This window comes from Artibeus jamaicensis, unplaced genomic scaffold (genome assembly GCF_021234435.1).
Source record: "Artibeus jamaicensis isolate MK-2021 breed Jamaican fruit bat unplaced genomic scaffold, CSHL_Jam_final contig_2259, whole genome shotgun sequence".
Classification (NCBI taxonomy): domain Eukaryota; kingdom Metazoa; phylum Chordata; class Mammalia; order Chiroptera; family Phyllostomidae; genus Artibeus; species Artibeus jamaicensis.
The window spans coordinates 5,164,802-5,653,200 of record NW_026521468.1 but is presented as its reverse complement, the minus strand read 5'-3'; the positions used below and the strand labels follow the sequence as shown (position 1 = coordinate 5,653,200).

Here is a 488,399-nt window from a genome sequence, read left to right as displayed (position 1 = left end):
TAAATAAATAATCGACCAACGAATGCATGAATAAGTGGAACAGCAAGTTGATATATTTCTCCCTACCCCCTTCCTCCCTCTCTAAAATCAATAATTAAAACATCTTTTTAAAAAATAAGTGGCCCTGGCTGGTGTGGCTCAGTGGATTGAGTGCTGGCCTACAAAGCAAAGGGTCACTAGTTCCATCTTCAGTCAGAGCATATACCTGGGTTGTGGGTCAGGTCCCCAGTAGGGGGCGCTCGAGAGGCAACTACACATTGATGCTTTTTTCCCTTTCTCCCTTGCCCTCTGTCTAAAAAATAAAATCCTTAAAAAATAATAAAAATCAATTAAAAATTTTAATCTAAATAGTATTGTATACATTGTTTTGCAAACTTTTATTTTTAGAGAGAGGGGAAAAGAGGGAGAGAAACATCAATGTGTGGTTGCCTCTCACATGCCCCCCACCAGGGACCAGGCCTGCAACCCAGGCATGTGCCCCAACTGGGAATTGAACCAGCAATGCTTTGGTTCACGGCCCCTGCTCAATCCACTGAGCTACAACAGCCAGGTTTTTTTCTCACTTTTTTTTTACATTTATTTATGCTATTTCATGTAGCTCCAGTTTGTGAATTTTAACTGCTGAATACTATTTCATTCTTTGACTATATACAGCACAGTTTATTTATTCATTCTACTAATGGGCTCTCAGGATGTGCCCAGTTTTCCATATTATTTACGGTGCTGTCACAGACATGCTATGCATGCCTCTTTGGCATGTATGTAAGCACCTCTCTAAAGAGAACCTAGAAGAATTTCTAGGCCACAGAGTATGTGCTTAACTTCACTAGTTAGATTGTAGTAGTTATTGCCAAATTGCTCTATAAAGCAATTGGACCAATTTACTCTCCAACAATGGCAGCCAGGCCACAGGGGAAAAGGTGAGGAGTGGAAGGCAGATGTGACAGCACTTGGCAAAGGCCCTGTGCCCAAGGGAGCAGAGTGCTAAGTAAGTGAAGATAAGATGGTGTCGTGGAAGCTGGTGTACCAGCCCACAGGGGCCAGATCACCTGGGGTACCGAGAGCAGCACCGCCCTGGAAGGATTTAAACAGACACTGCCTTAACCAGGTTGCTTATGCTGCGGTGTGGATGGATACTGTTATGGGAAAGACTCAGACCAAACACTGGAGGAAGTGGAACCTTTATTACGCATGCGGACCCAGAGGAGGTAGTCTCCAAATTCTGGGCCCTGGTGAGCGGGGAGCAATTGCTTATATAGGGCGAGGGGCGGTCTGTCACTTAGACCATTATTTCTGGTGCGAAAGCAAGCAGCTCACAGAAGCAAAAAGTAAAGTGTTATCTCTGGCGCACAGGGACAAGCAGCTTACAGAAGCAAGAAGCAAGGGGAAAAAGCCATAAACCAGTCATACCCTGGGTGCTGTACTATGTTTTAAAATAACTGCCAATTTCCTCTAACAATACTAGGAAATCGGAGGTCATCCAAAGCTAATACGAATACCACGGCAAGTGCTTTATATTTTTATTTATTTAACCCTCTAAAGACCCTGAGGTAAGTACTACTGTTACCTACTTTTTCCCCAAATAAGGAAAAGGTGCGAGAAAGGTCACACGCGGCCAGTGTATGCACCTCTCTCCCCTGCCCCTGCCCCACTGGGGGCTCAGGATGCCGCCTTGTGGCTGTAGGTCCAAAGCCGAACCACAGGTCCTCAAAGGGCCGACCTCCACGCGTCTGGGCAGATGCCTGGCCCAGTCTACCGCCCCCGGTCTGAGACTACTCTTGGTGGCCGGCCGCAGGCAGGAGACACGATCGCTCGCAGCTCCGCTCCGTGGTCCATCCGGCACTTGACAGACCAGTGCTCCCTGGACCCGCAGCCGCCTCCGGCCAGGAGGAAAGTCGGTCGGTCTCCAAGGAAGGAGGAATCGGGAGCCTAGGCCGGGTCGTGGCTCCTAGGTCTTAGGCTCGAGGGCAGGGATAGCGGGGCGGAGCCTCCTGGGTGCACTCCGGCGCTATCCCGGCCACCTTTGCTGGGTCCTAGGGGCGGGACGGCGAATCCGAGGAAAGATGGCGGCGCCCTGGTGTCGAGCTGTGCTGGGTGGAAGTCGGGGGTGGCGGGGCTTCAACACCTCGGGTGAGCTGTTTAAGGGTGCGGGACTCTCGCAGGTCTCCCTTTAGCCTACCTAACCCCTGAGACTCGAGCCAGCGCCCGCCCCGGCCTCCGCGGGTCCCGGCGGTTGCCCCGCCTGACGTCCCGCTCTCTGTCCGCAGCCGCGCTGAGCCGCAGGACCCCCCCACTGGGGCCGATGCCCAACGAGGACATCGATGTGAACAACCTGGAGCGGCTAGAGAAATACCGCAGCTTCGACCGCTACCGGCGCCGGGCTGAGCAGGAGGCGCGGGCCCCGCACTGGTGGCGGACCTACCGCGAGCACTTCGTGGAGGAATCAGGTGCGGGGCGACCAGAGCAAGGGCCCCACCGGCAACGTCGCCGAGCATTGGGGAACGGGCCAGGTCTACCAGAATTTTTCACACCTGTTGGTCCCCCTGCTTGGAAAATTCCTTCCCCACTATTGGAGTTCCACCTCAGATATTTCTACTCCTAAAATCCTTTCCTGGCTGGTCCCCGTCTCTTTGCTCCTAGAATAGTACGTGGCCCTGGCTACACCGCATCCTTACTTTCTCGTGGCGCCCCCCGCCTCCCCGCGATGGTGAGCTCCCTAAGGACAGGGGAATCCTGCCGGTCTTAACCTTCGTTGGATCCTGGCACCTGTATCACCTGTGTAGTGTGCAATACTTGGCTGAATGAAATTAAAAGCTCTGGGCAAGATGACTCGGAAACCCTGCCACTGAGCAACTGACAAATGCGTCCTTTAGGAAGGCATTTCCAGAGGCAGTGTTTGCAGTGGTTAAGGGCACTGACGTGGAGCGAAACCCAAGTCAGCCTCTTAGGAGTGATTTTCCTGAGATTTTATTTTTTCAACCATAAAATTAAAATAACTGCCTTTGTCACAAAATTGTGAGGATTAAAGGACACAGTCCGATGGAATTCCTGGATGATCCATCCTTAATGAGGGCTTAGTGTGTGTTAATTTCCATTATATTCCAACATAAATGGGAAAAGTGTTGGGTTAAACATCCTCTAGAGCCTTGCCACTCAGAAGTGTGTTCCGGGACCAGCAGCACAGGCATTACCTGGGAGCTTGTTAGAGATGTTGTTTCAGGGCCCACTCTGACCTGCTGAATCAGAATCAAATTTGTTAAGTTTCTCAGGTTTGTTTGTTAAAGTGCGAGCAGTGCTTCTTGAAGTCCTTGTAGCTTCAGCTTTTCTACTGAGCACCCAGGCGGGTGTCCGTGGCCAGCTGTGAACAGGCCTGCAGGTGATCAGTCCCAGCTGTAATTGGGAGGCCATCTGCTTACATTTCCCGTTTCCTAGACAGACAGCGTATCTTGGTTTAGGGATCAGACAGTGCAATCTCAAGCTTACCCGATTTGCTTAGCAACTGGACCCTGCTCAGGTCTATGAGGCAGGCTACACCGTATATTAGTTTTGTGAATTAAAGAGAATGCTTTGGCAGCCCAGGTTGGGCAAGTGAGAGGACCACGCAGGCACAGGTGGCTGTACCAAGGACTGAGTCCACTTCCTCTAACACATCTTCCCTCCCTAGATCCCAAAGACAAGGTTGACATTGGGCTGCCTCCACCCAAGGTCTGTCGGACCCAACAACTGTTGGAGCGAAAACAGGTCCTCCGGGAACTGCGGGCCAACGTGGAGGAGGAGCGGGCCGCCCGGCTGCGCACAGGTAAGCCCTCCCAGGGGAGAGGCCCCGGGTGTGTCCCCACCCCTACCTTGTGTCCAAACTGGCATCATTCCTTCCCAGGGCGTATCCCGCTGGAGGCTGTTCGGGCTGAATGGGAGAGGACCTGTGGCCCCTACCACAAGCAGCGTCTGGCAGAGTACTATGGCCTCTACCGAGACCTGTTCCACGGTGCCACTTTCGTGCCCCGTGTGCCCCTGCACGTGGCCTATACCGTGGGTGAGGATGAGTTGGTGCCTGTGTACCACGGCAATGAGGTCACGCCAACCGAGGTGAGTGCTGTGCCCTGTCCCTCCCTGTGTGGACAGACAGCCCAGTGGGGGGCCATAGACAGTCCTTTTCAAAAGCCTTTACAGAGGAGGTTTTTATGCTCCTTGAGGGCACGAGCTCAGCAGAGATGTGGTCTGAGTTGGAGTTTTGTTGTCCTATAGCTTCTCTTTTTGATTTCCTAATAAACAGCATCATGATAATTACCAAACAGAAGACCACAAAATGAAAGAAAAAGCAGCCACATCCTGGCCGGCCGCTTGCCATCTTCAGGGTGCCCCCCTCACCCCTGTCTGTTGACTCGTGGGCCTTCTTGTGGCTTAGCTCTCTTGAGAGGCAACTCTGCACGGTTCCTTGTAGAAGTTTCTCATTGCTGGTTTACCTCTGAAGGAGCTGTCAGAGATGTTTGGATCAGAGTGGGCTCTGCCTTCTTCAAGTCTCCCTCAGAGCCCTGCTCTCCAGAAAGCTCTCTTTATAATAGCCGTCTTCCCCTCCTGAGGGTGACAGCTCCCTCCTCCTTCCTCCATCAGGCTGCCCAGGCCCCAGAGGTGACCTATGAGGCGGACGAGGGCTCCACGTGGACACTGCTGCTCACCAACCTGGGTGGGTATCTAGGGCGCACTGGGCCTGTCTGCCTCCCTCACCTGCCGGGAGCCAGGGCCCTGGGGAGGGGGAGGGGGGAGGGGTGGCAGGGCCCTCAGTCAGTGGGTCTGTTTGTGTGCAGATGGACACCTGCTGGAGCCGGATGCCGAGTATATCCACTGGCTGGTGTGAGTACCTGGGGAAGGGCCGTGGGTCAGACATGCAGGGAGACCCTGGCATTGTGGGAAGGGCTGCCCCTGAATTTCCGTCTTAGATCCACTGTAGATTAGCCTCCCTCCCCTGGAGTCGGCCCCTCATCTCTGCTTCTGAGAGTGTCAGGGTCATATGGTCCAGTGGCTAAAGACAGGTCCAGAAGCAAAGCGGGCCATGGGCCTGGGCTGCTCCTACCAGCCTCTTGGTCTCCCTGAGCTCCTTTCCTCACCTGTGAGTCTAGGGTGATGCCTTCACATTCCTTAATCACCCCAAGGGGCTCTGTGACAATCAAACAGGAGAGGGACCATGAGAGGCCTATGCAGCTGTGGCCTGCCCGGGTCAGCCTGCCTTTTGTTTTCCTAGTGGCTTTTGGCTCTGAGCACCAGGCGGGTGACCCTAGCTTTGGGACTTCCGAGTAATCAAGTCCAGTGGCTGGGAGTCTGGTTCGTGTCACTTTTATTCAATGAAGTTATCCGCCGGTGCAGCGGGGCGCTTCTCCAGGCAGGCCCAGTGGCCATCCCGGTGCCAGGCTGGGTGGACACTCTGACACAGCCCCGAGCTTCAGGAAACAGAGAGAGAAACGGAGAAGCAGCTCCAAGGTGGCCTGGTCTCCACCTGAGTGGCCGTGACAGCCCCACCAGCTGCACAGGGCCCAGCAAACAGGCTGTTGGGCTTTGCTCTCATGCTGGCTGTCTGTGGGACCCTAGTCTTCCCTGCCTCTGAGCCCCAAGGGCTCACAGAGCCCTACCTCCTACTTGATGATCTGGTGGGGATCCTTCAGGGCCTGTGTGCCAGGGGGTTGCTTCAGCCTCTAGGGAGTAAGTGGTGGGGGTACTAATCTGCTATTAACGGCTTGCTTTTTCTCCTACAAGAACCAACATCCCGGGCAACAGGGTGGCTGAAGGACAGGAGACGTGCCCCTACCTCCCCCCGTTCCCCGCCCGGGGCTCTGGCTTCCACCGCTTTGCCTTCCTGCTCTTCAAGCAGGACAAGCCAATGGACTTCTCTGGGGACACCCGGCCTTCACCCTGGTAAATCTACACCCACCACGTGCCCCAGCACCACCTTCCCAGCCTCGGGCCAGCTTCCTAGCCATAGTCAGTTTTGCTCAGTTCTCTCTGTCAACTCAGGCCCTGAGACAGGCAGGGAGGAGTTGTGCTAGGCAGGCCCTAAGGGGCTTCTCAGGACTGGGGGCCAGGTTGGGGGCGGGGCTCCGGTGCCCAGTCCCCCTTATTCGGATTTCCCCATCTTCTCATAGTTACCAGCTTGCCCAGCGAACCTTCCACACATTTGATTTCTACAAGAAGCACCAGGAAGCCATGACCCCAGCTGGCCTGGCCTTCTTCCAGTGTCGCTGGGATGACTCGGTCACCCACATCTTCCACCAGCTTTTGGGTAAGGCCAGAGGGGCTAGTGGAGCAGGGTAGGTGACCTGACAGGCGGTTCTCCCCAGTCAGGGAGAAGTGGAGACGAGGCGAGGGGCTCCGGCCGGCAGCAGCCACACCCCCCACCCGCTCTTCCTGCAGACATGCGGGAGCCAGTGTTCGAGTTCGTCCGGCCGCCTCCTTACCACCCCAGGCAGAAGCACTTCCCCCACCGGCAGCCCTTGCGCTACCTGGACCGGTACAGAGACAGTCACGAACCCACCTACGGCATCTACTGAGTGGCCAGGCTGCCACCACCTTGGAGAGTGCTCCACGCCTCTCAAGCCACTCCGTCAGGCTCTGCAGGCAGGAACCATTCAGACCCAGCTCCAGAGCCACGCTGTGGGGTTGTAGGCCCTGCCTGCGGTAGCCCCCCTGTGGTCCCCCTAGCAGGCCCAGGGCCTGGGGGAGAAGTGGCAGCAGGGATGGCTATGTGAATAAAGACGGTTTCTGCTGTGCTGGTCTGGTCTGTGTTCCAGGAGCAGCCAATCCCATGAAGATGTATTGCTTCGTGGGTGGGAAGAGGGCAGCCCCCCACCCCAGCGGGTATCCCCTCCCCTCTGCCTCCGGAGGGCGTCAGAGGCCCTGTGATCCAGTGGCTGAAGACAGGTCCGGACGAAGAGCAGGCCATGGCCCCTGGGAACACATCTGCCAGCCCCGCCCATTAGCCCCTGGGCGAACAGTGCGATGCAGGCTCTTGGCCTGCTAACTAGTCACCTCAGACTTCAGGCACACACACCTCTGCTTGGGGCCCAGAGAGACTCTGCACCCTCCCTGGCTATGGTATTTCTGCCCTCTAAAGAAAAAGACTGCCCTGGCTGGTGTGGCTCAGCAGACAGGCCTGGCGTGTGAACCGAAGGGTCACGGGTTCAATTCCTAGTCGAACATGCCTGGGTTGTAGGCCAGGTCCCCAGTAGGGGGCGAGTGAGAGGCAACCACACATTGCTGTTTCCCTCTCTCCTTCCCTTCCCCTGTAAAAGTAAATTAAGTAAAATCTTTAAAAAAGAAAAGAAAGACTGCCTAGTAGCCAAGCAAGAGATCTGTACTCATTTTCCAGGAAGAAACGCGTTGCATTTATGACACAGGAGACGTGACACTGCCCTGCAGTGCGGGCGTCCCACAGCTCCCTCAGAACAGTCCCCTCCTCCAGCTGGTCCTGCCCAACACTCCCTGCTCCAGTGCAGATGGGTCAGCAGTCAGTGCCTCCTCTGTTCAGCTGCAGGGGACCCACCGCACTAAAATGAGGTTCCACCCTGGCTGGAGTGGCTCAGTGGGTTGAGCACCCACCTGTGAACTGAAGGGTTGCCAGTTCTGTTCCCAGACAGGGCACATGCCAGGTTGTCGGCCAGGTCCCCAGTAGGGGGCGCTCAAGAGGGAACCACAAAGGATGTTTCTCTTCCCCTTCTCTAAAAGTAAAATCTTTTTAAAAATAGAAAAGTGAAGTTCCATTACAGCCTAGAGAGGGGGTTCCGAGTGCAGTCGAAGAGCACCTTTCGGTTTCCATTGAAGGGGGTGTGAGAAAAACCATAGGACTGGTCTGTTGGTGACCAGAAATTTCCACCTCATTGTTCATGTGTAGCAGAGAGAAGGGAGACATCTGGTTTGGTAAATGCCTGAAGCTCAGCTCCAGGGAAAAGTGCAGCGGAGCCCGGTGGGTCAGGAGAGAGCATTTAATGAGCACATGCTGCGTGCCCCTGCTCTTAGCTCTTACTGCCAGGCGCTCCCAGTGCTCTCTCATCCGGACTCTAAAACGCGGTTGGCCGCGGTGGTGGTATTAGCTTTTCAGATGAAGGTTCCAGGTGATGGCCAGGGGGAGGCCGGTGGCCCGTTGGAATTCTTATCTAGTGGCTGGTACTGGATCCCCTGCTCAGGAGCTGCTGGGCAGAGAGAGGATCTAGGGAGTCGGGATGAAGGTCCCAGGGTGGGACGAGTGAGAACTGGACCCCAACTCCCTGCCTGGGGTGGCAGGAGTGGCTCTGAGCCTAGATGAGGGGAGTCTCGGGGCTGGATTGGGTGTACTGCAGCCCTCGGCCGCCAGAGTGGAGGCTGGTCCGCGTCCTCCAGGAAGGGTGTCACCTCTGCCCCCAAGACAGGTCCTCATTCTTCCCCACCGCGCCGCAGGGTTCGCGGCTCCTTTAAGAGGCCGGGCCGTCTCCGGGCGGGACTCGGGCCTGCCCTCTTGCCCGCCGGCCGCCGCCATGGCCAAGGAGCTACTGGAGGACAAGCTGACCTGCGCCATCTGCCTGGAGCTCTACGAGGACCCGGTGACGCTGCCCTGTGGCCACAACTTCTGCGGGGCCTGCATCCGGGACGGGTGGAGCCGCCGCGAGAAGGTGTGCCCCGAGTGCCGGGCACCCTTCCCCGACCACGCCGAGCTGCGCCGCAACGTGGCGCTCACCGACGTGCTCAAAGTGGTGCGCGCCGAGCCTGGCCCAGCCCCGGGCCCCGCTGCGACCCCTTGCGCGGACCCGCGCGCCGACGTCGACGTAGGCGCGCGCTGCCCCCAGCACGGACGGCTGCTCGAGCTCTTCTGCCGCACCGAGGGCCGCTGCGTGTGCAGCGCGTGCACCGTGAGCGAGTGTCGCCTCCACGAGAGGGTGCTGCTGGAAGTTGAGCGCCGGGAGCACGAGGTGACACGCCGCAGGGGCAGGGGCGGGGGGGGGCGGGTGCTGTGGCGGTGCATCCTGCTCTCTCCCTGTGTGTGGCGGCAGCTTCAGCAGGAGGCAGCTTTGCGGTGTTTTTATTCCAAGAAGGCGGTGATCAGAAAATACATACTTGGAATAGATTTCCGAGCTGGGGACAAGCCAGGGTTATGGGAGAGAGTAGCTGAGGTGGAGTGAGTCCCTCAGGGAGCCCAGAGCCCCAGCGCAGGAGGATAATTAATTCCTGTGGCCGCCTAGATCACAGGGAATGAAGCCTGGATGGTACTGTTGGCGGCATGAAGACCGAACGTTAAGCATGAGGGTTTGCAGCAGTCCAGTAAATGACAGCAACAAGGAGAGGGAGGAACAGGTGGTACAACCAGATGAGCCGAGGGACACTGGAGCCTGAGGGAGGGCAAGTGATGAGGGTCTGCATGGGTGTCCTGTGGGGCCCGCCCAGTGAACCGGAAGAGTCTGTCTTCCATTCCCCACTGGGGGCCTGGACGAAGGCGTAGCACTGGGCTTAGCAACCTCTGACGACTTCAGCCAAACTGTCGGCTTCTATCACCCGTTTCCTTATCTGGAAGTGAGATCACACCATCCTTACCTCAGAGTGTTGCTGAGAGCAGAGGAAGTAAGATAGGGTCTTAACCAAGTGTAGGGTACCAAATCTTGGGGAGGGTAGGCGGACAGAGTTTTTCCGACTCCCAGGAGATGACATTTTGATCTTCAAGGGCACCAGAGCAGGCACAACCGAATAGGAGTATTCTCTTACCCTCGTGCCCAAGGTCAGGCATCTGGAAGAGCCATCTTATGTATGCACTGCCCCGCCCACTCTGGACCACCATCTCCTCCCTTCAAGGCCCAGAGTGAGCAGAGTTACAACCCAGAGAGAGCTGGTGCTCTGCCCAGGTTGCTCACACTGTGAGATGGACTGGACATCAGGTCTTCAGCCCAAGTCTTCCCCTCTGCCCATGCACTGCCCTGTTCCAGGTGGGGAAGGGGCTTTGTCTAGACCTCACAGAGATGCTGACTCAAATCTCCTAGGGCCCAGACCAAGGCCGGTGCTCTGTGCACTGGACCACTGGTCAGCCTCACCTGGGGCAGCACGACAAGGGGATGCCCAGCATCTGCAGGTGTTTGTTGATTGACTGAGGAGGTACTTCACAGCCAGTCCTGGCCCCTTCATGTCACTTGTCCCCTGTCCCCTGGTGGGCACCACAGGCCCAGCTGAGAGCCATGCAGGAGGTCACCCGGCAGCAGGCCACCCAGGCTGAGAGCCAGCTACAGGAGCTGCAGCAGCAACGCAGCCACATCCAGGTACAGGTCTGTCCCACCCAACACCTCTTCGTGTTGTGTCCCTCAGGCGGCCACCAGCTGGTCCCTGTGACACTGGGCAGGTGGTATGAGCTACCTTGGAAGTGCTTCCTGAAATTGGGAAGCGAGGGGCTGCACAGGGGGAAGAGGTTTCAGGGGCCCCAGCTCCCCATATCCACCCCTCTCAGCCCGGTGGGGAGCTGTCGCCCCAGCCTGCCTTGGTATGGGGCAGGGCCCTGGCCACCCTAGGCTCCTCCTGTGCCCATCCAGAGCTCGGCCTGCACCCTGGCTTCCAGGGTCTCTGGCAAGTTCAGCTGCCTGATTCAGGCCCTGGAGATGCGTCGGGACTTAGCACTGAGGGACATCAAGGTGGCGGAGACACAGGCACTGGCACAGGCCCAGGAGGAGGAACAGCGACTACAGGGCCACCTGGAGGCCGTGACTCACGTTGACCGCAGGATCCAGGGCCTCCTGGAGCAGCTGGATGACCAAACCTTCCTCCAGGTACCAGGGCAAAGGGTGGTAGGTTGGGGGACCCAACATCTGCCCCTTGCATCCTGGCTGACTACAACTGTCCTCGGAACTCAGGAATCACAGCTCCTGGAGCCGCCAGGGCTTCTTGGGCCACTGACTCTTCCACAGTGGGACGCAGATAAACAGCTAGGTGGCCTGAAGGAGAGTCTGAGCCAGCTTTGTGGCCTCCTCTTGGACGAGGATGGTCCCCTCTTGGATGAGGGGACACCAGCTGAGGCTGCTGACTTGGCTCCCATGGGTAAGGCTGCCCCAGGATCTCTTCCTACCCCGCCAGGCCCAGTGGTCCTTCCCACTGCGGGTGGGAGTGGAGTCAGCCCACCATGAGCTCCCTTTCTCATTGCTCCCCTAACTCTACTTTGCCCTCTAGAGGCCCCAGGTGTCCCAGCATCGGTCCCAAGCCCAATTTGTCCGCTGAGGAGGAAACTCTGGCAGAGTAAGGGGACTAGGGGCATGTGTGTGCACGTGTGTGTGAGTTCGTTGTGCAGGGATGTGGGTGTGTCTGTCCACATGTGTACCACACACATGTGTGCACTTGTGAGTGCGTGTATGTGCACACGCTGTGACTGTCCCATCCGTGCCCTTCTCTGGGTCTGTCCTCGCCCCCCACACACCTGTGGCAGGTGGAGATTCCAGGCACACAGGTCTGGAATCAGTGGCGATTCTTCTGCTGTTCTCAAGTTAGGTTACCTTTCCAGACCTCCGCTCTCTCTTCTGAAATGAGGCTCACAGGAGGCTCTGCCCCCGGAGGTAGCCGCCCTCTCCCTTTGGGGTACAGGAGGGCGGACGTGCACAGGCGTGCTGCCCGCTCGCTCACCTTCAGTCCCTCTCTCCCTAACAGATTATCGCAATCTGACCTTCGACCCAGAGAGCGCCAACCGCCACCTCTACCTGTCCCGGCAGGCCCAGCAGGTAAAGCACTGTCGAAAGCCCCGGGGCCCAGCCGAGCGGGGCAGCTACGAGCTCTGGCAGGTTCAGTGCACCCAGAGCTTCCGGTCGGGGCGGCACTACTGGGAGGTGCACGCATCTCACCACTCGGTGACACTGGGCGTCGCCTACCCGGAGCTGGCACGGCACAAGCTGGGGCCCCACACGGACAACATCGGCCGCGGACCCAGCTCGTGGGGGCTCTGCGTCCAGGAGGATTGTGCCCAGGCCTGGCACAATGGGGAGTCCCAGCGCCTCCCAGGGGTGTCGGGGAAGCTCCTGGGCGTGGACTTGGACCTGGCCTCTGGCTGCCTCACCTTCTATAGCCTGGAGCCCAAGGTCCAGCGCCTGCACACCTTCCATGCCATCTTCACCAAGCCCCTCTGCCCCATTTTCTGGCTTCTAGAGGGTAGGACCCTGACCCTGTGCCATAGGCCTGAGGCCAGGCTCCCTCCAGGGCTCCAGGAAGAGGCCTCTGGGCTCAGCTGAGGAAGGCACCGGATGGAAATCTGGGCTGGGGCAGGTGCCACTGTGCCTGTGTGCCCGAGAGCTGCCCAGCCCTTGGCCTGAGGGCCTAAGGCCACAGCTATAATAGGACCAGCTGTTGGCCAGAAGACCGACTCGGGACCAGGCTGGGCCACTTGTGGGCGTGGGGAGGACCCCCCACAATACTGGAGTTCACTTTTCCAGCCTCTTTGAAGGGGACAGGGACTAGGAATGAGATAAAATGGGAGGCCCCTGTCCCAGGCAGTACCCAGTTCTCAGTGTCGCGGGGCCTCAGAGGCTAGGGCTGTGGCCAGCTAGCACACGTGTCTGCCCCAGGGCACCTCCCACCAGACAGGGCAGACCAGGGAGGGTCGGGTGTGGGGAGCTGAGCCACGGAGCACTCACTCCCCCAGAAAACTCAGAGAAAAGGCGTTTTTACCTCTTCCTTCCTGGTCTCTATTTCTTTTTTTTTTTCCTAACAGTTTGGTATATTTTGGCTTGCTATTATGTACATCCTCGTGATTGCCATTCCATAAACAGTTGTGTTTTCTGCATTTTTCACATGATAAAAATTGTTTCCAGAATGATTACTATATAAACAGTTGTACTAGTGAGTCTCAGGGTTTATTTACACATGACTGGACACTGAAATTGTTTTATTGGGGGCCATAAAAATATCGCCACAATGAATGTTTTTGAGCAGGGGGCTTTGTACAAGCTGAAGTGGAATTGCTCTGTAGAAAAACAGTGAGCCCTGGAAGATTTTATGTTTGAACCAAAGGCCAGAACGGCACATTCCTGAGTCAACTTGATCCCTCTGTCACCTCCCCTCTGCCCACCGTCCCCTCATCATGTCAGCCAGCCGTGGCGGCACCTGGGCCTGTCGTCCCGACCAGGGTTGGGGGGGGGACACACACTGACACGCACCCAGCACGCTGCGCTGGGCCCCTTTGCTGTTGAGAACACGCTCCGGGGAGAACCCTGCACGAGTCATGGCTTGTGTTGGTGGCTGTGGGCTGCTGGGTCAGAGGGCAGCTGTAATTTTGTTACTGAACACATCCCAGTTCTTGATCTGTAGGGTGATTACAAAGCAAATGCTTTGTAACTTCTTATATTGTATGTACTTGTACGCAAATATTTGTATTTGTTAAAACGGACCTCCCTCCCGTGTTGCAATCTGGCCTTGGTCGCTGCTACCGTCATGAGCCCCTTTGGCGTCCTTGCTCCTTGGTAGTGTGGCCCTCTGGTCAAGGACAAGGCCAGGCCTCTGACTGGTGCGGCCTGGGCAAGGGGCTCCCAGTCGGATCCCTAAGCTGGGGGGCTCCCCAAACTTGGGGGGGGTTCAAACACTGGGCAGCCTGACAGAGGGACAGGAAGCAACAGGACCTCACTGAGCAGGCAGGTTAAGGCCCAGTGGGGCTGGAAGCTGGACGGGGCTGGCCTCATGGCCACCCCTGCTGGCTGCCCAGAGCACTGACCACCGCCATCAATCCTGACACCAAAGCCTCAATACTCGTGCCCACCTGCTTGAACCCACGCTCTGCAGGGACAGGAAGGACGACTGGCTCCCTTTTTACTTCCGTGGTGAGAAGTGTTTGGGGACACTTGCTCCGTGGGTTTACTTTTTTGTCCCTTCCATGTGGATCTCAGGGGGCGTTCTGTACTGCGACTATTAAGTTTTGTGGCCTGAGACAAGATGGCACCGCCATTTCTGTAGAGTGGCCCTGGCGCAGCACTTCTCGACATGGGACAAAACATAGAACATTTACGGGTCTCTCGGAAAGCTTCAAATTAAACTCGCCTGGTCCACCTGATTCTGACGGAAAAACGCACTGCTAGGGAGGGACTGGAAGCATGGACTTGGGGTGTCACATCTGAACAGCCAATTTCCACCCCACGGCTCACAGCTTCTGGGCTTCTGTGAGGCAGAATCAGAATGGACACACAGAACAGGGGCGGGGGAGGGTGGGGACATTTTACAAAACACGGACTCTTACAGCATAGGACAGAGAGCAATAGTGTAATAACTCTACGGTACCAGGGGGCACTGAAAATATTGGGGGGGACACTCCATAAAGTGTACAATTCTCTAACCACCATGCTGTACACCTGAAATTCATATAAAACAAATTAAATTGTAACTGAAAAAAAAAAACCCTGCAAGTTAATAGATTAATAAAAGACGGGAGCTTAGTGGCCAGTGGAGTTGGAGGGCGTTGGGTTGGAGGTCGGAGAGGTGACGAGTAGGGCAGAGGCTGCTCCGAAGGAAACAGAAATTCAGGTACCTGGGATCCGGAAGTCGGGGGAGCCAGGGGAACCTCCTGAGATGCGGAGGGGAAAGGATGCCGTTGGAGAGGGCCCCACCCAGCGGAGCTGTCGGCCGCGGAGCTGTCGGCCTCGGCTGGGGGCTGAGCAGAGCCCCTCGCAGGTTCTCCTGGGGGACTTCCCAGAAGGAAAGAAGTAAACCAGGGAAGGGAAAGGCAGACCTGGGATCCAGGGCCACACAGTGGAATTCGACGTGAAAGGGAAGCGAACGAGAATCTAAATCTCCAGAAATCTGAGTCCCGCCCCCTCTTCCACACACAGGCTAGAGGCCCCTCGGACACGTGACACGGGGGTGACCTTGGAGAGAGACTCATCCCAGTGAACAAGAGCGGGGAGTAGGCAGGGCACAGGACTGTCCGATTTTTATCAGTATAAGCCTCATTGTTTACTTTTAAAACACTCTAAATATGATTTGGAATAAACGCAAGTCTGATTTTTTAAAAAGTACGCCAAAACATTTTGAAAAAGAATGTGGTTTGAATCTGGTTTCAGTTTCTTTCAAAGATGCAAGCAAAGTTAGGATGGCTTGTTAATTATTCTCATTGTTTGGGCTGTTTTTGCTTGTTCTTTTTGTTTCTGTTCAACCTTTTTCTTTTCTTTTCTTAAGCAATACTGCAGGCCTGGCTGGTGTAGCTCGGTAGATTGAGCACAGGCCTGTGAACCAAAGGGTCACCAGTTTGATTCCCAGTCAGGGCACATGCCTGGGTTTCGGGCCAGGTCCCCAGTAGGGGGCGCACGAGAGGCAACCACGCATTGCTGTTTCTCTCCCTTTTTCTCCTTTCCATCTCTCTCTCTCTAAAAATAAATAAATCTTTTAAAAAATAAAATAACCCTGGCTGGTGTAGCTCAGTGGATTGAGTGCGGGCCTGTGAATCAGACGGTCAAGGTTAGATTCCCAGTCAGGGCACATGCCTGGGTTGCAGGCCAGTTTCCAGCAGGGAACACATGAGAGGCAACCACACATTGATATTTCTCTCCCTCTTTCCTTCCCTTCCCCTGTAAAGATAAATGAATAAAATCTTAAAAAATAACAATAAAATAAAATAAGCAAAACTGCAGTCAGACAGACTCACATACAAGGTTTAAGATTATTTTCAGCCTGCATCTTCTGGGTTTAAATTCTTTCTCCTCCGCAGGACTAGTTATGTGACCTACGGCTCCCACATTTCACAACACAGTCCTCGCAAGGATAGAGGGGGAGAGAGAGATGTAGGCACGGACATGCTCCAGCAGAGCTCAGAAAGCACCAGTTATACTTTCCCCTTAAGAGCCAACTCATTTAAAAAAGAGTGACTATATTGGGCAAGCAACTTTATGCTACTGCAAATGAAAATATCAAAACGCCTCCACCCAGACAAACCCCATCTCCACGCCTTCCTGGGCGAGCAGATTTCCCTGAACCAGCCGTGGCCAGGAGAGAGGGCCAGCTGGGACTCACCCCTGAGCACCCCCAACCCAAGAGGCACCCTGTCCCCTCCAGAATCATGCACGTGGTCTCAGCAAGTCCAGGCAGCCTGGCTGCCAAGCCACGGTGCAGGGTGGTGCTGATGCTTGTGCCTCTGAACCATTCTGGTCTTGGCAAATGAGAGCGGGTCATGATCAAGGCCCCCCCCCCGCCCCCCCGCCGTTGGAAAGCAACGTATGGAACTCATTACCCGCCTTGCCACCAAACTGGGCACGCCCCGGCCCTCCCTCTGCTACTCCTTCCACCCTGAAGATCCTTTCCCATCCTAGTTTGTGTGGCCGGAGTCTGAGCAGTCAGTCCAAGAAAGCCCAGCTCAAATGTCACTTCTTCCCTGAGGGTCTTCAGGAAGCCCCCTTCCTTTCCCATGAACCAGCCCCCCAGGTAGGAGTGGATGGCGCCTCTCTCGTAGTAGTTCATAGATCCTGGTTTTCTGATGTCAAGAGGCGCTGCACAGCGTATTTCTAAATTAGACTCTTAACCTGTGGTCTTGCGGAGAAAGTCTATCTTCATTTTCATTGTCTTCTAGCCAAAATGGCATATCTCTCGGTTATGAACAGAGAGGAGACACCACAATGCTACCAGCAGTACTTGTGACTTGTCACTGAAATTAGAGACTTTCATAGCAGTGGTGACAGACACCTTGAAGTACCACTGATGTTCGTCACCGTTACAGTAACTGTGAGGCCTCGAGCAGATCTTGTTCTGTATGGTGTTAAAGAAACATATATATAACATTATCACAAATTTGTTTCTTTAATGTTTCTTACCTGTGTTTCAGGGTAACTGGTTTCCATGGAATCCCACGAATTTTACTTTGTACGTCAAAAAGCGTGACTTCGAAGAGGGCTCTGTAGGCTGCGCCAGGCTTTGAGAGGGTCCCGGGCACATGAGACAGGCTCACCCCTTTATTCCTTTCACTTTGGGGCCTCATCAGCAGAAGGTCTGCAGGCCTTGGGGTAGACAGACTTGCCTAAGTTCTGTTTTTTTTATTTTAGCATAGTTATCTATTTAAAGAAAAGTCACACCCTGACTGGTGTAGCTCAGTGGATTGAGCGCGGCCTGTGAACCAAAAGATCAGGATTCAGTTCCCCATCAGGGCACATGCCTGGGCTGCAGGCCAGTTCCCAGCAGGGGATGCACCAGAAGCAACCATACGCTGATGTTTCTCTCCTTCCTTTCCCTTCTAAAGATAAATAAATTTAAAAAATACTAAATGTAAACCGTGAAAGTGAGCGTGTTAGCTTTTAAAAAAAGAAAAAGTCACACAGACAACTCAGAGTTCCCATGCACCTCACTCCCAACTCCCCCTTTTGTGGACATCTGACATGACTCTGGTGCACCTGCCACAGTTCAAGAGCTTCGGTGGGTATATTCTCATTCATCTTATTCCGCAATTCATTCAAATTTCCTTACTTTCCCCCCAATGTCCTTTTTCTCTTTCGGAAGCCCACCCAGGGATACACGTCATATTTAGTCGTCACGTTTCCTTAGTCTTGTCTTAGCTATGACAGTTTCTCAGCCTTTCCTTGTTCTCAATGACCTTGGACCTTGACCATGTCCAGGAGTACTAGTCAGGTATATTGTAGACTTTCTCCCAGTTGGGATTTGTCTGATGTTTTCATCATGATTAGAAGGGAGGCATGGGGTTTTGGGCGGGGGGAGGAAGACCACCTCCTGTCAAGGGTGCTTACTATCAACAAGACTTATCCCTATTGATACTGAACTTGACCCCCTGGTTGAGGTAGTGATTGTCAGGCTTCTCCACTGTAAAGTCACTCTTCTGCTCCCCTCGGGAGAAAGTTACTCTGCACAAGGCCCCCACTCAACGGTGTGGGAAGTGAGCTGCCTACCAAAAGTATTTGGACTTCTGACTGGGAATTCTGTCTCTTCTCCCCCAGTTACCTATGTATCCAGTCACTTATATCAGCACGACACACATGGGCCTGTATTTTATACTTTGGGTTATAAACCCAGTGTTACTTCAGTTATTTTGTTGCCATTCCATTTTTGTAAACGTAACATTATTGAAGTATAACTTACATACAATAAAATGCACCACTTTAAGTGCATAGTAAGATGAATCGTAACTAATGCCTCCGCTAGGGGCGCCCCCACCCCTAGCTCCCGGCACATCCAGGTGCCCACCGGTGTCCATGGACCGGAACTGAATTCCTCAGACAACGGCTTGGAGGATGACATCAACTTCCCATTTCAGGTTTAGAAAAGTCCAAGTTCCCCACCAGAGTATGGAGAGTCGCTAAGGGGCAAAAACGTGCGCCCATCAGCAGTTATTTTTCTCTGCACTCAGCAGCTCAGGAACTTTGCTCATGGTGCAGAGCAGGGGGCTGGAGGACGAAGGTGCCCGCGTGACACCTAGCCGGGCCTGCCCATGCCTGGGGGAGGCTTGCAGCAGTAGCGGAGGGCTGCACTCCTTCCCAGCTTCCTTCCAGGATGTTCTCCCTCGCATCCTCTGCCCTCCGCTCTCTCTCACACACACCTTGCAGCAGTGCCCGCCTCCTAGATTCGCGGGCCCAGGAAGAGCCTTCGCCTAGGAGCCCCTAAAAATCAGGCTGGGCCCAGAGGCCGCCCAGTGCGGTCAGAACAGGGGCCTGCTGTTGAGAACCAGCGGGCGGGCCTGTGGCGCTAGGGGGCGGTCCGAGCTGAGGACAGGCGGGGACCGGACCCTTGGCCTTGGTCCCAGGGGGCGGTGCCCTGGCGGGATCGGCCTGGTCCCTCCCAGGCAGGAGCAGAACAGGCGGTGCCCGGCCGGCCGCGGCGCCATGGACGGTAGCGGGCCCTTCAACTGCCCCATCTGCCTGGAGCCGCTGCGGGAACCGGTGACCCTGCCTTGCGGCCACAACTTCTGCCTCGCCTGCCTGGGCGCGCTCTGGCCGCACCGCGGCGCTGGTGGAGCCGGCGCCTCCGGAGGCGCCGCCCGCTGCCCGCTGTGCCAGGAGCCCTTCCCCGACGGCCTGCAGCTCCGCAAGAACCACACGCTGTCCGAACTGCTGCAGCTCCGCCAGGGCTCGGGCCTCGGGCCCGGGCCCGGCCCGGCCTCGGCCCAGGCTCCATCCTCCGAGCCCGCGGCACCCAGCGCGCCGCCCAGCGCCCCAGAGCCGTCAGCTCCGAGCGCGCCCGAACCGTGGCCCGCGGACGAAGAGCCAGTGCGCTGCGACGCGTGCCCCGAGGGCGCCGCGCTGCCCGCGGCGTTCTCCTGCCTCTCCTGCCTCGCCTCCTTCTGCCCTGCACACCTGGGTCCGCATGAGCGCAGCCCCGCGTTACGCGGTCACCGCCTGGTGCCGCCGCTGCGCCGGCTGGAAGAGAGCCTGTGCCCACGCCACCTGCGGCCGCTCGAACGCTACTGCCGCGCGGAGCGCGTGTGCCTGTGCGAGGCCTGCGCCGCCCAGGAGCATCGAGGCCACGAGCTTGTGACGTTGGAGCAGGAGCGCGCGCTCCAGGAGGTGGGGCGCGGGCCATGCCGGCGGGGTGCGGAGGGCGGGTGACTGGTCGTGAGAGCCGGCAGAGGGTCATGGACACCGCCCCCCGTTCCGGTGTTGGTTAACTTTATCCTGTAACTTGAGGATCCTTGCTGACCCTTCCAGCTGAGACAATGTCATCCGCTTGCTGTGAGACATTTCGTTTGAGATGGGATGGAGGGGAAAAGAGGACCCAGTGAGAACTCGAAAAGCACGCGGAGGGCAGGAGGGGGGCGGGGGGCGGTGTCCCGTAGCCCAGGTGGAGCCCATGGGGGTCTGAGGCAGGTGAAATCCGGGTTAGGCCCGCGGATCCTGGGCGGCTGACCTCCGCAGCACGACAGACAAGGCGGCGGGGCTCTCAGGCTTTGCCCAGGGCTGAGGCAGCGGGCTGGATGGGTGTGGCAGGTGACCGGAGTGCAGCGCGGCACACACACCGCTCTGTCCAGCTGTTCCGCGGTCCGCAGTGGGGGCTTGTGCGCGTAGTCGGTCCTGCTACCTCCGCCCCCAGTTTCCTTTGGCCTCCAGCCCAGTCTTGGCGCCTCAGCCTTGGGATTTTCCGTCTCTCCTGCCTGGAGTCGTGACTCATAAGACCCGAGGGATTTGCCTGGAATCCCCATCTTTCAGCCCTGGATTGGGGGTACACAGTCTTTGGGGGCAGGGATCCCCAGGATAGCTTAGTGCCCTCCTGGGCACTAAGCCACGCCCCCACCCCCATTCTCTGCCTCTTCCCCACTGAAGGAAGTTCTCAAGTGAATGTGACAGGAGGACCGTAGATGACCTTGCACTTGCTCACTGGCCAGAGAGGGGAGGCAGACAACCCACAGGCACCTCTGGCATATTGTGAGATGTCATGACCGGTCCCCCCCACCCCCACCCCAGGCACATGGCACTCCCAGGCCACCCGCCCCTCTCCTGCCCTGGGTGGGGCCTGGGATCCCAGGGCAGGGCTGAGGCCTCCGCCAGACTGTTCAAGAAGGATATCAGCCCTGGCCGGATAGTTCACTCACTGTCGTCCCAATATGCCAAGGTTGAGGGTTCGATCCCAGTCAGGACACATGGAAAGCCTGTGTCAACCAATGAATGTATAAATAGGTGAAACAACAAACCGATGTCTCTCTCCCCCCTCCTCCTCTCTGTCTCTCAACTCAATTTTTAAAATTTTGCATTAAATTGAAGAAGGCTCTCATTCACAGGCAGAGCAGCCCACAGTGCTGAGTGCTGTGGAGGACCGCATGGACGAGCTGGGCGCCAGCATCGCACAGTCCCGGCGGGCAGTGGCCCTCATCAAGGTCAGGCCCGGCCCCAAACCTTCGCCCGTGCAGCAGGCAGCGCCACCTGCTCCACTCCAAGGAAGCCTGTGCGCAGGGCAGTGCCTGGTGCCACTGAGCACGAGGGTCTTCCCTGACTGGGCACACGCTCCAGCTGGTCCCTCTGTCCCCTCAAGAGGGAAGGACGGGGCCCAAACAGGGAAGGCCTCTGCCCTCACCACAGCTCCCACTGCGGTCCTTTACAGAGTGCAGCCCAGGCAGAGCGGGAGAGGGCGAACCGGCTGTTTGCGGAGGCTGCAGCCACCCTGCAGGGCTTCCAGACCCAGGTGCTGGGCTTCATCGAGGAGGGGGAGGCCACCATGCTGGGCCGCTCCCAGGGCGACCTGCGGCGGCAGGAGGAACAGCGCAGCAGGCTCAGCCAGGCCCGACACAACCTCGGTCAGGTCCACGAGGCGGACTCTGTTAGCTTCCTGCAGGTGCGGCAGGGGTGTGGGGGCGCAGGCAGCGGGGACCTCCCCTCAGGGCTGCACCAGCTCCGGGGGGCAGGCAGAGCTGTCTCGCCCCAGCCGGAAGCCTGCAGGGCCTTCATGGGCATTTGTCCGGCACAGGAGCTCCTGGCACTGAGGCTGGCCCTGGAGGAGGGTTGCGGCCCCGAGCCGGGTCCCCCAATGGAGCTCAGCTTCACGAAGTCATCCCAAGCTGTGAAGGCGGTGAGAGACATGCTGACGGCGGCCTGCACTGGCCAGTGGGAGGTGCTGCGGGGGCTGAGACGGGATGAGGACGGGCTGCAGAAGCTCAGCGAGGAAGGTGGGTGCCCACTCCAAGTGACTCATCCTTCCCCCGGGCCTGGCACCCACTCAGGAGTAGAGGATGGAAACTGTGTCTGTTACAGGGTGGGACCCAAACCCACCAGCAGCCAGAACCACCACTGCGTAATGACCAGTCAGCGCCCTGGCCACAGCCTCCAGGGCAGAGGGGGCTTCCTTCAGGCCACCTAGACCACCCTTTAGCTTCAGAGGGGCAGGACAGGGGGCAGGTGAAGCAGGGGACAGACCCTGAGGACCAGGTGTGAATGCGAACCCAGGGTGCCCTGTTGGGGCAGTGTGCCTGCCCCTGAGGCTTGGGATGCTGGGGGGAATTTGGGGTGAAGAGGGAATTGAGGTCACAGCTTTGGGAGGGGGCATAGCAGCCCAGTCCTGGATTGCTGGGGAGACCCCCTCCCCACTCTCTTCTCTCTGCAGCTGATGCCGAGTCCCAGGACCCAGACAGCACAGGGGCCCTGGAGAGCGAGGCACCCAGGGATTACTTCCTCAAGTGTGAGTAGACCCTGGGCTCTGCCCTCTGTTCCCTCTGGGCCCTTCCATGGCTGCGGGGCTGGGCCCTGGCTCGCAAGCCCTGGGGTCCCCTTCCTCGTTCATGGGGTGAGCTAGGTGTGCTCATGGGGTGCTCCCCAGCAGGGCCGAGTAGTGCTGGGTTTAGGGAGGTAGGCACCCAGGGGAGGGCACATGCACCTGAACCTGGCCCTGAGCCCTGCGCCTCTCTCCCGCCCGTGGGCGCAGTTGCCTACATCGTGGACCTGGACAGCGACACGGCAGACAGGTTCCTGCAGCTGTTTGGAACCAAAGGTGTGAAGAGGGTGCTGTGTCCCATCAACTACCCCGTGTCACCCACCCGCTTCACTCATTGTGAGCAGGTGCTGGGCGAGGGCGCCCTGGACCGGGGCACCTACTACTGGGAGGTGGAGATCATCGAGGGCTGGGTCAGCGTGGGGGTCATGGCTGAAGATTTCTCCCCACAAGAGCCCTACGACCGGGGCCGCCTTGGCCGCAATGCCCACTCCTGCTGCCTGCAGTGGAACGGACGCAGCTTCTCCGTCTGGTTCAGCGGGCTGGAGGCGCCCCTGCCTCACCCCTTCTCGCCCACGGTTGGCATCTGCCTGGAATACGCCAACCGGGCGCTGGCCTTCTACGCCGTGCGGGACGGCAAGGTGAGCCTTCTGCGGAGGCTGAAGGCCAGCCGGAGTGGCTCCCCCGCCTCCCCCATCGACCCCTTCCAGAGCCACGTGGACAGCTACTTTGCAGGGCTCTTCAGGACCAGGCTGAAGCCCGCCTTCTTCCTGGAGAGTGTGGATGCCCACCTGCAGATCGGGCCCCTCAAGAAGTCCTGCATCTCTGTGCTGAAGAGGAGGTGATGCAGGGGCCCCGGGCCGCCCTCAGCTGTCCCAGCTCCTGGCAAGCCCGCGTCCCCATGTCCCCAGCTTGCCCCACGAAAGGCACCAGTCTTGGAGTCCCACACATCCCCAGCAGCCCCACTTCTAGAGGCCTCCACCTTCCACACACTTGGCCTTCCACCTCTCAGGGAAGAGGCTGCCCAGACCCTTTCAAGGGCCTTTCGGGCCCTTCTCCCCTGCAGGCCTTGTTTCTGAGAGAGAGACAGCCACAGCTGGGACGGACGCAGGCTGCCCCAACCCTTCCTTTTCCAGGTTCCTAGGACAGTGCCTAGCACATAGTACATGCTCAATAAACATTTGTTGAATGAATAACTGCCTTCTCTATCCTTCTCTCCACCCACCAAGAATTCCCGGTGTTTCTCATCTTTCAAGAGCTGGTCTTGGAAGGCAAGAGAAGGGAACAGAGCCGCTGGTTCCAGGGGTCCCGTCGGAAGGGAGAGCCCTGGCCCAGGAAGAGGCGGCTGAAACGGGGTGCCTGCCCTTCGAGGCAGCTGACTCTTCGGTTCTAGACTGGGGCAGTGGGGGTCCAGCTGCCCCAGTGTTTGCTTTGGGTTGCCTGGTTCCCATGGGCTATTTCCATCCTTAAGGGCACAGCCGGTCCTGGACCCGACTCATGGTGTTTGTGCCCAGGATTAAAGGTGGGCATCACCCTCCACCCCAGGAGCAGGGCACAACTCCTGCGTGTGGGAAGAAAAGTCTGAGACCCACGGTTTCTTTCACACACACACTTTCTTGGCCCATGAAGGATGTAACAGCTGACCCGGTGTGGCTGGAACCCAGAACGTCTGCAGTAAAGGGACCTGTGTCCTCCCCTGGGATCTGCCTCACCTCCCTGCGCTCAGCTGTGCAGCTGGACACTTGCTTGGTCTCCAGGCTGGGGGACCTGCGCCTGGCACCCCAGCAGAGCCTCTGCTTCTCTCCCAGGAAGGCCCAGTGCCCCCTGCTGCCCCAAACCCCCATCGTGGCCTGGGATACCCCAATTCCGCTTTGGGGGGGGCCTGCTCCCTGAGGCTGCAGGTTGAGTGCGTTTCCAGGCCAGCTCCATCCTCCTTTGGTTCTTCATGGCCCAGGGGCACCCCAGAGGAAGCCCCAGCGGTGGGTACCCAGGCAGACAGAGGCCTTTCAGTGCCCAGCTAAGGTCAGGGGGGACAATGGGTGAGTTATGCAGTCAGACGGGCAAGGCCGCACAAGTCCTGCCCCGGCTGGCTTGGCTGCTAAAAATAGCACTTCTTACAGAGCCCTGCTTCAGCCCCTGCAGCCAGGATGTTGTTTTTCCAGGAGGGGCCTCCTTGCTCCTGGTGTTTTTTGTGTTCAAAGTTTGGTTGCCCTGGCAGCAGAGGGCCCCCAGCTCACCGAGCTGGAGCCCTTGGGGGAGGCTGTTCTCTGGCTGTCAAAACGCGCGGGGGCTTCCTAGAGTCCCCTCACCTGCTGTGAGCCTGCCACCTTTCACAGATCCCCCACCCTACTGTGTCCCATTTCCTCCTCTCCCCCACCTCCCACCCCACTTAGCACTACCCCCCCACTACTTCCCTTTCAGAGACCCCCCGGGCTGCTGACCCTGCAGGGCCCTGGTGCTCCACAGAATGGGCGCTGGATGGGCCAGGACTGGTGCCTCCTGGGCAGAACTCAAGTTGGACTCCCCAAGTCTCCCGCCACAGCATCCCTGCCACTCACAGAGTGACTTCCAGTGCCCAGCACCCATGGAGCCTCTGAGTCTCTGTCCCAAATCCCAGCACTGCAGCCTCACAGCTCCGGACAGTGCTGGCACCCCAGGGGCTGCACAGCTGCAAGGGACAGGCTGGGTGGCGGGCCCCGGGGGTCGGCGTCCTCAGCAGCCTGGAGGGAGTGTCATCCGCACCCCTGCCCCTCCTCCGTGACTGACTCTAGGACAATGCTAGAGCCGGGGGGGGGGGGGTAGGTGTGTGTGCTCTGTGTCTGTGCACACGTGTGCATACATCTGCACGTGTGTGTATGAATCCAGCCCGGTGCCCTGAGAAGACCTGTCATTCTAAGGCAGCACCGCGGCAGGGCAGCCTGGCCGGGTGGGAGGGGCGGCAGGGGCAGCAGCTGGCAGCTCACCACGCTGCAGACACTTTAGTCAGGGCGACACTTTAGTTAGGGCCGGTGTTACTCAATTGCTTGGAAAAATGAGAAACTGCTACAAAAAAAATACATTAGAAACCCCTATCTAGTCCAAACCTACCACTGCCATTTCCAGAGGAAGAAACGGTGGCACAGAGGTGGCAGGAGCTGCCCGGGCCTACCCAGGCCAGGGCACTTGCTCCTGCTTAGGTGTGTTCTGTGCTTAGAAACGTCTAAATACACACAACACGTACACACGCCCACGCACGCCCCCAGCCCAACACAGCCATCGCCTGTGTAAGAACTGCCCTCAGCCTGGCCCGGTTTCCACTGCCACCAGGGCCCTTGGCGGAGCTGCCCCGGGGTCTGCGTCCCCAAAGCCATCAGCAGCGCCTGCCAGTCACAGACAATGGTGGAGAGTGTGAAGGGTCTTCTGAGGCTTAGTCGCTATTAGCTGAATCTGGCTCCGGGAGCCAGGCAGGACGCCAGCCTCCACTTGAGCTTTGTTTCTGTGGGAAAATGAGCTCCGGAATTCCAAACAACAGACCCAGCAATGGACTTGAGCGTCCCTCCCTTGGACTGAGGGGTCCTGCCCCCCTCACTGTTCCCAGCCCCTTCCCACACTCCAGGAGGACACAGGCAGAGGCCCTCCCCCCCCCCGCCCCCCCCCCCCGCTTCTCCTCCCCTCCCCCCACCTCTTCCCAAGCAACACTCACAGAAGTGCCTCCCTTCACCTCCCCTCCTCCCGGGCACAGGGCGAGGCTGGACCCAGACTGTGGCCAAGCAGGAGGGCAGGCCAGGGAGACAGGGCTGGCTGGGAGGGGCTGAGGTCTGCAGAGGCTCCGCTGGGCTCGGCTGGCTCGGCTGGGTTTTTCCCGAGGGAGGGAAATAGCCCATTTAGCTGCAGGGTGTATGTCACGTTGAGCTCCACACCCAACACACATACTCTCCTTTGATGCCAACACTCACAGTCTGGAATGAGGGCATTCCCTTTCTGCTCAGTCACATCTTCTGGAAGATACATGAGAATGGCCAGAGGCCCTGGGGGGTCCCGGTTGGCTTCTCACAGCCTGGAAGCCTCAGCCTGTTTCCGCAGAGCCCTCAGACTCGGGGACAGACGGAGCTCACGCCAGGCTCAGAGGCGTGTGAAACGGAGCACAGGGGAGGCAGAAAACATGCTGCCCCCTGTACTTTTGTTATAGGAAAATGAAGCAACCAGACACCGAGGGATTCTTGAGTACGAGGTTTATTAACGTGCACGGGCCCAGAGGAGTCAGTTTCCAAATTCTGAGCCCTGAACAAAGGATTCTTGGGGTTTATATAGCCTATGGGGTCTTCCTGTCTATGTAGCAAAGCGGGATACAGACCGGAATGAGGTAATTAATTCTATCCACGGGGCAGAAGCAGAGGACAAAGGCTAAATGTGAAAATTAGTTCTATCAGTGGGGGTGCTAGCCCCAGTCCTTGTGACTATCCTGCTGTTTGCTTTTCCCAGACAGCCTTATCGCTCTCCCAGGGGGCCTGGGATTTTGGGTGAGCAAAGGTTTTCCAAAGCTTCCCACATCACTTTCTCTTCAGATGACATTCAAATTCTGACCCTTGCTCCGTAACATCTCCGATTTTGCTTTAATATAAAAAACCGCAGCAACAATGCTTTCCTGCCCCAGAATTGAAGAATGGTTTTGTGTGTGAGCTCTGGAATCAAAACCTGTTGCCTAAATATTCCACTTCCACCAGTTCCTGGCTGTGCACCTTTGGAAGATACTTAGCCTCAGTCTGCCCACTTGGGAGATCGGGATGAGTAGAACCACACTGCGTTATTCTGATAATTAAATGAGATAATGAAAGCCAAGTGTTTGACTTGGGTCCTGGCACCAAGTAAGGTCTCGGTAAGTGTTACTGCTGTTATTATTCCTCTGAATTACTGAGCAAGTCTCTTGGAAGACTTGCCGGTCCTCAGGGTGGGGTAGGGACGCCCGGATCTGTTCTTCAAGGGCTCAGAGGAGCCCAGCTGCGGTCCAGGCTGCCTGCTAAGGCTGGGAACTTTGACCCGGGCACTGAGCAGCATTTATCCAGCGCGGGACACGCGCCCAGGGAGCCTGGGTTGTGGGGTCGTTGTAGCTGTAGCAAGAGTTATAAAAGCCGAGGGCAGCCGCTCCACCCCTGGGGACACACCCCAAGGAAGCAGGGACTCGAAGAGACACGTGCATGCTCATGTTTTCAGCAGCTTGATTCACAGTCACCAAAGCAGGGAAACAGTCCAGTGTCCACTGAATGAAAGACGAATGGACAAATAAATGTGGCCTGTCCGTACGATGAAATGTGACTCAGCTTTAAAAAGGAATGGAGTTCTGAGACGTGCAACCTCACGAATGATCCTTGAAGGCGTTATGCTCTGTGAAATAAGCCAGGCGCTAAAGGACAAGTCTTGTTCAATTCCTCTGACATGAGGGTCTTAGAACAGGCAAACCGAGAGAAACAGAAAGCAGAAGGAAGGTCGCCAGGGGCTGGGGGAGGGGAACTGAGTGTTTCAACAGGACAGAGTTTCAGTCTGGGAAAATAAAGTTCTGGAGATGGCGATGGTGGTGGTCGCACAAGGGTGTGAATGTGTGTGCCCGATGCCTCCCAAACCGTGCCCCCCCCCAAAAAAATACCCAGTTTGGTATAGCGACTGCTTTGTGCTAAAGAGACTTGATCAGCCCCTTCACATATTTTAGTTTCTTTACCACAATTAGTACTCTTTATTCCACCTAATATGTAAGCACTGAGGCCAAACTGCTTTTGGGGTCTTTATTTTCCTGCGAAGGCTCCCATGTACCTGGAAAATAGAATAAAATTTGTGCTTTTCTCCTGTTGATCTGTTTTATGTCAACTTAATTCTCAGTTCCAGCTGGAGAGACTGAAAAAATAGAGGAGAAGTTCTGCCTTCTCGACACTACAAAATGAAACACAAATTCCCGGATGCCAGAGGAAGAGAGAAAGACAATGGCCCTGAGAAGGGGCCCTGAGAGGACTGGGGGAGGGGCACTTCCAGGAAAGCCCTCCCTGAAGGGACGGCTGAGGTCTGGAGGCCAAGGAGCTAGCAAGACAAAAAGGGTGGGCTTGGGCTGGAACTGGGCCTGAGCACTCCGGGGGGCCAGCCTGTAGGAGGAAGAACTGGAGGCATGAGGCGGACAGGCCGGTTCTGGAGGGACAGAGCTCGGTCAGGATTCTAGAGGAGCAACGGGAAGCCAAGGCAAGCCAAGCCACCGCAGGGTTTCACACCGGGAAACAATACAGTCAGACTTGAAAGTGTTAAATCAGTCTGTAATTCAGGTGAGCAGTGGGCTTAAGGAGACAAAAAAGAGGATGAGAGGCACCGAGGCTGCCCCACCTGGCATCTTTCCAGGGAGATGGGCACCCTCAACTCTGGGAAGGAGGACTCTGAAATAGAGGAGAGGGGCCCAGGCCCCCAGGAGCCTCTCCTGGCTCCCCCTTCCCTGAGCTCCGTCCAGGCGAGGCTCCTCAGGGCTGGACACCCCCAGGGCGAGGCCTGCCTGTCTCAGGCTTTTTGGGGTTTGGGAAGCACAGCAGTGGAGATGGACAGCTGGTTCCTGTAAACACTCCCGCAGCAGGAAACGCTCAGAGCAGGCCTTGCAGCTACACACCGGACTGGACAGAGCAGGGAGGTCTAGACCGAGAACCTGGGGGTGGGGCTCATCTCCATAGCAACCATAAACAGCCCCAGACAGGCCCTGGCTCTGCCTCCTGATGGAGAAGCAAGGAACTCATCTTACTGAAATACCCATGGCCAAGACCACCCGCTGCCTCAGTGACAGCTGCCACTCTGTTCTCACAGCTGCCACTCTGTTCTCAGCCAACAGCAGATGAATGGCAAGAAAGTCAGGAGTTACCAAGAGTTTTCTGTCTCATTGGCTTATCTGAAAGATGACCGCTGGCTGAGTGAAAAAAAAAAAAAAAGTGGTATGGCAAGGCATGAATTTGTTCCATAACCCTCAGGCATAAGAGATGTTTGTTTTGGTCTTTTGCCTAAATCAAAATTTATTATGAGTTACCCTTTGCCAAGAGGGTAAGAAATTCAACCTCAGGCACCTTTGCCGGTGGCGGCGGCGGGGTCTTTCCCCTCCATAGAGTGATAATCTTGGGTTTGCGTGGCTCCGTGAGACAGGAGAGCTTCTCCACGGGACGGAACTGTCCTGTCCACTGGGGCAGCTGCTGAGACTCCCGTTGTCCAAGCCCGGCTGGTCCTTGTTGCCGAGCCTCGTACTCCCCCGAGCCCAGCAAGGCTTTGGGGCTGCACCAGACGTGTCCTTCTGCTCCAAACCCGCTCTTGTAGCCGGCTAGGGCTGCCGTAACGAAGCACGACAAACTAGGCTGCCTAACGACAGATATTTACTGTCTGAGTCTGGAGGCCAGAAGTCCGAGATTAAGGTATTGGCGGGACTGGCTCTCCCCGCGGCTAGGAGGAAGTGTCTGTTCCGGGGCTTGCTGGCAATATCTGGCGATCCTGGCTGGTAGATCCCTGCTTTCATCTTTACATGGCATTCTTCCTGTGCAGCTCAGTCCAAATTTTCCTTTTTTGTATGGACACCAGTCCAATTGGATTAGGGCCTGCTCTGATGACTTCATCTTATCAGGTGAGTAACAGCCCGACTTCCATATAAGGCCGCATTTGGAGGTACTAGGGGTTAGGATAACAACATGCGAATCTGGGGAGGGGGACACAAGTCAACCCCTAACACCCACCCTCTAAATACAGCTTCCCAATGCGGGGGCTGGGACCCTCCCTGCCTGCAATTTTTCTCAATTGCCAGAGGCTCCCTGCCAGGCTCTGCGGACAGGGGGCGCCAGAGGGCGGCTGGGCTGCAGGAGACCGCGCTGCCCGCCTCTGGCTCAGGGTGGTTCCACCATCACCGCAGAAAGGCTTCTGCTTCCTCAGCCACAGTTCCTTAGTTGCAGCCAAAAGCAGTTTGTAATTTTAGCAGCCTTTGCACAACCAGCCGCCTGGAGCCCCTTCAGAAACACCAACACCAGAGGGCATAGGCCCCTCCTCCGAGGTCTGGGTTGTAGTTCCCAAGGGCTCTTCCTTAAAGCTTCTGTGTTTCAATACTTGCAACTTTGCCCTTCGGTTCCCCCAGCCCTAGGGCTGGTGGCTGCTGTGTACACCTCTGGACACCTTAGAATTTATTGTTTCACTTTGTCATTTACCTATCCATCTAACTTTAAAGTAACTTGCGCTGCTTTATACCTGTGTTAATTCTTTAGAGTAAATTACCTGGGGGGTGGGTAATTTCTGCCTCCTGAATGGACCCTTTCACACAGTCCAACACCACGGTTCTTGGTGTTCAGGCTTCAGTGCCGACACCCCACCTCCTGGGATTGCAAGTGGCGGGCAGGGAGTGCGGGGTGCTAGCACTGGAGAACCCTCCAAACTCTGCTCCTGGACAGCGCCCCTTCCCTCTCTAGGTCCAGCCACTTTGCCCCTCAACCCCCACCTGCTCCCCACCCGCCTTGGTCTCCCACAGCCCTAGCTATGCTCAATAGGCCTTGCCCCCAAACAACAGCCTGGGCTTTTGTATCTTCAAAGCATCTGGAAAGTGCTATGTTCCGCCAGCACTGAGAACAACTGTTAGAGAAGCCACAAGCCCTCCACGAGACAAGAAGTCTTGCCACCCCTCTTGATCGAGGTGGGAAACCGCCTCCAGTCCTTTGAGTCTCCTACCAGGGGAAGAGTAAAGCAGAGGTCCTGCCTCCCCGAGAGGCTGAGAATGACCTAAATCACAGACACACCCTTTAGCACACTGCTCTGGGCACCGTAAACGTGGCGCACCTCAGCTCCAGGAGCTGGGTGGGTGCAGGCCCCAGCCCAACGGGGAGCTGTTCTCCTCCTCCCCTTCTCCCTGCCCATCCCAGCCCATGGCCTTTGTTCTGGAGTGGGAAGTGGGGGCTTTCAAACTGAGGGCTGCAAAATCAGTTCCGTGCATAACAATTGTCAATTTTTAAAGTAACACGATATAGAATTGAGATTGTTAGAGCACAATATGGAATAAAACTTGTCCCAAACTTGGTCTGGGCAGGTCATTTTTTTTAATCTGATGTAATTCAGTCTCCTTCTGGGAAAAAAACAAAACAAAACAGAAAGCATTCATGATTAAATGCTTCGGCAATTTTTAGATAAAATTATCTAAGTTTAAATTTTAGATAATCTTATTTAAATTTAGATAAACTTTACTGGCGTGGAAAGTTATTCTGGGAAACGAGTCACCTGCCCAACAACCCACCCAGTTGCCTTCAGTGGGAGCCAGTCACCTCTGGGTGAAGAGAGCCTCTCTGGGAGTTTTTTCCTGTCAAACGGCCCTTCTAAGGGGAACCGCTGAGCTGGCCCACCAGGGGTTTTTTCCTGTGCATGCAAGATTGCAGCAACTTTTCCGTGAACTCATGCCTAATGAGACAGTGACGCGTCCTTCTGCAGCAAACGGAGAGAGTGGGTGTGTTTCAGGAGTGTTGTTTAGTAAAGCCTCATCGGCCGTCGGCAGGTGCAGCCTCCAGGGTTATCACAGGTGCTGCACCAGGGGGAGGAGGGAAGCAGTTCCCGTCAGGCTTGGGTTCTGCAGGATTCTGAGGATGGTCTTCGGAAAGCAAGGGCCTTTGGAAAGTTGGTTCTGGAGAGGCTGCTGTCTCTGAGCAGGGATTACAGGCCGCTGGAATTAACTAGGGATTGGGTGCTGTCGGGAGGCCAGGGGTTCAGCACTGGGCATGGGACTGATAGTTCAGAGTTGCAAAGCCTGTCTGGGCGTATGTCTGGTAAGAAGGCAGCAGTTGCCGAGAGGGGGGTTGTCATAACCCGTGACAGCTGCTGCATGACCTTGGGAGAAAGCGGGTCCCCGTAGCTCTGCTGTGGGCTTCACCTGCATCTCGCCTCCTAGCCTTATTGACTGCAGGCAGTCTTCATGTTTCAGTCCAAGGTGATTTTTAAAAAATTGTTATTTATTTATTGATTGATTGATCTGAGAGAGAGATTTGTTGTTCTTCTTCTTACCGATGCATTCATAGGTTGGTTCTTGTATGTGCCCTGAACTGGCATTGAACCCACCACCTTAGTGTATTGGCATGGTGCTCTAACCAACTGAGCTACCTGGCCAGGGCCTCGGCCTAAGCTTACTTTTACTGTTCAGTCCCAAACAGGTTTTTACTCTTTCAGTTGCACTTATATATACATTCATGTGTATTTGGATTTCCCAGTCACGGCACATGCCTGGGTTGTGGGTCAGGTCCTCAGTCGGGGGCGTGTGAGAGGCAACCGCACATTGATGTCTCTCTCCCTCTTTCTTTCTCCCTTCCCCTCTCAGAAGAAGAAGAAGGAGGAGGAAGAGGAGGAGGAGGAGAAGAAAATGATTATTTGTTCAGCACAAATTATATTTGTTCTACTCACTGGAGGAAATAGATGAAGCTTCTTGGGGGTCAAGAGGGCCCAGGGCCCTCTCACCTCGGATACTACCTGGCTGTCCCGGGGTGAGGGGAGCAGTGTATCTCCAGCATGGCCACACCCGTACTTAGCGCACTGCTCAGGATGCTTGGTCAGGAAGGAGAAAGGGACCATTTCTGGAAGCAGACAGAGCCTGGAAGGCAGGAGAGGACTGAGTTCTGAGCCTGAGCCCAGACAGGGACTTTAGCCACAGACTTGGTTCAGCCACCAACTGCCCTTGAGCCATTAAGTGTGGGTACTGGGAACAGCCCTAACCATGTTTTTACGAAATTTGCAAAAGTTGGCCATTTGAGCCATAATCAGTGTGCCTGCTATCTCTCTCCTCTCTGACTTCCTCTTTATCACATTTCTCTTCCTGTCAGGAGACCTCAGTGTGGCCACAGCACTGTGTATTCCTGATTGTGTGTTTTAGTTTGTGGACCCGAAGAAAGAAGATACCTACTAAAAAGGGCTCCTGGTGGCTGAGATTAAATTAAAAAACAAACAAAAAACAGAACCTAGCAGACATTTCTATACACAGGGGACCTCTGTGCAAACTGTGCTTCAGGAGGAAGCCTGCATTGTGTTTCTGCCATCTGAGTGAATGTGTCTGTGACCCTTATGAACGAGGTTATGGAATTCTTTTCCAACCAATAGGACTGAGGCTTTCTCCACCCAATTGGAACTGGCACAGCTCTATCCCTATCAGAGCAGCTCCATTCTGACCAATCAGGACAGTGCCTTATGGACCAATCAAACTGTGAGAATTTGGAGTCCTCATTTGCATGAGATGGGCCAATTAGGGAGCAGGGGCAAGGACTTTGCCTTCATAAGTCAGGTCCCCGGCTGAAACTGAAACACTAAATGTCTGTGGGGGTTGACCAGTGTAGCTGAAAGCAGATCTATGCAGAGCTGTCTGCCATCTGGCTGAAGAGGGGTTTGGCCCCAGGGTCACCTCACAGCCATTTGGTTTTCACAGCCATGCTGTTCACTATTGAGCTGTTTTGCACCGAATAACATTTTCTTCCCCAAATTGGGGGTTCCTGTTTGTGCCACCAACCAATGGTTCACAAGTTCTTCAGCAGAGCCTCCAAAATTGTAAAAGCTTCAGGGTCCACAAAGTCCGCTTTTATCCCCGCCACCAACCAAGTTCAGCAAAGGGATTGGTGGGACTGGAGTGTTGTCCCACCCTTCTTTCTTCCTGAAATTATTAAATTTAAAATGTGCGCAGTAGAGCATTTGAGATCTTGCTGCCCAGCATGTTGTCAATTTGGCTTAAATTCTTATAGAAATTCAAAAAAATGTGCACAATAAACAGTATACAAGAGTATATACAATTCACACCAAGTCACAGCCAACCCCAATTTTAAGACCCATGCCTCAGTGGGATAATGCCAGAGTGGATCTTTCCAGAAAGTTTAGATCTAGACCCTATTTTTAAAAAAGATTTTATTTATTTTTAGAGAGAGGAGAGGGAGAGAGAAAGAGAGGGAAAGAAACATCGTGTGAGAGAGAAACATCTATCAGTTGCTTCCTGCACCCCAGCCATGCGCCCCAATGGGGAATCAGACTGGAGACCTCTTGCCTAGTGGAATGACACCCAACCAACTGAGCCACACAAGCTGGGCTAGATTCTATTTTTCGTACATCATTCTGTGTTTAGCAAGCCTGGGCAGTCTTGCCATTTTAGTACATAGAAATTCACTTCATTGTTTTCTACGGCTGCATAGGTTCCATGTGTGAAAATTCATCTGACCATTTTGGGGCCAGATTTCATGAAGTCCATTACACACTACTTCACTGCACCTGTCCTGCCAGGTCCCACCTGGGTTTGCACGAGACTAACACGAGGTTATCTGTTGAATAATCTTTCTGGTGTTTGATCCTTCATCTAGGCTATATCATTCAAAAGATTAAGGTAAGTAGGTGGACAAGGAGGTTGGCCACTACGTGTCAGTAAATCAGCGGTTTATCTCAAATCAAACTGAGTCCTAAGATTAATGATGCACCAGCACCGCCATGTGGGGAGTGAGAGGCTCACATTCCCCCTTAGACATCCCCTGGGAGGTGGGGGAAGTTTACCTAACTACAGATGCGGGCGGGGCGGGGGGGTCACCCAGTGCTGGGTTACAAGCTAAAATAAGTCAGCCCTATTCTGTAAGATCCCCGTCCCACATCGGGCTAATTTTGTTCAGTCTTGTTTAAATCTTCCAGCCTGGCCACTGGGCAGCCAATTGGACTGAGAAGCCAGCACATTGTAGAGGAGCAGCGCCACCTTCTGGCAAGCTGTGGTGGAGGTGGCAGTGAGGTTGGGGCACACCCCAGGGAACAGTAAATTGGTAGGAGAACACTGAGACCCTCACTCGCCACCTACGAGGGTCTGGGTTTGACGTCATAAAGGGAATGGTAGTTTTTCCTGACTCTTCTCTGGCCTGCAAGCCAGCCCATCACCACCTGGAACAGACTGGGTCTTGTACTCCTGTGGGGGTGTCCAACCTTTTGGTATCTCTGTGCCACACTGGAAGAAGAGTTGTCTTGGGCCACACATTAAATTCATTCCTACACATAATCACACACACACACACACACACACACGCAATCTCATAAAGTAAATTTATGACTTTGTGTTGGGCTGCATCCACAGCCATCCTGGGCTGCATGTACCCGCAGGCAGCAGGTTGGACACCCCTGATTATAGCTCACCCCTATTCTACCCGAGTGCGGGGGTGGGGGGAGGCACGTATAATGTTGAGTGGGATATCATAGTAAGGTTTTTCCACACAGCAAGTTTAGGTTACAGTCCTCATTCTACACATTCAGGGCTTTTGTGATTAATTTCCCCTGTGATGTGTCCAACTGTTTATTCAGGTTGCTGTCAGGACTAGGTAGGTAGAGAGTGCACAGGAGCATTAGTAACGCCAGGTACAGAGTCGCTCCTGGGCTATGTCTGAAATACTACAAATTCCAGAATGCATCTTGATGAGCATAGCGAGAGGTGGTGGAAGCACTGCCTTCTGGGAATTGTAGTCTTCAACTTGTTTGTGAAGCCGGCAAAACAAGAAGGGAAGGGGAGAGGGAGTAAGATCCTACCACGTGACCCTCGGAGGTCAGGTGGTTTGGCTAGCCTCCGCTCAAGAGCTGTGATTGGCTGATTCTAATACTAACGACGCCACTAGGGGCGGGCCGCAGAGGAGCGCAAGCGTACTGCGTTACCAGGCTCGGGACCCCTTTCCGAGAGATTATGGCGCTCAACAAGAATCACTCGGAGGGCGGCGGAGTGATCGTCAACAACACCGAGAGGTGAAAACACTGCGAAAGAATCCTGGAGGAACGAGGGGAGGGCGGCAGGAGAGTGGCCATTGGGCGGTGGGCTGTGGGGAATAACTCGGTCAAGAGTGGAAACTGATGGGGTGCGGTGATGGCGGGGACGATGGGGGCGGGGCTGGAGGGAGGTGGGTGGGTCGCGGGCGGGGCGGTGGGGCCGAGATTCACCATCAGCTGTGGGAGGGGGTTGGGGCGGCTGAGCAGCTTAGGGCCTTATGGAAGTAAGTGGGGTCTAGGGGTAGTTCTTAAGCCCTTTCCCGGAATCGGTGACTCCAGTGATGGGAATGGCCTTAGACAAGAATAACTGCCGTTTATTGGACGTTTACTATGTTACTACCGACATGTTACTACGACAGGCACTGCTCCTAGTCTGCCTTTAATACGTAAATCCTGTGGGTTAGACGCTATTAGTATCTTCCCCTACATACACATTTTGTATGTAGGGACAGTAACAGATGGGATTCCAGGAAAGGAATCTTTACTTCAAAATCAGTAGCCTTCCAGCATATTCCAGAACCGCTCAGGTAAGAAATGGGCCAGAAGTGAGCTTAAATAGATAACACTTGTCAACTGACAGGTTTCCTGCCACCATGTCCGTCCTTGTAAAGGTCCGTTTTTGCCTCTTGTTGGCTTGTGTAACTCCCTGCAACAGAGGCTCCCAACTTCAAGGTTCTTTTCTACCAACCCCTCAGTTGATTGTGTTCCTCCTCCAACATCTGGGTTCCTTGGATGGCTTCCCCGTCCTTGCTCTCCGGGCGCTGAGAGTCAGACCAGGCAGCCCTGGCTGAGCGATGCCGAGCCTGGAGCTCTTCTTGAAGGCAGGAGTTCAGGATGAACCCGAGGTGCCAGGGGAGACTTGGTGGGCTCAGAGCTTTGTAGCCTGGACCTAGCCCAGTGCCTGCCACTCGGGAATACTTGGTGAGTCAGAGGAGAACGCCTGGAGTCCCCTGACCAGAAAATGCCAGCTTCCCTCCATCTTACCTGCTCAGAATTTGCCAGACTGTCCTGTTCCTGGTAATGGCCTCTTTTCTCTGAGCTGTACTTTTCTGGCGTCAGCCCCCTTCCCATTTACCCCTCCCTGGTGAGAAAGAGTCGTGATTTGGGGGGGGAGGAGAAGACAAAGGGCACCGCTGAACTGAGACCCACTTTGTTATCTTACAATCAGAGAAACCTCACGTTGCACCCAGTGTGTAGCTGCTGCATGCCTGCCAGTCCCTGGCCTGACACAGTTTTGATGCCATTTGGTAACATCTCCCGGGACTGTTTCTCCTAACTGTCTCAGTGAGCCTTTTCTGGGACAAGACTGTATTTGTCCTGTTGGGCCTCCTACTTGGCCTAGGGCTCAGTGTGGCTAAAGAATGGTGTGTCCTGTTTCAGAAAGTACCTCAGCCTCGTTTCCGAAGAAAACATGGATACAGTAGTGGAAGTTTAAATTAGCGTTTATGTCTCATGTAAAACAGTCAACTCTGCTCTTCAAAGCTGTAGGTTTTCCCAGAAAAATGTGTGTGCAGGGTCATCTCGAGGCCCTTGCTTAGGAATCCCAGTGCAGAAGGACCCTGAAGGCAGCCCTTGTGTAATGGGTAGTCGTGTCTCAGCATGTTTATGTGTTACTGAAAAACAAACCAACAAAAACAACGTGTATCATAAGGACTCAGAAGAAAATAGGAGAGTTAACACAGATAATCCAACTGGCTTGGAGAGGCCTGGGGCTCTTCTGTTGCGTTGGCCACTCAGGTTGCATAGTGGGGTTTGGGGAAACACTGTAGAACCCCACGTTTTTCGTCTGTCCCACAGCTGCAGTGATAGTTCCTGGCAGCAATGTTGGAACTGTTAAACGGTTGACATGCTGGGGACCTGAGCACCAGGAGAGTCTGGTCCCCGGGGTAACAGGTCATGGCTACAGACGGTCGCATTGGGGACGTCCCTCTTTTCTCCCTGCAGCATCCTCATGTCCTATGACCATGTGGAACTTACATTCAATGACATGAAGAATGTGCCAGAGGCCTTCAAAGGGACCAAGAAGGGCACCGTCTACCTTACCCCCTACCGGGTGAGTGGCACCACACGAGGGTGGTCTTGCAGGCTCATGGCTCCTGCGGGCTGATGTGAGTCCCAGGTAAGCCCCAGCCTGGTGAGTCTGGTGGCCTGTGACCCAGGTGTGTGTTCGTTCCTCACTCTGGGTATCCCTCTGCCGTGCACTTCTGGGTTCTAGAACCACCAGGCAATCTGCACAGCCGAACTGACCCCTGGGCAGTGAATCCCTGCAAGTCCCAGAGCTGCATCCCACACGGAGCAAAATCTGTGTGTGTGGATGCAGCTGCTGGGAAGACCTGGGCCTGGAGGGGAAGGCTGTTATTATTTTGATTTCTCTAAGAGTAGCCTACGAGGCCTTTTGCACACCCGGAGTGATGAATGTGGTGAGCGGGAACATGGCCACAGCCCCAGGACTGGGCAGAGAGCCCAGCAGAACCCCGCAGAGCGAGAAATGCCAGCCTGCACAATGGTTCTTGCCCGAGCTTACCCAGGCAGATGCTGAGAGACTTCCAGAGAAATGCAGATAAACATTCTTGGAAGAGAATCTGTAGCTATTCAGGAGTTAGGCTTGAATGGTTGGAAGAAGAACGTATCTTCAAATATTAGTCACCAGGGTTTAGTGGAGGAGGGAGAGGCTCAACACCCATTTCTTTCTCTTTTTTAAGGTTTTATTTATTTATTTTAGAGAGAGGGGAAGGGAAGGAGAAACAGTGGGAGAGAAACATCAATGTGTGATTGCCTCTCATGTGGCCCCCACTGGGGACGTGGCCCACAACCCAGGCGTGTGCCCTGACTGGGAATCAAACTGGTGACCCTTTGGCTTGCAGCCCACGCTCAATCCATTAAGCTGCACCAGCCAGGACTATTGACACCCATTTCTGATGGTGGCATCTTCAGTCACCAAAGTTGTGTGTTTGAAACAGAAGGTTCTCCAAGCACGGATGGGAGACTCTTGCTGTTTGGGCAGTGAGTCTGGAGGAAAGTTAGGACAGTCACTGTGTCCCAGCCCTGCCACCCCTGCCGCTCCTTCATTGTTCGTTCTGCCAAGCTCTGGCTGGACCGCTCCCTTCAGGAGTCCTCCCCACCCTGGCCCTCCCTCTCTGCCCTGGCTTTGCAAGCCCTTTCACATCCGCCACCTCCTCGCCACTGCTTAAGTGACAGAGCTGTCTGTTCTCGTGCTGTCTGTGAGTGGCATGGTTTTCTCTACACACATCTGGCCTCCCCATGTAAGGTCTCTTCTTTAAAAAGCTCCCTCCACCAGTGTCTGGAGCAAAGAGAGCTTTGTGGCTGCCGGGCCCTGGCTCAGGCTGCCCACCCAGCACTGGTGTGGGCTCATCACCCACTGGAAGTGGTGGCCGGGGGGCCGTGGTTTGGCCGCTGATGGTGCTTGTCTTCTCTCCTGGCAGGTCATCTTTCTGTCCAGGGGGAAGGATGCCATGCAGTCCTTCATGATGCCGTTCTACCTGATGAAGGACTGTGAGATCAAGCAGCCTGTGTTCGGCGCGAACTACATCAAGGGAACAGTGAAGGCAGAGGCAGGAGGTGGGTGACCGGGTGGGGGGCTGAGGTTATGCAGACAGGGCTTTGGGGTAGGTGCTGCCCTGGAGGGCTCCTGTTCGGTCCCTTATCGTTCTAGCCTCTCCTCTTCCTGGCTGTGAATTAGCTTCCAAAACTAACACCTGGGCTGCCAGCTGTGGAGCAGAGGTGGCCTTTGGTTGACAAGACCTGGGGGACGCTGGCATTGCAGATGGCAGCTCACATCACCTTTGCAGAGAGTGCAGTCAGCAAAGTGAAGTACAGCTAGCTGCTTGCTGTGCCCTGGGCGGTGGGTCCAGATTTGAGGTGTGGAAAGGAGCTGTGTCAGGTTCTTGGAAGGGCCTTTCCCTGGAGCCAGGAGAAGCCAGCTGCCCCTCTGTGATGCCCAAGAGGCCCTGCTTCATGACAGACTCTGCCCCTCACGCCCCATCAGCCCCAGGAGCTCACAGCTACAGGGACCAGGGGCCACACATCGGCCCCCTCAGGCTGAAATCCACTCTGAACTTGAGTGTTGGTGGTCGCTGACTATCCCTGCTCCTGGGACACCGTGTCATTGAGGGTGGGAGGGCCTCTCTCGCAGTGCTGAGTGGGAGGACCAGCTTGTTCCAGGAAGGAAAAGCCCCCACTCCGCAGCAGGCGAGCCGCCCCGCGCTGGCGTGGAGGCCGACCTTCGATTGAGGCTGCAGAGCCAGCCCTTCCCCACAGGCCTCCCGGGCAGCGTGGGACAGGGACCCAGGGAGGACAGATGGCCCTCTCTTCTGAGCAGTCCAGTCCCCTTTCCTGAGCTGTCACTGTCCTGCTCCTTCTCAGGTGGCTGGGAAGGCTCTGCTTCCTACAAGCTGACCTTTGCGGCAGGGGGCGCCATCGAGTTCGGACAGCGGATGCTACAGGTGGCATCTCAAGGTAAAAAGGCTCTGAAACTCCGGGGCTAAGGCCATCATGTGTGGCGTTTTGTTTGTTTGAGTTTGTTTCTTTTTAAGCTTTCGAGAGATAAGTCTCTGGGCCCTGGGCTGACCAGGGCTGGGAGCTGGGAAGGAAGCTGGGATTAGCATCTCTCTGTCCTGGGCCTGGCAGTCTGGGTTCCCACCCCCACCCCCCCCCCAGCAGGTAGAGGACATTTTGGTTTGCAGGCTGTCATTCAATCCACTGAGCCACATCAGCCAGGGCCTTTGTAGAGGACATTTTGACGAAGCTGTTTGGACTCAAGGACATTTTTTGTGGCCTCATAAAAACAAGATTCCCAACAATTAAGCCATCCTTAGGCAGCCATTTTAAATCACCAGGGAATATGTACAGCAGGCCCTCACCTCGTCCCCAGCCTCCCCCGGCCCCATGCTTTACCCCGTCTCCGAGCCGCCTCCCCCCCTCCACACCCGAGCCCTCCCTCCACCCCTGTTCCTGCTCTGACCTCTCACCCTCCAGACCCCTCACCTCCTTCCAACCAAGGCCAACTCAAGTGTGGGCCGGGAACAGGGTGGGTGGGGTGAGGCGGGTCTGCTCTGCACCCCTGGGACGCAGCCACTCCCTTGTAAGGGCGGAGCCGCCCTCTCCCCAGCCCCAGGCCTGAGACGCTCACTTCTCTCTCCCCTGTACTTATAGCCTCGAGAGGCGAAGCCCCCACTGGAGCCTATGGGTACTCCTACCTGCCCAGCGGGGCCTATGTCTTTCCCCCGCCCGTCGCCAATGGAATGTACCCCTGCCCTCCTGGCTACCCCTACCCACCGCCCCCACCTGGTGAGTGTGTCCTTTGCTGCCCACCCCTCACCCCACCCACTAACCAGCCCCACCCAGGCCAGGGCGGCATAGAGGGGAGACTTGTTCTGTGACCTGCTTCAAGGCTGACAGAGAAGCTGGAGAGGCTGGGCTGCTCACTGGGTCCCTGTCCCTCTCTTGCCGAGCAGAGTTCTATCCAGGACCTCCCATGATGGACGGGGCCATGGGGTATGTGCACCCCCCACCACCGCCCTACCCTGGGCCCATGGAGCCGCCGGTCAGTGGGCCTGAAGTCCCCGCCACCCCCGCAGGTGAGGCCCCAGGCTTCTAGTGGTCCTGGGAGACTAGCCCTCTCCTTGTGGCAGCACAGAGGGTTGCAGAGAATGGCCAGAGGCTGGCTACGAGCCCCAGCTGGTGAATGCCCGCTGGCCTAGGGACTGACGGTGTGGTGGGCTCAGGGCGAAGAGCTGAGGTGCCCGTGCTCCGCTCTTAGCTGCTCGTGTGCCCTGGCACCAGGAAGGGCTCCCTCTGCACCTCCGCCTTCGCTGCTGCCAGCAGGTGGTAACAGCGCCCCTGGCGTGTGGTTGTGGTGAGGACTAGAGGTGATGGGAGAGGACAAGGTAGCCCGTGGTGAGTGCTAAGGAGGTGGTAATGCCGTTTTATTGAGGGAACTGGGTCCTTGTACCAGCTGCCGTGGGTGGGGGGGGGCTGGGTCCCCGGGCCAGGAGCAGCCCCAGGGGTGGCTGGAAGAGAGGGGAGGCTTAGCGCCCACATGTTTGCTTTTGCAGCTGAGGCCAAGGCCGCAGAAGCAGCTGCCAGCGCTTACTACGACCCTGGCAATCCACACAACGTCTACATGCCCATGGTGAGCAGGGACGCAAGTGGGACGTGAGCAGGGATGTGGGCAGGGTGGCCACGGCTGGCTGGGATTTAGGGACCGGGGAGACCTTGGCTTCTTCTAACCTTCTAATGTGAACTTTGTTTTCTTCCTTCATAGAGCCAGCCTCCGCCACCTCCCTACTACCCCCCAGAAGATAAGAAGACCCAGTAGACCCCAAATCCCTTGCGTCCTGCCTCTCATTGCTCTCCGTTCCCTCGCCTTGGGGCTGAATCTGGGGGGAGGGTGATGAAGGGGAGCATGCTCTCTCCGGGTCTGATTATAAAACACTCACTAGGAACTGCGTTGACAGAAGGGAGGGGCCCCTTGACTCGGAGCCGCACCTCCAGCTTCCCACATTAGCTCAGAGCCCAGACAGACGCTCCCCACACTTCTCAGCATCTCTGGGGTCTCCTTGGGAGCGCAGGGTGTCCCCCGTGTTCCTGTCTTGTTCCAGTAGCTTCTACCCCCAGAGGGACTCTCTGGCCACCTCCTCCACCACAGTCCGGCCCACTTGCTTTGGTAGCCACTTTATGCTCAGCCTCCGGTTTTCCCGCGGCCCGTCAGCCCTGCGCTCGTGCCCTGCACTCTGGCCTGTGCCCAGCCACGGAGGCCCCTCCGCACTGCCAGCCTGCATTCCATTCCTAGGCAGCCTCCAGCCCCAGTCACTCCTGCCCGCCCTGTCCCTGGTCATTCTGTTACCCCGTTCCCGGGGCTGGGCGGCGTCAGGGCCAGGCCCTCTGCTTCCCTGCTGGCGTTTATGGAATTCGTTCCCTTTGCCCTCTCTCTGTTCCGTCTGGGAGGGGCTCTTGCAACGAGAGTGCCGTCCGCCCCAGCATGCCACTGGGAGGCTGCTGGGTGGGCTGGAACGAGGGCCCTGACCCCGGGGCCTGGCTGCCCCCTTCGCTCCGAGCTTCACGCCTTGTCGGTGCCGTGCCCTGGACTTGCCACGAAGTGAGGAGATGGTTATTTAAAGAGACTTCCCTATTTATTTGACCAAAAAAAAATCCAGTTAATATATTAATGTGAAATAAACCCTGTTTGCACCTTAATTTGTTTGCTGAAAATGTGAAGCAGTAAAAATGAGGTGACTGGACCGTGTCTGGCTCTGTGTGGGGACAAGGCAAGCCCTGGGAGGAAGGCTGGGTGCCTGTGCGGGTTGGCGGGGACAGTGCTCTGTCGGCTGTGTGAGAGAGTCCCTTGTTCTTGTGGCCTGTTTGGCCCCAGCAAGCTACGGCCTCTCGAGTGTCCAATCCCTGGCCTTACTCAGCAGCTCAGCCCACCCACTGAGTCCCCCACGGCCTGGTGCAGCCCCAAACTGCCCCAAACTGCCTGTATGGGAGGCCTTGGAGGCCGGGCCAGGTTTGCTGGTGGAGCGAGTTCCTGCCTCTGGCTGCCCTGGGCCCAGCGTGGCCACGAGCAGCATGTCCGGGCTTGTGGGCGGGCCAGGCCGGCCCCTGCAGAACGCAGGCTCCCACCACCCTCCTTGTGAACCTTGATGCCCGGGCGGGATTTGGGGGGGGGCGGGCCCAGGCCTGGCCACCACCCACACCCACACTCGGGCCTGGAGGAAGGTCTGGGCACCACATCAGCCGGGCTCTGAGCTCAGAGAAAGCTGAGCACTGAAGTGTCCATTTTCCTTTCTCTCCTGGGCCAAGGGGCCCCCCCAAGAGAGGCTGGGCACTGCCTGCCAGGCTCTCCTCTGGCCAGGTCCTCTCAGGACCTCTGGGGGTTGGCTGCACCCCTACAAGAGCATTTGAAGGGGGCACTCCCTGGCCGTCCTTGTGCGGGCAGGGGCCGAGGGCTGTCCCTGCCTGGGGCAGCTTGCCGTCACCTAGGTGGAATGTCACCGGAGGAGTGAGGCAGGCTGAGCAGCTGGCTGCCTGCCTGCCTGCCAGGGTGACACCTCTCTGGAGCCCCCACCCTACGCCCTGCCCACATCCACCCCAGGTCTGGGGCCTACTCAGAAAAGTCTGTGGGTGAGAAGCCCACCACTTGGGGCTGCTTCCTTCAGTCCCCACCGGGCCCAGTGGGATGGGGCAGAGCCAGTGCCAGCCTGCCCCGACGCCCCCTGCTGGGGGCACTGGACCCTCCCAGAGGCTCTGTGGGAGGGTGGGATGTGGCTGGACCCGCCCCCTGCATCCACCTCCAAGTCCACCTTGGTCATCTACCTTCGTTCTGCCTCCAGCCAAGGAGAGTCCCTCCCAGGATCCCCGCCCAGCTGGCTGGGGGTGGGGAAGTACAGGGGCCTGCAGGCCTCTGGGGTGGTGAAACCCCAACCTGGCCCTCTCCCCCACCCGCCCCCCTTCGCCCCTCCCCTGGACTCTTTGCATAATCCTGTGGCTACACTATCTTCACCCAGCGGCAGCGGCAGCGGGCACAGCAAAAGGGAAGGGCCGAGCTGGCCACCATGGCGACACTCCTCTCCCACTCGCAGCGGCGCCCTCCCCTCTTGCGCCAGGCCATCAAGATAAGGCGCCGCAGGGTCCGAGAGGAGCAAGAGCCTCTGCCCCCAGCAGCTCAGGAGGTAGGAGTGACCTCATGGAGGAGGAGAAGCGCTGGCCGGGGTGGGGCTCTGCCGTCTTAGCCTGCGGGCCCCACCTCTCTCAGGCTGGGGCTGAGGGTGTAGTCCCTCCCCCGCCTCCCCTGTCCCCTGGGCAGAGCCTTCTGGGTCAGCAGAACAGGGTCTGTGAGTTCTCTGGGCCACCCCTGGGCCTTAGATTCGGGCTCCAAGCCCCTTCTCCCTGGTGGAGCTGACCCCTGCCCCAGCACGCTGCTCCAGTGCCAAGGGCACCGGCTCCGTCAGGCAGGGGGTGTCCGGGCTGGGCCCAGACCCCTTGGGGACAAGTGGAGAAACCCCCAGGCCTGCTTGACATGACCCCCAGTCTCCCACCTCCGCTGCTGGGCCTCACTTCCGCCACTGGGGTGTGAGTGAGCGTGGCCGCCCGATAAGCACTGCTGTTTCCTCTGGGGAAGGAAAGGAGGTGGGGGCCCGGGTGTGGAGAGCTCACGCTGCTAGGGTAGCTGGGTGCCCATGGACCTCAGCCAGTACAGGCCCGGGGCCGCGGAAGGCGACCCAGGGGCCGAGGAAGGCGGCCCAGGGGCCGGAGCCCGGGCAGTCCCGCCGCAGGAACAGGTGTGCGTCACTGGGGGGCTGGCGGCTGTGGGCCTCGGCCCCAGGCCTGTGCTGCGAGGAGCCGTCCCCAAGGTCTGGGCTGGCCCCGGGCCGCCTGGACACTGTCTTTTCACCTTGCTCCTCAGATCACGCCTCCATCGCACGACTTCTCTCCCGAGGAGGTAAGAATCGGGGTGCTGGGGGCACACAGAGGTGCCGGCTGCCACACGGCTGCCAGTAGGAGCCCGCCCCACCCTGCCTGTGTGGGTGCTTTGTCCCTGCTCTGGGCGTGTGGTGCTGGTGCGAGGGGTGGGGGGCGGCTGGCGGGCCTTAGACCTCGTGGCCGGTGGATGCGGGTCCTGAGGTGACTGCGGTGTCTCAGCGGGTCCTGCTCTATGAGGAAGCTCTCTACACTGTCCTGCACCGCCTGGGTAAGCCCGAGCCCAGCCACGTGACAGAGGCCTCCGAGCTGCTGCGGTACCTGCAGGAGGTGAGCCAGGCCCCTACCCCACCCCTCCTGCAGCCCGGACCCCGGGGTCCTCCTTCCCAGCCTCCCACACTCCTGCCCCACCAGGCCTTCCACGCGGAGCCCGAGGAGCACCAGCGGATGCTGCAGCAGGTCCAGGAGCTCGAGGTAATGCCGGCCCAGAGCCGCCCTGGGGGATGACGGGGGCTAGGAAGCCCCCTCTGGGACTCAGGTGCCCGCTCCTCTCTCTCCAGAAGCCAACGTTTTGTCTGAAGGCCACGGTGAAACAAGCCAAGGGCATTCTGGGCAAGGATGTCAGCGGTGAGCAGACAGGGCAGGCTCCTTCCTGCCCCTCACCGCCTGTCCCAGAACTCTCGGTGGAAGCTCCGCCCTCCCAAACGGCCCTCAGGGCTGCCCCGCCCAGCGTGCTAATGGCTCCTTGCCCTTGGAGTCTGGGGGGGAAGGGGCACTGCCCTTGGGGTGGGAGGTGGATGATGAGGAGCCCTCCCAAGGAGCCCAGCCAACGCCCTGGAGGCTTTGTCCCCTTGCCCTCCCCAGGGTTCAGTGACCCCTACTGCCTGCTGGGCATCGAGCAGGGGGCAGGCGCGCTGGGGGACAGCCAGGGGCCGCGGCGGCCACAGAAGGCAGTGGTGCGGCACACCATCCCCGAGGACCAGACCCACCGGACCCAGGTCATCACCCAGACGCTGAACCCCGTCTGGGACGAGACCTTCATCCTGTACGTGGCCGGTCCCAGCCCCGCCCTGTCTGGGGCTGCTCCCCGGGGTAGGGTCCCCCAGTCAGGGGGATCGGCAGGACTTCCTGGCCTGGGTGGGGGTAGGAGGGAGGGGGCCCGGCTTGACCAGAGGCGGAGCCTGCTCCCAAGGGGCAAGGGGAGCAGCCAGGCCTGCGTGGTGGCACCGATGCCCCACGAGCTAGCGGGTGCAGAGGGTCAGCTGTTTGGGTTGACCTAGGGGTAGCTTGGAGCCTTCCCTTAAAGGAACAGAGAATGGGGGGTAAGGCTCCACAGTGAGCAAGCCTACTGGGGGTGGCAGCTTTGGGAGACAGGCCCTGGGCCGGGGCAGCCATGGCCTGGCTGACGGCCTGCCCTCCAAGGCCCTCACCCGTGCCTCCTGCTCCCTGCAGGGAGTTTGAGGACATAAGCAACTCGAGCTTTCAACTGGACATGTGGTGAGGAGCGCGCCCAGCTGTGCGGGTGGGGAAGGCGAGGGGGGGAGGGGAGGGCGTCAGAGCCTCCCACTGAAGGGGCCAGGGACTCCCAGGACGCCCTCTCGGCCTCCAGCTCAAACCTCTGCCCCACCAGGGACCTGGACACTGTGGAATCCGTCCGGCAGAAGCTCGGGGAGCTCACAGACCTGCATGGGCTGCGAAGGTGAGTGCCACAGGGCTCCGAGAGAAGCCGTGGGGGCTCCCTCTGCCCTCCCCCGACGCATGCACCAGCTGCTGGGCTGCGGGCTCCGTCCTGGCCCCGTGGCCGCCCGTGGCAGGGCAGCTGCCCCCTCGGGCCCTTCAGGTTCTTGGCCCTTCTTCCTCCTCACGTACCCTGGTTGGGACAGGATCTTCAAGGAGGCTCGGAAGGACAAAGGCCAGGATGACTTCCTGGGGAACGTGGTTCTGAGGCTACAGGTGAGTGGGGTGGGGGAAGAGGCCCAGGAGAGAGGCAGAAGGGGGTTTGTGAGGGGCCAGGGGAGGGGTTCCAGGCCTGACTACCATCACCTCCCTGTCCCCGCTCATGGGCATGGGCACTGCCAACTGCCTGGCAGGACCTGCGCTGCCAGGAGGACCAGTGGTACCCTCTGGAGCCGTGCACCGAGACCTACCCAGACCGCGGCCAGTGCCACCTCCAGTTCCAGTTCATTCACAAGCGGGTAGGTCTGGGACCAGGGCCAGGAGCCTCCCAGTGGCCCGGGGGGGGGGGGCTGGACGGGCCCCTCCAGGCATGGGCCGCTCCGCTCACAGCCGCCCTGAACCTCCCGCAGAGAGCCACTGCCGCCAGCCGCTCCCAGCCCAGCTACACGGTGCACCTCCACCTGCTGCAGCAGCTTGTCTCCCACGAGGTCACCCAGCACCAGGTACCGCCCCCCTGGGACTGGGCAGGGCCAAGGTCTGCCCGCCGGCCCTGACACCCCTCCACCTGTCCCCTCAGGCGGGCAGTACGTCCTGGGACGGGTCGCTGAGCGCCCAGGCCGCCACCATCCTGTTTCTCCACGCCACGCAGAAGGACCTGTCTGACTTCCACCAGTCCATGGCGTGAGTGCGCCCCCCTCCTTCCTGCCTGCCCCGGCCAGCTAGAAGTCCAACCTCGAGAGGTTTCTGTTTGGCCCAAACTGTGTACTTCCGGTTTTGAGTCCGTTGCCAACTTGTAGAAATCTGGACATTTCCCCTACAGCGTCCCACAAACCACGCAAGTGCTACTGGCACAGGGCTGTCATTTTGCTGCGCTGCAGTCGGTCAGAGCAGAGTAGCCTGTCCTCCCCAGGCCGTCACGGTGGCCGTCAGGCCTACGTTGCTCCCTGATGTCACCTGGGTCCCCAGGGCATTTGAGTTTGCCACCCCTGCCCCAGCCCTGGCCCCGATTCCCAACGCCGTTGCCTCCCGTCCAAGAAGCTGAGTGCCGAGCTTCTGGCGCCTGTGCATCCCCGCCGTCACGTCCCCGGGGCCACAGCATATTGCAGGGAGGCCGGCTGGGTTACCGGTGGGCTCCCTGACCCTGCAGTGCACCAGAGGAGTCAGAAGCGGGGCATGCCGGGGGCTGCCCTGGGCTGGGACTGACGCGGCATTTGGGGGGTGGGGAAGCCGCTCTAGTGGGCAGGTGAGGCTGCAGGTGAGGGTGCAGGTGAGGCTGGGGGCTGGAACAGGCACCCACGGCGAGGGCCTAGTTTGCCTGCCGGTCCCAAGCCTGTCCTGCGGGTGGCCGCCGTGCCCCCGCAGGCACGGGACTGAGGCCTGTCCCTGGTGGTTCTTGTCCCCCAACCCCCTGTGTCCTCCTCTGTGAGCCTGATCTCAGTGCTGTCCTCACCTCGGCAACACCCGCTGGCCTGCCCGTAGGGGAGTTCCGGCCACACTTGCCGAGTGTGCATGAAGGCTCAAACCTCCAAATCTGATTTTTCAAAAGAAGCAAGAAAGCCTGAATTTTCAAATCACAAATATCCTAATTGAGGAGACGGGCGATTAATTTAAATGTTTAAAAAGCACTATAGAAATAAAAAAAGTCCTTTGGGTTCCTTTCAGCCCCCTGGGGGTCAGTGGGGATGCCCAGGAAGCTTCAAGGCAGGGGGAGGCACCGCCCCTCCCTCCCCGAGGCTGGGTGGGCGGCGGGAATGGAGGTGCCTGACCTGGCCAGGCTGAGGGCTTCCGTCTGCCGCAGGCAGTGGCTGGCCTACAGCCGCCTCTACCAGAGCCTGGAGTTCCCCAGCAGCTGCCTCCTGCACCCCATCACCAGCATCGAATACCAGTGGATCCAGGGCCGGCTCAAGGCAGAACAGGTGGGCCAGGGCCAGCGGGAATGGAGGTGGGGCTGGGGGTGCTGGGCAGGCAGGGCCCTGGGAGCCGGAGCGGCTGTCGGGGCCCCATAAGCAGCTCCGGCCTCACGGCATCTTCCCGGGCCTGCAGCGGGAAGAGCTGGCCACCTCGTTCAGCTCCCTGCTGGCCTACGGCCTCTCCCTCATCCGGAGGTTCCGCAGTGTCTTCCCCCTCTCCGTCTCCGACTCCCCAGCCCGGCTGCAGTCGCTCCTCAGGTCAGTGGGGTCAGGCACAAGGGAACAGCTGGGGCACCTGCAGGGGTGAGTGGTGGGTACAGGGCAGCGGGCTCTCTGTCCCCACAGGGTCCTGGTGCAGATGTGCAAGATGAAGGCCTTTGGAGAGCTGTGCCCCGACAGTGCCCCGCTGCCTCGCCTGGTGGCTGAGGCGTTGCGGGTAGGGTGCCCGCCCGGGGGTGGGGAGGGCATGTTCTGGGCCCAGCAGCCCTCCCTGCTCACTGCCTCTCTGCCCACAGACTGGCACCGTCGAGTGGTTCCACCTGAAGCAGCAGCACCATCAGCCCATGGTGCAGGTGAGGGGCTTGGCCGGGTGGAGGGTGGGGTGTCTGCTTCTCCCGGCCCCGCTCAGCTTGCCTCTGTCCCGGCCAGGGCATGCTGGAGGCGGGCAAGGCCTTGCTGAGCCTGGTACAGGACATCATGGGCGACCTGCACCAGTGCCAGCGCACGTGGAACAAGATCTTCCACAAGTGAGCAGGTGGCTGGGTTGGGAGGGAGTGGGCGGGGGCTCAGACCAGGACCAGGGGGACCCCAGTGGTGCCACCCCGTGACACCCACTGCCTTTCCTCCAGTACTCTTAAGATCGACCTCTTCTCCATGGCTTTCCTGGAGCTGCAGTGGCTGGTGAGTCTCTGCCCGCATCTCCAGGCCTTCCCCTCCACCCTGGCTCTGGACCCGTGCCCGCCACACTGTCGGTCCTTTGGCAGGTGGCCAAGCGGGTGCAGGACCACACAGCAGTGGTGGTGAGCAGCCCGGTGTCCCCGGAGATGGGCGAGAGTCTGTTCCAGCTCTACATCAGCCTCAAGGAGCTCTGCCAGCTGGGGCCAGCCCCCTCGGAGAGGTGGGCAGTTGGCAGGCTGTGGGTGCAGAGGGGACAGAAGGGGCGAGGGGGGTTCGCAACCCGCACTGGCCCCGGCCTTTACCAGGTTGAGTCCTGGCTTTCCTCAGGGATGGAGTCCTGGCCCTGGACGGCTTCCACCGCTGGTTCCAACCGGCTATCCCCTCCTGGCTGCAGAAGACATACAGCGTGGCCCTGGCACGGGTGCAGCGAGCCGTGCAGATGGACCAGGTTGGGGAGGAAGCTGGGTGGGGCAGGGTATGGCCTGGGGCGTGGTCCCAGCTATAGGGTTTGGGGCTCTGCTAGGACTTCCAGATGTGCAGAAGCCGGTAGCTGGCGTTAAAGGATGCTTTTAGACCAGTTTTGTGCAAAACGCTGCCTCTTGTATCCTTGGCGTTAACTGCCGCTTCCCTTTGCAGACTGACCCTTGCCCTGTGGGGAGTCTAGGCAGACCCTGCTGGTTCCCCTGTGCTTGCAGATGGTAGAAGCTCTGAATGCTTCTGGAAGGAAGGAGGGAGGCAGGGGCCTGGACTGGGCAAGCCCTGAGCCTCCTTCCCAAGTGCCCTCCCATCTCCCAGCTGGTGCCCCTGGGCGAGCTGACCAAGCACAGCACGTCGGCTGTGGATCTGTCTACCTGCTTTGCCCAGATCAGCCACACTGCCAAGCAGCTGGACTGGCCTGACCCAGAGGAAGCCTTCATGATCACTGTCAAGTTCGTGGAGGTGCAGCATCTTCCGTGTCCTTCCCCACCTTCTAGGACAGCCTCATTGCCACCCGCCCTGTTTCTCCCAAGCTCTCACCCTAGCGGTCTCTAAAGGCCTACATCCTAAATCCCTCAAGTCACTGAGACACCGGGCCTTCCCCATTTGCCCCTCCTGGGTACTCCCCCAGTGACCATTCCCTCCCCACCCAGGACACCTGTCGGCTAGCCCTGGTGTACTGCAGCCTGATAAAGGCCCGGGCTCGTGAGCTTGCTGTCGGCCAGAAGGATCAAGGCCAAGCAGCCAATATGGTAAGGGCCTGAGCTGGGGGCTGAGGCTGGGGCTAGGGTGGGGTGGGGTAGAGACTGCCCCCCTGCCATGGTTTGGGAAGCTCTGCATCCCTCTGCCCATGCCTGCCCCCAGCTGTGCGTGGTCGTGAATGACATGGAGCAGCTGCGGCTGGTGATTGGCAAGCTACCTACCCAGCTGGCCTGGGAGGCCCTGGAGCAGCGGGTGGGGGCCGTGCTGGAGCAGGGGCAGCTGCAGAACACGCTGCACACCCAGCTGCAAGGCGCCCTGGCGGGGCTAGGCCACGAGATCCGCACCGGCGTCCACACGCTGGCCGAGCAGGTACCTCGTCTGGCCCACAGTGACCCTGCCCCACCACTCCCCAGCCTGAAGCCCCCCTCCCAGCAGGACTGGGGCTGATGATGCCCCACTGCTTCCTGAACCTAAAGCAGGCCCTGGCCTCCCCTCTACTGTTTTGTGTCCCCAGCTGGAGGTGGGCATCGCCAAGCACATCCAGAACCTGGTGGGCGTCAGGGAGTCCGTCCTGCCGGAGGATGTGAGTGGCCCTTCCTGCTCGCTGACCTTTGTCAACTTTATAGGCCTGGGATTGCAAAGGGGCTCAGGCTGAACAGGAGGCCAAAGGTCACGGGGTGTCAGAGATGAGTCCTCCAGACTTGGGCAAGGAATGTTCCCTCCTGGGCCTCGGCCTGCTCCTTGGACACTAAGGGAGCAGGGTTGGGACATTCCACAGACTCTCCAAGCATGGACGGTTCGTGAGGGGGCTGCGTTGGGGCAGGGTTTGGACTTTGCTCTCCAGACAGACCTGGGCGCACATCCTTCCCGGCTGCCTGCCAGCATAGCTGTCCTGTTCCTATACGCCAGCTGTCCTCAGTCTCCTCGTCTGTCATCAGGGACAGATGGTTTGGGAGGTTACTCACTAGTTCATCAACTGTTTAGGAACCCACTCTGTCCCAGGCAATGATTTAGGTATAAGGGATGTGCGTGTCGGTGAACGCCATGACAGAAGTCCTTGACTTCCTGCAGAAGTTCCAAACGCTGCCCACACAAGCTCCTGGCCCTGTTCCCTCCCCGGGCTGGGCAAGGGGCCCAGGGTGGGATGGGAATGGGCCAGAGCTGGAAGTGCTGCCCGCCCCTCTCCCCAGGCCATTCTGCCCCTGATGAAGTTCCTGGAGGTGGAGCTCTGCTACTTGAACACAAACCTGGTGCAAGAGAACTTCAACAGGTCTGCGGCAGCCGCCTGCCCCGCACGCCTGAGGCCTCGCCTCTCTTCTACCCGCCCCTCTTTCCCCGCCTCCCCATCCTTTCCCAGTGGAGGACGCCAGCAGCCTCTGCTCAAGCGCTCGCTCCAGGGACAGGGAGCTCCCTGCATGGCCATCCCTTTTCCATTAGCCCTGGGCCATCTCCAGGCCTCCCAGGCTACAGTTCTGCTCTCCTAACCTTACAGGCAACTGGTGCTCCTCTCCCATGATTCAGGGGAACTTCTAGTTAGGGTTTCCTTCTTTCTCTCTTTTAATTGATTTGAGAGAGAGGGAGGAAAGGAGAGAGACAGAAACATCAATTTGATTGATGTTCCACTTATTTATGCATTCATTGGCTGACTCGTTTTTTTGTGTTTTTTTTTGTTTTTTTTTTAAATATTTTATTTATTAATTTTTTCGAGAGAGGGGAAGGGAAGGAGAAAGAGTGGGAGAGAAATATCAATGTATGGTTGCCTCTTATGCGCTCCCTGCTGGGAACTGGCCTGCAACCCAGGCATGTGCCCTGACTGGGAATCGAACCGCGATACTCTGGTTTGCAGGCCCACACTCAATCCACTGAGCTACACCAGCCAGGGCGTTTTTTTTTTTGAGATTTTATTTATTTTAGACAGAGGAGAAGGGAGGGAGAAAGAAAGAGGAAAACATCAATGTGTAGCCTCACGCCCCGCCCCCCCCCCCCGCCGCACCCCCCCCCCCCCCCCGCACTGGGGACCTGGCCAGCAACCCAGGCATGTGCCCTGACTGGGAATCAAACCTGTGACCCTTTGGTTCACAAGCCAGTGCTCAATCCACTGAGCCACACCAGCCAGGGCCATTGGTTGACTCTTGTATGTGTCCTGACCGGGGACTGAACCTGCAGCCTTGGTGTGTCGAGGTGATGCTCTAACTGAGCCATCTGCCGGGGCTCCCTCGTTCCTAATTACACATCTTTTGTCCCTAACGGCCTGACCCCACATTGACGTGTCAAGTTGGGCCTACGCTTTGGTCGCTGTAGTTTCTCTCCCGAGAGGTAGCAGATGCTCATCCAGGCAATGTGCTGGAATCCTATTCATGTTGACCACTGCTGCCTTGGCTCATGACCCTGTCACTGGGGGCCCAGCCTCCCCCACACCTTGTCTGGTGGGGTTTGAGAATCCTGACAAAGCTCGTGCCCTAGGTTGGGAGCTGCGCTAGATGGGACTGGCCCTCTCCTTCCTCCCTGTCCTCCCTCCCTCAGGAGGCCAGCCCTTCCTCCACCGGCTGCCTGACTTCCCCAGGCCCCAGGCTCACCTGTGAAGTGAGTGGGGGTGGGGAAGAGCCTGGGTTCCAGGAGGCCAGCCCTTTCTCAAAAACATCTCTACTTCCTCCTCTTCCACCTTCCTGTCCTGTGTCTGGCGTCCCTTGGCACCTCGCCTCAGCCTGTTGACCCTGCTCTGGACCCACACCCTCACGGTGCTGGCGGAGGCGGCCGCCTCCCAGCGGAGCTGCCCGCCGGCCTCTCGAAGGCTGAAGATCGCACTGCAGGTAATGACACCGGGGAGAGCAGTACTAGCCCTGGTGGGAGGGCTCGTGGGGTCGGCACCAATGGCTGTCTGCTCATCCTCCAGAACCTGGAGATCTGCTTCTACGCAGAGGGCTGTGGCCTGCCACCTGAGGCCCTGCACACGGCCACCTTCAAGGTAGGGCCCTTTGCTCCGTCTGCGGTGGGGGACGCCTGTCTTCCTGCGCTCACCTGCATCCAGGACCAGCTACATAATTACAGGACCCAGCACCAATTGACACCTTGGGCATCTCTTTCAAAAATCCTTTCAAATCACCCTGGCTGGTGTGGCTCAGGAGTGGAATGCTGGTCTGTGAATCAAACAGTAACGGGTTTGATTCCCAGCCAAGGCACATGCCTGGGTTGCAGGCCAGGTCCCCAGTAGGGGGCGTTGGAGAGGCAACCACACACTGATGTTTCTCTCCCTCTCTTCCTCCCTTCTCCTCTTTCTAAATAAAATCTTTAAAAAAATTTTTTTCAAATGTTGAGGCAGCAGCAGAGCAATAACCCAAGTGTGAGGCTCTCGGCTCTCACATGGTAGGGGTGCTGTGCGTGGGGCACCAGAACTCTGGGCGCAGTGCCGGGCTGTGACTGAGCGTGACAGTTCCCGTGACGTCTTGCCTGGCCCCGTTCGCAGGCCCTGCAGAGGGACCTGGAGCTGCAGGGTGCCTCCACTCGGGAGCTCATCCAGAGGTACTTCTGCAGCCGCCTCCAGCAGCAGGTGAGGCGCCCCGCCCATGGCCCGCCCCGCCCCGCCCCGCCCCGCGAGCCCTGCCGCTGCTGACGCTACCCCTGGGCCCCACCCCCTAGGCTGAAACCACCACGGAGGAGCTCGGGGCGGTCACGCTCAAAGCCTCCTACCACGCCTCCGAGCAGAAGCTGCGTGTGGAGCTGCTCAGCGCTTCCAGCCTGCTGCCCCTGGACTCCAACGGTGAGTGCAGACCGCCCACGGGCCACTCTGCCCTGCTCGCGCGTCCCTGGTGGCTTGCCGGCCCAGGAAGAGCATCGGGTGCATTTCCTCCGGACTACCAGGAGGAGGCAGTGCTGCTGAGCGGGGCATAGCTGCAGGGACTGGGGCGCTGGTGGGGGCGCTGGAATATTTTGGCCATTGTTCCCTCCCTGGGCCACTTGCCAGGCTCCAGCGACCCCTTTGTCCAGCTGACCTTGGAGCCCAGGCACGAGTTTCCTGAGCTGGCTCCCCGAGAGACCCAAAAGCACAAGAAGGACCTTCACCCGCTGTTTGATGAGACCTTTGAATTGTGAGTGGGTCCCCACGCTCGCTGCGCTTCCCGGGCCGGGACCACCTCAGGCCTGCTCCTCCCTGCCCGGGCCAAAGGGGCTCCCCGGAGAGAACTGCACTGGGCTCCCAGGAAGGGTAACTGAGGACAAGGGGTTGCTGGCACAGGTCCCAAACCCGCTCCCTGGGAGCGGCCAGCCGGTCGGAAGAAGACTCCCACATGTTGCTTCCAGGCAAGAGTCCTGAACCCCAAGTCTTCTGTTCCCAGGACAAGTGGGCCTGGGGACACTGGGCCCCTGGTTTAAAGCACCAGCCCAGCGAGCAGGCGTCATACCTTGTGGGCCACACTTTGTAATCCTGCCCCAGACTCCCCTCTGGGCATGCTTCTCCGGGCCTGGCCCGCTCTCGGGGACCAGTGTGTGTGTGGGTGGCGGGCAGTGGCCGTGTGTGGCACTGGCGGCTGAACCCAACTGTCCCCCACCCAGCCTGGTGCCTGCTGAGCCGTGCCAGAAGGATGGGGCGTGCCTCCTGCTCACGGTGCTGGACCATGACACCCTGGGCTCTGATGACTTGGAAGGGGAGGCCTTCCTGCCGCTGCGCTCGGTGTGCGGCCTGAGTGGGGCACAGGAGCCCGGGGAGGCGCCTCAGACCCGCCTGCCCCTCACCTTCCCCACACCCAACGGTAGGCCTGAGCCCCCCGCTGGGGGCGCAGGGGAGTGGCAGTCTGTAAAGGCTCAGACGGCCCCCAGAGATGGGAGGGTGGGGTCAGAGGGACCCCTGCTGAGGGGTGGAAGCCAGTGGAGCCAGTGCAGAGGCTGCCAAGGTCACTGGGTCTCGTCAGGAAACCAGTGTCATTTCAGCTGGGCCAAGTATAGTGTGGCTTTCTCTGCTGGGGGCAGGTCGCCACCTTTACCCCAGGAGGGGCGCCGATTGTGGAACAGGAATAGGTCCCACATTTGTCTACTTACGGGCCAGTTCTGCGCACCTGACATGGATTAACTTTTTCAGTCCTTACAACTGCCCCATCGGGCAGATACTATTATTGCTTCTTTACACATGAGTAACTATGGCTGGCCTAAAGCTCTCATACTAAAAAGAAGAGCTGCCACCTGAGGCACCTCTCAGCTTCTTGCACTGCGGCTGGGTCGGAGCGCCTGGGTCAGGGCCCTCCTGCCGGGGGCCGCGAGGGGTCTCCAGGCTTGTCCGTCAGGCTGTCACGTCCCGTGAGCAAAGCTGATGTGGGTCCATCACTGGGTTCCAGGTTGGCTGCAGAAGGGCAGGGCTGTCCCTGCACTACCCAGGCACCGCCCCTCCCCCAGAACCTGACCCCAAATGCCTCTCTTTCTTAGGGGACCTGATCCTGCAACTGCTGGAGAGCAGGAAGGGCGATCGCGAGGCCCAGGTGTTTGTGAAGCTGAGGCGGCAGCGAGCCAAGCAGGCCTCCCAGCATGCCCCTCGGCTAGGGCGATAGCAGTGGAGGTTGGGGGTGGGGTTGGGCCCCTGGTAGGGACAGGTCTTCCTGGGAGGTCTGGGTTGTCCCCACCACAGCACAGCCTTCCAGCCTGGCCTGACACTCGTTAGGGCCCTGCCAAGTGTGGGACCCCCTCCCCTAACCCCAAGGCCTCCAGGGTGTGGGAACCATTTGCATATTTATGGTGATAGGGACACTATTTGCATATTTATACTCCCTCCTCCCTGCCTTCAGCCTTGGCCTCAGCATTCCCTGCCAAACCCCAGCACTAGGGGAGGGGAGGCCGCTGTCCGCATCTCCCGCCCCTGCTCCTCCCTGGGAAAAGCTGCTCCGTCAAAGCCCATCTTGCCGTCTGTCCCCTGGAGCCCCTACCCCAGCCACGGGGTGGGGCCAGGGCTGTGAGCACAGATCCCCTCCTGGGGGGAGTGGGGACTCTGACAAAGATGAGGCTACAGCTGCTCTGGGGGGGAACCATAAAGAGGGTAGCCCAGGCCCTCTCCTGAGGGGGGCTGCCAACACCCAGGCTAGGGACCCCAGAGGCGGGGCCATCTGGCTCTGCCAGGTCAGAGTTGGCAGGCAGTGGGCTGGCCCCAGGACAGAAGCAGAAAGGGCGGCTTGGCTAACCCCGTTGCCTGAGGACATCTCCTGGAGCCAGCACCTGCCACCTAAAAACTTTCTTGGCAAAAATAAAAGTCCCAAAGCACTGTCCTCTCAGTGAGTGCACTGTTGGCTGGTAGTGGGGCTCAGGTCAGGTACTGCAGCCTCCCCAGACCAAGAGACCCCGTGGGCTGCCCCACCCCAAGCCCACCCCTCTCCCGTGTTACAGAGCGGGAGGTGGTGTGGGGGTCACACACACACAAGCAGGAATTGGTGTCCCTGGTGCTTGGACCAAGGGCTTCGAACAAAACAGTACCCGGCACATCCATTTCTGTGGCTGCTGCCCTGCACGGGCCTGGGACTCCGGGGGCAGCACCGTGAGTGGGGGCCTGCCTGGGGGACAGAGACCTGTGTGCTGTCTGTCACAGCCCGAGACCCAGGTGCCATTCTACCCGCAGCGTAGTCACCCCCTGCTCAGCCTCTGAGCCCGCACGAGCGAGACGTGCAGGCGCTCTCAGGTATCTCCACGGCCCCTTGCAGCTCGAGACCTCGGGGATCCACACGAATCCACACGAGAGGGCAGCCCACGGCCGTGTTCCCTCACACCCACGTAACAGGCTGGCCGAGAGCAGGGGGAGGGGAGAGGTGGCTGAAAGCTGGGGACCGTCTGCCCTCAGGGGGGAGGGGGCAGGGGCAGGGGCAGGGGCCAGGCAGGCCAGCTCCTCTGGGGCCACCTTTCCCTTCCTGGGTTTGTGAGAAGGCACAGTGTGTTCGTTCCTCTGAGAACCACTAGGGGCCCTGCTGACTTCTGGAAAGCAGCAGGTGAGCCAGCAGCAGCTGTCCATTGGACCCACAGGAGGAAAGTGGTGGGCCAGGGGGTCTCTGTCCTGGGCTCATGGTCCCCACATCAGCTGTAGTGGGCCTGGCTCGGACAAGTACTGGATCCGGGGGAGCCCTGGGGCCTCTGCGGCCACCTGGCCACACGGCAGAGGTCAGGGCACAGCCGTGTCTTTGGTGGAGGGCGTGCCCAGCCCAGGTGGGGCCGGAACCTGGGCTGGGCCACCTACTGTTCGGAGGCCTGAACCCAGCCCCACCCACTTCCCCCAATGCAAACAAGCTACCGCTGCAAGTTCATGTTTTATTTCCAATAGTTTTGGAGCTTTGTTGATTTTTGCATTTTTGTAAAAAAGGAAAGTTTTCACTTAATTCGTTGAAAGCCCTTTCGTGCTGAGCCCAAGGGGGGGAAGGGCTGGGACCAGACCCTCTGAAGCCCTCTTGCTCCCACCCCAGACACCAGCGCTGGGAGTGGGGTGGCTTCTCCCCTACCCACTCTGCCCTCCCGTCCCGCCGCATCTCTCTGTACAGAACGAGTTTTAGAACGGAAGCTAAAACACACTACACATCGGACAGGCACACACACACGCACACAGGCGTCCGTGCCGCACAGGGCAGGACGTCAGCTGCACTCGGAGAGCACCAAGGAATGCATACGGGGCCCCTCAGGGAGGGGGCAGGGCCTGAGCCCCTGGTCCTCACGGTCTGCAGACCCTCCCTACCGATTGCCCTGCTAGCTGCCAGAGGGAGGGGTGGGGAGCACGGGGGCAGGGGGCTGTGCCAGAAGAGGAGGGACAGCTGGGGGTGATAGGGCAGTGCCGGCCTGGTAGGTGGCCCTGGGGCCAGGGAGGCTGCTCCCAAGACCCCAGGGAGAGGACTGAGGCTTAGCCCCTGCCTCGGGAACCTGAGGGGTGGAACTCCTGAGCCTTGACCCTCAAGGGGCTTCAAGGGCCCAGGGCAGGAGCTCAGGAGTGGGCTGCTCAGGCCAGTCCCAAACTGAATACACATCTGGTAAAGCTGGGAGCTAGGCTGGCCTGGAGCCCTGGCCCACCCCTCGGGCCTCACTGCCAGGAACTTGGTCTGCCTGGGGCCTGCAAGCCCTGGCTCTTGCCCTGGCCTGGGGAGGCGGGTGAACAGGGCCCGCCCTGAAGGCGAGTCCCCTCCCCTCGGCCCCGTCCAGCTTCCCATCCTTCCCTGCTCAGGCCTCAAGAAGTTAAAAATAGTTAGTTCCTACATAAAAAAGAGAAACAGATTCCCTGCCAAAGGGCTGGTGGGAGAAGAGGGGAAAGTGGGTCAGGTGGGGAGTGGGCAGAGGGAGGACTGCAAAACAGTTGCTTCTTTTAAAAAGTGCTTGGTAAGTCTGTTTTAAAGTGTGTGTCTATACCTGTGTAGAGATATACACACAGACACTGTTCACACTGGCCGCCCACGCACACCTGCACACGCACAGAATGTATACATATACATAATCATATACATATACATGTACATACATACATACATACATACATATATATACTTTAAAAAGTCCTAGGTGGGAAGAGCTGAGCCAGGCCGGGGCCGGGCCCGCGGGGTCACGACTGCAGCGCGTGGGCCCGGCCCGGATGGCAGACGGGACACTCGCTGACCTCGGCGCACAGCTCGCACAGCACGGCGTGTTGGCACGGCAGCACCGCTCGGTTCTGCTCCTGACACTTAAGGCATTTCACCGACTGCATGTGGAACACGGCCTGTGGGGAGCGGGATGCCCAGGTCACAGGCCTGGCCGGAGCGGCAGGCGGGCACTGAGGCACAGAGCCCCGAGGGCTGCTCAAGGCCGTGCTCTGCGGCCCCCAGCCTGAGGGCTTTTCCTCCCACTGATCTTGTAGTGACCCTCGGCCCCTGGAGAGGGCAGTGGTGTGCCCGAGGCTGCAGCCACAGGTGGGGCTATGATGCCAAAGGCCTGCTGAAGGAAAGACTTCTTTCCACTGTTCGAGGTTCCCTGGGGGACCAGCAGGGAACATAGGGACGCAGACAGAAGGGCCCTGGGGACCCAGCTAGTCTGCCGTGTCTCCTCCTTGTGCAGCGCTCAGAGCCCAGGAAACGCTAATTTGGCTCAGATCACACCCACCTTCCAAAGTGCCCCTTCCCACCTCCCCCAGGAGTGGCGTGCCCTCCCGAGCTCTGGGCCAGCTTTGGGGCAGGAGCTCGCAGGAGGGCAGCAGGCCCCACAGCAGTGTGGGCCCCTGAATCCTAGCCCTGGCTGTGGCCATGTATACTCCCACCCTGGGCTCCCCAACCCTCCTGGGCTGACCTTGTCCACCTGCTCCAGGCGGGCCCGCAGCTGCTTCTGGAGGGAGTAGAGGGTGGAGAGGGAGAGGGCCTCCAGGTCGGAGAAGGCGGGCAGGGCCTGCGGGTCGGGCCCCGAGTGCAGCCGCTGCAGCTCCTCCTGCAGCTTCTTCACCTGCACCTCCATCGCGTCCCGCTGCTCGCGGGCCAGCTCGCACTCAGCGCCGGCCGTACTGGCCCGCTCACCGGCCTCCTCTGCCTCCTTCTTCCAGGCATCACAAGCCTGTAGGCCAAACATGCAGAGCACGTCATGATGGTCCCCAGCCCCACCCAGAGCATATTTCTGGGGGCCTGCATGAGCCACTGTGGCTGTGGGGCTGCTGGGAGCAGTGGGTCAGCGGTCTGGGGAGGAGGCAGGGAGGGAGCCGCCACTGTCTGAAGAGAAGATAGGTTTCAGGACCTGTAAGAGACCCTCTGTGGGCAGGGAAGAGGGCTGAGCCTGGCCAGAGGGCCCACCCTTGAAGCCTGGACTTGAGCCCTGGAGAGTCAGGGCTTCTTGGGAGAGACCAGTGGTGTGGGGACCAGACCACATAAATGGCTCAGAGTTCTAGTTCTGGGACACCAGCCACCTGGGGTCTTGACAGGGGAAAGAACAAAACTGAGTCTCTGCTCTGTTCTCCAGGACCCCTGGCCTCCCCCACTCCCTGTGCCCTGGGCAAGAGGAGCATGAGCTGGGTGCCGCCAGGCCCTGGGAGGGCAGGAACGGGGCCCGGTACCTGCTTGGCCTGCTTCCAGGACTCCTCCCACTGCTTGATGGTACCGTTGGCTTCGTCCAGCTCTTGCTGAAGTCGGGCCAGCTCGGCAGCCCCTGGCCCTGACAGGAACGCAGGGGAAGTGCCCGGGGAGAAGCTTCCAGAGGCAAAGTGCTCCCAGATGCTGCTGTTCATCCCATTCAGACCTGCTCCAGGAAGGAGAGGAGCGTCAGTGCTCTCTCTGGAGGGCCCTGCCCGGCCCGCCCAGGGCTCCAAGGGCTGCTGCTCGAGGCATGACGGTGTCAGGCCGGAGCCCCGGGCAGGGATGTGCAGGTGCCGCAGCTGAGTCAGACCTACTGTGGTACCATCTGCTACCTGCCAGCTGCCACTTAAATTCTGAGTCTCAAGATCCTCATCTGCCAAACAGGGTGACCTGGGGGTTTGGGGAGACCTGTGGGGGAACCGCCTGTGAAGGCAGTGATTTGTGGAGACCTGAGGCTGGGTGGAGCGGAGACTTCTCGCACCCTGGGGTGAGGCCTGGGAGGAGATTCAGGAGAACGACGGGCTGGAGCCTCGGATGACGGCAGAGCTGGAGCAGCAAGGGCTCTAGGCCCTGCCCCCGTTTGGCGACAGTATGCGGAACCAGGACACAGCCAGGCCACCTGACCACCCCCCAGCCACCTCTTTCCAGTCTGCTTGCACATCACTCTCATGTGCCGCCCACCAGATGTCTGCAGACGTTGCTTGTGCCCCTGCTCTGTTGCCCGCAGGGCAGCCCCTACCTTCAGAGCAGGACCCACGCCCACCTGTCCTCATTCTGCCCACCCTATTCTTCTAGTGACGTCCTTCTGGCTTCCTTTCCCACTAATCCCGCCAGGATGTTCTGGAACCAGACGGATTTAAGACAGTGTCCCTAAGACACACTGGTGTACCCACAGTGCGACGGACAGCTCCTGGGTAGAGCTCATGTGGGGTGTGCGGTCTCTGAGCCTGTCTGACCTGTCCTGGGGTGGGAGCCCAGGGCCACCTCCCCGACACACCGTCCCAGCTCTGCCCAAGCACTTCCATACCCAGGTGGCCTTTAACCTCTTGGAGAGGAGCCACCCCCCAGAGATGGCCCTCCTGACCACATCTAGGTATGGTCCCCCGTTCTGAACCCCAGCCCCAGCCCTCTGACTCCACACAGCAGCTCCAAGTACGAGCTAACGTCTGTCCCTGCCACCCCCAGAGGCCATGGCGCCACGCCGGCAGGCACTGCTGAGCTCACACTGTGCCTACAGAACCGTGCAATAACCACACAGAGGAGGAGTGGATGTGTGGCCAGTAAGCCGCCGGCATATGGGACAAGTCAGGGAAACGGAAGACAAAGCACTTGAGCCCTGGCTGGTGTGGCTCAGTGGACTGAGCACCGGCCTGCGAACCAAAGGGTCACCGGTTCGACGCCCAGTCAGGGCACGCCCATGTTGCAGGCCAGGTCCCCAGTGTGGGACATGTGAGAGACAACCACATATTGATGTTTCTCTCCCTCTCTTTCTCCTTCCTTTCCTCTCTCTAAAAATAAATAAATAAACAAAATCTTTAAAACAAGACAAAGCATTTGAAGCCGTCAGTGCCAACACAGAAGGGCGCTCAGGGACATACAGCACAGCACGGGAGTGTAGTCGATGCTACTGCAGTGACCACGTGCCACGCGGGGCCAGGTGGGGATGGAACTGTCAGGGGACCACTGTAAAGTATACGGTCGTCTAACCACTACCGCTGTACACCTGAAACTCACACGAGTGTCCACTGTAAATGAAAAAAGACCAGACGAGCCTGAAAAGCACTGAGACATCACTGTGCTGCCCTGATCTCTGGAGGGAGACGGGGAAGGCCTCAACCTGGTGAGTCAGTGGCTCCGCGTGCCTGGGACACCTCACACCCCCCGAGAGGAATTTCCAAGCTCCTCAGAGAGCAGCAGGGTGGGGACGGAAGAGGAGCCACTGCTGTTTTCAAGAGGCAGCAGGCTGGGCGCTTGCTGTTTTGCTGTCACCTCCGTGCGCAGGCAAGCCAGTGCCCGCAGGCAGGGAGATGAGGACCCTGTGCGTGGCAGGTAGCGGGGCCTGCAGGCCTGCAGCCCACACTCTCACCACTCACTAGGCCTTGCCTGCCCCTCCCTGGTCCCTTGCCTGCAGGAAGGCCACCCCGCACCTGGGCTGTGCCATTCAGATCTTTCCCTTGGCCTCCTGGGAACCTGGCTGTAGCCAGCCCGCCTCCGGGAGCCCCGGCTCCTGGGTGGAACTGGCACCCTGGTGCCAAGAGCAGAAGTGGGCTCCAGTGGCTCTGAGCAGCCACTTCTCACTGTGCACTGGCCCTGTGCCTTGACCTTCACCTGAGCCTCACCGCCACTTCCAAGGTAGGTGCTGCCACCACACCTGTTTCGCAGCAGAAGAAAGGAAGGCTGAGTAGCTTGTCCAAGATCACACAGCTCAGGGAGTCGTGGGACAGTGACCTGATTAAGCCCCTGCCCTCACCACCTTTCTGCTCTGCTCTGGCTGTGGACAGAGGCCCAGGCACTCTCCAAAGCCCAGGTTCCCGCCCCAGGTCTCAGCGAGCTGCGCCCATGCTCACCCAAAGACCCATGGGATGCCGAGGTCCCCAAAAACGTGTTTTCTGACTGGCTCAGGTGGGCCTGGGGCTGCTGCAGGAAATGTGAGGAGAGGCTGACAGGAGGGGACGGGGACGCCGAGTGGAAGGAGGCAGAGCTGCCCAAGGAGCCAGGGATGTTCACGGGTGCAGAGCTCTGCAGCAAACTGCCACCTGCACGAGAGGCCAGGAGGGCGGGCCGAGTGAGGGCAGGAAGCCATTCGGGGCCGGCCAGGCGGACCCCTGGCGCCCTCCCACACCACCCTGCCCACCCACAACCCAGTACCGATTGTGATGCTGCCCGGGTGGGGAACTGTGCTGTTATCGAAAGTCTTCTCCAGGGCGGCCACCCCAAACTCATTCAGGTCCAGGTCGTCCAGGGCAGACTCTAGGGACAGAGCGACCAGGGTCTGAGCCTCCCAGCCTCTGGGGGCACAAACCCCGCAGTTCCAGGCCTTGCCTCACGGACCCGCCTGTCCCTCCCTACCTCCTTTCCTACCCCACCTCATCTTCTCGCTCAGGTCTCACTGGGCTGCTCCTCTCCCGAGCCCCTGCCTCTGCTGGCTGCTCCTCGTCACACCAACCCGACGCCCTGCCAAGTCCAGCTCGGACGGCTGTTCTCTGAGGCCTACTTTGGTATCCAAGGGGAACCGAGGCCCAGCTGGGGTTCCTGCCTCGGACAGAGGTCTTGCCTCTTGGCGCTACGGTGCATGTCTTGCCCTGGGCCCGCTGGGGGCAGGCCCGTCTCTGGGCCTTCAGCAACTAATGTGCAACAGAAGCGTGACAAATGTGCACTGCCCTTTGCTGAGCTAGGCCGCAGGTGGGAGCAGTGACCCCCTGAAGTCATGGACAAGGGTCTCCATGTCTGCACCCCCAGTCTCTGCACTAGGACCCAGCACAAAGTGGTTGCTGAAAGAGAAGAGCAGCGACTTCCGTGGCCAGGAAGGCGGAGGGCAGTCGTGCGGGCTGTTGGCTGCACGCGGAAGCCCGGCTGGGAGCAGGCATGGGAACTGAAGGATGCAAGTTGTGAGTGAGACCACATGTGCCTGGGGCAGGGGCACTTCTGACTTGCTGTGAGGGCAAGTCTCGGCCCGACACTTGGGTTTGCACCCCCCTCTGCTCAAAGGCCTGGGTGCCTACCCTGGCTCCCTCCAGTCAGATGTCTGACGTAGCCACATGCTGGTCCGAGTCTCACTCCAGAGACCTAGTGTCTCTGACACCGGACCCAGTCCTGCACTTGGCAATGGAAATGTCCTAATTACCTATGACTGACTCTACCGTGTCGCTGGTGGGGTAGAAGGGCAGAGCATTTGCATTCATGCCAGGGACGCTGCTGGTGCCCGCGGGGCTAGGGGGAGTAGCTGCCAGGCTGGAGGTGATGCTAGAAGAGATGCTTGAGGTCAGGGGGCTGCCCACGGGGAGGATGCCCAGCATGTCCTGCAATGAGAGAGCGAGGAGAGGCAATGGGATGCCCGCCCGGAAGGCCAGGGGATGGAGACGGGGGATGGGTGGGGAAGAAGGACACGGGGCACCCCAGCCCTTGTCTGGGTGCCCCCATGCCCACAGGGGGCCCCGCCCACTCAACACCTAGTTGAGAGGCTAAAGTGAGAGGGGTGCAGCTGAGGGTGCAGGGCCCACTCACCCCTACCATCCTGCACAGGGTGGGGAGCAGTGAGTCCAGTGCCTGGCGTAGTGCAGACGTTCAGTACGTAGTCTGTGATGGACTGATGGGTGAGTCTGGGGAAAGGGGCTCCAGGGCCTGACCTACCCTCTCTGGACTGGGGCCAGGGCCCCCTTGGTCCTGCCCTCAGCTTGTGGGGAAAGCACGCCCCCCCATCTCTGCAGCCTCCTGAGGTTCTGGGCCCGACCCATGCACAGCAGGTGCCAGAAGGGAGCCGAGAAATTGATACCTGTTTGGGCTGAAGCAGAGGCTGCTCTTGACTCCTGGGCTCTAGTGAGTGGGGTTTTAACTTGGCCTGAGAGCAGAGGTTGGAGAACAGGAGGTGAGTGTGATACCTGCAGAGCCCAGGGTCCCCCCAACCCACCTCAGCTCACTGAGACTGCAGGTACCAGGGGCCTGGCGCCTGCAGTCCCTTCACCCACATGCACCCCACTCTCCCTCTATGCCCCCACTGCTCCCACCACCCTAGAAACCACGGGGGCTGCTCCTCCCCACCGACTCCAAGCCTCAGATGAGCCCGTCGGGGACAGCCTCTGTCCTGCGCACAGCTCTGCCACATCAAGGCAGCACAGGGCAGGGAAGGGAAGGGACATGGGGTCAGGAGACCACTGTGGGCACCCCGGCTGCCCCGTGGGCCACTCTGGTGCCAGGTGGGGCACTCAGCCTCTCCAGCCTGCCTGTCTCTGTGTGTGTGGGACGGGAGGCCTTGCCTGCTGTGCTCAGTCTTGAGGAGACTGGGGACAGGGGCTTCCTAGCTCCCAGTCACGCCGCCCAGAGCAGGACAGCCCTCCATGGAGAAGGCTGACCCCGTCGGACTGCTCTTCTCATCACTTACCTGGCATTTGAAATTCTTCAGGAACTCGGTTCCCACCTGGTCTTCCCTCTCGAAGCCGGGAGCCTTCTTATAGCTGCCGGGGGCGAGGCCAGACTCCCCAGGGAAGACGATGCCCTCCAGGTTCGGGGGCTTCCTCAGGGAGCCCGGGGGGGAGCCGCAGAGGTTGGAGGGGCTGCCTAGGCTGCTGTTTCTGCAGAGGAGCTGCGGAGAAGGGGGGCAGTGGGCCTGTGGGCGACCCTCCTGCCCTCCTCGGGGGAGCTGCTTCAGCAGCAGAAAATGCCTTCCACTCCCCCTGCCAGTGGGCACAACTGCCACCTGGGAGACCTAGAACCTCGTGAGGGAACTGTGTGTGTATGTGGGGGGAGTGGCGACAGAAGGCTTTGTCCCTTCTCCCCACCCTACCCGGGCTAACGCAGGCTCTGGGGACACTAACCACCCCCTCTCCCCACTTAACAGAGAAAAGAACCCTGGTGCAGAAGGCAGAACCCCAAGGCTTCCCCCAAGCACAGGCTGAGGGGGTGGGGGGCATGAGAAGCAGGTGCTGGTTCCCGGGTGGCCTGGCGCCCACCCGCCCCCGGACGGGCACGTACTGCACTGAGGTCAGGGGCGTGCGGGCTGGAAGGGCTCACGGGCACCGAGTCTCCGGCGGCCGACGGCATGTATAGGCCGGGGCCCGGCTGAGTGGGGCTGGGCATGGCCGAGGAGGGCTGCAGGTCCTCGCTGAGGGGCGGCTCTGCAAGAGACGGCGGCAGAGTGTCCACAGGCTCCTGAGCCGGAAGTGCCTCTGGGTCCCTTTCAGAGGACCATGCATCCCCCTGTATGTAAAGGGAAGGCTCCTACCTTGTTTCTATCAATATCGTGTACTGAGCACTTACTAGGTGCCACGTGAGTGGTACCAATTGTGAATCTTCAGTGACTGGAAGACACAAGTAATCTCATGGTCTCCATTTTACAGACAAGGAACCTGAGGCTCAGAGAGACCCGGCAACAGAAGAACTGGGATTCAAACCCCGATCGGTACAACTCCAAAGCCGGAACCGTGAATCGGTTCTCTGTGCTGCCTCCACCGGGGGCCGCAGTGCCCAAGGCTGGGGACCACCTCTGTGCCGAGAACGTGCTTCCCTCTCCCAGGGCCCTCAGTCCACTTTTCACTCTAATGCCAGAGAGACGGTCAGGCCTGGGCAGAGGCGAAGGACAGCCAGGGCGGTGGCTCGGGCGGACACGGGCTATGACGGGGCCCCATCTGCGCCGGGCAGCGTGGTCTAGAGTGCCGCATGCAGGTGGGGCTGCACTGTCCAGCACGGCAGCCCCGAGCCACGTGGGGCTGCGGGCACTCAGGGTGTGTCTGCTCTGAACTGAGACACGCAGCTGCTGTTCCAACGCCAGCTTTCAGTGACATTTTGGATAAAGCAGTAAAATATCTTGATGGTTTTCTGTATGTTTTTTGAAATATCACTTTATAATGAAGTAAATAAAGACATGTTGTTCAAATTAATTTAGCCTATCTGTTTTGCTTATTTTCACATGGTAACTACAGTATCTAAAGCGACACAAGCAAGCTGCATCGTTCCGACTGCATAGCTCCACTCTCAACGCCATGAGCGCTCCGCCAGGCGTGTGGCCCGAGTGGCTGCTGGGACCTGCCTAGTGGGCTCTGGGGGATGCCCCCGCCCCCAAGCCTCAGCAGAGGGTGGGGGGAGGGCAGACAGGACACTGCCTCAGGTCAGTGGGAGCAGCTTACGTTCTACGTGGGCAAAGGCGCAGAAGGGTCCTCGGGGACAGCTGCCCGACTGCTGCATGTCGTTGCACTTGGTGGATTTATAGATCTGGAGGGACAGGGCAGAGCAGAGGCAGCTCAGGCTGGGGCCGAGAGGGCCAGGCAGGCGCGGGTGCCTGGGCGTGGGCAGGTCAGCTTACTAAGGAGCTCCTTTCTCCTCCCTACTCCACACCGCTTCTCCGGGTCTTTCCCTACCGACTTCCTGCTCAAACCCTGCAGCAGACACGATCGCCCTGTGTGAAGAGTGCCCTCCCTCCTGGGGTCAGAGGTCCAACCGGCCCTGACTCAGCCCTCAAAGAGAGCCTGTCTATGCTGCTTTACACCCAGGGCCTCGTTTTGGCCAGAGCTGCAACCTCTAAACCCAGCTCTGAGCACTCGGAAAACTAAGATCACAGGCAGCTTGGGTAGGGGTCTGGGTTGGGACCTACACTCAGGTAACTTTCTTCTTATTTAGAGAGGGGGGAAAAGGAGGGAGAAAAACATCAATGTGTGCTTGCCTATTGCACGACCCCCCGCACCTGGGTACCTGGCCCACAACCCAGGCATGTGCCCTGACTGGGAATTGAATGGGTGTCCCTTTGGTTTGCAGGCTGGAGCTCAGTCCACTGAGCCACACCAGCCAGCACTTGATCTAAGTTTCCACCCTGCTGTCCACAGTCCCTGTAAGGCAGCCTGTTCATGTGTCTACTGCAGCACGTCCTGGTCTCCATGCAACAAGGGGAAGAGACAGCATGTGCCTCTAGGCATCTGACACAAGATCTCGGGACACGGAATACGGCTCAGGGCACACCATAAGGGCAGGGGGCTGGGGATCTGTGGCAGGGAGGCTACTTGTACCCTAGGCTCTGGTCTGGAACAGGGCAAATATTCAGGGCTTTCTTATTTTTTCATCTGGGTGTCACTGGATTATAACCACCATGAGTAATGCAAAAGAGCAGCCAGGGCACTGGGCCCAGTCCAGGCCCTCTCTGTTGGAGGCCAGTGGGAGGTCTGGGCTGGGAACAGAGGGCTGCGTGGTGAGCATGGGCGCAAACGAGGGAAGCTGCCCAGTTAAGGAGCAGGGCTCCTTCAGGCACTGCTGGATGGGGAGCCCATGGCTCCGAGTCCTTCTGCCAGGATGGAGTCCAGGTGCGCTCTGCTTTGCAGCTGCCTACCCCACAAAGGCCCAGCCCGGCTCCCAGGCCCACCTCCGGGTGGAACTGCTGCTCCGTGCGGGTGTGGCAGTACTGACAGGCATCTCCATTCTCACACTTGCCGGGGTCTCCCCACTCATCCCCGTGTTTCACGTTTGGACACGGTGATGACCTGGTCCAATGAGAGGGTAGGGTCACATGGATGTCAGGGGGGAGATGACCTAGGGGGCGCCAATGAGACCAGACCCCAGCCCCACAGGGCCGGAAGCCTGGCTGTGCGGCACTGGCCCAGCTTTGCTTCCTCAGCCAGGTCCTCCCACTGAGCACTGTGCAGCCCAAGACGGCCGGGTGGTGGTCACCGCCACACTTTCTGCACATGGCGTGGCCCCAGCAGACCCCTCTGCATCGGAACTGAAGGGGCCTCAGAGAAGGCCGGGTCCCGCATCCTCAGGCCATGAGAGGAGGCTCTGGCAGGCCCCCCAGAGCTCTGCTACTCTGACTATCCCCCTGTACCTGGGCCTCCCTGCATCCCTGCAACATAATGGGAGCAGCCTCTGCTGGGACCCACCCCTCACCTCCCGTCTCCCCACAGCTGACCTGTATTTGTGTTTCCGGGGACTCCGTCGCCGGTCCTTGCTATTGTGGTAGTAGGGGCAGGCGTAGCCCTGGCGGCACAGCCGTGGGGGCTTCTTGCATGGCTCCGTCTTATAGTTCCCCAGCACGTAAGTGGTCTCTACACAGAGGCCAGAGGCAGGGGTGAGGTGGATGGCGTGGGGGCGGGAAGGAGGAGCCGCTGGGAAGGGTCTGGGAGCGGAGGCTTCCATGAGGTATAAGCGGGGGCCACCCTTCCATAGGTCAAAGTCAGGACCGAGATAGCCCAGGGCAGAAAGAGAGTGGATGCTGTCCTCCACCCCTGGGGATACTCTCAGCTCCCAGGGTAAGAAAAGTGCCCTTAGGAGGTTTGAGAACACACATACACATGCACCCTTTACATGCACAAGCATGTATGTGTGAAGCCGTGAGAAATCTGGGGTGCAACTGGGATGATGGGAATAGGGCAAGGTGTGTCTGGAGAAACCCCCCTAGTAAATCCCCCGACCCCTGGGACAGTGTTTGGCTGGATGTGAGGTGGAGACGTGAGCACCTCCCAGCAGGGGTGGCAGTGACCCACGTCCTTGGGGCAGCTCTGGGTGGGAGAGGGGTGGGGACAGACGCCTGGCAGGAGGAGCATGGCAACCTGCACGGCCACCTTCACCTTGCCACCTCGGCTCTTCACTGAGGATTTTTTCTATCATGGCGTGGCTTGCAGCCCCAGCAGATGGGCCCTCTGTGCTGCCTTCCACCGTGGGCTGGCCATTCTGCAAGGCCTCCATGGCCTGCAGCTCCCTGGGAGAAGACAGAGCACGTGGGGAAGGGGCATGAGGGGAGGAGCCAGGGCGCCGGTCCCCACCCAGCCCATAGTCCCGTGGGCCCAGCGTGGCGGCCAGCTTACCTGATGTCGTAGACGGGGGAGCGGAGGTCATGGGGCCCATGGGCGAAAGCACAGTGCAGGCCGTTTTTGGTGCAGTTGCCTTTCGAGTCAGTCTCGTGGATGCAGATTCCAGTTTTGTAGTAGCGCAGGTGGTACCTGCGTTCAGTGTCCCCTGTGGTCCTGTGCAGGAATGGGCACCTGCAACATGGAAGTGGGGCTGGTCACTTACCGGGCCCCTGCAGCCTGGGCTCCCAGCCCCGTCCTTCCCATGATCGGTCAGCGTGCCGATGTGGGTTGAGGAGGCAGGCAGCAACGAGCGCTGCAGCATCACGAAGCCACCCCCACTCCAGTCCATGCCGTAGCCTGAAGCGGAGCCAGCAGGGCCTGGCAATCCCACTTCAGCCTGCTCAGCACATCCTCCTAAAGGCTGTCCTGAAAAGCAGCTCTGGGAGGGGCAGGCGCTCCAGGGAGAAGACACACTGCCCAGACCAGGAGTCCCGGAGGAGCAGAGGCCTCATGCCCTGAGTGTGTCATTGGGCTGGGAGAGGGGCCAGCAAGCTGTGACCTCTGAGAGAGAGAGGTGTGCTGGTGCAGGGATGGGTCGGCAAGTCGTGCCCAGGGGAGCCACCTCTGTGAGGCTCAAAAACACGAATGGCAGGGTCAGTGAATTCCCCTCTCACTGAGGTTCCTCAGTTTGCCACCTCCGTGTCGTGCCATTTTTCAGTAGAGCATGATGGTAAAATCTTTAGGGTCAGCAACATGGGGACTGGAGAGGCTGTCTCTCTGCTGCTCCCTGCTTGGACTTGGGATGGGTAGTGGCAGTCTGCGGAGAGGGTTCTAGTGACCCTCAGGGGAACATGACAGAAGGCCCAGGGAGCCACTTTGGTTCGGAGATGTGGCCCTTAGGATTAGCAGAGGAAAGGCCTGTGCAGGGTTCCCCATGAGTGTGAAAGGAGAAGGGGCCACCTGGAGGCTGCAGGGTCTGAGCCCAGGGCTAGGCTGCAGCGCAGCCCCCAAGGCAGCCTCAGCTGGCCGCTCTGATTTTGCCAGGCCTACTCTGAGGGCACGTGACCCAGCAGACACGGGGCTCCCCCAGGGCAGGCTGGAGGACACTCACTCGTCGCCCTCTGGGCAGAGGCCCGTGGCCTCGTCGTACTTCGTGCAGTAGACGTCGGGGCTGTAGTTGAACGTGCCGTCCCGACGGCGGATGGACCGGCGGCGGCGCTGGTTCACGAAGTGCCAGTGGAAACAGGTATAGGGTCGATGCTGTGTGCATTTGTGTTGTACAAAGAGCGGGCACTGCTCTGTACGGAATTCCTTCAGGTACCTGCAGGGACAGCCCCACAGTTGGTGGGCCGGGAGCAGAGTGAAGTCCCTTGTTCCCCAGCAAGAAGTCGGCCATCAAAGTCCCCTGAGGGCCCTGTTCTGGGGTGCTAGTTTCATGACGACACTGGAAGAAGCCCAGAGCAAAGGCTGGACCGCAACATATGGATCTCTCCCCCTGCCCAAGTCCTAAGACAGCTGGAAGGGCAGGAACCATAGACTGTAGGGCTCTCAGCAATCAGCTGCCTGCCATGTGACCAGTGGAGGGTTTAGTCAGTGGCCTGTTCTCTGGGCCCTCCCTGAGGTCTCCTGCAAGGGCCGAAAGCAAGAGCTTGCAGAGCCCCCTTGACCTTCCCATGGGGACCTCTGCTGCCTGGGTCTGCCTGCTGATTTCAGAGGCCTCACCCATCCCAGGAGTGGTGCTGGGTCCCAGGCTGAGGGCTAGGGAGGCTGCTACTTTTGAGCTCAAAGCCCAGGTCACAGGTGTCCCTCTGGACTTCTGACTCACATAATTACTGTCCTACCCACCTCCCCCCAGAGACATTTCCTGGCACAACCCAGGTAAGTGTTTGGGAAGGAGTTAACATCAGAAGCATCTAAAGAAAATCTCCCTATCGACCTTGCCTGCCCCGCCGTCTCACAGATGAGCACCCACAGCAGCTGGGGCCATTACATCCTGGCTGACCTGGGGACCTGGGAGCTCTGACTGTCCGTATGGCCTCCTCCGGACCTTCGCCTCTCTTCTTTGCTCTGCATGTGACGGCCAAGACACCCCCAAAGCTCCTCTCCCAGGCCCCACCCCCTGGAGCGCCCCAGAGCCGCTTATCCCCTTATAAAACGTACCCCCCACCCATCTTCGTTCCCTGTGTCTGTGCAGAGGGTTTCTCAGGCTTGCCCCCACCCTGCAGGGAAACAGGTGAGCAGCGCAATTCTCTATGTGTTCCCTCACGCCTTAACCATGCAGGCAATAAACAGCTGGGGAGAGAGTATGTGATGTCAGCGAAGAGGAGGATGCTTCTAGAAGGTGCAGAAGAGAGTGTGGAAGGAGCAACAAACTGACCTGAAACAATGGTCTAGGCTTAGAGGACATGGGTCAAAGGCCAGAGGGTCCAGCCCACGTCTTTGGCTCATGCCAGGATACTCTGGGCCCACGGGAGGTGTGAGGACAGGTAGGCCCAGGGCTGAGACGGTGCAGACAGGTTATCTTTAATGGCAATAAAAGGCTGGAAGTGTGGAGAAGTGTCCGGGGGTTCAGAGTGGTGAGCAGGGCGCTCCCAGAGGAACACAGATGAGGTTGTCTAGGGCAGCAAAGCCTCCAAATGGAGCCCTGCGTTCACTCAGCACACCTTTGGCACCTACTAGGTCCAGGCACGGTGGAGGGCAATGACACGGACGAAGCTGGCCCTTGTCCTCAGAAAGCCCCGTTTCCATGGGAGACATGCCAGCAGCAGGTGGAACCAGCCAAGTGTGGGGGAAGTCATGAGGTAGGTTCGCTCTGGGCTCTTTAGGAACCCAGAGTCAGAACCCGTGTCCTCGGCACAGCTCGCGGTGGAGAGAGGAGAAGGGAGGCGCTAGTGAGTGAAGGGTAGGGGAAGGGTGTTTCAGGCGCAGGGCACAGTATGAGCTGAGAAACAGCAGGTCTGGGTCCTCGAGCTCCCAGCACCCTTGTGGGATGTGAGTGGGATAGGAGAGGAACTGGAAAGGGGAAGTGAGGGAGAGGTGCAGGCAGAGCCGAACTTCAGGGACACTGTGGCCAAAGTTCAGGTACATTCTGAGATGCCAGGCAGAAGCCTGCAAGGCTCCCTCAGGCCTTGGGCTCCCCTGTGCCCTCTGGCATTGGGACACAAGGCTTGGACTTGAGGTCTCTCTCCCCGTCTCCCATCTGCATGGACAGAATGTTGCACCTCATGCTGTACAAAGGTACCACACGCTGGCACTGAGTTAGGACACCCATCCCCTAAACTAGGCTGAGCCCTCCTGGGCAACACATACTCCCCGACTTTGGACCCACGAGGAGACTGACTCTGGAAGAAAGAGGTGGGAATGGGAGAGGAGGCTGAGCCCAGGGCCGGGAGCAAAGAACGAGTGGTGGCTAGGACTGTCCGATTACCCCGTGGCAATCAGTACACCAAACTCAGATAAACCAAGATCTGCTGGGACATACTAAGAAATTACTCATTGTTTATTTGAAACTCCAATCTAGTGCCTCAGAGAACAGCCAGGGAGATGACAGGGAAGAACTCAGGACATGGTCTTCCCGACCCTGGGCACAGCCTGTCCCGCTGGAGAAACTGGCGAGCCCACTCCCTGGGGCAGCCAAGTCTACAGTGCCCCATGCAGGATGCCAGGGCTCCACAAGGGTCCCACCTGGCAGGAGTGCCCCAGAGGACAGACACAGGGGCAACAGATGACATCATTTTAAGCCTCTTCATTTCCACTCCCACAGGTCGGGGACCTGGTTCCTTTTAATAAACTGGTCTTGCTTCCGGCCTCTCCTCTGCCCGTCTAGTTTACCCTGCACAGTGCTCACTACTCCTCCTGGAGTCCAAACTTAACCCTCCCTTTATTAAAAAAGCCTTTGGATCCCCCCAGTTGCCACTGAGAAGCAACTCCAGAGTCTGGAACTCCAGGCCCTGCTTGCCTGGCCCAGTGTACTTTTCCAGCCTCATTCCGCTGGATTTCTCTCTCTTCCCACTGCTAACAACTGGAGTCCTCGCAACCAGAGTAATTTCTCTCCCTGCTGTGCTCAACGTGCCCTTTCTCACCTGCAGAAATCTTTCAAGGCTGACTCCTGTGGTAATGAGTCTTCTGATGCCACCACCTCAAAGCCTTCCCCGGCCTCCTCCCCTCCTGCCCTGTCATCGGCTAAAAGTTACCGTATCTGTTAAGTTTTTGCAGCACTTTCTCTAGACATTCCTTACAGCCCTTATCCTGCACTGCATATTAATAATGTGTGTCGTTTCCCCTACTACTAGATTATAAAGTCCTTGGTGCCAGGCATGTAAGAAGCCAATACAGCCCTGGCTGGTGTGGCTCAGTGGATTGAGCACAGGCCTGCAAACCAAAGGGTCCCCCATTCGATCCCCAGTCAGGGCACATGCCTGGGTTGTGGACCAGGTCCCCAGTAGGGGGCGTGCAAGGGGCAACCACACACTGACATTTCCCTCTCTTCCTCCCTTCCTCTCTCTCTAAAATAAATAAAATCTTAAAAAAAAAAAAAAGGCCCCAGTACAGTGACAAAGTTGACTATTACAAGAAATAAAAACGTCTCAGAAAGGGCGAAGTCCACAAAACAATCCCAACAGTTTCCTGATGCTGCTGGCAGGGCTGACCCTGGTCCCGGGTGGAAGGCACTTCAGAGCAGTAAACCTGACACGTGGCCGAGAGGACACACCAACCTGCAGAAAGCCACTCGTGAGCAAGGGGGTTGGAATGACCGAATCTAGGTGGCCGAGAGAGCCCACTTTCAACCAACTACAATGAGAGGAAAGAAATTAAGAAACTGAACCTTACATCATTCATGAAACTTAACCACCCACCGCCTGGGAGCCCAAACGCTGGGTCAGAGTTTCCTATACTCCCCTCCAGCCTTGTGGTACCGGGCAATGCAGTTCTCATGAGGCAAGGAGAAAACCACTTAGAAACCACTCTTCTGTATTTTCATGGATTGAAATGAGCACAAATTTTCAGTGAAAACGCAGAACTGTCTCCATTAAGCTCCACTTCATCTTTCCATTTTAAAGGTTTGAAAGCACAGGATGGAACGAACAGGGTGAGGCTCACTGTTCAGTTCAGCCAGCTCTCGGGAAACAAGCCCTGGGGTCTAACCAAGAAGGGAAGTCTCACCCTTCCACGATCTGGGGGTTGGGGGGCACAGGGCCCCAGTCTCCCAAGCAGACACCCACAAGCCCGAGTATAAAAACCAATGAACACAGACCAGCTTCAAGTTGAGAGGCCTCAGTGACCTGCTGTGGCCAGGATGAGTTCAGAAACCACTCAGGCCCTGAGTAAGGAAGGTCAGAGAAAGCCACGCCCCGGACCAGTGGAAGGGCTTCCCGAAACTTGGCCCTACTGGCCGGGGCTCCACCCTCCCACTCACTCGGCTGGGGCTGACTTCCCATCAATCATCTCACACACCTCTTCAGGACATCAGATTAATTATCTTATGGTTTACTGACCAATGTAAAACATTATTATAAAAGTAACATGCCCCCTTGAAGGGCAAAATCACCCTTTTTGGTAAATTTTCTCCCACTATATATTTTTATACAGGTAGCATCATAATGTACCCTAGTGCTTGCTATATTGGTTTACAGAACGTCTCATACTTTTCTCTAAAAACTTTAAAAATAAAATATGGGCAACTAGTTCTTTTTAGAAAAATCAAATAATACTTTCAACATTTACTGGATTCTCTTTATCTTCTGAAATTCTAAACAACAGCCAAAGCCAGGCTACTTGAAACCTAATTAAATCACTCGCCCCCTAAATCAACATGACAACACAGAAGAAAGTAGTAATGAATTCAGAAAGTTGTATCCCTCTTAAAGAGGTGTTAAATCAAGCGCTCAACTGCTACAAGTTCAATTTCCAGCTACACTTTAAAGCCCATTCCCCAGATTCACCAGTTGGGGTATTTCACTTGCCCTCTCCTAGGGAAGTGTATGAGAACTTGAGTAAACCGCCTAAGTATCAGACATGCCTGACAGAAAAACCACGTGAGGACTGACGCAATGACCTGGATCCAGCCCCCACTACCTTTGCGACAGTGCTCGGCACGGCCTCACTGCCCGGCTCCCTCCCCAACAAAACAGGCTCTGGATTGGCTCGGCAAACTTCTGCTGTAAAGGACCAGATAGTAAATATTTTAGACTTAGAGGGTGTCAAGACACCAAATTGAGGGTATTATGCAGGTACTTATATAACAAGAGAGAGAGCAAATTTCCATATGTATTTTATTGATAAATTCAAAATATAATAGTAATTGGCCACAACTTTGTAATACAGGCCTACTAAGAAGAACGGAGTTGGGAGGGATAACATTTGCTAGGTCCCTTTCATCAAAATTACAAATGTTCATCTGTTATAATAGAATTTTATGTATTTCATCTTTGAAAATGTCTCTTCACATAAGTAGGTACTGCCAATAAATACTGTTATTCCTAAATAGAAAAATTTGTTTAAAAAAAATACTGTTATTCCACAAACATGATTTTAGTTGAGCATATTCATCTCTTAGAAGATATTTATAAGACTTTAATTGTCTTGATATTTGCATTCAAGTCACGTCCGGTTGAAGGCCTGGTGTAAACTGCTTAGGTGCACAGGTAAATGGACTCTGGAATAGAGAATTTCCTTTGTATTCGGATCAAGATGCAGCATTGCTGTGAGAACTGTCGTTTGTGTTCGGAAATCACGTCCACGATAAACCTGTGTACAAACGGAGGTCTCGCCTTTAACTTTTGACAGCGCAGTGTATCACGCAGCTTGACGACTCACAGATCGAACGTGAGTTGTCGAAATGAGTTTACTGCAATGTAGGGTTTGCACATAAATAATGACTTGCCTTGAAATTTTAGGGTGAATTCCCTAAGAAACATTATGAAGTCTGCAGGAAAAGCTAATTTCCAAAGCCATTCATTGTTCAATAATGGTAGTTGAAAATGATTCTTCGCACCCAAAAAGATTTTAATCTCAGCCCTGAACTGAAAAAAATCACAGGGAAACCTTCCCACTGCTCGGCCATTGCACTGCTGTGCAGCAGAGACGGCAGAACAATTCTGCTTCTAGTTCTGACCATTCACGGAACTGACGGCGGGCAAGTCTGCAAGAGGCAGTGCCATTTGGCACCGAGCCCAACAGCTCACAACACACAGCTCACAACACACGACAAGAGTCAGAGACACTCCGCAGAGAGCCTGCTGATGAACAATGCAATGAGTGACTGTGGCTTTCAACACCTCCCATCTGCCTAAGCTTCGTGACTGTCTGTTGTGGTAGCCAAGGGTTCGGACAGTGCTGATCTGCAAACTACTGTCTTCCACACTCACAGCAGCCCTACTGGCTGCTATGCCCACACCCACCCCTGAAGAGAAATGTGGCTGGAGCGCTCACACACTGTGGCTTATCAGACTCTTTGTTTTCAAGTTTGAGAATAAAATACTCCTAACTTACAAGGGCAGATAAGCAGATTAAGAATACTAAACTACTTATTTAAGTGTGATATATATATGTACATATAAAAATATACACATATCTTACAATTTATTGAAAATCTTTCCTCTTTTCTAAAGAGCTTTAGGTAAATTACTAGCGGTTCTATGCTGTTTTTATAAGACATACACATTCTGTTTTGATATCAAACATAATTCAGAAACCATACAATTTTGTAACGATAACCACATCAGTGGAAGTTGCCAAAAAGTGATTTAAAAAAAACAAGGCCAAATAAAGCTAAAATTGGTGCTTGGCAAGTATCTGGACAATTCTGATAAAGCGCTATGCAGCTATAGAGAGCTGGCATCCAAGTCTTCCGAAGTGGTCCTGGTTTAGAACATTCTCTCTGGCAGAAAAAGAAAGCAAATAAAATAAATGTCTAGTGAATTCTGAGTATGTCTGAAACTTTAAGGCAGGCTTTGAGATCCCCAAATTGACTTTTAGCCAAAAAGCCCCTATACTAAGGCCCAGTGAACCTCCTGAATACAACGGAAGGGCCCTGACTCAGAGACACACACACGACAGCCCCACGAGGGCTAGAGGCCCTGTGGTAAGCGAACACTTCAGGGTGGGCAGCTATCCACTGGCAACCACTTTCCCCCACTCATCACTGAGACAGTCCGACACCTGTGAGCTGGGCTAGCCCCGACAACTAACAAGAGCCACGAGGCTATGACGCTGTAGAACTGGCCCAGTGTCCCTAGTTCCTTCTTTCTACAATTGTCGCCCCCTTGCCCTAAGGACCCTGGAACTGGTGATAGGAGAGTTCGTGTAAGTGCCTCAGCCACTGACCTGGGAGGACGTGCGGGGAGCACTGAGAGCCCTGACTCCCGCTCCCTAAATCAGGGAGCACCTCTACTTGATGTAGCTTTTCCAAACACAGATGGTCTGAAAAACCTCCGATCCGATGAGCATTTCCGTGTTACGTGTAAATCAGTGTTGCTTTGTACACTGTTTTCTGTACAACCAAGTCTTTGGCCCTGGGAGGGTGGATCCATTCACAGCACAAATCCTTCATGTAAGATACAGGCAGTCTGATGGAGGCTGTACGAAGGATGACGACTGAAGTTCAAGTGGATGCAGAAGAGGGGAGTGTGCTCTGAGGACGACACCAACCCATGTGTGCCCTAGGAAATGAAGACCCTCTCTAGTGGGGAGACAGCCCAGGAAGGTGTTTTGATTAGGGCCACTGAGGGAAAGAGTAATGCAACCAGAAGCAGTGACTTGGGCCCAGTTCCCACTCATTAGCATAGTATCGTACACCGTGCTAAGAGCCGGGCACTGTTTCAAGCACTTTATACATGTGAACTCACGCAATCCTCACAATGACTGCACAGGCACTGCTGCTACCCTCTGGAGACTGAAACCCAGAGAGGAAGGTCACTTGCCCAAGGTCCCACAGCAAATAAAGGGCAGAACTGGGCTTCAAACGCACACAGCTGGCCTCGGAGTCAGCCTTCTTAAACGTCATGCTGACTGTCGACTTCGTTTCTCTTAACTGAGATAAAGGGAAAACAAGGGCAGCAGCAAATAAGCGTGCACGAGTCTGGATGCTGCGTGAAATGCATCAGGGAGTTTCTGACAGGCCATAATTACACCACCATAAAACAAGTCACTAAAAATAAAAACAGAAATGTTAATTTTAACATGCTCTACTGAATATTTAATATTCATTTTACATACTCATCATAAAGGACTCTCGGTTCGATTAAAAAACTGTTCGCTTTTTTAAATAAGAAAATACAGGCACGTTTCTAATTTATGCTAGGTTTGAAGAGGTTTGCTCTACACGGACTCTAAAGAGGCAGGCTAGCAAGTGCCTGGCACCTCCTGGCAGTAAAAGGGACACTGAAAAGATACAATACTGTTCTTACCAAAATTAATAGAAGCTCAGATACTATTTAGAACATTCAGATCATAAAAAAACCCACACCAAAGGTTCTTATAACCTCTTCTTTTCTAAGCCCAAGTGCCGCTCTTCAATGGGGGTAGTTTTGTGACTAGGCCAAAATTTCACAGGGAGGTAGGAACGTGGGCCTCCCCCCTCCTCATAAGTCACTCTGTTAGGACTTACTGTGGCCATATGGTGTTTCAGATACTAATTGGAAACAAATTAGTCAATTTAAGAATACAGAAAGGAAACTGTGACATAAAGAATAAGGAGCCCAGGCTGGTGTGGCTCAGTGGACTGAGCATAGACCTGTGAACCAAAAGGTTGCCAGTTCAATTCCCAGTCAGGGCACATGCCTGGGCTGTGGGCCCAGTTCCCACTTCAGGGTATGAGAGAGGGAACCAATCAATGTTTCTCTTCCTCTCTTCCCCTCCTTCTAAAAGTAAATAAATAAAATCTTAAAAAAAAGGAAAACGAAGAGACATTCAGCAAGCTCAGATATGACACGGTGACACTGACCCAGGCCTTAGCATCTTCTTTGTCTCCTAAATCAATTGAACACCAACAGAAAAAAAGGTCACCTCACAGAGAACGCTATGAGATTTTAAGTCGCTAGACTCCTTTCCATCTTCTCCTCCTCCTCAGCTCTCGATACTGCTGTCAAATGCTACACACTGGCAAAGAAAAAAGGGGTGAAAGTTGAGGGATTTTACAGAGAAATAATTAAAAAGCTGTGACTACTTGAACTAAAACATTATAGCCCAATACCATTTTAAATGCCCAGAACACATGGCCTGTCTTTAAAGAAATGCCAGCACGCACATCAGAACAGCCCGCACGACAGCTGAGGACTGTGACCTATCACACTTCAGCAGAGCGGCAACCTTCCACCTCCCGCCCACCCTAGGAAATAAGTGCGATTCATTCTACCAACGCATTGGGAAAAACATGCTTGTTCCTTATAGTGGCTGTTAATTCAGACAATTTCGAGCACAACTGCCGACCACCAGCAGTCTCAAACTTGCTGAGTGTTCACTCCTTATCTCAAAAGCACCTCAGCAGACTCAGAACGTGGGGGCATGTTCACTAGAACGGACCAGCGGGGCTCAGCCGTTGAGAGGGCTGGGGGACGGTGTTCCTTTTCACCTGGCGCGGGCTTGCCCACACACGGGAGGATGCTGCCGAGCCGGAGGGGCCCTGTGCTCTACAGCCATTCTAGCAAGTAGGAACTCATATGCATTGATTTCTTAAAGCCCCTTTCTTAAAAATATTAAGGTGTAATATACACAACATAAAAATGCACTGTTTTCAAGTGTACTGTTTTTTAATACATTTAACATGTTGCATAACTATCACCGATTCCAGAACACTTCCATCACTCTACAACTATGTCTTATACATATGACCATACGCACTGATTTTACCCGTAGTTTCTACACAGATAATCTCTGTCTTCCAAGCAGGCATTTAAGATGGTTGTTTGGGTAAATCCACAGAGTACCCGCATCGTAAGAAAATAAGAAAGCTATGTCGTCCAGAAGGATACTGAACCCAAACTCCTGGCACTTTTAGCAATTAGGCTAATGTATTTTTTTGCATTGGCTAAGAACAGCAGAGAAACTGACATTCAACAACATCTTCACATAACGCATTAGTGTGCCCTAAATTCATCCAAGATTTTAAAAGAAGGGAAGACAACCTACTAGGGTTAATAACTGTCCATAGTTCCAATTTCAAAATACAGAAGATGCATTATGTGGGAAAACCTCCTTTGGCATCAACAATAAATGAAAAACTTCATCATTAAGCAAATATTGCCCCATTTGGGAAAATAATCCTAAACCAGTTCACCATTTAAAGTAATATAGCTACAAATGCAACCTTAATCGCTCTGCTGCCCTGAAGTCTCTCCTGCTGAGAACAGTGACTCTTAGGCAAAGGTCTGGCAGAAAGGCCTGCGGACGCACGGCGAGCTCTGGCTGCAGTGGGGCTCTCACCAGAGTGAGCTCACAGCTTCTGCGACACACAGGAAGGAGCTCACCTTCAGGCAGCAGGGCATTGAGAGCGGGAGGAGGTAGGTCCGAGAGGGCATCTTGCTTTTGTGCACTGATCTGAGGTGCCCCTTCCAGAGGAGGAGCGCCTCTACAGAGCACGCCCAAGTGGGTTGCTCTGAGTTGCTCTCAGAGTTGTCCGCTGCCCTCACCATAAGTCAGTCTTTGTAGGATGACAGAAAGCACCAGTGAAAGCAGATGCATATGGGCTGTGGGGAAGCCTTCTTTAGTGTCTAACACGGCTGGATTAAAACAAAAAAACTTAACCATTAAGCAAATCTTCACTTTAATCATTAATTTAGATTATAACAAATATCAACTAGATGTTAAGCTTAACTCTACCCTTAAGATGAGCACTTAAAACTTATAAACGGGAATTCTGTAGGTTTGATTGAAGGCCATAATGAGCTCTTAATTTTGGTTCTGTAAGAAACTAGTTCCAGCCCTGGCCAGGTAGCTCAGTTGGTTGGAACATCATCCCAATACTCCAAGGTTGCGGGTTCCATCCTGGTCAGAGCACATACAAGAATCAACCAGTGAATGCACAAGTAAGTGGAACAACAAATGGATGTTTTCTCTCTCTCTCTCCCCCTTCCTCTCTAAAATCAATTAAGAAAGAAAAGAGAAAAGATGAGAAGAGAGGGAGGGAGGGAGGGAAGAGTTCTACTTGACAAATAAGTAAACAAGATCCAGAAATATTTATTGGTAGTTTAACTCATTCTTGCTGAGGTTGCTAGGCAACGCTTCCAGTAACTTCAGTTGTGCAACAAGCTGCCCTCTAGTAATGTATGTGCAATCTTACTGCATCTGCAATAATGTCTTTACTACATGTTCATGTCCTGGATTTCCCAAAACACAACCAGATGCAATCAAGTGAAGTTCATGATGCTTCTATAACATGCAAACTAACAAATCTGCCTCAAAATAGTTATCTAAGGACATACTGCTACATTATCCCTGTTTAAAAATCCCAGGAAAAAGTCCTTAATTAAAAAGGACACTTGGGGAAAGGAAATCTTTAAAGTACTTATCTATCCTCTGTCCGCCTATAAGAAATCACCCAGTGACCAAGAAACCTTCCTGGAACTAGAAATTCATTTTCCTTTAACACAAGGTATTAAGAACTTTGAGAATCAACTGCAGGTGAAGGAATCCAAACATGATTTAATGTCCCTGAGGTTTTTTATAAGGTCAAGATAATGATACAACTGTTACACAGTAATAAGCCCAAAGTTGGCTAAATCTGTATATTTCAGAATGTAATTGCTCTATGAGAATGTAAAATTTCTCATTCTGATAATCTACTTTTATAAAACTTATTTTATTCATTTATTTTATTTTAGAGAGAAGGGAAGGGGAGAAAGAGCGAGAAACCTAATTGTTCCACTCACCTGTGCATTCATTGCTCCAGTCTTGCATGTGCCCTGACAGGGCATTGAACTCACAACCTTGGTGTATCAGGACAACGCTCCAACCAACTGAGCTCCCTGGCCAGGGCTGAAACTCTTCTAATAAACAAGATGGTCTTGTTCTAAGTAAACCTGGGTAAAATGCAGTCCTTGTGAAATAAAAAGACAAATCACCTAGCCAGAGGTCCTGTGTTTCCTATATTGGATGAGCACTAATATACGCGTATTACCATTTTAGAGCGCTGGTCACATACTTAGAGCCGTTCAACAGAGGAAATTCTAATATACCTATTTTCTAAAAGGGTAGAATTCCTCAGGTCTAGCACAAGTGCCTGCTGAAAGGATTAAAGTTTCTCTTAAATGGAGATTATTTAGGAGATTTAGAAAAATACCAACAAAATAATTATCCTTCAAACTGTTATAAATAATCCCCTTAACCCAGAAAATGAGCTCAGACTCCAGGACTTCCACTGAGGGACAAGGACAAACAGAAGAAGGCACACAGAAGGGAAACGCTGCACCCGGGAAGGCAACGCTGGCTTCTGCTGGACTCCACTGTGTTCACTGAGACTGTCTGCCATTAAGATGAGGGACTCAACTTTCTGGAGATCACTGCAATGATGGTTGCATGTCACATAATGGCACAGAACACAGGTGCAAAAAATACACAAAATCAATGTAACAAATGTTTTAGAAGAATTGTAAAGGTAAAAAATTTTGATAGTAAAAAGAAAATACAAACATTCAAAGAGGACTTAGCTTTGTGGGGACACCACCACGGGGCCTTGTCTGTACTCAGTGAGGGTACCGGCCCAATAGCTAAAGCCACAGCCAGACTGGAACAAATCCTGGAAATTCATGCTGCAAGGGAGAATGAAAAATTGCCAAGCAGCTCGAAATTTTGTAACAAATACTGAAATAAAAATAAAAATATTCCTGTATCCAGCCCTGGCCGGAGAGCTCAGTTGGTTAGAGTATTGTCCTGATGTGCCGATGTTATGGGTTTGATCCCTGGGTCAGAGGACATACGTACAAGCAGCAACCAATAAAGGCATAAGCAAGCAGAACAACAAATTGATGTTTGTCTCTCTCCCCCAAAAAATCAATAAAGTTTTTTTAAAAATTAAAAATGATAAATCTAAAAATATTACTGTATCCTAACCTAAACCCCCAAAAGCAACAAATGGGTTCATCTTAAAAACAAACAAAAAAATCCAGGGCCAACAAAGTGTGCTGGGGCCATCTTCCGTGCCCTCACCCTCCCTGCTCCTCAAGCCTGGGGCATCAAGGAATGAAGTTTTCCCAATCATCACAACTTCCGAATATCCACAAATCTACCAAGGAAGACGGCTGATTTCTACCCCCGACTTTTGGAGATATTAACATAAACACACACACACAAATGAACAGACAAAAGAAAGAGATGGTAACACCTAAAATCTCCAACTACCCAATCAAACTCACTGTGGATTCACTAAGCCACCTCAAGAGCCAAGACTGATTACTCTGCATTTACCCCACACGGAATGGATAGTTCCGACAAATGAGAATCAGAACAAAGACTCAGATATTACCACTTATTTACACACAGATGTTGACTTGTTTCATCCGGCAATTCCATTACGATCAGAAAGCCTTTTTTGTTTACTTTTATTTTTTTTAATTTTTAAAAGATTTTATTTCTCTATCTTGAGAGGGGAAGGGAAGGAGAGGAGAGAAATATCAATGTGTGGTTGCCTCTCATACTTCCCCTGCTGGGAACTGGCCTGCTACCCAGGCATGTGCCCTGACTGGGAATCGAACCGTGATCTTTTGGTCCACAGGCCCTCACTCAATCCACTGAGCTACACCAGCCAGGTTTATTTACTTTTAGAGAGGGGAGAAGGGAGGGAGAAAGAAACATCCATCTGGTTGCCTCTCACATGCCCCCAGCTGGGGACCTGGCCTGCAACACAGGCACATGCCCTGACTGGGAATTGAACCTTCAACTTTTTGGTTTGTAGGCTGCTGCTCAATCCACTGAGCCACACCAGCCAGGGCAGATTAACCTAAGACGGCCTTAGTATACTCAACTAACAACACAACACAGAAAGAGACTGCTGAAACCAAGACCCACATGACTCAAAATATTACAGGCATTTACTGAAAAACGTGATTCGAGCAACCAGAGTTTATAAAGTTCCAATTACACCAAGTTTTCAGATTTCCCACTCAAGCCCACACTGTTGACTGACCGCAACACTCAACCAATCAGTATTCTCTAAGGCCAGACCACCTCACCAAAACAATGGCAGGATGGCAGAATGAAGTCCACTAAGAAAGGACCAGCGAAGCCACCGCCACGTGAGGAAAGTGAGTCCCCGCGAGTCTGACCGTAGTCAGGAAAGAGCTTCCGATGATGCCGACCCGGGGCAGAGCAGCTGGCAAAGGAACCAGCGCGCGTCCTGAAACCGAGCCCCCCCTCCCCCGAACGGCTTCCCAGTGGGTTTCACTTCTGCGCCCCCAGCTCCTCCTGTCTACTTGCACTTCTTCCTGCTCCAACAGGCGCTCCCTGCTCTGGATTCACCAGGTGGCCCTTACGGGCTACTCAAGCCCGAGGTGTGAGGATGCACATCGCTCAGGAGCCCATGGGGATGACAGGCAAAGAGCATCTGGGAACATGGAAACCAACGTTTTGCTTAACAGGAAGACCCGCCTCTTTCCATCTTCCTTTCTCCCAAAGCACCTATTGCTTAATGCACCTTCAAAGGCAGTGGAGAGGAGGAAGGCAGGGGCCTACACTGAGACACAAGCTGATTCCCAGGGAGAGGTTTTCCACGTTACTGGCCAGTGTCAGCATTGGGGGCTCTCCCTCCGGTGGCACATTTCGGCTGGGCCTGAGGACACCCTCCGACCCCGTCCTGCTCAGGGTCCCTGACTCCAGGTTAGGTCAACTGTGAACGTGGGAAACACACGGGCCTTGTGGACTCCACGCTAACCGACATTCATCGGTGGTCCCAGGGTTGGCCCCTAAGCAACCCATCCTGGTCGGGTCTTGGACTCCTCCTCGCCCCTCGAGTGCCTGCTACTGTCGTTTACAGTCTGAGGAACAGTTAGGCCTCGAAGGCCTGAGTTAAGGGGTGTGCGCTCCGCAGCCCGCGCTCCTGCCTTCCCCACTCGGCGGCGGGGACCGAGCTTCCCGCCCCAAGGCCCGACCAGAGCTTGGTGGCAGCTGGAGGTAGTCGGGACCGGCCCCAGCAGGTTGGAACCGGTCTGGGCCGGGCCGGAGGAGGAAAGGGGGGGAGGGAGAGGCCGCCTCGCGCTCTCCCTGCGCGCGTGACTCACGCTGGCCGCTGACGTCAGGCGTGCGCGCGCGGCGGGGGGGGCTCTACGTACGTGTAGTGCTGCGGTTTCTCAGGCTGTGCCTGCAGCACCTGAGCGGTAGCGGCCGGGGGCGCCGAGGAAGCTGCGGAGCCGCCGGGCCCGGGGCCCTTCGACATGTTCCTGTCTTCCTGCCTCTTCGCCGCTCCCCTTTTATTATTCAGTCTGCGCGGTCCGCGCCGAGGTCTCAGTGCGCCTGCGCCGCGCCAAGAGAACGTGAAGACCCCCCGCACGGCAACAAGGATTTCTGGGAGTTGTAGTCCCAGGTTCGGCCGGAATTTTACCTTCGGCAGAGGGTTGCTGCCAAAAGAACGGACCACAATAACCAGAGATCCTTGCAGACTGTGTCCCGGATGCTGAGGCTCCGCGACGGCTTTAGGGAATTGTAGTTCCGCTGCGTTTTTTCTTAGCGCAGTTCCAGTTTCGTAGGGGTACTTTTCCTTGAAACTGGATCCTCTGGAGTAGATGGGGCCCCGAGCTAGGGAGGCCCTGAAGACTTCTGTGAAACAGTTCCAGGTGTAATTTTACTGCCAAGAGTGTAATAATTACCTCGCCTCCAGACTTGGTATAGCTTGGGCTCAGTTCAGATGCCAGCCCCTAGCAGTGCTTAACAATCTTGTGCGGTCCGTTTGTGCTGCAGGCACCTGGAGTGCGCCACAACATCTTCAACCCTGCAGCGGGACTAGGGATCAGACACGAAGGAAAGTCTGCCCGCTGGAAATCATCTTGAGAAGGGTTTGCTGAAGAAGAGCTACGCGACGCAATACTCGGTTCCCGCATCTTTGCTGGGGACGCTTCATAGACATTTAGCAACCCTGAAACCTGGAACTCCACGATTTGGTTCCCTTGTTACCTCAACACTTGGCCTGACCAACTTGTTTCCAGTACATTAGGGGCCAAGGGCGAATTTAATCTCCATCTGGAGTAGTCTCAGGTACACGGGCAAGTTGCAGGGGTGTTGAGCAAGCAGCATATAAGGACAGGCCTGGGTTTGAGTAGGTGGTGCGATTTATGATCCTCTCTGAACGTCAGCCTTTCTGTTTGGGAAAATGTCTCCCTCTCCCACTTCCCACCAGAGGGGCTAAGTTTTTCACTTCGTGGCCTTTGTAAAATAAGCCAGTTCCCCCAGACCTAGGCATTTGATTCTGTGAGCTTTATAAAGTTCTTCAAAAACATTTTAACGCAGTTGTTAACTAATGGTCATTTTATTAAAGAAGCATTCTGAACAACCTTAAGAGTGTTGGGGTGAATGAAAAATCATTATTTAAGAATGACACATACTTATTTTTATTTGGTTCCCAGTAACCTTACATCAGAAGCCAAATTGTCAGCCTAGAAAGTTAAGAAACTGGTATTCTTTCCTTCTTTTTTAAAAATTGCTTTTTAGAGAGAGAGAAAGAGAAACATTGAGATGTTGTTCCACTTATTTATCCATTCATTTCTTGCTTATTGTATGTGTCCTGACCCAGGATGAAACTAGCAACCAGAAACCTTGGATGACGCGCTAACCAACTGAGCTCCCCTGCCAGGGTGAAACTGGTATTTCTTACACAGGCCAAACGTTTACCACTAGGGGCGTTGGAAGATGAAAAATTACAAAAGGACAAATAAATGTTGTAGTAGTCCTATTATTAAATCTCAGTAATTGGCTTATACATTTTCCCCAAAACATGCCAGGGTGATTTGAATGAAGAAATATAGTTTGTATGTAGTGCTAGATTTTAAGTAAGTGTACAGCATGAGCTTCAGAATAAGTTTGTACTAATAGAATTAGGAGAGATCATCCAATCTGCTTGATTTACAAGAAAACAAATTCAGAGAGGTTGAGTAACTTGCACAGAGTTACTCAGCAAGTCTGTGACAGGACAGGAACTGGAACAGTTGTCTGCAGCATATTTTGCATTGTTTTAATTGTATAAAAATTTTGCAGTTCTCCATTTCCTGTGTTGCTTTTCCTCCCCTGCACCTATTTAGGAAAAAGAAAAATGAGTCTGTATGACTGACAAGATGGACAAACTATTTTTACTAATTGTCCTTAAATCGATTAATATAAAGCCACACCTGGCTGCTCCTGGAGCAGTTTTAGTTCCTCTCTAATAATTAGCAAAACTGAAACAGAAAAAAACAGCACTGTCTCTCCTCTAAGAGGCACGGGACAAATGGGGTCCAAATCACCTATGAAAATGCTGGAATACAACGGTGTGTTTCTAGGAGCCCATTTCTTCCCCAGACCATCTGAGCAATAGAAAAAAAAAGATGGCAGCGTGTTTTTCTAGTTATATTTTAGAGAATTTGACAGTCTCCTGTGAGAACTAAGTGCCCTGTTTCTTTACATAGGTTCTGAGAACAGGGCAAGAGCCTCCCTCCATCCCTGGATGGTGTGGCTCAGTGGATTGAGTGCTGGTCTGTGAACCAAAAGGTGCTCCATTTGACTCCCAGTCAGGACACATGCCTGGGTTGCAGGCCAGGTCCCCAGTAGGGGGCGCACAGAGGTAACCATACATTGATGTTTCCCTCTCTCTTTCCTTTTCTCTCTCTAAAAATAAATTAAATTTTAAAAAAAGAGCCTCCCCCCATCTTGGTTTCTCCCCTCAGCATGTCATCAATAGAAAGCTAAATCTTTCTGCTACCCTAGACTCAGCAGATCACACAAAAGCCTAAATACGATAAATAATTATTTTGAATGTTAGAATTGAATGGGCTAAAATAACTAGAGTATTTCAGTGCCAGAGATTGGCCCAAAGGTGTTTTTGCCATAGCTCCTTTTCCAAATTGTACATTTGTTCTCACTATCGATACTGAGAGGGGACTTTTGGTGTCACAAGTACATTTTTAAGATATTTGTAATAATTCTCTGAGCTGAAATCTGTATGTAACCGGTTTGGATAAAATAAAAAGATCTTAGTAAACTATTCAGTGTACCCAAAGGAAAGATTATGGAGCAGAATGCCCAAGGCTCTATTTAGTTTCTGAGTTTTGTTTGTCTGGTCTCAACCTTAAGCCTGCTTTGGTATTTCACATACCTGCATCACTGGAGTGCTCAACATTGCAATCCCTTTAAGATATTTATTTAGGCAAGGATAGGAGTTAACATTTTACACATTTGCCACGTTTCTCCACAAGTAACACCTCGAGGGTACGCCATCCAACACAGGTGTCTTTTCTGTATTCGTTATGGATATGCAAATGCTGTTGTGGGGCCATTCCCATTTTCGCTGTGCTAATTTCATTCGGTTGAGTTACATAATTCAAAACCATGTTGCTTGGTTAGTTACATATTGAAATTGTGACAGCCGGCCTGAGACCGTACAAAACGGTACTTATAAAATCATTTACTGGTATTTGTTTCTTTGTAGCTATTATTCACCCTTCTCCACACTACCAAACAAAATAACTGATTTTTGGTTAAAGTATGTAAAAGATATATAAAATACTTTGGTAATATATGATTTATTGAATTCTAATTTTCATTTACACTACAAACTGAACTATCAAAGTGTTAAAATGAATTAAAACATTTACCTAGAATATTTTATGAGTTCTTGAATAAAACTTGGGGACAAAAAAAAACAAATTAAAACTACCTAAATGTTAATGAAAAGTAAATAATAATAGAGAACAAACACATTTTATTTTAACCTGGAAAATATTTACAAAAGTTTTGTTAAACTAACCTCTTTCTACATTGATTGCATCCCTCGATACAAATAAGGTTAGGTTTCTGCCTACCCGGTCTCTGCTCTCCTGATGAGGACCAATGCAATTGACTTACATTGACTTTCTATTGTAGAGCTTTGGAACCAAGGGAAGGATCCAAACATAGCTCCATTTTATCCAATGAGAAGAGCTGCTTAGTGCTAAACTCTGATTCGTCCATTTCTCTTTGCTTTTATCCAATCGTTAGTCCACTTTGGCAGCCAATCAGCGGCCTAGATGTCCACCAATCAGAGAACAGTGCCGAAGCACGGCCTTTGTGTCGGGGGATGTCAACGCGTCGGCGAAAGCTCTGACCAATAGAAAAAGTCGTCGGTGTATGCAAATGAGATCCTTATGACGCAGAGACGCAGCGTGTAGCGTGGATATAAAAGCGGAGGGATTGGGGGGGTTAGAGCAAAGCGGTTTGGGTGTTCGTTGGGGCTGCAGTTTTGCTTTGCTTGGTAGCTGCGGCTTTTCCTTGGGCAGCAGGAGCGGCGCGGCGAACGAAGAACGGCTTAAGACTTCGGCGTTGGGTAAGCGTGACTGGAGGCCGTGCCAGCCGTTGATGCCGCGGGTCGCGGCCGTTGGGGGGGATGAGTGCCGGCTGGTGCGGGCTGCTCTGGCCGCTGGCCGCTGGCATCGGGTGTGGGGTCGGGAGTTTTTTTCCGGGGCTTCGGTCCGGAATCGTGTCTCCTGTCTTTCACGGTGGTGATTAGGAGGTCCTGGCGCTGGATTGCGGGCTCCAGGGCCTCCGCCCGTCGAGGAGGGGAAGTGACTCCTCCCCGAGCTCCCCCTCCCGGGGGAGGCTGCTGTTACTCGTAGCCTGAGTCATTAGGGGAGGGGGGAGGAGGCGCGGCGGCCGCCTCGGCCATCTGCCGCCGCCGCGAGGTGGGGCGCGAAGAGGTGGGAGGGCAGGGGCGCTTCGCGGGGTCTGTTCCGTTCCTCTCACCCCCAACCTCAGGGGAACGGCGCGGCGGGGTGTCATGGATATCTTCTTTAGGTGAAAGAAAATGGCCAGAACCAAGCAGACTGCTCGCAAATCCACGGGTGGGAAAGCGCCCCGTAAACAGCTGGCTACTAAAGCTGCCAGGAAAAGCGCTCCCTCTACCGGCGGGGTGAAGAAACCTCACCGCTACAGGTAGGCAAGGCAGAGGGAAAACAATGACTCGGCGGCGCTGGGTGGCGCGGGAACTGTTCCTGGTAGGTAGGGCGCTGTCACTGTCAGTTAACTGGTGTCCGTTTACATTCTCGCTCAGGCCCGGAACCGTTGCGCTTCGAGAAATCCGTCGTTACCAGAAATCCACCGAACTTCTCATCCGGAAGCTGCCTTTTCAGCGGTTGGTAAGGGAGATCGCCCAGGATTTCAAAACAGACCTGAGGTTTCAGAGTGCTGCCATCGGTGCGCTGCAGGTAAGACGACAAAGGCCCACGGTAGGGGCGGAGGGCTTGAGGCTGGTTTCTCCTCTCCGGAGAGTTTAATAGTGTGGCTCTTGTCCTCAACAGGAGGCGAGCGAAGCGTACCTGGTGGGTTTGTTTGAAGACACTAATCTGTGTGCCATCCACGCTAAGAGAGTCACCATCATGCCCAAAGACATCCAGTTGGCTCGCCGGATACGGGGGGAGAGAGCTTAAGTGAAGGCAGTTTTTACGGTGTTTTGTAGTAAATTCTGTAAAATACTTTGGTTTAATTTGTGACTTTTTTTGTAAGAAATTGTTTATAATATGTTGCATTTGTACTTAAGTCATTCCATCTTTCACTCAGGATGAATGCGAAAAGTGACTGTTCACAGACCTCAGTGATGTGAGCGCCGTTGCTCAGGAGTGACAAGTTGCTAATATGCAGAAGGGATGGGTGGTGACTTCTTGCTTCTCATGATGCATGTCTCTGTATGTTAGTGACTTGTTGGGTAGCTATTAAGGTACTAGAACTGATTAATGTGTACAGGGTCCTTTTGCAATAAAACTGGTTATGACTTGATCCAAGTGTTTAACAATTGGGGCTGTTAAGTCTGACCATGCATCACTGTGATAGAATGCGGGCTTTTCCAAGGGTGAAGATACAAGTCTTAACCACAGTGTAACTTACAGTTTCCTTAAAAAAAAAAAAAATTAAACATGGCAGCTATAGAATACACTATGTGCATTTATAATAGCTATTTTATATATTGTAGTGTCAACATTTTTAAATTAAATGTTTTACATTCACATGTGGGGAGTCTTGTCATTAAGGTGTGTGTAACTTAAGGTCCAGTTGGTTTTCTCCTCTAACTAAACTGCACTTGTTTCATAGTAGTAAAATGCTTTGTAAATTAATACCTTGCATAAGTCCTCATTCTACCACATGTTAACTAACCCTCTAGCTGATAACGCAAACTATCGCGGGGATTTTATTTATAAGGGCTCTAGAATATAATACAAGTTATTCACACCAGCATCATCTATTACTAACATTCTGAACTAGTTCAGCTTTTTTGTGTTGTGGTTAGTTTCATAACTAGGTTGAGTTTTTCCTCTACCAAGAGGAAACAATACCCAAGTTCCTTCCTTGTGGAGTTTGTGTTATAACCCTTAGTGTGAACTTGCCACCATGGGGGTGGGGCACGCGACTCCAGCTTAATGATCTCTGCCGGTTCAGATGGCGTCCAGTTAGGTTGCATCTGGTGTGGTCCTGGGAAAATCACTTTACAGAGATGGTCTTCCAAGTGGTTTGAGAATTTATCCTTCTATTGAAGTTTTTAGGTCAATTATGTATGTTGACTAAATTTGCAAATAAACTTGTTTATCCAACTAAGTGTGAAAAACCTAAATTGAATACAGACATCTATTAATACATCCACTATCTAGGTTTTTGTATCTAAAAGTTTGAGTTTAGCTTGTTAGAAAAATAGTTAAATATAAAAGGCCCCATGCTGTATTTTGCAGTGTGAGTCAAGATAAAATACTAATACTGCATATTGTCAAGGAATAGAATAGGGGTGCAACATAGACCAAGAAAAGGGAATTTTTAAATGCTAGGGCTGAGGTTGGGGATCTGTTTTCATGAACCTTTCTATGAAGGAACTTAAGGATATCATACAGCAAGTGAAATAATCTCAGGGGTGCAAGGCTACTGGGTCCAAGCCACCACAGTAGGAAGAGGTTTCTTGACAAGCTTGGCCAGCAGTGGGGGGCAGAGCTTAATATCGGAGGTGCAGGAGAGCCTCCAGTCCAGGAGCACTCTGCATATTTGAAGCTGTAGCAAGACATTTACACCCTAATAGTTTTTTTTTTTTTTTTTTTTTTTACAAGGATTTCAAATGGAAGAGGGAGGTTGTGAAGAAAGCCTTAGAATAGGCCTGGGGGTCTTGGTAACTTAGCCTTACTCTGGGTCAAAGGTGGAGTCTCGTGATGAACTGGTTTTCTAGAAGGTTCGTCGTGACCAGCTCTGAAACCTTTACCAGCACTTTCCTTGCTGCGTTGGAAAGATCGAAGTCCTGGATGCTGGTGTGTGCCGTGACTGAACAAGAGCAGGAACTCGGCTGTGGTGACAAGTCCGCTGCCTTTGAGTTACCTGTGGTAACCCAGGGGATAGCAGTTGAACTTTCTCCCCAGCCTGCATCTGATCAGAAGGTTCTTGGGTTTTAATGGGCAGCTGGCACTTCCATACTTGGAGCATTCTTAACTAGAAGGCAAAGCTGATTTTTGGTTCTCAGAAGCTGGCCACAGGCTATCTCTGGGTACAGGCCATGGAACAGTCCGTAGGCAGGAGAGCAAGAGATAGAGTTGATGGAGGTGCCCTGTGCCCTTGGTGAATAGACAAAAATAAAGTTTTGAGGTTGAGGCTTGCCAATGGTCTTCATTTGAATGATAATATCGCTTGCTTTCACAAAACAGTTCCTGTGGGGAGCTGCCCTATAAGGCCTTGTCTTGTGACTCGGCTCGGGTGCACTGAGGACATTCAGTTAGGAGCCTGGCAAACACCTGTTCTTACAGCACGTCACTGCTGGTTCAGAACAGGGCCACTCTGCTCATTGAACTTGTGCATCAAGTAGCACCTCTCCACTGTCAGCTCCACCAGTCGAGCCAGACTGATGTGGGCCAGGTAAGCAGAGGGCCGGAAGCACCAGAGGTCCTGATGGCTGTGTGTGGCTCCCAGGAGATTCTGAGCTGCCCCCCAGGGCATCCATCTGGTCCCCATTCCTATTGCCTTGTCACCTCATCTGTCACTTCACTGAGCCAGCACTCCCAGCACCGGTCTGAGACCGCTGCTGAACAGCTGCACCTTGCCTGGGCCCCACAGCTTCTTCCCTGCCCTTGATGGTGGTCTCACCAGCCTTCCGTGAGCCTTCCTCAGGGATGTCACCAGCCTGGGCTACTCCATCCAGCTGCACTTGGCTCCTGGCCAGCAATTGCAGCCCAGTCGGCCTTCTGGCTGCCTTGCGGAGGGCAAGCTAGAGGAAGGTAGGCAGGAAGGACCAGGCCTCTCCCCAGGTTGCCAACCCAAGTCCTGTGGCACCAGAGGGAGAAAACTGAAAATGGGCCAGAGGGTTGGTTGGCCTTTTGCTTTCCTCATCCTTTTGTTGGCAGGTCTGGGAACAAGCCAGGCTGTGGGCCAAGGTGGTGCAGCTGGGATGCCTTCGGTGCGTAAATAAGCTGTGCCGTGAGGAGGGGCGCCTGCTCCCTGTGATGCTGACTGCCCTGCAGCCCAGCAGCAAAAGGGCTTCTACATCGTGTGCCACCCCCACCACGGCTGTCTTGATGTCCTCACCAGAGCACCGTGCCATGTCAGGTTGGGCACAACCAGGGGGAAGCAATTCTTAGCCTTGTGCCCCAAGCAAAGGACCCTCCACCCCACCTTACCCCCACCCACCCCACTCCCCTTCCCCGTGGAGGAAGCCAAGAGGCTCTGCAGTCATGCCCTCACCATGCAAGCAAGGCGAGGGGCTTCAGTGAGGCCATACATGACCTGGAAAGGGACACACGGGCAAAGTCAGATGCTAGGGCTGGGGTCCTCACTCCAGCAGCTGTCAGCTCTCACTCAGGAAGCTGCAATTCTGGGGATGCACACAGTGAGTTGGAGGGCAAACGAACACCTCATGGACCAGTGACAAGGAGGGGCCTCACGGGGGGGGGGGGGGGGGGGGGGCCGTGTGCTCCAGACTTAGGGCTGGAAGCCTTTTGCTTCAGAGTGTGTGAGGGACTTCGCGCATGCCCACGGAGGTGGTGCCTGGACCCCATTATCCAGCACTCCCTTCCCAGGCTCTGTTGGACTTGCTCAGGGCCTCCCCTGTAAGCCCGTCGCTTCCTAGCACTGAGCCTTGAGTGTCAGCAGGGGAAACACAATGGAGTTGGCTCCTAGGCCCAGCATCACCGGCCCTCAGGTCCCACTGCAACTGCCCCCAGCACTCTGCCTTCGGCCAGTCCCAGTCCTTCTGCCCACTGGGGTAGCTGGAGCCCTGTGCCAGCGGCACTCGGTGCCCAGTGTGAGACGCCAGAAGATGGCCACAGGCCTGGGCTGCCATTAGCATCTTCTGGGTCTGGGTTGCTCCTTGGCCATTGATAGGGTGGTCCTCAGCCTAGAGGGTGGGAACTTCAGGGACGTGGCTGGGGTCCCAAATAAAGACACAGCCTGCAGCTGTCCCCTCGTCACAGGAGAAGCTCCTGGTGCTCTGAGGCAAGGTTTGAATCTTGCCTGCCTTTGGAGTTGGGCCTGACACACGGCAGAGGCTCCACCCACATTTGCCCGTCACCCTGAGTGGCCCCAGCAGCCCCACAGCAGAGCTGGCTGGTCCTGCTCCTGGCACACGTGCAAAGAAGGAGCCCACTTCCCAAGAGTTTTGGTCACTGGCCTGGCTTCTCCATTGGGAGCGTCCCACACAGGAAACAGGGCTCCAGTGGTCTGGGAGAGCAACTGTCCCACCTGTCCCTTGCTTAGAGGCTGAGCTTTAGACTTTGACACTTTAACAAGCAGAGACTGCAGCAGGTCAGGGTGCTCAAGGGGACAGGGTGGTGGCTGAGAGAATGGGCTCAGGGTCAGACAAATGCAGGTTCAGGGCCCAGTTGTCCCATTTAGATGAGGTCCTTCACACACCTGTGCTTCTTTTCCTCATCTCTGAAATGGGAATAAACATAGTACCTACCCAATAGGCTGGTAAGGATTTAATGAAATAATCTGTGCAAATTCTGGTGATTATTTAAAGATTGTATTTATTTTTTTACAGAGGGGAAGGGAGGGAAAAGGAGAGGGACAGAAACATCAATGTGCGGTTGCCTCTTGCATGCCTCCTACTGGGGACTGGGCTTGCAACCCAGGCATGTGCCCTGACTGGGAATCAAACTGGTGACCCTTTAGTTCACAGCCAAATGCTCAATCCACTGAGTCACACCAGCCAAGGCAAGTTCTGGTGACTTGTAAAATATTTGACAATGCCCTGGCTGCTGTGGCTTAGTGGACTGAGCGCAGGCCTGCCCCCCCCCAGTGCAGGTCCCCTGTGGGAGGTACATGAGGAGCAACCATACACTGGTGTTTCTCTCCCTCTCTCCTTCCCTTTCCCTCGCTCCAAAAAATAAATAAAATATTTAAAAATAAAATAAAATATTTGACAACAAAAGTCAAGGTCACTGACAATCAGAACAGACTCAGGTAGTCAACAACCAGCACTGCCCTGCTGGCTGGGCACCAGCCCTGATACCAGATTAGGATTAATTCAGTACCTCAGAAGCTTTTATCATTAATGTTGCAGAAAGGCAGAGGGCGCCCAAATCAGGAGATTGGTTAATGCTCCGGGAATAGTAGCAAAAAGAACCTTCCAGGGTGGGCAAGGGTGGGCCATCCGCTGAGAGCAACCTTTCAGAGACCACATGGGTAAACGTCTGCTCGGGAGGTGTGGCCCCGAGTCCCATCAGGGAGCCAGGCCATGACCGCAAAGAAGAAGCGGGAGTTGCGTGGAGCAGGCAGAGCTCCGCAGCACGAAGACAGGCTGAGTCCCACAGGCCCACAGACAGATACAGCCCCTGGGAGAGAAGAGGCGCCTCTGAAATGCCTATCCTCATTGCGGGCCAGGTGTCACCACAGCCTGGACAAAGTGGCCTTGGTGGCCTCTAGGCCTGCCTAGGCCACCAGGCAGTCAGCCGGCCTGGGTGGACCCCCACCACTGGTGGGCACTACTGGGAATTCTACCGTGATGCCTCCATCCTATGTGACGGCTGCCTCTGGCGGTGCTGATACAAGCGAGCTTTCCCTCCTTGTTTTTTGACCAGTGAAGTAGATCTTGGGGTGCAGTGTCCCCATTAAGTGCCACCTCCCCCTGCCCCCAGCCCTGTGACAGGTGACCAGGAAATGGGAAGAAAGGTTAAAGGTTAAGGCAGACTTCTCAACAAACTTCATGTGACATGCTAGATGGGATTTAAAAACTGAGTGTAGCCCTGGCTGGTGTGGCTCAGGATTGAAAGCTGGCCTGTGGACTGAAAGGTTGGGGGTTCGATTCCCAGTCAAGGCACATGCCTGGGTTGTGGGCCAGGTCCCCAGTTGGGGGCTTGTGAGATGCAACTGATTAATGTATCTCTTGCACACTGATGTTTTACTCCCTCTCTTTCTCCTTCCCTTCCCCCCTCTCTAAAAATAAATAAATACAATTTTAAATAAAAAAATTGCCCTGGCTGGTGTAGCTCAGTGGATTGAGCGCGGGCCTGCGAACCACACGATCGCGGTTCGATTCCCAGTCAGGGCACATGCCTGGGTTGCAGGCTGGTTCCCTGCAGGCCAGTTCCCAGCAGGGGACGCACAAAAGGCAACCATACATTGATGTTTCTCTCCCTCTCTCCTCCCCCCCTTCCCCTCTAAAGATAAATAAATAAAAATCTTTAAAAAAAAATAAATAAATAAATAAATAAATAAATTAATTAATTAATAAACACTGAGTGTAGGGCCAGGCCTTTGAGCACTAGCTCCCCTTCCTGGGCATGGGCCACTTCCTGAAAATAAACCCTTTCTTTGCTGTAAAAACAAAACAAACCAATAAAACAAACCAACCCCCCCAAAAAAGCCCAAAACTGAGTGTAAACACATCTCCCCGATAAAAATCAATGTTCCAGAGTCCATCTTGAGCAAACGGAAGCATTTTCTTCTCGGATCAAATCAGTTTCTCCAAGAACCACGAAAACGATACAAAGGATGGTGATGGGTCTGATGAATGTGTTTCCAAGCAAAATGAAACAATGGAAATTAAAAAAAAAAAAAACCCACACAACTGCGTGCGTTTCGCAGCAGTCGGGATTCCTCCTCCCTCTTCAGACTCAGAAAGCTCTTTGCTCCTCCGTGCCAGCCAGCGTCTGTCTGTCCCGGCCGCCAGATTGTGTCTGCCTCCGGCCCGGAGCGTGGGCGCCTCAGGCTGTTATCTGCCTGGCCAGCTGCTCGCAGTAGAGTTCACTAATGTCTGTTGAATTAATGGGTGACTGATAATAATAGCAAACACTTATTCCGTGTTTACTAAGTGCTAGATAGTTTTTATAACAATCTGTTAGAGAGGAATCACTAGCCTCATTTTACAGATGAGAAACTGAGGCTCAGAGAGGTCCGCTTGTCTGCCTGAGGTCTCACACTACCCAGGGAAGAGATCTGGGCTCAGGACTGTTGGGCGTCAAAGCTGAGAGGGGGCCCCAGGTGGGTAGCTTGGTTGGTTAGAGAGTTGTCCTGATACACTAAGGTTGTGGGTTTGATCCCCATCAGGGCACATACAAGAAGCAATCAATCAATGTATAAATAAGTGGAACAACCAATTGATGTTTCTTTCCGATCAATAAAAATTAAAAAGAACCTCAAATAAAACAGAATGATGAGGCGGGTGAAGGATTCCAGGAGAAGGGTTTGCATCGCTCATCCCTGCCCCCTTGAAGGGAGGCGTGGCTTGTTAGCTGAAAATTCCATCTCCACCAGCCCCAGAATGCCGTGCAGTCTGCCCACTTACAACACACAGTTCAAGGGTCTTAGTATGTTCACAGACAGTGTGACCATCACCACCATGGTCAATCTTCGAGCATCTTCCTCACCACAAAGAGAACTCAGTACTCCTGGCTATCACCCTCCATCCGTCCACGCCATTTCCCTCACCCCTCAGCAGCCCCTGCTCAGCCCAACCTACCTGAGCAGCTGTCGCAGGTCCCTCCGGGAGGCGCTGGCCCCACGGCTGTGCGTGGCTACCCTCTTCCAGCCCTTCATAGCTAGGAGCTGTGACAGCGTGTCCACCCTAGAAAAGGAGCCCGGAGAAAACTACTACCCCGTCACCACCAAACTTGGCTCTATCGCTGTTTACATGGAGTGCCGGCCCACCCTCTTAGAGACCTATGACCAGGGGCTGGCGGCCTCTCTCAGCTACAGGACTGTAGGATTTCGGCGATCCCTTTGGGACGCCCAGGTCGGCTGGACGGCAGCGGGGTGGCTCTGGCTGTGGGTGTGTGGGTGCGGGCACAGCCAGGGAAGGGCAGCTCAGACCTCCCGATCCGGCCAAGACCACCCAGGGCCCCTTACTCACTAGACTAGGCGCCCAGCTCTCCTTCCCCGTGTCCGGCGCCCGTCCATGCCCCGCCCCCGCAAGAGAACAGGACCGGCTCCGCGGGGGCGCGGTGGGCGGGGCGGCGAGGGCTGGAACGCACGCCCCCCCCCCCCCCCGCTGCGGCCCCGCCCCGAGCATCCCGCGCCGACCTGGCCGCGCTGGCCGAGCTGGAGGGCGAGCGTCATGGCCGCTTGGAGAAAACCCCAGGTCAGGGAGCTGCTGGCTGAGGCCCGGAGGGCCTTCCGGGAGGAGTTCGGAGCCGAGGCGGAGCTGGCGGTGTCGGCGCCCGGCCGCGTCAACCTCATCGGGGAGCACACGGACTACAACCAGGGCTTGGTGCTGCCCATGGTGAGGGGCTGGGAGGGGACCCAAGCCTCTCTTCGGGACCCGAGCCTCTCTCTTCGGGCCCCGGCCGCCTGAGCTGCCCCGCCGGAAGGGCAGGCCCCAGGGGCGTGGGGAGGGGCCTGGTCCCCACGTGAACTCTTGGGCGGGCCGCGCCGAACTTTCTCTGCAGCCGAGTTTGGGGGTCGCGCACGTGGGGGAGCCGCTGGGCCGAGGCACGTCTTACGTAGGAAGGGAGGAAGCGGGAGCCTGCGAGGAAGTAGGCTGGGAGGGGGTGTGCCGGCGCCTCTTCGCTCCAGCCCGCCCTCTGTGGACTGCTGATCCCTGCCAGCAACCTGGGAGTCACCTCAAAATGGGGGCCCCCCGTGTTGCACAGGGAAGGAGGTGCTTCGGACTCTGGCCTCCACGAGGCTCTGCAGATCCTGTGGGAGCTAGCCCTAAGCCTCCCGGCCCAGCCCGTTCAGTGCAGAGGGGGGAAAAAGCCCTGCGCGGGGGAGGGGAGGGATGGCTAGTGATCTAGCCAAGGCCACACAGCTAGTGCTTGGTGGGGACTCGAATGGGACTTAGGCCTCCCAGCTCTCGGCCAGGGGTTCTTTCCACCCCACCACGCAGCTTGGGAATGAGGGGTACAGCACACCTGAGGCCACACTAAAATGCTAAGGCATCAGAGGCAGCTCCTCCGACTGTTGTTCTTTTGAGTGCTCTCTCCCCTGTGCCCCACATCCGGGAGCCCACGCGGGGCAGAGTCCAGGCCTGCGCTGCGCTGCTCCCGGCCCCTGAGAGCTCAGGGGGCAGGGCCTAAGCCCCCAAGGCCAGCTCAGCCCTCAGGCTCTTCCCTGAGACGCTTGCATGCCTTTCCTGTTGAGCCTAAAGGTCACCCTCCTGTCAGTCCTGGGCTCCGCGTGCCTGAGCCCTTCCTTCAGTGTTGGAGGGGCCTCATGTGCCCATCAGCTGGTACAAGCTTGGCACACACCTCTTCTCTCCTGTCAGGCCCTGGAGCTGGTGACTGTGATGGTGGGCAGCCCCCGGGCGGACGGCCTCGTCTCCCTCCTCACCGCCTCTGAGGATGCCGATGAGCCCAGGCGGCTGCAGTTTCCCTTGCCCACAGCCCAGCGGTCCCTGGAGCCCGGGACCCCTCGATGGGCCAACTATGTCAAGGGGGTGATTCAACACTACCCAGGTACAGGGCGGTTCAAGCTGGTCCCAAGAGCACCAGCTCTCAGCTGTAACTCTCCACTCACCTCGCCCACTGGACCCCCCAAGATGTCCCAGAGCTTGCCCTGGGTTGCCTGGTATATGACTAGAGGAGCCGGGATTCAAACCCTGACCTCTTAGGCCTCTAGAGCCCTAAACCAGGGGAACTTGGAGGACTGTGGCCCAAGGGCTGCAGGGTGGAAGGAGGGAGGGCTGTGGGCCCCTTGGCCCAGCAGGTTGGTGGCCTTTGCCACATGAGACACATCCCTGGAAGCGGTCACCCGGCAGTTGCCTCCCTTCATACCCAAATACGTGCCCTCCCTGTGCCCGTCCCCCCAGGCAGCCCAACTTACCATCGCCATCGTTCCCCCTGCAGCTGCCCCCCTCCCTGCCTTCAGTGCGGTGGTGGTCAGCTCAGTGCCCCTGGGGGGTGGGCTGTCCAGCTCGGCAGCCCTGGAAGTGGCCACGTACACGTTCCTGCAGCAGCTGTGCCCAGGTACCTCCTAGAACCCAGCTCCCAACCCGGCCTTCCTTCCCTGAGGTCTCCATGCGGTCAGAGCTGCTTCCTTTGCTGTGGCCTTCAAAGGGGGGTGGGGAATCTCCCTGGAGTATCTGTGGAACTGCTCGACCCACCCGCCCCTTGTGCCCACTCCTGGGCTCCAGCCTCCTCACCTCACCCTGTGCCACAGACGCCGGGGCAATAGTTGCCCGGGCCCAGGTGTGTCAGCGGGCCGAGCACAGCTTTGCAGGGGTGCCCTGCGGCATCATGGACCAACTCATCGCTCTGCTGGCGCAGAAGGACCACGCTCTGCTCATTGACTGCAGGTCAGCGCCTCCGCCTTCCCCCCTCACTTCCCAGTGGAGCTTGTGGGCAGAGCATGCCCACTGCAAGTGGCAAGCAAACACTTGGCCTTGTCATCTCCCCGCTGCAACTCTTTCCCAGGTCCCTGGAAACAAGCCTGGTGCCACTGTCGGACCCCAAGCTGGCTGTGCTCATCACCAACTCCAACGTCCGCCACTCCCTGGGCGCCAGCGAGTACCCGCTGCGGCGGCGCCAGTGTGAAGATGTGGCCCGGGCACTGGGCAAGGAGAGCCTGCGGGAGGTGCAGCCGGAGGAGCTGGAGGGTGAGCGCTTGGCCCGGTGTGCTCCGTCCTGGAGACAGCTGGCACCCTGCGGGGGCTGCCAGGGCCTGGGCTGCAGGGCTCCTGCCACGCTCCACCCACTCCCCCAAACACTGTTGTCAACCTAGGGCTCCAACCTCAGCAGGGCTGCTTGAAATCGTAACATTGTTTTTCCTAATGTAAGAAGTTGTAGACAAGGACAGAGAAGACAATAATAAGCTCTAAGGCCACTGCCCAGAGACAGCTGCCCGGGTGTGACAGCCCCCCTCTCTCCACACTTCCTCCAGGGCATCCACATCTGCGCTCTCGGAGTTGTGTGCCACAGTGTCGACCGCCCTCAGAAAGAACTTAACATTATTCTGTGCCATGAAAGGCTTATTTTTTATTTTCATATTTTTTTAAGATTTTTTGAATTTATTTTTTTAGAGAGAGGAGAAGGGAAGGAGAAATAGAGGGAGAGAAACGTCAATGTGTAGTTGCCCTTCACATGCCCCCAGCTTGGGACCCGGCCCGCAACCCAGACATGTGCCCATGGGAATTGAACCTCGACCCTTTGGTTTGCAGCCTGGTGCTCAATCCTCTGACCCCCGTCCCCACCTACCCCTCATCAGAACCCTGGTTGGTCTCTTTATTTAAGGGCTCTGGGCCAGGTTCCTGGCACCCACCTCTGCTAGGATCAGCCCTGTGCTCAAGGTGCTCACTTGTGTCCAGGAGCTCGGCCCTGTCACTCCCTGGCTCCCAAACCTCTATGGCACTGGCACTTGCCATTAAGTAGCAAGGTGCCCTGCCCTGGCTGGTGTGGCTCACTGGATTGAGTGCCGGCCTGCAAACCAAAAGGTCACCAGTTCGCTTCCCAGTCGGGGCACATCCCCACGTTGCAGGTTTAGTTCCTGCTCAGAGTGCATATGAGAGGCAACCAATTGATGTTTGTCTCTCTACCTTCTCCTCTCTCCAAAAATAAATAAATAAAATCTTTAAAAAAACCCAACTCACCAAGGTGCCCTGGCACTCAGGCTGCGGCTTGCCCACCCCCCTCAGCATTAGTCGGTGGGGCGGCCTGCAAGTGGCTGCTGTGCCCTGGACCTGGGCCCTCCCCTTCCCCGGGTCTGGAGCCTCGCCCTCAGGGGCTCCAAGGCTGTGCCCACGGAAATAGCACAGTTTCTTCTCCCTCCGGCTCCGTTGTAGCCTTTTGAGGGCAGCACAGAGTCTGGGACTCGACCTGCTGGCTGTGGAGCAACCCCTGTGCCAGGCACCCTGCTGGGAGCGCTGCACGTGCCGTTGCCCCTGGTTCTCAAGGTGCCCGAGTGGGGTGGGCATCCCACTATATGTTCAGGGGGAGGGGAGACGCTGACTACAGCTGTGTCAGAGCCTGGCCTCCCAGGGGGGCTCCCCCAGCGCCCTGGTCCCCCATGTCTGCTGACCCCTCTCCTTTCCCAGCTGGCAGTGAGCTGGTGAGCAAGGATTGCTTCCGGCGGGCACGGCATGTCGTGGGGGAGATTAGGCGCACGGCCCAAGCGGCGGCTGCCCTCCACCGGGGCGACTACAGAGCCTTCGGCCGCCTCATGGTGGAGAGCCACCAGTCCCTCAGGTGAGCTGAGCCCCTGCCGGCCCCAGCACCCCAGGCACAGGGCGTCCCCAGGGCTGGGGGGGGCCAGTGCCAAGCCCTCCCCTCCATCTGCTTGCTCTCTGCAGGGATGACTACGAGGTGAGCTGCCCAGAGCTGGACCAGCTGGTGGAGGCTGCGCTGTCTGCACCTGGGGTTTATGGCAGCCGCATGACAGGTGGCGGCTTTGGTGGCTGCACGGTGACTTTGCTGGAGGCCTCCGCGGCTTCCCAAGCCATGCAGCACATACAGGTGGGTGGGTGCCACAGCTGGTGGGGGGGGGAGTGGCGAAGCAGGTTCCCAAGGTCCCCCAGAGCTCAGACCCTGCCTGCCTCCCCCTGCAGGCACACTACAGCGGTACTGCCACCTTCTACCTCTCCCAGCCGGCTGACGGTGCCCAGGTGCTGCATCTGTGAGGAGCCGCCCTGAGATGGTCCTCAGCGGGCACCGCCAAGTGGCAAGCCAGGAAGCTCCATGTCCCTGGCACCTGCCCTCTGTGTCTGGGTGCTCAATAAATTTGTTCCTCGGACCACAGTGCCTGCCTGCTCCAGCGCCGGGTGTGTGCTTGGCCACCGGAGCAGGGCAGGGCCAGGACTGCTCCCCTGCCCTGCCGGCCCCAGAAGAACAGACAGGGTGGAGCCAAGCAGTAGCAAAATCTTGTATTAAGTGCGGAACAAAGCTGGGTCCTTGTCATGCTGGTCCCAGCTCTGTGGTTACAGACGTGCTTGGGTAGGGTGGAAGGTCCCCTTCATGCCTCCCAGAGGACGTCTGCCCCCCGAGGCACTGGCCCTGTGGTCAGCACGCAGGTGGACGGGGCCACCAGGGGTCCAAGGATGGTGTAGCTGAGGCGAGGGGAGCAGGCATTGGGGGCCCGGGTTCTGGACAGAGCTGGGCGGGGGGTGGGGAGCTCAGGTTTGGAAGAACTGCTGGTCCACCTGGCTGCTGAGGGTCCCGCTGGTGGTCAGCGTGCGGCTCACAAACTCCTGGGTCACGTGCTGGGTGAGGGAGCCACCTGCTTCCAGGCGCTGGGACCCCAGGGTTAGTCCGTCTGCAGGGGAGAGGTGTTAGAGGGCCCTTTCTGGGTCCTTGCCCTCTTCCTTGGTAGCGTCATGCTCCCCCAGGGGATCCAGGAACCCCCGCCCAGCTACTCACCCAGGAGGAAGGGCTCAGTGGTGTTGGTGTGGGTGGTGATGCTGCTGTACTCGCCTGCCAGCGGGTGGTAGAGCCCCGAGTGGCTGCCCAGCTGTGGGAAGGGACCTAGAGGGCAGAGGAGCCACTCAGGTGGTGGTAGAAGGTGTGGCCAGAGAAATGGGGGAGGGTAGCAAAGGGGCAGGTGCCCTACCTCCATCCTGGGACTCAATGGTGATGATACCCTCGCGCTCTGGCCCAAAGCCTTGGGTGGTCTTGGCCTGCACCTTGAACTTGTAGGGCACGTTCTCGCTGAGGCCTGGCACCGTCAGCCTGCTCTCGGGGCTGTCGCCGTCCACCAGGAATGTGGTGGCGGGCTCTGGGCGGGGAAGAGGCTTTCAGCCCCTGTGGCTCCGCCCTCACCCTTCCCCTGGCCACCCCTGACCCTGGGGCGGGCAGTACCTCCTCCGTGGGCCATCTCGCAGGTCACCAGGTAGCCCAGGATGTCCCCATCAGGCCTGCGAGGCCGCTCCCAGCTCAGCTGCAGGGAATCTGGGCTCAGGGCGGTGAACACCAGTGGGCCCGGGGCGCTGGGTGTGCTCAAGGTGAAGGCGGAGCCTGGGGGCGGCAGAGGGAGGGGGTCAGTGTGTGGGTGTGTGTGGGGGGAGCCGTGGGCGCGGGGTGGGAGGCAACTCACCTGGCAGGGGGCAGAGTGGGCTCTGAGGGTGCACCTGCGACTCGATGGTGATGACGCCCTCGCGCTCCGGGCCCCAGCCGCCCTGGCTGCGCGCCCTCACGCGGAACGCGTATGAGTGGTTGGGCAGCAGGTCCTCTACCACCACGGACGTCTGGCTGGGGCTGGGGATGCTGAGCTGGTGCAGCTCCCCTGTGGGGGGAGTGTGGGGGGGCGGCTTTAGTTCTGCTCCTGGCCTGACCCTTCCCCTGGCTTCCACCAAACACCTGGGCATCGTCCCCCCCAAGGTGGGCTGTGGTTTGGCGTCAGCCTAGTATGGTGCGGTTTCAGGCTGTGCACCATTCATGGCATGAGTGGGGCCTGATGCCCCGCCGACACTCTGGCTATGGATGGGCCCTGGTCCTGCCGCTGAGCACGTCTGCCCAGAGAAGTGCCACCTCCCAATTCCCGAAAAGGTCTCTCCTAGGCTAGCAGAGGCCCTGGGTCCTGAGGCCAGTGAAGCTGCCTGGAGTATAACCCAGAGAGTCTGGGGGCATGGATGAGGACTCCCAAGGGAGGGGGAGGTAGGGCCGTTTGTGTTCCAGGGGTTCCTGCTGCAGCCAGGCACCCCTGGGGGCTGAAGTGTGGGGTGTGTCCCTGCGCCCGGGCCTCACCGCCGTTTAGCAGCTGGTACTCCACGCTGTACCCCTGCAGCGCCTGCTCGCACTGCGGCTCCTGCCAGCTCACTTTCAGAGACGTGGGCCCCAGGGCCGAGAACACCAGGCGGGTGGGTGTGTTGGGCACCCCAGCAGCCAAGCGGGAGCCTGGAGACAGGAGGCCACAGTCAGCCTGGGCTGGGGGGGTCCCTGGGAGGAGTCCTGGTTCAACCCCTGACACCCCCCCACACACAGTTCAGCATCTACACTGACTGCTGGACGGGCGGCTCGCTCACCCTGCAGCACCTCCCACTGTCCACAGGGTGTGTATGTGGGCCCTGCCCGAGCCAAGGGAGGGCGAGCATCCTCTTGGCCAGGACCCCCCCCAGTCCCAGCCCAGCACCCCTGGGAAGGCAGAGGCTGTTAGGCATCAGCACAGATGTGGATGGAATGGAGGGGAAGGCGGTGTCATGGGCGGTGACTGGAATGAGCCGTGGATGACAGATGGAGCAGGGCAGCTGACAGGCAGGATGGCCGCCCTGTACTACCTGGGCCCCGAGAGGGCGCTGCTGGCTGCCCAGCCAGGATTATAGAGTCTGGAGAGTCCCTGGAGGGGGGCGCCCCCTTCCTCTGAGCCCGACTCCAGGACCCCAAAGTCCAGGACAGCGGAAGCCTGCTCCTCCCGTCTTCACAGATGGGAGGGGGGCCTAGGGTGGGACGAGACAGGCATGAGGGGCAGGAAGTGGGTGTGTATTGGAGGACCGGCGGGAGGACGGCAGGACTGCAGCCCTGCAGCCCGGCAGCCAGGAGCTGGAAGAGAGTGGGGGAGGGGCAGGGGAGGTGGGGGCGGGGCGGGCACTCACTGTTGGAGGACAGGGACGTGAGGGTGGAGTAGTCCCTGGGCAGCGTGCCGGAGTGTTCTGTGCGGGTCAGCGAGTGGTAGTCCCTCGTGAGGGTGGAGGACGTGCTGAGCACTCGGTGGGACAGGTGCGGGCTCAGGTGGGTGCCATAGGCGGCGTTGGCCGTGGTCATTCTGTGCAGGGAGTTGGCACTGCCGGGGAAGGCAAAGTCCATCCGCCCATTTACCAGGTGATCTGCGGGGGAGAGCAGGGTCACTAGGACAGGCCAGCACCAGGTCTTGGGACCCTGGGAATTCCGGGGTTACCTACCCTTTGGCATAAATACAACACAGCCTCCCTTGACCCACAGGGGCAGAGGCCCAGTGTCCCTGGAGGAGTGCGAGGGGACACAGACTCTGCAACCCACATCCTCTGCCACTAGGCACCGTCAGCCCTGCTCTGGGGAGAGCCCAAGCGCCTGTCCTAGGGGGTCCTTTGGCTCCAGGGGTCGGCACCCACGCCATGGCTCAGCCCCTGGTAGGGCAGGGGGCGTGGTTGGGCAGCCTGGCGCCAGCGAGCGCAGGCTGGGTCCCCGAGGCAGCAAACCCGTGAGCCTGGGTGGGTGCGGGGTCGGGGCGTGCCGGGCAGGGCCGGTCACCTCCGGGGGGCCCCGGCGTGGCGCTGCGAGCCGAGCCGCCGCCCTCCCCCACTGCGGCCCCCGCGCCCCCTTCGGCCCAGTCGTCCGGGGGCCCGCGGGGCGGCTCGGCGGCGTCGGAGGAGCGCCCGCTGCTGGCCGACAGGCGCGGGATGAGCTCCGGGGGCAGCCGCCACGTGACGCGCCGCAGGTCCAGCTCCTCCCCCAGCAGGGGCTCGAACTTCCAGCTGGCGCCTTGGGAACAACGAAGGGCGCATTGGCACCGCCGGTGGGCGCGGGAGGCTGAGGGGGGAGCGGCGACGCCGCGACGTGAGCGGTCCTCGGGCTCTTTGGGATCCAGGTGGGGTGGAAGGAGTGCACTGCAGAGACCCAGAGCTGGGCGACAGGCGGGACCGTAGGCCACGCGCGGAAGAGCTCTCCCCCGGTGGCAGCTGGTGAGGAAAAACCCCTGGACCAGCCCGAGACCACCCGGGTAGCTCTGGCTTTGTCATCGGCTGTGGGGGCTCCCTGCTCTGAGCCTGTTTCCTGTCTGTATGGGGGAGGGGACAGTGATCTACTCCTTGCTGGCCTCCCAGGGAAAGTTCCAGTAGCCACAGTGTTACAGGCAGTTTCAGCAGCAGCTGAGCTGGGCCACCTGAGTCACACCAGCGCTTCTTTACCGAAGCCCCTGAAACCTCTCAAGACCCCCAGGCTCAGGTCCCTCTAGCCCGAGCTCAGCGCCTCCCTGTTAGGCCAAGCACCAGGTCTGACGCATGGACCCGATTGAGAGGAGAGACAGGCCCGAGAGGATTTTCACCCTGGGTCTCCAGTGACTGGCACCTCATTTCACAGGTCAGAAAACTAAGGCACAGAGAGGGTAAGTGACTCATCTGAATTCCCACAGCGGATTCAGAAGCCAAAACTGAGGAGCCGGGAGTCCCAGCCGAGGGCTCTCTGTGGGTTCTCGGGGCAAGGCGCTGCTTTGGGGCGCCTGGGCCGTGCCCCTTCTCTTACTGAGCCCTGTCCTGAGCGTCCCGCCTCCACGCCACAGCTGGCGAGCCTTTGGGTGGCCAAGCTGCGCCTCCACGCAGCGCCTTGGGCACGAGCCTGCGAGTGTCTGCGCCCCACCCCTGGCACATGTGTGTCTCCCCGTCCTCACGCACAGGCGAGGCATGCCCATGGTTGTGCGTGTGCCGAACCGGCTTTGTCCCCTCTGTGCCTGCCATCCTATCAACTCTGCCATCGCTTGTCTGGGCCCGAGAAAGCATTTTCAGTTTTGACATGCCCAGTAGTCACTGGACCCCCTGTCCTCTGGACACCAGTGACAGCCCCACCCTCGATGCGGGACCCCCACTAACTCTCCGGGGTCCCAGCCTTCTCACCTGTGTCGTCAGAGACGCTGGGCCTCTGGCTGCCAGCCGGGGAGCGGAGCACATCGTCACTGTACATGAGGAAGCTTTCATAGTCTCCCCCACTCTGGGCGTCCACAATGGGGATGTCGGGGATGATGGGGACTGCGCGGGAAGGAGAGGGTGAGCCGGGGCCCCACCCTTGGCCTCCTGCCCCCCCCCCACCGCCGTCTACCCCAAGCCTCCCTTCCCGCCACTCACTGGACATGGGCCGCTTGGGCTGGGTGGCCAGGTTGATGATGGCCTCCCGCTCGGGCCCCCAGCCTGCCCCATTGCGTGCCTTCACGGTGTAGCGGTACGGCTGGGACTCCCTCAGGTTCTCGATGAGCAGCATCCGCTTCTTGGGGCTGTCCACCAGCACCTTCTTCATGGCCCCGATGGGTCCTGGGACAGGGAGAGCGCTTCAGAGGGGTCACCCGGCGCCCAGCCCGGCCCCGGCCCTGCCTCTGCCACAGCAGGACCTGAACATCACCCAGGGGGCTCGGGGAGCAAGGCGGGGAGCGAGCAGCTGCCGAACTCCTGTGGGGCACACGCCAAGCCCGGAGAACCTGGGCGTGGCCGGTTCAGAGAAGTGTCACCCACTCTCCAAAGGGCTGGTCACTGAGTGAAGTGGCCGAGTCGGGACTAGACTCGAGTTGGCCCACTGTCATCTGAAAATCTGATATTCAGGGTGTCCTCTGTTTTTATTTGCTAAATCTGCCGACTCCACTCTGGCCCTGAGAGAACGGTGTGAAAATGAGCCACTCAGTGGCCTCTGTGGGAAGGCACCACTGCCTGTGACCCCCCCCCCCCCCCCCCCCCCCCCGTTCATGTCCAGCCTCTGGCCGGCCCCTCCAGCCCTGGGAGCTTCTGGGCCTGACCTTGGAATGCGATCTGACCTCAACTTGACCTCACGCCCAGTGACAAGAAGACGGAGGGGCTTGCCCACTGAGCTGGGCACTGTGGCCTCCCTCCCGACATTTCCTGCCTCCCCTTCCATGGCTGCCACCCCTGGGGGCAGGAGGCAGGGCCCAGGCGCTTACGGTTGTCCTCGTTGACCAGGCCGTAGCAGACCTCGTAGGCCGTGATCTCGCCGTTGGTCTCGGCGGGCTCGGCCCAGCTCAGCTGGGTCACAGTGGAGGAGACCACATTGAAAGCCAGGCGTCCTGGCTCACTGGGTACTGGGGGGCAGGGCGGGGCCGGAAAAGAGGCGTCAGCGACAGAGAGAGGGCAGGGTTCTGGGGGTGGGGACAGGGCTGGGCACCCTCAGGGATGGGGGTGGCAGATGGCCACGGGGCCTCACCTTCCTGGTGGGTGCGGCAGGACACCAGGGAGCTGTAGGGGCCCTCGCCCTGGGCTCCGTAGGCACACACCTTCATGTCATAGTCGCAGTGTGGGTACAGGTTGGTGAGCTCCACCGAGGGCACCTTGCTGTCCAGCAGGTGGGCTTCGGCCTCTGAGTCACCCTGGATCCAGTATTTCACCTGCTCGCCGGGAAGGGGCTGGTCAGTGGGGGACAGCAAGTGCCAGGGCCGCGTGTTCCTCCATCGCTCTGCCCTGTTGTGCCCTCTGCCCTGATGATACAGCAAGGCTCTGGAGGGGCCATTAACTCAGAAAAGCTCCCTGGGCAAAGGTGGGCATTCCCTGCCCACTCAGGCTCCGCCGCTGGGGCCAGCTGTGCCCCCTGCTCTTCCTCAGGGTCCTCTGGCCTTGGGAAGCCACCTCTGCAGTGTGGTTACTAGGCCTCAATATCCACCTGCCTCCTTGCCGCCCCCCAGCCATCTTACCCTGTACCCTGCCGGTGTGCCAGAAGGGGGCAGCCAGTTGAAGTGGATCTTCCGGGACCCTGCAGCTTTGGCATTGGGGTTCTGTGGGGCACCCAGGTCACTGTGAGGGCCTGGGAGCCTTGACAGGGTCTGGCCCTTGAAGTTCTGCTCCAGGTCATCTGTAGTGGGGGAAGTCAGGGCAAGGGCAGCCAGCTCAGAGAACTCATCAGTGTGTGTGTGGGGGTGGGGGGTGGGGGGGTGGGCAGGAACCCACTGTTACCACCAGGGGGCGCAGGAGGCCCAGTGAAACAGCCCACTACAATCAACTGACAGCTGCCCAGCCCAGCCCCTCCCTGCCACTGCAGGGGTGTCTCAGGAGGAATGAGGAGGAGGGAGATCGTCTGCCTGCTTTTTCCCCTTGGCAGCCACGGTAATGTTCCACATGCAGACATTCGCTCTTTCTCTCCCCACTCCACCCACCCTCCTCCCAAGAATTTCCCTCTGCCCCCCTCTCCTGTTTTCTCACAAGCCGCCTTGGGGTGTGCGCACAGACTGGAGGCTAAGGACCCATCAGAACTAACCGTCTCACCCCTCCCCTGCTGGAAATAACTACATTTTCATCAAAACCGAGTCAGAAGTCCAAGAGCTCGGTTGGCCCGTGGTGGGATCCATGGCGCTCACACCCGGCCCCACCCTGTCTGGCTGAGAGTAGGGGTGCCAGATAAAATGCAGGATGCTTGAACAACTTGGAATTTCAAATAAACATCCCCAATATTGCACAAGCCGTACTTATACCGCAGATCTTATCTGAGTGGGCCTCTAACTGGGCGTCCTTATTTTTATTCGCTAGGACTGTCAGCCTTCGTTGAGAGGGCCCCAGCCTTGCCTCCCCTCCTGCTTAAGCTGACCCCAGGCTCTGCCCACCTCGGTCCCCGATGATGACAGTGGCTGTGTGGGGCTGGCCCAGGCGGGCCCCAAACTTGGGGTTGCTGAGCTGGATGTGGAAGCGGCGGACCTGGTGGCCCCTCAGGAGGGAGTCCATCTCTTGCAGGTCCAGGAGCTTCACCTGGACCTCCTTCCAGGCCTCCCCAGGCTGGAACAGCAGCTCGCCCTCCGTGGGGACGTAGTCCTGGGAGAGGGAAGGGGTCAGACCAGGCCGCACACTCCGCCCCAGCCTCATGGATGCTGGAGGCCATCTCTTACAGACTGTGCCACGTGGACACAAAATGGTTCAAGTCCCTGTGGCACCTCCTCTGTGTGCTTTACAAATAATACAAGTGCAATAGTGTGAGGTAGAGATATTATGGTCCCATTTTTACAGATGAGGAACTGAGGCACCCAGAGGTGCAGAAGCGTGCCCAAGTCCGCCAGGTAGCTGTGGCGGAACCAGGATTTGACCAAGGCCTAGTGAGAGGCAGGAATTTGTCGCAGATCTGGAGATCCACACAGAGGCAGGCTCTCGTCCTGGAGGAGCTAGGATTTTCAGGTCCTCCGCACTGTGGCTCTGAAATCTAGGTCCTGCTGGCCTCCAGGTCCTGCCTCCCAAGTGGGGTGGCTCCATCAGCTCCGACGTTCTACCTTCAATACCCCAGAACTTTCCTAAGTGTCCCACCGGCCCACAGCAAATCGATTGAAATGGGGAGCAATCCTCATGCGCTACCACTAGGCGGCGCTCTAAACCAACATTTTAATTCCAAGCGCAGCTTGTCAGGCCCACGAGGCACACCTGGCAAATTCAAGCGCTACAACCCCCAGAAACTGATGCAACAAGTGCAAAAAAAAAAAAAAAAAAGCAGGAGTCACCTGCAACACAACTGACGTGGGCTGATGTCAAAGTCACAAAAGACAAGGCTGGGGAGTCGCTCTAAATCAAAGGAGCCTAAAGACACATGGCAGCAAAGTGCATGCGGGTCTTTGATTGCTGGCCTGGGGAAAGAGCAGGCCCTGGGGGCTCTGAGTACAGACTGACTCCCGGGCACCAGGGTCCTGGGGGGTCATTGTGTCATCGTCTTGCAGAACGACCTTGTTCTTAGCAGGTGTCTGCAGAGCTGTTTTGGGTCTCCGTGAAGTCTACAGCTTTGGAGAATCCAACACACAGAACTGAACAGATGACTTTCTCTCCCAGTGTGTCCACAGTCATAGGGACGGAGACACAGAACTAGGGACACACCTGTGTCTGTACCACACACGTGAACCTAGGTCTCCATGGAGAGAGAGAGAACACAAACGTTAACAACTGGTGGGTCACTGCAAAAGGGTAAATAGGTGCTGATTTTATTAGTTTGTCCATTTTTTCAGTAGGTTTGAAGTTTTTTTTAATAAAAAGTTGGGAAGTAATAAAAAGGTTTTTAAAAAGTTGCTACATACCAAAGCATTTTTTATAAAAAGCCTAACAGGGTAGCCAGAATCTCTTGTATATCATGGCTCGTTCCATGACATTTCCATATATATAACTTCTTTGGAGCTTCTACTGGGGGCGTTGAGTCGGTAAGGAAGGCCATTCCCACCAGTAAAAAGACGGTTCATCTGCGGCCGGGCCGCTGGGCCCCTGAGTGCGTGCTCCCCGGCCTTTGCTGAGGGGGCCTGTGGGCCTAGGATGGCTGGATTTTACTGCTTTTGGGCTTAATTTTTTATTGGAATATTTTTAGATATTAAATGTTGGTAATGAACTCAGGAAAACAAACACATCTTGTCAGCCAAACCAAGCACGTCTATCACCTGGACCTGGCTGCCCCCCGACACTGCCAACACTGGGGCCCAGAGATTAAGGGGACGGGGGCCCTCGCATGTCACAGCCTGCCCTGAAAGGCACTCGGAAGGCCTCACCAGGCAGTGACAGCCCTGGGGGGCGGTCTGCCCAGGGACAGGAGGGCTGCAACCTCATCTCCAGAAGCCCGAAGCTCCTGGCCCGGGGCAGGCGGGGAGGCCATTTCTCTATGAAGGGTTTGTGGGGAAGGGGATGCCAACGATCTGGACGTGCCCCTGGCCTCCGTCTCTGGCAGAGCATCACCGGCACTTTCGGTGAGTCAGACGCCGCTGCTGCGAGGTGGCAGGAGCAGGCGGGCATGTCCATGGGAGGCCAGCCAGGGCCACCCCCCAGCACCCAGGGACCCAGGCAGCTGCCATGCCTTCCTCCCACCAGACCCCTGGGACGTGCCTGCAACGCCGCGTTGGGGCCTTACCCGTTTGGCCTGTGCCGTGTTGTCCAGTGTGCGGTAGGTGACCTGGGACTTGCCATTGTCCAGGATGCGCCGGACAATAGGGATGCGGGCCACTGGCTCCCCGCCACTGACCAAGTACTCAGACTGCTCAAAGGACACGATCCCGGTGGCTGCAAGGGACCCACGATGGTCAGAGGGCCCTCCCTCTGGCCCAGCCAAGCCCAGACCCCCCAAGTCTGCCTGCCACCCATGCCCCCACCACTCTCTGGGGAGGACAGAGAAAGGGATGGAAAATTTTTTCAGAAAAAGTTGAGGGGGCCAGGTCCCCCTCAAAAAAGTTTTCTCGGCCAAGGGTCAGGGCCGAGAAAGGAGACCAGGTGGGGGCACAACCAGAGGCGAAGCCCTGAGTCCGTGGAGCAGGTGGGGAAGGTGGCTTGGCTGTCGGTGGGGCAAAGCGTCACCTAGCTTGGGCAGAACAAAGCCCAGTCCCTCCCTGCTCTGGGGTCCTGGCGTCCTAGGCAGGCCCATTCAGTTCCCTCAGGCAAAGGCCATAAGGGGAAGGATGGGGGACGGGTGTGGTTGGCACAGGGAGGACCAGCACTCTGTGATTATGACCGCCTGCTGTGCACAGCTGCCCAGCGCAAACCCCATATGAGAGCCTGCAGCCCATTTTACAGATGGTGAGACTGAGGCTCAAAGAGGTTAAATGACCTGCTAGGCCACACAGCCAGGCCTCCCTTCCACTCAAAGACAAGGGCCCCCGGGCCCCCCTTTTTGACCCTGGCTCCCCGCTCCCCGACCAACCTTGCTCCTTGATGACGGTGATGTTTACCAGGCGGCGGCCGAGGGTGGCAGTGCCCACGGGCACATTGATGGCCTCCAGCATCAGCTGCTTCTGGTCGTCGTCCTCGGGCCGGATAAAGAGGGGCACCCGGACATCCACCAGCTCCACACCCTCCTGGAACTCCACCATGCCCCGGGCATCTGGGTGGGTGTTGGGGGTGGTCAGATGTGGGACAGGGACCACCCCAGGCGTGGTGGTGGCAGGGGGCTGCTGGGGGAGCCTGCCTACTCACCCTGGTCTGCAGTGAGGGTGTAGTAGCCAGGGGCCACCTTGAGCTCATGGAAGGCCCCCTGGGCCACGTGCTTCTCCGTCAGCTTCAGCAGGGACTGCTTGGCGGAGCGGGGGGCCATCAGCACCGTGTCCACAATGGTGTGGTCCTGCCTGGGGGCGGGGCAGGGAGGAAGGCGTCAGTCTGACACTTGTCCCTGCGCAGGCCTCCTGCCTGTCCTCTCCCCACCGAGGGACAAGATACGGGGCAGCAAAAAAGTTCAGGTTCTTCAGGACCCAACAGTCACGGGGGTGCATGCTGGCCCCCCGAGCCCCCCCCCCCCCGGCTCACCCTGCAGCCTCGGGCAAGCCGCAGGGCCTCTGGGCCTCAGCGACCTCATCTGTGAAATGAGGCTGCTCCCGCCCAGGAGGCCCAAGGCAGCAGAGATGTAGAGGCCAAAGCCTGGGTTCAAATCTGGTCCCTATCTCTAAATAGCCGGGTAACCTTGGGCAAGTGACGTGACCTCTCTTAGCCTTGGTTGGCACGGGCCACCCTGGTCCCTTTGGTTCTCTGTGGCCCGCCTGTGTGTGCGAGGCTGGCTCACAGCGAGGGCTTCCCATCAAGGTTTCCTGAAGGAAGGTCCTAACCCCTGACAGATACACATGGCCTTCCCTTCTCATGGGGTGGAAATGGGGCGGGGGGTGGGGCAGGGGGCAGGCGGCTGGGGCTGTCCCTCCATGTCCCCAACTCACTTCTTCCCGGCGTTGGGCTGCTGCCTGTGGGGGACAAAGCAGGGACCGTGAGCCACAGGGTCCCTGGGGCAGTTCCCCCACCCAAGCCCGGGCACCCAGGACCCACCGGAACTTAGTCTGCTGGAGCTTGTGTGAGCCCGCCATCTGTCTGTACACCTCGTTCAGCTGCCAGGCAAGGGGGCAGCCATGAGGCCGGGGCCCTGGGTGGGCCTCGGCCAGGGCCACCCAGGCCCAGGGGACTTCTCAGGCTGCCTAGGGGCCTTGTCCCCTTGAGGAAACATTCAAGGGGACCCCAGGGTGACCCCCACACCAGGAACACACCCAGGCTCCACGGCTGTTCCCCTGCGGCTCCCCACGCCCCAGCTCATGCCCACGCCCCGGGAGGCCTGCTGCCTTACGTTCTCCTCCACCTCCTGGCGCAGCTGGTCACACTCCCGAGTTTCGGGCTTCAGCAGGTTCTCAGTGCAAAGGCGGGCGAGGCGCAGGGACAGCCCATAGGGCACTAGGGCCGGACAGGGATGTGGGTGGTTAGCCTCTTGCACGGCGGGCACTGCAGAAGCCACCTCCAGAAGCCACTCTGGGATGGGGGCCCTGGTTGGCCGGGGGCCTGAGGCCTGTGGCTCCATCAGGAAGGGAGGAGGTGCAGGGCTGTGCCCACGCCCAACACCCGGAGGAAGCAGAACAGGGTGACCCCCACGCCCGGGGACAGCAGGGATGTGCCCCAGGCACCCAGCCCCGCCCTCACCCAGCTCCGTGGGGTTGGTGCTGGCGGTGTGGGTGGCAAAGCCGGGCCGCTGCACGTTGTTGGTGACTTTCCAGCGGACCCTGTCGATCCCCTTGAAGTTCCCGCTGCGCAGCATGGGCGTGTCCAGGTGGTCCGAGGCCATCAGGTTTTCCCGCAGCATGTAGTGGTCCTCCTTGAAGCCCACCATGTGACCTTCGGGACAGGGTTTTCAGCCTGAGGTCCCTCCCCAGGCCCTCATGGCCACGGCCCTTCGGTGGAACCCCAGCCTCCCTCCTCTGTTTGAGGCTTGTCCTCACGTCCCCTCCACCCCAGCCGGGCACTGTGTGGTTAGAGCCCCACCGCCCCTGCTGGTGCTGGGCCCGTACCTCGGTTGCAGCAGGGGAGAAGCGCCAGGCAGGCCTAGGGGACAAAGGGTGGGTGGGGATGAGGACTGGAATAGCCACCTAGCCCAGGTAAACCCCTGCAGCCACCACTGCCACCCACAGCAAGAACCCCGAGGGGCCGCAGGGCCTCCCCCAGACACCAGGACACCCTCACACTGGTGCAGGGACCTAGAGGTGGGACACACAGGGGCGTGCGGAGGGTGATGGGGGCGGAGGGCTCCCAAGGTCTGTGCCATGGGACCCTGGCCATGCGAGGTCCTCTGGGAAGGCTCTGGAGTCAAACCCATCTGGGAAGCACTGACCCACCCCCTACCCCGCTCAGGGTGTCCCCATCATGCAAGGAGAGCAAAGGCTCTGAGAGGTGCTACAGAGTCCTGAGCGATCACACGCGTTTGACCACAGAACTCCTCTCCCTAACGCACACTGGCACCCGGCCACACCGAAAGTCACTCCAGTGCTGTCTCCTCCGTGCCCACAGTTCCGTGTCCCCGACTGTGCTGTTCCCCAGGCTCAGCTGCCTCCTGTCTGCCCTCCCTAAGGACACTGTCAGCTCCTGGTGGGCAGGCCCTTCCTCCCCCGTTGGTCCCAGGCAGCCAGCTGCTCGGGGTTGGCAGAGGCGAGGGACTGGGGTGGGGAGGGCAGTAGAGCCAGGCAGAACATGTGAGTTCGTCCGGCCTCTGCCACCTACGAGGACCCTGGGGAAGCTGTCACCTTGCAGCAGGCACAGTACTTCCAGCAGAGCAGCAGCAGCAGTGCCAGGAGCAGCAGGAGGAAGATGAGCAGGGGGATGAGCCACCAGAAGGAGCTGGGAGGGCAGTCTGTGGGGAGGAAGGGGAGGAGGAGGGCGGTGCTCATCCCTGGCCCAGGTCGGACAGGCCACGCCCCCGAGCCACGCCCCCCGGCCGCCAGCTCACCCTTCTTCTTGTGCACCAGGACCGTGCTGTTGGGCCCGGGGCTGCCGTCGCCCTCCACGGTGTAGCTGTAGTTGCAGTCGTCGTCCTCGTCCCGGAAGGAGCAGAACTCCACCACCTCCTCCGCTGCAGCCACAGGGGGTCAGCAGGGGTCCCGCCCGGAGGCCCAGGCCCCTCCGAGGTGTCCCCTGCTCTGGGGCCCACCCCGTCCACCCCAGGGCACGAAGCCCGTCCTCTGGCCCAGCGATGGGGCCTTGCCCTGACCAGGAGCGTCCACATCAGCAAATCAGTGCCCCTGCACCCTCCACTCAGGCTTTGAGCCCCCTGTCCTGCTCTATACTCCTGCCTGGATAAGTGACACCCCGGGCCCCATGGAAGGTCCCCTTGCCTGGGCTGGCAGCACCCCCGTTTCCCCGGCCCCCCCCCACACCTTTCTTAAGCTCATCCACCATCTTGACCTTGAAGCGGCATTCCTCGCACGTGCGCCCCTTCTTCTCTCCCGTGCCCCAGGCCTGGCACTGCACGCAGGAGCGCAGGTCCTCACAGAGCCCCAGTCGCACCTGGTGGGAGAGGGGGCCGGTGGACCCTGTGCTGCGCAGGCCTCTGACCCCACACCCTTGCCCTCTCCTGCGGGGCCAGGTGCAGCCCCTCCTGCCCACGCCTCCCTGTGCCCCGTCCCCGCGCCCACACCCCAGTGATCCTGGCCTCACCGCCGAGTAGTTGATCTCGCAGATGCTGTCCGTGTAGAGGGACTGCTGGTTGCAGTGGCAGCGGCCACACTCGCAGTGGCCACGCCCATTACAGATGCCCTGTAGGAGGCGCCAGTGAGCCAGCCGCACCCCCACCCCTGCCCGAGAGGGTGGGTGGTCCTGACTGGGGCCCCTCTGCCACCCCACACTGCCCACCTCACGCCCAGGCCTACCCCGTTGCTGTCGATGCAGGTGGCATTGCTGAGGGGACAGTCACAGCTAGGGCCGGTCCAGCCCGGCTCACACACGCACTGGCCCATGGAGCAGCGTCCCCGGTCTGCAGAGAGGAGGGGAGGGGGAGCAGGGACCACTCACACCTGCAGTCCAGGCTTCCCGCCGCCTGGGAGGACAGGACCTGTGGGAGCCGCCCCTCGAGAGCGAGGAGGTCTCCAGCCGGGGGTGAAGCGTCCCTTCCTCGCTTTCCTGGAGTCACCTTTCCTTTGTCCTCTCCCCTCCACCCCACCTCCTACTTTCTACTGTGCAGCTAGAGTGACCGTCCCAAAACACAAATCCGATCGTGTGACTCCCCTGTTTAAGAACCACTAATGAGCCCTGGCTGGCGTAGCTCAGTGGATTGAGCGCAGGCCTGTGAACCTTAGAGTCACCGGCCAGTTTGATTCCTAGCCCAGGGCCCATGTCTGGGTTGCAGGCCAGGTTTCCAGTAGGGGGGCGTGTGAAAGGTAACCCACACATTGATATTTCTCTCCCTCTCTTAAAAAAAAAAAAGAAACACTGAGTCTTGGCCAATGCAACAAGGTAAGAAAAAGAAATGAAACTTAGAGTATTGGAAAGTAAGAAATAAAACTGTCATGACTTGCACGTATCAGGAACTTGTTGTAAAATATCAAGAAGAATGTACAAATAAATGATCAGATTTCATGAGTTTAGCAAGGTGTCTGGGTATAAGGTCAGCATACAGAGAGCTAGAAAATGAAACCAAAACCGGGGATGACTCTCTTTTGCCCAAAGGATAAAGTCCAACAGCCTTAGCCTGGAAGAAGGGTTGACTGACTGTGGCCTGCAAGCCAATCCGCCTCAGTGACTTTTTTCCCCACAGCTACACTCATCTGACGTGTTGTCCATAGCTGCCTTCTATTTTTTTCTCCACCCACTCCACTTCCTTTTTTAAAGATTGTATTTCTTTTTAGAGAGAAGGCAGAAAGAAAGGTGGAGAGACAGCAGTCTGGGAGAGATATGTCCGTCTGTTGCCTCTTGAACGCCTCCAACTGGGGGACCTGCCCACAGCCCGGGCATGTGCCCTGACTGGGAATCAAAACAGTGACCTTTCTGTTCACAGGCTGGCACTCAATCCACTGAGCCACACCAGCCAGGGCTTAGCTGCTTTCCGTTACAACGGCAGAGCTGAGTAGTTGTGACAGAGACCACATGGCTCAGAAAGCTGAAGAACATTTATCTTCTGGTCCTTTAAGGAAGAGTTCGGACTAGACCAGACATGGAGCCGCCTTGGCCTGGAAGCCAAACGCCTGCACGCTGGCCTTGCCTCCTCCCCCAGCACTGCCGGCCTGCCCTCCCGTCTCCCAGCTCTGCCTTTCCCCGGCGTCCAGGTCCCCCTCTCATTTCTCTGAGCACACTCCGGGTGGATAGAGCAAGAACAGACAAGAAGGTAGAAAAGCAGGGGCTCGACATTTGGCAAGTATACATCTGGGGCTTAGTAAGTATTTGATGAGTTGGATTTTCAACTCATCTTCCTTCATTCAACCAGTTAGTCCTTCCATGTGGCACCTGTCTGGGTTCTGTGACTCCACCCAGCTCCAAAGCTTTGGCCAGAGTATGCACCCATGGCCTTGGACACATTGCATTTGGCCCCGTGGGGCCATAGACGTGTAACTGCAGGCCACGCCTGCTAGCAACGTGGCGTCTTCCGAGAGATGGCCATGACACACACCAGCAACCACTGCAGTTGAGTTGGGAGCTACCCATCGTGATGAGGTGGGAGAGTGGAGAGGGGAGGTGGGCACAGACGGGAGGACCACAGGGAGGTCAGGGTCCTACACACCGGGGGGATGTTGCTCTGGCCTTGAGTGTCAAGTTCGTAGAGGGGGAGAGAGGTCCAGGCTGGGAGGTGCTCGGGGAGCCTGGAGGAGGGCTGGGCCAGAGCTTGGGGGTTCTGACTCCCAGCCTGGGTCGGGATGGAAGACCAATGGGCAAGCAGCGCCAGGGCTGGGCCGCCGGGCTGCTCAGCTCACCGTTGCAGAGGACCCCGGAGGTGCGTGGGCACTGGAAATTGTCGTACTCGCAGAAGTGACCCTCGTAGCGGCCGTCCCCGTAGCACACGCAGCGCCCGCACTGGCACTCGCCTCGGCCCGAACACGGCTTGTCCTCTCCCTCCCGCAGGCAGGGAACCGTGTCGCTCTGGGAGCCCGTGGAGCAGCTGCAGGTCTTGCCACTCCTGGGGGCGGAGCCAGTCAGTTCCCCACAGCCGGGGCCAAGGCTCCCACTGTCTACACGGGTGAGCCAGACGAGGCCCCGGGAGGGCCGCAGGGCACCCAGTCACACCGACCGACGGATAGCTGTGGCTGAGCTGACTCAAACCTCAGCCCTGGGGATTAACCCCCCACCCCAGGCCCCTTCCTCACGAGACTGTTCAGTGACTTGAAGCTTTCAAAGGCCCACTGCCCTTTATTTATGAGCTCATTTCTGATGAGGAGATGTGTGCACAGAGCTCAGAAGACTAAAGGCACAAAAGCTATGCAGAGAAAAGCCAGTCTCCTCCGGTGCCTGTCCCCCAACACCCAGCCCCCACGCCCTGCCGGCCCCCGGGGTCCTGGTTCTTGTGTGTCTCTCCGGATACATCCTCTCTCTCTTTGCCTTTCCGAGTGCTTCGGACTGGACGCACCTACCCACGGTGTGCCCTCTCCCAGCCAGGCACCTGTGGGGACCCGGCGTCGGGGCCCACTGGCATCCCGGGCCCCCCCACTCACCAGCCCTCGTAGCACACACAGTGTCCGCACATGAAGTCCCCGTGGCCGCTGCAGTAAGGGGACTGCGCCTCTTTTTGCTAGAATGAGAACAGGCAGGTGGGGTGTGAGGGACAGAGGCAGATGTGCCTGCTGCCCTGTCCCTCAGGGCACCCGCTGAGAGGGAGACGTGGCCCCAGGAGGCTCTGCTTCACGATTCGGGGCTGGGGTCGCTGGCTCAGCTCCTCCCTCCCGCCCTGGGCGCCCCGCCCCTCGTACCAGCTCACAGGAGCACATGTCGCAGATGATTTCCGCGTCCATCCTGAGGCCGTCGGAGAAGGAAGGCTTCAGATGGATGTTGCCCTTCTTGTCGTTCTCTGGCAGCTGGCACACATGCATCCCATTCATGTCCTCGATGGCCCGGAGCTGAACCTGGTAGGTGCCCTGCAGGGACCCTAACTGTCAGCCGAGGCAGGCCGGCCAGACGCGGTGGGGGGCCGGGCAGTTGTGCCTGAGATGCCCCCCTCCCTGCCGGCCCTTCCTCGAGGCCGAGAGCGTGCTCCTTCCGGGCACAGTCACAGAACACCAGCGATGACAGTGTGTGTCCCCCCCTGCCCCGGGCCCCCTGGGAGCCCACCACTTCTCCTCGTTGGATGTGGAAGGACCCAGACTTCGTCTTTGGGATCTTGCTGGTGACTTCAGTCCGAAAGCCGCGGGGGATGTCCAGGGCCCGGATGTCCAGATTGGAGCGAATGTTCTAAAGGAGGGCCAGTGATCAGTGGTCTGGGGGTGCCTGGGCTCGCCCACTGGGGCCTGGCTGTGCTCCACCCCCACCTGCATGGAGGACTGGGGTTGTGGGGGGCAAGGTGGCAGAGCCCTCGGTGGGCTCCCCAGGGCCCTTCCTCACCGGCCTATCCTATTTCTCAGGCCAGACCGGAGACACCCTATGCCCATTCGGCCTCCTCCCATCCCTGCCCCGGAAGGACTCGGGTTCAAGCCAGTGCTGCCTGCCGCTCACGTCGAAGGCCTTCCGCAGCAGCTCCACGATGTTGGACGAGTCCTCCTGCAGCACACCCAGCGAGGACACGGGGAAATACGTGTGCAGCTTCTGCAGGAGAGAGCGCCAGGCCCAGGGCTCAGCCGGGACGAGGTCCACCTCCCCGAATCCAGGCCACAGCTCATGGTTACCCCGCCTCACCAGACGGGGGCCTGCTGGTGTGTTCCAGAGTCTGCCCTCTTAGCCCCCACCTGTCTGGGACCTGGGTTGGGGGATGGGCCCATGCCTTCCCTGTCCCGCCAGGGCACATCCTGGAGGGGCTGACGGTTTCGGGGAGGGAGGGAGGAAGGGGTGAACACCCACCCCACCCCCCTCCTTGCCCACCCGCCCGCTGAGGCCCCAGGCCACCCCACACACCTCGTAGTAGCTGTAGGAGTAGTTGGTGACGGCGAAGATGGGGATGATGTTGTGCTTGCCCAGCAGGCGCACCAGGGTGGGCACGGAGGGGTAGTCCTGCGTCTTGTACTGGGTGTAGGTGCCCGTGGCGTCCAGGTGGCACTCTTCGTCGTTCCGCTTCAAGATGCCGGCCAGCACGTTGGCGCCGTCGGCCTCGTAGTGAAAGGCCGACTCGGTGGAGAAGACCAGCAGGTGGGTGCTGTCCGGGCGCCAGCCGATGTCCCTCTGGGGAGAGCAAGGGGGGTGCCCATCAAGCAGGCTGCCTGCTGGGGACATCTGCTGCAGAGTCTCCCGTGACAGAGGCCACGGGACGAATGGCGTGCCACCGTCAGGAATAATGTACGTGCCCAGCAGCACCAGAGTGATGACGTGGGAGACAGGAACCAGTGACGGGCACTGGGAGGTGGGCACAGGTCTGCAACCCAGTGGGCACCATGCACGACCTGAACCAGGTTCCCCCGGCTGACACCCAAGGTCTCAGCCGCCCTCAAGAATGTTTCAGCTGCGTGGGAAAATGTCCCCGTGCAACGTTAAATTATGAAAAAGGCCCGTTAACATGGGTACAGCAGGGGCTGGTGCAGCTCAGTGGACTGAGCGCCAGCCTGTGAACCAAAGGGTTGCCACTTCGATTCCCAGGCGGGGCACATGCCTGGGTTGCGGGCCAGGTCCCCAGTGTGGGGTGCACAAGAGACAACCACACACTGATGTTTCTCTCCTTCTCTTTCTCCCTTCCTTCCCTTCTGTCTAAAAATAAATACATAAAACTTTTAAAATGGGCACAGCAGTGCATGGCACCTTGTTAGATAATGTGAGGGACGACAATAACAATTGTGTGGCCAAAAAATGCATGGAGTGGGGGGGAAGCAAGCTTCCATGAGAAGCACACTGCTTCCAGCCCCGTAAAGTGAGGCAAAGGGACCCAAGTACACTGGTGGGGTATCAGCAGCTGCCTGTGTGCTGGTGGGAGGTCAGGGGAACTTTCTGCTTTTTCTTTTCCAAACCGTCTATTACACGGGTATGTTATTTTCAAAGTGAAACAAACATGTGCACATAGAATGAGGTGCCTTCAGCTCCCCACCCGCGTCGAAGGCTGGCATTAGCGAGGAGATTGGGTGGGAGGCCGGCCTCAGGTCCCGGAAGATGCGCGAGTTCTGAGACTCACGTCTGTGTGCCTTGCTGGCTAATGCAAAAGCAAGCTGTGCCCCCTGCTCAGGCTGAGGGTCCGTGGCTCCGGGCACGTCTAACCCCAGATGGGAACTGAGGGGGATGCTCCTGGCCCCCAGAAGCACAGCCCTCTCCCAGGCCGGCAGGACCCTCCCTGGCGCTCACAGTGCACACGGCCGTCTGCAGGATGGCGTCGAAACCACCTTCGGGGGCATCCAGGTTGCCCGAGATCCGCTCTCCCTGCAGTTTATTCCGAAACTCATCCACATCTTGGGTCAGTCTGATGACGTTCTTGAAGGAGAAGGGGGGGTCGCTGTTGGGCCAGGGCTCCTTCAGCCTGGGCAGAGGCCGGAGAGGCACAGAGTTAGGGAAAGAAGGCCCCACATTCTCCCGCGCCCACCTTCTCTGGGAAGCCACCCCCTTGGCTTCTTTCAGTGGGAGCCCCCGGGTGGTGGGGTCCCCCGGGTGGGAGCCCTCTGGGTGGAGAGGAGGCAGGGTGCTTGGCCTGGACTCCTGCCCACTCTGTCACTCACTTCTCCGGCCTCATGTCCGTCTGAGGGACGCTGACTTTGTCCACGAACTTGCCGAACCCAATGGTATAGTCCCTGGTGAGGCTCCTCAGGACCTCGGCTGGAGGTCGACAGGAAGAAGAGGGAGAGTGACTTCCGGGGACACTCTGCGTGCTCCCGATAGCCCTTGTCCCCATTTACAGATGAGGAAAATGGGACTCGAGGGACCAGAGCCCTGCATGGACCATGTTGGAGAAGGTGGCCTTCTCTGAAGTCCCAAACCCTGAGGACACTCTCCCGAGAATGTGGGGCACTCTGGGGACAGTTCTGATGTCCAGTCCTTCCTTGTGGGGTGGGTGCAGCTGTCCTGAGCCCTGGCCTGCTGGGCAGGTGTGTGGCCAGCTGGGTGAGGCCCCCTGCCTATCCCCTGCATCCCCGCCCTCCGCGCTGGCTCTGCTGTACCCAGGTGCTCGCCCATCTGTTTGAGGTTGTTCAGATCGTCGGACATGGAGTTGGAGAAGTCCATGAGGATGTACAGATCCACGGGGCTCTCCAGCGGCTCGAACACCTTCAGCTGAAAGTGCTGCTCCTCGCCCGGCCGCAGGCGGACCCGCAGCGCCTGGGGGGACACCTGACTGCGATGCAGGGTGGTGTCGATCTCGGTCTCCTGCAGCCAGGGGAGGGGGACAGCTGGCTGGAGGGTCACTCCGGTGGGGAGCCTCTCTGGCCAGCAGGGAACAGAGGAGACCCCTGTACAGAGCCAGCCTGGAGCGCGGAGGTCCCAGCTCCCTTGACCCCTGCCCCGGGCACCTCTGTGATCTCGAAGCTGCTCTCCATGACCACCACGCTCTCCAGCCGGCAGCCCGCGGCCAGCAGCTCAGCCTGGGTGTTGCAGCGCTGTTCAAGGAACCTCTGGCAGGAAGGAGATGGGGTCAGGGGGCGCCGTGCCTGTTCCCAGGCTGTCCCAACCCTGGCGTCGTTTCCCCTGAGTTTCCTGAGCCTTGCCTGTCCTCCCCGACCCGCCTGGCAGTGGGCTGGGCTGAGCGTGGGGCCCGGGCAGCAGCTCACCTCGTCTGTGCAGTAGGCGCAGTCCTTGCCCACACGGATGCACTCGGTGCAGGTCTTCACCTGGGCCTTCTTGCAGCGGTTGGCTGGATGGGCGGGGGCGGGGGGGGGGATGGACAGGCCGCTGAGCCGAGCCTCAGCCCCACCTACAGCTGCGCTTGGGAGGCGCGCGTCCCTCCCAGTGCAGGGGGAGGAAATGGAGACTAGCCAGGGAGCCGGGGGCTGCCCGGGCAGCACAGCTAGGAATGGGCAGCCCGGGGGCTCCAGCCTGGAACTTCCCACTCGACTCCAGGGGGAAGGGTGGCAGGGGCTGAAACAGAGGTGCTGGCCCATATGCTGGTGGGGACACCCTGGCCATCTCCCTCACCCACTCCCCCAGGACAAAGGGGACTGTGTCTGTCTTCTTATTGCTGTGTCCCCACTGCCTGGCCTAAGGCCTGGCACACAGTAGGTCATTGGTAAACAAATGAGGTAAAACTCCTGGGATTCCCTTCAGTTCTATTCAGTTAAATCACAGTGAGGGTCTGCTGTGTGCATCCAGTGTGACAGCGGGTGTCTCGCGGGCCCCAGGCAAAGGTGCACTGTCAGTGTTTAACGGTGGCTCAGGTGCCCTGGCCGATGTGGCTCAGTGGGCTGAGCTGGCCTGGCCCGAGAGCAGAAAGGTCCGGTTGGATTCCTGGTCAGGACACGAGCCTGGGGAGTGGGCCAGGTCCCCAGTAGGGGGCGCACGAGAGGCAGCCACGCATTGATGTTTCTCTCCCTCCTTTTCCCTCTCTCTAAAAGTAAATTTAAAAAACAACAATGGATCTGGGAGGCAGGGATGGTCTGACTCGCAGAGTTCCAGTCTCAGTCTCCGTGGCATGCATATTTCCCCTGGCATATTGCCCAGGCCTCCCTGGGGCACCGTTACACAGGCAGGTTTGGGCACTGGAGGCCGCTCGGGCTTAGTCACCCTGCCGTCCACCATACCAGTGTGGCTTCCCCACAGGCCCACTTTCCCATTTCATGGGTAGAGGCACCAGCCGAGTGCTGACTCTTGGAGAGCACGTGATGAGTCACCGGTCTCTCCTCTGAATTCCAGGCCTCAGCACATCCTGTGAGGGCCTCGTTCCTCTGAGTGGGCGGACCTCTCTCTTCCAGACCTAGTCTCCCCCACCCCTCCTGTTCTCAAGCTACACGGCTCGTGCTCACCACCCCTCAGCCCTCACGTATGCGGTGGTTGGTTTGTTGAATGGCTGAGGGAGTGTCTGGGCGAGAAACCCAGTGAGAGGCCTCTTGCCAGGGCAGTGCCCACCAAGAGGGGTGCAGTGGGGGGGGGGGGTGGACTTACCCTTGTCCCCGGAGAAGCTGGTGATCAGCAGGGCTGCCACCAGCAGCCTGGCCCATGGGCGGGCACGCAGCCCCACCATCCTCTTCCTCCTGCACAACAGCAGCAATTCGCACACAGGACCCTCCCTGGGCCTCCTTGGGCGCTCGGCGGGGTGGGTGCTGCTGTTCCCATTGCATAGGTGTGCGCCCAGAGGTGCTGAGAGCTGCAGTGCTGTTCCCTCCCACCCGGCCCGGGGTCCCTGCCCCATCCCTGCACTGGCTGGATGCCCTGCAGGCCTGCCCGCTGCCCAGGGAGGTCCCCACCCTCTTGCCTTGGAGGACTCTGGGCTCCACATTTGTCCAGCTCCGGGCGTCTGCGCTGGGGCCCTGAACTTTTCAGATCTCGAGGGGCGAGAGTCAGGGCTGGGGCCTCTCTAAAGGGCTTGGCTCTACCTTGCTGCCCCCTCTCTGTCCTGGCCCACTCACCCTCTGTTGCGGGGGACGCAGCCAAGGGGAGAGGGGCCCCTCCCACTGCCTGGAGCTTTCCTCCGCCAGGTTCTTCAGTGACTGCCTGGCTCACCAGTGGTGGGGTTCCCTGCCCTGCACCCACCTCTGCCTGCCCCACACTTGAGTTTTCAAGGCCCCCGAGTCATCCATCCTTTCAAAAGCTAGCCGGAACCAGCCTGCACCCCGACCTGTACCCCTGCCCCCACACACGTGCCCTGCGCCTGCCACCCGGGAGCCCCTCTCAGCTCAACAGCAGCCTGCAGGGCCAGCCCTGGCACCCGAGGTCTTTTCAGAGATGGGCAGTCTGCTGCCTGGGAGAGAGAAGGGGCTGGCCAGAGCCACCAGTCCAGTCCTGCAGCGCCACGGGCAGCAGTGGGCCCGGCCCCCGGTCCCCCGGTGACGTAAGACCGCACCATGCCCACTGCCTCCCACTCCCTGGACCCTTCCTCAGTCCTGGGCTCATGGGACAGGGGCAGGCTCTGGAGGGCGGAGGTCCCCACAGAGCTGGGAAGGCCGTGGAGGGGGCAGGGAGGTGGGGCTGCTTCCCCCCCCTCCCTGTGGCATGTGCAGCCCCCAGGAGGCCACTGACAGCCCCAACACCTTCACAGGCGGAGCCAGCTGGGGTGGGGGAGCCCTGGGCCGCCAAAGTGGGCTCCTTGGGGAAATGGGCGCATTTCCTGCACCGCGGCCCCTGCAGCCATGGGCACAGGCACCCCACCCACACACCACACAGCACGGGCTGCGGACTCAGGCCTCCCTGGGGCACCATTATACAGGCAGGTCTGGGCACTGAGGCCCCTTGGGCTCTTAGTCACCCTGCCGTGCCCATGGGCTGGGCACACAGCGGGCACGAGGCCAGCATTCCACGTACCCGGCGGCTTTCTAATCTGCCCAGGGACCCGGGGGGACGCTGCGTTATCCCCATTTCCCGGGTGAGGAGACAAGGCACAAGTTGCAGGCTCCCCGGCCTGCACCCAGCAGATGGGGAGCCTCGACCGGAACCCCCACTTAACCTCCGCGTTAGCTCAGAGGATCTAAGATGGCAGGTGGGAGGCCAGTGATGCACTCAGCAGTGTTTTCTTTGACTTGACTTGCGTTCACCAAATTTTAAAAATAAGGGTGGCTGCTCCCCAGGTACGTTCCACATACCAGCCAGGTCCCAGGAGTATGTGGCGGCCACCCTGAAAGGTGTTGCACTGCAGCACCCCCAGACCGTCCACTCCAGGCACATGCGGGTGCAGGGACACACCCCGAGACCCACAGGGGCAGAGGCTCAGAGCTCATGCCGCACCCACCCTCCCTCCCACCCACCGGGCCCACTTAGCAGCTTAGCGCCCCCGCACCTGCCCCCCACAGCTCCGTCCCCTCCCACTTTCCCATTTCCTGGCCTCGGTGCCGAAACCAGGGTCAGAGAGACACTGGGCACCCCTCCCTGCTGTCTCTCAGGAGACCTTTCCCCTCAGGCCCCAGGGTAGGGACCCTCAGCCTTCACTTTCAGCTCTGTTGAAGGCAGCAACAAATTGCCACTAATACCCAAGCCTCAGGCTCAGGGTGTGGCAATGCCCTAAGGGGAGAAGGAGGAACCCAGCTATTGCCTTGGGAAGCCACCTAGAGTCACAGCCAGAGGGCCACCCAGCGGCCCAGCAAGTGGGATAGGGGGCACTGTGAGAGGTTATGGTGGTGAGCACAGCCCCCTCGGGGCTGTTGGATGAGATCTGGAGAGCTTCCTGGAGGAAGGGTGTCCTGAGTCAACTTTGTGGGGAGGTCAGGCATTGAGTGGCCAAGAGTTCCGGGGCCCCTGTTGGTGTGGCTCGTGGGTTGGGCGTTGCCCCGCAAACTGAAAGGTTGGCGGTGGCTGGTCTGACTCCCAGACTCGCGCACGCCTGGGTTGTGGGTCAGGTTCCCAGTTGGAGGTGTGCGGGAGGCCACTAATCCATGTTTTTCTCCCTTTCTCTCTCCCTCCCTTCCCCCGCCTAAAGATAAGTAAAATCTTGAGGGGAAAAAAAAAAAAGAGAGAGAGAGGAAAGTCAGGGACTCTCCAGACCCCAGCAGGATGGTGTACCACACACAACAGACCCTGTCCAGGCCAGGAAGGATGGCCTTGGCCTCTACTATGGGTCTTTTCTTCTACGTTCTTTGCAAACCCGGAGGGGCCAGGCCCAGCCCAGCCCAGGAGGCCTGCTGGTTTCTGCCCACTTTCCTGCACACCCACCCAACACCGGGGCCTCTCTCTCATCGCCTTTCCCTAGTCAGAGGTCTGATGGCCAAGAGGCTTCTGCAGCTCCCCCACTCCTCTGCCCCGGCTGCCCCCCGAGCACACCCTGGCAGGCTTGGCACCTGCCCTGGGCAGCATGGGCAGAGGAGCCAGCAGCTGAAGGGGAAGAACTGAGAAACAAAAGTCAGCCGGCAGGCCAGCCTTCCAACCCACTCCCCTGCACAGCGGCCCAGGCGGACGTGGGCACTCCCTTCTCTCTCCCAGGTCCCGGAATGGGCCCTGAGCTCTGTCGGCCCCGGCGACCCCCGTCTGCCTTCCCGCGCTGCGCCCCTGCCCCGGCGCTTGCAGGTCGGAGGCCGCACCTACCTCCGCCCTCCCCGCGGTGGGCTCCGCTCGGCGGCTGGGCGGCAGGCGCGCGGAGAGCCGGACTGTCCCGAGGGCGGCGGCGGCGCGGAGGGGAGGGACCGCTTTATGGGGCGGCGGCAGGTAGGAAGGAGGCGCTGGTGAGTCAGGCCGGCCGCATTCCTGCACGCGGTGCGCACCTGTCGGGGCAGGAGCCGGGCCCGCCCCCCGGAAAAGGCTGCGGCTCCCGCGGCGCCCGGCCCAGCGACCCGACCGACGGCGGCGGGGCCAGGGGAGGAGCCGCCCCTCTCGCTCCAGTCCTGCCCCGGGCGCCGCGCCTCCCCACCCCTCCGGACTCCAGCCTCGGTTGCCCGGCTGCCCGGAGCTAGGGGTGGCCTCTTAGCCCCCGCCCCGGATCGCCGTCCGCGGTTCTCCAGTCCCGGGGCCCCGAGCCTCCGCACTGCCCGAGGGCAAAGACTTGGCGCACCACCTCCCTCCCGCCGGGGCCAGCGCGAGGGACGAGCCAAGAAAGGGCCATTCACGGGGTCCCCTCTGGCTCCCCACCCGCCCAACCCAGACGCGCGTCCAGAGCGCGATCAGGATGAGGGCCGAGTCCCTGACAAGCTCGCAACCCTCCTTACCTTGTGAATAGTAAGTGTCAGAGGCCAGCACCCACCCAGCAGGGAGTGGACACTCGAATTGTTGTGGTTGTTCCTGACACGCTCGCTCACAAATCTGACCCCTCCAGTCCTTCCCGGGCAATCTCTCAAGAGCTGCAGACAAACGTGGGTCCCAGCTGGAGCTGCTCAAGTTGCCCCTGGACCCCGACTTGATCTATTTCTCGGGCCCCACCTGCCAACAATGCCACTGAACGCCCTGTTGCTGGCGGGCCGCCTGCCCAAACTGGGCAGCTTCCAGCCACCACGGTGGTTTGAAACGATCTGTTTTGAAGGTTTCCTTCTCCATTGGACTGTGAACCCTGAGGACAGACATTCTAGTACATCTTTTTATCCCCAGTTCCCAGCACAGTGTTTGACACCTAGTAGGTGCTCAATAAAGAGTGTGGTCGGACCGAATGGGGTTGCTCGGTGGCCTCCCGGAGCCTCAGGGCCCTCCTCTGCAGTTGTCCGACATCCTGCCACCTCAGAGTGACCATGGGAGCGGCCAGGACAGGATGTGGAGGAGCTGCACAGAGGTCCACTGCAACTGTGCGAGCCATTGTCGCCACTCAGCTGCCTTGCCCCCTCGTCTTACTCTGCAGGGGCCCGGCGGCTGGCTCCTGGACTTGGGAGCACTGTGGAGGAACCCCAGCTTGGGCGAGGTACGCGGGCCTGGGAGTGCCAGACCCCAGGAAGCCGAGGAAGACAAGCCATGAGGTTGCTCAGCTTTCCAAGAGCCTGGAGTTTCATTGCCTGGAGTCTGCATTTGGCCTTGGGGGGGGGGGTGGGAGTGTCCGTGCTCCATCTGAGGTCAAGTGCAAAACTCCAGGTGTGTGTGTGATGTAGGAATGTGTTGTGCCGAGAAGAGTGTCCTTCGTTTATACTATATTCCCAAGTAGGTAACCAGCCCCCAAAGGGTTAAGAATTATTGTACTACGTATTCATTTTATACACAAATAAAACCTCACCGTCTCAGTCTGCAGCCTCAGGGCGAGGTGAGAGTGAGGCCGGCTTGTAGGGGGGCTTCCCTCTCTAGGCCCTGCCAGAGGGGCGAGGGGCCCCTAGAACAGGACGGAGTAGCCTGTGTGAGCTTTGGACGCCGCCTCCAGCTCCCAGCGCGCGTCACCTGGCTCTGGCGGGCCGACTGTGCGCCCCTCCACCCAATCACTCACACACGAGCATTCAGGGAGCTCTGGTGCCAGGGGCTGGGGAAGGCATTGCACCGCCTGCTCGTGGCAGGGAGCTGCAGAGTGGGTGGTATGTTCTTCAGGGGTGTGCCGGGTAACCCACTACTTCTTACTTCATTTCTGAAGATCCTCACCTGAGGTTGTATTTACGGATCCCGGAGAGAAAGGTGGGGAGAGAGAGAAACAGTGATGTGAGAAAACATCGATCAGTCGCCTCCCCTACACATCCCATCTGGGGAGCCCTGACCAGGGATCAAACCTGCAACTCAGACATGTGCCCTGACCGGGAATCGAACCCACGACCTTTTTTTGGTGTACAGGATGACGCTCCAACTGAGCCAAACCAGCCAGGGCAATAATGCACTATTCCTGCGCTTGATAATGTACATCATGTACTGGTAGGGTGGTGCGTGTTTCTGTAAATAAACAAGTTAAATGGTAGGGGATGTGTGATCGAAACAGCTTGGTGACCAGAGACCCAATGTCAACCATCCTGTCTAACTGAGGGTGACACCTCTCAGGGGGACAGTCTCTGCGCCCCTCTCCCCCCAGCGCCAGTGGGTTGCCAATAGACCTCCTTGGAAATTATGACCCCCCCCAACCTTTTACTTGCAATATTTTCGAACATGTAAGAAAGCTGAGAGTTGAAATACAGTTGAAGATCACCCGTATTTTTACCACCCGGACCCAAGCAAGAGCAAACATTTCACTGTGTCTACTTTATTCATGCGCTTGTCACGTGTCCGCCTTTTTACTTGAAGCCGAAGCTGGGACACGCATCTCTGCAGGCTGCAGGCGTGTGCCTGGCCCACACACTGCCAGGACATTGTCACCACACCTGTGACAACGAACAAGAGTGTCCTCTCACCTGGTCCAACCCACACAAACATTTCTTAGTTGTCCCCAAATTGCTATGTTTCCTTTCAAAGTGGAGTCCAATCCCCCTCACTGTGGCCTTTCTCTTTCTTACTCGAAAGCAACCTGTCGCCCTCCCCGCGCCCCCCCAACACACAAGCACACGCTGACCTTTTAAAGGCCAGGTGACCAGCAGAACGCAACGCTCCGCTCTCTGGGTTTGCCTGGCTGCTTCCTCACGGCGTCACTGGACTGGCTCTGTCGGCCAGTTTCTGCTGGAAACTGGGGGTCGGGCCTGAACATCTGATCAGGTTCGGGGCAGATGTTTCTGGAAGGGAGTTCATGGCCATGCTGTTTTAACAGGAGGCTGGGTAGCTGCCGAGCCAGCCGACAGTGATGGTTAAGGAAGTGACCGTCGTCTGTTGTCGGGCAGAAATACATTTCTCACTTTGTTGGTAAGTAATCTAGAGGGGGGTTGCTGCCTTGTCCCCTGCCCAGTTCCCCACCCTTTCAAAGGAAGGGTTTGAGCATCCGCTGTGGATGCCCGCCTGGAGTGGTTTTGATGGTGAAGAATGATCTTGTTTCTCTACCTTTAATAGAATGTATCCTTCTGATTTATTTTTTTAAAAAAAGTTTCCCTTCATCAACAGGGGATGAACTGTGTGCCTCCAAAAATATAGGGGAGCTTTTTTGTTATAATTTTTAAAAAGTTATTACTATAAAAGCAACCCGAGATTAAAAATATATAAAAATTGCCATCTTCATTTTACTTTTTAAATTTATTTATCTTTAGAGGGGAAGGGAAGGAGAGAGGGAGAAAAATATCAATGTGTGGTTGCCTTATGTGTATCCCTGCTGGGAACTGGCCTGTAACCCAGGTATGTGCCCTGACTGGGAATCGAACCACAATCTTGTGGTTCCCAGGCCTGCACTTAAGCCACTGAGCTACACCAGCCAGGGCTACCATCTTCATTTTAAAGCGCACAGTTCAACAGGGTTAAGCTCAACATTCCCATTTTTTGGCACCAGGTCTCTGAGACTTTCTCACATTGCACGCTTTATACTCAGTGGAACTTCATACCCCTGAAGCGGCTCCCGGTTAACTGTCCACTTCGTCATCTCCATGAATCTCACTCGGGCAGCGGAGCCGCCTCGCTCAAGTGGAGTCACAGGGCATCTGTCTTTTTGTGACTCCGGGTCAGCGTCCCCCCCCCTCGTTGTGTGTGCCCACCATCTGTCCCCTGCCCCTGCGCTGCTCCCGCTTGCTGCGTCTTGTGCATGTGAACAATGTGACTTCGAGACCCTGCTTTTCTGCCTGTCTCCACTCACTGCTGTCCCCACTGTCCCCAACGACCTCCACAGTGCCCTTGCGTTGCAGGGCAGGAAACCCCTGAGGACACACTCTTGGGACCGTGGGGGGCAGGAGCTCCTCTCCAGGGCAGCAAGGTCCCCCAAAGGAGGAGGGAGGGTCCTCTGGAGTCAAGTTGTGTGTGCCTGTGTGGGGACGAGTGCGACCTTTTATTTCGGGGGTGGCAGGGGCAGATTCACCGTGAGGTGCGATTTTAGGAACACCTTCCTAATCCTCCACATGCCCCGTGGAAGCGACTCGGTGCTTCACAGCCTGGCTTCCTCCCTGACACGCAGCCCTTCCGCCGGCGAGGAGAGGTGCCAAAGGGCAAGGAAGGCAAACGTGTCCTCTTCAGGCTGGTGGTGGCTGGGAAATCTGCTCTGGCCCCTCAAGGGGCCCAGAGGTCCTGGCACTGCCCAGGGCTGCTGTGGGGCAGAGATAACAGGCACAGGAAGGGTGCGGCGGCAGAGCCCTCCCCGGAGCCCGGCTCTCACGTAGGTAAACAATAGCTGCCCCCAGCCAGGGCAGGAGGTGATTCATCTCCCCGCTGCGTCGGCCCTGCCGGCCACGCTGGCTGGGCACCAAGGGGCCAGGACCGGGCAGCCTGGGCCGGCCGCCGACACTGGTGTGCAGGCCGGGATCCACCTCAGCCCTTCTTCTGGCGACTGGCTGTGTCCGAGCTGTAGGGGAGGCTCGACTGCCCCAAGGGAGCAGCGGCCTCAGCTCCTGTCGGTGAACCGGCTGGGTTCTGGGATCAGGACAGCTGGGACACGGGGTCTCACCCACTCTGGACAGCCACCTGCCCACGCCGAGTGGCACACCCTGGGCATGGCCACCCCTCGTCAACCCTGAGGAATAACTCCGACCGATAAGACAGGGCCCCGGGCTTGCGCAATCCCCTGGAAAGACTGCGCCTCCAGGAGGCCCAGGTGTAAGAACACGGCACTTTTAATAGGGCGACAGCCCACGCAGTGCAAGGACACTGTCCACAGCGTCCCCTCCTCTGCGGCAACGTCCTTCTCTTGGCTGGAAAGCCACACAGAGGCTCCTCTCGGGGCCGCATCTGGGCAGTGGGTCCCAGTCCTGAAACACGCAACACCGGACCGCCCTGTGCATCGGTCTCTGGGCTGCAGTCCTGGCGAGTCCTGGAACGGCCCCTCCCCTCGACGGGAGGAGGGAGGAGAATGTCCGAGCCACTCCAAGTGAGCCCCTCTGGTCATTGCTTGGCCTTCTTCACGATGGTGCCCACAGCGGAGATGACAGTGGTCTTGGAGCCACTGGCACTGGTGGTCACGGTGACGACAGCCGGCAAAGTGGCCGTGGTGGTGAGGATGGTGGGCTGGGCTATGGTTGTCACCGGGATGGCTGAGTCCCACTTACTTTTTCTCTTTTGGGCATCTGGGAAAATGGCAAGCGAGCAGTCAGGACCACACCATGCCAGGCAGTGACACCCCCTTTCAGAGGCCAGAGCTTAGGGAAGAGCAAGTGAAGGGGCCCTAGCCGTGGAAAGCTGAGGGGCAGCAGGTGAACCAGGGAGCCCGCCCAGCCTCCCCAGCAGGCTAGCAACCTTGGGCCTCAGGTCCCCATGGGGTCTGTCCTCCACACGAGGCAGGGAAGCCCTTGGCGCAACTGAAAACAGACAAGCCACCTCCTACCTGCGACTGCGGTGCTGGCCGTGGTGGTGGTAGTGGCCGTGGCATTGGTGGTGGTGCCTTTCTTGGTGCCTGTCACAAACTCAATCTGAGGGGGAAGAGGGCAGAGAGTAAGACCTGGGCAAAGCAGGTGGTCCCATCTTCTTGCCAGCCATCTGCCTGTGGGGGACACGAGATGGGCAGCACACAAAGGAGGCATTCAGAGTCAGCTCTGCTGGGGCGGTCCGGGGGAGGGAGGTGTCGGAGAGGTGCCCACAGGGCGCTTTCACTGCTCTGCAGAAAGCGCCGACACACACCCGTTGCCTCCCACCATCATCAAGCTTCTGCACGCGCCCAGGGACCCCTGCCCGCCAGCACAGGGCACAAACAGAGGCGAGAAGGGAAACGCAACCGAGGTGAAGAATGAGAAAACCTGGTCACTGCCAGCAGCAGCCACCAGGGCTGCCTGCTCGGCCTGCAGCCCCTCTGCCTGGGAGTTGGGGGGCCGTCCTAGAGGCCATGGCGCTGCTGCAGGAAGGGCCAGGTCAAGCCGGAGCTGGGCCACCTGCCCTGCGCTTCTCCCGCAGTTTCTGGTCAAAAAGTACCTAGAGCACATTTGGGCTCACAGCTACATTTCTGTGCCCGAAGGACCCACACTGCTTGGGAAGAGGCGGAGCTCAGGGTCCTGAAGTGAGGGGTCACCGGGCTATCAGACAAGGGACCTACAACAAAGCACTGAGGAAGCCCCTGAGGAAGGCACAGGACAGAGCGCCCTCAGAAGCAGACACTTGCCTACATTAGGCCTCCAGTGGCTGGGGGGAGGATGTGAGTGCCACAAAGTACGAGACCCCAGGAAACCACAAGGACGCAGCTGAGACGAGCTGGAAAGCCAGCAAGGCTTGTCTGTCCACAAGGCACACCAAGGGCTGCTCAGGGCACCCTTGCCAACGGGCCGGGCTGGGGGTGGGCGCATGAGCCGAGGTCTGCACACCCTCTGGGCTCAGCCAGCAGGGCCCCAGCACTCCCAACACCTGTCCTTTTCAAGTAATGAACATTTCCCATTGCTTACTTTGGTTCGCTCCTTTTTGGCCTTTTCCAATTTGTCCATTTCAATCTTCTGGGCTTTGGCTACAAAGACAAGAGAAGCTGTTTCAAAAGCAGCCCTGAACAGCTCCCACAGTTTAGGCTGATGGACACTAGTCCAGCACTGGCCGCATCCCCCGCATCTTGTTGATGCACTAAGGCAGCCTCCAGGCCAGCGGGGCCTCAGATGCAAAGGCCCGAGGTCTGGGGGCTGTGTGGCTCCCGCCCAGGGTGGGCCAAGGCCCTCGAGCCCCAGCTGACTGCTGCCGTGTGGGAATACAGAAGGCCCATTATGGGCTAGCTTGCCAGTGACCGTGAGAAGCCAGAATTAGGGATTTTTAGGTAGAATGTTGGCAACTAATTCAAATTAAAGCAAGACTTGTGTGGGCCAAACAAAACATGTCTATGGGCCAGATCTGGTCCGTGGGCTGCTGGCCTGAGACCTGTCCCCTGGGGGCTTGGATCCTTTGAAACCCCTCCCCGTCTTCCCCAGTGGCCCCCTGGGAAAATGCTGCACTGTGCTGACCTCCGGACGCGTCGCCCTGCCTGGGACAATGTCCACACCCGCTGGGCAGGCCTCTGTGCACCTCCAAACCCCTGCCCGAATGTGGCTTCCTCAGTTCCCACCCCCGGCCTGGGCAGGTGCCCTGCTCGCACCCCGCCACTGTGACAGCCACCGCAGGAACTCCTCCTTCAATCCTGTCTTCGCTGCTGTGTTACCAGCTCCTAAGTCAGGGGTGGACCCCGTCTCGTTCAGGACCGAACACAGCTCCTCGGACCTGGTCTAACACAGAGGAGACCCTGGCGCTGTGCTGCCTGGTGACTGACACTAGGGACAGACAAACAGATGCAAGGACAGGTGGGCGAACGGACAGACAGACAGACGGCTATCTACCTAATGCCTCATAATAGGAGTCCTCAGTCCAGCCATGCGGGTCAAACATGTCCTGAAGAGAAGAAAAGGTTAGAGACACAGTCACTGAGGGCCATCATGTGACAACAGAAAATCCCAGTCCCCACTCCCCAATTTTTCCAAGGGCCTTCTCGGCCAGGAGCCCCCACCTTTGAGGGCACAGGGGCGCAGCTGCGGTCCCTGGTCTGCAGCCAGCCGTCCTCAGGAAGACAAGGGCAGCGGTGTGCCCGTGCACAGGCCACTCGGCGGGAGCATGGGAGTCCACGCTCAGGCCCTCGCACCAGGCACCCAGCACAAGGCGTGTGGCCGCAGCCTTGTCCCTGCGCGCTCTCACACCAGCCGGCTCCCACAGCAGAGGCGGGACTATGCTTCTCGGCCAGCAAGGCCACCACGCGGCCCTTTCCGTGGCTCCAGGCTGAATGCAGTACAGCGAGCACAGGGCCCTGGGTACCCCCAGATCCAGGCATCAGCCTCCACGTGCGGGACGTACCTTTGGGTAGTTGGTGCCGAGCTCATCAATTGCACAGAACTGGATCAGCTTCTCATAGATGCTGAAAGGAAAAAGGCACCAAGCCCTGAGCCCCAGTTGACTTATTCTAAGCAAGCTCCCTGACAGGAGGGCATGTTCACTGGTCGGACATCTAGTCACTTTTGCCCTCTACTCTTGCAGGGATGGGCTGCTTGCCAGGGGCCAGGACAGGTATGGCGTTGCAGTGAGGGCTGCGTTTTTCTGGGTCTCACTTGGACAAGCGGCCTTCAGTGTGCAGCGGGGCTGGGCCACCACACTCGGGCCCACACGAAGGCTGGGCAGGTCCCTGCTGTCACCACACCAGACCCTCCCAGGTGTGCTACTTGCTCAGGCACCGGACAGAGCAAGACCCAGACGCAGCTCTGTCCCTCAAGTCTACTGCCGACCCACAGAGTCGGTGATTGTTTAGAGGTGAAAGAACCCACGACGGTGGTCTAATCCAACCCCCTCACTGCACAGATGAGGCAGCCGAGGCCTTGTGAGGTCACACATTTTAGGAGCAGAGCGGGGAGGGGAACCCAGCAGCACTTCCCCATGCCAGTCCTGGCCTCCTGGCTGCCACTCCACACACGGGTTCATGTCTAGCCCAGACCTGAAACGGTAAGCTCTGGCTGCGGGAGCAGTCTGGCTCGTGGCCCCTTCGGGCTCAGGTGGGATCTCAGCTGGGTCTCTCCTTGCCACCTCCCCGGGCGCATCTGGGTCCCCAGGCCAAGGTCAGTGACTCAGCCTTCCCTGCAGGCCATGGGCACCTCACCTGGGGTTCCGAAACTCCTTCTTCCTTTGGATAATGTAGTTCATATCCATCCCCTCCTTTATCTTCCGCTCATAGAGCTTCTGGATCTTGTCCTATGGAGAGCAGAAGGGCACTCAGGACACCCAATCCCAGTCTGTGGTCGTGCGTGCTGTGTGGGCCCTGAGCCTCACTCAGGAGACCCACAGAGCCACGTGAAGCCCTGCTCCAGCTTACTCTCTGCACCCAGCCTCTGACCAGTGCTGAGCGCAAGGTAAGCGAGACCAGCCTGTTTGCATTTTGCTTTCCCCGACTCCCTCTGGATGGCTGGAAGAGTGAGCAGTAAAAAGCTCAAAGCTGAGAAGCCATGGAGAAGACCACCGAGCGATCGCCACCCGGTTCACCAGTTTCAGGCCCTAGCAGGGACGGGCAGGGGCTGAGGGCTGGTTTTACACTTTAACACAGGGTAAGTCCTCAGCGGGAGACCCGGAGGTCGGTGTCCTTTTGGAGGAAGGCAGGAGCAGAGTTTGGGAGTCGGTCTCACACGTTCCCTAGAACGTCCTTTGTGGAGAGGCTCACGGTGGCCAGTCCCCACCACTCTATTAAGAGGCACCATCGGGGTCAAGAGCTCCGCAGTCACTTTTGAGAAGAGGCAGGCTGGGCTGCAAGTCCCACGGATGCCCTTTGGCAACATCAGGAGAGGTGTCGGCTCTCTGTTAGAAAGCCCATGTTTTTGTAGAGACTGGCCAGAGGAAGCGCCGAGTCATCAAGATGGGTCTGTGGCACATTCACCAGGGAAGAGAGAAGCCAACGGGGACAGCCCCCAATGTACAGCCAAGGTACCAGAGGGAGGCCTGGCAGAGGAGGATCGTGTATGGAGGCAGACCAGTCTCTCAGATGACTTCCCATGTCTCCTAGGCCATCAGACGGTTCCCCCATCGTGCTGTTCCGTGCTTTCTGCCGCTATGAGGACCGGGAAAGGAGTAGTGTTCTGAACCTGAAGGTGGAGCTGAGGGTTGTCCCTGGGGGCTGATGGCTAGACTGTCCTTACAGGCTGGGACTTGCAGCCTAGGATGGAGGTTACACCGGCCTGGGGGGTGGCAGGCTGAGGGTTGGTGACTCAGCCGAGGAGGAGACTTCCAGAAAAGGAAGAGAATCTTCACTGCACCCAAAGCCCCAGCCCACTGCATTCCATGGCCCCGGGCCCCTTAGTCACCAGGCCACCAGGGTGGTGCCATGGGCTGCGGTGTGGCCAGAGGCTCCAGCAGAATCTACGGGATCAAAGGTAGGGCAGGAAGACCGGACGCCTCCACTGGGCAGCTGTGGGGGTCTGCCCTCTTCTTCACCACAAGGGCCCACTCACAGGGCACCAGCACAGGGACAAGCAACAACCTCAGAGGCTAAAAAGGTGCAAAGGCCAGCTGTCCCCCGAGGGCCGCTCCCAAGGGAGCAGCTGCACCTAATGCTCCGCTTCCTCGGGATTTCTGACCTCAGGTCGGGACTGAATGGAACTGTAACACACAAGCGAGGGAGCTGGAATTTTGGGAATATGAGAATAGCAATTTTACACATAAAAATGCTTGTGTTTTGTATTCTAAAATTTATTTTACTTCCGGATGATCCCTAGCTTTCTTAGCAAAGCTCCTTCTGAGACATTCCCACTGGCTCGGCTGGGCTACACGTGAAAGGCATGTCCTCTCTCCTCCTGGACCCAGCACCTCCCGCGTGCAAGCGAGGGGCCCTGGTGGGAGCAGCACTGGGGATGCGGCGGAGTGGGCGGTGGTACAGAGCCGGCTCCTGACAGCACACTGTGGGGGCAACCAGGACCGCAGGCTCGTCCCCGCCTGCGCTGCTTCTGCCACAGAAGCCTCTTAACAGTCAGCCTGAATCGGACCCCTGGCCCAGGCCTCTCGCCTGCATGGCCCTCCGCAGTCGAGCTCAGTGCTTACTTGTAAGTGATTCGAACACCTGCCAGCGGGCTCAGGCGGGATCTTGATTTCATCGGGCAACATGTTCCGGACTCTCTCAGAAAAGGAGGCTGTTGAGAGAGCAGAGAAGGATTCTGTACGGAAGTGGGGGTTAGGGTGGGGGTTACATGGACAAGGGACAAAGAAAGCACCCAATGTTTTCAGGAAGGGATCAATGCTACGAGTGTCCCGAACAGCCTCTCTTAGTGGGCGGTGTCGTCTCAGTTGAGATTGCATGACCTCAATGTCGTGCATGTGCTACCAGGGAACGCTAAATTGAGGCAGAGGGTACAAGTGTAAAGAGAGCGGGCCACGGTGCCACGGCAGTAACTTTCTGGGAAGGAGCTGTCCGCGGGTGCTGGTGCACAGGAGGCGGGAGGGGGGCAGCCGCCATCTGCCGCATCTGCCAGGGTTCACGGTGGAAGTTCTGCCACGGCCACAGTCACGCTGCCAGCGGGAGGCCGTTGACCCAGGCTGGGAGGAGGGGTGCATGCGGGCTGCCAATGCGAGCCAGCTCCCCAACTCCAGCTCTCCACTGGTCATGCCCCTAACCACCCTCCCAGGGCTCTGGAAACTCAAGAGTCGCTTAGGGCCACCTTTCTCATCCCAAGATAGAACAGAAACAGGGCACAAAGCTCCCTAGGCTTGGGGACTCAAACCTTTCAAAGCTGCCTTGTGCATAAATGACATCTTAAAAACTACACGTTAGGATTAGCTCAGGATCTTAAAAAATAGTAAAATGAACCAATCAACCTCTTTCGGTCCACCTCCCTCTTGGGGACAAAAGGCCTGATTCTGATGTGGAGAACCACCACTTCCAAGGGACAATTCCCTCGGAGACCTGCCACCGCCCTCCAAGTGTCCCTCTCCCCGCCCACTCTCGCCCTGTGCCCTGGCCACCCCGGTGATCACAGAGTCATGCTCTGCATCACTACAACAATGCACTGCTTGTTGTGGGTTCTGTCCATGCTCTCGAAAACATTCTCTCATGAAAAGGGCCATACAATGAGCAAAGAGCAGGCGGAACGGGGTGGGGCAGCATGAAGGGGAAGAATGAACAAACTAGCACCAATAACCCGCAGCAAGTGCCTCTGGGTGCTGGCTGTCGGCCGGGCCCCGGCCCTGAGGGGCTGCGGGGAGGGCCTGGCACAGCCTGCGCCTCCTCCTTTCCCACGGCGGGGTGAGCGTTCAGCAGAGAAGGTGCTTCCTTCCACCCCCGCTGCTGCGGTGAAGAGCTCAGTGCTGAGCACGGTTAAGGGTACGGCTCCCCGGCTTCACCAGTCTCCGCTGTGCTGACCGAGCCCACATTCACTGCTGTGCTGAGGCTGGGCCCAGCGCAGGGCGGGGTGTCACAGCCTGGCCCACGTGCCGGCTCTTGCAGTGTGTCAGCAAACCCACCCAGGTGGGCCCTAGAACGGAGCGCTAGAGCTGCCACTTTGGGTGAGGACAAGGGGACCAGGACTGAGTGTCAGTGTGAGCCCGAGACACCATGTGGCCTGGGAGGACTTCCCACCAGGAAACTACATGCTTCTCTTTGCCTAGCACCTTCCTTCCGTCTCCTGACCCTGCAGCGAGGGGGACACCCGGATCTGGCTGGCGTTTTTAAATCCCGTTCTGACTTCCTCCTTCTCCCCGCCCAGGAGAAACGGGAGTTCGAAGTCCGAGACTCAGGCAGGCTGCAGAGGTGAGCCAAGTGCAATGAGCTGGGGTGGGCTGGTCTGCTGGTTTCAGGGGCACCAGCCACCGCAGCGAGCAGGGCCCGGCAGGCTTTGGGCACACAGCAGGGAGGGCCGCTCTTCCCTGGGGTGGAGAGTGTGTGTGAGCACGTGACACCAAGACAAAGAATGCCCTTTGGCATTTGCCAGGAAAGCCTTTTGGAAAAACAGGGTGTGACAGAGTTGCCATAGCAACCCAACCACACTGGGGCTGAAAGGGGACACAGTATGGGGGGGTCGGTAGGGGAGAGCTCCTGTTAGGACAAGAAGTAGCTGGCAAATGAAGGGACACACTCAGGAAGCTAGAAACAAGTTTACCCCAAGGATTTCAGAAGCAGCCTTTCAGTGATCCATCCCGAAGTCCCGGGGCGAGTCTGCAGGAGAAGCCATCAGACCCACACGCGTGGCTGTTTGAGCAGCCACAGGCCCCCAGCCACCTTCCCAGGACAGACCCTGAGAAACATGCCCAGGCCCCTGGGGAGCCATGTCTGGGGTCCTCTGGGGTCCACTGGGATGGTGTGGGAGGGCGGCCACACTCAGGATCTGAGAGGCCCGTGGTCTGCGTGACTCACCCCGTGCACACCTCAGTCAGGAAGCGGCGATGGCACCCACGGCCGCCATCTCTCTAGCAGGAGGCAGTGGCGTGTCTCTAGGTCACAAGAGACACAGAGAACCCAACTGGATCACTAGCCAGCGGCCACTGTGCCAGGCACGCCCGTGCGGCACCGGTGGGCACCTGGAGGGTACGGACAGAATGTGCCCGCGTGCGGAGGAACCTGCAGGTCGGCTCCTCTCCTTTCATCTGCCCCATTTAACCTGTGCTGTCTACACAGAGGAAGTGCTTCTCAGGCCAGGGATGGAGAGTCCCCCACGCAGAGGGGCTGACTGTCGCGGGTCTTAGAGCATGGGCCTCTTGTTCAGCCATTCCTTCCTCAGCGAGACACGGCAATGGCAACCAAAGCTACGAGGCTTGAGGACCTTCTGTGCCGTCTGCAGGTGAGTGGGTTAAAGCAGTGGGGGTGTAACCCCCCAGGGAAGTAACAGCTGGCAACAAACAGAAAGGAGCTGTGGGCGTGCTTCAGCACGGATGCATCTAAACCAGAAGGCAAAAACACTATGACTCTGTGTGCATCAACGGTCCCACCGGGGACAACTGTGGCCCTCAAGGGGACTTGTGACAATGTTGAGAAATATTTTTCATGGTCCATGTGGGGCGGGTAGAGGCAGTGCTATGCACACCTAGCCGGTCAAGACCAATGGTGCTGCTAAAACACCGCCCAGGGGCCCACGGCACAGAATGACCCAGCCCAGACATGCCGACGGTGCCGAGGCTGCGAAACCCCAGTGTGCAGGACATTCTGAAAAAGGCACGGCCACGGTGAGGAAGGACGCTGCTGGCCCGGGCTGAGGAAACCCTCTGCGAGGGGAGGGCCCAAGGCGGCCTGTGGAGTGACCAAGATGCTCCAGATCACGGCTGCGGTGGGGGGGGTTACCATGGCTACAGTCTCCGTCAGAACCCCTCAAGTGGCACGTTTTAAATTGGCCAATCTTACAACTTCAGTGTATGTTACACCCGAATACGGCCGTGTTCACAGAGTGGCGAGAAGAGAAAAGGGAAGTGGGTTGTGGAAACGCCGGGAGGAGTGGCCGAGGCCCACACACATTCCCCTGCCTGCTGAGCATGTGCAGTGCTGCGTGGCCTCACGTCCTGAGTGGGGCTGTCTGATTCTGCTCCGCCCCCAGGCTCTTGGTAGTAAACATCAAAGACGCGTTGGGCGGGGAGGGGACAGGAGTCCCAAGGCTCCAGTCCATCTCACCCTGTGGGTCACTCCCCTCCCCCGGGAGGCCATGGGCGTCCTTGCAGGGGGTGCTGCCTCCTTTTTGGACCCACAAAACCAAAGGACGCCCCCTACACTGCTGTTTTCTAAAAAGCAAACCCTGAGGCTGTAGGAACATTCTGGTTTTGACAGGAGTGGAAAGACTCCCATTTCCACTCATGAGAAAACCCAGGAGTAAAGGCAGAATCCCGCCGAGGGTCTGGGTTGCCCAGAGTGGGCGGGGTCCTGCCCACTTGATCCTCAGAAGACAAACATAAGGAGTACTTTCCAGTCCTCTCCGTGAGGAAAACCAGAGTGGGCCCCCTCTTCAGCCCCAGCAGCTGGGGAGCAGGGCCGGCCTGTGAAGATTACGCAGGCAGGGAGAGACTGTCACAGCCGCTGCCGAGAGGGAGGGTCAGCCCCTCGGCGAGGCCCGGCCCAGCGCTGGGGGAGTAGTCATGAAGTGCACGGCCACTTGGAAGGAGCTGAGGGACTTGTAAAGGGAGGAGGAGGCCGTTTCCCAGAACCGTAACTGCCCGCCCTCCAGTCACAATGTGCTGCGGGCCCAGGACTGGGTGGCATGTTCTCCTCGGGGACAGAACCAAGTGCCAGAAGAGGCCACATCTGCTTCTGGAGCACATGGATATGCCAGCAGAGCAGGGGGGAGGGGCAGCTGGACACGGGACAAGCTCAGGGCACAAGGAGAAGGAGCTCCCGGCTGAATGGGCCCTGAGTCCCTCCTGACGACACTGGCAACCGACCAGAAGAGCCCGATGAAACACACCACGACCGCCTTTCAAAGAAGAACCGTTCCCAGGGGTCACACCCAGATGCCACTGGAAACGCCAAAGGCCCTGAGAGAGGCAGGAGAGACCAGGATCACAGCCGAGTGGCTGCCCTGGGCGGTGGGGAGAAGCCCCCATGCCCACAGGCCCTGTCCAGCGAGGTTCAGAAATATGTCCACCTGGGTACTCACCAACTAACTCCTGCGGATCCCGCTTTTCTACTTCTGGGTTGTCCTGCAAGAGACAAGCAGAAACGCGAGGCGGTGAGCCCGGTGCCCGACCCAGAGCTACTTTCCGCAGAGACCACTCAGGACTCGAGGGAGGGGACAGACGAGGGCCAGGCACCTGAGAGAGAGCCGAGGCTCGGGGGCCTCCGGGAGGCCTGCGCGCCTGCCTCCTCCACGGCCTCCAGCGGGGCCAACACCCACCAAGGCCGAGGAGAGGGAGCGCCAGCCGCCGTCTGTCACCTGCACACCTGGGCCCGACCCATGCCGTCCCAGGGCCAGCCACCCCAGAGCACCGCGGCCCCGACCCGCAACTGAGGAAGCAAGAGATGGTGGCTACTTTCTACCACAAAACGCCAAAATGAAACACACACCTATCTACTCAAAAGAGGTTTTTCTTACTTTTAGTTTAAGCACAAAAGGGAGACTTTATCACAGGGGTAGCCCATGGGACCCTGGAGCAGACATGCAGCCAGACTTGATATAATTCTTTCTCACACACACACCCAAACCAGGGCCCAGCATGGCCCCGGCACGGAGGCACTCGCCCTGGCTCTCCTTGGCTCACCTCTCGGCGCTCTTCCCACTGGCTTTACAGTCTCTCTGCAGAAAAGCTCTCTGATGCTTACTGTGAACCGCTGCCCCCGTCATCCACTGCCACGCACCTGTTGGTCCCGCAGCGTGCGGGGCCCTCAGAGCAAAGGCTTCCCAGCAAACATCTTTCTGGACTAGCTCTGCATTTCACCGCTGAGCAGAGGCTTCACCTAAACGGGGTCCACCTGGAGGACACGTCCCGGCCTTGTCACCAGCGGGCGCGGGGGCAGGCAGGCCTTCCCTTGCTTCTGTTGTCCCAAATGTCCATCAAGAATGTTGCATCTCCAGAATGTTGTAACATTTCTGGGGACACTCGCCCCTCAAACATGGGTCAGGGGGCCTGGAGGGCCACCCCACGCTGACCATCAAAGTGGCAGAAGCGGAGCTCCCAGGGAGTCACAGGACCTCACTCCCTTTCGCTGTGGCCGGTGAGGGAGGAGGTCAGCCACTACAGCTCTGAACGAAGCCGGACACGGTAAGAGCTGTAGAGCTCTGCTGCCCCCGCACCCCCACGAGGAAATGTTACGCCAAGGTAACGCGTCAGGAAGGGAAGTGCAGGAAGATCCCCTAAGCCCCTCCCACAAGATGGCTCCATGATAAGACAGACACCTTAGCCCCCTTCCCCAAAAAGTCCCTCCCGATCACGGGACAGGCCCAAAGCCCTGCACTCTTCTGAACACTGTGGCTATTCATTCAGCCTGCGCCGGCACCGTGTCCAGGCCAGGCTGCTTAGCAACCAGGCTCCACTGCCACCTGCCCCCTGCCAATCAGGTGGGCAAAGAGGAGGCGGGCCTGGAGGACTGCCACACCGAATTCAGGTTGGTCATCAATCAGCTGCTCCATGGACAGTGCCAGTCTCCAGGGGCCCACGACAGTCCCTTTGTGGCAGGGAGCAGGGACTGTGGAGGAACAAAGATTAAAGAGCGTGACAGTAACAAAATGTGCGACCATAAAGGGCCCTTCAAGTTCCCTCCAGGGGATGACTTTCTGGGAGTTAATTGTGGGAAAATACAAGTACATCCACCTCCTCTCTTGGGCCCATTGCCTGGTCACAGGGAGTGCTGACCTGTTACTACTCAGAGGTCCTCTGGGGGCTCTTTCCCAAAGCCCGGAACAATGCCGGCCCCTCTCCTGGCCCCAGATGCAGAGCTGGGGAAGGAGGCAAGACATCCGCATTGGAACTACTGGAATTCTGTGTTTACTCCCGGGGCACAGGAAGTCAGTTACTCTAGGAGCGTCCTGGGTGCGGTAAAAGGCCCTGGGCCTCCCCGTGGCTGCCGGTAGCTTTCCTGTCCCTGGCAGTGGGGGGTGGAGGGGTGGAGGGTGGGAATCCCTGAATTTCACAAGATCCTTGCCTGGTTTCGCTGAGGTGGCTTAGTCTTTCTTTTTTTGGCTTGGCTACTCATTCCCCCAAATTAATCATTCTACATATACCCCCCACCTAAAAAAGATGAATTTGGTAGTTGGTCCTATTTGACAACTAGTCTCTGCTTTACACCCTCACAAGATGTGCATGTGTGGACACACGCACACAGACGGGTACTGTGTGCACAGAGAGCACCCGAGCCCAGCGGAGCCACGGACTCTTAACCCCAAACCCCATGTCCCCCAGAACAAGTGCCGCCCCAATTTCTCCGCAGTGGCATCCAGCTCCAGTCACTCCAGGCCAAGGGCCGACCCAAGGATGTGCACCCAGCTCCGAGCGTGAGGAGATCCTCCCCCTTAAGAGAACCCCGGGTGAGGAGCCGCTCCAACCTGCACCAAGGAACCCGAACCTGGAGGGACTCAGGGGTCTGTGGCTGTTCAGTTCCCCGTGTGTGTCACAGGCACCAGCGGGACTTCTGGGAATCGAGCCACAGGAGTCCGTGCCTCCTGGTGGCCACGCCTCGTTATTATATTTCAGAGTGTGGTTCTTCTGCCCTCTGACGTGAGCAAGCGGTGGTGAGCTCCTGGGCGTGTGTCTCTGTACCAGGGAGCCCCTCAAAAAGAACACCAACCAGCCCCGGTCTCCTGGACCCTCATGCAGCCTCACCCAACACCCTGCCCTGAGCATGAAAAGGAAAAGGGCTTGCCCTGGCCGGTGGCTTAGTCGGTTGGAGTGTGGTCTCCTGCACTGAAAGGCTGCGAGTCTGACCCCCCCAGTCAGGGTACACACTAGGCTGAGGGTCTGACCTCATTTGGGCAGAGGAGGCAGCAGATCGCTGTTTCTCTCTCCCACCAATGTCTCCCTCTCTCAGAAAAATCAATAAATATATCCTTGGGTGAGAAGTAAAAAAAAAAGAAAGGGAACAGGCTTGCTTACGCCCAGGAGCAAAGGGCCCGAGGCCCACCCTCCCGTGCTCTTCAAGTGGAGACGGCAGGACTTCGGCCAATGAGGAGGAAGCTCAGCAAGGACAGTTGAGGCGTCTGTCGAGACCGGTGAGGACAGGTATCCAACACCCAAAAGACACCTTTTAGAACCATTTACAGTCGACTGTCCTTCCAAGTAAGTTTCAGTCAATGAAACCAGCCTCGGGGGAAGAACAGGGCCTGTGGGTGGACAGGACCTGGGGCGGGGCGGGGCTGTCCATGCTCAGGACGAAAACACAGAGAGACACCTTCCTCCCAGTTGGTCCCAGTCATTTGCCGTGAACTCAGCACAAAAAGAACCAAACACTCAAGACAGCCATCTTGGAAGCCAGCCATGGGTCAGGACAAACATCTGATGAAATGTTTAAAATGACAGAGCTGAGGAGACGCAGGAAAGGTTCACACTCCCCAACTGCCAGCAGCTCGAGAAACCGGTCTGACAAAAGTTGCTGTGGGTGGACTCCGGCCCTTAAAGGGGCAGCAAGGCAGCGGCTGGGAGACACCTGGGAAGGGCAGCAAGGAACCACTCCTCCTGTTCTCCCTCCTCCCCGAGGCAGCGTTTCTTAGTGCACACGGGGACACTGTCTCAACTTGCCTGCACAGGGACGCCAGTCTGGACTGGGTGAGTCCACTCCCTGGCCTCCGGGTGGATATTCTCAGTTGGTCAAAGTATAAACTCAGCCTGGAGAGTCACTCACCACAGACATGTGTGCGTCAGCTGGAGGTGGGGACCCACAGCCCCGAGACCTGGACACAGAGCACACGCCCTTCAGACCCAGAAGGCGGAGGGAAGGTGAAAGCAAAGCATGAGCCCTAAGAGAGCAACTCACCTAGCAACTCTCTAGTTCAAGTCCAACTCAGACACAAGGAAAAACCAAACCAAATGCGCAGCTTCCTAAGAAGCAGAGAGAGACGATGGGGAAGGGAGGAGAGATCAGTGAGCATGTCAGAGGAACCAAACTCTGAGGCACGGCCTCCTCCTCTGGCTGTCTGCACTTCTCCAGCCACCTGCTCCCAGGGCAGGGTCCCCTAAGGTGAAAGCCCCACCAACCTGGGCGAGATGGGGCTTTATTGTGGATGCCCCCAGAGAGCGGTGATGTGAAGCGGCCAAATTTTGGTTCTTAATCGGCTGTGTCTGAGACCTGTAAGAATGCAGCAGCTACAGCAGGGGTCTCTGACTCAGGAATCACAGGGTGTGGAATGCAGGTTGCCTGGCAGAGAACAGGGAAGTCCAGCCACCAACAAAAAGATGAGTGCCCTGCTGGGTGTGGCTCAGTGGATGGGTGTCGTCCTTCAAACTAGAAGGTCTCTGGTTCAATTCCGGTCATGGTACACGCTTAGGTTGTGGGCCAAGTTCCCAGGTGGGGGCATATGAGAAGCAACTGATCAATATTCCTCTCACTCTTTTTCTCCTTCCCTTCCCCTCCCTCTAAAAATAAAGTCTTAAAAAAAAAGACGACTGGAGCAGAGGGAGGGTGCAGCAACATCACGCACACGTCCACGCACATACACTGCCCTTTCTGATGGCTAGGGGTTCAGCTCAGGGCTTCACAGCCTCCTCCAGCTACAGTGCTATGACCCAGACCCCAAACCTGTTCCAGTCCACAGCTCTTTTCCGGGCGTGCACTCAAGATCGAAAGGGAGGCTGCGGCAGGGGAACTAACAATGGGCAGGACTGGCAGTGGAGGCTGATGTGGGGCAGGTAGAAGGAAGAAGGGGCACCAACGCGGAGCTGAAACACCTTAAACCTAGCTTGCTACTCCTAAGCCTAAGGCAAAAAGACATATAATTATTATACAGTCAATTCGCTTATTTACTCCACAAGTAATTCATTCATTACTTATTATGAATAAGGCAATGGCCAAACACTAGCAGTACGATATAAACAAAACTCAGACTAGACATCTGGACGGTGTGGCTCAGTGGATTGAATGCTGGTCTGCGAACCAAAGGGTCCTTAGTTTGAGTCCCAGTCTGGGCACATGCCTGGGTTGCTGGCCAGGTCCCCAGTAGGGGGCACATGAGAGGCAACTACACATTGATGTTTCTCTCCCTCCCCTTTTCCCTCCCTTCTCCTCTAAAAAAATAAATAAATAGAACCTTTAAACAACAAAAAACCCTCAGCCTGGGGGAGTGACTGCAGGCACGCCACTAACCACTTCAAGGAAAGGCCCCCCCGGACCCCCCCGACCCACGACTCTGCTGCTTCAGGAGCGACCGGTCCTGGGGAGCCCTCTGGAAGACACCAAAGTCAGAACGAGGTTTTCTGAGATGCGTGTGTGACTCACTTCACATTGCCAAGAAAGCAGCAATTCTGGAACTTTTGTCAAAACACCTCCAGGATAAGATTAATGTGGTCTGACAGACACCTTGGGCACGGACTGAGAACTGCCATCACCCCAAGGCTCTGAGGAAGCCACCAACCCCCGTGCTGTGAGGGGACAGCCCCCACGGCGCAGGTGCCCGAAGTGGGCCGTTCCACCCACGAACTGGGAGAGCTCCGGAGAAAACCCGTCCCCAGCCTGTTTCCTCCCAGCGCATCCTGTTGGCCAGGACGGGCCCCTGCCATGGCGCGCTGCCCGCCCAGGATGGAAACACTCCATTTATCAGAAAAATGGCCGGAAGCTGGTGGGGCCACTTTGGATGCAACGGACTCGCCTTCCTTCACTCGCGGTGTCCGACGGGAAGGCTCAACTCTCCAAGCTGAGAAGGTCTCTACAAAAAGGGTTACACAGGCGTCTGCCGAGACGGACTCGGCCAGCTCTGGGCCTGGCCTCGCAGACCTGAGAAAAGGGCCGGAGGCGGGAGGCAACAGTATCTTTGAAAAACCTGGTACAACTGCACGGTGCTGACCCCAGGGAGCCCGGCAGACTCCCACGGACACGCGAGGCTCCGGCTGGCGTGTTTCCCAAAGGGAGGCGCTGTTACCCGGCTCTTCCAAAGAGGGACTCAGATTCAAATCTAGACCCCGGAAGATTCTGTGTGTCTTCAAAGCTGTGCAAGTTGTTATGAGAGGGCCATTCTGTTCCCACCTCCCCTTCCCAAGGGAGACGGTGTCAGGGTGGCTGTGCTGGGACAGGTCACCTACATCAGGACAAGTCAAGGTCCTCAGTGGTGGGGCCAGGGTGAGCCCTTTTCTTAAAGGTTTTCCAGAAAAACTGGCACTACGCTCGCAGCTGTACTTGGGGCGGTGTGGGGCTTGGAGCCGGGCAAGGGCAAAGGAGACAGTTTGTAAGGCTGAAGTTGGCAAAATGAAGTTTCTGAGCACACACACCACGGCCACCACATTATAAAAGCTTATCCTGCCTAAGAGGTCAGCCACCAAGCTGAGGTGTCGGACTGACATCGGGGCCAGCGAGACAGCGATGACAGAAAGCCAGGGGTGCGAAAAGCAAACTGGTCATCACCTACCCACTGACAGGAAGGGGGTTCATTACCTACGGGGCCGGGGGAATACCAGTGTCTCTCGGGGACAGCATAGAAAAATGTGTGCCCATCTCCAAAGTTAGGAACACAAACGAGCAAAATCCCGTCGGACCCAGACATCAAGAGTAGCAGCAGTTCGAGGTCCAGGGATTAAAACAGAACGGGACTTCTGGTCAAGATGGCTGAACCGCCAGTCCCCGGCTGCAAGTACACAACGGGCCCCCGCCTTCGAAGACGAGAATGATCTCCATGGAGATACACTGTCACCACGGAAGAGTCTCACCGAGAACTGAATTTGTATTACATTACCAGCCTATAGACTACTATGAACATGCCTTAAGTAAATTTTCTAGTTATTTTGTGGTTTACATAATATATTGAACTATACTGCATTCCATATTTTGTACTAAAAAGCACTATGCTGTCAAAGATAAGCATTTAAAAATATTTGAAAACAAAACAAAAATGAAAAACACAGAACAAGGAGGGTTCCCTAAGGACAGACTGCTTGCTTTCTGCATCATATAATTTCAAAAAGATAAATCCCAACGGGGAGGAGGGGCCGGCCACACCCCGGGGAACAATGTGCGGCATCTGGGCGGCCGGTGTGTTGGGGCTTGCAGGGCTGCTGCGTGGGCAGGCGGGCTGGGCACGCCGCGGCTTCGCAGCTACAGGGCCGTGTGGGAGCAGGGGGGGCTTCTGGGAGTTTGGGCTCCGCCTGGCTTGGAGCAAGTGTGGTCAAGGAGGCCCCGCTGGATGCGGGGGGCGGGGGGCACCAGGGGGATCAGAGGGAGAATAATGGTCACTGGTCCCCTTTGCACGTGATCACCACTTCCAGCCATTACCAGATTTCTACCAGTGGTGCCCAGCTTAGGATGCAGCCAGGCCTTCTTTGGGAGATGACGAGACCCAGGGCCTCCCTTGGATTTCTTTCAGTCTGAACAACAGAAGGACACTTCTGCAGCCAGCCCCACCCAGACAGACCTGCAGACCCACCTGGGGTGGGCGGGTCCTCCCCAGCATGGACGCCCCCCATGTCTCCCACCTCTGCACCCCTAGACCAGTTGAAGGTGACTCTCGAGAAGGCCACTTGGCCATTTGTTTTGGCAGGAAAAAGGAAATGCCAAACGTTAAGGAGGCCTGGACATTCTCAACAGTTCAAAGGCCGCATGGCAGCTTCCCATGAGAAGACGAGAGTGGATGTTTCCCAAACGGGCAAAAGTTAAGGCCGTTTCCTTCTCCGGTCCTACGTGAGTCAGAGGGCAGGCAATTTTTTTCCCTAACCAGCACTTAAATTCCATAACGCAGCCATTATTATTTTCACTTTGCAGATGAGTAATAAACCGAGGTAAAGTGCAACGAAGCAGCTTCTCGCCCCACACACAACCACACTGTCATTCAGACCCGGGTCTGCCTCGCTCCAATACCCGGTGGTACCGCTTTCCGACCCCTCACTTCCTCCCTCTGGACCGGGAGGCTGCAAGTGGTGACGGGTTCTATGAAGCCCTTGGTCCAGCCACTGGGGAAGCCAATGTCAAGACCAAGGAGGAAAAAGACACCTTTAGGAATGACTCCAGAGCCGGTCACAGCAAAGCAGGTGTCAACCCTCGACTTACAGGAAAGATGGCCAAAGTCATTACTTTTTTAACTACGCTGACTGGGGGCCGGGAGGGGGGCAGGGGACACAGCTGAACAGTCCATGATGCCTCAGTGAGTAATGTCTGAACTGACTTGCGCGACAGGGCTGGTCCTCAACATTTAATCTGCAAACGGTGGGTACGCCACCCCATCCTCAGCTTAGAGACTTCCTTGGGGCTTAGAGAAAAAATGCTACCCATTCCCGACCCTGCTCCTTACTGGGTGAACAATTGTGTGGCCCTCCAACGAGAATTCGAATTTTAAAGACTGAGTTATTTTTTCTGACCCAGGTACGGAGCACGGCACATTCCCACCTGCCGGACTCTCACTGGACAGACGCTGCCTGCACGATATTCCATTCAGTAACAACCACACAGCACACGCAGGGCTGGCCACCATTGTGTCCCCACTCGGCAATTCCTCCCAGTGGGCCGGGAACTCGAGGATGGAAGGAGCTGCTGTGGAAAAGTGTGTTGCTAAAGACTGCTCTCAGTGTGAGAACAAAAGCTGGTGGGTCACAGTCTTTAACATTCTCCCTCTGGAAGTGTTTAGAAAATCAAGGTAGCTTTTTCTTGGCAGTTTTATTGAGATATAAGTCACGTGTAACACAAGACTTAAGACTTAAGTGCTTAGTTTTCCTTTGGTCGCTGTTCATCCCTGTCCTGTGTTACAATCATGCGGACTGTAGCAACACCAAAGAGGTTTGTCACACAGATGGGAACGAAACTAGATAGGAACCATACATGCAGCCACGTAGGGGAACATAAAAGGATGGACAATGAAATGGCTGCGCTATTCGAACTGTACAATCAGGAGGTTTTTTTTCTTTTGCAAAATATTCAATTTTGCTATAATAACCATTTGACAAGAAAATGTACATAATATAAAAGTGAAGCAAACCCTGATAGTGTTAGGACGACCACCGGAAAAGCAGTGCCACAGAAGCCCTGGCACGGCGAGGACCTCCAAGCGGAAGTCCACGTGGAAGCCCCAGCACACGGTCTCTGCTGCCCCTTCCTGTGCAGTGACTGAGGAAACACTGTGAGGGAGGCACATGGGAGCCACTTCCAAAGGCCACACAGGGACGCACGGCTCCGGGCCACCCCACACAACTGCCCTCCAAGGTCGCCGCCCTCAGGGCGCCCAGAGTCCCAAGTGCTTGTTTAAAAAAGGCCTCCACACCAGCCTTTCCGCTTCCAGAGCCTGGAGCCCCGCAGGCAGACACCCTGCTCTGCTACGACCCTGCAGAAGCGGCCATGTGTCTGGAGCCTCTTCCCCGACGTGGTCAGTAAAGACCCCTCGGGATTTCAACCCAACCTGGTGCCACTGCTGGCAGACGGCCCAACAGCACCCGAAAGCACCTTCCTGGAAAATGAGCTCCTTGGGCAGTTTTCAGGTTCCAGAGAGTTTATTCTGATACTTTAAAAGATGAATAATAATGCGGGGAAAGGGGCTGGAGAGCACAGGAAGTGAGGGAACTACTGAGTCAGTTCTGCCCAATGCAAATCCTGACTAGGATGTCAATTAATAACACGTCTACAGTCACCTGACCTTCTGAAGGGAAAGTCAGGAGTGTATGTATGGCCACGGAAGGCAGAGACGCGTTCATGGTTCACTCGGCTGGCCAGGCCTCCAGGGCAGGGTGCGTGAGGACTTCACCAAGACCCACCTCCATGGAGCTCTAAAACTAAGTACCAGTACAGCCCCGAACTGCCCATCAAGGCACTGCAGCAAACTCACAGGGTGCAGTGACATTTAAACTTTCAGGGGAACGTTTCAACTGGCTGGTGCGGCTCAGTGGATTGAGCGCCGGCCTCTTAACCAAAGGGTTGCTGGTCTGATTTCCAGTTAGGTAGGGCACATGCCTGGGTTGCAGGCCAGGTCCCCAGCAGGGGGCGTGCAAGAGGCAACCACACATCGATGTTTCTCTTTCTCCTTCCCTTCCCCTCTCTAAAAAAATAAGTAAAATTTCAAAAAATAATTTAAAAAATTTCCAAGGGAAGCACAGCATTACTCAACATCTCTCAGACACTGCACGATGTATGCATTATTTTCTCCAGCGGCTAAGTTGCGAGGACAGTAATACTGATTGTTGAAGCCAAATAGTTGAACAGAACTGTTTGGGATTTCCTTTGGCCTAGGAGTCCTGTGGAAAATCCCCGAGGGTGCTGGGAACCTGGAAACACGGCCACTGCTGACCCTCAGGATGGGGGCGTATGGTCAGACTCACTCGGGCTGAAGAGGCTACGCAATGCTAACGACTGTCTTTTCGGGTGGTTTCTTACATCTGGTAAAAATGACGCGTGGCCCGTAGGGTCTCACACTTACCGGAGGTACCTGAGATCACACGGACAAAACCACATGCACACCCCCTTCCCATCCTGCTGTCCCTGTCAACTGGCAGAGCGAGAGCCACAGCCCTGGCCTCCCAGACAGCGAAGGGCAGTTTGGGGTGCAGGCCCCAGCGCTCACCCCAGGCCTTCCTGCCCCACACCCACAGGACCGGCTCCGATCTCCGAATGCCACATTTCTACAAGGCTTTTGGGCCTGAAGAATTTAAAAAATGTTTTAACTGGGGATCTACACGCCTTTTAAAAAACACCGAAACAGCCCTGGCTGGGCGGCTCACACCAGGAGGTGTGGGTCTGATCCCCAGTCAGGGTCAGGGCACATTCCCAGGTTGGAGGTTCAATCCCCGGTCAGGGAGTGTGGGGGAAGCAGCTGCCTGATGTTTCCCTCTCACATTGAAGTTTCTCTCTTTCCCTTCCACTCCCTCTAAAAAATCAATAAAAATGTATCCTCAGGTGAGTATTTAAAAAAATAAATAAATAAAATAAAAAATGCCAAAACATGTTTTCCTCACCCGAGGCCACTTCCTTGACCCAGAGACGTGGCTTTGTTTGGACAGATGCTTGCTCCCTGGGCCCGGAGGGTCGGCCGCAGCCTGGCCACCGCCCGCCGCGGGGAGGCCAGCCTCCCAGGTAGCTGGCGACAGGCCGCTCAGCTTTCTCAGCCCAGGCCATCAATGCCCGAGTTTGTTTCCAGAGGAAGGGTGTATCAGGGACAGTGAGTGAGTGGAAATACCTTCACCCACAGGAACCGTGCGAGTGGGAAAAATAAACAAGGGAGAACGTTCCAGGGCAACTGAGTTAACCGCGGACAAAGCAGACGGAGAGCAGGGAGGCTCAGGTGCCGGGGGCAAACAGATGGAGGAAACACTTAAGCCACCGGCACCCAGTCCCTGAAATGAGGGGCTGGACCGGGGGCTTCCTGGGCTCCGCCGACTCCTCCCAGACAACACTGCCACCTTCTGTTGAGCAAGCAGAACACTGAGTCGGGCTGCTCATCGCAGAGGTCAAGACCAGAAAATCGAAGTGAGGGGGACCTGAAGGTTGAGGTGCCGGAGCCTGCTGTTCCCTGGGGAGCCCTCCGCCACCCCCTCCAGCCTCCTTTTCTCTAGACCAGAGTGAACTCAGCACCCCTAGAGCCGCCCTAGGGTTCCTGACACTGCAGGCTCCCCAGAGGTGAGTCTGGGGTCACCATTTCCTACTCACACCCCAACATGGGACTTTGCTCTCCTATTAACCCCAAACATCAGAGTGATACAACAAGGGCAACTGCCCGTCTTCATGCTCCACACGCGTGGACTTTCTGAAGTCACCAGATAACAAAGTCAGAGAAAACTCAGCTTTGCTCGGCCATAATGCCCAAGTCCTTCCCCAGGAAACTCCTTGGGGGTTTGTGCAACCCCACCTACAGCTGTCTTTTAGGACGAGCTTAACAAATGGTTTCTTGAAACCTGTCTGAAAGGTCCAGGAACAAGAGCTCACCGCCCCACAAAGCAGCTCAACCCGCTTCTGGCCAGAGACGCAGAGACGCAGAGACAACAGAGTGCTCATCACGGTGCCCGCCCCCTCCCGACCCCGAGACAGCAGACACAGCTCCCGGCTCCTGCCCGGTCTTCTCCCTCCCTGCCCCTTAACCCTTCCTCCCGGGCTGTGCTCTCAGGTCCCTCGCCTTTCAGACTCAAGTGTGCTCCAGGCTAAGCTCGGACTCCACTGCTCCAAAAGCAGCCCCCCCGCCCATGCGTGGGGCCGGCCTGGGAAGGGAGCAGAGGGGCCCCGGTCGTTGTTCCTGACACTCTAAACACAGATCTGCCGGACAGTACTGCACTAAGCATTTGTTGGCATTTTACTCAGGTAAGCCTCCTGAAACAGGTGAGGCAGATTTTGTCATGAAGCCCATTTTCCAGATGGGAAACACGGAGGTGAAGGGGCATCCCCAAGGGCTGCCGGAGTTCAAACCGGGGTCTCTGACTTCAGGGCTCTAACTCCCCCCCCCACCGCAGACTGTCTCCTCTTCCTCTGGAGGCCCCGCTGCCCCCACCCAGGTCAAGGCCCCTGGAGCAGCAGCAACAGCTTAATGGGCCCACAGAGCCATGGAAGAGTTACTGCAGCTATTAAATCTTGCTGACCCGAGATTTTTGTTTCTGAACAGTGGTTCTCAAAGTTGATCTGTGGACCCCTGGGAGTCTGCAAGGTCAAGGCCATTTTGATAGCACTAAGACATTATTCGCCTGTTTCACTGTGCTGACATTTACGGGGAAATGGTGGGCTGACTTGCCGGCCCTCCAGAGTAAACCGAGGCAGCAGCACCAAGTCCTAGCAGGTGTCACACTCAGTTTTAAAAAAAAAAGGCCAATTTCACTCCCAAATGTTCCTGGTTCTTGAGTACCTTTGTATAGAGCTTTGTATGACGATGTGAGAGGTGTGTGTAAATTCGATCATCTTTAAGAAAGGCACGTGTGTGAGTACTTGAGCTCCAAGCTGAACTAGCCGCTCGCTTTCTTCATGGGGCACCGTTTTACTGGAAAGAATGGCCAACAGATGAACTATGGTTTTTCTGATTTGGGAGTCGGGCAGATATTTTCTCAAAAACAAAGCCTGTCACTTCAAGGAAAACTGAGGGTATTTATTGGCAATGCTAACGTTCAGGTTCTGCAGCAAAAACCAGAACCTGGGAAAGCGCGTACTCTGAGCCAGACGGCCTCCCACCCTTCTTGGCCTGTCCGACGAGATCAGTCATGTCACTAACAAGTACAATTGTACAATTGCGGGGGGGGGCTGTAAGAGATCCAAACGTGGCAACACTGAGGAGACCCGTGTCACTCAGGAAGCGACGTGTCCCAGACCACTAGTGCCCGACGAGGCAGAACAGTGCCCGGGGGAAAGAGCCGCTCCGGGTGCAGCACAGACCGTGGCTTTACCGCAGCAGAACACCCTGCCCATTGCTAAGGTTTCACGCTCCACACCGCAACTAACCAACCTTCGGAAAACGACCTCTTTTAAATTTTGATGAAGTATCAAAGAATATCCACAAGTACCTGGATAGCTAATAAAATGTTTGTGTCAAATGATCTGTGTGAGGATGGAGCCTCTTCAAATATCCGAACCACAGCGACACCGCACCTGACTGCAGGCGGCAGTTACGAGGGCCTAGCTTTGCACTAAGATAAACATTAGACATTAAGGAAACTTGTAAATTGGTAAAACGATGCCTTTCTTTGTACGTTTTTAGAATAATACTATTTTTCATTAAAAAGTTATGTTAATATATAGCCCTGGCTGGTGTGGCTCAGTGGATTGAGCGTGGGCTTGTGAGGTAAAGGGTCGCTGGTTCAATTCCCAGTCAGGGCACATGCCTGGGTTGCGGGCCAGGTCCCCAATGGGGGACACATGAGAGGCAGCCACATGTTGATGTTTCTCTCCCACTCTTTCTCCTTCCTGTCCCCTCTCTCTAAAAATAGATAAATATTTAAAAATAAATAAATAAATAAAAGTTTACGTTAATATATAATAGGTTGGTTATTTAAAAATAAGCATTGATTTTTTTCAGTTTTTTTTTAAAGAAATACTTGACTAATTGAGGCTTACCGATCTTATTTATTTATTTACTTATTTAAGAAGGGAAGGGAAGGAGAGAAGGAGAGAAACATCAATGTATGGATGCTTCTGGTGCATCCCCTGCTGGGAACCGGCCTGCAACCCAGGCATGTGCCCTGACAGGGAATTGAACTGCGATCTTTTGGTTCGCAGGCCCGCGCTCGATCCACTGAGCTACACCAGCCAGGGCTCAGTTTTAACTTCTAAGAAAATGTCAACAGATAAAACCAAAATGAAGAAACACTCTTTGAGATTACAATTTTAATTATGTAGAGAAACCCAAACCCAGTTCTGAGAACTGCTCTGGCAGAAGGAAAAGCTGAAAAAGCCGCAGTGGGAAGGAGCGCGCTCCATCTCGTGGAAAAGACGCCCGCAACCCCCACCGTCCACTAACAAAAGAGACGACTCCCTCTTGTCAGAAACTTCGAGTACTTAAGGCAGAAATATTCGAAACCAGAGGTATAGAATACAAACCACAGCGGGTAACTTAAATTTCCCAGCAACATTCCAGAACAGAGGGCGGCCGGGAGGGCAGGCTGGTGTCGGCTCAGGCTGGAGGGGAAGCCAGGCCCTGACCGAGGGGAGGGGCCCAGACGGCTCATGCTGGGGACTGTTTTCAGTCCTCAGAGACATCGCGGGGATTCACTGTCTTTATGTCGCTGGGGGGTCTCTCCAGCTGCTGGAGATCGGGGAGCATCCGCACTGAGCTCCCTCTGACCCCCTCCAGGCTCACCCTCCAAAATAAATATATCAAGTTACCTGGGGGGCTGGACTTTGTGTTCTGATTTCTGAGGGCTCCCCTGCAGGGACAGAAATTGTTCCCTAGAAACTTTTCATTCCAGACTTGAACTTCAAACAACTGAATGGCAGGGATGTAAAGTACAGCACAGGAAATGTAGTCAATACTGTAATAACTGTGTGGTGCCAGGTGGGTATTTTGTAGAGTACATGAGTGTCTAACCACTATGCTGTACACCTGAAACTAATACTGAGTAATAATGAGCATAAAATGTAACTAAAAAATAAAATTAAAGAAATACAGCCCTCGCCGGTGTGACTCAGTGGATCGAGTACCAGCCTGCAAACCAAAGGGTCACCGGTTCAATTCCCAGTCAGGGCACATGCCTGGGTGGCAGGCTAGATCCCCAGTTGGGGATGCGTGAGAGGCAACCACACACTGATGTTTCTCTCCCTCTCTTTCTCCCTTCCTTTCCCTCTGTCTAAAAATAAGTAAATAAAATATTTAAAAAAAAGAAATGGAGTAAATCACAACAGTCAAGGAGCAAGTATAAACAACACATGTTTCCAACCTTCTTATGAGACAGAGAAAGGGCAGGCTGAGCACAAAAGACACATTAACGAACTTCCCAGTTCTGCCCCCCAACCCCCGGGATGCTTCCTTTCTCATAAAGGCGTGTCACTAGCTGGGGATTTGCTGTTTGAATCACTGTATTCCAGAAGGGGTGACGCTCAGGTGCACACACCCTGCTCTTCAGCTGACCTCCCCAGGAGGCTCTAGCTTGGGCAACATCTGGCAACCACACACACACAAAAGCTCCAGGGCCCGAAACCATCCCTGCCTTTTACCACACAGTCCCGACACCGAGATGGCTCCTTAGGCTTATTGTATGCACAGGCTCCAAGGCCTGTACCCCAAATACTTAGACAGAAGCCAAATACCGATACTACTGCAAGGCCAGGCAGAGCTGTGACCTTCCTTCCAGGTCACAGGCCTACCTCCAGCTTGGACAATGGATCCTGGGTTCCTCAGGTTCCTCGCCAGGCACAGAAAGGAGCCTGCACTTGTTGTTCCTAGGATACAGTTCCCCCTCTTGTGCGCTGATGCTAAAACACCCTGGTAAAGTGCTTCCTTCTCGGCATCGTCCACAGCCTCTCATGGGTTCAGTTTAGGACTTATACGTAGTTCTATCCAATCACAGAATTAGTTCCAACATGAAAGAGCTCATGTGCATTTTCAAACACACTACCACTTTAGATACTGACTGGGTACAATTCTCCTAAATTCCACTGGGTCACCTTGAAGGCCTCCACTGGTTTTAAGGCAGTTTTTTAATCACAAAATTTGGGCCCCATTCCCCATGTGTAGCGGGATGCAATCAGTCTTCCTCTTTCAAAGGGGGGGTGGGGTGGGGGTGGGTCTGTCCCTACGGAACATTTCCCTGACAGGCGCACTTGCTCTAATGCCCAGCACAGAGTCAGAGTGCAACAATCCTCTGCAGCACAGCGTGGGCAGTCCTTAACCTGCATCACAGTAGGGTTGAGGAGGGTGAGGGGAGGCACTGATTACTCTCAGCTGCTACTGGGATGGAACCAGGAGAACTGGCTACACTGTTCTGAAGACCACTCTGCATGTCCACCCAGAGTGGAAGGGCTGGAGCCTGGAAAAGCAATGATTAGGCTCAGCAGCCCCAACAGCAGGGGGAGGCCCTGTTCCCTCACCCTCTCTGGACCTTCTGCGTTCCCGGACAACCGCAGAGAACCCAGAGTACAGAGGGCGGCCCTCAATGTCTCCTGACTCTGGAAACACTCCCACACGGGCTCCGCGTACAGGGGCAGCGACGCCACAAAGCCCGCCTGAGTGCACAGCACAGGCACAGTGCTGCACTCAGCCGGGCCTCTAGCCTCTCGAGCCTCGGGATCTTGCTCTGTCTTGCTTCCCCCTGGCTGCAGGGCCAGGCTGCCTCAGGACTTACTTATGCCAGAGTGGCCTCCAGGTTGCTTTATGAAACTGACTTCACCCCAGAACATTTACACGTGGGTGCACCCCGTGTCTGCGGGACAGACCTTGACCAGACATATAAACTAAGCCATAATGTTAAAATGCCCTGTTAGCATCCAGCCACCCACCACAGCCAACACCAAATACCTTTGGGTCATCAGCCTCAGGTTTTTCAGTCTCTGAATCGTCATCTTCCTACAAGACAAAGAATTTACAGGATTAAGCTTAAAGGAGTGGGCCTGAGGGTTCTCACATGCATAACTAGGGGTCGGAGCAAATTTACCCGGCCTGGGTCATTCCACCAAGAACCCCTCCCTTCCCCTATGGTCCAGAACTAGAGAAAGAAGGGGAAAAGGAGATGTTCTGGGGGGAAAAGAACATCATTTGGGGGAAAAAGAACAAGTCGGCACTCCAGCAGTACCACTGTCTACACTAATGAAAATGCCTGAGACGAACACATAGAGAAAAATGGAGAAAAGGCAACAAGGAATACGGCCAGGCCCCACAGGGTAGAACACGCATACCGTTTCCAGTGAAGTATCAATTACCTGACACCAGAAACACGAACTCTTTCTCCCTTGCTATTCGCAGATTCGAATATATCCAACTCAGACCTGTGCTGAGCGTGTTCACGGCCAGAACACAGTGACCCCCCACACAGCTGCAGCCTGGCACTTCCACCAAGCAAGGAAGGTCAGCGCCAATGACCAGGGCAAGGGGCACGGGGACGGCACAACTAACGAGCAATGCCCAGCCTCCCCGGGACCCCAGGTAAGGTGCCTCACCTCCACCCGAGTCCTCCCAGACCTGCCACCCACCGCTCCATCCAGCCTTGCTCCTTATCCAAATGGCCTGCCTGGCACAAGGCACCACATGGGCAAGGTGTTCTCCAAGGCACGCATGGGCCTCACAGGTGCTAGCCCACCTTTCCACTGAGTGCTAATGAAGGTCAAAGGTCAGCTCCCCTATCAGGATTCACTCATCTGATCCACTACCCAGAAAACCCCAATGCATGGGAACTTTTAACTTAAAACCCAGGAAAAAGTTAAGTTTCATTTGAAACTGTTATTTTTTCCAATCAAGCTACACTGTCAATTAAACAGCATTCCAGATGTTAACAGAAACACCTGCTGACAGACTTGAACAACCTATTCCGACAGGTTTGAGATTTCACTGTCCTGTAAGGTGTCAGTGAGCCAGAGGTTGTAAAGGCAATCTCCATAGCCTCCTTCAAACGATCAGGCCAAAGATTGTCCCATATCAGAGACACAGTTCAGCCAAATACAACCACATTTGAGAAGGTCTATATTGGAATTTAATGCGAGAATTTCATAAAAACACGAAATAAAGCTTAAATATGATGAAAATCTTAAGGAAAAGAAATACGGAATAACACTTCAAAATACACTATGCAGGTCTACTGAAGAAAATCATTTCGGATGTTAATCCAGAATGCATGCACTTAAAAAAAAAAAAGAGGGAGGGGAGGGGAAGCCAGGAAAGGAACATGACTTTCAAAGCCTTTCTAACCAATTCGTCAGTTCTGCTTTATCAGCGTTAATAGTGGGGGCTAAGGGCATGAAAATATCCTCCCAAAGAGCATAAACTGCACAGCACATTTTTGTTTACTTTGGAAAGCAGTCCAACGATAATATTTAAATATTAACGCATAACAAAGTTTTCAAACCAATACTGGAAGTACATTGACTATTTCAATGAAAGCGACTGCTAAATATCCAGGTTCAACTTTGCACGTCTTTGTACTAAGCACCAAGCGGAATCCTTGTTTTGTCCCCCCCCAGACTTGTAAACTCTGGCTCATGATACATCAGGTGATGTGTCTAAGGCCTTTCTGGTTGAGATGCAAGTTCTCTTTTGTTAGCCACCAGGCATTGAACTTCAGGCAAGATTGGTGGTCAAGAACCAAGGGCACTGGGATAACAAGTGTGAAGTAAAATGTCGAGAAAGAAGTTAAGGATTAAGTCATATATACAATAATAATTTTCCTTCCTAATCTTTTAAATACGCTAAAGATTTAAATGAGCCCCAACCAGTATGAAAAATAATAGTATTGATTGCAGACATAAATGATACACCAATTAGAATGAATACACTATTACAAACAGAATAAATATGACCTAAAAAGGAAAACCACCATAAAACCCTCGCTGATATCTGGGTTAAATAAAATAATTCACTATTTTCCCCAAAAACTTAATTCAAAGGTGAATACAAAATGCTCCAGGTGAAAACAGATTTGACTTACAAACGGAACTGCCACTCTCCGACCCAGTTTCCTTAACTGACACCAAAGAGTGTGTGTGGGGGGGGGTGGCATTAGGTAGGAAAAGGAATGCTGCCGGAACAGTTCAGGAAGTTTCTAACCAATGAAATGGTGCTCTGAGCAGCTGTGGATTCGGGTGCAGATCTACTTACCGACTGTTTGCTGTTCTCATCCTCTTCTTCTTCGTAACCATCTTCATCACCCTCGATACGAGAAAAATCATCCTCTCCGTAGGCTTCAGACACCAATCCACCTTTCTCCTCTGAAACAGAGGGAAACATAAAAATGAATAAATTGGCGGGGGGGGGGAGTGCAAGGAAACCTTTCGGTGATCTGAGTGGCTAGAACTATATCTTAGGATAATAAAGGAACCTGAATCTCATGTTAAATGACTGCAGGTCCCAGACTCTGCTGTTTGAGCACCTCTGTAGACAGTGCTGCGCACACCAGTGACCTCATCTCCTCATCTGAGGACTCTGTCATCCTCATTTCTGTGTGTCCTCCTCTAGGAACAGGACCTTGAACAGGGGGTACTCCACAGGATTCCCAACATACTGGCCGGAGAAACAACCTTTTTCTACGCTTAACACAAAACAAACCACCACCAAGAAAACTCTAAAAACAATATGAATTACTGGGAAACCACACAAAGACCACAAAAAACTGAGCAAAGACCACACAAAACTGAGAGCAGCTAACTTAAGTCCAAGCCCCTCACTTTCCGTTGAGGAAACTAAGACCCAGACATGTTAGTTAATTTACTACCTCTCCACGCTCGCGCATAAATCTGTTCTCACTTCCTAACATCGCGATCCTCATCCTGAGTTGGGCAACAAAATCACTGAGGAGTTTCAACAACTCACAAAATAATGGGATCACCGAGTAGCCTTGTAAAATTCACACATGCCCAGATCTATAGAATTAGACTCTCGAGTCTAGTAGAGACCAGATAGTTTTTTAAAGCTCCAAGATGCGTCTAGGGTACATTACTCGAAAGTTAAATGCAGTAAGACACAACCCGTATCGCCTTCCGCCTACGTTTTGCTCATCTCTCTCTCCCATCAAACATGCTCGGAGAGAACAGGTAGCCAGCCTGCTTCACTAGCCCCGGACCCTCTCCACCCTCTCTGCCCAGCAAGATGCCCGGCACAGAGATTTTCAGTAAATTTTGGCAGGATAATCGAATCAACGGAAAGAGACAATGCATTTTTACCACAAAGCGTCAGCCCGGGACCCCGACGGAGCTTCGGGGCCCGACACTTGGGGGCACAATGACTATCTCTTCCCCCTCCTGCTTTGCCAGGGGAGCAGCGTTAGGAGCAAACACCTGCTTCTCCCCTTCCGCCCCCCGACTCGGGCCTCACCAGCCGCGCTGCCCGCCGTTTCGACGCCAGCCTCGCCGTCAGACTCGGGCTCTGAATCTTCTGCGTACACTGCCAAAGAAGACAGGACATTCTTCTTCCCCGCCATCTTACTCCCACGGCCCCGGTGGGCCTCACTCCCTTGACTACAGAAAGACGACTTCCGCAGGAAAGGCGACTACTTCCGGGTCCCAGGAGAACCCTCGCGGGTTCCAGACCGGGACCCAATCAAGACGGCTGTTTCTGAGCCTGGCCCCGCCCCCTCGGGAAGCACTCTAATACGTCACTACTGCGCGACGGATTCAAGGTTGCTTTAGTTTTACCTGGTAGTGAAGGTCTAGCTGCTCATGTTCTCAGAGTTGGCGGTGGCAAGGGGACACCTCCTGTAGTTCCAGCAGACGTCGACCTCCTCCCCGCACATTGAGTCCTTCGCTCCTGGGCGGCCCAAGGCCGGCTTTGATATCTTGGCGTGGAGAGGGAGACTTCAGCTGAGAAAGGAAGAGAAGAGTGGATTGGGGGCTCCGAGGAGGAAAGCGGAAGATCTCTTCTCTGGGAGTGGGGAAGAAGGGATCGGTCGGGGTCCGGGGGGGAAGAATGGTCGTCATAGCCGTGCTTATAGGAGGAGCAGAAGACGGATCTTAGACGAGCAATTCCACCTTCCCCAAACATTCCGAAGACATTGTGTTCCTTCTCATGATCTGATTTCTGGCTCTGTGCTATATATACTGTGGCCTGGGAGAGTTCAGTTTTTCTTTTCACTGATGTAAAAGTGGAGATGTTAATTACCCAGGAATGTATTGCTTGAGGCCGTTCACCTGGAGGTGTATTACTTGAAGATAATATATTGCTTGACTGTAATACAGCAAATTTATACTCATAGAGAAAAAATAAGCGGTATTTGAATAAAAGCAGAACAGAGGGCTGTTGCCACAACCATATGATCATCACCTTTGCCTTAACCTCTGGCCACCGTCTGTCGCTAAGATGAGCAGCCACCATTCCTCTCGTTTTGACCCTGAGCATCGAGTCCGGAGCACGTTGAAGAAGGTCTTTGGGTTTGACTCTTTTAAGACGCCTTTACAGGAGAGTGCGACCATGGCTGTAGTGAAAGGTAACATTGCAGAGCTGCCCGCGTTTACGTTGCTGGCTATACGGAAGCACTGCCTAGAACACCCTCCTTCTGACCCTTCCTACCTCCCCACCTTTGGCCCTTAATTGGTTTTGGAAATCTTGTAGACTCCTCCCCCAAACTTGCAGTTTTATCGGTGGAGCCACCCAGCTGTTCTGTTTCTTACACTTCGTAGCCAGAGCTACAGATCGTCTTTGAAAACAGTTCAGAGTCCCACTAGTTTGTGTAGGGTTGGCAGAAAGCCTAATCCAGCCACTGATGTAGGTCATCTCTTTGTTAAAGATGGAGTGGCCTGGATCTCAAATAGGGAAGGAAGGGGTAATAATACCATAAACCTGAGATTTGTTGACAAATGGAAGTTGTCAAGAGAGGGGAAGCAGGGTAATATTAATTACACTGTAACATTGATAAACAAGAGACATCTAAGTGATGTTGCTTCCATGTCTACACAGATATGCCCACTCATCTGCAAAGTATTCAGCTTCATGACTGAATACTTGTAATTTAGTTCAATCTTTATATTTTAGATTGAACTAAATTACAATAATTTAGTTCAATCATCCATATCCCAGCCAACTCTGACTTATTAACCTTGCAGTTGTTAGGACCATTGTCAGGAGTGGTTTGTGTGCTTTTCCAAATGTTCCTGTACCCTTTTCATAGAAAGGATGGGATGGGAATTAAGATTATATTGAGAATGACTTCCCCCTACCGCACGCCTGCCTAACTGTGTGCCGTACACTCTGCTAGGGCATTTTCCTACATTCTCAGTCAATTTTCAACAGCCTGGAAGGAAAGAGATAAAAGGCAGGAAGCATTAGGTATTGTCTTGTACTTCTGCAGGTGACAAGGACGTCTTTGTGTGCATGCCCACAGGGGCAGGAAAATCCCTGTGCTATCAGCTCCCTGCTGTGTTGGCCAAGGGCATCACCATCGTCGTCTCTCCTCTCATTGCTTTGATTCAGGTGAGGCTCAGGAGAATGAAGAGGGTACCCCGAGGAGGTTAGGGAAAGGTCGTTTACACCTGGAAATTTCGCTTCTGCTTTCTCTGGTCTTTTGCCTCTTACTTTCCTTGATTTGCTTATCTCCCTTGCTATATTGGGTTTCCAAATTGCCCGTATGTGGACTTCTCCACCAGTGCATAGCACTCGGGTGGATTCTTACTTCCTTTGTTACTTTTTGCCCCGAGGACTGTGGAACTGTATCTGTATACACATGCCCACTCTTGACGGGATAGAAGATGCAGATGGATAGAGAACTAAATTAACAACGGGATCCCTGGTGCCCTCCTCTATTCTGGCAAGGGCACAGCTGTGACAGAAAAGATGAGAGACTTATTGGGATGCTGTTAGCATCTTCTCTGCATTTCTGACTATATTGAAGGCCTGCAGATGGGCTGCTAGGATCAGCAATGAGGAAGTGTAGCCATGTAGTTAAGAGCGATTGACCGTGAAGAAAGAGAGACAGGAAAGAACGGTAACAGTGCTTAGTGCTGGTGCTTTGCTTGCATTAATTTCACCTTTGAGATGTAAAATTTAATTCCTTCAACAGTCCTATTAGATAGTTACTATTTTTATAGTGGCGGGAGTGGGGAGTGAGGAAATTGACAGGTTAAGGTTAAGAGTGAGCCAAGAGCAAGAGGCAGTTACATGAGCCAGGATTACATCCAGGTCTGTGTGGCTCCAGAGCCGGTCCTCCTGGTATTTCTTGTATGCAAAGAGGAGACATATTGGAGAGTAGCAGGGATGTTTAATGGCTGGGAAATACGCCAGGGCTTTGCAACAACTTTCTGAGATCCTGTGGGCCAATGATACTCCCCTCTGTGCCTCTCCCCCTTCTGCCCTCAGGACCAGGTAGACCACTTGCTGGCCTTGAAGGTGCGAGTAAGTTCCCTGAACTCGAAGCTCTCAGCCCAGGAGAAGAAGGAGCTGCTCTTTGACCTGGAGCAAGAAAAGCCCCGTACCAAACTTCTGTACATTACACCCGAGATGGCGGCTTCAGCCTCCTTCCAGCCCACTCTCACCTCCCTGGTGTCCCGCCACCTGCTGTCCTACCTGGTGGTGGATGAAGCTCATTGTATTTCCCAGTGGGGCCATGACTTCCGTCCTGACTACTTGCGTCTGGGGGCCCTGCGCTCCCGCCTGACACATGCCCCGTGCGTGGCCCTGACCGCCACAGCCACCCCGCAGGTCCAGGAGGACGTGTTTGCCGCCCTGCACCTGAAGCAGCCGGTCGCTGTCTTCAAGACTCCCTGCTTCCGGGCCAATCTCTTTTACGATGTGCAGTTTAAGGAGCTGCTTTCTGACCCCTACGGGAACCTGCGGGACTTCTGCCTTAAGGCTCTCGGACAGAAGACTGATAAAGGGGTGAGGCCACCAAGGTGGAGAGGCCAAGATGCCTATGGAATGCTGTCCGCAGGATAGAGATGGCTGTTGGTTTCCTAAGGCCTTTGCTTTTTCCAGCGTCCTTAGTCAGGCTAGCCATAGCTGCTTAAAGCGCGGAGGGTTGTCCCTTTGGCTTTCTGGCATGGTTTCCCCTCCTGCGGTTTCCTTGTCCTGGAAACCTGCTGTGGGAGGCAAACAGCCAGCCTCTGACGGTGGCCTTCGCAGACCTATTCAAGGTTTGAGGGGAGAGGGCTTGGTTTCTGAGCTGCTTTGCTCCTGCTTGTTAGAAAGTGGCAGAGCCTTGCTGGGTGGCCTGCTTCGGAAGAAACTGAAGCTGATGAGAGACAGAGCTGCTTTTAAAGCAGACTGTCTTTTCCAATGATTTTTTTTTCCTCTGTTGTTCCTCTCTTCCCATTCAGTTGTTTTCCGGCTGTGGCATTGTCTACTGCAGGACCAGAGAGGCTTGTGAACAGCTGGCGATAGAGCTCAGTTCCAGGGGGTTGAATGCCAAGGCCTACCACGCAGGTGAGGGCCGCCCAGGCCATGTGGTCCTCTTCACTCTCAGGAGCTCTGAGCGAGAGGCCCTCTGGGTCCTGGAAAGTCAGGTGTTCTGACATCTTTTCTAGATACTGAGGGAGAGCTAAAGTGATTGGTTTAAACCCACAAAAAGGGCGTCCAGACATGAGTGAGGTCTCAAATGAGGCTTGTGACTCCTGAATTCTTTTTCTCGTCCTCTGCGCACCCAGCAACAGGGGATGAGCTTTTTTATAAGCCCATGTATCCATGTTATGCAAAGAGCACAGGCTTTGGAGGCCAGTGGACTTGGGTTTGAATCTCGGCTCTAATGTTCATTGAGTGCCGTGTACCATATACAGGCTAGGGTCTTTACATTTATTAGCGGTTAAGTGGCTGGCCCAAGGTCACGCAACTGGTAAGTAATGAATTCAGGAGTATGTACAGTGCCCAGCATAGTGTCAAACCCAAGACAGGCCCCGAGGGAAACCCTAGGGAAAGGTGAATTCCCATCTCCACCTTTCTCTCCTTTGTAGGGCTCAAGGGTTCTGAAAGAACACTGGTGCAGAACGAGTGGATGGAGGAGAAAGTCCCCATAATTGTTGCAACCATTAGTTTTGGGATGGGAGTGGACAAAGCCAATGTCAGGTGAGCTCTGGTTCTTGTCTAACCTTCCTGATCAGGGCCTGGCTTGGGGGTGGGCTGCCTAGCACTCTGCCAGGAGGACCAGGTCCATGTACTCCTTCTAGGGCCAGCGGGGAATGAGGCCCCAGGAGGGGTGCGTAGCACACAGCCCATGTGCTGACTTTCTGTGCAGCCTGCTCCTGGTGACTGCGCAGAACGGTTCTGCTGTCCCCAGGAGATGGGCAGCAGGCAGACCATCGGGCTCATTCATTAGCACAGCCCCGTTCGCTCACGTCTTAGCAGATGGACCCCATGAGTGTTGGAATGAGGTGTCTTAACCTGCTCCCTGCAGGGAGTCAAGGCAGAGAGCTTGTCCCCATTGTTCCTTCTTCTTGCTGACTGACAGGCGGAGGAGACTGGTGCATCCCAGCCTCCCAGGCCTACCCTGCAGCTGGTAGAAGAGTTTTACCTCCAGCCACTTCTGACCTTCTGGAGACATTTTGGGCTACACCCTGAAGCGCTTTGTTCTGATCGGCACCAACAGTCATGCCTTGTACGATTTATGGAGCACCTTTGTGTACATGGTCTTGCTAAGATTCAGTGACCCTGGGTTGGTCAGGGTAGGAATTAGTGTGTGTACTGCATTTGAGGGAACACAGACTTTGTTTATTTTTATTGAATGTATTGGGGGGACATCGGTTAATAGAAGCATATAGGTTTCAGGTGCACGTTCTATAATGCATCATCTGTGTGTTGTACTGACTGTTCACTGCCTCAAGTCACGTCTCCTTTTGAACACGGACTTTGTCACTGGAGTTTGGATGCTGGGTTTGCTGTGTCTTATTAGGGGCCAACTTTGAAGTCAGACACCCCCAGCTCAAATCCTAGCACTACTGTCCCCTTGCCATGTCATCTTGTACAATTTACCTAAGTCTCAAGTTCACTGTCTCTAAAATGGGGCTGCCTCAAATGATAGGACTGTAACAGTTAAATGAGACAAATACATACACTAGCTCACAGTATTTTTTTTTTTTTAAGGTTTTGCTTATTTACTTTTAGAGAAGGGAGAGAAAGAAAGGGAGAGAAACATAACTGTGTGGTTGCCTCTCTTGTGCCCCCTACTGGGGACCTGGCCCACAACCCAGGCACGTGCCCTGACTGGGAATTGAACTGGTGACCCTTTGGTTTGCAGGCCAGTCATAGTAGGTATTTAATAAATGTTATGCTTTTCCCACTTCAAAGAGATTATAAAAGATTTCTTCAATGTTGCATAGCTCATGAGCGGCCTAGTCTTGTTTAAGCCCAGTATTTTTTCCCCGTGGGACCTCTGACTGTGGGGATTTTTTCTTTCTCACATGTGTTGGACTTTCACCCTTTACTGCTGTGGCCTCTGAACTGGGCTGCTCCACAGCAGGGAGGCCTGCGGGTGGACTGCAGGTGTCCTGGCCATGCCACTCCCTGGGGCCTCTCCCTGCCCTCCCTGCCCGCCTGCCCACCTCTGGTCTCTGTGAAGAGCCCTGCTCCACCCACTCAGAAGCACTCCTCCCCTCAGATCTTCTGCTACATCTCATGCTGCTTGTCCCTTTGGGTCCTACAGGTTTGTCGCCCACTGGAATATTGCCAAATCTATGGCCGGGTACTACCAAGAGTCTGGCCGCGCGGGCAGGGATGGGAAGCCTTCCTGGTGCCGTCTCTATTACTCCAGGAACGACCGGGACCAAGTTAGCTTCCTGATCAGGAAAGAAGTAGCAAATCTGCAGGTGAGTCCGGGGCAGGAGTAGCCCTTTCTGTCCTAAGTCTCTGCTTGCCAATTTCACGCCGCTTATTTCCAAACTCAGGATGATTCTGTAAGCTAGAAAGGGGCTCCTGGGGCTAGACGTTACAGCAAGGGGGGGATTGTATGTTGGCGCATGGGCAGTGCAACAAGCGGGGTCAGGCTTTTTGCTGTGTATTTACTTTCTCTCAGTATGGTTTTGTGCGCATGTTGTTTTACATAGTCAAGGCCGATCCTGCCTTGTTTTCATTAATGTTACACAACCACTTCCCTATACTGTTACAAATTGTTTTTGTCTAGCCTTTTTAAAACAACTGGTTATATGTCTTTGTAGAGAGCCTAGAAACAGACCCACGTCTGTAAGGGAAATTGGTGTGTGAAGGGTGGCATCGTAAATCCACAGGAAAGGACGGACTGTTGAGTGATTGGTGCTGGAAAAAGATAAATTAGATTCCCACCTCCCATACTGGAACGTGAATCAAAGACCTCAAACACTGTACACGGGGAGGGGACACGTTATGGCCTTGAGGAAGGGCTGAGTATGTTGAGATTTTAAAGGCAGAAACCATGAAGGAAGATACTATCTATTTGACTAAATTCACTCTAAAAATTTCTATAAGAGACTGTATAAGCAATGTAAAAAATGAGCCATTGTTGGGGAAAATATTTGCAATATACGTAAGCAGCTGAATACATAGAGAATTCTATAGGTGAATAAGTAACAGACAGCAGCTACATAGCAAAACCTGTGAGCCTCGCGGGAAAGGAAACCAGAATGTCTAATGAATGAATGAAGAGGTGCGCACATCACTTAGGAATCAGAGAAATTCAGATTAGATGATGAGCCACTGTTTTATACCCATCAGACTGGCAGAAGTCTAAACGTCTTTATGGTCACTCTCGAGGCCGTGGGAAAGGGTAACTCGCAGCACGGTCAGGAGTATGAACCCGCCAGAGTGCCGTGAAGAGAGACAGGTGGTAACGTGTGCGTGGAGGGTGCTGGTGCCCTGTGGGTAATTCCACATGTGCGCAGACACGCTGTCACGTGTGCAGGGACATACGGGGAGGTTTGCTGCAGCACCGAACAGTGACGTCAGGCTCTTCCCCGGTGCGTGCTGCCGAAGTGCACAGTGGGCCAGTCACACAGTGGGGTGGTCTCGGGTGGTTGGAAATGACCCAGTAAGTCCCCCAACGCATAGTGTGTGGAGTTGCAGGGGGGCACATGCAGACATTTCCTTGTGAGAAAGATGAAATACAAGTACTTATTTCTGATTCCCACCAAAATGACAACATAAAGATTAAAAAATATATACGTATAAACTCCCAGGGATGGGGATAGCAGGAGAGAAGTCACCAGGAGGTGGGAATGTCAACAAATGCCCGCCTGGAAAACCCCCAAGTCTACTACAAATCTGTTAGAATTTATTAAAAACAAACTGGTGAGGTGGCTGAATGCAATAGACGTTTCCTTAAAAGCAGTAGCTTTTTGCTGCATTTTTATAAATATTGGTTCTAGGAATGGAAATGAAAAGTTTAATTTGCAAGAACAAAACTCATTAAATACCTACATATAAAGGTTACAGGCTATTAATAAGAGGTGTTTTTTTTTTTTAAAGCTTCCCGGTTGATTTTAATATACAACCAGGGATGAGAACCACCGATTTAGATGAAGAAAACTAAAATCCAGTAGAAAACAGGCAGGCTCTGAGCAGGTGCAGAAACTCATTTCTCCTCAAAGCTAATATACGCACTTTAGTGAAGTTCCAGGGGAGATGCAAAAGGCAACAAGTATTCCCACGCTGAGCGATCGCTGTCAGCATGCTAGTGTGCGGTGTGCCCCCCACGCACACGGAGGCCCGTCTGCTCCCATGCGCCCAAGCACACGCCTGGGGTCCCGTGTCCACTGTTAAACTGGGTCACATCCTGTACCGTGGTTCTCAGGTGCCAGTTCTGGGTCCTTTGCATGAGAATCACGTGAGCGGTTTTTTGAAAAAGTCAACCTTCAAGCTCCTGTTCCAGAAAGTCCGCTTCAGTGGTCGGGGGTAGGCCCTCAGCCACTCTTGTCAGTTACCCAGATGATTCTGATGCAGGCTCAGGTTTGGGGACACTGTTTTGTAAGTGGCTTTCCTACTGTCATTTGATATTTTTTTCTCTCATTACTTTTTGGGGCACAAGTGGCACAACTATGTTAAGACTTACTGGTCATTTCTTTTAAAAAAAAGCTAATTGAATGTACTGGGGTGACATGGGTTAATAAGATTATATAGGTGTCATGTGTACGGTTCCGGAACATACCATCTGCATCTTGTACTGGGTATTCACCACCCTGAGTCAAGTCTCCTTCCATCACCATTGATCCTGCTTTGCCCTCTTGTCCCTCCCCACCCCACCCCTCTGGTCATCACCGTATAAATGGTCGGTTTTTGTCTCCAGGAAAAGAGAGGAAACAAAGCGTCCGATAAAGCTGCCGTCGTGGCCTTTGATGCCTTGGTGAACTTCTGTGAAGAACTGGGGTGAGTGACTTATTTGCGTGTTTCCAGAGCAAAGCGTTAGTGAGATCTTTTCCTCCTCCAGCACCCGTGGGTTAACCAGCTAATGCAGGGCAACACTTGGGCCACCAGGGGGCCCCTGTGTGCCGAAGGTCGTGGTTTGGGGCGTTTCCTGTCAGGCAGCCTAGAGGTCGGTACCCTTCCACTCTTTTGTGGAAGGCCCCAGAAACCCTGGCTGTGTGAGGGCCGAACATTTTGGGGGCTCATCCATCTGCCCTAATTTACCCCCTTCTGGAGTGGGTGGCCCTGTGAGTGACTCAGTCCTGAGTCAGTGGACCAATTCTGAGCCTCTGGCATTGTGGTCATCACAGGCCACTGAGCTGGACAGTGGCTTCACTCTGACCCCGGATGAACAGGGGCTGGTGACCCAGCTTACCCCTTGCCCAGTGCGTAACATGCTTGGGGAGAAATCAGCTTTTCTCACACAACGCCAGTCCTCCCACTTGGAACTTCTCTGTTTTATCTGCGTCTGCCGGTGGTGGCGTCACGGAGGAGCCTGGTAGCTGCAGGCACAGGCAGGCTGTGGCAGGGTGGCTTCCGAGCACAGCCGCTGCCGTGCACCCGTGAGGGGTGTCCAGCAGGATTCTGGACTGGCTGGCAGCGCCGTGCGCTCGGGTAGCCCTTTGGTCTGAAAAGCTCTTTGATTCCTCCGCTGTCGTCGATCAGATCTCACTGTACAGCCCTGTGAGGCAGATGAAGCAGAAATGGCTGCTTCAGACTCAGAGATGAGCAGACCAGTGTCTAAGATGTGACAGTCACAAAGCTCGTGGCAGACGCGTGAACCCTGGACCCGCCAACTCTCAGTGTGCATTTTTACGTACATGTGCTGCCTTGGGTTTGCATGGTGAGATGAGATTCTGGAAGCATGAAGCTGGTTACCGGCGTCTGGCAGTTGTTTGGGGCTCGCTCTGGAAACCAGAGACTGCGCCCTGGGTTTGATGCCTGCCCCTCCTGTTCCCTGATGAGAAGGCGGCCCCCGGACTGAAGCTCTTTCCTTCTCCAAGCAGTGTGCTCTCATCTGGCCTCCGTAACCAGAGCAGGTTTGGGGCACACTGTTTTGTGCCGAGGAGTTTGGCTGCATTCAGGACCGCCCACAGCTGTTGTGACCGAAGCCCTGTCCAGGCACTAGTACAGGGAGGCGCCAAATTAGGCCTTGGGCTCCTGGACCGAAGCACTCGTGGTGGAAGGGCCAAGTGTCCTTGCTGTTTGTCAGTGTCCCCTCGGCTGGAAACAGCCCTGACCTGGTTCTTGTCTGGGACGTGTCTGAAGCTCGGTAGGGCTGTCCAGAGGGTTGGCCGCCCCATCCCAAGGGGCTAGGTCTTCCCAAGGGCCTCTACCCTAACTTCTCCTCTCACTGTTGGGGGCCCGGGTGCCAGCCGGGTCCCATTGCCCCGTGTGCAGCTTCATCTCTCATATGTCACAAGTGAGGGTCACAGACTCCAGGACTTCTGGGCCTGGGGATGGAGTAAGCCCAGCTGGCGTCACTGGATTTGACACTGCTCTACGAGTAAGGGGAATGTTTCTTTAACGCGTAAATGGCGTATAGCATGAAGAAAAAGCCCCTTCCCCTCCAGATCTGGGCCCCTTTCCTAGTCTAGGTTTATGGTCGAAGGTGAAGCAGCTGTTCACTAAGGAGAGCACCTGGTGTCGAGGGCCAGGCCAGTGCAGTGGCTTGGGCAGAAGTGGGCACATTCCCACAGAGGCAGCGTTGTAGGACCTGGGTGCACAGAGGTACCTCTGGGACCAGGAGCAAAGGCCCTGGGGTCAGAGGGGGGCAGTCCGGTGGGCCACCAGTGGGCTTCCCCTCATCCTGCCTACAGCTGCGTCCTCCGAGCTAAGGCCACGGGGAGCATTTGATGGTTCACGGCAGGGCGCTTTACCTTGTAGCATCAGAAGGACAGTGATTGGTGCGAAGCACTCTCTGGCCTACAGGCTGGACGACTTCTCTGAGAGGGAAGAATGGCCCTGGGTGCTGGCCTGGGTTGAGCGGGGCTCCCACCGTCTCCGCTGGGGGAGTGAGCAGCCCAGCACCCTCTGTTCACCCGTTTGTTTTGCTCATTTGTCCCTTCCTTCAACCAACAGATACCGGTTGGTACCGACCTTGCCGGGCCCACTGGTTGGCCGTTGAGCGACCAGTGGTGAGCACAGTGGGGCCCGTCCCCGGCTTCTGTGGTGCTAATGAGGAAGATGGGCTCTTGTCAGATCACCACATAAAAATGTGTAATTCCAGACTGTTGAAAGGGCTTTGAGGGAAAGGTGCATGGTGCCTGGGGAGTGTGTAGCAGGTGGCCCCCCTTCTTGGTCCCCCAAAAGTCAGGTCATGACTCTTTGAACCGGTTGGCGTTCTCAGGCGTAGGGAGCGCACCAAATACTATGGCGAATGACATGAGGAGCAGGACCACGATGATGAATAGGCTGATCACAGCCAGGCCCCCCTGGTCCCAGGGGTTCTCCCAGAACTGGTCCTTCCAGAGGTGCCTCCGATTCATCATCAGGATGTCCGTGTGAACCTGAGACGGGGACGAAGGCTCTGGGTTCAGGGGCCTCTCCAAGGCCCTGTCCCAGGCGCTGCTGGCCACCCACATCTGGCCCCAGCCCCGACTCCACCCCCTGCAGCAACCTCCGAGCCACCTCTGCAGACACTAGAGTGACGGCTGGTGTTCGGGCTCTTCCCGGAGGCCACCCCTGGGTGCTCCAGTCCTTTCCTAAGCGGCGCTGGGATGAGCGAGGACTTCCTCTCCCATCCCCGAGACCACCTCAGCTAGAGCTCTGCTCCAGGTCCCTCCCGTATTTCCTGTCTCAATGGCCAAACGCTTGGGAAGCACTTTGAGGGATCAGCGTAGTTGTGGAGGAGCGGACTGACTCGAGCTGAGACCCCCGAAAACTTCCCGTGAGGCAGCTGCAAACGTGGGGCTTGCGGAGCTTCTAGAGGAGCCACTGAGGTTGGCAGGCTGCACACCTGCAGCCAGTGGAGGGGGTGCAGGCTAAGGGCGGGGGGTCGTTACCTGACTCTGCCGTTCACTCTCCCGTGCGCTGAGGCAGGGCGGAGCAGGGTAATGTACGGGCCGCACTCTGGAGGCCCGGCTGAAGAGGTCAGCAGGTAACCAGAGCGGCACTGGGCCTCAGAGAAGCACCTGTTGGGAGAAAAGGGTGTTCCCGTTGCCCAGTGGCCCTGACCAGACCTCCTTGCTATCACCTGGGCAAAGGTGGGCCAGGGCCCATTGCCTAGCAACCCTGCCTAGCAACCCCTGGTTCCGTTCTGCCTTTCACACTTACCCCCTCACCTGCCTTCTGCCCTTCTGTGATGTCGTGTGGCGGGGGGCTTCTCGAGGTATCCTCACTAGGAGAAGTCAGACTTGGGGTGGATAGGGGAAGAGATGGGATCCAGGGCCTTCGCCCCAGGCTACCTATCTGCCAGGCCGAGTCCTGCCCCTCCCCTTAGTCTGGACCAGGTGTGGACTGATAGGATCCGCCCAGAGCTCAGGCTCCCCCGCCTGCGGTATGGGGTGCATGGCTGAGCGCAGGTGCCTCCCGGAACTCATTTCTGGGTGGAAGTGTTATCACCAGTGAGGCTCTGGGTCCTGCTTCATGTGGCTGGTTCCTACCCACTGCTGTGATAGGGCAGCCAGGAAGTGGGAATGGAGCCAGGGCCTTGGCACGCGAAACCTGGTGGCTGTCACTCACTCCTCTGTGGGACAGGGTTCAAGTGCTGGCTGTGGCCAGGAGCTGCTCTCGGCACTGCGGTACTGTGTGAACCAGCAGAGGCAGGCCCTGCCCTTCCAGACCTTACATCCCAGCGCACTGGCCCTCAGCCAGGCTGGTGGGACCATCTAGGAGCTGTTCTGAATGCCTATGCCCAGGCCCCGCCCATGCCACTGACCTTGGTCTCTGGGCATGTCCGAGACCCGCACGCCAGGCAATTCTAACGTGCGGCCGGGTGTGAAGAGACACTAACGGGCAAGTTCGGTGAAGCCCCTCTTAACGGTCATGGCTTTGTTGACCCTGGCCTGCCCAGCGCTTTGCATTCCTTTTTGTTGAACACCCTGACTAATGCCCTTGGCCTGCTAACCGCTCCCAGTGGGCGGGCTGGTCTCTGGTACACCCCTGTGCTTCCTCTCCATCATTACGCTGGGTGCTTATCAAGAGTCAGCTGTTTGTCCCCAAACCTGTTTGTGGCAGCTGTCATTGTCATTACATCATTGCACTTAAGAATTACAGAATGAATTGAAGCCACAACAATGGCCGAAACCCCAATTTTGCAGCCGGGGAGCAGACTCAGTCATTCTAGCCAGGAGCTGCGCTGCCCCTCGGGGCCAGTGGGCAGAGGTCCTTTCCAGAATTACCTCTTTGACCACCTTGGAATGACTTTGGGAACACTCAGATAACATTCCCGTCAAAATATTACTTTGATGTAGACAATAGTAAACATTTTGTAAAAATCCAGAAGGATCTCACACTCACATTCTTTGCAGATGCCTTTAAGCTTTTGCTCTGCATTGCGGAAAGCAAAATTAGGCAACCCAGGAACTCTAGTCAGCAAACCTGCACTCGGAAAACAGCCCCTGGGAGGAGGGGGGACCACCGTTGGGGCCTGTGGCAGAGCCTGGCCGGGACCAAGGGGACAGTCCTGGGAGGAGTGATGTGTACAGGGAGACCAGAGACCATGTAAGAATTAGAATCAGGGGCAGGTTCCATGGAAGGCGGCAGGTGCCAAGGAGAGTGAGATACGTCCGCAGGGATAAAATTAATTTGTCCTCAGGTTTTTCTGCTCTGGAACTGCTATTACCCACAAGCAAACTACATCAGTCCCTGAAGATTTTACAGTCAATTGCTTTCAGATGTCAGTGTTTTCGAAAGCAGATTTAGGAGAGAACCAGTTTGTGTGCTCTCTGCCAAGTTTTGCTCATGGGATTCTCGGGGACCTTAGTATAGGTGCCCTTACTGTAGTGTCTGATAAGGCATACCGTACAGACGGTGAAGTGTATAGATCTTAGTGCAAATGAAGCCCTTCTGAGGAACCCAGAGACCACAGAGGCCACTGCTGGCGGGGAGGGTGGGCATGAGCAGACCGGCGAGCTGAGTCAGGAGCCTGGCTCAGACGCTGCTGCAGTGACCACGATGGCTTGGAGCTGGGTGCCATGGCCACGGGAATGGAGAGATTTTGGGTCTGGAGTCAGCCAGACATTCTCTGGGCCCGAGACAACCTGAAGGCCACCCCTCCCGTGGCCACCACCCACCTCGCTGTGCCTGTCTGTTCTGTCCCACAGCGGAGGTGTGGCTGCTGCCTCTACGCTCTCATCTGCCCCAGAGAGGCCCCGTGCCGGGAGTATGGCAGCCTGCTGTCGTGTGTGGCACCAGAGCAGGTCTGGCCGGTTGAGCTGAGTGGGATCGAAGCCTATCCCGGACTTGGCCGGATCGGTGGTGGGGCTCAGGGCGCCCCAGTTTGCCGAGGAATGGGGAGGAGCCAGCCCTCTGAGGGCAGGGACTGCGTCTTATTTGGACTCAGCAGTTAGGTACTGCCTGGCGTGGAGGAGAAAAATGCAAACAAACCAGCCGGTCAGCCTGTCGGTACCCAGGGCTGTCCGGGTGGCCTCCACCTCTTGGCACCTGGACCAGGAAGCCAAAATCTTCTAGCAAAGAGGTTCAGGTTCGGCCACTTTCAGGGAGGGATGCCCTTGATGCTGCGGAAAAGCTGCTTCTGGAAAAGTCTCGGGGATGCTGCGCTGTTGGAGGGGCTCCGGAACCCAGAGCTTCCTGTCCCGCCGGCCCCTCCCAACTTCCCTACCTGTTTCTTCCGAGAGGGGGACCTAGTTGGGCCCCAGCCGCTCACAGGGAGGTCATTTTGAGACAGCTCTGGGTGCGGGTGTCTGGGCTGGTTGATGGAGGTAATGGAATCAGAACCTTATCTGCACTGCAGCTGGGAGGCCTCGGGCCTGGGTGTGGCAAGTGGAGGCTGTGCTGCCAGCCCGGCCCTGCCCAGAGGCTGGCCCTGCCACCTTTCAGCTGGTCTTGTCACCCGACAGGGGCCTGGCCCTGAGCGGGACTGACTAGTGCCAGCTGGTAGCGTGTCTGTTTTTGACTTTGTGCAGGAAAGATTTCACAACACAAGTCCAGGTGACTGAGTGTGTTTATTAAAACTGGGGACAGTGAGACAAAAAAGGGCTTAGAATAGAAGTGACAGGAGAGCCCAGGCTGGGCTGCCTCTGCTCACTGGGAAGTCAGAGAAAAGGGGGCCTCGGGGATGGGTTCAGGGGGTCAGCTGGGGACAAGCTGCAGGGCTGCCGCCACCCATTTTGCCCTGATTGCAAGCCTCTGGGCCCCTTAGAGGTTCAGGTGTTGCTGCCTGTGGGGGAGGAAGTGAGGGAACAAGATGGGGGAGGGAATGGCTCCGGCTGCTCCCCAGCTGGGTCCTTTGTCTCGAGGCTGTGTGTCTCTCTCAGGCAGGAATCTCAGGGGAGGTCTCCGGGGGGGGGGGGGGGGTTTCAGCAGATGTTCGTCAGTTCTCCAGGTGCGTCCTTTCAGGGCCATGGTCCCCACGGATTGGTCAGCGACGGGGGTCATTAGGCACTGCAGGCTGGCCCTGGCTTCACCCACCTGGTTTTGCTGCTTTTCTGGGCCCAGGGCTGAAATGCAGCTGAGGCCTAGATGCCATCTCTAGAGGAGGTGACCTGCATCTGGTTGAAAATTGTTCAGCCAGTTTTGTTCAGCCATCTGTCTCAGTTTCCCTGCTCACCTTGCCAAGTTTTCCCAGCTTTTACTATCCTGCCTCGGGTGGACTTAAGCTCCCTAGCGTTGCTGAGGCTCAATCGCCTCATCTTTAAAATGGGGACGATAATGTCACCTACGGCACGGACGCCGTTGTGACGGTTCGGTGCACCTGTCTGCGTCAGAACTAGGACACCACCGAGCACGTGTGAGCTCTCAGTGAGCTCTAGCTGCCCTCACACCATCACTGGCATCTCCACTGTTGTTCCTATTCCACATCCCGTTCTTTGGTGGTCCCGGGGGGCAAAGGGCGAGGGCAGACTTCCTGCGTTTCTTCTGTTCTGTGTGGAAGCACGTCCTCTCTGGGCCTTCAGCTGAAACCAAACTGACAAGCCCCTGGACACCGGGAAGTGAAACCAGCCAGAGAAACTGCTTCCGCTTGCCTGCCAGCTTGAGCGTGGTGGTGATGGGTGGTGGCAGGGGCTGGCATCCCCTCCTGACTCCCTGTTTTCTGAGTAGACGGGGTTCTGTCCCCAAGCAGCCAGAGCACAGCTGCCCAGGCCAAGACGACAGAGGTGTGTGAAAAATGCAGACCTTTTATGGCTCTGGGGTCCGGTGGGCAGGAGGGGAGGTACCACGGGAGCTGTCCCTCGCCTGCCGTCATCCTTGGGTGGCACCTCTACCTGGAAAGCTCCCCAGGAAGAGAGAGCAGGTTGGAGTGGGAGGCAGGGCGGTGCTGAATTTCAGCAGGACCCGCCGTTAAAACGGTCCATTCAGCTCTGGGCCAGCCGCCGTGCAGAGGAGCCGCTCACACATGCAGAGAGCACACACGTGCTCGACCTAGGTCATCTTAGCTTATCCCCACGGGCTCACCCCGGGAGGCAGTTACCAGGATTGGCCCCATTTCACAGGGAGAAAAATGTGACTCAGGGAGGGCGCGTCACTCACCTGGATTCCTGCAGCTGGTGACTTGGGGAGGGGGAGATTTGAATCCAGACAGTCTGGCACACAAGTGGGGAAAGGGCAGAGGTGTCGGGACTCAGGTTGAGGTCAGTTCTGGGGGCCTGACCTGTCTTCTTTTACTCCAGAAGTTGGGGAAAACTGGGCAGCCTGAGCCTGCTAGTGCAAGGTGAGCTTGCTAGTGCAAGCTGTGCCTGCCCAAGTTAATGGCAGTGGAAACTGTTAAGTGGCGCCTCTGAGCCAGCACCTGCCTGGGGCACACACAGCATCTGTCACTGAAGAGTGGGCGTCTGGGGGCTGGAGCTTGTTAGCAGCTAGTGCTTGACTGGCACTCCCCCCACCATGGCCCCGCACTCCCTCCCGGTGGCCTTCCCACCTGCGTGGTTTCCAGCTTTCACAGGCACAGGGAGAGCAGGGGTCTGCAAGGACAGCCACCGGTCACGCCCCCGGAGTTCTGGCATGTGACCTTGCTGATGCAGGGAGCACAGCCCGAGAGCCTGGTGCCACGGAAGTGCGTCCCTGAAAAGCTTTTACTGGGGAGAAACAGGCAGGAGCCGGCCAGGATACCTGCGTGGCCTGCGCTGTTGGGGAGTGCGGGGTCCCGCCGCCACCGCACAAAGTCCCTGTGGTCGGGCCGCTCCTCTTTGACATGGTTCAGCAGAACCCCAGGACCAGCTCCCCGCAGGTTGGCAACCCGGCTTCTATGTTTATTAAAAAGTGCAGGTAGGCCAGGTGCCCTGGCGCTTGCCTCCATCCTTGAAATGGTCGGCCCCTCCTTCGTACCGTGTTCACTGGCAGGGGGAGGGAGGCCTTATGACTGTAATGGCCCTTGTTTCCTTGACGAGCTTTCCCGTGTCATGGTCAGGTTCTTGGGCAGGGCCAGCACCATGACAGTAGTTCTTGGTCCTGAGGGGTCAGGACTGCAGGGCCAGGCCGACGCCTGGACTGTGGCTCTGGCAGACTCCTCTCCTGTCTCCTCGGTCAGCCTCCGCCCTTCACCGCGGGGTCATGGGCCGCACCTGGGTCTTCCTGCCTCTCTGCTCAGGGCAGCAGCAGTGGGCGCAGCAGCAGCTACAGGCTACCAGCAGCAGCAGCAGCACAGTGGCTGGAGGACGGGGGCGGAGACAGGAACCCCAAGGTGAGAAGAGAAAGGAGCCTGCCTCCTTCCGAAGCAGCCCCTCCTGAGGTTTGGGGCCTTGGCCTGAAGGCCTGGATCGCTGGTCAGAAACACCCTTGGGTCTGACAGGTGTCCACCAGCCCAGTGCCGGCCACCGGGGCCTGGACCTCCCCCCTGCGGTACCTCGTCCGCTTCCCAGAGCTCTGCTCCCTTCGTCCCCGGGCTGGAATGCTGGGCTGCCTCTGATGCCCAGCACCACCCAGCCCATCACTCAAGCAGCGTGCCCCAGGACTAGGGGGAATCCCTTGTTTCTCCTCCTCTTCCCGGGAGGCACCATGCCACCTCCACCAGCCCTCGGGCCAACACCCTGGTCTCATCTCCCGGGTGCCAAGAAGAGCCAAGGAGAACCTCAGGGTCCCACTGACCTGTGAAGAGGACGATGACAGAGAAGGCCACGATCTCCACGGGCTCCGCCTGTGGCAGCCTCTGCAGTTTGAGCAGCAGCCTCTCCCCCACCGCGCTCATCTCCTGCACGAAGTCCGTGGCTGTCATGCCGAGTGGGGTTCCCGCGGGGCCCCTGCCAGGCTGTGCCGAGCAGAGATGGGGCCTGAGTCCCTGCAGGCTGGGGCTCGGGCATCCGCCCTCTCGCTCCCCTGCAGCCCGCAGAACGGGTTTGTCGGGTCTCAGCCCTCGCAGTTCTGGCGGCTTTGGTGGGGGGACTGCTGGGCAGCCTGTGGGGCCCCTCTGCTCAGAGGTGGCCCCCTGCCCTCACCTGGCTGGCACTGGCCCCCACCTCTCCACCAGCCCACGTTTCTTTGCTCATAAGGAGTTCTCCTGTGAAGAGGAAGAGATGGCACTGTGTCCCTTCAGTTTTTCCCGAGGGGGTCCTCTTCAAAATGGGATCGGGTACCCCAGGGCTAGTCTGGCCAGTCCCTTCCTCCCCTGGTGGCTCAGACCCCCACTTCTGGGCTACCAGGAGGGTCTCCTCTGCTCTCACACCTGCCCCAGGTGTGTGGTAGCTCAGCCCACTAGCTCTTCCTGTCTGGGAGGCCCGGCCCTGGTCTTCGAGTCGAGCATGATGTGTGGCCACGCTCCCTCCCCCGCCTCATCTGCAGGCACAGGGAGCAGGGGCCTTTAGACAGAGACCAGGGACAGCGTGCGCCAGCCCGGCCCGACCCTGCTCCCCAAGGCAGCTCTAACCCCAGGGAGGCTGACAGGTGGCCAGGGGCAGACCTCAGGCTCTAGTCACTGCTGCCACGTCCCCTGCCTCGCCAGGCGGGTCTTCCCGACACGGCTGCGGTCTGTGAGGCCGGTCACTCCCGGGGGTGTCACAGCCTGGCCCCCTGTTCTCCCTGTGGTGTTCGGCCTTTGCTTGAGCCCCTCTGGCCACGGTGGGAACCCCACCTGCTACCACCCCACCCCACCTTCTAGGGCAGCTCTGATCAGCAGGGGGCGGGACCTCGTACTGACCCGTGATCCCTCCAGTGGCCCTTGGGACACTTCTGCGCCTCTTCTGCCTCAGTCCTCCAGGGCCTGGCAGGCAGCTGGTATATGCCACCTGCATCGCCTCCTCCACAAAAGAATTTTCCTAGTGGTTTTGTCACCTGCCTGCGCAGAGCGCTGTCTGTGTCACCCGTGATTTGAGCGCTGCCTCCCCTTCCTGCTTTGGTGACTGGACGAGTGAGTCCCTTCGTCTCCGAGTCTGTCCCTCCCTTGAATGAGAGTGAGATGCCTGTCTTTCGAGGCCGCCTGGCAGCGCGGAGCCTGGCACAGGGAGGTGCCCGGCCCACGTGACTCCTTCTGGGCGGGGCCTGGTCAGTGCAGGAGAGTCGGGGAGGCCTGTGGGGGTAGTTACACCTCTCTGAACACTGTCGGTGTCCCTCCTCAAACACCTTGGGGGGTTTCATCTGCGTCCTTCATTCCAGAATGTTCGTGGTGTGTGAGGAGAAGGACAGGGAGGCAAGCTGCTTTTGTGTGGTGACAGGTAGAAGACATGATGGCCCCGTGGAAGTCAGATCAGTGGTCGGCAGTGGGAGGCTTCTGGAGCTAGAGCCTCCCACCTTCCCTCACACCCCACTCCAGCGTCAGCATGTTTGCGCAGGAGGCCAGGATCCCAGTTTTCAAGTGTACTAAGGCATAGCCTCCTGGAACACCGCAGGTTGTTATGCCTGCCGCCTTTCTGTTACAAACGGGGAAACAGAGCCGAGAGAGGCAGGGACTTCTCTGGGGTCACCCAGCAGGACGGGTCGGGCCAGCCCCCCTGCTGCCCCGCACTGCCTCTCAGTGGAGGCCTGCCTTGGGAAGCCCGCTCTCTGACCAGCAAGACGGGTCAGCTCAGGACCGCGGACTGCGGGCACTGCCCATGCGGCGGGCTAGCCCAGTGACCTGGGACCCTTTTGGGGAAGCTGGCAGGCTCTGCGAGAGCATCCGTAGCTCACCCGCTGGAGCCTGGGACACTGCTTTTATCAGGCAGGTCACCCACCAGGCCAAGGCCACACCTGCTCTGTGAGAACCACCGAAGGGACAGATCTGGCCTGTCTGTCTCAGGCCCACCACATTCCTTCCCAAGCATAGGATCTCTTTCCTGTGGTCCCACCAAACAGAATCCCCCTGTTGACCAGTGGGGCGGGCCCCTCCCTTGTTCTGGGGCCTGTGGGCATCCCTGCCCCCGGGGTCCCCAGGTGGCCCACAGCCCGTCTGCTGGGCTCTGTCCTGGGGGAGAGCTCACAGGGCAGAGGCTGCTCCTCTCGCTCCGGTTTTGGCGGCGCTGGGTCTGGCTTCTCCAGCCCAGTTGGCCCAGTGCCTGCATTGCCTACTGTAAGGATCAGACACTCCTTAACAGGGGTGGGCGGAGGGCAGGGGGAGTTTTTCCCTCGAGGGCTGGCAGAGGGGCGTGACCTTCAGAGCCGGGAGGAGGAGGGTGGCCCGGGCTGGGCAGAGGCAGCACTGCTGTGCGGGAAAGGTGTGGTTTGTTGATCAGAAGTTGCAGCTTAGAGTCAGCCACCCTCCAGGGACTCGTGACACTTCTGGCGGCAGACTCCTGCCCAGGGGGCCCGCGCCCCACTCTGGGAAGACTGCTGGTCTGCGTAGTGGCAGCAGGGCGTGGCAGTGGATGGCGTCACGGCTGTTCACCCGGGGCCTCCGGAGGCCGGGGTGAGCCAGCCTCGCCCAGGCCAGGGCTGCCCCCTGGATCCTGTCTGCACCGGGAACAGGAGTGGAGCCACTGGGCAAGGCCCTTCTGCCCCAAAGACTGAAGAGGAGCCCCCTCAGCTTCTCAGTTGAGGTTTTGTCATTTCCAGCTTTGGCTTGAGCAGAAGGATCCTTAGCAGGTCCATAGGGGAGTTGGAGGGGCCTCTTTTTCCTACGAGGCAGAAGGCACATTCCAGCAGGTCTCAGGCGGTCTTCCCAGTGGGCTATTTAAAGCAAGGCCAAGGGGGTGCCTGGTGCCTGGTGCCCAATATAGCCAGCAGCAGTCAGGTGACCATGGGGCTTGTGCCCTAGCTGCTGCTCTGTCGGGAGCCCTGAGTGTTCCCAGCTGTGGCCCCGGGGAAAGTGGGCGCTCTGGGGCGGCTGCCTCTCCTCCCCGTACCCTCCCAGGTTGGAAGGAGAAGGGCAGGGAAGTCCAGTGGGACTGTGGGGCAGTCTCTGTTTTTCTGGTCTCTCTATCTCAGGTCCACCAAACTCCTTCCAAACGTACCTCCTGCCTGTGAACCAGGGAAACCAGAGTCCCTCCCAACCCTGTGCTCAGTATTTCATCCACTGGAAGCAGCCAGAGCAGGTGGTGGCTTTCCTGGTCCCGGGGTCTGGGGAGCAGCCCCCGCTGCCTGCCTGGAGCCTTCCCAGGGTGCTCCAGGCTGGAGTGGCAGCCAGCGGAGGGGGCAAGTGAGCGAGGCAGGGAGGAAGGCCGGCCGAGTGGGTGGACTAGGAGACATTCCTATGGGTGTCATCTCCTGAAACAGCACCTTGCGACAAAGCCGTCGGGCCACTCCTACTGAAGCTTCCGGTTTCCTCTGCAAAACTGATACTCCAGCTCTCCAGGGGCAGCAGGCAGGTGCTTTGGGGACTGGTAGGTACAGGTGTGGATGGCACAGGGCCCTCAGGGTTTCCTGCTCTGCCCGGTTATTTTGTGGTTATTTTGTCGAGTGGTTTTCAGCCACCCTTGCCCCCAGGGCGCTGCCTTGTTTGAGAAACAGCTAGAATGAATAACAACCTAATGAATAACAACTCTCTGTGGGAGACTTGTGGGGGCCAGAGGCCTGGCCAGTGAGGTGGAGAAACCACTGTGGGCTTCACTGAGCCTTCCGCACGACACCCCCCTTCGCCTTGGCTCCAGCTTGCTCTGGGAAGTGGACACTCGAGCCCTCAGCAGGTCCCCCTTCCCCAGCCCTGTGGCCTTTCAGGGCCGAGGACTCCCTTGTGCTGCTGGTGATTATTCCCGAAGCCCCAGAAACTGGGCATTACCCTTCTGTCCCAGCTCAGGGACTGCCATCCCCGCCTGCCTGCCTGGGGTGTCCCAGGGGTAGGAGCCAGCAGGTGTAGCCATGGGCTCACCACCTGCCCTGCTGCCTCAGACACAGCCCCACGCCTGTGCCTTCTCTCCACCCTGTGCTGCCCAGCCCCCGGCCCAGGCCGGATCCCACCGCCTCTGCTGATCCGGGAACACTCGGACTGACTCTCGGTTTCCACTCTTACCCACATGATGTTTTTTTTCTAAGTAGATGCCAGCTTGTTTGTTTTGGGGAAGACATCTGGGGGTGGGGAGGGAGACTTTAACCTTGATGTGAGAGGCAGGGAGGCAGGAGGAGTCAGCTGGCCTTGGCTCCCGGGGCCCTGCCCAGGAGGGCCCCTCTCCACGCTGCACGGAGAACCATTTGGGGGTCAGGCCAGCCTTACAGGGGAGCAGCAGAGGGCTGGCTAGCAGGGCGGAAGCTCCCCCAGCCTCAGTTCCCTGTCTTCCCTTCTCCCCATCCGACCCTGGGCTTAGAGTCTGGCCCTCTCATTTCCGGCGTGGCATTTGGAGAGGGTTGTGGGTATCTCAGTGAGAGCCTGGAGGAGCCCTGGGCCGAGAACGCCTGGCGGTGAGCTAGCCAAGGTGTTGCTGAATGGACCCCCCTCTCCCAGGACCCCCCTGAACTAGGTTCACCTTGCCCACTGCCAGGGATTTACAGCTCTCAATGTCAGAGACTGGTGAAAAGGAAAGGAACAATTTATTTGAAAGTTATACAGACTTAGAGTAATGACTTAATGCCTTTGTTAAAATCCCAAAGTCCCTTCAAACACCCACAGACACACAGCCTTCCTTCCCCGCTTTGCCCGGTCTGGGGTACTGTATCTCAGGAAAAGGAATAGAAGTCTGTGGCTCAGGCATTCCCCGGTTCTTCCCAGTGATAGGTGCTGGGCTCGGTTGGAAGCCCACCCCGGCGCCCCCGCCCCGGCGCCCCCGCCCCATGGTTCCAGACACCATCAGCTGTGTTGCTGTGACCTCCAGTTCTCAATCCAAACCCACGTGGCACCCTCTCAGGGCCCAACCAGCAAGAGTCCTCTCACCCCTTTCCTTCCCGCAGCATCTCTCCTGCATTCTTCTGAGCTTCTAAGAGAGAGCTCCCCGTCGCTGCTACATTTTGCTTTCCTGCTTCCTAAGCTGCACGGTCAAGGGAGCCCCAAACCACGGGGTTAGCCCCACAAATCACGTGGTTCCCACCTGTGTGGCTGCCACACCTGGGTTTAGATTCAGGCATGAATCTTCCTCTGCAGCCCCATTTCTGACTCCACCCACAGTCCGCTACACCTGCCAGCATTCCGTATTTTTCCAGCTTTTTTTGAGCTGCCACAGTACGTCCGGGCAAGCATGGCCCTGTGGCGTGGAGCCGGCCTTCTCCTCGCTCTCACGCAGGCTCTGTAACCAGGGCGAGTTGCCTCCCAGTTACATCAAGGGTCGAAGTCACCCCCATCTCCCTGGTTCAAAGCGTGGCCACAGCTACTTAACTTAGAAACCAGCTAAAAGTTACAGATATGATAACAGTTTTTGTGGTTATTTGCAAACTGTTGATATGCAAAATAACTCAGTGGCCCTGCTCCATGTGTCCCATCACCCAGTTCAGACTTGTGGGTCTGAAGACAACTATATATTTATTTTTTTGACATCTATATTTTTAGTATTTCCTGGACACTCTGAATTCTGGACCCTGTTACACATCCCTCTTTGTTGGGGGTCCTGGCAGCACCCTGTTTCAAAACCCCTCACAGTCGGTGGCAGCTGCTGCTCTTGTCTGGGACACAGGCAGAGCTGCCCTGGGGGTAAGAAATGGCTGGACAGACCTTGCTCTGAGCTTCCTGGGCTGGGGAAGCAGGGCCCCGGGAGCTCCGCCTTGACCTGGGGAAAGGGAGGCTCTGTAGGCAGGCGATGTATGTTTCTCCCCCAAGCCGGGCAGCCAAATCCCTTGGCTAAGCCCCCATTGAAAAGGCACAAAGTAACCTGCAGCGTAAGCAGGCACCCAGCCCTCCGCCTGCTCAGCAAACAGGGAGAAAACCACCCTCAAAGAGGCTATGGGTCTGGCCCTTGGCCCCGTGCTGGGTCACAGCAAAAGCAGGGAGAGCCCAGGTTTGGACAGGAGGCCATCTGGAAGACTGGAAGTGTGTCCCCCATAGTAAATTGTGGCCCTCCACCCTTGGGGCAGGGGACTCCTGCTGCTCTGTTCCCTTCGTCGTCCCCCCCACCCCACCCTGTCTGTGGTCACTCACCTGGGAACTCAGGTGTGGGTGCTGGGGGCGGACGCAGGTGCTGGGAGCCAGGCACTGCCTCTTTCTTCCGGCCTGCCGCCACCTCTCCTCTCCTCAGACGCTTCTTTGGTGACCCAGGGCTGCTCCCTGGATGCCTCTCCTCTGGGCCAGCAGCTCAATCAGCTGCTATCTGGGCTCCGGCTTTTTTGTTGGTGTCCAGGAGATCCGAGTGTCAAATTACACAGGGCGGCCACTGTGGGGGCTGGTGCCAGTGCCACTGCTGCCTGGGTGCAGGCCAGGAACCCTGCTGGGAGCTCGTCCTGCCCCAGGAGGTCTGCAGGAATGCACCCAGCTCCCTCTCGGCTGGTTCCTCCTCTTCCTCTCCCTCCTGGTGGGTGTGTGCTAGACCACGTGGGCTGGGCCTGGGCCGGGAGCTGATGAAAGGGGTGGTTGGCTTTCTGTTCCCTGGCAAAGATGACCCCAGGAAGGTTGCGGCTGAGGTGTGGAGTGGGGAGGGAGGGGGCCCCCACAGCACACCCAGCCCCTTGGCTCCTGCCCTGGCCTTAGGAGGGCCTTTTGGCTAGCACCCCCACCACCCCAACCTGCATATCAGGCAGCCTCCTGGCTAGTCCCTCCCTCTGGCCTCAGAGAAAAAAAGTAAACAGTGGGGGAAGGGGCCAGACCACCCAAGAAGCCAGGCCCCTGGGAGGTATCTTGGAGAAGTTGGGTGTCCCGAGTAATTGGGAGTGGCCCCTGCCTGGCCTGCTCGCCGGGCATGTTGCTCTAGCTCCCCGGGCCTGGAGGAGCTCTGCGGGTCTCCTGGGCCGTTGCTGCTGGGCATGGGCTCCGGAGCGCAGTGGCTGGCCGTGCCCTCTGACATTCGGCTGGGTGTGCCGCCACAACCACCGCAGCCGTGCAGCCTGTGCCTGGGGCAGGGCAGGAGCGGACCCCGGCCTGCATCTTCAAGCTGTCAATGGAGCCCTTTGAGTGTGAGCACAGAACCCCAGTGAGTCAGGGCCTGGAGAGGGTGGGGTAGGAAGCCAACCTTGTGGCCACACCACTTGGATGCCAGGGCCTCCCAGAGGCGGCACCAGAGGCCACTGTGCAGAGGGACAGACTGGTGACAGAAGGCGGTACACATTGGTTTTAGGAGCTGGCGCGACAGCACCCTCTGGTGGCTGCCTGGCCATCTTGGGCTGTTCACCTTGCATTCTCCACTCAGCTAACAGGCAGCCGGACCGGCTTCTGGGCGCTGGGTAACAATCGGCTCTTGTTCCTGGAGCCTGCTCCTCAGGCATCAGCTGCTTAGAGGGCTTCTTGCACCAGCTATTCTTGTCACTAGCGTGGCACCTGGACAGTTCTGCTCTCCACCATCACCACATTCCTGCGGCTGGACTGGCCATTTGTAAGGGATTTGATAGAGCTGTGGTCCCTCCCAGGGCTGCTGCCTCTACCCCAAGGACTGACTTTGCCCTCAGCCTGGGGAATCAGAGTAGAGACAGCTGGAAGCCGGCGCCCTGGGGGACTGCAACCCTGGAAGGCGCTGCAAGGTGGGCTCTGCTGAGGCTGCTGCTCCTCGCTGCCTCACAGGGACTGGTGTGCAGTGCAGCACACAAAGCCACTGGGTTCCTGTCCTGGGGCAGAACCCTGGCCTGGGACTGTGAACATGGGGCCAGGCAGAGGCTCACAGAGGACAGCAAGGAAGAGGTCACTAAGAGACAAGCAAAGCTGAGCCAGGGTGGGGCTACCTCCTGCCATTCCCTCACTGCAGAAAAGTGACAGGTAGCAACAGTGAGCCCTTGCTGGGCTCCAGGTGCTGGGCTCCAGGTGCTGGGGGAAGGGCTTCAGAGCGTTGTCTCCGCAGCCCTGACGCACTCTCTCTGCACCATTCACAGGTCTCGGGTGAGTGTGTGGGCTTAGTGTTGTGCTTCGCTCGGCGAGGTCCGATGCTTTCACCAGGGCTGCAGCCTCAACTGCAGAGCCAGCCGGTGCCCCTCCCAGGGCCCCCTCTGCCAGAGGACGGAGGGGAGGCAGGGTCCAGGCCCCCAGGAGCGATGATCCACAGAGAGAGAAGCAAGACAGAAGCAGGGCCACACTGTGGCTCCTCTGGGTTTCCACGTGCCGCATGGCCGTGGGAAAGCGCCCTTACCTCTCCTTCCTCATCTGTAAAATGACTGCCAGGCCCCTGTGAGAGGAGGAGTGTGGCCCCCAGCACGGTCCATATCTGGCTTCTCACCCCTGCCCTGCTGCCTGCTCCAGGTGTCGCCATGCTGCCATTGCCAAGTACTTCGGGGATGCGCTCCCTGCCTGCACCAAAGGCTGCGACCACTGCCAGAATCCCGCAGCTGTGCGAAAGCAGCTGGACACCTTGGAGCATGCGAGCAGCTGGAGCAAGACCTGCATCCGGCCCTCCCAGGAGAACGGCTTCGACCCCGAGCTGTACGAGGGAGGCCGCAGAGGCTACGGGGGCTTCAGCAGGTGAGGGGCAGTGAGTTCAGGGGCCCCGGGTCTCTGGGCGGGCAGGCACTGGCTCCTCGCTAGGAATAGTCTTGCATTCTCTCCCTGGTGCCAAGGCCAGACCAGACACGACACCATGCCACAGTCCGTCCCCTTGCACCACGGGCCGTGCCAGGGCTGGGACCTCAGTACTGCCCAAGTTGCCAGGACATCCGGGACATTGCTGCCCCTCCAGAGGTGTGGAGGGGAGGCAGAGCCCAGGCCAGGGCTGCTCACACCCAGCCTGTCCCCTAGGTATGATGAAGGTTCTGGAGGCAGCGGGGACGAGGGCAGAGATGAGGCCCACAAGCGGGAATGGAACCTCTTCTACCAGAAGCAGATGAGTCTGCGCAAGGTGAAGGGGGTGGGCTCTGCAGGGTCCCAGGTGGCCTCCACTCACACCCTCTCGAGCCCTTCCCTGGTGCGGAACTGGGTGCCCTGCCCTTCAGTGGGCAGGGTGCCTCACAAGCCCTTCCTGTCCTCTTCCAGGGTAAAGACCCCAAGAGAGAAGAATTTGTACCCCCAGGTCAGTACAGAAATGCCCCCAGGGGCTTGGCGGTGGTTTCCTGGGAATGGATGGAGGGTGCCTCCTTGGGGGGCTGGAGGCTCCAGAGTGCAGAAAGTTGCATGGAAGAACCTACGCCTTCTCCCCACAGATGAGGATTGTCCCCTAAAAGAGGCTTCTAGCAGGAAGATCCCCAGGCTCACTGTAAAGGTACGGAGGTGGCGGCTCCCCTACCCCACCCCCCCAGCTTCTGGGGGCTCATGTGACCACCTTCCTTCCTGGTGCAGGCCCGTGAGCACTGCCTGGGGCTCCTGGAGGAGGCTCTGAGCAGTAACTGCCAGGCCGCAGGTGCCTCTGACAGGTGAGTGCCTCAGACCAGGCTGCTGGGGAGGGCTCTCCAAGTCCTGTTCCTTGGGCAGCTGTGGGAACCCGGGCTTGTTTGGGAGCCCCCTCCATTGTAGCCCATCCTACGCCCTGCGGATGCAGGTCCCTATGGCCCACCAGGGGGCAGGCTTGGCCACAGCCGAGGGGCTGGAGGTTGCCCAAAACGTCCAGGTTGGAATCCCCATACCCGGGGCCATTCCTCCCAGGCCCTGAACCTTCTCCGGGGCCCCGAGGAGAATCCAGCAGGGAGAGGGCTCAGGCCGGCCTGACAGCTCACACCCACCCCCTCAGACCTGCCCTCCAGGCCACGGCTGTGGAGATGGAACACGAGATGTTCCGAAACGCCAAGGCAGTCAACCTGTACAAGGCCAGCGTGCTGAAGAAGGTGGGCCGGGCGGGGGCAGGCGGGGCATGCTCTTGGCTAGGGTGGGAGAGGCCGCCCCTCCGCACTCCCAGGCTGCCCACCCTCTGGCCCCAGGCAGCTGAGAATCCACCCCTAACCCAAGAGACCACTTACTCCGAGGGAGCCCGACTCCCCTCTGCCAGCTGGAGGTATTTCGAGTCCACCCGTGAGGACTGGGACTCATCCAGCGTCCAGCTGCCCAGAGCCATGGGCCCCGGAGCCCGCTGGTGGAAAGCCTGGGGTGGGGGCTGTCAGGAGCTGCTGGGTGCCGTAGCAGCCCGCTTGTCCCCACCCCAGGTGGCCGAGATCCACCGAGCCTCCAAGGACGGGCAGCTCTACCTCGAGGCAGGTGGCGCCCAGAGCCGCAGTGTCCAGGCCGAGCCCCCGGAGCCCTCTGAGCATGACATCTTGCCAGCCTCCCAGGTGTACTCGGTAAGCGGTGTCCCGGCGTCCGCCCCAAACATGGTCTGGGAAGGGCACCACATCCCCTGGCCCCCGGCCCCTGGCCAGGGCAGGTCCTCGAGCTTCTCTGCCCTGCCCACTGTGCCCCTCTGGCCCTGCAGCTCTTCTCCCACCAGCCTGACCCTGCAAGGGCGTTGTGCCTGTCCTTTCGCTGCCCCACTGCTGAGAGGCCCACCAACACAGCCCTCCTCGGTCTGGCCAGGAGTGTCCTCAAGGGGACCTGGTGGTCAGAACCCTCTCTCCCCTGCTCACAGCTCAAACCCAAGCGTGTGGGAGCTGGTTTCCCCAAAGGCTCCTTCCCATTCCAAACGGCCACAGAGATGATGGAGAAGATGCGGGCCGAGGCACAAGCCCCCTGGCCTGTGCAGGAGCCCCCGAGCCAGCCCCATGGCCTCCAGAATGAGGAAAGCAGTGAGGCCGTCCCTGGGCTCAGAGGAGAGGCCCCTGGAAGCAGCACTCGTTGTGGGGGGCCCTCCCCTGAGAAGAAGGTGAGAGGCCCCTCCAGGGGCAGTTCCCTTGCCCAGGTCCGCACCAGCAGGAAGCAGCAGCTCCTGGCCGCTGCGGCGCTGAGGGATTCTCAGAACATCGCCCGCTTCTTCTGCCAAAGGGCCGAGAGCCCCCCTCTACTCGCTTCAGCCCCAGGGGCAGAAGGCGCCGGCGCTTCCTGTGATGGGTTGCAGGGAGCCCTGGCTGTGGCCCCAGTGCAGTGCTCCGGGGAGGAGGATGGGGCGCCGGGATGCTTGGCTGCCCCTCCACAGACAGAGGGGTGCACCAAAAAGGGAACAAGGTAAGGGCACAGGTAGCCCTCTAATCCTCTAGAATCTCCCTCACTGCCTGGGCCTCTGTAGCTCGGGGCCCTTCCTTCAGGGGCTGCCTGGGCTGAGGGTGCAGCTGGCACCTGGAGTTCTGACACCTGCTCCCTCCTCGGCCAGTGCCTGCCCGCCCAGAGACCCAGGGACCCCTGGAGGCCAATCTACCCCTGCAGTGGAGACACAGAGGGGCAAGCGGCCTGGGCCCCTGCAGGTACCGACGGGCACCGGTGGGAGGAAGGAGACTTGCGGGCTGGGCCCCTGTCTGCTCTGCTCTGGGTTAGGGGCTTGGGGCAAGTCATCTTTCCATGGGAACAGGATGTCTGGGCTGGAGGGAGCCCACAGGTGCTGTGGCTCAGTCTTCCAGAGGAAGGGGGGACAGTGACAGGGAGCCCCAGGGTGACCCTCCACTGTGGCCTTGCGCAGGACAACAACCCAGAGAGCCAGGCCCAGAAGAGGCCCCGCCCTTCAGCCAATGGCTCCATCTTAGCTAAGGCCAAGGACAACACCTCGGCTGGTGACCAGAGCCCTGCAGAGCCCACAGCCCACGGCTCCTGCCAGCTCCCTCCTCCCGGCATCTCCCTGAAGGTGGCTGCAAGCGTTGTGGTCAAGTGCCTGACCCCTTTCTACAAAGAGGGCAAGTTTGCATCTAAGGTAGGTGGCGGGGAAGGTCTCTGCTCACCCTCCCCCGGGACACCTGGGTGCAGGGGCGGGAGGGCGGGCAGTGTGAGCCACAGGGGAAACAGGCTGCAGCGAGGCCAGCCGCCCCCACCCTGGGTCTGCCTTGCCCTTTGGTCATGGCTGCGGCTGCTCGGGCGGCAGAGCAGGGGCCTGGGCTGTCTGCTCCTCTTCGCCCTCCGCCTTCAGGAATTGTTCAAAGGCTTCGCCCGCCACCTCTCGCACTCGCTGGCTCAGCGGTCCTCTCTGGGAGGGAACGGTGAGTGCCTGCAGCACCGGGCGGGGGGCACGTGGGAGCTCTGCAAGGAGGAGACTGGCCCTCACGCCCCCCCATTCCGGATCTGCAGTGAAGGAAGAGGCCCAGCACCTCATCAAGCAATTTTTCCACGGCCGGGCCCGCTGCGAGAGTGAGGCTGACTGGAATAGTCCGTGTGACCCACAGACGTGACCAGCTGCGGCCCAGCAGGACCAGGTCCTCCCTGGACTCGCCCATAGGCCACCCTGGCTGGGCCTCACTCGGGAATGGACACAGTGGACAGGCTGCCGCCAGCAGCATCTCTTTCCTCAGGGTCCTCCCCCTTCCAGCCACTCCTTGCCGAGGAGATGGCCCAGACTCCTCCCAAATCAAGGTCAGCAGCTGGAGATCAGCCCCCCTTCTCGCTACTTGCAAGGCCTGAGGCCCTCTTTTTCCCAGCCTCTCCTGGCCCTCGTGGCTGTCTTCTGGGTCCCCAGGGTGCGGGTGGTGTTGCTGCTGCCTCGGAGAGCAGGAAGGAGAAAGGGCCCTTCTACCTGCTGTACTTAAGCTGTAAGCCAGGGCTGAGGTCCACCTGTGCGAGGCATTGGCGCCCCCTCGGGAGGAGCCCCGCTGGCCCCGGGTGCAGGCCCTGCTCCCGCTCAGGTCCGGGCCAGGAAGGCTGGGCTGGACCAAGACGTTTGCCAGAGAAATAAAGTCCTGTTTGCTGTGACACACTCATGCTCACACAGCCCTTTTCTCTCGGGAGTTTTATTTCCTCCGTAGCTGCTTCGCCCGGGTCTGTGCTCTTGCTGGTGTGGGTGTCTCCCCCAGCCTGGGCGACGTCATGCCCAAGCCAAGTTCCTACAGCCCCTGATGTGCCCCCAAGAAGGAGTCCTGCCACTCTTCTCTTCCAGTTGAGGTCACTGTAGCAGCCCCTAACTTATGGCCTCCATGTGGGCCAGCCAGGCTGTGCTGGACAGACGCTGTGCTGTGCAGAACAGCTGAGCCATGACGACCAAATCAAGAGACCCAACAGCACTCGAGGGAGTGCGTCCGGATGCGTTGTGGTCCGGGGAGGGGCCCCCTTCTCTCCACCCCTGGGCCCCTCCTCTTGGCGGAGGCTGGCCACTAAAGGGGCTTGGTGCCGCTGTCCCGCAGGTAGGAGATGGTGTGCTTCAGCTCCTGGGCCTGCGGGACACCAGTGAGTGAGGGCGGGGTTCCACGGCCAGCCCCCACCTCTGCCACGCTTCTGGCACCCTTGAGTGGTGGGTATCAGCCCAGGCTCTGGCAAGCCAGGCCTGGGTGAGGCGCTCGCCAGCTTCCTAGGGTGGTCAGGGGCCCTGGCCACTCACCTGCGGCAGCTCAAACCAGATGGTCTGGGGGCTGTCGGCGGAGCCGTAGTTGAGTTCCAGGCCAGGGAGCCCCTCTTCGTCCAGGGGGCTCAGCAGGTGGAGCTGACGCAGGTCCCTCAGGGCGATGGAGCAGCGCGGTGTCTGGGTACGGGGGAGATGCAGAGCTCGGCCCTCCCAGGGAAGGGCTTGGTGGAGCTGGGGGGCGGGGAGGAGTGGCGAGGGAGCCTGGCCTACCTGGGAGCTGAGATCCATGAGGGTGAGGCGCTGGCGGTTCAGCCCCAGGAGGCTGAGCCCAGGCAGGGTCTGCTGGCTCACACGCAGCACCACGTAGACGGTGCAGCCGAAGAGGGGCAGCTGGCTCACGCCCTCTGGGGAGGTGGGGGAGGGGCACATATGGTGGCAGTTCTGGCCAGTGGGGCTCAGTGACCTGCCCTAGTTGGCCCCTAGGTCAGGTGAGGGGGACGGAAGGTAGAGGAGCTTCCTCAGCCCCCTCAGCCCCCTCTGCCCTCATCCCTTCCCTGGGGAGCCTCCTAACGCCTTTCTCCTCCCCAGCAGCCCCTGCACCCCAGACCCACCGATGAAGCCGATCTTTGCTTCATGGGAGCTGCACCCCTGCAGCTGCCTCAGCTCCCGAGCCATCAGGCTCCCTATGGTGGCCGCATCCACCTGGCCTCTCAGCGGCTTCGGCAAGTAAGCCCACAGGTCTTGTCTAGGACACAGCCAGGGCAGTCAAGGCTGGGCATATGGCGGGTGGTGAGTGAGCAGACCGGTGGCTGCTGCCGGTGGGACTGAGGACCCGGCACACAGGTGGGTGTCCCTGCCCTCAAGCTCGGGGTGGGGAGGACAGGCGTCCACAGCCTCCCCGGTTCCGGGCCCACCTGGTTAGGGCCAAGAAGAGTAGGGGCCGAGTGGCCCTGACCTTGGACTGTGGGCTGAAGGACGGCCCCTGGGGTGGGAGCGGAGGAGTGACAGGAGGCAGGGGCAGCGCTCACACTCACTGTGACGGGGGTGCCGCATGGGCCCTGCTGAGGTGCTGCAGGGCAGCCAGCCTGGCAACTTGGGCGTCGGCCTGGGTGCTGACCAGCAGCTTCCCCTGCAGGTAGTCCCGCTGCACCTGCAGGCAGAGCAGTGACGGGCAGCTGTCACTAAAGTCCCCAGTTCCTGCCTCCGTCCCTTTTCCTTGCGGGGAGGGAAGCTTGGAGGTCTCCCACGCAGACAGCGATGAGCTGGTGCTCGAGCGCCAGCGGCACAGCGGGCCAGGGCTGGGTGGGGCTGACCTACCTGGCTGTAGTGGGTGCTGATGTAGGTGGGGTTTTCGAAGTGCAGGGGTGTCTCCCAGCTGAGCCGCCGGCTGTGTAGGCTGGCGTCCTGGCCCCCCACCGCGTTGTTGAGGTACTCGTGAGGCCACAGGGGCCGCACCAGCTTGCCTGCAAGGGGCGCCCGGTTTGCAGTCTGCCCTGCCATTCCGGGCCAGCCCTCTGCAGCCCTGCCAGCCCCAGCGTGGGAACGGCCCACCCACAGGCACAAGGATGACCCGGCCTGGCGCCCTTCTGCCACACCGAGGAGCTTACCTTCCCCTTTGATGAGGAAGAGGGCAAATTCCTGCACCTCCTTGGGGTCTGTGATGCCCATCTGCCCGCACATCTCCTCCAGCACCTCTGCCGCCACCTGGGCACGTGGGCAGGGCCATGACGGCGGGGACTAAGGGGCCCAGAACCGATGCCACGGCCTCCCTGCCTGTCCCTAGCCCCTCTTGGGGGGCCCCGTGCTCACAGTGAAAGTTGAAATGTTGGTCTTGTAACTCAGGCCTCCAGGCAGTTGAATTAGAAGCAGGCGGTCCATGTTCCCTTTCTGCCAAGGCAGGGGGCTGGGTCAGTCCACCCTGGACAGAGGCCCCAGCTCCCCACTCCCGCGGGAGACCCAGAACGCCCAGCCATCCACACCCCCGGTACCAGGATAGCCTGCATTTCGCCCGGGGACGGCAGCTGCTGGCGCCCGCCGTATTTGACTGTGTGCTGGAGGTGCTCCTGGCTGCTCCGGGCCAGCTCTGCAGAGAGGAGCCCGGCTGGTGGTGACAGGCTCCTCCAAACCTCTCCCTAAGCAGCCGAGCCCCAGCCTGGAAGCCCCTCCCATAAGCACCTTGAGTCTTGCCTAAGTCCTGCACAAATTTGGTCACGTAGGGCAGCAGCGTGGTTGATGGGGGGAAGAAGCCAGCGAGGAGGCTGAGGAGTCTCCAGCCTCGAGCACAGAGGTCCCTGCAGGGCAGAGGGCCTGGGCTCAGGCTGCCAGGCCATGGCTGTAGGCTGCCCACCACCCTGCCCAGCAGTCCCCCACCCCCCGACACTCACGGCTGGGGGTGTCCTGTGACCTGCTTGATGACCTGGCAGTAGATCTCATCCCTGAGGTTCTTCTCCTGGCACAGCTATGGGGACAGAAAGGGCAGCTGGCCGGGGAGGGGCTTCAGGGGCAGGCAGAGTGCGGTGGGGCGTGGGATGGTGTGAGGTCAGACGTTAGGGACAGAGCGCGCCTGTTAATGGCTGCGGGCTTGGGGGCTGTGTCAGGGTGACAGCTCGGTGGTCACCTCTGTCTCTATCCCAGCATGACAAATGTCTGCACAGCCAGTCACTCTAAATCGCTGTCTTCAGCCCTGACCGGTGGGGCGAGCACCAGCCCGTAAACTGAAAGGTCACTGGCATGAGTCCTGCTCGGGGCACATGCCCAGGCTGCAGGCAACCCATCCGTGTTTCTCCCGCCCTTCCCTTAGCTCTGAAAGTAAATAAAATCTTTTTAAAAAATCAATAAATCACTGTCTTCACCTGTTTCCTTGACCTCTAAGGGCCACCCTGCCCTGGGACCTCTGTCCCTACTGGCTCCTTGGCCACCTCATCTGCCATGCCTGTGTCCAGCCGAGACTCCTCCCTGGGACACCAGGCCCGTCCCTTGGAAGGCGGTCCAGACTGGCACCGCCTCGGGTTTCCTTAGCGAAGGGGACTGCTGTTCTGAGTGCCCCCCCCGTCCTCTGCTGCCAGGGCCAGCACTGCCTGTCATGGGGTGGGGGTCATTGCAATAACCTCTGTTGCCCTTGTGTCCCCAGGATAGCTAGGGGGTCCCCGGCAAACATAAGCCACATCTCTCAAAAATCCTCCAGTGGTTTTCTACCTTATCAAAAAAATTGAATGGCCCACAAGGCCTGCCAGGACCTGGACCCACTGTCCCCCCCCCGGGCCACATCCTCCTCTCCCCCTGCTCACTGGGCTGCAGCCACGCGGGCCTCGCTGGTGCTGAGTCTCACCCTCTCATCTGGACGGTCCACTCGTGCTGCCCCAGAGGCTTCCTCCAGCTGCCTGCTTCCCTGGCGTCCCGTCACCCAGCCTTCTGCACTGTGGTGGCCCCTCCCCTGCCTTCCCTGCAGCATTTCCCACTCATCGGCGCAGGCACCGTGGTTTGCTGACCATCTTCACCCACTGGATTGTAAGCTCTTGGGGACTGAGCCTGCCTGGCTCACTGCCGTGCCCCCAGCATATAGTAGGTGCTCAATAAGTACTTGTGGCTGATTCTGATGAATCATGACCAAGGGAAGGGGGGTTCCTATTAGGACAGGAATTCATCCTCGGGGTTCCCGGTGTCCCCCGCCAGCTTCCAGTGCACAACTCCTGCTTACCTTCAGTAGCACGTAGAGGAGCTCCATCTCGTCCTTGCCCCGGGGTTTGGGCTGGTCCCCCATAAACTGCATCAGAACTACAGGCAGGATGAGAAGCATGGGGAGCCGGGCTGGGGGCCTGGCCCTGGCTCATGCTGTCTCCGAACAGAGCTTTCCCCAGCCACCCGATGCCCGGCTCTCGGAATGTGTGCTGGCCACGCAGAGCGGCAGACCCAGCTTTTCCAGCCGGCAAGCAAGGCTCAGGAGCTTCTGTGAGCTTCTGCAGGTCCACACGGCACATGGGGCTGGACCCGGTGTTGCGTTCCAGCCCAGACCCCACACACCCTGTGGCCCCTTGGGTGGGAATAGAAGTGAGTGAAGGCCGTGGGGTTATAGGACCTACCTGTGAGCTACTCTGAGTTGGCAAACTTGAGAGAAGGCACCCAGATGCCTGTGGAGCCCGAGGCACCACAGACACGGGACCAGGGACAGCCACTCACCCTGGAAGCTTTCCACGGCATGCCTGCTCATGCCCTCGTCACTGAGGCTGATGAGTGATTCCTGGATGGGATCCTGGAGCCAGAGAGGCTGGGCTGTGGGTCTGGGGGCCATGGGGGCTAGAGGGCAGGTCTGCTGGCCCGACTTCCCCCACCTGTCTCCCTACCTTGGAGTACTGCACCAGGCTGGCCATGGCTTTCGCCTTAGCATCCCTGTCAGTCTGGTCCAGCCTAGTGGGGCAGAGAGGAGCACAGTCTTGCTTGTTCAGCCCTTCTGCCCCATCCCAGGCTGCAACCTGGTGGTCCTGAACAGGGAGGACCACTGGAGGAAACTAGAGACAGACTGGCATACGGATGGGCCCGGGGCACTCACAAGGCTGGGGGCTTCCGGAAGTATCTCAGGGCAAATTCCTCCATGCTGTAGTTGTGGGGTTCCATGGACATGGAGGCATACGGGCCTGAGGTGGCCTGCGAGCTGTCGCTGTGTGCCCGGCTCCGGGGGTGAGCAGGGCCCTGGGAGCACAGGAGACCTGGTACCACCCGAGTGCCCACCAGTCTGTCCAGAGACCTTGCCCCAGCCCCGCCCCAGCCCCGCCCTGGCACAGGCCTGGAGGGGCAGGCAAGACAGCTGCAGTGAGCACACCACCAGAAGTCAGGAGAGTCAGCAGCTTTTTATTGAGCATCTTCTAGGGTAGCATTGAACTAAGTAAGGGGCACAGGAGGGCAGGCAGCACAGCCCCTGTGCACAGGGAGCGTGCAGTCCTGCTGGGGAGACAAGGCCAGAAATTGGGGGAGGGCAGCAGGGCAGTCTTCACTGCTCTCCTGTCTTCCTCACCTCCCTCTGAGCCAGGCCCGGCTCTCCGCTGGGCAGCTGACCGTTGGGCTGGTCAGTCCTCCGCTCCAGCGAGGAGAGAGCCGGAGCAGGAGCCGGCTGCACGAGGTCAGCAGGAAAGAGTCCCGAGCGGCCCCCGATGGAGCCGAACTGCCAGCCTGGAAGGCAAGCGAGGACGGCCTCACCCACCAGGCCCTGCTGCCCCTCAGAGGCTCTCCTACCTGCTACCCCCCCTGCTGTGTCAGTGCCTTCCTTGCCCCTGTAGATACCTGGCTCCACATGAGCCACCGGCAACAGCTTGATGAGGTCCCCACGGTGGAAGCTGAGGAGGCTGCGGTCATCGGTGATGTAGCTCCGCAGAGCGATGACATAGCCGGAGTCCTGCAGGCAGGAGGGTGAGTGGGGCTGAGAGAGAGCGGTCAGCCTGCCTGTGACCCCTCTCCTGCTGCTCTACCTGCTCCCCCTCCATTGGCCTCATTCTCCCCCTAAATCCCACAGAATTCCAGGGACCCAGCTGAGCGCCTCGTCCCACCCCAGGCAGCTTGGCCGACAGCCCCAAGACCAGCCAACCTGGACAGGGCACCAGGAAGCACTGGGTGGAGGCTCCCACCCAGCCCCCGACACAGCCCATGCTTACCTTCCTGAGCTCCCTCAGGAAGAGCTCAACCATGGCCTTGATGGCACCTGCCCGGGCAGTGTGCAGCACCAGCTGCTCGCTCTTCAGCGTCAGCTCCAGGGTGGCGCCGCCGCGGCACTCCACACCCAGCACCTCAGCAAAGCTGTGCACAGGGTGGGGGCATGAGCTGGAGGCCATTCTGTCACCCCCCAGCTGCCCCGCCCCACAGCCCAGGCTCACCTGTAGGAGCAGAGAGTCTTTAGCTGCTGGGAGCAGGCGCTGGGGCCGAGGGTCACCTTGAGCAGCCTCAGCCCCCGGTGGGACACGCCCAGTAGCTGCACATTGCTGCCATTCTCACCCTGGAGGAGGTGGGGTCACAGGCTGCTGGGTCCCCCTCGTCATCCAAGATGCCTTTATCTTTCCACTGGGGCCCACCCCACCCCCAACCCTGATCCCTGCTGCAGAAGGGCCGGGCTGGGCCCTGTGTGGGGGTCCAGACCGGGGTGCTGCTATTCCCAGCCCTACCCCCACCTCACTGACCATGACTGGGAAAATGCGGGAGAAGTAATTGGCCCAGTTGTCCCGAGCGGCCACCACGATGCGCTTCTTGACATTGTCCTCAGCAGTGATGAGTGAGTCCAGGCCCACCTCCAGGTCTCCTGCAGGCAGGAGTGGCCCCAGATGGTCCTGAGGCTCCCTCGCAGGGGGGAGCCACAGAGTCTGCTCCCTCCCTCTGGCAGGCCCAGCCCCCAGCCCTCCAGCTGCCCAGTGGCAGGGTCCCAGGACACTACCCAGCAGGTCTTTCATTTTGCTCCGCTCATCCTGGGATATCCGGATGCAGGACTCGGAAAAGGTGTCCCTGAGGATCTGGGGTCAGAGCCAGGTGGTCACCACCAGGTCCCAGGGACCATCCCAGAAGCAGCCATGCACAGAGGATAAGCTAAAGTGCCCATGGGTGCGGGCAGAGCAGGGAGGGAAGTGGGGCTTCCAAGTCCAGTGCCTCCCCTGGCCACCAGAGCCTCCACCTGTCTCCCCCAACAGCCTGCTATTCCTTGGGCAGCAAAAAGAAGCTTCCCTGAAGAAGTAGAACTTTGGGGAGGCTCCTGGAGAAGTGGGGGGCTGGCACAGTCCTGGGTCACCCTGAGGTGGCAAAGGGACGAGCACCAGGAAGAGCCTCCTGTGTTGAGTGCTGGTACACTACTTTCAGTCTTCGTGTGCCAGTCGGGGCCCTTACTCACAGGGGTGTTGTGAGGGTTACACAGAGGGGGCAGGGCTCAAAACGCAGCAAGTACCCAGGTGTGTGCGGTCTGTCTGTACCTGTTGCAGGTGGGGGGAGCTCTCACCTGCTCACAGAGGAGCCTGAGGCTGTAGGGATGGCTGAAGCTCTCCCGGGGGTAGAATACCTGGAGGAGGGCAAGGGAGAGCGAGAGAGGACATGGTGCCCCTGCCAGCCCCTTCCCACCGCACCTCGGCCTCCCAGGCCAGAGGGAAAACCAGCCTGCGGAGGTGGGTCAGGGCGTGGCAGCTCCCTGCATTTGGGGAGCAGATAGATGTCGAGGTCCCCGGCTGGGTCCCCCAGAGACTGCCAGCCCCCAGCCCAAAGAGAGGCCAGGCTGAGGCCGCTCACACGCTCACCTCCTTGCGCAGGAACAGCTTCCAGGGCACGTTGGCGTAGGAGAAGCACACGCTGCCGGAGGGTGCAAGCAGCTGGGTGCTGGTGCCCTCATCCCCCCAGGGCTCCGTCAGGCCTGGCAGAGGGACTTTCAGATGAGGAGCGGTCAGAGGTGGAATGACCGGGCTCAAGAAGAGAAGATCCACAGCTCCCAGGGACCCTCTGAGGCCCATGTGCTCTGGGCCACGGCCTTGTCCCTGCCCACAGCCCACCTCCTGCCTCCATCTTTCCCTGCTGTCCCTGAGTCAGGGCCCCTCCCTGACCACGTCAGCAGGGCCAATAAATGTCTGACAGTGCTGTCAGCCCTGTACTGAGGACGGTCCCTCAGTGCCCTTCGGGGGTTCCCGAGCCCTGCCCTGGGTGGGAATGCAGAAGCTGGGGCTGCTTGGCTCCAAAATCCAGAAGCCAGAGCAGCTGACCTCAGCCATGAGTGCCAAGAGGCTATTGGGAATCCTGGCCCTACGGGGGGCCCACCGCCCAGGGTCCTGAGGTTCCTTACTGTGGGGCTTAGCTGAAGGGGTTCCCGAGTCCTCAGCTCGAGGCAGTAGGGGCACTGGTGGGAGTGGGTGTGCCCGGGCAGTGGGTGGGTTCTGGCCAAACAGCTCCCGAAGGGGCTCCTGCTTCTTCTTGATGGAGTCAGAGGCCCTGAACCCTGAGGGGGTCTTGGGTTTAGGGGCCACAGCTGGTGGGGGGCCCTTCTCTGCGCTGGGGGCCGGCATCTGTGGAGAATGCACAGAGAATGCACACAACACAAGCATGTCTAGGGAGAAGGCCAAGTTGACCCCCGAGAGCCTCGGACTCCTGAGCACAACAGCCCTGCCCTGGATGGGACAGAACTGGCCTCACCGAGGAGGGTAAGTGGGCACCAGTGATCCCCAGCTTAGCCAGAGCCTCATCCTTTGGGGTGTTTTTCTTCTGGAAAATTAGGGAAGGCTTCCTGAGAGAAAGAAAAAGTCAGGAGTCTACAGGGTGACCAACTCCCTGGGGAGCAGGCAGGGCCTGCCCCCCGCCCCCCGTGCCCACCTGGATGGCTGCACGGGCACAGGCATGGGGCCTGGGCGGCTTTGGTACATGCGGATGATGTTAGCAATCTCCCTGCTGGGCGTGGCTGGGCGGCCCGGTGCCGGCCTGGGGCCACCTCCAGGCTCCGCCTCCTGGGCTGGTTCTGCCTCAACCTTTAGTGCCACCTGGGCCCCATCTTGTGGCGGTGGCTTCTTCACAACTCGGGGTGGGAGCAGAGGAGAAGATGGCACTGCCCAGGAGGAGAGGAAACTCGTGAGACCCTGTGTATCACCCAAGAGCCAGGCCCTCTCCCGCCCCGTCTCCCCACCACCTGGACGGGGCTCCTCCTCTTCCTGCTCCTCCTCCTGCTCCTCCCCTTGGGGGATCTGCACCTTGGGCGGAGGCTTCACCATCTTCATCTTGCTCTGCTGCTGCCCTGTAAGTGCCCAGAGGACCCTGTCTGCCGCCCTCCACCTGGCCTGCCCCTTGCATGCTCCGGGACAGGCCACACGGTCCCAGGGGAGTAAGTGCACCCCGCTGCCCCTGGCCAGGCTGGGGCAGGGACCAAGCATCTGCATGTGATCGTCACCCCGAGTTTCCTCACCCATCTTCTGGAAATAGTCCCGTTTCTGCTGGAAGCTCTTGGGCCTGTCTCTAACCTGTGGGGCCTCCTCTGAGGTGAGCTGGCAGGAAGGGGAAATGAGGGGACAGCCCTGTCAGCCAAGTCACCATTCTCACAGTGGGCCCCCGGGATCTCTGGCACTGGGGCCCGATGGCACATTTTCTGCATCTTCCCACCTCCACCCCTGACCCTGCATCCTTCAGCCCTACAGGCCTGGGGCCTGTGCCCCATCCTGGCCTGCTCCCTGCCTGGCCTCCACTCCTCAAGTGCAGGTAGGCACCTACCAGCTCCGGCTTCGGCTCCGGCTCCGGCTCTGGCTCTGGCTCCAGCTCTGGCTCCGGCTCCGGCTCCGGCTCCGGCTCCGGCTCTGGCTCCTTCTGTGGGGCTGGGGGCTTCTTGGGCTTGGAGGCAATGGCCGGAGTTGCCCGGGCCTGGCGCTGGCGTTGCTGTGTCTGCTGCTCCAGGGACAGGGTCATGGCCTGGGCGGTCATCTGCTGGGCCTGAGCGGGAGGGGCGGGAGGCCAGGTCAGAGCTGGCCTGGCCCTGTCCCACAGATCTGTCCCCACTAGGCAGTCTGGGCACCCTGCCGACCCTCACCAGGATCAGCGCCTGCTGGTTGATGAAGTTCTGCTGCTGAGTCATTAGCTGCCTTATGTCCACGCTGGGAAGCAGGGGCTGTGGCTGTGGCAGGAGCTGTGGCTGTGGCGGCACCACCATGGCTGCGGGTGGTAGGTGCACGGGGCAGGTGAGCACCGTGGCCAAGCTCAAAGCCGTCTCTCAGCCCACCGTGCCCTCTGGGCCCTGGGCAGGACCCTCCCTCCCCAAGTCCCCACCTGGCCCAGCCTTACCTGGCATGGGAGGGACTGCGCCCACTGCCGGCATCATGGGCATGGGTGCCGGCATCATAGCTGGCTGGTACCCGGGCATCTGCATCATCCCTGGGTATGCTGATGGAACAGGGCCCTCCCGGGTTAGTCCCTGCCTGGACCCATGGACCACCTCCCTCCACCCCCAGGCAAATAATACAGGCCCAAGGTGCTGGCTGGAGCTCTGACCCCAGACCTGGGGGTGCCAGGCAACGCCCACCTGGGCCTCTGGGCCAGGGAGCCCCTGGGTGGGTGCTGGGGCTCACACTCACCCATAGGGTAGCTTCCCTGATGCATGGGCCCCATGGCGCCTCCTCCCTTCATGCGGCTGCTCAGAGCCCTGCCTTGCTCCAGATCCTGAAGGGGCAGAGGTCACAGGTCACACAGAGCTAGAGCGTAGTGAGAGGAGGGAGGGGCAGCAGAGGTCCCAGTGGGCAGGGCGCAGGTGGGATGGGAGTGCTGGATGCTCACTCTGAGGCCCAGGGAAAGGGCGGGCTTGAAGACGTCATCCAGGTCACTCTCCAGGCTCCCTGGGGCCCAGGACTCGCCTGTGGGACCGGAGGAGGGTCAGTGTCAGCAGCCTGGGGCACGGGGCTTCCCGCACCCCTATTTTCCAGTACCCCCACATTCCCAGCACTCTGCCAACCTCAGTGTGCCCACTCCCAGCCTTACCTGGGTAGCCCCTGCTGGGCAGTGTCGGGGCTGGACCTGGAGGAGGACCTGGGAACAGAGAGGGGGCCTGCACGCCAGGGGCGGGAGGAATGTCCTGAGCCCTGCAGGACAGAGCGGGCCCGGCTAAGTGAGAACCTTGCCGGGGCCAGGCTGAGGTGTGGTGTAGAAGCTGCTGTGGGGGTTGTCTCCACAGAGAGGGAGGAGGCTTGGGGGGGGGGGGGGGCGGGTCTGTGGTGGCTCCTGTAAACGCCAGGGCGTGGTGTGGGGGTCGGGAGAGGGACAGGAGCAGGCTGGGAATAGGGGTGCTGGGGCGGCACCTACGAGCTCTGGGGGGTGATAGGGTAGTCACGGGGACCAGCAGGGTCTCCCAGGTCCTCAGTCTGGCCGATCAGGTCCAACACAAAGTCACAGCCAGCCAAGTCCTGCCAGGATTCCCCGGAATGCAGTGACACAGACCAGCCGCGGGGGCTGCCCTCCAGACCTCTGGATGAGACAGGGGCGTGTGTTAGGGCTGCAGAAGGGGCAGGAAGCTGGGTGCGGAACCCCCTGCACTCAGCAGCTTCCCTTACGTGCGACTCACACGCCAGCTCTGGTTCACACATGTGTTTGTTTGCCTATCTCAATGGAACCCGGGCCACCCTTGCTTCCCATCTGGAATCTACTGTCTGGACCCTGCCCACTTAGCTCTGCCCCCTGCGGGGAGAAGGCTTTGGCCCTGGGCCTGAGGGAGCAGCCGCGGGTGGTGCTCAGTGGGAGAGTGGGCTGGGAGGATGGGGGGGATTTGGGGACGGGGGCAGACAATGGTTAGTGTTGGCCGCACCCTTCCCTTCCCAGACCCCACACACCTGCTCTGCAGGATCCACCCGGCAAACTGCTCCCCCGTGGTCCAGGACTCCACTTCTGCCGAGAAGCACTCCTCTGTGGGACGAGGGGTGCAGACCGAGAGTGAGAGATGGTGGGGTTAACCCTGTAGGGAAGGCGCTGCTGTCCCCAAGAGGGGTTCCGAAAGCAGGACAGGACAGAAGGGAGGGGGTCCAGGAAGGGTCAGGGGGCAAGACTGGCTCCACTATGGGCCTGGGGAGGCCTGGGCCAGAGGTGGGCATCACCATTGAAAGTGAAGACGTCCAGCACCATGCGGCCCCGCCGCCGTCCCGCCGTCCACTCGAGCTGGGTCGGGGGGTGGGTGCGTGTGGTCCCAGGGGCCAGCCGCGTCTGCTCGAGGGCCCCCAGCAGCTTGTGCTGGCACAGTGCTGCCATGCCACTGGGGGCCTGGTCAGACACAAACCTGGGGGACAGCACAGGGCTGCTGTGGGGGCGGGGCAGCCCTCTGACCCTGCCCCCCGGGGGCCTGCACCCACCAAGCCCCTTACTTGAGCAGGGGCTTCTGCAGGGTGGGCAGAGGGGGGAAGGCACTGAGGAGGATGGCCATGAGGGCCCAGCCGCGCTGGCTCTGCTGCTCGCTGGGGTTGTGCCAGAGCTGGGCCACCAGCTGGCTGAAGAGCTCGTCCCGCAGTGGCGGCCGGCGTTGCCCCTGCCTCACCAGGTACGTGCCCATGGCCTGCTCCTGCCAGGGCAGCAGGGACTCCTCCCCCAGGAGCCGCAGCATCTGCAAATGCAAAGGAAGCAGGCACAGGCAGGGCGTTTGGGCTCGGAGGTCCCAGCCAGCACCGGAGCCGGGCCCTCCCCGTCCGCTCCCTGATGGGCCACTTACCACCTTGTTGATATCCAGGGCATGCTGAGGGGTCTCGCCATCCAGCCGGGTCAGGGGCTTGGCCAGCAGCTGCCCAGGGGTGGGTAGAGATGGCTCCTGCAAGGAAGGAGAGTGACATGGGGCCTGAGCAGGGCGGGTCTGGGCTGACGTGCCGGGGACAGCCCTGGGGAGGCCACGAGAGCGTCACCCTGGGAGAGGGAGAAGGAAGGACTGGTGTGAAAACTACCCTTAAAATGCAGCTTCATTGCTCATTCTGATTAGAACATTGATGCCCATGCACGTGGCAAACTCAGAAAACGGCCCTGGCTGGTGTGACTCAGTGGATTGAGTGCAGGCTGTGAACCAAAGGGCTGCAGGTTCAATTCCCAGTCAGGGCACATGCCTGAGTGGTGGACCATTGGGGGCCACATGACAGCCACACACTGATGTTTCTCTCCCTCTCCTTCTTCCTCCCTTCCCCTCTCTCTAAAAATAAATAAATAAAACCTTTAAAAAAATCTCAGAAAACGTGGAAAAGGATAAAGAGTAAAAACCACCACTAACATTCCACTAATATAACCAGTTGATGTGCCACCCTCTCTCTTCCTTGTCCTGCTCTCTGCACAGCCATCACAAACCCTGCTGTTGTTTGGGATCACCCTCTGCAGGCCGGTCTGACTCCAGCACTGTGGCCCGGCCAGTGTCCCTGGTCATCACGCATGCTTTAGCAACGTGACTTCACCTGCCGGGCGCTGCCACGGGCGAAACCCAGGTGTGGCGTCACAGATCGGAGTAACACAAGAGAGTGAGTCATTTAGGTTCCAGGAATACTTTCCAAGCAATGTATCTGTGTCCACGCCCTGGCGCCCTCGTCCTGGTCCCCGGTGACAGGAGAGGGAGAAGGCCGGGGAGCTACGGGAACGAACAACCTCCGCCGGTGGCAGGGGCTCACATCTGGAGAGCTGGAGGAGTCAGCCAGGAAGAGCGGAAGCCTAGGGGCTCACCTGAAAGCCGGTGGAGATGAAGCTGGAGAAGGGGAACTGGTCGACGTCCGGCGGGAGGGTCAGGCTGGGCCGAGCGGGAGCTTCTGGGGGCTTGGCCTCGGTGATGCTCTGGGCCAGAGTGTGCTGGCAGCCTGGGACAGCACCCGAAGGCAGCCCAGAAATGCCCGGGTTATGTACCCGGCTCTGGTGCCACCTCCAGCCCTCACCATCAGCCCCCAGCCCGGTGCAGAGGGAGCTGGGCAGGGAGCTCAGGGCAGCCTGGAGCATCAGTGGGAGGGACCACAGGGACAGACCCTCTCTGCACAAGTAGAGGGACTTGGGGAGGGGTCACGGGAAGAGTGACATCATCCAGACTCACCTTCCGCTGTCCTCAGCATGACAGCCAGCTCGGCCGGGATCTCCAGGCGCCCCAGCTCCTGTCAGGGAGGAAGGATTGACCAGACACTAAGGGGGGCGGTGCAGGTGGCCAGTGCCCCTCCTCATCCCAGGTCTGTAAAGTTCCCCTCCAAAGGCCCTGGATACTCACCCTAACGGGGCCTCAGGAGCCCTCCGGGGAACACCAAGAGCACCCTGAGGGACAGGCCCCAGGCTGGCCCCCCAGGATCCCATGCTCCCCCTCAAGCTGTGCCAGATCCATCAGGCTCATAGCCCAGTGACACCCTCTCGCCTCCAGCCACCTACCATGCTTGGCACGTTCTCGGAGGACCCACTGCCGTGCCAGCTGCTCCAAAGCCCAAGCTGTCGGGGGTGCAGGAAGAGCTGATGCCCCTGAGAGGAGCGACCTCAAGCCTCAGAGAGGCTGCTTCCCAGCTCGGCAGTGCAGCAGCACCCCCGGCCCCCCGAGGCCCCGGCCCGGGGCAGAGGAACGAGCGCAGATCCAGAGGGACCCGCTGCCTGCGCCCAGCCTTCCGCAGCCCTCACCAGCCTTTTCGAGGGTGTCACTCCCTGTCTGTCAGGGCACTAGGAGGAAGGCAGGAGGGCAGGAATGGTCCCAGGGACAAAGTCCACCCAGGGAGGGGCCGAGGAAGGGGACTGTATGTGGGCGCTGACCTTTGAGCTGCTTTATGGCCCTCAGATTGGAGTCATCAGGGAAGAGAGGGGGTCAGGTCTGGAGGAATGGGAAGACACCTCCGGCAGGGAGGAAACAGTGTGGACCTGAGGGGTGGGCAGGGATGAAGGAAGGCAACTCCCTCCCAGAGGCCCCAGCCTACCCTGGCCAGGCAGACAGAACTGGGAAGAGCTCCAGCAGCAATGGGCTCAGGCCTTGACCTTGTGTGGGTGGGCTAGGAGGGTGGATGCTGTCAGGACCCGACTGGCTTGGCCAGCAAAGTGTTTGGCTTTTGCTCTGAGCTGCCAGAGTGGCAGGGGCCTCACCTGCAGTCTACGCCGCCGCCTCCAGAGCAGGGGCCGGGCTGCCAGCAGGACCGTGTTCAGCTGTCCCAGCGCCGCCCGCCGCCGGAGGTACCGCTTCCTGGAGGCCGAGAAGGGGATGAGCGGGGTCCAAACTTACACCCATGGGCGCCTGAGTCCTCCAAGCCAAGATGTGAATGTAAAAACTGACCCCAGGCCACTGAAGCCCAGGGAGCTTACTGGAAGCAACAGGAAGGGGGCAGGATCCTTTGAAAGAAGGGGTCATCTGAGAAACTGCCTAGCATAGGGGACTATGACCTTGGACTCTGGAGCTGACCACCTGGGCTCATTCCTGTCCTGTTTAGTCACCGTGGACCTGATAAGTTACTTTACCTCTCTGGGCTCATCATCTGTAAAAATGAGGATTTCGATAGACATGTGTTTATCGTTATTTTTAAATACCAAAAAAAATTTTAAAGATCTTTTTATTTATTTATTTGTAGACAACCCAAATGGGCCCTGAAGGCTGAATGGACAAACTAGAAGTGGTCTACCCATGCGTGGACCATTATTCAGCCATAAAGAGGAAATGAAGTTCTGAGACACGCGATGACGTGGATGGACCTTGAAAACGCTACGCCCAGGGCGATGAGCCCAGCATAAGAGGAAACCCGGTGTGAGCTGACTCACGCACGGTGTCTACGATAGGCCAACTCCTAGACAGAAAGCAGGTTGGAGGCAACCAGGGGCTGGAGGGCCCGGAGCGTGGGAGTTGCTGCTCCATAGTTACAGTTTCTGTCCGTGATGGAAACATGCCAGAAATAGGTCGTGGTGATGGGTGCCCCCTCTGTGGAGACGCCCTGGTGTCCCTGTCCTTGCCGGTCCTCAGAGCTCCAGCCTTCACCTTGTGGGTGACAGGCTCCCCACTGGCCTGGGGGGCACCTTCCCCGCCCTCATCCCTGTGCCATCGGCATGTGGCCCAGGAGAGACAGTCGGAGGTCAGTCCAGAGCTGGTGGCTGAGGCGCTCTGTCTCCTGGGAACTCCTCCACCTCTCCGTCCCCCCCTTCTTCTCCCAAGTGCGTTACCTTGGCCTTGCTCTCTCCTAAGCTCCAAGGGCCCTCCTTTTGCTCCTGTAACTTGTTTCCTGAGTCCATTTGTTCTACAGCTCACTTCTATCAACTACCTCTGTAACTGTCCTGGATGCTGATGGGTGACAGGAAGGGTGACTGGGTTCACTGGGTTGAGAAGGGGTGGACTGTGGGACCAGGAAGTCCCAAGGGCCTGGAGTGTTCAAGTCTGGACTAAAGCCAATTAACGATTTTTAAAAAACATATGTTCTATTTATTTTTAGAGAGAGAGGAAGTGAGGGAGAAAGGAAGGGAGAGAAACGTTGGTGTGTGACTGCCTCCCGAGCGCCCCCTGCTGGGGACTGGCCTGCCACCCAAGCATGTGCCCTGACTGGGAATTGAACCAGCAGGTTGGTGCTCAGTCCACTGAGCTACACCAGCCAGGGCCAACCTATGCATTTAAAAGGTCATTCTTGCCGCAGGGTGAAGAACAGACCAAGAAAGAACACCCAAGGAGTCAAGTCTGCAGGTTTGGGAGGCCTGGCTGGACCGTGAGCGTCCTGTGGTGGGGGTCTTCCAGCCGAGACCCCATGGATGTGGGTGGTGATGCGGAGGCCCCAGTGCTGACGGGATGGCACTGGGGTAGGCTGACTTGCCTTGAGACCTGTGTCTCCCCGCCCCTGCCCCACCACCTTGAGGAAGCTCAAGGCCTCACCCCACCCCTGCGGACCTGGCCTGGAGACCCCGCACACGAGCCTGAATCCGTGGCAGGAGGCGGAGGCGCTGGCGGGAGAGGTAGGCCCGGAGGCCGCTGTGCAGGGTGAGCAGCGCCTGGGAGCGACGCTGGGCACGGTGCTGCTCCAGCTGCCGCCAGCCAGGCTCCCGCAGCAGGACCTGGGGGCAGAGGCGTGGGCTGGAGGCAGGCCAGGTCTGGGCGCCAAGGGTCGGGCCCTCCCTGCCCTTCTCCCGAGGCCTCAGCCTCCTCCCTGTCAGCCAGATACCCTGCTCTCCCCAGTGCGGTCCAGCCGGGACACCTACCACCCAGACCACTCAATCTCCCCACCACCAAATTCTGGGCTTGTCCCAGAATAACCCTCTCCCTTCCCAACCATGCCTAGCATCTGCACACACACACACCTGGGTGACTCCAAGGTGACAGAGGGGCGACTCGGCCCCCAGCACCTGGCTCAGGATGGCACCACACCTCTCCCGGTCAGAGGACTCTCCCGGCCCCTGGGTCCCCAGGATCCGGAACCTGCCCGTGGGATGGAGGCGAGGTGGCCAGCAGCACGGCACGGACCACCCCCCTTCAGCTGTGCGACACCCCGAGGCCCGGAGCATCAGTTCAGTGTCAGAGACACTGAGTCGTTTGGCAACCATGGTATTCCTTTTTCGCTTTATTTTTTATCACCGATGTTATTATAGATGTCCCCATTCTCCTCATGCTTTACCCACGGCCACCCAGCCGGCCCCTCTCCCTCTGGCCGTCCCCACACTGTGGTCTGTGTGTCACGCGTGTATGTTCCTTGGCCAGTCCCTTCACCTTCCTTCATCCAGTCCCCCATCCCGCAATGATTTGTAAAGCACCTACAATGTGCTAGGCACACCGGAGAGTGTTGCTGAGTGGAGGGGGGGGGCAGATGAACTCCTGGGGGCACGGAGGGGTGGGCAGACAGCTGATAGTGAGAGGGGAGAGACAGATGGGGGAGAGAAGGAGAGAGAGAAGAATGAACAAAGGATGGAATGCCAGGCCCAGGGCCCTTGGGAAAGTGGGCCCACCTTCGCCCAGAAGGAACCCCAGGCCAAGTCCCACCCCTCAGGTGCCCTCGGCTGCCCCCATACTGGAGCCCCACCTGGCCAGGAAGGTGTGGAAGGGTACACGCACGGGGAAGTTGGTGCCGCGGGTGTGGATGGCCTCCAGGACACCTGCCTGGCGCAGCTGCTCCATTACATGTCCCGCATCGAAGAGGCCGGGAAGCTACAGCCGAGGGACAGAGCCCATCAGAGCTGGAGTCCAGGGGCTTACACTGAGGGTCACGCAGGGCAGGCCACGAGGAGAGGCTGAGTGGGCAGGGTAGGCAGGGCAGGAGGGCTCTGGGGCAGGTACTGGGGGAGCTCACCTTTCCAGGGTTGGGGCAGAGACACTGGATGAAGCAAACACGGCTCCTGATGGGTGGGTGGAGGGGGTCACCTGGGGACAAAGCGGGCTCCTATCCAACTCCCTGCCCTTGGGTGTGGGGGGGCATTGTTCTCACCTGCCCAGCCTGGCTATGAGGTCCCCCAGGGACTGCTGGAATTGAGAAGCCAGTGTGGGTTTGCCCTGCCCTCCTCTGACCTGGGGCTCTGCTTCCTGGAACAGGCTGCTCACCAGCTGTGGGGGAGCGAGGCCTGAGCCAGCTGGACTCCAGGGCTCATCCACACACAGCCCAGCCTGCCCACCTCCCGGGGGAGTCAAGGTGGACCAGCTCACAGCACCAGACCCTGGCAAGCACAGTCCAGGGCAAACCCTGAGTGAGTGTGTCCAGGCAGAATGGGGAGACAGAGTATGGAGGGGTGGGGGCCGGAGGGCGGCAGGGGGGCACCTGGAGCTGGCTCTGGGCAAGCATTTCCACCACAGCAGGGTCAAGGTGATCCCGGTTTCTATCTAAAAATTTGTGAACCTGCAAAAGACAATGTGGGAACGGGGTGGGGGGGGTGGAAAGGCAAGGAGAGAAGGCTGGGTGTGGAAGCCACTCGGTCCCTTTGTCATCCAGCCTCGCCCTTCTTAGTTAAAAGGCCACCTTTGTCTCCTTAGGTAATTGTTCTGGGAAAGCTGAAAACCCATCTGCCAGAGAATAAAATTGGACTCTTACCTCACACCCTGTATACAAATTAATTCAGTATGAAGAGATCAAAGACCTAAATGTAAGCCTTGAAACTATAAAACGCTAAAAAGAGAACGTAGGGGAACGTTCGTGACATTGGACTTCGCAACACCAGAAGCACAGGCAATGGAAAACCAGAGCAGCTAAATTAGATTTCATCAGCATGAAACACTTATGTGCATCACAGACCACCATTAAGAGAGCAAATAGACAGCCCACAGAATAGGAGAAAATATTACACACCAGATAAGGAATTGCTACCCAGATTATATAAAGAACTCCTAAAACTCAACAGGAAAAAAACCAACCCAACTCAAAAACGGGCACAGGGCTTGAACAGACACTTCTCCTAAGCTATAGAAATGGTCCAGAAGCACATGAAGAAATTCTCAACATCATTAGTCATTCCAGAACCGCAAATAAAAACCACAGTGAGACACCGCTTCACACCCACTGGGATGGGTATACCTGAAAACAAAAACAAAAACAGAAAAGTGCACGTATTGGCAAGGATATAGGGAAATTAGAACCCTCATACATACTGGTGAGAATGTAAAATGGTGCGGCTGCTGAGGAAAAAGATTTGGTGGCTCCGCAGAAATCTAAACATAGAGCTCTGGCTGGTGTGGCTCACTGGATTGAGTGCCTGCCTGTGAACCAAGGGGTCGCCAGTTCGATTCCTAGTCAGGGCACATGCCTGGGTTGAGGGCCAGGACTTCAGTAGGGGGCATATGAGAGGCAACCACACACTGATGTTTCTCTCTTCTCTTTCTCCTTCTCTCCCCCTCTCTCTCAAAATAAACAAAATCTTTAAAAATATATGTAAACATAGAATTACCACATGATCCAGCAATTCTAGGTATAGACCAAAAAAAAAAAAAATGAAAGCAGAGACCCAAACAGGTGCTTTATCTACCCATGTTCAAGGTGACACTATTCACAGCAGCCAAAAAGCTGAAACAACTCCTGTCCATCCACAGATGAATGGAATGGTCAACAAAATGTTGTCATACGGCTCTGGCTCCGTCGCCAACTCTGGACCCAGCCACAGGCGGGCGCAGGGCGGGCAGACAGCGTGCTCGGTCTCCTCATCTGGGTCCTCCCTCTCTCCGATACTTTCTCCCAAGAGACTCTTGACTGTTACATCAAGAATAGACTGACTTCCAGCCAAGATGGAAGCGTAGGCAGACATACTGTGCCTCCTTGCACAACCAAAAGAAGGATGACAACAATTTAAAAACAAAAAACAACCAGAACGGACAGAAAATCAAACTGTATGGAAGTCCAGCAACCAAGGAGTTAAAGAAGACATGTTCATCCAGACCAGTAGGAGGGAGGGAGTCAGGCAGCCTGGAGGACTGAATAGTCCCACATTCGCATGCAAATAAACCAGGTGAAACTGGGGAGCAGGACAGACTGCACAACCCAGGGCTCCAGTGCAGGGGAAATAAAGCCTCAAAACACCAACTGAAAACACCTGTGGGGGTTGAGGTGCTGGGACAAACTCCCAGCCTCACAGGAGAGTTTGTTGGAGAGACTCACAGGGTCCTAGAATGTACACAAACCCACCCACACAGGAATCAGCACCGGAAGGGCCCAGTTTGCTTGGGGGAAGTGGCAGAAGCAACTGAAACCTGGCAGAAACTGGAGCAAATACCACTGTTCCCTCTCAGACCCTGCCCCACATACAGCATCACAAAGCAGCAACTGGGTTGCCCTGCCCTGGTGAACACCCAAGGCTCCGCCCTTCACTACGTAACAGGCGCATCAATACAAAAAAATGGCCCAAACTAAAGAACAGATCAAAGCTCCAGAAAAAATACAAATAAGCAACGAAGAAATAGCCAACCTATCAGATGCACTGCACAGTTCAAAACACTGGTAATCAGGATGCTCACAGAACTGGTTGAATTTGGTCACATATTAGATGAAAAAATGAAGGCTACACTAAGTGAAATAAAGGAAAATGCACAGGAAACCAGTAGTGATGGGAATGAAACTGGGATTCAAATCAATAGTGTGGAGCAGAAGGAAGAAAGAAACATCCAACCAGAAAAGAATGAAGAAACAAGAATTCAAAGAAATGAGGAAAAGCTTAGGAAGCTCCAGGACATCTTTAAACGTTCCAACATCCGATCATGGGAGGAACCAGAAGGAGAGGAAGAGCAAGAAATTAAAGTTATTTGAAAACATAATGAAGGAGAACTTCCTCAATCTGGCAAAGAAGATAGACTTCCAGGAGTCCAGGAAGCTCAGAGAGTCCCAAAGAAGTTGGGCCAACACACCAAGGCACATCATAATTACATTAGCCAAGATTAAAATTAAGGAGAGAATCCTAGAAGCAGCAAGAGAAAAGGAGACAGTTACCTACAAAGGTGTTCCCATAAGATTTCTCAAAAGAGACCTTACAGGCAAGAAGGGGCTGGAAAGAAGTATTGGAAGTCATGAAAGGCAAGGACCTACATCCAGGATTATTCTATCCAGCAGAGCTATCATTTAGAATGGAAGGGCAGATAAAGTGCTTCTCAGATAAGGTCAAGTTAAAGGAGTTAATCATCACCAAGATCTTATTATATGAAATGTTAAAAGGAACTTAGCTAAGAAAAAGAAGATAAAAAAAGAACAGTAAAATGACAGCAAATTCACAATTATTAACAACCATACCTAAAACAAACTAAACAACTAGAACATACCTAAAACAAACTAAACAACTAGATCTGTGGGATCTCCAACTCCACAGAAATGGAGATCACATGGAGGGTTAGCAACAGGGGAGTGGGAGGAGGAGAGAGGGGGAAAGGGTACAGAGAGTAAGTAGCATAGATGGTAGGTGGAAAATAGACAGGGGGAGGGTAAGAATAGTATAGGAAATGTAGAAGCCAAAGAACTTATATGTACGACCCATGGACATGAACTAAAAGGGGGGAATGTGGGTGGGAGAGGGTGTGCAGGTGAAGAGGAGTGAAGGGGGGGAATGGGACAAGTGTAATAGCATAATCGATAAAATATATTTTTAAAATATACTGCGTAAGGGACTTCTGGCCAAGATGGAGGCGTAGGCAGACACACTGTGCCTCCTCGAACAACCAAAAGAAGGACAACAAATTTAAAAACAAAAAACAACCAGAACTGACAGAAAATTAAACTGTTTGGAAGTATGACAACCAAGGAGTTAAAGAAGAAACACTCACCCAGACCTGGTGGAGGGGCGGAGATGGGCGGCAAGAGTGGAATGGACCCTGCAAGGCCGTAGCTCAAGGACCAGCAAGGTGGCGGTTTGCGGACCAGCTGGTCTCACATTCGAGTGCAGATAAACCAGAGGAACAACTGGGGAGCAGGACAGACCACACAACCCAGGGCTGCAGCTGGGGGAAATAAAGCCTCAAAACACTGATTGGAAACACCTGTGGGGGTTGAGGCGCTGGGAGAGACTCCCAGCCTCACAGGAGAGTTCCTCCCACAGGGTCCTAGAGTGTACACAAGCCCACCCACCCGGGAATCAGCACCAGAAGGACCCAGCTTGCTCATGGGAAGTGGGGGAAGTGACAGAGCAAGTGCCATTGTTCCCTCTAGGACCCCTCCCCACCAGTGATGTGGTTGCCCCACCCTGGTGAACATTTAAGGCTCTGCCCCTCACCAAGTAACCGGTGTATCAAGAGAAAAAAAAATAGTTCAAACAAAAGAACAGATCAAAGCTCCAGAAAAAATACAACTAAGTGACGAAGAGATAGCCAACCTATCAGATGCACAGTTCAAAACACTGGTAATCAGGATGCTCACAGAATTAGTTGAATTTGGTTGTAAATTAGATGAAAAGATGAAGGCTGCGCTAAGTGAAATAAAGCAAAATGTACAGGGAACCAACAGTGACGGGAAGGAAACTGGGACTCAAATCAATGGAGTGGATCAGAATGAAGAAAGAAACATTCAACCAGAACAGAATGAAGAAACAAGAATTCAAGAAAATGAGGAGAGGCTGAGGAACCTCCAGGACATCTTCAAACGTTCCAACATCCAAATCATAGGGGAGCCAGAAGGAGAAGAGGAAGAGCAACAAATTGAAAACTTATTAGAACAAATAATGAAGGAGAACTTCCCCAATCTGGCAAAGGAAATGGACTTCCAGGAAGTCCAGGAAGCTCAGTTTAGAGACAACTAAATATTAGCAACAGAAAACACAACCAGAACACAGAAAATTGAACTTTTCGGAAGTCTGTTAACAACAAATTCTTCAGTCTGACCGGTAAGGGGCAAAACCAGCAGCTGGTGGAGTGGGGTTGCACAGGAAAACTCGGTCAGAAGGACTCAGGCGCACGGAATCCAGGCGCAGGGTGGGACCTAGTGAGCGACCGAGTGAGCGACCGCGGGGAAACAGCGAGGGAGCAGGGCTGCGGGTTGACTGTGGTGGTGCATCCGTGCATGGATGCACAAGCGAGGGAGTGGGCGATTGGACCGGGACCCAGCGGGTCCCCGCGGCTAGCGGCAGGGAGGGCGCAGCCATTTCCCCGCTCTGACCCCACCACCACATACAGTGTCATAACCCAGCAACTCTGAGTGGCCCGGCCCTAGTGAACCACATAAAATTCTGCTCCTCACCCAGCGACACAAAACAGCAGAGGGGGCCGCCATTTCCCCGCTCTGACCACGTCCCCACATACAGCGTCACAACCCAGCGACCTGGCAGTCCAAGGCTCCGCTCCGCACACTTAAAGGGCGAGAACAGACCAAAAATGGCTCAAGAAGATCTCAAAGCCCCGGAGCCTATAAATCTAAGCGATGAAGAAATAGCAAAACTCTCAGACGCACAGTTTAAAACACTGGTCATCAGGATCCTCACAGAACTGGTTGATTATAGCCACAGATTAGACAAATATATGAAGGCGAAACTAATTGAAATGAATGGAATTGCACAGGACACCAATAGCAATGAAAAGGAAACTGTGTCTCAAATCAATGGAGTGGACCAGAAGAAAGCAAATAATGGCCAAACAGAAGAGTGAAGAAGCAAGAATTCAAAAAAATGAGGAGAGTCTTAGGAACCTCCAGGACATCTTTAAACGCTCCAACATCCGAATTATAGGGGTACCAGAAGGGGGAAAGGCACAGCCACCAGTGGAAAACTTCTTTGAACAAATAATAAAGGAGAATTTCCCCAAGCTGGCAAAGGAAAATAGACTTCCAGGAAATCCAGGAAGCTCAGAGAGTCCCAAAGAAGTTGGACCCAAGAAGAAACACACCAAGGCACATCATAATTACATTAGCCAAGATTAAAATGAAGGAGAGAATCCTAGAAGCAGCAAGAGCTAAGGGGACAGTCACCTACAAAGGAGTTCCCATCAGACTATCAGCGGATTTCTCAAAAGAGACCTTACAGGCAAGAAGGGGCTGGAAAGAGGTATTCCAAGTCATGAAATCCAAAGACCTACAACCAAGATTGCTCTATCCAGCAAAACTTTCATTTAGAATGGAAGGACAGATAAAGTGCTTCTCAGATAAGTTCAAATTCAAGGAGTTCATCATCACAAAGCCCTTATTATATGAAATTTTAAAGGGACTTACCTAAGAAAAAGAGTTAAAAAAACATGAGCAGTGAAAGGACAGCAAACTCAGTTATTAACAACCATACCTAAAACAAAAGCAAACTAAAAGGACAGCTAGATCAGGAGTAGAAACATAGAAATGAAGATCTCAAGGAGGGTTAGCAACAAGGGAGTGGGAGGAGGAGAAGGGGGGAGAAGGTACAGAAAATAAGTAGCATAGTAGATAGAAAATAGATGGGGGGGGCAAGAATAGCATGGGAAATATAGAATCTAAAGAACTTGAGACACATGGTCATAAACTAAAGGGGGGTAATGGGGACGGGGAGGTAGGGTGGAGGGGAATGAAGGGGGGGAATAGAACTGTAATGGCATAATCAATAAAAAATAATTAAAAAAGAAAGAAGATAAAAAATATGAACAGTAAAAGGACAACAAACTCACAGTTTATAACAACCGAACCTAAAACAAAAACAAAAACAAACTGAGAGACAATAGAACAGAAACAAAATCACAGAAATGGTGACCACATGGAGGGTTATCAGTGGGGGAGTGGGTGGGGAGAGAGGAGGAAAAGGTACAGAGAACAAGTAGCATAAATGGTAAGTAGAAGATAGACAGGGGAGGTTAAGAATAGTATGGGAAATGTAGAAGCCAGACAAAGAATTTACCATGGACATGAACTAAAGAGGGGGGATGTGGGTGGGAGGGGGTGCGCAGGGCAGAGGGGAATAAAGGGAAAATGGGACAACTGTAAAAGCACAATCAATAAAATATATTTTTTAAAAATGTTGTCATCCATACAACGGAATATTATTCAGCCGCAAAAGGAAGGAAATTCCGACACGTACCACAGTACAGATGAGTCTTGGGAGCATGCTCAGCGTAATAAGCCAGACACAAAAGGATTGTGTTATCGTTCCATTGATATGAAATGCCTCAAATAGGCAAATTTATGGAGACGGACAGCAGATTCGGCATTACCAGGGGGCTGGGAAAGGGGGAGTGGGTGGTTAGTGTTTAATGGGCACAGAGCTTCCGTTCAGGGTGTTGAAAAAGTTCTGGAGATGGACAGCGGAGATGGTTACAGAACATTGTAATGTACTTGAAGCTACTGAATCAAACACTTAAAATGGTTAAAATGGTAAATTTCATGCTATGTATGTTTTACCACTTTTTTTAAGGCCACTTTCATCATGTACCCTGATCCTTATATGTGCTTGGGTCTATTCTGGGGACAGAATTCTGTTGTGGGTCTGTTTCTTACCAACACTACACTCTTTCAGTTACTAGGGTGTTAAAAGTGTATGTTACTATCTGGTCGAACAGATTCCTCCATGATCTTCTGCTTTTCCACATTTTATTGGCTATTCTCATGCACCCCTTTTCCAGATAAGACTTCAGGATAACTTCATCACAACTCACTCCTCCTGCTGCCATGGAAACCCCATTGGGGTGCTGCCTGGCATCACGCTACTTTCCTAGACCACACAGGAAAGAATGAGCAATGCCAGCCCTCCCCAGCACGAATGTGGTTCATCCCTCTGTTCTGAAGTCTTCTTTTGGGCCTTTAATACAGTTTCATAGTTTTTTAAATTTAGTTCTCCATGTGTCTCTTTTCTTTTGGTATGATTTTTTGGAGGTATAATTGACATGTACTCCTTTTGTTTCTTGTTTGGGTAGCTTTGGGGTAGTTTGTGTTTTTTTCTTCTACAACCAATGCAGGTCACCTCCTCCAGGAAGCCTTATATGACTTGTACCACCTCAAACCAGTCACAGGGTCCTGCCCTGTACACCAGGCCCTGTCCCCTCAGGGCTCGCCTCCTGGGTGGAGGGGCAGCCGCTGTGAACGTCAGAACGAAGGAAAAACCTCCAGTGGGCACCCGCCGGCCATTTCCGAGTTACTGCCTTTAATCCTCATAACACATGTAGGACAGAGTCCCTCTCCCATGTGCAGATGAGGAAGGACATGGAGGCCGCGAGGGGAGGGGGTGCCCGAGACCATCACAGCCAGGTCCCGTGCTCTGCTCCTCTTGGTCTGAGGGTCCCACGGCCTTAAACCCACCCCCACCCCACTCCTAACACTCGCCCAGAACGGGGTGGGCCAAGGGCCCAGCTAGGGAGAGATGGCCAAACCTTGGAAGGGGCCTCTCCTCGCTCACTCCTGTCACCGGTCAGGTGACACCATCTGAAAGGAAACACCAAGGTCACAGTGCTCTCACCAATTCACCCTGGAGTCTGTCCCTGATTTCACCCTGGTACCTGGTAGGTGACGGTCCCTGCGTAATGTCGCACGGTGAAGATAGGAAGGGGCAGCTGGGGCTTGGCGTAGCAGGGGTGGTCGCCATGGTGATAGTGGCACTTCTGGAGGAAGGTGTGGTCTGTCGCCTGCTGACAGAGAGGGCTGCTCTCAGGCCTGTGCTGCACCCTCTGTGCTCACGTACCAGACAGAGAACCGGAGGTGGGCTCCCCTTGTCTCCCTGACCTCCTCAGGAAGGAAGAGCCCCTCCACATTTGAGTCTTTACCAAGGACGCCCCTCTCTCTCTCTGCAGCTATTTGGAAAACCAAGTGCTGTTTGAGAAAAACAGCACCTCACACGCAGAAACCACCCCGCCAGCAAACACCTGATCGAATCATGCAAAAGTGGGCACGTTAAGACGGGCCCAGCAATCCCCCCCGGGGAGCGTGCCTCGCAAACACTACAGGTGTTAAGGCAGCAGCTGGTCTAAAAAAAAATACTTGTGAAAAGCGACCCAGAAGAGGTTATTCGATGCAGCTGAGGGAGCAATAACAGACGCACGGGAACACCTGCGGCGTGGGGCGGCCATTGCCGGGCCAACAGCGCCCTGCGCAGACTCGAAAAGAGCAGTTTGGAAGACTGGAGACCCAAGGAAACTGTGCTGCTGATTCCAAAGTGGCCCTGAGATGTCAGAGACGCCGGTGACCAGTTTTGTTAGACTGTACGGAATGTGAACCAGGAAAAGTAATCATTTACAAATGAACACGGGGGCTTATCTGGTAAGGGAGTTCAAATACGTAGGCTAAAAAAAAATGTTATGTACTAATATCACATAATATGTTGTTATAATAGACCAGTGATTTTCAACCGGTGTGCTGCGAGAATTTCAAACACGCAAAGCCTGACTATTTTAGGCAGAGGCACTGACCTTAGATGGTCAAATAAAAAATAACAACAGCCAACACAACAGCTGTCTGGTGCGAGTGAACCAAAATCATACCTCTTTTTTTATCAGATCAGCAAAAACTGCATTTCCCCCCCGTGCTGCAGAATTTTAGTCATTAGTGTATGTGTGCCCCGAGATGCAAAAAGGTTGAAAATTCCTGGCCCATCCATCCATTCATCCATCCATTCATTCAATATGTAGTGAACCCTTAACCATGTGCCAGGCACTGCTGATAGGGTAAAACCCTTCAGAAGAGGGCCCAGTCTGTCTCAGGAGAGTCCATGAATAAATACATTGTAATTGCTAAAGGCATAATGCAATGTAATCGCTCGTGGACACAGGTGTAAAATACAAGTACGGCAGTGGCTGGGGACCAACGGGGGGCTGTTAGGTAGGGCGAGCAGAAGGCAGGCCGTCAGTGAGGACTTGAGGAGGGAAGCTCCGTGATCCTGAGGTTCTCCCCCCACTGGCCCTCGCACGCCTCCCACGAGTCCTGCCCTGTCCCCACGACCCTTGGGCATACTGTCTCCCTTCTGCAGCGAGGACCTGAGCAACCTCAGAGAGGTCAAACATCTTGCTCCAGGTCACCCGGCATAGGGTTGAACCTAGTGTGGCTGCTGTCGTCCCAAGCTGTTCTGACAGTTTGTGGGCAGGGTTTCTGGGCCCTATCACCTCATTGCTCCCCCACTCCTTGTCCCCGCCACGCGGTGCTCACCTGGGACAGCCATGTCTGGGCATCCAGGATACTCAAGATGCTGTGGGGCTGGTCCACCAGCAGGTCCAGGCAGGGCTCCCTTGGAGACTGAGGGATGGGCACCCAGGGCAGCAACTCCCGCCGACACTCCTCCTGGGAACAGTGAGCATTGGGCTGCTTGCAGAGCCCGCCAGGTCCCCAGGGGACCTCATCTGAGCCAGAGCAGGGATGGCCCTCCCATTTTACAGATGGGAAAACTGAGGTTCAGAAGGATTGAGACAGCCCACAGCAAGCGAGCTTTGGAGTACAGCTCCCAGTGCGGTGCCCTCTCTTTTCCAGAGATGGCCCATTTGGGGGCATAGCTGGGTGTCCCCCTGCCACGTCCCTGCCCAGGCCCCCCTACCTCCTCCTGGGCCAGCAGCATCTGGCTGCAGAAGAGCTGCAGGCGCTCGCTCGCAAGGTTGTTACACAGTTGCTCCAGGCCGTTCACCCGCAGTGCCTGGGGACACGAGGGCGATGAGGTGGGCACCCACCCGTGGCGGGGGCACTGGGCAGGGGGGCTGGCACACAGGTTTGGTGCCCTTCACCCCCCTCCCACAGGGCTGCCTGCATTCTCCCCAGCACCAGGGAGGAGTGGTGCGCCAGGGCTGATGCTGCAGCCTACAGGGTCAAGTGCAAAGGCCCTGGTACAGCGCGCAAGCTGCTGCAGCCCTGTGCAGCCAGTCAGGCCCTCCTCTGGGATTCCACACCCTGCTTTCTGCCTCAGCACGACTGTGAGCCTTCAGGCCTCTGGTCCCAGACACCCTGTGGTCTGAAGGCTCCTGTGCCTAGGACTGAGCTCGCTGCTGTCAGAATCCCACATCCTCATAAGCAGGGCTCCCGGCTGCCACCTCCAAGAAGCCTTCCGACATCCCTCCTGTAGGGTTTACAGGCTCCTTCCTCTGTGCCTCCTGGCATTTTACTAATGAACCCAGCAGAGGTTCCGCTTCTTGTAGCTTTGTACAGTTTTGACACGCTCAAAAACACACAAGAGTGTGCATGCACACACTCACACACACATGTCATGGTCACCAAGGACACACTGGAGACCAGGAGAGAGCAGGGGGCTGTGAACAGGGCCCATCCAGGGACTCAGAGTGGGGCTACCTCTTGCTCTAGCCCCCTCCCTGCCGCTCTTAGGAGGTAGGACCTTCTGCAAAGGGGTGAGGAGCTTATGAAAAGCCAGGGTGACCCCAGGGCTCCGGGTGCATGGGGGGGTGAGGCTGTGGGCTGCCTGGGAGGCCCCTGAGAGATCCTGCAGGCCAAGCAGGACAGAAGCCTCTCAAGGCCCTGCCAGGACCGGACAGAGCAGGGCAGAGCAGCTGCCCCTAAGGGAGTGAGCAGCTGTCTCGTGGATGTCTCAGGGCCTGACAGGCAAACAGGTCTCGAGTGCCCCCCCAGGAGAGCTGGAGCTGCTGGGGTCCCCAGAAATAATCAGGATGAGGGGAGCACCCTGCCCTGGGCCCCACCCCAGGGGTGACCTCAAAGCCGTAGACGTCCACGACGGTGACACTGTCTGTGTTGCCTCCCTCTCTGGGTGGGGCCAGTCGCGTGTTGGTCCTCCCCAGAAGCCAGGAGAAGAGGCTGGAGTACAGGGCCTTGGCCAGGGCGTCCCTGTGGGCATGGCGTGTGAGCCGCATGCAGCAGAGTGCCCAGGCAAGGCTACAGCTCTCTCCTGTCCCTGGGGTCACCTGGCATCGATGGCGCTCTCCACAGGCAGGGATCTTGAGGCCGGGCCGTAGGGAGTCTCCTGGAGGCAGGGGACGAGAACATAGTACATCGGGCCAAGGCCCACATGGGCACTCAGCAAGCCATCGGGTGGCGTGGTTGGGCCCATGCCGCCCCAGAACCCTGGAGCTCACCATGACCCTCCTGGTGACAGCCCCCTCCAGGCGCTCAGGTGGCACCCGCAGCAGCTGGGCTGCCGTGTGGATCTCGGCCCAGCTGGACACAGCAGCCACCTCCTGGGACTCCCTCTGGACAGAGGAAGAAGGGAGCGCTCTGCTTGTGCAGTAGCCACCTCCCATGGGGGGGGATGTGGCGGGGGAGGTGGCACAGGTCTTGCTTTGCATGGCAGCTGCCCTCTGACCTGAAAGTGGCTTGGCCTGGGTGGGCCAGAGCCGGCTCTGGAGCCCGAGGGCCCTGCGTGTGAGTCCTGACCTGGCCTCTTCACTAGCTGGCCTGACCAGTCCCTTTCCTCTCTGAGCCTCCATGTCTTACTGCAAAGGGACACCCTTACGTGCTGGCACTGCCCTGAGAACCGAATGGGAAAACACGTGTGCGGCGGTCTACCCGGTGCCAGCTATTTAACGGCTGCCGGTTAGTGCCGGGGATGCTTCCCAGGGGTGGCAACTTAGGAAGGGACAGGCAGTGGCATAGATGCCGAAATTCCAGGTCCACTCCCTCCTCTGAACGATGAGTGTCTGCCTGCTCTGCAGGGCAGCTCTGCGGGCCGAGGGTGGCCCCAGGCTCTGCAGTTGCCCACGTATAGATGCGGGCAGTAGGTGTCCTCATTGCTGCCCTGATTATGCAGACGAGTCACGTGGGTCCAGCCCCTCAGCGGGAGCGCACCTCTGAGGAGGAGAAGCAGATGTTGCCTAGATGCAGGATGGTGGCCAGCACGGCCCAGACTGCCACCAGCTCCTCAGGGCACAAGCCCAGCGCCTGCAGAGCCTTCCCCAGCCCAGCGAAGTCCTGGGCGTCCTCTTTTCCCTGGAGCCTGCAGGCCCGGCCCTGCAGAGCACAGCAGCGGTGGAGGGCAGAACCTGACCCGCTCCCCTCCGGCTCCTCCTCACAGCCCTGCACTGAGAGCCCTCCCTGGGCAGGCCCTGCGGTGCGGACCTTGCCCCCACCTGGTTGAGGTAGTAGTAGCTCTCGGACTCCTGCAGGGACAGCTGCTCCCGCTCCGTGGGGTCCAGCCCCGCCAGCAGCTCGTAAAAGACATGGAAGCTCCGCTCAGCCTGAGCCTTGGGGATAAGGCCGGGCTTAGCAGGAACTGTGGCCAGGCCTGTGCCCCAGGGTAGTGAGGACAAGTTCTGGGGAAGGCTGGCCTGCGGACTTAGGGACCACAGCCCCCCACAGTGGCCCCTCCTTCTCAGCCACTGCGGGAGCTGGAAAGAGGTGAGCTGCAGGGTGGGTCTTACCTGAAACACCACCCTCGAGGTCTCGAGCAGATAATGTGACACAGAAACTCCCACGATGACTCCGCTGTGGGCACAGGACACTGGGTGGGGGTGCCCAGGGTGCATGCAACCCAGGGACCCTGCTCAGAATGGGACCCACTATGGGCCAGCCCCGTGGGCAGCAGCCTCAGCTTCCCAGGGCACTGATCGTGGGTGCTCCCTGAACCGACCCGGATGCCCATCACTCACTGCTGCAGGCAGAAGCGCAAGACCTGGCCGAAACGGCTGGCATTGGCATTGAGGACTGTCTTGGCGTGGCCAAAGCTGCCAAGCAAGGGCAGCACATCCTCCAGCTGGAGGGGGAGGGCATTCAAGTATCCTCAGAAGCAGCCCCGGGGCCTACTGACGAGGCATACCAGCTGAGGGCACTCTGTGCCCGGGGACTGTGCTGGCCCCTGGAGGGTCAGGGCAGCCCAGCCCCATTGCACCCCCACAGCAGGCGATGCCTCAGGCTGTCCAGGAGGAGAAGCCAGAGACCCGAAGACCACCCCCCTGACCCAAAGGAGAAAGATGGCACTGGGAAATGGCCAGCTGCCCCTCACCTGCCATCCTCTGTCCCTCGTCTGCTCCTGCTCCAGGCTGCTTAGGAACCGCATGAGCTGTCGGGCAGCCTCTGTCTTCCCTGAGCCGCTGCGCCCACTGCCAGAAGGAAGGAGGGAGGAGCTGGCAGGGTCTCCAGGGAGGGGCCCACAGGATAACCCCACTGAGCAGAGGAAGTGGGGACATGACCAACTGGAAGTGGTACTCGCCCTAGAGGAGACCCCGGGAAATGCAGAAAGATAGACCCAGGACATGGAGAACAAACAGAAATAAGTCCCCAAGATACTTCATTCAAGGGGGGCATGTGGTAACTTCAGCCAGGAGCACAGCCCCGCAGAAGTTCCAAGCTGCCCCCCAGTGGAGCTGGCCAGCAGTTTCAGGTGCAGACCCGCCCCCTTCCCCTCCTTCCCGGCCCTCGGGGGCAGAGGCCAGGCCGTCACCGCTCACCTGAGGAGAACGATCGTGCCCTGCCCAGTGCTCTGAGACAGACTATAGGCTGAGGCCATGACGGCAAAGACGTGTCTGGGGAAGGAGGACAGGGGCAGGTGAGAAGGCTGCCAGGGGCATCTGGGACCCTCCCAGGTAGAGGCTGAATGTGTCCACCATCCCTAGGACCTCAGCTGATGGGACATGCTAGGGCCTAGCCACCGAAGGGTGGACACAGGGGAGTCACTTACGGGGTGGTATTGGGGGCCTTGCTGGGGTGGTAGCTGGCCAGGACCTCAGGTGAAAAGAGAGGCAGGGGCCAGTGGGGGTTCAGAGCAAGCAGGAGGGGCCCCCCAAAGGTCTGGGGATGGAAGCAGAACGTGGAGGGATCAGGAGATGCGAATGCAATGGGGCCCCAATGTTCCCCTGCCCAGACTGTAGGCCCCGTCTCTGCAGGTCCCGGGAGAGGGTGCAGCCCCCAGCCCAGGAAGGACAAGCTCCAGGGTGCTGGAGGGCCCTCCGACCACAGGGGAAGGGGAGTCCCAGCCCGCCATCCCCTCCCTGGGTCCCTCCATACATAGATTCGGCCCAGGTGAAACCTCTTCTTGAGGCACAGCAGAAGGGAGCTGTCACACAGGGGCCTGTGGGGACAGCACGGTGGAGAGGCAGGGAGTTGGGGGGAGGGGAAGGTCCTAGGTTATTGCCGCCACTGGCTGCAGAGACGCTTTGGACAAGTCATGCTCCCTATTGGAGCTCTATCCATAATAAAATAGGGGTTGGGCTGTTAATAAGTTACCCACCCCAAGAGGCTTAAAGGCAGGGCCAGGCTGCTGACTCAGAGGGAAGCTTTGTGCCAAATAGAGAAGGAAGTTGCAGGCAGGGCCATCTGATTTTCATCCCTCCCCTGCCCCTTTTACTCAGACAACCTTTAGTGGGGCAAAACTCCCTCTACATTTGATAAAAACGGGAGTAGGGGGCTGTATGAAGAACCTCGTGCCCCAGTCATGGTGGATTTGGAACCTCCATCACTCACTGCAGCCAGGCCAGGTCCTCGGTGTCTTCCAGGATGGCACCTGGGCTCCTGCCCTCGGCACCCAGAAAGGACGGCAGCTCCAGGCCTGACCCAAGGCTCAGCTCCAACTCCCTCTCCAGCGCCTCTTCGACCTCATCTTCCGGCTCCCACCGCTCCCTCTGGGACGGGTACGGACCCGGGCGCCTCTCCAAAGCGAGTCGGGGCAGCAGCGCGTCTGTGCCAAGCCCAGGGTCCTCGCCGGTGTCGGAGCTCCGTGCCCAGTGCACCGGAGCCTCGGCTTCCAAGGTCTCTGGCTGTGCTTCGCTGCTGGAACTGCTCTCCTCCAGGGGGGGCTCGTCACGGGGAGTCCCCCCGTGGACTCTCCCGAGGAGAGAGCCGCGGCGGGGCCCGGCCACTTTTTCTCCACTCACCGTGGGCCCCTCACTGTCTCTTGAGGGCCCTGCGCAAGGCCGAAAGCGCCCGTCCCCTGCAGGAGCGTCTGCTGACACTTCCTCTGAGCTCCGGCTGCTCGATGCCCTCCCCGCCCTGTGGATCCTCGGGAACACGACCGCGAACTTGGGATCCGGAGTGGGGTCCTCGTCCTCAGAAAGCTGGTGGCAGGCTGGGCTCGCGGTTGCCTGCGGGGAGAGCGGGCTGCCGCCAGGAGGAGCCCTCGGCCGTACCCCCAGCCCCACTACGCCTGCTAGGCGCAGCCCTAGACGGCGCCGTAGCGCCGGCCCGCGACCCCGCCCCTCGCCCGCCCGCGACCCCGCCACCGGGCCCGCCCCCTGCCCCTCGCTCCCGCGCAGCTGGAGCCGACGCCACAGCCATTGCAGGATGCCCAGGGCCCGTGCCACGCGCAGGAGCCTCTCCTTGAGGCCGGCACGACGGGGACCCATGGCCTGAGGAGCAGGGTCTGGTGTCGGCCTCGCGCGGAGCCTGTGGAGTGTCAGGAGGGTGGCCAGCGGCGCTGGGTCCCCGGGCGCGGATCCCCCTGCACCCCCTGCTGCGTTCTCGATGGCCGCCCCCGCCGTCTGCACCTTCCCCACCACCTTTCCTACATGGCGGTGCGGAGCCCTGGCAGTCGAGGCCTCGGCTCCTCCGGGCTCTGCGCCCCGCTGCTCCGCCTCCGGCTGTGCCCTCTTGTTACTTGTGTCCCGGGTCGGCCTTGGGTCCAGAGAAGCCCGGGAGCTCCGTGGGACGCCCGCGGGGCTGCCCTCGAGGGGGCTGGAGGACGGGGCCTTCCTGCCCGTCTCAGAGGCCTTGGCCTCCGTGGCCTGGCTTGCCGATACTGGGGCTATCTGTGTGCCCCGTCCAGGCCTGGCCTCCTCCGGACTCGAGCCCATGTCTGTCCCGGAATCCTCAGTCTCTTTCTGGGGCCCAGTCCCCAATGACCCTTCCTGGCTCCGGGGCTCGTCGGTGCTCAGATGTTCGCCCTGCTCCGTGGCCGATTGTGGCCCGGTCTGGGTATCTCCTGAGCCTGTGTCTGTTTGCTCTGACTTGGGCTGCAGCTCCGGAGCCCCGCCGCTTTGACTGCTGCTTTCCTGGGTCTCTCTGGCTTCGCTGTCCGGGCAGGAGCTGTCCCCGTCCCCGCTGGACATGTGCCCATCGAGCCTCTGAGGCTCCCAGCGGCCCCGCGGAGCCGAGGGTGCCCTCCCTTTTCCTTTCCTCCTGCGGTGGCCGTGCTCCCCTGTTCTCCCTTCTCCTCGGGGGAGACTGTCCTCCAGGAGCCCCCCACGGCTGTCCCCAGACTTGCGGCTCTCCTTCAGCCCGCGTCCCCGCCTCCTCACGCTGCCTTGTCTTCCCTGGGCTGTTGGTGGAGATCCAGCGCCTGGCCTCGTGCAGCCGCTGTTACCCTCGGCGATGGGCTTCCTGCGGCCACCAGGGGTCCCCTGGCCTCCCTCAGAGCCAGGCTCCAAGACCCGTCTGGATACTCGGGCCTTACTGCGGCTGGGTGGGCGCTCCTCGCTGGGAGCGCCGTCTGCACTGGCAGACCCGGACTCCGGCTCCCCCGAAGCCAGCCTCTCGGGTCTCTCCGGTCGCCGGGGCGCTTTCCCCTTTCTCCCGCCCATGGCCGGCCCAGTGAAGAGGGGCTTCCCGGTGCCTTCGTCCTCTCCTCTTTCTGACGATGTGGCTGCCCGCCAGCTTCCTCGGCCCTCCGCAGCGAACCACCCCGGTTCTGGTTCGTCTCCGGTGGGATCTACAGGTTCAGCCCTACCTCGGCCCCTCCCTAGTCTCCTGCCTTAGGAAGGGGCATCAATAATGCAAGTGGCCTCGCGTCCTGACCCCTCGGATAACAATGAAGCAGAGGCCACCCAGGAAAGAGGAGACGCTGACAGCTGTGGACAAAAGCCGGGGCCAGGCGTTCCACCAGGGAGTCGCTGCCAGCCAGGCCAGACGGGCCCTGCGCCTGTGCCGAGGGCCCGAGTTCAGCTGTCTTCTCGCCCAGCAGGGGCTGAGGACTGTGGAAAGAACCCGAGTGGTCCTCCTGGTCCTTGGGGCTCCAGGGGGAACCCACCCTTCTTCCTGAGCCTCCCAGTTTTCTCCAGAAGGTGGGGACCAGGCTGACCTTGGCACACAGTGAGCACCACATGAGTTTTGTTGTTTTTTTAGATTGTGAAATATAAAGAAAACAGCATAAAACATAAATATACACCTTGAACTGGTCCACTCGACACCCCCTAGACCAGTTCTCTCTCCCTCCTTCTACTTTTCTCATTCATTCCCTCACCTGCTCGGTTTACGAGTAAACTCTTCCGTCCATGCCCAGCCCTCTGCTGACTCCACTGCCTCCCTCCCCCTTCCAGGAGCCTTCTCCTCCTTCCTGGCCTCACCCACCCCACCGTCCACAACTTTCCCCTCCTTTGGTTGGGTGTTCACCAGCAGCCAGGTGCTGTGCGCTTACAGACTCTCGGTTAACCCTTACAACCCTAGGTGGTCGGCCCTATTTTGCAGGTAAGTAAACTAAGGCACAGGAGTGAGGTCACCGACCCAAGGTCACAGCCCAATCTGATGTTGGATCTGCCTGACCTCTGACCCGAGGGCTCCCACCTCTGGATGCCGAAGATCCGAGCGCCCAGACCGTGTGTCCAGCTGCTAGCATGCATGTCTGAGGCCCTGGAATCGGCAGCGACCTCCCCCAACACTCACTCACCTTCTCCAGGGCAGCGATCCTTGTCAACCCAACCTCTCGTTGTCGCTGCTTCACCGCTATCGTCCCCTGTCCCTGGACCTAGAGGCCTGTCCCTGGACCGCTACTAGAAGCGGCCAGACACTCCTGTCCCTGTGCCGGCCCAGCTTTCATGAGCTCACTTTCCAGGGAATCCGAGCCCCCCCATTCCTGCACGCCTATCAGGAAAAACTGTTGCTCTCCCACTCCTGCTGTGAGGATGTTTTCTTAGAACTAACGTACACAAACCACCAACATGAGCTGGTAGGTATTTCAAAGCACAGGGCACTTAAGGCAAAGCTCGTCCTTAGTGAGTGCGGTTGTAAACCCATTTCAACAAGACGTGATGGTGATCGTTTCAGGAGTGTGTGTGTGCATTCATTTGTTGCCAACTTCTTCTCGTCCAGTCTCATTGGCTGGATCGCACCTGCAGCCGCGAAGCCTCCCTAACCATGGAAGTGCTGGCATCGCCTTTTCTCCTCATTTACCAGCGCTTGCATTCTTACCATTATTTTCAGTTCCTGGTTTCTTGGCAGGAAAACATGGCAGTTGTTCGCTTGTGTGAGCTGGTTTATAGCTAACCAGATTTTTTGAGAGAGCTGTAGGTTCCTACGACTGGCAGTCCAAACCACACAAATCTTTACCAGCCGGTGGAGGCTGCTGCCGGTGCCCTGGGCGTCTCCCACTCCCTCCTCGGCACCCACTTTTGGTGCGTGACCCGCTGACTTATAGAGTGAGGACCCCAGTGCCACCCCAAGGTACAAAAAACAGTAAGGCTCAGTTTCTTTTCTGTTCTTCCCGACCCTGACAGAGGTCACTGTCACTAACTCATTACCCTCCTGGCTCATGAACCTCAGAACAGACCCCGAGGGGAAGCTGCTATCACCCCATTTCCCAGACAGAACTGAGGCAGGGCAGGGAAGTGATCGCACCACTGGAACTTGCTGGGACCCAAACAGCAGTGGCCTTGAGGGGGTAAAGGTCATCCTGAAACTCCCTTGGGGCCCTTCGGAGGCTTCCCTTGCCTCAGCTGAAGTCCTGACTCCAACCGTAGGATCTGCGGCCCTCCCTCCCGTCTTGGCTTTAAAAAAGTCTGCTCAGCCTCCCCCTTCCCTTCTCCACTTCTTTTGGGGACAGCATTCTTCCTCCCTTTGGGGAACCTCTCTCCCCACTCCTCATGGTACTTGGAGCTCCCATCTCAGCGAGCCCCTCCCCCTTCAAAGGAGAAACAAAGGATGCTCCAGTGGCCCAAGTTTCCGAATCTGGACTCCTGAGCTGGACATGCTGGGCTGGAGGGCGGTGGGCAGGATGCTGTCACAACACATCCGTCCTCTGCTCTGTGAACTACTTGGTGTCCGTCCACCAGGCCCCTCCCCTGCTCTGGCCGGAGTGGGCACACGGGCCATACTCTCACGAGGCTGCAGGGCGCCCAGCTGGGCCCTGGCCGCTTGGCAGTCTCAGCAGCTCCCTTCCTGCCAGCCACCCTGGGCTCTTCGGCTGCTCTCACGGCAAGCAGACCGGTTCCTCGTATGCTGCTGTCCACGCTTGTCCGCTGCTCAGGGCAGTCTGCCTCGCCCACCTGCCCTTCTGCCCAGCCTCCCCCAGTCCCCTCCCCAGGCCCCTAGCGCCTCCTGCACTTGGTAAGGACTATGCACCCCACACGGGCAGGACTACATCATCCTGGCCACCTTGGAACCCCGCCCACCAGGCGTATAGTAGGTGCTCAACCAAGCCAGGTGAGCAAAGATATAGCCCAAGTGGAATCACACCCCCAGTGTAGAAAGACCTTCAATCTGTCTGATCCAGGTCCTAATCTGCGGGCAAGACCTGTGACCTCCAGGCACTGCCCCCCACTTCAGCAGCACCCCCCAAGTCTGAGATGCCGTGGGTGCCTCCCTCTCTGACAGCAGCCAGACACACCCAAGGTGGTCCGCTCCTGCCGTTTGTTCCCCGAGAGGAGGGCGGCAGTGCTCGCACGCAAGCAGACACCGCTCGCTCCGATTCTCCTGAGCACCGGCCTGGTCCAGGGCGCGGACCCCACGGCGAAGGCAAGGAACCCGCTAATGACTGTGTCCATTCACGTGGAAAATTTCTGCACAATTAAAAAATGAAGGCCCTTGGACCAGTGAAGAGGTAATAAGGTGTTTATTAAAAACTCTTTCACCCAGAGGCAGTTAAAATTTATAATTTAAAACCCAGCCCACTACAAAAAGCAGGGGGTGGGGGGGGTTGATAAAAACTGTGCAACATTAACAAAGTGACAGAGACGGACTAGGCCTGGGGAGGGGCAGCCCCTGGGCTCAGGGCCCCTCTTCTCCCGAGGCCGGAGCAGCAGCAGAGGAAGCCGAGGGAGCCCCCAGCCCCCAGCCCAGCCCGGCACACGGGCCTCTCCTGGCGGCCCCGGCAGCCGAGAAGGGCCCTCCGTAGTGTGTGTTCACCACGCAGCCTGGACGCGCGGTCTGCTCACTCCACTGCAGAAGAAGGGAGGGACAGCAGCTCAGGTGTGTCCTGGGCAGGATGAGGGCCTCAGCCACACCCTGAGCCCCGACAGGCTGCTTTCCGGGAGAACCGGGGCGTGTGTCAGGGCTGGGAGGGGCCCTTGGTTTCAGAAGCTTGGGGGAGGGGGAGGGGGTTCTTCCTCCCCTCCCTCCCTGGGAGCATGTCCTCCCAGCAGGCCCCCACCCCGCAGGAGCCCTCAGGGTCCCTACCTCCCCCATTGCTGAGGCTGTACCTCATGGCCACTTGCTGAGAACGCCAATCGCCGTAGCTCCTGCATGGGCACAGACAGGGCAGTCACCCTCCATGGGGACTCAGGGCGGTGTGGCCCGGGCCCTCATTCTCGGAGCTCCCCCCGCACCCTGGGGCCCACCCCTGCAAGCCTGGGCAGCAGGTAGCTCACCGTCGGTCTCCCTCCAGCGTGCTCTGGATCTCCTTCAGGACCCCTAGGGGGCAGAAGCCTGGTGAGGCCAGCGGCAGCTGCGCCCGACACAAGCCTCGCTCCTTTTACTGAAAGGGGGCTGGGTGGGCTGGCCCCACCCTGGCCTTCCAAACCTCCCCCAGGAGCACCCCTTCCGCCAGCCCCCACGCCCGCACCGACTCACTCTCGTCGTTAAGCAGAGCGTGCTCCATCACGGCGCCGGGCCTCCTCTCTGGAAGGCAGAGGCTGGGTCAGCAGCGCCATGCCCTCCTCTCAGCTCCCCCTCAGTGGGGCCAGGGCGCTGCTTCTACCCCCAGCTTGAGCACCACCCGCCGGCACCTGCTCACCTGGGGTCCCCTTTCCTCCTTCCATCCCCAAGTCTGGGCCTGGCTGGCTCAGGCTGCTCACAGTGCTGCTGCTCCCGCCCCCACCACTCCCCTGGCCCCAGAGGCCTATCTTACCCTCTCCGTCACTCTGGCTCCCTGAATTCCTGCTGGGGGGGAGGGGGGAGAGTGAGAGGCGAGGGCCAGTGGGCTCTCCGCTCTGTCTTAAAAGACCTGGTCCCATGGAGAATGAGGTCAACTGACCTGGCCTCCTTGAGCAGGGGCTCCCTGGGAGGTAAGCCAAGCCCAGTCCTGGGTGGCACCTCACAGCGGGGGAAGGGGCATACGAAGTGGGGCAAAGAGCCAGAGCCAGAGCCAGGAGGGTGGGTTGAGCTCCGAGGGGAGGGGAAATGTGGCCAGCTCTCAGTGGGTGCCTCAGGGAGGGTGTGGGTGCCTCAGGGAGGGTGTGGGTGAGGGAAGGGCTAGGGCAAAGGCCAGCTGCCCTTTTACCCACCTGGCTCGGCCCCAGGCCTTCTCGGGGCCTGAACCATTGCGGGGACGGTTGTGGTTCTTGGTTTCTGTTGAGTCCACCAGACACCGGGGCTCCACTAGCCATTTGGTAGACAGTGAGAAGCGCTCAAACTCCGAAGGTGAGATTAGGTAGAAACCTGGGTGGTGGGAAAACCTCGTAGGTGAGGCCCGCCTGGTCTCTTGGGGCCTGCAGCAGCCAACAGTGGGACTTCCACTGAGGGGAATGGGGGCCAGAGCCTCCCTTGGAGTTCCCAGCCTGAAGGGCCTGGCCTTGGCCACAACACCCCTGGTGGCCCTTCCCAGCAGCCCCTGCAGCTTGGCGGGAGCCCTATGCCCAGCCCTGCTTGAAGAGGCAGGAGCACCACCACCTGCGCACCTTGGCCGTGTTTAGTGAAGACGCAGGAGGCGATGCCGCTGACGTCCTCCCGGCGGATGCAGCTGTAACGCACCTGGGGCTTGAGCAGGGGCAGGGAGACAACCTGGATGTCGCCCAGGTTGGTGAGGACAGCCAAGTGATGCTCCCCGTAGTCCTCGGCGCGACAGCTGCCAAAGTGGGCCACGCTGACCCGCCGTACCCGAGAGCCCTCCAGGGCAGTCAGCTTCAGCTTCAGCTTGGCACTCACCTTGGGCAGCGTGAAGACCTGGGGGCACAGACAGCGGTCACACCCACGGCCAGACCCCAGTGTGCAAGCAAGGACTCAGCCCTTTGCCCTGTCTGCCAGCTGCCACCCGACTTCCCAGCAACACCTGTGAGGTCCCGGCACTCCCTTGGCGCTGGGACCTGGGGTTACTGCACTTGGACCACAGGGCTGCCGGGCCACTTACTCCCAGGTTTGTGCTTTCTGTCCCTCCCACAGATGGGTCCTGCTTCGGTGGTCCCACCGTGGAGCCGGGGGCCTGGGGGCTCCACATGTGGACCCCCTCCTTTCCTGCATCTCTGCAGCCCCTCACATGCCAACTGCATGTGCGCCTGCCAGCAAGTCCCAGTGTCGTTTGTGCCCATGGTGCAAGCCCCCCAGGTGTCCTGGGGACCCCCACCCCACCCCCACCCGTGTCACACCTTGAACTGCTCCTCAGATACGACCAGCAGCTGGTGGCCCCCCTGCATGTCCGGGCTCTTGGACAGGTCATGTGCGACTTCCAGGGGCTCGGGAAGGGGCACACTGCGCCCGTCCAGCACCAGGATGCCCACCACGGGCGCTCGGTGCATCAGCTGGATCTCCTTGGCTACAGGGAAGGAAGCAGACCATGGGGCTGGGGGCGGGCAAAGGGCGAGGCTGGAGATGCCGCCTTGCCCCCGGTGAAAGCAGACAAGAACTCTGCCCAGCCCCCGCCCAGCACTCACCCTGCTCCGCCCGCACAGGTTCATCAGTTCTCCGCTCGGCGGGGGGCACACGCAGGGCGAAGGCGTAGACGGTCCCCCCATTGGTGCCGGCCCACAGCGAGGGGCAGTGGCGGGAGCCTGCCAGGAGACACAGGTGTGTATCGATCCCTGGGTCTGGAGGCCAGGTGGAGCTGGGTGACCTAAGCTTATTATGTCCTGGCCTTGCCACTCACTACCTGTGTGACTCCAAGGTCAAGTCAGCAAACCCTGTGAGCCGCAGTTCCCTCCTCTGTGAAATGGAGCTATGCAGGCTCTGCCTGCCTCCAGAGTGCAGCTGGGGTGAAGGCTGGGAAGGCTCCCTGACACCCAAGGGCCCCAAACACTGATGGTCCTGAACCCACGTTAGCTTGACCCTTGCAATACAGGGGCGGAGAAACCACAGCCCACCCCCACCTGGCGAGAGGGTGGAAGGGGAGAAATAGCCAGGGAGCTTCTGTAGGCCCACAGCATCTCAGCAGGCACGCGGCGAGTCCCAACCCGCACAGCCCTTCCCCCAGTTTACAGGGGGAGAAGCTGAGACCCAGAAAGCTTAGTGCCATGTCCCAGGTCCACCTTCTAGAGGGGGTGGAGCCTGCACGTGGGCCAGGACGAACTGATTTGGAGGCCTGGGCAGGGGAGGGGTAGAAGCAGGTCCTGATCACCACCCCCCTCCCCCTCACAAGGGGAAACCCCTCTTAGTGTTCTACTAGCCTGCCCTCATGTCAGGAGGCACTCACCGGGCTCCTCCCACCCCAGGCTGGCCACTCACTGTCCCTCAGGTAGGTGTCAGCGAAGTAGAGGGTCCGCACGAAGCCTGTGAAGGAGTCCTCTGCCGTGCGGGCCTCAATCTTGCGCTGCACCGGCGCCAGCTCCATGTTCTGCAGGCCTATCCGCTCTGCCCGCGAGCTCCCTTCCTGCGTCTGCGGGGGTTGGGCTGGCCTGAGCGTGGGCTCTGGCCCCCCTCCCTGGGGGAAGCTGTAGCTCAACACCAATCCTTCAAGGGGAGACTGGTCACTGCCTACACCACTCCCTTCCTGGTAGCACTGACTAAGGATGTGACACCGAGGTGCTACAATTACTGCCTTTTGCAGCTGGGGAAGCTGAGGCACAGAGGTGCCGTGGGACCTAGCTTCCGACTCGTGCCTTAAGGGGCAGGGAGTAAACCCACGCACTGTGCCAGGGCCTCTGCTTGCCGCCGAGTAAGTGGGGAGGGAGGAGTAGTCTGGCCGCCCCTACCTCTCCCTGGGAGGCCTTACCTCTCCCGTGGGCCCCCCTGGCCGCCGCTTCCTGCTGGACACCCGGCTGCGACGCATCCGGCGGAATGACTGGCGCAGGGACTTCTTCAGGGACTTCACTCGGGACAGTGGGCCCTCTAAGGCTAGCTGGTCGTTGGGGTGCAGCGTGCACCTGTGGGGGAAACATCAGGCCATCAGCGTTGCCAGGGCCCGAGGGTCCTCACCGGACACCGGTCTGAAATCCAGGCCCCGGTCATCCCGGGTGGGCTGCTCACTTGACAAAGACCTGCCGCCGCTGCTGGTGGTCGAAGAGGCCAAAGCCGTGGCTGGTGCCGAAGGCCACGAGCCGCCACTCAGAGTGCAGAGCCAAGGACGTGACCACAGCCGGAGGCTGGCACTGTACCAACACGAAGGGCTGGAAGCCGGGCTCGAAGCGCACAGGGCCCGGGCGGGCACACAGGCGCTCGTGCCCCTTCCAGCGGTAGCCCTCCTGCTCCTGCAGCAGGTCGGCCTCCACCTGCTCCACAGTGTGCTCCGCCCCCTCGTCGTTCAGCTCCAGCACCAGCACCTGGATGGGACGGCAGACGGGCTGAGCCAACCCCAGCATCAAGGGCAGCAGGGCCTCAGGGACCCACCAATGGGTGCTTGGGGGCTGGTCCCCATCTCTGCCAACCCCTAATCCTGAGGAGGAAGCTCACAGGCCTGGACACTACACAGTCACTCCTCTCCCTCCTTCCCGCCCAGCCCGGCCTGCTACCTGCCCCGCCGTGCCGGCCACAGCCAGGTAACCACTGTATTTGCAGAGGAAAATCTTCTGGATGCCCAGCCGGGGATCATCACTGTAGGGATCGAAGGAGCCCACCTGACAAGAGAGGAGGCCCATGAGTGGCCATGAGCACGGGACCCAGCCTGTCCCCACCCTCCTGGTTGCCAGGCTCCTGGCCTCACCTTTCGGAGTGGGGGCCACTCGTCCTCGCCCTGGGCATTTAGGTTCTCACTGGGGTCCGTGTCGGTGAAGAACACGTGGACCGTGCTGAGTTTGTAGAGCAGCCGCAAGCAGACGCCCGAGGCGTCCCAGAACCGCACCGTGCCGTCCTCGTGCCTGTGGGCAGAGCCCGCCTGTGGCTGTGAGCAGGATGCCGGGTGGGGGGGCCAGGGCCTGGCATGCACCCCTCTGGGCTCTGCTCCCACCCTGTATGCCCTGCTGCACAGGAGGTGCGCTCCCTCGGTCACCTACCCTGTGAGCAGCAGGTCTCTCTGGGGAGGGGTGGGGGCCAGGCTGGTGCCACCATCAATCGGCCACTCCTAGCAAGTGAGATGGAGAGGTCGGTGGGAGAACTTGGCTCAGGGCCGGGGCTGGGGCCGGGGTGGGGGAGGGCCTACCATGGGTGAGAAGTGTGTGTTCTGACAGCTGCCTGCGGCAACGATCCTCTCCCACAGCTTCAGGGGGATGTTGGAGACGTGATGGGAGCAGGTGATGGCGGAACAGTGCAGGGAGGCCAGGTAGGGGGGCTGCACCTGCGGCCAACCGGCCGTCTGCAGGTCGACCACCACCAGCTCCTCCTCGGCCAGCACAACCAGGGCATAGGGGTCATCGAAGGCTGGGGGGACAGGCCAAGGGTCAGGGGCTGCGGGAGCCGGCAGGAAGCAGCTTGTCCTGGCCCAGCCCTGTGGAACCTGATGCTCTAGGGTTGGAGCCAGGAAATCTGCATTTTAAAAACAAGCTCCAAATCCAATGATGTATAAAAAGGAATATATGCCATGCCCAAGTGGGATTTACCCCAGTGTACAGGACTGCTTCGGCATTTGAAAACCAGTTGATATAATCCATCAACAGGCTACAAAATAATAGCCACGTGATTGTGTGCAAATATTTGATAAAGCCCATTTATGATACAAACTCCAAGGAAACTAGAAATACAGGGGAACTTCCTCAACTTGACGAAGCACGAAAAAGCTGCAGCTAACCTCCTAACGCATCGGGCCCCCTCTGCAGACTCTGACACCAGCCCTTTCCGGTGAGGCTGACCCAGGGCTTTGCCGTCCTGCCTTATTGGCCAGCTCCCCGGAGCTGGCTCAGAGCTGGCCATACCGCACCCTCTGCCCCAGCCCACATGGTCTTGCACAGGAGACCATGTCTACACCAGGACCCCCTTTTCTTAGCCAGGTGGCTGTTAAACCCAACAGTACTGATCTGCCTTCTTTGGACCGAACTCCATTTGAACCAGGGAAAGAGAGTGTGGAGCAGGCAGTGGGTGTGGCCAGCAAGTGCGAAACCTGAAGTCGGGGGAGGATGCGACGGACTGAGGCTGCTTGCCTCAGGGGACACCAAGAAGGGCAGCAGTGGGGACTCAGGGAGTGGCTGGTTTGGGTCCGTCTGCACAGGCCCCTCCTGCTTATTTATTTACAGACAGGCCGACATCCCCACACCTGCTGGTGGCTAGCCTTCCATGCCGCTCCCAAAGCGCACCTACCCGCTGCAGGGTCCACTTCGGAGAGAACAGTGAAGTCAATGACCCTCGAAGTGAAGTCGAAGGCTGTCTGCTGGCCATTGTGGACCACCGAGATGCAGTGGCGGTCCCCGTAGCTGGCCCGAGGCATGCCACCCTGGAAAATGGTGAAGGGCAACCTGCAGGCACAGAAGAGCAGGGGGCTGGGCTGGGGCTCCCGACAGGACCAGGGGGAATGGCAGCGTGGACTTCCCACAAAAGGTCCCAGCAGGGGGTGGGGCAGGACCCCCCCCCCCAGACTGTAACAGCCCAGGCGAGCTCGGGTGGAGCTGGGTGCACACAGGCTGTGGGTGCGGTGTCTTAGCTACTGCGCTTCAACCAGAGCTGCCCCCCCTTCCTGCTTATCCATCAGGTCCCCCTGCATGATTCTGTTAGAAGAAACTGGCCTGCTGAGAAAACAGTCTGACAGCTGCTGATCCGAATCATCTCTCCAGGGGGCAGGAAGGGAAGAACAGGGCGCTCTTTCAGGAATTGGCCGTGAGGGGTATGAGTGGCCCTCTCTCCTATCCCTGGAGTCTGAGACCTCAACCTGGGGCCCTAAGGCACAGTTCCACCCCAGCCCTCCCTGCAGAGGCCCAAGAGGCCTTCCAGCCCACCAGGAAGATGCTGGAAAGGGCAAAGGACAGAGCACGGGTACCTACCCTTGCTTGGTGGTCAGCCAGAAGATTTTGGTAATAGCTTTGCAAGGGAAGGGACCTAAAAGAAAAGGAACGAGCTGGAATGGGTCTTCCCGCCCTAGAGGCACGTGGGTCCTCGCGAGCAGATTCCTCACCCCACGCGCACTCGGTAGGCTTATGCTTGAGAGTCTTGCCCTGAGAAAGCCATGGTGGGTCTCACAAAACCCACTGTGTGGCTTTGGACAAAGCTGTCACCTCTCAGGGCCCAGGTTTTACTTCTGTGAGGTGGGCACCTACACCTGAATGCTGAAAAGACTGACTGGGGACCCAGAGGACGTTGTTTCGCACAGTGAACCACGGTCCTGGGCAACACAGCAGGACCAGGCCCTCCCGGGGGTGGGGGGAGCGGAACACTGACCGTAAGGCACACAGCTGCGCATAGGCTCCAGCTGCTGGGTGTCGGCGGACACAGCCCACTGGCAATAGCTGCCATCGGAATGGCAGCTGACGATCAGGCGGCCATCCCGCTGCCAGCAGACACTGTCCAGTTGCTTCAGGGAGGAGAGGAGAGACCGCAGGCTGGGATCAGGGCGACGGCCCCATCGCCTGCCCCCACACACCTTGGCACAGGGCTGTATGTGATGGGGGGGTCTGGGAAAGCCCCCTGGCATCGTCCACCGTCCCACCCACCCCCTACCTGGCTGCTGAGGAAATGGCAGAGCACGCGGCTGCCCCGCAGATCCCAGACGACGATGAGGCCTCGGCTATAGCCAATGAGGACCTGGTTGGGGTCTCGAGGGTGTTCCTGCAGAGCCTCCACCATCTCAAACACCCGCCGCTGGCGAGCCTCCTCCGGCAGCCTGGGCGAGGGGAGCACGGTGAGCCCAGGCTGGCGGGCCCCCAGGGGCCTCACACGGCACCCCACACGGCGGTGGGCTCTGCGTGTGCCAAGGGGAGAGAAGCCACCGCAGAGCAGGACAGTGACACTTATAAGCCCACCAGGATGTAAGTGCAGGAAAGGCAAGGAAGTGGTGACCAGAAAGGTGGATGCGGTGGGAGGCGGGGAGAGGGAGTCGATACCGGGAAGGGCAGGTGGGGGCCACTGGGAGGCTGGCAAGTTCTATTTCTTTGCCCGGGGTGGGCGTGGGGACAATCACTTTACAATCCATTAAACGGTCCTTTCGCATTTCGTGCATTTTTGAAAGGAGGTCCTGTTTCATAAAAACAAGTTTTTAAGACCCACAAGACAAAGCTCTATCCTCTCCTTCTTCTCTGGGCTGGGAATGCTGACGGGAAGTCTGGAGGCGTCACAGCCAACAGAAGACCATGAGGGGGCAGGCAGGGGACCAAGAGCCAGCACTGAGGGTGGTGAGCGGGGAATGAAAACAGCCTGGACCCTGAGGGAATTTCTATGTCCCAAAGCAAACCCCTGTATGTGTGTGTGTATATGTGTATATATATATGTATGTGTGTGTGTGTGTGTGTGTGTGTATAAAGGTTTTATTTACTTATTTTCAGAGAGAGGGGAAGGGAGGGAAAAAAAGAAGAGAAACATCCATTGGTTGCCTCTTGCCCCCAACCCAGGACCTAGCACAGAAGCCAGGCATGTGCCCCAAATGGGAATCAAACTGGCGACCTTTCAGTTTGCAGAATGACGCCCAATCCACTGAGCCACCCCAGCCAGGGCGAACCCCTGTGTTTACGCACATCCCCACGCACCAGTATCGTACACCACGCCTGCTAGCACCGGCCCCAGGACTGGGAGTGAGAGGTCAAAGGGGCCTTCGACCTTATCTGTAACGTTTTAAGGATTCTATCCTATGTTACTTCTATACTTTAAAAAATTTTTTTTCTTAAATTAAAGGTATGAGATGAAAGAATTACACGATCTTGGAAAGTACAAAGAAGCATCAGGAGGAACAGTATCAAAAGGAAACTGCCCTGGCTGGTGTGGCTCGGTAGATTGAGTGCCGGCCTGCAAACCAAAGGGTCACTGGTTTGATTCCCACATGCCTGGGTTGTGGGCCGGTCCCCAGTAGGGGATGCGCAAGAGGCAACCACACACTGATGTTTTTCTCCCTCCCTTCCCCTCAGAAATATGGGGGTGGGGGGGGGAGCCATGCAGCAGGATGGAGCCAGGAGCCCGCAGGAGCCCGCCCTCCCAGCTGCTCCTTTGCAAGAGTCTCAGCCCCTAGCTTCCCCCCTGCCCCTCGGACCCACCCAATCTGACACCCTCACTGCTGCAGACGCCACAAGGGGCAAAGCTTCCCAAACAATCTGCAGGAACCTACAGGGTCGGGGCTGCCAGGCTCTTGGCCACGGAGCCACGTGCAAATGGAAACCTAGCACAGACCCCAAAGCGTGAACACCAGCAGGAGCTGCCCCTGCTCACGCGGGGAGCTCTGTGCCTCTCCCGGCCCCCTGCACAGTCCCTGGGGTTTCAAAATACGTGCTACCAGGGCTAGAACACTGAGTTGGCGGCACTACGCAACCACTTTGGAGCCTAATCTTCCTCACCTCTAAATGAGATGTCGAGTTACCCACAAGACCCCTTTTAGTGCCACGATGCTAACATACTATGGGATGAGATTCTCGATTTGGGGGACAGGTGGGAAGCTGAGCCCCTCCTCCCACCCCCAGAGACTTCCCAGGAGGCAAACTATAAGCTCTTGAGACTTCACTGGGACCGAAGGGAGGGGCTGCGCTCAGCTCAGTGCGATGGGTTCCCAGCAGCAGCAGGGGCCGAGGCTCACCGCTGCAGCACGGCGTCCGAGCTGATGGCGCGGTCCTCCAGCGTGCGGAAGCCTGGCACCTGCACCACAAACACGTTGCCGCTCTCGGTGCCCAGGTAGAGCATCTTGCAGGAGGAATGTGGCAGGACCACGGTGATCTGTGTGGCACTGGGGGCAGCCCTGCAGACAGGAATGGCAACTTGTGGGCTGGCTGCCACCCAGGCAGGGGAGTCCCCGTGGATAGGCTCCCTGACCCCCGGCTGCCCTTGCTGGCCCCAGGGAAGGCTGTGCCCAGAAAGGGGATCGCCCTGGGGTTGGGTGCACAGGTCGGGCTGGCCAGGAGAGCAAGGGGACGGAGTCCTTACCCAGGAGGGCCCCGCAGTGTGAAACTCTCATCTTCCTGCAGCTCTGACACCCCGCCTTTGACCTTCAGGCTCCACAGGTGCAGGCTGTTGTCGTCCAGCAGGGTGATCAGCTGGCACTGGGGAGGGTGTGGGGGCAGTCATGTGCTGTCTGGTTCACCAGGGAGGGCCAGCATTCACCGTGGCCTTTGCCTACCAGGGCAGCCTCAGAAAGCCCCCAAACCAAAAGGCCCCCAGCTAGTCTTAGGACAGCCCGTGAGCCACAGCTGGGAAAGGGTGGTGGTCCCAGGTCCTCCCATCAGCACCAAAGCCAGGGCCACATGCCCCCTCTGGAAGACCTGAGAGGAAGGAGGGCACAGGGGGCCTCACCTGGCCAGGCAGGAAGCAGACCTGCACCACTGCGTTGTTCTCCCGGTGCAGGCCCATGAACTCCACCCCGGGGGCGCCGTAGCTAGGAGCGGCAGGTTCAGGAAAAGCACCTGAAGGCAGGACACCACCCCTCGCCCATCGGAGTGCCAGGGCCTCTGGGCCTTCGTGGCAAGGAGTGTCAACACCAGGTGGCTCCCCCTGTCCCCAGACAGCAGGACCTGGGCTTGGGTGTTGGGGAGACAGGGCATCCCTGGTTGGAGGGCCTTGGACAGTGCCGTGACCCGAGTGTGGAAACAGCCAACCAGGGAGAACCTCCCAGCCAGGCAGGTGGGGACAACTCTGTACAAGGGTGAGACCTTGGCAACTGTTAGGCTACTCGCTGCCACCCCCGCCCCCCAGCCCACAACCTGAGCTGCAACAGACCCATCAGCTACCACTTGGTGGCACCTGTGAGAAGACAAAGGGCGCTCCTGTGAGTCTACCCCCAACAGCTAAGGCCATGAGTCTTGGCAAGGGGATTGCTAACCAAGATATGGCCGTGGCCTGGCAATGATTAACCAGCTGGGGTTGGGCTGAGCCGGCACTGGGACCTGAACCCCTGCCCCCCTGTGTTTACACAACCTCCAGCTCAGCCCAGCCCAGCTGGTGGCAGCCACACCCCCCACCCCCCTCCTATGCTTCACAGAGGAACAGGGAGTTACAGCTTTGCTGGAGGTGCCAGAGGGTGGCTCCCCACCTCGCAGTTCCCCCAGTCCCACCCCAGCTCACCCTGGAGGCTCAGGTTAGATCAGGCAGAATTGCGCTAAGACGGGTAGTCCAGGCCAGCCCGGCCAAGCGGCAGTGCCCTGGCCTGGGACCTGGGGGCTCGCCTCTGAAACGGCTCAGAACCGATGCTTTAAATAAAAGACAACCCAACCGGACAATGTCCAGCCTCAGCCAGGGAAGGACTGTCCCCGCCAACCAGGGGCCCACTCTGCTCTCCAGTGCGTGTGTGTGGGGTGTGCACGGTGGGCGAGACTCTGGGACAGTGGCTCCCTGGCACTGCTCCCCTCCCCCAGGGCCACCCTGCCTCTGGTGTGGAAAGGGCCCTGGGGCCAGTCTACTGACTCTTGCTGGGAAAAAGGTTTAAAAGAACTTGGCCCACTGCCCACATCCCCTTACTGCGTTCAGGGCTGACTTCTCTGAGGGTATCTGGGACACCTGGGAACAAGAAGGGTCAGCCACACTTGCTTTTTTCTGGAGGGTGGGGTCCTTGCTGCATCTCACCGATGTCAAAGCCCCCGCCCCTTCTGGGGATTCCCTGGGTGGCAGCCTGGAGAACACAAAGGATACAGCTTGACGGCTCCGGAGCGCGTGCCGATGGCCAGGAGGCGCAGAGAGGGGCTGTAGCCGAGGGCGCTGGGCTGGTGTGGGAAGCCATGCTCCACCGTCTGCAATGAGAACCACGCTGGCCTGCAGACGTGCCCCTCTGCCCCTCTGCCCCTCTGCCCCTCTAGCTGCGGGGCTGGTGCCGGACAAAGAAGCCGAAGCACAGAGCCACCCCCAGCGGGAAGGAGGAACTGAGGCCCAGTTAGGCTCCGACCCAGACACCCACGTGTGAGGGCAACTCCAGACCCACCTGAGCCCCGCCCTCAGCCCATTTCTGACCCTGTCCTTGACCACTGTGCTGGCCACTCGCTCTCCAAGAACTCCGATTCAGTTCCTCCACCATGCCTGCTACGGGTAACTGACCCAGCTCTCCTGCGGGGTGCGGGCAGCTTTGGGAAGCTGGCACAGTGAAGGTGCCCCATCGCTCAGGAGGCCTGGTTGTACCGCAGCTTCAAAGGAAGCCTCGGTGGCCCTTCCAAGCTCAGGGCTGTTCGGGCTCCTCCAGCCCTGAATCCGCCCCCCCAGGGCCCTCCAGTCTCTGGGAGTCTCCATCTTCCCGGAGGGGAGGAGCTTCCCGAGTGCTGCTGCAGACACACGCTTCTTTCTGCTCGTTTCTTATGATAGCAGTGATACACATCACAGAACATCTGGAACACGTAAAGGAGTGTGAGAGAGATGACCTAAACCACCCACATTCCTGCGACCACAAGGAACCCTGGCTAACGGTTCAGTGGGTGTGAGTGCACGTGTGTGTCTATACTTAGAGCACAGAGACCTGACTGGGGTCATGCCACACGGACACACGCACGTCAGCTCTGTAGCCTGTTTCCCACCTACAACCAGTCAGGCTGTTAAAAGGACAGAGATGACGCTTCAGCGGCTGCCGGATACTCTCACAGGGAGGCGCCCTGCCTCACCGGCCTCTGTGGTTAAGCATCTTCTTGGTGCCCAGAGGTTCTGCCATCGCCACTCGAATCAATGGCCACTCTCGGACTCCTATCTTTGCCTGTGACTCGGGATATCCTCAGGCAGATGTCCCGGGGGAGCGATTACAGATTTGAAAGGTAGGGATACAAACACTTCGGATTTATGCTGACAAACCATCTTCGGGAGGGTTTCTGGTTGTTTCTTAATTGGCTAATCCTACCTCTCGGGGCCCATCCCAGGGGATACTGAGCCTGCAGAGCTAGATTGGTGCGCAGGCAAAGGACCACCTGCTTTGAAGACTTGATTTTTCTTCTCTCCTTGTCTCTGGAGGCCGCCCTGCAGGAACAGGCTGCCCCAGTGCGGCAGCTCCTGGGGCCTCATCTGGCTGCCCCATCAGGCCTCAGGGGCCCAGGAAGAGAATAGTCCCGGTGACAGCTGCCATGGTAACTCAGCAAACCCAACTGCTGCCTGCCTTTTTGTCCTGTCCAGTCTAGTGGGTCACAGGCGGAGGCCCCAGGTTGGGGTCAGGCCAGAGGAGAGCTCCAAGGCACCTCTTCTGGGGATGTCTGGGGACACCGAGGTGTGGGAGACCCTTCCGGCCTGGCTCCTTGCCAGGAACACAGTCTGCCCTGAAAATGGCTGTACCTGGAATGGACAGCCGGCAGGGCAGAAGTGACTCAGCAGGAGCTCCCGGCTCGCTCAGGTCCCTGTTCAGCTATGCAAAAAATGCAGAGTCTGGAAAAGCCTTGGGGAGATAGCGGAGTGTCTGGAATGTAAACATTCCCCAGGAAAAGGAGGGCAAGGCACATAATGGGGTGTGTGGGACAAGCTTCCCAGGGGCCCCCACTGGGCCTCGGCCTGCCCCAGGTTGCTGGGACCTCAGGAGGTCAGCAGCCCCAGCTCGGGAAAGGCTCCTGGGATGGTAGCGTTTTCCCAGAACCAGCAGTAGCTCTGCCTCCTGGATTGGGAGGATTCTGGGGGTGTCTGGTAGGAGCCCAGGGACCGGTGGGAGGCCCGTACCCCGAGCTGCCCAGTGTGACAGCCACAGGCTGGGGCTGAGTGCTTGCAGCGTGGCTCGTGCCACCGGGGACAGAATTTTAAATTTTATTCCATTTGTATTAACTTCAATTTAAGAAAGGATGTTCACTTCAGCTAGCAGAAAGCCTTCTAACTATGCTCTTGGGGTCCAAAGGAATCAGTAGGGGCTGGGGCCATGTGGGTCAAGCCTCAAATCTCCTTTTCCATTTGTAAATCTCCAAACTCTGAATACAGATCATGTATTTCCAAAGCAAATGTAATGCCCAAATCAAGATGTGCCGTAAGGGTAAAATACACCTGGGTTCCAAAGACTTCACACACACACACACACACACGCACGCACACACGTGTGCACTAAAAAAGTCTCATGAGTTTATATTGACTACATGTTGAAACAATATTTTGGATATATTGGGTTAAACAGAACTTATCCAAATTAATTTCTCTTGTTTAAAAACTTTTGGTAATGAGACTTCTAGAATATGTCAAATTACGTATGTGGCACGTACTGTTTTCCTATCGGGACAAGATGCTGCCCTTGATGGTTCTGCCCCAGGACAGGGGGCAGAAAAGTCAAACCAAAGAGAAAACGGCCTGAAGCTTATGGTCTGGTGCTCAGGCCACGCACCATTCTACTGACTCCTGGGCAGGAAGTTCTTCCAACATCTCACCCGAGTCACTCCTGCTGCGGGTCAGCCTCTCCTCCCCAACCCAGAGGGAGACAAGTGTGCAGTCCATCGTTCACTGACCCCCACTCATTCCTCATTTCCTTCAGGGTCCTGGGGTCGCTGTGCTACCCCTCCCCCCTTCTTTCCTGTAACTGGCTCAGGCAGACAGGACGGAGGCCCTGGCCGGCATGGCTCAACTGGCTGGGCATCGTCCCACAAAGCGAAAGGTCGCCAGTTTGATTCCTGATCAGGACACATGCCCACACTGCGGGTTCAGTGCCTGCTCAGGGCGTGTACAAGAGGCAACGGATCAATGTTTGTCACCCCTTCTTCCTCCCTCCCTTCCCCTCTCCAAAAATAACTCAATACAATTTAAAAAAGAAAAGGAAGACAGGGACCGAGTCTGGCTCACTAAGGTTTGAATCGCCCTCTGCCCCTTAGAAGGGGCCCGGCCTTGGGGGAGCCGCTGTGCCTCCCTGAGCCTCATTTCACATCTGATAAATGGGAGTGCACCCGTGTCCTTGGCTGAAACCCAACAAACCTTAGAAAGACCCCCGACAGTGGCAGGAAGGCCCAGCTCCCCCGCCAGAGCACACAGGCCTCGCCCCCTAAGGCCCGGCTTAATTCCAAGGTCCTCACCACTCCCCCCTGTACCTCTCAGAAGTCTCCAAATTGACAGCTCTGGAGGGACCAAGATGAAGGAACAAAGGGAGGGAATTTCACAATGACCCTACTTGGCCAGGGGCCAAGAGACTGGGTTCAAATGCGAGTAGTGTGGTGACAGGGGATTCCCCGGGTCCCAGGGAGGGGTGGTCCCAGGGAGAGGCCCTTCCCTACTGGAGCACCAGTTCCCCATGGGGAGCAACCTCCCCCCAGGCTGGGTTTAGGCACAGCTCCAGGTCCCCGAGGCAGGGAGGGTAGATGGTCTCCCGTAGGGAAGGCACCGCCAGGGCCTGGGGGTGGGCTCAACCTCAGGGGTGCCTGCTGTGTAACTTCCAAGCTACACAGCCACCCCAGATCATGCCTCCACCCAGGACGGAGGCTGGGGCAGGGATGGCAGGCAGGATTATGGGGGCCTCCCAGCCTGAGCCCCCACTTTCTCCAGCTCAGGCTCAAGCTGGGAGGGCGACCAATGCCTGGCAGCCACTGGGGCACCCTGGGCTCAGCCTCCAGCCTACCTGGCCCTGCCCCCACCTGCTACTGGCTCAGGTGACCTCTGCCAAAAGAGGAGAGAACAATGAACCCTTTTGACAAGAGGCTGGGAAAGGAGAGATTTGCAGAAGCCGCCAAACTGCAACAGGAGCCTGGTGTAGGAGAGAAAGCCCTGTCTGTCTCAACTGGCTCCAGGGCCCCATTTCGGGCCCCAGAAGGGAGACAGCAAAGGCTGTCTGTCAGGGAGCTTGGGGGTCCTTCGTGCCCTGAGCGAGGGGGGCCCACCCACGATGGAGGGCGGAGGAGTCCCCAGCCCTTGGGGGATGGGGAAGGAGGGCTTCCCAGAGTCATAGGGGGCACAGCAGGCTGGCTGGCTGGCTGGCACTGCCCCACACCAGGTGTGGTCAGCTCAGATTCCTGGCGGTGGCAGCAACCTGGCCTGCCCTGTGTGGCTGTCACCTGACACCAGAGGCCCAGCCACGAAAATGCTAAGACAAAACAACCTGGCTGTGGCCAGGGCAGCCAGGCAGGAGCACACAGTCCATTCGGGCAAGAAGGGCCGAGGCAGCCTCATCAACTGGCTGGTCACGTCGCCAGGGGAGGGAGGGGCCTGGGGGCGTTTTGAGGAAGAGGTTTTACTTGGACACAAGTCACTGCCTCTCTACTGAGGGGCCCGGCAGGTCCCTCAGTCCCCTCGTTTGGTCCTGCCAGCTGACTCCTCTGTCTTCCCAACAGCCTGCGGACCCACCACACGCCACGAATGGAACCAGGGGCCCTTGTTTCCAGCTGGTGCCCTCCACCACGCGCAGGCCCGAAGGCCTCAGCTTCCTCACCTGCAGAACAGGAGCACCGCCCACCTGTGAGTTGTCACAAGGACGAAGCCAACCCTGGTACGGCACCAACCGTGTGTCACACGCCTCCACAGCCTTCTACACCCCTGGCCCTGCAGTGTCAGGCCCAGACTCCCAGGTCCCAGCTGCCCTTGACCCAGCAGCCTGGGGGAAGCCTGGGGAGGAGCCAGCGTGGGTGGGACCATCTAGGTTCCCAAATCTTCCAGGATTTGGCCTCACCCTCCAATCCCAACCCAGATGACACAGAATCCCCACACCCCATCAGACTCTCCCCTTCCTCCTCTCCACTCCCAACAAGTGGAATTTCAGACCGCCAACCCCCTCCCTCCCATGAGGCTACGGTCTTATCATCTGAGACGCTCACAACCCCCAGCCCTCGACTATATTAATATATACAGTAGGTGCTCATTCTTGCCAATGAATGGAAGGAGGAAGGAATCCCAGGAGCCTTCCCTGCCCCTTCCTTACCAGGCCTAGGGGTGGGGGGCCAAGTGCAGGGACCACCACTTGTGAGGCATGAAGGGAGGACTCCACCCAAGCCGCACCCCAGCCTCACCCTGCTGAACAGTGGAACTTGGGGCGGGGGTTCGTCCCTCCTTGCTGATCCTGCTTATCCGGTTTCCCTGAAATTGGCCACCTTTTCAGGGTGTGAGATCCTGGCGTCACCAGGGGTAATGGAGGCGGCACACAGGGGTCACCCCGGACCCCTGGCTGGTGCGGGGGTTCTGAGAGCGGCACCCAGCAACCATGGGCTGCTTCTCTGGGAGGACAGTGGCAGGCCCCCGAGAATCCTGAGCTCCCCCACTCTCATCACCTGCATCCCGTTTCCCCAAGACCCAAAAGCCCTGCCCATGGCTTCCTTCTGCCAGTGGGAGGAGGTGCTCCTCAGGCAGCCCGGGCCCAGGGGCCTCGAAGCAGAGCCTGGAGAAGAGCAACGCCTCCCTCAGGTTGAGAAAGTCAGGGGAAGATGGCAGGGCCCGCGGGGACCCCAGCCACCGGGAGCACCTGGGGGCTCTCTTGCCCTGGGAGGCTGCCTTGGGAGCAGCAGCCCAAGTTCCTAGACCACTGTGTCTAGCACTTAAAATTATCTGCTTCCATGTGGGGGACGAGCACAGGGTCACCGGCTTTAAGTGGCGAAGCCAGATTTGGACCCCTGACCATCACCACCTCCTGGAGGGGTCCCCCTTGTGGGGCAGAAGGAAGCTTGGGCATGGAAACCAAGGGCCTAGATCAAAGCAGAGGAGAGAAGCTAATTACCTCCAAACGGTCGCAGATTGCTAGGTGGCCGAGGAGCTAATAAACCGAGCTGTGCTCCTCCTATTTCCAGCTCTGGCCTTCTCAGGCACCAGTCCCCTTGGGGAAGCCCTATGGGGCTTCTGGGACCCTCCCTGGGGTCTCAGGTGACAGGTCACTCTGGCTTTGGGGGCCCTGGAGCAGGTGTGGGGTTGAGGTACTCAAATGCCGCCCTGGCAGTTCCCCCAGGTGCCTTACCCCACTCGCCAGGCCTGGAGCCTGCAGAGAAAATCCTGTGTTCTGCAACAGGGAAAGTTGCGTTTGCCTCTGGGGGCGATTTTGAGGAGGACAGACACAGCCAAGGCCTGTGGCCACAACCCCACGGGGCCTGGCGCCACAGAACATTACACCCTGCAGGGGTCAACGTCCTTCCATCTTTCCTGTCCCTGAGCCTCCTCAGCAACCCTATGGGGAGGTAGACTGTTTTATCCCCATTTCGCAGGAGGGGAAACTGAGTCTGGAAGAGGCAGACTGACTTGCAGAGGTGACATAGCTGGTGAGAAACTTGGAACGAGGAGTCCTCCGGGGCATCCACTGCCCTTGCCTGGGAAAGCCCTCTAATCGGACCCTATTTCCAAAGTCAGATTCCCATGAGGCACTGCAGGCAGAGCCAATATGTACCTTCATCCAGGTACAGACAACCCTGGTGCCTCAGCCCCAGCCTGTGAGGTTGATAGCATGGTGCTCACCATAGACACCCGACTGTGTCTCCCCCGCTCCTGTCCCCTTACCTTGTTAAACTGGAAGAGGTCCCGCTTGAGCCTCTCCCGAGCAGGGTCATGTCCTGACCTCAGGAACCGCCTCATCCTGCTCGGTGCGCAAGCCCCTGGAGAGAAAGGAGAAGCTGTTGAGCACTGGGGTAAGGCAAACACACAGCCCAGCCCCAGACGCGGGCCTGGCACCCAGGCCGAGCCCAGGCCACCTTGGGCCTCTCTGCCCTAGCCCAGCATCTAGGGGGCCGCCCCTGGGCCAGATCAGCTCCGCCGTCCTCGGCTTCCCCGAGCTCCATCTGTGCGGCGTGCTTTCTTCAGGACCGTCCCTGCGCACCTGGAGGCCCAGGACTGGTTAATGTCCTAACGCTTGCTTGTGGCCACCTGTAGCCTTATAAAACCAGCGGAGAAGCTGGGGGAGGAAGCCATTACCCAGGCTTTGCAGGAACAAGGAGGCCTAGAGGCCCTGAGGTTAATTAGCTTAATTGTTAACCTGTTTTCTGAAAAACCATAAAACTCCAGCTAAACAGAAAGGGAAACGTCACAAGCCTCTCTCCCGAGCAGCTGGGAGGTGGGAATGCAAGGGCTGACCAGCTGGGCTCCCAGACCAGAGCCTGGTGGGGGCAGGGGCAAGGCCTGGCAATTCCAGGGAGTGGGTGCCCCAGGGCCCATCTGCCTTCTAACTGCAGGGAAGGCGCTTCAGCGACTCCACTCAGGATGTTCCCACCAGCCCCCACTGCCGAGAACCTGGGTTGGGGGGAACGAAGGGCACGCAGTCAGGGGTGCTGGTCCATCCCACCCCATGCGGCTGCTGGGACCTCTGCAGCCTCAGGCCTGGCTCCCCCCTTTCCATGGGCCCAAGTGAAGGCTAATCGGGGGAGAAACAGACTCCCCATAAGAAACCAGCTCCGAAACTGCCGGCCCACTGTGGAGCGCCTTCCTTGTCTGAGGGGAAACTATTTCTGGATCGTCCTGGCGGGAAGGGGGGAGGATCGACGGTGCTCTAGCTTCCGGCTTCCAGTAGCGCGGCCACCCACTGACCACAGAACGCCAAGATCTGTCCTTGGGAACACATGAGCTCACGCCCACCCCGAGACACTGTAAAGGGAAGGGAGTGGGCTGGCCCCTGCCCTGGAGGGGCTCACTCTGGGCTGGGGGCGTCCCAGAGGGGGCCGTGCGGTGTGCTGAGTGCTGGGCAGGGTCACAGGGACCACTGGCCCAGAGTGGGGGAAGGGCTGTCCTGTGAGGAAAGAAAGTATCTGAGCTGAACTGAAGGGTTGTCCTGAAGTTTGTGGCATCTTGGGAAGTGACCAAAAAAACCCCACCAACTTTGTATATGGAAGCACCCTGTGTGGTCAAAGATGGGGGAGGGGGTCCCTCTGAGGCATCGTGCGTGGTAGAACGGCGTGGTCTTCTGGCAGAGCAACTGAGGGCCGACTGCTGGCAGAGGCCACCTGGCTCGGCAGGGACACCCATCGGGGGCATTCCAAAAGCCACCCTGACTGGGAACAGACAGAGGACAGCCCTCAGAGCACCATTACCTTCTGGGGACACCAAAAAGGCCACCACTTACGTGAGGGGAAGGGGTGGATATGGGAAATTTGTGCCTTCACCTTTTGGGGGAGCCACGGCAGAGTGGGGAGCCCCACTTCCCCTCAGAACAGCAGGCAGCCGGGAAACTCCGAGGCGCCCACTTGACTGACCCGAAGCCCTGAAGCGGGTTCAGGGAACAGGCACGGGCAAGCCCCCAAGGCTCCTGGACCGACCTGGGAGTGAAACAGACTCCTGGGCCTGCAGTGCCGTCAGCCTCCTGGACAAGCGGCTGAGCTGGAGCCTTGCATTCCAGCCTCGGGGGAGGGCATGCAAGCTCATAAATGGGCCACTCCAGGTCCCGGGGGTGCTCACTCTCTCCCCAGGCCTAGGTCTGTGGGTCAGAAGTGAGAGGAAGCCAGGAGTGGGGCCCTAGAGGAGGAGGGGGGTCTGCAGACTCCAGGGAGAAGCTGACCTGGGCCCTGCCATGGAGCACCCATGCAGGTTATGGCGTAGGGACCACAGGGCACAGGGCCATGGGTGCCAAGGACCCACAGGCTCAAAGATGAGGTGGCCCAGTCTCAGGTGGAGGAGGTACAGGTAGGAATAGGAAGGAGGGACACGGGATGTGGAGACTCATGGTGGGGGGTGCTGGGGAGGTGGTCCCACACAGGAGGAACGGGTGGGCACTCCATCCACCCAAATGCCCCTTGGAGCACCTGCTGCCTGCCAGGCACTACACCAGACCCTTGTGCATTCTTTTTATTAGTTTTTTCAAACACCTTGCTCAAGGAATCTTGCTCACTGCCAAAAAAAGCAAACAATCTTAAGGAGAGAAGCCCTCCCTAAACCCCACTGCCCAGGCCAGGGCAGCGAGGTGGCGTGTTGGCATGTGTTGGTACGTGTCGCAGCGCCCCTTTCCTTGGTGCTCTGTGCACTGTGAACCAGGCGCACTGGAACCCGAACCCGGACCCGAACCCGGTGTTCCTTCATCTCCTACCAGCCTCCCTGGAGGGTGAGTGCAATACCCCCACCTGGCAGACAAGGGGAAGAAGGTCGCAGATGCCAGGCCACTCAGGTTTGACCCCAGGTCTGGCGAACTCCCAAGTCCCTGGGAGGCAGCGAAGGATGGTTGTGACAGGACAGGATGCCTAATGACACCCCTGCAGTTCAAGGGCACGGGCGCGTGTGCGCAGTCACACCCATGTGCCTTCAGCTCAGAGCCAACCAAGCAGTTTGGGGGCGGGGCTCTGGCTGCTGCTTGTGGGGGCCTTGCATGGACCTGCCGCTCAGTGAGCAGGTGGCCGGGACTGGGAGCGGGTGACGGAGCCAGGATGAGGGCGGGCCAGCTGCAGCGTCTGCTCCTCACCCCAGTGAGCCCACCCAGCACAAAAGTAACTGCCCAGGTCGAAGCACAAAGAAGTGTCACCTCTTCCTGAAGTGGGACAGGTCTGGGACTGGCTGGACCCCCTCACCTCCAGGCAGACCCTCAGCTCCACTCACCCCAGACAACAGGTTCTCTGCAGAGAAGATTCAGGAATCCGGTCCTGGAGATGCCTGGTGTACGGATCCTACCTACTCAGTCTGCTCCTGGGGAGGGTGGGGGGCGTAACAGCGAGAGCCCAGAGCATGGTACCAGCAGCCAGGACCACGGCTTAGCTCCTCCAAGCTGAGTGGCCCCCTAAGGTTGCTCCTGAAGGCCCAGCGACAGGTCTGCTGGGAGAAGCGGAGCAATGACAAATGCCGAACGCCTGGCACAGCGTTTGGCACAGAGCAGGCACTGTCCTAGGACTAGGGATCCAACAGTGACAGACAGACAAGGTCCCTTATGTCCCCAAGCTTACAGCCTTGCGGGGAGCGTGGGATGACTCACAGGCACAGAAATTAGTCAGCGGGTGGTTTCAGATTGAGATCAGGCCAGTGAAGAATAAAGGCAGATGCTAAGAGAGAGTGACCGGGGCTTTGTGGTCAGAAGGACTCAGTGGCCATTCTGCACCTGGGCCCACGCACTCGCCCTGCCTTCTGCCTGGGACGCCCCCCGCCCTTGTCTCTACTCCAATGTCCCTCCCCCGACATTCTCTTATACTCCCAGCTCTGTTCTTCTCCCCAGCACTGGGCCAGTGGCCTGCTTTACTGACTGTTCTTGTCTGTGACCCGTTCAACGCTCCGAGGACACATTTTCGTATTCCTACTCGGGGACTCCGGCCCCTCCCTCACTGCAGCACCCCGCATGCGCCAAGTGAACCAACGGAGGAGGCAGAACCTCCACCCAGACCTGAATAATAGGAAGTGGTCAGCCGATTCAGGGGCAGGGTGTGTCAGGCAGACGGAACAACGAGCATGTTCCTGGGGGATGCAGACAGGGAGGGGGGCTGAGGGCAGGCAACAAGGAGGGAGATGAGGTGGGTTGAGAAGAAGGCCCTAGTGGGCCACAGCAGAGCTTCAGTGAGACTCCACTGGGAGCCCACCGGCAGTCCTGGCCAGGGGCCTGAGGGGGTCTGCCCTCGCCTCTCCCACACCACGTCCCCTAGGTCTGGTCTGTGTCAGCCAGTCCATCTGCTGAGCCCCCACCCCAGCCCCCATCCACGGTGCTCTCCATGCTTCAGTCTGAAATACCTTCTTGTCCTTCAAGCAGCACATCAAAAATCACCTTCCAAACTGTCCTTGCCCTCTGAACCCATCCCGTCTACTCTCACCCAAGCCCACGGCCAAACCCTCTGCTCACACTGCTACGGACAGGGTCACCCGTTCAGCTCTGAGGATGTTCGCCTCGGTCTGGCTGGGCTGGTCGTTAAGCTATTGGGCAAAATCAGAACCACCTAAGTGGCCGACAACAGGGGGCAGGGGAAGGTGCTCAGCGCTGCAGAGGGCTGCCGGGTGCTGGAAGGGCAGAAGGCTGAAGACGCAGATGCCCGTGTGCACTGCATCCAGGAATCGGGGAGAATCTATTTAAAACATTCACAAACCTAAGCAGACAGCCCACTGGCACGGTCATGGGCTCGGTGCTGATTTTTCTTCTTTTGGTCTGTCTGCTTCGCAGGCAGGACAGAAAAGAGGACCAACAGGAAAAAGGGTGCAGCCCAGGCAGTTGGCAGGTATGAGGGTGGCCTCAGCTCACAGCAGGCACCCGGTCCTGCGGGCGGGGTCCCTCCTGCTCTCTCAGGGGCTGGCTTCCTCTCCAGCCACCTGCGTTAACCTGGATACGGACACCGAGTAGGCGCAGAGGCGGGGAGTGTACAGGCAGGGGGAACCATCTGTGTGACCTTGGGCTCCGGGTCCTGGGGTAGGAGGGCCTTACTAGTTCGCAGGCTCTGGCCAGTGGACTGCCGTGAACGCCTATGGAAGGGCCCAGGCGGGGTCTGGCAAACTGGCGGGCGATGTCCACTTCAGTGCTGCTTCCGCTGCGAGGGGTGTGGGAGAAGACACGAGTTTAGGAGCACCCCCAAGCAGAGCCTCTCGAGTTGATGCAAAGGGCCTAAAGCAAGGTCACTGGGCACGTAAGGAACTCCGAGGGTCCTGGCTTCCTGCACGGGGGAACCCCCCTGCCTAGAGCACTGCTCCTGAGAGTGGGGCTTCCCAAGAACCACCTCTTCCAACCCTAAACTTCTAAAGACTGCCTGCCCTTCTCGCCCTCTGTCCCTGACCAGACCAAACCCTGAGCTGCCTCGCCCGCTGGGCCCTGCTCCGTTCTTTTAGGGTGGGCGCTCAGGGTTCAGGGCCGGGCTGCATAAGGCTTGCTGACCCGTGGCTGAGTCTTACTCATTTTCCACACAGTCTGCTCCGTGGCCAGCTGACCCAGCAGTTTCCTTCCCTTTTCACTGCCCTAGTCATCCAACATTGCCACTGGCCAGGGGGACTCCATCTCCCCACGCCCCGACACCCACCATGGAAAAAAATAGGAGCTGTCCTTGGCAACAAGCCAGCAAATTCACACCCTGTCTCCCTTCCCCCATACCGGCCCAGACCCTGCAGCCATGATACGCAGGGGCCCTGCCTCATCCCTGCATCTCAGGAGCTCAGTAAAGAGACCAGCGGGGGCAAAGAAGGAATGACTGCATGGGTGGGCCTGTCTGGGCCCCAGGAAGAAAGAAGGGGCTTCCCAGGCCAGAGTGCTTGCCCCTCGCTGGACTGTTTGGGGTGCCTGGACTAACTGGTCCCATGAGACCAAGGCTTGGCCAAGCTGAGCCCATCTGTCTCGGAGGTGTGTGATGGGCCAGGTCCCCAGAAGGTCCCTCAATGTCTTGGGAAGTGCCACTGATCTGCTGGGAGTGGTGGCCCCCAGCAGCGGGACTCAGGACATCTCGGGCCTTCTTCCCCCTGGGTCTGAGACGTCCAGGATCCCCAGAGGCACACACAGGGGGAGTCCCAAGCGCTCCTCACCCCTCTGCTCCTGCTCCCCACAGCCTGCTGCTGCTGAGAAGCTGCCCTCCCTTCCCCGACATCCTGTGTGAGACCTGTGTGCGGCCTGGGCCTCCAGGCTGCACCACGCTCCTGCACCTCCCTCCGAGGGGAGGGGGGAGCCAGGCCCTACTGACGAGGGCAGCTGCTGCTCCCTCCGGCCTCTGTCCATGCCAACTCAGATGCCCACAGCTGCTTTTTGCAAGCACCCATGTTACCCTGGGAAACCCAATCTCCCAGAGGCACCAAGTAGGCCCCTGGACAGCAGCTTAGCAACCAAATCAAACCTCAGCTGAAAGGGCAACCCACGGAGGTGGGGCACAGACAGAGAGGGGCCAGGAACCGGAGAATTGCCACTGCTATTGTTAGGTACTACAAGAGACTGGGAGAAAACCACGGCCATTTGCTGCTTTAAGTATTTTACATCCATCATCTCATGTAATCCTTACGATTACTTATGAAATGACCAATTACGAGGGCTATCAAGCCCAAGCACTTAGCAAGACTCCAAGTCCCTGAACTCCGACAAGACTGCAAAACCCTCTGCCCAATGCAGGCCTCTCTCCCAGGACAAAGGGACTGGCCAGCAGTAGTCTGGGTGGGACCACCTGGGGTCAGCAGCCACAGCCTGACCTGGCCATCCCTGGCTGGGTCCGGGTCAGCTGCCACCTGCCCACCCCACTACCTATCCTAAGGAGCCATGAGCCAGTCTCATACGCCAGGAAAGGTCCTCCCACTGCACCTGAGACTCCTCCTCCAGGGTTTCCTCCCCAGCCTGGCTGTGAGGATGGGGTAGGAAATGGGAATGTGTGGGCCACCCCCAAGCCCGCCCCCCCCTCACCATTCTGGGGGCCTCAGTCTCCTGCCATCCAGCACCGGACTCTCTCCAGGGAAGTGATGGATTGGATATGGCAAAGCACAAGGAACGGCAAAGCCATCCTGGGAGAAGGTGGACAACTTGCCCGGGCTGGAGGTGGGCAGGCTGCCCGGTTCGTCCTATCAGGTCCCATCCCACGGCCTCCCGCCTATTGCAAAACTTGAACTGTTGTCCTAAGGAGCTTCTAGAAGATGTCGGCTCCAGGAGAAACAGACTGTCCCTGTTCTGTCCATGGCTATTTCACTGGTGCTTAGTGCCCTAGCTTATGAAAGACACTTGGATGTCATTTAAAGAACCCCCTCACCCCTGCAAGTCTGTGCTCAGATGGGACCTTGTCCAGGCCCACTCTGACCACCCCTTTTTTAAAAAATAATTTATTGATTGATCTTTAGGGAGAGAGGAGGGAGGGGGGAGAGAAAGAGAGAGACATCTGCTTGCTGTTCCACTTATTTATGTATTCATTGGTTCATTCTTGTACGTGCCCTGACTAGGGATCGAACCCACAACCTTGGTTGACTTTCTTGGTATCAGGATGACTTTCTAACCAACTCAGCTACCCGGCCAGGGCCCTGACCACCTATTGGCTTGCAACCTGCCCCCACTACAGGGGTCCTATCCCTTGCTTTAGTTGCTACTCAGTACCTCATATCGCCTTTCTTTTTCTTTTTTTTTTTAAATATATTTATTTATCTTTAGAGGGGAAGGAGAAAGGGAGAGAAACATCAATGTAAGGTTGCCTTTCATGCGTCCCCTGCTGGGAACTGGCCTGTAGAGAACCAGTCTGCAACCCAGGCATGTGCCCTGACTGGGAATTGAACCGTGATCCTCTGGTTCACAGGCCTGTGCTCAATCCACTGAGCTACACCAGCCCCACTCATATCGCCTTTCAATACACTATTTATTACTTGCACTATTTTCTGTTGCTCAAGGTCCCCACCCTTTAGCACTCGAATCCTGTGATGGCAGAGATCTTTGCTCGCTGTGAGGGTCATGCCCGTTGTCTGAGCCGTGCCTCGCACACAGACGGCCAGTGAGCACTTGTTTACTGAACGAAGAATAGCTAGGGCTGAACGGGGGCCAACTAGACAGAGGTCTTCTCTAGGTGGGAGCCACTAACCCCAAAGAATACTGTGTTGGGGCACCATAAGGTCCCTTAGGGAACTTCCCCACTTTAGTCTCAAGTCTCTGGCCAGGGCCATGTGGACACCACGCCGGGCACCCTGCTGGGGCACTTCTGTGGGCCCTGCCTCAGTCCGAGGCTCCAGGACAGCCAACTCCTTGGCAAGGAGAATCCAGCAGTATCATTATTCATAAGAGTCAAACAGTCTTGTGCCCAGAAGTCCCTTTCATCAAACAGGTGTTTCAAGAGAAGGCTCCGGTCACTGCTGAATTCCTGAAGGGTAGAGTCAGGTCCCTAGCAGCTTCCCCGTCCCCACGCCCAGAGAAGCCTCTCCTAACTCAAGAATCCACTGTGGCTCCTGGGAAGGAGAAGGAGTGGGGTGACTCTTCAAAGGGCCTGTTTCCTCTGAGTTATGGCAGAGAGGGAAGGTTACCTCAAAAGCAGCTGGGCAAAGCCAACCCAGGAGTAGGGGCCACTGGCCTCTCCACCCCAACCCAGGTGTCTCAGCATCTGTTTCTAACACACCTGGGTGAATCCAGAAGGCTAAATAACCCTTCAGAAAATCCCGTATTGCTCTTGGAAACTCATTCCCAGGATGCTTAAAGCCTCTAACAGGGTAGGCAGGGGTGTCACAGACTGACAGCAGAGGTCCCAAACTTTCCAGCTCCATGTACCGCTTTCTCCTAGGGAGAGGGTCCTGGGGCCAGGAGATCATTCTCTAAATAAGGTTGAAAGAAAGCACTATGGAGTTCCCGGAAAACCTTCTTAATGACAACAGAGCAGCACAGAATGTGGCCCCCACCCCCAACAGGGAGAAGAATACCTACGGGCAAGCACTTCCCTGAGCAGAAAGCAAAGCAGATTAAATTCTGAACACTCGCCCCAGGACAGGTCCCCAGCTGGGGTCTGGCCCTCAGGCCTCCCTCCTGGCTCCTCCAAAGAGCAGGGGAGTTGCCAAGGGCCGCCAGGATAGGAATGAGGTTAGGAGAGCCCACTGCTTTCCCCCCCTCCCCTGCCCTCATTTTAAAAGCTCTGACCTCCAGAGGCTCTGGACAATCATGACCCCTTGGCTGGTTTTTGGACAGAGAAGCCAGATTCCCTCACAGGCCACCAGGCAAACCCAGAAGGCCCAGGCATCTGGCCAAAGGCCCACGAGTGACCACGGTCTTTATGCTTCATGGGGACGCTAAGCTTACCCTTACCTGGCTCTGGCTGGGTGCCAGGCCGCTCAAATTTGTGGCATTTTTCACCCTTTCATCAACATCTGTATAACAAGGCTCAGCTGAGTTTTGGCAGTTAATTTTCCAAGCCAAGGTCATGCAGAAAGACATTGATTGGCCAGGCATGATTCAAAATCACCCCCGAGTCTAGAAAGGCACTAAAACACTTAATGAACTCTCTCTCTGAAAAAAGACTGTGAGGCAAGAGGGGTAAGTTTTTCACTCTTGGATCTTCTAAAATGTTTCATCTCTCCCATTATGGTCTCCTATTACCTTTTTTATTTTTTAAACCAACATGTGTCATCTGGAATTATGGGCTTTTTTTCCCCTTTTAATGCCACATATTAAGGAGTTACTAAGTACTACATTACTAAGTTATTAAAACAGTATTAATCTCCCACCAAAGGGGACACGCCATGGCCTCCATTGAGTACGGTAGGCATGCAGGATGACCCCAGGCCCTGGAAACACTGTCCAGGGGCCCCCAGAGACTGGCCTGGTCCAATTTCTAAGAAGAGGGCCTAGTCCTGGTCAGCACCCCGTAAGTGAGCACTGTGGGCAGATCACTTAAGAAAACCAAATCTGGATTCCCTGTTCATAAAATTAAGACCCTCTCCCAGAACCCCCGCCGCACCTCACAGTTCACTCTGACCCAGACTGTTTTCCTCAAAAGCCACTTCTGACCTTGCCTTCCCCAGAGCTGGGCCACAGCCCTCTGTGCTGCTGCTGCTGCTGCTGCTGCTGCTGCTGCTCTGTTCTTCCCACCTGGGTTTCCTGTCTCCCGGACTCGCTCATTCCCTCCCAGCTCTCCCCCCAACTCAGAATCCCTTCTGCAGCCTGGAGTTGTAAACTCCGAGAAGGGTCCCTAGAGCCCAGGTTAAGACGCCCTGCATCTGGCACAGGAATCCCCATGGGAAAGGGCATGAGTCTAAGCCCCGCCCGCCTCACCCAAAGCTCACCTGAGTCAGGTGAAAGCCACAGTGGGCCACACCACGCCTCTCCCGGTTACAGTCAGTTCTCCCCACAGCCAGAGCTCGGTGTATCTACCAACCGTCCAGCCGAAGCAAACCAAGACCAAACTCTGCACACTTCCTTGGGCATGGCAGAATTTTTCTCTCCTCCCCAAGTCCATCGTTCCCCGGCTCAACCCCACCCCCATCGTGGTGGAAAGCAGACTAGGTCTCCATACTGTCCTCAAAGCCACCAGACGCAGAAAGGCCCTGAGATCTAAGTCCCTCCCGCGGTTTCCTGCGTCCGAGGATTAGGAGGCACAAAGGGCTGGTAGGGAGAGAATCCATATGGCAGGGACGGGGGGGCTAAGCCGCCGACGTCGCTTGCGGAGAGAGGGTCATCAGAGACGCAGGCCGGGCCAGGCGCCTTGCACATGGGGACCGAGACCCAGGGACTAAGTCTCCGCGCGCAGAGACCCTCGCACTCAGCCAGTTGGGGCACCTGTTTCCCAGCTCTCCAAAGGCAACACTATTGTGCACACCCAAAATCCAAATTCTGTAATCGAGGGCGGCTCAAGCAGAGAAAAGTTTCCAGTGGCACTATCTACAGGTGTCTTTCCCCCAGACGAGCTGAGCGACTGGATCCTGGGCGAGGCGGGCGGACCTGGGCTCAGCCCTCCCCACCCAGCCCGGGAAGCCCGGGGTCCCGGCCCTCCCCAGCCTCTCCGTCCAGAGTGGCCGGCCCCCCATGGGGGCGGGCCCGGCTAGGTGGACCCCGGCCCGCGCCTCACCTGGAACCCCAGGCCGGCCCCCGCCCGAGGCCTCGGTGACTCTCAGCGACCGCAGCCGGATCGCTCACTCCGCCGCCGGCCCACAGGTTTCTGGGCTGCAGCCTCCTTCCTGCTCACCTCCGGCGCGGCGAGCAAGGGGCGGAGCTGCCTCTATTTACATAAAGGGCGAGCCGCCCCGGCTGGCGGAACGCTGAGAGCCGGGCTTCGCCCCGCCTCGCCCCCCGCCCCCCGGAGACCTGCGCCTGCGGGGTGAGGGCGGGCCGAGGGAGCCCTCTGGAGGCGGGGACCGCGCTCGGGCCAATCCGTGGCCCCGGGCAGGACGGGGGCGGGACCTCAGCCAGTGTGAATATGCACGAGGCGCTGCCGCCCCGCCCCTGGTCTCACCTGCTGGCACCTGGTCGCAGAACTGTATGCTGCGCCCAGTGTCCCGCCGCCTCCCTGCGGAAGAAATAGTTCCCGAAACCGCCCAGGGCCACCTCCCAGGCCCGACTTCCGAGAGGATCCATGCCTCCCGTAACCCGGCCCGGAGCCCCGAGGGAGGGGCATAGCCGGGCGGCTCTTCCTGAGAGCGTCCAGCCCAATCAGAGAGGGTGGCCGGCAGACACAGGGCCACGTTTCTGGATCCCGGAGCGAGATGGCGTGAGGACAGGGGCGTCGCCGCGAGGCGCCTCCCCTCGGGGTAGGCTCCAAGCCTGGACCCCCTCCTCCGAGCCCCTGCTTTGTCTGGCAGGCGCCCGAGATAACCAAAACAACACCCAAGTTTTCAGCAATGAAGGAGGGGGCTGGAGCGACGAGCGGCGGTAACGTTAAGGGGCGCGGAGACCAGGCCCGAAGCCCGGGACGTGTGTGGAGCGCTCCATCGCAGAACTCAGCGGGAGCAGGGTCGAACCACTCCGACATGGCGCCTCTCGGCCGGCCTTCTCCCCAGACCCTGCTGCGTTCAGGGAACGGCCGATGGAGCGCCGGGCTCCCTCCCTGAACTACCCTTCATGAAGCCAAGCTGACTAGAGTTCTGACTTCTCAAGCCCTCCGGCGCATCTCCTGAGAAAGGTGGGGGACTGCGTTCCCGCCCTCCCAAGGGCTTCTCTTAACTTCCACACCAGAGAAAGCAGGGGTCTTTGTGGGTGGGCAAAGTAGAGACGAGAGTCTGGGGGCCAGTTCCACGGACAGTGGGAGGGGGTTGAGGTCTGTGCCCCGACACCGGGGCTGGGGACTTGTCCAGTATATCCAGCCACAAAAGAAAAAGCAATCTATTTTTTAATAGCTATGGCTTTGGCTTTATCGCATGGGCAGGCACCCTCACGTTTAAAGGCACGGAGTCCTCTTCTGCCTCACCTCGCTGGGTCTCTAGAATCCAGTGTTGAGTTCCAAGGGGGTCACTGCAAGGCAGCAGTCTCAGTCCTGGGGCTTGGAAGTGCTGCAGCGGCCAGGTTGGGGAGGCTGGGCTAGGCTCTTCTGCAAGTATCAGACACCCAGGGCCAAGGCCCAGACCAGCCCATGCAGCTACTGGGTGTAGGAGGCAACTGAGATTGTCCCTGAGAGTAGACAGTCAAAGTCCCCCCAGGCAGGCCCAGGCCCTGCCAGAGCTGGTCAGTGTCCTAGATCCCTGGGAAGTGTGAAGTCCCTGAAGCTGTAGAAGGAGATGTCTCCATGATCCACCAGGGCAAAGATCAGAGGAACATCCCCGCTCTGGTAGGACAACCGCTTGAGGGTGCAGAGGTCTGGAACTGGCTCATCAAATCTGCAGGAATAAAGGTTCAACTGAGACCTGGCCGTAGCTTACCCGCAGGCTCTGGACACCAGCCCTCTATGGCTCCCAGGGAAGGGAGACTAAGACAGGAGTTGGGGGTACAGAAGTGTAGCCCCCTAGGCTCTTCTGTCTGCAGACTGCATGGCTCGGGTAAGTTCAAGAGACCCAGGGTCCTGGTTGGGTAAAGGGGCTCAGGAGAGTGAGGTTCTCATTGAGCTCAGGAGTAAGTGGCACAGGAAGGACTACCCCAAAATGCCAGGACTCAGGGCTGAGGACTGGTAAGCTTGGCTTCCCATAGCCCCAACTGGCTGTGTGTAGCCTCGCTTCTGTCCCATAATCTCTCTGGACCCTTCAGGGATTGGCAGACAGGTCAGGGGTGCGGGGAAGAGGTCCACTTGGTTTACAAAAGAACCAGAAGCAGCCTGGGGGCAGTGCTTGCTGGTCTCGTACCCACTGATGCACATCCGGGCATAGGGCTTGCCAGGGTTATTCTTTCGGAACAAGGCCACAGCGTCAGCCTGGTAAACATCAAAGCTGATTTCCACGCCCCCTGACATCTCCGGCAGCCTGAGAAACAAGCGAGAAACTTTAGGGACTCTCCTGCTTCACTCTGTCTTTTCACACCACCCTTTCCCTCCCCCAGTTCCAGGAAGGACCCTCTGCAGGGAAACTGAGGTCCTGCTGTGAGGCGCCCTTGAAGGTAAGGGGAGGCTCCGCTGCCATCTCCAAACCCTGGGAATAAAGCCACCTTTTGTCTCTCACTCCTCCCTCTCCCCTGGACATACATGAGTATTAGCCAGGGTGGGCGTCCCTGAAATGATCCCTGAGCTCATACCCAACTTGAGGAGTCAAATCCCAGCTGCCAGCTCCTGCTGGCCGCCAAGTACTGTGGGGACCGGCACTGCCTGGAAACTCACCCAGCAGCTCCATCAGCCAGGTGTGTCGTCTGCAGCACAGAGATGTGCTGAAGGACGGTGGCTGTGAGGACAGTAAAAGTAAGACGTGGGGGAGGGGAGTCAGTCCCTAACATCTCTCACCTGCCTTCTAGTGTAGGCTGCTCAGACCCAGCAGATTTTTAAAAGTACAGGTATGTCCCATGTTGTTTATCTGAAATGTAACCGACCGGGCTACCTGGTATAGTTACTTACAATCTACCATGTTCCTTTAAGGGTTGTAAGTAGCTCTGACTCCAGTGATACCATTCTTGTTCCATTACAGTGATTTTCAACCTCTTTCATCTCATGGCCCATAAGCTAATTATTAAAGTTCTGTGGCATACCACAAAATCTGTATGTTTTACTGATTTGACCAAAAAATAGGTACAATTTTGATTCATTCACACAGGACAGCTATTGTTGTGTTGGCTGTTGTCATTTTTTAATTTGACAGCCTGAGGGAAAAGAGGTCAGTGCCCCTGACTAAAGTCAGGCATTGCACATTTTAAACATTCTTGCAACACATCAGTTGAAAATCACTGCTCTGTCGGTTCCCTGTTCTTAACACTGCAGGGCACACCGCAAACCTTCCTCTTCTTTGGCCACCATGCCACCTTGTCCCCTCTAACAGAGGTGGGGGCGGAGCTGTCCACACACATCTTGTGTGTGACGCTAAGGATGTGGTTGCAGTTTTCATTTCTCTGGCATTGACTTGCCATCCCTCAGCCTTCCCCCATGGCTCCTTTTGCTGCTTCCCAGGAGAACAGACTGTCTTTAAGGGTCCTACTCCTCGGGACTGCTCTCTCCTCCCTCCTCTTTCTTAAGCCTCCATCAGATGTGGTCAATCCATGCCCCCCATTCAAAGTCTTGTGATTTCTTAGCTGCTAGTGACCTGTGGGGCTAAGGCAGGGTACCTGGCGAGTCTGCCTGGCCAGGGCTCAGCAGGGGGGTGACAGGCTGGTCCCACAGGTGTGGCGGGCGGCTCTGGGTCTGCTGCAGGTGCCGTCTGTGCAGCAGCTGCTTGTACTCCTGCCAGCTGGAGCAGCGCTGCACCTCGGGATCTGCGTTTACATCCTCCCGGAAGTGCTGGGCCTCTGCCTGTTGCTCCCGTTCCCGCCTGGAGAGCTTCTCCTTTCGCTGGTTCAGCTTCTGGCACCAGGACTCAGCGTCTGTCTCCCGCCCGGCGACATTGGCTGGGAGCAGCTCTGGGGCTGGGGCGAGCAGGAGGGTGTGGCGGCTATCTGAAGCCATGTTGGGGAAAGAGATCTGCTCAAAGTTCCAGCGTGGCTTAGAAGCCTCCTTGATCCCGTTCTCTACTTTACCACTTTCCTGGCTGCACCCCACCACCTCCTTGGCCAGGCCAGGGTAGGGCTCCAGGGACCCCAGAAGCTGAAAGGGGCCCGCTGGGCCCTTTACGAGGCTTGACTCTTGGGGTTTCTCCTCTGGGCGTCGGCTGTTTTGGTTGCTGGGAGAAGGGATGGAGGTTGCCAGGCTCTCGGGTGTCCCATCCACCCCCTGCAGGGGGTTCTCCAGGGCCTTGGGTTTCTTATTAATGGACCTGAGGAGTACAGGGAGGGAACGCAGTACGTCTGCTCCTGATTTCCGAGGTGCGTACGTCCCATGCCTGTCCTACTGCCTCCCTGAGCCCACACAGCAGCCACCCAAGCCCAGCGCTTCGACACCTCCATGCATTCTCCAAGGTCCCAAATGCCAGCACTCTCTCAACCGCTCTGTCCCCCAGAACTCCCTGCGAGGTGGCCCTGTGGGGAGCCTTACCAAGAGCTGGAGCTCCTCCTCTTCCTCTTGCCACTCCAATCCTCCAAGCTCTGGACACTGCTATCCAAGTTCAGCTGTCTCTCGTAAGGGGACAGGATGGCACTGTGGGATGGGAATGAAGCAAGCAACAGATCCACCTTCTCAGCCTGGTGCTCCCGGCGGAGTGTATGAGGGACTGGCCCAGCAAAGGCAGTTGGCCAGGGTCAGAGCCATGCTCAGGGGCCAAGGCCCAGGGCAGACCTGCCCTCAGGGTACACAGGGGTGGCCACCGGGCCTGCCCAGGCCTCTGGGTCTCACCAATGGCACCTCTGAACAGAGTCTCCCTGGAACCAGGGCTCCTGCAGAGCCAACGATGAATAATTAATTACTGACTAGGAAACTTGGGAAATACAGAAAATAAAAATAAAACCCATGGATACCACTATAACATTTTGTTTCTTTTCTTTTTTTTTTTTAGATTTTAAATTCATTTGCTTTTTTTAAAAAGGGGGGAGGGAGGGAAACATCAATGTGTGGTTACCTATTGCACTTCCCCTACTGGGGACCCAGCCTGTAACACAGGCATGTGTCCTGACTAGGAATCGAACCAGTGACCCTAGTGGCCTTTTTTTTTTTTTTTTTTTTTTTAATTTTTAAGAGGGGGCTCGCACTGTGCTAGGCACTATTCTAGAAACTGGGCACCCAGCCGTGTCATCTTGGGCAGGTCACTCGACCCCTTGGAATATCAGTTTCTCTGTTGGCAGAACTACAGAGTTGGACGACTCCAAGGCCTCTAAGATCCCTTCCAGCTGTCAAATCTGACAGCTGTGAATGGGTGTGCCCCCCGCTGAGGGGTGAGCTCCCCACTCTCAGCGGTGGGTGGGGAGAAGGACCCAGCAAGCCCCTTGGCTTTGGTCACTTCCAGGTAGGCAAGAGACTATTGTTCCTCCTAAGCTGGCAAAATGAAACTTCGCTAGGGTGAGGGAATCTAGGTTATCTTAGTCACCGCAGGCCAGTTTTCCAAAATGCCACCACGGACCTGGGTGAGACATCTCTCCTCAGAAGCACAGCCTTGTGTGTCTCACTGTTCTCAGCGTCAGAACAGGCCTCTGCAGCTGGCTGCCACCATTAGGTTCCTCTGCGGCCCTCGGCCAGGACCCTGTCCTCACCCGGCGACTCTTCCAAGGAGGAACCCTGTCCACCCACACAGCCTGCACCAGCTGGCGCTGCAGAGCCAAACCCTGTGTCTGCACCCACCGTGGCACCTCCCACCCCCACTGGGGTGGGCTTTCCTGTTGCGGTTTCCATCCGACCATTCTGAGTGCCAGCTACGGATCCCCAGGTGTCATCTTCTAGTCCCCACTAAAAGTTAAGTGGGAGGACAAAGGAAGGAGCCACCAGCTGAGCTGTGGGACAGGGGGGCTTAGTGTTGGGGGCTGTCACCATATGCGTACCCCCCCCAGCCTGCCAAGGCAGCTGCACCCCTGCATCCATTTTTTGTTTCCTAAAAACACCATGTTGACGGTCTGTCTCCATGCTTGTTTTTTCCAGCTGAAGTGACTCACTGCTTCATAGTCTTTTGCTGTCAATAGTGGGTTACAGACATGGGTCCTTAGCCCTATAGCCTTCTTCCCCGCCACAAGTTGTTTCTTATGGCTGTAAGGCTGCGCTGTCCAATATGGCAACCACTAGATGGGAACTATTTAGGTTAAATTTAAATCCGTTAAAATGAAATAAAACTGAAAATTCACTTGTATAAGCCACATACATTGGACAGTATAAACAAAATATTTTCATCACCACAGAAAGTTCTATTGGGCAGTGCTGTTCTGGGGGGTAAACTGATTCGCCTGCCCGTACCCTCTCTCTGTGTCGGACTCCTATGACATTTCCAAGTTCGCTGATTTTGCAAGGTGATGGTGTTTTGTGTAGGATCCCCACTAAGTGCAAGTTGTCTGGGGCAGTGGTTTCCCCCCCTGCTATTCCTTTTCAGGAGCACAGGGCCTGCACCCGGTAAGGAATCAGCTGATGTTGCTGGATGAGTGGGTGAACTTACGCACACATCTGCGACCACTCCCTTCGGACATATTCCCATTCCAGAAGTCAGAGCTCTGCTGCAGAGCCTTTGTGACAAACCAGGAACCTACAGAGGCTGTACCGGTTTCAACTCGAAGTGTGGGGGTCTCTGTGGCTCTCAGCAATGCTGGATCACTACGGTGACGACCTTCAGCGGCCCCAGAGAAAAGAACCTCTAACCTAGCAAAAGGAACCTTAAACTCTACTCAACTGCTAATTCCTCACTTGGCCCTTCATGCCTTCACTTGACAAATCTGCTTGCACACTTACTAAGTGCCAAGCCCTGTCCTGGCACTACATCTCCATGCTCACAGTGAGCTGCAGGCGCTCAGTCATTATCTGTGGGGTTGCACGGGCTGAAGGTGGGGCTCAACTTGATAACCAGGGTGAGCTGAAATGACCCAGACTGTCCCAACGTGCCTCCCCAAAGAGCATTTCCAGCAGAGGCCCCCAGCCCATGTCCACGGAGCTGCGGCTCCAGCCAAGGACTCTAGGGAAGCAGTGGCCACTTTCTGCTTTGGGGCCAGTCACCCAGGTCCCAGGGCCAGAACAAACAGGAGGGCAACAGGATGGGGATTTACCTTGGTTGGAATCGTCGAACCACATAGCCCAGTCTCTTCAGGTGGCTGAAGACCTCAAAAGAACAAGAAAAACCCTAAACGTTATACGTCCACTTATGAAAATACCAAAGCTTCTCCAGACAGAAGCCATTCCCCATCCCCCCTCCGCCACGCACCCCCAGATTCCAAATCCTGGGGCTGATTGGACCACACTCCTTTATAAGTACTTCCCCCAAACTAAGGTCTCAGTATGAATTCTTGTCTCTTGCTTACCTTACTTGGCACAAATAACATATAGCAACTTCTTGATTTAAATGCAAATCCCAAAAAACTGATAGCCAATGGGCCAGGCCAAAAACTACACCTTAAAATATTTTGATGCTAAAGCTGATAAAAGAGAAGCTCCTGACCACAAAGTGGACAAGAGGGTGGCAAAAGGTGGTACACACCTCACCACGCCCTCCACAGACAGGGGTGGGATGGGAACAGTCTGGTAAAGAGCCACATGTTCACCCTCCCGTCCCCACATCCAGATCAGAGAGATGTATGCAGGAGTGTCCCCCATCTTGCTCGATCCCTCAGCAGCCTTCAACACAGCTGGCCACTTCCTCCTGGAAGTTTCTTCTCTCAGTTTCTGGATGCCACCTCTCCTGGTTTTCCTCCTGTGTTGCTAGACACTCTCAGTCTCTGTTTCTGGTCTCTCCCCTGCCCCTGACCTCCTCTTGCTAGAGCATGCTAGGTCTCAGATGCAGCCCTCCACTCCAACCACACACCCACACAGCCCTCAGTTTTGAATACCATCCACGGGCTCGTGATGCCCATACTGATGTCTCCAGCCTAGTGCCTCTCCCCTAATTTGTCTTCTTCCTGGCCCTCAGTTCTGCAAAGTCACCCCTTCTTTTGCTTGCTGATTTATTATTATCCATTGCCACCACTAGGATGTAAGTTCCACGAGAGCTGAACACTTGCCTATCACATAGCCCCAGCAAGCGGCTCTGTGCCTGGCACCCATAGGTACTTGTAAGTACTAACTGACTCAGTGGATGCGTGACTTCTCTCCTGAGAAAGGGAGACAGATACCTGGTACTGCAGGAAAGTCACACTGTCCTCACTCAGCAGCAGCTGGTAGGCCTCCTGGATAGACAGAGGCAGGTCTTGGTAGAAGAGCTGGATGGAGCCCTGGAAGTGGGGCCAACAGTTCAACGTGTAAGTCTTCCCTGCGGTGGCACTGCCAATGGGGTAACCCTGTCTCTTAAGATCTGTGCCCTCCCTGTTCCACCCCGAGAGCATCACGGCAAGAATACTGTCAAGCAGGAAGGGGGGCAGCACTAACACTAATGTAGGCTGGAATCACTGTTTCCTGCCCTGCATTCTCGTCTTTTGCTCTAGAAGCTTAGGTTCAGTTGCGTATGCTTTTTCTACCAAAAAAAACAAAAAACACACAACACCCCACCTCTACCGGTTCCTTGGTCCCAGCCCGTTCCTCACCCTCCCGAGGTCCCACTCACACACTCTAGCAAATACAAGGCCTCCTCGGGGTGCAGCCGCTGCCGGCCCTGCTCTGAGAAGCCCATGGTCTGCCAGAATTTACCCTGTGTGGGATCCATAGCAAAGTTACAAAGGAGCCAGGAAGGGAGAGAAGACGGTTCCCCCATCCCAGGGACCCCGCCGCTCACCGCAGGAGACTTCAACTCCACAAACCCCTCTTCTGGTCTCCACTCGGCAGCCACCAAACTGCCCCTGTTGAAGAGTGGGTTGGGGCCCGTCTCAGTCGACCTGGAAGTCTAAAGGGTCAGTCGGCCAGCCTGGCCCGACTCCGCCCCCAGTCCGGCCCGCCCCCCCTTACAAGCGCTCCACGCGCTCCTCCTCTAACAGCTGCCAGAGTTCCACTCGGCACAGGCGCAGCCGCTCGGCCTGGGCCGCTGAGCCATCGGGGAGGAAATCCTTGGGCCCATGCGAGCGCTGGGGCAGCTTCTGAGACCGCGAGCGGGCGGCGAGGAGTTCCCGGGCACTAGGGAAGGGGGAGACACAGGGTCAAAGACACGAAGTCGGGGCCGCCTGGCCCATTCCTGGACCCTGTCCCATTCTCCGAGGCCACTTCACGGTCCCCGTGACTCCCCCAGGTCTGGCAGCGCCGCACCTGAGCACGCGCCCGGGGGGAACCTCCACGGTTGCGAGGTCTGCTACGGACTCCATCGGGCCACTGTCTGCGCCTGCGCGCGTACCGCCCTTGACCCGCCTACCGCCGGAACTCCGAGCGGCCCTAAAGCCGGCGGATCCAACCTCCGCTCCTCTAGTCTCGAGGTCAACCCGCTGGCTGGCTCTCCGCCTTCCTAACTGTCCTGGTTCCTAGCTTATAGACTTGTGTCTCAATTCCAGGGGCAGAACGTTTGCAGGTTTCTGGATTCTTAGGAGTTTCCCTCTACTGTCCCTAACCCTCTTCTGGGTTTCTCTCTAGTAAAACTTGAGGAACCTGGCTTCTGAAAGTGCAGTATGAATAGTCAAATGCCTGTGCTTCCACTCCACAGTCCTGGGCTGTTTTAGTCCCCGCCATCTGGCTGGACAAGTACACAAGAAGAGGGGGTTTAGAGAAGGGAGAGTGGTGGGTTCCCGAATTCCAGCTTCGCAAACTGAAGCCCACCGGGATATGTCAGGTTCCGTCTGGGGAGGTTCAGGTTTCTTTCAGGGTCTTCCTTTAGGTCCGTTCCGAGGGATATGGAAGCCAGGTTTCAAGGACTCGGGGGGGGGGGCCGGGGGGCAGGAGGCGCTGTCCGGCACACGGTGGTGCTGAAGCGCCAATCCCGGTCCGTCATTAGCACCTCCTCGAGGCTGGGGTCCACGCCGCCGCCACCGTGGACTGCTCCGATACCGTCCGGTAGGTGGCACCATTGCCCCGATCAGTCGGTGTTTCGGAGCTCGGGACCCAGTCGGAGGTGGCTGCCGGAGTCGTAAGAGGGGCGAAGAGTTAAAAAAGGGGTGCTTCCCAAATGGGGTACCCGGGTGTCGGTTTCCAGACTCCTTCGCACTAACGAAGGGTTTGTGACTCCTTCGCAAACCCTTCGGCCTAAACTCTACAGACCTAAGTACTCCCGGCTCCGCAAGTGGAACGCACGGGGGCACAAGCTCTCGCCCCTCAACACCCTGCACTTCACCTGCGCGCATGCGCATACCGGCCAGCATCTCCAGTCCCTCGGGAGTGATGGGGGCGGGGCCTGGCGCGGGTCTGGGCGGGGCTGCAGACACTGACTGACAGTCCGACTGCGCGGCCGGGACGGTTGCTCCGCTCCCGATCCGGCGGGAGGGAGGGGGGAGGGGCGGGATTTCCTGCGGGAGGCGCCGCGCCGGCCTTGGAAAAGGAGGAGGAGAAAGGAGGTAAGGGGGGCAGTGGGAGCCACGGCCCACAGTGCCAAGGACCGCGCAGGGCCAACCGGACCTCCGGCGGGGCGGCTGGGAAAGGTGAGATTGCGGGGCCTGAGCTGGGGGTCAGCGTCCTTGAGGGCGGGCACAAACTAACTTTTCCTGCGGGATCCGCGGGCGCCTCCGTCTCTTTGCTCCTTCCGTCCTCTTTTGCTCCCCCTTATTCCGAGCTCCCGCATCAGTCCCTCCAGCGCTTGGCCCAATTGGTTCCTCCCGCCGCTTTGTTCCCCTGGTCGGCCCCGGCTGGGTTAGGGTTGGGGGTTTGCGCGGCCCTGGGCGGGCATTCCGGGGGGCGGGGGAGCCAGCCCGACCCCAGGCACTGCCAGGGGCGCCCTCCCCCAATGTCGGCCGCGGGCCATGAGAGGGAGTGCCATCTGGACTGGGCTTGGGACGTTTAGGGAGTGAAGGGTCCCCAGCCAGAGCCCCAGGCCTGCCCGGGTCTCATGCCACAGGATTCGGGCAATAAATTCGTGATCACCGAGGTAGGCTTTTCAGCACTGAAGTTGGGGCTCTGGGCCTCAGCTTCGAGCTTGAGGGGCCAAGCAGCCCCGTTTTCCAGCGGTGCCCCAGCTCTTGTCTCTGTTCTCTGCCCAGCTGCTTGTGCATCCTGCACTCGAGGGGTGAGGACAGGTCAGCAACAGGTGCTGTAAAGCCTCCCTGTCCAGCAGGCAGACCTCTGCCAGAAATGAGGGCCATAAACTCCTCACTCCACTCTCTAAGTTCATAAAGAGCGGAGTCTGGGGGCAGCCACCTTCAACAGGGAGTGACCCCCTCCTGTCTGGCTGTGCCTAAACCTCCCAGGCCCCGCCTCCTGGCCCGCCAGTTGTCCGTGGGTGTCAGCCCCTTGGGCTGTGGAGAACAGGCTGCTTGCTGCCCAGCCTGCCCCAGGTGGCAGTGCTGCCAGGTGCCCTGGGGCCTCAGTGACTCAGCCTCCCCTCCCAGAATGCCACCCCTCCCCCCCTCCAAATATTCCTCTCATGCTTGGTGGATCCCTTCCTGCTCTGAGTGGCTCGGCTCCTCCCTTGACTTAGAAGCCCAGCCAGGGTGGTTTGGGGGCTTCTGTCCTGGAGGCTCTATCCTGCTGTGCTTCTGGGACCCATGCAGGTTCTGGCATAGCTCAGCAGAAGAACTGCCCTTTTCCAGACCCCCAAGACCTGCCCACTGCTGCTGCACGAGGGCCAAGGGAATGCCGACTGCTCTCTGGGTGGGCACTGGTGCTCCAGAGCCAGCCGGGAAGATTGGCGCGCCCAGCCCCAGCCCAGCCCAGGGCTGTCAGAAGCTGCAAGCTGATATCTGTCCAGATTTCCAAGCAGCCTCCACCCCCTCAGAGATCTGCTTTCCTGCTTGTGGTGGCAGCTCATGAAGCACCTTGTTGGAATACCTGTCAGCGCCTAACAAGAAACCTACAGCCTGAGACACCAGACACGTTCCCCCAGGACACCTGGCCCTCCCAAGGGCCAAGGCATGGACCCCTGACGCCTTTGCTTAGAACAGTTTTTGTGCCTCTGTCCTGGACTTCTGAGCCCAGAGCCCAGCCCAGGGACCAGGATGGGTCGTGAACAGGACCTGATTCTTGCCGTCAAAAACGGAGATGTGACTGGTGTGCAGAAACTGGTGGCTAAAGTCAAGGCTGCAAAGACAAGTGAGTACTTGATGGGGCGACTGTCGGCTGAGACCCTCCCCTGAGGTCTTGGGTCTCAGACAGAAGACTGGGGTTGCTGTGATCAGGGGACCTGGGGTGGGAGAACCGTCTTGTTCTGTACAATGAGTGCCTCTGTGTGGGAGGGCCACAGAGGAAGTCAGGTCCCCCTTGCTGTGTGTCTCGCGCAAATCACTTCAGCTGTCTGGGGCTCGGTTTCCTCACCAGGAGAGTAAAAGGGTTGAAGTGCGTTCATTCACATTTTTTGAGTGCCTGTTATGTGTCAGCCAGGCTGTGTTTGTTCTAAAGCACTGGGTCTCGGCAGTGAATGAAGCAAACCGGAATTCCTGCCCTCATGGGGTTTTCCTCTAGCAGGTGGTTTTCAGATTGTTCTCTGAGGCCATGGGGGTTCTGATAATGGGCTGGGAAAGACCAAACGGACAGCTCCACCCCCCACCTCCACGTCTTCGACCAGATCATCTCTGCATTTATGTCTTGGCTGAATGGGGACGTCTGTAAGATAGCTTTAAAAAGAGTTCTGCTGCCTGAGACAAAGTCCAACCCTATCTAATCACTTGCTAGAGCCCCTTCCCCTCCACTTATCTCCCTGTGTACCTTGGTGGGGTGGAGCCAAAGCTAATTTTCTGGGGTCTCTAGTGTTGACAGGGTTATTGGGGCTCTGTGCATGGGTGGCCACCCCTGAGCCCTATCTCCCGGGAGCCTCTTCTGGGAGACCCTAAGAGAGAAGACCTCTGGGCTGCAGGGCAAGCTCTCCAGGCCATCCCCCGAGGACACAGACTTGTACCCTTGAGTCCCTGGAGCAGCAAGGGCAGGAGGTGGCTGTCCTCACCACTCTGGGCCTGGGGGGAAAGGGTGCTGGGGTCTAGCCCCAAGACACACCAAGGCTACTTGAAAACATCTAATTATCCCCACCCACACCTGCTAGTGTGGGTGGCAGAAGGAAAGGTTTTAGGGGCCTTAGGAACCAGAGGCTCCCACCTGCTCACCAGGGCAGGAAGCCTAGGGTACAGGGAGATGGAGCTGTGGGGGTGTGTCTGTGCCCTGGGGAAGTGGATTCAGGGGAGCATGATGGGGGGAAGGTGCCAAAGAAGTCCCTGGAGGCGCAGGAGTGGGAGCCTCTCACCCTTCTGCCCTCACCTCTCTGTTGTTTTTGGCGACCTGCCCAGTGGAGCTGGGGTTGAGCTGCTATTGGCCTCACCGCCCCAGGGCCTCAGAGTGAGGTCCTAAGGAGGACAGTCGGGTGGGGTCTGGCAGCTGGTGGTGGCAACCTCACAGCTGGGCTCCCAGGCTCCAGGAGGGTTCCCTGTGCTCACAGGGAAATGTCTGCAGGCGAAGCAGCCCCTTCCCCAATCCCCCAAAGAGCCTTGCCGAGAGTGGGCACGGGCACAGAGTGACAGGATCTTGGGACCCCTCGAGAGGCCCTGGCACTGTGCCTCCTTTCCCAGTCGTCTGAGAAGCTGGGCAGGCCAGTAACAAAAAGGACATCACAAGGTGACATTTGCAGACCCTATAGTTGATGAACCATTGTGACCCCCTTAATTCCCTATCGCTACATCCACTTTGCAGATAAGGAAGCTGACACTCAGAGAGCCCAAGGTCACCCGGCCATTGTGTGGCAGCTCAGAGGCGAGCCCGTGCCCTCCTGCCTGCGCTCCCACACTTGGCTGCTCCTCGGAATTCCCTAGGATTGTTCAGAAAGGGCAGGCTCCCTGGGCTTCTCCCCCCAGAATTAAAATCAGCACAGAGAGCCTGGGACTCTACAGGTTAGACCGTTCTCCAGGGGTTTCGAAAGCAGTTCCCAAAAGGCAGGCTGGGAACTCCTGTTCCATGCCACAGAGAGGCCAAGGAAATTTCCAGAAGGGAGGTGTCAGGGCCCCCTCCCCTTTTTTTCTGGGGGCTGCTTTCTAGTGGGCCAAAGAGAGCTACTCCTTCAGTTCCCGCATTCAACCTCTGGGGTCTGGTGCTCCCTTGCCCACCCAGGTCCTCTTCACGGGCCAGGTGGCTGGGAGGAGAGGGGTGCAGCCCTAGCCTTGCCGCTGGCCCTCCTCCTTCCTTCCCCCACTCCCTTTTCTGAGCTGTCTCCTTCTCTGGCCAAAGGAAATGGGAGTGGGCTGGGGGTGGCCCACTGAGCTCACATCCTGAGCCTAAATCAGGAGGGACCCTTCCACCCTCAGGGCCAGGCCGGGAAAGGAGGTTGTGCTGCAGGGGAAATGCCTGGAGCCAGGCCAGGGCCGGGACCCTCCACCCTCCCACCAAGGTCCCAGTCCAGTCACCAAGCCTCTCCCCCACCGCCTTTCCGGCCATTGTTCTGGGAAGAACAGAGCCACCCAGCCTGGCCTGGCCCCTGTTCCTGTCTCCTGTCACATTGTCTTGCCACTCCCCGGAGAGGCTGCACCTCACCGCCACGCTGCTGCCCTGTCCCAGGCTGTCCAGGCTGACAGCAGGTGGAGGGACTTTCTGCGTCTCTTCCCTGCTGACCTCATCGTCTTCACTGAGGCTCAGACAGGGACCACGGCCAGTAAGAACTTGAACCAGGCACTTCCTACTTCCAGAGTCTCCTGTTCTTTCCAGTGCCCTCAACGCTTCTGTGTGACAAGGACTTTTCAAGGGGGTTAGAGGAAGGCGGGAGGCCTGTGTTTCTTCCCAGTGGCCCCCAGTCTCTTCACCTCTTAGTCACTCCTTGGTTCTATGTTTACATTTTCAGCAGTGGCATAATTCAGCTCAGCCCTAAAAGTAGCTGTCCCCACCCTCCCCATCCCACGCTCATCATTTCGGGGTTGGTCCCTCCCTGTTGGAACGAGGCCCTGTCTTGCTGGGGTATTCAGGGGCCCACCAGGGCCTGGGGGCAGGCCTGAACCAGCATGCTTGGCACCCCGCCTGCCCGGGTTGAGCCAGGCCTCCTCCTTCCCTGCAGGGGTGGGTTCCAGCAGGAGGCAGGGGCTGCCGGTGACAGGCATCCCCCGCCCCCGCAATGCTTGTGGAAGGCCACCACTTCCCATGCCCTGGCTCACACGTGGAACACACCTGTGTGAATCCGGTCCCTGGGCGGGAGCCTTTGGCTATTCTCGCCCCCACCCAGCAGAGAGTGTCCTGCCTGGGGCCTGTGGATGCAGAGCCAGAGGCCGGTGGGGGGACTGTGCCAGCTTTTGCTGGAGGACAGCATCTTGGCAATACGGAGCGTTAAGTGGTGACAGCTTCCACCTTTTGCATGCTGACAAAGTTACTTGAGCCTTGTGAGCAGGTTCTGACCGTCCTGTTGTACAGATGAAGACACTGAGTCTGAGCAATGAAGTGACTTGTCTAAGATCGCACAGCTAGTACGTGGTGGAGCTGGGGTGTAATGCGGGTCTGTCTGACTCCACCTTCTCGACTGTGCTCCATCCAGGGATGCTGCAGGGCTGGGCGCTGTGACCCTCGAGGCCAGCCCTGTCGTCTCCCTCTCCTCTCTCTCCCAGCCCCCTCGGCCCAGCAGGACAATGAGACTCGTTCCTTGGCCCGTTCAGGCAGGAATGCTAACCATGCGCTCGTGGGCCTATTGAGGGCATGGCATGCCGGTCCCCCCTCCCCACCCCCTGGGCTCTATAAACGCGCTGGGCCAGGGGCCCAGGGAAGGTAGGCCACTGCTGCAGCAGCTCCCTGCACTCAGCACCCTCGAGCCGATGGGCCAGGGTGGGGAGCCATCAGGACCCTACGGTATAGGGCCATGGGGCAGGTGCTCTCCTGCACACCAGGAGGTCAGCGGGATTTGGGAGGTGGGCGGGGCAGGAGCGTGGGGTCAGGGGGCTGCCAAGGGCGGATCACGCTGGGGTGTGCTGATGCCTGCTGCTCTGACCCCCAGAGCTCCTGGGCTCCACGAAGAGGCTCAATGTCAACTACCAGGATGCCGACGGGTAAGTGTGAGCCCCGTCCCTCCTGAGAGTTGTGGGGAGGGGGAGGCCTAGAGAGTCTTCCCCGCTCAGACTTGGCCGTTAGAGCGTGTCTGCTGAGAGCTCTGGGCCCTGTCTGTGTAGGACAGGAGGGAGGGGTCCTGCCCCTGAGGGAGGGGAGGGGCCCTGTTGCCTCTCTGAGGGGCCTCTTTGGGTCAGATTCCTGCTGGGCCCCCTTTTCTCCCTAGAGGATAGGAGCCCTCGGGCTCCTGCTCCCACGGCCCCCTCCCCTGGGCTGGCTGCGGGGGGAGGCCAGACAAACAGGCCTCTCAGCCCAGACACTGAGCCCTTTCATGCTGGATCCCGGCTGCTCTGCGCTCCCACGGCAGGGCTGGCGGCCGGGGGGTGGGGGGGCCCAGTGGGCAAGTAACCCAGCCCTGCCAGCCCCCGGGATGGGTCTGGTGTGGAAGACAAGGATTTGGGGGGTAGGGAGCTGCACACCGACACCCCCACCATGTATCCTCTCCACACCAGATTCTCTGCTCTTCACCATGCCGCCTTGGGGGGCAGCCTGGAGCTCATAGCCTTGCTGCTGGAGGCTCAGGCCACCGTGGACATCAAGGACAGCAATGGTGAGACGCCAGTGCACCCCCTACCCGGACCCTGTGGTTGGTAGTACAGGTAGATGTTAGCACAGCTTCTCTGGGCTTACAAGTGCTTCACCTCTTTAACCCTCTTAGCCTCTGGGTAGTGGATGGAACTAGTTTCCAGACGAGGAGGTTAAGGTTACATTGTGGTTGTGACGTCACCAGATCATCCACGGTGGGCAAGGTGGGATTCTGGCTTCAGTCTCATGTAGCCGGACCTCTCCCTGAGCCAACCCACGTGAAGCCAGCCTCGCTTCCACTGGGTCTGTCTCCCTTCCAGCTGGGGTGGCTCCTGACCCTGCTCGGTGCCCTCCCCAGACCCCACCCTGCCCCAGAACCTCCCTCAGAACCCCCTCCCCTTCTGCAGGCATGCGTCCACTGCACTACGCAGCCTGGCAGGGTCGGCTGGAGCCCGTGAGGCTGCTGCTGCGGGCCTCTGCGGCCGTCAACGTCGCCTCTCTGGATGGGCAGATCCCGCTGCACCTGGCTGCCCAGTATGGCCACTACGAAGTGGTACGTGAGCCCGCCTGCCCTCAGAGGTGTGGGGGTGGGGGCAGGGGCCCAGGCTGGCACGGAGGGGCTGGCCAGGCCGCACGCCTCACTCGCCTCCCTGCTCACCCCCAGTCAGAAATGCTCCTCCAGCATCAGTCCAATCCCTGCCTGGTCAACAAAGCCAAGAAGACGCCCCTGGACCTGGCCTGTGAGTTTGGGCGGCTCAAGGTGAGGCCTGCATCCCCTCGTGGGGGCTGGGTTCTGGGCTCTGGGCGTCTGTGGGGTCTCAAGAGAAGGCTTCACCCCGGTGCTGGTTGCTGCAGGTGGCCCAGCTACTGCTGAACAGCCATTTATGTGTGGCCCTGCTGGAGGGTGAGGCCAAGGACCCGTGTGACCCCAACTACACCACGCCCTTGCACTTGGCTGCCAAGAATGGTCACAGAGAGGTCATCAGGTACCCAACCGCTGCCCCCACCTTCGTTTCCTCATCCCCTTCCTGTGGGACAGGCAGCGTCCCCTCCGTGCCCTGCCCTGCTGCCCTCTTCACCCCTACTCTGGATCACTCTCCCTTGCCCACAGCAATTGGCTCTTCCTCTCCTGCCCCTTCTCCCCCCACACACCCTTGGGACTCCCCTCCTGTCCACAGGCAGCTCCTGAGAGCTGGAATTGAGATCAACCGGCAGACCAAGACGGGCACGGCGCTGCACGAGGCTGCGCTGTACGGCAAGACCGAGGTGGTGCGGCTGCTCCTAGAGGTGGGTGTGGGCGCCTGGCCGTCCCCGAGGTGCACACAGACCCCACTGGCGCTGGGCCCGAGACCCACTGCAAAGGGCTCTCCCCTGCCAACATGGTGTTTTGCATGTGCAGTGGCCGAGTGGCTGGAGAGCAGATGGACCTGGTTCAAGCCCCAGTTCTGCCTCTTACTAGCTGAGGGACCTTGAGCTAGTCCTTGACCCTATCTCTGAGCTTCTGTTTTTTCATCTGTACAATTTAAAAATAGTACCTGTCTCCTGGGTAGTCGTGAGGATTAAGGGAAATGACAAGCAAAGTGCTTAGTAGACACGCTCCCTCCGCACTATGTCCCCAGGGCGGGGTGGATGTGAACATTCGGAACACGTACAACCAGACTGCACTGGACATTGTGAATCAGTTCACCACCTCCCAGGCCAGCCGGGAAATCAAGCAGCTGCTGCGGGGTGAGTGTGTGTGGGAGGAGCCCCGCCGCAGAGGTCCCCCACTCCAGGGGCACCTGGAAGTAGGTCAGGAATGGACGTCACAGGAGCAGGGTGCCCTGGGCCCGGGGCTCATCAGGAAGATATGCTTGGGGATAAGCAGGCAGGGACCTGGGGGAGGGCCATGGAGGGGACATAAAGGGTAGGAAGACATCCTAAGGACCCTCAGGTGACACCTGTCTTCCACTTCTCTCAGAGGCCTCAGGGATCCTGAAGGTTCGCGCACTCAAGGATTTCTGGAACCTTCACGATCCCACTGCCCTCAATGTCCGGGCAGGGGACGTCATTACGGTGAGGACCCGGGGCAGGCGTTCCTTTGCGAACACACGTGATCACCGTCACTTATTTAGGTACCTACTGTGGGTGAGACTTTGTACCGAGACCTCTGTATGCACCATGTCATTGATTTCCCCCTGCTCCAGGTAAAGGGACTGTCACCTCTCCCTTTTTAGAGATGACAGAGTTGAGGCTTAGAGAGATTGATGTGACTTCCCAAGGCCACAGAGCCAGCACACAGTGGAGCTGGGATCTGAACCTGGGCCGACTCCAGGACTGCTGTGTGTATGTTCTGGAGGCACACAGAGGACTGGGCTGGATGCTGACAGCAGGGGCAGAACCGTGGGTGACTGGGCATCAGAGACCGGCTTCTTGGGGGTAGGCGAAGAGCTGGACCGCAGCTGCAAGGCTGGCCGCCTGCCCTTGCTTGGTACAGGAAGTAACCATTGCCTCCCCTCCCCCCCGTCTGCCGCAGGTGCTGGAGCAGCATCCCGATGGCCGCTGGAAGGGGCACATCCACGAGAGCCAGAGGGGCACAGACCGTGTGGGCTACTTTCCTCCTGGCATCGTCGAAGTGGTCAGCAAGCGAGTGGGCACCCTTACATCCCGCCTCCCCTCCGTGCCCACCGCGCTGCGTCCAAACTTCTCCCGGACTCCACAACCCCCTGCTGATGACCCCCTGCACCCCATCACCTATGGCCAGCTCCCACGAGTGGGCCTGAGCCCAGACAGCCCAGGTGCGTCCTCCTGGAGAGCAGCCCTGGGCGCCGGGGTGGACATCTGGCTTTGGCAGGCTGCCTGCCAGTCAGCTGTTGGCAAGGCCAACTGGGGTTCTGACCCCTTTGCTTCTGCCCGCTGCAGCAGGTGACAGGAATAGCGTGGGCAGCGAGGGCAGTGTGGGCAGCATCCGCAGTGCTGGCAGCGGGCAGAGTTCCGAGGGCACCAATGGCCATAGTACTGGACTCCTTATTGAGAATGCCCAGGTAGGAGTGAGGGGGTGTTGACACAGGGGAGGCCCACCTGCCTGCTGCCCCCTCTCCAAACACTGAGTCGGCTCCTTCCCTGTCTCCAGCCACTTATGTCTGCCGGAGAGGACCAGGTGCTACCAGGACTGCACCCCCCATCCCTGGCAGGTGGGCAGGGTAACTGGGACTCAGGTGGCCTAGCAGAGGTGCAGGTGGGGAGGCCAAGGGCTTGGCACCCCTTTGTCCTGCCACCTCTGATTCCATTCCTCTCCCTCCTTGAAGACAACCTGAGCCACCGCCCTGTGGCCAACTGTCGCTCTGGGGAGCAGCTCTTCACCCAGGACGTGAGGCCAGAGCAGCTGCTGGAGGGGAAGGTGCAACCTCCTCTGGGGAGTGGGCTGCGGGCCCAGGGTGGGGGCTGGTGGGCTTCAGGGTGGACTGAAGTCCCTGGTCAGGCCAGGCCCCCAGAGGCTTCTGGGGCAGATGGCTGGGCCCCAGCCTCGGCCCCTCCTCAGACTGGGCTCTGGTAACTTGGCCCGGTCCCACCCCACCCCAGGATGCGCAGGCCATCTATAACTGGCTGAGTGAGTTCCAGCTGGAGGGCTACACCGCCCACTTTCTGCAAGCTGGCTACGACGTGCCCACCATCAGCCGCATGACACCCGAGGTAGGTGCCCCCCGGGGGATGGCAGTAGGGGGTCCCGTGGGCAGAAGAGGGGCTGACGGCACTGTTCTGGGTGGCAGGACCTGACGGCCATCGGGGTGACCAAGCCTGGGCACAGGAAGAAGATTGCCTCGGAGATTGCCCAGCTCAGCATCGCCGAGTGGCTGCCCAGCTACATCCCGGTGAGTGGGCGGCCGGCTCCCGTTCCCGCCTCAGCTGGGGCTTTTTGGTGTCTTAATGGCCTGGGAGCCAGCTCTGACCGACAATGGTGCTCTTCCAGGCAGACCTGCTGGAGTGGCTGTGCGCGCTGGGGCTGCCGCAGTACCACAAGCAGCTGGTGAGCAGCGGCTATGACTCCATGGGGCTGGTGGCCGACCTCACCTGGGAGGAGCTGCAGGAGATCGGTGTTAATAAGCTTGGTGAGCGCCGAGTGCACTGGGGCCTCCAGGGGTCTCCAAAACACGTTCAGCATCCAGGCCCAGAACAGAGGGTGGGGTTTGAGAGAGACTAGGGTGACCAGCTAACCCTGCCCCTGTGTCCACCCCTCAGGACATCAGAAGAAGCTCATGCTGGGTGTGAAGCGTCTAGCTGAGCTCCGGCGGGGCCTGCTGCAGGGGGAGGCCCCAGGCGAGGGCAACCGCCCACTGGCCAGGGGCCCGGAGCTGATGGCCATTGAAGGGCTGGAGAATGGGGACGGACATGCTGTGGCTGGCCCACGCCTTCTCACCTTTCAGGGCAGCGAGCTGAGCCCAGAGCTACAGGCAGCCATGGCAGGGGGCGGCCCTGAGCCGCTCCCCCTGCCCCCTGCCCGTTCCCCCAGCCAGGAGAGCATTGGGGCACGCTCACGAGGGTCTGGTCACTCACAGGAACAGCCTACCCCCCAGCCCAGTGGTGGAGATGCCAGCACCCCACAGGAAAGGAACCTTCCAGAAGGCACAGAGCGGCCTCCTAAGCTTTGTTCTCCACTTCCTGGCCAAGGCCCTCCCCCTTATGTGTTTATGTACCCCCAGGGCTCACCCTCCAGCCCAGCCCCAGGGCCAACCCCAGGTGCACCCCGGGCCTTCTCATATTTGGCTGGCCCGCCTGCCACTCCTCCAGACCCGCCTCGGCCCAAGCGCCGGTCCCACAGCCTGAGCCGCCCTGGCCCAACTGAGGGGGAAATAGAGGGCGAGGCCGAAGGGCCAGTGGGCAGTGCCTTGGGCAGTTATGCCACCCTCACTCGGCGACCAGGACGCAGTGCCCTAGCCCGGGCCAGCCCCAGCCAGACCCCAGCTCGAGGGGCTCCCCGCAGCCAGTCCTTTGCCCTTCGGGCCAGACGCAAAGGCCCTCCACCACCTCCCCCAAAGCGCCTCAGCTCCGTCTCGGGCCCCACCCCAGACCCACCTCCACTGGATGGAGGCCCGGGGCCCAAAGAGGGGGCCACAGGGCCCCGAAGGCGAACACTGAGTGAACCAGCTGGGCCGTCGGAGCCCCCTGGCCCACCTACCCCAGCCGGCCCCGCATCAGACACAGAGGAAGAAGAGGACCCAGGACCTGAGGGGACAGCCCCGTCTCGGGGAAGCTCAGGGGAAGGGCTCCCGTTCGCGGAGGAGGGCAACCTGACTATCAAACAGCGGCCAAAGCCCGCTGGCCCTGCACCCCGGGAGACGCCCGTGCCCGCCGGCCTCGAGTTCAACCTCACCGAGTCAGACACTGTAAAGCGGAGGCCCAGATGCCGCGAGAGAGAGCCGCTGCAGACGGCACTTATGGCCTTCGGAGTGGCCAATGCCATGCCCAGCCCTTCTGTCCCTGTGCCCTCCCAGACCCCCAGTGAGTCTCCCGTGGCTTCTCCCAGCCCCCCTCAGCCTGACCCTAACAGCCTTTCAACGCAAGGAGCTCCAGCCCCTCTTTTTCCCAGCCCCCCAACCCAACCTCCCATGGCCCCCTGCCCTGGGCCAGCTCTGGAAAACTCGGCAGTCAATCGGCAGCACAGGGAGCCAGAGCCCCCAGCTCCCCCTGCTGCCCTCATCAAGATGCCTGGAGCAGGTACGAGGCAGGGCCTGCAGGGACCAGGCACTGTTTTCAGGGCTTGTGTCCTACCCAGTCAAGTCACAGGCCAACCTCTTTGTCTCTGCAGGAATGGCTCCCAAGCCTGTGTCCGTGGCCTGCACCCAGCTGGCATTTTCTGGTCCTAAGTTGGCTCCCCGACTTGGCCCCCGCCCTGTACCGCCTCCAAGGCCGGAGAGCACAGGGGCTGCAGGCTCGGGCCGGGCCCAGCAGAGACTGGAGCAGACCAGCTCGTCCCTGGCAGCTGCACTGCGGGCGGCGGAGAGGAGCATTGGTGCCGAGGAGCGAGAGGGGTGAGGGGTGCTGGGCGGGGAGGGGAAGAAGGTGGTGGCATAGGAACAGCCCCTCCTATGTCCTCTTTTGGGGGGTCCTGGGAGCGTTGGGGAAGCAGAGGAGTCACAGGTAGAGCCTCAGGCTTGGGGGTCCCCTGTTGGAACAGGAGGAACCTAAGTTTTGCGATCACCTAGATCTGCCCTGCAGGGAATCCAATGGCTGCCACTTAGAGGCACATGGTTTGGGCGAGTCACTTTCCCCTCAGAGCCCCAGTGCACTCACGTATGGGGCAGTTCCGGAGGCTGTGAGAACTAAGATCCTTGGGAAGCGCTTGGCACCCACCAGGTGTGCAGTAACAGCACCCTTGCCCTGGGCCAGCAGGGCGATCTGACCCAGTCCTCCCCTCTGCAGCCCCCCCAGCACCTCCACCAAGCACATTCTGGATGACATCAGCACCATGTTTGATGCCCTGGCGGACCAGCTAGATGCCATGCTGGACTGAGCCGGACCTTCCACAGCCTTCGGCAGCGCCCCTGGGTCCTTCAGCATCCACTGCCTTTGCCCCAATGCAAAAGGAGCTCCTGCCAGCCTATCAGGGCCCCTCCTGCTGCTCTAAGCCAGTGGCTGTCAGCACTGAGGTTCCAGGGAGGCTGTGGAGATTGCCCGCTCCTGCAGCGGGTCCAAGGGGACTCATCAGAACCTGACATCTCAGCGAAAACCCCTCCAGTGTGTAACCTGAGCAGGGAGCCCTACCCCTCGGACAAGGGCCCTGGTAAGAGCTCCCTCCCCAGGGAGAGAGGCGGGGCCGAGTTTCTAGGGTGCCGTCTCTGCCTCCCCGAAGTGTCTCAAGCGCCTGTGCCAAGGTCCCCTCGCCACCTGCTGTGCTGTTTTGGGGCTGAGGCTGGAGGTGGCCATGTGTCTGGCAGGGTCCCCACAGCTGCACATAGGACATGTAAATAAGCCACCGGGGCCTGCCCGGCGGTGGTGGCAGTGCCCAGGCCAGACGCTGGTCCCTCCCCTGCCTGCCCTCAGTGAGGCAGGGCTGGTGGGGGTGGGGACAGTGGGATTAACAGACCCCCAAAGTCCAAGCTTTTTCAACTGTAAATATTTTTTAAGCAGAGAGAAATGCATATATTTTAAATGGAATTTATTCTATCTATAACTGCCTGAGAAGATGCAGTGGGGGAGGGGCTTCGGACCACAGGAAGAGTGCCCGCCGCCCACCTCAGGGCCAGAGGCCTGGCTTGGTTGGCCAGACCCGGGTTCTGTCACCATTAACCTCTTGCCCCAACTAACACCAATGAAGTGTCATTCCACGTGACGCGCCTGTGTGTTTGGATGTGCGCCTCGGACCCTGAGCCAGACCCTTGGGCTCCCGTCGAGGTGGGAGGAGGAAGGCTTGGGCCCTCTCTCCTCCCCTCAGTGGCTGCCTCATGGACCAGCCACAGGTTTCTGTTAAGCAATTTATAAGTTTTAATACAAAGCAGACTACATTCACTCCTAAAAGGCTCATTTCCAGTAAAAAATATACACCAGTAAAAACATCCTCACAGGAGAATTTGGGGGCAGCTGAAAGGAGCCCTGGGCCGTATCCCCAAGACTGACTCTCGTGGCCAGCTTGAAGGCAGGCACAGGAAAGGGTTCCAGGGCAAGGCTCCCCTGCAGAGGGAGGGAGGGGAGGTCCTTGGCCACTTCCAGGCCCCAGGAAGACAGGCTAAGGGGCGCAGAGAGGATACAGCATCACCCCGGCTGGTGATGTTGAAGCCCTGGCCCTATGGTTCACAGCCTTGTCCAGAGACCCCAGAGCAGGGACCACTGGGTCAGGTGGCCCAGAAGAGGGGCCAAGAGCCCTCTGCTAAGCACAGGAGGCCGTACATTCGAGGTGCCCTGGGAGGCCCAGGGAAGAGCCAGGACTGGTGACAAGGCCACACTCGCTGGCTCCTCAGTGGCTCTGGGGGGCAGGCGACAGCTGGACTTCACACCGACCTGGGCCCCCAGTGCCACAGGGCACAAGAGCAAACCCTGAAACATTCATGATACCAACTCCCCAGACACAAATGGGTCTGGCATTAGCCCCAGGGACTGGAGCCACTGTGTCTACCATGGTCAGTGGCTCAGAAGGGAGAGTTCATGCCCAGCTTGGTTTCAAACTGCAGCTTCTGTCGCTTCTGGTAGCGGACCCGGACCCTGGTGGGGCAGGAGATGGAAGTCCAAATCAGCACAGATGCCCTTGTCAGGGGTTAGGACAGGACATGGGGCAGCAGAGAAGGGGCTCAAGAAAGCAAGGGAATGTGGTGTCCAGGCGGTGGCACCTTAGGAAACGTGCCAGGGCTCTGCTGGCGGCTCACCGGATCTCATGCAGCTTCACGATCTCATTGGTGACCACCACAAGGACAAGGGACAGGCAGCCCAGGAGCCACGTCAGCAGAGGAACATCCTGCAGGCCGAAGTGGACGTGGCTCTCCCTGTGTGTCCACAGCTGCAGGTCAACTGCCGTCTGGACCACCTGTCCCAGCAGCCTGCGGGGCGGGGGTGGCAGCCCTACGTCAGCCTGGCTCTTCTTGCTCCCTACCCTGCGTTGTTCAGTACCACTAGCTCAAGAAGGGCACCCTTCAGCCTCTGGCTCGAAGCTGCCTCCAATCACAGCCCTGCCAGAGCCTAGCCCCACCCCCTACCCACAGTCCAGCTCAGCCACACTCACACCACAGGCACCGTCAGGGACCACCAGAGGTTTGTCAGAGGGCTCTTTCTCCACAGTGGCTTGGTGCGATGCACATGGGTGATGGAAATGAAAACTGCAGAAAACAGGGTCCGAGGGGGTGGTCAGACTTGCCACGGGCTGAAGCCCGGGCCCCAGGGCAGCCCCACCAGCCACCACCGCCCCTTCCAGAAGCCCCTCACCAGTGTGCAGGACGATCAGGGCGGCAGCAAGCTTCTGAGCCGGCAGCAGGCCATTGGCAAAGTCATCAAACCAGGCGGGGGCCGTGTCGGCGTGGCTGCCAAAGCAAGGCGTGGGCTCAGCCCCGTCTGGGCCCCTGGGAAGTGGACTGGGGGTGAGGAGAGGGGGCCGTAGGCGGGACCCACCTCGGCAGCATGACGGAGGAGCAGTTGGTGAGGTTGCGGGCCCGGGAGCTGTCACAGAAGCTCTGCAGCGTGAAGCCAAAGCAGACAAGGCAGGAGCTGATGGTGAGGCTGAACTTGAGCAAGAAGCAGAGCAGGAAGTAGTGCTGGGTCTGCAGGAGGATGGAGGCCCGTTACTCCAGAGGCCCTCAGACCCAGTGGGCTCCTCGGTAAATGGGCAGGCCTGGGGGGATAGGGCTGCCCACCCAGCGAGGCTCTTCCTCAGCTCTGTACCCAACCTCCTTTGGACGAGGACACTGTGACAGGAGCCCCATCCTGATCGCTCCTTTTCCTGAGGACCAGCCCCTTCCACACTCACATTCCTTGGGCAAGGCCTGGGTTCACCGGCTCTACTTTGCTTACCTTCTTAGGAATGGACTGAAGGTTTTTCCCCGTTGCCATAGACATGATGGAGCTATGGGGGGGCTTCCCCAGCAGAGAGATGCTGAAAAGCAAAGACCGGGTAAAGGGCAGCTACTGTGACCTTCTATCTCTCAATTTCCATGTAGGAATCTTGGGATTTGGGAGAGAGGGCAGGGCTGGTGGGCAGGAGGGTTAAGACAAGGGGGCATTTCCCTGGGACTCCCTGAACCTGGGCTCCTGGGGGTGCTCAGTAACTTCCCAGCCCTGCCTGCCTGGGCACAGAGGGACAGCCAGTTTCTCACCTGAGCAGAGGGTAGCAAAAGCAGGACAGCCACAGGATGTCGGTGGTACTGAGCAGTGGTGGCAGCTGGACTAGGCAAGAGAGGAACTGGACCAGGAGGGCCCAGAAAGCACGATTAGTCTCTGACAAAGAGGACCCTGGGGGCCCCAAGGCTGCCTCCCCCTCTGCCCAGGCAGACGCTCACATCCCGGCCCAGAGGGCCTGGGGCTGATGGGCACACTGTTCTGCTCACGGGGCCGTCTCCAAAAGCCCGGGGTTTCAGAGAGGCTCAGGGGCTCCTGGGCTGCGCTGCACCCTCCTAGCCTCCCAGCTGGCCTCGGACTCTGAACTGGCCCTTAGGCAAAGAAGCAGGCAGGGAGGGGACAACATCTGCTGGCCGGCTCACCTGGATGACCACAAGGGACAGCTGGCACTGCAACAGGAAGAGGAAGCACTTGCGAATGCCATAGGTGGCATGCCGAGCCTAGGGACCAGGAGGGACAGATTGTGGCCTCTCTCAGACTCCAGAGCTGACGAACCTCAGCCAAGAACCTGGTGCCCTGACACCCCTGCAAACCTACCTGCCTGGGAGACCTTTGCCTGGAGGCGAGCTTGCCCTTGGCAGCCCAGGTGGGTCCTGTGTCATGACACCCCCAGCCCAAGCAGGCCCCGCCCCGCCAAGGCCCCCTCCCACCACCAGCCCAAGCCCCTACCTGCTCGATGAGGCGGATGATGCTGATGGTTTCCTCTTGGCGGAAGGTCAGGGAGCAAGGCAGGCTGTTGAGGTGGCCTGAGAGCTGCAGGGGAGAAAGGCCATCCGAGGCCTGGGCCATGCTGGTGCTGGTGGCGTATCCAAAGGTCTCCCAGGAGCAGCGGGATGGGTACAGGGGGTCCAGGGCAATGCTGGGCAGTGCAGGGGGACGTGTTCCCATCAGCTGCCCTTTCCGAAGACGCTGTCTCCCATAGGACTGGGCAAGCGCCTGATCCCTCTTCTCCCCACTGTGCCCAGGTCCCCTGGTCCCCTCAACCAGGGCAAGATCAGCCATAACGTATGCCGCAGCCCAAGGCAAGCCCAGGTCTGGGGTCCCCCTGACCTGATGTCGCTCTGGAGGAACAGGCAGCTGTTCCGCAGGTTGGCAGAGCTGCCCAGGCAGCAGGTCACCTCCCCATACTCCTGCATGATCTTGATCATCTCGCACATGGCTGGGGGGCAGAGTCGGGGCGCCGTGTCAGGTGGTCAAGGCCATGTGAGGCACTGGGCAGAGACCCACGGGACGGGAAGTGGGATCTCCTTTGTGACCAGCTTCTCAATGGCACAGCACTTTGGACTCCCTAGAACAGGCACCCCCAGGGCTGCAGCCCACCAGACCCCCCACCTCCTTCCAGCCCGGGTTCCTCTGCTCCCTGAACGGGAAACCAACACCCCCTCAGGAGCCCACAGGACACCCAAGTCTTGGTGGCCCAGTGCTCACTCTCGGGGGTGCAGTCGGTGAAAAGGGGCACCAGCAGGGGCACGTTGTCGATGTGCTGAAGGTGGGGCCGCACCTGGTGGATGCCCCGGGGCAGCTTGGCCTGCAGGAAGCAGAGACGCAGGTGGCCCCCGGGTCCGAGAGAAGGGTCCCTGCCCTCCCTTCTCTGCCCGGACCTGCCGCGTGCCCCCTCCAGGAGTGCGGGGTGCAGGCCCGCCACCCTACCCGGTTGCAGTCCTCCAGGAAGCTGGGGAGGTCGCTGTCAGTGGGCTGGAAGCTAATGAGGTCTGAGTGCCCCTCCTCCTCCAGCAGGAGCCCTTCTGCATCGTCACGGGACACTGTGGGGATGAAAACCTGTCCCTCACCTGGGGGCGAGCCTTCTAAGGGCCTCTCCTTGCCTGCATGTGGCAGGGACCTCCCTGCCTACCGGTGTCCGCCCCTCCCCCATCAGCCGCCATGACCAAGGGGAGGCTGAAGCCACTTTCCATGGGAATGTGCATGTCCAGAAGGCTCCAGGGGGCTCTTTCTAGTACAGCTGCAAGGGGGGCCACCCACCCCACCTCGTCCCCACCACAAACCTTTGCTCTCACCCTGATTCAGGTCATCGTGCAGGGAGCCAGCGTGGCTGGGGCTGGAGGGTGGGATCTCCGAGCCGGGCATGTCGCCATTGGGTGTGAGGGAGATGTGGCAGTTCCAGCCTGTCTCCAGGCCCATCTTTTCTGCAAACACCTGCAAAAGGCAAACAGCGGTGAACAGATGGGCCCCAAAGCCCGTGAGGACAGGGATCGGTGGCGGCAGTGGGGCAGGGATGGGGGGGTGCTCTCGCCACCTTGCTTTTGAGCTCATCCTCCAGAGAGAAGTAGACAAAACGAATGCAGGCATTGACCAGCCCGTCAATGAGGCGTACGATGTCCAGCCGGGCCTGGTACTGGGAGGACACCATGCCCATGAAGATCTGGCCACTCAGGGCCTGCATGCAGTCTTCCTTCTCCAGCACCTCCCCGATCCCTTCTTCAGGTGGACACGAGGCACAAGGACCAGCCAGGACACGGCCCCATCAGGACACCCAGGAACCAGCAAATTCGGGGAGGCAGCCCAGGGCCGCACACACAGATGACACACCCAGGTCAAGGAGCATGCAGGCCACAGTGGACCACGCACGCACAAACCAGGACACATAGCAGAGCCAACAGACAGAGGAAAAAAGACAATGAAAGGTACTCATCAGTCCAGGGACAATCCTACGGAGAAGCAACAGCCCAGCCCTGCCCCCCCACCCCCGGTGAGGGGGCTGGCCCTACCCTTGGGGACTACTTCAATTCACGATCTCCTGGGTCTTATACAAGACCCGGTGTTTGGCAGAGTGGGGGGTCGGGGTGGGGGTCATCCTGTTCCAGCAGGGTCTGTGACCTGGCCTCTTGTCTGACTTGAATAGGCTAATGCTCCATAATTGCGGCTGCTGTGTGACTTTCAGAGAAAGTGACCTTCCACATGTTATCCCACTGGAGGAGCATCCCGGGAAACCCGGGAGGAGGCGGGCAGGGGTGGAGCTAGTTTATGTATGAGAACATGAGGGGCTTGCCCATGTCACCAGACAGTGAGTGCCACCATGGCATTCCAGATCCAGGGCTGCGCCCACTGTGCCCTCTGCTGTGATTGCCCCATGGCCCTCGGGGAGCCCTCCCACTCCAGCGCCCCTCCCCCCCGGGGGCGGCTGTGCACAGTACCGTCGGAACTCCAGCTGTTGCGGCGGGTGCTCAGTTTGATGGGGACAGTGCTGGGCAGCTCGCACATGGTGAAGATGCTGCTCTGGCCAGGCGCCTGCACCAGCTCGATGCACTTGCCATTGAGCTGAGAGGACAGGGTGCAGCTCATGGGCTTATAGGCGAAGGCGGAGCAATAACCAGATAGGCAGGCTCGCTGGTAGAAATCCAGCACTTTCTTTCTGCCAGGGAGGAAGGGCGGACATGAGGCCAGGGGTCCTGCGACACCCCACACCTATGAGCCAGGAACTGATCACCTGGGCCAAAGGCTCCAGCTGCTGGCATGTGCTCACCCACCTGTCGGAACCTGAAAGAGGGTAGATGTCGGCTCCATCCCAGAAGTCTGTGCAGGCCTCCAGGACCACGTCCGCCGTGCCATGGGACAGCATCTGTTCTGTGCCTGAGGGCAGCGAATAAAAAGGCCAGGCCATGAGTGCCCGAGCCACTCCTGCCCCACTCTGCCCTCTCGGGCAACACACTGCCGACCTCAGGAATGGTGCTAAAGAGCCCCTGGGGTGCAGGAAACTGTCCGGCCACATGGTCGCATAGCCGGCCTGCGTAGAATGCCCCGGGCTTGTCATGTGGGCACTGAGCTGCCCACCCTCAGATGGTCCCATCCTCGGTGACCGCCACCATCCCAGCCCTGGTCCCCCAACCCAATCCTGCCATATTTGAGGTCTTCAGAAGTTGTCTAGTGTTCTTCTGCCCAGCATTCCTAAAAGGACGAGGAGCCCTGCCCCGAGCTCCCAGTAGGTTTGGCCTGATGTGGGCCAAGCTTGGGAGACTCACTAGTGGTGGTGTCCTTGATAAAGAGACTGATCATGTGGCTGAGCGGGGGGCGCCTCTTGGTGACACAGGACAGCCTCCCCAGGGAGCTCTCCTTCACCATCTCGGCGCTGGGAAGACGGTAGAGTGCCAGGTGGTTCTCCTGCTTGAAGAGCTCCTTGGCCCCGGGGGTGAAGCCTGCAGGAGGGGGCGGCACTCAGAGCCTGGGGGAGGGAGCCCACACCCAGCACCCCTCCCCAGCACGGAGCGAAAGCCACGCTGGCCTGGCTCCTGCACCTCTCCAAGCAGCAGCGACTTCCTAGGCTAGGGAGCGCCATAGAACAGCTGCGCCTGGCTGAAGGAGATGCCCAGAAGCTAAAAGGATTCATGGTGATCTCGATCAAAGCCATGCCTGGGACCGGTCTGTTTGGAGTTGGTGCCCCAGCCTCTTCTAAGTGCCCAGCCACCACCAGCCTGGCCAGGGCCCGCGTACCGATGAGGCGGGCGAGCTCGCAGAGGCCCCAGGGCACGTGGATGGGTAGCACGGCGCTGTGGCTCTCCTGCAGGGCGATGTTGCGCAGGTGGTCGGAGAACCGACACAGGCGCTCGGTGACGCTGGCGTTGCACAGGTTCAGCAGCACGTTGAGGCCCAGGGGCTTGAGGGAGGTGAGGTGGAGCTGCCAGTTGGAGTCGTCGAACTGGATGCACGGGGGGTTCTGCTGATCCTGCGACAGGCTCAGCATCTCCAGGTGATAGTCACACACGAAGTCCTCTGCCTCGTAGGACTCGCCCCCCAGCCCGGGCTGGCCCTGGGGGAGACGTGGAGGCGAAAGGGGGGCCTCAGACTGGGCGGGGTACAGGGTGCCCCTGAGAGAAGGCACCCTGATCCCGGCACAGCACGCTCATGCTTCTCCCTCCCCCCCTCCCAGGGACCCCTCCCTGTCCTTCTGAGGCTGACTGCTCCCAGATACTGTGCCAGCAATGCTGGCAATACCCACAAAAGGGGTGAATAGACCAAGGAGGATACAATGAAGGACCGTCTTCAGCACAGACGTTCCAGAAGGAAACACCGGCTTCTCTGCCTTTAGAAGGTTGTGACTGGGGGACGGGGCCTCCTCCCAACCCATGGCCATCAGTGAGACCCGCAGAGGGGCAAGGGCCCCACTGCACAGAGCAGCCAGGGGCGAGGCCGCAGGAGGTGTCCTGCCTGGCCAAGCCTAGAGACCTGAGAGCCTGGGCTTTGAACACCAGCCACCCAGCCTGGGCTGGGCCCCATGGGCCCCTGCAGCGGAGAAGGCCAGGACACCCTGTACCTGACGAGGGGGCCGCTTCTCTCCGCCCTCTCCTCTCACCTTGCCGGGCTCTTCGTCCCCGCCATCAGTGTCCCTGCTGAAGCTCACATTCGAGCCGGATGGGTGTTTGCTGCGGCCGAGTGCTCTGTGGTGGGAATAGGTTTCGGGGGGCTTGGGCCCGTCACCAGGCCAGTTGTCATGCGCCTGCTCATTGGAAAGGTGCAGGGTGGTGTTCAGGGTGCCAGCCAGGAGGGCATCTCGTTCGTGTGGCTGAGGAATACAAGGGGCAGAGGCCTTAGACCCGGGCCAACGGCCGCCAGGGACCAGGGGCCAGGGTGGTTATTCCCCCACTGCTTTGTGGAGGACTCCGCCTGAACCGCTCAGGAGCAGACCCCTAACGGCACCCAAGCCCTCCTCCTTCCTTCTCGTCTTGTCCCTCCGAGGCCGCCCGCCATACCTCCTCCTCTCCCTCAGGGTGGCAGAAGGAACGGGTGGACAGGTCATCCGTTAGGTCCTCGTGGCTGCTGTGCGGAGGCCCCATCTTCCCACTGAAGAACAGCACAGTCTCGGGGCTGGGGTTTGGCCATGACAGAATCCCCTGTTTGTCCACACAGCACAGGACCTGCAGGGAGAGACCGGGTTGGGAAAGGGGCTTGGCGTGCCCCCCTGCCAGGGGCCACTTGAGTGGCAGCCAGGCCCCCAGAACGGACAGGAAGTAGGCCTGCAGCAGCAGGGTCCTCCTGCAGGGCCGCGCTCACCGTGACGGAGCCCAGGCTGTGCAGCAGGCTGGAGCTGTGGCTCAGCGTCGGCGACGTCCCCTGGATCACCCGCAGAAAGTGGCCCCAAATGCAGCGCAGCATTTCCTGGTGGGAGAAAGTCCATGGGGCACTTGGGGCACAGCTGTACCTCCCAGGAGCCAGCCTCTGTGGCCACCAGAGGAAACAGTCCAGGAGGCACCGGGAAGTTGGAGTGGGGTGTGGGGCATGGGTGCGGGCAGGGCGGTGACACACGCCCAGTGAGATGGAGACTGGGGCTCCGAGAACCCGCCAGGGGCTGGGAGGTCGCAGAGTCGGGGAGAATGCGGCCCGGTGAGCACACCTGAGTGGAGACGGCCTCCGTATAGCTGCTGAGAGTGTCCTCCGAGAACTTGGCCAGCTGCATGGAGGAGAGGGAGTGAGCCTCATGGAGGGGACTGTCCTCCTCACACAGGCCTCTAAGTTGGCAGGTGGGGACCCCACACCAGCAAGGCTCCCAACGTCTGTGGCAAAGGACACCGGGCAGTCCCCGATTCTCCTGTCTGCGGAGAGCCAGGATGCATGCTCACCCACCCCCGAGGGCAGTGCCCAGGAGGACCGCCCAGGGCCTGCCGGTGCAGCGGGCCCACCACGGGAGGGCTGGGCTCCCACTGCTGTTCACTGCGGGCTCCTACCAGGGAGCTGGGGGAGCCCTTGCTCATCTGGGCCAGGACACGGGCTTCTCCGCAGGCGGTTGCCAGAACCCAGAGGACCGGAAAGATGAGGGGGAGGATGGGCAGGACGCCGTTCACCTGGGAGAGAGGGAACCACACTGACAGGGCTGCTGGCCCCCAAAGAGGAGGGCACGGCTTCCCCTGCCCCAGGGTCATTCCCTGAGTGGCAAGGGACAGGAAGGGAGCAAAGGAAGCAGGTGTTCTTAAGCTGAAGCCTGGGGGACCTCTGGGCTGCAGAAAAAGAGGGGCAGTCAGGGATGAGGGGACCCAGCCTCCAGGGAAAGAGGAAAGCGTGACAGAGAGGACGGGAGGCTCATTACCTGTAGTTGGAGGAGGGTGTACTGCCAGGAGGTGACGCCGGGGGCATTCAGCATGAAGCGCAGGCCATTGGTGAAGAGGAAGCTGGCCTGTTGGCAGCAGGAGAGGCACAGCCTGAACCCTTGTCCCCCAGAGCAGGACCCAGGCCCTGAGGCTCCCAGTCCTGCCCACTCACCCCTGACACTGGCTGGCTCAGTCCAGGACTCCCATCTCCACTCTCACGCTCCCCTGAGCTGGCCCTCAGGCTCCGCCACTGCCCTCTGCCCTCTGCCCTCTCCCCTCCCCCGAGCAGCATGCCTCACGCACCAGGACCACGGGCATGGCGTAGTGCAGCATCACCGACTGCACTGTGAACCGCTCGTTGTCCAGAGCAGTGACGGGGCGGGACAGGGCCATGTCCAGGCACCATCTGCAGAAAGAGGTGACCCTCAGCTCAGGGGAAAGCCCAGACACCCGTGCTCTCACTGAGGCCCGTGGTTCCCTCCTGTCCCCCAGTCCCAGCCATGGGACCCCTGGAGAGTGACCTGTGCTGCCCCCAGAGCTGCCTGAGAACTGGGACGGGGAGGGGAGGCACCACCGGGTTGGAGCGCTCAACAGACGCTAAAGGGAAGCACCCACAGAGAGGCCTGGCTGCAGGGCCGCCACAGGGGACGGCTCCTTCCTTGGCTCCTGCTCACAGAGGCACTGGGGAAGAGAAGTCGGGTCGGCAGGGGAAAGGCAGGGCAGCGCCCCTACCTGATGTTGTCAATCACGGGGGTCTCAAGGACGCGGAAGAGCCGGTGCTGCTGGGGGTTCTGGGGCCCCTTCTTTACTTCTCCCCGGGGAGACGGGGGTGGAGAGAAAGGGGGAAACAGGTCTCCGGGCTCCAGGACGATGTGCTCGTCATCCTGCCAGGGACGAAGGGCAGGAGAGTGAGGGCGATGAAAGGCTTCTGTTGGAGGCCGCTCTTCCTTGATGATTCCAGCTAAATGGAGACATATCATGGGGCTAGGGGCCATCAGTTAGCAAAGAGTCACTTGGGCTGGGGCCTGTGGGACCGGATCCTGGTAGTATGAGGATCAGAGAAGAAAGAACAGGACAAGGTGGAGAAAGATGTCCCAGCCCTGCTCCGCTGCCTTGCAGCCCGCGCCAAGAAGTCCACGAGTCGGCAGAAAGCTCTGGGACTCAGCCCGGGACCCCCACACTGTTGCCTGCGGGCTGTCCCGCAGCATTTCCAGGGAAGGAGAAAAGCCTCGAGCTACCTTGATCCCCCTCAGAGAGGCGAACGATTCCTGGCCGGGCCTCAGAGCTATGATGTCTCCTTCTACCAACAGGCTAACTGGCAGGTTGACCAGATGTCCATCTCTGTAGGCCCAGTGCAGAGACCAGGATGGTGCAAAGGGCATGTGGAGGTCGGGGTACATGGCATCTGGCCACTTGATCTCCTTGCCATCCCTGAGGGCATCTAGCGAGAATGGAGAGAGGGGGACCACCTCACCCAGGGCTCCGCACACCAGTCAGATCCAGCACACACCACAGAGCTTTACTTGCACATGAAGCCTTTTTCTGAAACCCTGCGTCAACCCACGCTGTCCTTTCCGACACTTCCCGGCTTTCAAGGTCGGCTCCCCCACAAAGCCTTTCCCAGACACCCAGCCCAGGCGCTTCCGCCTCCTCCGAACACCTGAAGCTCTTCTTCTCTGTACCCCCGACCCTTCCAAATGCATTTCACAGACATTGCTGAAGGCTTTGAGGACGTGCTGAGCTCCGTGGGGGTACAAATGGAAAAGGTGAGAACAGCACAGGCCCTGCCCTTGAGGAGCCACAGCCTAGGAGGGGAGATGCGACTTGTGGGCAGAGGACTCCACGGAGGCAAGCACACTCGAGAAGGGTGCTCGGGAAGATCCTGGAGCTGCAGGAGTGCAGAGGCGCTGGGGCAATCAGAGACGGCTTCGTGGAAGAGGGAGCCCTGGAGATGAGCCTTGAAGAATGGGCGAGATGTTTTGTCAGCTGAGACAGTGAGGGAAACGCGTGCTGGGGAGAAAGACAGCAGGACGGAGGCGACAGGGAAGCCTGCAGCAGGTTTGGGAGTGGGAGTAGTTTTAAGGTGAGGATGAGGAGCAAAAGAAGAGGCTGGAAAGGAAGGTCGAGCCTGTGCCAGAGGCTCTGAGAAGCCACGCAGAATGGTTGGGTGAGCAAGAGGGAGCCACTGATGGCCCCTGAGCTAAGACTAAGCCCCTGGAGAGCAGGGCCTGCCGTCCCGGTCACCGCTGCACTCCCAGCACCCAGCACACGGCTGCAGTGGTCAGTGAGGTCAGACTCTCCCTTAGCACTTCGGCCTCCACTGCCCCACGCCATCAGAGAGCGGTGTCGTGAGAGTAGGTGCTGCTTCCCTTACAAGACCTCGCACTCCTGGGAGCAGGACCGACCATCTCTCAAAAGAGCCTAATGCAGTCCTCACCCCGGTGCCGGGGCTTCAGGAGGGCTGGCTGAGTGGCTGGGCGAGCAGAAACCTGCCTGGCTGTGCAAGTCCCTCCTCCTTCAGAAACTGGGTGGCTCCACCTGGGGCTCCTGCCTCCCGGACCCCAGCCCCAATCCTGGCGGGTCTCTCAGACTTCTCTGGTCCACGTCCCACCTCCCCCAACCCAGTACCATCAGGCGAGGCAGACTTGGAGGGGAAACTCCCCACTGTCCTCCTGCAGAGAGAGGGTCTCCCCCGTTAGTCTCCAAACTGACAAGCAAGCCTATAAGCCACTGGGGCTGCTATTTGCCACCTGCCTGCCCAGGCCACCCCCGGGCACCCACAGCGGCCCCACGGCCCTCACTGTCCTGCTCGAAAGAGGGCAAATCAACCTGCTGATGCGCTGATGCCAGGAGCCCCCAGAATGCCGACCAGAGGCAATGCCTATGGGCTAGCGCTCAGGACGGAGGTTTTTCGGGTGCTGACCCAGTACAGGGCAGCTTTTTCCACACAGCATGGCTGACCCGTGGTCTCACCTTGGATTCGGTCAATGATCCCCCGGAGCCTCCGCTCCACCTCCCGCCGTTTCAGCCGGTCTTGCCGCCCGATGAGGAGGAGGTTGAGGAGCAACAAGAGCAGCAGTGCCGAGGCGTTCACCAGCTCCACCCCGTGGCTGGTGGGATGGGAGGGAGCTACCAGCACCAGCGCAGCCAGCCCAGGGCCCTAGACTCCTCACTCATACCCCACACAGACCCTCCTGAAAAGAGGGTCAAGTTCCCATTCTGCCAGCAGCCGGCTAAGGGACTGAGGATCGCCGCACAACCCAGGTGCTGGCTGTGGGGGCAGCAGCCCACCTCCCCGGGATGTCCCGGGTGGGATGAGGGCCAGCCCAGACCCGAGGAGGGAAAGGAGGGGCAGGAATGCCTACCTGCCAGCCGGCTGGCCCCCGTGACAGCCCAGCAGCAGCAGCACAGCCAGCAGCATGAGCGACGCGCCGGGCCAGTGGAAGCAGGAGCAGCGGTTACTATGGTGCAGGAAGCTGCTTCTCCACACCTCCTGGGGAGCACAGGGGCCGCGGAGTGAGGGGCCGCCTTCCCCCACGCCCACCCTGCCCACCCCACCCTGTGGCTGCCTCAGTCTTCTCCTTTTGGACTCAGCTGGGGTCCAGTCTGCTGGGCTCCTACAGCAAGAGTGGCCAGGACATCTGCGAAAGGAACCCCAGCTCCTTTCTGGTTTCCAGTGAGTTCTAGGGGTGTTGCGTGGCCAGGGCAGCAGGGTGAGTTGGGGCGCTGGGAACGGCCTGAGCTGCTCCGCACCCCAGCCAGGCTCCAGCCTACCTTCCAGGTGAGACACTTCCTCTGCTCCTTCAGGTGTCCCTCCAGCACCGCCTCCAGCTGCTCCTTCAGGATGCTGAGGGCCTTCCTGGTGGACAGGCCCAGGGCCAAGGGCAGCTCGTCCTGCAGGGAAGCAAGAAGTGCTCTGGCGTGTCCTCCGAAGCCCCAGGTTCCTGCCAGGACGGGGCTCTCCTCCCCAGGCCCTGTCTCCCTCCTCCTAAATCCTCGCCTCGTCCTCCACTAGCCCCTGACCCTTGGAGTGTAAGCAAGTTCAACTCTCCACCAAACCAAAAGATGTTCGAGTACGTAGTCTCTCCTACTCTTCAAAGCCAAGTTTAAAACAGAAACAAACTTTCCGTACCCAGTATCTTCTAACTCACGTTTCACTCATCTTTCAACCCGCAGCCACGAGCACCTCCCAGCGCCCCCAGGACTGTCGTCACCGCTGACCCCCGACCCTGCCTGCCTCGCTGCTGCCATCTTTACATGCCATTATATATGGGGGAGGGTGGCTAACATGCAGAGGCTAGCGTTTCATTGTTCCTAGAGAAAATGTTAGGGGGAACCCCCTCACTTCCCAGAAAGGGGGGACTGCACCGTGAGACACAAAACACGACCTGACAGAAAAGACAGCTGCTCCTAGGAAAGGACTGTGCCCCATGACGCCTACGCCCCCTCCCTCAGGATGGCGGGCAGGGTGCTGCCTCCGAGACACCAGGGACCCCTGCATGGTCCCACGTGACCCCCAGCCTGGCCTCCCCTCATTGAGCCCCCCGCCCCATTCCTGTTTCCTCCTTCTCCAACCCTGTCCTTTCCCCTCCTTTGACCCCACAGTCCACCCCACACATCTTCACGACAGGATGTATGCTGCCAGGGTGACCCGGGCCACAGTCACCGATAAGCTCACACCTCCTAGATTTCACTCCCAGCCCGACCATGCCCCAAATTCACAGCTGGCTCAGAGACACCTGACTCCATGGGTCCGAACCTGGGAATGGCCACCTTCTCCCACCCCCCGCCAGAGTCCGCACTCCTCACTCGGCACCCAGGCCAGGCAGGGATCCCCCAACGCCCGCCCACCCTCCTCTTCCCAACCCCCAGTCACTACCTTCAGTCTCCACCTTGTCCAAAGCAATTACAACACCCATCAGAGTGAGCGCATGCCTGGTCACTTGGCCCCTTCGCCTTTCAAACCAGGTCCAGAGTCCTGAGCACGCCCGGCCACCTGCCGGCTTCTCCAGCCTCCTTTCCTGCCACTCGGGACACGTGCCACACTCCCCTGACGTGTGAATACCGTTGTGTATTCTCCTTGCCAAGACCACACTCCCTGCCCCAGACAGCTCTTACCTCCCCTTCGAGACTCAGCTCAAACATCACCAGCTCTAGGAAATGTTCCCAAAACCCAGGGCTGCACTCGGGGGGACAGTTTTGTATTCCGGTAGCACCCTGGGCACCTTGGCTGGTTCACAGGCTGCCCCCTTCGGAACTGTCGTCATAGAGTCACCTGTCTGGCTCCCCCACTAGGCTGCCCTTTCCTTAAAAACAGGTAACTGAGGTCTCCCACCTCCACACTGCCCCCCACCAGCTGCTGGGGCGGCGCCCGGCACTTGGCAGCAGCCCGGCGAGCTCTCGCTGAGCAAGTGATGACGACAAATGCACATACACCTCATGGGTCCCAGCAATGCCTTATTGGGGGCTGGCCCCCCAGGTCTATAGCAGGAAGGCCCGGAGCCTCTAAAAGCAGGCCGCCCAGGCCCTGCCCCATACCTACTGAATCAAAACTTCTGTGGGTGGGGCCTGTCCCAGGTTGAATCCCATGCACGGGGTGGGGGGTCCTAGGAAAAAGAACACCCCGGGAAAGGCAGTACCTGTAGGCGGAGCAAATCGGTCGCAGCGCCACCTAAAGAGCACCATCGTGAGCTTCCACCAGGCAATGCTCCTGGACGAGAGGAGCCCTAGACCTGGGGCACCAGGAATGGGACTCGGGGTCGCCCACTGAGCCCTGACCGAAGTCACTGGGGTGGCGCCCTGGCTGCCGCAGCCCATGGCCCTGACACCTCTGCTCCTACCACCCCGTCGGCCTCCCTGGGGTTGCCCGGGCTCTGCCACTCACGCTCTGGGTGTCCTCCTGCTGCCTGCTCCCATCCTTGGCAGCCTCGCCCCTCACAGGACACACATCTCCAAGACTGAAAGAGGATGCTGAGCCGGGGGCTGTCTCTGGAAGCTGCAGACCTGTCCTGCCTGACCAAGTAGAGTCCCCACCCTGGCCTAGTGCCAGCTCCCATGGCCTGAGGGACGAGGACGGGCTCCTAAGCAGGCCTGGCCCAAAGGCTCCCGAGACCCCTTGCCTATAACTCATCTAATCCCCACTCTCCACAGAGGCTTTGGGGGATTATGGAGATAAGGGCTGCTTCTTCCCCAAGGAGATAATGGCTTCTTCCAGCTCAGGAAGAAACAGCCCTCCGGGCAGGGCCCCCTCGCATGGGTAAACACTGTCCTCCTGGTCCCCCACATCCCCTGGCAGGGGGAAGGGGTCCTGGGGCCTCCCCGAGAGGCCGCAGTCCAAACGAGCATCAGGTAAAGCTCAGGTCTGCACCTGCCTCGACTCCTGACATGGAAGGAAAGGAAGCCTCTGGGAGGGCTGTCAGGGGTACGAGAAGGAAGAGGGGACTGCAGGCCTTCCTGTGTCCTGGGAGCTGGTCCTGGGGATGCCCATTCCTGCCGGCCGGGCAGGGAGTCTGAAAGCACAGCTGCTGGGGATGGTCAGGGCGAGAGAGCGGGATGGCCGGGACCTGCGCTCCCCTTCCACCCTTTCTCCCTGGGGCTTAGCCTTCTGTGTTCCCTCCTCAGCCCAGGACATTACTGCCTAGCCAGGCCTCCAGAAAGGATAAAGGGAGAACACCTCCGGGAGGCAGGGAAGGTCAGGCCTGCAGAGGAAAAAGGCTTCGTGCCACAAAGACAGGGATCAGAGGGGAGAAAGGAGAGGCTGCAGGTCCCCAGGGAAGCTGCTCGGTCTGCCATGGGGACCAGGCTGGGGAAGGCAGACACAGGCTAAAAGGAGCTGCCCGCCAGCCAGGGCAGTGTCCCTCCTGTAGCCAGGCCTGCAGAACTTGGACACTCAGCGACTGCTCTCTGCTTGCTCTGGGGCAGTCCTGGGGCAAACATCTGTTGCCTATTCCAGGTGCCCCAAACCCAGGACCTCCTCCTCCCCTGCCCAGCCACGCACTTGCCTCCCCACCTCTACCCCCGGGCTCCAAGAAGCTGTAGGCCACTGCTCTCTGGGCACAGGAGGTACAGGGTGGCAGGGCGGCAGAGGCTCCCAGGGCAGGGCCAGCAGGGGCTGCATGTGTCTGCCCCCGCACGTTGAGTCTGGCCAGGAGCGCCAACTCCAGACTGATGATTAAAGACAGCACAGCAGAGGGAAAATAAGCCCTGTAATTACATGCCACCCCAAGAAAATGCCTGCCTGCACAGGCTGGCCAGGGGGCAAGGGCACAGCCTGCGGAGCCAGCCCACTCTCCTCACCCCAACCTCGCTTATCCAGCTGCCACGGCCACTCACCGACCCGAAAGGCAACAACACCTCACCCCTCTCTGGCAGGACAGCCCAGTCCCAGGAAGAGTCACCATTGCTCTCACCAGACATGGTTTCTCTCCCTGGTGGTGTGACGACAGCCACGGCTGGGGAGACCTTGGTGGAAGAACTTCACCCTTTCCGAGGGAAGTTCGGAGAGGGCTGATGGGCTCTGCCAACCCCTTCCAAAGCAGGAGTTAGGCTGGGTACCTCACGGTGCCTGGGCACCATCGGGGAGACTGAGCCAGGCTGGGTATGGCTTGTCTGAGAAAGAAGGACCCGAGTTGTACGTGTGCAATCTGAGGTCAGCTTTTCTTGCCTCCTTGGGCCAAGAAGGGTAAGGGAGATCTGCCTGCCCTTAAGTACCCAAAGGCACTTCCTGCTTCCCAGATGCTCAGAAACCATAACCCTCCACCTCCAGAGATGTAACTGGGGCGACCAGCAATGGCTAGAGGGGCCTCTACACCGGCGGGGAGGCGAGGCCCTGCTTCTCCACTCACTGAGGCTTTGCACACAGAACCGACCCAGTGCCACGGGTTTAACTGCCCATACATAACCAGCCCCGAGAGAGAGCCACCTGAGGCTCTGGGAAGCTCGGGTTCGGGAGAGACTCGCAGTGAACCCCGATGTGCACTAGGCTGCTTCTCTCTGTCCCATCATCCAAGGGAGACACTGGCAGAGCAGCGGGGCTTGGGGGAGCAGCAGGGTGGGGAGGGACCTCTGACAAACCAGGGTCTGCTGCTAAACAGGACCAGCTCTGCAAGGCCCAGAGCCGAGCATCTGGGTCAGTAACGAGCCAGCCCACCTGTGCGCTCCTACGCCACCCTTGTCAGGTTTCTCCAGGGGCCCAGAGCCAGAAGCCCCCCAGCCCCTGTCCTTTTGGGGCTCCTCCAAGGTTCTGTCGGCACAGCCACTTTTTTCTTCCTACTCCACCTGTGTGGGGAGCAAGCAGAATCAAGGTCCTCCAGGCTCAGGTAGACAGACAGGTTATGAGACCTTGACCCTTGGCCTTGACAGCAGTAGATAACCACTAGTTAGAACTGGCTGGCCCCTTTGCCAGGTCCCCACCATCACAGCCTTCCTGACCAAGGCAGGCAGGGAGGACCTCGAAGCTGGACGGGGCATAACGCCTGAATCCCCGAGACGGAGATCGGGCCACGAGAGCCATGATAAATCTCTCCTGAGTTTGGCCAGACACAGATCGACGCTGTCTGCAGCCAGGCCGACCAACGCCTTCAGCTTCCTCCCCTTCCTCACTCTCCAAGCACAGGCTGACCTTGGCACCTTCGCCCCGCTTCCTCTGCCTGCAGCCACCACGGCCTAAAAAGGAATCACCCCAGCTCCGCTTCCCCAGTGAGAAAAGCCCCCTTACCACCCCCGAGGAGGGTCGGCATCCAGACCCAGAGCTGCCTGTCGCTGATGCGTGGAGACCCAGGTCCTAGCACCCAGGCAGCAATGCTCCCCTGGGAATGTGGGCTCTACTCCCGCTCTGGGGGCCTGGCTGGCAGGTCCTGAGACACACTGGCATGCTCGCTTCCACTCCCAGCCTCCTTCTGTCACCATCCCGGCTACCTCGTAACTGGAGCTGTCTCCAGTGCGCATCCATCTTCAAGGCTTTTGGCAACCGCTTCCCCAAGGCCTCCCCCACCGAGCAGGGAACAAGCATTTTGACACACATGTGAACCCACACTGGCATACTCACTTTGCTGTGCTTGCCCTGCAGAGGCATCCATAGTTCTGCCTGCTTAAACAGCATGAGCCACAGGGAGTCAGCTACGGAACTTCCCACACCGCCCAGAGAGAGAGGGAAGGGGAGAGAGCTACAGAGTGTGTGAGCAAGGAGCGGGTGCCGCAGCGACCGCACGCAGCCCGGTGGAGCTCCAATCTGCTGATTAATTCAGCCTATTTCCAGGCCCGCTGCAGACTGAGGGAGGGAAGAGGAGGAGGCAGGCTGCACAGCAGCCCAGAGGGAGGGAGGGGGGAGGAGAGAGAGAGTTGCAAGGAGAAGTTTGTAGATGCTCTGCCAGATGTCCGGGAGGGTGGCCTGCTAGTCAGAGGAGGCCACTGCGGGTAAGCAGAGGGGGCGACTGCAGCCAAGGGTGGGTGTGGGGCTCAGGAGGAACAGTGCAGGACCTGGCTGCTGTCGTCAAGGCAACGGCAGGCATCAAGGAGCACCTGGGCTCCTTCCTTGGCCCAAGTCACTGGGCAAGGTTAGGGGCCCCACAGCAGACAGCCTGCCAGGTGAGGGCTCCCCCAGATCACCGAGACTCCCAGGGTGGGGCCAAGCCAACAACAGCTCTTTTTGCAGCCAGAGCTGCAGGAAGGAGGGGAGGGGGGACTTGCACGTTATTAATAGCAGCACATCCTGTGAGGAAGGGGGAAGAACTGGCGACGGAGAAATCCGAAGCAGTGACTTCCAGGGGGGCAGGGCAGGGCAGGGGCCGGGAAGCGAACAGGAAGAATCCAGTGCAGAGGGAAGAGCCAGCCCCAAAAGGAAGGGCGTCTGAGGATTCCAACATCTGGGAACCAACACCTGCCCACCAGGTGGTACTAGGACCCCAACAGCTGCTATTCAATGAGCCTGAGGAGCTGGGGCAGCAGCTGATGAACCCCCAGGTGCAGTCAGACACACCTGCCTACGTGCTCCTGGGACCAGAAGACGGCGGACACCCGGCCAGAAAGAGGAGGCCTATGACCTGGGGATCCTGCCTCAGCACCTCCATGAGCATCGGCAGAGCCTGGGCATTTCTCTGGGCCCTTGAGTGTGACATACAGGAAACTGTCAGCACTTCCCCTGGGTGAAGGAGGGCAAAGGTCCTGGGACTGTATGGGAAACTTCTCTGCCTACGTCCAGGCCACCCTTAGGATGGGGCCGCAAAACCCCGAGGGAGAGGACACAGCCTAACGGTCCAATAGCTACAGAGCGCGGGCTGGAGCCTGAGCGAGGCTCTCCCGGGCCCTTGTTTCCTAGACAACACGTCTCTGGGGCTGCAGGGAAGGGAAGACTTCTCACTGCCAGCTTTTCCGCTCCCCCTTCTCTAGCACAGCCCCCTCCCAAACCCAGGGCTGAGTGGGAAAGAAAAGGAGGGGCCCGGGCAGTCCAGAAGTTAAGGGCAGGAGGCCTCCCTGAGGCCCAGGCCCGTGGAAGGCAGGACGAGCCTCGGAGCAGCCACCGGTAGGATGGCTGCTGTCTGTGCAGTGGGGTTGCACCTAGCAAACCGCAAGGAGGAAGACTCCTGTGCCCCTGACCCCTGCTCCCAGGTCACGTTCCCCCTTTAGCTTTCTATCAAGGTGCTGCTCCCTGGGAACCACAGCGAAGCCAGCACCCACCCACCCCCGCCCCCGACCTGTGTGAAAGGCCCTGGAAGGACCACTGCTCAGGTCCAGGTCCGAGCCAGGGGCTCTGCAGGAGCCCCCCACCCCCAACGCTGCCCACTTCAGCAAGAGAAAGGGCCTCTCTGCCTCTAAGAAGCAGAACCCAGACCTCACTGCTGTAGCACATCCACCACGGGCTGGAGGACTGGAGGCAGGGGAGGGGAGGCTCTGAAGGGGACCCACTGAGGACAGGTAGGTCACAAAGAGAAGGGGTACAGGGTGCATAACATCAACCAGCAACAGCCTAACCGATCCTGGGCTACCACAGGGGACGACAGGCCCCTCGCCATCAGCAGCCACCATCTAGCTCTCCACCTCCCACCCCTCTCAGAGCCAGGACTGGTAGAGGCTGCAGGCTCTACCTTGAGAAGCCCAGTCATCCCACCCACCAGGTATGTCGCTCAGAAAGCCCATCAGGTGCTATGACTTAGCTGCTCGCACTACTAATTCCTCAACCAGGCTGGAAGCTCCTCCACGCCAGGGGCCACCTGCCCGGAGCCTAGAGTTCCGCCAACCCAAAGGAAGCGCTGCGTAGGTACGGCTGCTGCTGATGGCAACGATGACAGGGACGGTGCTTTCCAGCTCAGCACTCAGAGACCCAGAAAGAGAAAGACGAGAATAAAGGGAAATCCTCCAGGAAAAATGGCCCCTGAGAACTGGCCAGCCTGGGCTCTCAAGTGTTCCTCCTCAGGCCTGAGAGAGAAGCCGGCCCCTCGGCTCACGGAACTTTGCTTCCCCAAATTACTAGGAACTGAGGTTTCAGCAACAGGCTGGAAACAGAGGATAGTACTGTCCTCTGTTTTGGGGACAGTCAGCCTTATCCAGACAGACCACCACACTGCACAGCATCAGAGGCTGGGGCATGGGGGAGCAGGGGTAGGTAGGGGTGCTCCCTGGAACTGCGACCCTTGTTGCAGTTGGTAACTCTTGGTGTGCAGTTGCACCCGTGCTAAGGGAGAAGCGACCGTAGCTTTTCCTGTGTGCCAGCCACTGCTGGGATGGTCACCTGCAGAGCAGCCAGAAACCTCTGTGAACAGGAGGCTGAACAAACCTGCTGCAAGCTCAGGTGCACGAGCCTGTTCCACAGCTGGCCCGAGGCACATGAAGCCTGGGACTCGACAGGTAGGCACTCAGCCAGGTGCCACCAGAGGCCAGAGCTCCCCTCCACGCTTCCCAAGATCTCTGTGGCAGGAAGATCACTATCCATAAGTTCAAGTTAATAAATATTTATGAAGCCCTTGCTACAAGCCGGGGTCTATGCTAAGAGCCAGGGCACAGGCAGGTTATTCAACACAGTGTAGCAAGTGTGAGGGTAGCAGCTGAAGATGCAGAAAGGAGGGACCTCTGGAGAGGGGAAGGAGGATTTACCAGGAGAGGGGATGTCTACACTCAGTCTGGAAGAAAGAATAGTAGGGGTTTGCCCGGGAGAAGGGTGGGAGCATTTCAGGGTAACTGCCTAAATGTGAAGTGTGTGCCCAAGACGGGGAAGGCTGGGGAGGCTGCACCAAAGGCCAGGAGCAGGACTAGGGAGGGCTCTGTACTCTGGGCCAAAGGTTTCAGCAGGTGGCACAAAGCCACTGACAACCTCTAGGCTGGGGTGACAAAAGGTCAGCTCCACATTTTGGGTAGCCTTCTCCGACAGCCAAGTAAAGGAGTCAGAGACACAGAGGGGCCAGTTAGAAGGTGTGGCACAAGCCCAGGTGAGAGACCAAAGGACCTCCTCGAGGGCGGCCTTCGTCCAGGAGCGAGATACACAGATGACACATCTACCCCCGTGCAGAGCCGGTGCACCGGGAGGCTGGTGCACCTGAGGTCAGGCTGGGAGGCGGCCCCCTTCCTGCTGACTGTGCAGTCCCATCTGCAGTCTGACCGGGAGCTCTTCCCTAACCACAGACAGGGTGCCCGACAGCACTTGCAGAGGCTCAGCAGGCTGGGGCACAGCCTCAGCGAGGAGCGAACAGACGGAATTACACAGCCCCAGGCAAGAAGTGAAAGACTGGCTTGGGGCCAGCCCCAGTCAGAACAGGACGCGCTGCCTGGCAGTGGTGGTAACTGCCTGGCCTGCCTCTGCCCGGCACTCGATGCTCCCTGAGCCTCAGCTTTCCAGCTGAGCTCAGCCCCCGAGCCCCAGAGCCTTGCCCCTCTCTCATTTTTGGTTTGAGGACCCCAAATGAGGACCTCCCAGGCAAACGCGAGTAGGGAGAGTGCAACAGACACACAGGCAATCCCCACCAGGGAAGCAAATGTGCCTACCACACGCTTCTCCTTCAGGTCCATGGGCCCGGAGTCCTGCAGGCATGCCCAGGTGAGTGTGGTCACCCCCGAAAGGAAGGCTCCTCCCCAACATGGACAAACCCCAGTGACTCCGTCACAGCTGCAGCATCTGGGGGAAAATGAGAAAGAAATCACATCAGTCCAGGTTGCTGGGACAGGCGGCTACTGTGAAACACAACAGTGTCCTCTAAACAACAGAGCAGTGGATGGGGAAGTAGCACCCCGACCACAGAGACCCCGGCCGGCCCAGTCCAGGAGCACAGCTTCCCGGACAGTCTGCTGCGGGCCGGTGCCACGCTCCAAGCCCAGGAGGGTGAGGGCGTCAGAGGAGATGCCTGGGGGGTGGGGGTGAGCTTTCCATCTCCTAACCATCATCTTCAGAGGCGTGAGTGTTTCCTTTCGTGTGTGTGCTTTCACTTGCTGCTCCCAGCAGGCAGGAAAACCACGGCTTATCAGCTTTTTAGGAAGTGAAGGTGAGCTTTAAGGTGAACTGGACTGCAGATACAACTGGAATAGTCAGGAGGGTGGCGGGGAGGGCAGTGGAGATCACAGAAAGCAGAGACGTGCTTCTGCCGAGGCTGCCACCAGGAACACACACTGCTCATGCCACACATACCTGCCCGCAGGCAGACAGCCGGGCATCTCGGGCAGTCTGTCGGTGGGGCAGTGCTCACCACGCACCTGAGCACATGTCCACAAGGACACGCAAGCCAGTCCAACTACAACCTGGAAGGTGATGGTTAGCCCTACCTTCCCACCCCAAACCCCTCCCACATGACCCCTGACCCTCACCCACCCAACCTGACGACCAACACACTTTCAAGGTTTCAGACCAGGGCATGTTTGGGTAAAGACTGCCACTGAGTCATCTGGTTTGTTGCCAGGTGACTCCTCGTGCAGAAACCGCTAACCTGCTGACGAGGGCAGTTCTCTTTGGGGGCCTGGGGCAAAGCCGCGCTATGAGGAGCCGGCCAGAAGCCCGTGCCACGGAGCGGAACCACAAGAGCACTGTTTAGAAACAAAAAGAGCTGTGTCCTGGGGACCCCAGGCAGGAGGCCAAGGCTCTGCTGCCACCAGACCCTCTCTGAAATCTCATCCCACTCCTTGCAAGGTGGCTGATATCAGGACCAATGCCACAGGCCTGTGCGGCCAAGCCTGCCTCCCCTGCCTTTACAGGACATTCAACGCTGAGCAAGCCCCTCGGGGTCGGAGACGGACCATGAATTGCGGTGACATCTGCTCTTTGGCAGGCAACTGAAGCAGGATCCTGAGAGGCCGAACCCACTTCTCCCCAAGGCCACTCTGAGTCAGGCTGCCCGGGGCCCTGTTTACAAGTACAGCTCAAGGTCCCCATGACACTCTGTCCCAGCAGGGCTGGATGAGGTCGACGCCACACGGGGAAAGCGACCAGGAGCCAGAGGGGAACTGCACTTAACTCCTGCCAACGCTGAAACAGTGAAATAATTCTGCAGCCAGCTGGAACCACAGAGGTTCAGAGAGGGCAGCCAGGAGCAGGACATGCTTCTAAGAGTCTCTGTTTTCCCATCACTCCATACATGGGATTCTGGGAGAGAGCTGTCCTCAGCTGCTGATCTGAAACCAGCAGCTGTATCCTTAAAGGGCCAGTTCAATTCCTGGCCCACTGTGGAAAAGGAACACAGGCTTCACAGCCAAATCCTGGGTTCAAATCCTGACTCCACCATGTATCGGATGCCAACTGTCCTTTGCAAGTGACTTGTCTCTCTGAGTTTCAATGATCTTGCTCATAGAATGGGAATGATTATACCCATTTACAGAAGTGCAGCAACAGCAATGTCAAATATTGGCTGCAGAGGGTCTAGAACCATATTTGACACACAGTAGTTGTCACTACTGATGTCAGCAAATAGGAAATGTGATCAGTACTGCTGAGATAAAGAACGAGAAATAAGTAAAAGTGTCTTTATTTGCAGAAGACTAGATTGTACATGTAAAAGGAATATAAAAATATTTTTTAGGAATATAAAAATAAAATATTAGAACAAAAGAGTGGCCGAAGTTTTAGGATACAGGGTCAAAATACAAATACAAATTAAATGTCAACAGGCTATTGTGAAATATAGAAAAACTAAAAATTTAGCCCTGGCTGGTTATGGCTCAGTGGACTGAGCACTTGCCTGCAAACCAAAGGATCACTGGTTCTATTCCCAGTCAGGGCACATGCCTGGGTTGTGGGCCAGGTCCCCCCAGTGAAGAGCTCGAGAGGCAACCACACACTGATGTTTCTCTCCCTGTGTTTCTCTCTCCCTTCCCCTTCTCAAAAAAGCCCATGAAATACTTAGGAATAACTTTAACAAAAATACGTATAAGACCTGTTTACTGCTGAGAGAGAGTAAAGACCTAAGTAAATGGAGGGACACACCCTGTCCTGTTCAGGGACCGGAAGACTCAACATTAAGATGTCAGTTATCCCCCAAATTATTCCTAGATTTGATACAGTCTCAATCAAAGTCCCACCTGACAGTTTTATAGGAATTGACAAGCACACTCTACAATGCACATGGAAAGGTAAGGAATCTGGAACAGGCAGAACAGTTTTGAAAAAGAGAACTCGTTAGAGAGCTGACACTGCCTGCTTTCAAGACGAACCTGAAATGACAGAAATGAAGACGTGTGCTGGTGGCACGTAAGGAGAGACACGCAGCTCAACGGCACAGAGAAGAGGGTCCTGAAAGAGACCCGCGTGCATGAAAAGCAGTCCTGACCCTCACCTCATACCACACACACGGAAATGGCCCCGAAGTGGGTCACACCCCTAAACATAAAAATTAAAACTATAGAACTCCTAGAAGAAAATAATAGCAGGGCAGGGGGATCTTTGTAGCTTAGGAAAAGCAAATCTTTCTTAGACCACAAAAAAAACCCAAAACAAAACACAAGCCATAAAAGAAAACAACTTCATCTATTTAACAAGTGTAAGGAATGATCTTGTTTTTAAAGAATTAAGACGTGGCCCCTTCCCTCAAGGGATTTATAATATAGCTAGTTTCAGGTGACTGTGGAAAGAGATAACAAAACTTCAAGCTGGCACTGAAATACTACCTGAGTGCTGCACACAGGTGCTGTGGGGTTTTGAGGAGAAAGAGACCTGCGGGGGGCAGAGGAGCCAGGGATCGCTTCCTGAAAGAAGCCAGGCCTGAGCTGTGCCCTTAAGAAAGCTTAGGAGTGAGAAGAATGAGAGCAACCCGAACAAGAACTGAAAGTCCCAACACGGGCACCGAGGAAGAAATGCGGCAGTCTCTTTGAACGATGGTGAAGTGACTAGTCTGGTTAGAGCAGAAGGCCTGCGTAGGGAAGAGAGAGGCAATGAGGGACCTCGTAGGGGCAGAAAATCAGGGGCTGAAATGCAGAGGCCCCTGAAGGCCAAAACAAAGAGGCCCTGAGAAGTCACTGAAGGTTTATGAGGGTGGAGAACAAATCAGACGAGAGAGAGAAAGAAATTACAGGTAGAAGAGTTAGAAGAAAATTATGATACCGTATTCTTGGTTTGTCAAGACAAGTAGCTAAACAAAGGCAAAGAGAGAAGCCACGGAAACAACAGCTGGAGGCTTCCTGCTGCCAAGCTGAGAAACCAGCATCACAGCCCTGGCTGGCATAGCTCAGTGGATAGAGCGCTGCCCTGCAAACCAAAGGATCGAGGTTCAGTTCCTGGCCAGGGCACAAGCCTGGGTTGCAAGCCAGGTCCCAGGTAGGGGGTGCATAAGAGGCAACCACACATTGATGTTTCTCTCCCTCTCTTTCTCCCTTCCTCCTCCTCTCTCTAAAATAAATATATTTAAAAAAAATAACAGCATCACAAAGAACTAAATGGGTATCCAAGGTTCAAGGGTGAAGGAAGGGGTTGGCTGTCCTTGTTACCCCTCTAGGACAACCTTCATTACCTGAGCGCACGCTCTAGCTACACCCAACACACCAAAACCACGGTTTGGCCGACCTGTTTCTGCTGAAAAGCTGTGGCCAAGGAGTACTAATGGGTGGATTGATGTTCTTCTGCTGGAGGAAGGTTTTGAACAGCAAGCCTCAGGGTTCTCTGGTTGGTGACGTCCTAGTCCATAATTTTATCAATGAGCTGAGTGAGGAAACAGATGGTATGCTAATCAAATTCTTGGATGGCACAAACCTGAAAAGTAGACCGGAGTCAAAATCCAAGAAGATCTCAACGGGCGGATTGAGGGGCCAAATCTAAAAGATTCAAATGAACTGTAATAGTGTCAATACGAAGTCCTGCCCTTAGGTTCAAAAACCGTTGTAGAAAACGACTCTAAATTCCATTTCAATACAAGTGGCATGGCTGCCCAGAGCTCACTCATATTCAGGCTACACTAACAGACATGCCGTGTCCCGGGAAAGAGAGGGGTAAGTCTGAAACAAGATATAAGGAGACAGATTGGAGCTCAATAGGAGCTATATCTTTTACATAATTAGAACTGTATTTTTTTAAAAAATGCAAATAGGCTGCCCCGAGGCCACGGGCTCCCCATCAGGACAGAGATCCAAGCAGAGGCTGGGAAATGCCAAAGGTGAGGAACACATCAGGTTGCAAATAAGAAAGCGATGACTTTCTATGATCTCTTCTAACCCTGAGAGAGGATGAAACCAAGAAATCCAGGGGCTTCGACACATGAACAGACGCTCCACATCCACTTTAGAGAGGTGGCGTGCCCTTTTTAAACACGCCTTTGGGCCTCTCTCCAGTGTTTGTCCTGTCCAAGTGTTTCCCTATATTTTCCTGTCTACTAAGGGAGACTTCTACCATGAATCTTTTTTCCAAGAGGATCCTGAAATTAAGAAAACTGGGCTCATACATTTCCACTAAGATTTCTAGTTTCCCAAAGGTCCTGAAAGGGTCCCCTTGCCTTGGGAACCCCTCTCCTCAGTCCCTTTTGGCATTTGGAGCTGGCAAACCCCCAAGCAATCAGTGTGAGATGTGCCCAGCTTGACGCAGGCCACATGTGGGTCTAAATCTGGCCCTTCCCCTACTCACCATGCCACGTGATCAACTGTTTACTACTGTCCTGGCAGCCACAGGCAAAGCTTATTATTACACAAACCCCTGCTCACCAACCAAACCACACATTCTGGCTGGCAGGCCCATTCGGAAGGAAAACACCCCTGCCGCACCGTGGCCTAGCTCGGGCGCCCTTTAGTTCACCTGTGCTGTTGTCCACCAGTCCGGGCCTACCACGAAGCCAGGGCTCAAACGGTATTTTCTGAAGGAGCCTATCTTTTAGGTAAAGAAACACACTGTCATGGAAACAACACGGACACAATAACAGGGTACAAAAAATGACAGGCATCTACCATTGGAGAAGTGCCATCTGTGACCCAGGACCTTCTCATCTGGACACCAGGGACGGATTTAGAGGCTTTGTGTCTTCCCAACTCTCACTCACTGCCTTTGGAAGAGCTCACACTTGACTCGCCAGATGGGGTCCATTAAAGCCTTGGGTGTAGGTAACAGGTACATTAGCATTACCCCTCCCCCTGCAGAAACGGTTCCCTGAGCCCAGCACTAGGGGAAGAGCAGCTGGGAGGGGGGTCAGGAAACCCAAGGACTGTGACCTTCGTTTCCCATTTGTCCTGCAGGAGTTAAGCTTTTTCCGAAAGGCTGATTCTCAACACTAGGCGCTGGCACTCCCTAGCAACTTCTCAAAATAGAAATGTGAAGGGCTTTCTGTTTTCTCCCATCTCAAAGCCTGGCCTGGCTCTCCCAGTCTAATCTGCTGATGTCGGGTCAATACACAAGGAGCAGGGTCCGGGTAGGGGTTGGAGGGCGGTTAACTCTCAATTATTTGGCAAATTATCAAGGGGTTTGTTTGCGCTCCACCTCCCTGGTCAGTGTGCTGCTCCATGGTATCCAACTACAAGTGGTTTTCCTTCCGGCAGTTCTGACAAAAAGAACCAGTGAGCAATAAAGTCAAGTTAACATGGCAGCTAAAATAAGACTTGCAGAGTATTTGTGGAGTTCATCTGAACATGCTACCCCTACTTCCAGGCTTAACGACAGTCTATGCTCTGGTGTGTTTTGATCTTCGTGGTGATTTTCAAACTGTTTAATCCACATATTACTTTTATTTGCCTCTCTAGATAATGAACCTTATTTTTGCCTTTTAAAAAAATTTAAATCACCTCTTTGGAATACTACGATCAGCACTTCTTTTTGCCAAGATCACTATAAAGTCAAGCCGCAGTGGTATTTCTTCTTTCTTCAGTGGTTCTCACTCAAACTCTTCCTGCCTCTGCTCTGTTCTTACACAACACATGCCCCTTAGTAGCATCTCTAATGGCACCACAGTAGTTCCCAAAAATGGAGGAAGAGGCCACTCTGTCCTTACTCCGCCCCTCGCTGCCTTCCCTGAGAATCATGGTAATCATTTATGTCCCCAAATACAGAGAAAGATCACAGTAAACATTATGACAAGAAATCAGCCAGTGAACTGCCTGCTGGTGACTCAAAATTAATGGACACAAAAATGTATTAAGAACCTAGTAAGTGCTAGACCCTATGCTAGAGACCCTTTGTATACCATCCCATTTAAAGTTCCAACTCCCCTACAAGAGGCTCAGAGAAGTCAGGGAACTTGAGTTTCTCAGATCACACCAGGAAACAACGGGCTCCAGTGGATAAAAAACACACAAGGATCGCAACTCACAGGGCTCCAGCCCTGGCTCTCTGGGTCCCTGACCCTGCCTCTCCCAATAGTTAGCCTCCACATCTGTAAAACAAAGAAGTTAAAAATCCCCTCGCATAGCCCTGGCTGGTGTAGCTCAGTGGATTGAGCACGGGCCTGCGAACCAGACAATCGAGGTTCGATTCCCAGTCAGGGCACATGCCTGGGTTGCACGCTGGTTCCCTGCAGGCCAGTTCCCAGTAGGGGAAGCATGAAAGGCAACCATACATTGATGTTTCTCTCCCTCTCTCCTTCCTTTCCCCTCTAAAGATAAATAAATAAAATCTTTAAAAAATACTATTTAAAAAAAATCCCCTCTCCTCAGATTTAGAAGCTCACAGATAAGATGCATAATACATGAAATATGCACGTGTTTAAAAAAACAGAGACAAAACCTCCCTCTCCTCACTTCCATCTTCTAAGAGTACCAGACATAACCAACTGAATTATGCCACTAAAGCTGAATGCCCAGGATAAAGCATAAGAGAACTATCACCTCTTCCAATGTGCAAAATCGCATACCAGAAGCAAAAAAGACTCAATACGGAGCTCCCTCCTGTTTTCCCCCTCAAGAGCCACACAAAAACTCTGAGCAGAGGGTGGGTTGTAGCAGCACGTGACCGAATCAATGAGTGCACCAAAGTGCAGCCTATGGTTGCACCAATGAAAGGGGCACAGGGTTTCCCTCCAGTCTGGCACAGGGCACCAGACAGAGGCTCACACCAGCACATGAGAGACTGTAAGAACTGGAGCTTAGGGGTGTGCGGCAGAGGAATGAGAACACAGCATAGAAATCAGTTTATTGGATGCCAACTATTGTGTTCCTCTGGTTGCTTCCAATGAGTCTTTAAACGAGTTTGGTTACAATGGAGGGAAGGAAAGAAGGGAAAAAAAAAAAAAAGGACACAGAAGTCCGTGAGCTGGCTCTATCCATCGGGACACAGGAGTCTCGGTCAGCCCGAGGGTCAGGGCAGCAGCTGTGGGCGCGCGCAAGGGTGACAACCGTCTGTGTTGGGGTCGTGGTGGGGCCAGGGATGGGGACTCCCAGATGCCTATAAATACACTAGACGTCAGCGGCAGAAACCCTCTGGGCCAGGGCCCAGCCGCGACAAACCCCGGGCAGGTCTCTTTGTTGGTGAGAGAGTTAGATTTTTGACACGGGACCCCCACAATGGGCCTAGCCAGAGCCGAGGGCAAGTATGAGCACCTGGGGGTAAGAAATGCGCAGGAGCTGGAGGTCACAGCCAGTCCCTTGACACACCCTCCGAAGGGATCCCCAGAGGCCATTCCCGGGGTGCAGACCCCAGCCTCCCCTCCCCTCGGCCAAGAATCAGAGGACGCCTAAAGCGGAGCCCCACGCCCCCTTGCTCCCTTGCGCCCCTTGCTTCAGGCCATAGGGCTTCTCCTACTTACCCGAGCCCGAGGGCCTGTCTTCCTCGCCCGCGTCCAGTCCCTCCCCGCCCCCTCCTCACTTAGGGTTCCCTTCCTCCAGGGGCCACAGCCATGTCTGTTACTGGCAACCATAAAGGGACTTCCCTCCCTTCTTAGACAACGGAGACGCCATTTAACAAGCTAAAATTTTGGGCACCGATTGGTTCAAACTCGAGATGGGCGGAGATTACTGACTTATTATTGGCTGTGCGGCACGCTAGGCTGTAGCTGCAACCGCCCCTTTGGGAGCCTGGCGGAATCAAGTCCCAAGGGATCCCAGCCTGAGCGCCTGCAACTACCGTGCTCCTCGGGCGTAATAGCAAGGCGCTTTCTGGTGCAGAGGTCTTGACCAGTGGCGAGGGCAGGGCTTCCTCCTCTATTAGTTTCTTTACCCACTTGTCCTAAAAAGATGGATAGAGACATCCACCTCCACGCCCCCCCCCCCCCCCCCGTTTTAACTAAGCCCTTTGGAGATCGCATACTTTTAACCTCCGTCCTTGTTGCCTGGAACAAATGCCTAGAGACGCTTTGCTGGGAGTCCCTCGGGGACTACTAATACTGCGTCCGAACCAAAGCTGGCGAATGGAAGGTAATACTGTCGTTTTTTCCCTCCGCGCGGTTGAACTCTCAAGGGGAAAAAAAAAAGTTAAAAAATTTTTTCTAGAAAATTAGAGAAATCACCTGGGAGACCTCTCTTGGGAAAACAAAGCAAGACTGTGTCAGTATTTACTCCTGTTTTCCCTGAGATCCAAGTCTGGAGACTTGGTTTTTTTTTTAAGTCTGTTCATAAAATCAAAAGAGTCATAAGGCCCTGGGAAATAAGAACCCCTTCCTCCTGTTAAATGAATTTAATTATGTAGCTAAAAATCTCTCTTCTCAGCTGTACAAGAAGGTGCCATTTCAGTAACTAATCTTGTATGTTTGAGCTGTGTTAGCTGTTGCCTAAAAAACACTGGTAGAATCACGTCACTTTCCTGCATGCAAAAATCTTCTGTAGTTTGTTTCTGCAAATAGGCAAAGTCCATATCTCTCTGCCTGGCATTCAAAACCCTCATAAACCAACTGAGACCTGTCTTCAGGCTTAAATTCCCACAAGCTGAATTCTCCTGCAGCCATGCACATTCACCACCATCCCCTAAATCAGCTATTTTCAACCTTTCTCATCTCGTGGCAATGCAAAAACTAATTACTAAAATTCTGCAGCACGCTGATCTGACAATTAAAAAATAGATATAGTTTTGATTCATTCACCCCGTATGGCTATTGCTGTGTTGGCTGTTGTCATCATTTTTTTTAATTTGACAATCTAAGGGGAAAGAGGTCAGTGCCCCCGACTAAATAGCAAGGTATTGCATGTTTTAAAACATCTTGCAGCACACCTGTTGAAGTCACTGCCCTAAATGCACCTGGGACCCTACCACCTCTGCTCCTTTGCCGGAGAGGCTCTCTGTGCTTTGAAGTTTCCTTCGTATTATTAACAGATGGTGGTGGTCCTTGGCACCAATTCAATGCCAACAAGAATCCCCAGTTTGGAATGTGGCGAAGAAGGGAACTATTCAGGGCAAAACAGCTCAATTGTGACATAGCTTGGCTGCGAGGCAGCTCTGGGCCAGGCCACACGCCAGCTAGCCGGCTCTGCTCTGCTTCTCCCTAGTCTGCTTCGTGCTGTGCCACTGTGGTCCACTTTGCCGTAGTGGGCTCTGTTCTGGCCTGTGCTGCTCTGATCTGCTCTGCTCTGGAGAGACACCTTTGGTATTGCAGCTCAGACTGATCTTTAGTCCTCAGAGTAAAGGGGAAGTGCACTCCCAGAGCCAGAGGGGAACTGACTTATATGGACAGAAATCCCTGCCTGCTCCCCACAGCTCAGACCGGATGGGGAACGCCTCAGTCCTTCCTATTGGTTAAAATACGATTCCAGGAACTCCTTTGTAAGGGCTGGCTGAGATGGCAGAGAAGCTTTGCAGACCAGCAGGTTGGTGCAGAGGCAGGTAGTTCCGTGCGGGTGTCTCCCTGAGGTGCTATTTGCAATACCGGCCCCTGTATAGGCTCTAATCTTTAAAATTTGAGTCCAGTTAGCCACCAGGAGCCCTTCTTAGGAGGTGTCTTCTTTCTCAGGACCTACACTACCAATAAAGCCAAGATTCAATACTTGCCCATCCTATCTTGTAGGTCCACCTCGAATTCTACCTGCCCAAAAGCCCTCCCTGACTCTCCATCTTTGAAACTCTCTATGGCACTGTGCCTCTTGTTGCCTCCACTATGTCCTTTACAAAACTATGCTTTGTACACCATTGCTTTTATAAGACCTCAGGCTCCCTGAAGGCAGCTGGCCCGTCCTGGCAGTCCCCACCGCACCTTAGTCAGGGCCGAGTAGCCCGGGAATGCTTGCTGGATTGCACTAGTCAATGGCCTCTATCTTAATGTCTTTCCCCTTCATCCCAGAAGGTTTACGTGGCTACAGCTGGAAGGTTAACGAACGCAACATAATAATCCTGCCCTGCTCCACCCTGTACCCCCTCTACCCATGACCCCCACTCCGGCCACACTTGTTTCTCTCCTTCACTGGGTTTTATGAATGTTACTCAGCCAAACTGAACGGAGTGAGTGCCTGCCAGTTTTCGGGGGCTGTGCTGCAGTCCTTCATTACCTGACCGTCCCCTCGGAGTCTTCCCAGGCACACAACTTCGCTGAAGAAGTCAATCAAGTCACTGGAGCCAAAGCATGCCGATGCAACCACACTAACTTCACCTTGGCTAGCCCTTCGGTGGCTCTGAGGTCCCTATGGCCACATCTAGCTGGTTGTCTAGCAACCCCAGGGAGCTATACCAATCCTTCGTTTTTCTGCAGCCTCCCTTGTCTCGCCCTACCAAAATGGCCTTGATGAGAAGACGAGGACCTTCCAGTGGAGATTTCTCATCCACTTCATCTGCTCTCAGCATCTGCTCCAAGCAGGAGATGCTCCTCTCCCTTTCCCCATCTGTATCCTCAGTTCGTTGCCTGACCCCAGCCTAGTTCCCATTTCTAGGCTTAGCTCACATTGTTCACTGTGCCTGAAATGCCCTTCTCACCTCCTTTTGTCCTTTAAGTTCAGGGTGACTTGTCCCTGCTCTGTTTTCTCAAAAGTCCCTGTAGATAAGTGTATCATTTCACTTACCACATTGTTTTATATCTTTGGCAGGAAAATAATATCAATAATGCATTAGTATTCGCAGTCTCTCTCTCCCCCGCCTGCCCAGGAGGATGCTGCCTGCGCCTGTTAGGTGCCCAGATCACCCGCACACTGTCAGGATAGTGGGTGAAAAGTGGGATGGAGAAGGGCTGACTGAGCCCCGAGTGCTTTGGTTAGCTTCGGATAGGGTGGGGAGTTACCCGCACCTGAGGGCAGGGAGGTTTTAGAAGGGGGCAGGAGAAAGTGAAGAGAGAAGAGCTAAGAGGGTGTGGATTGAGAAAGAGCTGGAGGAAGTTTGGAGGAAGGGAAAGGAGAAGCTCTAAGGCAGAGTGAGAAATTCCTGTGGTGAACAGGTGAAAGCCCTCTCCCTTATTCCTCTGATACTAGAACAGTACCTGGGAGCCTCACAGGTAAAGGCAGAATCCTCCTTAGCAGATAGGAGGGAAAGGGAAATAAAAAGTAGGATTTTAAGAAGGTTTCTTGTAAATCGTTGATGTAATTCCCCCCTTGGCACTTTCCTCAAGAGGCTTCAAAAGGATTTAGAGTTTCATTGCAATTATTTTGGATGCCAACTAACTTCTCTTTGTGCCTAATTCTGTGCAGAGCTGGGACATACCATAGCGGGGCTTCATATAGTTAATAGCATCACTTATCTATGTGTCCTTTGTCTTCCTGTGGGCCCCTTGATGCCAAGGACTGTGTCCCATCCCCCTTTGTGTCACTACTGATTCACAAAGTACCTGGCACACAGCAGGCACCCACCAAATGTTGAATAAAAGAGCTGATACCCAATTTTCCCCTCTCTCTAGTATCCTCAATTGCTTCCTTTTCATTGGCTCTTTCCCCTAGCTGTATAAACACATTCATTGTTCTCATCTCTCTTAAAACAAAAGGAGGAGGAGGGTGCAGGCAAGAGGGAAAGAGAAGGCAAAGGGGAGGAGTCGGAAAGAGAAGGAGGAGCTAGGAGACGACCTTCAGCGTTAAATGGTCTGACCAACGTGACACTCTCTGCCATGCAGCTAAGGAATCAACGAGCAAGAGGCCCCTTCCCCTTCTGCGATGTTATGTCTCTGTTACTCTAGCCAGTGTGGTGACACCCAGGGACTTCACCTTAGCTGTCACCATAACAGAGACTCACTGCTTCACTCCTTTTGCGACCCCGTGGAATATCGGAGAGATATGACCGAAAAACTCGATGTCATGTGACTTTACAGAAGCTGTTTCAAAGCTGTCAAAGCAGCCTGGAATGAACCCCTTCAAAACTGACCGCTGACATTGCACGTGCTGTGTTGGCTTCCCTGCCAATCGGTCAGCACGTATTTACTGGGTGCCCGGGTGTGCCAGGCCTGGGCCTGGAGGCTAGGCCTTTGATGATGCACAAAATCGAGAGGATCCCTGCCTTCATGTCAGTATTGCAGCGGAAGAGACAAGACCTTAAACAGATAAATGATTACATGGCATCCTAATGACCGCATCTTGGGTGGCGCGGAAAGGCTTTCCTGAAGAAGTGATGTGGAAGCTGAAATCTGAAGGAAGACTGCAAGTGAGCCAAGCAAAGGGAACGAGGACAAACATTGCAGATGGTGGGGGCGGGGTATGAGCAAAGGCCCTGGGGAAGGAGGGCACGAGACTGAGGAACACAGGGGGACTCCTACTTAACTGGAGCAGGAACGGGGAAGGGCGGAGTTGTGAGAAGCAAGGCTGGAGAAGTCAGGGGCAGTTCATGCGGGGTCTTCTGCACCATGTTTAGAGTTTTGAGCTTCATTCTGAAAAACGACTGGCGGATTTTAAACTTAAGAGTGCCCTCGTCTGATTGGCACATATAAAAATCCTCAGTTTGGCTGCCGAGTGGAGAATGGATTGTGGAGAAGCAAGAACAGTCTGAGACCCCCCAGAGAGGAGGCTCTGAGCAAAAGAGCCCCTTGCTAAGGTGATAGCAGCCCGGGTGGCAAGACATTGATGTGTTTGACAGGTGCTGAGCAGGCAGACCAGGCCAAATGCAGTGACTGGTTGGACTGAAGTTCAGGGAGAAAGGGGGAGGAATAACTCCTAGGTTTCTACAGCCCGGATAGCATATGATGTCATTTATAAAAACAAAGTGCCTCTGTTCAGCCCCAGGTGCCTCGAAAAGGCCAGTTTGGCATTAAAAAAAGTATCATCCAGAAAACACACTTGCTTATTTATAAGGCTTCGCTTCATCTGGATTAGAGACGTGACAGGTGAGTCAGTAAACGTGAGTGGCTCGGCAGGGCTGCTTCACATTTTTGAACAAGGAGTGACACGCTAAGTCACGTCCAAGCAGAAACAAGCCTGTCCCCCTCCCACTCCAGCCTCCTCATCCTTGCAACATCCTTCCAGCCTCGTCATTTGTTTAAAGGTGGCAGGATGGGGTAGTGATTGCTTCAGGTCTGTGGGCTGAAGTTCTTTTGACGTGACTGAGATACTCACCACACTGAGAATTTGGGGCCCTTGCCAGAAATCAGCGTCAGGACCCGTGTTCTGCCAAGGGTGGGTGAGCAACGATCGTCGTTCAGACCGACCTCTGGCCGCTTCCAGGCTCTTCGAAAGGAGGGACCAGGTGGTCAAAGGAAGTGAGCAGTCAGTTCACACAAGAAGAAACCAAGTATTAGGCATTGATTTGCGGGGAGGGGCAATGATCTCACTAGTGAGCGAAGAATAATTCAATTAAAACGAACACAGAGGTGCCATGCCTACCTATTCAGTTAGGGCAAACAATAAAACGTCATGATGCTGAGGCTGTGGTTTGTATAAACTCATACGTTTATACATTATTTTTCTTAATTACGATGTACATTATTACAATGTCTTTGCTGGGCAATCTGATAGCAGGCAATAAAGACCCCGAATGATCGATTCTGTCTTGACCCTCTCCTGTTATGGCAATACAACTTCAGGAAGTAACTCCAAAGCGCTGCGTAGGTGGGGAGTAACTTGTACCTTAAACTCACCAACTTACACAACGTTATGTGCCACCCAGACCTTATTTTTAATAGGAGGGAGAGAAAGAATGAGCTAGGTTATTCTAAGGGTTATCCGTGAGGGTCATGGCGTGACTCAGAGCACAGTGTAGACATGGGGGGGTCCCGGATTATTGCCCAAGGGCAGACACCTCAAAAGGAGGAGTTTTCCTGAGGAAGAAGGCAGATGACCTGGAAACAGACATGAAAGCGAGGTGCTGCGCACTGCTGCTCCCCAAAGCCAAGAACCGGGGCTGCCTGCTCTGCTCCAGAGCTGCAGGGGAAGTGGGCCCTCCACGTGAAAGCCACTCCTTGGGAGGAGGGGCAGCAAGAGTGTCCCCGAAAGATGCTGAGCCTGTCAAGAGATCTTCCTCCCGAAGACACGAGGGCTTCAAGATAGTGCAGGAGGGAGGTTGGGAGGGAGACAGAGGTGAAGGAAATGGCCCAGAGGCTGTGACAAGGGTCAGTGGCCTGGCCTGGCCTTTGGAGTGGTGACTGAGCATCAGGGGTGGGAAGAAGGCCCAGTGCAACGAGCTGCAGGCCGAGTCTTCCTCAGCTGGAGAAGCCTCTCTTCTAAGTTGTGAGGGGTATCTGCAGAAGCTGCTCCTCTGATTGTTCACTCAAGAGGTCTTGGGGGGGCGGGGGGCACTCTGCGGTGAGTCCCGAGGACAAGGCGACTCTGACACTCGTGAGTCCTCCTGAAGAGCGAGCGTCGCCAGAGCAGAGCACACACACCACTTTCCCCACCATCACAGCATCTGGCTGCTGTCCCTCAGCAGAACTTCGGTCTCCGGGCAACCATGAGTGTCCGCCCGAAGGCCTCGTTCATGATGGCCCCAGCTGGAAAATGTCCACAGGAGAATGGACGGACATGATGTTGTACCCACCCAAGGGAACACCACGCAGCAGTAAAAATCAACAGACCGCAGTGTAAATGATCCCGCAGACGTGGTGCCGAGGGGAAGAAGCCGGACATGAGAGACTGCACCGTGTGATTCCATGCACATGAACTTCTAGGACAGTGATGGGGGTGGGGACTGACTTCAAAGGGGCATGAGGGAAATTGGGGGGGAGAGATGAAGGAAATGCTCTATATCTTATCTAAACATAGGTTTATACATTGATCAAAACTCATGAAACTATACCCTTAAAATTTGTGTGTTTTATTGTACTTAAATTACACCTCAATAAGATATTTTAATCTCCTCGCTCTGCGGGGAGTGATTTTGCCGCAGGGTTACTCAGCAACGTCTGGAGACATTTTCAGTTGTCACAACTAGGGGGCTGCTAGTGACCTCTAGTCAGGAGAGGCTAGAAATGCTGGAGACCTCCAGGTCCTCCTCATGCCCAGGAAGAGCCGCGCCGATCTTCCGGAGTGGAAGCCACACTCACTACTGCACAGCAGCAAGACCTGGGACTTTGCCTGCCGCGGTTGGGGGGTTGACGCAGCGCGAGGACCGGCTGCAGCCGAAGGCCCTGCTGAAGGAGGTCGGGGCCGTTTTCTGAGGAGCCGAGGACGTTATTAATTGCCTGAAGATGAATGAGAACACACCCTCCCCTGACACTTTTAAGCAGAGAAACGGGACAGTCAGGTTTGGGAGGAAGAAAGATGAATTTGTAGATGAACTAGAAAAAGGAGCCGGTGGAGACAGGAAGCCAGCGGACGTCTTCCAGGTACCAGCTGGCAAGACAGCCAGCCAGCCTTATTCCCAGCCCACCCCCACGAGCCGTCGCCAGCGCACGTGTCCCCAACACCAGCTCCACACTTCTCCGTCTGGCACTCTGGACTCGGCTTATCACGGCTTCTTAGCAGTGCGGGTGTGGGTGCCATGAGCACGGACGGGGCCCTGCTGGTTCTGAACCCCTCACAGGTGATCGGAGTGGCTGTTTACAGGCATCTACTCCTGTGTCCTGACAGCATCGCCAACAGCAATAGGGAGGACATGGTCTTTTGTTTAGGAAAATACTTGATCCATATTTTAAAGAAAGATGAGGCCCAAAATGCCTCCGTCTGCCAGCGTCAAACCAGTAAGAGAATAAGCCCAGATGCTGTGGGCTCATTCACCAAAAACTTGGAGTTGGCAAGAAAGAGAGGCAGGAGCAGAGAAGGGGCTGAGTAATGTGGAGGGAGGTTGGAGCCTGAACGGTGGAAGGGGCAAAGGCACTTCTAGGGAAAAAACTCCCTGACATGGATCCAAAGTTGCTCGTGTTTCTACAATGTAGTAAATCTGTGCACCTCCCCAACCCCACCCTGACCCTCAGTGGAAATATCTCCCTGTATAGGTGCCTGTGTGAGTGGCTGGTTTAGTAAAAGTTCAGGGTCAGGGGTGTGTTTCACGCCTCGGTTGGTGCCGTCCGATAAGGAACAACAACCACGCCCGTGGGATTGTGGGAGAATCCTGTTCAGCTGGGAACCAGAAGCGACCAAGAGAACACGGAAGGTCCTGCAGAGAATTCTTCCAAATGGGGCTTCACTTGATATTGTCTAAATGTAAAAGGACGCAGGAAGTCCCCTGCTGTATCCGAGCTGCGTGTGCACGCGGTCACCAGGGTCCTCTACCGCTGGGTGGGTCTGATCCGGTAGCTGCGCGCCTACGGGAGTGGAAAGCCGGCTTCCTCCCAGAGCAGCGGAACGTGCACTGGGCGGCAGAGGCAGACACGTGACTGCGACTGGACAGAGAGCTCTGGAGAAGCAGGAAACTGTCCCGCAGAGGAACGCTCTATGTCAGTGAATGTCCCGACGTGTAGGATAACAGACGCTCTTCCCAGCTGCTTTCAGCTCCTGGCTCTCCCTCTTGGAGATACCATATTTTTAGAACAATAAGACACACCTAGGTTTTAGAGTAGGAAAATAGGAAAAATTTTTTGAAACAAAAAAATGTGGTAAAATATTTAATAACCTGTAACCCTGCTCCACCCCCACCCCCACAGCAAGCCAGGTAAACTACATTCGGACTATAAGACGCACCATCTTTCCTCCCAAATTTGGGGAAAACTGTGTGCATCTTATAGTCCGAAAAATACGGTACTTTCTTCTGCTGGCTTCTGGGCCACCACTCTGTCCTGGTCCTCTCCCACCCCTCTGGTTCCTCCTGCTGCATCCCTTGGGCTAGCTCTGCCTCTGCCTCCAGTCAGTCCCTAGATATTGGCGGAGGGGAGGTCCTCCTCTCTTCTGGGTTATAGTCTCTATGTGGCCAAATGCAGGCCTGTGGTCCCTCAATACCATATTCATGCAAATGGCTCCCCCATTTCTATCAGCCTTAATCTCTCCTCTAAACCCCAGCTTCACGGACCCAACTGCTTACCTGACACCTTGACTCGGATGTCTAATAAGTATCTCCCATTTAAAACATCCAAAACCAAGCCTCTTCCCTGTACCAGTTTCCTTCTTCCAATGCCCCCCTTTGCAGCCCAAACCTGGATTCCTTCCCTTCCTCACTTCCCACATTCATTTATCAGCAAGTTCTCTCGGCTCCAACTCTGACTGACACCCCTAACCTGTCCACTTCTCATCTTAAGGAAAGAATCCCAGCTGAACAGGATTCTCCCACAATCCCACTGGTGTCCACTTCTCTCATTCCCAGCTCTGCCACCCGGTCCAGGCCACCATCAACACCGGCTGTGCGGCTGCAATAGCTCCTGACTGGGCTCCTGCTTCTTCTCCAGCTGCCCTGAGTTTGGTCTCTGCCCACCCACCAGAGGCGTCTGATTTCCACAGTATGAGTCAGACTGGGCCGCTGCCCGGCCTGAGCTCTTTGAATGGCTTCCCATGATACAGTAAAATCTCAGGTCCTTACTCTGGTATATTAGATTTCTATTGCTGCATAACAGATTGCCCCCAGTTTGGTGTTTATGAAGCAATGCACGCCTGGAATCTCGGGCGGTTTCTGTGGGTCAGGAATCTGAGAGCAGCTTGGCTGGATAACACCTGACTCTGGGATCTTTCGTGAGGTTGCCACCAAGGGGTTGACCAGTCATCTGAAGGCAATCCAGGGGAGAACAAGGAGGAAGCCCCAGTGACTTTTGTGTCCTATCCTTGGAAGTCACATGCCATCATTTCTATACTATCCTATTGGTTACACAAGACAGCTTTATTCCGTGTGGGAGGGGACCACACAGGAATTTAATGCTGAGAGGCAGGGATCACTGGGAAACACCTTGGTGGCTGGTTGTCACACGACCCTACATGAGCTGATTCCCACCCATGTTTTCAACCTTTTTTTCTACCGCTCACCCCTTACTGCTCATTACGTTCCAGCCACACTGGCCTTCTTTCATTTTCTCCAACACACTTGGTATGTTCCTGCCTCAGGACCTTTGCACTAGTGATTCCCACAGCCGGAGCGCCCCTCCCCGAGGGGTTTTCGCCATCAGAAGTCCCCTTCTCCAGGACGTCTCCCCTGAGCCCCAGGCTAGTGTGTCCTCAGGCACCATCATGCCAGCATTTTCTTTTTCGAGTACTGACCTCTATCTGCTACATTTTCTTGTTTATTTGTTCATCATCTGTCTCCTCTGCTAGGATATAAGCTGCATTTGAACAGGAAATAATGTCTATTTTGGTCACTGCTGCCTTCCCAGAACTTAGAACAGTTCCTGGAATGTATTCGGATGACTTTGACCGATGTGCGAATGGAGGGCTTTCCAAGGTCTGACGAGGTAGCCCACAAAAATATCCACCCAGCTCTGAATTCATGCTTTCTAAGCACCCTTCTAATGCAGCTTTGTGGGGTCCTCAAAGCCAGCTAGGGAACGTCCTGGGAGACATGTGGCTAATAATAACATCAGTAATAGTTCGTCCTCATGTGGGGTTTACTATAAACAGTCATGCCTCTGTGCTCAACTGCTTCAGTCCTTGTCAGACCCAGTGCTCGTGGCATTTTGACCAGAAAAAAAAAATGTTTCAGCCCTGGGCACTTGCTTGCCACTTGTCAGCGAGTTCCGGAATGCACTGACATTGAGCACGGAGGTACCGCTGTGCTAAGCACTGTGCTTTACATAAAAACTCATAATAACCCTATAAAGATAGGAATGTCACCATTCCCATTTCAGAAATGAGAACAAATGAAGCCAGAGGGTCCAAGTAACTGGACACCGGGGCACACAGCTTGAATGTGGGAGAATAGCATGCAAGCCAGGAAGTCTGGCTCCAGAAGCCAGGGGCTGTTTTTTTAATGGTCATTTTGAGATATAAGTCACACGCCATACAGTTCATCTATATTTTAAGTATATTTATTCATTGGCTTTTAGTATATCCAAGAGTCGTGCTACCATCCCCACCAGCAATGATAGTTCTACCTATCATTGGAATTTTAGAGCCCCAAAGAGAAGCCCTGCACTCCCTAGCGATCATGTCCACCTGTCCCCAACCTGCCCCCCTAGCCTCAGCCGACCCCTTGTCCACTTTCCATCTTTATGGGTTTGTCTGCTCTGGACATTTCCTATAAATGGAGTCAGACACTACGAGATCTTTTGTTTATTTCACTTAACACAGTATTTTCAAGGTTCATCCATATTGTAACGTATATTCTTTTAATTACTCAGTAACATTCTATGACATGGATAGACACACCATGTTTTGTTTATCCGTTCAGCAGTTGATGGGCATTTGGGTGTTGCCGCTTTTTAGCTATCGTGAATTATGTGTATCCGGTTTTGGGTGAGCTTGTGTTTTCCTTTCTCTCGGGTAGAGACGCAGGAGTGAAGCTGCCTGGCTGTGCAGGTACAGACACCAGGTTCTTAAATGTTCCACAGCCTCCTATAGGGAAAGACTACTATGCACCGAATGATTGGTTTGGTTTATATGTCATTCTTGAGATTCTCAGCACAGTTGGTAACTGCCGGAGGGCCTGGTCATGTGACCTGAACCCAGGGACCGGAGGAGTTGCCCCTGAGCAGAAATGATGGAAAATGCCCCCAGGGGAAAAACTGTTGCCAGATGCAAATACCTCAGGTCAGGTCCTTCCCCTACAAGGTTGGTGCTGGTCCCTTTTCTAAGGGAGATAAGGAGATTGTATCAGTTCACCTCCACCTTTTCGCCCATGGCCCTTTCTGATTAAGGGCAGGAATTTGTGGGATGACTCAGTAGTGTCTAGAAGTGCTGTCAGTACCTGGAAATGGACTACTCCTGTTCAAAAACATGGGTCATTTTAGGGATCCAGTGCCACAGAGGTCACATGAGTGCCTTCCCCAGACTTTTAGCTCGAAGACAGAAGCTGCTTCCACTCATGGTGAGGGGTCTTTCTCCCCAGGGAGCTTGTCACAGCTTCCAGGAAGTCATCTATGGAATCCACAAGATCGACCAGCCCCAACCCAGAAGGGGCAGGAAGGTTTGAATGGGGGTGTTGCTTCGGGACTTGTCAGAGGGCAGCACCTGGGACATTTCCTTTGGCAAAGGAACGAGGGTGCGACCCATGTCAGCTAATGAACACAGAGCCCTCCCCGGAAAAGCGCCCTGTGGGTACCGAGGAGAAGAGAGCCCCGCGGCTGAGCAGTTTGTCTTGCTGTCAAGGCCAACGTACACAGTGTGTTGCCGTGGTTTTGTTTTGATTTTATCATGGGCGCGGTTAGCTTGCTGTTCAGAATCCAGTGAACTTTAGTATACCTCGAATGTCTTCACTGGGCCGATCTGTTTGCCTTCCTCATCATAAACCTTTGTATTCTCTCGCCACCTTTCCTTCGGGACCTCGCAGACCTTTCCACCCATGACCTCCCTCCTGCCTAGGACCTTCCCGGGAAACGGCCGCAGGGCCAGCAGCATCGCATCCATACTCCAGAAGGCAAAAATGTGGGTTGACCAGGCTGCGTGGTTTTGCTCAGGATCGCACACTAAGTGGGCTGTGGGTTGGAGCTGAAAATAAGCCCTAAGCTTGTCATTCATCACACCATCCCCACAGCGGGAGCGCTAAGCCGCCTGTCCACCGCAGGCTGAGACCGGGGGCTGTCCTGCAGGGAGCGGCCGCTGGCTGCACACGCCCCAGGACCCCGGCCGCTGGGAACGTGCCCTTCCAGCTTCTAGACTAGAGGAGAAAATCCGGGCTTAACTGGAAGGTGCGGTATGTGGCTGTGTTTTCTTTATCATTCACCAGGTTCTTTTTTTTTTTTTTAAGGTTCAAGTTCTTTTTAAAAAAATTTTTTAAACATTTTATTTATTTATCTTTAGAGGGGAAGGGAAGGAGAGAGGGAGAAAAATATCAATGTGTGGTTGGTTGCCTCTCGTGTGTCTCCCTGCTGGGGACTAGCCTGCAACCCAGGCATCTGCCCTGACTGGGAACCAAACCACAATCCTTTGGTTCTCAAGCCCGTGCTCAATCCACTCAGCTACACCAGCCAGGGCCTTGGCCCGGTTCTTCCAGGCTCCTCCGGGCCTTGCCTGAGTTGCAGAAGGGCAACTTGGCCAAAGCTGACTGTAGGTCGCAGATTTAAAAACCGAAAAGGGGATGAAGACCCAATTTACCCCACGAGAAAAAAAGAAGAAAACTTTAAACAAGAGAAAATACACAACAGACTTTATTTTTCTCTTCAGCATTGTGGCTTGATATAGTTCATAATTTTCAACTTAAGGATGATGTGTCTTCTAGGAAGAAAAGTTGTCTTCCTGAAAGATACACATTTGAATTTCCTTAGTGAAATGCATTCTCGGTGGGGGCAGTATTTCTGGTTCTTGGAAGATGAACAGAATCGTAGTTGCTCTGACAGTCAGTGATTCCCCCCGAGCTGGAGTCTAACAAAGTCTTATCTTTTAGTATTTACTTTTCCTCATTGAGGGTAATTTTTAATTCAACTGACTACTTCTTTTTTGGAGGAACCAATGAAAAAATTGTAAATGTTTAAACCGCTGCTCTCTGAGAAGTTTCGCTTTCTCTTGCAAAGTCCCCCTCAGCCAGAGCACAATTTCAGCTCTTTTCTAGAATCTTAACGACTCATTGGAACTCAGACTCGCAGGGCCAGGTTACAGGAATTGCGGCAGTCGGTCCTGAGTAACCGAGAGGTTGGCCTCCCATTGGCACTTCCTGGGTGGAGATGGGTGAGCATCGGGAAGGGGCGGCGTCTCGTGGCTCAGGCTGACTCTGTGCCCTGTGCTTCCCGGCCACGTGGCCCACTTATGGTTGCTTATGCTTGCAAGCGGTTAATTTCATGAATGACATGCGTGCACACTTTGGAAAACAAGGTGGAAGAAATTGCTCATAAATTTTGTTCTAGTGCTAACACTGAATGTGAACGTGACCCTCATGGTTTAAAATCAAGTACATGTCCAAAAATGCTCGACCTTGGGCTGAATCTGCAGACCTAGCACCTTGCTTCCTGCTGCTTCTCAGAGCCTGCTGACCCCAGGCAGCCCCCCTCACTTGGTTGCTTGTTGGGGGCGTGGGGTACAGAGCGAGAGGTTGTTAGAAACCAGGACTGGAAGAGGACGAGGACCCTCGGTGGGGAAATTAGATTGTGTATGTGAAGATACTTAATCAGATGAGATAACGCATGTGAAGATGCTTTTGAACTGTAGCATATATGAAAACCCGTGAGAAATCTTCCTCCCCTAACGCACAGAACAAGCAACAGGAAGGAGGGCGATTTTAAATAAGGACAATTACCAGGTCCTTGCCTCGATTCTCACCCCCAGAAGTTGGAGTAACCGATGGCTGTTTATGAAACCCCTTTCTATCTTTGGGTGACAAGGACTCCGTGAGGGCGTCTAATAGATTGTCAGCTGTCATTCCACCTGGCCTTCTGCAGCCTTGTCTCAAATTGCTGGCCGCTTAGCTCTTTTTCACTGCAGCCCTCCCTTTCTTCCTGTGTCCATAGAAACCACCAGTAATGCAGGGGCTTGCCCCTTCATGGGGCCTCTGAGATTCTCGCAGCTTTGCTCTGAGCCTGAGAGCTTGCCCCTTAAGCCAGAAATAGGGCTGGTGAACTCATATTGGTGGTATATTCTAACTCATGCCAAAAATGTCCCCTTTTCCATTTGAATGCTGCTTAAGACACGTCCCACTGAGAGGCTCCCTGCTCAGGATTTGCTTGTGGGGGACCAGAGGCCTCACACTCTGATGGGCCAGCTAGGCGGCCATTCCGCAGAGCAATCATGGCCCCCCAGCATGAACAGGCAGAGGTACTGAAAACCCAGCCTTGCGATCAGGCGACAAATGTGCATCAACTGTGTTTCATCACTTTCGTGCCCTGTAAGGGTTGGGCTGACACAGGAATTTGTGAGAAAGTTCCTCATGTGTTTGAGGTCAGCGTTCTTGCAGCTACACAAGGCAGCAGGCTGTGGGGGTTACGAGAGGAACTAGTCAGATAAACCCGCATTTGAATTCCAGGTCTGATGCTTACCGGCTAGCGGGGGCCTCTCTGTAAGCCTGAGTTTCCTCAGCTGTAGGATCTGGAGAACAGAACCTTCTCATTGGCTGGTTACCTGAGATAGGGAACAGAAGGTGCTGAGCACAGTGCCTGGGACGCGGTAAGAGGTCAGGAAAAGGCGAGGGTGGGCACTGTGATTATCAGTGACACGGAGAGCTGAATAAGAAGGGGGGGGAACCTGGAATGGAAGAAAAGGAACTAAGATAAATTCCACCCAGAGTTCTATAAACCTTATACTTAAAAAATTATCAGATTTATTTTAAAATAGGTAATACATGTGCATAAATAATTTAAAAGAAACAGAGAGCCCTGGCTGGTGTGGCTCAGTAGATGAGCACTGGCCTTTGAACCAAAAGTTTGTGGGTTCAATTCCCAGTCAGGGCACATGCCTGGGCTGCGGGCCACGTCCCCGGTTGGGGGTGTGGGAGAGGCATCGGATCCTTGTATCTTTAGCACATCGATGTTTCCCTCCCTCTCTCCCTTCCTTCCCCTCTCTCTAAAAATAAAGAAAGAAAAAAGTCTTTAAAAGAAACAGAGAGGTATAAACTAAAATTAGGTTTCCTTCCCACTCTTGACCCCCTACCTCCTAGTTCCTTTTCCTGGAAGCAACTAATATATGAGTTTCCTGACCATCCTTCCAGAAACCATCAATATCGAATAAAAACACTTTCAAGGAAAGTTAGCTTTGAAGAACACCACAATGGGATGATTTGGAAAACATCGGGCAGAACAGTTTGATAATAAAGACAACTACCCATGTGGCCTTGGTGTGGACCCCAAGTTTAGGGAGAGTTTTAGCAGCACCTTCAGATCTCTGTGGCTTGAGCCAGGCTGGATGAAGTCTTTCTAGCTATAATAGGATACAAGGGCTCAGAAAAGCAATATGATTCAGAAGCAGGACTCACTGCTCCGGGAGTGGAGAGCCCCTGGTCTTTGGCTGAGGATGTCAGGGCGGGGCGAAGCCAACCGGTGAGGCCTGCACTCTGCACCGCGGACTCCTTCCCGACATTCCCCGTTTGCCAAGCCCACATTCCCGACATTCCCGGGGGGCTTAGGTCACGCTGCTTTGCCTTCAGCTGCCAGAGGGTCCAAAGGACAGGTTGGAGCAACAGTGCTCAGGGGCTCATTGAGATCAGCAAGGATCCTTGCCTGCATTCCCACCCCCCCTCCCCGACCTGCCCGCTGGAGTCCAGTTTCTGTTCTGCAAAATGCACAAATCTCATATTTATCCAGGATCAACTCGGTGAAGTTAAACCTGCTCCAGTCCTAAGGCGCACCTGTTTATTGGATAAAGGGGGTATTTGTTGCCATGCTGTTGACACGGTAACCGAGTGTATATATAGAGCTGAGAAAGCTCACTGGCCTCCAGTCTCCTGTCAGACAAAGGAGCACTTAATCACCCCAACTGAAAGAGATTCTGAGACGTTGGAAACACATCCCAGTACCTAACTCTGTGTCAGGAAGTTTCCGCTTGAGTCGAACCTGAATTCACTCAGCGGGAGTGTGTCTGGTGTCCTGTCACTAAGGGAAGCAGTGGTGGTGCTCATCCCCCATATGCTCAAGGACCCTCGTTAGCCTCTGTCTCTTTAAGACTAAATGAAAGCCCATCCAGCTCTTTCATCTTCCATTTGCATTCAATTTCTGATCCCTCAGTGGCTCCCGGGATTCAGGTCTGCGTGCTGTCTGGTCGTGGCTTCCGAACCCGGCCAGGCTGATAAAGGACCTGCCCTGTGCAGAACATGGGGGAGGAGCCCTGAGAGCATCCTTTTCTCTCTTGCTCATGTCCCTTGCATCCCAGGAGCCCTCAGAGATGCTTGCCTGATTGATTCATCTTCATTCTGCATGTGGATAGCCATGGCTCTGTGCAGCAAAAGGCAGTCCCACCTGATATTCCTAAATATCAGCACGAGTGAGTAATGATGCTCCCCCTGGTCTCCAGGCAGTTGTTATTTACATTGTTCTTGGCTTGTGGAGGTTTGCTTTTCCTAAAGCCTGCACGTTCACGGTGGCTTGGGAGAGGGTGGAAACTTGATTTCTTGAGCAGAGCCAACGACTCCGACTCTGGGATGATGTTGACTCCTAGCCCCAGAAAGGCTGCCAGCAAGACATTGAAGCAACTTGCCTTGTTTCTTTGGCGCTCAGAGCAGAAGAACGGAGATGGCATTAGTACACTTCCCCTGATTTTGTGACTGCATGATGCCTCCTAAAACATTCAGCTAGATCAAAGCAAGAGATGTAGGAAAAAAGGAATCAGAAAAGCAGAAAGCATTGGACTTGATTTATAAGCAATCCTATCCTATTCTTAAATGAGCCTAAAGAAAGCAGAAAATGTACATCGCTGACTACTTCTCACAGCGCCCTTCACTAGGAGGGCCGAGGACTCTAAAGCTTGGATGGATGAGAAGAACGAGGCCAAGTGTCCGCAGACGCAGTCAGTACGCAGTACCAGATAGTTCTTCTGAACTGCATTGCTGATAACAAGAAGAGTTAAAGGAGTAACGCACTTGGCATTATTCTAGTTGCCAGTTAAAATCCTTAGCTATACTGTCACATAAAACACAACCAGTAAATGGTGTCTGTCAACACCAAACTTACCGGGTTTTGTGATGCCACACTGCCTTACCTTCTCCTGCGGTCAGACTGCTCAGGGAGACGTGGTTCCTGGTGACAGTCTGGTTTAGGTTGTCTGGCCACCTTGGGAGGGGCCTTGGGGTGGCATTACATCCCTGTGACCAGTTGTGCTCCTCTCGGTCGTGACTGACAATTGTCTTTGCGTCCTAGTCCAGACGCTGCAATCACAGTAATAACAGTGAACTTGAGGAAGAGCTGAGGGCCAGGCTCTGATTTAAACACACTGTACACATTATTCTACTCAGCCTCCTAAGACAGAGTGTTCAGAAACTGAGGATCTTTGCCAGAAGGGAAGACACCGGAAACCTTGCAACCGAACTCTCTAAATCTGCAACAGTCTGAGAAGTGAGGAGAGAAAACTCCCTTAACACTCTGTCCTCAGGCCATAACACCAAAATGCTGGCACAGGCGGAAGGCATGCTCCAGGCAAGAAGGCAAGGAAAACGCAGATTTTGGAGTTTATTAAATAAATCGGAAAATATGACCTCTGTTCTGTAACCACAAAGAATTGAAACTGTGGTTCAAGATTCAGGGGTTAGGGAAGAGTGAGAGGGGAAAGCTGTTGTGTTTGTTCCTGGTTTCTGTTTTGGTTCCAGGGAAGTGGGGTTTCCATTGCATGGGACGCAACTGGATATTTCCTCCCCGCTCCATCGCTGGGAACTGGCAGCCGACGTTTCCTGGCACTCAGGAGCGGCAAGTCCAGGCAGCGGGGTCAGATTCATTTTTGGAGCCAAAAGCCAGCATTCCTTTCCATTTAGCTCTCCAACCTCTGGGGCAGCGCTTGCCTGTCTAGAGTGACCTCTACTGGCAACCACGGGGAACTGCCCAATTTTCCAGCCCGCATGGGAATCACCCTAGAAATGGACTTTGTCCCAACAGAAGCCTCTTGATCTTTCCCTTGCTCGCTGACCTGTGGTTGATGATGACAAGTAGGGTTGACACCATGAGCAAGTCAAAGTTATTCCATTTGCTAATTAAACCGTGGAGTATGTGAAACACGAAATCACTGAATGGGTTTGGATGAGCCTGACCTCTTGGCCTTGGCAGTGACCAGCCAAGTTGCAAGGAGGCACTTGGGTCCTTCCTGTGGGATGGCAGTCAGATGCTCCCCCTCTAGAGGGGCCTTAAGACTTTACACAGGAGATAGTGGGGACAATCTACAAACTGCTTTGAGATCGCTGGATGGTTGGGCATAGAGGTAACGCAAGAAACAAGCCCAGAGATATGGCCTGGTTAGTTTTCGAAAGGACAGAAATGGGCCCACATGGGACTGTTAAGGCAAAGAACAAGGAAACCGAGACGTGAATGTCTAAAAGGCCACGATAAAAAAAACATGGTCTCTCCCGCTCACCTGTCACTTCCAACCCATCAGCATGGTTGGAACAGGCCTCTGAAGTTGTAGTTCAATATGTATTTGCTTATAGGTTTGTTGTCCATCCTTGCCCACAGGATGGTAAGCTTCATGAGAGCAGGAACCTTGACCTTTGAGGTTAACAGTGCACCCCTACTGCCTGGCTCATAACGCACAATCAGTATGTGTTTGTTGAACGAACGAATGAAAGAAAACATGCTACTTCAGCAGTTACACAGTCCATTAAAATACTCATGCCTAGGCGCCAACCCCAGAGGTTCTCATTTATCTGAGATGAGGTATCAATATTTGTAAATAGTTGATATTTTTAAAACATTTTATTGTGGTGACATATACATATTTACCATCATGATCATTTAAAGTGTACAATTCAATTGGCATTAAGGTCATTCTCATTGTTTTGCCACTGTCACCATCGTCCATCTCCCAAACTTTTCATCATCCCCAGTTGAAACTCTGTCCCGGTTAAATGCTCCCACCTCTCTTTCTTGCCTGGCTGAGATTCTGTGGCCCATCGCTGCATCTAGCGCCTTTCACACGCCCTCAGCACCCTGGCTGATTCCTCCCTCGGTGGCGTTGTCCTGGCAAAACCCCAGCCCAGCTACCTGAGGCCCTTTGCCGGCTCTGCTTTTGCAAACGGACAGCTGAATTTGACTGGTTAAAAACATGCGACCAGGCTGAGCGGCTTCTTTCAAGTTTATAATCACAAAACTCAGCGGGACTCCAGCACCACCTCCAATGTTTCCTACATCCATGTGGTCCCCTCCAGTCCAAAAGTTCACTGTCACACCTTCTGGTAGAAACAAACCTCTGGCCTTCTTCCCCGCTCCCCACCTTGGGTGCCAATCCCAGTCATTTAACCGAGAGAACAGAAGCTGGTGATATAGAAAGACTGTATCTTCCCACCGACACTGCCACCTACTAACCCACATCTCTTCTCACATATGTTGCTGCTTGTCTGTGAAAAGGGCTGGACCGCAAGGATTTTGCTCCTCGGCCCCTTCCTCGCCTGTACCCTAGAGTTTCCTCCCTACTAGATGATTCCCTTCAGCACACACAGCATGCCCTAATAGGGCCTGTATTTAAAATCCCTTCCCCGGCCCTCACTTTTCACTTTGCTCCGCTTTATAGCAAAAGTCCTACAGAGAGGTGCCTGTGCCTGCTGCCTGCCCTTCCTTACGTCCCATTCTCTCTCTTTTCTGCAGATTCTTTTATCCCCTCCAGTTGGACTCTCACCCCGCTATACTATTCCTTCTGTTCCATTTTCCAAGTCTCCATCTCCCCAGGTTCAATGGCTGGTTCTGTCCTCATCTCATCCATCTTCTTTGGTGACATGGGGCACCGCGGACTATGCCCTCCTTATGGAAACAATTTCCCCATCCATCAAACGGCCTTAGGCATAATATCCGCCACGTATGGTTATTTGTGGGGACTAAACGAGGTGACGTGCTCTTAGACTTTTCCTGGCCCCACGTCAGTGCTCCATACCTGCCAGCTAGTCTTAAATACAGCATTTTCACCTTTCGTGGGAGAATGGGTTACTGTCATTTGTAAAAAAATAAAATAGAATAACTAATAATAAAAAGCAAAAGGACATCACAGGCACAAATGAATGTTCAAAAATGGGAAAATGGGAAATGTTAAGGGAGAAAAAAGGGAGAGTCTCATATGAAGAAATGTTATCTTTTTAAAATATAATAGGAACAATATTGGAGAAACTTCCTGGTGTTAAGATTGCTAATGCTTCTTTCCTGGAGGCTTTGGAACAGTGGGGAAATTTCCACCCATTGGGTCGGGCACTTGCATTTTAGCTCAGAGCCAAAGTGGAATGACTGCCTCTCCTTAATGCACAGAATGTGGTTCAGTGAAAGAGATTTGGATAATGCAACAGAAGGAAGAGAGAAGGGCCAGCCTCCTTTGAACTTGACTCTGGCATTGCTACACAGAGCTGTCAGGACCAGAGTCCATTTGCTAATCTGGGATTTTATTTTCATTCTTTATTTACACTGTGCTGCCGAGAAGTGCGACCCACCCAGACCCTGGCCACACCAGTGTCATTTACTGTCATTTCTCAGCAGCAGGAGACTTAAGATCTCAGGGGAGTACTCTGGGGACTGAGTCTCCACCTTCTCTCCTGGAATCTCTCTGGAATCTCTCCTGCCCACAGCAGTTCACGGTCTGATTCCAGTAACCTAGGACACACTGGGAAGATTCCAGAATCCATATGTCTCTAATATTCAACAGTCATTGTCACTCAAAGTCTGGTCCAAAGTTGACCAGCCTAAGAACTACCTGCAGCAGCTTATTTTCAATGCATGTTTCTGGGTCCTTCCCAGTCCTAATGAGTTGAATATCTCTGGAACACTGGAGCTTGTATTTTAAACAGGCCCCAAGTGATTCTCTTGTGCTTGAAAATGTAGAAAATGCTACATGAGAGAAGTATTGGCTCCTTTCTCCACTTTAAAAACTTGTTGTTTGGTCTAAAGGGAACTCCATTTGGTTCTACCTATTAGGATGCTATCTATTTTTCCAGATGACTCAGACACCACCTCTTCCATGAAGGCTTCCTGGGTCACCCATTCTCAGGTTATCTCTCTCTCCTGAAGCCCCCGACATGAGTGCCAGTACTCAGAACACTTGTTCTGCTGTAATCACATTGGAGTCAGGCTTCATCACCACTGTTGTCGATAAAGTTCTTAGGGACACTGACTTGTTGAAATTTTATCTTTCTACTTATTCGCCATCATCCCTAGTTCTAAACCTTGCACCCTGTGTTCCATAAAAATTAGTTGAATAAATGAATAATGTTTGATCAAGCTGATTTGGGGAATGAGCAAAGAGAGCAAAAGAGTCAGGGGACGAGAGTATAGAAAGGAGGTAGACAAGAAAACAATTACAACTGAAAAATGGAGGCTGATTGATATTTTGGAAGACAGGACACGCCAGTGTTAAGGTCTCTTAGTAATAGCCGAGGAAGGTGAGGGAGCCCCGTCTCTCTGTCAGACATGCTCCTTCTTTTCTGTTTTTCCTTCCTCTTTTCTTTTCTCCCCCCATTTCTCTTTCCAGCTTTTTCCACCTGTTCTTTGTCTCCCTTACCTTTCCACTGAGTTTTCTTGAATGCTCTTTCTATCCTCCTAACATGCCTTAGGCCAGCCTGTCATTTAGCTGCCATTTCTTGCCAGGCACTAGGTGAGGTGTGGGGGCCCACGAAAACAGGACAGGGTCTTTGTCCTTGAGGAACTTACAGTCTAAGGGGAGAAGGACATGTATGGCCTAGGTAAGGTCTTATGAAAACGGTGACATTGGAGTTGTTGAGGGTGCCATGAGAACACGCTGGGGGGACCTGAGCATCAGGGGAGGCTTCCTGGTGGAGGTGGCATCTGAATTGAGAGTTGGAAGACAGACACAAGCCAGGGAGAAGTCAAGTAGAGGAGGCATTCCAGCCTGGGAGAAGTTCATGCAAAAACGTGGAGGTAAGAGAATTGTAGTTATGCAGGAAACTGCAAGTTATTCAGAAGAGTGGAGACAAGAGTTCAAAGGGACGTGGGTAAACACTGAGGCAGAGTTGCCAGCAGGGGCCAGCCACAGAGGGCCATACGGGGCATGCTAAGGACTTGGAAGCTTATCTGTGCCTTTCTGTTTCTATTTGTATTTTAGAAAATCTACTCTGGCTGCAATGTAGATAATGACTTGGGGGAGGGGGGCAAGATGATCAGTGGGCAGCCCCTGGGAGGGATGGTGGTGTGGGCCTGATCAGGTGATGAAAATGGAGTGGGGAGGTAGAGGAAGGGAAGTCACGGGACTTGGAGTCCCATCGGTGAACTCCGCCTTAGAGGTCACCCTCAAAGCCTGACAGGTGTCTGAAGTGCTGGCTTGCAGCTGGAGCAAAGGAGATTCTAAGACAAAAACTTCCAAGATCAACTGAGTAGGTGGGAGAATTTCAAATGACCATGTTTATGTTGTCACTGGCTGTCTGGTTCTTCCCCACTAGGGAGAAGCTCAGAAATACGGGCTCTAGAGGCTGTGCCTGAGATGGTCCTGAGGCCGCCCCCAAGGGCGAGCGGGGGCGGGGGTCAGACAAGCTTGCGTTTTGTGGGCTTTCATGGTTCAGTAAATGCCATGGCAGTACCAAGTTCTCACCGGCAGGGGGCAGCACTACAACTCGCAGGAAGCAAAGTGAGAAACCCTTTCCCGTGACTAAAAACCGTAAACCCCAACGACCCCACCCAAAAAGAGACTTGTTGGTGATTAATTTGTGCATTCCGCAGTAGCAGTAACTGATGTGGCAGTTTGTTATTAGTAAGTTTTGCTAAAGTTACAACAGGTTTTCACACCAGGGTGACTTCTCCTTCACAACTTGGCCTCTTGCTCCAATTTCTTTTTGCTATTTTAACATCGACTACACACACGAAATCCTACTGCCTCTAGGGTGTTTTATTTTCTCTGCACAAAATGATCTTGGGCAGCTTTCTCTCGAGTTTCTGAATCTGTGTCTGTAGGAAAGAATTTTTTAATCGGAAAGAAAATGTAACAAATGTTGAAGATTTTTTTTTTCCAGCCACAGTTGCTTTATTTCAACACAACTAGTATTTTTACTTTTAAATGTTCCCCTTCCTAATCTGGTCCATATGCACATACATATGAACCAGACATGGTCAGAGTTTGTTTTATCGGTGCTGCATTTTAAAAGGAAGTGCGCGATTTTTTTTTTCTGTTCTCTTAGGCATCTAGTCTCTTCTGAGATCTCACCCACTTCCTTAGCTTCAAGTATCACATTACACAGAGAGGCAGCCCTGTCTTTATCTCTTGTCAACCCCTACTATCTATTTATTTGTTCTTCCATCCATCCACCCATCCAACCATTCATTCACTGTGCTGAGGGCTGGGAATACCTTTGTGAAAAGGTCCCGTTTGCAGCTTGTTGAGTGTGGGGGCATCAACAGTCCTGCAGTGAGATTGGAGGTCCTGTGGACATTTGGGGGAAATAACCCTAAAACTGACTTTTGGGGGGTGTAAGGAAAGGGACCAGGGCCAACTGAGCAGAGGAAACTGCATGTGCAGAGATAGGGACACTCGGGAGATGAAGGCCCCGTCAGGAAACCCAAGTGGTTTGGTATTGGTGGAGTAGGCCTTGGCTGGAGACGAGAGGGTGGGGCTGGCAGGCAGGGGCCAGATCCGTAAGGGTCTGGCAAAGGGCTGGAGACTTTATCTTGTTGGTGATAAATCTCTCTCCTGGAACACTGTTTTCCTCTCAGCCTAACCAGGGTCTCAGCATAAACCACCCTCTTCAGTCTTCCCTGATCGTGGACTAGGTCAGGTCTCCTGCTGCGTGACCCAAGGCTGCCAGGACTAGGAGTGTCACACTCTCAGAGGTTTGTCTTCCCCAGCTCTTCCCTCACTTCCTCCTCCTCTCTGCTAAGCAGTGAAGTCCTTCACTTTCATTTTTATTTTTTTTCTGGCCATCATTCTAGAACAAAGTATCATAGTGTGGGGGTGGGGTGGGGGGAGGAATATATGGGTTTTAGAACAAGAAAGGCATTTTTTTAAATGTTGAGTCTACTATATTTGGGTTCCCCTGGGGAAATTACTAACCTCTCTAAGCCTCAATTTCCGGCTGTAAAATGGGGAATTGATCAACCCTGTAGAAACACTCTGACTTTAGTACACATAGGGTGGTAAGTAAAAGGTCCTCTTATTATATTAACCTCATATCAGACATGTCCTGCTCAAAAACCCTTGGAAGTTGCACATCGCTTGGGACTGAAAGCTAAGCCACACATCTTGGCCTGTCTCTCATTACTCCTCCCCGAAATTCTAAATTCTGGCCAGTCTGAAATATTGACTGATTCCATCACGCTCTCCTCCCTGCAGTTGAAACACCAAGTCCCCTGGGGATGACCTGAGCACCAGGTAACCGGCTCCCTCCCCTGCAGTCCTCTATGTAGTTCAACCTCGCTGTTTTGCCTCGCAGTCCAGGCAACTCTCCTTTAGATGACAAACTGCTGAGAGCAGAGGCTCTGTGAGGTTCATCTATTCCCCTCCATAGCTCCTTGCATGTAGTTGACACTCAACAAATACTTTGTGAAAGGAAGTTCATTTTCCTTATTCCAATGGGCTTGTTTTTTTCTATAGAATCATATGTTTTGCTATTCTCGCTTCAACTTGAAGCTATTTTGTTGGCTTTCGGACAGCACATTAGCATTAGATGGGTCCTGCTCTCTCCTTTAATTGGAAAGAGATTTGGAACTGAAAAATAGGAGTTACCAGTACTTCTCCAAACCTCAACCTTTTGTCACTCCCCCGTACTCACTCCGCCTAGAACAGGAATCAAACTATTTATTTAGCTTTACCCAGAACACGACTCTCTCACACCTCCGTTCCTTCGTATCTGCTGCCGTTCCCTTTGTCTATACCGTCCTCACCCCCGATTCTCGGTCTGGCGAACTCCTCCTCATTCTCCAACACATCAACACATTACCGTCTCCGGGAAGGCTTTTCTAAGATGGGCAGAGTAGCGACGCCCGACCCCTCCTCCCATCCCTCTAGCTTCCTCAGCAATTTCCCCCAAGAAGTTCTAACAGCAATGCTTGTGGCATTATTTATTTAGTCTTCTTCCACTCCTCTAGACCGTGAATCCCCTAAGGGTCTGGATTTTTGCTCGTTTTTGTACCTTTTACAATATAGCTAGCACAGTGCTTAGTACATATTAGGCACTTAATTCAATTAATGAACAAATGAGTGTTAGTGTAACTCATCTAACACAGCAGAGTTTGTTTGGACCAGATGCTCAAATATTTCAAGATGTGGTCCGCTACTTGCGGTGCTTCGTGCTGGAGGGAGATTACTCCCCTCCTCATCCCCCTCCCTGATTCCCCAGTTGCCTTGGTTTGCCTTGGAAGGGTAAGGGAAGTGATTCGTGTGTGCGGGAACTTCCTGCTCCAGCGTTGCGCTAAACTTTAACCGCTCTGGTACCGACTGGGTTATGGCGACTCGGGGGCGGAGCCTTGCGGGTGCCACCTGCTGCGGGGCGGCCTGGCGCACGCGCATTGGTATCTAGAAGGTCTACCTGCTGGGGCCGGGCGGAGGAGCAGCGCTTGCGCTCTGGACCTTTTCCGCCGGGGGAAGTCTCGCGGGGGGGGGGGGGAGGCGGGGAAGTTCTCGCGGGACCCTGACGAGGAGCGGAAGCCAGGCGGCTGTGCTGCTTCAGCGACCGGGCGGCGGCGAAGAAGATTGTGGCGGTGACAGCAGCAGGAGTAGGTGCTGCCTTAGGGGAACAGCATCGGGGTCGGCGGCCACTCGCACCGCTGTGGAGGGGCCGACCGGGAGTGGAGTGGAGCAGCTGCGCCACGGTGAGTGGGGACGGCAGCGGCGGCGCTGCTGCTCCGGTTCTTCTTCCTCCTCCGTCCGTAGCGGGAGTCGGCCTTCAGTGACCCGGCCCAGCCTCCCGTGGGCCGCCGGTCCTGGGGGGCGGGCCGGCGGGGCTCGGGGCAGGAGCGGAGTCCCCGGGACTCCGGGCTCCACGTTTCTTCATTTGGTTCGCTTTCTTCGTGGGAACCGTTCTCTCCCGGCCCTTGACTCGGGACAGAGCCCTGGACCCCAGGACGAGAGGCCGGGGGGCTCCTGGTTCTTCAGGAGGGTTGGCGCAGAGGGAGCCCGGAAGGAGCCCGAGAGCGCGGGGCACTCTCTGTGAGTCAGTCTGACTTGGTCGGGAGGCGGGGGATTCGCCGTGGGCTGCAAATCGTGGTTTCTTCGACCTGCACGGCTACCACCACCTCACCATCTCCTGGTGTCTTGGGGCCGAATGTCGGGAGGGGGCCCAACAACCCTGTAAATACCGTGAGTTACAACAGTTGCTGCCAGAGCCAGTTGAGATGCCTTTACTTCTGTCTCCTCCCCGCCCCCGCCCCCCCCCCCCCCCCGCTTTCGAACTTCTCTGAAAAATATTTGTCAAGAAACATCAGCAGCATTGGTGGCTGGAATGTTCTGAGGATAGATTGTAGTGAGAGAGGAAGGAGAAGCACTGGTGTTGGTCGTCGGTAACGCTCTTCGTACGCGACTGTAAGCCGCGCGAGTTACAGCTCGGTGAGGGAGGTGTTCCAGGCTGGCTTCCGATGCTGCGAAATTGACAGTGCAAATACAGGACGGTCTGCAGAGCAGCTGAAGTGCGCTCGCGCTCGTGGTCCGCCGGCGCTTTTGGCTCTCAGGAGGGAGCTGAGAAGACGCGCGAGAGGAACGAGAGAAATTGGCATTCGTCCCCTCTGGCTTTCTCGTCCCCTTGTCACTCTGAGCTTCTCCAGTGGCTGCCTTCCCTTTCTATCTACTTCTCTCGGTTCCACTGCGGACACTACATGCTGGCTTGTGTAATGCAAGTCATTTGCCCCCCTCCCCCACTTTTTTTCCTAATCTACTTCCCCTTCTTTCTTATTGTCCCCTCTCTGGCATAATTTTTTGAGGTTTCTGCACCTTGTGCAGTTTGTTTTCTCCCTCCTTTAAAGATTCCATTATCTCTCCCGGGAAGGTACCCTCTTTGCTGCCTTATCCTTTACTTTTCCAGGGTCCACTGTGTTCCTTCGGGCAGCCAGAAGGGTTGCCTGAGGGCCCTGCGGGACTTTAGTTCCCCGCTGGCAACTGGGAGGCTCAGAGGGTTGAAGTCACTGTAAGTAATCAACACTGCCACCAGGCTGCAGGTGTAGCTGCTTGTCTCACTTGTGTTTTGCCTGTTTTCCTCATTTTAAGGTCATGCTTTTGTGCCTGCTTACGCTTTTCTTCCTATGTCTCTTTTATATTAGTGAGGAAGATGGGGCCAATCTGGGGCTGGTGCGGCTTCTTTCTGGCTTTTAATGGGGGTGGGTGGTTAAGGTAAAAAAAAAAAAAAAAAGAAAACCAACCATAGACTTGTGTTAAAATGGAATTAACATAAGATGAAACACTCAAGGGAATAGAGTTTATTTATATCTTTGACCAATTAAAGCTTGCCCATGGTGTAAGCTTTTGTACCAGGCTTTTAAAGTTTTTAATTTTGAAATTTATTTTAAAATAGTAGTTAACGTACAATGTCATATTAATTTCACATGTTCTTCATCCAGCTTTTAACAGTCAGGCATCTTTTCTTACATCTGTTAGAGTCAGCCTTCTTTGTTATTGTTGTTGGGGCTTTTTTGACAATAAGAGAAAAACTTTATTTGTTCTGCTGCCCCTTCCCTTTTTCAAAATTTTCTGAATTCCAAAATAAAAAAAGAACTTAATTCTTGTAATCAGCTGTCTTTGATACTAAAAGCAGGAATAAGCAGGCATTTAAAGGCTTGAGGCTGTTCGCTTCCTCGGCAAGGGTATTCAGATGTGAGGGATTAGGAGGTTTTAAATAGTACTGTTCGATGGGACTTAAGAGAGTTTTCTCAGTAGTTCCTGTTACCATGTTGCTTGTTGTGCAGCCGCAGCTGTGATTGTTACCTAGAGCAAAAGAGTAATAGATTTCAGAGAAATGCATTAATACAGAATAGAGATCCACCCTGCTCTCCTGAGAGAGGTTTAATAGTTACTTGCTTAATTTGTAACTTTCTGTCACTGCTGAGTCTCTGGTTTTCTTTGTCAAAGTGGGCTTTTTCCAGTTATGACAAGTGAATATGCATGCTTTTTATTTTATGCAAAGGTGTTCTAGTGCGTTATCTGGAATGTAAAGTTTAAGATCTGGTTAAGGCACCCTTACAGTACAGAAGTGATTCTTAAAGCGTAACAGGTGCAGGAATTACCTGTGATCTTATTTAAAATAGGTTCTGGGCATAAGGCCCGGAAGACACCCACAGTGAGTCAGTCTCTGAATGGGGTGATTTTGGAGCTCCTGGTCCAAGGACCAGAACTCTGGTTACAGATACAGCCATAAAACAATGAGACTGGAGGGTATCTTTAAATTACTCAACTTACAATTACACTTTTCTGTGTTTTCAGAGTAAATATTTAAAAGCCTAATAGAATAAGTGACTACAGATGTGATTAGTTTTTTATGTGTAAGTATTTGAGCTTTGTTAGGACTGTGATGTGGAGCAATTTAAGTTTAATACTTAACAGGACTGTTAATGTGCCTACCAGAGGGTCTCTATGTAGGTGGACGTTATACATTCACTGTGAAAGCAGGTGGACTAAAAATTCAGAAGGCACTGGTGTTGCTGCCTAACGCCTTATGCCAGAGACTCTGCTGACGCCTTTGCAAGTGCTGTCTCTTTCAGTAATCAAAACAGCCTTATGAGGTAGATGCTGTCATTAGTTCCATTTTCCAGCTGAGGTTACTAGGGGGGTTACTAGGGATTAAGATTTTATTCATTTAATTTTCAGAGAGAGGAGAAGTGAAGGAGAAAGAGAGGGAGAGAAGCATCAGTGCGTGGTTGCCTCTCGTGCGCCCCCTACTGGGGAATCTGGCTTCAATCAAGGCATGTGCCCTAGACTGGGAATCCAGCCTGCGACCCTTTGGTTGGCAGGCGGGTGCTCAATCCAGTGAGCCACCCCAGCCAGGGTGGAATTACGGAATACAATTTATTTCTTCAGTGTTACCCATACAGTTAATAAGTGATGAAGTGGCAGTCGAATCTGGATCTAACTCCAGAGCATCGGTAAGATTTTGATTTTTGTTTTTTACAAAAGTAATAAATGCTTATAGTAAAAACTGAAAATACAATTGAGATATACAGAGTAGAAAGTAAAATATTCTGTGATCTCACTCCCAGAGATAACCATTGTGAACTTTTCACATTTTTTCTTTAGTCACACTATAAGTTATTTTGCTCTGTAGAAATAGCATACACTGTCATTTTTCTTCACTATTTAAAAATTAATGGTATACCTTGGTACTTATGTAGATACTCCATAGGTATGCTCATGAATATTGATCAGGTATATATGCATTTTGTACGTGGTATTTGTGTCACATTTTCAGTAAGTTATCTGGGAAGTAGATAAATTGTCAATAGATACCATAAAATTACTCTCAAAAAAGATTGAATTAATTCCCTGCTAATGTGTGGGCTCTGTGATGATTTTATTATTGGGTTAGACAAAAAAAATTCATTTAGTCTTTTCTGTAAAATTAAAGACACATTTTTCATTTTTACCAATAACTGTTGATTTGGATATTTTGAGTATGTCGGCTGTCTCCCGCTGCTGGCTCCTAGTGGGCAGAGGGCAGGGCCCTGCTAAACATCTTCCAGTGCACAAGACAGCCCACAGCAAGGAATTTTTTGGCCAAAATGTCAGTAGTACCAAGAAACTTCACAAACCACTTTTGACACATTTAATCAGTCACAGCACCTTCACCATATACTACGCCAGTCTTTGTGTGTGTGTTTCAGTTGCATTTTTACCTTTTCTTGAAATACTAAAACATACACCAAAAATGTTGCATCTTTCATTGTTAATATTAAAATGGCTATACAAAAATCACCGATTTTGATGTCTTCTTTTAAATGCATGCCAATAATGACAGTTGTCACAGTACAACCTAACAGAATTGTTTGGGATGTAGTTAAAGACAGCTAGGCACTAATAGAGCCATCGTATGTAAAAAAAAAAAAACAACAGCAGACTTTCGGCCAACCCAGTATTATCATCCAGGACCAGCCACGTTGTCAGGTGTACATTAGCTGCCCAGAATGTTACATGAGTAAACATTGGATAGGATAAAGAGTCATAGTTATTTTACCCACCATATTGCAGAGACTGAATATTGTAAATACATTTAAAATTTGCCAGTTAGTGGATGAAAGAAATCTTGTCTTGATTTGCACGTTTTTAGTAGCAAAGTTGAATGTCTTGTATGTTTTAAATAGAGTCACATTTTACCTTATTGTCACTGAGTTAACATCAGGTTCTGTCCAAAGCACTTTGTGTATAGTATCTATATTACCTGATTTAATGCTCAGTGAATCTTATAAAGTAGGTGATATCACCCCCATTTTACAAATGAGAAAACCTGGGCTTGTTTAAAAGGCTTGCCCAAAATTGTAGTTGGTCAGCACTGGGGGAATGCCTGAACCCTGGATCATCAGCCTGCCTTCCGAGACAGGGCAGACTTAATGCTAAACTGTGCTGGCCCAGTAAGTGTCATGTCTTTTACTTCTGTGAATTTCAGGAAGGGAGTTAAATGGAAGAAAGAAAATAAAACCCTACTAATACCTTTAGGAGATTGCATTTTAGGAATAATACATACTGCTTGAAATAAACAATTCAAGCTGCACTTTTAAAATTCACTGCTTGGGATGGGCTGCGGAGGTGTGTCCTGGGAACAGCTGAGACATCCTCTCATTAGGCTTCAGTGTTGAGTGTGCTCCCAGCCCATTGTCTTGGGAAATGAACAGCAACATCTACTCTATTGAAATCATTATGCATTGCATTCCCTTTCAGAGTTCTTTGAGTGACTAGTGTTGCATATGTGATAGATTCTTTTCCTGTCTATAATGAAACACACCCTTTTGAATTCCTTTGGCCTGCACACTCTTTTCAGTGGATAGCCCAATAAGCTGACGTCTTCAAGTTTTCTCCATGAGATGCTCTTTGGCACAGGCATGAAAGTATTACTTATTCTTGGTTTTTATTACTTTCACACTATATTTTGAAAAGCAATAGTCACTTGAAACATGATTTTCAAGAACAAAAACAATGTTGAAAAGTGCCTTGGTTTTTGTGCTATGGCTGTTCAGTGGTTGCCTGAAATCCTGAATAACAGACACAAGCCCTGTTACTACATAGTACCTTGACAGTGTTCTCAGTTTGTCAGATTTCCTTTTTCAAAATGAAAGTCTTTGTTTGGTTGTTTGTTTAGATATGCTTAATTCTTCAGCTGCCCATCATTGATAGAGTCTCAACAATCAGACCTGGAGACCCATTAAAATACGTGGTCAGGTCTGTGGAAAATACTGAGACGCGTGTAGCAGAGACTCGGGTGCGTTTGTAAACAATTAAAAACAGGTGCGTACATTGGGAAGCAAGCAAAACAGGAAAAGCAGTTGTTAATGCTGGGAAAAATTGAAGGATTGTACTGGAAAGGAAGGAAGGTTGGTTGTAATACATTATTTAAATCACCAGTGAACAATATTTGATGTTGTAATGCTTCTAAACCAGAATATGTGGTACTACCGGGATGGGGCAAGGGGAAGTTGGCAGGGGTGGGAGTTAGGTCCTCACCTTTCAGGAGGTAGAGGATGGATGGAATAAATAACAGGAATGGCAACAGGAACATATGATTAAAGTATTGTAAGTGAATAAAAAGAGAAAGCTAAAAACAAGATTGAAGGTGATTGCATATGGGTGTTGGGATAGGGAACTGCTCTTTTCATAAACTTTCCAGTGCTCTGACTTTCAGAGTTGTACACTTGGATTAGTTTGAAGAAGTAAGCTATGGAAGGTAGAAGTAAGGGGTTTTTGAGGACACACAAAAATATAAGTACTCTGAGACTAATCTTTGTATTTTTTTATATTTCCTAGAACACTTTCTTTACTTTTCTCTTTCTGGGCCAGTGCCACATAGGATATCCTAGGTCTGGCCTGACAGAGTAAACATTGGTTTGGTTTATTAGTTTACCTGCAGTAAAATGTTTGGCTTTTAGAATTTGATTGAAGGAGTCTTTATTACCGGATGATTTACTTCTTGATAATACTCATTTCCTCTAAAGTTTTAAATATTTATTTATTTTTAGAGAGGGGAAGGGAGGGGAAAGCGAGGAATAGAAACATCAATGTGTGGTTGCCTCTTTATACGCTCCCCACTGGGGGGTCTAACTTGGCCTGCAACCCAGGCTTGTGCCCTGACTGGGAATTGAACCGGTGACCCTTAGGCTCACAATGGAGACCCGTGCTCCATTGAGCCACACCAACCAGGTCATTTTCCTCTAATCTTAATACTCTCGCTGGTTTATTGCTTAGTCCATTTGCAGTTATGCTTGATTAATGCTGCCCCACTTGTTAACTTTAGAACAAAAGGATAATAATCACTCGTGCCCTTCAAATGAGTTCTCTGCTAGATGGTAATTATCCAAGAAGATTGTCACTAAAAATAATCTGTCCCCATTCTGCCAGTGTTTGTGTTGTTTGCTGCTTTTTTTTAGCCTCTATAAAAACAGTGACTGGTGAAACAAGAATGGAGCTTTATTTTCCTTTCATTCCGCAAAGGTCTGGGTTATGTCTCGTATTCAGGGCTGGGGACTCTACCACGGCAGTGGTTGTCTGTAGTTCCCCATCACCTGGTCCACTGCGGGAGGTTTATTACAGACTCTTCACCTGCAGAGGGGATCCCCTGCAGAGGGGATCACTTCAGTTAGTAACCCTCTGTCTCTGAGCACAGCAGCTGTTCTCAACTGACTGTGAGAGACTTATGTCGGACTCTGCCACCATCTCTCCCTGCACTTTGTTTCCCCAGACACAGGGTCTGGCAGCTCAGATTCTGAAAAGGGGATTCCTCGTTAAGTGTATTAGGATTTTGGCTTTGTTCCTTAGGCTACTTACAAATAATGTAGAGGCTGCTTCTGGAATACTGAACCTTGGACATCTATTTCGAGGGCTCTTGGGGATCTGCAGGGGGGAGGCCTTCTGCAAGAACAGCAGATCTACCACCAAAAGGCTGAGCCAGACCTTCTTCTCTGGTGTCCTGTGCTCAAGTGGTAAATTGAATTAAAAAGAAGATCCTGTGTTCACTTTCTCCTACTTTCCTGGGAGCAGACCAGGGCTTGGTTTCTGGGAATTAGAAGCAGCTCAGGACCAAAGCATGCATTGCTTGCTTGCTTTTGACTGTGGGTAGGGAACCCAGGATATTCCGGAAAGCAGAAAGGTTGCCAGGGGGAAAGGCGAGAAATAGGCCCATTTAACTGAGAAAAGCAGGAGGACGTCCCCAGGGGGAGGCCTCCTTTCAGCGGACTGGAGCCTGGAGAAGAGAGTATGAGGGGTGAGGGAGGAAAGGCGGAGACCGAACGGACTCCAGCCGGTTCCTGCATACCTCGCACACCCAGCGGGAAGGAAGAGGAAGTGTGTTCTGGAATAGCTTGAGCAACTGCCACCATTGGCCGGCGGGCCTGTCAGTTGTCTGAGCCTGAGGCAGAAAAGAGGAAGGAGATGGGGCTCTTGCCTGGAAGGGAGGGAGGAGGGTTGAGCCAGCCGAGCCAGGGGGCGTGGGGGCTGGGACTACTGGCCGATTGGCAGGGCGGGGCTGCCTTCGATCCTGGCCACTTCTCTCAATCATCCCTCTTCTGATTCAAGGTGGCATTGTGTGTCCCGGAGTGCAGGAGCCGGTCCCAGAAGAGAGGCAAGGCTGAGCCCAGAGCGCTGGGTTGCTTCAGCAGGGAAGACTCCCTTCCCCCTGCTTCAGCCTGCTGAGCACTGAGCAGCGCTCAGAATGGAAGCCATCGCCAAATATGACTTCAAAGCCACTGCAGACGACGAGCTGAGCTTCAAAAGGGGGGACATCCTCAAGGTAAGCGTTGATGCCAAGCAAATGCTGGACGGACTCTCCTTGGACTCACCTACCCTTTGCCTGGATAACACACAAAGAAGCCACGTTCCTTTTCTTGTCGCCCACTTTTCACAGTCGTGTATGATCTGGACAGCGGAGGTGGACGCTGAGTAGAATATTAACGATGACTTAAGAGGATGGTGTGTGATGTATGGTCTTTAATTGCCTTTGTGTGAATGCCTTGAGTATTTCTTTTTGCTTGTTGATATGGGTACTGTTTCAAGTAAAGGCAAAGCAATGTGACTGTAGTAAGGATGTGTGTGTGTAAGAGTAGGTTGCTTTGCCTTAAAGAGTTTTTATTAAAAAATTAGAGGATGTTTTGAAAGACCTAAACTTGAAGGATTTATGTAAAAGCACTCAATTAGTCTTATTGTATATAGTCAAAAGTTATTTTTGCATTCTGGAACGTGATCCCAGTTGGTTAGAAATTAATTTTCCCTAGTTTAGAGAGGTAGTAGTTAGAAATACATGCTAAAACTCATTAAAGAAGTCAGCATATTTTTTTTTTTGAAAAAAACTAAAGGAGTTCTAAATAATACGGTTCTGTTTGCTGTTGTACCAGTCAGATTTTTATTTTCCTAGAAGAAACCTGAGGAGCAATCACCGCATATTAAACTCTAATTGCACAGAAGAGTCCTGCTGACAGTTCAGAAAACAATAAGCTGCTTTCCAGTTTGCAGCCCATTTTGAGCCCCACTATTTACATGAATACTCACTTTCCACCTGGCACATGTTAATTATGTTGTTTACCCAATTGACTGGAGCAGTTTGCCCTTTTGGAGATGTAATTTATTTTTTTTACAAGGGTGGGTGTTACTGGATAGTGTCAACTCTAAATGAGGAAAACTTGAACTTGAGTGTTTGCATTTTCACTGTGTCTCAAGTTTTAACATTTCTTTGAGCCACAGTCAAATGCTGGAATTTGCCACCATTTGTTGACTATCCCCGAGTGAAATTATTAGAATTTTACAAAGAGGAAGAAAGTGGAAATTTAGAAATAGGGTCCTTTTTATTATTTTTACTTTTTGAAGGTTTATTTATTTTTAGAGAGAAGGGAAACAGTGGGGGGGGGAGGGGAAACATCAGTGGGTTGCCTCTTGTATGTGCCCCAACCAGGCTGAACCCTCTGCCCCAGACTTGTGTCCTAACAGGGAATCCATGGGAGGCCTTTTGCTTTGCAAGATGATGCCCAGCTGAGCCACATCAGTCAGGTTGGTCTTTTTTAAAAGGACTAGGTTTGCTCTGGTTGGGTAGTTCAGTTGGTTGGAACATCATCTGGATATGCCATGGTTATAGCTTTGATCATCAGTCTGGGCACATACAGGAGTCAACCAATGACTGCATAAATAGGTGGAATGACAAAATTCGGTGTCTGTCTGTCTCTGTCTCTCACTACCCTACCTTCACTCTCTCTTAAAAAAAAAAAACTTTTTGCCCTGGCTGGTGTAGCTCAGTGGATTGAGCGCGGGCCTGCGAACCAGACAATCGCGGTTCGATTCCCAGTCAGGGCACATGCCTGGGTTGCAGGCCAGTTCCCTGCAGGCTGGTTCCTGGCAGGGGATGCATGAGAGGCAACCATACATTGATATTTCTCTCCCTCTCTCCTTCCCTTCCCCTCTAAAGATAAATAAATAAAATCTTTAAAAAAAACACTTAAAAAAAACTTTTTAAGTTATGTAGATCTGTGGGGAGTTACTGTTTTCCTGCCATTGCCAGAGGCATAGAGTTTTCTGATGTTACTGCATAGTAGTTTACTGTTCGGTGTGTAGATTTTACTTCATAGAAGGTGATATTGAAGAACCCTTTAAGGAAAAGGAAAATGTGGGTTCTATTCAAAGCTATTAATGTGATGCTCAGCTTTTTGAGGGTATTCTCAAAGTCAGCACTAAATGGCCAGAAAGCAAACAGAACCAGCTGTAGGTAATAGAGTGACTGGTCTTCTGGGTCTGTTCTACTAGAGAGCAAAGGTAACAGACTGCTAAATGACTCTGTCATTATGTACAGAGGAGGTAGTTTGATGTTTTCATAAGTGATTACTGTTTTCAGCAGATAATCCACCACTATGATACCATAAGATCGACTGCTCAAGTACTCGCATTTGTAGCCTGTACAAAAAACCCTTTGGAGCCAACTTTTTTTGTTTTCTGGCGGGGGGGGGGGTTGTTTGTTTAAGTACAAACCAATTTCTCTATTAAACTTACCCTGAAAACTAGAACGAAGCCTGGTGGTTCCTGTCTTTCTCTAAGTTTATCCTGTTGCATATTTAGCACTAAAGCAACAAGGTAAAACAAAAACGAGGGACTTGAGGACTATTTTAAGACAATTTTTAGACAAGAACTTTCCCTGTTTACTATCACTGAAGTTTTTCCTACACCATGAACATTTTATAAGTTCTCCAACCTAAATTGGTTACCTGTTCAACAAGTGTAAAAACTCTTCTTTCCCACCCTATAATTAGAGAAATTGATACTGTTTAACATTATTCCCCCAGAAATGTTCATGATGGGAAAGAAAATCCCATTTAATTTCAGATTTTCTTTGCAGAGAGAAACATAAGTATACTTGGTTCTTCCCAGTTTGGTAGATAACTGGCATATGAAGTCACAAGGCCGTTATTGCCTCTGAATAGTGGCCATTGGCTGTTTGTTAGTAATCTTGTGGCTTTACTCCAAAAAAAAAAAAAAGTGATGGTACAGTAGTTGCCCTTTGTCTCATAATTCTGTGAAGTGCTGAGTAAAGGGGAGGGCCGTGAGGGACATTGCCTTGTGTTAAGTGCTGTTAGAAAAAAGGAGGCAGTGCTTTTCTTCTATTGATTATTCAAGGAGTAACCAAAGAGTAATTGGCTTTATTTGAGTGGCTTTGACTTGATACATTTTTAAATTTTTTAATTTATTTATTTTTAGAGAAAGGAGAAGGGAGGGAGAAAGCGAGGGAGAGAAACAGCTATGTGTGAGATACACTGATAGGTTGCCTCTCACACTCCCAAATGGGGACCTGGCCTGCAACCCAGGCATGTGCCCTGACTGGGAATCAAACCGGTGACCTTTCACTTCACGGGCACTCAGTGCACTGAGCCACACCAACCAGGGCTGATGTGATAACTCTTTAGGGCCTTAGCTGTGAGCCAAAACATGTTTGGGACTGGCTGGAATAGCACTGACGGGTTCATACTTGATTAAAATGGGGATATAGTTGCCCTCTCTTGATAAAGGGGGCACATACATCTTGGTGTTAATACATTTTATTTGACCGTAATGAAATGGAAGGGGCTTTGCTCTCTGCCTCTGTGACTGGGGTTCTGGAGGATCACCTCCTCTCACTGTCTTGGAGTCCTGGTTGGTTAATTTTGGTTAGTGTGACTGCTGTCCTCCAGCAGACCACTTCTTTCCATCTGCCCTGAGAAAAAAAGAAAAGTGAAGACATTTTACTGGAAGCCTAAAATAGAGCCGAATGCTTCAATGTATCTGCCTTTGTTACTTTCCTTGTTATAAAAGCTTGTGTTTTTATTGGGGAGGGCACTGGGGCATAGAAATGGGAGCAGTCACTCTTATGTTGCAGGTTTCAGGCCTTGCACAGCTGCGCTGAGCCTAATTTTCCCACCATTGTAGGGCAGGCTTGAGATAGTTCCAGGAATTCTGCACCGACAGGGCCCCTGAATACTGGAGCGCAGAAGCGTCTAAGCTCACCTGAAGGTTGCACCTGTCGTTGAGGGGCGTAGTTGCACGCACTTCGGACAGTGCTATGAAGGGATTAAGGGTTGTTTGGCTCTCTCCAGCATGTGCTCATTCCATTCTAGAGTTGGCTTCTTGTTTTCCGTGAAGGCAGACCTTTGACTGTGGAGGAGAGCCAGCCGTGGACCGTCTAGGTATCTTCTACTCAGTCTGGCACCTGTTCCAGCTGCACAGGCTGCTCTAGAAGTAGGTCTCGGGTTCACACTCGGATTTTGGAGTCTTCTGTCTCAGTGCTGCTGACCCTGTTTCACCGGCACAGTCACTCTCATCTCCTGGAGCCAGCCTGCCCTGGGATAAGTTGCTTTGAGAGTTGGGGAAGAAGATACACTTTCTCCCTTCAGGTATTCTAAAATCAAAGAAGAGAAGTGAGATTAATATCTGAAATAGTACATGGTGTATGTAAATTAGAGTTTTTAGGGAAAACCCTAAATTAGGGAAAACTAGGATTTGATTGGCTGCAGTTTTCACAACAGCTGGATGTTGGTACATGAATCCATTTCAGGTGTCTAAATTACCAAACCTAAAAAGATTAAGAGGTTGGGTGGTTTCTATTTTCTTCATCGTTTTAAAGTGCTAATATCACTATGTATTTCTTTGCCCGTTGATAAGAATTCTTATCAGTCTTGGTGAATGAACCCAGAATATTGCATTTACTCTTCCGAGAAGGAGGGCTGTTTGAGTGCTCTTACAGCAGGCAGTTGGTTTGCCTTTCATCATATTCATTTACCCCCGTCATCTGGAGGGATTGTTTCCAAATAGGTACTAAGAATAACAAGTTTAAGTTCCTATACGACTCCTTTTGGAAAGCTGTCTTTGGAAGGCTGGCTGAAGACAAGTCGTTCCTGTTTGGAGAAAGAAATGAGTAAGGAAATGAAATGTTCCTTTAGGGGCTTTCAGGTGTCGCCTCTGCGAGCCATGGTAGTTGCAGGCATTATTGAACAGCTGCCGTTCGTGGAGCATTTACTGTCTGCCATGGAGGTATGCATTATTTCCAGTTTGGGGCACTGGAAGGCTGGCATTCTTAGTCCCAGCTTATGGCTGCAGAAACGCCCCTCTTAACTGTCAAGATAAGTAAACTGGAAATGTAAGTCCCCAGTCCTGCTTTTTGCTCACCTGCCTGGGCACAGGCATCAGCTTTTTGGTGAGTGACTTATTGGACATCTATCTAAAGTAAGTTGACTTCAGTGAGGAAAGAAATGAAAAACAAAACAAACAAAAATGAGGTCATTTTGCCTGTCAGCTTAGCAGAGATGATAAAGATTGACCCCACCCTTGGTTGGCTGGGGTGTGGAGGAATGGGTATTGTTGCCTCCTGCCAGTGGAGATTTGTTCCAGTAAAATCTTTCTGAACAGTGGCTTGGTAATGAGTACCAGAACGTAGAATGACCCAGCAATTCCACTTTTCAGAATTCCAAAAAATATTCTCAAGTTTAAAAAAAAATTGACATAAGGATGTTTATTTCAACAAATCTGTATGCCACCTAGAAAAGAAAAATTTTCAATTAAATTGAAAATACGATCATTTATAAGATGCATTTCAGAGTTGTTAAGATGTGTAAAAAGGGGACCTTCTAATCAATGGAATAACCGTGGGGAAAAAACCCTAAGTAGCCAATCAGTAGAGGGTTATATAAACAGGTAACAAGTGGTATTTTAAAATGGAATACTGTAGCCCTGGCTGGTATAGCTCAGTGGATTGAGCGCGGGCCTGCGAACCAGACAATCGAGGTTCAATTCCCAGTCAGGGCACATGCCTGGGTTGCAGGCTGATTCCCTGCAGGCCAGTTCCCAGCAGGGGACACACAAAAGGCGACCGACCATACATTAATGTTTCTCCCCCTCTCTCCTTCCCTTCCCCTCTAAAGATAAATAAATAAAGTCTTAAAAAAAATGGAATGCTGTAGTAAAGGTGTCAATGTTGGTTTATTCAGTAAGTCTATATCAACACAATAAAATCTACACTTGCACAGAGAAGTGTTAAATGGACCCTCTTTTAAAACGTAACTATGTAACTAATGTACTTAGTATGTCCTTGCACTAAGCCACGTCATTCACTTGCATTCCCTTTTAGTCCTCACAGTGACCCTATAATGACAGGTGTTGTGATCCTCGTGTTACTGATCAGGGACCTCAGGCTGAGGGTAAGTAAGTTGCCCAGGTTCACACGTTAGGATTCAGATCCAGGCCACTTTGGTCCAGATTCCATATTCTTAACTCTTACCTCCCAGGGCCTTTTCATACCCAGTTGAGATTAAACTAGAGAGAAAGCCCATTTAGAGAAAACTGCTGTCTATTTCTGTATGCTTATTAATTGTATAGACTTCTTTCTCAATGGTCTCCTAAAAGATAAGTTATCTCCAGGACTCTAGATTTCAGGCGATGTTTAATATTTTTGGTACTCCTCTGTATTGCATTAATTTATCAGTTTTATTAAAACAATCATTATATTCAAATAATAAGTGGTTAACATTTTGCATCTATTTTACCCTGATGGGTATTCCAGGAAGTTAAAGTGCTCCGGTCAGGGGCTGGTTGGTTCAATGGCTGAGGTTTAACCTGGTTATAAATCTTTAGGCTAAAGTTCATTGTGGCTATGCTCAGGGTCATAAAACTTAAGAGATGTTATAAAAAATTACTCAAGCCCTGGCTGGTATGACTCAGTTGGCTGGGTGTTGTCCCTCGAAGAGAGGGGTCACCAGTTTGATTCCCAGTTAAGGCACAGGCCTGGGTTGTGGATTGAGTCCCTGAGTGACTCAAAGTGACCTTTTTAGGAAAATCTTAGTCCTTTTCGCAGATACTTCCTCAATTTCTCCTTCTTATGGACGTGAAATGAGAGATATCTGTAGAATTTTGAAGAACACATGCTTCATTCCAGGCCCACCTCCTTTGAATCCCAGCTCTGCCACTGGCCGCCCTGGCATTGTGATAGTGGGCAGTTTGCCTTGCTTTGGTTCTCCCATCTGTGAAATGGGAAAACAGGCCCTGCCTTTCTAGAGTCACAGTTCCGATTGAAAGAACTAATATATCCTCGTGTGCTTAAAGCTGTGACTAGCATAAAGCAGAGAGTAACGCCAGCTGCCATTAGCTTTTTATTAATGTTGTTCAAGTGCACAACTTAAGTAAGAGGATGTCAGTCCAGCCCTTGGCTCAGGTAACTTTTAAGTCACATGACTCTGCCCGTAACACCAGCCAGGTACTTGTCCTGATACACCCTCAAACTCTGAACTGTTCAGACCTTGTCCGAAAGCTTTGCTGAAAGCACTGTATTGATGGGGGATCGTGTGTGAAAGGTAGTTTCGCCATTCTCAAGTCTTTGGTCTCAGAATCAAACCTGAAAACAGAGACTAGTACTTACTCAGTGTTTTATCGGAGGCCTCTCTTTTGTAGATTTATTTAGCTGAATGGAACTTTGGAATTATGCTGTTGGCTAAATGAAGAGATGTTAGAAGCAGCAGCCTTGGGAAAAACTCACTGTATTTTTTGTAAGGATACTGAGCCTTTTAGATAAGTGTCCTTAGTGAGGACCCGTGGGAGAACATTCTCTGGTCTCAATACCAAGAATAGGGGATTTTCCCCAAGACAGCTTTTTAAATTTTAAGGATGCTATAAATAATGCTTTAATGTGTTTTCTTCTTTACCTTGGGGAAAGCTTAGAGCCTACTTTGGTCCCACTTCTAGCAATAGTTCTTGTATTTTCTAATATATTTTATCAAAACAGATATTAATACTAGCAGTAAAACATTGAAAGTTTTTCCTCACCTTAACAATGGCCTCAGTTTTTAACTAATTTTAAAAAAGATTTTATCTATTTATTCTTAGAGAAAGAGAGGGAGAGAAATATCAATGTGTGGTTGCCTCTCATGTGCCCCCAACTGGGGACCTGGCCCGCAACCCAGGCATGTGTCTAGAGTGGGAATCGAACCAGGAACCCTTTGGTTTATAGGATAGCACTCAATCCACTAAGTCACACCAGCCAGGGGTAACTAATTTTTTATTTATCATTTTAATAGTGGAGTTTTAAGATGTAAGTTTAGCAAAATGGCAAAAGCTTCTTGTAGTATTTTGCTTTAAAAAAATATAAAAAGCATCACTTTACTATAAAGTGAGAGGAAATGCATTTAGGACAATTACAATTCTAGCCCTCCCAGAAAACAAGGAAAGAGTATTTTTATTTTTAGTTAGAATATTGATCACTAATTTCACGTCTTCCTTATGTCATTTCATAGATCTTTATGTTTATAGATAAATATGTATGGTTTGAAATGGATTACTAAGGTAGAAAGAATATTTACAGCTATTCACTAGCAGTATTTCCACTTTACCTTAACATTTGAAATTACTTCAATGTACATGAATAGAAAAAATAGGAAACTCAGAATCTAAATAAACTTTTTGCTCCAGTACTTTTGCTATGGCAGATCTTGTCTAGGCTTTATCATTATACCCACATTTTTATAATGATGTAAATATAGTAAACTTAAAATACAACATATGGCTCCAGGCTGGTGTGGCTCAGTGGATTGAGTGCTGGCCTGCAAACCAAAGAGTTACTGGTTTGATTCCTGGTCGGGGCACATGCCTGGGTTACCGGCCAGGTCCCTAGTTTGAGGTACATAAGAGACAACCACGTATTAATGTTTCTGTCCCCCTTCTTTCCCCCTCCTTTCCTTTTTCTGTAAAAATAAATAAAGCCCTGGCTGGTGTAGTTCAGTGGATTGAGTGCAGGCCTGCGAACCAGACAACCGCAGTTCCATTCCCAGTCAGGGCACATGCCTGGGTTACTGGCCAGTTCCTAGTGGGGGGTGCACGAGAGGCAACCATACAACGATATTTCTCTCCTTCTCTCCTTCCCTTCCCCTCTAAAGATAAATAAATAAAGTCTAAATAAATAAATAAATAACTTAAAAAATAATAATACAACTTATGTTACTGTTTTCCGTATTAGTTTTACTAATTCGTTACCTTTCCAATCAAAAAACACAGTGAACATGGTCTTGATCTTTCTGTGACTTTGTCGCACCGTCTTCAGGCCTGGAGAACCAGGCAGCTTCCATTGGGACAACTGGGCCTTTGCTTCTGGATCAGAGCTGTAGACCTACAATTCATGTTCAGTTATGACCTTCTTGAGGACATCTGGTTCATTGGTAGTGGTTTGAATTAAGTCATTAGCAACTGCAGCACGATGTTCCTTCTGCTCTGGTACTAGAAGCCATGGAACAAATTTTGCCACGACATGTTTCATGCCAAGATCCCGCATCAGAATCTCAGACACAGTTGTTTTTGGAATCCCCAGATCAGCTTCTGGTTCTCCCAGCGTCAGTTGCCAATCTTTGTGTTTGCAGCCTGTATATGTTCAACACTCTCAGGTGTTCTGCTTGTTGTAGGCCTTCCAGAACGTGGATCACTTTCAACAGATTCTAGACTATCTTTGAAGCATTTTTGCCACCCTTTTATTTGCTCTGCACTCGTTGCCTCATCCTCCAAAGCCTTCTGAGTCATCCGAATGGTTTCCACAGAGGGATGTTCAAGTCCAATGCAAAATTTCATGCAGATTGTTGCTCTATTTGCTCAGTCCTTTTGAATGTGACAACCACACAGTTCACATGCTCCCTCAGCAGCATCTACTGCCCCACTGACTAGTACAGTGACGTTGTCATTGTTCACACATGCGCATTCCAGTCCACTCTCCTTGGCTGCCAGGTTACATCCATGTGCGCAGACTGTTGTCTTACATTAACAATGGCTGGACTTATTTCAGATGGATCTCATATATTAGTTTTGTAATCGGAGAAGTGATAAAAACACAAACACTACCGTGGTTTTCCAGATGCTAGTTTATAAGTTAACAAACATTTTAGGGCCCATTTTGCTTTCATACAAAGAAAAAAAAACTATATAGTTTCATAGAGCAAATGTGTTTCCTGTGGAGACGCTTCTTGGTGCACGAGGCACCAGCATCCTCCACATCTAGGGCTGCCGCGTAGGCTGCCACGTAGGCTGTGCGCAGTGCGTGCAGAGTCTGGCAGGAAACGGAGCCGCACTCCAACTTTTCCCTGGGAGCACACAGATTGGCCCTGAAATCGGTCCTGCTGCCCAGCTATCCAGTTATATCTAGCTTCACTTTTCCATGTGCTAGATAGGAAAGTAATGTTACATGTGCTTTCTTACTGTTTTTGTTTTAGGTCCGTTTCCAAACTGGATTAAAATTACTAATGCAGCCAAATAGCAGTTTTTCAGAGTTTAATTATCCATTTTTCCTTCCTTGTCTTTTGTGCATATTTAGCTCTAGTCAAGCTTAAATGTTATTATTTATCAATTTTTTAAGATTATATTTATTTTTAGAGAGGATGGGAAGGAGAAAGAGAGGGAGAGAAACATCAGCATGTAGTTGCCTCTCCTATGGCCCTCAGTGGGGACCAGGCCCGCAACCCAGGCATGTGCCCCAACCGGGAATCAAACCGGTGACCCCCTGGTTCACAGCCTGAGCTCAATCCACTGAGCCACGCCAGCCAGGGCTATTTATCAATTTCTGTTAAATGATTGGCTCTGAGAAGGTGAAGAAGCAGAATAAAGACTTGAAACTATTAGTGGATTTTAGTTACTGTGCATTTAAAAAATAGGTGTCTTCATTTTACTCTTTTTAAACATTTATTAAACATTTTACTCTTTTTAAACATCTATTAATTATTTAATAGAAATGTATAGAAGAAAGTTAAGCCATGCTCCTTCCTGTCAATGCAGATAACTGTTTTGAAATTAAGTGAACAAATACATGTCTCATTCATTATTTTAAAAAAATGTAAAAGGCAAACTCTCTTCCCAGAGAAAATCACCATTAGTTTTTCTGTAACCTTTTGGGGAAAAAAAACCATGTAATGAATATAGCCATAGTTACTTTTACTATACTTTCTGGGCACAATGATAAACACAGTGAAACCATATTTAAAATGTCAATAATGAAAGTAAGCAGGTGCTTCAGCTTTGGAGGGAAGGATGGGTTTCTGTTTAAGTGGACTGAACCTCTTCAGAGAGAAGCAGCTCAAAAGGGTTTCTGCGCTAGCCTAGCAGAGAGGATGGTAATGATGAAGACTTTCTCCAAGTCACATGTTCAAACTGAGTGAGAGTTGACTTGAACCTGAAATTGGTGTGAATTTCCCAAAAGCTGTGCTAACATTGTCCACATCGGCTATCTAGATGGATGTCCTCACATAGCACTAGAAGTGGAGATCAGTAGCCCTACAGCTCTTTCCTTGAGATTAGCATCATTGGTTTCCTAAATTTCAGTTACTGTGTAGCAAGAACCAGTATTTTGATGTCTTCATTAACTGGGAAATTCATGCTCTGTTCAGAGCCTGTTTCCTGTCATCTTTAAGCACCTACTATAACTTCACCCACCTGAACAGCTGTTGCCCTTTAAGATGGTAGAAGTAGTTTTCAAACTTAGCTATTAGTTCATTGATGTTGTATATGGAAGTGGAAGATTGTGTGTGTCCTTTCCCTCATTTCACTTCTTCCCTTTTAGATACTAAAGGCCTCACAAAGAGGATGTGCTTCTCATCTATAAATTCTCAAGTAACCTGATAAAAAAGTGTTTTTGTATTATTACCTGCTTTGGGGTTTGGGTTTTATATATTTAAAAAATAACAACCTCAATTTAAATTCAACTGTAGTACCTCTTTCCTTTTAATATAGGTATTTACAGCTATAAATTTTCTTCTAGCCCTGGCCGGTGTGGCACAGTGGACTGAGTCCTGGCCTGAGAACCAAAGCGTTGCCAGTTTGATTCCTAGTCAGGCCACAGGCCTGGGTTACAGGCCAGGTCCCCAGTAGGAGATGTTCAAGAGGCAACCACACATTGATTGTTTTTTTCCTCTCTCTTTGTTCCTCCCTTCCCCTCTGTCTAAATAAATAAATAAAATCTAAAAAAAAAAGAAAGGTCCTTCTAAACTCAAAAATTTTTCTGCATCCCATAAATTTGTGCAGTTTTTTTTCATTCATCTCAAAGTATTTTCTCATTTCCTTCGTTATTTTTTTCTTTGACCCATTGGTTATTAGGAGCATGTTTAATTTCCCCACATATTTGTGAATTTCTCATAATTCTTTCTGTTGTTGATTTCTATTTTCATTCTGCTGTGCTTGTAGAATATACTTTGGATGATTTCAATTCTTTTACATTTGTTAGGCTTGTTTTATTGTCCGGCATGTGGTCTGTCCTGGAGGGCGTCCCATTGTGTGCTTGAGATGAATGTTTATTCCACTGTTATTGGGTAGAGTATTCTATAGATGTCTGTTAGGTCCGGTTGATTATTTTTATCTCGAGTACGTCATGATGCTAGACTTTTGGTGAATTCTTCAGACTACTTATCCATTATCTTGATGAATCATAGCAACAAATTAATACTGAGTATTTCCTAGGTGAAAGGTACTATGCTTAATGCAGAGCAGAGGGTTCAAGATAGATGTAATATTTAGTAATACACAGTTTTAAGAGCTGTGCTAGAGGCATGGGTGTTCTGACTGAAAGACACATAGTCAGACATGCGTATAAAAGAGTTTTCTGGGATCTTTTAGAAATGCTCATGACTGCCTTGTCCACCCAGATGTGCCTGGCTCGCTGAGACTTCCAGTTCTAACATTAGCAAAGTGTATCATCAACTCTAAAGAATTGTTGGTGGTGTTCTAGAACACCGGGACTGGGAAGGGTGATTGCCTTTCAGTGCACTTGGCAGTCATGAAACTCAGTACAACGGGGCCGTACTGAGAATAGCATGGCACACACATGGGCTTCATAACTGTTAGGGCACTTTTCTTACATTTCGTGAAAAGGACTTCAGATAAGTGCCTCCAAACTCAAGCTCCATGTTCTGACACCACTGCCCCTTTAAGGAAATAGTTCATGGAAATAGGTTTCTACTACACACTTGTAGATGCAAATATTGAATAGAGTGTTCAAGTGGGGCTTTTTCTAACTAGGACTTTCCATGCATTGAAAATAGCATGGACTTAACATCAATACTTTAGTAACCTTAGAAGTGGAAAGGATTAATTTAGCCTTTTACTTTCTGTCACCAAACTGTGAATTGTATTTAACAAGTATATGTATATCCAGAGTGGTGTACACCTGCAACATACTGTCTAGACCAGGGCTGTCAAACTCATTTTCATCAGGGACCACATCAGCCTCATGGTTGCCTTCAAAGGAACGAATGTAATTTTAGGCTGTGTAAATGTAACTACTCCTTAGCAGTTAAGGGAGTGCTTGGTGCTGCTGCCGGGTAGAAACAAGGTGCCAGCTGGATAAAACAAGTGGAGGGCCAGGTTTGGCCCGCGGGTCTTGGGTTTGCCACCTGTGATCTAGATGTTAATTTCTAAAGGTTAAAAAATAAATGGTCAAGAAAGTAAATGAATTACCTTTTACTGAAACCTTTGAAATAAAATTGCTGAAGTAAATAAAGAAGCTCAAGATTTCCTCTTCATAGACCTGCCAGCACTTGCTCAGTTGATATTGTTTGTCGGACACAAAGTACGGGAGCCCCGACTGCAGTGTTCTGTTCACAGCGAGGGGAAGGCAAGCCAGCAGTGCTGCCGTGCGCTCTCCGTAGGGTCCGCTCGACAGGGCCCTCCCGAGATCAGGCTGTTACAGCATCTTTACTGCGTACAGTTTTAACATGGATTTTTAAAAGTAACTTGATTATGGAACATTTTTAGGTTTACAACAAAAATTACATAGAGAGTAGAAGTTCCCATGTATCTCACATTCAGTTTCCCCTATTATTAACGTCTTCTATTAGTATAGTACACTTGTTATAATTAATGAACCAGTGTTGATACATCATTATTACTAAAGTCCATACTTTATTCAGATTTCCATAGTTTTTCCTTGTGGGGGTAACTTTGCCAGCAAGTCCCCCCATCTGCCACGGATGAAAATGAAACTACCAAGACATGATCTGCTTGGGGAGGAGAGGTGGTCGATTTCTCAGAGGAGAAGGACCAAGAACCTCTTCTTCAACAGCTTTTATTGGGTTGTAACACATAGGAATACAAGTAAAGCTCATCAATCAATGTCAGGCGGCAAGGATCAAACAATAGATAATATTTGAAAGAAATCTGAGGGCTTAATCTGAGTCAGTGTCAGGTAAGGGGGTTGCAAAAGCTTTGGGAGACATACTCATTTCCTGCTCGGACCCTTATATGAATGAAAGCACTCTTAGCACAGCAGGCTTCACAGAACTTTGTGAATTCTGTCTTATGCCCGATCACCCCGGAACCCACTCTAGCTGGCAAGGGGCTGCACCACTTTCCTAGTCATAGGTTTTTAGGTGTAAGTGGATTAGAGCCAGGAAGCTCTTCTCCCAAATGAAAATGGGGACTCAGGCTATGTCAGAATAGCCGGGGGCAAGGGTCTATCACTCCCTCTTTGTTGTAGCCCCCCCAAGTCCTTCTTTGAGGGCCTCCCAAGTGAATGTGTCTGGCTTGTCCCCCTCTGAGGGGTCTTACCCATCATTGACTAGCTGACCAAGAGTTGGGGGCAGGGGGTGAAGCAGAAGCAGCGCTGCTGCCAGAGATAAGCCTTGTCTCCTAAGTGGCTCGCAGTCCGGAGGTCGCTCACTCAACCTTAGCTATGGGGGGCAGTGACAACTCCTGAAACCAGGCAGAGTGGTTCCCATCATTTCCTAATGTCCATTTTCCCCCCAAAATCTCATCTAAGTTGCCGCATTGTTAGGCATATATTTGTTCTTTTGATTCTTTGATAGTCTCTTCTTAATGACAAATTGATTTATAAAAGCTAACACGTTGATGTTTCTGTAGAAGATGTGATTTCTCGTGCAAACCACGTTAGTGACATTTAAAGTTGGATCACAAACTATTTGTCTTCCACGTGCCTGATATTTACTGCACTGTTCAGTACTGTGGCCACTGGCTCATGTATGGCTATTTAAATTTATATTAATTTAAATTAAAGTAAAAATTCAGTCCTTCACGTGCGTTGGCTGTGTTTTCAGATCTCATTAACTCAGTGCAGACAGAGCACATTTACGTCATTACAGAAGGGCGTTTTTGGACAGCCATGCTATAGTATGTCACCACCCAAATAGCACTGCTTTTTACGTTCAGAGTATTTTGGGTTTCCCCTCAAAATGCCAGGGATGATGTCTTCCCCTCTTGTGAGTCGTTTTTCTGGTCTTTGGAGGTGAAGCCCTTTGACAAAACTGGGATGGGAGCGGGAATGTAGAATGCGGCTGTGGACTGGAAGTAGAATTGAGGGGGGTTCCCTCTCATGGTGCTCCCCTTGCTCCCGTCTGCATGACTCCCTTTCCTTGTGAACCTTTGATTTCCCGCACCCCGTTCTGCTGAGCGCCGCACCTTTTCTACCCTCAACCTGTGCAGAGGCAAGTAAGGAACCCCGTTGCCAGCTAGTGATGTGTCTTCACTCGTGAGGATTGAAGGGCCAGAGGAGTGCCCGCCGAGCAGCCCCGCCGGGCGGCCGTCAGATGTGCGGTCTAGGCTGACTCGTCTAATTTGGGTCCCTGTGTCATCCCTGTGCAATGTGGTCTGGGAGAAATGTGCCGACAGCAGCATCCGAGGCGCGTCCGGAGAGCAGAGGCAGCATGTCTTTGAATTCAGCAAAACCATAATTACTGTCTTTTCAGAATTCTGTTTTATGTAAATAATCTTAGGCAAATTCTTACTCTTATTGAGAAGGCATTTTGATTCTTTGTGTTAACTTGCACCAAAATTTTGCACCATTTACTCTCCTTACCTGAAAAACTCTGCAGTGTTTTGTTTGTGAACATTTTCGCCAGCAGTGTCAAATAATGGGTCAGCGAACCTTTGTGGCTATATGTTTAAGCAAAAATTCAGTCTGCTTCCAGTTAGTTGTAGATTTCTCTGAACACCGTCACGTTTTCTGGTCTTCAGTCGTGTTATTCCTTTAGTCTGGTGTAACTTTGGCGTCATCCCTTGGAGCGAGCCCAAGCTCCACCAGTCTTTTCCTGTCTTCCAGGTGCCCCTCCACAGCCCCTTAGCTCCTTCGTGCGACTCTGCCCACCGTGCATTTCTGTTTCTCCAGATCTCAGTAGGTTCCTGTGTGTCAGCGTTTGCACGGCAGAGTGGAGGAAGCACTGAAGCCCACACCAGGTTCATCCTACTTGGTCGAAATCAAGTTCATAGTTTCATTACCCACCACTGCCCTGTCAGAGGTCAGCGTTGGTTCTCATGTTGCCTCAGCTGTTCTTGCATTTGTTTAGGTGACATAGACCAGAAACAGTAGCTCTTAGATTTCTGTTGCAGTTTGAGTTTTTGTAAAGCATAATTACACTTTGCTGTGCATGTGATCTAAAGAATACTCAGGCAGTTTTAAGTTACTGCCTTGAAAACATTCCCAGTTTCCATCGGTGTTTGTTTTGGGACACTTACTCCATCCACAGGCACGGTGGCCTTTTGTTTCAGCGAACGGTCCGTACACATTTACGAGATATTTCAGTGGAAGGAGGTTCTAAACACTATGGCTTTCTCTACTGAATCTGACTTTATTCTTTAAGTGTGTAGGGAAAACCACAGGAACAGTCAGCAGTAACCTGACAGTTCGCTCTGACTTACGTAGTTCACACAACCCACAGCCTCGGCGCAGGCGCCAGAGCCCAGCCCCACAGCGGCCTGGACGGGGAGGAGAGGAGCCTTTTCTTATCAGATGTTTTTCGAGTTTACGCTGCTGCTAAAACTGAGGTGGGTTGGAAGGGAGAATTTCTTCTTGTTTTTCAAGCTCTGCAAGAGCACTTTGCTTAGAAACAACTGTTTGAACTCTTCCCATGTCCCTGTATTTCCAGGGGTGCTTGCTGACCTCTTATTAGCAACACAGCTAGGGTCGGCAGCGCGCTCTGTGTGCCAGATGTAGCTGTAGCCGACCTGGAGCAGGTCCAGACCGAACAAGACGCCGATGTCAGGACGAACGAGCGGTGCAGACGCTCTTAGTCACTCTGAGAAGTCTGCATAGGAAAGTGCTGCGGACGGCTTCCACGGGCTTCTGAAAATCGCCTCGTAGCTGGCACGTCAGTTCCTCCGGGTCCTGAGGAGTGGGTTTCAGTCAGCAGGGCACTAATTTTCCGTTTTAAATCGGCCCGTTGAAGCCAGCTCTTGTAATGTACATACTTGTCATAAACTTGGAGCTTGAACGTTGTTTTATCAGTGAGCCGCATTAACTCTCTGTCCATATGATATTTTATCCATGTGATATTTGCATCTCTAGTGCGACCTAGCTTTAGCCATGGGCTCCATGAATTGACCTAAGGCTCAGCTTTAAACTTGTATTACTCTCAAGCATCCATGCTTTTTCATTAGCCATCTGATGGTTCATTAAGTGGTAATTAAGTAATGCTGACCTTAAAGCCAATGAGCACATATGTTTTGAGTTGTTTTTCTAGTAGTGGTGGGTTGCACTAGAGTCAGTCAGTTAGTTCTTAATGCCATCGCCGTCATGACTGGTGCCTTCTTCAGTAGGCGGGCTGGCCAGAATCGGTCCATCTTTGACCAGTCTAACTTGTACTAGCCCAGTTGAGCTTGGAAGAAGCAAAGGAATAAATTGGAGTTTTTCTCAACATAAGATTGATCAGAATCTCTCAATATAGTCAAACCAACATGTGGTTGTCTGTACCTTCTTAGACATTTACATCTTTGGCTCATGGACTTGTGGTGTAAATAAGCCTTCAGTTTTGCTAGAACTTTAAGCTGCTACTCCTTGTTCTAGCTTAAAATCATTTTTAAGTAAGTTAAATAGTTTGCTCTACCCATTTTGAACTCGTAGGTTATGAATATCTAGTGGTAAATTGATACAAAATGAAGGAAATTAAAACAGTACACTTAACCTTGAACAATGGTGGTGGTAGGGGTACTGACACCCCCAGACACAGTCAGAAATACTTGTACAACTTGACTCCCCCAAGACTCAAGTTGTCTCATGGTGTCCATGGGAGGTTGGTTCCAGGACCCCCACCCCATCCCTCATGGATAACAAAATCCACACTGTTCAAGGTCGCTCTGTAAAATGGATCGATGCATACAGCTGGCCCTCTGCATCTGTGGACTTCCAGCCTTGGATCAAAAAACAGTACAGGTATTTATGGAAAACGGTCTGCATGTATGTGGACCTGTGCAATTCAAACCCATGTTGTTTAAAGGTCAACCGTACATTTCTAAGATTTTCTGTATAGGTCAGTCAGCGAGCTTTTGAGTGTGTGCCAAGGAGAGAGTTTTTGTCTATTAGGAACTTAGAGTTGAGCTAGTGAGGCTCTGCATACCTGTGAAACAGTTTGTAAAGAAGGCAGTTACATAAAATACCTCAATATTAAGGTATTACAGTTGTCCCAATTTTTCCCCTCTATCTGCCTCCACCCCATTCACCCCATTCACCCCTTCCCTCCAGCAATCCCCTGCCTTAGTACGTGTTCATGGGTTATGCATGTAAGTTTTTTGGCTTCTCCATTACCTATACTGTTAACATCCCCCTGTCTAGTCTGTACCTATCCAGTTATGCTTCTAAATCCATATACTTTTTCCTCCATTCTCCCCCTTCTCCTCTCACTGATAACCCTCTAGATGATCTCCATATCTGTGATTCTATTTCTGTTCTAATTGTTTGCTTAGTTTTTGTTTTTTTTAAGATTTTATTTATTTATTTTTAGAGGGGAAGGGAAGGAGAGAGGAAGAGAAATATCAGTGTGTGGTTGCCTCTCATGCGTCCCCTGTTGGGAACTGGCCTGCAACCCAGGCATGTGCCCTGACTGGGAATCGAACCGCGGTTGTTTGGTTTGCAGGCCCATACTCAATCCACTGAACTAAACCAGCCAGGGCTGCTTAGTTTCTTTTTGTTTTTGTGTTTTAGATTTCATTGTTGATAGTTGTGAGTTGTCATTTTAATGTTCACAGTTTTTATCTTCTTTCTCCTAAATAAGTCCCTCGAACATGGAATTGCCTCTTGAAACATATTTTCCCATTGTGTTAAGCTACCATTGCTTGCAAATAATAGAACACACTACTCATACTGGTCTAAACAATAAAAGGTATATATCGGTTTATGTAATCATAAATTTCAAAGATTAGAGGGAAATCAGATATGGTTTGACCAGGGCTCCAGCTCAGTGTCTCCATAATTTTTGTAGCTATGCGCCCTGTTCCATGTGTTAGCTTTGTTCTAAGGCAGGTCATTCCTTCCCACCTCCAGCAAAAGCCCTGAGATGTGGGCTGATTTGTTCCCGTAACCCAGGATTAAGCTTGTGGGCTTGGGGAGAGGGACTTGCCCTGGGAGATTCGGTTGAGGGTCAGTCCCACCCAAGCTTCATAGCTCTCTATGCAGAGGCAGAATAGAGGTTGAGACTCTTAGGAATTAACACTTGTAACAGCTGCACAGTATCTCATTATATGAATGTACTTTAATTTATTTAACCATTCCACTACCGTTCAGCACTTTAGAATTTTCCTTTCCCTCCTACTGTTTTAAGTAATGTCCAGGTGGCTGTCTTTCTTATGTTTAGAAATTGTTTTTAACTCTATTTTATTTCTTAAGGTTTTATTTATTTATTTTTAGAGAGATAGAAAAAGAGGGAGAAAGAGAGGGAGAGAAACATCACTCGACCATCTCTCACAGGCACCCCAACGAGGGACCAGGCTCACAACCCAGGCACATGTCCTGATTAGGAACCAAATTGGGGACCCTTCACTTTATGGGACGATGCCTAACCAATGGAGCTACACCAGTCAGAGCTATTGAGATGTTTTAAAGGAAGAATAAGGCACGATTAGGTGTGAATGTGAATAAAGGAAAAAGGGTGAGATAACTGAAAGTTGTACTTCCATGGGCAGATGGGCAGGTTGCGTAGTGGGGAGACTTGGGAGGACTTTGGTTTGGACTGCAGCGTGCTGAGATCATTCCTCCGGTGGCTCTAGTCATCTTGTTGGTGCCTTTCAGCAGCTCCCGGGTACCTACTGGTTATTAGTTATTTCCAGTTACAGTCTTCTACTGTATCTTCTAAAGATTCTAATTATACTAATGGTGCTTTTTTTTTTTTATTCATTATTTTATTTCTGTCCCCCACAGTTTTGATTGAAACTTATCACTTGATCATAGAGGGTACCAGATGCTCCTTGTAAAACCAGTCAGTCATTATACAACAGTTGTAAAGGCAACATCTTACCGGAATAGTCTGTCCCTGCTGTCCCCTCCTAGTTTCACTGTGTTTTGCTTCTATTAAAAATGCAGAACTGGTTCCCTGGCTGGTGTAGCTCAGTGGATTGAGCATGGGCCTGCGAACCAGATATCAGGGTTCGATTCCCAGTCAGGGCACGCGCCTGGGTTGCAGGCTAGTTCCCAGCAGGGGACACAAGAGAGGCAACCACACATTGATATTTCTCTCCCTCTCTTCTTCCCTTCCCCTCTAAAGATAAATAAATTTTTTTTAATCTTTAAAAAACTGTTAAAAATGCAGAACTGGTTTATTCTGAATAAAAGAAGAGCACGATTATCTGTACCATTACTTAGAGTAGAAGTCACTAAAGAAAGATTTAGAATTTCTTTGATACAAGGTTCTGTCCAGGGAGATTTAAATGATTGCAGTGTAGAGGTTTTGAGGTTTAATTTGAGACAACCAGCAGTAGGAGATGTGGTGTCAGCTGAGCCACTGGCTTCTGTCCCCTTCGTGGATGTTTTTCTAGTTTAAATGGAAGCATCGGGGTGGGCAGTAGACAGAGCTGCCCTCCCAGGATTGGAACCAGACACCTGCCAGTGTGTGAGTTCACATGTGCTCAGTATAACAATCATTTGATACTGGAACTGCCAGGGGCTGTCCTAAAAATAAAGATGGCCAGGAGCAGGGGAAAGGCTTACAGGATTAGTTTGGTCTTTCTATTTCTGCATGGTCTGCCATTAGAATTTTGGGTATTAGGCTCAAAACTGACAAATCAAACGAATTTTTATGTTTTCACACTGTCCTGCCTTCCAAAAAAATGAAAAGAGTTATTTCCTTTGATGACTGATCTGAGTAAATAAGAACCTGGTGGGTTTTTTTCCTACATGGAGCTCAAAAAACTACTTTTTCCGGTTGGCTGGATTTCTCTGTCTGGACACGATGGAAAGATCAGGTTGTGTACCAGATACTTGTATGTGGGGCAGTTAACCCTGTTATTCTGTGCTTTCGCCCATATCCTTCTTATTCTGATAGAACTCTGTCTGCTCCCTCAGCTACGGCAAGTATAAAACCCGAATAGAAACCTGGCTGATTCTTTGAAATATTGGTCAAAACAGTTTGGGCAATACTCCGTGGGAGGTCTGTGAAAGACAGTGTCAACATGTGCAAGAAGTGTACCTGGCGGTTACTGGCATGCTGTTGGTTAGACCTGAGCTCTAACCCTGCGTCGTCCACTTGCATTACAAACTGTGTCTCGTTGGGCAGGTTGTGTGGCCTCTTTGAATGGGTGTCAGATCCCTCATCCGTAAAGTGGAACAATAACTTAGCCACCTCACAGATTTGTGAGGATGGAATGGCCTCATGTCTTGATTTCGGCACACGATAAGTGCTTAATAAATGTAAGCTGTGGAGTTCCAGTTACTTATTAAAGGAGAGATTAACGCATCCCTCGAACAGGTGGTGAGTGTCTGCTTTGTATAGGTAGATGATAAAACCAGACGCTGCAGGACGTAGGAGGACGCACGCTGTGGTGGCCACACACCGTGCTGGCACAGGCAGTTTCAGTTCGCCAGCAGAGCTGTGTACAAAGTACAAGCCTAGAAGGAACAGTGGTAGTGATAGATTTCACACGTAATGGGTCATTCAGCCAAGTTTTGGAGAGTGATGTGAGACTGGGTGAAGCAATATGGAGGGAAGGGCATTCCGGGCGGAGAGAGCAGAGGCGTGAACAAAATGGAAGGTGTGAGGGGAACTGCAGGCAGCATTGCTGTAGGGAGTCAGAACTCGGTCCTTGTGGGGCAATGGCAGAGGTGGTTGGGGAGGGGGCAGACACTGTTTCACTGGGGAGTGCGTATGCTGGGTTAAGTGCTGGGCTTCATTCTTTAAGGGTAGGAAGTAATTCAGGCATGTCGGGCGTGGAAATCACATCACAGCTGCATTTCTGGAAAGAAATTTTTGCAGCGAGTAAGTGCAAAGGAAGGTAAATCAGGGCCTGGCAGTGTGTGGAGACGTTCTCAATATAGGTGTGGATGGCGGAGGACAGTGGACCTGCTGGGGGGGAGGTAAGGAGGAAGCTTGGCTCTGGCTAAGGCAGCTTGGTGGAGGTGGGTACCATTAAGTGAGAAAGGTAGTATGGAAGATAGGAGGGGTTTATTTATTTTTAGAGACAAGGGAAGGGAGGGAGAAAGAGGGAGAGAAACATCAATGTGTGGTTGCCTCTCACACCTCCCATTGGGGACCTGGCCTGCAACTCAGGCATGTGCCCTGACTGGGAATTGAACTGGTTACCCTTTGGTTCACAAGCTGGCTCCCCATCTGAGCCGAGCCAGCCAGGGCAGATAGGAGGTTTTTAAAAGATTGTGAGTTCCATTTGGTTAAGATTGAGGTGCTTGTACATATCCATAAAATGAGATTTATCAGGGAGTTGAATGGGTTGATTTGGGCTTGAGAGCTGTGTGTATATCTGAGTAACACATACAGGCAGTTAATGGAAGTCTATGTCAAGGTGAGCTTTTTCTAAAGTGAAAGCATAGGTTTAGAAAGATGCCAGAATGAGAACTTCGATGAATGTCAAGCATTTGAAGAGGAGCCAGCAGTGAGCCAGCGCTGAGGAAGCATTTCTGCCGACCCTGAAACCGAAAGGGGACATTGTAAAAGTTTACCAGGAGTATCTTAGGTTGACTTTCTGGTACACAGTCATTATGTTGACTTTCTGGTATACATACATACCAGGTCAACTGTGTCTTCAGCTGATTTACTCTTAGAACAAGCTTAATAAAAATTCAGAGTTGTGATTTCATAAGAATGACTTAGTGAACTTCTAGTCAAGATAGAGGCATAGGTAAACATGCTTTGCCTCCTCACACAACTACAGAAAAAAGTTACAACTAGACTACAAAACAGATATTACCCAGAACTGTCAGAAAATTGAGCCGTATGGAAGTCTGACAACCAAGGATTTTAAAAAAGCCGCACTCCTCCGGATGGGTGGGAGGTGCGGAGAGGTGCAGAGCGGTGGGGGTGGTGGGGAGAGGCGGCAGAGCGGCTGTCCTACATTCACGTGCGGTGGGTCAAAGTCACTAGAGATACCTCCAGAGCACCCAGCACCCCAGGGTTCCAGCACCAGGAGGATAAGTCCCCATAACTTTTGGCCATAAAGACAAGCAGGGGTTGGAATGGCGGAAGAGACTGCTGGGTTATCAGGAGGACTCCTTGTGGAAGGCCCACATGAACTTGGGGTGTACACAGACCCACCCCCTTTGGGACTCAGCACCAGGACAGCAGCTGGAAGGACACAAGTGGCATATGGGGAAAAAGGGAAGAGACTGGAGCAGGGTGAGTGCCCCAGAACAGCTTCCTCCCAGGCAAACCTTCAGGAGCCAGGCGGCGTCACTATCCACTCTCTGAGCCCTACACCTGTACAGAGGCACAGAGTCTCGGCAGTGATGCCCAGCGCACTGAACCACACTGGTCAAGGCCCAAAATCTTACTCCTTTTATGTATATGATACATAAATATATTGTTTATCTATGGTATCAGAGTTTTTATGGGGGGTGATTTTTCTTGAAAGGCTAGGAAATAAACTGGGTTACTTTGTTCAAGTACCTGTTGTGAGTGTGTGTCTGCCAGAGGGTGTTAGGGCACCTTCTTTATTTCTAAAACTGGTCTGAGGGTGGTAATATGTAGTGCTCACACTTATCAAGAATATATGTAATTCCTCAAAAATACATATTTATGTAGTTCCCTACATCAGGGAAGTTTGAGGTTGCTTTAAACGTGAAGATTGCCTTGGCTGGTGTGGCTCAGTGGATTGAACACCAGCCTGTGAACCAAAGAGTTGCTGGTTCTGTTCCCTGTCGGGGCACATACTGGGTTTGGGGCCAGGTCCCCTGTGGGGGGCATGCAAGAGGCAACCACACACTGATGTTTCTCTCCCTCTCTCCTCTCTCCTTTCCCCTCTATCTAAAAATAAATAAGACCTTAAAAAAAACAGGTGGATATAAGCTGAAAAAATACCAGCACCTCCCCCAGGATTTTTAGGATGGTTCATCAAACCATTTAGAGTATTTCCCTTGTACACTTATTTAAGATTTTTTTCTCTTTCTGCAAGTGCAGTTTCGTGACGGTGGTGTGCCGCAGAGCCTGGGCGTGCGGTAGGCTACGCCGTGTAGGCCGTGTGTTGCGCTCTGCAATGTTCCCACCGCGGAATCACTTAATGACGAATTTCAGTGTATTGTCCAACAGCACACGGCTGTAGGTATGAAAGAAGTACTGTAATGGTGTTTTCCGACACGTTAAACAGCTGGTAAAGAAGTGGTAGAATTTATTATGACATTTAAAAACAGTCAAGATTGGCCCATTTTTCTGAGGATTTCTCTTTCCCTTCCCATGGCACAGTAAAGTGTCTTGACCTGTTTTTCTGTCCTTATGCTGCCTAAAAGAAAAATACTTATTTGTATCTTTGCCACTCTAATTTTTGGGGGGTCCCCCCATTTCCAGGATGCAGATTAACAAAATGTTTTTGTAACAAGACAGACCTGACTGTGTTTGTGGTCAAGGTGCTCAGCCTGTTTGAGCCCTAGGTTGTTCTCCGATAGAATAAAAGGACCCTGTCTGGGAAGGGTTACTCTTAATGTGCATATAAAGGTCATATAACAGGTACACGATGCAGTGTACCTTTTTAAAGTTCTGACTTAAAGTAAAAAAGAAACTAGCATTACAGGGCTCTGTCCTCCACTCTCATTTCATGCGGGATTTGTATAAGGCCCAGACAAGCCAAGGAACTGGAGCAAGGGGAGGGGAGGGCAGCGTGCACGCCACTGGATCTCAGCCTCCTTTTCACTCCACTACACCTTCTTTTTGTGCCGCATCGTTTCCCGCTGTGCAGACGTGCACGGTAACAGTGCTGTTTTGCTGTGCTGGGTGAACGAATGCTGACTTTGACCTAGATTAAATGCATAGCGATTACATTTGTGTAGACTCTTAAGGATGTTCTGTGGACACCTTCTAAAATAGGATAATTACCTTGCCCATCTTTGCGACTTCATTTACTATGCTTTATAATGGGACAGTGAATTGGAAAATCTCCCAAAATCCCATCTGGCCCTTTGATGTGTGAAGCGTTTACAGTTACCAGGAATTGTTCCAAACACATATAAAACTTTTGTCCACAATTGCCGTTTTAAGGTGGGGGTAGGGGGCGCCCATGTGCCCACACACTGGTTGCAATCTGTTGAAACCGTATTTTTGAGGTTTAAGCTATTGAAACACTTGCATATTATGAGTAAAAAGAGAAGCAGGCATAAAAATTCATTATGTAATAATCACATTTCCTTATTTACATTTAGGAGATCCTTTATCATTTCTTTGAAGAGAGAATGAACTAGAATATTTTTGTAGCATACTGTCTCTCCAACAAAGGTTTTTCCTTGTGAGACACATCACACTGTCAAAGGCTCATTGAATGCCCTTGAGGAGCCTGAGATTAATAGATGAGGTTCCTGCCCCCAAGTAGCTTAATTCAGTAGAGGGGACAAATAATTACTGTACATCGAGACCAGGAGAAGATAGAACTGTGAAAATAATACAGAGTTCAGTGGTGGCGAAGACGTAGTGGTCCTGAAGTTAGGTCTCCGGTATACCATCTTAGGCAGAGGAAACAGCACATACCAAGTCTAAAACCTTAAAACATCTTGGTGGCTGGGAAGCTACTTGAAATAGTTTGTGTTGTTGGGCCTTACAGTTCAAGGCAGGGAGTGAGAGAAAGGTAGGACTGGAGGGTTAGGTGAGGGCCAAATAATCAAGAGCATCAAGTTCAGTGCCAGGCACTTCACGGCAATCAGAAAATACTGTGCACGTCTGCCAAGTGATTGGTGGTGTTTGCTATGTTGGTCAAAGGTGAGCTCTCGAAAATTGATTTCCATCTTTTTATTTAAGTTATTAGATTCATCACAGACAGATAAGTGTAGAGGAAGAAAAATAGCTTTTATAAGTAAATATTTAAACAGAAAATGTGGCCATTAGGCCTGTTAAGATGAATTGATTCCAAATTGCATTTTATCTAAATTGTTAGAGTTTTAAAGATCTAATGCATTTGACTAAGTGTCCCTTACACTATGGGTGACTTTTTTGTTTTTAAGATTTTATTTATTTTTAGAGAGGGGTAGGGAAGGAGAAAGAGAAGGAGAGAAAGATCGATGTGTGTGAGAATCGTCAGTTGCCTCTCAAATGCCCCCAACCGGGGACCTGACCCACAGCCCAGGCATATGCCCTGAGCTGGAATCAGACTGGCAACTTTTCAGATCCCAGGCTGGCTCTCAGTCCACTGAGCCACACCCCCGGGGGCTGGGTGGTTTTTGTTGTTTTTTAATCCCAGTTTAAATTGCATTGTGGCCTCTATTGTGCTTGTATGGACAGTGGAGTGTTTAGTGTGAAATACAAAGAACAGAAAACAAGATCTGTAATTTCAGAGGGAAGTAACAATATAATGAGAAAATTTGTTGTTAACAAAGGTAGATGTCATTGAGTACAATAGACAATACCACTTCTGCTACATTGTCTCAAAAAAGCTTACGGCATTGGAAATGGTATTCAGCTATTCTTAAGGATACCTGCAGCTAGACCCCTATTCAGTGACCAACCCTAAGGCCAAGTCTCAATTGTCAAGCGTCACTTCCAGTAGAGTTCCTAGTCTGTTTTTGTGTTGTCTTCATTTTTTTAAATTGATTCGAGAGAGGAGGAAGGGAGGAGGAAAGAGAGGGAGAGAAACATCGAATTGAGAGACAGACCTGGATCAGTTGTCTCCTGCACATGATCCAACTTCTGCGGCCCAGGCATGCGCCTGACCAGGAACCACTGAACTCGCGACCTTTCGGTCCTCAGGACAATGCCCAACCAGCTGAGCCACGTCTGCCAGGCTGCCTCAGTGTTTTGTTTTGTTAAAATGTTTTATTTATTGATTGATTTTTAGGGGAAAAAGATAGAGAAACATCGATTTATTGTTCAACTTATCTATGCATTCATTGGTTGATTCTCATATTTGTCCTCACTGGGAAGTCTAACCCACAACCTTGGAATATTGGGACAGTGCTGTAACCAACTGAGCTACCCTGCCAGGGCCAGGTTGCCTAAGGGTTTTATTGATTTTTTTAAGTATATTTTATTGATTGTGCTGTTACAGTTGTCCCAATTTTCTCCCTTTCCCCCCTCTGCCCGGTACCCCCTCCTCCCCTTAGCAGTACCTCCCTTAGTTCATGTCCATGGGTTGTGCATGTAAGTTTTTTAATTTCCTATACTATTCTTAATATCCCATCTATTTTGTACCTAACAGTTATGCTTCTGAAGCATAATTCCCTGAACCTTCCCCCCATTCTCCCCTCCCCACTGATAACCCTCCAGTTTTAAATAGGGGCACACAACCAGAGAACATGGGCATTGGGGGAATGGGAAACCGTTGAAGCATATTAAGCAGAATGGCAGTTAGCTTGTTTTAAAAAAATAAACTGTGTTTTAGATTTACAGAAAGGTTAATAAACAGGTCGGTTGTGTATACCCCACACCGAGTTCCCCATATTATTAACATGTTATGTTAGCATGTTGTGTTTCTAAAGTTCCTGCTTTATTCAGATTTCCTTAGTTTTTCCCTAATGTTCTTTTTCTGTTCAGAGATTCCATCTAGGACACCACATTACTAGATCCGGCTGTTATTACATCACTGCACTCATGTTATTCAGTGATGTTATTCTGGTTTACAGAATTGAGAAGTTTCCGAAGGGGACAGAGTAAAAGCGTGAGGAAGTCACTGAGTAATAATCCAAGCAAGAGATAATGGCAGCCTGCACTGGAATGATCACAGCAGAAGTGGAGAGCCGTGTTCTGTTGCAGGGAGAGAAAATCAGGGCAATGTGTGTATACAGAGAAGAAAGTAGATTCAGGGATGGAACCCTTGGAGTATTTGAACTTTTAAAAGTCAATGAGATAAGCTCTGGCTGGTGTAGCTCAGTGGATTGAGCCAGGCCTGTGAACCAAAGGGTCACCGGTTTGATTCCCAGTCAGGGCACATGCCTGGGTTGTGGGCCAGGTCCCCTGTTGTTGGCACATGAGAGGTAACCACACACTGATGTTTCTCTTCTCTTCTTCTCTCTCTTCCTCCCTTTCTCTAAAAATAATAAAATCTTTTTTTTTTTTTTTTTTTTTTTAAGTAAAGGAGATAAAAAAGAAACTAGCAGAGGAGATTAAAAGGAGTGGCCTGTTAGGGAGAAAGCAAACCTAGGAAGTGTTGTGTCCTAGAAGCCAAGAAATTGTTTTACGGCAAAGGGAGTCGTCACCTCTGTTGTACTGATAGGCCTGGTTGGGTGAGGGCAGAGAATCGCCACTTGAAGTCCGCAGCACGGCCCATTATCGACTTGGTGAGTAGTTTCAGTGGAGTGGTGAGAGCAAAGCAGGTTTGGAGCCGGTTCAGGAGAGTGGGTGGGCCCAGGGGAAAGAGTGCAGGGAACTGCTGGGGGTGGCAGTGGTTATGTAAATTTTACAGCAGAAAAACCCACTGCAGCCTGGAATTTAATTATAGGCAATGTGTGTGCAGAGGTATTTAGGAGAAAATGGACTGATATCTGCAATTTTGAAATGCTGGAAGGATAGGTGATGGAAGGATGCACAGATATGTGATAAAGCATATATTGTTAATGGTATAATTAGGTGGTAGGTAAATGTGTTCAGTGTAGAATTCTTTGAACTTTGCTCTGTATTTGACAGAGTTCACAATATGATTTTGAGAGTGTGGAAAAGAACAGGAGGAAAGACTGGAGACAAGGAATATTGACAACTATTCTGAGGAGTTTCGATGTAAAGGGAGGAAAGAGATGAGGTGGTAGAATTAAAAGAAGCCTGTTTTCATCCCAGTCCCAAAGATGGGGGACATAGCAGCACTTTTATTTACTGATAGGAAAGATCCAGTAGAAACAGAAAAACAGTGACGATGAAGAAGAAAGGAACATTACTGGAGTAATGACCTTGAGCAGGCAAGAAGAGAGGGGATCTAGCATGGAAGTAGAATTTGATTTTGTTAGGAGCACGGACAAAAGCCATGGAAAACGTGGAATAAAGAAACAGGTACAAGTAGTGGTGTGAGTGCGGTAGGAGCTTTGTGATATCTCTTCTGGTTGCTTCTGTTTTTTTCAGTGCAATAGGAAGTGAGGTCATCTGCTTGGGAAGGATGGTGGAGAAGCGGTTGAGGCTTACAGGGAAGTACAGCGAGAGCCCGCTGGGGTCTCACGAGGTCTGATAACTAACAGTTAATGCTTCAGAAAGAGAGAAGGACCAATGAAAGGAAAGCACTATCAAATTTTTGAAAATAAAGAAAGAAGACAACTTCTCTTAGCTGGTGGTGTAAAGGGCCCTCCAAATACCCAGCATAAAGAACACAACCAGATCCACACTCAGATACACTATCACTAAATTTCAGAGTGACAAGAAGAAGGGATTCTGAAAGCATACAGGGTGTCCAACCCGCAACCCAACACAAAATTGTAAATTTACTTAAAGTCTTTTTTGCTCATCAGTTTTTGTTAGTGTGTATGTGTTTACTTAATGTGTGGCCCAAGACAATCCTTCTTCTGCTGTGGTCCAGAGACACCAAAAGGCTGGGCACCCTGGTCTTTACAAAGAAATGACCGTGAGACTGCCAGTAACCTACATGAGCAACTCCAAGTACAGAAAACAGTGTCTTTCAGACTCTGACGTGAACTGCTGTTCAGCTGCGAATTCTGTGGACTTCTGTACCCAGTCAGACTAGCACCCAGGCATTTTCAGGTGTGCCAGAACTCAGCAGGCTTGCTTTCCCAGCGCCCTTTCTTGGGAAAGTGTAGTGAAATCCACGGATGAGGAAAATGTGAAACCTGAGAATCAGTCCATTTAACTGAGGAAAATACTGGAGGAAAACCCAGAATGATAGATCTATTGAAGAGGGAAAAGGTTATTCCAGGCATTTGATATCATCCTTGAAAAGTTGTAATAACTTAATGTAATAAAATCAGAAAGAAAGAAAAAAGAGAAACTTTTTAAGGCCATTAGAACGCTAGGAAAAGAGAAAGCCATCCAATAAAGGAACTATGATTTCTTTAAACCAGCTGGACTTTTTCTCTCAGAGCTGTAAGCTGTGACTTTGATGATGAATATTCAGCTGTAGAAAATGGGATTTTGGCTCTGTTTGGTTCAAATTTGATAGCTTGATCATTGTGGGCGGGTCTACTGTGCATAGCTATTCATGACATTAGCACCCCTCTTCCACGTGAACAGGGTTATGAAGGTCTGATGATACCATCTGGGGGCTGCAAACAGTCATGCCTTAAGTCACCATAGTACTGATCATCTTTGTAGTTTGGGAAACTGCCTGTTAATTGTGGGCAGAAGGATGCACACCCCGTATGCCTGATCCCCCCTTGCAATTCCCGATAGCACAGCTGTTGCTCAGTTCTGGCCTGACCCAGGACCCTGAAGTGGGACGTTGGTTTCCCATTTCCAGCGCCACGTGAAACGAGGGAGCCATTCTTGTAGCGTGGAATCGAGGATCTGACAGACCCGTTGTTTGCATTAATACATCCTGTTATTTAGTCCTCGTAGTCCCTCTGTTCTCTGCAGGTTGCGACATTTCTGTGGGTTGAAAGTGCTGGTTTTCTAGGGAACAGTGTGTAGATGCTCAGAGAGATAAAACTAACAGGCGGAACAAGGCTGGGCTTGTCTGCTTGAGACGGTACGAGCCTGAAGCATGGGGGGTGTTCTCTGCGCCCCCACCCCAGCCCTATCAGCAGACCTGCTCTTTCTGTGCAGCTGCCTGAAAGGCCACGGGAGCTGGTTAATTGCTAGAGAGGCCTCCGTTCCAGCAGTAAGAGGAGGGGTAATTCATTTAGCCTGTCTGTTAACAACAGCTATATTTGTCTCCAGTTCCATTAGGGAGGTACTTAGGAAACGTTGTCCTGTTCTGAACTTTAATGATCATTTTTCCTGATGAAAGTGTCCATACTTGGGGCCTTGTAAGAATCCTAATGCCACTTCTGAAAGTAGAGAAAAGTATAAGTAATTGAATAAGCATGTGTCAGGGTGTACTAGTTAAAGTGGAATAGTTTCATAGATTCTGAAGTTTTTCTGAACACTAAATACCTATTTGAATTGGTTGTGTGGAAAAGCGATGTCAGTTTTGTGTTGCCATTTTTAATTGTATAGCCATTAAACATTCCTGTATTCTTTAAAAAATGGGATTTTGTATCTGAGATTATGCTTTCTACTCATGGTGGCTTTAAAAGAAAGAAAATTATATAGCCATTTTCCTAAAGCTTTTCAGAAAAATTGATGGTTAACAGGGAAGACCACTGAGCCACATCTAATCATTGGTCCCTTTTGATCCCACCTCCTCAAAATACCCTGACTGCCCCGTTCCAAGCACCATCATCTTTCTGCACTTGTTCTTACAGCACAGACAGGGGAATGGGCTTGATTTTTTTTTTTTTTTTTTGCTTGGGGGGGGGTGTGTCGGGTGAAGGAGGAAACTATTCAGTGCAAAACAGTTCAGTTGCCATGCAGCACAGCATGGCTATGAGGCAGCCCTAGGGTAGGTTCCTCTCTAGCTAGACAGCTCTGCTCTGCTCCTCCGTGGCCTGCTCCGGGCTGCTCCATCCTTTCTGCTCTGGTCTAAGCTGCTCTGCTCCTCTCTGCGCCTGGGAGTTAAGTGTTTCAGTTCAGCCGGGGAGGAGGGGAAAGTGTTTGAAAAATGCAAACCTGAATGTCACTCTTCCTTTGCTTCTGATCATCATACTTAGCAGTCCAGCTTGAACTCGCTAATTTGCATACTGCAGGCTTTCTCCTAGACCACAGGAGATCCTTTGGGTCTCCCCTCAAATTCACTCTCTGACCACATCCCGCTCCCTCCAAGGTAGCTTTGGGTCCTCTGTGTTCCGCTTCCTAACCTGACGCTAATCCAGGTTTTCACTTCAGTATTGTAATTACCTGCTTAATTGCCTGCACTTGCCTCCGCCCTGGAAATGGGGTGAGGGCTTAACACTTCTTCCCCGGTCCCTCTCTGTCAACTGAGTATACACACTGTCCTGACTCGAGGCCAGATTCACTGCTTGGGAAGTGGAAAATGCAGTTGGAACTGGCTCTTGTAGATTAGTAGCATTTTAGGTGTGAGGACCCCTGGTCTTGAGTTTTTCAGGCATAGCTCCTTATGCAGCTGACAGTGATTAGCTCGGTGGCTGAATGTTGCTTTGTTTTTTCTTTCAGTTACATTCTCAGAGGTTGCTCATGGGTCACAGGACAGCTGTAAATCAATAGAACTTGAGTTCACATCTTGAATCAATAAGGCCTTAAGTAAAATTTCATAAACTCTGTTGTTATTGATTGAGGGGGTGGATTTGCTGGGAGCTCCTGTTTGGTTTTATTATGCCAGGGCAGTGGGAGGTGAGCAGACCTGAAGAGGCAGACCTGGTGACTGTGAACAGGTTTGCCGGTCCTCAGAAAATGGGTGACCGCTCTTCCCCTGGGCCTTGGGGGCTTTGTTTTTTTATTTCGCTTGGTTTCTTGAGGAGAGGGTTGTAAAATTTGACCTAAGATTGAAAGCCTTCTGTTAGTAAACAAGATAATATGGATGGTAGCCAAATATATATTAGTAAAGAATTAGCTGCCCCGAGCCCGTTGCTTACTCGGTTGGAGCTTGCAGGTTCCATCTCTGGTCAAGGCACATATGGGAATGAGATACCACTTTACACCGGTCAGGATGGCTATCATAAACAAAGCAACAAACAACAAATGTTGGAAAGGTTGTGGGGAAAAGGGGACCTTAGTTCACTGTTGGTGGGATTGCAGACTGATACAACCATTATGGAAAACAGTATGGAATTTTCTCAGAAAAATAAAAATGGACCTGCCTTTTGACCCAGCAATTCCACTGCTAGGATTATATCCCAAGAATCCTAAAACATCAATTTCAAAGAACCTATGCACCACAATATTCATAGCAGCACAATTTACAGTAGCCAAGAGTTGGAAGCAACCTAGGTGCCCGACAGTAAATGAATGGATCAAAAAATTGTGGTACGTATACACAATGGAATTCTATGCTGCAGAGAGAAAGAAGGAACTACTACCTTTTGCAACCACATGGATGGAACTGGAAAGCATTATGCTGAGTGAAATAGGCCAGGTGTTGAAAGACAAATACCATATGATCTCACCTTTAACATGAAGCTAAACAACAAAACAAACAAGCAAGCAGAATAAAAACAAAGACACTGAAATAGAGAACAAGGGGACAGTGACCAGAGGGGAGAGAGAAGGGAATTTAAGGGGAAAAAAGGGGAGGGACTTGGAGGAACAAGTACGAAGGACACAGGGACAAGAACTAAGGGGGGTGGAAATGGGAGGGAGGTGGGGAGCACAGGGCGGGGTGGGATGGGATGGGAGAAATAGACAAAAAACTGTACTTGAAAAATAACTAAATAAAATTTTTTTAAAAGGCACATATGGGATGCAACTGATCAGTGTTTCTCTTTCACATCCATCTCCCTCCCTCCCTCTTCCTCCTCTCCCTCCTCTTCCTCCTCTCCCTCCCTCTCTGTCAAATCCATAAAAACATATCCTCAGGTGAAGATTATTTTTTTAATTAGCTAAGCTTGACATATTTAGTTTATTTCCAGTTAGGAAGTTCTGATACCATTTGTAAAGGTTCTACTTTTCAACTTCAGGAAGCTTAACCAGTCTCGTAGCTGATGGCCAGCAGTGTGGCCAAGAGAACTTACCTGATGGCAGGTTGGGAGGTCTGGCACATTCATTCCTCTCGCAGCCCTTACACAGGCTGAGCAGACCTGAAGATGCAAGCAAAGAGTATAACCTAGTTCACACTTCATCCAGGAAGTTTCCCTGTATCCCTTAAATGGGAGTTAGGTCTTTCTCTTTGATATTTGGAGCACAGATATTTTCTGTTGAATTGATACTTGCCATCGTCATACCATAACTCCCTCCCTCCTTGCTTTGTCACATGATGCGTGGCAACTAGCCCTTTTACTAGACTTGAAGCTCTTTGGGAGATGGATCCTTTGTGTCCTCCGCTTATCTGGTGGAGGGGTTGTTGCATGGTACTTGCCTCATACAGGCCATCATATAATTGCTGAATTTTTCAAATGCACAATATTTTCTCTCCTGCAACTCCCTGATCCCTCTCCCTCCCTCTCTCCCTCCCTCCCCCCCCCTCCCTCTCCCTCCCTCCCTCTCCCCCTCCCTCTCCCTCCCTCCCTCTCCCCCCCCCTCCCCCCCCCTCTCCCTCTCCCCTCCCCGCCCCCGCCCTTTCTGTCCCCTCTCCGCACCCCCACAGCTGAAATTCTGGTATTCTGAGAGCGTTTCGCTCTTCTGTTGAGTACTCAACTACACCAAAGAAATATGTCTTCCATAAATCTCAGAGCATACAAGACCGCTGTTTCGATGGAAACTCTTGGTGCCCCTTTGATAGAAAGTTTATTTTGGGGCAGTGACTGTGCATTTAAGGTTTCACTGCCTCTAGGTTTATCTGGGTGGGATAGTAGCACGTAAGTGTGAACTACCTTCTGTTTCCTTAAAATGTCCTGAGCAGCTTTTTTAATGACAACTAAACCTGGAGAAATTGATGAAAGTATCCGATTTGGTTTATTTATCAGAAAAGAGAAATATCCAGGACAACAATTTGGTTGTCTTAATTGTTCATCTTCCTACATCTATGAATGTATGAACATGATAATGGAAGTCTTCCATTTTAAAAATGCATGAATCATCCCGAACTCTTAATATAATCATTTTGCATGCACCTGCATGTTGTCTCGTCCTCTTTTCTCTCTCCACATCCACCTAGCTGCCATTCAATGGAAAAATAAAGATTTGCAAGTCTTCCATACTGTCTTTTGTAGACATCTTGTTGAAAGAGTTGTAGCTCTAAAATTAACACCCTGCAAAAGTCAACCCCCATCAAACATGCAGGCTGATCTAGGCATCTGAACATTCCAGGAAGGGCCCCCATACTGAGAGGGATTCACATGGATTAGAAAAAGAGCTGCACCTCCTCTCTCCCTAATCCACTTCACATGAAAGTCTCCTTCTGTCCACCCATCTTGTGTTCCCACCTGAATAGCCTTTTTTTGTCGGAAAAAGTAGAAGCAGAGAGTTGGCATGCCTGCCTCCAAGGTGCTCCACCTGAGCGTCTCTGGGCAGTGGTGCTTCAGTTACAGGAAGACTGCTTGCCTCATTCTGTCACTTCCTTTATTTCAGCCTCTCCTTCCTCGGGTGTGCAAAGTCATGACAATTGGTCTTCTTTCTAGGGTCTGTTTAAGAGGCCACTGTTTTTCACCAAGGAACGTGATGATCACGTATAACATGTGGTGTTCATTCCTCTGTTTCTGCACTCAGCTACTCTGTGATACTGTGTACATTACTTAGAACAAAGCCCCCACATACAAGCCAATTCCTCAAAATATGCTAGACACCATTTGAAGAGCTATGGAGAATGCACATGAAAATTGGGTGCAGAGCAGCTTTAAGGTGCTTCAGTTTTGTTTAAAAGGGAACCAGAGCACACCAATGAAGTGGTGGAAAGCAAGGTGTCATAAGGAGTAGTATGTTATTATCGACCGTGATCCTCCATTAAATATTATAAAAATGAAGCAGAGAAAAGTGGCCGCGCTGGTTGTAAGCTCTGAACTGAACCTCGAAAGATCCAGATAGACGAGGAAGAGCGCAGTGCAGCCGGAAGGAACACGAGCCAGCACGGTGTGCTGAGAGGCTGCTGCAGGCAGGGCCCGCGCAGTGAGGTCGCCGGTGAGGAGGACAGGTGAGCGGGTGGTGGCCAAGCTACAAAGACTGGGACGCCAACTGAGGAGCGATGTGGGTTGAGACTTTAACAGAAAAACAGCAATGTTTGAACTGATGTGGAGTACTGAGTAGGCTGAGATCAGACCAGTTCATTCAATCTAAACTCTGATGCCTGGACAGGTGGTGGGCCTTGGCCTTTTGATCCACTGCTGTTCCCCATCAGATGGGTCTCCGTTGATAATGGCTGCTTAGAGACGATAGAGAAATGGAGGCTGGGCAAGAGGAAAGAGGGCGCTGTTCAGTGGCAGCAGCGTAAAAGTGATGAGTGATTTTACCAGTGGGAAATGGGGGGGTTGGGGGTTCCCTCCCCTCCCTTCTTTCCACCCCTACCACCCTCTTTTACGTTCTTTTTCTTTTAAAATTATTTAAGGGGCAAAACTTAGCACCTGTCACCACCAAATGCCCTTTGGATTTCATTAGTTTGGTAAACAAAATCTTTTCTTAACAGAAAGTAGGATAAAAAAAACACACAAGGATTTAGGTCTCCTGGATCCCCCCCAAAATGAATCTTGTGGAAACACCCATTTCAAAGGGAACTAAGTGTAGCATTTCATGGTCTAGATATTAATACTTTGGCTGAGAGAAGTTATTACTGTAACGTGAAATACCCTCTGATTTCGGATCAGTGCATAAATATTTTTAAATGAGTAGATTTTCCTTAACCCATGTAATAAAACAGCATAATTTGATGCTTATACACAATTTTATAGGTCTGCCAAAATTAGAAGAGTTTTAAAACTTCATAAATACATTTCAGTTCTTCTCAACTTTCTGGTCTTTAAGGGTCAGGGTCTTGACCAGGTCAAAAGACAGTGCCTGCTTGGCGTGTCTTTTTTGGGGTTGTAGTTGTTCAGCTTGGAGACTGGCCTGGCAACATGAACTTGAGTGCCATTTCTTTCTGTATGCTTGTATAAACCATTTAAAGTTTCTGGTAGGACCAGGAACATTAATTCTTAAATGACCTTTAAGTTGGCCATCTCATCAGTAAAGTTCAGAATAACTTACCTACAATGTGGGTGTTTTTCATGATTCTGCACACAGTAGAGCCGGCAGTGCAGCCAAGACGCTTTTCATGTGGAGCAAAAACTGTAACAGATGGAGGTGGTGATTATAAGCACTTACTTAAAATGTTAGTAATGAATCAGTGTGGTTTGGGGCCAAGTCAGTAATCCATACTAAGGAAGTCTTAGAAGTTGAAGAGCACTCTAATAGTTTATAATAAAATATTATAATGGGCAACTGAAGAGAACTGATTTTAAATGGCTCTCCCAGCACTGCTATTCTAGCCGGGGGCCCTGTAGAATTTTCTTAGGGGTTAAGTCTTTAGAAAGCCCCTGTATTTCAGTATTAAAATGCAGTATTGACATGGCAGTATTTCAGCATTGCTCCTGGGGTGCTGACAGCCTGATCATGAGGAGCTGGGGGAAACTCACTGGCTTATGCTGCATTTCTGTAATGTAAGGGGGACCAGCTACACGTGGTATTTTTGGCTTGCTTGCTTGTTTGTTTTGTTTTGTTTTATTTTTTTTAAGACTTTATTTACTTTTAGACAGAGGGGAAGGGAGGGGGAAAGAGAGGGAGAGAAGTATCAATGTGTGGTTGCCTCTCATGCACCCCTTACTTAGGGACCTGGCCCACAACCCAGGCATATGCCCTGACTAGGAATAGAACTGGTTACCCCTCGGTTCACAGGCTGCACTCAGTCCACTGAGCCACACCAGCCAGGGCACTTTTTAAAAAATGATTTGGAAACCTTTAAATTGGTATTGGTGTAAATAGGAAATTATCGTAGCGTTTAGAATGGTCTCAGGTTGGGGGTGAGGGACAGTGGCAGCAGCGAAGAATGTTACCAGAATCACATAATACAGACAAGCAGAACAGAACCCTTGGAATACACTGTGCTGTCCCTGGTGAAGGCAGTTTTATTTCTGGGAATGTCTCATTTTCATAGAGTAGTGATGGTAAGCCATCTTCGTAGGGGCTTCTGAAGTCTCAGTCTGTGATTTTCTGTTTCCTTCTGTATTTTGGGGATGTGAAACATTTGTACTCGAGGTGTATGAGGCCCTGGTACATTTTTTTAATCTGTGAGTTGGACCATAATAGTACCGTATTCTCTTGGATGAAGTATTTCTAACTTTTAGTTAAAGTATGATATACATATTGAAAAGTTTATATGTAAGTACACAGTTTGGTGAATTTTCACAGACTTAACACACCCGGTGACAGCACACATGAAATATAACAGCCACATTTCGAAAGTCCCCATATGTCCCCTTCCATTGACTGGACTGGTTTTAATTCTCCTGTGTAAACTTTACATCATTCCTCATCTTTTAGGTTTCTCCTTGATTTGGACTCTAACATTGTTTTTGATCCTTTTTTTTTTTTTTCCCCAAAAACAAAAAAACCTCACTGAAATTTGTCTCTTCCTCCTTTCGTAATCTCATCTCTTGATCAATCTGCTTCCGTTAGACCAGAGTGTTTTGTGGGGCTGCAAGTCGTAACTGGAGGGAATATGGAGGTTGGAACAGAACGTGCAGCTGTGGGGTGAGAGCTAAAAACATTCCTTGGAGTTTTCAAACGGATTGAAAATTTGGTTGTTGAACTCAGCTGTCAGCTGGTTGCAAGGTGATGAGCAAGTGCTCAATGAGATGCCTGCTGTCGTGGGGAAATGGTGGCGAGAGCTGCTTCCTCGTTCTCAGAGCTCCGCTGAGGCTTTTAAAGATCGCTTGTGAAGGACGGAGCCTTCATCTGAAACCGGAGCGAGTTGAATAGTCTTCGTAGGTGTGAACTCTTCCACATATGGTGGCCGTCACTTCCTCACTGCTCTGCTTTAGACTCACTTATGTTAATTTATGTCCTTTGCTGTTTTAAACATGTGAACAAAACTTAGTTTTAAAATACCTTTTAAGTTACGCCATCATCGTTCCAAGGCTTGCATGTGAAAGCTGATGTACCAGTGGTGCAGGTGGGAGGGAGGACCTGGTGTGACTCCCAGGGTGGCCTGCAGCCAACAGGGATACTCTTAGAGGCAATCATGGCCACACTGTGGTTTTCTGAATTCTGGAATGTTCCAGAGAACCAAAATTTTCTCCACTTGCATGCACATTACATTAAAAATAAACTAGCCCTTAGCCCTGGCTGGTGTAGCTCATTGGATTGAGCATGGGCCTGCAAACCGAACAACCACGGTTCGATTCCCAGTCAGGGCACATGCCTGGGTTGCAGGCCAATTCCCAACAGGGGACCCATGAGAGGCAACCATACACTGATATTTCTCTCCCCCTCTGCTCCTCTTCCCCTCTAAAGATAAATAAATAAAATCTTTTAAAAAATAAATTAAATAAAAAATAAATAAATAAACTAGCCCTGACTGGTAGGGCTCAGTTTGCTTTATTCCATAAAGTGGAAGAACACCAGTTTGATTCCTGGTTAGGGCTCATGTCTGGGTTGCAGGCTCAGTCCCTGTCAGGGCACAGCCAGAGGCAGTGGTCTGTGTTTCTCTTCCACATCAGTGCTTCTTTCCCTCTCTCTCTCTGCCTTCCCCTCTCTCTAAAAGTAAAGAACATCTTTAAAAATATATATATATATATATACCAAATGCATTAATTCTATATTTCCCTGCCTTCTCAGAGGCGAAAAGTATTCTAAACAGCAGGTAATAATTTTGTTCTGCAGAGGAAATCATAGTTATAAATTGGTGCTCAGTCTGGGAATTGCCCTGGAGTTTCTTTTATTGGGGGGCTCACTTTTTAGGGGCAAGTTTGCCTCTCTCTGAGTAAAAGTGACAAAAAGGTGTCACTATATGAACTGGCATGAAACAGTAATCCTTAAATTAAAAGTGACCTTTTCCAAGTGATTACCTCGATTCTGTTGTGATGGCCAGTGGACCATAATCACCTCCCGACTCTCCTCTGGCAGGAATTTTAAAGATGTTTGAAAAACTTGTCCATAAGCCTAAAGTTCATCATCATCATCATCATTATTATTATTGAATTATGCTTTATAAAATAATTATCAGGCCACATTTTTCTTCAAATTTTTCATTTTGGTAGATAACAAAATCCTGGTTTAAGCAGCTTTTAAAATTGCTTCTTTGACCTCGTGTTGTTGAGCCTGCTGTGATGTCTGCGGGATGGCGGCCCCTCAGGTCAAGGCCCCTTGGGTGGCGGGTCTGCCCTACTGTGCAGGGGCTCAGGCTGCCTGAGGAGCAGCCTCCCTCCCACGCCATTGCCCTCCGTACGCATTTTATCACTGTCTGAACAGTGATAAACAGTTGTTCAGCAACTGAACAACTTGCCTGGCTATAGCACAGTGTAGTGTTTTGTTTTTGAAATGCAGATTTTAAATGCAGATCATTGCAGTTATTTAAGAAAATAGGATTTTTTAAGGAAGAGGGGAACAGTGATGAAAACAAATGAGTGTTCATCACTGAAGCTGATGGGACTCACCAGTCACTGATTTGCTACAGAGCTCTCAAATCCACACCCACAGAATTTGCCACCTCATCTCACATGCTTAAACTCAGTGGCCTATAGGCGGAGGGCCAGAGGTTGGCCAGCCTCAGATAGGCACGAGCATGGAGAAACTCTTCAGGGCATAGCCTCTGTTCAGAGCAGGACTCCCTTCCAGACTCATTGGATGCATTGGGTAATGCTGATTTGCTTCAGTGTTACCCAGTGTCCTGTCTCACTTTGAAATGCCAATACGTGCACGTCATGCACACTAAAGAGGTCTGGGTTCTGACTCAGCATTGAGTTACAGCATTGTTCAGGACCTCAACTCAAGCATTTCTACAGACTTTTACCAACTTCCTGTTAGAACTTTGGTGTGTAATGTATTGTAAATTGACTACCACTTACTAGTCCATCAACATTTTCCTGTGTTCATTATTCTGGAGTTCAGCTCACATGTCTTTTTTCTTTTAAGTTACATACTTAAAAAAAAAAATGCCTTCTGCCCTTTGCTGTTTTTCAGAACTCTGGAATTCAGAGGGCAGCCTTTGTAACACCTGGAGCTGTCCTGCAACTTAACAGTACTGTACAGCAGCCATTTTCAACCCGTGTGACCCACGGATGTTTTCAAATATTTTATTTATTGATGTGTGAGAGAAAAACATCAATTTGTTGTTCCACCGATGCATTCATTGGTTGATTCTTATATGTGTCCTGACAGGGATCTAACCCATAACCTTGGCTTATGCGGATGACGCTCTAACCAACTGAGCTACCTGGCCAGGGCTGCTAGAACTTTTAGAACACATGATACCTGACTATTTAGTCAGGGGCACTGACCTCTTTTCCCTTAGATTGTCAAATCTAAAAATTGACAGTAGCCAACACAATATAGCTATTGTGTAAAAGAATGAAAATTACACCTTTTTTTTTTTTTTTTTGGTCAGATTGGCAAAAAAAATTTGGGGGTGTGCTACATAGTCTTAGTAATTAGTCTGTGTGTGCCGTGAGATGGAACCACTACTCTGCAGATTGTAGCGGCACGGCCTGTCCTGTCCGTGTACCTCACGGGGAACGGTGTTGGAGAGGACACTCAGCTGGGGTCTGACAGCCTGTGTGTGAGCTGGTAACCGTGGGGAGCGGGGTCACGTTCCTGGGCCTATGCTCACCCACTGGAATGCGGTGTCAGCGTTTGCTCTTTTCCAGACTCTCCACTCCCAAACTGACCGGTTACCACTCCCTGTCATCTCTGCTGCTGTTCTACTGTGAGTTCAATGTTAGATGCCCGAGAGCCCGAACTCATTGCCAGGGACAGTTTCTTTTTCTTTTTAATTTCAGCTGTGAAGGTTGACGTAATGCTGGTTGTTTGAAGTTTCAAGAAGTCTTTTTTGTATTCATGTACCTGATAATACTTCAAATAACACCTTTTACAAACGAAACTAAATGGCAACATAATTGTCGTAACGGCTGCCATTTTCAGAGTGAAAAGGACATGATTGATTTTTTTTTCTTGTCTTATTTCTTTTTAGGTTTTGAATGAAGAATGTGATCAGAACTGGTACAAGGCAGAACTCAATGGAAAAGACGGCTTCATTCCCAAGAATTACATAGAAATGAAACCGCATCCGTAAGTTGGGCTCTGCCGTCCCCTGGGGTCAGACCTGTTTGTTTCTAATAATGTTTTTAAAATTTAGATCACCGCGAGATGCGTGTCATGCTTTTATTTCATTCTTCCCAGGGAATTAACAAAACATTGATTTTACATGTTAATAATAGTTTGTAATGGGCCCTAGCTGGTGTGGCTCAGTGGATTGAGCACTAGCTTGTGAACCAAAGGGTCACGGTTTGATTCCCAGTCAGGGCACATGCCTGGGTTGTGGGCCAGGTCCCTGATAGGGGGACACGAGAGGCAACCACACATTGATGTTTCTCTCCCTCTTTCCCCCTCCCTTTCCCTCTCCCTTTCCCTCTCTCTAAAAGTAAATAAAATTTTTATTTAAAAATGGTGTGTAACGATAGTAAAATAGTCAATAGTAGTGTGTGTTTCAGGTGAATAGTAATTATTAATCTTTAATGAAACAGTTGTTTCATTTAAAACAATAGTTCTTACACTATTACAGAGTAGTGTATATGTTTTAAATTAGTAATAATTGTCAGTGATCTTCAGATAATAAGACAACAGTTATACAGGTCCTTAATTCCTTTTGTATGAAACCCATAGGGCCAGATATTTCTTAATTCTGGGTTTTGGGGGGGCGTTAGGAAGGGTGCTTATCCTGTGGTTTCATGTCGATAGTTTGATTACCCTGCGGGACCGCATCTACTGCCCTTTGTATCCCCCAAGCACGAGGCATATGACGGGCTTGTGCTCACTGCCCTCGTTCCCCACTTGGTGTGTGTGTTTCAGAGAACACAACACGTTCTGCTCACACCTGCCCAAGTGGTGGGCTTTCCTCTTTTCATGTTGTTCTAGAGCCCTTCCCGTTCATACTGATATGGGACACCGTGGGACCCGTACAGACCACTGTCCTGCCCTCACGCCCCATCTCTTCTCATTGGCTGTGCTCCTTCCCTAAAGCCGTCTTTCCCTGCTCTGTACGTCAGGGGGCTGAGGCTTCCGGTGTCCAGTTAGAGTGCTGCTGAGACATGGCGGAGTTCTCCTGCTTGGTTTAACACAAGTGATACGACTTTTTTTTTTTTTAGAGGGGAGAGATTAATTGATTGATTGATTCACTTATTTATGCATTCATTTGTTGATTCTTGTATGTGGCTTGACTGGGGTTCAAACTAGCAACCTTGACTTACCGGGATGATGCTCTAACCAACTCAGCCACCCAGCCAGGGCCACAGTGATAAGGCTTTTAGATGACTTGACCCACTTTGAATGCCACCAGCCTGTTCGTCCCTCACCTTCATTGTCACCACTCTGCCGTGTACCTGTCATTTCTCTTCCCTCAAGCACTGGAGGAGGATATTAACTCCACCTTGCTTGTACAGAGCTTACGGTGTTACAGAACTCCAAGGGGCCTTCAAGATCATCTAGTTCATCCCTCTTTATCCTGCAAATTTGGAACACATCTAGTATCTATAACACCTCTGCTGTTAATTTATGAATACAGTTCTTATTCTAAAAGACTTACAGTATAGAAAACTATAGAGCAGTCAGTATATGAGTTTCTTCCCATGTACATACTGCTTTCAGAGGTAACTATCACTAGCAATTAAATGTGGGCCAAATGCTACCTTATGAATTGAATCTCTTTTTAAAAGATGATTTCTGGTATGGCTCAGTTGGTTGGACATTGTCCTACAAAGCATAAAATTGCTGGTTCGATTCCTGGCAGGGCACATGCCTGGGTTGCAAATTCAGCCCCCAGTCAGGGCACATGAGAGAGGCACCAATCCATGTTTCTCTCCATCTTTTTCTCCCTTGTTTCCCCTCTTTAAAATAAAAAATAAAATAAATAATTTTTTTTTAAAGATGATTTCGCTTTCTCTAAAATGAAAGAAATGATTAGGGGTTTTACCATAAAGCCATCTGCTGGTTCATGCCTTGGTCATCAAACTCTTACACAGTTTTTATTAGGTGGCAGAGACCGTGCTAGGAGCTAGAGTTGAACTGTGGTGTAATACAGTGTCCGTGGAGTGAACATGGAGCTCTGAGATCACATCCAAAAAGCCTTAGCCTGGAGAGAGAAGGTTGGGTTGCCCTGCAACTTGGTAATGAAGAAATGTGACCTACTCAAAGAAATGTCTTTTTACTTTAAGAAGAACAAGGCACCTTATTTTAGCTCGATAGAAGTCCATTGAGCCCTGTCTGGTGTAGCTCAGTGGATTGAGTACAGGCCTGTGAAGCAAAGGGTCGCCAGTTTGATTCCCAGTCAGGGCACATGCCTGGGTTGCAGGCCAGGTCCCCAGTGGGGGACATGTGAGAGGCAACCACACATTGATGTTTCTCTCCGACTCTTTCTCCTTCCTGTCCCCTCTCTCTAAAAAATAAATATTAAAAACAAAAAAAGAAGTTCATTGAATGATTGACAAGGTGAAAATCAGTCTAATTCATAAACTTCTTTCTTCTAGTTTTTGTTTGGAACTTGTACTGTCTTATACCTTCATAACTATATGAGTTTGGTCTCTCATCCTGCTCCCTCACCCACCAAGGAGTTTTTTAGATTCCTTGGAGGATTCCTGTCTTCTGCATTTGCACTCCTGGAAAGTGTACTAAGCACAGCTTTGCATTCTCATAGACACTCAGTGTCAGTACTTCCCTTGGGGGCTGTTGGGGGCGTGGGGATTTCATGGACAGCACACGTCCGTGCACTCACTGGGAGCAGCAGTTGGGGCATGGATCCTGGGAGTGGGAGGGGCCCCGTGCGTCACAGTGCGTCCTCCCTCCCTCGGTACCCGGAAGCCGAAGAACACCTGCACCGCTGTTCTTCAGTCAGTCCTCAAAGTAGGTCGGGGCTCCGCTGAACTTCTGTGCAGGGCCAGAGGATGAGTGTTAACACTTAGTCTTTGTGGGTCGCGTGCAGTCTCCGTCATGGCCCACGTTCTTCTTTTGAATATTTTAGAAACAGCTCTAGATTGTGGGCTGTACAAAAACTGGGTAAACTGGGTGGATTTAGGCCAAGGGCCCTGGTTTTCTGACTCCAGCACTAAATCCATTGACTACAAAATCAACTTGTTTCTTTTTTTTTTTTCTTTCTGTATTTCCAAGCAAAAAGGGAATTCAGCAAAACATCATACTGTGATGTTTGTATTAAATAAAAATGCCTGTGCCTCTCTGTCCTTGTTTCCCTTTGGATTGTTCCAGTACCAAAGGCACTTCAAATCCAACTGTTCAGAAAACATAGGAAAGGCCCGCTTGGTGGAAAGTTGTGGCGGCCGCCCTGATTGGTGGGTTGTCCTCTGAAGAGTCTCTCTCGTGTCTGGTCCCCACTGTAAAAGGCTATGAGTCATTGATCGGGGAACGTCCAGTTCAGGTGCTGCTCACAGACTGGCTGGAAATCCACTCCAAGCTCTGAGTGGATTGCTGAAAAAGAACATGACCTTGTACCTACGTGGTCTTCAGTCCTACAGGCACGTTTTCTGCTAGGGGACTGCTCTGTGGCCGGACACCTGTAAGTGCAGAGTCAGCGTCGGTTTCATAGCTGTGGGAGAGCACAGAGTCCTGGGCCTCTCTGCCCCTCTCCCCTCCCTTCCTCTTTCCCCCCTTCCCCCTCTCCCCTTCCTGTTCCCTATCCCACCTCAAAACCTTTAGTTTTTGTTGGAATGAGGGAAGTTTAATCCACTGAGCCACACCAGCCAGGGCCGAGTTTAAAGTGTACTGTGACCTATTACAGCATTTGAGTTAACAAATTAAACACAGACTACAAAATGATTGTTGGCATTAGTGTTGCAAGATGAGTTGTAGATACTGGGGGCGGATCCAGCTCTGTGCTGTCCCGTTGAGTACTCCGGTGGGAGCCTCAGGAGTGCAGTCAGGAGTGAAACTGCGAAAGAAGCAGCCTCCTCCCGGTAGCTTTCGCCTTCGCTATTTGTGTGGTGGCATAAATCCATCTTTTTAAAAGATTTTTAAAATGTTGACCATAGCCACATAGTGACATATAAATAACACCATTAAAAGAGGCTAATCAGACTTCGAAACGGTATAAAGTGCTGTGGAAATGGGGGGGTGACGGTGTCTAACTGTAACTGAGTGATAGCTTCCCTGACATAGTGCACTGGTCCTCACCTTGTGGGACGTCCTCGGTGGGGGCGAGAGTGTGTGTGCACACGCATAGTAATGGCAGCAGATACAAAACAAGTATCTACTTAATAATGTCTCCAACTAATTTTTAATTTTTCAACCTGGGTGCTTGTAACGGGTGTGTTTGCTTTGTATAAATTCCAGTTAGCATGCTTTCCTTAACTGCAGTTTTTGTTTTTCACTTGAGAATAAAGTTGAGTCCATTTTAAGCTGGGGGCAAGAACGCCCTGCAGCCACATCTGTCTGTCTGTGCACCATTAGGGAAGGTTTGGAGACATACAGCTGCCAGCAGTTGCCTCTGGGGAGTTTGAGGGAAGAGTCTACTTTTATTTTTACTGTATGCACATTCAGGTTATTTTAATTCATTACTTATATTTTAAACAGCAGGAAAGGAAAGTAAAATGCCTGCTTGCTGGGATGATCTTGGGGGTTTAGGAGGAAAGAGTGTGGCTCTCGAGTCACTTCCCCCGCCCCCAGGCAGATAGATGCCTGTGTGTGCGAGCACCTTACAAACGGGAAAGCACCGAGATTGAACTAGGAAATGTCTGCATGGTCTTGGTACTGTTAGCTGTTGTCCATCGCTGGAGCTATCAGTATGTGATTTTTCTGTGTGGCCTGACTGCCAGGCACTGGAGGGCTTACCCGTGAGTTCTTTGTAGAAGCAGGAAGATAGATTGTACCAGCTCCTCGGCAGCTTGGCATTAGAAAAGCAAAACGAGAAAGACACAAGTAGGTAGGTTTAGGAATGTTTGAAGGTTACTAATAGCAACTTCCGAATGTATCCTCATAGCAGCTCCCATCTCTCTAAATTGCAGTGGAGTGTCTTCTTAGAGACTTCTTGTCAAAGCAGTCGCTTACAAGTGAGAGATAAGTGAGTGAGGTTAATGGGCTGTTCTGTACTATTGTTATTATAGTTTGTATATTTAATGAATGTAAGTTACCATTTAGGAGTTTAACGAAGCATGTAGGTCTTTATTAGCTCTAAGGAACATGGCTTTTTAAAAATAATCATAACAATACAGTAAAGACACTTTGCAAAGAGAATATTGTTTTCACACCTCATCCATCCTAATTAGTATGGTTTTCTCGTGAAATGCTTAGGCAGCTATGACTTGATGACTTGAGGCTTTCCAGAGTGTTCTTCTCCTCTTCCTCCTGGTACGGACCAGTTGCTCCCATAGTTTTCTGTGAATTCACCCTATTTTTCTTGTGGCCAGGGTGAATTAGCATTGGGAGCAGAAGGGTCTGATTTGCTCCAAATGAAAAGTCACATTTTATAACAGGCTGCCCATGCACAAGGTAGATTACAATGTCCTTGACGGCTCCCAAAAGCTAAACTTGGAGCAGGGACGACAGAGGCGAGTGTTGAGAGGCCTGCCAGCCGTCCTTACGCGTGGAGGCTGCCTGTGCAGCCGGAACCTCTTCCCTCTGGGCCGCCAGGAGAAGAAGCCCTGTCTCTGACTTAGCCTTTTAGCTTTCCTGCCCCAGATTCCCACTGCAGCAAAGCCTCGGCCTTATCAGAACGGCTACAAGGAGGAGCCTGTCTCCCCTTCTGTGGTTCAAGGAGTAGGCTGGGGCTTTCCCGTGCCGTGCTGTGAGTCAGGAAGCCCAGTGGGCTTTGGTCCTGGAGTCCCGCTTTTAAGTGTCTTCCTCTCGAGGAAGTGGCCTACGATCATGCCTATGGGTCCCTTTCTGGAGAGGGGTAGGGTGAGGTCGTCATCAGGGAGGTGGTCCGCCTCTCAAAGGAGGGCCTGACTGGGCCTGTCCAGACTGAGACCAGGGAGGAGGCCCTTCCCCTGGCAAGGAGCGCCCTGCGGCTCCCATTTTGTAGCCTGTTTCTTTCTGGGGAAGCAGATGTTGACTGGCTTGCCTTCCTTCCTTAGGTGGTTTTTTGGCAAAATCCCCAGAGCCAAGGCAGAAGAAATGCTCAGCAAACAGCGGCATGATGGGGCCTTCCTCATCCGAGAGAGTGAGAGCGCTCCTGGGGACTTCTCCCTGTCCGTCAAGTGAGTATTTCCTGCCTTGGCGCCTGCAGCCCTCTGTCCCAGTGCCTGAGGGGTGACACACGCCAGAGGTTGCAGGCTGGGAGGGTTTCACCTAAACAGTATTTTACAAACAAGATTTTACATCAAAATCCTAATTTCTGGCCCCTCTTAAAATGTGTTCTAGCAGCACGTGGGATCTGCCTAGTTGCCCCGTGGCAGCCGCAGACGGCAGGCGCTCCTCTGTTTTCCTCACCCTCACACTCCTCTGTGCGTCTGTGCCCTGGGCTCTCTCCTCACACACTGCCCTCTGCCCTCAAGGGGACCCACGACTGCCTGGTGGCCACGCCCACCTTCACAAACCCCCCCCCCCCCAGCTCCCTAGCGTAGGTCTACCTGCCAACACAGACTAGGCCGCTCACACTCGTGTACAAGATCACCATGGTTTTGGGGGGTTTCCGCTTTCCCTTGTGGTGAATTTAAAGGCAGAAGGGGGCTGGTGGACAGGGACGAGGGAAGGCGTTGTCACCCTGGGAGTCACAGAGAACATGAACTGGAGCTTTGAGTGTTCTAAGCAAATCAGGCCCCAGTTGGGACCCAAGTATGTTGAATCAACTTGTCGTTTCCGTGTGTTTCGGGGTCAGGCCTTTTCTAGTTAATAACCTGTTGTCTCAGGAACCCCTGCCCCAGGAATGTGACGAATCAGGCCATCCTTCCTATGACAAAGAAGCGATTAGTTTAAAGATGGTTTTTTTAAATGAAGGCTGTAAGAATTTATTTGCCATTTTTAAATGATGTAAAGATTTCTTTACTTCCAAAACTCAACTGACTATCTTGTTTAATTTCAAGTCCAACTATGTGGTTAAAGTGTAGGTCTTTTTGAAACATAGGTTTTAAATTTAGAACTTTTCCCTCGGTGAACGTACAGGAGGTGGTTTCAGGCGGTGTTCGCAGTACCTTACACCTGCACCTCCAGCACGGTTCTTAGTCCCGCCGTGGAAAGGTCAGACTGGGATGTGAGCTTTTCCCTCTTCGAGCAATGGATTTTTTTAGTAAGCCTTATTTTTCAGAGCAGTTTTGGTTCACAGCAAGGAGTGGAACATACGGACATTCCCCCACCCGCCCACCTGCTCTTGACAAGCTTGATTAAATGTATGCAAATGAGGGTCTGGTGCAGCACCTGAGGTGGAAGTGCCCTTGCACTTCTTACTGCCCTTGTCTCCTCGCCAGTTTCCCCATATTGTGCCCTGACCCAGCCTGACTCAGACTGCAAGGACGGGGATGCAGGAGGGGTGCGGCGGACTCGGCCGTGGCCGGTAGGTCCATTTGAGGGCCTTGCCTGGGCACCACTAACAGGCCCTGTGCGTGGTGGCTGCTGGGAGGCTTCCCACTCCACTCCACTTTCCCCAGTGTACAGCTTGAAGAGATCGTGTATTTATTGTTGGAGAAGTAAAATTTGAAACTGATGTTATTCACCATCTTGATCAAAAATGATGAGGAGGAGGTTCGAGGATGTCATCTCCGAGACGTTTCTCATTTCAAGACTGGAGTCTGTGGTGCAGACCACTATGGTCCTTTCAGAATCCAGCCAATACATGGTGGCAGCAGACTTCTGGGGGGGCCCAAGTGTTATTTGAGTGTGTCCTTCCTCATAATGCTTTCTCCTCATTCATCTTTTTTCCTCTCGTGAAACAGCAGTACTGCAGGTCCTTGCATTATAACATTGATGAGATACATCGCACTGTTTCCTGAGTGCTTGGCACCTCCTTGTCGGTGGTTTCCTGGAAGCTCAGTGCTGCCACCTGCTGGATTGTTTTTAAGAGGTGTTTTGTTTCTTGAACGTTTAAGACTGGGGTACGGAGAAGACATTAATGTCGTTCTTTGAACAGGCCTTCCTAGAGTGCCTCTTTAGGGCTTGCACTGGTTTGGACACTGAGGGCTGGGCAGTGAGCAGAACAGGCAGAGCCATCGCTGAGCTGATGGGAGTCACTCTGCCCAGCCAGGCTCTGGCTACGGCTGTGGGCCAGCGTAAAGGGAGCGCGTACCTTTTACTGTGTGATGGAGAAGACTTGTCTCGGTGGGGGGTGGGGGCCGGGCCTCTTCGTTTATCATCCCCGTGTGTTCACTGTTCCTTTTTCCCATGGGGAGAACTAAAATCCCTGAATGGAACACACAACTTCAATCTGTTACCGGGTAGAGAACTGTTGAAAGTATGTCCAGTTCCTTCTCTTCGTACTGTACTTACTTCCTTTCCCACCTTTTGTAGTCTTAAAAGTCACATAATATTCTAATTTTTCTTTTTAACTGGAACAGGTAATTAAGTCCCACTCTTTGCCTTAACCAGGCTGTTTCTTTCTTTTGGTACCACGTGGGGTGTGCCATAGGTTAGGACTTCTCTTTTTCTTTGCAGACGCCTTCAGAAGGTCACTGGTGGTCAGCAGTCCTGAGAGGGGTCTCCGGGAGCGGGGCACCCTCACCCTCCAGCCAGGACAGCTGCTCTGCTGCAGTCCTGGCCCGGGCTGAGGGACTTTGCCCCCTTGGTGGGCAGGTGGCTCTGGGGGGTAGCCAGGACAGAGCCCCTGACCTGGTCTCCTGTGTGTCCCCTGCCCCTCGCCAGGTTCGGCAATGACGTGCAGCACTTCAAGGTGCTCCGAGACGGAGCCGGAAAGTATTTCCTCTGGGTGGTCAAGTTCAACTCTTTGAATGAGCTTGTAGATTATCACAGATCTACATCCGTGTCCAGAAACCAGCAGATATTTCTCCGGGACATAGAACAGGTGCCACAGGTAAGACTCTTTAGAGAGAGGTGGGACCGTTTCTAGCCATGAAAGCAGCTCCTCGGGCAGGCAGGGAGGAGCTCTGACTTTTTACTCCCTAAGGCCTTCAGGATTTTATGAGTAATAGAGTGATAGGAACTGAAACATTTTCAAATCCTGGGATTTTACATAAAACCTGATGGCTGTTTCTGAAGGTCTTTCCCCTTAAAGCCACACTTGCTGCTCTCTGTTCAGTCACACAGCACAAGTGGCACCACAGTTGAGGGCTGCCCTGGTCATTTCTGAGCACGGGAGGAAGGTCACACTGCCCCACACAGTGGACTGGGGCCGTGTGAGGGTGAAGGCAGAGGAAGAAGGGGGGTGTTTTAGGGAATGTGGAGACGTTGGCACACAGCTGTTGCCCCCCCATAACCAGTCCCACTCACAGAGGGGGCTGGCCACACTCAGGATGCAATGTGTGTGTTTTCCCTGACCCTCTGCAGCAACCGACGTACGTCCAGGCCCTCTTTGACTTTGACCCCCAGGAGGATGGAGAGCTGGGGTTCCGACGGGGAGACTTTATCCACGTCATGGATAACTCAGACCCCAATTGGTGGAAAGGAGCTTGCCATGGGCAGACCGGCATGTTCCCCCGCAATTATGTCACCCCTGTGAACCGGAACGTCTAAGGATCAGGAAGAGATTATTTAAAGAAAATGAAAAGTTTAAAACCTATACAAAGAATTAAACCCACAAGCTGCCTCCAACAGCAGCCTGTGCGGGAGCTCGGAACACCTGGCGGTTCACCTGGTGACCCTCTCACTTCGGTTGGAACTTGGGGGGTGGGCTGGGAGTTGGATATAACAATGCCAAAACTTACCTATAAATTAAGAAAAAGAGTTTTTATTACAGACCTTCACCGCTGCTCCTGTTTCTCATTTTTCCTTTTTTTCATCTCTTTTTCTCTTCTGTCCATCAGTGCATGACATTTAACGAACGCCACATATAGTCCTAGATGATGCTAATAATAAAAGAAAAGAAACCAAGCGGGCTGGTATTTTCTCTATGCAAAATGTCTAATTGAGTTGGAATGACCAAAAGAACAGCCATTTCGGGGTTCTCCGTGTACATGCACGCGGGGTTGGGGGGACCCCTCGCTCTGTGCGGCTGCTGGGGGTGGGAGGGCAAGTAGGGAGGAACCTTTCAGCCCCCACCTGTGTATTTTGTCCGAGTTGGAAATAGGGTGGGGGTGACAGGAAGGAGCATCACCCCTCCTGACTTCCTGAGAACGTTCAACTGCAAACCTGTCTCTTCTCCACAGTTTTCCTTCCGAATGGTGTCACTGAGCATGCTGTTTTTTCCTAGTGCCTTCTTCCTTATTTCAAGGGTTGCTTCGTGAGTGGTGTTCTTCATTTGTTTTGTTTTGCAGTAACCTAAAGGCAGTCCAGAGCTTTTCAGCCAATTTGTCCCCTGCTCTGTGTAAATATTTTTCCTTCGGTGGGAAGGGGAGAACAGGGTAGTGAAGAGGCAAGTAGAAGAGGGTGTGGGCCTTCTGCTTTTCCCAAGCCAGGAGTGGTTAGGGGTCAGCTTGGAAGTTTACAAGCCCCGCCGAGTCAAAGGGAGCAGAAGTCCAGTGTCTGCAGTTGCTGCCCCAGAGAGCAGTGCGAGCAGCCGCTGGGGCAAGAGGACAGGCCGCAGCTCCGCCCGCACTGGACTGGATATGGCCAAGGGGGCGGTCAGCGTCCCTGACTTGCCGTCTCAGGTGTTGTCTGCCCCACTTCTTCATCCCCAGAGACCCCCTGATTCAAATCCTCGGAGCCAGCAAGTTTCAAACACAGGAAAGCCCAGGGGATTTAAACTGTCGCACTCTCAGTATCAGGATAAACCCTGTCCCTACACTGGGGTAGGAAATGAGTCTTCACTTCATTTTTCTTGCTCTGGAAACCAGGGGTGTCTGTTCTTGCCTTTTACCTTTGTGTCCCCACGTAACCCGCCCAGGTGAGCCTTAGGGCAGCGTTCCAGAAGCAGCTGGGTGGTTTCACGTCTCCATTCACAGCGGGCTGTGTTTATAGCTGCTCCACACCAGCCCCCCAAAAGGAAATGTCTCCGTGAAGCAGGAACCGCGGGAAGGGGAGATTGGAGCTGTAGGAAGGCCCAGGCCGCTGCAGAGCTCTCCCCACATCTGCTGTCGGCGTCTCGTCCCTTGGAGTGATGTGCCTGGGAGCTTTCTCCACCCAGTCCCCTTCCCCCAACAAAACTGGGACTGGTTGTCGGTGACAGCCTGGGGTTCAGAAGTGGCCACTGGAGTGTCCCCAGACTCTGGTTCTGGTCCTGGAGCCGGACTCAGCCTGGAGCACTCGGAGACCCGGGAGGTGGCTGCACTTGTGGACAGTCTTTGGCTTCCCGTCCTCCCTCCTTGATGGCGTCTTCTTTCCTCGCTGGTGACGAGAGGAACCTGGCTTTCTGCACCTGGACGTCTGACTGTTTTGTTTTGGAATTGGTGTATATCGTGCAGCCTTGCTGAACTAAGTTGTATGTGTATATATTTAAACAAATCAGTGTTTAAATAAAAAGATTTATGTACTTAATCCTTTAACTCTGCAGACAGAATTTGGTAGGTAGTGATTAACTGTGAATAATAAACATGCAGTGGCTTCTTCACTCTGTATTTCTTCTGTCCCCTCGCCTTACAGTAAAGACCTTCTGACTCGTCCAGCTCGTCAGAGGGGCACGGGGGTCCCTGTGGGCCCCTCCAGGAGTGATGCCCACACTCGGCTGTTACCACAATGCTGGAGGAGCTCGTCCACAATGCAGATTTCCAGGCCGGCCCTCCAGGATTGTGGTTGAGGGCACAGTGGGTGTTCAAGGTGTTTCTGATGGAAACCATGGGCCACATCTTGGCAGATCTGTGAGACAGCACAGTTGTCTCGGTTCTTGTCCCCTTCCCCGCCTCCTCCCCTCTTCAGGACCCGACGACAGAACCATCTCTGCTGAAGCCGTCTTGACTTGTCTGCTTTTAGGGGGAGCCTAGGCCCGTTTACTCACATGTGGCCCAGGCTGCAGAACACCAAGTAAAATTTGTTCAGAGAGTGACCCGAAAAGAAACGAAACCCAAGGAATTTCCGCTGATATTCTTGGTCTGGTTCCTGAATAGAGCCCAGCATCTGACCTCCACGGTGGCTGCCCAGCTCAGGCAGGGGAGTTTTCAGTTCCTTCTCTGCAGTGACCATGCGTGAGAAGGAGCTCAGTGCAGCGCCAGCCTGCTGGGGGCCACTGGTCACACGGTCCACCCGGGCTAACTGTGGCAAAGCTGAGCAGAAATTTCCAAAATGGGGCCTTTGAAGTGAAAACTAAGGCAGCAACTGTCAGCCTCACTGGGGTTTTTTGCTCATGAATGACCTCAGACTCAGTGGGCAAAGTTCTGCTTTGGTGCAGTTGGTTGGTTATGGATTTCTCAGTGATAGTATCCCCCTCCAACCGCTGGTGTGTAATTCCTGGAGAGGTGTTCGGGTGGGAGTGCGCGCAGGAAGACAGGCGTGCAATGGCTCTGGGCGCTCTCCTGGCGTTCTTCACACTTCGCAGCCTGGGAGTGTGGATGGAATGGAGGCCAGTCTCCCAGTGCGATTGTGGAGGGACGGCGTTTGACAGCTCCTGCCAGGTGCTCCAGGGCGGTCTCTGCGGTGCCAGGGCTGCGTACGTAGGTGGCCTGTTGGAAAGGGAGGTGGTGGGCACCAGGGGTCCACCTGCCCTGGACATGCCCTGTTGTCCTGCTTACGGTCGGTCGTGTTCAAGTCAGAATATTCTACTTTCCCAAGTGCCTGGAGAGCTAGGAGAGGTGAAAGGGGCTTGTGTTTGGGCACCTTGGAAATACTTCCAACTCTTAGGGTGCTGTGTCTACATGCAGTGCAGGCCCCCCAGATCTGAGCCCTCTTTTACATGAAGAACAAAGGGAAGCTGGATACACTCAGAATCTGGTTCAGTTGGGGCTCCTTAAAGCCAGAGCCCCGAGGCAAATGAAGGACGTGCTCACCATCGGGGTTGGCCGGCATCCAAGTCCTAAACTGCTTCTGTGTCTCAGGTTCCTGACCGCTCTTAGGAAATAAGGACCATTCTGTGTACCTACATCACAGATCTGTAAATAGTCCAGTAGACAGTAGTGGTGCTGATGAACCCATTGGCTACTTAGAGCACTCCGAAAACTACTTTTAAAACTGATGGAGTTAAGTTTAAAAGGTACACTGTATGCAGTAGGAAAAGATACTCCTGAGACGGTCTTTCAAAACTTGATTCTGGCCTGTCCAGGCAGCGACACTGGTCTGGGTCTCTGAGGACTGTTTCATGCGGGCAGACCCCGGAGATGTTACGGGCTTGGCTCCTGCCCACACAGAAAAAGCAAGTCACAGTCGCCTCGCTCTCGGAGGGCCAGAGAAGCTCAGGAAAGCCAAGCTTGGAAAGTGACAAAACGAGGTATGCCCGCCCCCTGCCGCTTAGCCGCTCAGTCGGATTAGGGTTTAGAAAGCAGGCGCCACGGGTGCCCTTCAGGATCCTGCGGCTCCTGTCGGCGCCCTGGAGTCAGGAGCCTCCCTCTCGTGTCTCCTAATTCTGCCCTGCTGGCACGCGCGCCCCTGCTCTGTGTAGCCCCTGCGGGGGTGTTGATCTAAGGCGGGAGCCATTTCCATGGTGTTCTGACTCTGGAGCTGGAGGCCCCTCTCCCCCCTCTGTTGGGCGCTCAGGGTGCCCGTTGATACCCTCCCCAGACCTTCAGCTGCCCCTTCCCACCTTGCGCTGCAGGCGTCACTGCCCAGTTGTCCTGGGGCTGGAGAGTACCCCACCTCAGGCTTCTGCCCTTGGTACCAGGGCATTCTCTGCAAGCAGTTGGTGCATTGGTGTGCAAGCTGATAGGTGGGAGAGCTCCAGATAGGAGGTGTGAGTGACACACAGTGGCGGGCAGGGTATGTGAGGAGCAGGTGGGACTCAAGCCAGGTCTTGGAGGAGATTATTTTGAACAGAACACACAGACCCAGCCTGCACGACAGGCAGTGCAGTGCGGGCAGAGGCGGTGGTGGGAGTGAGCTCACTGTCCCCAGACGGGCTGAAAGGGAGCCTGGGCAGCCGCCACAGTGAGGGCGAGTCCCGGTGGGTCTTCCGGGCTTCGAGCCCAGGCCCAGTGACGCCCAGCCACTCGCCCTGCTGAGCAGAGGGTGCCGCAGGTCCGGTAGATGAGTGGCCCGTGGAAGGCTGAGGCTTCGGTGGTGCACAGAACGAGGCGGGAGGGCCTGGGGTGGGGAGTGCTGTTGAGGCTGTGCTGGCCTAGGGGAATAAGGAGCCACGTGCCAGCCTCCCGCGGGCTGGGTGGCCGGCCGGGTGCTGCAATTTGAGTGATACGCACCCCTCCGAGGCTTGGCTGGCCCGCGTGGTCGTCCGCCTTCGCCTGCTGGCTGGATGCAGGAGGCCCCGGGGAGGATCCACCAGCCCACCTGCTCCACTGGACGGGAGTTACGTCTCCTTCGGCGCCCCGCTGACCCTGGGGTTCATATCACAGCACCCTACTACCCTGACTACCCAAGGGCCATCCTGGGGAACAGTGAGCGAGAGAGCAACTTGAGAGGCCCCACTGAAAATACTAAGTTTGGGTGAGGAAGTGGAGTGACTCGACGTGGTCTCAAATACGCGGCAGCAGACTGAGGACCAACCGTCCTGCAGCTGGCGTGGTGAGCTCTTGGTGCCAAGCCCTACCACGCAGGCCGTGCCGCTCAGGAGGGCCAGTCCTGCCCCTTCTCCCCTACTCTCCCCTGTGCCCTTGTTCAACCCCTGGGCAGGTGCCCTTTGAGACCCTCCCGTGCTTCATTCAGGCCTCCGCTCAGACGGAGTCCTCCCTCGGAGAAGCCCTCCCCAAACGCCTTTAGTCACCTAGCCTCCAGCACGTTCTGTTCCCTCCTTCTCTGGGCTTTTCTCTGCAGCCTCATCGCTGGCTACCTCCCAGTTTCTCACTGCGAACCACACTCTACCTGCCTTCCCACCAGACTGTGAGCCCCTCCGTGGGGCAGGAACTCAGTCACCGTTGCATCCCTCACAGCTAGAAGAGTGCCTGGGGCATCCTGGCTGCTTCTTCATCGTCTGGTGTAGGAACAGGGTGTCCCAGACACTGCTGCGAACGAGGCCAGTGGCGCCAGCATCCCAACCTTGCCATCTGCGGGGGAGGGCAGCCAAGTAATGACTCCGTGGGGGGAGTAGCATGCTTAAGGGGGTGTAGAAGTTTGGGGAGCATTCAGCAGCAGCTCCCCCCTGTCTTGAGGTCGGGGAAGCCCGGACGGTGATGCATGAAACAGCCGAACGTAGAACGGGGACGGTCGCTCCGTGGAGAGGAAGGCATGTGTTCCAGGGAGGGGAGACCCTGCAAGTTCCAGAAAGACCAACATCAGGGTGGGGATACCGGGGTCCAGGGAGGAGCTAGAGGTGGGACGCCCTGGGGGATTGGAGTTGGGTGGTTGTCTTTAAGGATGGCTTGATTGAGACAGTTTCCTTGTCATCAGGTTACCCGTTTGACGTTTCCATTTGATGGTGGTGGTCTGTGTAATTCACACTCACACAGTCTACATTGGAACATCTCCATCACCCCCGAGGAGAACCACGGATCCCTGACCTGTCACCTCCCGTTTGCCCCCAGCCCCTCTGAGCCCCTGGTTTTCTGTCTCTCCCTCTGTGGATTGGCGTTGTGTTTCGGGGGGTCCAGCCACGTGGCGGCGTGTGCCGGGACTTCACCTCTGGTGTGGCCGACGCCCGTTCCGTGGTGTGGATGCAAGTTCGCTTCCCCGTTCCTCCTGTGACGGGCACGTCGGCTGCCTCTGATCTGGCCATCGTGGACGGCTTTGCTGAGAACACGTGTGTGGAAGGTTTTAGGAAGACGTACCCTGGAGGACTCGAGCAGAGGAGCGCACACAGCCGTGTTTGGCTGGAACAGTGGGGAAAGGGGGCAAAGTGAGGGGTCCCTGCAGCCGTCCTGGTGAGAGAGGGGCAGCAGGGGGAAAAGAGCATATGTCGGAGGACAGGGTAGCAATGAGCCTTTGGACCCTTCCTTGAGCAGCGAGGGACCCAGCCTTACTGTGAATTGAGATCGGGATCTCGGGAGAAAAGGGCAGGTTGGGAGGGAGGAAGGTTGGCATGGTGCACTTCAGGTGCCTGTGGACAAATGTCTAGGAAGCAGGATGTGTCACCTGTAGCTCAGGAGATGAATCTGAATAGGGGACCCAGGATCTGGGGTTGTGGGCACGGAGGTGGCCCTGAAGCCACAGCCCTGGCTGAGACCTCACCCTCTCCACTCAGCTCACTCGAGGCGAGAGGCGTGCGGGCCACGCCCTGAGGAGGGGACTTGGGAGAGGTTTCCCTGTGCCAGGGCAGCCCCGTGTCCAGGGACAGGGCTGCAAGTGCACACCCCTCTGGCCATCCTCTTGGGGCCCCTCGTCCTCCACCCTCTTCCCCCAGCCCAACCACATTGTCCCAAACTGCCCTGTCATGCACTCTGGCTTCTGCTGAGAAACCTGTCCCAGCTGCCAGGGTGCTGAGAGGGCGGACTCCTGACCCCCAGGAGTGGTGTGACATAGGAGAAGGAGCTCGGGGTTGGAGTCAGGCAACCCTCGGCTTCAGTCCAGGCTGTGACCTTGGGCGGGGCCCTCAACCTCTGCTCTCTTCATTCATCTGTTGGAAAAACCAAGCCGATGCCACACCAGGTTGGCTGAGGAGCTGATAGGATTGTGCGCCCTTGAGTGCCATGGGACCTGTGTCCATCATGATCTTGGCATTCAGGGCCTTGTCCTGTGTCTGAGCCTGGTCCAGTCTCTGACCCTTTCTCCCAGGGTCCCTCCTGGTGTCCCTGGCTTTAGCTGTTCTGATCTGAAGCTAAGGTCTCTCTTCCTCTCTGCTCGTCTGCTTATCCCCAACCCAACGAGAGAACCAGTTCTACACATCCTCTGAGAAACCTTTCCTGACCAGCTCCCAGACTCAAAGCCCCAAACACCCGCCCCTGCCTTCTCCACTTGTGTGTCTCTGGTCTGTGGGCCCAACCGCGGAGCTGCTCTGAGGCAAGGCTGCTCCTAGACCTGTCCTGGGCCCCGACCCCCGCCTCCACCAAGCCTGTGCCCTGCCTCCGTAGCCACAAGGCCGGGTCGGGTCGGCAGACAGGAGCAGCGGTGCAGCGGCTGGGGCCCCGTGCTCTGGGGTGGCCTCAGGTCGCCTCCTGTGCTTTGGGAGTAACCAGGTAGGGAAGCTTAAACAAGGCACCTTGCGTGAGAAACTTCGGTTGAAAACCAGAGCTCCATCTGAGTAGGGTGGGTGAGACGGCACCGAGATCGCTGTGGTGCAGCCCTGGGCCCACCGCCACTCTCGTTCCTGTTGAGGGCAAAGGGCTTCATCTATTTTTTTATGTTTAAATCCTTGCCCCATTTGAGGGCTGTCCTGGTGATCAGTGTGAGGTTGCATCTCTCTTCCCTCTTTCCAGGTGGCTACCTGGTTGCCCAGAGTTACTAAAAGGTCCACTCTCAGATCCGAGATGACAGGGTGCATTTTGCACACTGAGTTTCCATGGCATGGGGTCCTGTTTCCGGGTTTCTGCTCTGTCACTCTGTCTGTGTCCTGGGCCCGTGCTCAGGACACTGGGCTAATTCCCGAGACTGCAGAGCAGGCCAGTCCTCCCCCTTTGCTCTCCCTTCTCGAGGTCTGGCTCTTCTTGCTTGTTTATGTTTTCAGTGTAAACTTAGAATCAGCTTGTCTCCTTTCAGATAAAAAGCCCCCGGGTGATTTTCTTTGGACCGTGTTAAATGTACAAGCTGCCTTTGCCACGTGGAGCCTTCTTCCTACCTGGGAGAGAACACGCCTGGCTTTCTGAGCAGGGCCTCGGGGAATGGTTTCACGTTTTCCCTGTGGAGGTTTGGCATGTTTCTTAAAATGTTTACTCTCAGATATTCTATCTGTTCTGTTCATGGTTCGAATGAGACCTTCCTTCCCAACATATCATCTAACTGGTATATTGTTTGTACATGAGAAGGTATTGATTTCTCTCTACAAATTTTGGTCTTACTTCCCTACTGAAATATTGGGCTGTTCAAAGCGGTTCGGAGGTGGATCTCATGAGGACAGAACTATGTCTCAGTCTCATGTAGACCCCACGGCCAGGTAAGCTCGGCAAGACCCTTCACTGCGTCTCTGGCCCCCTGCCCTGGAGCCGGGAGGTCCGGGTCACTCGAATGAGCGAATGGCCGACTCTGAGGGGCGGAGGTGCTGTCTGAGCTGACACAGTGGGGACTCCTATCATGAAGTCTCTCTGCATCTGTCCAAAAAGTCTTCTCTGGGCAAAATTCAAAACATTTTGTTCTGTGTAAGGGATTCAAGTCCTTTTACAAACACTTTCTGACCATAAAGTGGCTCTTTCAAACACTTTTATAGCCAGAGAACAGTAACCTGTGGGGAGAGGTTACTTTTCTCAGAACAAAATGTCACATCTGTCAGGACGGCTATTATCAAAAAGAGGCAAAAGCAACAAGTGTCCAAGAGGATGTTGTCCATTGCTAGGGGGGCTTGCCCACTGCTGGGGGGGTGTAATGGGTGCAGCCTCCATGGGAAACAGTGTGGGGGCTGCTCAAAACATTAAACACACAACTTCCATTTGACCTAGCAGCCCCACGTCTGGGAGCTGATCCAGAATAACTGGAATCAGGATCTCAGAGATATTAACATTCCTGTGTTCATTACAGCACTGTTCAGCCAAGACGTGGGAGCAACTCGAATGTCCATCAGCAGATGAATGGATGCCGCAGACCACACACACACACACACACTCCAGCATTGAGAGAGAAATGGAACATGTGACAACACGGATGAACTTTGAGGACATTACGCTCGGTGAAATAAGCCACTCGCAGAAGAACAAACCCCACGCGATTCCACTTAATATGAGTTACCCTACAGAGGTCAAGTTCATAGAGTTAAAGACGGGAATGGTGGTTGCCACGGCCGGGACAGGGGAAAAGGGGTTATTGATCAGCCAGCATCGGTGTCAGTTAAGCACGAGGAAAAAGCCCTGGACATCTGCTGCACACACGGTCCCCAGGTCAACGAGCTGCATTGTGCCGTGAGAATTTCACAGGGTAGAGCTCATGCCAAGTGTTCTTACTGCAGTAAAAAAATTTTAAAAAAGTAGAAACATTATTACCATAATATCTGGTTCTGGACCCTGGCTGAAGAGGGAAAGTACCCAGGACGGGGAACATACTATGTGCAAAGCTCCCCAAAGATTCTAATGCAGGCAGAGCCCCGCTCAGCCCTTCCTCCTCCTCCCACAGGGTGGACAGGGGACAGACGCCCAGACGCACTGACCGGCCGTGCCCACACCCCTGCCCAAGCTCGCATGGTGTGTGTGGATCAGTCCCGCAAGGCCACTGTCTCCTGCACTCAATCTGCACCCCTCACCCCAAGAGTTGAAAACGAAGGGGCAATTGCTTATTAAAAAGCATTACTGATTGTTTCTCCTCCAGACCTTTGCTTCCTTTTCTGGCCTGGAGAGCTGGTCCAAGCATAAGAAAAAGACAGCTGAACTTCCCCCTTCTACCCTCTACCCAGACTCCCAAGGCAGCCAGGTGTGGCAGGAGAACCTTTGAATTCTGTCTCAGGCAGCTCAGGCCACTACAACAAAATACCTTGGATGAGAGAGTCCAAGGTCAAGGTGATGGCAGATCCTGTTCTTGGTGCTGGCTCTGGTGCCGGCTTGAGGTGACACCCAAGGCAGAGAGAGAGCACTGACTGCAAAGTCACTGGCCCATCATAAGGACCCCGCCCTCGAGACTTTGTCTAAAGCTAATGGCCTCCCCCAAGGCCCCCTTCTAATACCATCCTGTTGGGGGCTAGGGCTTCAACATAGGAATTTGGGGGGCACACAACACTCAGTCCCTGACAAAGGTCGTAGTCCTAGCTCTGGCCCCCAGCGGTTGTGTAACCGGTGCTCTGAGCTTGTTTCCTACTCATCGAGATGGGATGCAAGGCCTGCCTGCCTTCGAGGGTTTGAAGTGACTAATAAGGACAATGTCGAGCACGATGCAGGAGGCATGGCACTTCCGGTGCTCAGCACGTGTTTGTCATCCGTCTGTGGCAGACCCGCAGGCTGGCTGCCATTTTCTCCTCTCTGCTTCTTCTCTTCCTCTGTAGAACTATTAGAGCTCTCAACTTTTGGCTTGCACACGGCTACCCAGAATAAACACCGTTTGTCTCAGCCCCTCCAGCATTTAGGTGTGGCCATGTGACTAAGTTCTGGCCAAGAGGATCCAAGCAAGCCTCGTGGGGCAGTTCCAGGTGCCTCCCCAGAACCCTTCTCCTTCAGTCGTTCCCCTGTCCCAATTCTGGAATTCCCGCTGCTGGTTTGCCTCAGACCACGAGGACCACACCCTAGGAGGGTGGCCTAGCAAACTGGACAGTCCGCGCCCCTGGCAAGTTTTGGAGACAGCGGCCAGCCCAGCCCCACACAGCTTGCTCTGGACTTTGGTGCACAGAAGCCACTGTTCCTGTGGGGGGGGTGTCTCACTTTTCTGGCAGCTGAATCTAATCCTGGAACCCCGCTGCTCACGCCCATCCACCAGGTGGCCAGTCCTCGCATTTCCTGACCTCTCTTTTCCTCCAGAGCTCAAGGGGCCTCAGATGCAGGTGTGTCCCCCGAATGGTAAGCAAAGAAAGACATCCAGAGATGACCCCACTGTCTCTCTATTCAACTCTCCTATGCATGTAATTCTCCTCCACACCCGGTTCCCTTCTATGAACACGTTCAGAGGTGGAGGCGGATGCGGGAGAGGGAAACCATCTCACTCTCCGTCAGAGCGGGGGCTGCTGCTTCCATTCCGGCCCCACCGGGTCTGGGGGCACTGGGAGCACGGGCCTGTGCTGGTGCTGGGGACGGGGAGATGGGTCAGAAACGTACCGAGCACCAGTCTTCAGGGAGCTCACGGCGTGTGACGTTCGGGACGCTGAGCAATGATTCTCTCCCAGGATGGGCAGGGGGAGAAGGACAGACTTAGACAGGGTCAGGGATGGCTTCAGAGAGACACCGGGGACAGAAGGGGACACTGTGTGTGCAAAAGCATGTGGAGGGGAGGAAGAAAGGAGGGAAGGGGAAGGAAGGATTGAGGAGGACGCGGCAACACTGGAACCCTCACCCGTTGCTGTGCAAGTGTCAAATTGCTGTGGAGACCAGTCTGGGTCCTCAAATAGCCAAACAGAGAATTTCCATAAAAGCCAACAATTCCACTCCAGGGCATTTACCCAGAAGAACTGAAAGTAAGAATGCAAACAGCTACTTGCCCTGGCTGGTGTAGCTCAGTGGATTGAGCGCGGGCCTGCAGACCAAACAACCGCAGTTCAATTCCCAGTCAGGGCACATGCCTGGGATGCAGGCCAGTTCCCAGCAGGGGACGCACGAGAGGCAACCATACATTGATATTCTCTCCCTCTCTCCTTCCCTTCCCCTCTAAATAAATAAAATCTTAAAAAAAAAAAAAAGATTTAAAAAAGAGAAAACTACTTGTACGCCACTGTCCACTGCAGCATTACTCACCACAGCCGGACGGTGGAGGCCACCGCAGTTCCAGCGGGAGATGGACAAGATGCGGTCTCTCCGTCCACGCAAATGGAATGTTGCTCAGCCATGAAAAGAATGGAGTTCTGATACATGCCCCAGCGTGGGCCTCGAGGACATGATGCTCAGTGAAATAAACCAGACACAAAAGGACAGATTGTATTGTCCCACCCATGTGAAACGTCCACAATAGGTGGGCCCACAGAGACAAAGTGGGCTGGAGGTTACCAGGGCCTGGAGGGAGAGGGAACAGGGTGTTACTGCTTAATGGGTACGGAGCTTCTGTCTGACGTAATGAAACAATTTTCTAAACAGCAGTGCTTGCTGGCCAACATCGTGAACAGAATTAATGCCACTGAACTGTACACTTAGTGGTTGAAACTGCAAATTATGTAGTTCATTATAATTACACACACAGAGAGCACTCGGGCTCCCACATGTTGCATTGTGGAAGGGACAAACGGGGCCACGGGAGCAAGGCCCAGGAACTCTAGGGGAATAAATGGTGATGCTGAGCCGGAAGGCCTGGGGTGCAGGAGCACGTGGCTTCTCTCATAGGACTGGTGTTGTTGGGGTTCCGTCGCATTTTCTATTTTACCCCTTGATCTGCTTCCACTCCAAGCACCCGATGACCTGATTCTGTTCTCGGAGGGACCAGCCGCAGTGAGCAGGATGGCGCGCAGCAGGACGTGTGGACGTGGTGAGACGCCCCCGCTGCGGTGTGCTCCGGTAGTTCCCAACTTCTCATCGTTGCTGAGTTGTGGTCCACTGCGTGGGTACCCCGCCCACACCTCACGGTGCTGTGTTCTGGAACAGCTGAGCCCTTTCCAGTTTGGGCCGCAAGGAACATTCTTCTCTAATTTTTTTTTAAATTGAATCCTCATCTGAGGACATTTTTTTTCATTGCTTTTAGAGAGAGTGGAAAAGAGAGAGAGAAACATTAATCGGTTACCTCCTGTATGCTCCTGGATCGGGGATCCGACTCGCAACCCAGGCATGGCCTTGACTGGGAATCGAAGCTGCAACTCAAGGGTCCTGGGCCGACACTCCCACCAGCTGTGCCGAGCGGGCCAGGGCTGCAGCGGGCACGCTCTCAACTCTTCCTGTAAAACTGCTTCCATTTCTCTTGGAGAAGCACTTGGGAGTGGCGTTGTTGGGTCACAGGCGGGTAGATGTTGAACTTCCTAAGAAGCTGCCCGTGCTGTTTCACGCCCCCACGGGCACTGGACGAGGGTCCCGGCTGCCCCATAGCTCTGCTCCCCCTGGTGATGGCTGTCTAACTAGCCCTGCTGGTGGATGTGTGGTGGCTTCTTATCATGTTTTTAGTTTGTGTTTCCTTCTGACTGATCATGTTCACTTGCTTATCGCCCGTCTGTATCTTCCTTTGTGAAATGCTGGTTTGGGTCTCTTCCCTAATTCATTTATTGGGTTGTTCATCTTTTTATTGTTCAACTTAACATCCGAATTTGAGGTTCCCAGATGCAGTCATCCTCGATTCTGGGGGAACCAGAACTCGTGGGGGAGAGACGTGACCTGGGCCGTGGTTGACAGAGCCACGCCAGCCGCTCCTCAGAGACAGAGCTGCACCCATTGTCCCCCTCTGCATGTGTGGGGGCCACGGAAGCCTGGCTTCCCACAGACACAGCAGGAAACACCCTCTCAGGGAAGGTCAGAAATGGGTGACGGCCGAGGCGGAGGATCTGGTCGGAGAGAAACAAATGCTGAACACCTGAGAGCTGGAAGCCTGGAGACCGCCCAGCGCACACGGACACCTGTGCCTTTGGGTGGATGGCACACTTCACAGCCCTCCATGTTTGGCTCTGCTGAGAAGGGCGTAAGAAATCAGCTCTTGAAAGTCACTGGACAGTAAATCCTCTCTCTCTTTCTTGGTTAGTTTACTGGGGTGTGAGTCACTGCTGAGTCAATCTGAAAGGACGGAAAAAGGAACCGGGTCAGAAGCACCTACGTCTGAGGCCCCTGCTGGGTGTCAGCGCTTCCTCAGAACCCTCCAGCACTTGCTGGTTTTGCACAACTCTCTCAAACTTCAAGTCCGGAAGTTTAAGAAAATAAGTAAATAAGAATGATGGAAACTGTGTCCACACAAAAATCTACATGTGGGTAATTTATAGCAGCTTTATTCATAATTGCTAAACCGTGGAAGCGACTAAGACATCCCTCAATACATGAACAAATAAACTGCGTGATACATCCGGACAGCGCAGTTACTCAGCACTATCACTAAGGAGAAACGGGCTATCGAGCCAGGAAAGATGGGGAGGAAGCTTCCATACACACCACGAAGGGAAGGAAGGTCAGCCCCGCCAGGGAAGAGACGCCACTCTGTGTGGCTTCATCCCCAGCACCCAAACCAGTGTCTGGCCATGCAGGCCCTCGATCAGTATTAGCGGGCAGGGGGGATGGTGGGAAACAAAGGCCCTTCCTCTCAGCCCGAGTCACTAGAAAGGACACACGAGAGCAGCCTGGCACGACCAGCTGAGAGGAGGATCCCCAATTCAGTGTTTCTACAAATGGGGGCCCCCACACAAACTCTCGTTCCCAGGCCATAGGCCAGACCTGCTTGATCAGGATGCGCGTGCCTACAGAGGGGTGAGCTGCATTTTTAAAAGAACACCCCAGGTGGTTCTTGTCTTAGCTGAAGCTGAGAACCCTTGCAGTGCTTACTAAAAATGTCAGTTTCGTCTGGACGTGTGGCGGTTCGAAGGCAGCAAACCCCGCCACGTTTCTAGATGGAGAAAGCGCAGCTTTCTCCAAAAAACAAGGCCTTGCCGAAGGGCCGCAGCAAGCCACCTCCTGGCTCTCAGGCCTCTCCAGGGTGGTGCAGCTGACCACCCACTCAGGCAGAGAAGGTCATTGCCCGAGGCGGCTGGCGAATGCCAATTCTGTTTGTCAGGCCAAGAAGGTGGTACTTACTCCCTCCGAGGAGGAGGCAGGGGTGGGGGAAGTCCAAAGGAGCTTTTAATAGGTCTGTTTAGGGTAAATGTTGATGAGGTCACAGAAGGATTCACTTCCCTAACCTGACGGGAACTGTTAGTTTCCTGTTTCTCTCTTCACATGATATGATTTGCTTAGAATATTTAACTTAAAATTAAATGACCAGATTTCAAATATGCAAAAACTAGAACCAGGTGTAAGACCAGGAAAACTGGCACCTGCCACTAATCTGTTTGCTCAGCCACCAGTTTGCCATCTGGCCTTGGAGAACCTTGGGCACAGCGCCCAGTCCCTCTGGGCCCGGCCCCTGGCCACGAGTCTCTCCAGTCCTGAGGATCTGTGGTCCTCTGAGCCCAGCTCACTCTCCAATTAGCCTGCAGCCAGAAGTCCTGCTGGCTCTTCTGCTGAATGACCTTTGGAAGGCCAGAGTGGCTCAGCTGGTCGGAGCATCATTCCAGAAAGCAAAATGTCCTGGGTTTGATTTCAGATCAGGGCACATACCTAGTTTGTGGGTTTGGTCCCCGGTTGGGGGCGCATGAGAGAGGCAACTAATCAATGTTTCTCTCTCGCATCAATGTTTCTTTCCTTCTTTCCCTCCCTCCCTTCCCCTTTCTCTAAAATCAATAAGCATGTCCTCGGGTGAGGAAAAAAATGTGCAAAAGATTTGCACATACACCACAGTGAAAAAATATATGGATAGCAAGTAAGCACATGAAAAGATACTCATTACTCATTAGGGAAATGCAAATTAAAACCATAATGAGTTATCACTACATACCAATGAAAATGGCTAAATTTATCATGAATGACTTCACCAGGGATGGGTCATACTGTTGGTGGGAAAGTTAAATTGTATAAACATTTTGGAAATAGTTTGGCAGTGTCTTTTTTTTTTTAAGATTTTATTTATTTATTTTTTAGACAGAGTGGAAGGGAGGGAGAAAGACAGGAAGAGGAACATCAATGTGTGGTTGCCTCTTGCACTCCCCACACTGGGGAACCTGGCCTGCAACCCAGGCATGTGCCCTGACTGGGAGTCGAACCAGTGACCCTCAGCTTTGCAGTCCAGCACTGAATCCACTGAGCCACACCAGCCAGGGCATAGTTTGGCAGTATCTTAAAGTGCAATAGACGCTGATCATATGGCCCAGACATCGCACTCCTAGGTCTTCACAAGAGGAATTTGTGCAGATGTCTGCACAAAAACCAACATGGGGCCCTGGCCGGGTGGTTCGGTTGGTTACAGGAGTGTCCCAATATGCCAAGGCTGCAGGTTTGATCCCTGGTCAGGGCACATGCAACAATCAACCAGTGAATGCATAAATAAGTGGAACAACAAATCAGTGTTTCTCCCTCTTCTCTCTCTCTCTAAAAATCATTAAATTAAAAACATTTTCTCCCTGGCTGGTGTAGCTCAGTGGATAGAGCACGGGCCTGCGAATCAAAGGATCGCGGTTTGATTCCCAGTCAGGGCACATGCCTGGGTTGCAGACTGCTTCCCTGCAGGACAATTTCCAGCACAGAATTCACGAAAGGCAACCATACATTGATGTTTCTCTCCCTCTCTCCTTCCCCTCTATAATAAATAAAATTGAAAAAAAAAAACATTTTCTAAACTTATATGTGGATGTTTATAGCAGCTTTGTTTATAACAGCCCAAAACTGGAATGCAAATGCCCACAACAAGCAAACAGAGAAACCAGTTGTTGTACAGCCACAGAGTGAAAGACTACTCGGCAATAAAAAGGGATGAACTAGTGATGCACAAAACGTGGACAAGTTTCAAGGTAGTTATGCTGAGGAAAAGAAGCCAGACATGAAGGACGTCATGTATGGCTCCATTTATATAAAATCTTAAAATGCAAATTAACCCATAAAGACTAACAGCAGGTCAGAGGCTGCTTGGGGAAAGGGGTAGGAGAAGAGAGGGCAAGAAGGAGGGATAGGGAAGGGGTATGTGGAATCTTTGGGGGGCATGGATGTGTGCTATCTCGTGGTGATGTACACCGCACTTCAAAACATACCGTTTGCATTAAATACATGTAGTCCGCTGTATGTCAATTATACCTCAATAAAACTGTTTTAAAAATTGTAATGAGCCTGGAACAGCTTGTTAGACCAGAAAGCAAAGAAACCAGTCATTTTGTCAAAAGGATCCAGGTGCCAACTTTAACAGGACCTACTGGCCAAAGATGGGGAAATGGGAGCATCAGTTAGGATAACGACTACAGTGGATTGAGAGAGAACAAATATGTTTAAATCCATGAGTGTTCATAATGATAATAATATTAATAAACCTCATTGACTAATAACCTTTGGACATACTAAGGAACCAATTATTTTGAAAACTGCTAAAGGCAAAGAATCACACATCTATCATGCCTTTCTTACATGAAGTGTATTTCAAGTAAATCAACTGACCGGCGAAGGGATGGTCTTCTTCAGTATTCCAGTTAATAAAGCTGAAATGGAATCATCATTTGCAGTGTCTTATCATGCAATGCTCATCAGGGGCTGAAAACATCACAACATGAGAAACACGCAGGTGTTATGATCCTCCTCGTGAAAGTACACGATACCACATGAGGAGTCTTGTAAAGAAAAATCAAAGCTGATTTACTTAGACCTTTTAAATGCAACTTCCAACATGCAGAGAACACAGGAGGGCAGAGGAAGACGTTAAAACAGTGCCATGGGGTGCCACCAACTAGATCTGGACTGAGGAAGATTCTAGTTTTCTTAAAAAACAAAATAAAGAGAGGAGGGAAAAGAAAGAAAAACTGAAAAGGAAATGAAATAAAGTGCAAGTGAAAAAGAGGAAGAAGAAAACGGGAGATTTAAAAAGACGAGAAATACGTGAGCCAGTCACAGTGTGTGGTCTGATCCCAAGTCAGACGAACTGTTTTCTTTTTTTTTTTTTAAATGACATCCATAGGCAAATCAAGAAAATGCAAATACTAATTCGGTACTTGGTATTAGGAAATTACTGTTGATTTGGCGGGTACTTGATAGTTTTGAGGGATATGTTTTAAAAGGGGAATGCTTGTCTTTTAAAGATACATTCTGAGTATTTACTGGTGAAATCACAGAATGTCTCGTATTTACTTCAAAATAACGTTGGGAGGGAAGGTACAAGTTCAGAGGAAACAAGACTGACCCTGAGTTGTTTAATTATTGAGGAATGACTGTGTGGCCTACATTAGGCTATCGAGGAATGACTACAGTAGGCTATTTTCTCTAATTTTGTAAATGTATAAAATGTTTTTAAAATTGTGTAATAAAGTGTTTTAAAAACATGCATCAAAATGATTGCACTAATGTGAAAAATGCAATTTAAAAATCAGGAAGAAAGAAATACTATCTTGTGAAACGCTGACCTTACTTGCTTGACAGCGGTAAGATGAGTCATTTCCCCCTTAATTTCTACATCTTCTGTAACGTGTCTGTATGTTTTTAGGAGAAAATACTCGTAATAAGCCCTAGGAGGAAACCAAACCTCTATTTTTGCCGTCCTCTTCCTGGTCTTAAAAACCCATCTATTCTTTCCTCCCTGTCCTCCAGGTTTTTACTAAGCTTCTCGTCATCTTTTCCAAATATATACTATCCGGGTTCAGGGACTACAAGGGTTTTGAGGTAAGCGGGTCAAATTCATTCGATCCCTAACCTTCAACCTCCCGCAGGGTGATTGTAGCAACTTCGGAGGCCTGACTTCGAGATGAACATCCTTCGGATGCAAGGGTAACATCCTAATATCTGCGCAGGCGCACACGCACTCAACAGGACTACGTCTCCCAGGAGGTTCTGAGCTTTGGTAGTGAAGGACTACGTTACCCAGTGACACTTGTGGGAGGTGTTTGATAAAAACTGCAACCATTGGCCCAACGTCTGTTGGAAGCTGCACGATGATTGGTCTAAAATTCCGTCAGTTACTGCCGAGCGCCGTTGAGCTTTGTTGCTGACTGCGTGAGGTCGGCTGCGGGAAGCTGAGCAAGGGGGCCGGGCGGTGCCGTAGGAACTTGGTGAGTGACCTCTACTTCCGCCTTCCTTGAGGTCTGCTCCGGGGCCGGCACTGTTGCTCCCCACAGTGAGCACACTTGCGCAGGTACTCTTGTGAGGGCGGGGACTGTACGCGCGCGTGTCATGCCTGACCTGAGAATCCTCTTCAGGGGCACAGGAGGCAAAACCTCGCACACACGTGGGGCACCTGTACACGCGGGTGCCTACCTCGCGGGCGTCTTCTTGGACTCTGGGAGCAAAACCACTCCCCAAGGCACGCCTGGACACCTGTGTTCACACGCGGGTGCATCCGCAGAGACCCTCACCTGAATACACGGGCAGAGGAGCACACGGGCTCCGGGCGTGGCACCTGCTCACCGCAGCACCTGGGGTTTCCGCCCCTAAGAGAATGGGGTGACTGCGGCAGTCTCTCACGCACATCCCACGCCCCGCCTCTCTCCCCAGCGAGCCCCCTCCCATTTTCTGGGTGCTGTGTTCTATATGCCGTACATATAATCATATTTCATTTTTATTTTGTCTTTTTAGATAAATGTCAAGGATTACTGGTACAAGAAGGAAATTTTGAACAGCAGAAAAAGTAAGGCTACCGCTGAACTACATTTAAACAGCCCTTTCACGGGTTTAAGACTTCAACCATTTTTACTACTAGGCTTATCACATATGGTTTCTTGCATGGGTCTGGCTGCAATTTGGGCTAGCCAGGGTGGAGATCATTCCCACTTTCCAGAAGAGAAAACTGAGCCCAGATTAAAGAAACCTCCCAAGGTACATGGGAGAGGCAGAACGTAAGGGTATGTCCAGCTGTGCAGTCCACTTATTTGTGAAAATCCCTCCCTCGCCACAGCAGGGGACTGAGCCTGCTCGGTGCGACTTGAGCAGTCCCTGGGGACCGGGGGAGAGGCTTTGCCTCTCGGAGGCCTTTACCGTGCTCAAACTGCTCCTCACAGGTGCCTGGGGAAAAGCAGCCAGAGTTAATGTCACAGAGGTTGATGGGACAGGCTGCTAACCTCCTCTGAGGGATGTGAAGAAGGCACCAGAGCGGGCCCTGTTGCAGATGGCAGGTCAGGGGGACTGTTCCCAGGACGTGGCATGCGACTAGCAACCCTGAGAACTTGCTGTAGTGTTCATTCCTGTCCTTTGCATTTAGCTTGAAGCTGATGGACACTGTATGGGCCAGAGGCAGGGATGGTCGGCTATGACCCCAAAGCAGAAAGCAGGAATATCTCCAGCTTCGAGGTGGCAGTGGCTGGGTCTGTCTCTGGACTTGTCACTCGAGTGCTGATCAGCCCCTTGGATGTCATCAAGATCCGTTTTCAGGTACCCTTTCCCCTTTGTCCATGGACCAGAGAACAAGTTCACTCTTTCTTGCCAAAGCAGTTCCTAAGAAGAGCTTGGCATTTGCTAAAGGAGAAGTACTTTGTTGCCCTTGTTACCTTTCCTGATGTGTCTCCATCTCACCAGCCCTGCCCATTGTCCTGACCTTTTCATTTTGATTCCTAGCTTCAGATTGAGCGCCTGTCTCACAGTGACCCCAGTGCAAAGTACCATGGGATCCTACAGGCAGGGAGACAGATTCTGCAGGAGGAGGGCCTGACGGCATTCTGGAAGGGACACGTTCCAGCCCAGCTTCTCTCTGTAGGCTATGGAGCTGTTCAAGTAGGTGGCTGGGGAACTGCCAGGCCCCTGGGGACAGGCTGCTCAATGGGGCAGCCCAGGGATGCTGCCTGGGGTTGGGCAGCAGAAGGCCATCCTTACACTTCTCACAAGTCTTAGCTGAGAGCCCATGTGACAGACGGATGAGTCAGACCGAGCTGCACCACAGGCTTCCCTTCCCCACGTCCTCCACCCCAGGGCCTGAGCACCGACTGAATATTAGGTGTTGCCCTGGGAGAGTGTCTTGACAGCACAACACAGTGGGGCTTGGCCAGTGGTGACACAGTGCTTTTTATTTTCCCAATAGCATTTTCACATCTCTGCTTCCTTTGAACTCCCAACAGCACTGTGAGGAAGGTAGAGCAAGTGTTACGTGGATCAGAGAGGTCAAGTGAGCTGCCAGAGGCCACACAGCCTAGAAGTGCTGGTCTAGGACTAGAATCCAAGTTCTGGACTCTTGTTTGCTTGTTCTTCAGCTAAGTGCTAGTTTATTTCACAGTGTAATTAAACACACGGTGAACAGCGCTGTACAGGGCCAAGCGTGGGTCAGGCCCCGTTTTTAAGCACTTTACATCTGTTACCTGGCAGCAGTCCTCTGAGACAGGTTCACTCCAATCTTACAGACGAGAACACTGAGGCAGAGAGAGCTTATGTAATTAACCCAGCCCACGTCACCAGCTAGAAAGCGGCAGGGCCGGGACTCCCACCTGGGCAGCTCCGCCAGAGCAGCCCCCTGCCCACTATTCCTCCAACACCACAGCCATGGCTGGGGTCAGGTGCACACCACACTGACGTGCCTCTGCTGTCCTGTCTGTGCGCCGGCACGCAGGCACTGCAGTGTTCCGAGTAGGTACATGTGGCAGCTTGTGCTCTCCAGACCCTGAGTTGCCTTGAGTTGGCTGCGGGAAGATCTGAGCGGCAGAGGGGTAACACCGTGGGATGTGGGAATACGTGGGATTCTCCTGACAGAACTGCTCCAGGGCAGGACGCTTCTCCAACAGAGTCCCGGCCGGCTGCACTGGAGGGGCCCCTGCCTTCAATGGCCACCTTCTCCCAGGTCTCAGGGAATTTAAGCTAATGAATAGAATTTTCTGATACAAAATTTTTATCCATTATTTTCTTAATCCTTTGAGTATTTGGCTTAACTTCAATGGAGTATAAAATGGCATCCGAGCTGCACAAAATTATTGTAGTCTGTCACTGCTCAGGAAGATTATTTTTTGTCCCTCGGGCTGGGCCCCAACCTGGGTCATGGGTCATAGGGGTATATTTGGGGGTGCCTGTCCATGACCTTGTCGGCACTCTTGCAGTTTTTGTCGTTTGAAATGCTGACCGAGCTGGTGCACAGAGCTGGTGTGCGCGACGCCCGTGACTCCTCCGTGCACTTCGTGTGTGGCGGCCTGTCCGCTTGCATGGCCACCCTCACCGTGCATCCCGTGGACGTCCTCCGCACCCGCTTTGCAGCTCAGGGTGAGCCCAAGGTGAGTGGCCCAGCCAGAAAAGGGGCGCCGAGTAACAGAAGGTGACCTAGGAGTTAGGGCTCTTTTCCTGAGCCCTTTGTTCCCTGAGAGGGAACAAAGCTGTTGGAGGCCAGGGTTTTTGCACCACAGGTCAGCTCACTTGTGAAGCCTGTAGCCGTGCTCAGTGCCCACAGCCTGACAGGGGAGCCACAGCCTCCAGGTGGGATCAGAGCATATATCACAGGGTGGGCTGGATGGGGAAGGCGTCCGGAAGTCTGGAACGTGGGGCTTGAGATCACGTTGCCGTGTTATTGTGAGAATCTTTTTGGTTTCCACAAAGACTAGGTTGGAGGAAATGGATGATTGAGTCAGACACAAAGAACTTAATGAGTGAAAGGAAGGGGTTCAATCCTGAAGGAGGCCTCCCCGTCCTCATCTGCATTTCCTGGACATGCCATAGTGTCGGGTGTGCACGCCGTGCACGTGTGTTCCCAGCCAAGGAAGAATGATGCTTCTGCCGTCCCCCTTCTGCTTTAGAACATTGTTGCTGGGGAATGATGCTTTGCACAAGAATTCAGTCTGGGACCAGTTAAGAATAACTGGTTTCCGTTCTGCTGGTTGTTCCTGTTGCCTGGGGTGGCCATCCTGGGCTGGGGAGCCCTTTTGTTTAGGAGACATCCTGACGACTTTTTTGGTTGAGGAGGGCAGAGTGCCCTGGAAACAGACTGGAACGAAATGATGGGGGACTGAGAGCAAGATCACTCTGTAGGGCACTTCGGTGGAAAGCGGAGGAGAAATGAGACAAGGGCCCCTGGGAGGTGAGTGGAGGGGAAGGGTGGGCCTCAGCAACCAGGTGGCTAGGGTGACAAAAGGTGGCCAGTGACAGTCCTTCAACTTCTCTGTCTGGGAATGCTACAGTCCTCTCTGTCACTTTCCAACATGTAGTAAATGTGGATGAGGAGAAAGTGAAGACAGGATTAACTAAAGAGAATCGTGGCCCCGGCTGCGTCACTCACTGGGGGTGAAGAGTTACCCTGATACACCAAGGGTGCGGGCTCACTCCTGGGTCAGGGCACAAACACGAAGCCACCAATGAATGCATAGATAAGTGGGACAAATTGACGTCTCTGTCTGGCTAAAATCCATTTTAAAAAAGAGAGAATCACATATTACCTGTCTGGTTTAGATGATTGAGATGTTGGATTCTAGATTCTAGAATGACCAGAAAATTGCCTATGCATGAAAGTGAGGTGAAGACACCTGTTTCAGAACTGCAGGGCTCCGCCTTCCTTAGAAGGGTAGCATCCATATTGTAAACCCTCAAATGACAAGAAAATCAACAATGTGTGAGGTGTATAGATGGGCGGTTCCTCGTGAATCATAACACCAGCCTCACCCCTGACACCCACCCGGAGGCACCCACTGGTAGTGCTTGTGGCTGTTTCTTTCATTATTTACCTTCTGGTCCTGAGTAGCATGCTTGCACCGGCCCCTTTGTCTCCTTCCTCTTCCTTCTTCCCCTCCCTCCCTCCCTCCTTCCTTCTTATTCGTTGACAGTAACCCCTGGCCACTGCTGTGGAAGATGAGGGTTTAGCTCTTTTACCATCGCCCGTGTGCTGGAGTGTCCTCCCCGCTCTGATGACTGTATGACTGATCAGTAGATGCCGGCTGAATCAGTCCTTGGTGTTGATACCATTACAATTATGGAGATGTTGTTACTGCTGAGCCTTAAAATAGATTATGATTACATTTTCTTTTATAGCTTTGTTTTCCCCAAAGTTAGGAAAGGCTGTGTGTTTTATTTGTTTAGCTTTCTACACGCTTAATGCAAATTCGCCCTCAAACCCTCTGTGGATAGGGTCAGCCAGGGCCGCCAGGGCCGCCAGGGCCGAGTTACTGTGGAGCCCTCCGGGAGTCCCCAGGCCGGCGCCATTCTCCCCGGCTTTGGTCCGGACTGTCTGCTCTGTGACTGTGGCCAGGAATTCTCTTGTTGGATACCATGTCTTCTCTTTCATTTTCCCAAGAGGAGTCTTGATAGAAAATGCCTTTATTTTACCCTTCCACTTGACTGCTGATCCGGGCATAGAATTTGTAGGTGGCTCTCAGTGCTGCTGAGGAGAACCGTTCTGATCACTGATCCTTTACACAGAAGCCATCTTCCCTTCTTCCCTTCCCCCCTTGGGAGCTCTCAGAATGTTTCCTGATCCCTGGCATTCTAGAAATGTGCCCTGGTGTGGGTCCCTTATCCATTGTGATGGATGGGCACTTCCTGGACCTTTCGGTCTGCACAGTGTTCTCCATGCCTGGAACGTGGTCCTGAATGATTTGCGCAGTTGCCTGCCCACCCCCACCCCCTGTTTTTTCTTTTCCTTCTTTCTGTCCTTTGTGTCAGTGGGACGTCCAGAATCGGCCGTCCAGTTGCCTGAGCTTTTCTCCCCCCTTGCCCGGCTCTCTTCGTCTTTCTGTCCTTTCTGTCCTGCTCTCCGGGGGGCTTTCTCACCTTTGTCATCGGGGCCTCCGCTGAGTTTGTGAAACGTCTGCTAGCGCACGTCTGTTCCTGGGAGCTCTTCTCCAGTTCGCCTGTTTCCCTCGGGTTTGTTGAAGCATAAACTGCGTACGAGTGCACAGTGCAAAATGGCAAAGCATGTGACGTCCACCCAGGATACACAGGACACGGAACAAGGCTCATCACCGTCAGGGAGGAACGGGGGCGGGGCCAGGGCGGGAGTCACTATTACCCTTGCATGGGGCAGGGCTGGGGGGGGCGGTCTCTGCAGGTATTTGTTTCCTCCACAAATGCTGCCTGCCCTTCTGCGTTTGGCTGTGAACTTGGGGAGATTAGTGCCTGTCAGGCACATGGACTGCCGCCTCCTGCTGTAGCAGTTACACCATGATCCTGTCTTCCTTTCGATAGCTGTGCGATAATTTGTGTGCCTAGTCACCCGGGGCGGGGGGGCATCTCGGCCTGTGCGTTTCGCAGGACACACACTTTGCGCACTCATGCAGATGGATTGGTCATGTAAATACCGTGTTTTGCTGTGTACAGTGCACACTTTTCGAGGGGAAAAATAAGGACGCACATTATACACAGGTATAATGACTACATGCCACAGGTATAATAACCCCATGTATAACTCACCCAAAACTGCAGGTGCGCATTACACACGGGAGTGAATTCTACCCGGCAAAATACGGTAGCTGGAAGGGGAGTCACCCCGGGGACTTTTGTCCAGGGTGTGGGTTGTCCTCTGGGCAGGAGAAGTAAGGCTCCTGGCAGTGACTTGGGGACCTGCCTGTGCTGGGCTGTGATCTCACTGTGCTCACCCGAGTGGTGCGTGTGCTGTGCAGGTGTATAAGACCCTGCGGGATGCTGTGGCCACCATGTACAGGGCCGAGGGCCCCTTGGTCTTCTACAAAGGCTTGAACCCCACCTTGATCGCCGTCTTCCCCTACGCCGGGTTCCAGTTCGCCTTCTACAACTCCCTGAAGCGCCTGTCGGAGTGGGTCACGCCTGCTGAAGGAGCGAAAAACGGTGAGACGGCCAGAGCTGTAACGTGTCTTTCTGAGTCACGCAGGAAACAAGGTTTTCCTGTCAGAAGCTCAGACGCCACAGGTCTTTGAACCTGGCTCCGAAACGCACCCGCTCATGGGTGTCTGTTCCTCCCAGCCCTGGCCTCGCCCGTCAGTGGCACCACCAACATCTAGTTCCAACTGCTGGCCGTGGTTTTCAGTTTGGTCACAGGTCCAACTTGCAGGCTGGCTGCTTTTTGGTTGTGTGTTTTGCTTGGTTTTTGTCTTGGAAGGATGTGGAGAAGGAGGGGCAACCCCGCTCCCTCGTCAGCCTGAACTGAGCGACATCTCAGGGCCCAGGCCCTTGTGGCCTCGGGCCAGGGAGATGACTGGTAACGGCTCCCGTCCATCCTGCCCCCAGCCTGTCCCGCCTGGTCCATGGTCATTCTTGCCATAAGTGGCTGTGTCTGGTTCTCTCGTTCCTGGATTAAATTCCTCTGAGAGCAAGAATGCTAGTGGGCTTTTATTTTGTGGTGCAGGATAGAGCTGATGACCTTGACGTTGTCCAGCCTAAACTGCATTTTTCTCGTTTTCCCATCAATCCCACTTTTCTGGGTCAGAAAACCTCAAAAACCTGCTTTGTGGCAGCGGAGCCGGAGTCATCAGCAAGACTCTTACGTACCCCCTGGACCTCGTCAAGAAACGGCTGCAGGTGGGAGGGTTTGAGCAGGCCCGAGCCGCCTTTGGCCAGGTGAGCTGCCCCTGCACACAGCTGTGATCCTTGCCCCTCGCTGGAGGGGGCGGCCGTCAGGGAGAAGGGCGGGGCAGAGAGGGAAGTTGAGTTCCAAATGAGCACCGGGCCTCAGAGCTGAGACTTGGCTCTTCACGGTGTCACCGTCATCGTCGTCATCGGGAGTCACTGGTGCCTTTGGAGGGGAGCAAGGTATGTGGTCACCTAGAGAAGGCCAGGCTAGAGAGGTGGTCAGCCTAAAAGCTAATGAACCCTGGCTGGGTAGCTCGGTCGGTTAGAGCGTTGTTCCGATATGGCAAAGTTGTAGGTTCAATCCCCGGTCAGGGTACGTATAAAAAGCAACCAATGAATGCATCAGTAAGTAGAACAACAAATCAGTGTCTGTCTATATGTCTCTCTCTTAAATCAATCAATAAAAATTAGCCCTGGGTGGTATAGCTCAGTGGGTTGGGTGTTGTCTGGCAAACCGAAAGGTCACTGGCTCAGTTCCTGGTCAGAGCGCCTGCCTGGATTGCAGGCCTGGTCCCCAGTTGGGAGCGTGCGAGATGCAGCGATGTTTCTCTCCCTCCCTTCTCCTCTCTTTAAAAATTAAAAATAAGTAAATAAATAAATAAATTTAGAAAGAGCTAATGAGGGCCCAATTGAGACCTGCTTCCCCAGGGGAACCGGGTGGGATGGTGGGGGTAGGGGTCAGGTACCTCTGGGAGGAGGGCTCAGAGCTCTCACCCAGTTGGAGCCACATTCCGGGGCAGCCTCCTGGGCAGGAAGGGGCTCTGTTCAGTGCTGATTTCCAGGCACTGCAACCGTTAAGTCCGAATTCGCCCACTTGGAAGAGAAAGAATGAGGTTAACTTTTTCTCTGTCTTTTCACACCTGTTCCTTTATCTAGCAAGTATTGATTGGGAACTCTGTCGCGCCAGGTGTTGTGTTGACAAAAGAACAGTCACATCCACATTTAGCCACCTCCCTCCTCATCCGGAGTCCCCTTCCTCTCCCCAGGTTCGAAGCTACCAGGGCCTCCTGGACTGCGCCAGGCAGGTGCTTCGGGAGGAGGGCGTGCAGGGCCTCTTCAAGGGCCTGTCCCCCAGCCTGCTGAAGGCCGCCCTGTCCACCGGCTTTGTGTTCTTCTGGTATGAGTTCTTCTGCGACCTCTTCCACTGCATGAAGAAGGCGCACAGCTAGCCTTGAGGGCTGGAAGGTGGCCTGAGGTCTCCCACGGAGGCAACTTCCTGAAAGAAGACTTGACCTGCGACCTTGAGTTGCACTGAGAGGCGCTGCCTGGTCCACCTCTCCGGCCAGCTGCCCCAAGCTTGAAGAGGTGCTGGGATCGGGCTGCAGCCTTGATCCGCTTGGATGCCACCAGAGGGCAAGGGCTTTCTCCCTGTGTGGGCATGGGGGTCGTGGAGGACTTGGTCTGTGGGACCCCAGCCCCTCCAGGCAAAGAGCTTGAGGCCTCCCCTCCATCTAGCCCACACTCGGGAGCAGCCGCCTGCCTTCCTGCACCTCCTAGCCAGTCTGCCCGGAGAGCTCTCCTGGGTGGGGCCATGGCTTAGGGTGAGGGCTGGGACTTGCCAGTGGCAGGGGCCTGGTCCCCACACCTGGGCTCTGGTTCTCCCCAACTTGTTTAATGGACATTCAAGCTAAAAGCACATTCCTTATCTCCTTTCTGCCTTCCCTCCCATGTCACATCTCTCCTGGACACCAGCTGTGCCCAGCCGTCCCTAAATTCCATTTTCTCCATAGTTGTGTCCCTGCGGCAGCTTTGCTTCTAGTTCCGGGGAGGAGTCCAAGCTGAACTGGTCACTTCCTAGCCCCACGCTCAGAGCTTCGAGTCTAAATGTACTACTTGGGCTCTTCTCTCCCTGGGCAGGGGGCTCTGGGGAACGCAGGTGCTGTAGGAAGCGGGGGGCCATGCTGGGGACAGGAGGTACAGAAAGGTGGTGCCCCTTTTCCCCAGTCCACCTGGAGTGACGTCTCTTTTGGGCTGGGGTAGCCCTCCTGGAGGGGTGGCAGGAGCTCACAGCTGGGCCAGTCGGGGTCTGCTGCTCTGTCAGGGTCCCCTGGCTCAGGATGGTGCTCTGTGTCCTCCGTACCTCCAGAAGGGCCGCAGCCCAGACGCAGCCCAGTGAATGGGGTGTGGGAAGGAGGGGGTTGGACACACAGGTGGTGCCCAGGAGCGGTGTCAGAGCACAGGCACCCACAGCAGGTAGCCAGGTATCCACCTGAGCTCGAAGGAGGAACTCCAGCTAGGACTCTGGTGGCAGGAGAAAACCCACAGAACACGGCCACCACCCTCTGCATCTGCTCTCCCAGCCCTGAGGGGCGCCTGGTCTGGGGCTTGGCTCTGCAGGGACAGCCAGACTCCATCAGTGCCCAACCCCATGCCGGGCCCTGACTCCGGACTCAGCTCTGCCTTACGAAGGCCCCAGCTGGGAGTAGGCCCAGTGTGGGTGTGGGGCCCTTGCTGCCCCCAAAACCTGGGCCCCTTCTCTCAGTGTTACTACTTTGTCTCTTGTTGGGGCTTTGTGATTGGTTGGGGACCCTGAGCCCTGAAGCTCCCCTTGCTGATTATGCAGGTCCAGGCTGTGGCTGGAGAGCCAGGCGGCCTCAGGGCTTTTGTCACTTAAGGCCTGGGTTTGGCACTGCCGCGAGGCAGCTGCCTGAATGTATTTTTTATGAGATTCCATTGAAGTAAACTATATTTTCTTCATCTCTCCTGCTCTTTGGTTTCTTTTGCTGCAGCTGACAGTTTCTCAGCCATGTTCTGGTGACCACTTTGGCCTCTTCCAACAGGAGACCACCGTCAACACTTACTTCCCTTCCCTTCCCTTCGCGACAGTTTCTTTGCAGCCCCCCCTTTGTATGCCCTCTGGCAGCCCGGGTTCAGGCCATAGCCCCTGAGGCCCTGCGGAGTTACCCTTTCCTACCAGGTTTTAACCTGCGCCCCAGGCGTCGGGCGGGATGCCACGGTTTAAGATCCAGGGTTTCATGCGGACGGAGAGCAGGTCCGGCCCAGCGCTGGCGAGCCCTGAGCAGGCCGGGGGCAACCCGGGTGAGGAGAAAACGGGCAGTGGTAGCTGTGTCACCCAGGCACCACAAGGCCCCGCCTATGTCCCACGCCGGAGGGCCCCCCCCCCGCCCCCCGCCCCGGGCAGTCCAGGGGACAAGGGCAGCGTCACCGGGGCTCCAGCAGGTGGCGCTGGGGAGGCCGGTCGGTCTGGGATCCGCCCAGGCTCCGCCCCTCCACAGGCCCAGCCCGGGCGCCGCGCTAGGAAATGACCTAAGCTACAGCGAGGTGCGGTGGGTCTCAGCAGCGGCGCCGCGGGCGCGGGTCGCGCGCATCATGCCCGCTGAACGGCCTCCGGGCACGCGGGCGCGGCACCGGGCCAGCAGGTGGGTCCTGGCGCTTACACTGCTTCTCCCTCCTGCAGGCCTCCAGACGGCTCTGCACTAATGGGAAGGGCGTTTCGGGCTTAGGGAAGAAGTTGCCCAGGTCTTGAGACCCCTAAGGTCGTCTCCTGTAACTAGGAGGGAGGTACCGAGTCCAGAGAGGGCACTCTACCTCCGAGGACATGTCTGCCCGCTCCCTTCTTTAAGAGGAAGGATCTCAAAAGGAGCTCAGGAATTAAGAGTCCAGAGTGGGCAGAGCCGGGTTTCTGCCACTTGGGAGGCCAGTTTAACCAGTTCGTCCAGGGACGAAGCTGGCCAGAACAGGGGAGTTTGGGCTCCCAACCGACAGGACGGCAAAGACTCTTCCACCCACCCAGGCAGCCGGGCCTCAACCCGAGGGCTAGAGCCATGGGTTCCATGAACTGAGAAGGACTCTGTCTAAAGCTCAGGGAGAGGGCTGGTGAGAGGGACTCGAGCCCAGGAACCCTGCTGGGACTGCTGTGTGCAGCTTGGAGCCCCCAGCCCTCTCACTGGCCCAGAATCCTGCCGAGCCAGCTGCATCCAGGCCGAGTGTCTAATATGCACCTACCCACACCCCCCGTCCCAGGCACCGCTCCCCCCACCACTCCCGGGCTGTCAGCTGAGGATTACTCTGCCTCCTGTTGGGGCTGGAGGATAGGCCCTTTCGCCCTTCTTCCCTTGGCTGTTATGTAATCCCAGACGCTACAGGGGTTCTGAAACTAAGCAGCAGGTGCCCAGCTGGTGCCCAGTTTCCACCAGGAGCCAAGCTTGGTGGGCACTCAGCCAGCCACCAAGTGCCAAGGACTGCCCAGGAGTACCTGTCCCAAGCCCTGGGCAGCCCCACTCATTCCTGCATCCTGGGAACCCCAGCTCCATGCTCCACACCTGAGGCCTCCCCATTCATCTCTCCTCCCCAGGTGCTGTCACTAACCCCGGCCCAGTAAAGAGCTGCCCAGGCTGGATGGTCATGGGGGAACCGGGTAGAGAGGAGTACAAAATCCAGTCTTTCGATGCAGAGACCCAGCAGCTGCTGAAGACAGCACTCAAAGGTGAGCGTGGGGAGCCCTCCTGAGCCTGGGTCTGGAGCTGCACCGGGACAGGACTGGAGGACTGAGCCTTGGCCTGGGAATATCTAGCCCTCTCTCCCTCTTTGGTCTCTGTGATTAGGAGTCAGCAACATAAACCTCAAACTGAAAGACAAGCTACATGCAGGCCAGCTTTGGGAGTGTGAATCACCTCCCAGACTGTAGCGCCTTTTTGGGGAAAGTACGAATACCCATGAAGGGGGGTGGTGTGGCACGGTTCCTGCCCTGTAAGTCCTCAAGTTGGACCTGGTTCCTGCAGCCTGCTCTCTCCAACGTGCAGAGCTGCTTGACTCATGGCAGAGGAGAGAGTCACTGTCCTGGACCAGGGCCTTCCCGAGACGCTCAGAACAGAAGCATGACTCAGCTAACAAGTAGCAGCATCCACCGCATGCCAGGCTGAGCCTATGGGTTTCTTGTGTTATGAGAACACTTTCTTCTGTAAAATTGCTGCCAGAGACAGTTCTTCAGTGCTCCTTCCTCCAGCTAATGCCAGACATGTGTCCTCGAGGCTGGGCATTCTTTTGATTGGTCTCTACAGCCACATACCCTCCCATTTCCTCTGATGGGGCCACCAGAGCTGGAGCTGCTCCTGTGTGGTTACTGCTCTGCATGTTTTCTGGTCTCTTTAAATGAGGTGTAAGGGTGTCGTAATAGGAGTGCTCTTTTGTAGACATCCCCGATCCTTAGGAGCAGGTGGAGACAAATGTGATAATTAAGCAGCTCGAGACTGCCTGCCTATCTTTACCCCAGATCCAGGTGCCGTGGACTTGGACAAAGTGGCCAATGTGATTGTGGACCATTCTCTGCAGGACTGTGTGTTCAGCAAGGAAGCAGGACGCATGTGCTATGCCATTATTCAGGTTGGGTAGGGTTGGTGGAGAAGAGGGGAGACACTTTGAGGACGGTGCTTCAGGAGTGGGCCGAGGTGCAAAAGACTTCCCTCAGAGGCAGAGACAGGGTTAGCACAGGAGGGTCTTCAGCCACGGAAGCTTGGGTGGGGGTTGTGACAGCACCGCTCCCTTCTCCCCCCACCCCCACTCTCTCTGTCTCCGGTTGACAGGCAGAGAGCAAGCAAGCAGGCCAGAGTGTCTTCCGGCGTGGACTCCTCAACCGGCTGCAGCAGGAGTACCAGGCTCGGGAGCAGCTGCGCGCCCGCTCCCTGCAGGGCTGGGTCTGCTATGTCACCTTCATCTGCAATATCTTTGACTACTTGAGGGTGAGCTTGCAGCAGCCACCCCGTGCAGCAGAGACGACCTGTCTCTGAGGCCACTAAGACGGTGCTTTGACCCCTGCTCTCCCCCACAGGTCAACAACATGCCCATGATGGCCCTAGTGAACCCTGTCTATGACTGCCTCTTCCGGCTGGCCCAGCCCGACAGTCTGAGCAAGGAGGAGGAGGTGGGTGGCCCTGGCAAGGAAGGCTGTGGAGGTGGGTCTTTAGTTCGGCCCAGGATACAGGCCCAGTACCCACGGAGGCTTTGAGGGCATCCTTTTCTGGGGCAGGAGCCTGGTGGGGACAGTGAGGGCCTGTCACAGTTACAGAACAAGCTACCAGGTCTGGAATTTATCCAGAACAGAAGCAGCCTGCAGCTACTAACTAGTTCAGAAGCTTCCTTCCAGAAGGAAAGCCAACCCACAAGAGGAATGGTGGGAGCCATGGCCAGCTGTGGACACGGCCGACCAGAAACCAAATCAGGACCAGGCAGTGTGGGGGGAGGTAGAAAGTGGGTTAAGCAGCAGTTTGGAGACAGGGCCTGAATCCAGCCCGGCCTAGATGAAAGACCTTAGGAAGGTCCTGGAACTTGCTTCTATTCATGTAAGATGTGAACAAGACCCATTGGGCAGCGTGAGGACGAAGTGGGAAAATGCATGTCCGGGGCCGAGCACGGTGCCCGGCACGCAGCCAGGGCTAAGTAAATGGCTGCTCTGTGTGATGTGCCGGCCCTGGCCGGGAGCTCGCCTCCCGCACTCCCCTGCAGGTGGACTGTCTGGTGCTGCAGCTGCACCGTGTTGGGGAGCAGCTGGAGAAGATGAACAGGCAGCGAATGGATGAGCTCTTTGTCCTGATCCGGGATGGCTTTCTGCTCCCAACTGGCCTCAGCTCCCTGGCCCAGCTGCTGCTGCTGGAGATCATCGAGTTCCGGGCAGCAGGCTGGAAGACGACCCCAGCTGCCCATAAGTATTACTACAGCGAGGTCTCCGACTAGGCCTGCCGAGTGTTGCTAGGCTTCCCCGCCAGCAGCACCAGCCTTTCTCCCACCCCTCACCCAACCTGGCAGCGCAGCCTTTGCTCTCCCCAACACCTGTTCCTTCCAGACTTCCAACAGCTCCTGAGGTTTCCTGCTTACCCAGTGGTCCTGCTCTAAGCACCTTCCCTCCTTCAGGGGTTGGGGAGGACTCCATACAGACTAGCTCCCCCTCCCTACCCCACAGTCCTCAGTCTCTCTGCCTGGCCCAGGTGGTTATGCAGCTTCTTTGTGCCTCAGTCTCCCATCTGTATAATGGGCCCGTAGCCATTGGTGGGACGGTTTGGAATGTCAAAGGGCATAAGTGCAGCGCACAAGTCACACCAAATACTGCTTCTGATACATTTGTATAAGCACGACCTTGGAAACAGGTGCTTCCTGCAGTCGGTTTTAATGAGTGGCGGCCCTGCATCATATGCTCCAGTGCAGGGGGAGTTTTCTAATAAACCTTTCTGATGTGAAAATGTTTCCTTTCATCACCCAAATGTATCCACCCTGAGTTGAGGGAAGAGAAGGTGGGAGGGGCCCCGTTTCTTGGGGAAACTCCAAGTCCATGTATTGGCTCTCTGCAAGGAGCTAGGGCAGGGAGAGCAAGTTCTAGCCCACAGGGAAGGACTAGAGCAATGAATACACTGCTCGCTCCTTCCTGGGAGGCCTGCCTGCCCTTACGGATGAACTACATCCTTCAGCACAGGTGCTTTTCATGTAGCAGCGGCTCACACGGCCTCTTGCAGCAGAGCGCCCCGGGCTCCTCCTGGAGCCTCCCTGCCCCTACCACCAGCGGTAGTGGGCCAGGGCTCGGTTGGCCTCTGCCATCTTGTGCATGTCGTGCTTCCTTTTGATCACAGGGCCCCGGTTGTGAAAAGCCTCCAGTAGCTCCTGTGACAGCTTCTCTGGCATCAGCATCCGCCGGGGCTTCTTCTCCCTGCACTCAGTAATCATCCACTTCATGGCCAGGAAGCGCCGTCGCCGGTCGGATAGCGGCACAGGGACCTGGCCAAGACAGGACATGGGCAAATTGGTCCAAGAACTGCCAGGGCTGCAGCCTCCTTCCTCCACAGGTTCCCTCTGGGTCAGCCCTGGCAAGCCTCCTGAGGAGAGGGGCCTGCCTCTTCCTCTTTGAGCTTCCCTCACCCTCGGGTGACGTCAGTGTAGCCCACGTCAGAGGCCTTCACAGAGCAAAGGCTCATTAAGTGCTGACCTCTTTCACCTGCAAATGAAAGCTCAGCCAAGTTGATAAAAGCACCAACTGGGAAAAGCCCCATCAGCCGGGGTGACTTAGCCACTCAGATGAGGATGCCTAAAGGAAAGAGCCTCTTGTCCAAGAATCATTTTCCAAGCCCCCACTACCATGCCAGACCCTAGGGACACAGACGTTAATGAGAAAGTCTCTACCTCTATGAAGTTTACGCTGAAACAGAAGATGAGAATACCCACTTGTGACTATGAAGTATAATGAAAGACTATAATGGAGGCACGCAGTTCAGTTCAACAAACGGTGACGGCATCAGTTACAAGGCAAATGCTACGCTAGACACTGGTGCATGAAGACGGGGTCTAAACAGTCCCTCACCACGAGAAAGTGATGGAACATGCGATGCCCGGGGAGGGGGTCACTTGGATACTACTTTGTTCTCTTCTATGTTCTGCCTGTCATTTTTTTTAATTTTTAAAGATTTTATTTCCTTATCTTTAGAGGGGAAGAGAAGGAGATGGAGAAAAAGATCAATATATGGTTGCCTCTGATGGGTCCCCTGCTGGGAACTGACCTGCAACCCAGTCATGTGCCCTGACTGGGAATCGAACCGCAATCCTCTGGTTCCCAGGCCCACGCTCAATCCACTGAGCTACACCAGCCAGGGCCTGGCTATCATTTTTAATACTGTGGGACTTAGATGGCCAGATCCTGACAATCTCTGGTCCCTAGAAAGCTATCAATCTTGGCCTACTCTGGGCTCTCTTATCCACAAGAACCCCTCCCCCCACCCTGTTACACCTGTGGGCAGCCCTGCCTTCCCTGCCCTGACCACTCACCTGGTAGAAATGACCACCCTTGAGGATGGGTACCAGCCCAATCACAGGCTCACAGTTTTTCAGGGCTTGGTGGAAGATGGTGTAGGGGTTGCGTTCAATGGCTGCCTGTTCCTCCGAGGAAGCGGCATGGTACTTCTCAAACTGCTTCCTTTTCACAGCTTCCAGAGTCTGCAAAGGGATACGGTGGACAAGGATGCCCCAGGCGTCCTGAAGGGTTTACCCAGCCAGTACCTTGCCCTTCACTCCCATTAGCAGGCTCTTCTATAGCGCTGCACTCCTCCACAGCACTTTTTAAAAATCTTCTCCCAAGGATATGTTTACTTATTTCAAAAGGAGGGAGGGGGAGAAACACTGTGGGGATCCAACCCACAACACAGGTATGTGCTCTGATGGAGAATGGGACCAAACCCATACCCGTTGGGTGTATGGGGTGATGCTCCAACCAACTGAGCCACCTTAAGTGCCTCCAAGTGCCTCCCTCTTTCCTAAACCAGGATAGAAAGAGCCAGCTAAGACTGGGGTGGGGGGCGGGGGATGGTAGTAGCCGTTGACTCCTACAGGACTTCATTAAAGCCCCACCCAACACACACATACAGAGAAGTTCATTTTAATGACAGGTATCTGAACTCATTCTTTAAAAAAAAAATACTTTATTCACTTATTTTTAGAGAGGGGCAGGGAAGGAAAAAGAGAGGGAGAGAAACATCAATGTGTGGTTGCCTCTCATGTGTCCCCTACTGGGGACCTGGCCAGCAACCCAGGTATGTGCCCTGACTGGGAATCGAACTGGCAACCCTTTGCTTCACAGGTCCTGTGCTCAATCCACTGAGCTACACCAGCCAGGTGAATCCATTCTTTTTCATACTAAACTGAAGGAGCCGAGTACAAAACTACAGGGAAGAGAAAGATGAAAGGCGAGAGGTACCGTTTACCTTTGTCATGAGGGATCTGGCCAGAACTTTGTTTCCTCCTTTCATCATCATGTTGGTGAATTTGCTTCAAGGAGAAAAGCAACATGTTTAGCTTTCCTAGTCTGTACCACAGAATCCTCACCGCAGATCCTCCCTGTATCGTCCCAGTGGAAGAACAGTGTTTCCACCTAACCTGATCAACGGGTCTTCGAACACAGAGCCAGTTTTCATCGCTGGGGCAGCTTTGATAAGCTGCGTCTTCCTCAACTCCAGCTCAAACTTCTCTTCCTCAGTCAGCTCTGCCAAGGGCTTGCGGAAATACTCCTTGTCAGTCTGGGGATCCCTGTACTCAGGGCCATAGCGGCTCCATCTCACCTGGATGAGCCTGGGAGAGGGGGAAGAGGAAAAGGCGGGCAAGGGCTGACTCCACAAGCGAAAAGGCTTGACTTAATAATAAAGGCGTGTCTGCCAAACCACTGAGTAGTGAGCGGTGCGCACACCGCTAGCCAACCGTGAAGCGCGATAATTCTGGCTCTTGCCCCAAAAGGTAGGAGGACCTACCCCAAACAAGCCAGTAAAGCCTCATCTCCAGTGCCAACGATAAGGACAGGTGTCTAAACCTCAGGGTGGACGCCTGCCAATGCACGTCTACCCGCAATTCCCAACACGGAAAACTCCAACTCTGAGATTTAGCAAGGCTGTACTTTCAGCTCCGAATTAGGATCCCCTCGGGCAAGGAGCTGCCACCAAGCCTCAGACTACCTCAAACTCACGCAGTAAGAGCCACGGACCCAGATATCCCTACTCCAGGCTCTCCAGGTCCCTGCGCGGCCTGCGTATGGCCACTTTCCTTTCTGCAGGTCTCTCCCTGAAGATTAAAGCGACCTCCCAGTTAACCGCCAACTTCTCACCCTGGAAGCCGCAGAACAGCACTGCGTACACTCAGTGGTAGGTCCAACCACCCTCTCACAGTCTTCCTCAAGGGGGCAGCCATCTTGGTTTGCCGTGAGGACCCCCCACAAGCTGCCCTCGGCGTGCCTGAGCAAGTGACGGAAGAGAGAAAAAGCTCCACAGGGTCTTAAATCTGGGCATCACCCTATTAATCACCCTATTAATCTGGGCATTAAGAGTCATTCCGAGGTCCAGAGGGAAGAGTCAAAAGGAAACACTCGCCCTTCCATTATCCGTCACAGTCTGGCGCGAGCGTCAGTGGCGGAGCCGGTTCCTCTCAAGTCCCCATGCAGGCCCCGCCCCGGCTCGGAACCTGCAGGTTATCGCGAGGTTTGAGGCTGCGCGCACGGCCCGGGCGGCTGCAATATGGCGGAGGCGGAAGGAGAGAGCCTGGAGTCCTGGCTGAGTGAGTATCCACGTCCGCTTTTGCATGCCTTCGCAGCACTACCGAGCCTCTCCTCTGCGCACCCCTACACCCCCTCCCCGGTCTCCGCGGCGCCGCCGCCTGGCAACCTGAGCCTGGGCCCGGCGCGCCCTGAGCGTTCCGCGTTCACGCCCCTTCCCCAGCAAGACGCCTGGCCCCCGCCCGGCACCTGCTCCGGGTGCTGCGGCGCCACTTCCCGCTCCCACGCGCGTCGGCGTGAGCTGGGGTCCCGTCTGGCCTCGCGGGCTCCGGGAAAGTGACAGCCAAGTGCTTCCGCCTGACAAGCACTGCCGCTTAGGGGAGATTGTGGCGGGGCTGCGGGCGGCTCAGTCCCTGACGAAGGGAAAAGCTCTCGATTTGGGCTAAACCTCGAGAGCGGTGGGTGCTCTAGAGCACACACATAGAGCTTCGGAGTTGTGGCTTTATGTTCGAGGAGAAGTGACCGCTTCGCGCGGGCAGAATGTTTGAAGAGAGAATAATCCAGAGAGAGAGAACAGAGCTCAATGGCCCCCACCCCACTCCGCGCGCGCATACACGCTTGGACATCTTGAGTCATTTGTTGGTAACCTACCCTGAGCAAAGCTGAGGAACCCAGCCGATGCTGTAGTTATAGCGGCCTGTTGCTATAATTGCTAACTTACGTTGCTATTAAGGAAATATTGGTTAACCTTGTTAGCTGGTAGTACTTTGCTGAAGGGTTAGTAAGTTTCCTATGGGTTACAGGAGGCTCCCAGAAGCTTCCGAGGTAAAAATTGAACGTCGTAATGCGAGTAGGGAGGCATAGTTAATACCTTTTGCAAGAGATCTCTTATTTACTAGCGCGTCCAAGTTCTTGCAGGTGATGGCTGTTTCCTCCAATTGCCTGACCTTTCTTAATAAGAACTTCCTTCAGGTGGTTGAACCTAGGTGTATTTGCAGAAATCTTCAGTTGCAGGCAGGTATAGTTGCTCGAAGCCTTCTGTATATATGTAACTGTTCTCCATGGAGCACTCAAAGTGTTCTGAAGACATTCGTTTAACTCATTTATTAAGTATCCCAGTGAAGCAGATAATATTGTTACAATTTCACAAAAAGGGGAAATTGTGACAATCTAGTGAAACCATGTGCCCAGAGCCACCCAACCAGATGTAACCACACTGTGATTGGTTTGACCCACAGATGTTGATTGGGACATTGGAGTAGTGTAGGTGGCCTAAGCTGAGTTTAATAGGTTCAGAGTTATGTTTTGAAGTAGGAGAGGGACGGACCTGTTTTTGTGGGAGAGTGGAGATGGTGAGAGGGGAATGGGGCGATATCAGTAGAGGCTGGATGTCCCCGGCTTACCGTTGTTCGACACTATTTTTCCATGTTACAATGGTGTGAAAGTGATAAGCCTTCAGTAGAAACCATACTTCAAAGTTTGGATTTTGGTCTTTTCTCCGGCTGTGCAGTAGGGCACTCTCCCATGATGCTGGGCAGCGCCAGTGAGCGGAGCTCCCAGCTAGGCACTTGATCACCCACGTAAACAGCCGATACTCTATGCTGAACTGTGTTGCCTGTGTTTTTTGGATGTTGTGTTGTGGGCTAAACAGTGATGTTCGGTAGGTTAGGTGTAGTACATGCATTCTCCACTTACAGTATTTTCAACTTATGAAAGGTTTACCTGGGTGTGACCCAGCTGTAAGTCTTATAACTTAATGGTGTGAACTACACCAAGTGAACCAACCACTGCTTGTGCTTCAGCATCTCATTCTAGGTCCCTGTCACTCTGTGGTTTTCCCGATTTATTGCAGCAGTCCCTGCTGGGCCCAGTGTCTCAGGTCTGTCCCTTCTGCATTCTGCTCCTCAGAGTGTGTCTGTTGCATCAGAGCGTTCCACTGCTGCACACCTCCCACCTCCTCTCTGTGGCTTTCTGGTAGTCAGTCTTCTTTGCTTTGGCCAGTCGGATGTTCTTATCCCACAAACACACATTGCCCTCTTCCCTGAAAGCCCTGTTCTCCTTTGCTCACTAAGAGCTTTAAGACCCATCCCAGATTCTCCACCCCCACAACCCGTCTCTTGATAATGGCGGCCTTCTCTAAAGTCCTCTTGTTACCATAGTCAGTGTTTGATGAGCGCCTGCTGTGCAAGGCGTTATGAAAATAAGTGCAAGCAGTCTTTGCCTTCATGAAGGTGATGCTACAGGGAATAAAGCATTCTTAAATAAAGAGATAAAGGCTCGGACTTCCGCCAAGATGGAGGTTTAGGTGGATGTGCCTTGCCTCCTCACACAACCAAGTTTAGGGACAACTAAATATTAGCATCAGAAAACACAACCAGAACACGGAAAACTGAACTTTTCGGAAGTCCGCTAACAACAAATTCTTCGGCCCGACCAGTAAGGGGCGAAACCGGCGTCGGGTGAGGAGTTACAAAGGAGGGCTCGATCGACCCGGGCGCAGAATCCAGACGCGCGAATCCAGTCGCACGGGTTCCAAACCCAGGATTGGACCTAGTGAGCGACCGAGTGGCGCACCGGGTGAGCGACTACGGAGGAGTCAGTGGGGAGGCAGTGGCAGCGAGTTGACTGTGGTTGCCCGGTTGCGCGCGGGTGAGGGAGTGAGCGGTGGGACCGGCGGCGGCCATTTCCCCGCTCTGACCACGCCCCAACATACAGCGTCACAACCCAGCGACCTGGGACTCCAAGGCGCCGCTTCTCTCACTTAAAGGGCCAGAACAGACCAAAAATGTCGCAGGGGGACCTCAAAGCCCCGGAGATAAATCTAAGTGACGAAGAAATAGCAAATCTCTCAGACGCACAGTTTAAAACACTGGTCATCAGCTTCCTCACAGATCTGGTGGACTATAGCCACAAATTAGAGAAACATATGAAGGCTAAATTAAGGGAAATGAATGGAATTCCACAGGAAACCCATAGAGATGAAAAAAAACTGGGACTCAAATCAATGGAGTGAACCAGAAGGAAGAAAAAAATGATCAATCAGAAAGGAATGAAGATATAAGAATTCAGAAAAATGAGGAGAAGCTTAGGAACCTCCAGGACATCTATAAACGCTCCAATATCCGAATTATAGGGGTACCAGAAGGGGGAAAGACACAACCACCAGTGGAAAAACTATTTGAACAAATAATAAAAGAAAATTTCCCCAATCTGGCAAAGGAAACAGACTTCCAAGAAATCCAAGAAGCCCAGAGAGTACCAAAAAAGTTGGACTCAAGAAGAAACACACCAAGGCATATCATAATTACATTAGCCAAAATTAAAATGAAGGAAAGAATCCTGGAAGCAGCAAGAGCTAAGGGGACAATCACCTACAAAGGAGTCCCCATCAGGCTGTCAGCAGATTTCTCAAAAGAGACCTTACAGGCAAGAAGGGGCTGGAAAGAAATATTCCAAGTCATGAAATCTAAAGACCTACAACCAAGATTGCTCTACCCAGCAAAACTTTCATTTAGAACGGAAGGACAGATAAGGTGCTTCTCAGATAAGACCAAATTCAAGGAGTTCATCATCACCAAGCCCTTATTATATGAAATGTTAAAGGGACTTATCTAAGAAAAAGAAGTTAAAGAAACATGAACAGTGAAAGGACAACAAACTCACAGTTATTAACAACCACACCTAAAACAAAAGCAAACTAAAAGGACAGCTAGATCAGGAGTGGAAACATAGAAATGAAGATCTCAAGGAGGGTTAGCAACAGGGGAGTGGGAGGAGGAGAAGGGGAGAGAAGGTACAGAAAACAAGTAGCATAGACAGTAGATAGAAAATAGATGGGGGGGGGCAAGAATAGTATGGGAAATATAGAACCTAAAGGACTTGAGACACATGGACATAAGCTAAAGGGGGGTAATGGTGGGGTTGGGGGGGCAGGGTGGAGGGGAATGAAGGGGGGAATAGAACAACTGTAACAGCATAAACAATTCAAAAAAAATAAATTTATTTTTAAAAAAAAGAAGTCATTGAAAAAAAAAAAAAAAGAGATAAAGGCTCAGTGGCAAGAGCCAGAAATGGGAAAATGCAGACAGTTTCTTTAGAAAATTCGCGATAGGTGGAGTGGAAGATGCTTTCTCATAATGGGGAGATGGCATTCTGGCTAAGCCTTAAGGAACAGGAAAAGTGGGCCAAGGGAACAGACTACAATGTGGAGGCAGCCAGCCATGTTTGGGACACATGGTGGTGGGTGTTTGGCTGGTCCAAGCCCGGAGTTCTTGCAGGAGAGCAATGGGAGAGAAAGCTGGGAAGTTAGAGCTACATTCTGCAAAGCCTTGACTTCCAGGCCGAGCAGTCGATGTGTCTGCAGTTCTCAGATCCACTGTCCTGTGGGACCTTGTGTGGGTGTTTGAGGAGACTTGCTCCTGGGCTGTACACAGGGTGGACTGGAGCAGAAGCTCTGGAGGCAGTTGTGAGAGAGGTGGTGGGGGCAGAGGTAAGAAACGAAGGGAGAGATCTAACAGGGCATTAAGGTGGAAGGGACTATGGACAGAGAAATGGGTGAGGCGAGGGAGGAGGGGTCTGCAGTGGGGCTTCAAACCCGGGTGCCTGACGGTTGGGCCGAGGGAGCTTTTTTGTAGAAATAGGGAAGTCAGGAAGGGGAAGTGATGGGTTTGTTTTTAGACGCGTTTCTGTACCAGAGCAGCACTTACAATTACACCCTGTCTCGGTTGTTGCCCTGGTTATGTCTTGTGTTGCATCAGGAGAGAAAACCTCCTTGAATGTTATGTTCTAGGTTAAGCAATGATGTTCGGTAGGTTAGGTGTATTAAATGCATCGTTAACTTTAGATATTTTCAACTTATGAAGGGTTTACCTGGGTGTGACCCTGTTGTAAGTCTTACAACTTAATGGTGTGAACTATGCCAAGTGAACCAACCAGTGCTTGCGCTTCAGCAGCATCTCATTCTAGGTCCTCGTCACTCTGAGGCCTGCTGGGATTACTGCAGCAGCCCCTGCTGGGCCCAGGGTCGTGTCTGAGCCTTGTACTTTTTCTGAAGTCCCTCCAGGGCCTGGCATGCTGCACACTCAAGTTTGATGGTGCCTAACAAACACTCAGTGATTGACTGTCTCTTGATTCAAGACTATAGCCATGAAGGTCGATTCTGGACTCATTTTCCATCTCCTGTTCTTGCTTCTGCTTATTTCTGAGTTGTTTGCCACATAGAATTGGTCGTCTCTGGGGTGTCTGGGCTGTAATGGGATGGGGCAGCCAGTGCTGCTGCTTCAGTCCCGACTTAGCCTTTTGAGGTCCTGAGACAGTCAGGGCTAGTGATGGAGCTGAAAAGGAGAGCAGGGAATGTAGAGGCACAGACACAGGAGAGAGTAAGGCTTTCGGTAGGGACCTGAAAATAGAAACCTCGAATCAGAATAGAGCCCAGCGGTGTGGTTCTAGGAAGCAGGGTCCCTGACCTCAGCCCTGAGGTCTCCTCTGTGCCAGGTGATGGAGAATGTCGAGTGGGTGGAAGGTTGGGCGCATCTGCGGGGCGAGGCAGTGGGCAGATGGAGAGATCCAGCCCCCCAGGATGATCCCCAGAGGTTCCTCCCAGTTCCCGTGGGCAGCTGAGGTCTGCTTCCTGAGCCGGCTGGAGAGCCGGGGCAGGCACTCAGAAGTGGGACTGACGGCTGCTGAAACTGGGCTTTTTGTGCCCGTGTGTAGGCACAGTGCTCCCTGCGGGTTTGCAGTAGAAAGTTCTACCAAGGTAAAAACAAATTTTTTTTAAGTCAGATTCCAGAGAAGTTGTACACAGTGAAAAGTAAGCAGGCGCATTCTCAGAAGCAGGAATGCCGTTGGGCTTCTAGCAGGTGTGGGAAGAGCATGAGTTTGGTGAGTGCCTGTTGCCCGTGTGTGTGTGTGTGTGTGTTTGCGTGCGCGTGCACGCGGGGAGGACGTGTCCGAGACGGACCGTGTCTGGAAGATGTTCTTCCATTTGCTAACAGTGTGCGTGAGTGGACTGCTTTTCCTTACACCACGAGGTATGTGACTGTTCCCAAAACGATAGTGACAGGGTGGGGACGGCTCCGCAGACCCTCTTATTTTTGTCTCCCTGCAGTCTCTTGATACCATGTGAGAACTTTAAACATCTCAAATGATAGGGATGAGTAACAAAGTCATGCTAACACCTGAGAAGGTCTCGGATAACTGGTGGAAGAGACTCGGGGCTTCTCTGGAGGGTGACAGCTAGTAGGTCACAGTGGCAATTAATAGTCACTATTGACAGAATTAATCTCTCCTTCCTTCAGGCTTGACATTTGGAAGGGCCTGCTAATTCTCTGTTTACGATTGAGGACGGGCATCTCTCTTTCCCTCCACATGTGAATGTGAGCCTTCTGAATCTTCTCACAGAGCAGAGACGCCTCCAGGCAGGTGCAGCACCGCCGGAGTCACAGCCCTGTCCTCACTCTGTCTCGGCGAGGCGTCTGACCCCTCGTGGCCTGGAGCCCTGGGTGTAGGGCACGGAGTCCCTGTTAGGGTCTGGTTGTGGAGCTAGTGATTTTTAACATTAGGAAAAACGGAAGTTATAAAAACAGCCCAGAGAAATCAGAATTCAGGAACTTCACCTGAAGTCCCCTTGTCAGGAAGGGCTTCGTCAAGCTTCTGCTCGTCTTCTGAACCTGAGCCCCGAGCCCCGAGCATGGCAGACAGCTGGGGGCTGCTTTCTGGAATGGGCAAGTGCCAAGGTTTGAATCAGAGATGGGAGTAGTTGTTTTTGTTTTTAAAAATAAAGTGCCCCCAGTAGGCTGAGTGCTAGCACCGTAGCAGAGAGAAAACCCAGTGGGAAAATGTTTTGTGGTCACATCCATGACAGATGAGAAAACTGTTCTAAAAGCCTTGGTAATGACCAAGAGATGGGAAGACAGTCACCCCCCCCCTCAGCCAGGGCTGCTGTCTGTGAGCTTCCAGAGGTGACAGGGGAAAGGGGGCCACACAAGTGTTAGGGGCTCTGCGTTTAGCACTGGATTTGAAACCCTCGGTGACCCTCTGAGGGCTCCCCGGCATTTGTCTCCGCCCTTGATCCAAGAGCATTTCATCTTGAGGGCACCGAATGCTCAAACTTAGATCGTGCCCCTGTGACCCCAGGGACAGAGAACACGCTGATTGGTGCTTCTTGGGGGTTCCGTAAATGTTGTTAGTTTAACCGTAAATGGTGAGGATGAGGTGCAATTTAAAAAAATGTTAGAACTTGAAAAGTTAGTTTTTTGGTTTTTTTAAATTTATCTTTAGAGGAGAAGGGAAGGAGAAAGGGAGAGAAATGTCAATGTGTGGTTGCCTCTTGTGGGTCCCCTGCTGGGAACTGGCCTGAACCCAGGCATGTGCCCTGACTGGGAATCGAACCTCGATCCCTTGGTTCTCAGGCCCGTGCTCAATCCACTGAGCTACACCAGCCAGGGCTCTTTATTCATTTTTATCTTTTAAAGATTTTATTTATCTTTAGAGAGATGGGAAGAGAAGGAGAGAAACATCAGTGTGTGGTTGCCTCTCTCATGCACCACACTGGGGACCTGGCCCAAAACCCAGGCATGTGCCCTGATTGGGAATTGAACTGGCAACCCTTTGGTTCTCAGGCCGGCACTCAATCCATTGAGCCACAGCAGCCAGGACTAGGAGGCACTTCTTGATTATCCCTACTTGCTTAACACCCGCTTGTCTTTACATAACTGGAAGTATCCGTATTTATTTGTTACAGTAAACATTTCACATAGGCATCTACTCGAGTATTTCAGTCACTTGCGTTTGTGTTTGTCCTGTCAGTCGTGATCTACCCTGAGCTCCTGAGTCCGAGGACCGTTTTCTCCTCACTTGTGGCTTTCCCGATGCGGACAGAGAGCAGATTTGTACATGACTTGCTGCCTGGCTGAAGTGTTGAGGCCTCTGTTAGAGAAGAAATTCAGAAACAGACATGTTCACATCAGTGCATAAAAGTCTAGAGGAGAACCTCTGCTTGCCCTCCCTGCTCTTCGTTACAGTGTCCTCTTCTTTGTTCTGTCCCAAGATAAAGCCACCAACCCTTGCAACCGCCAGGAGGACTGGGAATACATCATCGGCTTCTGTGATCAGATCAACAGGGAGCTCGAAGGGTGAGTCTGTAAGCCTCGAGGGGCAGGTGAGGGAATTGCCTGGGAAAGTAAGAAGCGAGGCCCAGGAGGGCTGGCCCTGCGGCCTTAGGGGCGGTGTCTTCAGAGTGTGGTCTGCTTGTCTCCCAGGCCGCAGATAGCCGTCCGCCTGCTGGCCCATAAGATCCAGTCTCCGCAGGAATGGGAGGCGGTCCAGGCCCTGACGGTAGGTTCACGCTGGCTCACCTGTTTCACCAGTGCGTGTGCCCTCGTGCTGGGCACCGAGGCTTCGGAGGTGGCCGTGTGGTCTAGCGGGAGAAGCAGAGGCTGAGGGAGGGGGCCAGAGGCCAGGCCCTGAGCCCAGGGTGGGGCGCACGCAGACAGAGCTGTCCTGCCCTTTAGGAGCTGACTAACTGAAGAAAATTGGAGGTGAGTAAAACTCATTCTGTAGCTATAAGTAGTGCCAGTTACTAGTGAAGGCGTCATGCCAGCGGTGGCTCTCGGAGTTTATTGAGACTAAGGGGATTCAGGACGTGGGACTGTGTGCGGCACCTGGGCCCAGACTCGGGCTCCCAGGGTTGTCCCTGTAGAAGGGCACAGGGCAGAAAGCGGCCTCGGGAGGGCTGCCCAGGCCGTGTGCACGCCTGTTCCAGTCACCGTGCACTGAAGGCCTTCCAGCAGTGCTTCTCGGGGGGGCAGGGAGTTTGCCCCCCAGGGGACATTGGGTGATATGTGGAAACACTTTTGGTTGTCTCATGTCAGGGGGTGCTCCTGGCATCTAGGGGCTGAGAGTCCAGGGCTGCTGCCAGACACCCTACGATGCACAGGGTGGACTTCCACAAGGAATGGCCGGCCCCAGTCGTTAGTAACAGCATAGGTGAGAAGCCCTGCTTTACAGAAACAAGCCAAGAAAGGGAGCCCTGGCACAGCGTGCTCCTTGGCACAGGCAGGCACAGGGAAGCCTCAGGAAGCCTTATGGCCCCAGAGGGAAAACAGGTGGGCGTGGGGAGAGGGAGCGTATTGTGTCCACTGAGGTTGAGAGAGCAGTTCAGCCACTACCTCCCACCTCCCCAGAATGTCAGGCAGCTTGTGAACAGAATCTTGGACCTCGAGTCAGAGCAGCTCTCTCTGGGCCTCGCTTTCCTCAGCTCTGAGATGCAGGTAGCGCAGGCAGGAAGGCGCCTTCCCGGACTGACATTCCACCTTCTTGGTGTCTGGGGCTTCTCTGGTTCCCGTTGAGCTGCCCCAGAAGAGCTTTGCAATTTGAGGGACACGAGATGTTCCCCTGGGGTCGTGTTCTCAACTCTTCCTGATGAGTTCCTTCCTTGGGTGAATGTTTATCTGGCACCTGGCCGGGGGCAGGTGCCACCCAGGCCCCACCCCCACCGAGTGCCTCCCCCCCGTGCGTAGGTGCTGGAGGCGTGCATGAAGAACTGCGGGAGGAGGTTTCACAACGAAGTGGGAAAGTTCCGGTTTTTGAATGAGTTAATCAAGGTGGTCTCTCCAAAAGTAAGTCGGGGCAGTTTCCTCATTTGTAGGAACTTCTTTGTGTTTCTCCCCCACGCCTGCTGGCTTTCACTGCACAGCTGGCAGCCCCGTGGATCCGAGGCTCTCAGTGTTGCGTCCGAGTCAGGCGGGTCCTGAGGGTTGCAGGATGACCGCACCGGCCTCGCCAACGGGCTTCTCTCCTGAATGCAAGGAGTGACGGGGCATGGCTGTGTGCGTGTCTGGGGAGGGTCCGCACAGTGGCCACTTCTGCCTGGCTAGTCACAGGTGGGCACCTCGTCATTCCTCAGCCTACTGGGCTGTGCTGCGCACAAGTGTTGCTTTAGTTCCAGGCACCCACTTACAGCAGAGGGGACAGTTTTTAGACCAAAGACAGGAAGTGCTTTGCGGTAAAGTGCAGCTGTGTTTCTGGCAGATGGTGCATGGAAATGCAGGGATGAGCTCCCGCCGCTGCCCGACCACAGACTCTGCCCCAGACGGACGCAGCCCTGCCCTGTGCCGTCTGCCATCCCGGGTCCCTGCCGGTTTCCCACTGGCAGGAGGGCTCCAGCTCCTCAGTGACTATTTCATGGCTGTGAAAGAGCCTTCCCACATCCCGCCCCAGACTGCGGTCACTAGTTTCCTTTTTCCTTTTGCCTCTTAGTACCTGGGGGACAGAGTATCTGAGAAAGTGAAGACCAAGGTCATCGAGCTGTTTTATAGCTGGACATTGGCCCTGCCCGAAGAATCAAAGATCAAGGATGCCTACCACATGTTGAAGAGACAGGGTGTGTGCCCACCCCCACTCCCCAGCCTCCACACAGCGCCAAAGGTGGCCACGGCCAGGAAGGGTGGGGGTGTCTGTTATCCCCGAGCTGCGTTTCTTCTCCCCTCCCAGAGACAGCGGGATGGGCTCGGCTGGGGTTTGATGGGAGAGGCACGGACCTGCTCTGTCCCTGCAGGTCCTGACCTCAGGGATGTGCGCCCTGGCTGCGTGAGGAGGGGCGGCGCGTCCTCCTAGGCCTGAGCAGACGCCCTGCCCTGTGTCGCCTTGCAGGCATCGTGCAGTCTGACCCTCCGATCCCTGTGGACAGGACACTGATCCCCTCTCCACCACCTCGTCCCAAAAACCCTGTTTTCGATGATGAGGAGAAATCCAAGGTAAAGTGCGTCCAGGCTGTGCAGTCCTCAGGCCAGGTGCGGTCGTGCTCATGCCGTGGGGAGCCGGTTCCTCTGGGGTCTCCCTGGGTGGGGTGCTGCCTCCGCCTTCACCTTGGATACCCTCTCCTCCAGCTTTTAGCCAAGTTGTTGAAAAGCAAAAACCCCGATGACCTTCAGGAGGCCAACAAGCTCATCAAGTCCATGGTGAAGGAAGTAAGTGGGCCCTGGGCATTGGGGCGTGGGCTGGAGAAGCCCCGCAGAGCAGAATCCCCCTCCCTTGGCATTAGGCCTGCCTTCACCCCTGCCCTCAGCCTCCCCTGGAGAGGCCAGATACTGGATTGGAGGAGCAAGAGTGGGTGGGGCCCAGTTTGGGGCTTGGGAGAACACTGTTATTTTAAAAGCAAAACTGCCCTGGGCTGGGCAGCTCAGCTGGTTGGCACGTCATCCTGTACACCAAATGGCTGAGGGTTCGACCCCCGGTCAGGGTGGGTATGGGAGGCAGCCGATCGAGGTTTCTTTCCCACGTTGATGTCTCTCTCACTCTAAAATCAGTGAACATGTCTTCTGGTGAGGATTAAAAAATATGTTAAACAGGAAAAAAACTAAACAGGGTCCAAGGCCTGCGGTTCCCAGGCCTGTGCATTGAGAGGAGCTTCGTGGGGGGGGGGGGTGGCCTCGGTTCTCGTGGTCTCTGCTGCGATCCTTGCCTTGTGGGGTTCTGGGGACAGTCGGGTTGAGCCCTGTCTCTTGCAGGATGAGGCTCGGACCCAGAAGGTGACGGAGCGTCTGCACACGTTAGAAGAGGTTAATAATAACGTGAAGCTGCTCAGTGAGATGCTGCTTCACTACAGCAAAGAGGACTCCTCGGAGGCAGATAAGGAGCTCATGAAGGTAGTCCCCCTTGAACATGCCGCTGTGCATTGGTGGTCCCTAACTTAGGAGTCAGCACAGCAGCTGGGGGGAGGGGGCTGGTGCCAACTCGCCCTGGGCGGGGGGGTCTGCGCGTGTTCGGGTCTGCGTGAGACCTGTACTGTTCTTGGCGTGGGCCCCTCGGACCTGGGTCGCACAGACACGCTGTGTTCTGAGCACATGTGGCTGGGAGGCAAGGAGGGATGTACTTCCCCTTGTCCCTCTGCTGACTTCTCTACCTCAGCAGGCATTTGGGTGACACGGCCTGGTGTAGGCTGGTGGTAGACGACTTGTGCTCTAAGCCCCGCTCTGCCAGGGACTGCCCACGGTGGTCAGGGAGCCTGTGACTTTCTGGGCGGGAATGCCGCACTGGGTGATCTCAAGGGAGCTCTGACTCAGTCTGGGTCTCTGCCAGGAGCTGTTTGATCGGTGTGAGAATAAGAGGTGGACGCTATTCAAACTAGCCAGCGAGACAGAGGACAATGACAACAGTTTGGGTGAGCGAAAAGGAAAGACTAGTTGACAAGGATGACCCAGGAATTGGATGTATGTGTGGTAGGGCCGTTGTCATGGCCAGGAATGAGAAGTCTCTTTTCCGCTCTAGGGGACATCCTGCAGGCCAGTGACAGCCTCTCCCGGGTCATCAACTCTTACAAAACAATTGTTGAAGGGCAGGTCATCAATGGTGAGGTGTCCACCTCGGCCCTGCCCGACTCTGAAGGTGCAGTGTTTCAGGCCCTCACCCGGGCCCCTCCACAGCCCTGGCCCCCAGCCCCCAGCACAAGTGCAGTGTCGGCCCACAGGGCCTGAGGGGCCTCCCAGAGGCCCGGGGTTTGGGCAGGGCTTTCGCCACCTGCCTTCAGTTTTCAGTCTGCCCAGCCCAGGGGCTTGTGGAGTAGGCCCCCTGCTGTGCGTCCGCTAGAGTGGTCCCTGATTATTCCTGTCCTCTTCCCCCTCTCATCCAGGAAGCCACCACTCTGGCAACCAAGGCGTGCTCATCGACCTGGCGGAGCTGGACGTGCCAAGTAGCGCATCCCCAGTGTTGGCGCCGGCCCCCTCTGCACCTTCCTCAGGCATCCCTGTCCTCCCTCCACCCCCCCAGACCTCAGGGCCTGTGAGCAGCCGCTCCTCCAGCCAGGTGGAAGCCCCCCCAGGGCCCGGCAACACAAGCAATGCCCTGAGCTTGCTGGATGAGGAGCTGCTCTGCTTGGGTGGGTCCTGGAAGGAGGCCGTGCAGGGCTTCCTCTAGCAGAGCTGGTGGAGAAGGAGGGGGCATGGAACTGGGAGGCGCTCGGGGTGTCCCGTGTGCTTAGCAAGACAGGGAAGAAGGCTGTGGTTGGGAGAGTCAAGTCCAGTGTCCCTCAGGCTACCAGGGCAGTCCGTAGTGGACTCTGGGGTAGAAATGGTAGATCTAGTGTCTTGCTCTGCCTCCATCCCCCCTGAACCACCCCTTCCCTCTCCCTGGAAATGTAAGGACTTCCTCTGGCTCCTGTAGCCCTTCCTCAGGCGGGGCCGGGCCACCCAGGGCCCAGCACCTCCTCTCATCACAGCCATCTCTGTTCTCAGGCCTCGCTGACCCAGCCGCCACAGCTCCTCCCAAAGAGTCCTCTGGAAACGGCCAGTGGCCCCTGTTCCAGGTGGGTGCAGTGGTGACATCACCGAGACACTTAACAACCTTGACTTACCAGTACTGTCCTCCTTCTCAACTAGTCCTTGGCTGCGGTTAGCTGCAGCCCTGCTGTCCTCAGGGCGGGGGCCCGTCCTTGGAGGGATGCTCTGCCAGCAGGGTTGCAAAGGGGCTGGGCGTGGAGAGCCAGGACCCCTCTGCACCCCCTGCTTACGGCACTTTCCACTCTTTCCCAATAGAACGAGCAGTCAGACCTGGACTTCTTCAGCCCCAAGTCGGGGACTGCTGCCTGTAGCCCTCCAGACGGGCCTGTCCTCCAGCCCTCAGCAGCCCCCACCAGCAATGCCCAGGCTCCACTGCTGCCCCCCTTCCCAGCTCCTGTGGTCCCAGCCCCTGTGGTCCCAGCCAGTGTTTCTGCCCAAAAAGCAGGCTTTTTCTTTTCCGCTGGACTGCCCCCAGCTTCAGCCCCAAAGCCTGAGCCCACAGCTTCTGGGTACCATGGCTCAGCTTTGGGCGACAGCACCCTGAACAAGCTGGATGCCCTCGATCAGCTTCTAGAAGAAGCCAAAGTGTAATCAGTGGGGGAAGGCGGGTGGAGGAGGGTTGGATGGAATGTTCTTTCAGTCTGACCTGAGGCTGGAAGCTGGAAGCTAGGGAGGTGGGCACCTTGTGAGGGGTTGGCCTGGCGGTCGTGCTTGGTCTCTGACTTGCTGTCCTCCTTCCTGCTTCCCAGGACCTCAGGCCTGGTGAAACCTGTCGCCTCCAGCTTCTTTCCCGCAGCCACCACCTCCCCTGTGGTCCCTCCCGGCGCCTCAGCCAGGCCTTTCCTGCCGTTCTCCACAGGGCCTGGCAGCCCTCTCTTGCAGCCACCCGCCTGCCCAGCCCAGGGGAGCCCTGTGAAGGGGCCCGAGCTTTCCCTGGCTAGTGTCCATGTGCCCCTGGAGTCTATCAAGCCTAGTAGGTGCTGGAGGCTCGGGTGGGAGGGAAGGGGAGCCCACGACATGCGGCAGTGCAGGGAGTGAGCGGCTGGGTTGGTACAGGCCCAGAGTCAGAAGTGACCTGCTTCCTTCTCGGCCGTTGCTTGTTGCTGCCGTGCACCCAGTGGTGGGACGGCAGAGGTTCCTCCCCAGACTCCTTTGGGGAGCGCCGCTCTCCCCGCTCGGCTGCTGTGGGCACCCCCGGAGCTGTCGGGGATTGTAGCCCTTCTCTTCTACACCCACGTGCCACCTTCTTGCAGGCAGCGCCCTTCCTGTGACAGCCTACGATAAAAACGGTTTCCGCATCCTCTTCCACTTTGCCAAGGAGTGCCCGCCTGGACGGCCCGATGTGCTGGTGGTGGTGGTATCCATGCTGAACACAGCGCCCTTGCCTATCAAGAGCATCGTGCTGCAAGCGGCAGTGCCCAAGGTACTCTGGAGCCTCTGGACACAAGCATTCCCTCAGTCTTCCACGCACTGTGTTGAGGGTATGAGTGGCCAGCAGGCGGCAGTGTGTCCACTGTGACCACACTGGGTTCTGTCTCAGCAGCTGCCACCTCTTTCCCTCTGTAGTCAATGAAAGTGAAGTTGCAGCCACCATCTGGGACAGAACTGTCTCCATTTAGCCCCATCCAGCCACCTGCAGCCATCACCCAGGTCATGCTGCTGGCCAATCCACTGAAGGTGAGCTGGGGGTCCCAGGGTGGCATTGGGGCAGGGAACTGCCATCGCCCACCACTAGTGTCGGGCTGTAGCACTGACCCTGTCCCTTCCCCACCCTGGTTCAGTGGCTGAGCGAGAATGGGGAGGTGGGAACAGGGTCTGCGTGCACAGGCCTGGCAGGTGACGGGGTCTTGTGTGCTGCTTCTGTCACAGGAGAAGGCAAGGCTTCGGTACAAGCTGACTTTCGCCCTGGGGGAGCAGCTGAGCACAGAGGTGGGTGAGGTGGACCAGTTCCCTCCTGTGGAGCAGTGGGGCAACCTATGACCCAGGAGGACACTGTCATCTCCACTTTGAAGACCAAGCAGGTGGCCCTGAGACTGGAGGGCTGAGTCTAGTCGTTCACGTCCTGACTGCAGTGCGTAGAGGTTCGGTACGGGGCAGGGGCCCTGGGCATTGCCACCAGGGCCCGAGATGCTGCTGTGATGGTCTCTCCTCCTTTGGCCCCTTAAAAGGACCCAGTTTTATCTACCTGTGTGACTTGAAGTGGCCATGCACTGTGGGGTGGGCTGTGGCCCCAGACCCTGCACCGTCCCCTGGGGACACGGACCCAAGGTTTGACTAGGTTTCCCCATATGCTCACATCCCTCAGTGCCACAGGGAGGTCGTCTCTGAAGAGCCTTGTGGGCCCTCCTCAAGGACCATGTCCTCACACCCCGACCCGCTCCAAGGCCTCAGCTCTCCCACACCTGCCATGCTGCTCTGTGCTCCCCCTGCTGGCAGGCTGCTACTCCTACCTCCAGGGAGGGGGTGAAGCCCAGAGGTTCCCAGTGGGCCTGGGCACAGAGAAAGGAGTTGTGCTGCCTATCATTGGCAGCATCAGCCTGGAAGGGCCACTGGATGATAAGTGTGTGCTTGTCCCTGGTGGTGGCAGGCAGTGTCCTATGGACATCTCAGCAGGATGCACAACTCAGCCTGTTAGAAACCAACCTGGGCCTCGGGGCAGGCTGAATGAGGCTGGGAGAGAACGTGGAAGAGAACCGGTGCTTCCCCTGGGAGAAGTGCGCCTCACAGTGGGAACCGGCCCGCCTACTCACTACCTCTTGCTTGGCATGAAACGGACTGCTGTCCTGCCCTTCGAGTTTCTGACACCTGCCCCTCTGCGTCCTCTTGCTTTGGCCTCTCCCCCATCCCCTCAGACAGCCTGTGACACAGTAAACAGACTGGAACAGAAGGCCTCGGGGTCAGACGTGCTAGACTTACCTGCTGTGAAAACGGCACCCGGCTGCTGAAGGGCGCTGTCAGCGAGATGTTGGGTCTGCAGGTGGTGAGATTGGGGGCTGTGCTGCAGTTGAGTCACCGGCCCTATTGCTTCAACAGTGCTCATCCCAGCCAGCTTGTGCTCGCCTCTGGGCTTCCTGGGATGGCAGGACAGTGAGAACCGCCAGCTGGGGAAGTGGCACAGCTCACCAGAGCCCAGCTGGATGGGCTCAGCCGTCTCCATGGACGGTGGCACAAGCCTTGCTCCCTGACCCTCCCTGTGCCTTGCCCGGCTTCCTGCCTCAATCCAGAGGTCACCTTCCCCCTCCCCTCCATCTGTATCAAGCAGGTTTCACTGCTTCACTAGGATAGGTCAAAAGTGAATTGATTTCACTACTTAAGGAGTAAATCCAGGAGCTTTCCTGAGACCAGCTGCTGCAGCCCTGGGAAGTCTGTGGGGTTACTCCATGGAAACGCACCTTTATATAAGCTTTAGACATTAAAATTATTTATGAGTGTTACTGTTGGGGTCGCTGTTTTGTGACAGCTATACTGGATATACCGATTCTGCTGCCCTTATTTTGCTGCATGTTAAATAAAATCATTTCCACCCTGCTTGGAATCCTCCTAATACCCCATTCACCCCACGGGGTGGGGGGAGTGCCCCTTCTGACTTCCAGACGTGGGCAGCACCTAGGTGTTAGGTGAGCGGTGCAGGTTCCCGGGTCTTTTCCTTTAAAGGAGATAACCAGGGAGTTAACGGACCAGTGTTTCGGGTGAGTCTGAGGTGAGCCCAGGTTTCAGAAGCACAAGCAAACCCCTGAAGGCCCGTCTGAGGTTCTAATTACGGGCAGGTGAGCTCTGCACTTACCGTTCCCTGGTGGGGGCGCCTTTCCCTCGAGGGAGGTAAAGTTTCATGTCAGAGAAACATAATGAGCATTTTCTTAATTTTCACTACCTCCACAGGGGAGGTACATAAAAACTTCCTGGCTGAGGTCTTTAGGAACTTACCTTACGTTTGCAAAAGAAGACATTTATTATTATTTTTTTAAAGATTTTATTTATTTTAGAGGGGAAGGGAAGGAGAGAGGGAGAGAAATATCAATGTATGGTTGCCTTTCTTTTGTCCCCTGCTGGGAACTGGCCTGCAGGAAACCGGCCTGCAACCCAGACATATGCCCTGACTGGGAATCGAACCGCGATCCTCTGGTTCGCAGGCTTGTGCTCAATCCACTGAGCTACACACAGCCAGGGCACATTTATTCTTTTAAAAACACCCACACACCACACAGAGGTCCCATGCCGGGCCGCCTGCCTCAGGAGCCCTCCAGCGAGCCCTCTTTGACGATGGCCCGAGCCAGGTTTCGTGCGAGAGACAGTCGCAGCATCTCCACCTTGGTGGCCTCTATGTCGTCATCCTGAGAGCAGAAAGGGGCAGCGTGAGGGACCGGAAGGGGTCCTCCTTTAAAGCTCCCAAGGGCTCACTCTCCAAAGGCAGATGCGGGTCATTCAACATTCAGCAACAGCTTCCGGCACAGTTCTCAATGTACCTGCTGAATGCGAAGGACCACAACAACCGATTAACGGGGGGTAAAAAAACAACCCAGAGGTCAGAACACTATAATCACCCCAGTTTTCCTTAAAAAGCACACGCGCCACAGTTCCAGGTTTGGAAGTAGTACAAGGGGCACTGAGTCTGAGGAGCCGGCGTCTGGGAGGAGGTGGGGGAGCCTTTTCTCCTCTCCACTGAACCAGCGGAGCCCCAGTCACCTGGAGCTGCAGGGGGTTGGGCTCTCCATGCACTGGTCTTCCTGAGGTCAGGTCCTCCAGACACCGCAGCAGCTCGTATGTTTGATCTGCTGAAAAAATCACCTAGGGGAGGGAGACGCTGTTTTGCTAAGCTGCCCCAGCCAAGGCCTACACTGGCTGGGCCTGGGCCCCGGTTCAGATGGCCTTCCCTGCATGGCCTTGAGGGGAGCGGCGGGGAGTGGAGTGTGCTTTGCACTTAAGTCCTCAGAGGGCAGAGCACCCCTACTCTCCCTCCCTGCGCCCTGGGCTGGGCATGGTCAGTAAGCAACTGCCTCATTCCGAATGAAACAGTTTTTCTTGTGCAGATACTAGATTTCCAGGGTGGGCACCATGGGGAGCCCCACCCAAGGAGGTGATGGATGCTGGCCACCTGTACCGGCTACAGAACGAAGCACTGTCAGGGACTACACACGCAGAGAAGAAAGCACTGTGGGCTCCACCTGTACCTGTTTCTGTTCCAAAAGGGGCAAGGCATCCGTTAGAAGTGTCATCCAGAAAGACCGGGGGGCAATCTGAGAAGTCATCAGTGACAGGAGAAGAGAAGCCGCGTCAACAAAACGCTTGTCCCCATACAGTCGGTGGAATTCACGATACTTTCCTATTGAGAAAAGCGCACTAGATCACCTCTGGCCCTAGACAAGGGAAGACAGGCTCCAGACCAGCCCCTCCACAGAGCAGAGATTGTTCCAAAGCTGCATCCAACCCAGGGACCAATGAGACCACAAATGGATTCAAAACACAGGCGTGGCTTTGAAGGGACTCCAATCAGCCAAACCCGGGAGCATGCAAGCATTAAAATAAGAATCGTGGGTTATGGCAAACTAACCCACGAGTCCATTACTGATGTAAATAAAAGCCACACGACACAGGGAAGGCCTTCCATAGGGTGGAATGCCAACGAAAACACAAGGATCGGGAGCCGGAAAATGGCAGTAGCTCCTGAAAGCAGCAGGTGAAAGTCTGATCAGGGATAAGACACTAAGCAATTCCAAAGTGTCTGCACGAGTCCTTAAGTCCAAGGGAAAGCCCGTGCTGCAGAGGAGACGTTGGCTGTACGCCACTTCCACCGCGTGAGCAAAGTGACCCCACCGAAAGGGTGCACCGCCTTGGGGGCCTTCCTGCCCCAAACACAGAACCTAAACCCGACCTCGAGGAAACATCGGACACGCCAGCACTCGGGGCGTTCTACAACAGCTGAACTGACTCTTCAAAATCCCAAGGTCAGGAAGCACCAGGAAAGACAGAGGCACTTAAAAACTGTGACAACAAAATTCGTGAACCTGCACGCCGGAAAGGACATCAGTGGGACAACTGCCATCAGCATGTGAACTGTGGGTTGGGCGAGACTATTGTACCGACACTGAACCCCGGGATTTTCACAGATGTGCTGATGGAAGGGAATATTCCCGGGAGACACATGCCCAAGTATTCGCGGAGAAAGGGGAATGGTGTCCCTGACTTCCTTCCAAACCGTTCCTGAAAACCCAGCTGACGGACAGTGACAAAACACATAAGGCAAAGTCTCATGATTTGGGTACAGCTTACAGTTCCCTGTTCCTTACGCAACTTCTGCAACTTTTCTCTAAGTCTGGAATTATTGGAAAATAAAATATTACTGAAAAATATGCATTGCAGAGCCTGGTGCACAGGGTTCTGTGGGCTTTGGAGTTTGGGCTTAACAGAAAGGGAACACTGGAGAAACCCAGAACGGCGCCTCCCATCTCCACAACCAACCTTTTGTGCCAGAGGGTCAGCCCGGAGAGACTCACCCAGGAACGTCAGCCGGTCGCTGAGCATCATGGCCGGCCCCAGGTTGTCAATGAGGTCCAAGTCGGAAAAGCAGCCCCGCTCGCAGTAATCCCTGAGGAACCTGAAACACAGGCCCGGAGATGAGAGCGGCACCCCAGGCCCCCTCCTCAGCCCCCTCACTCCCCGCCAGCCCCCGGGGAGCCAACCCTGGCTGAGCCCACCTGTCTGACACCAGCGTGGCAAAGGCAGCATCTTTGGCCCGAATGCTCCAAGACAGGGCAGAGCCCAGACGGTTGTTGCGGACAGCTTTCATGGCTAAGATCTTACAAATGCTGCGAACTTTGCAGGGGAAAAGAGCAGAGGCAAACCTGTCAGTCTGCATACAAACCACCCCATTCCTAGGTCCTGCTGGGCTGGCAGTGGCCTTCCCGCCTCCCCTCGGCTTCCCACAGCCCACCCCACGGGCCTCGAACACAGCCCGGTCAGTAGCCCCAGGAGCTTGGGTGTAAACGGCCGCCTCGTGACTGGTCACAGTTCTGACCCCCGACAGGACTGGCTTCGTGAGCTGATTCGATTTCAGGGGTGGCAGATAAGATACATACTGCTCCCCACACGTCAGCTCTTCCAGTACCTGCATCAGGTGCCTCTGGGAAGAGTGACTTGGGTTTTTTCGCTCAACAGTGAGAAGGGAAGGCCACACTTCATTCGCCATCTCCTCCCTGTTCTACCCACGCCACCTCTGGTCTTGCTTGCCCAGAGCCAGCCTTAGCTGGCAACCTGCTTGGGACAGGTAAACTCAAAGGTGACCCCAGCCCCAACTTCTTGGAGTAAATATGGGAGAAGTGGGTTGGACAACTCTGAAAACAGGCCACATGCTCCATTGCTTCTAGGTTCCCAAGGGTCCCTAGCTCTCCGCCCTCCCCAGTAACGTTCCTAGGCATCCACGGCCTGGCCTCTTTCCAGCCTAGCTCGCATGGCGTGAACGCAGAAGGCTGTGCCCAGAGGAGGGCCCGCTCACCTTGCTCGGTCATCTGCCGCTGCTCACAGATCCGCAGCACCTTCAGGGCTTTCTGCTCGGTGCTCAGAGGGATGCGCTCGATGTGCATCTCCAAGGACACGCGGCCCAGCTCAGGGCAATAGTCAAAGTAGTCCACCCCCAGCTGCCACAGGCTGCAAACAGGTTGGAGGGGAGCAGACCCGAGGGCCTGGTGAGTCCAGGTGCCGCCCAGGAGCCCTGGGCTGGCGCCCAAAAGGCCTCATCTCCGGGCCACCGCAGCACTCGGAACCAGACTGCAGCCGGCACAGTCCGACCTCCAACGGCACCCACACACTGAAGAGCACCCTGCTGTGACCCCTGGGGTGGCCCTACCTGTGATGAGCAAACAGTCCCGAGGCATATTCTAGCAGGAGGAACTCTCTCATGTTGGATCCGAAGCTGGAACAGAACGCACCGTGAGACCAAGACCCCTGGTCTGTCCCATTCGGGGCCCCTTCTGCAGCCCAACATCCCTTCTGGGAATTCCGCTCCCCCCCCCGCCAGGGCCTGGGGGGGGGGAGCATGGGTGTGGCCATGTGCACTCACTAGAGGTTGTGCGACTGGAGGAGTTTGCAGTGATCCAGCAGGTCGGTCAGATGGGCCACGAACCACCAGTTGCTCAGGGCGATGCTGCAGGTTCAGACAGCGAGGCAAGAAGGGAAGTTCGAGTGAGACGCCATGGCCCACACAAGTGGGGCATGAGCGGGAACCCCACCTGACCTTTGCTTAAAAAGAATGAGAGGGACAAAGAGAATGGAAGGGGCAGCGGTGAGCCAGAATCTGTGCGGGGCAGAGGGTGAGAGGTTTCTCCTAGCAACGTGGGGACTGATGCCAGGCGCCCAGGAGTTCAACCCCCAAAGCCGCAGCCCGTGATACGTGTCTATGGGGCGCGTCACAGTGAGATAAAACCCAGGGATCCAATCACACGCAGAGGACGTGGACACAGAATAGTGCACGAGACTGGTGGTTCCTGACGCCTGACGCAACATGGAATTTAGGAGCATCTGTTTGCATTTGAATGTGCTGATGTCTTCGACTGTATAGCTGTTGATATTAATTTTGTTAATATTAACTACGTACATGTGATTTCATTAAAAGCCATCTTGTATTTAGGTATCTATTAATGCTTTGTATAAAGAAACCATCTTTTGCCCCGGCTGGTGTGGCTCAGTGGATTGAGTGCAGGCCTGTGAACCAAAGGGTTGCCGGTTTGATTCCCACGCAGGGCACATGCCTGGGTTGCAGGCCAGGTCAGGCTCCCAGAAGGGTGTGGGCGAGAGGCAACCACACACTGATGTTTCTCTCTCTCTTTCTCTCTCCTTTCCCCTCTCTCTAAAAGTAAAATCTTAAAAAAACTAAAAATGAAAAGTCACCTCCTCGCATATACAGACATATGCGCGTCCCCACCCCTCCTGGAGTAAGTTCCATGCAGGAAATCGGCCACCAGACCGGTTATCCGAGCAGAGGACTGAAGCACAGGGAGCCTGCCACAGGAACTCGAGGGGAAGGGCCGTCCCGAGACCCAGGAGACAGCCAGGGGCGGCCAGGGTGGAGCACAGGCCTGGCGACCCCACTGCAGAATGGGGCCTGTGTGACTCGATCTTTGAGTGACGCAGAGGCCAGCTCGCTCAGGGACTTGTGATGGGAAGCCGCTGGGACGTTAAGCAAGAGAGTGACATGTTTTAAGACATAAAGACTTAAAGAGGTCTGCAGGAAGAAGACTAAGACGCCGGCAAGAAGGGACAGGGCATCTGGAAAAGGGCAGCGGTGACGGGCACGAGGGGCATGGGTCCCACGCCGCCGAGCCCGCCCGAAGACGGCGCTGGGGGCCGCGGCCCTACCTGCACTCCTTGATCACCTGGTGGATGTCGAACTCGAAGGCCGCCATCAGGATGTTGTCCAGGGGCTCTGGGCTGCTCTCACCTCCCAGAAACAGGTCGAGGCTGGACTGCGGAGAGGTGGGGGCCGCTCAGTCTCTGGATGGGAGCAGAGACTCGAGGGGCTGGCAGGGCTGCCACAGAGGGAGCCCCAGGGACAGGCGACGGGGTCCTTCACAAAGGGCCAAAGGGACGCCCCTTCCGGTTCTCCATGGAGGCTCAACTCAGCGGGGCCACACACTGAAAACGACCCCGTGGGGGGCAGAGCCCAGGACTCCCACTCCCCGCCCCCAGCTCCGGCTCACCTGGGCATAGAAGTGCAGGTCAATGGGTTTCACTGTGGGGTGAGAGTACAGGAGCCGGGTCACTAGGAAGTGGTACCAGTTACTCAGAAGCTCCTTCTGCTCCAACAAGGCGGCTTCATCTCCCAGCATGATCTGAGGACCGGGACGTGTGCCATGAATGCCGTGGGCGCACCTGGGCCGAACCCCCCGCCCTGCCCCCGGCAGAGAACAGATGGTCCCGGAGGACCACGTTTCCGCCACCACTGGACTGCACGCCATGGGTTGTGGGGGAAGCCTTCCCGGTCCCCGGCCCACACTCCTTCCCACACCTTGCAGAGAGACTCCAGCTGCGGGCTGGAAGCAAACGTGCCGTCCTGGAGGTGCCGCTCGCACTCCTCGTGCCAGTGCTGCCACCTGAGCTCCAGCTCCGTCAGCGTCTGCGTGTTTCCAGGCTGCGGGAGAGACTCGGTGAGACGCCAGCGCCGCACAAACCCCGAGTGCTTCCCAAATGGACCCGTTTCTCCTGAGGCAGCCGAGCACGCTGCTCCCACGTACACTGAGAATGGGCATCGTCCTCATCAGGTCCCCCAGGACGCGGCACACGCCTGCGGAGGCGGGGCTGGCGTCGGCTTCCTTGGAGAGCATCTGTCGGGCTTCGTCCAGCCGGCCCTGCAGCACCAAGATGGTCACCTGCGGGGGCACCCGAGCACGTGAGTGTTTGCCTGGAAGCCAACCCCTCAACCCCGCACCGTGGCTTCCTAACCCCGGGGAAGCGCGGGTGGGAGGGTAGGTGGTTCCCACCCTCCAGAGACGACCTCGCTCCTCCAGTCTCAAACTGACACTGCAACCCATGGTAGGTTGTGACCAACTTTAAAAAAAAAATGAAATAGAAAATAGCAAAGTGAATCAAATAAATTATTGGTTTGTAAAAGTTTCAAATACACACTTGATATAAATGCAGACGACCCTCTTTTTTTGCTTATTTTTAAAGAGGGGGAAGGGAAGGAGAGAAACATCGCTGGTTGCCTTTTGCACAAAACCCGGCCTGCCATCCAGGCATGTGCTCTAACCAGGAATCGAACTGACGACCTTCTGGGTTGAAGGCTGGGGCTCAATCCTCTTTGTTTAGAGTCCACATCTGTAAATTTGCCTACTTGCTAAAATGTATCTGCACCCCCAAAGCCATTGTTTGAGGTGCCATCCCCGCACTTGTAGGCACGTGCAGAGCTGCAAAGGCTAGTCGGCAGGCGTGCACGCGCCCAGCTGAGCAAGGCAGTGCCGTCTCCCTGGACCAGCTCTCACACTCAACAGAGTCTGTTTTGCAATCTGTGTAGCGCCAACTGTTTTGCTGGGTAACTCAGCTGGTTAGACTGTTGTCCTGATGCACCAAGGTTGCAGGTTCGATCCCCGGTCAGGACACACACAAGAATCAACCAGTGAATGCAGAGATAAGTGGAACATCGGATGGCCGTGGGTCTCTCAGTCTCCCCCTTCCTCTCTCTACAGTCAACGTTTTAAAAAATGACTAAAACAGGAGCTCTTCACTATATCTAGTAGATATAGTAATATCTTTACGGCCAACTAATTTACACACAACTATGCCCACGAACCAATTTAGTCAGGACAGCCCCAAGGGGAGGCGTTGCTGTCGCCCTTGCACCAGCGAGGAAACCGAGGGCCATGAAGTAACTCACGCCCCGGCGGCGGGGAAGAGGCAGAGCTGGGCGTGATCTGGGCGGCGGCCCCCGCAGGCCCCAGTGCGCCGTCCCTCCAAAAGCTGGAGTGGGGGGGGGGGCAGCGCCGGAGGAACCCCTCCCCCCGGCCCTGCACCTCCCTGCCCTTCGCTCCCCGACCCTCCCTCTGGCTCCCACCGCTCCTGGTTCACGGGGCCCCTTGCCACTGCTCGTCTAGGACACAGGCCTCTCTGTCTGAACCACCTTCTCCTCCCTCTGCACGGGCGCCCTGGCCTCCGTCAGGGCCCCGCTCATGGGCTGGGACCCCGACTCTCACGCTCCCAACTCCCCCCTCGCTTTACTTCTCTCCACAGGACTCCACCACGAGACACGCCACACGCTTCCCGTTTCCACCTCGACTTCCTGCCTCTGTGCAGGATGTAAGCTTCTCCATAAAGAAGGGCCTGACCCACTTCAGTGGTGGGTGTTCTCCCAGTGCCTTGCAAAGAGGAGCCCTGAATAAAATCTCAGTGAGGGGATGAAGTGGGACTCCAACTCCGGGCCCGGTACCCCCTGGGCAGAGGCTCGCCCCTGCCCTGCACAGGTCTCGGGACCAAAGGGCCCCGAGAGCCTCAGAGGCGACACCTCTCAACCTGAATTCCAGGCTTTGTAAGCCTCCCCAGCCTTCCGCTAATCCGGTCACTGGGCAGCCCCCGCCCTGCTCCCTCCCACCTGGGTCAGCGGAGGTGAGTGGGAACAGCGCCCCCCTCACACCGGGGGGTGTGCACAGGGACCCCTGGCACACGAGATGACTTCCAAACCGACACTCCAAATGACTCTGGGACCATCAGTCGTTTTCCCCAACAGCTTAACTTAGTTGTAATTCACACACTATAAACATTCGCCTATTCACGGGCCCAATTGCAACGAGCTTTAGTGAGTTTGCTGAGTTGTGCACCGTCACAATCATTTTAGCGCATTTCTCAAAACCACCCCTCAAGGTCGTTTCCACTGACCGCTGCCATTTCTCCTCTCCTTTAGGTCCACAAAGAAACTGATTTCCCTTCTGGCTGGAAAGCCCACCGCAAATTACTTTTCTTACGTGGTAACTGGGTTCTAAACTAGCATGTTTCCCTGAAAGACGCAGAGAGCGGCCGAGCGCCCGCAGGCCCGTGAGCAACCGCAGGCCCACCCGGGGCATGGGGAAGGCAGAACGTGAAGTGTGGGGCAGGGAGGCCCGGCCTACGCAGGGTCCTTACCAACTTCCAGAAGCTCTCGTGTTTGCTTGGACTCTCGCTGCCCAGAACATCCGCCAACACGCTGTCCACCTCGCACACGTGCAGCCGGACCCAGTCGAGGAGGTGGAGGAGGAGCGGGCCGGCTGGGGGAGGAGAGTGAAGCCGTCACACACGAAAGCTCAGCTTCACGGGCAGCACACTGCCCTTCCCCACAGACGGACAAGCTCCGCAGGAAGTGGTTTCTCCCTCCGAAGTGAGCACACGTGTGGCCCTGAACGAAGGCCTGACTGGCAAAGGGGCCCGGATCCTGGATGTGTCTGAACAAGAGCCCAGGCCCCGCCCAGGCCTCACTGCCCACGACCCACCTCAGGCTCTTCACACTGTTCAGTGCTCAGCGGCCACAGAACAAGGGTCATTTCGGAGCTGGCGCTGTTAGGTGCTATGCACGCAGTGACAGATAGTGACAGCCCCCCAAAATCTACTGGAGAGACAGGCGCACGAACAGCTGATTTTATCTCGGGCCGCTCGGTACTTTAGAAGGGGAATGAATGACAGAGTTCTCCAGGCGACTTCGCCTCCCACAGCCTGACCCCTCCTCACATGCCCCTTTTGTTTATGTTAGAGAGAGAAAAAGGGAGGGAGAGGGGGGAGGACATAAGAAACACAGACGTGCCGTTCCACTCATCCGTGTGCGCACTGGTTGCTTCTTGTGTGCACCCGGACTGGGGATGGAACTCACGACCCCAGCAGACCAGGACGACGCTGTACCCCGCTGGGCTACCCAGATGGGGTTCTCTCTCTCTCTTTCTCTTTCTTTAACCACAGAAGCCTACTGTCTCACACTTCTGGGGGCCAGTGGTCTGACATCAAGGTGTCGGCAGAGCTAGTTCCCTTGCAGGCTGTGAGGAAGAATCTGTGCCCAGCCTCTCCAAAAACTTGCTGGAACTTGACCGGTCGAGGATACAAACGTCAATGACCACGCACTATTTCCATATGTTTTCATGGTATTTTTCAAGAGTCATCTGCCTAACACTCTGGGTTTCTGGAAGGCATTCTACCTGAGTCTCTCACAGCACCTGACAAAGTGACAGGCCCCTCTGGATGTCACGCCATGCGTTCTGATGGCTGTGCTAATGTAGGGAGCACTCTGGGCAACAAGACACCACGGCGCACAGGAAAGACAGAGGAAGAGTGGGGATACCTGTGTCTCGGGGACAGAGGGCCAGCGCTCACCTGGGGCCACTTCAATGAAGAGAATCTCGCAGAGGTTCCAGATGAGCTCCATGGCCGACAGGATGGAAATCTACGGAGGGAACAGAGAAGGCGTTTGGCTGAGAACGGCCCCCGACCTCCTCGCACGACAAAGGAACACGGCAGACAGAGGAACAGAATCCCATGGAGGTCAACAGGCACCGAGCATCTAGGCAAGGGCAGCGCTTCCTGCAGCCAGCAAGAGAATTTTAGGGGATGGGCACGAACTAACCATCTTTACTTTAATGGTGGAGGTCCTAGTTTAATGTGCATTAGAAAAAATAACTAGCGCATCGCCCCCATGGTCTTGATGAATATTATGGTTTACTTAAGTAATAGAGGAGAGAGGATATAATAAGAAATATTGGATAAGCAAAAACTGTGAGGTTGGTATTCAAGGGAATGGAGTTTAGGAAAGTCTATGAAAAGGCAAACCCAACACAAAACCCCAAAATAACCCTCCCTTTAAGAGAAGTGCTCCCTTCCCCGCCATCTCACGCGCGCACACACACAAAACAGCTTTCTCAGGAGGGAAAACACAGCTTTGTGAACTTCAGAGACTGTGCGTAGGTCCCCCAACCCTTGACACTGAGTTTGAACAGTGTCAAGATTCTACCACAAGTGCAACACAGGGCCCACAGTCCTTAAGACTGTGACAGCCGTCCAGGGCGCTGGGTGGGTGCTGGGCCTGTCGGGGGCCACCTAGTACCTTAAATAAGTCCCTAACCAGTCCGCTGCACACCTGAAACTGATGGAAAAGAACACTGGCTGTCAATTGTAATTGAAAAATAAAAGTACTTAAGACTACCAAAGACAGAATTCTCTAAGTCCTCGCCCAGCTCCAACTAAAGTACAAGAACTCGCGTCTTGGTAAAGTTCGGGTTTCACGAGTTGAGCACAATGTATGCGGTTCCGAATGCTCAGCTCTCCACGCCAGGTGACGCGGTGTGGCTAGGGCTTACGTTTCTGAAAATGTGTTTATCAAGGACATATTTTGTTTCAATAAGCTAGGCCTTAAAGGGGCACCAGGAAGTTTAAGACGACCCTTACTACCCCAAAGAGTTGCCTGTGTACCTGGAAAGAATAGAGAGTTCTGCAAAAAAGAGCAATTGCAAAAGGCCCAGGAGGGTGCCGTGGTCGTAGAACGTCATAACAGCACCAGCCACGACTAAGGCAGACAGACGCCTCACCTGGCTGCTGAACTGGTGGCCGCTGGCTGGATCTTTAGCAGCAACTAACAAAACACAAAACATTTTAAATGAGCAATGGAACTTCCAGTCTTATCGTTGTAACTTCACATAACAGATTCTGTGGCTTGTACCTTTGTTTCTTCTAAGGGCCAGTCGTTTTCCCCATAGATTTTTTTTAAAAAATGGCTTGAGATCAATGAGTCTCAAACCAAGACCCTGAAGTTAAAAGCAGCCACATGTAACTGCTACACAGCAAACAGAGAGACTGCCAAGTCACACAGGACTACCTGGCACCCAGGAGTCACACAGCTGCCAGGATTATGGGGACAAGGTCAAAGACCTGAGGATGCAAATTTGGAAGATCCTTCCTGTGGCCCTTTCCCCTGACACCACCTGCCAACTCTGTACGTTCTGTCTCGAAGAGCACACGCTCAGGACGACTGACGAAAAATTAAGACAGGAAAGAGCTTCCAACTGGAACGTCAGTCAGGCTTTATCTTGTAGTATCTGTCCCCAGACAAACACTTCGATTACTGTGACACGCACCCAGACACACAATCCTTACTTGCAACCTGGTGCATCTCCTCCATGCACGCTCTGATGACTGAGCGGTAGTTTTTACTAACTCGGACCAATCTGCAGAAATGAAATGACACAAGAGATGAGCCTGAAACACCGTGCTGGGGACAGAGCGTTAGAGTAAGTAGGTGGCAGGAGCTGCCGAAAGACAGAAGCCAAACGGAAAGGGCTTCTAATGGCCAAAGCAGGAAAAGTTGAGCAACAGAATAAATACAATATAATACTTAGAATAAAATAACTATCCACAAGTCCACACTGACATTAATTATTACAGATGAAACCTACTGATGGACTCTAAAATCAGTGGTTGAAAATTTGAAAAGTCAGATTTGCATAGTCTTTTTTAAAAAAGATTTATTTTTAGAGAGGGGAAGGGAGGGAGAAAGAGAAGGAGAGAAACATCACTGTGTGGTTGCCTCTCACGCACCCCCCACTGGGGACCTGGCCCGCAACCCAGGCATGTGCCCTGCCTGGGAATCAAACCAGCAACCCTTTGGTTCGCAGGCCGGCACTCGATCCACTGAGCTACACCAGCCAGGGGAGAATATGTGTGATCTTAAAATGTACATCATAAAACTGTTTTCCCTGCAACTTATATTTTCTCATTTATTTCCATCATCAAACTAAAGATCCACTCTCACTGAAAATTCTCATTTTTATATTTATTTCAAAATGTACCAATAGTGGGACCTTATTCAATGACTCTCAGGTGCTTATTTGGCCTAAATTTTCTCTGGAGAGTAAACAAGGAGGAATGTAAACAAAGAAAACTTCCTAAGCCAGCAAGTCAAACAACACCATACACACACAACCTGAAAGACACCTCCACCACTTCCGCTGCCCAGCGCTGACGCTGCCCAGAGGGGCCAGGCGTCCCTCGCTGCTCCGGGAGATCCATCCACCGTACAGAAGGGCAAGAGCACGTTTCATCTTGGCTTTTCACAACTGAGTTGTGACTTCAACACCTGGTAACAGCCTACTTACTGAGCTTTTCTGGATTTTCCAGTTAAGTCCTCTTCAATTCTCTGAAGGCCCACAAAGATTCCATGGGATTCATTGAAGAGTTTTCTCAAGATTTGAGAGTAAACGTCTATATCCTTCCGGATGATAAAGATAAAGGGGCAGCCTGGCACTGTCTCTGATTTTCCTGAAACAAAGTTGAAAAAAATATTTACATCACAATCACCTTTACAAAAGAACCCACTATAAAACTCTGATTACAAAAGCTTTAGCTTTTTGCTACTGATTCCATTTATTTAAAATGATATAAATGATCATTTATCAATTAGACACAGGATTTTTAAAAAAATGTTTATTCTGCCTTAACACCTCGACTTACTAGCATATTCTGAAACTACCTTTCACTTCCATCAATTGAACTCTACTGGAGAAAAGTATATTAACTTCATATTGGCGTATGTAAAACTTGATAAATAAGATAAACCTACAGCCAAAGTTTTATATAAACTCAACGTCAAGTAAATGTTTTTTAACATTTCTTTTCACTGCCATTACCCCTAAAATAAAAAAATCAAGAATTAACTGGCTCTGGCCCTGGCTGAAGTGGCTCAGTGGATTGAGCACCAGCTTGTGAACTGGAAGGTCCCAGGTTTGATTCCCAATCAGGACACATGCCTGGGTTGAGGGCCAGGTCCCCAGTTGCATGTGTGAGAGAGGCAACTGATCATTGTTTCTCTCCCTCGCTTTCTCCCTCCCTGCCCCTCTCTCTAAATATAAAGAAATAAAATCTTAAAAAAAAAAAAGAACGAACTGGTTCTGACCCGGTAGTCCAGTTGGTTAGAGCATCATCCCGACACACCAAGGTTGTGGATGAACCCGGTCAGGACACATACAACAATCAACTAATGAACGCATCAATAAGTGGAACAACAAATCAACTTTTCTCCTTCTCTCCCTCCTCTCTGAAAATCAATAAAAAAAAAGAATTAACTAAAATATTTTGCAGTAGCGATGAAAAGTATCTATAATAAATTATATACTACAAACTTGTAAAAGTTTTGTTTAAAAGATTTTCTTCTTAGAGAGCGGAAGGGAGAAAGAAAGAGGGGAGAGAAACATTGATGTGCAAGAGAAATATCAACCAGTTGCCTCTTGCATGCTCACAACCAGGGACCTGCCCCACAATCCAGGCATATGCCCTGACCAGGAATCAAACCAGTGATGTTTCAGTTTGCAGGACAAGGACCAACCCACTGAGCAATACCAGTCAGGGTAAAATTTCTTGTATAACAGCTTCTCAAACAAGCTGTGGTAATGTGCAATGGCTTGTCCTAATGTGATTTCAACAGATAAAAACAAACAGGAAAAAAAAAAAAAAAACCCCACGTGTTGGCCCTGACAGGTGTGGCTCAGATGCTTGGGTGCAGTTCTGCAAAGCAAAAGGTCACCGGTTCAATTCCCAGTCAGGCCACATGCCTGGGTTGCAGGGGAGGTGCACATGTGAGTGGCAGCCAACTGAGGGTTCTCTCCCTCTCTTTCTCCTCCCTTCCCCTCTCTCTAATACACATGTAAAAATTTTAAAACAATTGCATAAACTGCACACTGTAATTTGCCAAAATTATGAGACTTCCATTAGCTCAACCTGCTCTTTATAAAAGAGGAAAACCTGTTCTTTAAAGAACATGTCAAAGATGTGTAAGAAAATCTCTTCAACAGTTCCTGAGGCTTCACTCTGGAAAAGGAGAAAGCAACATCGCATGTCAAGATCTCTGGTTTATCTTGCTACTAGTGGGAGTCTGTATCCAAAGGGAAAGATCACGTCCGACACCTGATGGAGCTTTCAGAACAAAGCCAAGGATCACTTCACTCTAAGTCACTTCACTCTCCAGCCCATTTGCGCTGTGCAGCAACAGCCTCCAGAATTCAACTGAGTCCACAGTGGTGACATAAAGGGAAAGGCTATGAGATCTGCGAATTTTCACAAAAAGGGGGCTGCTGTAGAGGGAACTGAGTCACTCAGGACAAAAAGAGGGATAGGCCTGAAGCTTTTTTAAATAGGTTTTTGCAGGGGGGCAAGGGAAAGAGAGAAACACTGATTTGTTGTTCCACTTACTTATGCATCCTTTGGTTTTCCTGTATGCAAGGGATCAAATGTGCAACCTTGACATATTGGGGCAACACTCTGACTGACCTAACTGGCCCAGGCTGAAGTTTTTAAATATAAAGAAAAATTTTCCCATCTGAAACTAATACAAAATAATATTGACTCTAAGCTCTAATTAAAAATAAACAAGATGGAATAATTCTCGCCCTCCTGCAATAACCCTCCCAAACCCCCACTCTAAAGCATCTAGGATTAAAAGAAATTCTCTAAAAAAGAAAACTCTTCTTTATTTTTTTTAATCCTCACCTGAGAATAATTTTTCCTTGCTTTTAGAGACAGAGGGAGGAAGGGGGAGAGAGAAACATTGATCGGCTACCTTCTTCTATGTGCCCTACTGTGGGCTGAACCTATAACCTGGGTATGTGCCCTGAGTGGAATCGAACCCACAACCTTTCAGTCTATGGACGATGCTCCAACCAACTGAGCCACCTGGCCAGGGCTGAAAATTCTACTTTAACACCAGGAAGTCTACTGTCAAACTTTTTAAATCCTGGACTCAGAATCTGTCAGATATCATAGGTCAATGAAACTCTTGAACAGCTAAAGTTTTAAAAATGAAAATGGTCCAAAGTAAGTTCAACTGTATCATGCCTCAGCTAGTCAAACCTGAGAGAATAAAGAGAAAAAAACAATGAAACGTGCCACAACTCACAATCTGGAAGAAACAAGAACACCAACTACCTTTTTTGCTGAAGGAGGTTTCACACACCAGCAGCTCCCCTGGACCCCAGTCAAAGCACATTTGCTTCTTCTTGGAATTCACTCCTGGAATCAACTAGTACAAAATAAGGCACAGAAACTGTTACTCTTACTAAAGGCTTTGCTTTCAAATGATCTGCAAGTATTGTACAAGCCTAGAGGTCAGTGCTCACGCGTGTTCAGAGCTGGTCTATATTCACAGCTGAAGCTGGTTCAGATCAGCCCCGTCCACTGGACCCTGAACAAGCGAGTAAGTTTGTTGGGCACCTCAACCCAGCCTGCCACTTCTCAAATGTTGGTACAAAGGAAAGCTACGCCCTGATCAATTATTATATAGTGATTGGGTGACCTGTAGTTTAGAAAAAGGGAAGCTAATAAAGAAGGAATTGCACTGTCACTCACTAAAAGAACAGACCTCCAACCCCACGGTTCCTATGCCATCTCTTCAAAAATGCCACTTGGGTTTTCTCAGAACATCCCTTTCAGCTTCAACTTCATACCGCCAAAGCCCAATGCACACCTTTATGGAGGATCTAGCCTTTAGAGGTATAACCATAACATCCAGCCAAAAAAAAAAAGACCTTTTTTTTTTTTTTAAAGAACTCTTAAGGCTCACCCCCCAAACTCATACCACTCCCTCACTGGGACAAAGCCTTCTCTTCTCCACTGGCAGGAGTAACCCTTGATCTTCCTCTTTCCCTCACCACCTACGTCTATCTATCCACCTACAACCTGTTCTACTCCGAAATGAGCCTGAATCCGACCACTTACCCCTTCTACCAGTCTAACCCAAGCCACCATCAACTCTCGTTTGGACCACCAAAGAGACTTTCTCAGTGGCTGACATGATTCTCCTCCGTGGTTACTATGTGCCCCATAAAATAGACGAAAGCCCACAAGTGCAAGGGCCTCCAGGATTCTCATTTACTGCCTAGAAATGATCCTGGCACAAAGTTGGCACTTGAAAATTCTTTTTGGCAGACAATGATTTTGGCTGGCGATAGTCTGGTCTAAAGGCAAGTGCGGTCTTAAGGCAAGTGCGTTCAGTTCTTAGGAAGGACTAATGCAGTCATTCAATAATGAAGCAAGAAGCCCCAATTCTTCTCAGTCCGGGCGCGCTCATTAAAAGCATCAGCCCAACGGGAAAAGCGAGGGAAGCAAAAAGGTGGGAAGAGAAGGCGGGGAGAGGGACGGAGTGAGGCCTGTGGGACTACCTACGTTGAGTATACGAAGGAGCAGTATACAAACCCAGCGACCACTGCCACTCTAATACTACCACCTAGTTAATGGAACCCCCCGGCAGTGGCAAATGAGCCGAAGGAAGAGGACGGGCGCCTCGCAGGGGACAGGGAGTTAGACAATCCTGCAGTAATGAAGCAGACTCAATCCTAGGACTACGAGGGCAAGTAAGGCGTTTTGGAGTGCCCTTACAGTGACTACCGGCTCGCCATCAAGCTCCTCCATAGCGCTGCGCCCAAGCCGTCTGGAGTTCACAAGGCCCCAAAGCTTGCGGCTCAGACCTCCCGCTCAGAGCCAGCAGCGACAGAGGACCCCTCCCGAGCGCCTCGTGCACTGCCTGCAGACCCGAATCCCCAATACTGCAAAGGTCTCTCCTCTCTGCCACGACCACCCCTCTGAAGCAGTCTACACGTCTTCTTCCTTCCGGGCCTCGACAACACGTCAGGAAGGACAGCAGTATGTCCAAGGAGTAACCCTTCTGCCAGGTCAGGCGCCACTATCGACAGCCCCGCGCCGGACAAGGAGAAGGCCCCCGGAGACGGCGGGTGCAGTTACTGCGTGTCTGCGCGTGCGCTGGCTGAGGACTGGGCAAAGACGCTCAAGCGTGCGAGCAACCGTCTCTCGTCGCTTTGGAATTATCCGCCCCTTCATGTTAACGTCGTTGCAGCCACTTCTGTAAGCGATGTCCAGGGCAAGGGATCCCTTTGTCCCTGTTGGCCTATCAGTTCGTGTACGAAGGCAGTCGCTCCCAACCCTTACCCCAACACCTCCAAGAGCAGGCGGGAAAATTGATGGAGCTGAAACTGTGAAATCCAGACCGCTGGACTTGGTTAATTAAATCAATAGCAGTAACTGGTTCGTTACCTCACCAACGAAAAGCAGGGGCGGGGAGGGGAGGGAATCCTGGGTCATGTTTACGGAAAACTCGTGCCCTAGTATTATAAAGGAGTTACTTATTTTGTCAGTGCCACATTCACAGATGCGTATACAAGGAAGAGAATAGTACGGGTTGTAAATTCCCGAATAAGCCACTTTTTCTTTTTAAGCCACTTTTTTTTTTTTTAACGTACTGGAGATAATTGAAAGTTTAAGAGTAAGCCTTAAGCCCTGGCTGGTGTAGCTCAGTGGATTGAGCAGGGGCCTGCGAACCAAAGAACCGGGGTTGGATTCCTAGTCAGGTCACATGCCTGGGTTGAAGGCCAGTGCCCAGCAGGGGACCCACGAGAGGCAACCATACATTGATACTTCTCTTCCTCTCCCCTTCCCCTCTAAAGATAAAATCTTTTAAAAAAGAGTTAATAGAAATCGTGCTTGATTTCCTTCAACTAGAGAACAGAATGAGTAGAAGCAAAGAAATATAACAGGATAAAGACCAAAAGGAGTCCTGGCCAGGTAGCTCAGTAAGACCTTCGACCCAATACATGAAGATTGCCAGTTCAATCCCCAGTCAGGGCACATAAAATGGTCAATGCATGATGGATGGAACAACAAATCCTGCCTCTCTTCCCCCTCCCTCTCTCTCGCTCTCAAATCAACAAATAAAAAAGAAAAACCAAAATGGAAAATCAGCCCTGGCTGGCGTAGCTCAGTGGATTGAGCGCGGGCCTGTGAACCAGAGTATCGCGGTTCGATTCCCAGTCAGGGCACATGCCTGGGTTGCAGGCCAGTTCCCAGCAGGGGACTCAAGAGAGGCAACCACACATTGATGTTTCTCTCCCACTCTTTCTCCTTCCCTTCCCCTCTCTCTAAATAAATAAAATATTTTGTAAAAAAATGGAAAATCATTCTTCTCAAGAGATCTGAGAAAAAATAATTCGAATGAAAAAGGATGTAGAAAATTTCTTGATATTTTAAGATTCACAATGATATTTGGAGACAATAGATGTACTGAAATGGTCTGACCTGGATGTAGGTGATACTGGGAAAAGTTTTGGCAATTTTCATTGCTCTTAGAACACTCTTTAACAGCAACTTGACATTATTTGCATGCATTCATGAGTAGATGAAAAAAGAACAGCTAACACCGCTATTATTAGTCTATAGAGATCTTTTTCTTCCGTCCAGTTCATCTCAATAAACTTCCAAGAAGGGAGTTTCCATGAAATAGTTTATTAATCCTCTTTTTTAAAACAATGCTAAAGGAATCCCAAGTTCCTTTGGGATTGTTAAACAAATGGCATAATCAGCCTACAAATCTCCCCTCTTCTCCACAATCTCCTCCTCTCCCTCTCTCACCCCCCTCCCCTCCTCTAGTTTGGTTGTTTAACTCTGGGGTTCCTGTATCTACTCTGGAGAGTCTTCGATTATGCAGGTGACACTTCCACATGAGATACATCGGAACACTAGGAAGATTTAAAAAGTAAAATATTTCTGGAATCAAATGAAAATCACCTAAAACAAAACATACCTATTGCTCAACAGTCCAACCAGAAATCTCTTCATCGCTCCAAAGTCAAGCAGTCATTCTCAGACCAAGCCAGAGGAAGTGTGCTGGCAATATGGCTTCTGTAAGGGGCTGAGGGGATGCATTTAAGGTATCCTAGTAATGCTCCCCAGCCTACAGACAGATAAACACATAATCATTGCAAGAAATGCAATAATTTTGGAAAACAGAAACCAAGTATCAAGAGCCACACTGATATTTATGCACTTTGACCCAATAAACCTCCCTTGAAATTTTATTTCAAATAATTTCAAATCACAAAAGGTATGTGAATTTTGATAAGTGACTTATATCTTACCAAAATATATATATTATATATACATGACAAGAACAAAAATTTCTCCCCCCCTGCCATGCTATTGAAATTTGGAGCCTGATAATTCTATATTGTGGGACCTGGCCTGTGCATTGAAAGATGCTTAGCGGAATCCCTGACCTTTATCCACTAGATGCCACTCATACCCCTCAAAAACTGACAATCAAAAATGTCTCTGGATATTTCCAATGTCCCCTAGGGGGCAAAATCACCTCTCTTAAGAGCTAGTGGCCTAGATGCCCAACCACAGAAGAATCGAGGAATGGACAAGTAAATGAAATATTAATAAGCTATTACCCATTCAGAAGAACCGTGAAGACTGATGAGCACATGAAAAACTCTTTGAAGAAGTTTGAAAATATTCACCTTTTGTACCCATGATTGTACTTCCAGAAAATAATCAAAAGGGAAATTTTGAGTAATCACCAAAAAAGGAAATAAGTGCCCCACGGCTAGAGAGACTTAATGTCATCATTAAAAGGTAAGGGTAGCAAAATTTTGTAACATTCAGTAAAATTTTGTTAAAGGTGTCATCTATCAATATTTATGGAGAAAAAAAGACTGGCAGGAATAAGGAGAATTATTCTTCCCAAGATTTTTATTTACTTTTAGAGAGGAGGGAAGGGAGGGAGAAAGACAGGGAGAGAAACATCAGTTTGTGAGAGATACATGGATTAGTTGTCTCTCACGCACCGCCAACGGGGAACAGACCTGCAAGCCAGGAATGTGCCCGACCAGGAATCAAACCTGTGACTCCTCAGTTTGCAGATTGGTGCTCAATCCACTGAGCCACAACAGCCAGGGCAGAAGTTATTCCTATAATTAGAAAAAGGTATCTTTTAGCATGTTTACTACATAGTTTTCAATTTAAGAGTAAGCCAGCTGTACACCTGAAACTAATACAAAATAATGTTGAATGTAAACTGTAATTGAAAAAAATTTTAACTTAAAGAGTCACCACAAATTATGTATTTCTACAATTATGTGAAGAAGTGTATGTGTGACTATAACCCTTACTGGTGTGGTTTGGTGAGTAGGGCGGCATAGGGCAGACTAGGGGGTTGGTTGCCAATGGTTGCTTTTTGGGTTGGGTCCCCTGCTAGGGACATGCAGGAGGCAAGATCAATGTCCCTCTCTCTCTCTTCTGCCTTTCCCCTCTCTCTAACAATAAATAAATAACATCTTTTAAAAAAAGATTAGAAATTGCCCTGGCTGGTATAGCTCAGTGGATTGAGTGCGGGCCTACAAACCAGAGGATCAAGGTTCGATTACCAATCAGGGCACATGCCTGGGTTGCAGGCCACCTCCCAGCAGGTGACACACAAGAGGCAACCATACATTGGTATTTCTCTCCCTCTCTCCTTCCCTTTCCCTCTAAAGATAAATAAATAAAATCTTTAAAAAAAGATTAGAAATTAAAATTGAGAGATAAGTGTTGTGTTATGGGACTATGAGTTAATTAAATTTTAAAATTCTTTAAAAATGTTTCAAACAACAAGACAAAATAACACAAAGGGGGAAAATGTTCCACTGATATTTAAATACAAATATAGATACATACATATGCAAACGTGAATAAGATACGTCGATATGCACATGAACATGGTGAAAACCTACTTTATAGTCCTAGTAATGTATATCTAGTCACATTAAATTCCAAGTTGAAAAATATAATGTAACAAATGTCTTCTTTTTAAAGATTTTATTTATTTATTTTAGAGAGGTGAAGGGAGGGAGAAAGAGAGGGAAAAAAACATCAATGTGTGTTTGCCTCTTGCGTGCCCCACACTGGGGCCCTGGCTCAAAACCCAGGCATGTGCCTTGACTGGGAATCAAACTGGCAACCCTTTAGTTCACAGGCTGGCACTCAGTCCACTGAGCCGCACCAGCCAGGGCACAAATTTCTTTTTCTTTTTTTTTTTTTAAGATTTTATTTATTTATATTTAGAGGGGAAGGGAAGGAGAGAGGGAGAGAAACATCAATGTATGGTTGCCTTTCGTGCGTCCCCTGCTGGAAACTGGCCTGCAGGGAACCTGACTGCAACCCTGGCATGTACCCTGACTGGGAATCGAACCGCGATTGTCTGGTTCGCAGGCCCGTGCTCAATCCACTGAGCTACACCAGCCAGGGCACAAATTTCTTATTGGAGGGTAAAAACTACTCTAGCCCTGTGGTTCTCAAACTTTAGTGAACTTCAGCCAGGGGTGTCCAACTTGCGGTCTTCGGGCCACACGCAGCCCAGAATGGCTGTGGATGTGGCCTGATATGCAAGTTCGTAAATTTACATAATGAGATTTTTTTGTAATTACACGTCAGGATGGACTCGCTATGGGGCCCAAGACAACTCTTCTTCCAATGTGGTGCAGAGACGCCAAAAGGGTGGAGAACCCCGAGAGTTTATTAAAGCACAATTCCTGGGCTCTGTCCCCAGAGCTTCTGATTCAGTCAGTAGTCGGGGGTGGTGCGCTGGGTCTTTGTACTTCTGACCAATTTTCAGCTGGAAGTGGTATTGTTGCTCAGGGGACTGCCCTGTAAGAACCATCCTTCTAACTCTGTTTTCTCTACCTCAGGGTGAGAGTAATCAATCACAAACAAGAGCGTGAAGAGTACAGACAGTTGCTGCATTGGGCACAACTGCAAAAATGTAAACTTTGTTTGATTCGTTTGCATTCATTTAATGAAACAGTCAGCCTCAACTCACTGGGCCCTACCTGAATCCAGTAATGAATGGAGGAGTAGAATTGGAGCACTAATGGAATTAAAGGACCTTGAAATTGTCAGACCAATGCAGAGGCTGCATAACTGACAGACACTCGGGAGCCATAGCTGAGGGTTTTTGGTATTCTCAAGACAACTGCTATGTTACTACTGCATCAGCAAGTCACTGAACTCTTACTGATCGCTGGCTCTGAGGACTTTGCCGTTTGCTGAGACTAAGGATGAAAATTAGTAACATCTGCCCCTCAAAAGCTTACAGGACCACTCTCTAACTATGTTTGTGCAATATGTAAATTAATATCAGTGAAGGCCTGGTATTGTGAAAAGGAACACTCACTGCCCTACTTACATGCCCAGCTGACAACATAAAGTGCGATGTACCAGGTTCTTGGCTTTGGCTGCTGGCAAAATCCTGGGCCCCACCTTTTTTGCCATGACCCAAGGAGAGAAAGTGGAAGGTTTCTATCTCACCATTCCGCTTCCAGATTTCCTGCAGGACTCAGGAATTCAGCATTCAGGGTTCCCCCAGTATTTACTGCAAGCTCAAGTACTTAACTGGTCTTAGTAAGAACTGAAGGAAATTGATGGCATAAATCATGTAGTTTAGTTGTCTGTGTTATAAAATCAGCTATGTGTTTCTCAGGGGTTTTGGCAAGGATTTAAAGGTGTAAACAGAATCTATGACTTTCATTTTCCTGAACTTTTTAGGAATGATGTTTCTTTCTTTGGTATCCGACCCTGAGAAATACATTCTGCATAGCTTACCCTATTCTTATCCTCTACTTCGAACACTAGTTTTTTAAAAAGTAAACTAATTAGTTTCTTTATTTTAATATTGGATTGAAAGTATGCTGTTACAGTTGTCCTGACTTCCTCTCCCCCCCTTGCCTCCCCCACCCTGCACTTCCTGCTCCGTCAGGCCCCCTCAGGCCGTCCCCACACCATTGTTCATGTCCAGGAGTCATGCTAATGAGTTCTTGGGCCACTCCATTTCCTACGCTGCACTGTACATCCCCATGGCTGTTCTGTAACTACCTGTTTGTACTTCTTAATCTCCTCACCTCTTCACCTGTTCTCCTTCTCTCTCCCATCTGGCAACCATCTGGTAACTACTTTTCTCTTGCTGCTTTTAAAATTCTCTCTATCTTTTTTCTTTATTTAAAGATTTTCTTTATTTATTTTTAGAGAGAGGGGTTGGGAAGGAGAAAGAGGAAGAGAAACACCAATGTGTGGCTGTGTGGCTGCCTCCTGTACGACCTATACTGGGGACCTGGCCCACAGGTGCCTTGACCTGGAATTGAACCAGTGACTTCTTTGTTCACAGCCTGGCGCTCAGTCCACTGAGCCGCACTGGCCAGGGCTCTCTCTTTATCTTCAACCTTTTGGCCTTTTAATTATGATGTGTGTTGGAGTGGGTCTTTTTGCATCCACCTTTTTGGGGACTCTGTGCTTCCTGGATTTGCAAGTCTATTTTCTTCACCAAATCAGGAAAGTTTTCTTTCACTATTTTTTCAAACTGATTTCCAATTTCTTTTTTTTAAAAATATTTTATTTATTTATTTTTCGAGAGAGGGGAAGGGAAGGAGAAAGAGTAGGAGAGAAATATCAATGTATGGTTGCCTCTCATGTGTCCCCTGCTGGGAACTGGCCTGCAACCCAGGCATGTGCCCTGACTGAGAATCGAACCGCGATACTCTGGTTCACAGGCCCGCGCCCAATCCACTGAGCTACGCCAGCCAGGGCGATTTCCAATTTCTTGCTCTTTCTTTTCTCTTTCTGGCACCCCTATGATGCAAATGTTGGATTGCTTGAAGTTGTCCCAGAGGCTACTTATACGGTCCTCTTTTTTTTTTTATTCTTTTTTCTCCTTGTTATGTGTTTTTTGCTGCCTTATGTTCCAAATCATTGATTTAATGCTCAGCTTCATCCACTGTGCTGTTGTTTCCCTGCAAATTGTTCTTTTATCACAATTAGTGCAGGGGTGTCAAACTCATTTTCACCAGGGGACCGCATCAGCCTCACGATTGACTTCAACGGGCCAAATATAATTTTAGGACTGTATACATGTAACTACTCCTTAACAGTTAAGCGAGAGCTTGGCGCTGCAGCCAGGTAGAGACAAGGTGCTGGGCCAGAAAAAACAAGGTGGAGGGCCGATTCGGCCCCTGGGCCTTGTGTTTGCCACCTGTGAATCAGTGTATCCTTCATTTCTGATTCATGTAAGGTCCTCACTAAGTTCCTTGAGTATCCTCCTAATAAGTGTTTTCAAGTCTGTATATAATAGATTGCTTATCTCCATTTTGTTTAGCTCTTTTTCTGGAGTTCTGATCTGTTTTCTTTGAGCCATGTTTCAAATTTTTAAAAAAGATTTTATTTATTTATTTTTAGAGAGAGGGGAAGGGAAAGAGAAAGAGGGAGAGAAACATCGATGTGCGGTTGCCTCTTGCAAGCCCCCTACTGGGGACCTGGCCTGCAACCCAGGCATGTGTCCTCATTGGGAATCGGACCAGTGACCCTTTGCAGGCTGGTGCTCAATCCACTGAGACACATCAGCCAGGGCTGGGCCATGTTTCTGTGTCTCATTGTTTTGGCAGCCTCCCTACATTTGTTTCTATGTATTAGGTAGACCTGCTTTCACTCCATGTCTTAGTTGTGTGACCTAACGTAGCAGGTGTCCTATAGGGTCCAGGGGCACAGCCTCCCCTATCACCCAAGCTGGATACTCAAGGTGTGGCCTTTGCTTAGGCTGAGTACACCCTCCTCCTGTAGTTGAGCCTTGGTTGCTATTGGCAGATCAGTGGGAGGGATTTACCCAGGCCAATCAGCTGCAAGAACTGGGTGTGACCACTAACCACCAACTTCTGCCCTCCTTGGTGGATCATCTGTGCAGGGGCAGGGTAGTGGTGCTCTGATATGGTCTGTAGCTGTCCACTGGGTGCTCTGGCCCTGGGGTTTACCGGGTAGTGCAGGCCAAGGTCAGCCGGATTCTCTTTTTTGCCCAGGGTGTCCTGCCTGAGTTATGAAGCAATCTGAGGTGGCTGCTACTTGTGCGGGCTTTGGAAATTCCCAGGAGAAACCAAGCTGTGATTCTAGGCTGGCTGCTGCTGGTGCTGAGCCTGGGGGCTCACTGAAGCCACTGGTTGCTTGTTTGATAGGATTTAGAAAAGTTGTGAAGCACAGTCAAGACCAGTCATTCATATGCAAAAACAACTTGGATGGGCCTGTAAGTTGGGTGGGGCAGAGTCTCTGGGGATCTTCAGGGTGGATAAGCAGTGTCAGCGAGGTTGATGGAGTCTCAGATATGGCACCAGTTTACTATACCTGAGTAATGGCTTTCCATATCTTAGTGCATGGAGGGTTTAGCAAAGGGACAGTGGCCTCTGCGTGGCTTGATGCCAGACACTTCAGTTTCTCCCTGGGTGCCACTGATACCCAAAGGATACCCAAGGACCACAACCCCTTGGGTACCAGTGGTACACATCATTTCAAGATGCTATCTCAGTGCTGGAGCTCGCAGGTAGTGACTGTGAGTAGGTGGGTCCATGTGGATTCTTTAAGAGGAACTGCTTGGAGCTCCAGAAGTTTCTTCCACCAACTCAATCCCCACTGGTTTTTGTAGCCAGAAGTTGTGGAGGACTTATCTTCCTGGCACTGGAACCCTGGGGTGGGGGCCTGGTGTGGGACCGGGACACCTCACTCCTGAGATAACCTGTCTCGAATTTTTATCTACCACTCATGGGTGAGACACCAGCTCGTTCCATGTCTCCACCCCTCCTACCAGTCTGGATGGATCTGGTTTCTCTAATTCCGTAGTTGTCAGACTTCCATTGACCTGGATTTCTAATGGTTCTGAGTGATGGTTGTTCTATGTTTCAGTTGTCATTTTGATGTGGTTGTGTGAGGAGGTGAGCCATGTTTGCTTATGCCACCATCTTGACCAGAAGTCTAGTTTTTATTTTTTTTTATTTTTAAAAATATTTTATTTATTTATTTTTAAAAGGTGGGGAGAGAGGGGGAGAGGGAAAGAAACATCAAAGTGTGGTTGCCTCTCGTGTGCCCTCTACTGGGGACCTGGCTCACAATCCCAGCCTGTGTCCCGACTGGGAATAGAACTGGCGACCCTTTGCTTCACAGCCTTGCGCTAATCCACTGAGCCACACCAGTCAGGCCAGAAGTCTAGTTGCTTTTTTTTTAAAAAAGATTTTATTTACTTATTTTCAGAGGGAAGGGAAAGGAAGGAAAAAGAGAGGGAGAGAAACATTGATGTGAGAGAAAAATATCGACCAGTTGCCCCTCTCATGCCCCCAACTGGGGTCCAGGACCACAACCCAAGCGTGTGCCCTGAACGGGAATCGAATCAGCAACCTTTTGATTTTTAGGGTGATGCCCAACCCCTGAGCCACACTAGTCAGGGC

General features: G+C 54.7%; 23 protein-coding genes, 4 long non-coding RNA genes and 1 other non-coding gene across 74 annotated transcripts; 14 read left to right on the top strand and 14 right to left on the bottom strand.

Annotated features, from left to right (window-relative positions):
* The first annotated feature begins 2,019 nt into the window (after window positions 1–2,019).
* On the top strand, window positions 2,020–6,758 carry MRPL38 (mitochondrial ribosomal protein L38). Its single transcript, XM_037158033.2, has 9 exons — window positions 2,020–2,130; window positions 2,268–2,447; window positions 3,665–3,799; window positions 3,878–4,086; window positions 4,612–4,684; window positions 4,806–4,851; window positions 5,749–5,907; window positions 6,135–6,271; window positions 6,403–6,758. Exons 1-9 carry the CDS (start codon window positions 2,064–2,066, stop codon window positions 6,537–6,539), a joined length of 1,143 nt encoding a protein of 380 aa, XP_037013928.2. The 5' UTR covers window positions 2,020–2,063; the 3' UTR covers window positions 6,540–6,758.
* A 98-nt stretch (window positions 6,759–6,856) lies between these two features.
* Window positions 6,857–12,817, top strand: TRIM65 (tripartite motif containing 65). Of its 3 annotated transcripts, XM_037157991.2 has the most exons (7): window positions 6,857–7,951; window positions 8,422–8,930; window positions 10,167–10,262; window positions 10,530–10,763; window positions 10,848–11,031; window positions 11,161–11,226; window positions 11,632–12,817. In XM_037157991.2, exons 2-7 carry the CDS (start codon window positions 8,499–8,501, stop codon window positions 12,204–12,206), a joined length of 1,587 nt encoding a protein of 528 aa, XP_037013886.2. In that variant the 5' UTR covers window positions 6,857–7,951; window positions 8,422–8,498; the 3' UTR covers window positions 12,207–12,817. The 3 variants fall into 3 exon arrangements, with proteins under 3 accessions (XP_037013886.2, XP_037013887.2, XP_037013885.2); XM_037157992.2 differs by lacking the exon at window positions 6,857–7,951 and having other exon boundaries at window positions 8,066–8,930; window positions 11,161–11,540; window positions 11,632–11,721; XM_037157990.2 differs by lacking the exons at window positions 6,857–7,951; window positions 11,161–11,226 and having other exon boundaries at window positions 8,066–8,930.
* Window positions 12,818–18,725: 5,908 nt separating this feature from the next.
* On the top strand, window positions 18,726–23,270 carry TRIM47 (tripartite motif containing 47). Its single transcript, XM_037158042.2, has 6 exons — window positions 18,726–19,454; window positions 20,663–20,758; window positions 20,983–21,213; window positions 21,346–21,544; window positions 21,979–22,053; window positions 22,297–23,270. Exons 1-6 carry the CDS (start codon window positions 18,774–18,776, stop codon window positions 22,926–22,928), a joined length of 1,914 nt encoding a protein of 637 aa, XP_037013937.2. The 5' UTR covers window positions 18,726–18,773; the 3' UTR covers window positions 22,929–23,270.
* Window positions 23,271–35,687: 12,417 nt separating this feature from the next.
* Window positions 35,688–43,094, top strand: WBP2 (WW domain binding protein 2). Of its 2 annotated transcripts, XM_037158021.2 has the most exons (8): window positions 35,688–35,814; window positions 37,780–37,888; window positions 39,279–39,414; window positions 40,219–40,311; window positions 41,008–41,142; window positions 41,310–41,432; window positions 41,910–41,986; window positions 42,119–43,094. In XM_037158021.2, exons 1-8 carry the CDS (start codon window positions 35,756–35,758, stop codon window positions 42,170–42,172), a joined length of 786 nt encoding a protein of 261 aa, XP_037013916.2. In that variant the 5' UTR covers window positions 35,688–35,755; the 3' UTR covers window positions 42,173–43,094. The 2 variants fall into 2 exon arrangements, with proteins under 2 accessions (XP_037013916.2, XP_037013917.2); XM_037158022.2 differs by lacking the exon at window positions 41,008–41,142.
* A 1,275-nt stretch (window positions 43,095–44,369) lies between these two features.
* Window positions 44,370–57,397, top strand: UNC13D (unc-13 homolog D). Its single transcript, XM_037157997.2, has 32 exons — window positions 44,370–44,525; window positions 45,260–45,295; window positions 45,496–45,603; window positions 45,688–45,747; window positions 45,834–45,900; window positions 46,138–46,318; window positions 46,726–46,770; window positions 46,904–46,972; window positions 47,157–47,226; window positions 47,364–47,468; window positions 47,580–47,672; window positions 47,747–47,850; window positions 48,968–49,085; window positions 49,213–49,337; window positions 49,425–49,515; window positions 49,595–49,651; window positions 49,728–49,825; window positions 49,928–49,979; window positions 50,063–50,196; window positions 50,304–50,424; window positions 50,772–50,915; window positions 51,107–51,205; window positions 51,318–51,524; window positions 51,670–51,738; window positions 52,346–52,425; window positions 53,860–53,965; window positions 54,049–54,120; window positions 54,619–54,702; window positions 54,792–54,912; window positions 55,117–55,240; window positions 55,704–55,900; window positions 56,568–57,397. The coding sequence occupies exons 1-32, from the start codon at window positions 44,409–44,411 to the stop codon at window positions 56,687–56,689; spliced, it is 3,276 nt and encodes a 1,091-aa protein (XP_037013892.2). The 5' UTR covers window positions 44,370–44,408; the 3' UTR covers window positions 56,690–57,397.
* A 1,013-nt stretch (window positions 57,398–58,410) lies between these two features.
* Window positions 58,411–87,127, bottom strand: UNK (unk zinc finger). Of its 2 annotated transcripts, XM_037158028.2 has the most exons (16): window positions 86,928–87,127; window positions 71,780–71,989; window positions 70,684–70,860; window positions 70,447–70,577; window positions 69,789–69,924; window positions 69,246–69,363; window positions 68,023–68,107; window positions 66,872–67,014; window positions 66,282–66,482; window positions 65,676–65,741; window positions 65,028–65,202; window positions 64,052–64,153; window positions 63,751–63,939; window positions 61,165–61,346; window positions 60,414–60,671; window positions 58,411–59,850 (listed from the first exon to the last, which is right to left on the bottom strand). In XM_037158028.2, exons 1-16 carry the CDS (start codon window positions 87,029–87,031, stop codon window positions 59,695–59,697), a joined length of 2,433 nt encoding a protein of 810 aa, XP_037013923.2. In that variant the 5' UTR covers window positions 87,032–87,127; the 3' UTR covers window positions 58,411–59,694. The 2 variants fall into 2 exon arrangements, with proteins under 2 accessions (XP_037013923.2, XP_037013925.2); XM_037158030.2 differs by lacking the exon at window positions 63,751–63,939 and having other exon boundaries at window positions 86,928–87,102.
* On the bottom strand, window positions 76,241–86,897 carry LOC119058661 (uncharacterized). Its single transcript, XR_008390841.1, has 4 exons — window positions 82,134–86,897; window positions 80,674–80,766; window positions 78,994–79,816; window positions 76,241–78,547 (listed from the first exon to the last, which is right to left on the bottom strand). It is a non-coding gene; the product is annotated as an uncharacterized LOC119058661 (long non-coding RNA).
* Window positions 87,128–91,014: 3,887 nt separating the features above from the next.
* On the top strand, window positions 91,015–93,395 carry LOC119058660 (histone H3.3A). The gene is made up of 4 exons (XM_037158032.2): window positions 91,015–91,141; window positions 91,609–91,746; window positions 91,865–92,018; window positions 92,112–93,395. Exons 2-4 carry the CDS (start codon window positions 91,619–91,621, stop codon window positions 92,238–92,240), a joined length of 411 nt encoding a protein of 136 aa, XP_037013927.1. The 5' UTR covers window positions 91,015–91,141; window positions 91,609–91,618; the 3' UTR covers window positions 92,241–93,395.
* A 6,860-nt stretch (window positions 93,396–100,255) lies between these two features.
* GALK1 (galactokinase 1) lies at window positions 100,256–104,933 on the top strand. Its single transcript, XM_037158031.2, has 8 exons — window positions 100,256–100,486; window positions 101,471–101,660; window positions 102,051–102,170; window positions 102,364–102,499; window positions 102,618–102,799; window positions 104,234–104,384; window positions 104,489–104,651; window positions 104,744–104,933. Exons 1-8 carry the CDS (start codon window positions 100,322–100,324, stop codon window positions 104,813–104,815), a joined length of 1,179 nt encoding a protein of 392 aa, XP_037013926.2. The 5' UTR covers window positions 100,256–100,321; the 3' UTR covers window positions 104,816–104,933.
* A 110-nt stretch (window positions 104,934–105,043) lies between these two features.
* On the bottom strand, window positions 105,044–131,204 carry ITGB4 (integrin subunit beta 4). Of its 4 annotated transcripts, XM_053661257.1 has the most exons (41): window positions 130,742–131,204; window positions 127,676–127,764; window positions 126,349–126,431; window positions 126,091–126,192; window positions 125,743–125,947; window positions 125,305–125,401; window positions 124,937–125,108; window positions 123,569–123,832; window positions 123,173–123,262; window positions 122,792–122,911; window positions 122,434–122,598; window positions 122,179–122,255; window positions 121,444–121,646; window positions 119,410–119,513; window positions 119,198–119,296; window positions 118,918–119,047; window positions 118,491–118,613; window positions 118,288–118,394; window positions 117,559–117,592; window positions 117,194–117,385; window positions 116,847–116,950; window positions 116,555–116,613; window positions 116,449–116,472; window positions 115,721–115,869; window positions 115,449–115,628; window positions 114,666–114,814; window positions 112,408–112,612; window positions 111,505–111,662; window positions 111,021–111,201; window positions 110,761–110,898; window positions 109,940–110,122; window positions 109,712–109,843; window positions 108,354–108,584; window positions 107,720–107,950; window positions 107,405–107,563; window positions 106,875–107,024; window positions 106,225–106,413; window positions 105,990–106,145; window positions 105,742–105,906; window positions 105,552–105,656; window positions 105,044–105,447 (listed from the first exon to the last, which is right to left on the bottom strand). In XM_053661257.1, exons 2-41 carry the CDS (start codon window positions 127,752–127,754, stop codon window positions 105,308–105,310), a joined length of 5,634 nt encoding a protein of 1,877 aa, XP_053517232.1. In that variant the 5' UTR covers window positions 127,755–127,764; window positions 130,742–131,204; the 3' UTR covers window positions 105,044–105,307. The 4 variants fall into 4 exon arrangements, with proteins under 4 accessions (XP_053517232.1, XP_037013824.2, XP_053517233.1 ...); XM_037157929.2 differs by lacking the exon at window positions 107,405–107,563 and having other exon boundaries at window positions 130,742–131,203; XM_053661258.1 differs by lacking the exon at window positions 108,354–108,584 and having other exon boundaries at window positions 130,742–131,203.
* A 4,492-nt stretch (window positions 131,205–135,696) lies between these two features.
* Window positions 135,697–166,665, bottom strand: SAP30BP (SAP30 binding protein). The gene is made up of 11 exons (XM_037157937.2): window positions 166,498–166,665; window positions 165,286–165,395; window positions 162,997–163,044; window positions 146,128–146,170; window positions 141,602–141,690; window positions 139,677–139,768; window positions 138,884–138,944; window positions 138,376–138,427; window positions 137,467–137,525; window positions 136,422–136,506; window positions 135,697–136,164 (listed from the first exon to the last, which is right to left on the bottom strand). The coding sequence occupies exons 1-11, from the start codon at window positions 166,601–166,603 to the stop codon at window positions 135,983–135,985; spliced, it is 927 nt and encodes a 308-aa protein (XP_037013832.1). The 5' UTR covers window positions 166,604–166,665; the 3' UTR covers window positions 135,697–135,982.
* Window positions 166,666–166,795: 130 nt separating this feature from the next.
* Window positions 166,796–197,689, top strand: RECQL5 (RecQ like helicase 5). 4 transcript variants are annotated; one of them, XM_037157821.2, is made up of 19 exons: window positions 166,796–167,605; window positions 168,467–168,588; window positions 169,471–169,989; window positions 170,427–170,532; window positions 171,057–171,168; window positions 172,742–172,904; window positions 175,352–175,431; window positions 193,229–193,447; window positions 193,721–193,820; window positions 193,955–193,991; window positions 194,122–194,180; window positions 194,258–194,331; window positions 194,646–194,739; window positions 195,055–195,189; window positions 195,474–196,006; window positions 196,152–196,242; window positions 196,455–196,682; window positions 196,896–196,965; window positions 197,054–197,689. In XM_037157821.2, exons 1-19 carry the CDS (start codon window positions 167,479–167,481, stop codon window positions 197,152–197,154), a joined length of 2,970 nt encoding a protein of 989 aa, XP_037013716.2. In that variant the 5' UTR covers window positions 166,796–167,478; the 3' UTR covers window positions 197,155–197,689. The 4 variants fall into 4 exon arrangements, with proteins under 4 accessions (XP_037013716.2, XP_037013718.2, XP_053516311.1 ...); XM_037157822.2 differs by lacking the exon at window positions 168,467–168,588 and having other exon boundaries at window positions 167,520–167,605; XM_037157823.2 differs by lacking the exons at window positions 196,152–196,242; window positions 196,455–196,682; window positions 196,896–196,965; window positions 197,054–197,689 and having other exon boundaries at window positions 195,474–195,707; window positions 195,827–195,989.
* Window positions 175,347–181,361, bottom strand: SMIM6 (small integral membrane protein 6). 2 transcript variants are annotated; one of them, XM_053660351.1, is made up of 3 exons: window positions 181,253–181,361; window positions 178,473–178,601; window positions 175,347–177,977 (listed from the first exon to the last, which is right to left on the bottom strand). In XM_053660351.1, exon 3 carries the CDS (start codon window positions 177,957–177,959, stop codon window positions 177,786–177,788), a length of 174 nt encoding a protein of 57 aa, XP_053516326.1. In that variant the 5' UTR covers window positions 177,960–177,977; window positions 178,473–178,601; window positions 181,253–181,361; the 3' UTR covers window positions 175,347–177,785. The 2 variants fall into 2 exon arrangements, with proteins under 2 accessions (XP_053516326.1, XP_053516328.1); XM_053660353.1 differs by lacking the exon at window positions 181,253–181,361 and adding an exon at window positions 178,744–178,816.
* SMIM5 (small integral membrane protein 5) lies at window positions 181,577–191,367 on the bottom strand. 4 transcript variants are annotated; one of them, XM_037157827.2, is made up of 4 exons: window positions 190,991–191,367; window positions 185,720–185,961; window positions 184,675–184,834; window positions 181,577–184,237 (listed from the first exon to the last, which is right to left on the bottom strand). In XM_037157827.2, exons 3-4 carry the CDS (start codon window positions 184,799–184,801, stop codon window positions 184,128–184,130), a joined length of 237 nt encoding a protein of 78 aa, XP_037013722.1. In that variant the 5' UTR covers window positions 184,802–184,834; window positions 185,720–185,961; window positions 190,991–191,367; the 3' UTR covers window positions 181,577–184,127. The 4 variants fall into 4 exon arrangements, with proteins under 4 accessions (XP_037013722.1, XP_037013720.1, XP_037013721.1 ...); XM_037157825.2 differs by having other exon boundaries at window positions 184,675–185,083; window positions 190,991–191,361; XM_037157826.2 differs by lacking the exon at window positions 185,720–185,961 and having other exon boundaries at window positions 184,675–185,083; window positions 190,991–191,361.
* On the bottom strand, window positions 197,682–233,376 carry MYO15B (myosin XVB). Its single transcript, XM_053661301.1, has 64 exons — window positions 231,326–233,376; window positions 230,870–230,933; window positions 230,544–230,653; window positions 230,314–230,388; window positions 229,869–229,989; window positions 229,516–229,619; window positions 229,288–229,351; window positions 228,997–229,110; window positions 228,716–228,877; window positions 228,007–228,120; window positions 227,836–227,894; window positions 227,626–227,758; window positions 226,509–226,604; window positions 226,127–226,258; window positions 224,488–224,613; window positions 216,407–216,484; window positions 216,080–216,195; window positions 215,945–215,990; window positions 215,678–215,802; window positions 214,962–215,079; window positions 214,555–214,718; window positions 212,781–212,877; window positions 212,088–212,144; window positions 211,765–211,822; window positions 211,407–211,537; window positions 210,424–210,519; window positions 210,083–210,318; window positions 209,819–209,997; window positions 209,558–209,630; window positions 209,034–209,195; window positions 208,713–208,813; window positions 208,512–208,588; window positions 208,313–208,397; window positions 208,023–208,121; window positions 207,772–207,893; window positions 207,459–207,674; window positions 207,157–207,235; window positions 206,884–206,988; window positions 206,574–206,802; window positions 206,397–206,487; window positions 206,050–206,269; window positions 205,514–205,626; window positions 205,222–205,281; window positions 204,667–204,745; window positions 204,419–204,534; window positions 204,119–204,237; window positions 203,900–204,041; window positions 203,532–203,643; window positions 203,266–203,420; window positions 202,804–202,943; window positions 202,598–202,661; window positions 202,434–202,506; window positions 201,955–202,031; window positions 200,642–200,715; window positions 200,433–200,548; window positions 200,246–200,340; window positions 200,067–200,144; window positions 199,865–199,961; window positions 199,575–199,720; window positions 199,292–199,407; window positions 198,869–199,002; window positions 198,528–198,661; window positions 198,294–198,434; window positions 197,682–198,129 (listed from the first exon to the last, which is right to left on the bottom strand). Exons 1-64 carry the CDS (start codon window positions 233,374–233,376, stop codon window positions 198,070–198,072), a joined length of 9,126 nt encoding a protein of 3,041 aa, XP_053517276.1. The 3' UTR covers window positions 197,682–198,069.
* Window positions 233,377–236,609: 3,233 nt separating this feature from the next.
* LLGL2 (LLGL scribble cell polarity complex component 2) lies at window positions 236,610–266,483 on the bottom strand. Of its 12 annotated transcripts, none has more exons than XM_053661217.1 (27): window positions 266,326–266,483; window positions 260,268–260,370; window positions 255,461–255,555; window positions 248,765–248,862; window positions 247,433–247,514; window positions 247,067–247,182; window positions 246,723–246,881; window positions 244,667–244,829; window positions 244,388–244,520; window positions 243,994–244,048; window positions 243,317–243,471; window positions 242,226–242,443; window positions 242,080–242,147; window positions 241,791–241,944; window positions 241,600–241,704; window positions 241,118–241,410; window positions 240,864–241,014; window positions 240,377–240,527; window positions 239,590–239,706; window positions 239,305–239,498; window positions 238,621–238,885; window positions 238,228–238,381; window positions 237,852–237,883; window positions 237,575–237,622; window positions 237,373–237,415; window positions 237,182–237,243; window positions 236,610–236,944 (listed from the first exon to the last, which is right to left on the bottom strand). In XM_053661217.1, exons 3-27 carry the CDS (start codon window positions 255,533–255,535, stop codon window positions 236,937–236,939), a joined length of 3,099 nt encoding a protein of 1,032 aa, XP_053517192.1. In that variant the 5' UTR covers window positions 255,536–255,555; window positions 260,268–260,370; window positions 266,326–266,483; the 3' UTR covers window positions 236,610–236,936. The 12 variants fall into 12 exon arrangements, 11 of the variants coding, with proteins under 11 accessions (XP_053517192.1, XP_053517165.1, XP_053517190.1 ...); XM_053661190.1 differs by having other exon boundaries at window positions 237,205–237,243; XM_053661215.1 differs by having other exon boundaries at window positions 237,205–237,243; window positions 237,852–237,880; window positions 266,326–266,482.
* A 232-nt stretch (window positions 266,484–266,715) lies between these two features.
* Window positions 266,716–270,136, top strand: LOC119058639 (uncharacterized). The gene is made up of 3 exons (XR_005084280.2): window positions 266,716–267,375; window positions 268,719–268,775; window positions 270,047–270,136. It is a non-coding gene; the product is annotated as an uncharacterized LOC119058639 (long non-coding RNA).
* TSEN54 (tRNA splicing endonuclease subunit 54) lies at window positions 267,565–275,614 on the bottom strand. 2 transcript variants are annotated; one of them, XM_037157995.2, is made up of 11 exons: window positions 275,542–275,614; window positions 275,248–275,412; window positions 275,078–275,141; window positions 274,910–274,993; window positions 274,482–274,580; window positions 273,423–273,475; window positions 270,787–270,888; window positions 269,925–270,568; window positions 268,993–269,053; window positions 268,526–268,642; window positions 267,565–268,066 (listed from the first exon to the last, which is right to left on the bottom strand). In XM_037157995.2, exons 1-11 carry the CDS (start codon window positions 275,595–275,597, stop codon window positions 267,916–267,918), a joined length of 1,596 nt encoding a protein of 531 aa, XP_037013890.2. In that variant the 5' UTR covers window positions 275,598–275,614; the 3' UTR covers window positions 267,565–267,915. The 2 variants fall into 2 exon arrangements, with proteins under 2 accessions (XP_037013890.2, XP_037013891.2); XM_037157996.2 differs by lacking the exon at window positions 274,910–274,993.
* Window positions 275,615–276,741: 1,127 nt separating this feature from the next.
* On the top strand, window positions 276,742–290,260 carry CASKIN2 (CASK interacting protein 2). Of its 3 annotated transcripts, none has more exons than XM_037157779.2 (20): window positions 276,742–276,857; window positions 277,962–278,460; window positions 282,317–282,368; window positions 282,879–282,976; window positions 283,359–283,504; window positions 283,616–283,711; window positions 283,807–283,937; window positions 284,130–284,238; window positions 284,571–284,679; window positions 284,912–285,006; window positions 285,467–285,728; window positions 285,856–285,974; window positions 286,064–286,124; window positions 286,239–286,330; window positions 286,513–286,623; window positions 286,701–286,802; window positions 286,901–287,039; window positions 287,170–288,645; window positions 288,737–288,959; window positions 289,351–290,260. In XM_037157779.2, exons 2-20 carry the CDS (start codon window positions 278,367–278,369, stop codon window positions 289,439–289,441), a joined length of 3,606 nt encoding a protein of 1,201 aa, XP_037013674.2. In that variant the 5' UTR covers window positions 276,742–276,857; window positions 277,962–278,366; the 3' UTR covers window positions 289,442–290,260. The 3 variants fall into 3 exon arrangements, with proteins under 3 accessions (XP_037013674.2, XP_037013672.2, XP_037013673.2); XM_037157777.2 differs by having other exon boundaries at window positions 285,853–285,974; XM_037157778.2 differs by having other exon boundaries at window positions 277,923–278,460; window positions 285,853–285,974.
* Window positions 290,070–321,010, bottom strand: TMEM94 (transmembrane protein 94). Of its 7 annotated transcripts, XM_037157775.2 has the most exons (33): window positions 320,897–321,010; window positions 316,747–316,881; window positions 312,753–312,882; window positions 303,555–303,674; window positions 303,146–303,273; window positions 302,754–302,890; window positions 301,019–301,221; window positions 300,513–300,664; window positions 300,084–300,186; window positions 299,780–299,866; window positions 299,421–299,537; window positions 299,090–299,146; window positions 298,750–298,854; window positions 298,449–298,613; window positions 298,052–298,261; window positions 297,193–297,508; window positions 296,724–296,897; window positions 296,232–296,334; window positions 295,899–296,116; window positions 295,001–295,182; window positions 294,750–294,900; window positions 294,397–294,509; window positions 294,175–294,274; window positions 293,797–293,905; window positions 293,416–293,605; window positions 293,109–293,186; window positions 292,725–292,810; window positions 292,423–292,504; window positions 292,024–292,172; window positions 291,841–291,935; window positions 291,641–291,734; window positions 291,288–291,458; window positions 290,070–291,126 (listed from the first exon to the last, which is right to left on the bottom strand). In XM_037157775.2, exons 3-33 carry the CDS (start codon window positions 312,774–312,776, stop codon window positions 291,054–291,056), a joined length of 4,092 nt encoding a protein of 1,363 aa, XP_037013670.2. In that variant the 5' UTR covers window positions 312,777–312,882; window positions 316,747–316,881; window positions 320,897–321,010; the 3' UTR covers window positions 290,070–291,053. The 7 variants fall into 7 exon arrangements, with proteins under 7 accessions (XP_037013670.2, XP_037013669.2, XP_037013671.2 ...); XM_037157774.2 differs by lacking the exon at window positions 316,747–316,881; XM_037157776.2 differs by lacking the exon at window positions 316,747–316,881 and having other exon boundaries at window positions 294,762–294,900; window positions 320,897–321,009.
* A 26,567-nt stretch (window positions 321,011–347,577) lies between these two features.
* On the top strand, window positions 347,578–407,683 carry GRB2 (growth factor receptor bound protein 2). Its single transcript, XM_037157769.2, has 6 exons — window positions 347,578–347,764; window positions 355,650–355,863; window positions 397,680–397,777; window positions 403,783–403,905; window positions 406,499–406,667; window positions 407,141–407,683. The coding sequence occupies exons 2-6, from the start codon at window positions 355,786–355,788 to the stop codon at window positions 407,324–407,326; spliced, it is 654 nt and encodes a 217-aa protein (XP_037013664.1). The 5' UTR covers window positions 347,578–347,764; window positions 355,650–355,785; the 3' UTR covers window positions 407,327–407,683.
* Window positions 407,684–416,454: 8,771 nt separating this feature from the next.
* LOC119058617 (uncharacterized) lies at window positions 416,455–420,622 on the bottom strand. The gene is made up of 3 exons (XR_005084276.2): window positions 420,200–420,622; window positions 419,227–419,481; window positions 416,455–416,801 (listed from the first exon to the last, which is right to left on the bottom strand). It is a non-coding gene; the product is annotated as an uncharacterized LOC119058617 (long non-coding RNA).
* Window positions 420,623–426,162: 5,540 nt separating this feature from the next.
* LOC119058679 (MIF4G domain-containing protein) lies at window positions 426,163–440,795 on the top strand. 10 transcript variants are annotated; one of them, XM_037158059.2, is made up of 12 exons: window positions 426,196–426,283; window positions 426,742–426,793; window positions 427,164–427,277; window positions 427,364–427,533; window positions 427,717–427,872; window positions 429,180–429,350; window positions 432,678–432,861; window positions 437,918–438,049; window positions 438,836–438,945; window positions 439,146–439,301; window positions 439,391–439,483; window positions 440,065–440,795. In XM_037158059.2, exons 4-12 carry the CDS (start codon window positions 427,402–427,404, stop codon window positions 440,290–440,292), a joined length of 1,362 nt encoding a protein of 453 aa, XP_037013954.2. In that variant the 5' UTR covers window positions 426,196–426,283; window positions 426,742–426,793; window positions 427,164–427,277; window positions 427,364–427,401; the 3' UTR covers window positions 440,293–440,795. The 10 variants fall into 10 exon arrangements, with proteins under 10 accessions (XP_053517363.1, XP_037013954.2, XP_053517365.1 ...); XM_053661389.1 differs by having other exon boundaries at window positions 426,227–426,301; XM_053661388.1 differs by lacking the exon at window positions 427,164–427,277 and having other exon boundaries at window positions 426,163–426,218.
* Window positions 440,672–444,515, bottom strand: MRPS7 (mitochondrial ribosomal protein S7). Of its 3 annotated transcripts, none has more exons than XM_037158067.2 (5): window positions 444,450–444,515; window positions 443,470–443,661; window positions 443,298–443,361; window positions 442,366–442,533; window positions 440,672–441,324 (listed from the first exon to the last, which is right to left on the bottom strand). In XM_037158067.2, the coding sequence occupies exons 1-5, from the start codon at window positions 444,455–444,457 to the stop codon at window positions 441,103–441,105; spliced, it is 654 nt and encodes a 217-aa protein (XP_037013962.1). In that variant the 5' UTR covers window positions 444,458–444,515; the 3' UTR covers window positions 440,672–441,102. The 3 variants fall into 3 exon arrangements, with proteins under 3 accessions (XP_037013962.1, XP_037013961.1, XP_037013960.1); XM_037158066.2 differs by lacking the exon at window positions 444,450–444,515 and adding an exon at window positions 444,384–444,415; XM_037158065.2 differs by lacking the exon at window positions 444,450–444,515 and adding an exon at window positions 444,188–444,377.
* Window positions 444,516–444,532: 17 nt separating this feature from the next.
* Window positions 444,533–461,373, top strand: GGA3 (golgi associated, gamma adaptin ear containing, ARF binding protein 3). Of its 2 annotated transcripts, XM_037158058.2 has the most exons (17): window positions 444,533–444,633; window positions 452,619–452,703; window positions 452,830–452,905; window positions 454,090–454,188; window positions 454,829–454,952; window positions 455,222–455,325; window positions 455,458–455,538; window positions 456,079–456,216; window positions 456,650–456,731; window positions 456,839–456,955; window positions 457,200–457,445; window positions 457,801–457,871; window positions 458,101–458,432; window positions 458,595–458,818; window positions 459,099–459,268; window positions 459,412–459,522; window positions 459,715–461,373. In XM_037158058.2, the coding sequence occupies exons 1-17, from the start codon at window positions 444,594–444,596 to the stop codon at window positions 459,823–459,825; spliced, it is 2,211 nt and encodes a 736-aa protein (XP_037013953.2). In that variant the 5' UTR covers window positions 444,533–444,593; the 3' UTR covers window positions 459,826–461,373. The 2 variants fall into 2 exon arrangements, with proteins under 2 accessions (XP_037013953.2, XP_053517357.1); XM_053661382.1 differs by lacking the exons at window positions 444,533–444,633; window positions 452,619–452,703; window positions 452,830–452,905 and adding an exon at window positions 452,931–453,108.
* Window positions 451,350–451,469, bottom strand: LOC119058684 (small nucleolar RNA SNORA32). Its single transcript, XR_005084291.2, has one exon. It is a non-coding gene; the product is annotated as a small nucleolar RNA SNORA32 (small nucleolar RNA).
* A 433-nt stretch (window positions 461,374–461,806) lies between the features above and the next one.
* NUP85 (nucleoporin 85) lies at window positions 461,807–478,813 on the bottom strand. The gene is made up of 19 exons (XM_037157980.2): window positions 478,699–478,813; window positions 477,250–477,343; window positions 474,429–474,591; window positions 473,431–473,501; window positions 472,866–472,909; window positions 471,658–471,727; window positions 470,446–470,567; window positions 468,069–468,203; window positions 467,843–467,965; window positions 467,535–467,666; window positions 467,194–467,300; window positions 465,899–465,982; window positions 465,686–465,751; window positions 465,335–465,486; window positions 464,538–464,655; window positions 464,337–464,437; window positions 463,014–463,165; window positions 462,529–462,630; window positions 461,807–462,176 (listed from the first exon to the last, which is right to left on the bottom strand). The coding sequence occupies exons 1-19, from the start codon at window positions 478,729–478,731 to the stop codon at window positions 462,075–462,077; spliced, it is 1,971 nt and encodes a 656-aa protein (XP_037013875.1). The 5' UTR covers window positions 478,732–478,813; the 3' UTR covers window positions 461,807–462,074.
* LOC119058634 (uncharacterized) lies at window positions 468,155–470,450 on the top strand. The gene is made up of 3 exons (XR_005084279.2): window positions 468,155–468,223; window positions 469,561–469,666; window positions 470,228–470,450. It is a non-coding gene; the product is annotated as an uncharacterized LOC119058634 (long non-coding RNA).
* Window positions 478,814–488,399: the final 9,586 nt, after the last annotated feature.

Bases quoted from the DNA above. Each gene is read 5' to 3' on its own strand.
- MRPS7 (XM_037158065.2), bottom strand. From the start codon at position 444,270: ATGGCTGCCCCCTTGAGGAAGACTGTGAGAGGGTGGTTGGACCTACCA. The intron at 443,662-444,187 runs GTGAGAAGTTGG...CCCCTCTCCCAG, and splicing joins GCTGTTCTGCGGCTTCCAGG to GCTCATCCAGGTGAGATGGA. The intron at 441,325-442,365 runs GTGAGTGGTCAG...TGTCTTGGCCAG, and splicing joins AGGGTGGTCATTTCTACCAG to GTCCCTGTGCCGCTATCCGA.
- UNK (XM_037158028.2), bottom strand. From the start codon at position 87,031: ATGTCGAAGGGCCCCGGGCCCGGCGGCTCCGCAGCTTCCTCGGCGCCC. The intron at 69,925-70,446 runs GTGAAGGTGGCC...GCCTCTGTGTAG, and splicing joins TGAAGAGCCGAGGTGGCAAG to AGACCACTTACGTGCTGGGG. The intron at 69,364-69,788 runs GTCAGCTGTGGG...TCATTGGACCAG, and splicing joins CCCCGGAAACACAAATACAG to GTCATCACCGTGTCCAAACG.
- LOC119058679 (XM_053661388.1), top strand. From the start codon at position 427,402: ATGGTCGGCTATGACCCCAAAGCAGAAAGCAGGAATATCTCCAGCTTC. The intron at 438,946-439,145 runs GTTGGGTAGGGT...TCCGGTTGACAG, and splicing joins TGTGCTATGCCATTATTCAG to GCAGAGAGCAAGCAAGCAGG. The intron at 439,484-440,064 runs GTGGGTGGCCCT...ACTCCCCTGCAG, and splicing joins GTCTGAGCAAGGAGGAGGAG to GTGGACTGTCTGGTGCTGCA.
- LOC119058660 (XM_037158032.2), top strand. From the start codon at position 91,619: ATGGCCAGAACCAAGCAGACTGCTCGCAAATCCACGGGTGGGAAAGCG. The intron at 91,747-91,864 runs GTAGGCAAGGCA...ATTCTCGCTCAG, and splicing joins AAGAAACCTCACCGCTACAG to GCCCGGAACCGTTGCGCTTC. The intron at 92,019-92,111 runs GTAAGACGACAA...TGTCCTCAACAG, and splicing joins CTGCCATCGGTGCGCTGCAG to GAGGCGAGCGAAGCGTACCT.
- GGA3 (XM_037158058.2), top strand. From the start codon at position 444,594: ATGGCGGAGGCGGAAGGAGAGAGCCTGGAGTCCTGGCTGA. The intron at 456,217-456,649 runs GTAGTCCCCCTT...GGTCTCTGCCAG, and splicing joins CAGATAAGGAGCTCATGAAG to GAGCTGTTTGATCGGTGTGA. The intron at 456,732-456,838 runs GTGAGCGAAAAG...TTTCCGCTCTAG, and splicing joins GGACAATGACAACAGTTTGG to GGGACATCCTGCAGGCCAGT.
- SMIM6 (XM_053660351.1), bottom strand. From the start codon at position 177,959: ATGATGAATCGGAGGCACCTCTGGAAGGACCAGTTCTGGGAGAACCCC.
- NUP85 (XM_037157980.2), bottom strand. From the start codon at position 478,731: ATGGAGGAGCTTGATGGCGAGCCGGTAGTCACT. The intron at 477,344-478,698 runs GTAAGGGCACTC...ATTTTGTACTAG, and splicing joins ATGGCGAGCCGGTAGTCACT to TTGATTCCAGGAGTGAATTC. The intron at 465,752-465,898 runs GTGAGTGCACAT...GTTCTGTTCCAG, and splicing joins CTCCAGTCGCACAACCTCTA to CTTCGGATCCAACATGAGAG.
- TSEN54 (XM_037157995.2), bottom strand. From the start codon at position 275,597: ATGGAGTCCGTAGCAGACCTCGCAACCGTGGAGGTTCCCCCCGGGCGC. The intron at 275,413-275,541 runs GTGCGGCGCTGC...CCCCTTCCCTAG, and splicing joins CCCCCCGGGCGCGTGCTCAG to TGCCCGGGAACTCCTCGCCG. The intron at 270,889-273,422 runs GTAAATCCCCAT...CCCATCCCACAG, and splicing joins GTTCGACGATTCCAACCAAG to TGCCATCCTGTCCCCTTACG.
- CASKIN2 (XM_037157777.2), top strand. From the start codon at position 278,367: ATGGGTCGTGAACAGGACCTGATTCTTGCCGTCAAAAACGGAGATGTG. The intron at 282,977-283,358 runs GTGAGACGCCAG...CCCCTTCTGCAG, and splicing joins GGACATCAAGGACAGCAATG to GCATGCGTCCACTGCACTAC. The intron at 285,729-285,852 runs GTGCGTCCTCCT...TGCCCGCTGCAG, and splicing joins CCTGAGCCCAGACAGCCCAG to CAGGTGACAGGAATAGCGTG.
- MYO15B (XM_053661301.1), bottom strand. From the start codon at position 233,376: ATGGGCGGGAGAAAGGGGAAAGCGCCCCGGCGACCGGAGAGACCCGAG. The intron at 228,121-228,715 runs GTGCGCTCCCGC...TCCTCTGTCCAG, and splicing joins TCTGCTTCTCCTCCTCAGAG to AGGGAGTCCCAGGAGGTGGC. The intron at 200,341-200,432 runs GTGCTTATGGGA...TCCTCTCTGCAG, and splicing joins GGACTTAGGCAAGACTCAAG to AGCTGGCCCGGAGCAGCCAG.
- UNC13D (XM_037157997.2), top strand. From the start codon at position 44,409: ATGGCGACACTCCTCTCCCACTCGCAGCGGCGCCCTCCCCTCTTGCGC. The intron at 45,901-46,137 runs GTGAGCAGACAG...TGCCCTCCCCAG, and splicing joins TCTGGGCAAGGATGTCAGCG to GGTTCAGTGACCCCTACTGC. The intron at 51,739-52,345 runs GTGAGTGGCCCT...CCCTCTCCCCAG, and splicing joins AGTCCGTCCTGCCGGAGGAT to GCCATTCTGCCCCTGATGAA.
- TMEM94 (XM_053661381.1), bottom strand. From the start codon at position 305,696: ATGGGAGCAGGCAGCAGGAGGACACCCAGAGC. The intron at 298,855-299,089 runs GTGTGCTCACCG...TTCTCCCACCAG, and splicing joins CGGAGGCCGTCTCCACTCAG to GAAATGCTGCGCTGCATTTG. The intron at 296,335-296,723 runs GTGAGTCTCCCA...CGCTGCCCTCAG, and splicing joins TATCAAGGACACCACCACTA to GCACAGAACAGATGCTGTCC.
- LLGL2 (XM_053661190.1), bottom strand. From the start codon at position 255,535: ATGAGGCGGTTCCTGAGGTCAGGACATGACCCTGCTCGGGAGAGGCTC. The intron at 242,148-242,225 runs GTAGGCCCTCCC...CTCACTTGCTAG, and splicing joins ACACACACTTCTCACCCATG to GAGTGGCCGATTGATGGTGG. The intron at 238,382-238,620 runs GTGCGCAGGTGG...CCCACCACCCAG, and splicing joins CTTCACTAAACACGGCCAAG to GTTTCTACCTAATCTCACCT.
- TRIM65 (XM_037157991.2), top strand. From the start codon at position 8,499: ATGGCCAAGGAGCTACTGGAGGACAAGCTGACCTGCGCCATCTGCCTG. The intron at 10,263-10,529 runs GTACAGGTCTGT...GTGCCCATCCAG, and splicing joins AGCAACGCAGCCACATCCAG to AGCTCGGCCTGCACCCTGGC. The intron at 11,032-11,160 runs GTAAGGCTGCCC...TTTGCCCTCTAG, and splicing joins TGCTGACTTGGCTCCCATGG to AGGCCCCAGGTGTCCCAGCA.
- RECQL5 (XM_037157821.2), top strand. From the start codon at position 167,479: ATGAGCAGCCACCATTCCTCTCGTTTTGACCCTGAGCATCGAGTCCGG. The intron at 194,332-194,645 runs GTGAGTGCCTCA...CCACCCCCTCAG, and splicing joins GCCGCAGGTGCCTCTGACAG to ACCTGCCCTCCAGGCCACGG. The intron at 196,243-196,454 runs GTACCGACGGGC...GGCCTTGCGCAG, and splicing joins AGCGGCCTGGGCCCCTGCAG to GACAACAACCCAGAGAGCCA.
- TRIM47 (XM_037158042.2), top strand. From the start codon at position 18,774: ATGGACGGTAGCGGGCCCTTCAACTGCCCCATCTGCCTGGAGCCGCTG. The intron at 20,759-20,982 runs GTCAGGCCCGGC...GGTCCTTTACAG, and splicing joins GGGCAGTGGCCCTCATCAAG to AGTGCAGCCCAGGCAGAGCG. The intron at 21,214-21,345 runs GTGCGGCAGGGG...TGTCCGGCACAG, and splicing joins ACTCTGTTAGCTTCCTGCAG to GAGCTCCTGGCACTGAGGCT.
- GRB2 (XM_037157769.2), top strand. From the start codon at position 355,786: ATGGAAGCCATCGCCAAATATGACTTCAAAGCCACTGCAGACGACGAG. The intron at 397,778-403,782 runs GTAAGTTGGGCT...TTCCTTCCTTAG, and splicing joins ATAGAAATGAAACCGCATCC to GTGGTTTTTTGGCAAAATCC. The intron at 403,906-406,498 runs GTGAGTATTTCC...GCCCCTCGCCAG, and splicing joins GACTTCTCCCTGTCCGTCAA to GTTCGGCAATGACGTGCAGC.
- SAP30BP (XM_037157937.2), bottom strand. From the start codon at position 166,603: ATGGCGGGGAAGAAGAATGTCCTGTCTTCTTTGGCAGTGTACGCAGAA. The intron at 139,769-141,601 runs GTAAGCACTGAG...TGCTCTCCATAG, and splicing joins GGTGTTCGAATCACTTACAA to GACAAGATCCAGAAGCTCTA. The intron at 138,945-139,676 runs GTGAGGTGCCCA...TTTTCCTTTCAG, and splicing joins AAGGAGTTTCGGAACCCCAG to CATCTATGAGAAGCTGATCC.
- WBP2 (XM_037158021.2), top strand. From the start codon at position 35,756: ATGGCGCTCAACAAGAATCACTCGGAGGGCGGCGGAGTGATCGTCAAC. The intron at 35,815-37,779 runs GTGAAAACACTG...TTCTCCCTGCAG, and splicing joins ATCGTCAACAACACCGAGAG to CATCCTCATGTCCTATGACC. The intron at 37,889-39,278 runs GTGAGTGGCACC...CTCTCCTGGCAG, and splicing joins TCTACCTTACCCCCTACCGG to GTCATCTTTCTGTCCAGGGG.
- MRPL38 (XM_037158033.2), top strand. From the start codon at position 2,064: ATGGCGGCGCCCTGGTGTCGAGCTGTGCTGGGTGGAAGTCGGGGGTGG. The intron at 5,908-6,134 runs GTAAATCTACAC...ATCTTCTCATAG, and splicing joins GACACCCGGCCTTCACCCTG to TTACCAGCTTGCCCAGCGAA. The intron at 6,272-6,402 runs GTAAGGCCAGAG...CTCTTCCTGCAG, and splicing joins CATCTTCCACCAGCTTTTGG to ACATGCGGGAGCCAGTGTTC.
- GALK1 (XM_037158031.2), top strand. From the start codon at position 100,322: ATGGCCGCTTGGAGAAAACCCCAGGTCAGGGAGCTGCTGGCTGAGGCC. The intron at 101,661-102,050 runs GTACAGGGCGGT...TTCCCCCTGCAG, and splicing joins GGTGATTCAACACTACCCAG to CTGCCCCCCTCCCTGCCTTC. The intron at 104,652-104,743 runs GTGGGTGGGTGC...CTCCCCCTGCAG, and splicing joins AAGCCATGCAGCACATACAG to GCACACTACAGCGGTACTGC.
- ITGB4 (XM_053661257.1), bottom strand. From the start codon at position 127,754: ATGGTGGGGCTGCGTGCCCGCCCATGGGCCAGGCTGCTGGTGGCAGCC. The intron at 119,514-121,443 runs GTGAGCTGAGCA...TCCTCTCTGCAG, and splicing joins CTCCGGGGTCCTCTGCAACG to ACCGGGGACGCTGCTCCATG. The intron at 114,815-115,448 runs GTTGGTCGGGGA...GGTCCCTTGCAG, and splicing joins CACCGTCATCAAGGAGCAAG to CCACCGGGATCGTGTCCTTT.
- SMIM5 (XM_037157827.2), bottom strand. From the start codon at position 184,801: ATGACAGCCACGGACTTCGTGCAGGAGATGAGCGCGGTGGGGGAGAGG. The intron at 184,238-184,674 runs GTCAGTGGGACC...CCCGTCCTCCAG, and splicing joins TGTCATCGTCCTCTTCACAG to CCACTGTGCTGCTGCTGCTG.